This window comes from Asterias amurensis, chromosome 5 (assembly GCF_032118995.1).
Source record: "Asterias amurensis chromosome 5, ASM3211899v1".
In the NCBI taxonomy this organism is placed as follows: domain Eukaryota; kingdom Metazoa; phylum Echinodermata; class Asteroidea; order Forcipulatida; family Asteriidae; genus Asterias; species Asterias amurensis.
Window position 1 is genome coordinate 26493496 of NC_092652.1, and position 505160 is coordinate 26998655.

The window sequence follows — 505160 nt, forward strand, 5'->3', positions numbered from 1 at the left end:
GTAAAGAGCATTGGGAGCTGTTGATGTTACTAAGCATTGCTCGAAACGATCCCCTTTTAAAGTAACAATAATAATAATAATAATAGTAGGTATTTGTAATGCGCCAAATCAACCTCTGCAGATGTTCAAGGCGCAAGCAGAGACAATGTAGTTTTAGAACTGTTCGTCCATACCATTTAAAGCAGTAAGTACTTTTGGTAGTTGCTCAACATCATTAAAACTAATTTACTAAGGAAAGAGCACTTGACTTTTCATGAAATAATTTTAATCTGAGAGCATCTGAAAGCATAATCTATGAAACAAGGGTGTGTTGGCCAGTTTTTGGTTAAGGGGCGGGGTCATTATTTTCTAGCAACTTCGATGACCAATTGTGCCAAAACTTTCACAGATTTGTCAGCATAATGTTTGGATGCACAAACTGAGTCTTTGACAATTACTAAAAGTATGCCCTGCCTTTAAATTGGTAAATCTTATCGGTTGTCATTAAAAATAAATAACTTAGAAACCGGGAAAGTAAGATAAAATGGAAGAGGTGAACGTCACCGTTTGAAACTTAATGTTATTTTGCTTTAAAAGCAGTGGACACTATTGGTAATCACTCAAAATTATTATTAGCATAAAACCTTTCTTGATTACTAGTAATGGGGAGAGGTTGATAGTATAAAACATTGTGAGAAACGGCTCCCTCTGAAGTGATGTAGTTTTCGAGAAAGAAGTAATCTTCCATGAATTTGATTTCGAGACCTCAAGTAATTTAGAATTTGAGGTCTTGAAATCAAGCATCTGAAAGCACACAACTTCGTGTTACAAGGGTGTTTTTTTCTTTCATTATTATCTCGCAACTTCGACGGCCAAATGAGCTCAAATTTTCACAGGTTTGTTATTTTATGCATATGTTGAGATACACCAACCAAATGAGAAGACTGGTCTTTGACAATTACCAATAGTGCCAAGTGTCTTTAAGAATGAGAAATAGCTTAGCGCAACAAAATTGTTATAACAGGAATAAGATTATGACAGAATACAAAATACCGTCTCACTGTTTACTGTCATTGTTGGTACATTGCTTCTCTTTACCAAGCAGAAACTATAATAGATGTTAAACTTGCATCGAGTTAAAGAATATTAATTTTGGTTAACCAAAATTAATACGAGCAGAAATTGTTAAGCAGTATTTTCTGCACTAAAGTGATATTCGTTTCAGAGGAAGGGATTGTAAATTTTTCAAACTGTCTAAATTTCCCACACACAAACTTGCCTGCATCGAGGTGTGTTTAAAGGTGATGATGATATAAACATATACGGAATTTCCGGTTGCCAGATGTGAGTGAATATAAAAAAAAGTTCAGTCTACACGGAAACATATAACACCAAAGCATTCTCTGGAAAGTCAACGGATGGACTGGATGTTTGGAAGTCAGAACCTTGGCGCCTCTAGCAATCAAATCAGGTATTCAACAACCAAGCATGAAGTAAAGGTAAGTTTGGAGGTATTGCAATTTTCCATAAACTGTATATAACCAGTAGCGGGAGAAAAATAGAAACACGTGTTTGATTTGGTATACTGTGTAGTATCCCAGTGATGGTTGATTTCGAGACCTCAAGTTCTAAATCTGAGGTCTCAAAAACAAATTCGTGGAAAATTACTTCTTTCCCGAAAACTATGGCACTTCAGAGGGAGCTGTTTCTCACAATGTTTTATACCACCAACCTCTCCCCATTACTCGTCACCAAGAAAGGTTTTATGCCAATAATTATTTTGAGTAATTACCAATAGTGTCCACTGGCTTTAAATATGTTGCCCACTCTGCACCATGGGTTGGGATGCAGGAGTGAATAAAACAAACATACTTAGCCCATTAACAGAATTTAGACTTGTAAGGGCAAAGGACACTATTGGTAATAACTCAAAATAATTATTAGCATAAAACCTTACTTGGTAACGAGTAATGGGGAGCTGTTGACAGTATTATAACACTGTGAGAAACTGCTCCCTCTGAAGTGACATAGTTTTCGAGAAAGAAGTAATTTTCCGCGAATTTGGTTTCGAGACCTCAGACTTAGAATTTGAGGTCTCGAAAACAACCATCTAAAAGCACACAACTTCGTGTGACAAGGGTGTATTTTCATTCATTATTATCTCGCAACGTCGACGACTAATTGAGCTCAAATTTTCACAGGTTTGTTATTGTATGCATATGTTGAGATACACCAAGTGAGAAGACTGATCTTTGACAATTGCCACTAGTGTCCATGTCTTTAAGGCTATATACTGCTTATATGGTAATACATGTATTTTACACTTGAACTCGGAGTGAAGAACAATAAACACCTTCTAATTGTTCGTCACAGTTTTTCTCGTAATTTGTTTCTACATGGGATGGCGCGGCTCTAGCAAAAACCTGTTGCAAACTCTGCTTCTCTACTAAAATCCATAAAACAAAATATTAAATAACAACAAACCCCCAACCTGTAAGACAAAGCAATAGTCGTCCCAATCAGTCAACCGTTTAAAGACCAAGACACTTTCAATCAATTCATTAGAACATAATAACCAAAGTCCTAATTTGTGACTACCGAATCTTCACTCAGGCTACCGGGGGAAAGAGGCCAGCTCCCAGGCCCGAGTGCCTGGTCAGTACGTCGGTATAGGTTACCCTAGATTATCAGCTACATCCGAGAAGTAGTCTTTCCGTCCAATATCCGGGGACAATAATTACTCAAATCCGAATTTATCGGAGGAAACTTTCTGTTATAGAAGAACAAGGGAGATTGAGAACTACAGAGGAATGAAAAGAGTTGGGTTTTAACCTTCCGAACTCACGTCTTGGGAAGAGGAATGATTTTACATAGTTGGTTTTGCGAACGTAGTATTTATTTTGATCTTTAGTTTGTCACGATAACAAACTAGCCACAAAAAACTGTCATCGAGAGGGTGCAACTGGAATCCTCCGATCGTCTTGTTTTTAAACAATAGAGTGTCGATCCTTTGTTTAGCTTACAAAGGATTAATGGAAATCTTAGAACAATGGGTTGTTGTACTTCTTATAACAGTTGAGTCCTAATGTCTTCAGCAGATTGATCTTAAATTCAAAGATTATGCCAATCATATAAGTTATTTGCACACAACATTTATTTCATTGCTGCCCTACATTTAAACTTACACATTTTACAAAGTTTCATAAATATATTCAAATTATTGTTTTATAAATGTATTCAGTTATCGTGAATACTAATTAAACATGATGATGTATCCGAACATAATGCATAAAATAACAAATCTTTAAAGATTTTGGACTCAATTATAGGTCATCGAAGTTGTAAGAGAATAATGACAGAAAAACACTTTTTTTTGCACAAATTAATTGTGTGCTTTCAGATGCCTAAAAGGGCTTCAGGTCTGAAGTCTTTTATTACTTGAGTGATAAACTACATCTTCCTAAAAACTACGTCACTTCTCACAATGTTTTACACTATCAAGAGCTCTCCATTGCTCGTATACCAAATAGGTTTGTATGCTAACAATTATTTTGAGTAATTACCATTAGTGTCCAAACGCAAAGTCATCGTTTGGATGTCAAGAAACCTAACGTTGGTGAAATTGAACACTAAATTAAAAATGAAGAGTACAAATAAGTTGTATGTGTTTTCCCGCCTTTTTCTTGGGTGTATTCCTTCAGTAATTTGTAGCATGATATGCAGAATAAACATGTTGATTGATACCTCTACCTGATGCAACTCTAATGAGCTTTTGATCACTCATTCAATCATCCAATCATTAAGTCGTGGGATACCATTGTATCTTATAATAATAGAAGACCTTGATAATAGCTTGTTCCGTCTCCTGTTGGTGTGTCTTTGGACATCCTAACTGCCCACCCTTAATCCAGCCTAAAACATCTACTTACCAAGGATTTGTTCTAGACATGCATCAATGTCAAGGGATTAACACCGTTGATGTCATGTGAGAGTGGAGTAGATTATGTATTCAGTTTGTATAACATAATCTTCGAATGTATCTGGAACGATGTTTGAGAGCCACCGCAGTCCCATTTACTCCGCCCCCCCCCCCCCTTTCCGAAAATAGTCGACAAGTATTGGGGTTTAATCGTCGAACTGGTTTAACAGAATATTCAGACATTGTGACCAGGAAACAACTCTTGCCTCTAAAAGATCGCACGAGAGACAATGGTTCTTGGTTCTCCTTCGTTGTCCTCACTGCCTGCAAACGAGGCGATGCACGGCACACTCCCTGCAAGGAGAGGGAGACAACGCCGGTATTGGGCGGTTTGTGCCAAACAAACTATCACCATTGTTCTATTTCTCTGTTTTGACGTGGAATACAATTTCCATTTTAGATTCGTCAGTCATGAAAAGCGTCTGCAAAGAATTTGCTGAAACTCAACTTCTTTGTTATGGTATATATTTTTGTAAACCTATCCCAAGAAAATGTAAATCACGTTTATAATCAATGTGTGGTGAAGAGATTTACAACTAGTGGTTTAATCCCAATGAGGCCTGGTTCTTGATAATTTTACCGAGACGAAAACCGATTCAACAAACTTTGATTCCCATTCATAAATACCTTTTCGGTCAAAAACATCATCACTTTTTGGTCAAAAAGTAAAATAAGTGCAAAAATTATAATTGTTTCAACACAACAAAGCCCTCCGCCGCCCTCGGGTAAACAACTCCTTAAAAGGGAATGCTGTGCGCGTCGCACGTATCGCGTGATGTGGCACAACTGTTTCAGCCGTTGCTCTCGACCAATAGGAATGAAGAAACTGTCTTAAAAGAACAGGTGCAAGGTCGCGTGTCACGCCCATGAATTAACACTGTTGACTGGTCATAAACAAAGGTTTATACACACCCACGTGACGCGCTCTCCACCAATAGGAATAGCGAAGCTGTCTGAGGTATTTATGAATGTCCGTTTATATTTGAGATGCTTTTTACAATAATTATTTCTACGGCTTCAAACTTCACATGGCGGGAATCCTATGTACAATGTAAGGTTTGTGGCATATAAAACTCTCCTTATAACTTAAGTTGTGGCTACTCTGAAATAAAACGAATTGTTGTGTTTGTATTCAGAAGGGAGTTGTAATTAGGGCGCGAGACCATTTTGATCGGAGCAATGTCCTGACCAAGGTTGATCTCGTTCATGGACAACTTCTTATCTTCGTTTATCAGCCATGATACAGTAGTTTTTCCGTCTGCCCTTCAAACAAGTCCCCTCATGCCATGTGGGAAAAGAAACACTTCATTTCTGCAAAACTCACTCTGCCTCGTGGGAACTCAAACACTCAAGCATATCGTTAGCGCTTTTGTTATTTTTTTGAAACATTTCCATGGTGTATATAATTACAGGAAATCTGGCTTTGTTTTAGTTTTACGGATGCTGTGCTTAGAGGATTTAACCATGTGTAAAAACAACATCGGGGACAGGTTATATGCACTAAGGTGACTTTTAGAATTTGTTCTTGTTCCCATGCCCTCTTTTAGCTATACTTTTCGGAACAAAATAAACAAAACCTACAATTAAAAGTACACAGGTACCTTTTTGACAGGTTAGATGCACTTAATTTGTAATTGTTCATGTTCCCATGGCCTCTTGTCCTTTTCTTTTTGGAACAAAATAAACCAAACCTATATAGGCCTATTCAAGGTACCCAGGAAACTTTTGGAGAGGTTTAATGTACTTACTTGATCTTGTTTAATTTGTTCATGTTCCCATGGCCTCTTTTTGCTACACTTTTTGGGAGAAAATAAACCAATTAAAAGTACAAGGTAACTTTTGTTGGACAATGTAATCCTTCACGCCACATAATATAATGCGGTACCCGGCGAAGTAGCCATAATTTGGACTGCTCATTTTAAAGGCAGAGGACACTATTGGTAATTGGCAAAGATCAGTCTTCTCACTTGGTGTATCTTATCATATGCATAACAAAAAAACTGTGAAAATTTGAACTCAATTGGTGGTCGAAGTTGCGAGATATTACTGAAAGAAAAAACACCCTTGTCACACGAAGTTGTGTGCGTTTAGATGGTTGATTTCGAGACCTCAATTTCTAAACTTTAGGTCTCGAAATCAAATTCGTGGAAAATTACTTCTTTTACCTCACTTCAGAGGGAGCCGTTTCTCACAATGTTTCATACTATCAACCTCTCCCCATTACTCATTATACCAAGTGAAGTTTTATGCCAATAATTATTTTGAGTAATTACCAATAGTGTCCACTACCTTTAATGCTCATGAATTTGTTTGTTTTTGATGGGGTGATTTTGTTTTTTACAGAGAACTGTCTTATGGTTGGGTGTGTTCTAAAAAAAATAGTCTCTTTTTACGTTTCATCAACGATTTGGATTGCATTCAAACAATAATTTTTTAAACATTTAGTTTTGTCCTTTTAAAAAGATAATCCCTTATACCACCGGCCTGTATATAGTTTGCATATTTATAATTTTTTGCCTTTAGTGAAGTTGGTTTGGTTTTTGATGGTGGTTTTTGTTGTACTGAAATTATTCGCAAATCATAAAAAGGGTGCAGTAAAATTTTATTTAGGTTTTTTGAGGTAAAATATAAGTACCATTTTATAAAGGGCATGAAAACTTTTCAATCAAAGTGTTGTTGTTTTTTCTCAGCTTTTTTGTTAGTTTTTCCGTATTTTTGTTCTCGACCTTTGGGGTTTATGCTTCTTGCAATGTGCCCTAAATTGTCCAGTGTTCTGCCTGAATTAGGAGGGCAGTTGCCCGACTCCCCTACCCACCTGGGTTGTACGTCTATGGTTGATAAACTGACTTGGCGGACAATAAAAAGCCATACACCACCATGACCATCAAGATAAGCTCCAGAATTACCGCAACTACCTGTGAAAATTTACAGCCGTCAAACCAACTGTTTTCTAGAATCCTTTGACCGATTGAAACAGTTGAGATCAAAAGAGGGTCACGGGGTCGAAAGCCCCTCGCTATTGTTTTGAAGTTTTTCTTATTTTCCAAGTTTCTACGATCTTCATGGTTGTGACAGTCCTGTTTCAATTAGGCCGATCGTCGCCGGTAAAATGCCTATTTTTACCCATTAGGAAAGGGGCTTATGATGGGGTGCTGAATGGGCCACGGGCATCGTGTCAAGAGGGAAGCTACACCAGACTTTAAACCAATGTTGTTCTTTTTTCAATCTTAAAGGCACTGGACATCTTTGGTTATTGTCAAACCAGTACTAGGCATATTCTCGCTAGGTGTATCCTAACATAATAAGCACAAAATAACAACCTGTGAAACATGAGACTCACATTTGTGTGCTTTTATATGCCTAACAAAAGGCTTCAGGACTGAAGTCTTTAAATTACCTCTTTCCAAAAACTACGTTACTTCAGAGCCGTTTCTCACAATGTTTTTTGTAGAGCGTGGGCACGTCAATCCGGAGGTCGTTGGTTCGAATCCCACGTCAATTCTTTGTTCAACCCAAAAAATGTGTTATACTATCAGCTACTCTCCATTCATTGCTCGTTACCAAGTTGCTATGCCAAAAATTATTTTGAGTAATTATCAAAGGTGTCCGATGCCTTTAAAGGTGTGGTTTAATCACTGCTAGACAGATAACCTTTCATCAAACGATGATATTTTCATGTTTGTTCACAGCGGAAGACTGTCCCCGTATAGTTTTTCTTGCCAAAAATAATTAACTAAACCAATTATCATTTCAAAAAAACCTAAGTAATCAAGATGACACTTGTCATTCCTCCAGAAGGTTAGGTGCAAAACATTTTGAGAAATCACGTCTGTTTGAAATCGTCAATCAATCACCATGGTAATCCATAATGCCAGCAGATCAACCAAATACAAACAAATTTACAAATGTGTTTATATTAACTGTCCAAAAAACGCTCATACAAAATATTGAGCCGTACTTTAGCTTCTGCGCATGTTCCATAACTATTATGACTGGTTTACTTATTGATGCGATTTGCTGATTATTGTGACCACACCCAAAAAATAAGAGCGAGCCAAAAATCGGCTATGCAGAAAGCAACGTGGCAAAGGAAACTTTTTGTCAACACACTTGAACATTCTTAGAACGTGTGCGTGTCCGCGTATTCAATGATGGGCGATTTAAAGGCAGTGGACACTATTGGTAATTACTCAAAATAAATATTAGCATAAAACCTTTCTTTGTGACGAGTAATGGGGAGAGGTTGATGGTATAAAACATTGTGAGAAACGACTCCCTCTGAAGTGCCATAGTTTTCGAGAAAGAAGTAATTTTCTACGAATTTGATTTCGATACCTCAAGTTTAGAACTTGAGGTCTCGAAATCAACCATCTAAACGCACACAACTTCGTGTGATAAGGGTGTTTTTTTCTTTCATTCTTATCTCGCAAGTTCGATGACCGATTGAGCTCAAATTTTCACAGGTTTGTTATTTTAAGCATATGTTGAGATACACCAACTGCAAAGGCTAGTCTTTGACAATTACCAATAGTGTCCACTGCCTTTAAGTGCTGCTATTTAGCATTGATGAGCTCGTTGACAACAACACCGCCAAAACATGTTTTAAGTTTTGCAGAAAATGGAGACTTAAAGGGTTTTGATACCCTTTGTAGATCAATTTTTTGGCCATGAAATAAATCCATAAATTCGCTAGTCGTCAATTGTTTAAGAAAAAAAAGGTATGACAATCACAAAGCAATGTTTAGGAGTGTCGCGTAATTACATTGCTCAAATAATGTTCGTCTCTTTAGAAAATTATTTTGGTGACACTGTTTTACTACTTTCTCAAAAACTACAGCACCTCAGCAAGTAATATTTTAAGGGAAGCTTTCTACCATCGTTATCTTCAAACCTTACAGATTTAATGTAAATCTGTGGATATTGTGTTTTGTGTCATACAAAAAGTACCCGAGTTTTTTAAAGGCACTGATGGTAATTACTCAGAATAATTATTAGCATAAAACCTCACTTGGTATTTACAAGAAATTGGGAGAGGTTGATAGTATAAAACATTGTGAGAAACGGCTCCCTCTGAAGTGACGTAGTTTTCGAGAAAGAAGTAATTTTCCATGAATTTGATTTCGAGACCTCAGAGGTCACGAAATCAAGCATCTGAAAGCACACAACTTCGACGACCAATTGAGCTCAAGTTTTCACAGGTTTGTTATTTTATGAATATGTTGATATACACTATTGAGAAGACTGGTCTTTGACAATTACCAATAGTGTCCACTGCCTTTAAGGTGAAATGAGTAATGGCCGCTTTAAAGTTGCAGTTTGTTTGAAGTAGACGGTTTATGCCATACTGCCTTAATCTTTAAGTTCCGAATCACCTGCCACTAAATGGGTATCATGAGAAACAGTCAACTGCGCATGTTTCTACTAATTTGGATAAATTAATGAGGCGCAAAACACTCCATTACAGTTTGATTGAGTAGACTTTGAGGAAAGTGCACATCACAGGGGAGAGAAGGTTGCCAACACACGGGGAAATTATTATTCTATAACATAAGATTGAGCTTCTTGAGGTTTTGGCGCTTTCTTCCCTTGTCTGACAAAATAAACTAATTTGTTATCTTGAAGATGAGATGTTTAATAAGAGAAGCCACGTGTAAATTAACTGTGTTTTATAGATCATAGTAATTATTACAAATGCTTTTTTAGGGGAATAAAACAAAAGTTTGATTTTACGTTACACCTGTCATGAAATTTGATCAAGAACTTTTAAACAAACAATCTACAGATACCCATTACTATTTTGAAGTATCTAATTAGCGAAACATTTCAAGAAGTAAAGGTAACTTGAATCGTAAGGCACTGGCCCCTTTTGGTAAATATCAAAGACCAATCTTCTCACTTGGTGCATCTCAACAAATGTGAACGTTTTGGACTCAATTGGTCTTCGAAGTAATGAGTTGCAAGAGCATAATAAAAGAAAAACGCCCTTGTTGCACAAGTTGTTGTGCTTTCAGAAAGGGCTTCAGGCCTGATGTCTTTTAAATGACCTCTTTCTCAAAAACTACGATACTTCAGAGGGAGCCGTTTCTCACAATGTTGTATACTAAAAAGAGCTCTCCATTGCTCGTTACCAAGTAAGTTTTTATTTTGAGTAATTACCAATGGTGCCTTTAACATTCAAAAGCCACTCCACTATTATTTGTTCATGCTCTCATACCACTGCACTTGAATGTGCGATTGAATCATCACAGCGTAACGAGGGTATTCAGAAGCGCCGGCAACTCGGGATAGTGTTCCCGCCCTGCAACGCGATCAACTCGTCATCTTTTTTGTCACTAATCAATCTTTATTTTCATATTCCATCTGAAGTTATTTTACGACTCAATCCCCTCGATGTCAGGTTCGCTTAACTCGACAGATCATCCATTCCAGAATGTCTCAGAGGCGATCACAGGACAAGCAGCTGAAGTCAATTTCTCCACCTCCTGAAACTCTGGGGGGGTTTTTCCCCAGTTCTTGACAAAATTATTTTAGGAATAATTTGGCTTTTAGAGTGATTGGAAAAGTTTGGGACTATATGCAGGAAGTACAGGACAAGGCCTCGTGTAGAGGAGTAGTTCGCTTCTTATGTTCACTTTCGTAACTATGACAGGTTAAATCTTTGGACGATAAATCTTAAGACAGCAGATGATACATCTGTCTTATTTATTCAATTTATTGATGTGGAATTGAACGTAGTCCCATGTTTACTAAATTGCACCTTGTTTTGAAGTATGACACTTTATCAGTAAAGCAAACCCGACCATGGTTGGATTCTGCTAAGACTAGTCGTATCTAGGGTTAGGACGAGTTACTCGTCCTAAGTTAGGACAATTCTTTAGTTTTTAACAACTCCTAAAGAGTCCTATATATGACGTTAGGACTAGTGATACATTGGACTTCACTCTCAACACGTATAACAAACGTTGCGACATAAGTTGCAATGAAACGTATTTTAGAATTTTTATTAGTGATGTTGTAATTTGGGTTATGTCCAACGATAACTAACTGCTTGATTTGGGGAGTGTTCCCCTCCCCAAAAATTGTCCACAAACCGTAAACGAATAAAGGTGCGTATAACCTCCTCGCACGAAAGGGTCCTCCGTTGTCGTAATGATTATGATCGTGGATGATGAAAACTTTCACTTTGAAACATTTCCTGTAAAGCTCATTGACAACATTGGTAATTGACAAAGACTCAGTCTGCACTTAATGTGTCCCAACATCTCTTTATAAATAACAAACCTGTGAAAGTTCCAGATTGATCAGTCATCGGATTCACGAGAAAACAGTGAAAGTTTCGCTGTTTTTAAACATTGAGTTTTGGTCTCCGAGATTGTTTTGAATTACTCGTTATTCACAAACTGGATGAAGCAGCTCAGGCACAAATTTTCAATGGGAGTTTTTATTTATTTATTATTTATTTATTTATTTATTTCCAGGCAAACGGTACATACAAAGAATAGGCAATAAAAAATATGACTACACAGAGAACAAGCCTTCGGGTAACCAAAAAGCGAAAATAATCACTATCTAAAGGCGATCCAGACAATAAAAATAACAAAGGCACAAAAGGGTACAAGGACAAAAACGTAAAAGAAAAATTGAAATTAGCACATCAATTTTCTACCGTGACCCTCGTTCAAACATAGGCCTATACGAGCAAGTCTGTTAATTTTTGTATTTTGAATCTTACCAAGGTTGTGTACATCCTTCAGGTTGATAAATGCATATCAATGAGTTTACAATGAGTTTAACAAACCTATAGTATACTCATTTTGTCAAAAATTACAAACATTCACTTCACCTTATTGTCTTAACTGATCTAATTGTGTTTGATGTCAGCGTGCAGTGTGATAACCATCATAACTCCTGTTTGTTATTTACAAAACAACAAAAAGACATTGTCTTATAAGTTTAGTTGTTAAAACTTTCATGCACTTCACATTAAAGTCGTGTGTTTATGCATACCTCAAAACCCATTGTTCAACTCATGTGTCTCCACAGTCAAGAAACCATTGCGACAACGTAGCACTATGACGCACCCTATGAACAGCTAATTGTCCAAAGCAATTTAAGGTCACCACGTTCTAGAACTCACAACTGTGTAGCCTAATTTTCTAGCTTTATAAGCCCCGAGGAGGGGGGGGGGGTGAACCTGTCAATAAACCCAGTGAAATGACTCATTTCATTGGAGTCAGTTCTCAAAAAATGGCGGGTAAATTGATGGCGACTGCTGAGCTTTTACGTTTTGGGTATCTTGTGTAAACTATGGACAAACAAAACAGACACTGCCACAGAAAGCTGCAAGGTGGATTGACGCCATTTTGGATTTCCCTGTTTGACGTGGTTCCATGGGATGGATAGGAACAAAACAGATTATGTAATTGGGTTGTTGTAGAAGCAGCTTCTGTTTAATGATGGAGTGTAAGATAAATTGCATATTTGTGGCGTAGCCTCCAGGATTATTACACGGTCCCAACAGTGAACTACCCAGTATGTACCCCCAGGCAGTATACATTAAACTGCTATAAACCTGGGACACTCAGGAAGATCCAATTTATCACATCTTAGAGGAGGGGGAAACGACCAATCAGCCACTTCTGTTACCATACATTTCGTTATTTCCCATCTATTACAGTGATGTTCTGCATATACTACACTGAGCTGCGTGTTGTTCATGCAAATAGCCCTCCACAGCCAGTGATTATTTTTCCCCTTACCTTGGCACAAACCCTTCCTTACTTTAAACGAAACCTGCAACCATCCTTAATCATAGCAACTCAAACCACACAAGCGTCGTGCACTACTTACGCGAACTCACACAACGGATATGAGTAATGCGGACCTGTTGATTTGCACGGGAATCCAATCAGGAAAGTGAGTAGGGCCTCACTCGTGTATCCCTCCGCCAGCTCATTTGCATAATTACAAGGACGGCTTGTAGACTATACATGATGAGTATTCGCAGACTTGGAGTAGTTGTTCAAAGGCGAGGCAGCCCCTCGCTTGGCGAGAATATAGTTATTGTGCGAGACTTACTTTATACGGAAAGCAACGTGGACTTTATATTTTAGTCGCCATGGATTGGTGGTACAATCATACCCGTTCGTCTTGCCGACATCAGCAAAGAAAATCTTTTTATCATCATCGACAAAGGCCTCAACAACAGCATCACCATACGAACAAACACCCAGTCGGTATGTGTGGGACGAGGTTTTGCGAACTTCGACGGGCACCTTACAACTCTTATGGAATTTACCACCCGTATCAACGCAAGGTAAACATCATACATCAGTTAAAATATTCAAATATGTTACTTCAATTGACTTACATGTAATGTGTATACACATTCTTTACTTAGAAAGTGTCATCCATTGACTGCATGCTTTTAGGAACTGTTGCTACTGAAACTTGGATTCAAATGATAACGATGAGTTATCATTTTTGACCTTCTAGTTTAAACTTCTTTGGGGAAACCCGTTTTAGTGAGACTGTTGTTGTCCCCTTTCGTATAGCCGTCAGTGTTTCTCTGTAAAATCTCAGGTATTGGTTTCTGCTGTGGGCGTTGGCAACTTTACAATAAGTGTCTTATCGCATGATCATGATGGTTAAGCAATTCACAGTTTCAAATTATTATTGCGAAAGTACACCGTGTATAATATACTGTGTCGGTCTTCAGAGACGGTTTAGAGAAATTATTCGAGTATTCCTATGTATTGAACTACTGTCTGTATTGCTTCGATGTTAAATATATTTGTTCAGTCAATTGATGTGATCTGACTGTTATTTATAGGTTGACTTATTCGTAAAAGTCCGAAAATGTAAATAATGTTTAATGGAAAGCATACATCTTTTCCTTATAGTCATACTCAACTTTCTATTCTTTAAGAGTATATTTGTCAGTTGCTGTGGGACAACTCAAATTTGTTGAAACAAAATAATGAATGATAACTATGTCATGAGTGTATTTGCTTGTGAGTGTATTTGCTTGAGATAAATTTAAATCAGTTCACATGTTTGATTTGAAACTTTGCATGGTGGCAGAATAACTTAGTTAGAGAGGTTTGCAGTGTTGGTTCTGAAAAGAACAGGTGGTTAACGACTCAACGTTTCGATCAGTATGCTCTGATTGTCTTCAGTTATAAATGCTCTGATATTCTTCAGTTTACTTGGTCTAGAAGTCACTGGAAAAAAATGCACCTCTTAAATGGCTTCATTCCATAAGTATAAGACCATGGTTCTTGTGTTTCGAAATAAAAACACATCTGTGTTCTACGTGTGAATGATGAGTTTATAACGTTAACATAGGAGCTACCGTATTTAGAAAACAAAATCTGCATCTCTAAATTGGCTACATTTCAACAGATTATGTAAACCTTTGACTTGTTATATTGGTGCTTGTATTTCGACATAAAAACAGGCCTGTGTTCTAGTTGTTAATGAGACAGCAACATCTTCTGTCTGTCTTTAAGTCTTCGGAAGTTGCTTTCTTCCGCTAAGCGGACGCACCTATCATCCTGGTCCCAAATGAGAACCGGCTAGGGTGTTAAGCCGTCCATTCATTAAACACAGCACTGTGTCTTGCCAAATTCATTCACGAAAACACAAACACAAACACAGACGTGGTTGATTGTAAATTGTAATCACCGTTGGCTGTTGCATGGGTAACACTGGCTATCCGTGGAATTGTATGGAAGAGATGCAACATTGTGGGTTTTTTTTTTTTAAATAAAATTATTTTTCGTCCACTAAGTTTTCAATCGAACTGTGAATATTTTTAAAAAGAAGAAAACCACTAAGCCATGTTTTTTGAACCAGCACATACTACAACCAACACTAGACCTATACTAAATCACTGTCGGCTGCTGCATGGGTAACCCTGGCTGTTATTGGTGTGATTAGTAAAAAGTAGAACATCGTGGGTTTTTAGAAAGTAAGTTCGTTTAATATTCTCCTAGTCAACCAAACTTTTAGGTTTGGTTGACTAAGAGAAAATTAAACGAACTTACATTATTTTCCAACTTTTGCACAAAAAAAAACAACGAATACCCGCTAAAAAAATGTTTGTAAATAGGAATAGTTTGGTTTAGTTTATTTCGGGTGGTGTCCCCGAACGGTTATGGCTCTCTATAGGGTTCTGTCCTGCAAAAACTATAAATAATAGTAAACTTGCGGGCAACCGTGTATTAAATCTCTTTTGGGGGAGTGTTGTCTCGTTTCGTTTTCTACAAATATTATTTCAAACCTCTTCTTTCGTTAAAATTGTTAGATCCACTTTATCATCCAATCTATTATAAAGTGATAATTTCCGTTTCGTTTAGAAGGAAAACACATTTCCGTAGTTTCGTTTTTCATACTAAATGTTGATGCCATGCGCACCAGAAATGCCCACTTAAAGGCACTGGACACTATTGATAATTACTCAAAATAATTGTTAGCATAAAAACTTGGTAACGAGTACTGGAGAGTTGTGGCACAGTATAAAACATTGTGAGAAACGGCTCCCTCTGAAGCTATGTAGTTTTTGGGAAAGAGGTCATTTATCACTCAAATAATAAAATTCTTCACAGGCCTAAAGCATTTTGAGGCATCTGAAAGCACACAAATTTGTGCAACAAGGGAGTTTTTCTTTCATTATTCTCTTGCAACGTCGATGACCAATTGAGTCAAAATTGTCACACAGATTTGCTATTTTATGCATACGTTGGGATAAACTAAGTGAGAATACTGGTCTTTGACATTTACCAAAGGTGTCAAGAACTGTTGATTTTCCAATAAGGAAAGCTATAGAATAAATCATAGAAATGTGTTTCTTATTCAAAGAGGGGAAGTGATCTTGATGAGTACAACTACTTCTGATATTTTTAGGAGTACCCAACAACCTGCCCTAATGACGCGACAGCTGGAAAATATCAGTTCGAAATATTCTCATTTCCAAAATACAGACATTAACATTTCTAACTTCTCTCGAGTTGCCATCTGTCATCAAACGGAACCAATCAAATCTGCGCATCAAAGATAATCTGGTAAATGTCCCTTCCTTCAAAACTGAAGTAGCCGCTTTTATAGTACTTTTCGAAGGTTAGCGTTCTGGAGTGAGTGACACAGATATTTCCCAATCCATTTCAATTATGAGATTTTGCACATTTTCTTAATTGTAAAGATTCAGTTACAGAATAACACTGACTTGGGTTAAATTGTGTAAACCTTTAATTGTAATGGTATACTTGAAGATGTATTTGAGTGATTGTTATGATGTTTTGACCGGTGAGTTCCCGCCATCGTCAGTGACTAGAGTTTCAGGACTGGGCATGATTTGCGTTTTATTGACTCCCTCGCCAACTCATAATCTCGGACATATTGTAGTCGTCTGAACAGTTTAACATGTTGCCGATTGTTTAATTTTGAATTGAATGTATTAATTAACACTCTGATTGTAAACAATAAACGTGTAATGTGAAACCGATGGTGTTGTATTGGTTTTTGCGTTGGAGATATTTACCGGTGGGAAAACAACACTTGAGCGTCAACTTATTGTGCCCATAAACTAGTAACAAACATCTTGGCAAACGGACGGTAACACAGAGGGGTTGATCATTTTGAACACTTCATGCTTTCATAGACATTGGTTTAAAAATTGTCATAAGTACTTTACTCAGTAGACAGTACGGTGGTTAATAGGGCGTTTATAACGCCGTATAGGGCGTTATAACGCCGTACCGAAAAGGTGTTTAGTTGTTAGAGATAAGCAACCGTAAGATAGAGTTGTTGAAACCACTTCGGTTTTTGGTGTTTTCTCTTTGGTGGTTGTGGTTGTTTGGAGGAATTCGTTAAGAGGTTATCTGCTTGGTGTTCTTTGCTGTGGATTAGAGCTTCTTGGCTGGGATTCAACCTGCGTTGTAGATCCAGGTCCTTCAAGGAGGTGGATAAAAACAGGATTTATACACTCGACCCTGTTCTGGTTCTGTGGAAAGGTTGCTGCCTTTGTACCTGGAGCAGGCCTCCATTAGTCAGAGCCAATTGTGATGTGTATGACATGGAGGGTCCAATCGTGAATCTCGCAATACTTTCAAACATCATGAATAACCAATAATTCAATAGGAAAGATATTTCTTCCATCACAAAACTAACGAAATCAAAATCAAACTGGCCTATATCTAAATATAAAGATCACCCAAAATCATGCTAATTCCGTTGCACACAAACAGTTTTCACATAAATTATGTTCAGCTTTTCGCTTAGTTTCTATACCTCCATGGTTTTCCAAAGCACGAACTTCAAAGCAGTTGACCGTTTACCTCTGCATGAAAAAAGGTATAGTTTAAGTTTCAAACGTCCGTAACTATAACTGGATGATGTGTTACTAGCCGCAAGAGGGCATTCCTAGGTCGACCATCCTTTATCCGTATGCAGTGGAAATGAAAAGATCCTTATAGAAAAATAAAACACAGAGGAGGGTCATCATGTTGCTGCAATCTGGGTTTGGTTTACCCACTAAAATCAAGGCTCAAACGGGAATAAGTTCGGCCATTTTGGCATCTCATTTCTTTGTTTGCCTTTTCTTTAGTTTGCAAAAGAAAACGTTCGAACTTGTGAACTTGCATCGTCACCGTTCTCTTCTTTGGTTTGTTTTGTTCTTCTTGTGAGTGCCCAAGATTGTTTTTAAGCACATCCATGGTTTAATATTGTTTATGCTTTCCCTTTCATTGAAACTTTTATCGAAACTGGGAGTTGGTCAGCTCTTTTGAGTAGAACTATGAACCTTCAAAAATGTTGAACTTGAACACCATATTTCGGAGTTTGAAATCTCTCTGTAGGAATGTGGCAAACCGGCCCTGAAAACTTGAATACAGCTCGTACAAGTCACTGCATGCACTGACCAGGAAAGGGGCAATGTTTGACAATACACTGACTTGTTTTCCGAACCGGTAACTTAAAAGTCATAAATCAAGTCAAGGCGAAAGTATTTTTGTATGAGTCAAGTAAAAATTGCAAGTCATCTTAAGAGAGGCCGTCAATCACATGTGGTATTGATAACTTCTCTTTCGCCTTGCAGGGAGTTGACAAATTTGTCCTCCTTTGCTTCGTTTTAAGTTATCCAAAACAAGGAATAAGACTTCAACTTTAAGGTATTTTGTTGGTAACGCTGGCACAAGTCGCAGACAGTGTTCATGTTTTGTGTCATCATGAAACTACAAAACTGTGAAAATTCAAGCTTTTAAGCTTGGTTAAAACCCGTTATTTGAAGTATGGTTAACGACCATGGGAAACTTTCAGCTTGTAAACGTTTTGTCGTTAATTTTGTTGTAACAACTGAAATAGTTGTTGCGTTTTGGGGGATTTTCAGATAGAGTTCTCTAATTAACCTATGGCCTCAGTGTTTCAGAGGGAAATATTTCCTAGGGGAAAATGGTTCAGTATAAACTTCGTTATCAGTATACGCATTCAGACCAAAATTAAACAATCATGTTTTATCATTACCAATCATGTATAATACAGATAATGGAAAATCGTGAACAGGTTGTTTCTTACAATATACATATAATAATTTTATTAAAAGGGCCTCGCGTTGCAAAATCAGCTGGCTAAACGAAATAAACTAATTATTGTATGATCTAAATTATGGTAATTATGATTGTCTGTGATAACAACTTTCTGCTTTTATTCCGATTTGAAACTCTATGTAGAAAATGAAAGAGTTGACAATTAAGTGTCTTTAATCTTACCCGAAACCCTTCCAGTTTCTAACAGATGATATCATCATTTTCACTTTTTCAAAATTCCAGATTGACATGTTTCGATTAGGGTTAACACAACATTGAACATGTTTTTGTGGGTTTTGAATTAGCGTTCGAAATGTTTTGGGTGTGGATTATACAGAGTGAGGATTGATTACATCGTGCATTTGTTGTTTTCTTCGAAGTGTCACTTCCGTGTCATGCATATCCATGTTCTAACAGTTAGTTATACTTCTGTACCAAGTGTTCGATCGTATACCACCTATAATATTCGGGATTTGAGGCATTGCATGGTGAGAGATGATATCAATATTTGGTTTGCGGTAACACCATGTGAGTATCTATTTGCAAATTGCCAGGTTGATTTTATTCTTTGGTGAACTGTAAAAACTAGTTTTGATTTGTACGAGGTAATTACCAATTGGATATCACCATTTAAGTGAAGCTGTTGATCTTGGACGGTTTCATTCATCAATTCCGTCCCGGGGGCAGAAGGCTTAATAGACGGCAGTACTTCTTGACGTCACTCGGTGATTATATGTCTGCTTATAATGTGCTACAGATGATGTTTTCAGGTAGAGTCATGTCATTTATCGGAGGTTTAATGTTTCACTACACCCTACGGGTCTTCCCCTGTTCGTTCTCTTTGAACGATGCGGTAGATAATGATTAAGCGTTTAAAGACGTAGCAAATAGCACGGAGGTATAGGAATTGGGGATCAAGTAAAAAACTTAAATTATTATACTGTGTATTTAGTTACAAAGTTGGTGGTGGTACAATATTTATGCCTCAAATAATTCATTTAGAAAAAAGTTGTTATTTGTCATGACTGTCTGAGTCAATGGGCTTTCACTTTTATGGTGTCCCGGAACCACGGTCCTAAGACGTCAGTATTCTTTTCTCACGAAGAAAACAGTCAGCAATTATACATGTATATTGTTATAAACGTCGAGCAAAAAGCTGGATGTTGGTAATGTTGTATGCTCTTTAAAGGCAGTGGACACTATTGGTAATTACTCAAAATAATAATTAGCGCAAAACCTTACTTGGTAACTAGTAATGGGGAGAGGTTGATAGTTTAAAACATTGTGAGAAACGGCTCCTCTGAAGTGACGTAGTTTGCGAGAAAGAAGTAATTTTCCACGAATTTGGTTTCGAGACCTCAGATTTAGAATTTGTGGTCCCGAAATCAAGCATCTTCGTGTGACAAGGGTGTTTTTTTCTTTCATTATTATCTCGCAACTTCGACGACCAAGTGAGTTCAAATTTACACAGGCTTGTTATTCCGTGCATTTATGTTGAGATACACAAGTGAGAAGACTGGTCTTTGACAAATACCAATACCGGTGTCCAGTGTCTTTAACCACATTACATACACCGTCACATTAATGTTTTGGTTAGTACTATAAAAAATAAAATAACGAATTTTATTCGGTTATTTAGTGATCATAAATCGTCTATGCAATATGTGTTTTTGTGCCAAAAATTGTTTGAAGATTGCTCCATGCAGGTTTTTTTTTCTACGGGAATGATACGTGTGATTTGGTGTTGCACTGTCAAACAAGACCTAATTACGACAGCATGTGGCCCAATGTAATGTTGTCATCACTTTTGGAAATGGTTCACCCGCCGTGACTTCAGTCCACATTTCCGAAAGTTTGACTGGAATTTATCTCTTCATCTTCTGGAAAGACAGGAGAGTGAAAAAAACCTATCATGATTTGATATCCTTCCACTCTGATAATGTCTCACCACATCTACTCAGATTCCCTTGGCTTTGTCTTCTAAATTTACATCTCTCTTTCATGTTTGAATCACTTTGAATTTCCTTTTTATTTTCCGCTTTCCCCAGGTCTGGGGTCACGCTCCTTTCAAGTAAGAATTTATTTTTAAATAAGACACATTTTTGATAAGTGTTCCAGTTTTAGCCCTAGACAAACTCGATCGAGGCATTGGGGTTCGGAGTCACCGGCCTTACGGTGTATAGCCTTGGCAGTCTGGGTGCTTCATAGTTGAGTTGGGATCAGGGCAAACCTCTTAAAGATCATTCTTAAAGACGGAATTGGTATAATGTTGGAGACCGTAATCTCCATATAGCCGTAGACCACAACAAGGCTTGCAGGGGGCTTAAGGATACTTGACTACAAACAGCTCCATGGTTACGCTCACTTACTCTGCGTCATTGCTTAAAAAGAGCATCTACACAAACTTAGAGATTGGGGCCTAATGACTAGATATACATTGAGTATGGAACTTGGTGTCCTTTTTTCAAAAGGGTTTATTCGAATCAGAGAATCCCCACACTTGGATGTATTCATCATTGATTTCATTTCATAACAACTTTTATTTACTTTACTTATTATATTATTATGAACTAAGCATAAGTGAACTATAATTTCACAACGTTGTAAAATATTAATGTGGAGCTCGAAGCTTTGTGGAATTAGAAATCCACTCCAAACGTTTGGTTTGGGTTTTGTGTTGTTAAGCCTGTGTGCCTGAACTTGTGAACAACTTAGAACTTGAAGAATTATGATGCCATCAGCCTAACACATCATACTGCAGTAGGACCATGTATCCCTAGGCTCTGTTTCGAGCCGGAGATAAGCATGGATTGAGGGGTAAGGCTTGTTTGCGGGCTGTGGTCTGTGCCAAGTTTAGACCTTTGAGTGATCGTCTGAGACAGGTGGCCGCGTGGACGGGCTTCTTGTCTGTTCTTGACACAGGTTTGACCAGGAACTTGGTCATAAGTCCCCGTCACTTTTTACATGAGTCATGGCACAGGTTTCTTCATGTCAAAGAAAAATGCCTACTGGTAACTGGGTTCATTCTGTCAATGGCTAGACAGGCCTAGTCTGAAATCATACATGACATCTTTAATGTAACCTTAAAATCCTGAACCAAAAAAAGTGAAGGATGTAAGCTAAAAACCAAGACACTCAAAGCACAATTCGGTAACCACATCCGAAGGCACGCATCAGTGTAACCATTATTCCCAAAGGGAGTTTTCTTATATAAGTAAGGGTTTCTCCGTATAGCTTCTCGCAGTGCTGTAGCTAAGCCACTTTCTTCAAGACGTGAATATTTGAAAGGATCCAAAAACAAATGGCTTCGTGTATTCCTTTACAAACAAAACACTTTGAGCAAGAGCAGCTTCTATCCGCTTGCGTTTTTTCCGGTTGTGATGGCACTGTAGACGAAACAATGCGATGTTGCTACAACATTGGTCATTTTTTCATAGTTTTGCTACTCAGAACAATGGATACAAGTCTGCTGCCACCTAGCGTTCCCCTAAGTCTCACATTGTGCCTGGAAACCAATATAAATGACCGTTTCCGATTTGTCAGCTATACGGTTGCGGCCAAAGCTGTTGCTAAGGGTGTAACTGATGACGTCCTACACCTCATGCATGGTGACGCGAAAATCTAGCCGTAGCCAGCTGTAGCCGCTAATTCTGACACAGGCTTAGTACAGTGGTTTGCAACACTATGCCGATGTCATAAGAACCTTTCCTACCACTTCAAACAAAAAGTATGTGCATGGGATGCAATCACATTGGTGCATTAGCTGCAATGGATAATTGGCGACTGTGGTTACGGCTACGGCTGTTGCTAAGGGTTTAACCATCCCATCACAACAAGGAACTTACGTTCTGCATTTCAACCATGGAGCAAATCTCTGTACTGCGAAAATCTAGCCGTAGCCATAGATAGAGTAGGCCTACATTGGTTTGCAAAAATATAATGGTTATTTTATGATAACCTTTCCATACTACAACACTCCAAAAAGACGTGAGTGCGATGCAATCACTGGGCGCGTTAGCTGCAAGGGACAATTCAGGCGCGTCAGTGTGGAGCCCCTTGACAACATGTTTTGGTCCAATGGGGACCCCTCTGGCTGACGGCGTAGAGCAATTCTGAACTTCGAGATCGTGCACTGGGGACCATTATTTTAGGCTTTACCGACACCCCAGCCCCACCCTAACTTCCCACCTGTCACTCAATGTATCTCGTTATCAGAACTTTGGTGTATACACCCAAACGTGAACTCGAACTATTACTCATATCCAGGGTTTGCCGGGTGCCTTCTTCGCTGGGGGCGCTATGATAACGATATCATTTAAATTACAGGTAGGCCCTGGCTTAGTAACAATTTCGTTCTATATGGAAAGGTTTACGGTAACACAATGTTCTAATGCAAATACCACAAAATGAGTTCAGTAAATTGAAAAGGGTTGTCGGCATTATTCCACCTACGTTGACAAAGCATTTTGAGAAGCTTCCACCAGCAGAAAAAAAAATGCTTTTAAAGCCGTAGCCCTCTTTTGGTAGCTCACTTCAATTTGTAATTTCTATGAACATTATTTGTGTTGTGTTTTAGGTTTGTCAAATAATTTGATAAAAACGTAAGGGCGTTATAAGTTCCGACACTTTGCATATGGGTATACCGTGGGGGTCCTGTTGGCTCGTACTAAACTATACAGCAGGGACCTAGTATATTTACACAACTATATGCAAAACCCTCAGGCCGTGGATTTCTGTATCGAACAGAAAGTTAAAAGTGGACACTTTCAAAAAGATGCAAATTAAGCCGGGTTGTGCACGCCAGGGCTAAGACACTTTACATTCTTGCCATTGTCACGCCAAAATGGTTCTGCCATTTAGGAAAATAATAAGTAGCTTCCGGTTATTTCGGGGAAAAGTGGCCCAGTAGAAGGGGAAATTATTTGGCCAGGACTCTGGTCATGGTGTAGCAAGCAAGTACGGGTCAACCGAAGTGTTGGACTACACGGTGACCCAAAGGCATCTACCGGAACGAACCGAAATTAGGACGCCGGTGAAAACACGCATCCCTCCCCCATTGTCAAGTCCACAGGCCCATGGTCAGTCCGTGGTCAGTTTCAATTCAATTTAAAATTTCCGATTATAATGGTTTAATTATTAATGCATGAAATGATGAGAGTAACGTTTTCTCACAAACAAAAAGGAAAATTTTGCAACATAGTAACCCTCGTGCCTTCTGAAGCTTAAGTAGATGTGCCTGACGAAAACTTTGACACAAAAATCACAGTCCGTGAGGAACTTGCCATTTTTACAAGTAAAACTATCGTATGTTTTTATTTCACACTTGCATTATCTGATGGTTGGAATACACTTTTAAAATCGACAGTTTCAAAACAATTTTCAGGGTCAGGTATAATAAACTTCTACGTCAGAACAAAATAGTCAGCACTAATGACACAGACCATATTAGTAGTTTTGTTATTATCAGTTTCCCGGGGATGAGCTATCAGTCCGGGCAGGAATTCTGTCTGTGGGAATTCCGCGATGGGCTACAACGTCACTGTGTTGTTTTTGTTGATGACTTTTTGGGGGCGGAGTTGCTCTTTAAACCAAGAACCACACTCTTGGGGGGGAACATGAATTGGTTTGCTTACTAAACCAAAACATATGTTGTAAAATCATTCTGCAAAGAATAATCTGTGAGTTTGTAAAATCTTATCAAAGCATTTGCACTAGTGATTTTTAGACTAAGAATGGTACCGTTGCAAAGCATTAAGCTAAACATATTTAAAAGGTATCTTTTTAAATAAAGATAAAATAATTGGCTTTAGGAATGTCATGCAACTTGTACATAAACTGATCATGCCTTCTACAAAAGCATTTATTATCGTAATTACTTTTTTTAGCGCACTATAATAATTATTGGTAAAACAAACGTTGAACGCCTTACAGGCATAAGTATTCAAATTTGTACCTTTTTGTACGTCATAGCAGCGTTTTGGGCAAAACTTTAGTGACAAAAAATCGACCAACAAACTCTGCGCTGTCAGCTTATGGTTGGCATACAGAAACTACATGTACACATTGCACATGTACATACCTTACAGCTTCAATGTATGGTGTATGGTAAAATTTGTACTGTACATCATGTATCATGTAATGTACATTACGTTTACTATGTACACAATTTTTAATGAAGTCATCTCTATTTTCAGAAAGCCTTTCTACTATACGGCCAATAGCCGTTCAAGCAAATGATGTAACGTCCGTAAAGGCGGGACAAATACCACCAAGCTTATGAATTATTCATTAGGGTATTTAATTCAACACCCATTCCGGTATCGTTATCGTAAACGGGGTCAGAGTACAGCATTTACTTGCTGCATGGGGGGGGGGGGGGTTGCATGCTGCGACCCGAACCAGTCTTTTTTCTAAGGTACCAGGCTGCGATACCTAATTTAGATTGTTGATAGAGGGTTTAGGGGGCGTGGCTTATGTGGATTGGATATTATAATATTGTGACCTGGAAAGGCTGAAGGCTCCATGCATAGCGAATGGTATCTTGTTATTACTACGAAATATAACTATAGCAGTTAAACAGCATTCGCAAGGGCCGGCTGGTCGCAACACAACATACATGGTTGATAACGAACACATTACAGATTTTAAGCACAAACTACACACCATGGACGTTGTATTACAGACACAATCCATAATGACAGACAAAATGGAAGTTGGAGAGGAATCGGATTTAGTCAATGAGAAGGTAAGGTTTGTGTTTGTGACGGGGGATTGTCAAGTTGTGCCGTTGAATTTTATCGATTTGTATCATGTGATTGAAGTCAATGGGAACTTGAGCGGAACTCTACGGACGTCTAGTACTGTAGTAATAGTATGTGAACTACACTACACAGTCTCACACGTAAACTTATGATATTAGCATGGAGGTAGAAACAGAGTTATAACTCGCTCAATGAATATAAGTTATATTCTGTTCATAGAATACCGATCCCCGGTAGCTCCTCTATCACTACCAGAACAAAATGGAGTGACCATTATTGGACGTGGACCGTTTGGCAACACCATAGTGCAGGCATGAATTCTACCTCCATGGTGCAGGTGTATGTTGTGTCTCTGAATAATCAATTAATTAGATGGTCTAATTTTACACAGGTGTATTTTACAGATTTACTGTGAGTAGTTTCCAGATCGCCATATTATTGGCAGTTCATTTTATTACTTAGTTGATATTATATGGTATTTGTGTAGAGAACAGCAACACCAGTCTGTAATTGTAAAAATACAGGGAACACTAAAAATAAATTGTGATCAGAATTATCTGCATCAAAGTTCAAGCCAACACAAACTATGCTAGTTAGTCTGTCCCAAATTGCCTGTTATCAGATTAAGAGATAGATTTGAATAACTCCATCAATAGTTTATTTCAGACCACTTCTAGTGACAATTTGCCTTATAAGTAGACATTATATCGAACCCCCACGTTTCAAGGTCGCTTTTGAAAGTCACCTCCTTAGTAGCAAGTGTTTGAATTCATGCATCTTTTTAAAAAATCCTGAAAACACTAAACTTGCAAAAAACAAGTACCCAACTGGTAATCTTAGAAGACTGATCAAGCTCACTCAAACTTGATTTGGTGCATCATTATCTGTCCAATAAAAGTTTGAAAACGGCAGCATCACCTATCTCCATGGCAACAACAGTTCGTAAATTACCAGAAGAGTCAATAATAAGTTGATATATGCATTTCCTCCTCTCCATCCTCCATACTCCATCCTTCCAACTTGTGTTTCTTAGAACACATTCTTGTTTTGTGGGAAAAGATGATGAATCTAACATCTTAGATGATCAAAACATTGCTTCTAAGTTGACGTTTGGATTTGACATTCTATTACCTTTTTGTGACGTGTCCAGTTATTTGATACAAGGAAAGGACCAAGAACTTTGTCTGTTACTTTCACTTTGTGGGCGGAGCCTAGAAGAATGTGGGGGACAAACATGAGAATGCTTGCAACCAAAGTGTGCAAACATCCTCATATATCTTTGCTCCCCATCCCTCCCATGGGTAAATATAGCACCAAGACTCTGAAATTCACTTCCTGAAGACTTCGGGAAAATGAACAACATCACTCTCTTCCAGCAGAAACTCAAAACACACACATGTTCATGCTTGCTTTCTCAACAATTTGACAATACCTTAAGTTACTTCGAGGGCCTTATTAAAAATGTTGTGTTGTTATTATTTCTATACTTTGATTGAGCTTACCATAGAGTAGGCTGATGTTCAAATGGTTGCATGGCTGAGATTATGGATATGGATGTTGCTATTGGCTTGCTTCAATGCTTTCAGGTGGCAACCTAATGCTGCTTAGCAAATTCTGCTTAGCAAATTTCTCTGCTAAGCATACAAATGAGTGGAGCACCAGTTGCAACAATAGTAAACATTATGGAATTTTGGCTGGAAACCAGTTCTGTTATTAAGCAGGATTTTTCTGTGCTTAGCATTTTTTAATGCTCACAGGCTTTATGAAATTGGTCCCGAGGCTATAGTTGTGATCGTTGCAAGGACAACTCCAACAGATTAAATTGACTTGAGCTATCACTATGCTACAAATTCTTGTCATAATGAAAGTTCAAGAACATTTTCTGTGTGACCCTCCGAGGTCACCACAAAACTTGATGGAGGTCAAAGGCCAAGTGACGAGATTGCCTTCAGTATGTGTCCATGACAAGAAAGTTGATGATGTGGCACTTATTGGTTTAGCAGCTCTTGCAGTTTCTACCAATGCTTTTCACCATCAAGTAGTTGTAAAAGTTGTTCCCATAACTGAAAACATAGCCATACTCAATGTAACATCAATTATTGTACTTGAAAGTTCTTCAAAGACGTTTTACCCATGGAGGTAGGATTTATCTGCACAAATCAGATGAGACAAAAATAGAAAAATTTGCGATTGATAAATCAATAGACTGCATGTATTATTGTTCATTAAAAATCCTAACCAATGTTATTCTTTATTCATTGGGTATGGATAACACGAAGTGACTTTTTATATTTAATTTTGGTTGTGATTTTTACAATAGCATTTTGTTGTTCATATATTTAATTGTTGTAAACAATGAAACGTGTGGGGCCTACAGTTTGGTTCATAAGAATACTTCGGGATATGAAACCCTTGACGTAATACTCTTTGTGAAAAGGTACATTGAGGTTTTTTTCCAAATCAATTTGGATGAATATCTTCCTAAAAAAAACTAAAACTCCTTGCTCTATGCTAAAACCAACATCAAACAAAGGATATCTAACCTGAACATCAACTCGGTTCATTGTTTTAAAAATGACATTCTGTCATGTACTGGACCGCAAGTGACTCATTGGATCAAAACTCCCACTTTTATTGTTGCGGAAACACACAGTTTCATAGAGCCCTTCAAAGCAATGGACACTTTCGGTAGTTACTATTAAAAATTTATCAAATAAAGCATATATACAAAATTACTTGGTAACGACCGATGGAGAGTTGTTGTGTACTATAGCTAGTATAAAACAGTGTTAGAAACGGCTGCCTCCAAGTAACGTATTTGTGAAAGAATTTCTCACTCAAATATTAAAAGTATCAGGCCTGAAGCCTTTTAGTGGACATCTCTTTAAGCACATAATTATTTCCTGCCTCAAGGGTGTTTTTTTCTTTCATGTTTTCTTGCAATTTAATAATTGAGTCAACTTTTTCACGATTTTCCTATGCAATGTGATGGAGGACACCCAGAGAAACAGGTCTTTGACAATTAGTACCAAAGGTGTCTGGTGCCTTTAATCGGTTAAAACTTGGGATATTCCGCCATTCAACAATTACTTCCAAATATGATCAAACTGTGAGCCGGTAGTTAGTCATTCATGCGCGCCGTGTGATGTACGTCATTAAAATCAAAAGAAAATCACAGGCCTTGCGGAACTTCCTTGTTGTGGAAAGAATAAAGAATGTTGCAAAAAATTGTATGCTTTTAGAGCAATCAAAGAGTGTCGTCTATTTATAGAAAATCTAAACATATAAATTACCTTGACATTTAGGCCCTATATTGTAAGTTACCAACTTTTAGAGTTTTTTGGAATCCTGAACAATCAACTACACCCCTCTATTTTAACATTGATTTATCTGCTGTTGATGCTGTGTAAAGGTTACAGGTAAGCGTCTACGCAAAGTATGTACACTTTCATGTACATGTAGGCCTACAATGTACCTGTCTAGTTTTACGTTTTGGTTTGCAAACAAACATCCAGTCACATGGGACGGACATGTGATGTGCCTATCTCATTATCAGGTGATTACGCGGGTATTTTACGCCCCGCCCCCTGGATGCGTGTTGGCTCGTGGCCATGCCAACACTGGCAATTTTTAAATCTGGTCATTGACAAAAATAACGGTTTGTATACCATGATTTAAGGTCGTCCATGTTTCAATTCATCAAGCAAATTGAAAATTTGAGCCAAATTTAATTTAAGAGTTGGACCATGGTTCAGGTTAGACACGGACGTAGAGACGAGGCCCGCTGCAAATATTTTGTATTCCTTTTTTTCTAATTCTTTGGGCCATTAAAAAATGTGCAGATTTAGTGCAATCTAATCGCATTGCAATTATCGTGATATGATAGTTATTATTGCGATACCGTGGTTAGATATCTATTTTGCTGAGTGTTATTTTCTGTGCTTAGCATTGCTTGGATATTCAAACTGGGCGGGGTTGGTAAAAAGGCATATGAAAGACCCATGCAGCCCCGAAAAAAAGGTTTCGTGTCCGGCGGTGCATGCTCTATCACAATAACCGTTCCGGAATAATTCATGCCCTGGTCTGGGAATGCTGTGTGCGTATTTGCTTTTGTTAAATCCCCTTTCATCTTCAACACAAGTTTCTTTTAAACGAACACAAACAAATATTGGCACTAAGTATTTCCCCATTGAAAAAGTAGTTACTGCCTAGCGCGTGCTCATTTGCATTTACGTCACTCGGGGTCGCGGTTCTAGAAACTTCCTGGCTGTATCAATGCGCATGCGCGGGTCAATTACATCATAATCTAAAAATATCCTCAGACGACCTTGTTCGACACTCCTGTTTTTCGCTTTGTCTGTCGTGTGTGTAGGAGACGTGTATCTACGCGAACAACGGAAGAAAACAGATTTCTACCTTGGCTTAGCACTTTGTTTACTCGTACAATCACGTTCACGTAACTGTAGAGTTACCCCAGGTATTTAGCAGCGTTTAAATTGTCATCTTTGGTGAATTTTTGTGGAGGAAAAAGACTTGTTTTTGACGGCAAGCAGACTCGACGTAATACCGGTGTTTTTCTCGAATTGTGACCGTGAAACGGCTCTCTTGTGACGGTGTTTTGCTTTGTGTAAACGGCAGTTGGAATCATTCTCATTCTGGTGGTATGGACGTCGCGTGATCCGCCGAACTCAGCCATACAAAAGGAAACAAAGCCGGATGGGACATAGTTGCTGGTTATATGTTCTTTGTTTACTTAACATTTCGGTTTAGTACATCCTGAACGGTGGCGATTTAATTTGGTTTTATTTTCAATTTTGTCCTCTGAAAATCAGTCATCATGCTTAGAAAAAAACCATGGAGAGATCCATTCCTGACCATTGCTGTCATTTTGAGCCTTCTTCGAGTAGATTGGGATGAGTTTATGCAGCTACAACTTCAAGGCGGACTTGGGACTCAATTGCCTGAGATTCATGACATTTTACTTGGACAAAGCGCAGCCCTGACAGAGACACAATTCCACAATTTCTACAACTCTTACGATGGGAACTATGTTAACTTTAAAAATCTTGATTACGACCTTCGGGCCCAGTCTGCCTTTCGAGAGCTTCATACGCTGTCCACGGATCAAGATCAGTACCCCATCAGCCAAGGGTACCGAGATATCTCAACATGGCTTCTGGATAGGCTCGAGCCAAACAATGTCCGCTCTTTGCCTTTCGCTAATTTGGCATCCGCTCCGAATAATAATAACAACAACGATGAAAACAACAACAACGGAGAAGCTTCAGAGGGAACTGGGGCTATTGGGCCTGTCCCTAATTCCGTTGATGGCACTGTTACGCAAACCAATACTGATTTAAGTCCTGAGGTAAACACGTAGAAATAAATTACAAACTATCCAAGGAAAACCAGGAAAATATAAGCCAAGTCTGAATTAACGGCTGCGGCTATAGGAGGCCCCTAGCATGCAACAGCCGCAGTCGCAGTCGGCAATAGATAAACGGCCTAAGTAAGACTGAGTAAAAAAGATAAGGAAGAGTATTTATTTTCAAAATGATCGCCGTTTATTTTAAAAAAATTTTTTACCATTATTGGTTTCAAATACCATTGTTTTTTTCCCAATGTTACACACAACGTCAGAAACATTTTTTTTTTAAGTATTTTTGATTTCAGTGTTTGAACCCTTTTGAGCACACTTTCACAAAATCTGGGTCTCTTTACTCATTTCTTTTAATTTTGACATTAATTTGCATTTTCGTAGTGTATGAATCTATTTTCTACTATGAATTGCAAATGTCAAAACAAAAAGTACAGACCCCCTGGTTATTTGGTTTATTACACAAGAATAAATGATGTGCAAAGTCTAATTTTTTTATCATCGTTAAACATTTTAATTAAATCCATACGGCCCAAAAATGGAAGCTGGAAGGGATCCCAACAAGTTTATCTTTTTACTTTGCCTTGTGTTTTATGTTCAGGAAAAAAACAGACTTGCTTTATTTGTTGTTTTTTCAGGGGCGCTGTTGTGTAATTTAGTACAAATTGCAAACTTCCTTTCTTTTGCTACACTTCTGCTCTCCGCTGTGTTTCTTATAGTGTTGTTGTAAATGCATTTTTAACAAATCTCTATTTTTAAATATTACTCAGTGATAGAAAATCCTTCCAGCTGACTGACATTTCAACATAAATTACACCTTTGCAGTTAATATGCCAAAGTCTGAATTGAGCGTTTCTAGGTGTTAGGCTAGATAAACATGTAATCCCTGATTGAACTTTGACCTAGGCCATATATGGATTTTGGACAATATTAATATTTACTTAAGAAAAAGGGCTGGACAGTTCACAGTGGAGAGATTGACGCATGATTGCCTTTTAAAAGTAATAATTTCTGTGTTAATATACAACTATAGTTGACCATAGAAACCTTCAGAAGGAGGTCATGTTTTTTTTCCTTTATTGTTGTATCAAGGACTTGGAGCAAACACTACTTACACAAAAGTACTTGGAAGTTACTTCATGGTTGCCTTGGCTTCAATTGCTTTGTACTGTTCCCTTGGATTTCCGTATTTGTACTTATCAAGTAGTTTTAATTGTTGGGAGTAATTGAACCATTCAAGCCTGTGAAATTTTTACAAAGTTTCTCATTGGTATTTACACTCTAGACTAGGACTAGGGGCTCAGAACAACTTGCTTTAGAGTAAAGTTGTCAGTTGAAGGTTGTCGCTGAACGCAGCAGCATGTTGGTCCGAGGTGGCTGCCTTAAATATTTTTCTCACCGTTTGTATTGCGTTTATTGCCATGATCACTGCAAATTTACCTATCTTGAATTTATTACGATAGCAAAACTCATGTTTATTTTCTTATCTTTCTCTTGAATGCAGGATATGGACCTCATTGAGACGCTCTGGAGGCAGGACATTGACATGGGTATCTCCCGAGACGAGTCCTATGCTCTCAAGGAAGAACTACTCCTTGAGAAGGGGGAGCACCCCGACAAACTGAAGTCCCAGCAATCAACATGGGAGCACTTTGGTTACAACATTGACGGGGAGACTGGAGAGTACGTACCAAACCCACCAGGGATGAACATTGTTCCTCAACAGACATCCCCGCCGACTCTTCCTCAGGTACCGGTCCAACCCGATGGTAACATCTCCCTGGAAGATTGCCTACAGCTTCTTGAAGATGAATACCTACCGACGGCCACCACGCCCGTAGATGAGCAATACCAACCTCCGCATCACTCGCTCAGCCCACGCGAGCAAGAACAAAGATGGCAAGACTTGGCCTCAATTCCAGAACTCACGAGTCAACTTCAAGAGCTACCAGGGATGCCGTACCAAGGTATGGTCGACGTTAACATCACCCAAACGCAGAACAACACCCAGAATGCCTTTGCCATTAACGCCACCACAAACGGGAATGTCAATCTTCAAAATGCAACGGTGACCACACCCAGAAATATAGTTCCCATTGATCCACAAAGACTGAATGAGTTTCCCCCGCCACCAGAAGTGTTCTCACCTCTATCGAACTTTGCCGATCTCAGTCTGAGCTCAGGGTCACCAACAGGATTAATTAACGGCACTCAACAGAGTCTGAATCTAAGTAGCTTTCTACTCCCAGAGCAGCAACTTCGACTCCCAGCTCCCGCCTTGGAAACTCCTCTCCCAATACCAACAGAAACCCCTGACAACAGTTCACTGTTAATGGAGCTGCTCAGTTCGTCCAACGTTGACGAAGTGGACCCCATGGACCTTGACTTCGATGAACAGATCCACAATGTGATGCAGGCTTTTGGAGAGACCAACTCAAACGCGTCTTTTGAAGGATCTTGTAAGTATTTCATCCGTTTGCATTCATTTCATCACATTTTGTTAACTCTTTGGAGGTTCAAACGTAAAATTTTAATGATAAAAAAAAGTTATTATATATTATGCAGAGTTTGTTTTTAACCAAGGTACTTAAGCCAGGATTTGGTGTCTAAATTTGCTTGAAATTTAAACACAGGGGGTTCTCAAATTGTTCCCTTGCAATACATTTTCATGTAAATGACAGATAAAAGAGGGTGTCCAAAAGACACCCGGACACTCCTCTGGCTTGTTATCAAGTCACAAATAATTATACAAAGTAAATTCATCTTTATTTTTTTTCTTTCATTTTTTCCAAGAATTGGAATTGATGATGTACATATATCTTGTATTTCACAGGTTCTGGATTTGAAGACATGAGTGAAGGAAGTTCTCCATATCACACAAGTGAAGATGGTCTTGAAGGAGCTACAGGTTACAATGCAAGCCTAGATGGCCATGGTCTGAACGGGTCATCGGGTGGCTACGGATACCATAGGCAAAGAGGTAAGGCAATCTCAAGTTGAAATCCCCCTCCTCCCCCCCCCCCAATACCCAGCTCCTTTCTCTACCCTTTTCCTTTCTTTTTAACTTCTGGTTTCTACCCCTTTGCAATCGTGCAAAACACACCCTTGAAGAGGAACAAATGAACTATAAAATGAAATAGACTTCTGAAATAGACCTTGGAGATTCTACTGAAAGATTTCCTGTTTCCAATGCATTTGATAGACTTCTGTTCTTATTTTTAGAAAAATCAAACAAAGTTGGGATTTTTTTTTCAAAATGTAGTTAAGGAATCGCTTTCTAATTTGATGAGTTTGTTAAAATTAGCCATGATTATTATAATATAGTTCAAATTACGTAGGAAGCCCTAAAAATAAAAATTTTTGTCTGTGGTACAAGGAAATACCACATTCAGTCATAACCGAAGTTGTTGACATTTAGCTTTGAACCTTGAAGTGCTTTCAGAGTTGACTTTTGAAACTCATTGACTAACAATAATTATTACTCTGTGGTTTTGTCTTGTGCAGGTGGATCAAGCTGTGGTGGTGACAGCGATAGCGGTAGTTCGTTTAGCAGCTACAACAGCCAGTCTTCAAAGTCTGAGAACGTCAAACATAATCACACGTATGCTTCGTCTTCGAGCTCCTCCAATGGAAACCGCAGCAGCAACCACAGCAAAAACAGCTCATCACGCATCGACAAGCTCAACATGGTGAAGTTATCTCGCGACGAGAAGCGCGCCCGGTCTCTCAAAGTCCCAGTGCCAATCGACAAAATCATCGGTCTGCCGGTAGATGCCTTCAATGACCTTCTTAAGAAGTACGACCTTAATGATGCCCAGTTGACCCTGATCCGAGATATCCGTCGTCGTGGAAAGAACAAGGTTGCTGCGCAAAACTGCCGCAAGAGGAAGATCAACGCGCTGGTCTCTGTAGAGGTAGACATCGACAACTTGAAGGATGAGAAGGAAAAACTGGTGGAGGAGCGAGACCAAATTGACAAGGACACTTCCGAAATGCAGTCCCGTTATGAACAACTCTACCGTGATGTCTTTGAGAACATGTGTGATGAACACGGAGATCCGGTAGACCCTAATGAGTTCACTCTGCAACAGATGCCAGATGGAAGCATGTTTCTTGTACCTAGAAATGGCACCACTCCCGATAAGGATAAGAAAACTGAAAAATAGACTCTTAACAAAACACAACATGTGTTCTTACTTACGTAAATTTAAAAAAGATTATATTTTAGAAGTTCATCCATATCTAAGTGTTTTCACTTTTACTGTGGCTCTTAATCAGTCAGACTGTATGCTTTTTAATTTATGTCCATTTTATTCTGAAATTAAATTTCTGTTTGTTATGGTTGCAGGGGGGTGAAAGTGAAGAATTCTGTTAAACATACATGTTGCAGGTTGCAGACATTGTGTCAAAACTGTAAATTTTGGAGAGCACATTTAAGACAATCACTTTGTTGCACATGTTCATCTTTTTAAATTGAATACCAGTGGGTTGAAATGAACATCAAAAACAAAACATTGAATTTCTCTCCACTTAATCTTTCTTTCACTCTTTTGTAACCTCGTTTCAACTTTACAAATATTCCTTGTACAGAGAAAATATGAAAAAAATATAATGTAAATATGTGCATAGTTTGTAAATAATTCTAAAACAAAAGTGTAAATATGTAAAAAGTTAAAACATTTTGGTTGAGTAAGCCCCACTACCTCCACATGTACTGTTTTGGTTTCAAGCATTTTTGAATTTGTTCCAAAGCATTCTTCATGTTTTGAAAAAATTAAAAGGTGGGGCAAAATCATTTTTCAAAGGTATTATAAAATTTAAGCGTCTCTTTGTTTGTTCTTTGGGGGTGTTTTCTAAAGCAGGAAGTTATAAAACCTGAGAACACTTGTAAATTGTGGTGAACGGCTTTGAAATGTTATTGTATCAAATGTTTTTTGAGTGGGCCTTTTGATTCTTGTCTAAAGCCTTTATCAACTTGTGCTCATTGTACAGCGTCTTTACTAATCAAATGGAAATCGATCTACATTAGTAAGCCGTTTGTCTAGCTAGCGTTTGTGTTTACTGTTTTACTCAAAGTGTATTGACTGTTTATAATCTCCGCAATGTTTTTGGCAAGCTCGTCCTCGAAAAACTTACTTGGATATGTTTGAAAATGTTATAAAACTTTTGGAGAAGTTTTTTGATGGATTTAAAAGTCTGAAAATCACCAGTAGAATAAAACAGGTGATCTTAGGAAGGAACATAAACTTGGTTTACAGATTGTAAAACGTTGAAAGTTGTGCAATGAACAATTAAATGGCACTTTGCACTGAACTCCTTCACCTAGAACAAGTCAAAATACTAGACAACATAAAAAAAATAGTTAAAAAATTTGCAGGGCTGCAGATAAATGAAGACATCTCAAAAAGTTGTTTCAAACTGACTGGCAAGAAATTAAATTTCCAGCTGTTTCTACTGTCTCCTCGATCATGTATCAATCATCGATCACACACTGGGTGTTGGGTAAAGATGTCGGTTGCACGACTACTCCATTTCACTTTAGACAAACAGTTTGACAAGTTTAAAACTGTAGTGTATAATAAATGTACACACTGTAAAAATGTTACACAAATGTAGATTGAAGACTATTTTAATTTGTAGGACATTTTTTAATGACCTCTTCCTAATGAATAAAACACTTCCTCGGTGAGTTACATTTGAGGGCTTTTTAAACACAATATGCTGGTAACACTTTCACTTGTATTATGTGCACGAACCAAGATCTTAATTTCACTACTGGGTACCAGTTAAACCAAAGTATGGGTTTATGCAAAAATAAGACCGAATTTCATAGAGCTGCTTAAACAAAAAACAGGATACCAGTCTCAGATGATAAGTGTCTTTTTTACTGGTAACACTATTTTGGCAAGCTTAATTTTGTTCTTAGCTACTTATTGTAGTATAGGAGCTTCATGAATTCGAGAACAGATGGTGGTATGGTTTGTAATTAGTTTTATGTTCGTATTTGTGTTTATGGAATGGAGAATTTAAACGTAAAGTGATAGTGTTTGCCTTGCCTCAATTAACTGAGATTTAACAAAATTATAGTCTATTAACATAAGTTTTGAAGAGGAAACTGGGACGCTACAGATGGCATTCCTGAATGGTTAAAGTCTGTTATTAATTAAACTTGTAACAATTATTTGTTCTTTGACAAGTTGTTAATTAAAATATGAATATGATGCTTTTTCACAAAAAAAGAAACAGTTCTGAGTGATTTATTTTAGTTGTTTGTTCTCTGTTTAAAGTAGTTTTTAATCTTTTTTAAATTTTGTTTTTCAAATTAAAACTTTGAACACTTAGTAGAAAGGGAAATTGAAAACGAGTTTTCACAAATTGATGGAAACGGACTTGAAATAGGTTAACATAAGACTGCTTTAGCGTTCATGACTAATGCTCTTGCGACTACAACTCTTTTTAAATGGGGGCATTACTGTAGTCAAGAGTCATCAATATCGCGAGAGCAGTATAATCATGTGCGAGCATGCACTGCAACAAACGTAAAGCAACTTTATCCACAAGTTTAAAATAGCAATGGCACAAAAATAACCTTTTAAAAGGACTATACTGTGATGCCCCTTGAAACTTATAATAGATTTTGTTTTGCTTAGTTTATTCATCCTACCTCCATGGTTTACATCAAGAAATATTAAACTTTTTCATATGAATTTGTTTTGATACTTCCAGGGCAAAGAATATATTTGAAATTTGAAAGCCAGTCAGTTAACAAAAATTATAGAAACTTGTACACATGTATGTACAGTGAAAGGAACCTCAATTGAAAGCAACAGGCTTAATGAAACTTCAATTTCTTGTATAAACTTTATTTTTAAAACTGTACAAATTGTTACAAAATGATAAACACACATTCAAGACATAGTAAACTCTCATTAGTTTTTCTAAAACAACTCCCCAGACCTTCAAGTTGCCACTTTGCAAAATAACAACAATGAACACAGCTTCTCCTCATATAAAAAAGTGAAGTCTATTATTCCTAGTTGCAGCCTCGATTTCGCTTCATTGTTGATTTGAATGGGTTAATCATGAACGGCCACCCCTTGATAATGGTCAATTACATGATTTGTTTGAGACAGTTCATACAACAAATTATTTGTAATACAGAGAAAGTTCACCTTGCAGCACGATGGTGGAGATGTTGACCCCTCATCATACCAAAATGTCTTCATATAAGAGCCAAATTTGTATGAGCTGTTAAGCAGAAAATACTGCTTAGCGCATCTTACAGATTAGCAGGCACCAAGGCCCATATTCATAGAGCTGCCAGCAAACCTTGCATAGAACTTTCTGCTGAGCATAAGGAAGCAGGATACCAACCATAAATGGTACATGAGGACTTCTATTTTAGTTGGTGACCTCAATCTGGTAAGCATGTTGTTATTATGCTTAGCTCTAAGCAGCTCTATGAAATTGGGCCCAAGACACAGCATTGTAAGTTGAATACTTATTGCTAATGAACCAAGAGTACAGTTCAGGTTCAGTAAACTTTTGTGAGGTTTTTAAAACTAAACAATTTTTATGAGAAGTATTTATTCTTCTCTATAAAGTCAAGTGCTGCTCGTAGTTCCATACATCAACAATTTTGCACTTGGCTTTGTTAAGAACAGTTTCAATGGGTTTGAATGCCGCAAGAGCTGAGTTGTGAATAGGAACAAATATAGTTTAATAAAGCTGCCATTAAATCGTAGTTTTAAGAGTTCTGTTTTGCATCAAATTCAATTAAACCCATCTCAATTAACATTTATGAGCCATAACCAGTAGAATTAGAAAATTTGTGCATAGTGGAGAGTATAATCAACTGAGGTTTGCAAAGAGACGCCATAAAAATGAAGGGATTTGATGAACGTGAACATTTCTGCAAATGGCTTGCTGGGTTGCCATGTAGATTATTTTAACATTAGAATAGACTTGTAGACAAGTCGTTAATGGTCCCACACAGAGAGATAGTCGAGTTGTGGCGGTGCTTAAGCGAGATCACTGCTCTCCCGCGAACTGCTGGTTGTCGACTTCTACTCCCCATTAAATGGGACCGTAGTCGCGACAGCAGTAGTAGAATACCGCGGGAATCGCGGGGAGAGTCAAAGGCTATCACCGCGACAGACATTTAACGACAAGTCTAACATTAGAAGGAAATACAAAAACATAATTTATTATGGCCCAACATTACACCAAGGCCTCACAGTCTGTAAGGCAATGTAACAGCATAGTGTATCAATGGGATGAATGTAAACAAAACACAGAGTAAAACTTCCGATTGATTTGAGTGTTCAAAATCAATAATGGTTTGAAATGACAAAGGCACTTCGCTAAACTGTAATATGATTTCATGCGGTGAATGGAGAGCTTTACAGTTACTTATTCATTATTCCAATCATGCATTCACTAAGGCAATATAATTGAACATGCATAAATCAACATAATGTGCAACGGCTGAGTTTATTTCCCTGTCAAGTACTTGTACAAATGTAGATGCATTCTACACAATCTACAGACACCATGCAATAAACAGGAGTTCATCATTCAGGGGTCGAGAGATTCATTGCTGACGAAAAGGGACTAAAACTGGGATCCAAACTTTAGGATTTTAAGTTGATAAGATAGATTTTGAGATTTTGGGAACCCCTGCCAGTACTAAGTTTCAAGACGCGTTTTGGAAATAGCATCCTTAGAACTAGAGAAATGTTTCACACAGCATGATACTCTTAAAACAGCTTCTTTTTCATAAGGCATACATACAAAAGTTTGAAGTCAGATAAAAGTATGGAAAGCATCACCAATATTAGGCACACTTAGTGTGCCAAAGTTGGCGTCACTAACTTGGGCACTGTACTCCGCTTTTTCAAAATGTTGACATCTGCAGTCGTACAAGCAGTACACGACCAGAGTGAAAAAAAACAGCGCCTCTGTGGACTACACTAGTGGCCTTGAAGTGATACCTTACAACTAAGATGAGAAAAAAACATTAACACCAAATTAGAAATGCATGATATAAAAACGTCTGAAAAGAAAGTCAGAGATTTGTTTATTTTCAATCTCTAAAGGGGACAAAATATAAAAAGAAATTTAGGACTAATCTTTAATCTGATGAAGGACGATCTCAAAAAAAAAATATCTCTTTTCATGGAAAGTTTTGAATAAATAGTAGTCTTTATAAGAACACTTTAATAAAATCAACGGTTAAAATGTTTTATAGGTTTTAAAGATCAATCTGTTTCCATATCGCTGTCACTGCTTATAATCTCTTCTTCACTGGTGTCAAGGGTCAAGAGTGAAAGGTCATCCTCGTAGGCTGACAACTCACCTCGGGTCACATGACCCTCATCACCCATCACAAACTGGGCAAACCTGAAAGAGAATTACAAACAAAAGTGATATTAATGTTAAGAATGTTTTTTATTTTTTTTTATAGTTTTTCTTAAAACTTCTACAAAAAGTTCACAAAATGGCTTGTGATCATTATCTTCAAATCAGTGTAAAATATGTGTGACATAATGTGTGCAAGTTCGACTTTATTCACATTTTTTTGTAAAATTATAACTCTTTCAGTGCCCATTTTTCTGCTTGTTTAACCTAAAATGCCCAGTCTTTCTCACCCAACAAAATGTATCTTTGTGATGCCTTGGTACATCCCATAGTCAATAGTTTTTCTTGAGTGGTATTGCCCTTTCATACTATCATGTTTATAAAGGGTCTTGCATGCACAATAAAGGTACTTTTGAAACACATAAAATGGATCATACATGTTTTGTTTTGTTTTTGTTTTGTTTTTTTGTTTTTTTATGCACATCGCCAGACACACAAGGCCTGAAGGCCACTTCAAGGTGTGGGCTACAACTTTTTTTTTCCAGAGGCTGTTGCCACCTACTCCTAGGGCTGAAACAGGGTTACCCCTTTAACAGTCCATACAGATATCATCAGTCCGAAGCCTGGCCAGTAGAGCAGAAAGCACTACCAAGTGTCACGACCGGGATTCAAACCCATACTCTGCTGGTCAAACTCCAGAGCTTGAATCCGGTGCTCTTAACCACTCGGCCATGACACGCCACAAATAAAGACGAACGATAAAGACGCTTTCAGAATGCATAAAATAGATCACACATGTACGACCTTGGCACTGAAAGAGTTAAGATCCAAAAAGGAAATTCTAACCATCTTGAGTCATGACACAGGTATGAAAAAGCTGCTTCTGAAGGCGGAAAGGAAAATGCCCACTTTCCCTTCTTTTGCTTTGCCTTTTCAAGATAAGGTTCAATATAAAAAAGAAACTTGAGAAGGTTATCTAAAACAACCAATCAATCATCTACTGAATTTAGTATGAACTAATACATGTACATTACAACAACACTCCCTTCCTCATGGACCCGCCCACCTCCACCCTGCCGGTTTAGCCAACACTGAGTTAATGGATAATAATTACCTTGCTAGTTTTTCCCACCCAAACTTCTGTCTAACTTGCAACACTTTGGGCAGTTGAGGTGGTTGGATTTGATACAGACTGGCTCGCCCCTCAAAATGAAGGTAATACAATACCTCTTAGGTCACCACTGCATTTCCAGGTCACCCTTGCATTTGCAAGTCACCCATGCATAGGTCACCCCCCTTGTAAATTGTCTTGTCCAACTTCACTTCCTTTAGCTTGGCAAACCCTCAGCAACAACCCCTGGTCATTGCCAAATAAACATTTGTCTGCAATTATATTTCGGCCATCCAGGGCCCAATGTCATAGAGCTGATTTAAAAGCACATAAAAAGTACAGATAAAATTACCAGCCAAACTACAATGTCAAGTGTACAATTTGTGACTGGTATCCTGTTCATTTCTGCCAAGCAGAAAGATGTTAAGCAAAATTTCTGCTTTTAAAGCAGTTCTATGAAATTGGGCCCAGGTTGACAATGACCAGACTTGATATTTCCTCACACAACACCTTAGCCCTTAAAGTTCAACTCTAGCCCCTACCTCAACCCCTTTTCACATTAACCCAAACCGATCAACTCTGTTCTATTTTGTTTATTCTTCAAAGTATTTTCGCTCACTTATCCCACAGAATATGTAGTCTCCTTTTTTAACATGACATTAATGTTTTAAACAACTCACACTAAATCAATGCAATTGGAGAAGAAAACAAAAGAAGAAGAAACAACAACAGCAACAACAACTTGTATACAAACCTTTTAGGTGATTCTAAGTTAGCGATCATCTTCCACTGATTGCACTCTGGGCTTCTACAATACTCCTTCAGACTGTCAAGTGCTTTCGTCGTCTCTATCCGCCCCTGCTCATAGTACTCGTCCTCCGTTAATAGTTTAATCTTAGCTGGACGATGCTGCCACCTGTATGAGACAAAATATCATAATTGTAGTTGTAATATCATTTTCATTTCATTTCAAGACATTTGTTTCCATTCCAACAGAGAATAAAAATAACATAACAAAAAGAACTGTAATAGAAGAATTGGAAATGGGGGAATAAACAGAAAAGCCAGAGGAAAGCTTGCAATAGGTATGCCCAGATGGAAAACAAATGGACTAACATGAATATTAACGAGTAGGCCTATAGTGGTATGATATTTATACACTCTATTTGAACTTAAGTGGCTTTAGAGGTATGCAACTTATAACAATACATAGCACTAAGCGTAGGAGGTTCCATAGACCTTATGCACATGACGTCATTTCAGTACGGCGCCCTCGCCTTGAGGTCAAAAGGAGGTTGTTCATTGGCCAATCTATGTGCGTTTCGATTGTTTCGTCACCGTTTGACCTCAAAGATGGCGGCTGGATGACGTCAATGCATAAGGTCTATTAAAAATAACACATGGTATACATGTAGAGAAATCTCAATTTTACTGAATTAAATTAGGCCTAACTGTTTTATTCCACAAATCTGGACATGTACCCGCTACCACTGACCAGAGGGAATGGGTGAAACTCCTATGCTCAGACACCCCTTGTGTATTTTCCTTACCCTAACCTTAACCCTTACCCTAACCATAGCATGTTAAATATAAGATTTTTTCTGATTATAGGGTTGTTGGGACAAAGAGCAGTTACCTGGGAGAGTACTAAAAGTTGTTTTTTAACCAGCTACCCACAGACTTACAAGTAAGTTTTACAAAAGATAGTTTATCAAGAAAACCAACTTCTAAGTCAAGAAAACCTCCACCCCTCAAATATTGTTCTCATATTTTGTATAATGTTGACCTAGGCTGCTATAGGGAAAATACACTGAACTACACATAACTGTTATAATCATGCAGACATGAAATGTTGCTGTAAAAAAAGGACACTGGCTTGCAACACAAAACTTTGAACAGTAATATTCAGTTTTCTAAAGCAAAAAAAAGTGCGGGAAGCAGAGTGTTAGCCAAGGGGTGTCTGTGTGTCTTTTGGACACCCTGGTTTAAATTTTGTCAACCTCTTTTAAATTTTTGTCAACCTCTAATATAAATGTACTTTAACTTGACAAAAACACAGGGGTGTCAGAATATATTAATAATAATAATAGTAGGTATTTGTAATGCGCCAAATCAATCTTAGCAGATGTTCAAGGCGCAGCAGAGACAATGTAAACACAACAATGTACATACATGTATCCAGTGAATGCTAATTAAACAATAATTATAACACCATTTAAAAACAGCAACAACAATGGGAAAGAAATCAGAAACCTAGCCTTGATCAAGGCGCTACAGCCAGCCGCGACCTGCAAAATCCCAGTCCCGCCAGCGCACCCCCAATACATAACACAGTGCATACTGTTCTCGCTGTACAATGTCGTGCAGACTGCCGAATCGTGCCGCGCCGGGCCGGGGCACACTACGCCAACAGCCTTGGGTCAAGGCTATCAGAAACCAGGAGGGAAACCACGACCAGGCCTTTAGCATTGAGCCAAAGAAAGTCCAGCGAAAGCCGGTCACTCTATGACGAGAACGTGCAGGCCAAGCCAAGCGATACCGGACACAAACTAAAACATATAATAAGGCATATATTATAGAGCAATCACTGGTGAGAGTACCACTCAGTTGCTTATTAACAACCAACCCACAGAGGAAGCAAGATTTACAAAAGTCATTTATATTTTAAAGGAAAACAACTTTTAAGTCAAGACAACCTCCACCACACATTGTTCTCAAGTTTTTTATATTGATGACGAAAAGTTACTGTAAAAGAAGGACACTGACTTCGCAAACTTTGTTTTCATGACTTAAGCCCGGTTCATACTTCCTACGAATGCTTTGTGCGAAGCGAATTTCATTGCGTCACAGTTAGAAATGGATCATGTACGGGTTGTTACATCACCAAAATCTGGTTTGCGTTCGCATTCGAGGGAAGTATGGATCAGGCTTCAAAGGGTGGATAGTTGCATGCCTGAGTGAAAATAATAGCATCTCAAATCTGTGAACACTTATATTTTTACCAAATGCATACCCATACAGCAACTCACAGATGTCATAAAGATTACTGAAAGAAAACATTTGCAATAATTAGCCATTTTTTTTCTTCATTTCATATCAATAACATTTTCTGTGCATCACAGCATTATCCTCAAACAACACAAAATCCTACAAAATGATACCAAGCAGACTTCTGAGAGACTCAAACCCCAGTTGTGTATGTTATTCAAAAAGAAAAAAGTGAATGACCTGACCTTTCAACCCTAGCAATGTCTTTCTCAGAGGCTAAACGAAAAAAATGACTTTGATATTTTTTTATTCAGAGCAGTATTGTAGTCAAGTACTTTAAGGGCGACTATCAAGTACTGCCAAGTACCAGGGTGGCTAGTCCTAAGGGTGGCCAGTTACAAATACTCAAGTCTGAGTATTTGGCCCTTCAAGTACAAAGTAAAAATGTCTAAGTACTGAGTATTCTGATATCCAAGTACTGAATCAAACAGCTAAGTAGCAAGGACAGGTTCTCGGATCTAGATGTCGATGTATGCTTGCGATGATACCTTTCTTTTAAAAGATGAATTCATCCAAGAAGACTTCAAGTTTACTTCTTCCAGAGTTTTATTCCTCTGTTCCCTGCATTAACGCACACATGGGAAAGTAGTATTCTGACCATGGGTATTTAAAATTAGGGTACATTCACAGCCAGGTATTAAGCATGGCTCAATTTTTACACTGCACCACAGCACAAGCCAGGTTTTGCAAATAATTATTTACAATAACTTTTCATAATTTTCAAATACCCATTTCTACTTTTAAAACAAGAATGAACTGGTTGACAAAGTACAAAGTACTTACCCGAGTGTAGCAGCAACCAGCCTGACTGGTCTCCCACAAGATGGTATCCATCTTAACATTACTATGACAACAATAATCACCATCGTCGACCCTTCATGCTGCGATCCATTATAGATACACAACAACCCTATCAACTGAAGGAATAGTTGTATGAGGTATATTGTCCGGTTGTTGGTGACCGGACCATACCAATAGCACACTGCAAAGCTTATGACGGTCGCAATCACAAAGTAACCTAGGAGGTACTTCTTGTACTGCATTGAGAGGAAATTGTCAAAGACCCAGTGGAGAAGATAAAGACAAACAGCCCAGCCACCAACTAGAAGAGAGACAGCGCCTGTTTTCTGTGGGGAAAGAAAAAAAATCAAAATCAAACTGCAGGCTCACATAATTTCAACCAGATCTTCACAAAAGATAGGGTCCGTACTCCAGTTCAAAGAACTATAACAGTTCAAAGAAATATAACAAGAACAAGGTACACTAGACTTGAGGACAAGGCGTTAAATGTTCGTGCGGTGATAGTGTTCTCACTACAGTCCCATAGAAGTCGACAACCAGCAGTTCGAGCGAGAGCAGTGATCTCGCGAGAGCACTGCCACAACTCGACTATCTCACCGCGGCAGCCCATTGACGACTTGTCCACAAGTCTAAAGGCACATTGGTGTGTCAGGCTTTTGGCAATGCTAGGTGGCAGCCAACTTACCAGGTAAATCTATTGCTCTTGGAAGCATTTTCATGCTCAGAATTACATCATTAATAATGACCCCAAGAGCATCTCCCAGTCTCCCATTGGCAAAGTGGGTGCATCTCTACTGCGGCATCCCATTGGAAACTTTATTCATTTGTTTTTCTTTATAAACCGTGCATACAAATAGTAAAAAAGGGATTTAAAGTGATTTCAACGTATATAGAAAAAGGTTAGAAACAATAACTTTTGAAAAGTTAAAAATGATCCAAGTCATGAACTCACCCTGGGGATAAAGCGACTCAGTATGTAGACAAGAACCAATAGGGATGCTAGAACCCCAACAGTTACACCTGTTGAGTAGTGGAAGACTACACTCCTAGTAGCAGAGAAGAAACAATGGAGTTATTATTCAACAAGCTTTTTCTTGATTAAAGGAACATTACAGAATCGGTAAGAAACAAAATCGTAAAGATCACAGATTTACATCAAACTTATACGGTCTAAGCGTTTTATTCTTTTTTTTTTCTTCCATGCAATATGTGTAATCGGTTTTTCACTATTTTCTTGTGACCCAGACAACCGATCGATCTTGAACTTCAACAGGTTTGTCAGTTTATGTATTTTATGGTGGATTGCATATAGTGCTTAAACTGCCAGCAACTGTTTTGTTAGCAAAACCAATTCTGTAATGTTCCTTTAAACTATAATACATTATTAGTTGATACAAACTTATAAGTAAAGCTGGATTTGAACCAATGACCTCCGGATTAACGTCCCAGCATTCTACCAACTGAGCTTTCTACTAGAATGTTGGCAGTCACAAAATGCTGTCAATATCTTTGTTTGGGGGTGCCAGCCAGAATTCATACAAGCGTTAACTGCTGGATACCCAGGGATCCCACCAAAGTTTACAATACAACCTTTTATTTACAGTAGAAGTTTATCCTTTGTTTCTTTTTTATAGAAGGCGGCCTTGTTGATGTTTCTTCGGGCTTCCTCGTTGTCCTTTCTCTATTGTTTAGCTAATTAAGTTCACTTTTGACTACGAATGAGGCGTATCTTTGGATTTATGACAAGCAATACATACTAAGTTAATTATCATTGAAAACTAAAATGAAAACTCACATGCTGAGCCTCGGAGCAGCTAGAAACAGAAAGATTCCCACGACAGTCAAGAGGAAAAACCTTGCGTTCACAACTTAAAGAAACAAGGGAAACAAACACAAGTAAATCAATTTTGGTTGTAACTCAGTCATAATATTTGGCCCATGGAAATAAGAAGGAACACATAGTAAGCACTTAATTTTTACTGATATGTTTAAGGGCCAATCAAATTTAGAAATCAGACTGAAGTAGGATGTCTATCATATCTGAAAGATACAACACAATAAATGGGATTTCGACAAAAATAACAAGTTACGGTTTTACCACAAATTGAAATCACTAAAAGAAAATTAAGTGCCAGAAGTAAATGTTGTACTCAAAAGTAAACTAATTGGAAATTTGCTTAAACTCTTCAAACATCACTTGATTGGCATTTAACAAAGAAAAAAATTACAATCATTTGCAAGATTTTCATCTTGTTCCAGATGTAATAGTTCCAGTCAAATTCTAATTGGAAATTTGCTTTTAAATTATTCAAGAATCACAATCATTTGCAAGATTTTCATCTTACCAAAGAACTTCACAACAGTCACGATATTTCCTATGTACGGGTAGACGTAGAGTGATTCACAAAAAGCAAATAATTTCTCAGATTCAGATACACTCTTTGCTGTCCTTCCCCAAATCAAACTGAAAACTTCCTTTTTGTCTTATAGGGTTCTTGGCTAATGTAGTACAGTGATTAAGTTCGCTTTTTTAAAAGTCCTTGGCTTCACAATCAGAATAAATTAAATTAAATGAAAGAAATGAAACAAAGTAAAAACATAATTTGGGGGTTGAACAAAGAATTGACTAGAGTGGGATTGGAACCAACGACCTCCAGATTAACGTGCCGGCACTCTACCAACTGAGCTATCTAGCCCTACGTTGGCGGTGTCCCTATATTTTCTATATCTTTGTTCAGGGGTGCCAGTCAGAAGCTATACAACCCATAATTGCCGTGTAGCCAGGAATCACACCCAAATTACGATACAACCTGGGAAGCGGCAGCCAGGGGATCACCTTAAAGGGAATGCAATTTTTTGTTTAAGCTATCAATATAAACCATATGTGGTTTATATTGAAATAAAAATAGGTAAGAGGAATAAAGAGGTGAATGTGATTCAATTTCTTAGATACTTACATTCCTCGGTGACAATGATATGAGCCTTATTTGTCCCATCCTTTGGGTCTATTCCAACACAATGATTTTGCAACACAGACATCATCATTGCATTTTGCTGCAACCATGGTGGAATAAATGAAGGCAGTATTCCGTTAGCTTTCTTCAGCTGATTTGTAACATCCGTCTCATTGGCTCCATACACCAGGGTAATCTTGCCTTGATTTATGCTACCATTCTTCACTTTCACCTTCAGGTTAATTAAAGGGAAGGTAAACGTTTAAAATTAATGCCGATAAAAACTTTAGGTTAGAATGCTACAGTAGCTTTCCCAAGTAAAAAAGCTTTTTGAGAAACTTTGCAATTCCTAGTACTGGTTCTCATGTTTAAAGATGTCAGTTTTTATGCCTAAAAGTTAATCTAGGAAGCGTTACCATGGTTTTTCGGCGATATCTCAAAAACACAACCACCTTTTGAAATGAAATTTTCACAAGTTAGTTTTATTGTGCAGTGTCTATATAAGCATTGATATAGGATTATATCATTCAAATGGTTCCAAAAACCAAAGGTTTACTTTCCCTTTAGACAAAGCAATACGAAATAAAGAAAAGGTGATTTATATTTTGCTTGGTGGGAATACCATCATCCTGGTATTTTGAGCAAGATGTAGATGTAAATTTGTTGTAAATTGAAATAAAAACAAAATATGCCAAAAAATTTGTAAAATTGACTGTAAAAAAAGAGCTTACGCTTAAACTGCTCCATAATCTTAGCCAACTCCAGTCTCTCTTGGCGTCAAAACATTCTTTGTACGGAATTTCTACAGGTGAATCTTTCAAGGTCTTTGTGTTGATACCTGGAAGCATCAACAAAAATATCATCAGAAGGTTAGATGGACCCTGGAGGGTAAGATGTAGACCCAGTAACTAGGCTGCTAAAAACTCCTTTTATTTTCATTATTTTTTTATTTTTTTTTTTTTTTTTTTTTTCTTTTTTTTTTTTTTAAGAGTACAGCGCCCACTTCCTTGGTCAACATCCTATTTGATTTTTGAATGATTGGTTTGTTTTGTTTCCAACAAATTCAACACTTTTGGAATATTTTTGTCTCACAATACATTGTTAATGTTAGCACAACTGTGTAAGCACCATCACTATTTTAGGTTTTGCTTTGCAGAGGGCTTCACAAAGTGAACGTTATTATTAATCAATTAGGTTCAAGACAACATGTCCCTCATTAATTTAGTGACCAACCTGCCTTGCTTGGAAGTTGGAATTTGAATAAGCTTGGCCAGCTGTAGTTGCGATAACGTAACCCTCCTGTCTGTTCGACATGAGGGTTGCGTTGTATTATATCGCATCTTACTTCTAGAAACTATAAGGCTTAATAGTTTCGAGAAGTAATCACATTTAATTAAGCCAGCTGCAAACAAGTGCATGCAGTCCCTCTCGATCGAGTCAGACACTGACAGTGCTGACTGGATGCTTTTATTTTTTAATAAAGTTAGGCCTAAATTTTTTTCGATCAAATTAATATCTCTTTTAATTAAAAACAACAAGAGATTCAACATGAAATTAGCAATCATTAACAGTATAACAAATGTTGTAGTTAGCAAATTACTAGCTGAATATGCTCCTCCAACTTCGAAAAGGCTAAAGAGAAGAAAAATGTTGACCACAACTGAAATCAAACTCGCCGCCTTGACCGCCATGATGGACACCTAAACAAATATTACATCTTGTATTTGATGTCGAAGTCGGTCCATTTAAATTACGTGCGTTCATTAGAAACCGCAACTACACGTTATTTTGTTGGATTGAAGAGATGCATTCTGGGATACAATATGTCAGCCTCCATGGACATGTGTGTGTGAACTTTTTTTCCGACACATCACTGCACTGTAATTTCTATTTGTAAACAGTTAGTTTACAACAACAGAGTAAGTACGTAGTAAAGCCGGATAGTCTCGGGAAATCCTAGTGTTTGTATATCAAATTTAGTAGTTCTGTTTGTAGTGTAGACTTTATTACGAAAGGTTTTGTTTTCATTCAATTCAAATCTCTGTATCTACAACAAAGTAAAGAGATCAGTGATAATATTGATAAGCCAATTTCGCTCGCTCATCCACATGTCAGTGTTGTGCGCAATCTTTGAAGATGGCCCTTTTTCAAATTCGCGCAAGGCAAATAAAACTTTTGTGCACATTGTTTTGTTTTTGAACTGAAGTTTGTCCACACTAAATTGCGCGGCGGCTCATCATCATCATCATTCTCTGTGGACGGACCCCTGTAGACCATCAACATCAAGGGGGACGTAGAGCCGCCCAAACCAAACAATTGCTTGCAGACTGCCACAGCTGCTGTGCCGGTGAGTGGTGGTCGACTTCTAACTGGCGCAACCAGATGTTGCTTGGTCGCCCTCTGGGTCTTGAAATTGACACGAACTACACAATTAATTGCCTTCGAGACTTTAGTACAAAAAAACCTTGTTGAGTAACTTTCTCCAGGAAGCCTCCACTCTGACAATACATAGATAGTCAATATGTACATTTATTACAACAATAAAACTTTACATTTTGTTTAAAACAAAGAAAAGAGGAAATTCGACAAGTTGCTTTTGTTTGATTCAACACTGCTGAACTTGCAAAATTCAAATACTTGCCAGACACTCTCTCTCTCTCTCACTCGGACACATGGTACCTCAATGATCAGACCAGACCACCTGACCAGAAATGTTTTGATTTTGACTGATCCATAATGGGGGTTTTAGTTAGTATTTGGCTAGCGTACAATTGTTAGCTAATGAACAGGCTGTTTTAGGACACCGCTTAATAATTACTTCAAAATTTATTGAATAATTTAAAGGAATTTAACAAAATTTAGAGTTTTTATAAAAGAAAATAATTATTAATTGGTAATTTCTTTGTTCTTTTACAGACAGTCATACATGTAGGTGGAGGTAAGGAACTATTTATCGATGGAGAAATCTGACCTGATCAAAGTCCGAGGAAGGAACTTTCATTGTCAACTTTGTGACATAAAAATCACATCAGGTAAAGAAAGAAGTCTAATGAAAAATTATCAAATCAAGGGTCGTGGGTTCGAATCCCATCCGAGTAATATGCCTGTGATATTTTTTTCACAGGACTCGAAAAGTACTGAGTATACAGTGCTACCACACATTAATTTGGGTAAAAAACAAAATTAATATTCTTCATCCCAAATGCAAATTTAACATCTATATTATATCGTTGCGGTACCCGCTGCCAAAACATAGGATTCGAACTGCCTCTAGCTACTGGGCAACCTTGGTAGACTAGTTGGTAAGACACTGCTCTAGAATTGCAAGGGTCGTCGGTTCGAATCCCACCGGAGTAATATGCCTGTGATATTTTTTCATTCTTGTTTGGTAAAATAAATTTTGGTCTGGCAGTAAACATTTTTGTGCCCTGCAGTCGTGTTGACTTTCTCCAAAAAGTTGAGCCCTGGAGAGGACACTATTGGTAATTGTCAAAGACCAGTTTTCTCACTTGGTGTATCTCAACATATGCATAAAATAACAACCCTGTGAAAATTTGAGCTCAATTGGTCGTCGAAGTTGCGAGATAATAATGAAAGAAAAAAACACCCTTGTGACACAAAGTTGTGTGCTTTCAGATATTTGATTTCCGAGACCTCAATTTCTAGATTTGAGGTCTCAAAATCAAATTCGTGGAAAATTACTTCTTTCTCAAAAAGTGTTCCCTTCAGAGGGGGCTGTTTCTCACAATGTTTTATACTATCAACCTCTCCCCATTACTCGTTAACAAGTAAGGTTTTATGCTTATCATTATTTTGAGTAATTACCAATAGTGTCCACTGCCTTTAATGAGTTTAAAATGCCCTAAACAAAATGACCTGTCTGATTTTCCCATCTCAGAGAAAGCTGTTGAAGACCACTTAAAAGGGAAGAAACATCTAAGACTGGTTAGTTTCCAAGAAAGCCGCCAGCAACAGACCCAAAGAAGCATCTTTGTCGGAGGATTAAGTCGGATAAATGGGGAAGTACAGCTCAGAGATTATTTCTCAAAGTTTGGTGATGTGGCACGAATCATCATTGACAAAGATAAGGTAAAGTTGTTTTGCTGATATATGTCTTTAAAATGCTAATAGACACCATCATTTGTAAGGAGTGCCTGTGCAATGGGGGACTTTTGGGACGCTTGGTGGCAGCAAAATGACAATTTACCTGGTAGTTCTGCACTGCAGCCACATAGCGTTCTAAAGTTTCCCATTGCACTATTCTGCGCTTGCATTTGAAGTAAACTTAAAGGTAGGGTTATTCATAGGCAACTACTCCAGAAATGAATGGCCATAAAAAACTTTCTTGCTGTTTTTATTTCTTCCATAAAAAACTTGCAGCTGTTGATAGTATCAACAGCTATTCTCCCCAAAAACATTTGATACTAGCATTCAGTGAGCACAAAAGAAATATTTAGCTATGCAAATATGCTAGGCAAAATCCTTTTCTGATGCATTGCTATTTAGTCACAAGCAGAGTACAGATTAGATGTTTTCATTAAAGTTCTGATGACAAACATGATTTAGTCTGTTAACTTTTCCAATCGATAAGTGCCAATAATTTTGTCTTTGATAGGCTCACTTCGCCATCGTGGAGTTCAAGAATGATGAGTCGGCAAAGAGCGCCACTAGTGTTGAGCGGCAGGTCATGAATGGCCAAAAGATTGTGGTGAGACCCAGGCAGCCCAAGGCAAGCCCAACTGCGGGAGGTTCAGCTGGAACAGCTAAAAGTAGAAGGGGTGTTAACCAAGATGGCCACGGAAAGGGTAAAAGTGGAGAAGAACAATCAAAGCAAAATAAGGAGCTGTATCAAGCACTCGCCAAGGAAGAGTCTGTGAGTACACTCAGCTCCGCAAATAGATTTTGGAATTTTGTGTTTAACATATTTTATTATTGTTTAACTGTCCTTTGACAACATCTATGAACAGCACTGTATACTCAGTACTTTCCCGAGTCCTGTGAAAATATATCACAGGCATGTTACTCGGATGGGATTCGAACCCACAACCCTTGCAATTCTAGAGCAGTGTCTTACCAACTAAACAACCGAGGTTGATATATTTTCACAGGACTCGGGGAAGTACTGAGTATACAGTGCTAATACACATCGGTGTATGGGTAAAAACCAAAATTAATATTCTTTATCCCCGATGCCAATTTAACATCTATTATATCGTTGCGATACCCGCTGCCAAAACATAGGATTCGAATTGCCTCTAGCTACCGGGCAACCTCGGTAGTCTAGTTGGTATTTGGTAAGACACTGCTCTAGAATTGCAAGGGTCGTGGGTCTGATTCCCACCCAGGTAACATGCCTGTGATATATTTTCACAGGACTCGGGAAAGTACTGAGTATACAGTGCTAACACACATCGGTGTATGGGTAAAAACCAAAATTAATATTCTTTATCCCCGATGCCAATTTAACATCTATTATATCGTTGCGGTACCCGCTGCCAAAACATAGGATTCGAACTGCCTCTAGCTACCGGGCAACCTCGGTAGTCTATGAACAGACTTTCACTTGAAAGAAATCAGCTGGGTGAAATTACTCCATGTGCCATTATGTCATGGCCAAGCAGTTAAAGGCACCGGACTCAAGCTCTTGTGTTTTTGATCAGCAGAGTGTATTTTTGATCAGCAGAGTGTAGGTTCGAGTGCCGGTCGTGGCCCTTGTGTCCTTGCAAAGCAAGATACTTTACAATGTTTACTTTTTCCTTCGGATGGGACATTTTATATAAGTAGGGCCAGGTATTAGGATCGGTAGTTCACATAAAAGAACCCAGAACACTTAATGTGGAAGGGTAGTGTGTTTCTGGTTCAAATGGGAAGCAACCTATACAGGCTTAAATACAAAGATTAAGTTCACATCTGAGGTATTCCTTAGTTTCATTACCAAACACATGCGATAATAATAAAATAATGTTTAATTAAGAGAGGTTTGCAGTAATACCACAGAAATATCTCATTTAATGTTTGGTCGTGTGTTAAAAATTAATATGTCTCTTTGTTCTTTTCTTAGTCTGAGAACAATCATTGTACAAATTTTAATTCTAACCAAGCTTTTGAAGGCAAAAAATACCCAAGGTTTAGTGATAACAGTGCTCAAGAAAAACAACTTAAATTTTAACATCAGTTTGTATTATTCCTAGTTTTATAAAAAATCGAAAGTTTCTAATCTTTTTTCATCCTGTTTCCTTCCACGATCCACACTAAGATTTCTGCCCAGATGTCAACCCTCGTCCGGCTAACAGAGCTAACCGAGGCCGATGTGAAACTCCGTCATCTTGTCTGTGATCTTCTGCAGAGTGCCCTGGAGGAGTTACTCCCTGGTTGTCGGGTCACGCCTTTTGGTTCCTCCATCAATGGCTTTGGTGTCCAGGGATGTGATCTTGATATACATCTTGAGTTAGGAGAGTCTTTGAAGTCCGTCAGTAAGACGTCACAGGATATTAAAGAAACTGTTGAGGTAAGTGATGGAGAGGTGATGTTGCTGGACCTTTATCAAGGGAGGTTGGTGGTGACATGCGAACAAATTTCTTTTGAGAAGTTGTCAAACCACCGGTTCTTCTCTGAAATGAGATTTATGCACACAATGTCACCGCTTAAAGACACTGGACACTATTGGTAATTGTCAAAGACCAGTCTTCTCACTTGCTGTATCTCAACATATGCATAAAATAACAAACCCTGTGAAAATTTGAGCTCAATCGGTCATCGAAGTTGCGAGATAATAATGAAAGAAAAAACACCCTTGTCACACAAAGTTGTGTGCTTTCAGATGCGTGATTTTGAGACCTCAAATTCTAAATATGAGGTCTCAAAACCAAATTCGTGGAAAATTACTTCTTTCTCGAAAAACTACGTCACTTCAGAGGGAGCCGTTTCTCACAATGTTTTATGCTATCAACTTCTCCCCATCACTCGTTACCAAGTAAGGTGTCATGCTAATATTTATTTTGAGTAATTACCAATAGTGTCCACTGCCTTTAAAGCTCATTTGATTGTACTCCCACCATGCAAAGTTTTAAATCACACAGACCCTTATCACTCTGCTGCAATCTCTGTCAGGTACCCTAAATACCAAACGGCAGTTGTAGCTCAGATATTTTTCACATTAGAAAGGTGCCAGACTATTTTCCCTCCAGTCTCATTATGATCACAATATTTTGGCGATATCTCAAAAACGCAACCACCTTTTCAAAAGAAATTTGGGATGTTAGTTTTATTGTGTACATTTACATCTATATTGAATCAAAACAATTAAACGGTTCTAAAAAAACAAAGGTATACCATCCACTTAACGCAGGAATCAGCTGGTCCAGAAGATGACATCACATCACCTGACCTCTCTTCAGCCTCCCCATTGGATATCCTCTCCTCAGTCAGTGATGTCATTAAACGCTGTGTACCGAGTTGTTATAGTATCCACTTCATACCAAGTGCCCGGTTACCAGTGGTTAAGTTCACCCATAAAGAATCTGGACTCCAATGCGATGTATCTATGAATAACAGGTAAATCCACCATATTTTTGACCGTGTGAGGGCTCTAACAAAAACTGCCTCGAACCATGTGGTGTAGAAACACTGTCTTTAGTCTGGAAAGTACAATTTGAGTGTTCACTTGTGACCAATCAAGTCATTGAACCAGATATTCAAGATCTTACTCATAAATGGCTCAATGGGCCACATCACTTTGTAATCCCTAAAAGTTCACCGTTCCATTATTTGTTATTTTGTATATTTGCATGTATGTAAACTATTTAGTACATGTTTTCCTAATTGTTTTTCCCCATCACATAAGGCTAGCACTCAAAAACACAAAGCTCCTGAAATTCTACAGCAGTCTCCAACCACAAGTGCGCCCTCTTGTGTTCACAGTACGCCGCTGGGCTAAACTGTGTCAGCTGGCAGGAAACACAGGAGCTGGGCCTCGTCTTACTAACTATGCCTTGACTCTGATGGTGTTATTCTATCTGCAAGCTAGAGAGCGCCCTCTATTGCCAAGTGTGACCAAGCTGGAACAATCTGGTGGTAAGGAATCAAGCAAAATACTTGTAGAGTTTGAGAAAGCATATTGTACTCTAAATTTTGAGTAATTTTCAGTTTGTTTATACTCTTTTACACAGGCACGATATTCTCCTGCTTATTAATCATTAGTCACCAGGGCCCAATTTCATAGGGCTGCTTAGCACAAAAATTTGCTTAGCATGAAATCTTTTGCCTTGATAAAAACAGGATTATCAACCAAATTGTCGCGTGATTTTCAGGATAAGCAAACAACAGCTGAGTACCTAACAAGCAATATGCAACAAATGGAAATTTGGTTGGTAATCCTGTTTTTATCAAGGAAGAAATTTCATGCTAAGCAAATTTTGTGTGCTTAGCAGCTCTATGAAATTGGTCCCTGTACAAGCTTTGAAGTAGCAAAGTTCCTGATTGTGATTTTCTTATTTGTTTTAGATGGACAAGACAGTGTTTTCTCTCAAGACACTTCTTTCTCAGCGTCGGAAGGTACAGAAACACAAGGTTTGTACACCCTTCTACTTGATGTTTCATTTCTTATCTATTTCTTATCAGATGCCTGAGAAAAGCTTCATGCCTGATGGCCATAGCGTCTACCAAAATATCTTTCGGGGACAAGTCTTTTTCTGTTTCAGGGTCTAGACTTTGGAACAGTCTTCATGTGAGCCTTCGTAATGCCCCTTATGTAAACAAAATTAAGAAGTTTTTAAAAACTTTCCTCTTTCCAAAGGAATTTTAATGCTGCTGGTTAAATTTTTTCTTTGCAAAGCTTTTCCCGTAGGTTTTATGTTTTGCAAATTTTTTATATACTTCTTTAATGTGCTGTTTCTTGTGCTCTTTATGTGTGTGCTTTTTTGCTTTCTATTGTATTTAATTTCAATTTTTATTTTAAAGCGCATTGGTCTGTTTTGGAAATGCGCCATATAAATCTTTTTAATAATAACAATAATAGTAGTATTAATAATGTAATTTGATTACCTCTTTCTCAAAACTCAAATTAACTCAAAGTGTGTTATTTCTACCAATGTTAAATATTATCAACTGCTTTGGTTCTTCTTAAGTTTTGATGGTATTCAAGTTTTGGTGTAACTACTGAAGGTATACCCTCAAAGCCCAAACCCAAGTTACCCAGATATCAGGAACTACCAATTGCTGGCACCAACTAAGCCTTATCTTTGCCTGATTATACCCTGTAGAATTTTTTGGCAGGGCTCGGAAACAATAAGTATACAATGCTCATCACACATCAGAGTTATGGTTGAACATAGTATTTACACACCAAATGAAAGTGCTTCAAAATTACTGTTTTGTTTACTCTCATTTTACCTTTTTTAGCTGAAATTCTTTCTGGATTCTTCAATTTCTACGATGGATTTGATTTTAAGACAAGTGTCATCTGCCCATTGTATGGAAAGACTGCCTCATTGTCTGAAGTCACAAACCAAGATGATGATGGTGCTTCACAAAGATCCTTTAAGATAGGGTCAGTTAATATTAGAGATCCGTTTGAGTTGTGGCATAACGTTTCTCTAAACGTCAATGAGAAGACATTGGACAGGATATCAACAGAGTTCACACGTTCTGCTAATCTTTGTCGTCTGGCTAATCAGCAAGCAAAAAGTTTGAATGATGAGAACTGGGGTCTACTTTTGTTGTTCGGTGCCTCTGCATCCAAAACCTCATCGTTGACTAAATGCCCCTCGGGAATTAGCACCGAGTTGGCAACAGACAACTTCAGGTTTGAAATCAGTCCTAAAGTCACCCATCTACCGTCTATGTTCCTTTCTGACCTGCGAACTGATAAAGTAGTTGTGTGGCGTGGTGCAGTGAAACAACTCGCTTTCCATCTGCTGAAAAGGGTCTTGAAATTTGAGTGTCGTTGGTTGTCGAACGAGGAGGTTGTGGAAACTCCCAAGAAACCTATTGAGAGTAGCGCTAAAGAACACACAGTTGGCTCTGACTCGCCTCTTGACGACACTGTCCAAGCAGCTGAGTCTGAATGTGGAGATGTACAGCCAAGAAAACGCTGCAAGGTAGATCTTGCGGAGGAGGCTTGCCAAGAACCAACATCACTCCAAGAAACCTCTGAAGACAAAAACATGTGGGACTCGGAGAAAGAGTGGCTTGAGTGTGGTGTTTATCATCCTGTGTGGCTCGGGAGACGCAAAGCAAGACGTCAGGTAAAATCCCAAGACGGCAACCAAACAAAAACAGAAACTGAGCAATCAAACACAGAAATAGCCGCCTCCAAAGATGAAAAAAGCAATCCAAGATTAACATCAGAAAATCTGATGGATACAGCTCCAACAGATGATGGCAACGATCTTAAGAAACAGGTCATGCCAATACCGAACAAAGATAGCCACTCGTTGGCTACCTCCGGGGAAGCCCTCCTAAGTAAAGACAGATCATGTGACCACCCTCCAAGGTACCAGTTCACGGGTAACGATCTCAATCTTGAGACGCAAGTCACTGATCTTATCGTTGCAGAGAAACTCCAGCGAAGTCCTTCATCCGTCATGCCTATTTTGAGATTCAGTTTGAGTATAGTTGATAGTAACGCCAAGGGGAGCAGTGGCCTCATCCTACTCTTCCGGTCTCAGGGTGGAAATGATGCAAACCTCAAAGAGTTCTTGCATTTCTTTGAGATTTTCTTCAAGAATATGCTAGATCAGAGTGTGATTACTGCGAAATCACAGTAAGAAAAAAGGTTTACTTGTTCAAAATTTGTCTGAGTTCTTGCATTTCTTTGAGATAATAGATGTTAAATTTGCATCGGGTGTAAAGAATATTAATTTTGGGTTTTTACCCATACACCGATGTGTTTCTTTGAGGTTTTTTTAAGAAGTTGCTAGATTATTGTGTGTGATCACATTGACATCAGAGTAAGAAACTGGGTTTATTTGTCCAAATGCTTTGAATTACTGCATTTTTGTCCAACGTATAGATCATTGTGTTTGATCAGGGCGACAACAGAGTAAAAAAAATGGGTTAATTTTTTCAAAAGATGCTTTGAATTCTTGCATTTTGTTAAAATTTTATTCAAGATGCAAACTCAGTGTTTGTGATAACTGCAAAATAACAGTAAGAAGAAGGGGTTAATTTGTTCAAAACATGATTTTGAAATAGTCTGTTTTGAATTCTTGCATTTTTAAAAGGTTTTTTGTACAAAGATGCTAGATTAGTGTTTGATCACTGCTGCATCAGAGTATGAACTTGGGTTTATTTCTTTAAAATATGCTTTTATGCCTCTGTTGTTGTCCTTGGCATTGGTGCCCCTACAAAACGTTTCCATAAACTTTAAGATTTTCTAATGGAAATGTCCTTTTCAAAATGAAAACGCCTGGCCCTTTCAAAGTTGAAATTCTAGGCCTGATACCCCATTAGAGTAAGAAAGTTGGTTTGTAAACTCGAAATTTGTTTTGAGTTTTGATTTTCTTTTTTGTTGGGGGGGGGGGGGGGTTGATGGCTTTCTTTTTAGTTTCTGTTCAGTAGGATAAATCCATTTAAAACTCAGCACTGAGTTTATTGGATTTTGATATGTTTCATGTAAACCCTATCTCTAAAGTGTGGAATTTGTTTTAAAATCTGTCATAATCTACTTGATTCCAAATTTGTTTGGAACTTATTTCCTTTTTCTTTTGGTTTTAGTTTTAACAAGTTTTTTTAATTTTTTTTTTCTTTATACTAAACTTTAAAATCTTAATGAAAAGCTTGCCAAGAGATTTATTTATTTTATTCAGAGAGGTTTACAGCAAACATGCCTTCTACTGTAATTGGGCGAAGCACAGCTGCTCTGTACTTGTTTTCTGACAAATAAATTGTTAGCATTTTAGAATTTTAAAACTAGGTTTTATGACACTTTTTATATTATAGTCATGAATTTAAGGAGGAAAAAAAGAGAAACAATATTTTCTTTCAGTTTTAACTATTAGTTCAAAGTGTGCACAACATTTGTAAGATTGAAAATATGAGTGTTCACAGATGTGCTCATAACTTTACATTATTTGTACAAAGATGGTCATGGTAGAAATTTTCAACGGCTTTTGAGAAAAGAGCAAAACAATTCATTTTGATTTCGCCAGACCAAAACCAGATGTTTGAAAACTTTAAAAACATAAAAACCTTGTTTTCTCTCACCATTTTCTTGTGATTCTGGTGACGGAATGTGCTTAAACATTCACAGTTATGTCGGTTCACATCAAGTTTGGAAAACTGATATTGTAAATTTATCCTAAAAAGATGGTCATACTATGAACCCTAATCAAAATTCTTCTGAGCAAATAAGAGCAAAATTTTCTTTTCATTTTCTGTAATGAAAGTCAAAATGCAACCCTTTTGGAAGAACATTATTGCGAATAATTTGCTATTGTTTTCAAAGAAATAAGAATGAAAAAAGACAACTTTTGCTTAATATTTCATTCTATCTAATTCTATTCTAATCCCATTTGTTTGTTTTGCAAATGGTTTTTTTACTCCCTCCTCATTTATTCAATATAGAACACGAAAAGACGAAAAGAACACAAAGTTACAACAGTAGCTTCAGTTGAAATTGTTTTATTCTAAGTTTACTCGTATGAATAGTATGTGGTTTAATTTCATAATATAAACCCCATACGGAGGACAGTCATGTGATCCTTGATATGGCAGAGATGGGGTTTGCCTTTGACATAGGAACAAGCAAAATCCATTAAAGGCAGTGGCCACTATTGGTAATTGTCAAAGACTAGCCTTCACAGTTGGTGTATCTCAACATAAGCATAAAATAACAAACCTGTGAAAATTTGAGCTCAATCGGTCATCGAACTTGCGAGATAATAATGAAAGAAAAAACACCCTTGTCACACTAAGTTGTGTGCGTTTAGATGGTTGATTTCGAGACCTCAAGTTCTAAATCTGAGGTCTCGAAATCAAATCCGTGGAAAATTACTTGTTTCTCGAAATCTATGGCACGTCAGAGGAAACCGTTTCTCACAATGTTTTATACCATCAACCTCTCCCCATTACTCGTCAGTAAGAAAGGTTTTATGCTAATAATTATTTTGATTATTTACCAATAGTGTCCACTGCCTTTAAATAAATACAAGTAACTGAAAAGTGTAACCTAACTTGTCTTTCCCTGAACTAATTCATGTTCACACAAAATATATAATTATTTAAGAATCAAGTGGTAAGTACTGCTTGTGCTTAAAAACTAAAAACCCACAAAATATTGCACCTACCTATAACAATGGAAGTTTAATAATAAATAATTGTTTGTCTTATTCTAATTTAAACGTGAATAATTTTGATACCTTCTGTACACAAATGTAGTAAAAAGTTGTTCTCAATTCATGTTGTTTTAAGGCTTTTTGGTCATCTAAAGTTTAATTAATGCATGGCATTAGTCGTGATTTTTACACAAATTTGCAAAGTTATAATGTAACATTTTCAGAACGTACAAATTGTGTTCGAAGTAAATCTAAGTAAACGCCATGCCCGCTTTCCCATCTCAATTGCTTGTCTACAAACCCCACCTCCCAAATGGAGCAAGGAACAGTCAACAGTGTTTCCTTCCTGAAGATTCTAGTTAGTACCTTTGCTATTTGTTCATCTTCCACAACAACTTTTCAAAGTGAATTCTTCCTAAGTGAGCATCGTGCTAGAACAATCTACCGGTGATCCATCGCGATCGTCGGGTACAGATGCAAGACGTGCACGCATCTCTGTTTAAAGTGTTCGGTGTTACTTTCATCAATCACTGCTATGTTTACTGACGTACTTAATCATGTCACACTGTAAAGATCAACCGTTAAAAGGTTTGGTCTAGTAAAAACCATGATTATGTAGACTTGTCCTCAATTCGTTTTAAACATGCGCTACCTGAGATTTTATAGTATAATACACCTACGTGAATGCTTTTACTAGAGCCCATTTTCATTGCGTACCTTACCGCACAGGGAAAATTTGTATAAAGCCTGTAAAACAGTTGGCCGGCCAGATTTTCATAGGGTTTACATTGTTGCCACTTGTTTCTATCTCAGTTTTTGCTTAGCAAAGAAATTTGCTATTATTAGCATTAGTCTTTGCTTAGCATCTTTACGAAATTGGGCACTGGTCCTTCTCGTAGGCCTAATCGCTAAACTGTCGAGACAAAAATAAAAGGAAAAGTTTGAAATGATATAAGATAAGTCTGCGATTGTATCTTTGTTCGTTTTTGTTTTGTAAGAAAAAAATTCAATCAGTTTTCTTTTTCTCGAACTTTCTTTTGTCAGGCGTTATTGGTGTGTTAAAAGCGCGCGAAATACAAGGGGTATATCATTGTGCCATACCTGATTTGAGGAACAGTGCAACATTCTTTTTTAATGTGTACATAACTGACATATTAATTCAAATATTCTGAACATACAACATAAAAGTTCAGGTAGAGGGCCCTGTAAAACAAATCTCTTCTTATAACAATACATATCAATAAATAGGTAACCTATACTATAGGTGGGTCTAGACATTCGGGTTGGGTTGGGGGGCGTTTTATTTTTGAAAACTGCACTGAAAAAGCTGTGTGTGTGTTGCCATTGACACCGTGGGTGTTGTAACTAAAGGCATCGATATCATTTGTTTTTATTTACAACATACGGTGTTAAAGTAACACTTATTTCGGGATTGCTGTTTTTTAACACCCTTTGGTGATAATTTTGATTCTCTCCTGGTATGTACAACCATGTAGATGGTACAACACATATATCATAGTTTTTACTGTGTGAGGGTGAAGGAGTCGGGGATTTTGTCTCTGTCTGTTTGTTATGTGGTAAATTTAAACTTAGATGTTTCATGGAACCGCACAAAGATGTCAAAGACGGTCGTTTCTGAAATAGCGTCTACGGCTTGGGCTGGATACGGATCACCACGCAATGCTATATGCAAAAACCTTCCGAGGTGGTACGGAGAAGACAAGCAATGCCAAGTCCAGCCTATATGCTGTTCTTAGCAACACCCTTAGCCACAGCCACTAGTTCAGAGACATAATCTTGCTTTTGTTTGTATACAGCATAATACAGGCTTTCCAACCATTCTGATTTCTACATGAGGGCTGGGAAAAGACTGGTGCCTATATTGGGTGCGTTCGTTTAGCTTCCCTGGGTCGACCCCGGTCTGCCCCAGGTACGTTCGAATAGCTATGACGTCATTCCAGGGGCTCACCCGGGTCAGCCCCCAGTGCCCTACTTGTGGAGTGGGTCACTTGGGGCTGACCCCAGGTGCATGACGTCACTACGAGAGCGGTGAGTGGTCGTTCGTTTAGCTCTTGTCAGGGGCTCACCCGAGTGAGCACCGCGGGGTAGACCCGGGAAGCTAATCGAACGCACCCATAATGTTTAGAATTGAATCACATCACTCTACACAACACAGTACACATGGTATCTGACAGGGATGACATTGTGTGATACCTCCAATCCAAAGTTAATGTAAAGTTTCATCATTCAGATTAATAACTGACACTCGATTCTGACGCGGGATTCTTTTACAAGCTCCACAGATGACCCAGAAACCACAGAAGAACCGCTTGAATCCGCTCCTAAAGTTCCGGTTCATCATGCCGTAGATGACTGGATTTATGGCACTACTGGCAAAAATCATATACACAGAGAAGACATTGAGCGCCGGATCGATATCCACTTCTCTGGAACTCTCTAAGAAGTTGATGATTGTCACTGGCGACCAGCAAAGAACGAAAGATGTAAGAACCATGAAGACCATGAGGGTGACACGTAGATCATCTTTAGGAGGTAGGTAGGTCGACTTGGCATTACTTGATTTCTCCGTCCCACTACGGGAGGTTTTGGTGTTGCTTCGCTGCCGTTTAATCAGAGCTGCTTCCCCGTGATCCGGAGCGGACGCGGTACGGTAGATCCTTGAGTGGGCACTCTTGGATCGCGACGGTAGGGACTCGCGTTTTTTAAAAGGCGTTTGAGAGGAATCCACGTGGTATGGCGATGGAGGCACGGTAAGCGTCAAACTCTTCTGCTGAGTTTCTGGTTCCTGGTGAGTTTTATTTGCAACTTGGATATATCGAGAGTCTTCTTTAATATCATGCTCGATAAGAGACCAGGATCGCATACGTTTCTGCGTCAAGGCTTCTGTTGTTTCTACAGCCGGTACAGCTCCGTCTGTATCAATACACATCTGAACTCCAATATCCAGGCCACTAGGGATTGGTTCTCCATCCAGCACTACCGGTGCAACTACCCCCGAGACCGCACTGATACTATCACCCCCTCCGTACATCCCTGAGACCTGCTGGCTACCGCGTCTCCGTTCGGACCGTCCAACGCTGCTGTTACTCACGTTACGCGAGTGAGACCCAGCTTGTTTCCCGCGGGACGTGTGCTCTCTCATCTTCTTAAACTTCTTACGGACGAGTCGGAAGATGGAGAAGTAAGCTACGAAGGTTACCACGAAGGGGAAGAAGATTCCTAGAGTGAAGACGAAGACTGTATAGGAGATTTCTGTGGACCATTTTAAGGTGCAGATTGCTCTCTCTGGAATGTACTCGTATTGAGACCAGCCGACGACAGGAGGGAAGGCAAGAACTCCTGATAATATCCACACACCTGTAAAAAATCAGAAAAAAAAGTAAAATATTAAATAATTCCCCGTTGTGTTTTTTGATGAACAAAAAATGGATGTGTCCACACATTGTGTAAGGAACGCACTGTGGAATGGAACAAAGACGATCAGAGCATCTGATCAAAACGATGAGTTGTCAACAACCACTTGTTTTCAGAACCGACTCAACTGAACAGAGATTACACTGAAAAGAGTTGCTTCTTTCTACCATAAACCTCAATTTCTACTCCCACCATGCAACGTTTCGGCTCATACTAATGGTCACATTGTTTTTCAAACATTCGCAAACAATTTGTACTTTGAAACCCAGTCTTTATTAATGACTATTTTCGACAACATGCGGCTGATCTGACGGTTTGAATACCCGCAGTACACGTGCCCAGGCGCAGCCAAACATTTCAATTTGCAGAGAAGGTGGGTGCAAGCGGGGAAAATACATAAAATTACTTTTTATCGATCTCATTTTTTGTGGACAAGAGGGGGAGAGCCTGGCTGCCTGCCCTCGCCTTTTCCCCGGTCGGTTACAATTCCTACTGGATGGTTAGACGGTATTAATTTGAACACGAATATCTGCCATTGCGCGCCTTTAATTTCTATGGCGTCATCAAAGAGCCCCCAGCTTCCCCTAAAACCCTATAATGAATCCCTTGAAGAAATTGACTGATTCATGTCATTATATAAGTTGGATATGCAGCACGTAGTGCAAGAGTATGATCCATGTGTTAATTATGGAGTAATGGTGATTGATAGATCCGATACCCAGCAAGGACTTTCTCTATAATCAGATACACGTGGGCAAGTTTCCTCGTTTTTACGGCGCGTGGATTTTTGATAACTGTTCTTTGAATCAAATGTAGATACCACATACTAGGATAATGGCTCAGTACAACGCACGTATTCAAGTTCACAATATATAAATCGACTCAAATTAACGTTAAAGTTGAATGGCTCGAGCGGTCTCCTGACCCAACATCAAAGAGCTGCGTAGCACCTTGGTAGGCCTAGTGCTTCACAATGTACTGCTTAGTAAAAACAAACTAGCAGGATACCAGTCACAAGTGGCACATAACGAAGTGGCATTTTAACTGTTAACATTAATCTTGTGAGCATAGTTTTGTTGTGCCTTTATAGCTACTGTTTTGTATTTGACAGCTTTGGTCCCTGCTCATTTCATCGGTGTTGCGGGATTAGTCATGAGATGTCCTTCAGCAATATGTGCTTCTCTAAACTCAGTTGTATAAATGGGAACTTCAGAGGGCTGAGACAGTATTGTGTTAGATTAATAACCCCTGATGCTCACAAGGGAGCAGAGAAAGTGAATGGTCTAAAGGTATACCAGATGAACAGGGGGTAATATAACACTGTAAAGTGCCTTGATTTATACTAATGGGATTGTGCGCTATAAACTTGAATCTTCCAGTCTCCGTCAGGGACCATTTGTCCCAATCGATCACTGTCTTTGTATAAAGGACTACCAACATATTCTAATTAAAAACACTGCAACTCATGTCATTATTTCATACTGTGTATTGGTGACGTCACTGATTACGATCATACAGGCTGACAAATTCACATAGGATGTTCGCACGACGTGTTCAATTTAGCTGGACTGGCCCCGTTTCGTCATTCATTAGGTGAAACGTTTTTGTCCTCGTTTTAAATGAGTAACGTCCGGGGATTTTAAGAACCAGAGTGGTTTTAAAACGACGATCGTCTTTACTCTTACTGTGTCGTGTCGAAAGTTAGAAACTTACAGCATACAGGATATCCTCAACCGAACGTCATTAAGAATGACGTAATGGCATTTGTGTGACGTCACAGACGGGCGTAATCGCTGAGGAAATGTTCCGTAGAGACATGTACGCCTCCGTGGCTTCCGTTAAGTTGATTAATTGTTGCTAGGATAGGAAAATAATCAAAGCGGATGGATCGTCACTCGGTCTGGACGGGATGACCCCGGTGACCTTGGATCAAGATGTTTGAATGTCATGAGGACGGAAAGCATACGGCTGTTTCATGTCGATAGGTTTCACAGTAACTAATTCTAGAAGTGTTTAGTAGCTAGACGATATCGCTGATACATGGGACGTGTTTTGGCAAACGTGCGGTATGTACAACCATGTACCTATTATCTTTTGAAGGGAGTGTTGGCTCTGAAAAGAGCCGGCTTTGTCTCAACGTTTTAAACAGTATGCTCGTCTACAGGAGACATTGATGCGTTATTCTCCGTGACAAAGACAAAGGATTGTTGGCCTTTGTGTTCCAAGCTCAACCCATGGTTTCGAAAGGGCGCGTTCAGTTTTTACTTTGTAAATTTGACTCCATGTAAAGCCATCACTCGCAGCCACAGGCTGAAGAAATAAAATTAGTCTGTTCCTTTACTTTGAGGTAAACAAAACCTTTACAATTGCTTCTTCTTATTCAGGATTCATGACCAGAAAATGTTCCGGGTAAAATTACACATGTGTGGGCACTTGGATTTGTCCGTCTATCACACTCCAATGGTAAATTAATGCCTGGGCCCAATTTCATAGAGCTGCTTAAGCAAAAAATTTTGCTTAAGCAAAAAATTCATTGCTTAGTAAAATCAGATTACCGGCCAAGACTCCACTCAATTGTTATGCTAAGTCACAAACAGCTAAATACTAGTCATAAGCAATGTATATGGCATGAAACTTTGGCCAGTAACATGTGTAAAATAAGCGAGCTATTTTTGTGCTTAAGCAAATTTTTTGCTTAAGCAGCTCTATGAAATTGGCCCCTGGAGATAGACAGCCAACCATCTCAATAAAAATCAATAATTCTTGGAACAAGGATGTGGTTTAAAGAAACAAGATAAAGACCTTGTACTTCTACGTCATCTTCAGCTTGTTATCATTACGGGGTCATTTTGAAGTGACATTCAAAGTATTCGTGTTTTTTTAAATGGTATTGATGCTTGCCAACGGTTACATCATCATGACATGCTCATGCAAAATAGCAAACTACGGTGGCTCTGAAGGGACATGCGATATCAGATCTGATCGCTTTTATAAAACCACGGTTCTTTCACTATCATGATCATAAAATCGGGCGCCAATTCTGACAACAAACCGGTTCTCTACTGGGCCCAACTTCATTGAGCTGCTTAAGCACAAAATTTTGCTTAAGCAAAAAAATCCTTGCCGAGTTAGTAAAATCAGATTACCGGCCAAGACTCCACTCAATTGTTATACTAAGTAAACAGCAGCTAAATACCAGTCACAAGCAATGTATCTGGCATGACATTTTTGCCAGTAACATGTGAAAAATAAGCGAGCTATTTTCGTGCTTAAGCAATTTTTTGCTTAAGCAGCTCTATGAAATTGGCCTGAATCAAAAGCTGCAATAAATTCCCACATTCTCGTGGCTTTTGTGCCACGGGTTACAGTGTGTCCTCATGATGTTTGTTGTGACGTATGAAGTCATTTATTTTGTATACCATACTCTAAAAGTTCCGGGTCTGGAGTGATTCCGGATCCGGCTCCCGTGGGGCCTGACTCATTTTGGGGGCAGTATAACATCCAGCATCTGTTTCAGAATGACCAAGAAATGGGTCAAACTGACGCAGGATTCGAGTTAGAATCCAATTATGAACCACTTTCCGGGTACACCTGTTCCAGAATGGATCAGATCCCCTGGGCCAAGGATTCCGGGTCAAAATTTGAACCGGAAGTTTTTAAAAGTTGCATTTGTTTATACATAATTTTACATAAACAAAGACAAAACGGAATAATACGATTTTGTTTTAAAAGCAAAAAGGTAATCTGAAAATAAGTGAACAGCTCCAATATAGCATTAACATACCAAGTGCCTGGTGAAATTATTTATCAACTTAGACTAGTAGTAACATCTGACCTTCATACAGTGTGGTGAAGTATTCCAATGTGACACAGGTATTTACTGACATATATTTTAATCGTTATTTCTTGTCGAGCTTTGCCCTGTCGTTGATGAATGAGCGAGGAGAAATTAACCCGGATGAGTTTTACGGCACTGGAAACATTTGGTAATTGTCAAAGACAAGTACATTTACTTGGTGAATCCCAGTATATGCATGAAATAACAAACCTGTGAAAATTTGACTCAATGGTCATCGAAGTTGCAAGAGAACAATGTAAAATAAAACACCATTGTTCCACAATTAATGTGTGTGCTTTCATTTGCCTAATAAAAGGCTTCAGCTGTCTCTTAATATTTTGGGCGAGAAATTACCTCTTTCTCAAAAACTACGTTACTTCAGAGGGAGCCGTTTCTCCCAATTTTGTTATACCATCAACAGCTCTCAAATTAATGCTCGTTACCAAGTAAGCTTTGATGCTAAGAATTAATTTGAGTAACTACCAATAGTGTCCAGTGCCTTTAAACATTATTTAGAGCAGATGGAATTGTCGAAATAGTCCACTTGCTGCGATCCGATACTAAATATATAAACATTGATCAATAGTATATTATTATGTGTGTCCTTTCTAAGGGAAACTACTATCCGACGACTGTTTAGCTTAATCCAAACATCCACTTCAAATATAATACCATTTTGCTTTCAAATTTGCAAACTCTGATTCTGATAATAGTTATGAAAGTTACATGTCGGTGGTCTTAAAATCTTTCTCTTGGACAGAGTGTAAAATCCTTTTTAATAATATATTTAAGAAAACAGAATTTAGGTGTTGCAAACGTCTTCAAACCAAAAGGACCTATAGCACAATGACAAGAAATGGTTATCGAAAGATCGAAAGATAAATATTTTTTTGCAATAATACTATTTCATTAGGCCCTATATTATTATTGTTGGCAAGGGTCTAGTTTTATTTTTATGTTTCCCATGACAGCCCCTGTACAACCTTTTTTCATTGTGATGTCTAAAGATTTAAAATAAATAAATCAAATTAATAAACAAATAATCAAATCAGTGGAGAAAGGGTCTCAAACGTGTTCGATTTTTTAGCGAAACATACAAAAGCCTTTATACTAATGTAATAGTATTGCCAATAAGAATCTAATTGCCCTATTTCTTTAAACCTTTCATGCAAATTGGTGTTGTTGATTTGATTTGATTTTGAGATGGTTTATTGAAATGGTTACCTTCGAAAGCGCTTGCATATGTGTTTGTGTTACTAGTTAGTCATTAAAGGCAGTGGACACTATTGGTAATTGTCAAAGATCAGTCTTCTTACTTGCTGTATCTCAACATATGCATAAAATAACAAACCTGTGAAAATTTGAGCTCGATTAGTCGTCGGAGTTGCGAGATAACTATGAAAGAAAAAATTACCCTTGTCACACGAAATTGTGTGCTTTCAGATGCTTGATTTCGAGACCTCAAATTCTAAACTTGAGGTCTCGAAATCAATTTCGTGGAAAATTAGTTCTTTCTCGAAAACTACTCCACTTCAGAGGGAGCCGTTTCTCACAATGTTTTGTACCACCAACCTCTCCCCATTACTCGTTACAAAGTAAGGTTTTATGCTAATAATTATTTGAGTAATTACCAATAGTGTCCACTGCCTTTAAAGTGCTACATTTTATTTTCCTCTATGCAAATATTACCTGACTAACACGACTACCCACTACTTAAAGACCATTATGTTGATGTTAATACATTGGTATTTCCAATAAGAATGCATGCTCCGTTTCTTTAAATCCATCATATTCAAATTTGTGTTTTACATCTTGATTGTGGCATCTCAGATAACAATATTCAATTCCAGAAGGATTTTCTGTGATGTGAAACATAAATTGGAGGTAACGATCCAAGGCAGTCTCGCCTTGAATTGCCAACGCGGTCTGCACGTCGTTGCATCTTTTCATTATTCTTAAAATGTTGCTCATGGCCTAACATCGATAACTATTTTCGAATCATGCTTTTTAGAGCTTTTACAGTAATTGATGTTTGTAGACGTCAGAAACTGGAGTAATTTGAAGGGAACATACACTGAGTATAAATTCAATTTGCTCAAGGTTTTCCTTGCCGATAACATAATTCAGTAAGTATGTTACTAAATTTCAACGATTCAAGGAAATTGATTACTTGTGTAACAATTTTGCCCCCCCCCCCCCTGTTTACATGAGGGTAAGCTATGTTTGGTATTCCGATATCATGATTTGCAGAATATTATGTTGTGTTTCCTTCTGATCAGATGAAAGGTTTCTATATGGTTTGAAACTAATGTTATGCATCTCTTAGTAGGATTTTAAACGTTGCATGGTGAAGATACAAACCAGAGGATTCGTGGAGACTACTGGGCCTAATTAAGCAGAAAATATTACACACCTGCGCATGATACCAAATTGTACAATCATGTGACATGTTGTTTGGTTGGTAACCTTATTCTGGTCAACATACAGCCGATTTCACAAAGGGCTAAGATTGATCTTAACTGCGAATCAATCATAGTTTGCTAAGTAAAGTGTGATGTCACAATACAAATCATTATGGTAATACTGACAATTTGTCTTGCGATGAATTTTATTGCTTTGTGAAATCGGCACTGGCATGGTCCTAATACACAGAACCACCACGGATCGTGAGATTGTGCACCATTTAATAAATATCTTCTATCTTAGATCTTAGATTGTTTATCTTTTTACCATTGTGTATCCGCAAACCTCACTTGATCCTTGGATATGTTATTTATAAAATAGTAGCATGTTCAAGTCTGGTGATTATTCGACCATTTTGTTGTCCCTTTCCTTTAGCGCGTGAAGGAGGCTCGATTCTCGCTTGCTTTTCTTGTTTCAATGTTTGAATACACATGAGGCCTACAAAGTCTATTGTACAAACATCATGTTGGTGTATTAAAAAAGCATCGGTTTGCAGCGAGAATTTCTCCCTTGTGCAAAGCTGATCCTCAAGTCGTAAAAGAGATTGCAAAGAAAAACATTCCCCAAGTCCAAAAACGACGAAAGCTACGATCATGTCATCTTGAGAATAAAGACATTCATCCACCAATATTAACTGCATCCGTATTCCCATGATTATACAACATTCTGTAGCCATCTTCAAGCATAGATCTAATACACACAAGGGCTTCAGGGAAATCTACCAGTAGATGAAACGAGATTCGTTCGATCGTGTTACATACAATGGCCAATGTGTGGTTCGTACTTCAGGATTTAATGATAAGATGGAGTGAATTTATACCGGAATATTCCTTGATTAAAAGTCGAATTGGTGTTTGCTTCGTACTCGGGGTATTTGAGTCAATTGAGAAGGGAATATGAGAAGCAATTTTAATGGAAAGGAAAATGGGTTGAAGTTCTTCGTGCAGTGATTGATTAGACTGCGAAAGTCTTGCTCGTGGTCTAACATTGAACCCGTAAAAATGTGTTTTCATTCGTTGTTTTTTTTTCACACGTTAAAAAAACGTTTTCAAAATTATTTGCAAAGCTCTGAAAGTCTGCACTCTAACAAATTACGGGGTTAGAATTCACCCGGATTCCGGGAACTCGGCTTTCTGCCTGACCCAACTCAGGGTCAAGCTAACCTGTGCCTAATTTCATAAAGCTGCTTAAAGCTCAACATAATTATGCTTAGCAGAATAAGGTTACCAGCTAAAGTACCATGTCACAGGTTCACTATGTGCTTGGTATCATGTTTGTTTTTGCTGAGCAGAATACAGTAACCATCATTCTGTGCTTAACAGCTCTATGAAACTGGGCTTGGACAGTAGTTTTAAAATATGATTATTTTTATAACTCCTATTTTGCGTAATTTGGACCATTTTGGGGTCACATTGACACAGATTCCGGATCATACTGACACAGAAACGTGTCAGGCCCCATGGGGCACGGAGTTGGATAATAATTAAACATCGGCCAATCTGCGATGGGAAAGATAGAATTCTATCTTATATGAAACGTTTTGCACATTAAGAATTCTTCTACAGTACTGGATAATGTTTTACAGGTATAAAATATTGTCAAAAATCTAGGTTCCAATTCTACTTTAGGAACGTCTCTCGAATAAGGTATTAGGTATTAATTAGGCGTTATTATATGCAGCTCAAACACCTCAACCCAGTATGAGTTGGCAAAGGTCTATATTTAGACCTGCTCGCTGCAGCATATTTGCAAAAAATATTTGAGGAGATCTTCGTCATTTTAAAGGTACGCCTACTTCGAGGCAAATCATTGGTCTGTTACAAAACTGGCAAAACTAGCAACATCTAAAAAACTGATGTAGGTCTAAATGTTTTATATAAAAAACACGCTGTAGAAGTTGTAATGCAAAATTAAAAAGGACCTCAAAATTAAACAAACTGAAAATGATGTACAAGCATTGCGTAACACCACGGCATAGGCCTAAACTCAACAATAGGACCGGAAAATATCTGTGGAATCTTCTTACAGTTGCTCGCAAAAAAGGAGTCGACACATACAATTTTAATCAAATTCCAAACCGAGGCTAGCAGGTAAAACACTCTTACCCCTTTGGTTTAATGTGAATGAGTGTAAACATTTTCTTGAGGTCGGGCACGATGGCGACGCTATCAGCGGTAAAGATCTTTCAAGCTATCAATTTTCATCAGTCGATCCAACGGTTTTAATACATCCATATAAAGACCATTCACCGTCGAGCTGTTACAAAATGTGAATCATTATCTATTACTGTAACACACCTCATGCTGCTTAAGATGTGGAACAAATTATTACCACATATTATATATACTCTTATGTACTTAGCTATTTATAGTGATAATTCATAATAATATAGACAGCGGGGAGCCTAATACTACACCGTGTGCCCGTTCGTCTCGCTTATTCCCTTTCGTCTCGCTTATTCCCTTAAGTGCATTCTAACACGCCTGCAAGAAATACCGTCATCACATTCGTGCTTATGAATCCAGAAACATACAGTTCATCATTGAAGCAAGTCATTTCATACAAATACATTTTGGTAGTGGTTTTCAATGAAAACTTAATGCCTATATTTGAACATTAATTCCAATTAATAGTTTAACATCTTTCCTCTTAGAAAACAAAAGGCGATTTACATAGTACGTAACGATTAACCGAAATGTTGATTTTGAAATATCTGTTTGTCAACTCAATGACGCCATACATCCTATAGCCTAATGGTATTCCGACCTAATTGCTTTAACATAAAACACAATCCATAAATCACAATTAAATTCATCTTCAGCTTGGTCTAGGCCTATATCATAGATTGCTATGGCGATATGTATATTTGATGACTCATTGGACAGCACGATTTTCACGATGTACAACATTGTTTTAACTATAGTCATATCACGGGTCATTCTTAGTAGCAAAGTCAAACAATATTCAGACGGGAACAAAGAAGTTTCCTTTGAGTTGCCTTTTTGGTGTAAGTTGAATCATAAGCAAAGCATTCTTAACCGCACTTTTTTGATGTACAAAGATCTGTGACATCTCCTTTTTTTCTTCTTTCTTTTTTACCCCTTATATGGAAAAATACGAAATTTTAAGAACAATTGCTATCAAGTTGACAAAAGATTGAAGCTAGTTGTATTAAGCAGAAAAAGGATTAAAAGGCAATGGAGAGTCTAGTTTCTATTGTAACGGATTCTTGCTCGGCCAGCACTTTTTGTGGAATGGTGTTTTGTGGGACAGTAGAAATATTGGCAGTTTAAGTCGTTGTTGAATCTCATTCCAATGTCACACTTGAGCTTGTGTTTTCGTAAAATCTCTTTTTTAAATAAATAAATAAATGGATATGTTTTTGTCTCGAAAATGTGGCTCTGCATAAACCTACAGAATAATTTGCTCAAATAAAATGGTAAAGAAAACATGTTTATCCAGGACATCCGATGCCCACTTTCCGGACGCAGTTTATCCATCATGGCTGCCAACCTGTTCCTTACGTTTACGCACGTCAATTAATCGTCATAGCGGGACACATTAAGGAATTGTTTACTGGTTTGTGCGTTCAAATGCACATGGGGTAAAAACAAATGTAATTAAATTAATGTCATCAAATCTAATCTAATTCAATACAGTGATGGATGTCATTAACCAAAATTAAATAAGACCAACGCTAGAGTAATTGTTTACTTAGACAACTGAAGGTCATCCTAGTTTCTAAAAACTTACAGAGTGTTTAACAACAACGGCAGGTATTCCATGGAAAATACAGCCTTCATTTTATTGCCTACTCCCAACGGTCAAACCTTATTAAGACCTGGCGAGATTTAATTTACATCATGGGCTGCACTCACAATCAGAGTAAATTTACTCCTTATTGACAACACTGAATGACTGCTATATAGCTATATAGGCTAATTCCTGTATGGTTTGAGCACGTTTAGTCACTAAATGTTTACTTTTACATTTTTATTTTCGATCTAGACAAAATGTTTAGTTGAATTGATGTAGGATTTTAAAATCTATCAAAGATTGAAAAGCCTTTAGTATTAGATTATTTGTCAACACTTCTAGTTTATTTAAAGACCTGCTTTTTGATTATCGAAAACTGACATCTACGATATTATTTCTGAAAATCGCACAAATAACGTAAAAACTGAACATGTGGGTAACGGAAATCTTGCACAGTATATTTGACCCCAAAATTTGAATTCCTGTATAAAGTTCTCGTACTCGGACATCCAAGTACTTGGTACTCGACTGTTGGGCTTGGTAGGTCTGCTCAGATTTAAGAATATCCGGTAGGCCTACTTAAACACCTTGCACGGGTATTCAATGGCCAGCTACTCATATTGGAGTATCACTTTAGTGTTCCGAAGTGCTTGATACTCTGAAATGATAGGCCTTCTTGACTGCAAAGAACATAACCCGAACACCATAAATAACAGTTTATACAGCCAAACCTACGAAACACTTCCTTGAATCCTCCATCCATTTGAATTTTCGAGTCCGTCCTCCTGTCATGATTAATTTCCAGAAAGTGCAGAGGCAGTAATTCTAAGTAACATCGCGCCCGTAACTCGCGGTTAACAACTCGCAGTTATAACTGCGACTGACAATGCAAAATGTATCTCATTACAAACGGCTTGTATTGGTAGGAGAAGTTTACATTCAAATTGCGCTCAATTTCAACGCACATGTAGCTCCGTCGACTTCTTTGTTTGATTGTTTGTGTGCATTTCCTTAAATGTATTTATTCATACACCTCGCTCCATCATGATTGCAACATCCATAACTGGACTTGGCCAACTTAAAGTTTCATTCCCTTACTTTTTAAGTTCACTTATAGGGCATTTTTCAAGTAGTTTGTTTATTTTGTTAAGTCAAGAGTTGGGTTCTTCCCCAGTGTAAAGGATATATCCGAAATAATGAGATTCATTGCTGAAGATCCTCGAATTAAAAAGTTGCCCTAAGATCCGGATACAACTAATAGTCAACCGTGCACGCAAACTCTAGTGTTTTTAAATGACTTTCTTTACTATCTCCCTTGTTCAGTGTCTTGTGACCGCGAAATGTGACCTTTTCGGTCAGTAAGTACTGCTATGTTTCTTGGGACTCCTAATAAATACTAAACTATTTCTCAAAAACAGAATCTAACAGTATTATGACAAATCGAAAGTGAAATATTGAAAGTGAAATCGAAAAGGAATATACAAATGTCTTGAAATGGCAAATCGGGTGCAGCTACAACAACATTGACTGATTTTTGTCCCCTTATTTTTTTTTTCTTTTTCTTTTTTAAGCCTATGGTGGTCCTGAACTGACAATGTAAAGTCGGCACCCATGTTCATTGAGTTATTCACAGCTTTAGTCATCGTCACACGATTAGAAGAGAACATGTTGTGTTAAGGTGACTCTCTAAAAGATCACTTGTTCATTATTATGCAACCCCGTCCCCAGGTTTCGCGTTATCGCATTGTAACTGTTAGGTACCCCGGCGTCGTGCTGTATAAATAGCAGTGTTTATACAAAAGCTTTTCTTTTGGGCCGATGTAGACGTGATGTGCATGCTGTGTGAAATTGAACATTATGTGGTGTTCTTCATTGTTGTAGTACCGGTATCTTACTGATGGAATCTCCATTTATCTCTTTGTACGTTAACAACTCTCGCCTCAAGGGAAGCTGAACGTCCCTGTGAATGAAATTGACTATTGAAAGTCAAGGTTTCTGAAAATGCCCTGTTGGCCTGGGATCCCGTGACTCTAGACCTGGAACATCCCAGATGTACATTCAAGAGGTTTTAACAGACTCTGTGAATCGTCAGAACAAATATTAGGTTCGGACACAATGTGGACTGCTCATTCTCCCTCTGATGACTGCTCAACCTCTTCCAAGACAATTTGAAGACACAAGGACTACAAATCCTGATTTCAGGAGAATTTGTAGCCTGGCTTGAGCACAAAGTATCCTTTAACTGTGTTCTACTAAGCAAACATTAACATGATACCAGTCACAGATGGTACTTGTTGTTTGGCTGGGACTCCCTGTTAACCTTGTTCTTGTGTAAGCATGATTCGTACTCAGTTCTGTTTGTCTTTAGGTAGCCCTGTTAATCTGGGACTGATTGTTGAAATTAAATTAGAAGAACAAACCTGTGACCTGACGCAAAGAAAAATAAACATTTAGACTAGCTCCATGAATATTTAGACTGGCTCCTAGTCGAATGGGTGCTGTTATAATTGTCTCTCGGTTGAGCACGGATTAAAGAGGCTATGTCGGTGTGGCAGTTTCTGAACTGAGCTTTCTCCCGTAGACGATCAAATCAATCTGATCAAAACGTCCAGCACCACTTTAATCACAGAGAAATTCAATATACACTTGGTGTTATCACGACGATCAAATCAATCTGATCAAATCAAATCAAATCAAATCAAGACGATCAAATCAATCTGATCAAAACGTCGAGCACCACTTTAATCAATACACTTGGTGTTACCACGACCCTTATTTCGAATTGATTGAATATTTGAATTGGAATAAGGCCCGCATCATTTCTAATATTTTCTTTGCATATTGTAACTTTATGCAAAGGGCTGCTGAAAATGGCCAGCCATAATTTTCAAAACCAAAGCAACTAATAAATCAAAATTATAGTTGATAAATATGTGCCGCAAACGTCTCCTGAATTTAAATTTGCCAGTGTTCATCCACCTTTTGAGTACTGCAAATAAACCTGGTTAATGCTTAAACCCCAAAAAACTCTCGCTGTTTTATACAAGGCTAATTGTCGATTTTGAACTTCGCTCTTGAGGAGCAGAACAAATTGGCAAGTATCTCCTTGAGATGAATATACAATCTCTTTGTGAATATTAAATGATGTACCATCACGACCAAGGACAAGACGTCGAATGTCTTAGTTCTGTTTACATTGAGGCTACATCAGATATGTTATTCAGGTCCCTTGGCAATAATCATATTGCCATTGCTGAATTAATTTCAAATCATCTAAAAGCATTAAAGGCTGTAATAAATCACTGGTTATTGGAAGAGATAATTAATTCTTCTAGTTTTCATCAAATTCGATTTTAATGTTTTTGTGAAAGCAGCGAGAAGCTGTTAATGTTTTGTGTCAGATATTTTGTCCGGTATAGTAAAGGTTTGCGCTAGCACCATGTAACGATAATCTCTTGGGGTTGGGGTGGCTCTGAAAAGAACCGTAGGTTTCAACTTGACGTTTTTATCGTAGCTCTGATCGTCTTCTGTAGAAAGCCAGCCTATTTTGCCCTGCTTCATCATGTGTTTATTTGGATTAAATAATCAAAAGCTAAATTTAACACCTGTGCCTTCCAGTGCTATTTTCTTAACATTTGCAATGTTTCCGGACGGAAATATTCCCTGGAGATGATTTGTTTAAGATGAACATTTTTGATCGGTGAGTCTGAAATCGAAACTTATCAATTTCTTTTTCATTTTCTGTTAGTTTTATATTTTGCCTTTAAATAGGCCATACGGAGCCCCTAAAGGGACATGTTAAATTATTTTTGTTCTTACTTTGAGCGCTCAAAATTATTTCGAGCGCATGAAATTTGTTATTTCAAGCGCTCGAAATCATTTATTTTGAGCGCCGTGAGGTAAGTTAATTCGTGAGCACTGAATTATTTCGAGCAACAATAACTCAATTAATTATGGGATCATTCGTGTTTCTTTTTCTTCTTTTTCATCGTTATAGTGTCCCTTTAGGAACCCCATAGCCTACTGCATTTACACATTTATATCAAACTTTAAGCGGAAAAATATCCTTGGCAGAGGACGAATGTTTTTGGTTTTTGAAGAAACTAATTCTCCCAATACTCATCAGGACATGCAACGGTGACAAATCCCTCGTCCTAAAATCACAGGACAGACGTGTGAGTTCAAAACAATAACGATGAGTTATGTCTGACTTTGTTTACGTATCGCCACTTTAAATAAAAGTGCACTAGTCAGTTGTAGGCGTTAAATATTGCTTGATTTATCTCCGAGGAACATACCTCAAAAGTGCGCCAAGACGGCGAACATAACACCGTTTATATCAGAAATCAGACTTTTCTTAGAATTTCCTGTGTTATTTGTCGGAACAAACTGTAATGGATAGCCGGGACATCGATCCCTGATAAAAGATTAACACCAACGCATGTCAGCTGGTATTTCCAAAAAAACAAATTTCTATAGTACAAAAAACCCCACAATCTTCCAGTTTCAAAGAATAGGCCTATGCGTTTAGCCAAAGTATATTTGCCTTTGGGTGTCAAGGAGGTTTCGTGCAAATTAATCAATCCACACACCATATTTCAGTTTGATTTTCGAAGAATTAAGATGCACTTTTCTCAGTTAAGGTCTACTGAAATAGAGGTGTTAATATTCTCACCTTTTACTGTAATACCGTAGCTCCTTATCGTTAGTAACAATTGTGCTTTTCCTCTATAACCCGGGTCCTTTCGAAACCAAGGTTTCGCTTTGGCTCATGGCTCCGTCGATTATTTAAAAGAAAGAGGAACGGATTCCATACCGAACATCAAACTTTGCTTTCGAAAAGGGCATGTCATATTATTTCATGTAACCTGATGTAACCTGAACTGAGGGATACCAAAAATAGTCTGACCCCTTTTAGCATAAATATAATTAGTATTCATCATCGTTACTTAGCATACAGGGAACATGACACAGGAGACACTTAACAGTATACACGAATGGATATCCACGAACCTCGTTCCCAGGGCAGGACCTAATTATTCTGAATGTATGTTAAGCATTTTGCCTTTGGGTTTGGTTGACACGTTAGATTTCCATGAATGCAAGAAACTAACAATAGAACCAATTTAGTAAAATGAAACAGCCAAGAAGGATTAAACGAAGACATCCGTTAGCAAGAATCATAAATAAAGAGCAACCACTTCACTCTAAAAATATTATCAGTCTAACATCACTAATTAGTTATATGAAACATGATTTAAAATCACATGACTAATTAATCTCATATGACTAATTAGTGTTGTTTTGACTAATATATTTTTAGAGTGTTGGCAACAAAACATCGCACATTTAGTACTCGTTATTTCTCGAAACTCTGTTGTATATAATCTTAGTCCAGCGTGAACACAGGTGGCTGCATACAATTACACAATTTCTGTGAGAGCAAAATACCAAAGAATGTTTTTCAGAGAGAAATATTGCTTGATCATAGCAATGTAATTACAATGAAACAGTTGTTAACTTTGTTATCATACTTGATAAGAATTCAGATTTTTAATAAGAATAACAAATAATATTTCCATCCAAATCGTCTAAGATATAATACATTCGCCATCGTTACCCCCATCATCTTCGTCAGGATGTATTCACAATTAGCTTTCATAATTTTAAGAGTAAATACATGGATCTTGGTGCACCCTTTAACGGGGTAAGATGCAGTTGTAAAGCATGGAGAAACTCTCTTTGACGACTTGAGAGCATAAGTCAAGAAATGTCTCAAAAAAATATATTAATGTGCCAACATTCATGAGCACACGCCTCAAAGAATATCCCCTTAGAACATCCCCTCATGTATTGCTTATTACATTAATTTTTGTGTAATTCTCTCGTCGAGCGAAGTTGTGGCAAGAATAAATCTCGTTTAAAAAAGCATTACTCTATTTACGAACGCTAACAAAACAGGCAGCTTGTTTAATTTGATTGTGAATTCCTTGTCAAATAATTAATTGATTGTATAAATGAACATGACACCACGCTAGGCTTCTGTCCTCACTGTATTTCAGAACAGGTAAATTGAGCTGACAGGTTGTTATGCTTTCTTTAACTGCATGCAATTCTAATCAACTTGTGTGACTATATTTTAAGCCTTATAATATAACAAAACAACCGAATGCATGTATTTTGTTAATTTACTGTAACTAAAATTAAAACAAAACACAGTGTGTGTAATGTTATAAGATACTTGTTCTTTGTTAATTTGTGGAATTAATCGCTTCAGTGAATCGCCTCATTTGGTTTCATCCAGGTTTTTCATTATTAACATGTGAGCAAATTTTGTTACCAAGGAGACAAGGGAATTTATGCAGGAAGTGTAGTCAGGGCCTCTGCCCCTACCCCCCCCCCCCTCCCCAACTCGTTCGTAAAGACAACAAAATGGACTCATTGCTCTCCAGTCGTCAGGTACATTCTGTCATTGTTAAACTCGTAAAAAGACAACGAAGCGAAACATATCGCTAAAAAAATCAATTTACTGAGCAAAAAATAATCGGTTAACAATATTTTTGATTTTGGGAACCTAGGCCAAGCCTGTAAGCACAAAACACCTGCTAAGCACATGAATATCTTGCTTAGCAAAAACAGTTTACCAGCCAACATTTAAAAGATTACACTGTTGCGACTTGTGCCCCACTTATTTTGTGCTTGGCAGAGAAATTTATCTAGCAGTATTTTCTGCCAAACAGCTTGATGAAATTGGGCCCAGTTCACGCTAAGCGAAAGTTCAGGTTCTTAGCATCTATAATTGCAGAATACCATATTGACCTCGGCTGCTCTTGTTTGGGATGCAGTGGGTGAACATGGAACGCATACACCGTGCGTGTGGTCGATTTCTCTAACCCATTTGGGATTCAAGTGTCAGATAAGATTTCTCACGGTGATCACCTCGCAGGAAAATCATATTGTCGAGAAAAACGGCATCGTGTTACCGCCTGGAATATTGAATGAGGGTACCGGAAAGAGCAGCGAGAGACGCAATCGTAAAGATGGGGGAAGAGTTAATGAATACACGGCACGTAACTGGCGTCGTTGTACCGCTGCAAGAGTTTGTCCTCTTGGGTCATTGCCCATAACGTAATGCGTAATCAATATACATCAATCTTCATATTGGCAAATGGGATGTACGTTTTGGTTGACGTGGATGTACTTTTTGCTGTTGACTAGAAGTACATAATGAAATGTTAAAGGTATACAATATTGGATTTAGGAAGGGTATTCATTCTTATCCATTATAATGGTTTTCAATCAAAACATATGGATACCAAGTGCGCCCTCAGTGTTTTATTTTATATGCTTTAATTTGATTACCTTCATTGCACTAATACACACAAAAATGACATCGGTGCAAAAGGGGTACCCTGAACAGGCATACATGCCCACTTGGTGGGGACCCTTGTTCACACATCAAAACCGGAAGTCAAGGGAGAAGCACAACTACAGGCAACCAACCAAAGAAAACAAAGAAATACTATAACAAATAAAAAAATCACAAAGAAGATGGAAAAACTACAATTTAAAAATGGCAAAACAAAAATTGCACAAGCATGATGAAAATATACAGGAGAACCATTCTATCCAAATTAATCATCACTGGCTGGAGCAATGTAATTTTTAATTTGAATATTTACTATAAATTGAATAATTTGTTTGTGTCGGCAACCTTTAGACTTTTCTCTTTTCCGTTTTGACTCTAAGTGAGTAAGATTCACACTAATTTATTTAGGCAATTCTCCTTAATTTGAAGCGTGTGGACGATTGTTCTTGCTCCTGATGTGTGCCATTTTGGACGGCTATTTGTATAGCACTATGGAATCATTTTGGGGTATTGTATTCATTCAGAGAAATACATTTTAGAGAGTTAAAGTAATCGTTACGCATTTTGTATTGTACAATGTAATTTTTGTAGTGGCGCAATATGTGAGGCCTATCTATCAAGCCTTGAGTTTACCTTTAACATGTGATATTATAGTGTTTGGCTTTTTTCTCGTTAAGAATTAGTTTTTGGAAATTCACTAATTGAAATTGAGATATTGTTGGTGAATTCTCGTCCCTTTTCATTAGAACGGTTCTTTCTCTCCTAATACCCCCCCCCCCCCCTTTCTCAAAAACCATGTTACTTCAGAGGGAGCCGTATGTTTTATACAATCAACAGCTCTCCGTTGCTTGACTGTTACAAAGTAATTTTTTATGCTCACAAATTATTTTCAGTAATTACCAAGAGTGTTGTGCCTTTAACCCTATCCCATATCCGGGACAAACACCATACCATACCCATCCTTTGGGGGTTCGAGATTGATTCGGCTTTTGGGGTGCAGGAAGACGGGCATCAAATTATAGCACAAGATACCATGACATGTATGCAATTGCACACTTGAACCTCAAAGATGATGCAATTTTTTATGAATAAATTATGCTATAAGTGGATATTATTATCAGAGATATCATTTCTGCATCTCACCGTCAAGGGCGTGGTCGTGCAATTTACATCAAGGGCGTGGCCGTGCAATTTACATCAAGGGCGTGGTCGTGCAATTTACATCAAGGGCGTGGTCGTGCAATTTACTTCGAGGGCGTGGTCGTGCAATTTACATCAAGGGCGTGGTCGTGCAATTTACACCAAGGGCGTGGTCGTGCAATTTACATCAAGGTCCAAACTTCATAAAGCCGCTTCATCAAAAATAAAACAAAAATTCTTACATAATCTAAGGTTATCAACCAATTTGTAAAGTGTTACATGTACAATTTGTGATTTGTTTCCTGCTTATTTTTTATTTATTTTTATGCTCAGGAGAAAAATTGTATCAGTATGAAATTGGGCCTTGGATTGTTTTGGACCTTTTTCTCCAATTGTGGTAGTTTTTATAAAACATCTGCCCAGTGATTGCTTCCCTCCGAACAGATTAGATTGAAGCCACGACATAATTGCTTTTTGTATTTTATCGGGCTATTATGCTGGACTGTTTTTATGTTATCATATCATTTGAGACAATTTCTCATCTCATCGCATCTATCCCGTAGTCTTCTTACCGTGGGGGGGGGGGGGGGGGGGGCACCACTTGAAGATTTGTCAGTTAGTTTCGTCCATCATGTTCGATCCTCAATTTCAGGCCTCTGTATATTATGATTATGTAATACTATTGTGGATTAAATGAATTGGAGAAACCAGGCACAAACTGTACGGAGGGGCAACCGGAAACAACTTGTCTCTGTCTGATGTCTTTATTTTGGTACTTTTTCAAAATTAAGTAAAAGTAGTTAGCTGTTGATGTAAACTGCTTTAATACCAACCAAAGAGCATAGATATAAATGCAAAAATGACCCTCGCCCTCTCCATTTCCCCAGAAATATCACAAATTTTAGTCTCATTCACATATCAATAACTCAGTGCTACATATTCGAACCCCATTTTCAACACGTGTGAGTCATGGATTCAATGTAAAGAAACCATGTTTTGAAGAGAAAGCCTAATCTTGCGATTTTTCCAAGGCAGAGTGTGTTGGATTCAAAAGTTGCTTGAGCAGTGTACATCAAACACCTCATTTCACCTGTTTGTGTTATTATAGCAATTTTAGATGTTCAGTGCTTATCTGACAAAATGCGAGGTACAGACTTATAATCATGTTTGAAATGTATACATAAGGTTTAGACCTGGCCTAGGGCGCTGTTGATGTTGTCTGGCAGGTTACCGTTTCGGAAAGACTGACAAATAACTTAATAAACAGCTTGGTTGTTGATGCAGTGCTTTGATATTTTTCATAATGAAAAAAAAAGCAAGATATCTATGATGGATTATACAAAATAGTCATCAAATAGATTGTTCTTCATGTGATAAACCAGGCAGTTTATAATAAAGTTTGGTATTTCTTTTGTTTGGGGGTATGTAGATCGAACCAGGTGATAGCATTGATTGAGGTCGAGGTTGTGGCATGAAAAGAGGTTCATAAGTGGTTTTGGTCAATCGGATTTTGTACAATATTCTTGAATATTTGTATTTTTTTTAAATGTTTTTAGTGTTTTCTTCTGACCCGGGTCCTTTCGAAACCAAGGTTCCGCTTTGGCTCATGGCTCCGTCGATTATTTAAAAGAAAGAGGAACGGATTCCATACCGAACATCAAGCCTTGCTTTCGAAAAGGGCATGTCATATTATTTCATGTAACCTGATGTAACCTGACAGAGGGATACAAAAAATAGTCTGACCCCTTAGCATAAATATAATTAGTATTCATCATCGTTACTTAGCATACGTGGAACAAGACACAGGAGACACTGAACAGTATACGCGAATGGACATCCACGAACCTTGTTCCCAGGGCAGGACCTAATATTCTCAATGTGTTTTCAGCATTTTGCCTTTGGGGTTTGTTTGACACGTTAGATTTCCATGAATGCAATAAACTAAAAATAGAACCTATTTAGTAAAATGAAACAGCGAAGAAAGATTAAACGAAGACATCCGTTAGCAAGAATCATAAAAAAAGGTGCAACCACTTCACTCTACAAATATAACTAGTCAAACATCACTAATTAGTCATATAAGACATGATTTAAAATCATGTCTCTTATGACTAATTAATCTCATATGACTTAATAGTGTTGTTTTGACTAATATATTTTTAGAATGTTGGCAACAAAACATCGCACATTTAGTACACGTTATTTCTCGAAACTCGGTTTTATATAATCTTAGTCCAGTGTGAACACTGTGAGAATGTTTTTCAGAGAGAAATATTGATTGATCATAGCAATGTCATTACAATGAAACAGTTGATATGTTTGTTATCAAACTTGATAAGAGGTTGTGGCATGAAAAGAGGTTCATAAGTGGTTTTGGTCAATCGGATTTTGTACAATATTCTTGAATATTTGTATTTTTTTAATGTATTGTCTGCAGATTTTGGAAATAAATAAATAAAACTTGCATCTCATTACACGTTTGCTTCTATCTTGTCTGTCCTTCGCGATTGTTGCTCACTGGCTTGTTACCTTTCATATAAGAAGCTCACTCGACTCATCATCTTTGGGTAAGGGGGAGAATATCACTAGACTCAAGCTAGGTTAATTGGATATAGATAGCAAGATGAGATGCTTCAAGATGTAGTCTTTACACGCATGGGTGAAAGACTGGTCTTGTCATGTGGACATAAAGTGTGATTTAAAGTGGTGGTTCATTAAAGTGGGGGGGTTTGCAGTTATTGTTTGCTTATTCATCTTTCATATAATTGTTTATAGAGATACCAAAGAAGAATCTTTACTTCTTATTTATACATCGGTCATTGTCAAAATGCTTCTAGGTTCATAAATATCGTGTGGATGTTTATATCTGTCCTTTCCACAGAAAAATTTACTAAAATGTTGACTTCAATTAAATATGCATTTATTATTATTATTATTATTAATGGTTTATTTTAATCTGAATAAAAAACAACCAAAAGGTTGACAACATTCAAATTTATAAAGTTTTTACAGAATTAAGAAAAATTGAATTAACAATAAACAGGCAAAATCTATACAGGGCATACTCCTAAGTGTACACCTTTTTATTCGTGGAATAGGACATAACAGCTAGATAAGGAAAAAGGTTCAAGTTTGTTATATTTCCATATAGTCATGTAATGTAAATAACAAACACAGTTCATAATGCACATCAACCAAGGCTTTACTGTTAATAAACACAGTCTCTTTCAAGTACAAGAGTTATAATTCAACCCGTGAGTACAATCAGATTTATTGGATCAGAAATGCAGAACTTTAATAAGAAATTAGTATTATTGCAAGAGTTGTTGACTTAGGCTCCAACATGATGTCAGTTGACTAATGCACAACTGGGACCTCCATTCTCAGCAGGTAAACACTGAGAATCTTTGACAGATTTTGACAAGGGTCCCTGGATAATACACAGATTGTTGCCCTTTCACACGAGGGTACATTTTGTAGAATGTTACAACCATGCTACAATTTAGCAAGGGTTTGTTTGACAAGATTTGAAACGGGATCCGGGACAGTAGAACACTGTCCTTTCACACGAGGATACATTTCGTAAAATTTTACAACCATAGTTACAATTTAGCAAGGGACCCTTGCTAAATTGCTCCTGTGTAAAGTGGCTTTAGAAGGAGGGTGGCCAGTATAACATCTGTTGTCCTTTCACACGAAGATATACTTTGTAAAATCTTACAACCGTGCCACAATTTAGTAGCTAAATTGCTGTCAGGAAAAAATGTCAAATTTTACAACATGTTACAATTTAACTATAAATAGGGATCCTTGCTAAATTGCTCTCGTGTGACTGGCTTTTAGGTGGAGACAGCAAGCTGTCTGAACCACTGTGTCGTGTCTTGCCAGTAGTTTTACAAAGAAACCTCCCATTGAATTACTGACCTATTATACGGTGCTTGGGCTAAATCTTCCCGTGGCCGCAATAACCCGAGACCGGTCGATCCAACCATTGCCTCTGGCAACATTCCCGTCAGATTTGGTTTGCAAAAATCGTGGAGCTCCTGTACAGGATAGTTGTTTGATATTGAAATTTGAGCTCATAATCTCACCATCTTAAAAACCTGTTTCTTCATTCCTCGCTTATAGCTAGTGATCATCAAACAATGCTGCATGAATGAATTTCAAATTAGGCTGGTGGCATATTTTAAGAACCTCCTCTTACGACCAAGATTTTTGTTGACGACTGACAATTATTCCGCAGACTACGTTGTAGTACAAAACGCATTAAGATTTTTCCATGGGTCATTTAATTATCCTGCAGGCCATTTTGTTTATTAAATGCCAACTATGCAACTGCCTTGGACTGATTTGTTATTTATAATGGTGTTTTTTGTGGGAAAATCTAGCAGTTCAGACAGTACGAGTCGATAATTACTGGCATTTGTCAAATAATTAGGATACTTTGAATCAAGTATAGCAAAAGCCCAACGGTCATCATTAAAAGTTATCTCACACGTTGCATTGAGAATATTCTCTCCTGTCTGGCCAAAACGCAATTCGGTTGACCCATTAAAGGTGCTGGACACTTTTGGTAATTCACAAAGGCCAGTATTCACACTTGGTGTATCCCAACATATGTCTAAAATAATAAATCTGTGAAACTTTGACTCAATTGGTCATCGAAGTTGCAAGGGAATCATGAAAGAAAAAACACCCTTGTTGCACAAATTTGTGTGCTTTCAGATGCATAAAAGGCTTCAGTCCTGAAGTCTTTTTATATTTGAGTGAGAAACGAATGGTAAATGCTTAGCACTTTTTGTGCGTAGGCAGCAGCATGAAATTTGGCCCATATAGACCTTCATCACGTGCAACCATCTTGAATTTCTCCCATTGATATCAATTTTACCAAAACGAGGCTGGAAGAACAAAATAGTCTGGTTCCCATTTGCAAAATGATTATTAGCATTCATTATTGCTATTCGATCTAAGGCACATGACCAAGATGGAGGCAACAATCATGATAAATGTCTGTAGTTTATTGCAGTGGGAAATTCTGTTATTTCCCTGAGTGGTATGTTGAATCAACGAAGACTAACAAAACAAACCAAATAGAAAGTACAATAAAACATCTGCTTGAATAATTCTGAATCTAGATTTCTTGGAAAAGACACACTGTGGATATCCTATGCTGTTACCGAATTACAGGATTACATGAAAAACCTAACCGGAACCCCGGAATAACACTCTCGTCTGCTCGCATTGACGGCCACAAAATGGCGGGAACTTAATCTACTCCTGCGACAAAATCTTCTGAGAGAAAATACGCAGTAGGCCTTTTGATACATTACTGTCATATTATAGGGGATTAGGTTTACTCAGTGGTTTCTTTCCCTGCCTTTCACCTCGTAGATCCTAGTTCGAATCTTACAGTTCAACAGTTTCTGTCCCAGTCTTTCACCTATGTCAACCCCGGTTCGAACCCCACCTCAGACCGTCGCCTTGCATGTGGATTGGGTTTGAAGTCCATATGATTGCGTGGGTTTCCCCCATTAGGGTTTTGCCTTCCACATCTAATCCTAGTATTTGCGTTAATTGTGCTGTTGGATTTGGCTGTAATCAAAGTTAGAAAGAAACGTACTCTGTAAACAGCGTCTTAAAGAATTGTTCGCGACCCTGATGTAAGTACTCATACAAGAAAGTCTTGCTCGGAAACACGTCACGTCAACCCCATAGGGAGGGAATCTTGTTGATTACATCCTTCTTATTCAGTCGAGACAATGTCCGATCAGGAATTAAAATTACAAACTTTGACAAACGTTATCACTATTAAATGTAGCCATGAATAAGAAATAAAACCACAGATCTAAAGTAAAAGTAAAACATTGATTTGCAAAATATTCTACACCTGAGACCTACAAAAAAAACGTCACCTTGTTTACTCGTTACAAGTTATCGTGTAATACGGCAATGAAAGTACAACTTCCATGCCGAGAAAATATCTAAATATTATGTTACATATAAAATATATAGGCCTACTCTATATGTTGCATATAAAATATAACATAGAACATGGGAAAAGTTATCGTGTACTTCTAAAGACGGTAATTTAAGTACAACATTTCTGCCGAGAAAATATCTGGAAATAAAATATAAGATAGGACAGGGGAAGCCCTTTTCTTCGTCTGACAAACGTACAAACCTTTAGATAATATATAACATACAGCAGGACAAAACCTTGTCTTCGTCTGACAAACGTAAAAGCCTTGCACGATATAAAATAGAATAAGGAGAAAAACCTTTTCTTCGTCCGACAAACGTAAAAGCCCTACAGCTTCACCAGAAGCCGATTATGTTTCCGTCTGACGATCTTTCACCTCCACGTCATCCCTCATACATCCTACAACCCTATTTCTGTTTCCAGGTACGCAGAAAATGCCATCCAAAGTACATGGGAAGTCAACATGTTGATAGATAAGACTCGTCCTTTATTTTAGAAGAAGGCAGTTTTCTGCTCTTTATTTAAGTTTAACAGTCTGCTTTCTAAAGGCACTGTGGACATTATCGACAAAGACGGAACGACCATAAAATCCGTGTTGTCAATTTAAGACGAGACTGCCTTGGATCATTACACCCAATTTATGTGTCCTATCACAGAAAATCCTCCTGGAATTGAATATTTTTATCTGAGATTTTACAATCCTGCTGAAACACAAAATTGAATGAGAGATTTTAAGGCACTAGACACTATTGGTAATTACTCAAAATAGTTGTTGGCATACAAATTTACTTGGCAACGAGCAATGGAGAGCTTTTGATAGTATAAAATAATATTGTGAGAAACGGCTCCCTCTGAAGTGGCTTAGTTTTAAAACAGTTTTAAAATACTTCAGGCTTGATTGAAACCTTGTTTGGGCATCTGCTGAAAGCACACAAATTATTGTGCACCAAGGGTGTTTTCGTTCGTTATTCTTATATGCAACTTCGATGACTAATATTGAGGAAACAATTTGGGATAAACCAAATGAACATACTGGTCTTCGACATTTACAAAATGTTTCTAGTGCCTTTCATATGATGTTTAATCTGTCAACTGGATTATCACAACAATATTGCATCAAGAGGCTGAAGACGAAAGAGTGGGAAAATGGAGACACTGACAACGACCTTTTATTTTTATTTGTTGATAGAAGAAGATTGAGATGTGAGTGGAGCATGAAATTGTTTACCGGGCAGAGAGAGGTTCGGGAGATTGATGACCTGTGAGGCACAAGTCATGTTGTGATTACACGTTGCTCGTCATATCAAAGACTTGACGAGATAAAGATGTCGTCTTCCTGATAAATTTTATCTTATAAGGATGTCGACATCATGAATGTAAAATGTCGACATCCCGAGATAAAATATTTCTTGAAGACGGCGTTCTAACTATCAAGATATCGCCATTTCGAGATAAAACATCGACATCGTCACCTTACGTTTATGTCATCATCCTGCAGTATTGTTTTCTCAGGTTATAAACAATTTGGATGGCACTTCTAGAGCTCCGTACAAACCCTTATAGGAACGATCCTCTAACTATATATAAGAATAAAGATTTGTTGTATTCGTGTGATGTTGTGTGGTACAAGTCGAGTTCCCTGGATGTTATATGAGACTCAAAGTGCTGGTTAACTCATCATTACGGTGCCAGTCTATCAAATTTACCAAATTTTCTCGAACAGCCTCTCTACCGGGCAATATCGGTGGTCTAGTTGGTAAGACACTGCTCTAGAATTGCAAAGGTCGTGGGTTCGAATCCCCCGAGTATTTGTTTTCACAGAGCTCGGAAAAGTACTGAGTGCAGTTCTCAGTGTATATGTGTAAAACTAATATTAATGCTTGATTATGTAACATAGATTGTACATATAGTGTTGAGTTTGTGAACCTTTTTTCCAATTCAGTAACAATTTTTCAAGGTCAATAACTTACCAGCGATGAGAAATCTACCCATTGAGCGGGTGAACCAGGACGCAAACTGACTCGTTGACCTCCGTATCATTTGATATCGATTGACGGATATCAAGGCAAGAGTAAGTACCGAAGCCAGCCCGTACACTGACGTAGTGAACCCGTTGAACTGGCAAAGCGCCTCCCCGTACGGCCAGTCCTGGTAGGTATCTCCAGATAGTGTTAGAATAATCAGAGGTCCGTTCAGAATCACCGTGAACAACCCACACACCGCCAGGTTCAGCACCAACTCATTGGGTACCGATCGGAGCTTTTGGTCGGTAAGGATGATCCAGCAGAGACTGGTGTTTCCAAGAAGTCCGAGACACAGGATAGTCGCCATGAAGACTATGTGCACGGCCCACCAGACGTAATAACCCGTGCTTTGCTCAGGTGACGAAGTTGCTAAAACTTCAGTTCTGTAAGATGCGGTAAATTCCATTTTTATGTTCCGTGTTAACAACATCTAAGTGAAGTCATTTTATTGGAAATATTTTCCAAAAATTTAAATTGTTATATATATTAGGCCTACCGGTCGTTGCTGTTAGCTGCTCACTTAAAACAATATGAGACCACAGTGTGTACTTCACGTCTTTTGTAGGTTTGCAATACAATATTACAATCCGGTGATTAATATAAAATTTTCAATTAAAATGTTCTTATCAAGTCTGGTTCTATGCAACCCTATAGTATCATTTCAGCAAGTATTTACCAGCAAACAGCATTTCAATCAAGTTTTATTCATGACTCCATCGTCTTGCAAGATCACTTGGTGTTGGCACTAAACGTCACGTTGACCTCAAGATGTGAGCGGGCAAAACATCGACCCAGGAGAAACGGCAAGCGAGCGTAAACCAGGACACCAGAGACTATTTTCATCCGAAGTCAGAACATCTTCTCGCCTCTTCTCTGACCTGCACGCTAGACGACACGATATACGGAGCTACGTTTGAATTCTCCTTGCACAGCTTAATTATAACCGTAGATCCAACTCAATTAACTTGGGGAATCCACCATCATACCATGCTATTTTCCCGTTAAGTGATAGTTGGCAAAATACAGAGCTCAACTCGTGGTTATCATAATGGTACTACGGCGAGAGGGTTTATAAGATGCACTGTCGGAAGCAGTTCCGCGCGTACGCGTGCTCGCATGTCTACCGTGTGTAATGGTAATTCAGCGAGATACCGGTCAAGCGATATCATTGGCGAATTGTGGCGGTAACTGAAAACTGTCAGTCGATAACCCTTGGAAGCTATGTCGCTATGTATGATCATCTACATCCTTAGAACGTTGGCGTCGCTATAATCACCTTTTCGCAAATACCCACTGCGCAAGCCCTAACTGTTGAATGAGGTGCATGCTGGTCTAGATAGGGATCTAGTTTGATCGCTAGCTAGACCAGCATGCACCTCATTCCAAGCATAATTTGCGATAAGGTCTATGCGCAGCAATCGCTGCGTTTCAAAGTAATCTGTTTTATTTCACCAATGAACTGAAGTGTGTATCACCATGGGTTTCACACAGGATGGGTATTTGACATTTTTACGTACCTACATCATAGTATGTGGCTTTGTTGATTTTAATGCTTTAATGGGTTTAGTTTTCGAGACTCGGACTGTGCTATTATGGTCGAAACGCCAGGCCACTAACTACTTATTTTATTTTAATGCGTGATAAATAAATCATTAAAAGTGCCGGTGTATGAATATCAAACTGATAAAGTCATTCAGAAATATTAATCCTGTTAATATGGTGGATTAAATTGTCGTCAGAATCCTATATTATTTTAATGACAAAATACGTAGAGTGGGGATAATCCGTATGAGATTCGAGAATTATTGTTAATCTCTTGAAGTGCCGTGATACCGTAAATCTATCACGAACAACAGGAACCGCAGTTTTGTTGTTGGTTGACATTTTGCCATTTTATCAACTTTCCATGAGTCAGAATCGTAGGTTAAATTCCGTTGTTTCCAAAGCTTTACTTTAACAGACTGAAATGTATTTTGGTACGAGTGTACCTCAAAACAGTGTTAAATATGTGTTTGCTTTCATACAAATTATTCAAAATGGCGAACAAAATGGCGGATCAAAATCAAGGGACTTTTGATGGGAGACTTTTGGGACGATAGCGGGCGTCCTACTCACTGGTTGTTTTCTATTGTTCTCACCACTGAGAGCAATGGGCAAGGATCGGTGAGTGAGACGCCATTGTTCATAGAAACTTCTAAATTCCAAGAAATGCGAAGGTTATTTTGTTCTGTTGTTATGTGATGGTCATTCCAGTTACAAGAAGGACTGGCAGACCGTTTCATGACAAGCAAGATGGTCAGATCCTTGATTCACAGAAAGTGTAACTAATGTGGGTGGTCAAGACAAACTAACCTTTGTTTTCGCCCTTGAAGACTCCTTATTAAAACTGAGGTTCAAGTAGAGACGGAGGTAGGCTATAATAGTGAAGATGAGGAGTGTGACCAGTGACTTCTAAACCTGATTGCTGAAACCTGAAAGAGCCTACTGTGTAAAGGTCATGGATTACCTTATGGATACCTTACATTATCTTACCTAATAAATATACGAGAGTTGTTTTCCTCTAAATTAAAAGTAGTGTTTGATTATAAATCGCAGTTGCTGCGTTTGCAACCTTCTCCACCTAAAAATGCGGATCAAAAGTTGTGTCAACAAAAATACGGAGCTGTATTATAATTACCAATCGCAATGAGATTGTCAAAGCCTTCCCGCCAATATTTACTAAGTTGTACAAACTATTCTCCACCGAATACGTTATCTACATGTTATTGCTGTTGGCTTTTTATTCCTCACAGTGTCTCTAACCTGGAACCGGGTATTTACCTTTTCTGTTTTATTTGCTTTTAATCATTTTGGAGGGGACATTAAATTTGCAGAACGTGCGTATAGTACGTCAATGTACATCATTCTAACTTGTGTAAATCTGTAATCCCAACAGTGGGGTGGAATTGAAATTCAAAATTTATTAAGTTTTAATCGCATTACTGAAAGATTTCATGTTTATTATTTATTCTTTGACGTCAAGCTTTAAGCCATTTGAATTTAAGTATTCCTTTCGCAGGAAGGAAATATTCATTTGTTTTACTTATACAACGTACCAAGGAGTTCAACTATGAGGCCATTCAACATAATTGGTTATAAGTCTTCTTTAAGGCCTTCTTAAAAAAAGTTCGTAAATAACTTTTTGTCTTCTGTCCGGGCCCAATTTCTTGAAGCTTTTAAGCAAAAGGTACTGCTTTGAAAAAATGAGATGGGGCATTAGTCAAAACTGTGTAATTGTTATGGAATTTTGGCTGATTAGAAGTTTCTGCTAAGCAATATTTTTCTGTGCTTGGCATATTTTGTTGCTTATTATGAAATCGGGCCCTGACAACTCAAGTCAGGCCGACAATGAATTAATGTAGAGAGCTTTATGCAAAGGTTTGCCAAAGTCACTCTTATATATAATCAAAGTTATGACGAAATAATGAGTATTGAAAAATCACAATGCCATGCAATGGATAGCCTTCTTTTACAAAATTAGGTTTATATTTACTTTTAGTTTCCACTTTGTCTATTTAAAGAGATCGAATGACCTTCTCGCTTAGTGGGCCAAGAGATTTGCAGTTTGTCGTCATTTCATTTCAACTGGCTGGATATGAATTGTGACTTTAAAATGCACTGTTTTCGAAATAATATAGGTCAAGATGTTTTTAGTTCGTCATAATTTCGTTTCAACTAACTTTGATTGAATATTATACACGCCTTTTTAAATAGACTGTTTTCGAAAGAATATCGACACATTCCAAGAAGTGTTCATCAATTTGTTTCTTTGAAAGCCAATCTGCATTCTTCGGAAACCCAAATATTACACAATTGGATGCCACAGTGTCTGATGAATCCAATTGTGTCTTATCACGAAAACATGTTCTTCTTTACACTCTAACATCTCAGGGTGCCCTTTCGATTCATCTGATAAAGTTGTGAATGAATAAGATTTGCTCTTCTGGGGCTCTCTTTGTATCTAATCTATAGCATCTGATATTTGATCTCACTTTTTTTTTATCTGGGTCACATCCCAACCTCGTGCTTTATACATCCCACATTGCCATGGCAACAAATGATGCATATATTCCTGCTCTCTCGTCGTTGTCCCACTTCAGCTATCTCCCAATACCATCTGTTCATTCGGTGAAGGAGCCCCGGGACTCGGTGACACAGTGGTTAAGTGGGGGAGCGGGTGACACGGGGCCCGCGGCTGATTTTAGTGAGGGAGATGGATTGTGTCCGCTCCGTCCAAATTAGCATAATCGTAAGCCTAATATTTCTCAGTGTGTTAACTTTTGGTTTGAAAAGATGAATGGCACACTTGATGAAGAGAAACATCTTACACTTTGTTTTTCTTTAGGGGAAAAATCACTTGAGTATTTTGTTATGAATCGTGTCATCTTGGGCTTCATTTCATTTGTTGGTTACCTACGGCGACCTGGAGGAACGTCAGCTTGCATTCAATACTCACTACTGTACTAATTCCCTCTTCTTGTAATTACTATCTTAATAGGAAAGTGAGTGACCTTAAACAGGTTTAGGCCTACTCAAAGTTCCCCCTTCTGCAACTGTTTTATGTTTTGTCAATAATTCCACATTAGGGTTCCCACTGACAATGGTTGAATTCCGGAAACAAACTTGCTGTGAAAACAAACTGTTGGTTCAGTAGCAGATGCGTTCTGCACACCGGGGGATCATAGGCCCTAATCATAGTTTATTGCATGCTAGACTCGATTTGTCAGCAAGTTAGTGTAAAAGTGCTGAAGTTGGAGGATGAGGGAGGTAATTTATGTATCCGGACGAGTATAAGTTTATTGCTCCATGGTAACAGTTAAGTTGAGTATAAAACCCGATTTGTATTGAGTGGCAAACATAAGCAGAAAATCATAATGCTCTGTAAATTTCTTTGATGAGCAAGAAATGAGTGGGACACCAGTGAAAAACCAGTATAACCTTCATGGAGTGTTGGTTGGTAACCTGTTTCTGCTAAGCAGGATTTTTCTGCGCTTAGCAAGATTTTGTGCTTATTGGGACTAAGGGCTTTATGAAATTGGGCCCTCGGATTTAATGAACTATGGTAAATCGTTCGTTTATAGTTGCCTGAAAGGCGTTGACTAGAACTAAGAAGCTTATTTTTATGTAAAAATGAATGAGTCCCTCCTCCCAAACACGGAACGCATCTCCGCAAAACAAGTTTGCATCGTTTTCTGGTCAACTTTTTTGTGTACATTATTTTCCTTCCAGGATAGCTAGCGCGTTTTGGGGTTAGGAAATCTTCTTGTTGAACACAAAGCGTTAGAGGGCGGCACATCACCATTTTATGCCACCCCCCCCCCCCCCCCCGCTTCATGTTCCTTGGTACATGAAACAGCCGTCGTGACTAATAGTTTTATCCTTGCAACCTTTACAACAGAGTCACAACAACTCTCTCCTATATGTATTCGTTGCATAAAAGTAACCAAGGTTGTACGAGGTTGTAGACGTACGCATGCGACAACGGGTCGTGCCAAATGCAATTTCTGCTGGACCTGATGTAGAAAAGTAACATTTATTAGCTAAATTCTACATCAAATTGATTCTAAATTTCGACTGAAACTTACAGAAACAAACATGGGAAAGGAAAAGTCTGCTGATGTCGAGATGGTCGACGCCACAGTGAAAGTAAATGGAGAAACTGGACCGGTCGAAGAAGCCCCATCGAAGAAAGAAACCGATATGATCACACTCGACGGTAATATTTTCAACGTCTTTTTTTCTGGCATAACATGTTCTTTTTTGTTCATAATGTTTTATTTTAATCCAGTATATAGTCTTAATACACTTAATTCTTGAATATGGTATAGTGATTATTGCATTTAGACAAACTGGAGTGTTATTTTTAGGGCTTTGAAAATGTTCAATTTCGCTGACTCACGCGTAAAATGGTAATGTTAATTGCCGGTTGTGTAGAACCTGTCAATGGTAATTCGTGTAATTCCGACATCAGAGGTTTCCGCATATTTTCAATTTTCCTCCATTCTTTTCAGATAGACAGTTTGGACATTTTTTAATGCCTGATGAATAATGAGCTTAAGTTATTCTATCTAGTTTGACTGTGTGTTTGATGACTTATCAATATTTATAAAAAATAAGCAAAGGCAAAGCTTACATTACAACAAACCACTTTTCATTATTCTGGGGTCTGCATATTATGTATTACTATTTCATGCGGTGTTCATTATGCAAATGTTTTTATTATTTCCTTTGTTGTTTGTTTTTTTCTAAGGCTTAGTTTTTAAGCTGTTTTTTGGTTGTTTTTTTTTTTTTATTGTAAGAACTTACAACTTTGTAGTATAATGTAGGGCCTACTCTACTTTCAAAATTCAAAAGAATGTTGTCATGGTTGTATGTGGTTGGTTACTCGACTAAATGTTCCAATCCTTTTTTATCCAACTGCCAAAGTGAAGAATGTCCAAGTACTAGAGGCCAGTAGACCAATAGTTTCTTATCACAGGGTCAGACCATTCAATCTTAGTCAAAATAACTTAGTGTGTTGTGACACAAGAAGAGGAAATTTGCGGATTTAGGCAACATGTAGCTGTCAAAATTATTTGAAGAACAAAAATATAAAAAAATAAAAATTCTTTAATTGTTTAAAATATTTTTTCCCCCTCAGATTTCAAGGAGCATGTTAAACACATAGAAAAAGCTGTGTCGTCCAAGGAAAAGAACTACATGTCAAGGGTCGTAAGGGCATTGACCTCGTCAAGACGTAAACTGAATCATGGAGTACTACGTAAACTCATCATGGGTTACTTCTCTAGCGCAAGTGCAGCCAGAGAGAAGCTCATCACATATTTAGACGAGGTTAGATCAGGTCCTAGAATAAACTGTAATATAATTATAAAATGCCTTTTACAAAAGTTTCAAAGGTTGTGCAAGAGCATTGAAAATAAACATCAAATATAATAATTTAGCATAAAAACAAATGAGTATCAAATGGTAGCATTTACAGTGGTACGAACACAGACCTTGACAAAATTGTTAGACGACCAGCATTAGGGTTTGATGGCTCACTAGTCAGTAGAGATTTGCCATGCTAATCCTGAGCTCAAAGTTCAAATCCCACTCAAATTTTTACTTCTTGAGAGGACTTTTGAAGTTGTTAGCACTGTATACTCGCTACTTTCTTGAGTCCTGTGAAAAAAAATCACAGGCATATTACTTTGGTGGGATTCGAACCCACGACCCATGCGATTCTTGAGCAGTGTCTTACCAACTAGACCACAGAGATTGCCCGGTATCTAGAGGCCACTCTATTATTATTATAATTATTAAATTTGTTCTTCTTTTGCTTTTGTTAAATGCAGCCAATGGATACAACGGATAACAACATAATCTTTCGTCCTCGGAGTAGCAAGACCTCCAACGGTCAACTTCTGCCGGAGCTTGATGTTTATGTTCACCTTCTGGTCGTTGTCCACCTTCTTGATACAAAGAGATATGATGAGGTAAAAATATAGACTAGGTGAAATCTTTATTCCCAAATCAGTATTTCTGACTTTATTTCTAAGTTTTCTATCTCAAATTTGTCATCACTTTTGCTGTTAGGTGTTATTCTTGAGGTCAAACAAAAGTACCTGTTGGTACGCACGATGTTCAACTGTTACCCAATGTTGAGTCTTACTTAAAAAAATCTCATTGACTTTGAGACTATCTAATGGAAGTGCCCTTTGCAACATGACAATAGCCTTGCCCTTTCATTACATAAAAAGAGATCCAAACTTTATTTTATTTTCTTTACCAGGCTGTAAAGTGTTCAGACCTTCTGATGTCAAAGATTGATGCCCAGAACAGACGCTCTCTAGACCAACTCTCTGCCAAGGCTTACTTCTACCACTCCAGAGCGTATGAGCTCACCGGTCAACTGGATAAAGTCAGAAGGTGTGTGTTTACTAATTTTAAACTGGAGCATTTCAAGGACACCAAGGCAATGACCGGGGGGCACAGAGGCAATTGCCTTTGTTGCCTCCTTAAAGTATCAGTTCTGGGCTCTTTTCAGAGCCAACACTCCTCCCAAGAGAGATTTACTCTCTTACTTTCTTATCATTGTCTTGATTAAAACCTTGGCAATTAAAAAAATCTAACGCAATTTGTTTTCTTCTTCTTTCTGTCTTTAGTTTCCTGCATGCCAAACTGCGCACCTCTACCCTCAGACACAACAATGAAGCCCAAGCTACCCTCCAGAACCTGCTCCTGCGCAACTACCTCCATTACAATCTCTACGATCAGGCAGACAAACTGGTTGCCAAGTCTACCTTCCCTGAAGAGGCATCAAATCATGAATGGGCGAGGTTTCTCTACTACCTCGGTGAGTAGTGTTGAACCTGTTTGCCTGTTTCTGTGTGTTGTGTCGTCAATAGCCGCCGAGAGAGACTGTTTGGGTCAAAATGTCGGGCCATTAACTAGTTGTTGTACCTTGGTAAACTTTGTCATCAAAGATAATACCACCATAATCTGAGTCCAACAGTTTGGGCCCAGTTATCATATGGTGTTGAATATTGTAAATGGAAGGGTCCAGAGTAAATCACTGTACCGAGTTTGAGTTATGGATACAGAGCTGAAACCAAACTTAATCAATTTGCAAGTACCACTCCGTCTTAATTCTTGGATACTGTTTTATCTGAAGAGGTAAAGAGTGATTTGGCTTTGCAATGTAGAGCCCGTAACTATACTCCCAAACCTTGGGGTGAAGTTTTGTTGTAAGGATGATCAATGTTAACATTTGTGAGAGTCCAATCCTGAATTTGTTTCTTTTGATTTGAATAAAATAACCTTGTTTTTGTCATCTTTTTTACAGGTCGTATTAAGGCAATCCAGTTGGAATACTCAGAGGCACATAAGAATCTCTTACAAGCTTTACGTAAAGCACCACAATACACAGCTTTAGGGTTCAAACAGACAGTAAGTTACCGGCTTTTTTTTATACAGTTTTTAATATGATCTTTAGGAAGATTTAACTTTTCCTACTGGCTTGTCACTGAAAAAGTTAAGGGGGCAACCCCTGCTGAGTTCGACACAGTCTTACAGACAGCTACGTTGGGATGTGAACTGCATACAGCAGCAGATGTCTTGACCATTGCTGTATTATAGTACCTTGTAGGTTCAGAAGCTGGCTATAACTGTACAGCTGTTACTGAGTTCTAGTCAGTCTTACAGATGGCTAGGTTGGATGTGAACCCTGGCCGCTTGCATACCTCGGTAAATGTTTTGACCACTGTTGCTAATTCTAACACACTGTTTCTAACACCTTGTAGGTTCAGAAGCTGGCTATAACTGTACAGCTGTTACTTGGAGAGATTCCAGACAGAGCCGTCTTCAGACAGAAGTTTTACCAGAAGGCACTCGCACCGTACTTGCTTCTTACACAGGGTAAGACAATAATCTTAACTTCAAAGAGTAAAGACAAAAACCTTAAGGCTAACCTCAGTTACCATCAGTTCAATTTCCCCAGTTTACCTTACCGTAAAAAAAAAATTAAAATATTAAACTTGAAATATCTTTCAATGAGAAGGAAAGTAGCATATTCAAGAAAGTAGGGTTGAAAATCATTTGTTTTTGCCTGCCATGTAAGGTCAGTACTAAAAGCACTTAAAAAGCATTCTTGGTTTTGTTACTAGCAAAACATGAATTTTTGTCATCCTTTCTTGTCATCAGGTGTGAGAACAGGAAATCTGCATCTGTTCAACCAGACTCTTAAGGACTTTGCTCCAAAGTTCCAATCTGATGGTACCTACACGCTGATTGTAAGACTTCATCACAATGTGATCAAGACAGGAGTGCGTATGATAAGCCTCTCTTACTCAAGAATCTCCTTATCGGATGTTGCCAAGAAGCTACAGCTTGAGAGCCCTGAAGATGCAGAGTTTATTGTTGCTAAGGTAAGAAGATTTCGTTTTGATAAATGGAGAGATGAAATGGTTTTAAAGTGATCTGGTTTCACACCGTGATATGTGGAACCAAGGCCCAATTTCATTGAACTGCTCAAGCACAACAAGTAGCTAAGCTAAGCACAACACACTTTTGTATACCTAAATAAGGTTACCAGCCAAACTACCATGTCGCACTATACACTTTGTGACTGTATCCTGCCCATTTCTGCTTAGCAGAAAATTGTTTAGGCAATATTTGTTGCCTAAGCAGCTCTTTGAAATTGGTCCCTGGTCTGACATACTGGCCACAATCCCATTTGTAACGTTATATAAAACCATCCCCGTCCACTTCCCACTGACAATGAACATCGCTCCCCCCCCCTCCCCCCCCCCCCTGCTTAGTATTGACTGTAAAGACCGGCATTTAGAACCAACATTGAAAGGGGGCAAAGGCCCAGGGGGATATGGCCGGGATTGTAGGTTTCGTTCTCAAGATGCATTATTTTGACTCGTAGAGTAATTTTTATTATGAATACTATCTGTCCTGACAGGCAATCCGAGATGGAGTAATCGAAGCAAGTATAGAGCATGAGAAAGGATATGTTCGCTCCAAGGAGACTGTAGATATTTACTCAACAAGAGAACCAATGGCCGCCTTCCATCAGAGAATCAGCTTCTGTCTTGATATCCACAATCAAGCTGTCAAGGTAAGCAGACATAATCATAACAGAACATTTAACTAGATTTTAGATAGCCCTGTGTGAGCAGAGATGGTTCTTGTAATTAATTTTGAGCTTGTTTCTTGTTTTTCCTTGTTTTTTTTTTTTGGTTTTGTTTTTATGCAAGTTGCCAGACACACAAAGCCTGAAGGCCTACAATTTTTTTTTCAGATGCCATTGCCACCTACTCCTAGGGCTGAAACAAGGTTACCTGTTACAGTCCATACGGTTGTAGGCTTGGGTATCATTAATCCGAAGCCTGGCCGGTAGAGCAGAAAGCACTACCTCCCCAATTTTACGTAGCAAGTGTCACGACTGGGATTCGAACCCACACTCTGCTGATCAAACACCAGAGCTCGAGTTCGGTGCTCTTAACTGATCGGCCATGACACGCCATTACACAAGGGACTGGCCAACAGCTTTTTGTCCCACCCAAAGGATGCAGCAATTATGGTCAAGTGTTTTAAGTGGCTTGAGGACATAAGTGTCAAGACCGGGACTCAAACCCACACTTTTCTTATCAGAAACATAAGAGCTTGAGTCCGGTGCAATTGAAAAAGAAAAAAGAAAAATTATGTTTATTCATCCAACTCACTGTACTAGGGGGTTTGATGGTGCAGTTGGTTTAGCATTCGTTTATTAATCAACAGGCTCCTGGTCCAAGCCCAGCTTTATTCTGTCATACAGATTGGTCTTTTTTTTGTGACAACCTGAAGTTAAAATAAATACACCATTTGTGATTCAGCTTAATTTTTAGTGAGTTTTGTTTACATTTTTTACATTTTGTGTTTTCTGTATAGGCAATGAGGTTTCCTCCTAAGTCATACAACAAAGACCTGGAATCAGCTGAGGTGAGAAAAATTAAATGTAATGGTTTTATTTTTTATCCACAATTTTTGTTTACCCTTGATATGAGCATTGTTGTTATAAGCCGTAAAATAGTGCCGTTGTATTTATTAACCCAGATTTTGAACAGGTGTCGTCGTAGTTAAAGAGAAGTGGTGTATACTTGGCCACTACAGTTTTTACTATATACACCAGGGCTAGTGTTAATGGTTAGCTGTTAATGGTGAGTGAGTCCTGCTAAGTTTATGGTTTCATTTCTTTTCTTCATCTGATTAAAAAAGGAACGTCGAGAGAGGGAGCAGCAAGATTTGGAGCTGGCCAAGGAAATGGCCGATGATGAAGAAGACAGTTTCTAAGAAGGTTGTGAAGCACTCTAATTCCCCGCCTCCACTTACTTGGAACTACAAGGATGACATATACCTCTCCCCCCCCCCCCAACCCAACCCCAACTCCAAACCGAAGAGTACTGCTTCATACTTTATGCAAAGATAAGGAAAACTAGAACCATCTGTGACAAATGATTAAGGATTCTCACATTAACACCTGGGCCCAATTTCATAAAGCTGTTTTCGCTAGCCGAGCACCAGCCACGATAATGCAAACTTAATGTTATTTGGGCTGGTAACCTGATCCTGCTAAGCAACACTATTCTGTGTTTAGCGAGTTTTGTGCTAACAGGCTTTATGAAATAGAGCCCTGCTCAATGAATTAGAATTTGGGCCAAACTTCAAAATTTCATAAAGCTGTTAGCAGAAACTACTACTTAGAAAATTTCTTTGCTAAGCAAAAAAATTAGTGGGGCACCAGGGTTTGCAACAATGTAAACTTAATGGAATTTTTGCTGGTAACAAGGGTCTGTTAAGCAAGATTTGTCTGTGCTTAGCATGGTTGATGCTTACAGGCTTTATGAAATTGGGTTGATGTTGTCTGGATGATAACTGCATATTTTACATACAGTTTGAATACGGATTCACTTTGCATTTAATCTGTACATTGTTATGCGAGTGGCCAGCCTGCACAAGAATGCAACAATCTTGTATTTACACAACCATTTTTCGGGTGTCGGATTTCCAACTTCAATTTAGTTTGTTTTTGTTTTGAGGGTTTTCAAGTCTTTGGTAAAAATTGCATCTGAAAGTATTGTATTCAAAGTTCAAATTGGATCGTTATAGTCCGGATGATTTCAGATGTAAAGATTACTGGTTTCGCATGCTAGTGTGTCAGTTAAAACCTTTCTCAAGTTTCAGTCATCTTCTTTTGCATCCATTCTAGTCAATGTAATCAGAGTGAGGCTTGGATGAACATTTATAAACCTCTCCCCATTTTTAAGATCGACTGATATTGTCATAACTAATTTAAAAATTCCATTAAGAAAGAGATTGTTGCATATGAGATGAAGGTTCATTGATTGGTTTCTTCAAACGCAATTGAAGTTTTTTCCATCTGTCTTAAAAGAATGGTTAAGTTGTAGGCTTGTGGTTCTTGCACAGGCTTTTTATCTGCTGCCCTCTATATTCCAAAAAACTTACTGAGGTTACCCTGACTTTTGTTTTGTTTAGAGCTATGAGTAACATCATCATAAGTGTCGCAAATTTTACTTTACATATAAAAGGTTCATTCACAAATTGTCTTATTAATGATTATAAAAATATTTGTACAAACACAAGTATGAATGTAGATCTGATATGTTTTGAATACAAATATGAAATTCAGTTGTAGCCATTTGGATCCCAATTCATAGAGAAATTGTTTTGTGAAAAATGAGGAAAATTAGTAGTACATGTCCTTTTTAATCTCCTGTCCAAGGTGCTAATATTTTAAAAAGATATTTAATACTCCCAAAGTTGATAGGTCAGAATTTGATTTGCGAGCAAAACTTCATCAACATTTCACACAAGAAGAGAGTTGGTGTTTTCATAATTAAATTCAAGATTGATTTTATTGTTATTCACAACCCGGGAGCATAGCAACGGGAAAAATAACTGTGGAGGGGGTGTTTATATATTTATATTGTATCTTTCTTGGGGTAACTCTAACTTTACATACAATGTGAAGACTTACAAAATGAGAAGGAAAAAAAATATTATGTTGGAACGGACCATAACCTTAATAATAAAATGTTTGTTCTTGGAGAATTGTACCCCCAAAAAGTTATACAATGAATGGAAAGTTGTGAAATAAGATGAGACTCGGTCATCAATTGGAAGATTATTTCAAAAAAAAATTATGAAAATTGTTTTGAAATTCAATTGTCTGTTATTAAGTTTTGAAACATTAGCTCTGTTTGTGCTTTTATTTACCCAATAATGCATTATTTTGTATCGTTATTGGTAACACCAAAACGTTTACATGCATTGCCCATTTTGCCTAAACCCTGTAACTAGATTAAACCTCATGGGCAGGAGGCCTGTTGTGGTGCATGGTACACAACGCATGTAGGATACCGAATGCATTGTTCGCATTGAAAAGAGGCTATGCAATCTGCATAGCATAATTATAGTATCATTGCGTACGTAGTAAGAATTGCTGACCCTTAATGCCATTCTTAACACGTATGTGGGGCATAAATAATGGGCACATAAACAATGGGTGAAAAGGTTCTCATCCATGTAATAATTAAATGTTAAACTATTTGCTCTTTTAATGATAAAATTTAACAGCTTCAGTCTTTAACTATGTTCTTTTGTATATTAAAACTTTACCATCGCCCTGTTACAGGAAATTGTACATTTTACCTCGATGGTTTAAAAATCTTAATAATATCCCGTATTTATGACAAATTTAGGAATGTCATGCTTGGTTGACAATCTTGGCTGGGCGTTCCCGTTTGGTGGACTCAAACGGGCTTGCCGTGTTCCATTTCATTACACACATTCGCCCGGCCTTACATTGGTATGGCAGTTATGAGGTAATTCCATTGTTCTATATTCTTTGTGGGGTACCATTAAAACAAAAGAAAATATTGCGGTGTAACATTGTTTCGTTGTGTATTAGTAACCCACTACGCACACCGCAAAATACAAACTATTTCAACAGACATCATTGGTCCGGAAAGTGCGTCACCGTGTGGACATAAAAGTTGATTTTATGAATTGATTATGGGGGAACCTCGTGGTGGAAACCGTTATAATGCGGCAGCCATTTTTTCTTTCTTTTTTCTTCCATGCAAATCAAAGTTATCAAACCATGGTCTCAAAGGCACAATGGCGGTCCTTTTTATGTATAGGAAGAAATAGTATTGGCCAGTGCTTTTGACGGGAAAGGATACTGACAGTGTTATAAAGATAGAATGTTGAGTAAAATTAGGGGGGAAACGTTTGTTAGTGTCATTAACATTTATACCATGGGTTTCCTACCTCCATGGTTCTACACAGGTATTTTTAAAGCAGATGTGTGCCGCCACGATCAAAGCAGACTTAATTGCGGCTCTGTGGAATTGTGAACTCTCAAGGACGCGTTCGCTCCACTAGATATGCTCGATATACAGATATCGTTTTTATCCTATCTATGAGATCATTATGATACCCGGGAAATATGCTTGCCGTAAGCACTGCTTCCGTAAGCGCCGATTATGTGCTTACGGTAAGTAGAGCCATGAAATTGGGCCCTGCTTTGATCGTGACGTCACATCCATTTAAAAAATAAAAACAGGGCAATTTTAATTAAATGGTGCATTGTTCGCAGTTGGTCGTTCTTGGAAATGATAACACCAGGACCTGCCAATGTTCGTGTTTGTATGAATGTTATCTCTAACTAATAAATCACACTGACAATATTGTTTAATTCATGGATTCCTTGGTTTATCATCCTTTATTAGAATTATCTGTACACCATTCATAGGCCCGAATTCGGAATAGTCCCTCGCAAATTAAAGCAAGAATTTCAATTTGAACCGTTTTATTACTAACGTCTTTGAAGATAGTACATCATTGTGCTCTATTCAATAGCTTTCTGTTCACCGGCGGCCCCACTAATTTATTGTCATAAAACCCTAAAATATTACGCGCCATTTTGAAATTTGTAAATGACTACTTGGCCAAAAATGTTGCTTCCTCCCTCCATTGTTCACAAAACGGCCACAAATGCAATAAATAGCCTAAAGTATTTCGAGATACTTTTAAATAATTTTTAATTGGCTAGTAAAACGTCGTTTCCGATCCCTTTGTAAAAAGTCATCTCTTGAAATAAACGCTCAAGTTTTTATAATTATTCAGTGTTCATAAAAGCTCTTCAGACGACAGTAATTGATAGAGAAACGTCTGCGCATGATGCGTAATTTCAATCAAGTATTGTGATCGAGTTGCTATGGACCAAGTGGGGCGCGATGTGAACCAATTTTAATTGACGAAAACACTGAAAACAAACGTGTTTTGTTTTTGTTAAATATGTTACTGTTGTCATGGGCAAGAAAAATATACAGGCAATTGAAATAAGATGAATGAAAGCGCCCTCATGTGCTAACAAAATATGGTAAATAATATTGGACCGTTCAATAATAATAATACACAAACGCTAGTGTAAACACCTATGTACGTGCAAAACCCCACGCACCCAGCCAGGGAGTGCAACTACTACGAACTATTTTTTACTTTTTACTTTTATTATTTTGCAGTTGAACAAGCCTATTTAAAATATTATACACCCACTTCCTGAAAACCAGTGTATTTGCTTTCCTTTCCCCCTCAAAGTACCCTTATAGTTTCGTAGAGGCGGGCCGCAGGCGGGCTAACCCAGATCTGAGCGAGCTTACGTGATTTCATCACAACATAATCAGGAAGTGAATTTACAGGCAAGGGGCGCGGTCACGGGCGTCTTTGGTTGGTACCCTATACTGTTACATAAAACGATATTTTGCACGAGTACCAGGAACGTGTACCGGTTGCAGTTTGTGATTTTGCGAAAGCTGAGGGCGCTCCTATGGTGGCTTCTAAAGAACAATAACAACAAACTAAAATGTTTTCTAAAGCAAATAAAACCCAGAACTTGAGTTTCTAATTTAAACCAAATTCTGGAAGTAAATTTTTAGAGAGAATTATTGCCTGTATCGCTGTATCGAAAATATTGAATATTTATTTTTATACTTAGCATAAAATAGTTAGTTTTTTATTTTATCCGTTTGGCTGGCATTTGCGAGACATCACTACTGCGCAGCCTTTCACTGAGTGAAGAGATTCAACAACTGCTGAGGATATTTGCGCCCATTTTTGACTTGTGTTTTACTTTGAAATACCGAATTTCATAACTGTCCTCTGTGCCAAAAGAGGAGAAAGATCTTCAAGATGAATGCTCCGTGCTCAAGATGTAAAAAGACGGTTTATCCAGTGGAAAAGTTTTCGTGTTTGGATAAGGTAACATAAACCATCGAGGCTACCTCAGTGCATAAACTATCCGATGTCGGTGTACTGTACGCAATTATGCATGTAAATGTCAGCACTGAGAATATCGTCAGTGTAGCGTAACAAGTTTTTAATCATCAGGTTAAAATGATACTACCCTATCAATTTAATGGGCGTAATTTTGTGGGAAGAGAGTATAAAGACATGATCTTTCCCTAAATTTGTTGGGGTGATGTTAAATATTTGTTTTTACCTTGCTAACTAAACTTAAAGGCTTAATTACTTTTATTAATATTACTTTATTAGTTTTTTTACTTAAAATAGCATGGTGGGAATTAGGCCTATCATCATTAAATAAAAAAGTATTGGGACTATATTTACATCCAGAATTATAATATGAAATTACTCAAGAAGTTCCTCAAGAAGGTTTTGGAGAGAGAAAGAGATCAAAAGAGGTATTCAGATTCTGCTTCTGATTGCGTGTCGTGGCTGAGGCAGTTAAGAATAAGAGCACCAGGTCCTGGCTCAAGCTCTTGTGTTTCTCAGTTCCTAATCGGTGGGGTGTGGGTTCGAGTTCCAGTCATGGCACTTGTGTCCTTGAGCCTAGTTGCGATGATCGTAACCGACTGTCGGGAGGATGGAGGGACACGATCATCGCAACTACCTCTTGAACCCTGGGCTCAACTTCACAAAACACCAGATTAATCGTTATGAGTTGTCAATATCGCCATAGTGATTTGAAATAGTGGCATCACATTTTACTATGCAACTACGATTGATTTTGAGATCAATCAAAGCTCTTTGTGAAATCGGCCCCCGACCGACCTACCTCTGGACAATAGCAAGGACTTTTAAGGGATTATATTTAAAGTGTGTTGTGACGACTACTCTGTTGCCAAGACCGGCCAGGATTTTGCGGAGGTTGTGATAAAGGCCCCGCATGCCGGGGCCAGGATCATGCAGGTGGCAGGGGGGGGGGGGATATGCCTTGCTTGCCGGTGCCGGGGTATAACTAGAGATGTTCAAAAAGCAAGTCCCTCGCAGTACTGGTCCCTTGCGCAGCCAGGCAAGATGGGAACATGGCAGGACTGTATCACACAGGAACACATCCCGAGCCAAGTCCCAGCTAGTACAACAATTAAATTGTGCATGGTGGTCAACAACAATGTTATGTGCATCCATGACTATCATAAAATGAAAAGTGACACAATTCAAACATTTTTCATGGAAAGTGGAGAGTTGGGTCAAATGTAGCCATGCTACCTAAACAATGAAGACTGTTGTATATACAAAAAAGAGAGAACGACATTACCAATCTTAAAGGAACACGTTGCCTTGGATCGGTCGAGTTGGTCTTTGAAAAGCGCTTGTTATAATATGCATATGGGTAGAAAGATGTTGTAAAAGTAGAATACAATAATCCACACAAACATGCCTCGAAATTGCATGGTTTTCCTTTTACCTCGTCGGCTAACACGGTCGGCCATTTATAGGAGTCAAATTTTTGACTCCCATAAATGGCCGACCGTGTTAGTTCGCACAGTAAAAGGAAAACCACGCAATTTCGAGGCAAACTTGTGTGGATCATTGTATTCTACTTTTAAATTATCTTTCCAACCATATGCATTTTATAACAAACGGTTACAAACGCTTTTTTATAGACCAACTCGTCCGATCCAAGGCAACGTGTTCCTTTAACCACACTTTCTTGTTGGATTCCACCTCTTCCAAGAATTTTTTCAAACATTTTATTTCCCTTAAAAAGATCCTCTTGGCTGGAGGAACTTTTCGTTATTATTACTTTTAACTTTGATAACTAGTGACCGTTCTAAGTGAAACAAATAAGGTAAGAATACTGACAGAGATTCTATAGCAGAAGCAGAACATGCCTACTAATTAATGAAAGATTATTTCTTATTTATTTTCAAACATTTCAATTTCCTTTTTCCTCCTTTAGATTTGGCACAAAGGTTGCTTCACATGTGAAACTTGTAACCTTAAACTTACAATGAAAACATACAAAGGCTACAACAAGCTACCATACTGCAATACGTGAGTACTGCACAGCTCTGTGTGTGATTTTGTTTTGTAATCTTGGTTTAAATTACATTACTCAAAAATAACTAACCATAACAACTACACGCTAAGAAGCACTGCAACTGTTGACAAAGTATTACATTTTGAGAACTAATTCCCTTCTAAGGAGTGTGGTTTTATACCTAGAGGGACTCAAAGACATTTCAATCTGTATTCCAATTATGGATTATTCTTCAAGCATGGACTGAACCGCTCCAGATTTTCAGCAATACCTCAAAAACGCTACCACGTTTTAACTGAAATTTTCACATCGGTTGGTTCCAAAAACTAAAGGTATACTTTGCCTTTAAGTTATTGCACTGGTGCTAAATTTGATTGAGTTATTAAAGGATTATTATTTGATTTAAAAAAAGATATAGATCTAGGGGATCAGCCGTCACCAAAGTCTTCTTAACTTAGGATTAATCCTAGGACTAAGGACGAGTTAAGTGCCAGATCCAAAGACGTGGGACGAATTGAACCCATCCTAAGTTAGGACGGGTTACTCACCTAACTCGAGATAGGATTAATCCTAGCGTTTCATGAAATCGGCTGCAGGTTTTCCCAGTGGTTTCTTTCTCCCCTGTGGACCCCGGTTCAAATCCCACCTCAGACCAGAGCTCATAAATGGTTTATCTTTCCCTGCCTCCCTTATTGTGTGGGTTTCCCCATTAATTGGGGTTTTCCCTCCCACATCTTCAACTAAATATTTCTTCTTGTTTCCTGTTCATTCTGTTATTGGTGCTAATTGTGCTGAAAATACGAAATTAAGTATACAGACTTAGTACATTGTATAAAACAAAAGTAGGACGAACAATCTTGCTTTTTCACAGCGTGTCGTGGCCTAGTGGTTAAGAGCATCGGACCCAAGCTCTGATCAGCAGAGAGTGGGTTCGAGTCCCAGTCTTGACAGTTGTGTCCTTGAGCAAAATACATGTACCATAATAGCTCTGTCCTTTGAATGGTGCATTAAGCCATAGGTCCCATATGTACTGGTATTGGTAATAGGCCTAATTGGTAGTGTAAGTAAAAGAACCCAGAACACTCATAGTTGAAGAGTAGAGGTTAACCCTGCTGTTTCTTGTTCACATAGAAAGCACCTTTGTTTACAGGTTTCCCTCGGCTCGCAAGATACAGTGATTAAGTTCACTTACGAGGCAATCTTGGTTTCATTACCATAACAGAGATACCAACATACACGATTTGGGCGTAGCAAATACGATTTCGAGCCGTGACTACGACGCTACGATAATACTCAATAAAACACGCTAAACAAGCCGCCCAATATAATTTTATTAAATCGTACGATAGATGCAAACAACGAATGAACTATTAAGTGGAAATAAAAATTAAGAAAAATATCCAAATAGTTGTAACAGAAAAGAAAAAAACACTTTTACTTTTAGAACGCAGTGTTGAATAATAGCGGCGAATTCACTCGAACAATATACGTGTCTCGACGTAATGATTGTTGCGTGCCCTCTGATCCCCCGCTGGCTGGCCGGATGAGTATTTTTACGCTAGTGCATTGCTGCAAGATCGTACCCATTGATCTCTATTACACCATGGGGAATAGTGCACACGTGCGTGGGGAATGAGGTGTGTGAGCTAACGTGTCACAGTAACCTCATTCCTCATGTATCCACTATTATTTTTTCACTGGCCATTATAAACATTTGTAGCTGTTCTGGTGGTGCATACAGAGGTAATTGTTATTTCACGACAATGCCTGAAAATGAGCTAATTAGCATTGTAGAGAGTAATAGAAAGATCGGTTTAGGGAGCCCAGCCCAAGCCACGCTCACCCTTAACTTTTGGGAGATGCTACTCTTTTTTAAAGTTCAATGTTGGCATCTCTGCCATAAATATATCATCATAATAATAGCATGGCTCGTCGAACCATAAAAGTATAAGTTTCCAAAAATAGTTTGAGCCTGTTTTTCTGAATGATTTGTTTTGCTTGTTTTGATTTCATGCATTACCCAGCAACAAAATTCACTTTACTTTTGGGGGTTTCAGGCTTAACCTAACATCAGAAATCACTCAACTATTTGGGGTTTCAGGCATTTACCTAATAACGAAATTCACTTTGCTTTATTTGATTTCAGGCATTACCCAACAACAAAATTCACAGCTGTAGCTGATACACCAGAGAACCGACGCCTTTCCCAACAGACAAAGAATCAGAGTGATGTAAGTTTGGCTTTCAGTTATTATTCTCGTCAAAAGATTTTTTCTGGACATGTTCACATCTTTTGGCCAATTCATTGCAAATAACGGCAAACGGAAAAATAAGCTATAGTACCAATAAAGCTTCTTTTTTTGGGGGCTGGTCAGATGTGTAGTGTGAAGATTTCAGACATTTGTGAGTCTTAGTAGGGAAAGTGACACAGAAGAACATCTTATATTTATAGATCTATTTATAGAGTGTCTTGAAAAAAATGACATGGCCTGACATTTCGACCCTAGCAGAGTCTTATTGAAGTCTAAAATAACCTGCTAGGGTCGAAACGTCAGGCGATTAAAAATGTTTACATTGATACCATAGCTCCTTTTGGTTGGTAAGCAGTTTGCATCAGCTAATTCTATTTTTCCAAGTTACTGTCTGAAGCAAGCCTGATAGTTCACAGGGGGCATGGAGGCAACAAAGGTGATTGCCTCCATGCCCCCTGGGTGCATTGAGCATACCCTGGGTGCATGGAGCATGCAATGTGCATGCCTTGGTGCCCTTGAAATGCTCCAGTAGCAATTTACAATTATCTCGTTGCGATACCCACTGCCAAAACATAGGATTCGAACTGCCTCTAGCTACCGGGCAACCTCGGTAGTCTAGTTGGTAAGACACTGCTCTAGAATTGCATGGGTCGTGGGTACGAATCCCACCCCAGTATTATGCCTGTGATATTTTTTCACAGGACTCGGGAAAGTACTAAGTTAGAGTGCTAACACACATCGGTGTATGGGTAAAAAAACAAAATTAATATTCTTTATACCGATTTGCAAATTTAACATCTATTATACAATTATCTTGTAGGGTGCTCTTTTCCAAGGAGAAAATGCTTTGGTGCCCTTGCCCTGTCAAAAACAAAGCATACAGCTGCCTAAGCCACAGGCAATAATCTGCCACATGTTTAAAAATGTCAACCAAATTTTTACCATGAAACTTGTAATATTTTTGGGTGTATACACGTCAACCGTAGTGGACTGGCTAAAGGTAAAGCAAAACATTTCTGAATCAAACATCTTGTGAAGTGTTGATCAGTCTTCCGAAGTGTCTTTTTAAATTAAGTGCCATGATGAGATGAGAAGTGTTCATTTGTAACAAAAATAGAGCATCAGGGGGAAGGATCTTGCACGTAACTGGCAGTCCACTGCTGTGAACTCTCATTTGCACTCAGTATGCCTCAAATTATTGTACTAAATTTGTTTAATATTCACCTTTTTTTCACCAATATGGAAATAAATGTGGATTTGAATTGGATTGTTAAGTAGGTTAGGTATGTAGTTTTAGAACCCAAATTATTGAAGATACTCTATTGATTTGTCAAACTTGACGAGACATTTTCTTTAAACTCTTCTATTCTGGAATGTTTGCTTGAGCAGTTGGTGTACCACAAGGATCACAAAAGTGACTTGAGCAAGTTCTCCAATGTCACTGACACGCCCGCTTCAGAAACCTTCAAGAAGAACCAGATGAATATCAGCGATGTGCACTATCAGAATAAAGTAGGACAGCGTGACCAGATGGAAGCAGCGAGGTTAGCCGGACAGAGTGGACAACAAAGTGGTAAGCTTTTTACTTCCTTCAAAATCAAACTTTATGAAGTGGCCATCTGAGAGGGTTGCAGGTCATCGAGTCCAATGCCTCTGTTGTCTTGGATTTGGTGCTCCTTGGAAAAGTTTCCCATAAACTAGAGTTTCCTATGGAAGTGCCTTTGACAAAATGAAAATGACCTTGCCCTTTCAAAGATGACATTCCAGGCCTCTTTTTTAACCATAATTATTCTAATTGTGAAAAAAAAGGCCTGTACTTGTTTCCCCTTCCAGCCTCACTTCGGTTCATATTGACTTGAATAGAAATGAAACAAGATGGCGACGCCATTGTTTAGTTACGGAGTGTCAAAGTTCTACCGGCACTTTTTGTGTACACACAGTTACTGTGTGGTTGGAAAAAGACTTAAATTTACTTTGGATTTCCGGGGGAACAAGCTGCACTAGACTGAGGCAGAACTTCAACCCAGAAGTTTCTGTTTTCCAAGTGGAATTGTATATAATCGGAAACCTGAAAGAGAACATGGGTGCTTGTCAAATATAAATTTAACTGCCAGCTGAAACACCTAAGGACCAGTCAAAAGTCTGTCTTACTCTAGTCCTGCTGGCTAGATTTATTGCTTCCAAGTCTTTCACAAAAAGGGAAAGGGAAACCTTGAAGTATGGACCAGTGATTGAGCTGGCAGATCAGTGACATGGCATGCTAACTGTTCCTGCTGGCTACCCTCCAACAAGTTAAAGGGGTGTATCGTCTTGATATAAGTAGACCTGTGGCTGGCATTTTTTACTCTCACTGAGAGTACGCGCATGCATACTCTCTCCAAAGGCAATATTTAGGGAGGGCATGCGTGCAGTAACTTGGTGAGAGTTCATAATTCCATGAACAGGCTTGCTTTGCTTATGAATCCCAAGTCTTCCATGATTTCTTTTCTTTCTTGGTCCCTTTACGGCCATAATAGGCTGCACATACCTAACCATCCCAGTGATAAATGACACGCTAAAAAGGGTCAAAGATAAGTATCTTGCTTGGGTTTCTCAGAATTCAAGGTTGATATTTGAACCTGTATTGTGGTGCAACCATATCTTAAATATATTTAAGATGTATGGTTACTCAAACAATACAGGTTGATGCACTAAAGCAAACAAGTTTACAGAATTCACATTTCAAATATTGAATAGCTGGCCTTGTTTACATTCATGATGGACTGATCAGTCAAGAGTCCGGAGTACAGTTAAATGCATTCAATCTGTTAAGGGCTTTTTTCCAATAAACTTGTGCAACATTTTCACTGCTTGTATTTCCTTAACTCATGTGTCGATAGTACAAGTTAGTATAATGTGGAAATTCATGTTTTTGTGTAGATTAAAGTTGCGTGAGAATAGCTTAACCTTGCTTGCTTAGTGATTATTTTAGAGAGTCTTGTACATGTCAGTTAGAATTATTAACTTTTTTTGGGTAGATGTTTAGGGTTCGCGTTCATCTGTTTTTTAATCTCTTACCTACATGATGTGTTGTGGTGCCAATTTACACGTGTTGTTATTTCCTTTGTACAGGTAGAATAGTGCTACCATCATTGTTATAATTAATTAGATCAAGAAATGCTGTGGTATCCCGTAGTAAAACATGTGTTAGACCTTTTGCTTGAAACATTTTAACGATATTAATACATAAATAAACAGTGTTTTAACATAATTAAGGAAGTTAAATTTCTTTGAAGTTTTTTAAATACTATTTAAAAGGTTGAAATCGTAGGCATCCGGTCTCTGATTTACACTTGACTTACATGGTGTAAAGATGGTCATGGTGGGAAATTTTCCCATGAAATATTTCTGCCTGAAATGCTGTAGTTTCTGAGAAATAAGTGAAACAATTTGTTTTGATTTTGCAAATCTCGGTTCTCAATGTTCGGAAACAGTGAAAAATATCAGGTTTTTTTTGTCTTCTTCTTATGACTGATCGAGCTTAAACTTGTTATATTTTAGTCATGAAAACAATCTTTAAAAACCCATTGATTTCTGGTCAGTGCAGCTCAATAAACCTTGGAATTGATCTTATTATGGTGTTAGGTACTGACTAATGTATCCATTATTCACCTCATATAGTGCGGTAGTCAATGTTAACTTGTGATGAATGACCAAATCAAACAGCATCCAAGGACATTGTTGAAATAAACTCTAGCATCTATCTGTAGTGACATTACTGCACTACACAATGTACCTGCAGTAAATTAAAACAACATTGTTATCAACTTCTGGAATGTCAGCTTGTTTTTATATCTCTGCAAGAAATGCATAGGTGCAATTCACTTGCACATCACATATGTGTGTAAGTGAATGCAGTCAGTGATATCGAAAGTTGAAGGGGGGAAAAATCTGTCCCACAGTCCCACAATGGAATTGCCAAAATTTGCAACAATTTGATATTCCTTTAATATATATTTGTACTACTAATACTAGGCACGATGTTCTCCCTTTTTTGAATCCGGTTGTCAAATTTGTACATTAAAATTGTTTTTAAATAGCAACTGGTCTATAAAAACCTAGCAGTACATGCATACCGTATCTAGGTCAGCCCTCCTACTCAATACAGGGACTGTTTTGACTCCTCCCACAGGGATCGGTTTGATTCCTCCCACAGGAATCATTTAGACTTCTCTTACAGTCTTAGGGACCATGTGAAATTTTGTTTTCGATGTTTCACTAGTTCAGTTTATTCTTGGATGGCAATTCTTTTCTGTCGCTAACTTTTTTACTGAACATATTACATCATGGATCAAAAAATTAGTAAATTCTGCACTATACATGTAGTCCACATAGGACACTGACAGGTGTTACTAAGTTACTGTTCAAAACTTTCACTGAGCATAATTTTTTATTTTTTACAAGAGCTGAAATTTCTTCTTTCTTATAATTCTGTTCTGGAGTACATTAGTAAAGCCCGGTCCATACTTCCTGCGAATGCGAATGCGATACAAATTCGCAACTAATAATTCGCAGCAGTTCAACTCTGCTCAACTCACTTGCGAATGTTGGTGCGAAAGGAGGGTTGTGATGTCAAGTTCACGTCAAATTCGCTTTGCATTCGCATTCGCATTCGCAGGAAGTATGCAACCGGGCTTTAGTGATCAGAAATACAAGTTTGGTAAAACACTCGATTGCTGGACTTGTGGAGTTACTGGCCAAGAGCTAAAATGTCCAACCTCTGGGCAGCGGTCCAGTGGGCATTTTGAACCCTGTAAAGCGTACATGTTTTATACAGGTTTTATATCCCTCTAGATACATGTACAATCCATTTGTGTTGGCCATGATGACCTGTATTATGATCCTTTTTCCTGATGCAGAAGGGGGAAGGAAGTGAACAATTCATGATTTTTTTTATGCCTTCCCTTCCAACTTGGCAGGATGTTACAAACTTTTGATTCTTGTACTATCCAGGGATGAGAGACCACAGACTGCCAAAGTGGGTCTCTCGGAACAGGATGTAGAAGAAAGAATAACATATTACTAAGTTGTTAAAGTGAAATTTAAAGAGACATCTTGGGTTTCATTTGATAAAGGTCAGACTCGGGCGAGATGGTATTCCTAAATGTTTATCAAGGTATAGAATAATTTAATAGGTGGAAATTTGCATCGGAGATAAAGAATATTAATTTGGGGTTTTACCCATATCATGTACACCGATGTGTTAAGCACTGTTACGTATACTCAGTACTTTCCCGAGCTCCGTGAAAAAATATCACAGGCATATTACTCGCATGATAAGTTGTAGAATACTTAGTAAGTTTGGGGTTACACCATTAGCAATCTCTTCGTGTGAGTAATAGTGCCTTTGAGAAGAGCCGGTTTCTGCTTGACGTTTCGATCAGTGTGCTCTGACTGTCGTCAGAATAACATCCACACCATATTTTTCAGTGGAGTTTGAGCTTAGATGTTCAGTAAATCTGAATCATAGATAAAATTTCCAAATAAATAAACAAATATAAATAATTCTAAGAGATTTTTTAAAAGGGTTTTGGTTGTATGAATTCGATGAAGTCAAGTTTTGACCTTGTGATTGGTATTCACAGGATACAAATTAATATACATGTTTTGAGGAAATGTTATTTTTGGGGGGGGGAAAGGGAAGATTTTGTCATTTACCATGTTTACAGTCCTACAGTGAGCATTTTGCTTCCATCATGGACTTCATGAAATGTTAGGGAGAACTTTTAATGAGTTTCACAGTCAATGAATAGGTGTATAAAGGAATTAACTTCATCATCACTGAGGTTTGTGAGGGTCAGTCACGTAGGCTTACACATTCTATGAAAGACCACTGACACAAAGTGACCGCAGCACCGTAATCTGAATAATTCTATATCGTTGCTGTCTGTAGTTTCAGTTTCAGGAAATACTGAAGGGTAAAACAACTTACCGCGTATAAATATTAAATATAACTGCATGAAGGAATGACTAAAACTGAAATATTCTGAATGTCTCATCTGTTTGAACTAATGCTCATAACATACTGATTGAATGCACTGTTTAGGGCTGCATTAGGAAACTGCGATTTTTCTATACTTTACTTCCACAAAAGATTGTTTTAGACTTCTAAAGGAACGGTCCTCTGAGTGCATTGTTACATCATTGTTTGAAATTAATCATTATAGCTACCTAGAAGGCTTTATGAGATTGAGTTGCAACTAAGTTGGTTGCCTTTAATCACGTTTTCTAAATGTGGAAAACCAATGTTGTTTTTGTAAAAACACATCCGATACATAACGCCAACATTAATAAGAATATCAAATTGCGCATTATAACTTGAAAGTCATACATAGTATATTGTTTAATTGTTTTTCTTATAAAGTTGATTCATGATAGTGATATCCGTTATACAGACTAAACTTGTGCAACCTTGTTTTGAAAACTCATGTGTTTTGATTCAATTGTACACTTCTGAAAAGCAATGATGAAATAAGTAAACATGCCTTTCCTTTTAGAGGTTTGTTATGAAAGCATGGTCAGACCATCTTTAAAGGCAGTGGACACTATTGGTAATTAGTTAAAATAGTTTTTAGCATAAAAACTAACTTGGGAATGAGCAATCGAGAGCCGTTGATAGTATAAAACATTTTGAGGAACGGCTCCCTCTGAAGTAACATACTTTTTGAGAATAAAGTAACTTTCCACGAATTTGATTGCGAGACCTCAGAATTAGATTTTGAGGTCCCAAAATCAAGCATCTGAAAGCACACAACTTTGTGTGATAAGGTTTTTTTCTTCTTCCACTATTATTATCTCGCAACTTCGACGACCAGTTGAGTTCAAATTTTCACAGGTTTGTTATTTTGCGCACATATGTTGAGATACACCAAGTGAGACGACTGGTCTTTGACAATTACCAATAGTGTCCAGTGTCTTTAACTGATGAGAGGTTGAGATTTGTAATCGGCACTTGAGTTTAATCTTCCCTGTGACAGTATTTCTTTTTCTATATTTGCTACAAACACTTATTGCATGATGGCTTAATTATTACGTGCCTTTTCTGCCCATGTATTTGCTTCCAGATGAGGGATTTGACTACAACCCTGCACAAGAACTTGAGACAGGTTAGAGTGTATAAAAAAACAAAAATGCAGGAAGTTCCTGGTTGCTAATCCATTTAACCGTGTGGTATTCTTTTTCAGTTTGAATTTTTTATTATTTTATTATCGATTAACTTTATTTCTATCTTTCCTTTCAACAAAATGACTTCAGTGCAATCATGAAGCTGGTTCATCTTGGCAACATAAACTGCACATTTTGAGAGATGACTTTGGCATTTTTATTTTTAGTTCATGGACTAAAACAGACGAAAATTGTAAATATTATATGTATTTCAACTCTGGAGGATTTTGTTTGCTAATTTACTGATCATTTTAACAATCTCAAGATAATTGTACCAGCAAAATGTTTAAGTACGGGCTAAAGACAAATTGAATGTTGTAGACAGATGTTTATTTGGCTGAAAGTCAACTTGGTCTAATCAAGTGCCTTCAGATTTAAAAATTAAATCGGCACAATATTAGTCAGCAATGTTTGTCCACTTCAAGGACTTATGAAATTAGTCACTAAAAAACTAACCATTTTTTTATCCAAGCCACTCACAAGATTGCAAACCAATTTATGTTTTGTGTTTAGAGAAAAAACGTCATTTATAAACATAAGTACTTTCGCAGATAATAAGATCTGCAGAATATAGAATATACATGTACTCTGTGAACTCTCTTTTTCTCTTTTTGTTGTTTCATTTTAAGAGATGAACTAATTGCAAAACTTTTGTTTCAATAGCACCATAGTTATCAATTTTAAGGCAAAGCATAATAAATAAGAGTAAGAGGGAGAAGACTTATAACACGCCCGTATCTGTTACGTCTTGACGCTCCTGACAGGATACAAAACACACACACAAAGTAATAGTATAGCAAAACACAAAAGCAGCATGCATAACAATAGTCAGCACAAAATCAATATTTTAAACTTAGCCAAAACTAGCATAGGAAATTTATTCCCAATGTTTTGCAACATCCATTAGAGTTGTGGTGTTTTTTGTTTCTTATTAATACTTTCATAAAATAACCAAAAAAGCACAGATTCATAATGAAATCTATCTTGCTTCTGCTTGCCGTACTTAAGATCTCTATATAATCAGTAAAAGTTTGTTGGTGTGGGGGCTGATCATAAAAAGCTGTTTGCACAATAATTTTTAAGCAGTCAAAAAGCAACAAATCTGTGCGCGATCTGAGTTGATTTTTTTTGTATGCCAAATTTGTCTGCAGTATGTGAATCACTTCTACACAAAATGTTGCTATGCTCAATTGTGCTACTTGATTTTAGTATCAAGTGGTTATTTATTAGATGTTTCTTTTTTGAGTTTCTCTGATTGTTGCTTTCAAGGCATTGTGCAATTTATTGATTTCAAGAAAATGATCAAACCTTTAAGTTATAATTCCTTACATTTATACCTTACATGTCATTTTTCGAACAATATTGATGCACCACTCTTGTTTTTATGGCTTTGCGAGGCAAGGGAAATTAGCATAACTAATTTCATCAAAATATTAAATTTCTTTTTTGTTTACCATGCGCTAATTTTGTGAACTATTTGTGTTGTTTGCATTGAAATGAGTACAGATCCCAACACCAACGCTGTACCACTTTTCAGTTCAATATTCTTGTTTGACACCAACTTTTTCCTGCTGATTAAGTTTTCTCCCCAATGTGTTAGCCATTAAAGGTTTTTGTTTAACGTTTGCTGTTTTATACTTTCTGCTTGTACAATCAGCACTAGGCTCTGTATGGAGGGGTGCAGGTAGGTACACTGCTAGTAGTGTCCAGTGGTTCTGTGAAATGTGTAGTCAACGTTTACTGGTTGTAGTTCTGACCATGAATTTCTAAGTTTTCACACGGCTCAAAAGTAAGGCTTTGTCCGAATTAGTGGCTGCCGCTGTGGTTATGGCTTGATTTCGCGTCATCATGTTTTTAAGTATAGTATGTCCTTAGCAACACCCTTAGCAACATTGTAGCCATAGCCTTTGCAGCCAAATCGAATACGGTCTTTAGTCTCATCAGTGTATTTCGTCTTGACAAGAACAAAAGTGTTTTGTTTAAGATATGAATTTCCTTAGAATTAAGTCACCAACTTTTAGAAAGAAGGAAATACTGAAATTTCAGATTGTCTCTTTATCAAGACAACAAAAACACTTTATTGTTGTTTGTCTCTTTATCAAGACAACAAAAAACACTTTATTGTTGTTTGTCTCTTTATCAAGACAATAAAAACACTTTATTGTTGTATTTTTTCTACATTTTTGTTTGTGAGTCGGGTGATTAAATCAGAAATTCATGTAGAACAATCTGTTGGTTTTGTTCTTTTTCTCTTTATCAACCGAACATGCATGGCAGAAAGGTTGGGTTCAGAAACACTGTATGTTATGGTACTGCTCTGTGCTATGTATGTTTGCATGTCTGATTTACACGTATGCATGACTTTAAATAATGTGGGATCTGGGATGGATTTCGGGGGAAGTTCACTTGAGATAAAGTCATATCATAAAACTCCTAGGGGTCTCAGATCCATGTCTGGTTTGACAATGTCAAAGGTCAAAGATCACCAGGTCATCCTGCTGGTGAAGATCAACTAGTTCCGTTTCCCAAGTATCTATCTATGATTGTTAAGATCACAAGTGTCAATTGACAGTGATTTAACAACTTTGTTGATGTTGTATGACTAAAGCCCGGTTCATACTTCCTGTGAATGAGAATGTGAAGCGAGTTTTGACGTCACATATTCCCAACAAATAATTCACAAGAGAACTCCTGTGGAACATTCGCTGCGAAAACAGCCATGTGGCGTTAAAATTTACTTCGGCCTTTATGGTACGGCATTTAAATATAATTTGTGATTATATTTTGCCCAATGTTCAGTCAACTCATGCTTCTGGTTTTCAGTGTGTGACACATCATGATTTTAACATCAGTCTCTTGTTGAATTTGTTATAAACTACTGTCAGGATTGTCACATCTGTGTATGTAATGAGGGAAGAACAAAAAACATGGATCAATAGTGCCGTACTCCATAACGATGATGTGAAACTAACATCACACTTTGCAAAAAAGTCAAATTGCTGTCCAAAAATAGTATCATTCTGGTAAAATCTTTGTGTGATGGTTCAGGGGTCGATTTCACAAAGGTAGTCCTTACTGAGTAAGTAACTTGTCCTAAAGCGATTGCTAGAAGGAGTTTAGAGTAATGAGCAAAAAGTCAGAATTTAAATTGAAATGAAGTTATAAATCATCAGCCATGTACAGTATGAAAAGATGAATGTTTTGAAAGTTGAATGTTCTGAAAGTTGAATGTTCTGAAAGTTGAATGTTCTGAATATTGAATGTTCAACTAGTACACACTCATGTGTAGTACGAGAGTTTCAACACAATGGAATGGTAACCAATGATGTGTCAACCAGTAATAACTACAGTGAATTAACATGATACCAGTTCTTTTATTACAGCATTTATTAATCACAGATTATATTTAAAGAATGTAAGCATAATCTTATGGGTGGAATGTCTCAATAAAGTGTGGATAGTTTCTATTGTAAAGTTGAACAAAGAATTATAGGGTTGGTTGGGCGGGGAAAGTTCTGTTGAGGTTGGATTGTCTATGAGAGTTTAAGGCTCAGTCAATATTTCTTCAGGTATTCATTGTTGCAATATTTGGTAAAAATTCTCATGTTAGTTTTTCTTTTCTTTTTTTTGTGTCAATTTATTTCCGTGCATCATATGGGTGTGTGACTCTGTTTTATGTTCATTCATAGATGTTCGATGTTGTACACTATGTTATATTCACGCTATTCATAATGGCGCTTGAAGCTGATCCACACATATGCATGCTAGCTTATTTGTTGAAATTGTAGTTGTGTAGCAATGCATGACTCTCCAAGTATGCGGAGGTTACAGGGTCAGATACTGAGGAAAATCTACTCTGATTTTAATCGGTTGACTCAGGAGATACCAAGTATATTATTCAGCACTTTCAGGCTTTGGTGTTCACAGAGGCCATTGCCCTGTTCCCCTATGTCTATGCCGGTCTTGTTGCCCCGTCTTGATGCCCCTTTTGGCGCCCCTATTGGTGCCCTCTTTTGTTTCTGAACCAAAGGCCCTTGTAAACTTGTCTAGGCCAAGTTCAGGAATATTGTCGTCTTCGTAAGGTGTCGAATTCATTTTCAGATTGTGGAGAAGATTTTTCAAAAACAAATGAGAAATTTAGGATTATAATCAATTGGATACTAAAGAGTACAACCATAAATGAATGATAGTAAAAAGGGCAGAAGAAAATGCCCTCTTTGGTAACCAGTGTAAACTTCATCTGTGTACATCAGTGCAAAAAGCTATAATTTCAAGTTTATAACGCAATACTTCCATCATATGAATTTATAAATATAAGTTTGGAGTGAGAGAAACTAAGTGCAATATCTAAAACAAAGGGGAAACGATAACAATTTTTGTTTTGTGTCTATACAGAAATAAGAAAAAAGTCATCAAGTTTCATTGTAAAAAAACAAAACAATATTTTGGTTTGTGGTTTAATGTAGGATATTATAGTGTTTACTTGGTGACTCAAATGCTATCTTTAAACACATCAGGAAAAGACAACAATTCCAGTTATATTTTTAACTTTCATTTTCAGGCGTTGACATATCATTCTATATAATGCGCTATTCATGCGTGCGTATCTAACATGTGGGAGTAATTCCAGTATCTTTTTATTCTAGCATCAATCCATCAGTACTTGCTAATCATTTCCCTTATTACCCTGTACTGAGACTCCCTTGAAATTAGATGAGCTGGAAATGTTTAGGAATTACTGACTCTAGTCTCTGAAAGTGAAAGTTTGAAGAAGCCATTGACTGACCAAGAAATAATGTTCACTGATCGGAAACATAATTATGTATGACTATTTTAGTTTATACATGCTAAGTGGATGTTAAATTGAGTTAGATTGTAATATCGTTTTCGTTTTCACACAAAACAAAACACGCATTTCAAAAGTCGTGATTATGACTTGTGTTTTATACTTTGCTTAGCTTTAAGCTGCAATATCTGGAAAATATAGGCCAAGGCTCGAATTTTGTCAATTATTCTTAATAATTATTTGTATAGGCTTGTTTTTTATTTTTTATTCTGCACTCTGTTTTTGTCTTTACATATTTGTTATTGTGTTGCCGTTATTGTTTGGTTTATTTAATTTGTTTTATTTTTTTATTTATTGTCATCAATGTTTTTATTTGTTTGTCCTTTCAGTTATTCTTTGTATATTCGCTTTTAATATCTTAAAGAAATGTACAATTGTCAATTTGGCTTTTGCCATCCTCAAGATTTGTGAAACACGAAGATTACAAATACTTTCTTTGCAAAGCACGACAGAGATACTTACAAATTACTTGATGTTTTTTTAGGGGGGAGGGGTCTTTTTTCTTCCACTGACTCAACAAAAACAAAGTGACAAATTCTGTCGGTTGTTTTCTTAACTGTTGACATTTTGGAAATATCTCAGAGCAAAAAAATCCTGTCTTTTAATAAAAGACGGCAGAAACTTCTGAGAGTAAAATGCGGAGGATGAAAATAAACTAGATGTTGTTGAACCTGTGACTGCCAAAGGGAGTAATTGGGAGAATGTGGGGAATGATCTCATATCAATTGGATAAATAGCTGGCCCCTAAATATGGCAACCTATTGAGAGCGGTCCCAGGGTGCAATTGTTTAACCCTGAGCTTAATGAATATTCATTAAATGATTATTTTCTCTTAAAGACACTGGACACGGTTGGTAATTGTCAAAGTCCAGCCTTCTCACTTGGTGTATCTCAACATATGCATAAAATAACAAACCTGTGAAAATTTGAGCTCAATTGGTCGTCGAAGTCGCGAGATAACTATGAAAGAAAAAACACCCTCGTCACACGAAGTTGTGTGCTTTCAGATGCTTGATTTCGAGACCTCAAAATCTTATTCTGAGGTCTCACAATCAAGTTCTCGAAAACTAAGTCATTTCAGAGGGAGCCGTTTCTCATAATGTTTTATACTATCCTATCAAGTCAACCTCTCCCCATTACTCGTTACCAAGTAAGGTTTAATACTTATAATTATTTTGAGTAATTACCAACAGTGTCCACTGCCTTTAACTTGTATTCTATTAATTTTAGGGGGATTTTTTCTTTTACATTTGGGTTATTTTTGTAATACTCTGGATAGTTCTTTGCCACAATATTATTTGTAGTTACATAAACAAGAAATAATTATCTGGTTAGTTGATATTTCCTACCCTAATTATTATTTATTATTCAAACACAAGGGTCCTCGTCAATGTTGTGCCTGGACAACATTTTGTTATTCTTTTCTGACAGTGACTTCAATCATTTTTTACAGAATAATTTATTTTCACTCTGTGATAAGAGATTCATTGTTTAATTGACCCCGCAAATATTTTGGGGTAATTTTGTTATTCAATAACAATCTATATTTGATGATATCATTTTAACTTTTAATAACCACAAGCCTGGAATTACAAGAAGATCAAAGAGGCCATGAGCTCCGTTGCCCTTGGCCTCGGTGCCCCTTAACAAGTTTGCCATAGATGAAATTTCAGACCTGTAACCAATTAGGCTAATTATGAATCGTATTAGGTGACATTCCAAATATTCTCTGGTAATAATTGTTACTTCATTCAACATCCATTCTTACTTGATGACATCATCTGTTGAATATGCAAATAAGCTAATTATTATTCATTATTCATTTATTTTGCATTTATGTGGAAATGATGACACAAAATACAAAGACATTTCCTATATATGACTAGTGTACTATCTTGCCTGCCAGGAAATGTCCTTGATACGAGGTCACTATTTTTGTAAACAAAGGTTAGATGGTCTGTAGTATGACCATGCTCGGTTCATACTTCCTGCGAATGCAAATGTTTCGCAGGAGTTAAACACAGTTCAACTGTTGGGAATTAGTCATTGGGAATTTGTAATGTCAAAATTTGTATCGCATTCGCAGGAAGTATGAACCGGCTTCAGTAAGAAAGGTTTGCAGTGACTCTATCTCTTTTGTGAGTAGTGGTGGCTCTGAGAAAGGCCGGTTTGTACTGCTCAACGCTTCAGTCAGTGTGCTCTGACAGTGTTCTGTAGTATGCTTGGCTAACCTAGAAGAATTGAAAGACTTCTCAGAATTAGGTCTTGATGCATGATTGTTTTCGAAGTACTAAATAACTAAGCACAAAGCGGTATCTAGTAATGATTTCCCTCTTTTCCTTAAAAATTTCTGCATCAAATTTTCACATTTTGTTGAAAATACTGGAGTCAGCACTGGTGTTGGCCATGTCTGAAGTGATGGCTATGGCTAGGTTGTTGAAAAGCCACTTCCAAAGCCAGAGATGACTAACTCATGTATGGCTTAAGTTAGATACACGTTGTCGGCTCAGTGCTTCAAGGTCATTAATTGCAATTTCATATTCGTAATGATCAGAAGGTTATTATATGACAAATGCCTATAAGTCGACAAACCAACAAATAATGTTTTACTTAGAACATGTCTGTTTTGGGGGGTAAACAATACTCTTGATCAATAAATCCATTTACTTGGAGCGACAAAATATGCAAGAGAAAATTATTGAAATCCATATAATTTGGGCTTGTCCTGAGCAGATGAAACGATGATTTGCAGAGTTATGCAGCAGAGAAATATCAGAATTTTAAGATCCAATATATTTTTTTTCAGGTAAAGTGAGGAGATGATCTTCTTCGACAAACTCATGAGCATAAGTGCAAATTTTGTCAACAAAATTTTGTTGTGAATTATGTTTTAAAATGTATAGATGCATACGTGTCTTCATGTTTGTGTTTTTATGAATCTGTTTTTAAGAGCCAACATAAGCAAAAATAAAAACTTTTATGACTCTTTTTTTGTTTAAAACAATGTGTGTAGGGTAGAGATTGCCGTTTCTTAAACTAATTGTGATCCTAATTTTGATCAATTAATGGAGTTGTTAATTTTGGGTGTTTATCTCTTTATTAACTTTATAGTCTAAGCTTTGGGTTAATAGTAGTGTTATTTGGATCAACTTCTTACAGTTGAATTAATTACGACGCAATTTGTGGTACAGCATTGATATCTAAATATCATAGATATATCTTTGATGTCAACATCGAGAGAAAAGTGTAGTTCTTAGGGAAAACCTGAGGAATTTCATGTGTACTGCTGTGCATCATAGCTTAGTTGGTAGAGCATCTACCCGGAGTGTAAGAGGTCTTGGGTGTATGGCCTCTGACTGGCAACCCCGAGCAAAGATATCGACAAAATAGTGACACCGCCAATATAGGGCTAGATAGCTCAGTTGGTAGAGCACCGGCAAGTTAATCCGGAGGTCGTTGGTTCGAATCCCACTCTAGTCAATTCTTTGTTCAACCTCAAAAATAAATTGATAAATATAATTGTTTGTTATTACAGGTAGTTATGATGCCCAGCCTCCTCCTTCTCAGCCACACTTCCAAGCACCACCACCACAGGAGTACAATCCTCCACCAGCCGCCGCCCAGCCACCTCCTCAACCAAAATCTAGTGTAAGTACATTTTATAAAACTACATTTTTGCGACTGGAGTACACATGTACCATGTTTTTTTAAAACCATTTGATTGCTTTAATCATGTAGAAATGTAGATGTACACAATAAAAATGTTCCATAGAATATGTTTGTACTTTGTAAATAGTGGAGTTGAATAAACGGTGTCTAAGAGCTCCACTCAAAAGAAGAAAAAAAAGGGTGGTCGCATTTTTGTGTATATGTCCACGCAGGAAGAATAATCCCTTATATGAATACACAATCTGAGAAACGTTACGCGGTCATGCTTTCTCAGATTCAAATTCAAACTGTTATCTTTCTACAGAACCACATTACATTGAGAGGAAATGTTCTTCGAAATGCTGTATACTATAAAACACTGCTGTAGGCTTATAACCAAACGTTTTTATCACCATTAATTTTGGTGTTTACCAAGCGTATACCTTTCCGTTAATGTTGCCTTTCTTCTTGGATTTTTCAGGGGCCGAAGTATGTAGCCGTGTACGATTACGCTGCTGCTGATGAAGATGAAGTTTCCTTCAGAGAGGGCGACATCATCATTGACGCTACCGTTATTGATGATGGCTGGATGGAAGGAAGAGTCGAGTCGACTGGAGCCCACGGAATGCTGCCTTCCAACTACGTTGAACCCATGTAGACGTCGGCATAAAACAGTGACAAACGCCTCCCTTTGTTAATTTAGGTGGCCATTATATACCATGTACAAACACAGAATGTATACTACTAGTGGAAAATGATGCTAACAACCCTTTGATTATTTTTGTTTGACCTTAGTTGGGATCTCTGGCCTAATTTCATAGCTCTGCTTACTGCCAATTTCTGCGTTTACAGGGCAAGCACCATTTCTGTGCAGCTGTGTAAGCAATGATTGCCTAGTAACATGGAGTACGCATGTGCACAAGCAGAAATTCATCGTAAACCTATGAAATATACTTGATGTAATGCGCGGAATTTCCTGCTCTGTAAGTGTTGATTCTTTGCTTACGGTAAGCAGAGCCATGAAATTTGGCACAGGTTGCCGCGGTGGTACTGCCCCTGCTAAGAGTCTCTGTAGGTCCGGGTTCACATCCCACGTTGGATTGGTATCAACCGGTTGAGGAGATGTTCTGTCCTTTTTCACCCTTCTTGAGTTTTCCTTTTTTCCTTCCGCATCTAAAACCGACATTTCATCTTCATCAGAATGATGCTTTAAAGGTGGAACAGTCGGATTGTATGTGAACCAATCTTGACAATATCTCTCTCCGTTTTTACTTCTTTCATAGAAATTTTGTATGAACGATTTGGTAGTGACGTTGATGAAGAAAATGGCTTTGGTCTAAAGTGCTTAACACTTCCATGACATCAGATTGTTTTTTAATACCAACTTTTAGTGCCTGGACAAGCACACGAAGTGACTTCTTGGGCCTTTCTTTCAATATAATTCAACCAATTCAATGGTTTGTTTTTTCAGTCCTGTTTGCAGTGACCTCCTTTCTGACATAAAATTCCTCTCTGAAATTAATCAACTTATTCAAAATGTTATCCCTCAACATTTTATCTCACACTAACAATATTGGTGCTTTATTTCTATATCAGTCAATTGTCTCTAGACCCAGATTTCTTCCTTCTCAATGCAGAACTTGTTTTTACGACCCAAATCAGCTGGCGAGTATTCAGGAGACATGCCTAGGTGGCTGTTCTAAATTAGTATTATAATTTTGTTAAAATCAATGATGAACTTATTTGTCTGCATACCTCAAGGTCTACACCCAAAGTGATTAATACAGACCCCTGTGAATTGTGTCATAGTCACCAGACTATTTTCTACGACAGTCTCGCGGTAATGGTTCACATTTCTCAGACTCGGATGGCACACTGCTAAAAATGGTATTCTTAAAACATGAACAAATTATTGTGTCACTCCCTGGAAAAAGTTTCTTTTAAGATTTTTTTGAGTGACTCAAGGAAAGTTGTCTTGAAATATTTGTTTTTCTTATTTTAAGAGTATCATTTTTAGCAGTGCATCTTAACCTTTTTGGTCGATGGTATTTTGGGGGAAAATAACTCCTGGTTTGAGTCCAATGCTATTTCCAAAACAGCAGCTACGGCTAGGTTTCTGCATCCTAACCTTCTGGGGTCTTTATTCTTTATTCTTTTGGTTGTACTTAGGCTTGTGAAATCATAATCGAGAGCTGTACTGGGCTTGTGCTTCAAATATTGGATTTAAAAACAAAATGGCCACCGATCTATGAACTTTACAGCAATGTAGGCAGTTAAATGGAAGAGTCACATTTTCGCATGAAAAACTTAAAACGAAAAAAAATTAATGAAACAATATTATATGCAAATCTGCAAAGCCTTTTTGTTTTTTTGCTTTTGTACAAATATTCTGCAAAGTAAATACAATTAACTATAAAAGATGGCAGTATTTTCTGAATACTTTTGAGAAAAGACGATTAAAAATTAATTCCATTATCCTTAAAATGATTGCATAATAATCATGGTGAGTAGTGATTTGGCATTAATTGCTTTCTATATTAATGGACTGTTATGAACATTTTAAGTTTTCTTTCATTTATTTTGGTGTATATTTCTCCCATGTTGATGGAATAATATTTTATTATAAGAATGCTAATTAAAATTTAAAAACAGATGCATGCATGCTGTAGCTGAAGATGTAAGCTTTAGTTTGCCTCGTTAAGTTGGTGTTTAAACGACAACTTAAAACTGAGCACAGTCAAAACAAAACCTTGTTTGTAATTTTTCGCTGGTTTATCAGACTTTTCCGTACACTTCAGGAATGCAAAATCAATCATCTGTTTTTTCTTTATTTGAAAAGGTAAACATGCTCAATGAAATAATGTGTCCTAATCAGTAGAATGTGTTTGGTTTGTCCCAAACGCATCGAGGTTGTAATTGCCAATAAATCCAGTTGTAATTTCTGACACAAACATTACTTCAATTAAATGAATAAGGTGAAATGTTAAGTCTTCATTATGTGTCAACCAATCATGTTTTGTGATTATGTACTGAAAAGTCAAACAAAGGTTTAATTCTGTGCATGTACATTTAAAGGAACACGTTGCCTTGGATCGGTCGAGTTGGTCTTTGAAAAGCGTTTGTAACAGTTTGTTATAAAGTCGATATGGTTAGAAAGATATTGTAAAAGTAGAATACATAGATCCACACAAACATGCCTCGAAGTTGCACGGTTTTCCTTTTACCTCGTCGACCAACACGGTCGGCCATTTATGGGAGTCAAATTTTTGACTCCCATAAATGGCCGACCGTGTTAGTTCGCACAGTAAAAGGAAAACCATGCAATTTCGAGGCAAACTTGTGTGGATCATTGTATTCTACTTTTACAATATCTTTCCAACCATATGCATTTTGTAACAAACTGTTACAAACGCTTTTGTATAGACCAAGTCGTCCGATCCAAGGTAACGTGTTCCTTTAATGCTTGTAGGACATATGCAGGATTGTATTGGATACCTCGTAGACTGTTACTGAGGCACAAGACTCCCTCGAGTTTTTAACAAGGACCCTTCTTCACTGACAAACCCAACACCTACTCAACACTCAAACAGTCGGACTCTGATGATGGTAGTAGGCCTGATACTTAGTGTACTTAGTGCAGTCCTCAATCCAACAAAACCAAACGAAACATACAGTTGGTTTTTGAAGGGTTTGGAATGGTTAGGGTTCATAGATAAATTTATCTGTATCCTCAAAGATTAGGGTTTTGTTTTTGCGGAACTAAACATTCTAGCCTTATAATTAAAGTCTACAGGATGGTTACTGCGTGGACTTTCCTAAGAGAGTTGACATATTCCTAGGCAAAGGTGAGTTACTTGCTTGAAAAGGTAACCAAGTAATCATGACTTCTCTAAATAATCATGAAAGAAAAAAAGCTTGTTTTCGTTATCCTATTTTAACAAATATACTCAGATTCTTGTTTCATTTGTTTGAATGTTATCATGAACTATTGTAGCTAGTATTTGTAGGACTGCATTGTCAAAGAAAAGTGGTAAAGGAAAATGTATAATTGTTGAAAGATGTATTTTTGTTGGGAAAATTAACTCATTTTTTCACCCACCTTTTGTGAGTCTAACAATTTGTTTGTTTTTAAATGGTTTCATTGCTTAAGTGTTTATACTTTTTTAAACTATTTTTGGGGGGCGTCTTATATATGTGGAATGTTATTGAGATACATCTGTATTTTAATCTATCTTCATGTCATGCAGTTGTCATGACAACAAACTAACCAACTTAAATTCATTGGATGTAGTAGAATGTCTTGAGAAATTTTTCTGACTTTTCTTTTCACTATTGTGTACCATGGTTTCACCCTCGTAGGACGCAGATTTAATACTGTCTAAAATGATGAATGTACAGGGTGTAATTGTAACAAATGAATTTTGTATTATGGATAACAATTCTTCCAATAATTCTTCAAATTTTATTTTATTTCTGGCAAAAAACAAAAAAAAAACAAGTTAAATGCGTTACATCTTGCATGTAATTTTGAATAATGCATTTAGTGGCAAAAACTATTAGTAGAAATTGCATTATTTGCTTTATTAAGTAGGTCACGTATGTAGCACATTGTGCCTATTAAATGATGAACCCAATTTCCTAATCTCCAGTGTCTACTATGTCTTTCTTTTACTCTTTGATGTTAAAAATCAACGACTTTACAAAACCATGGCTTCGGCTCCAGATTTGGCTTGGGCCAGTGGTTTTGGCAATTGTGTGTGCTTTGTGTACGCGTCAGGGCTTCAGACGAGAGAATGAAGCCTGAAGCTGAAGCCATTGATTCGTAAAGGGCCATACATGGCACATGATGCCTGGCTTGTAATCACACCATGCCAGCAGTTGCATTATATAGAGACTCTGGGACTAGCTCGTATAAGTTGACAAAAACCTACTTCATTTGTGAATAGATAGTGCTCTTGATTTAAACACTACTAAAATTTGCATAACGACACTCTAGTGCATTGAACAAGATTTACTTGACATAACAATTAATTACGTTTTGCCCAACGCCAATTATCACTAAAAACCTGTGTATTCTTGCTGCTTTTCAAGTTCTAAACAAGCGAAATCCAAAGGCACCTTGGGTGGAACCTGACCCCTATCGCATCAAAGGTATACTTTGCCTTTAACACTGACTTTCTGCAGAAATAAAACCTGAAATGGTAATAGACTCTTTTTGTAGATACAAATGAATAAATAATCTTGTTTATACTTTCTCTTTTAAAATCAAATCTACCATAGCACAACACTTCCAGAGTCAAAGGTGTTCCTCCATTGCTATTTTAACTTCTAACTTATTTGAATAAGTTAAAAATAAAGGAAACAAGAAATTATGTCACCGAATACTGGTTATTAAAAAACAAATCTATCTACTTTCAGATGTTCTACATTTAAATACAGACGTTAAAAATGCATTTTGGAATTAAAATTAAAACACAAGTTATAAAATAGTTTCCAAACACTACCATGAACCATACAAATCTAAGTATTGCATTTTGTAATTAAAGATTTCAAAAATCACAGAAGGACCAAATTAAAGTAGCTTAACACAAAAAGTTGCTTAACGCCGAAATAATGTGGCCAACCAAAGTACCATATGTGACATGCACCATATTTGACTGGTGTAATGTTAACTTTTGCTCACAACACAAGTTGCTCAGCGAAAATGGTCTGCTTAAAGGAACACGTTGCCTTGGATCGGTCGAGTTGGTCTTTGAAAAGCGTTTGTAACCGTTTTTTATAAAATGCATATGGGTAGAAAGATGTTGTAAAAGTAGAATACAATGATCCACACAAACATGCCTCGAAATTGCGTGGTTTTCCTTTTACCTCGTCGACAAACACGTCGGCCATTTATGGGGGTCAAAATTTTGACTCCCATAAATGGCCGACCGTGTTAGTTCGCACAGTAGAAGGAAAACCACGCAATTTCGAAGCAAACTTGTGTGGATCATTGTATTCTACTTTTAAAACATCTTTCCAACCATATGCATTATATAAAAAACGGTTACAAACGCTTTTGTTTTGACCAACTCGTCCGATCCAAGGCAACGTGTTCCTTTAAGCAGAACTGTGACATTGGGGACTTGGTCCAATTTCATAGAGCTGCTAAAGCACAACAAATTGATTTATAGTACCACAAAATGATGCTAACCAGAATAAAGTTACCAACCAAAATACTATCTCACATGTACTATCTGTGGCTGTATCCTGTTTAGTTTTGCTAAGCAGATTGTTTTTAAGCAGCTCTATGAAAATGGGCCCTGCTCTGCATGGTTTGACTCTGATGCTACATTTTGATGGCATTCACGATTCCAGGCTTAGTTATTCAAGGTATTATTTATATTGGTAAGGGTTATACTGACAATTTTGCATGATTTCTCACTACTTTTACATGTTGTTTCAAGTACATGTATATGGTTGATCATACCATGCAAAACATGAGCACTGTCTGTGACTTTTTTATCAGTTTTACCAATTCTGTATTTGTTTAAAACAATTTTAACGATGGCAACACTGACAAGCCATATAGACACACTGTTGAATCATGGTTGAATTCAACAGGAACAGCAGCAGGGAAGAGTGCGACCTACTACATGCAGGACAGCCCTGCATATTCCAACATTTTTTTGCACTTGTTCAGAAATAGTGTTGTACTATTTACTCACAAAACCAATTAACCAGTGAGATCTCTTTTTGAGAACAAAATATCCACTTTGCAATTGTGGTTGCCTGATCTAAATTTAGAATCTCTTGTAGCACTACAATTTGAAATATGAAATATCTCCCAACTCACAAGGCCGGAGGGCCACATCAACGTGAGGGCTTCACTTAACTGATTTGGGCTATTGACCACAATCAACTGTCACCAGGGGCATGTTGCCACCAACTCCTGGGGCTGAAATAGGGTTACCCCATTCACAGTCCATAAGGATGATGGCATGGGTATCATCCACTATAGGAGCCTGGTTGGTTGAGCAGAATGCAATACCTTCACAACTTTTTGTGAAGCAATTATGGTTAAGTGCCCTACCCAAGAGCACGAGTGTCATGACTGGGATTCTTACCCACACTCTGCTGCTGACTACATCAGAGCTTGGGTCCAGGGAACTAGACCACTCCGGGCCAGGACAGGCCACGAAACTATATGTAGTTATTTCATGTGACATTGGACTAAAGACTACTATAAATCAGCCTCGCCAGCTTGCAAGCACGGCTAACACAAACAGTGTAGTCACACCAACTAGTGACAACGTTGACGTTGCATTAAACATATACCTATACTGCCATCGTAAATACCAAACAAATCCCAGAATGCTTGTGAAGAGAGGAATCATGAATCGGCCGAGATCTATATCTGCTTCTTGAATGTCTTGACGCACCGTTGAGGGTGCTACACCCCGGGACAGATGGCAGTGTACAACGCAATTATGGGTCACGTTGAGGTCGGAGAGGGAAGTGTTATCGTCTTGAAGGAGCTGCCCCTGAAAGATGAGACGAACGGTCTGGCCTGACTGGATTTCCTCAGAAAATGTTTGCCTGTTCACAAAAACGAAAACAATATGTCAGGTAGGGTGTAGCAGATTCATTGAGAGTTATTATTATTAAAGGCAGTGGACACTATTGGTAATTACTCAAAATAATTATCAGCATAAAACCTTACTTGGTGACGAGTAATGGGGAGAGGTTGATAGTATTAAACATTGTGAGAAACAGCTCCCTCTGAAGTGACGTAGTTTTCGAGAAAGAAGTAATTTTCCACGAATTTGATTTCGAGACCTCAAGTTTAGAACTTGAGGTCTCGAAATCAACCATCTAAACGCACACAACTTCGTGTGACAAGAGTGTTTTTTCTTTCATTATTATCTCGCAACTTCTACGACCGATTGAGCTAAAATTTTCACAGGTTTGTTATTTCATGCATATGTTGAGATACACCAAGTGAGAAGACTGGTGTATGACATTTACCAATAGTGTCCACTGTCTTTAAAGCTAGAAACAGAACGAAAATCAACTGTTGCAACGTAGAAATGGTTTTGTTGACGAGTTCTTGATCATTAAATTATCAAGATTTATGAATGAAAGAAAAGACCATGGAGTTTGTTTATATTCTCTCCAAAAACATTGAGCCTCTGATGAGCTAAGTCCCTTTAATGATTTTGAAGATCAAAAGCTTTGAAAAATTCAAATCAATGAAGCCAAAATGACCATAGAAATGTAGTCTCGTCAGTTTTGATTTGACTAGAATCCATGATCTAGCGAAACCAAAAACTTGTCAAAGATGGGTAAACCCTCCTGCTGTCTGACCATTTTATATCAATATCATCCACTTTGAGTTTTGGACGATAGGTAAACAAAGGCAGATGCAACATGACATTATGACAATGACTGCATCTACACAGTACAGAGTCAACCCTCCTCCTGTCCTCCTGTCTGATCTAATTAATAGCATCCACTGTGGTTATGATCGATAAGATAAACTGTGTCATGTAGTGAATGCATACACACAAGTGCACGACTCAAATTAAGACTACCCATCCATTCACAAACCAAGCCATTGAATGGTTTCAAACCGACACAATGTAAATTTAGTATTGATTAAACTAACCGCCTAAAATTCCCAAGGGTATCTGTTGGCTTTGCGTTGACAACTCTCTCCCTATCAGTCAAATACTTGATACGAATACAAATACTGCCCTCTGCAGTTTGGTCTTGTCCTTCGGCATGTATTGGTTCCTCTGATTGGCCCATATCTCCTTGATTGTTTTGGCTCTCATCAGAAACAACATCTGATTGGTTGCCTTCACCATCGGTTTGTGTTGCATCTTGTGATTGGTCATTTGGATTAGTACTGGAGGATTGAACAGTATTACTTTGAAGTTCGGATACTTGTCCTGTGAATCTGTTCCTAACTACATTTGCTGCTGGAGTTTCTTTCATCGTAGAGTCCTGAGGAGTGTCCAAACTAGTTCTGTTTGAAGATTCTTTATCTTTACTGGCTACAGGTTCTGAAACTGAATCTATGCTCTCTGAGGCGACCACATCATCCTGAGTAGAGTTAGAATTCACTACAGTTGAGTTTGTCGGAGCGCTTGGTCCTGTTCTGACACTCTCCGTTCCGCCACTCCATCGACTGTCAAAGATAGCGTCTTCAATTCTGGCATCTGTATTGTTGATCAACTCTTCGGTTGCAGTAGCGTCGATGGTAGAGGAGGGGATCCTTTGGTTGGGTCTGTCCGAGACCGAGGTTGACAGCCAGGCTATGAGAAGGGTGATTGATATGATGAGAATGGAAACCAGGATCGTCACCTCATCTCCTATTCCTTCGATAAGAGACATTTTACTGAACTCCCTCTATGCCTCACATGCAGAAAACCTGAATCTGTGTGAAAGATAACAACAAAAGTGGTTTTCGATTAGAAGAGATCTCTACTCTATTTCATTATTTCCAAACTTTCACAAATAACTTCAACTAAAGTTTAGTTTAGCCCTGGTAGTCGTCATCAAGTGGTTTCTACATCCAGAATAGCTTTTATTTTAGACCAATGATAAATCATTGGCACAACTGTGTTTTTTAAAAGGGGGAAAGTATGAATGTATTTCAACTCTACCCGACTGTAGTCTGCTAGTGCTATGGATGGTTAAAAGGAGCATTCCTCCCTCGACTTTGCCTCAGAATAAAAATGTGCCGAGGGGATCACCTCTACTCTAGAGTAGTACATGTAATATATATTGATTGGGAAAACCTTCTTTATGATTATACTTTATAGATCTACCGATCTGAAAAATTCTACAAAATTTTGAATTTATTTTATAAAATTCTGGCTATACAACTTGCTTCTTCCTCTACCCAAAAAGTTATAACTCACAGGTATAAAATAACCACCCAAACCCCTTAAATTATTCACCGCCTACATCCAGTCTTCAACCCCAACCCCCGGCGCCCCACCCCCTTACCACACCCAAACCATACATAGCCACAACATAACATGATTATAAAAATTAATGATCAGCAGCTTGATCTTAGATCTTGTTAGATTTTACGTTTTAATCAGCTAAGACTGCTATGGACACGGTATAAAAACCTCACCCAAGAATAGAACATTACATTTATTAACAGCTCTCTTTAATTCAATTACACATGCAGATTATTAAGAATTTAGTCATTAGTTACCAAAATCACCACTCCGTAAATTAAAGTCCCATTTTCACTACACAATCTAGATGTTTGTATACAAAGTACACGTCTTATTGTAACAGCCTGGCGATGCTTCCTATGACCAGCATGTTTGGTTGTTGAGTAAGTAGGGTACCAGATTGTTACATTTTATCAGAAAAGTCCATTTTTTACGGGGGGGGGGGAGTTCTTTACTTGTAAAATATCTTCCTTGAAATAAAAAAAAATGATCCTTATTTTTTTTCTCAAATAAATAGCGTACTTAATATCAATTGAGTAAATTGTAATTTGAATAAAGTTTGTATTATAACCGAAGAAGTACATCAGCTGTATAACTATTTATTTAAACTTTACCCCCATATTTTGTTTTTGTCCACAACCAAATCACATGATATGCTATGCAGAAAAGAGTCTTTCTGCCTATTGAGTCAGAAAGGACCGAAAACTTTTTCTACAAATTGCCTGATAAATTTATTTTAGAGCTGTATAATTTCATCAGAATGGCTCATAGCAGTAAAGGAAAGCTCATTGCTGTTATAGGTGACGAGGTAAGAACAATTGTGTTGTTGAATTGATTGAAAATGATCGCGTTTAGACAGTTCTGTTTTCACTCCGATCCGACCCGTCTCACCACTCGACTACGGCCGGGGCAAGGCGTTGGAGCGAGAGGGCTGCCGGTGGTCAGTGGATATTCTCGGGGGGTGATTGAGCCGGTGGCCGCTGGACTCGGTTAATGTTGTGACCTGTGCATCTGGACAGTGGTAATCTTCAGTACGGTTTTCGACCTACTAAAAGTCAACATAAATTTGCACTGCAACTTGATAAACTGATAAACATAGAAATACTAACAACAATAAAATAAGGTTTATCGCGATTCAGAAACGCAATGCATTGTGGGAAGTAATATGGGGCTGTTTCTATGCAGTTTCTACGACTCGCGCACGCAACGCCTATACCTTTGTGTGGGTTCAGCAGCGCCCTCTCTTGATATTTTGCTATTCGCGCTACACCTTATTATTGTATTGACATTGTAACAATTAATTACAATACATTCTAAATTTAATCAATCATCATGGACATGAGGATATGATTCTCAATATACACGCGTCTGGGAACTACGAAGTTCCCAGACGCGTGTCCATTTGTTTGTACACAAAGTGCGCATTGGGTATCTTTTCTTTATAGGAAAACGTGTGCAGATAATTCTACACGTTTGTCCTGGGAAAAAACTACGCGCACGGTCGTGGTCAATCGGCATATCGGCATTTAGCGGTAAAACCTGTGATACCTATTTGAACAAATCCAAGTGTAGGGCTATCTGCAACTTCTGAAGCATTAGATCGGATAAGTTTCATGATGCAGATCGTTGCAGATGCTTTTTCGACGAAGCGAAAGATTTTGATATTAGATGTGCTGGGGCCAAGGATACAAAGTGGATTGTATGGTGGCCCTGAAGGGACATCGCATATCGCAAACGTGTGCGCATACGTATGCAATGTCGTAAAACAATTCGCAAATATGTGCGCACACGAATGCAATGTCGTGAAACAATTCGCGAATATGTGCGCACACGTATGCAATGTCGTGAAACAATTTGCGAATATGTGCGCACACGTATGCAATGTCGTGAAACAATTCGCGAATATGTGCGCACACGTCTGCGAATATTATTTGCGATGTCGTGAATTTTATTGCATACCATGTTGCATACCTTTGAATAAAATGTCTAATGATCTGGGGGGTTTCTTTCCAACAGTGAGATAAGCGGTACTCATTGCAGCAGTAGTCTTTGTTGTGAGGCAAGCGAGGCGTGTGGTCGTCCTTGGCCTGGTGCCAAGTTCCTGGGTATACACATGCTTTACAGAGGGAGCCTGCTGTAGCGCCACAGTACTCCCTAGATCGGTAACAAATTATCCACAACTATGACATCATCCTAATGGTATGCAACATGGTATGCAATAAAATTCACGACATTGCAAAACAAATCGCACTCGTGTGCGCACATATTCACGATTTGGTTCACGAAATTGCATACGTGTGCGCACATATTCACGATTTGGTTCACGAGATTGCATACGTGTGCGCACATATTCGCGATTTGTTTCACGACATTGCATACGTGTGCGCACATATTCGCGAATTGTTTCACGACATTGCATACGTGTGCGCACATATTCGCGAATTGTTTCACGATATTGTATACGTGTGCGCATATATTCGCGATTTGTTTCACGACATTGCATACGTGTGCGCACACGTTCGCGTTATGCGATGTCCCTTCGGGGCCACCATAGGATTGGACCGATTTATGGAGCTAGAGCAAGGACAGACTAGCACCCATACCCAGGCAACCGTTTGTGTCTATACCGTGTTTCAACGATTTGCTTTGATTTTTTCCACAGTGTCAGTGACCCAGTCAATAAAATGCCCAAATGATGAAAAACAACAAACAATGTAGCTGGAAAATTGACTGTTGTACTGGCTTTCTTAAGGTGTCATTTTCAGATAATACCAGGCATGATGATAATTTAAATTATTTTGCAATCATTTTCTGTGCTCCAAATCAATGTTTTTAGAACCGAAATCATGCAACGGTTCGATTGGGATTTTTCACACTTACTGAGGTCAAACATAACATTAGCAACAAACATGACGAGCTATGGGATGTGGATATACATGTTTGTTTTGATGTAAATGGTAATTTTGGCAAATTTTTTAACAGGGTGCGGAAAATTTAATATCATACGTAGCAAAGCACCGAAACATGGTCGAGACACGATGTTTGTCTGGGGCGCTGTATAAAGGTTAGTTGCGATAACAAGGAGGGTTACGTTATCGCAACTAAGGTACACAGTACCCTAGTTACTTGGTCTAACAGAACAGGCCTTGAAATAAACCCACAACCTACAACAGTTGCTGTGGTGCCTAATTGTACTTTTGCTGTGGTGCCCTCTGCAGGGTTCCAAAACAAACTTACATTTTCCTTATAGAATTACCGGTACCCCTTCACCATATGAAAATTGTAGTGCCCCTTTAAGAGCAAAGTTCAAGGCCTGACAGAATGTACATATAGATCACACCATAGAAAAACAGTTTATCAAATTAAAGGAAGTGTGAGTCAGACACAGCTTTTTTTCATCAGTGCTGCAAGGTTGACATAAAATTGTTGTTTTCCGATCTCAGGATACATGCACAGGATTTTTACTTGGAGGAATTGGTGAATTGAACAACAAGAGACAACCTAACTTTATGGTTGTTGAAAAAGGTAGGCAAATTAATTTATTTAAAGTTTTCCTTTTAGATTAGAAAAATTGTATTGTATTGTTTACACTTACATTTTAGTGCTGCAAAACATAAAATAAATAAAAAATAGTCACTTTTTTTTTAATTAAAAAAGGAAAGAAAGGAATCAGATAATTTGTCTAAATTTAAATAAGTAACAATGAAAATTTCTTGGCTTTGGTAAATTATTAGTTTTCATATTTTTTATTTGAATAATAATTTAGGGCCAATTAGCCCTTGTAGCATGGAGGGAGGTGACTTTTCATAGCCTTTTTACATTCAAAAGTGTTATTGTTGTTGTTGCACGACCTTTTCTTGCACGGCTGTTTGTTAATTTAAAATTAAATGCTTTTAATCCTGTTCGTTCATCCAATAGATACAAGCGTCCATGACATCGAAGAAAGCTTCAAGAGTTTTTCCACCCGATCAGACATTGCGATTATTCTCATTAATCAGAACTATGCAGAGCTTATAAGACATCTTCTAGATGCTCACACGGAACCGGTTCCTGCTGTGTTGGAAATCCCCTCGAAGGACAGCCCCTATGATCCAAGTAAAGACTCCATACTAAGAAGAGCTAAGGTTGGTAGACGTTCCGCAGCTTCAGACCCCCCCCCCCTCACCCAAACCGCAATTGCTCAGAACCCTTTTAGTAATTTTGGTACCCCTTTTTTGCCCCCCCCCCGTCCCAACTTTTTTGGCCCTCAACTGTGACTGGAATAATGCACAACTGAATGGTTTGATCATTAAATAGGCCCCTGTGCCTTCCCGAATTATGTCTTTGCCCCTGCTTGGCCCACTCCCTCCCCCGCCCCAATGAAATGTCTTATAACACTACGGTAGACAATAGATTTGGGTCTGAGGCTAAGTATGGCAACGATTTTTTCAAACATACCAGAGGGGAACTAGATGTTGCAAACCCGCTTACCAACCAAAATGATGAGTGGTATAAATGACACGTATTTTTAGGGCTCTTCTGCCTCGTTTTTGACCCCAGCAGAATCTATCCCAAATGATGAGATCGCGAGGTTTGAGACTGAGCTAAATAAATAAGCTGCCCACATGGGAAGGAGACCACATCAGTTAAGTTAGTATGTTTGTTTCTTTTTCTCTTTGCAGGGAATGTTCAGTGCAGAGGACTTCAGATGAAGTAACATTAGATTGCAATAACTCTTGGTCTGGAGACTGACACAATTTAACAAATGGAGTAATATGATTCTAAAAAGTAATACCATCTCAATATCTGTCTATTCCAAATATAACTGGACCCCTTCCCCCCAACTTGCAGGCCTGGATTTCATCTTTGAACATGTTGAAATGGCAAGGCCACTTTCATCGTGCAAAGTGCACTTCTATTGGAAAATCTTTAAGTCAATTGGAAGCTTTTGAAGGGTACAACTGCCAAGACTAGGGGCAACGGGGGCCATGTTATTCCAGGCCTGAACTTGCCCTATAAAATGTAACCTTTCTTTGCAAGTTACAGACTAAAATGGCAACTTTGAAAGGAGTTTCTTCACAGCAGTGTAATGCCGCAGAAGCTGTATCTTAAAGGGTCTATGTACTTTTTGTAGGACAAAAAAACACAATGTCCACAGATTGACATTAAACGTACACAGTTTGAAGATAATGATAGTAGAAAGCTTCTCTGGAAATATTACTTGCTAAAGTGTTGTAATTTTTGAGAAATGAGTAAAACAATGTCATGAAAATAATTTTCGTCTCAAAGATTATGAGACGAAAATTATTTTCGCATGCAAAAACGTATTTTCATGACATTGTTTTACTCATTTCTCAAAAACAACAGCACCTCGGCAACTAATATTTTAAGGTACGCTTTATACTATCATTATCTTCAAACGGTGTAAGTTTAATGTAAATCTGTGGACTTTGTGTTTTGTGTTACAAAAAGTACCCAAATCCTTTAACAATAGAATCACAAGATAGACGTCTTCAATATTTTTGGTTTATTTATTGTCTCCTGAAGTGCTACGTGAGTGAAAATCATAAATTTAAATCATACATTTAAAATAAATTTTGCACTTGTTCATTTGATGAGTAGATGATTTGAGACATTCCAGGTATATGAAAAGGGACAGTTAGACTATGTGTAAGGTTTCAGGTTTTGAAACTTCTTCAAAATTAATTGGAATCTTTTTAAATGTGGTATATATTTTATGTTTATGTGATTGTAAAGGTACTAGAAATATGTATTAAGTATTAAAGGTAAAATATATGGATAACAGAATAAGTCTTTGTGGTCATGATTTTGTTAAAAGCAAAGTAGTCTTTTGTTGTGTAAGAATTTGTTGGACAATGCAAATGAGCCACATTGTTTCACCCTGCTTGTGTGGTGTCATGGTCGAGTGGTTAAGAGCATCAAGTTTAAGTTCTGGGTTAAAGCCAGTGGACACTATTAGTAATTGTCAAAGACCAGTCTTCTCACCTGGTCGCCGGAGTTGCGAGATAACTATGAAAGAAAAAAAAACACCCTTGTCACACGAAGCTGTATGCTTTCAGATGCTTGATTTCGAGACCTCAAATTCTAAGCTTCTAAGCTTGAGGTCTCGAAATCAAATTAGTTGTCAATTACTTCTTTCTCAAAAATTATGTCACTTCAGAGGGAGACTGTTTCTCACTATGAACCTCTCCCCATTACTCGTTGTCAAGTAAGTTTTTATGCTAATAACTATTTTGAGTAATTACCAATAGTGTCCACTGCCTTTAATTCATTGGGGTGTGGGTTTGAATCCTGGCCACCACATTCTGTATTATTAAGCAAGAAGCTTTACTACAAATGCTTCTCACCTCCGAGGGGAAAAAGGGTTTGAAAAAGCAACTGGAACGTCACATCTGCCCTGCTGGGCTGTGTGGTCACTGGGAGCTGAGAAAGATTAAAGGAATGTTATTTGCTCAATGACCATGCCACTAATGCTAAATGCTAAACCTTACCGACATTACATCACTTACAGCAGACATGTTCAAACAAATTCATCTTCCATGCATTTTGTGAGAATATTTTTGTACGTTTTGAAGCAGCAGCACCTGTGAAAATTCAGTCTGAAACCTCAGCAAAAACCAGGCCTTGCAACTTCAAGAATTTATAGGTACATTGATTATATTCTCCACAGTCATTGCCAGAAAGTGATAACAAAAATGGCCAGGATTATCTCCAATTGAAAATTTTAAAGAAAGTGCTTTGGGTTAAAAAAAAAAACATTTATCTATAAAAACAAAATTTTGGACACGCCCACTTCATGCGACCGCTCCGCTTCCCAAATAACTTTTTCAGAAGAGGGCGCCCTACTATGTTTACTGGCATGCAATCGTCAAAAATAAGAGCAGCAGCACACACACAGTAGCCGATTGACATCTCACTCAGAAAATGGAAACATTATCGCAGATCATTCTGGAAGAAATGGTAAATAAGGGTAAGTCATACATTATTTTGAAGGGAAACGGTTGTGGTACTAATTTGTTTAGAATTGTTACATAATAACATTAACAGCCGTGAAAGAAAGGTTCATTTGATTATTTAAAATATGAATGATCCAACAAAAATCTAACTGAAGAAATCATTCTACATCTCTAGTCATTCGTGGCTATTTGACTAGTAAGAGGGGTGACGTAACTTTAAAAGGGTTCAATCCGTCATCATTAAGTCTGTGAGTTGTAAAGAACTTAAAATACTTGTAATTTTATTTTTAGGGAAGTATCCCCCCCCCCAAGTTCTATTTTTAGCCAAGGTTGCCGTAGTTGCGATGTTAGGGACTTTTCGTTTTTCGACGACGGATGGTTCTGAGACGATCTGCGCATGCGTCAGCTTTGAGGACGGTCGTCCCTACATTTCTACGACAGTAGTTGGGATGAATCTTTATTGTGCTGAAAACGACAACATTTAGCTGAACAACCGTTGCAGAACCATCCGTCATCGAAAACGAAAAGTCCCTAATGTAACCCTACTCCCGACGGCTTCGCCGTACACGTCGGGAGGAGAGTTAAACTACTCCATAGCGAAACGAACCTCAAAGTTGTAGAACTAGCTGAGTAGGCTAGATCCCCGGGCGCGTCCCCCCTCCCTTCAAAGTTCAAGCCCTTACTAAAGCAAAGGCCCCTGATGCCCACTACTTAAATACCAAGTCTTGATTACTCTGCTGAGTTCTTTTTGAACAATTTACAGTTATCACACAAGCGTAGGTGGAATAGGGAAAAATGTATAGTGCTTCTGTATCCCATATCCAACGAGGCCGCGCAGAACGCGCGTGTGATAACATACTTATCTTCAAGCAAACTTGGCGCGTGACATAGAAAACACAAGACACGGGTAGTGATATTAGCCGTGCAATATAGGTTTGGAAAAATTTCCGTATGGCGCCACCACTTTTTCATTCGATATGAATTTACATGTACCTCAATAAAATATCCTTTTTTGTGGTGGCGCCGTCCGGAAAGTTTCCCTAGGTTTTTATTACTACTCCATTCTGGGAATCTGATTGGAGGGTTAGCGTGTACTTGAAGATAAAAATGTTTATGCTAACACATCTAAATAGAATTAAATATATGGGCTTGTTGTAGATCAATCAATCGATCATTTATTTGTTGTACCGTAATCAAAACTTATTCCATTTTCCGCTTCTTGTGTCGTACTTTTGCAGGTTGAATTGACTCAGTGCCTCACTAGATTGAAAACGTGGCAGTGGATTGAATGAGGAACAACATCAAGTACCTAATTTTAGAATTAACCCAGAAGTTAGTTTATAACTGATACTTTTACTAGACTGCGGTATCGAGGTATTGTGACCCAAACCTTTACAACAGAACGACTTTTTACCAAGTCGTCCATGCAGCCTTAAATGAAGATGGTAAGACAAAAAACTCCACGTAGAGACACTGTCTCAAACTCACCTTTGCATCAATCAGCATATATTGGCGACTACATCAATATCCAATCAATTCTTGCCATCCCTGAGAACCGAAAGAACATCAACCAATTAAACCATCTTGGTTGCTCACCGCTCCGACTCGCTGCAACATCAGGCGAGGAAGCCTGCGTCAAATTTCTCATCGCATTAGGAGCAGATGTGAATATCCCCGACATCAAAGGACAAACTCCGCTTTTTGTTGCTGTCAAAAACAACCACCCAAGGTGTGTTGAGGCTCTGCTAAGCAAGAGTGCAGACCCGAATGGCAGTCCAAAGTGTCTGAGCACCCCTGTTTACATCGCCGCTATGCAGGGACTTGACGAGTGCTTAGAGCTACTGCTACAAGCTGGAGCTGACGTTAACTGTTCCTTAACAAAGGGACAGTGGGGAAATAACACTCCTCTTCAGGTGAGCTTCACCTACCGTCACCAGAAATGCTTTCGTATGCTCCTTTTAGGAGGAGCGGATCCAAACTGCCGACTCACCGATAAGGACTTGGAGTCTAACCCATCTCTGTTAGATGCTGCTATTCGCTGGGGTGATATTTATTTTGTGAAGTTGTTGTTTGAGTTTGGAGGGAAGATGACAAACAACAGCAGGAGATGGAAATCCAATTCTTTTGATCAAAATCTGAGGTCAGAGGAGAACCGTGAGCTTGATGCTTATATCACCTACATGAAAAGTAAGTTACATCTTGACTTTGTCAGCAAATGTCATGTGGTTATTAATGTCACAAGGACTCCATTTCACAAAGCACTACTACTAAAAGTAATAAAGACTTGTTATGTGCACGTTGCTGGGTGCAGTAAACCAAAGGCAAACAAAAGGAAACGGACACAAGCAAGTTAGCCCTTGAAAACCTGTGCAGAAGATAAGTTTTGAGAAGAGATTTTAATTTTGTGGTACAATGATTAGATCTAAGATTAGGCAGTAGAGAGTTCCAGATGCGTGGCGAGGCTAAAGAGAAAAGGCTTGATAATTATCTTTAAGAGGAACGGAAAAATTAATCTTTATTTTCCAATAGATAGGGTCTGCATGTTATTGGAATTGGTTTACAAATCTTTAATCTCACATTACAGTGTTGTACAATGCCTTTAGTCAAGTGTTAAATGTGCCAACTTCTTTCAGTTTTCCTCCCCTCAATCTCAGAGCAGTAATACTTTATTTGTTTACTCGTATTCCCTTACCTCATCTTTCTTCTAGCACCTCGCAGCCTGGAGACCCTCTGTCGTTCAGCGATCCGTAGCAGCCTAGGTGTCAAAAGACTCACTTCACTCAATGAACTACCGCTGCCTGCTACTCTGAGAAAATATCTGCAACACTCGGCATCATGAAGCGTCTTAACCGTGGTCACTGTGGTTAGATCGCTCGACTTGCAATCATAAGGTTGCGGGTTCGAATCATACCAAGCTATACGATGATAGCACCAATAACTAGAATAAGTATTGTCGTCTATGTTCTGAATCTTAATTTCTTGATTTGTGCAATTTATAATATAATCATAGACGTTAAACTGACTTAAGCCGACCAGGTGAAATACCATTGTTTGTGTGATTCTGAGCACATTTCTTAAAACAATAGATATACCTTGTGTTCAATTTTGCTTTGTAACCAATAACTGTTTCAGTTGACCTTGCCATTGGTTGATCACTGGGCAATGACCCAAATAATTCTTTGTCATGACTGCGAAAACGCACGACTGGCAAGTCTGCTGCCACCTAGTGTTCCCAAAAGTCTGCAGATGGTTGGGTCGCCACATCATCATCTGTTAGAGACTTGGAATGGCAGCAAGTCATTATTTGCAAGTCCAAGTCAAATCACTAGTCAAATTGGCCAGTCACAAATCTAATCACTAGTCCTAAATTGGCCAGTCACAAGTCAAATCACTTAAACTAGTCATTGGCCAGTCACAAGTCAAATCACTATTTATTTGGCAGTCACAAATCAAATCACTAGTCATAATGGCCAGTCACAAGTCAAATCACTAGTCATATTGGCCAGTCACAAGTCACATCACTAGTCTTATTGGCCAGTCACAAGTAATGTTGGGGGGTCACAAGTCAAATCACTGTTCATTTGGCCAGTCACAAGTCAAATCACTAGTCATATTGGCCAGTCACAAGTCAAGCCACAAGTAATTTGCTCGCAAGTCTATGCCATGTCACAATTCAAGTGGTCTAAACACACAGAGCAAGTCACAATTCAAGTCACACATTATTTAGTCTAGCTGTAATTTAATATCAGTCGGGGCCATGCATCAACTTAAAGCACAAATTAAGAGATATATACCACTGAACTTGACTTGATTGAATTATAATCTTGCACTTCATTGCAAAATATGCACCTGTACTGCAGTGTATATTTTTGGCAAGTATTTCTGCAGTGCCATAAATAGGCCTACAGGCATGAGAATCTTGCTGTTTAAACAGGAATTCCTGTTTTTTCCTTTTCAAATTTGTGGTCTTCGAGTTCAGTGTGAATTTGGTATAAAATTTGGGGGTGTTTTGTCGGGGTATACAGTCTTGGTACAAGATGTTCCAGTTGATGTGTAGTCGGGAAAACATAATTGCTATCTAAATGCTATCACCTCATGGACATGCATGGACAAGCGTTAAATTTTTCAGATTTTTTGGGGTACGAAATAGATTTCCTGTTTTTTCATCATTGCCCGTTCTCATTCCTGTATATAAGCTATAGTTTAAGAATATCGTGCACCAATTAATTGTCACTGGTGTGTAGCAGGATAGTTTGATTACTAGCGTGCAACTTGACGCAGGCCTACTTACCTGACTTGATTTTGTAGGTCCGAGCCACAAGCCAAATAAGGTCAAATAATCCAATTGCGTAAATCTTAAAAAATCAATTATGAATATTTATTGATCAATATTATGACATTATTTACTTATGACATTATTTATTTTTTTGTTATTGATTAAAGAAAAGTTATTGTATTTTGAAAAGTAAACTAGACTTAGTATTTTTGTTAAAGAAATGTTTTGTTGTTTCACAACTTGGCCTTGTTACTTGAAGACCTTCTTGAACAAAATTATAGAAATGTTTTTACCCCCTTGTGATTGGATCAGATTTGAGCCAAGATCCAACAAAAATGCTAGGCTTACCCCTTTTAATTTTAATACATTTCTTTTTACCAGATTTTTGCCAAATATTTACAAAAATGCAAGGCTTACCACATGTGATTTTATAAGATTTGAGGCCAGAAATTTTGCAAAAATCTGATAAAATTATAAGGGGTAAAGATTTCTGTCAAAATGAGGCTAAAATATGATAAAATATCAATGGGCAAGTCTTGCATTTTAAACTTATTTTGTTGAAATTTGGCAAGGGGTAAACCTTGCATTTACTTGTTGAAATTTGGCTAAAATCAAATAAAGTCACAAATGGTATTATCTGTAAGCCATGCATTTTACTTGAAATTTGCCTAAAATCAGACAAAACCTTGCATTTTTGTTGAAATTTCCTTAAAATCAGATAAAATCACAAGGGGTAAACCTTGCATTTTTATTGAAATTTGCCTAAAATCAGATAAAATCACCTTGCATTTTTGTTGAAATTTGCCTAAAATCATAAGGGGTAAATCTGCATTTTTGTTGAAATTTGCCTATCATCATATAAAATCACAAGGGGTAAACCTTGCATTTTTGTTGAAATTTGCCTAAAATCAGAGAAAATTTGCTTGAAATCAAATAAAATCACAAGAGGGTAGCCTGCATTTTTGTTGAAATTTGGCTAAGATCAGAAATTTGCCTAAAATCAGAGAAAACCACAAGGGGTAAACCTTGCATTTTTGTTGATATTTGACTAAAATCAGAGAAAATCACAAGGGGTAAGCCTTGCATTTTACTTGAAATTTACCTAACATCAGATAAAATCACAAGGGGTAGACTTGCATTTTTGTTGAAATTTGGCAAAGATCAGAAATTTGCCTAAAATCAGATAAAATCACAAGGGGTAAGTAAACCTTGCATTTTACTTGAAATTTGCCTAAAGACCGATAAAATCACAAGGGGTAAACCTTGCATTTTTGTTGAAATTTTGCTAAAATCAGATAAAATTACAAGGGTTAGGCTTTGCATTTTTGTTTAAATTTGCCTATAACCAGACAAAACACAAGGGGTTAACCTTGCATTTTTATTGAAATTTGCAAAAAATCAGAGAAAATAACAAGGGGCAAGCCTTGCATTTTACTTGAAATTTGTCTAAAGTTAGACAAAAATCTCAAGGGGTTAGCCTTGCAATTTTATTGAAATTTGCAAAAAAATCAGAGAAAAAACAAGGGGTAAGCCTTGCATTTTTGTTAGAATTTGCCTAAAATCAGAGAAAATCACAAGGGGTAAACCTTGCATTTTTGTTGAAATTTGCCTAAAATCAGACTAAATCACAAGGGGTAAGCCTTGCATTTTTATTGAAATTTGCCTAAAATCAGAGAAAACCACAAGGGGTAAGCCTTGCATTTTTTTTGAAATTTGGCTAAAATCTGATAAAATCACAAGGGGTAAGCCTTGCATTTTTGTTGAAATTTGCCTAAAAACAGAAAAAATCACAAGGGGTAAGCCTTGCGTTTTACTTGAAATTTGTCTAAAATTAGACAAATATCTCAAGGGGTTAGCCTTGCATTTTTGTTGAAATTTTGCTAAAATCAGATAAAATCACAAGGGGTAAGCCTTGCATTTTTATTGAAATTTGCCAAAAAACAGAGAAAATAACAAGGGGTTAGCCTTGCATTTTTGCTGAAGTTTGCCAAAAATCAGATAAAATCACAAGGGTTAAGCCTTGCTTTTTTGTTTAAGTTTGCCTAAAATCAGATAAAATCACAAGGGGTAAACCTTGCATTTTTGTTGAAATTAGCATAAAATCAGATAAAATCACAAGGGGTAAGCCTTGCATTTTTGTTGAAAATTTGCTAAAATCAGACAAAAATCACAAGGGGGTAAGGCCATCATTTTTGTTGAAATTTGCCTCAAATCACATAAAATCACAAGGGGTAGTTAGCCTTGCATTTTTGTCAAAACTAAGCCAAAATCTGATTAAAATTACAAGGGTAAGCCTTACATTTGATTCAAAGTTAGGCTTAAAACTGACAAAGTAACAAGGGGTAGTAAGCCTCGCATTTTTGTCAAAATTTTGCAAAAATCTGATAGAATCACAAGGGGAAAGTAGACCTTGCATTTTTGTTGGATCTTGGCTCAAATCTGATAAAATCTTTATGTCAAAATTTTGCAAAAATCTGATACAATCACACGGGGTAACGATTGGAAATAAATTGATTCCCCAAGTTGAACTTAATGGGAAACTATCTTTATGACCATGGCCGCCCTGTGACTGTACATCCTGTGACTGTACATGGAATTATGAATTATTAATTAAACAAACCCAGTAGCAGCTCGCATGCTGGCCATCACATCACGAAGGATGCCAACATTTTTATATTAGGGAGCTTTCGTTTTGGACGACGGATGGTTCTGCAACGGTAACAATGAAGTTTGGCGTCATCTGCGCATACGTCGGCTTTGAGAACGGTCGTCCTTCAATTTCTATGACCGTACTTGGGATGAATCTGCGTTGTGCTGAAAACGGCAACGTTTGGCTGAAAACTACATAACGTTTCAGGAACATCCGCCGTCGAAAACGAAAGCTCCCTACTGTAGTCACAACAAATAAGGTAAGAGTTCAATTCCATGTACGGCTACAAGCCTGCTATGGTCACTAATACGACAGTCCTCCTGTAACGGACGAAACAAAAAAGAAGAAACAAAAATTGTTGGTTTTCGTTTGTATTTGCACAGGCAATTTATTTGTACTTGCATTCCTCAGTAATGCACTTCACATGACTCTGAATGTACATATGTAATGATAGTATATACATCAATCCCTTATCTAGCGATTCTAATTTTATTATCTAAAAAAGTAAAGAGAAAAACAACTCTTCTCTGTCTAGTTCTACAATCAACTGGTAGAATTTGTCTCTTCATGCCACACAGAGTATAAATCTATGCTACATCAAATGCATAAAAATAGGACAATTGCAGCAATCCGCCGAGGACAATTTTTATATACTTAATCACAAAAAACCTGTCTCTCGAGCTAGATTTATTAAAGAAATGTTGAAAAACAAAAAGTGCTCTTGAGTCATGAGAGTTATTAGAATACATAACCTATTTCCTGATAAGTTTTAACATACCTTGATTTTAATACTTGTGATACTGCTTTGCCTGCTAAAAATACCAAAACAAAAACTAATATCTAAATTATCTCTCAAAACAAGGTTATTCTATGAATCTGAATATCAATAAACTCAACAAAATCACTACAATAATGAGAAAGCAATGTTTGCCTCAAATTTGGGCAACGGAAATGTAAATTTATCTAACAAAAAATAATAATTTTCCATGCAAATAGAACTCTTGTATGTAACATCACAACGTAAAACAGCCTTCTGAAATCCTAAGGACTACTTCTCGGTAGCTACTAAATGCAATGGCTCAAAAAAATGTGTTTTCAATGACTATCCTTAAAGATGGGGGCATATGCTAGAGATAACACAATAAATCTTTATAACTTCACGCAGTTAAAGATGCTATGTCAGATTTTTTGCCAATTTGACCTCAAAATTTATATTTTGATGGGGGTCGAGAAAGTTACAAGCTTTCATTTGAGCCATTGCTCGAATAAGTCCGCCAATTATTAGTAGCGGTGAAATAAAGTACTCAAAATAACTTTTTGCCGGGATCCCGACAATATATCACGTGACCAATTCTTATGTGTTTTATAAAAAACGTTTTAAATTTTTGTCATGGTTCCTGACCATTAAAAGTAAAAGTTAAACTTTATTTTGTTAGAGCGAATGACACTCTTTGAAATACCATTCACTCAAAAAAAACCTTTTTTTAATGTTTAGGGCCAAAAATCTGACATAGCACCTTTAAGTCGGTTCACATTTCAAAAGAATTGCAAAAGCGAAGCAACTTTCCCCTTGTCACAATTGGAAAAACATCACGTACACGATTGTTTTGTATAATATTATTCGCTAAAAAAAGAAAGAAAAAAAAAAGAGACTGCCCCCCCAAATTACCACAAGCATATTACAGTATAGGCCTATTGTTTTTTTTTCTTCAAAAAGACAAAAAGGAACCTTTTTTCCCCGAAACTCTGAATTAAAAAAACAAAGATGTAATGTCTTCTCTACTTGAATCACAATTAATTATTACACACTCTTGTTTCCTCCCTCACATTCCAGCACAACAGGTGTTAAAATTATAACAACAACAAAATGAACCTGTCATGTTTTCAAGCTAACAACAGCTTAGTTTTCTATGATAATAAATACAACTCAAAGAGTCGCTTGTACTGATATATACATGTATACAGAGGCTATGCCTCAATCACAAAGGCAAAATATAACTTCACAAAGATAGATCTACTCATTGCCCCTTTAAAACGACAAAACAAAACACAGCTTGACATTTTAGTTTGGAAAGCTTATGACCAGGCCCAATTTCATTGAACTGCTTAAGCACAAGAAGTAGCTAAGCATATCAAAATTATGCTTACCAGAATGAGGTTACCAGCTAAACTAACATTTCATGTGAACAATTTGTGACTGGTATTTTGCTCATTTCTGCTTAGCAAACAATTGTGAAGCAAGATTTTCTGCTTAAGCAGCTCTATGAATTTGGACCCAGGACTTGCCTTCTCTCTGATGTCATATTTCTATAGCAATGCGGGAGGTCTGTCATACTGGAGTACTAACACATGTATATGCACATGTATAAACATGTACTACTATGCACATGTATACTTTCAAGGGAGCTGAGAAGGAAAGAAATAAATGGCCCAGTGGTGATGATGTTCAAAGCACAATTATCACTTTTATAAATTGCACTAAATAAGAGTCACACACTTGCAGGCCCTGAATTTCCTTCATGAAGGGACATGGCTGTTTTTCTCTGGTATGTGGTACTTTAAAAAAAAAATTGCATTGGCACTTTGCAAAGGGCACCACAGCGATTGCTTTTGGTGCCGTGGGTTAACTCAAGGCCTGCGCTTAGTGCCATCAATCGTTGCGCTGTGCCGCACATGTTCCTGTAGTTCCGGTTGAGTGTGCATAGTATGACGAGTACTCCAGCATGGCGAGCGATAAAAGAGGGTTTTCATCTGAGTAGGTCTTTTCACTTTCATCGTGGAAGTTTTTAAGTACCAGAATTTTGTATTTAAGTAGTTTGATTAGGATACAAACTGAAGGTGAATATGACTTTTCTGAATTTCTAAATTACTCTTTCTGAGCTCTGCAACTTACTCTAATCTACAGAATTCGGATAACTTACCAGCCTGGTAGACTAACCATTTGATTAAAGGCTGCTGTCTATTCAAATACTTAAATAAGTCTTTGTGCACACATTAATTTCAAGTGTTTTGTAACAATGGTTTCCTCAAGTATTGCACGCTATTACATAGTTCCATAAACATACAAAGCAATTTGAATGATCAGTCTGTGGGAGACTTTTGAGAGACTGGTGGCAGCAGACATAAACGGCCCTTTCTTGCGGCTCTAAACGTTCGGCTTATGCTCAGTATTACGCACATAGGTCTGAGCATGCGCACTACTGGCAAGAACTATGAAAAAGGACCATCCAAAAGTCTCCAATAGGTAAAAATACGTTACTATTTGACTGAGCATGAAAAACCCAAGTACTTGGAGTGTCTTCAAGCTGGACCAGGAGATGGAGGAGGTCCTGGGTGTCTCATGCCTGGCTGTTGCTTGAAGAGAGGCTTCCCTAATAAGGAAGCCGCAGCATTTTGAGGTGGCCTCAAACCGGCTGGAGAGGCCACCATCACAGGTCGTTGACCAGCCATCATCATGGGTCTCTGGCCAGCCATTAGCATCGGTCTCTGACCAACCATCATGGTTGCATTTTCTGGTTGGACTTGAACGCCTTGAGGAAGCATCTGCCGCATTCCTGCTGGAACAGAGACCATTCTCGGAACCATGGAAACTCCACCGGGAAGTTGCATACCACGAGGAAGAGGTACACCACCAGGAACAGCCATTCCAGCTGGTAGAGCCATTCCTCTAGGAAGAGCCATACCGCCTGGAACAGCCATTCCCCTGGGGAGAGCCATGCCACCCGGAACAGCCATACCACCTGGAACAGCCATACCAGCCGGAACAGCCATGCCACCCGGAACAGCCATGCCACCCGGAAGAGCCATACCACCCGGAAGAGCCATACCACCTGGAACAGACATACCACCCCGAACAGCCATACCACCTGGAATAGCCATACCGCCTGGAACAGCCATACCGCCCTGAACAGCCATACCACCTGGTAAAGCCATTCCTCTGGGAAGAGCAACTCCCCCAGGAACAGAAACTCCCCCTGGAACAGCAAGTCTACCTGCAATGGAAACACCACCTGGAAGGGATGCACCACCTGGAAGAGCCATTCCAGCTGGTAGTGCCATTCCCCTAGGAAAAGCCATTCCACTGGAAACGGCTACACCTCCTGGGACACCAAGACCAGCAGGAACACCTACACCACCTGGAACGGCCAATCCCCTTGGAACAGCTACACCCCCTGGAAGGGCCATGTGTCTGGGAACATTTATTCCACCAGGCATAGGCATTCCCCCTGGAACTGATAATCCACCAGGAACAACCATTCCTCTTGGAAAAGCTACACCACCAGGAACCGCCACACCACCACCAGGTAAAGCAACACCACCTGGAAAAGCCATTCCTCCGGAAGTCGCTACCATCCCTGCAGGAACAGCCATTCTTGGTAAAGCAGGGATTGGAGAACCACCTGGTGAAGCAGCAGATAAACCAATACCACCACCGGGAAGAGCAAATGTGCCTGGAACAGGAGAACCTGCTGGAACAGCTAACCGTGGAGATGCCATACCTAGAGGACTCATCCCTGGGGCAAGTGTGAAACGGACAGCCCCTTGAGGTAAATTACCCAAAGCATTAGAAACAGCTGCAGCTGAAGATGGGTGGGCAATACGAATCATATTCTGTACAGGCATACCAGGTCCACCAGGCATTCTAACGAGGGTTACACCAGGCGGTAGAGAGTTCGGACTTCCAGCAATCATCCCTGGTATATTTCCATGGACAGCTTGGAGAGGAGATTGAAGCCCATGTAATGGTGAAAGGACAGGTATTGGTGAAGGAACTTGCATTGGAGATGGTATCCGCATTGGAGACTGAATCCGCATAGCATTCATAGGAATACCAGTAGGAGACCCAGCAAAAGGTAATGGGCTTCGAATTGGGAAGGGGCTTGGACTAGGACTGGCCCTTTGAAGAAGAGGACTAGATGGTGAATGAGAAGGTGGTGGGGTGCCATCCTCAGGTCGGGGACTAATTGAAGGGTTGAAATGCTCAGGTGTCTCTTGAAGAGCCCGCCCTGGCTGTGTTTGAACCTGTAAAAATGGTGACCGAACTTGCAATCTTACAGGCTGACCAGCAGAATGGATTGGGCTTGGAGACCGAGGCACTCCGATCATTTGTTCTGCACCTCGAATCAACATTGGAGGTTGACCAGGCACTACTCTAACCAACTGAGGTCTTGGGGGCAACATCTGACCAGGGGCCAACATCTGCTGACCGGGAACCAACATCTGCTGACCGGGGGCCAACATCTGACCGGGGGCCAACATCTGACCTGGGGCTAACATCTGGCCGGGGGCCAACATCTGACCAGGGGCCAACTGTGGAGTTCGTACGAGCATTTGACCAGGAAGTAGGCCAGGACGTTGAGCCAGAACTGCACCAGGTGTCAAGCCATGCATTCGGGTTAGAGCTGGTCCAATAACCTGACCAGGAGATGGGGATGATCCTGGTGTTAGGGCTTGTGCACGAACTAGTGCGGGAGAAGGAGACAATGCAGGTCTTGTTGGGAAAACTTGACCAGACTCTGAAACCAATATTTGCTGTTGACTAGGACTGAGAGAAACCTCTTGTCCATGAGGTGGCAAGAACATTTGACCAGTAGATGTGACTAAAACTTTGCCAGGTTGAGGTAAAGGCTGGCCAGGTGCAAGTAATACTTGGCCCGAACGAGGAGGTAATACTTGGACATGACGAGGAACTAGTATTTGACCAGTGCGTGCATCAATAAGCTGTCCTGGACGTGGGGTCATAGCCGGACCAGGAGGGCGAATCATAACCTGACCAGGACGATGCGGTAACAGCTGTAATTGACCAGCAGGATGATTGGGATCATGGGCTAACACCTGACCTTGGGTTAGAGCTTGAAGTGACATTCCTTCACTGCCTGGAATGGGTTGAGGAGTTCCATGAAGCTCAGGATGCAGGGCTGGGTGTCCAGCAGGGTTCATAAATTGCTCGGCAGAGTGGACATGTTGCCCATCACCTTCGCCCTGAGTCAGTGGCATCATCTGCATCCCATGAGGTAGCTGCTGCTCTTCCTGTTGATGTTGAGAGCCTTGTTGCATTGGAACCTGTCCTTGTGACTGCATCATCTTTTGTTGCACATGTAGCCTGGCCTGCTCTTGCAGTTCACGATACTTTTCCATTTCTTCTGGAGGAATTGACAAGTTGTCTTTTGCTTGAGGTGGAGGTGAAGGAGATTTCCGCTCCATTTTGACCCCGCTGTCCTCCTTTCTGGTTATGGTTTTAGTTGGCGATTCATTTCCAGTTTTCCCATCTGGCAGATTTTTCTTGGTTTGTTTTGGGGCTGGTACAGAGGGTACTTTAAACAAAGTTCCATTCGCTGATTTAGCACCTTGTGTTTCAGAATCGCTGTCTTCAACTGTCGTAATACTATCATCAGCTTTAGTCTTCCCTGTCGATGCTTCCTGACTTTTTCCAGCGGTAGACACTTTCGGAAGCTTTTGAGTACCAGTACCTGTGCTCTCTATTACTAGTCCTCCTCCCTTTGTTAGTTGTGTCTGGTCTTCTAAGTTAGCCAAATTCTGCAATAAATCAGAAATCTTCTCCTTTGACTTGATGCTTATTCCTGATGAAAGCTTTTCAGTCTTAAGACTTGGTTCAGAAGCAATACTCTCCTTCAATGCTTTGCGAACTCTTTCTTTCAAATTAGAGCATCCTGATGAGATCTTACTTGCTGCAGATTCTTCAATTTTTCTTCCCTTTGACAGATCTTCTTTACGTTTGTCTAAGAGAGAAGACCTTATGCTTGTTCTACTTGATACTGGTGACCTGCGGTGTAAAGGCGACCGACTCCTTGAGCGAGAGTATCTACTAGATCTGTAATCCGAGGAATGCCTTCTGGGAGAGCTGGACCAAGATCTTGAACGAGACCTTGATCTACTATGTCTGCTTCTAGAATGCCTTCTCGATCTTTGATAGTCAGAATCGCTATCACTATCCCTGTGCCTGCTATGGCTTCTTCTTCTATGTGATGATTTCCGAGATGAGCGGTCGTCATCACTGTAGGATTTAGAGCGGCTGCGAGACCTGCGACTTGAGTCCCTTCTGTCAGACTTCCTGTGTCTATCATGATCAGAATCATAATTTGAGTCATCACTGTAGCCGTGAGACCGCTTCCTACGTCTACTGCTTTTGTGGTAATCGTCATCAGAACTATAATCACTTGCAGAATGCTTACTGCGTCTACGTTTGTGCTTCCTGCTAGAGCTACCAGATTTGTTGTCTTCATCATTGGAGCCTCTTGGTGAGTAGGATCGGCCACGTCGATGTGAGCTCCCTGATCGATGCCGCTTCTTTCTGTCATCATCTGATCGGTCAGATCCACGAGAGTGGCCTGATCTGGTGGATCGTCTTCGTTTTCTTTTCCGTTTCTTCCTCTTCTTTGTACGTCCTCGATCTGAGGAATCTTTGGAGCTTTCCGCATTAGCCACAGATGAGGTTTTGGCAGTTGCAGCAGTATCAGGATTTTGGCTACTTGAAAGTCCTGGTTCAGTCTTCCCCTCAGCACTTTCACAGGACTTTCCCGCTTTATCAATTGAGTCACCGTCGTCTTTACTGATGAGCTTGCGAAACTCAAAATGCAAAGGGTTAACACTGAATGATATCCTTGGTTCTGCAGCGGTGTAGCATATCATCTCCATAGGCCATGGTAACGTTGTTGTGTCATCCTTTCCCAATACCGCCAGGTATCCAGTGTCAACCTTAGCAAGTACTGGAGGATTACTGGAGGGTACAGTCTCAGGAAGTGATGCACTAGAGGAAGCTACAACTGCACCCTCTTCAGAGATCTTTGGATTAGTTCCTTTATCAGTGCCACAGCCTCCAATACACTCCAATGCGCCGCCATCGCTCTCCTCTTTCTCAGTTTGAGGTTCTTGACTCGCTGGTTCTTTCTTTATTGTTGAAAGAACGTCACTTTCCTTGCCAGGCTTTGAATTGATGTTTGTGTCATCCTTTTTCTGAGATGACTGTTCATGATTCACCTCAGCTATTACCGTTTCCATAGTGTTTTGCTTCTGTTGGGGGGTGTCAGGAGCGACTTCCTTGGTTTGGTTAGTCTTGGTTTCCGTTTGAGTTCTTTGTGGTTGAGGTGGAGTATTGCAAATTGTCATTTCAGTGTTGATATCACTTCCTCCTTCTGCAGAGTCTCTTTTCTTAACATTGCTTGGCTTATTGCTTTTGGGTTTCTCATTTTTGTTGGATGGTTTCCCATCAGAGTTATTTCTCAAACTGGGTCCATTTTTTGAGGCGTTTTCCACCTCTGTAATCTTTGAATCTTTTATTTGAACCTCACCATTACTCTCTTTGGTAATCTTGGTTTCATTCTGAACTGTGTCTGATGAATCGTTTGCCGCCTTGACGAATGTTATCAAATTTGGGCTTGTCTTAGATTTGCTGTTTGTTTGGGACTGGTTGGTTTGATCTCCTCCAAAGCTACGATTGATCTTAACCTTTCTAGACTTCCTGGTGTTCTTAGTTGGACTCTCCTCCACAGAGGAACCTTCCGTTACGCTCTCAGCGTTGTTTTCAACTGCAGCATTTCCTTGATCTCCTCCAAAGACAGAAGACTGCGATACCTTCGACACAGATGTCTTGGAGAAGCTGAAGGATAAACTATTCCTCTTGCTGTCTGCTTCTTCCTGTTGACTTGGAGAGAGTTTCTGCTGCTGGTCATTCTCCATAAGACGTTTCCGAGCCAGGGCCTGCCCGCGTGTTTCCCTGGTATTTGAAGCATCACCCTTCTTGTCGTTGATATCCTTTGGTTTCTCCTTACCACGCCCTCGTGGTGACTTGCTGTCTCCTCCACCGTCTACTTTTGGCTGAGGGTCGTAGATGTTTGGGGGAGGGACAGTGCATCCACCTCTAGACTCGCAAGGTGTCGCAAGCTCGTCTCCTTTACCCTTCTTGGCGTTTTTGTGACTGCCGTTGCCGACACTGAAACACAAAAAAATATGGAGAACTTCATAATATAAACCTTATATACACTTGCAAGCTGGGCGAGGCAGTTTCTGAACTCGCAAAAAATTTACAGAGCAACTTTTATTCATTCTTTTTATTGGAAAGAATAATTTTTGAAGTTTTGGTTCTCGCATATCAATGTGTCATTGGTATAGCCCCTGTTTATCCTGAAAGTTTACTTCAGGATTTTGAACCAGCTAGAAGTCTGTGTTTTACTAACAGTCTCTTTTGGTTCCTCATTATTTAAAACTAAGTAATATGGTTCCCGCTCTTTCCAATCTGCTGCTGCTCAGTTATAGAACAATTTAGAAGAAGTTTTCAAACAGACCGAGACATCAAATTCAAACTGGGGTTAAAGCATAGAAATGATCAATTTGTAGAACCGTTTAATTCATGACAGTGCACAGGGACCCCACAGTGTTATGCATTTTATAATTATGGTTTTATCATTATTATACAATTTTTGAAAATATTGTAACAGGAAACAAAGTATAAAAGTATAAATCTTGGATGTAACAACCCGATGTCTTTGTACAATGTCTCCGTACCTCTTGTCAGTAGACTGTACCCTCTGCTGTGCCATCTCATGAAGTTTCTTCAGCTCTTTCTGCCTCTTCTTTTCTTCCTTCTTCACCTTGGATCCAACTGTACGGCCAAACTCACGTGCCTTCAAGTCCTTCAAACGCTGTACATATAAATCAACAAAGACAAAACATGATTGGTTCCACTGCCCTCATGGAATTTCGCTTGGTTTATTGTCTTCAAACTACTGCCAAGGAGTAAGCAACTTCCTTACAAACAAAGGGGAGGTCCTGTAGAATATCATAAAGTTTTAAGGCACTGTTCACGTTTGGTGATTGCCAAAAAACCAGTGTTCTCATTTGGTGTATTCAATCATAAGCATAAAATAACAAGCCTGTAAAAATTTGGGCTCAATTGGTCATCAAAGTTTACAAAAAAAATGATGAAAGAAAGTGCTTTCAGATACGAATAGAAGACTGATGGCATTTCCACTTTTTGATAACCCCTTGAGTTATAGATCAAGGAAGCTATTTGTATCCTCAGTAGTAGGGAAGTACATCAAAGAGCAAAACTTCTTTTTACAGGTTTGTATTTCATGTTGTGAATGACCGAACAATACATTAATTATCTTTAATTTGTTTTGTCAGCTTCACCTATTGTGTTTAATACCTTTTAATCTTTATATGTTAAAATCTGAAAATTTGTTCTTCAGGAAGTGACTTGAAGGAAAGTTCAAGAAGAGTAAAGATAAATTACCTGTTTATGGTGATGGTCATAGGAGTTGATGTGATTCTCATACTCTGTGTGCTTCTTATATTGTTTGCTACACAGCTCACAGAAGTAGCTTGCTTTCATCTCAGACAGAGCATCATCTTTTGCCTTCTCCTTCTCAGCATTCTCCTGAAATTACAACAAATGTCTTAAAGGTTTAAAGAGAATTACAAATTACATGCCAGAATAGAAACCTTTTTCACACTTGTCTATTCCCTGGGATTTCCCAGAAAAACAACGGGCAAGCCTTTTTCACACTATGATTGCTTTACCCCCGGCCTGCCTCAGCTTATGGGCATACACGAAGGAATAGTCACCCCTGCTCTGGGGTAGAGGTAAGCACTAAAACCCCTGGGGGTGATCTTGAATCGTGCCCTGGAACCCTGTTAAATAGGGACCTAGGCCGGGCGATGTGAAAGTGCGCCGGGTTGACCAAGGGGGTAAATAAACAATTCCTGGGGCCTTCCCTGGGCTGCGTTCACCGTGGATAAAGCCCGGTTCATACTTCCTGCAAATGCGAAGCGAATTTATATGATGCAATAATCAGCACGCTATTCCGATTGTGACGCATTGATATTCACTTCGCATGAAGCATTCGCAGGCAGTATGAAGCAGGCTTTAGAAAAGAGAGTGAAAAGGGCTAAAGAGAAAAGTGTCAACGGAGGAGGAAAGTTTGTAATGATACGCTAGAAGTTGAGGGTGGGGTCAGGAGAATTTGTAATGAAAAGGTACAAGTTGAGAAACACACCTTGTATTTCTGTCTCAACTCTTCCGTGTCTTCTTTTTCCACCTCCATCTTACGTCGGTGAACTGTGACCTCCTCCGCTTGCTCCAGCTGAAAATAAGTATTCAAACTAATGGAGCAGTGAAGTTTTGAACAAAGGTCTTGGTGAGGACCACCAACTAAGAAAGATTTAAGATCCCCACTGCCAAAATCTACCTCCACCGACAAGAGAAAAAAAAGTGTTCATTTGGCGAGAGCTTGCAGCCCGATTCCAACATGCCCTTTTGGGGGTTTTCTTCTATATAGCAGCACATTGTATCTCTGGAAAATGTGCTTTACAAGTTTGATTTATTATTAGTGTCATAGCCCAATTTTCGCCAAAAGACATTCTTGTCGAAGAATTTTTCTGTATTGATATTTCAACATGACAAAATGTACAAATATTTGACATAGGCAATGGCCAATTTCAAAATGCATAATGTACATGGTTGATATTTTAATAAGAAAAGTATTCACTTTTTGCTTAAAAATATCGATGGATTGAGAGTATTGAATGTCAGATGGCAGTTCATTCCATAGTTTGTGGGCAGCCGATGGAAAGGATCCGTCACCCAATGTGACCGGAAAATATATCATTTTTAATTAACTACCACTTACACTCTAATGTGCAGATGTTTTTGTGCTCTTTGTTAAATGAAATCTCGTTGGTAAATTTAGCTATATAAAATATAGATCTAAATATTCGAGTCAGTCGGCAAAAATCAGGCCTAATATCTGTATGGGCAAATACAACTTTATTTCAAACCATGATGTTTGAAAAAAAAAAAATGTTTTATTAAATTCAATTTTTAAGATAAAGTATATGAATTAGAAAATGTCTTACCTCCATCTCCATACGCCCCATGCCCAATCCATCGGACTTGATGATAATTGGTAGCGGCTCAGTACAACCTAATGGACAAAAGAGCAAGCACCAAACAGACATAAATAGTCAGGGTGTCTATATCTCAATGTAGGTAGAAAGCCATGCCAACAAATTCAGCTCCAAATACTTTAAAGTTTTAGTCAAAACTGGTCGTTTCTTCGACTTGAAACCGGGCTAGACCAAGCGAGTGTTAAGGTGACTCTAATATTAGAATGAGAGAAAAGTATGAGATTTCAAACCACGACCCGATGAGAAATACAAGTTACATTTACTTTTTTCAAAGCAATTATAAAAAGTTCCCTGAGATTTGAAACAAGTCTTTTAAGAAAAAAACTTATTTCTTTGGAATGAACATCCACAAGAGTTGAGACGATCTCTTCATGGACAAACATCATTGAGTCGCTAGGCATGTAAACCACCCAAGCTGCTACCTTAGAAACAATCAAATTTGTTTCATTAAAAAATATATCTAGTCTTCTGTTTTGCTAGGCAGTGGAAATGTTGCTTAGCTACTCTATGATGTCTGCCCAGTAGAGACGTCAGCTTTGACAATAACTCTCTGAAAGGAATCAAACTCTACAAAATAAAAAACTGGACAGATTTTTTTTGTAGGGCAGACACTTTGGAGTAATTTATATCTCTAAAATCTCTACCCACAAAGACCTGTCAGTATCTGATTCACTCCAAAGTGGAAGAGAAGATCTGTTTGATCGCAATGAATGACTTCACTGATTCGTCAAAGAGTTTGATTCCGATTTAAATCAAGAAGTGATTCCAGGCAAGATATCAGAAAATTTATCTCACCATATGACTTGAAATTTTGGAGACTTACAACTCCAAACATTTCTGACACACATTCAGAATCCAACCCGTGGAACCATCCACCGTTTCAAAACACACTTTTTGTTGATCATTTACTATTGCAACAAAATTGTTTTCGCATTTTTTCACAGTAGATAAATGTCTGTCTGTCTACAATGTCTATGATCAAAGCATATTTTTTTATAAAAACAAATCGGTGACATGCTTGCAAAGGGATCCTGCATTTAACAATATATTTTAAAAATAAGTTTTTTGTTTACAGATTCAAATCTTAAATAAGGTGGTCTTTTTGCCTGTCAAAGAAATCTGTTGGTTTGGAAAACTGGTGAATATCAAGGAGCTTTAAGAATTGTTCATATCTTTTGAAGGAAATTTATTTGATTTAAAATGCAGCAGTGCCCTCTAGTGATAGCCATTAAAGACAGACAGAGATAGCATCTAGAAGACGCCAAGCAGCATGGCAAAACAGGAAAGCTACAGTTAATGTCCAAAGGGGAGTAAGACATTTCCCGCTCTTTCTTAATCTACATCTCAGACACGTATAAGATTATATAAGATTATCCCAATGTTGCACACAACACAGTTTAAACCAAACTACAGACAAGAATCAATAAACACCAAAATGATGGGACAGTACAAGCTCCCTTCGGGAAAAAATGCACTCACTGGTCTCAAAACAACAATTTGTAACAACATTTTGGGACTACTCAAGCACTGTTATTGGTTCATTTCAATAGTTTAAAAAAAAAGAGGGAATGATGTTATATTAAAAAGTGCGAAGAGAGACAAATAAATATTTTTAAAATGACTGATACGTGTGCACAGTTTACCGTGAGTTTACGTCTCTGGTATTAAGTTTACTGTGGAGTACAACAGGAAGAAAAATTAAGATGTGAAAATCAACACAGAGTCGACAGAGAATGGTTGGGTGATTTTTTGTCTTCTTTCTAACTAGCTGTTTGTTGGTTTTTGTTTTGTTACACATAGACTCAACGTTGAGGTTGACTAGCCATGCATACACCTCGAATAATCAGCATACATAAACATTTGTAAATGAAGACTATTATTATAATTGTGCACAGGCACCGTTCTGGGGGTAACTGTTTTCATTGCATGGCCCCGCCTAGATTAAATCCCGTATTGGTTTGGTTTATTTACCTAGGGAAGATACTGGACTGATACAAATTAGATGGCATACTGCAGGGCTGTTATTAAGCCAACTAACCAAATCATAAGCAAAAATTGTACACAGCTGCTGAATTTAAATCTCCAGGCAAAACGTTTTTAAATTATTCTGCGAAAAAATCTTCGAAAAAGATTCAGAGAATAATATTTTGTATTACTGCCAAAAGAAAAATATTTTTGTGTTGAGTTTTTTTTATATTTTTTTTTTACATTGCTTTGAATAACTGAGTTTGCATGTGAAATGTGAATCTGGATTTTGGTTAAACAATTTCTACAGCCACTGTTAATCCTGAATCCTCTTTTAAATATAGCAGCTTGACAGTAGCAAAGCAAATACCTCTGTCATCAGTTTATTATGCTTGTTGGTTTGAGGTGTTTTTTCTCTCCTTAACCAAATATTAGATCCATCTTAAAGATTCATGGAATATCACACCTTAACCCCATGGGATGAATCGAGTGCAATGCCAAGGCGAGACACTTGTACCTCGCCTTCAGCAGCAGTGCACAGACACACATCTACACGCCACCAGACTAATACAAAATGCCATTTTGAATAAATGTGGTTTAAGATGGTGTGAGTAGATGAATGTGGACAGGGACCAATGGACTGAATATTCAAATCTATTTTTTTATAAGTTGGCATTATTTCTCAAACGATCCTGCAAATAAAGAATCAGCAAATGCGGAAAAGAAATATATAGAATTCCACATTACCGCTCATTTGCTTAAAATGTTGCCAAAGATTTTGTCAAAAAAAAAAAAAAAGGGAAACCCGCGAACACAGAGAGGACACAAATCTGGAAAAAATGCTTGCAGTCTTCTTTAAAAAATATGTATGATTTTAACATATACTTACCATTATATTTTAGTACATGTATTTATGTGTATAAGTTTTGGTCCCCTACATATAGTAAACAGGCATATCCACATACAAGTACTTATCAAATGTATTTGAAAAACATATCGTTTTTAGACTGACATCTGCGACAAAAAAGCTCAACTGAGTTCTGAGAGAAGAAAAAATTTATAAAAGGGGAAATCATAGATACAAAGTACATTGTGGTTTTGGGGTTTTTGTTTTCCAAATGAAACTTTGTTTCCTTTTTTCCACTCCTTTTTTGAGGGGGCGGTACGACTGTATTCAAGTACTAACAATGTACCAATCTACAAATGCCTTTTTTCAGGAGTAATTTTGACGTCAGTCTAAAACAAAAAGAATGCCCCAAACATTTAAGATGAGGTACTTGTATGTGAATGCGACCCTGGAAAGCTACTACTGGAAGTTCTAATTGATAAACCCAGCACATGTTAACAATAATAAACCGCAAACAAGCTAGTTGGGGTTTGTACAGTGTAAATTTCAAATCAAGCACCATATAGATCGCCGTGCAGTTTAATTAAAACAAAAAGCTTGTGTAGAAGACAAACAGAATTTAGGACAGCGCTACTTTTAGACTAATAAAAAATAATCATTAAACTTTTTTCTTCTCACATCTAAGTGACATTAAAAATCCTGTGATTTGTTGTGCAAGAACCAAACTGAATTTTGTCTTTAGTTGGAAGTGATGACTCAACGAGATGATAGAAATGAGGGGAATTCTGTTGAGATAGCTGATGGGAGTTTTAACGGTTGATTAGCGTTGTTGTTGTTGTCGAACCAACCCTCACAGAAATAGTGTTTTGGTAAGGATGAAGTGACAATCTTTGGAGGTGAGTTAAAAGTGCCATGTGAATAGTGAATTGTTAAAATCTAAAGAGAGTATGTTGATCAACTACCAGCGTACCACAATCATCTGTAAAGAGCTACACGCCATCATTATACAGTTATAATCATTAAGAACAAAAACAACATTTTCAAAGCACAACAAGAGAACACAAACAAGCAACCACACCTTGGGGAAAAACAAAGACGCAATGTTTTGGGGTTTTTTTTTTCTTCTTTTTTTGAGAGAGGGATGAGTATAAAGCAGGAGGGGGGAGGGGGGAAGGGGTATATGGGTTAGTGAATGACTGCCGAGATTCATTAAAATTAAAAAAAGCTAGAAATAATGAAATAAACAAAATTCAAAACTCCTGGGGGATACACACGATATTAAACCACTCGGCAGTACAATCGTAAAAAGAGTTGATGAAGATGTTGCATGCATGATAGGGTGGCTTACGCTCTCTATCACAAATTTGTTTTAAAAAACCATGGCAAAATTTCCCCCAAACAACATCGCTCACCGTTAAGTGTTTAATGAAGGTATTGATCAAAACGACTGATTGCTCTCTTCAATTATTTCAAAGAGGGTTGTTCTATCGGTTTATCTCGGCAGCAAACCCTTTGATAAGAACAGCTGCAAAGTGTTTTCTGTTTCCTTCCTGCAGTTCTGGTTGTTCATTAATGCAACCAATTTGGCATCTGGATTGAAATAAATTCGGAAAGCTCTTCATCACGTAAACTGAACTCTCATTAGCATAAAATTGATAACGCAGCTGCGCTTACAATGTGAAGTACGTTTAGGGGGTATGTGTACAAAGGTTGATGTAAACATGTCTCCAAAATGAATATTAGTATCTCTAATGAAAATGAATATTCATGTAACGTAATGAAGTCAATTTGCATAGCATATTGAAAAACAATCCATACAATTTTTCAATATAGACCTCTCATAATCAAGACCTATCTATTTCAGAAAATTATTTTGGACAAACGGTTCACTGTAAGCAGCTCTTATTATCAAGTTCCGGTTGTTTTGAGGATACGTTGCCATGGTTTTTTGTCTTTATAAATAACACAAATGAGTTCATTCAGTAGGGCAGTGTGGATTGCTCCTAGGTTTCCCCCTGACCATGCACTGCCACTATTAAGGGGGAGCTATATCCAAGCAAAGTAAAAAAGACGGAGCAACCCACAGTACCCCGTGTTTGGAAAACATAACTGTCAATTAGTTGCCCTCTCAACTCAGCATAACAAGATTCATAGCAAACAACCATCTGGAAACGGTTTAGACTCAGTTAATCTACATAGCAACAAGCCAGCGGGAGGTGCAGATTGATTCATAATAACCTCTAATTATTATCCAAATTACCAGTTTTTCCTATTTTCAAAGTTTTGTAAAGATATTCTCATTTTGCTTGTCCCTCACCCAGCATCTCTTGCTGGGTTCAAAATGACATGGAATTCTGTCTCACAATTGAACCTTCAATTGTGAATACTACAACAGTCTTCACTTGAAACAATTCCGATTTCCTCTTAAAAAATATCCCTTTTTTTATTAAAAACAATACTAAAAACAGTAACTGTTGTATGTAATAACTATAAAGTCAACATTTGGAAAAAGTGTGTTGAGGCAATAAAAAATGTTACATGTTTACGAAGTGCAATGGTAAATGTCTGGGCAGTTTTTACCTCATCCATAACGAGCAATTGTGATGATCCAATCGTCTGAAAGTCAAAAGTGTTGTCAGCCAACAGTTAATTGGGAGAAGGAAGGTAAAAAAAACAGAAGATAGTACGACAAACAAACAAACAAACAAACAGACAGACAGACAGACTGACAAGACAGACAGGACATTCACTTCATGCGACGACGGTTTGAGCATGAAATCACCAAATCACAGACATCAAATGATGTGTCACATGATCACATGCTTTGCCAACACACTCACATCCACACACAAACTTCAAGTACAAACTGAGGACTATCCCGCCATTTCGTTCCCCATCTTTCTTCCTCTATATTTATTCCCGGCATGTCCTCTATGGTTGGTGCACACCGTTCAACTGAGTAAATATTATTCCATTTTGGTACAAAACCTTGGATTCTACAAAGTACACATACATCCGCACAAACTAGTGTATAACAAAAAGCTATTGCATCCGAGACCTACGCATGTTGGAAAACTCAATGGGGTTGTTAAGCATAAGTTACAGTATAATAATTCTAAGAGAGAAGACGAAGCAAATTTTCTAAATGTATTTCATAAAGTCCCTGCTGATAGATTTCCTGAATAGCTTTTTCAGTCTACGGATATAAATACAAAACACCCATACATGAGACCTTTGTCACACTGCAGCCATTACATCGGTCTGGTTTCCCGTATGCAATTAACGTTTTAAAGTGCTGTTGATGGAACAATGAAAGGTTTCCGCCTGTTTTCACACGTGGCTTTGTTTGGGAAATTGTGAAAGATGACTGCCCTATGACAAAGGTCTATCATAGATCGATCTGGTCTGCCAACCCTAGGTTTACCTCGGCCTCATGACAACCATTCCTTTGCCTGAAACGCTTAGCAAATGCATCAAAGCTGTCATGGCAGCATAAGGCCTTATACTTCACAGAGGCAACGAAGGCGATTGCCTCCGTGCCCCCTGGGTATTGCCTTGGTGCCCTCAAAAGGCTTCAGCAAAAATTTACAATATCCTAATAGGATGCTCTTTACCAAGGAGAAAATGCCTTCGTGCCCTTGCCCTTTCAAAAAATGAAGCATACAGGCCTACAGATTCCATGAATTTTAGAATCCATTGCTTAAAATGGGCCAGGCATGAGGCCAAACCCTGATCGGTCTATGGGAATACACTACTTATACCACAATAACCCTCAGGTAGTGTTACAATAAAAAATATATTCTCTGCAAAACCAGCAAGCCACCACCACTTTTTGATTATGAAATACAGCGTTTTTGATGTTATAACTCAACACCAGACTCTCCCAAAAATTACCCACATCTTCCCTTCACTGTATGAATAATGTGAAAATAAATGAACAAATAAAAAATAACTAAATTAAAAACATCAATTAGAAGTTCATGCACAAACAAAAAATGCATTGAGCCAAAAATCATTCTAATAAGTCAATCTGATTCTAGTGCAATTTTACTCATCAATTTACTCAAAAACCCCACAAGGAAAACACACATGATAGAAAAAGTTCACTATCAATTCTCAAAAAAATCATTAAAAGCGTCCGAGAACAAGAAAGGAGATAATATTCCCTTTAAAACAAGTACCTGCAGCAATGCGGCTTCTGGCATGAAGTTACTGTGGGCAATACAAGAAAATGCAGAAACAAAAATCTGATCAGGGATATAGAGAAAAACCTATAAGTTTTATTTTGTGTACAGGAGCGATGTTTATTTGAGCATGCAGACTTTATGTTTATACCTCCATTACAAAGCAAAATGCAGCAAACCGTGGTTAGTAGTGGTGGACAGGGGGGGTATGGCTGGGTTTTTGTTTCAAGGGAGAAAGAGGGGGTCGGAGGAGGGGTGGGGTGTTACAGTTGTGTGGGTGTGTGAGCAAGATGACAATGGTTAATCCAGGAGAAAAAGAAGGGAATAAATGTCAATGAAATTATTTATCTCATTAATCATCAAAGAGAAAATTTGATGGTTTTTTTTGGTGGATTGGCATGATTTTCTATCCCTGCTTCTTTTTTTTTTGCTACATTTTTGTTTCCAGAAGGTAACTATATTTGTTGATGCCATTTTCATGAAGTTGTTAGCTTTCTCATTATTTGTAAATATTAACAAACTCCTGGAATTATCTTTCTTTTTTGAAAGGGGGTGTGGTAAAATCAAAGCAAACAGGTTTAATTTTGAAACGCTTTTGACTGAACACATAATGACCAAAAAGGTAATGACATTTCACCCCCTTCTTTATTACTCTGGATCCGCCCCCAAGAGATGAAATATGAGTCATGAAAAGATTAATTACGAAGACGAGCATTACTGAGTCAAACATGATGTACATTCAAACGAGTACAGTTTGTTACACGGATCTTAGGTAATAAACCGTTTCAATGTAGTGCACTCAACCAGATACATGAACATGAAAGTGAAATATACCCGAATGTATCTGATGTTTATTCTTTTAGCTGTTGGCAACAGTTCAAGTCTTGAATCAAGTGCACATAAACCTCAGATGTTTGCCTAAGCATTTGAAGGAAAGCTCTATTTATTCAGAGAAAGGCAACAATGCTGGCCTTGAATTTTGTTTCTTGAAGGGGCATAGTATATTTCTTCTGGTTAACGGCGCTTCTATAATTATGTAAGGACATTTTTAAATTGGAACTATGCAAAAGGCACCACAGCAAAAGCACAGAGCACCACAGCAACTGCTGTGGGTGCGGTGGGTTATTTCAAATCCTCAAAATGTCATCTGTATTCTCAATCCGGGAACTAAGTTTTAGTGTATGGTCCGAGAAAATGGTTTTTAAAAAATGATGGGTATATGTGTCTTTTATACCTTGAGAGTGTTTACTAAAATGCCCATAGCCGCACACAAACAGCGGGTACAAAAATAGCCAATTGGCAGCATATGGCATATCCAAAAATACCAATCGCAGCCGCAAATGGACTGTAGCACAACACCATTGTGGCTGTGAGTGGCTTCTACCAAAATGCCCATAGCGCATGGCCACAACAGGCTGACACAGGATTTAACTTACTACGCTCAAACAAAAAGGTCATAATAAAGGTCATGCCCTGATTTGACATTTCCAATGCTTCCCATGTCAACGTACTGTATGCATTTATATAACAAAACCAAATCCATTCTTAGAATTTTTGTTTCCAAATATTTTAACTGAACGTCAGGTCATGGCAAATTGTGAGTATTCTACAGATATGAATAGCCTCTATAGGGATATCAAAGTTTAGAATTTTGTTTGCATCAAATTTTTGCAACATTCCCCAAAAAGTGTCTATACTTTTAAAGGAATGAAACTTGCTTTCTGGCTAAATATTATCATGAAGTATATGTGTGTATGTGTGAGGGGGGGGGGGGGGGGAGATGAAACAGACTGGGTGATAACAAAGAGAAAGAGTTACATGACTACAGATGTTATTCCAATCCTATACTAGAATCAATTATCTTAGAGCTCTATGGTATAATTGTCCATATATAGCGCCAGTATTAAGTTACGACTTATGTAGCCTCACAGCTGAAGTGAACATCATATACGTGGGAGGTATGCACTTTTGGGCATGTTCAGTATACATGCATGAATCTTTTATGATATAATAATGGCTAAACACAAAACCAGTCGTAAAACTTGATAGGGTGAACAAATTATTATTTATATAATTTCTCTATTTATATTTGATTGAGTTCTTGCTTGCAAAGTGTTTTGAATTTGAGCTAGAATGTCTATTTGGAATTTTCAAGAAAATTACCGTTGAAATAGCCAGCAGTTTTGTATTTGTTGAATGATTTTAAGATGAAAACTTGGTTACTTAAAATGAAAGTGAGGAATTAATTTTTTGTTGATTGAAAGTTTATAATTTACTTCTCATCGAGTGTAAAAGTTTGGAGGAATCAATGTGACTGCATCAACAAACAGTGGGACTAAAATCTCACAACACTTATTAAGATGTGTCGCACTTCAAAGACATCTCACTGAAATGTGCTATCTTCCTACTGCAACGTAGAACTATCCCAACCCATGTTAAGAAACTCATGCCTTGTTTTGCCTATAAACTAAATCAAAGAGCCAACATGACCAGAATCTCAAAAGCTTTGGTGCCAAACATATGTAAACCAATCAAGCAAAATGAGTTGTTTGTCAACCCAGGTAATTTTTCTTTTTTGTATATTTGAATTTTGAAACTGTACCACCTTTGGTTTAAAAGTTGGTGAAAGTAGCACCACCAAGAAAGGCGAGAGATAAAAACTGACAGAAGGGGGATTAAAGTGGAGTTGTTTATTGAAAGTACATCATTTTATTTCAATGTCAATTTTATTTATCAGGAAGGAAGTTTCCAATTTAAAATAAGATATACCTTGGCAAATTTTTAAAACAAATTTCTTTTTTGAAAATTTAACCCCTGTTGGCCTGTTTTGGCTTGTTTCTCCATACTGGTATTTCCGACAAACGACTCATTTTGCTCGATCGTATCACATTATGAGGATGGATTTGGGAAGGTTTGAGGTTACATTTAGGTTACAAAGTTTCAAGTTTTGACAGTTACACAGAAAAAGGGATCAGTGAATGTTTGTGCTCAACAGATTTGATGATGGGAAGAGGATGATAATGAAATAAAGAGGGAAGGATGGGTGGATTCAGTATGCAAGGATTTGATGGATGGATGGGTGGATGAAATCAGGTGCTAAATTAAAGACAAACAACAAGATAAATCATGCTTGACAGCCAATGAAGAATCCAATAGTGGAATGGGTCAAATTGAAACTAACTCAAGCAAGTACTACATTCATAAAAAATGACTACGTTATATTTTAAATAAACAACAGAAAAATGGCAGCATACATGAAACAACCAATTTAAGTCTCTGGCCTTTTCTGGACTCTTTGCCGAGCCTGTAAGAGAAATGTGGACACTTTGCAGTTAGATGAGGAGGGCGATTCGGTGTTATATAAGGCTTTCAATCAAGCCATATAATGCAAAGGTATAACAAAGACAGTCATAACCATGGTGATAGAACCTCTACGAATCCCATTTCCTGCCAAAAATTTAAGGTCAGACTTTTGATATTTCATTTTCAACCAGCATGAAATCAATCCATGCTTTAATCTTCCCAAGATCAAAGGAATCAAATCTATAAATTGCTTCAATTCGATCTTTGACTTCCCGCTGTGGTGTTTTTTTTTCTTTCCACAACCATGTTTTGAGGCAATTTCCCGAAAGTTAATATTAAATTTCACTGACTCAATGAAGTCAGTGCAAAGATCATCTCCATCCTTTTTCAACAAGATTGTCACAAACTTTTGTACATAAAAGCTGCTTTTATCTGTCGTGTGGAGTTTCACTGGTCCGCACTCTGTTCACAGAAACTGAAACTTCTCTTTCGTAAAATAAATATCGTCAACTGTGATAAAAGGGCTCGACTGTGTCCTCTTTGCTATACCCTTACATGTTGTATTGAAGTGCTTGGTCCAAAAGTGAAGAATGGGAAACAAAGTCAAGAGATCATGCATTGTTTGTGTGTAGCAGACACTATTCACAGAGGTATTTACTACTTATTGTTGGAAATCTATACTCACGCATTCATTTGTTATTTTTGTGGCGGCATTTTTTACTTATAATTTTTAGAGACTATAATTGTCCAATCAACAAGCCTTGGCACGATCCCAGCCTGTACGAACCTCAACACTCTTTTAAGCAGGCTCAGATACCTGTATAAACTATCCAAGCAAACTGTTTTAGCACGACCTGATAAGCTGTCTTTTAATGACTGATGTACTTCCAAATATTCTAGAAGTAAAGTTTTGGTTTCTCATGTTATTGAGGCTTGAAGCATGCTGGTCAAATTGAGCACAAGTGTTGAATCTAACTTGTGTTTTCAGAGCACATTAAACATAAAGTAGGTCGACACTCCCAAGTGTCAATTATTCACAAAGAACATGCATATTCATGATGACAGTATCTCCATTTGGTTGGTCAATTATTGATGACATTAACAATAACAGCAATCATTTGGCCAATTACAAGTGAAAGAATGAAAGAAGAACGGGAGGTTGGGGAGGTGCAGAGTTTTCATTGGGTTAGTTCTAGTGCTGGGTGTGAATGCAGTCATGTTTCGTTAACATCTTAACGTTAAGTGAACTGATTAACCAAAATCCTATGAAAATCCTCCAATCACACAGAACAGGACAATTAACAACAGCAAAAATAAAACGAACAGCCGTCGATTTCACCAAACTCTTCCTAACTTAAGACTAATCTTAGGACTTAGGACGAGTCCCAACCCTGCACTGTAGCATGCAGACCTTAAGATTAATCCCAAGTTAGGCAAGTTACTCGTCCTAACTCGAGATAAGACGAGTCCTAACTCTTTGCGAAATCGACCTCAGGTCTTCCATATGTTTAGCTTCAATCTATACCTTCAATAACAAACCCAAATTCTATTCTTATACCTTTGCAAATGAAAATAAAACTAAAGGTCATGATTTATTATGTTTTGGATTAACACACATGTATTTAACTGGGTTAGTATAATTTTAGGTTGGTTAACCAGTTAAACTGTTATCATTCCCAGCACTAGTCTATCCTGTACAGAAGACAGCAGACTTGTATTTTAGTAAACCCTCATTCTACTGGAAAACTAATTACGTGTGTGACCTATGTACATGTTTACAAGGATGTTATAACTGCAAATAATGTATAGAAGCATTATTATGACAATGTTGCATACACTCCAAATGAGATTATTTTTACTGCCTGTGATCCGTGTGAACAAGAGAGAAAAGGCATCCACCTTTGTGACAAACAGTAAAAATCCTGAGCTAGTTTTAAGTCCTTGCTTAAAAAGTAGGGGTAATTTTGGTAACCAATTTGTTGTATTCCCGTATGAAAGGTATAAGGCTCGACGCCTTTTCTTTCAGGCACACAAGAGTACTCTTTCTCAGTACTGGAAGGCCATTAGCAATCAAATAGTCCCTGCCAAAATTAGTTGCTCATTTCTGTTGCAAGTATTACCACAAAAACTTGTTTCCCCATTTCCGTGCAGAATTTAACCTTTCTAAAACGGTTTATAAATGGCAGAATTCCAATCAAAGTTTCGTTTGAAAGACAATTTTGCACATTATTTGCTTAGAATGCTCTTCCTCTTGTTACTTTTCATCACATCCTTATTCCTTATCCTTAAGAAAACATTTAAGACAGTCCCCGACTACAATTATTTATTTATTTATTTGGTTTAGCTGATCTTATCTAAATAGTTCATGTAGAATGTGAAGCTAAATTGATGAACCCAAGCAGGAAAGGAAAATGCAGTTTACATACACACGGCCTGGCATGCATTATGCAATTAAAAATGAGGAATTTATTTTTATTTTATCTGTGAGCATTCGTTGGCAAAAGCAATGCAAGCAGGGATTAATTTGTTTGTGTATTCATCAAAAATGATTGATCAGTTCATGTAAATAGTCAGACTGCTGATCGACAGCAATATCATTAAAAAAAAACTAAATGAAACTGGGGGGCAACCGTTTCCAATCAGCACAGCACCACACGTTGGCATGGAGATATTCCGAGGTTAACATAATATTAAATGAAATTGTCGCCCACTTCTGGAGTGGCTGCAGGGTTTTGATTTTAATTAGACAACAACCTCCAGGGGACGGTATAGGGTGAGGAGGATTCGAAAATTGAAGGCATGCAACTTATGGAAATTATTTATGATTGTAAAACATGAACCCTGTGCACCAATCAAGTTTGTGACGTAAGCGAGGTTAAATTAAGAGAGAAATTAAAGTGAAGGATTAACACTGGTATATTAATCACACTTCTTGTCTTCTTAAAGTGATAGCAATTTTATTTAGCTTTCTTGGAGAATTTTTGATAGATGTGGGTTTTGATGATAATAATACACTGTGCCAGGCTGCAATTGTGGTGATGCATCAACACAGTGCACTGTCAACCCTCCTACTATCTGACCATTCAATTTCATCCACTGTGGGTTTGAATGATATGCCATGTTGAAATCATCTACACAGTACACAGTCAACCCTCCTACTATCTGACCATTCAATTTCATCCACTGTGGGTTTGAATGATATGCCATGTTGAAATCATCTACACAGTACACAGTCAACCCTCCTACTCTCTGACCATTCAATTTCATCAAGTATGAGTTTGAAAGATATGCCGTTTTGAAATCATCTACACAGTACACAGTCAACCTTCCTACTGTCTGACCATTCAATGTCAACCACTGTTGGTTTTGAATGACAGATGAACTATGCCAGCCTGCATTATGATATCATGTACATGCAGGAAAAGCATACACAGTTAACAGTCAACCCTCCCACTGTTTGACCATTATATCAACCACTGTGGGTTGTTATACATATGTTGGCCTGCAATATCATGAAATAAATGCACACACAGTAAACAGTCAACCCTCTTACTGTTTGACCATTCAATGTCATCCACTGTGGGTTTTAAATGATAGATACACTGTTCCACCCTGCAATATTATGATATCATGTGGTGAATGCATCCACACTGAACACACATTGCACAGTTGTGCCACCCTACACGACCCATTATATTGAATGGTTTCAAAAGGTCATCTTGCTGTAAATACTAAGAGTAGTATTCTTAGAATATTTCTGCCATGATCAATTTCGTATTGAAGATCTACCGAAAAATGTATAACATGACAGTTGTTGTTTATTTACTTTTCCAAAAGTCAGTTGGATCACCAAGGTCAACAATAATGTGTTGATTCTTGGATTGCATGGTGTGATACGTAGTGTAAACTGCTTGATTACCAAACATGCTATTGAACTTTTTGGTGTTTTGGAAAAGGCAAAATGAAAGACACATTGCTCTGATAAAAAGAGCTCAATGCATTACAATCTGTGGTGTTTATGGGGTGTTTTTTCAGACTTCGAGAAAGACTCTGCTCGGGTTGAAATGTCAGGCCATTAACTATTGTTTGCATTATACCAACAATGGTCCTTTTGGTTGGTAAGCAGTTTGCGACAGCTACTGTACATGTTAAGTTTATATTATTCACAATCTGAGGTTACTCAGATGAGCACATTTTCATATATTTGTAAGACAATTGCTAATTACAAAATGACATTTTGCTTCTTTGTAATTAGTTCCTTTGTAATATACACAAATACTGTGAACCAAAAAAGGAAATTTATTGTCATATTTTTAGGTTGTCATCTCTGTGTGTCATGCTGGGTAATGAAGCGTGACACTCAATCTAATTAGTTTTTCCAATTCTATCAAGTAAGAGAGTGAACTGTGGTAACCATAGACTATTCACAACCTACACTGTATGCCAAATTAGCAATGGTAATGAGTGTACATTGTATGTGGCTTCAATATGTAATGTTAATATGAAGTATACAAATAATGTTGCCTTCGTTTGTAGATGATTGAGACAAGCACTTTGTGAAAAATGAGCAGTAATCATTGAGCCTGCTGGAAATATTCAGACAAATTTCACCCCCAAAAATTATTTCTAGTAGATTTCAAAAGTTGAAAGATGAAGGGAAAGATAGGAGAAAGAGTGATGAAGTGCAATGCTGAATAATAAAGCACCCACGATGCCATAATGGTGAAGCACAAGCAGCTTAACATTCACAATAAGGAAACATGCAGAGGCAGCCAAGTTAATACTGCAATTCCTGTCTTCAAAACAAACAAAAATAATCCAACAAAACAAACTGACTTCATTTAAAACTGTCTTGTAGTAAGTGAGAACACAGAAACATGCAACGTGTTTAACTTGTTTTTTGTTGTTCAAGTACACAACCTCAGCAGACCTACTTTGTTTTGTAACTGTATGTTTCAATATCCATCGAAGAGTAAAACATTTTGATAAACCATGACACTTTACATACTCTTGAATGCAAACTATTGTCATTTTAATTTTTTGGGAAACCTAATGTGCTTTTCAAAGAGTATTTCCAAAAAGTTCAAGAATCTGTCAACAACCGATTGGGGAAGATATTGCTGCGAACCCTGTTTTTCAAAGAGTAATTTAACAATATAAATTAACGCACAATTTGAAAACAAATTGGTTGGAAAAGCAAAATTTTTCACCACCACTACTGTCGCTTCAATCACAATTGTCTGCAGAAGATCTAACAGTGTTGAAGAACGTCCCCGCAAACTTGCCTCAAAAGTTGTGCTTTTTCAGTAATGAGACTCTGAGCAAATATTCTTGGTTTGCACACTTGTTCTAAGTACATGTATTATGGACGTTGGTCTGTGGCCCGAATAAAATTACTCAAAAGAATCGTCAATAACGAACATGTTAAATTTGACAATCAATTGAGTTTCTTTAATGCATGAATAGGTCTTTCCAAACAATGCCACCTCAAGATGATGAGTTTAAGTCCTAAGAATACCTCAAGTGTAAAAACTGTCACCATGGTAAGTGCATACTTCTGATCGGGTGTTAGGATGCAACGATGGATAGAGATGTTACAGTGTAAGCTATGTGCAAAGACAGCGCCAAAACAGAAATGAAGCAACCTCAATATGTTTGTTAGTATACAATCATTTATTCCTTGTCTCTAAAGATTAGATTTAGTTCAACCTGCCAAAATGACATGCCGTCACAGTCACACACATGTTTATGTAAACTAGCACTGGAAGCACAAACGGAAAAACACAAAGTGATTGTGAGAAGTATACCTAGAGATCAAAAATGTGAGTGAAAAACTGCTAATTGAGGAATTAATTATGCAGGGAACATGAGAAAGAAATGGCACAAAGCAACAGATGGCATGTTACACGAAAGGCGGTTTGAAAAAGTATAAAACGTTGGCTAGATTTTGAGTGACCTTTGTGCCTATGGAACTACCCCTCTGGTCTCAGGGAGGGCAGGGGTGAAACGAGGCACGAACGGCTAGCTGCAATGGAAATAAAAAAAGTGAAAGAAACACACAACTGGGGTTTAGATTGTGCTCTTATTTCACTGACACAAGGCCTACGCAGTCGTAGGTTTATTACCAAAACCTGCAAGACCCACAGCCTTTGTCTTAATAATCACCAACAACTATTGACTATATTCTACAAATGTTCATGCCAATGTTGATGACAAACATACAGTGGAATTACCAGCAATAAACCAAACTAAAATCATCTAAGCTACATAGATTATCTTAAGTTTGTTGCTTTGGGTTATTATTAATATTACAAAGTTACGTCCCGTGACAAGTTGGTAAAATTTTCAAACTATAAATATTTAAACTACGCCGAGTGATTGTACTAAACTTATCACTTTGTGTTGGCATTACTGTTAGTATGTTACCCTGCTCATGATCTCATTTTCCACAGTCCGGAATCCTCCACACTCAGAGAAATGAATCCCAGAGAATGCAGTTGCTTCATTTTCAACATTTGTTTGTCAACATGACCCTAATCATTAAATCTTACCTTCATGGTACTTTCATGTACTCCCATTAATTGGTTGTTCAGCTGTCTAGCTAAACCAATTAGGTAAGTTCTAATGAATGTGCCTCCAGTGGGCACTTGACCATAAGGGCATGCACCTGTGTACATGCTGGACCTTTTACGCTGTAGTAACGTTTTCTCAAGATTCGATTTCAATACATGAAGATGGCAATGCGCCCTCTCTTGGCAGGATAAGAAGCAAAGTGTTTGCTCCTTAACATCCATCTTCTTCACAAGATTGCTCCCAAGATTAACTATCTTACATTATGGCGACCTAGAAGAACACTTGTACACTACCAGCTCTGATGGTCTACAACACACTCGCAAATCCTCAAACCATATTTTTCAGGTTTCAGTGATTTCAGGGTTTTAGGAGGTTGGTCTCGGGTATGGCATTGTCTACATTAACATCTCTCTTTCATTATTTGGTAGCATGCATAACAGACAATACATACAGAGGAGGAAATAAACATGCATGCAAAAACAAGAATCACAAAGTCCCAAGCATCTATTAATACCATTGGAAAGAATTCTCAATAAAAACACAAATGAAATCAAACAAATACATTTGAAATTACAAAAATGCCAAATGAAATAAACTACATGTTATTTAACTTAAAACAGAACAAAAAGTAACTAAACAATAAAAAAATTGCAACTTGTACCAAATATTTCTTAAATTACTTGAATGAGAAAATGGTGAAGATATGCAGACAATAACATTAATAATGCGGGAAAAGCAATGCACATGTGTCACATGTAATTCATGCTTTTATCAGACAGAAACATAGATGCACAACCCTGGCCGTGAATAATGTCCTTTTTGCCGCAAACCCAGAAAAACAGTCGGTAAAAATCTCAACACCAAAAAATAATTCATTGAAAAAAATTGATTACGACTGACTGTGCTCGATTATATGCTATGCCAAAAAAAAAATAAAAGAACTTAACAACAAAATGTGTTTGGTGTACCGTTTCTGACGTCACAAAGTTCACCTGACATTTACTACCATAAAAAAGACAGCTGATAACATTTAAAAAATAACCTTCTTAATCATAGTTGCATATGAGTAAGTATTTTAACAGTGCAATGTGATAGATAATGCAAGAAATTGTTTCGTTGTGGTAATGATGCTGAGATATTGTTTTAAATATTATCTTATAATTTTTCAAACACATTTCCGTAATGAAATATAAAATGTGTAAGGCTATAAATAACAGCTATGACAGTATGACATGTGCACATTCATGTAGGCTACATTCATGTACATGTACATCATGTTGTTTACAATAACTAGAAAACAACTTAAAATTCAGATAACATGTACGATGTTCATTTGTACATGAACAGCATGTATTGTCAGTCACCGTCCCATCCCCTCACTCTCATCCCCAAGCCTTGTGAATTTTGTTAAAAGAAAACTAGATGCACCCCTGGAAAAGCTTTCTCACCAACATTATAAGATCAGTCAGAACAACATCATATAGGCCCTTATGTGTGAAGCATAGATTTCCCTTTGTTCTTTTATACACTTGACAATGTTCACTTGTACGTACTGCATCAGTACATGTATGTATGTCATGCCAGTCATGAACCCACCGCCTCACTCTTCCCTGCTCCATGCTCTCATCCCAAAGCCTTGTGAAAAAAAAATCTTAAAGAAGACTATGCACCCCTGGAACTGGTTTCTGAACCAACAATCTTGCTCTCTGCTCAGTAGTACCATGGTAGGTATAGTACAACGTGTAATCATACATCAGATTTTGTTTATGCCATACTGTAGTTTCCTAATAAAGTCTTCTAAGTTCTATACACGACCAGCCATAGGCAAATCACCTACATGTGGAAGTGTGTATATAAAGTGCATTCCACACACAGGGATTAATCATGTCTGCTTCATACAGACATCTTGTATCATATGATATACCAGCATATCATTTCTGGGTTTAATATCAGGGACTGGTCTAGTAATTAGAGAAATCTTTAGCAGGTGATGAGTGTAGGGAGTCTGGACATCATTGGTTCAACTACCCTTGGATGATGGTCCCTAATAAACCTAGGAGTTATCAAAACCATGCATCAATTTCAGCTCCTCATGACATTTTGCAGACTGTTTAAACTATCAAAGTTTAACCCACATTAATGGAGACTAATTTGTAAGCTGACCAAAAATAAAGAGGATGTGTTTACATGCTAAAAATGGTGCATGATTTTCACTATTTTCTCAAAAATCGGAGTAAGCCCAGAATTGTCACTGGTTTGTTATTTCATGTATAGATACCAAGAACACACAAACATGAATACTGTTTGTATTTTGGTCAGCTCCACCAATCACGTATAACATTATTAAATGGGTGTACACGTGGTACATTTTAAAGTTGTACACAGCCCTACCCTATCAATGACAGTATTATACTCTTTGTATGACTGTAAAAACATTTTACAACTTTGAACAGCCACTTTAAAAACACTTGACACTATTGGTAATTGTCAAAGACCAGTCTTCTCTCTTGGTGTATCTCAATATACATAAAATAACAAACCTGTGAAGATTTCAGCTCAATTGGTCGTCGAAGTAGCGAGATAATAATGAAAGAAAAACAGCCTTGTCACAGGAAGTTGTGTGTGTTGAGATGGTTGATTTCGAGACCTCAAATTCTAAATCTGAGGTCTCGAAATCAAATTCGTGGAAAATTACTTCTTTCTCGAAAACGATGTCACTTCAGAGGGAGCTTTTTCTCACAATATTTTATACCATCAATCTCTCCCCATTACTCGTCACCAAGTAAGGTTTTATGCTAATAATTATTTTGAGTAATTACCAATAGTGTCCACTGCCTTTAACTAATTGCGAACTTAAGCTCTTATAGTCTTAACTACACGAATGCTATTGGAATTCAAAATTGGATTGGAAGTCCCAAGTCCATTCTTATAAACCTCTCTCAACCATGGGGATTTATTCTGAAATTGCTTAGTTATGAATAAATTATCAGAAAACTAACTCAAACGAAAAATTATCAAGCCTGTGAATTAGAGGTAATTAAACCCTTTATGGCTTCCTAACAAGGATCATAATTAATTCACTTCACGACTTTCATTTTTTAGTTTTTGTTAATTTGTAAGGATGCTATGCAAATTGGGATATGGTCTGCTGACCACATCTTGCAAAAAGTAAATAAATGAAAAGATTGTGATCAATTTCTGACTGATTGGTTAATATTTTTGAAATATTTTTAGCACGATTAAAATGCAGCCTTTACAATAAATTGTAAAGTGAATAAGGACTATAGAGGCATTGCTTTATGACATTATAAGCTGAAACAGACAGGCCTGATACATCACGGAGGCAACGAAGGTGATTGCCTCCAAGCCCTGTTGTCATTGCCTTGGTGCCTTTAAATGCTCGACCGTAGAAGTTACAATTTCCTCATAGGATACCCCTTTACAGAGGAGAAAATGCCTTGGTGTCCTTGCCCTTTCAAAATCAAAGCATACAGGTATAAACTGACCTCAGTACCCTCAAGAAAATGTCAATTTGTATTGGAACTTTGCAAAAGACACCACAGCAAAAGCACATTGCATCACGGCAATTGCCTAGGGTGCGCCGTGGGTTATTTTGAGGCTGGAAAAAATATCATTATAGACATCTCCATGTACATTATGTATAAATTAATGATTGGAAAGCCCATCAAGGTTTTTTGTCAAAGTGGATTGCACTTTATGTCGTACCTAACCTAACTACTCTTCCAAAGTTGTCCTGGCTGGAAAAGCATGCATGTAGCCACAGCGATGCTCACACGACTTATTACTATGTGTAGAGCAGACTAAACTAATGTTGACTTAGTTGAACTGAATATTTACATATGAATAAGTCCATAACAATGTTGAACACTCTCAAACAAACCCTTGGGCATGGTTTTATTTGAAATGTTAAGTAGAGGTATCGATTCTCCTTTTGTCAGCATTGTCCGCCTAAGTTTAATCATTAATATTTGGACAAATTGAAGTTGCAAAGAGTGATAGAAATGTTTGTGTGTGAGGTTTTTTGTGTTTGCTACGCACAAGCAATTCCATGGTACAAGACTGAGTCTTAAAAAAACCTGCAGAAAACGTACATCATGTTCATTTATCCATGCTACATGAATTGTGCACATGAACTAAAAGGTTGCAATGAGGCACAACTGGTTCAATGATAAAATATTAATAAATTTGTTATTTTGATTTTTCACTCAAGGTTATATATAATGAGGCTCAACTGTTACAAGACAAAATTTATGAATGTTTTTGTTTTTCTACGAAGCAAGGACATTAGTCTGACTCTTTCCTCCTTGAAAAAGTTAATCTAGTTTATCCACTCTTTTTTATTTATTTTTAAATGAAATGAAATAGTGGTTTTTATACATTGGTCTTACTTGACATTCCGCTTCACGTAAATTTGGTTTGCACACGCATGCGGTTAAAAAATACTGTGAATTCAGGTTAATGGAAAAAATACTGTAAATTCAGGTTAATGGAATCAAATTATAGACAATTGGCAGCTAGTCTGGTCTTCCACATTTATTCCACCAGGAAAACTTCCTCCATGGTTTTACATACATGTACTATACATGTACACACTCAGTGTATAAATGTGTAATCCAAACTGTCCTTCTAGGACAATACAAGAATACCATACTAGTAATAGTATTAGCTAAGCTTGCTGGGTTTTCCTGTGTAGTGTTGCAGCTTAAAGGCTAACATGTAATTCATTGTGTTCAGCCTGGTGTAGGGCAAAATGCTAGCCAGTGTGTGTAAGTGGATCCTTTAATTGATTATTGATTCAGAATCTTTGTTATGAAGTGTCTGACTGCTAATAATATCATCAATCATACCCTATGCATTGCGTATACCAAAGAGCAAGGAATACATCCATGAACATGTACACGTAGATGATGATTGAAGAATCTATTTACAAAGACCCTGCAAATAATGTCATCGGCTACATGCTAAATTGGGAGTCAAAATTACTGAGCGCATTTAATGCCTGCCTGCATCATGCCTGCAGTTCCTGCAGAAACATGTAGGACAAGTGTTATGTACCACAGTGCACCACCTACTTCGTTGTTATAGCTTGTGATTTTTTGATCCCTTGAAATGGCAGACCCAGCGTCTGTGAGGGGTCCATAAACATAAAGGGCATGAGTATCAAGTAAATGCCTTTATAATGTTATTGACTGTCTAATTACCAGTTCTTTTGCATGGGTCTATGATTAGCGTAACCAAATGAAAGTCAACATGAAGTTACATAGGAAAATAAAATCATGCTTTAATTTTTAATAGAATACTATTTCAAAATTAAGAAATGTGACAATACTCAGAGCAGCCTCAACTACTAGCTTTCAAATACCTAAATGCAAAACTGAGCGCTATAGTAATCCACGATACCCTCATTAGCTAGAATATTGAAATAACTTTTGATGTATGTCTTTGCCATTTTTATGGCGTGTTTCTGCTAGTTAATGATTTTTTATTTCTTTAAATTTTTGTGTATTTATCTATAGATTTTGTCTGTTTATTGTTAATTCCATTTTTCTTAATTCTGTAAAAACTTTGTAAATTTGAATGTTGTCAACCTTTTGGTTGTTTTTTATTCAGATTAAAATACACCATTAATAATAATATTTATATGTATCATGCATTACATCAACTGTGTATTCAATGTTCATGTAACAGGCCTTGAATTCTTAAAGGGGTACAGCAATTTGCCTCTAGTAAGGGGGACTTCAATGGGGAGAATTTAGATAAGTATTAGAACTTCGCAAAGGGCACCTAAGCGAAAGCACAGGGCATGTTGAATATTCAGAGTCATGCCACTGTGTGACATAAATGTCCTGTTGAATCACTCAATAGGAAAGATAGCCCAAATAGAATCAAAATCAACTCCAATCTACCGTGATTGAACACACCTGCTACACCAACATTAATAAACAAGAACCACCAATGAACATTGAGTGCCGTCTGCTTTGCTTTTGAAATGCAGTCATGTTTACAGTCATGGTTTTTCCTATGGCTTTAAACAATACACCAACGGTTGCAGGTAACAGCCCAACTGTAGACCCAGAAACCTTCATCAAAACAGATTTAACCATACATGTATTAGGTAAATACACCGTACAGAGCTGCTTGAGCATAACCACAACAAATTTATGCTAACAAGAAAAAGATTACCAGCCAAAATATCATGCCACAGGCACCATTTCTGACTGGTAAAAATGTTTTTAAAAGCAAAATCTTCTGCCTAGTCCATGAATTTGTGCTCACATCGAGATCAAATTTTTTGAAATGAGACTTTCTTGGCCGTTTGGAGTCAGTGCTATAGCTACCCATACCATCCAAAGGAAAAGATTTCATAAAATAAGAGATTACATAAACATTTTATGAGCACGATGCATTGAGTAGGTTTTTAAATTTACACCCCAAAAAACATCACTTTTTTGTTCTTGTAATTTGATTACACTAAACCAAACGTAAAAGTTGCCTGAAATAAGAGCGCCAAACACCCAGTCGACATAAAATGCACATTGCAATGTGCTAATCATCATGCATACTAAATTCCTTTTTACAATTGATAAGATTTAAAGTGGGGATAAGAATGTTGACGGAGAGACGAGATCCATTAAATCGAAATCAAATTAAACTCAAGACTCGGGTCACATGTGGAATGCAAGTTCTATTCGATTACGCAAATGTCTAATTCAATTACTTTAAATTGATTTCCATGAATTAATTGAGAGAGTCCTTGCATGCAGCTCTTAGCGTCATGTTGGACATTATTTTGTGCATCAGCAGGTTTGGTTGATCATGCTGTTGTTTATTCTGAAGAGTGATACTGTGCTCTTCTGACTAGTATGTATCCCTATTGGGAAAAGAAACCAATCAGGATACAATCATACAGTCATATCCCGATGGGGATAGTTATGAGAGAAGAAGATTCTTTAGAATCAGGATACAATCATATCCCGATGGGGATAGTTTTGAGAGAAGAAGATTCTTTAGAATCAGGATACAATCATATCCCAATGGGGATAGTTTTGAGAGAAGAAGACTCGTATCAGGGTACATTTAAACCCCAGAGGAGATAGTTTTGAGAGATTCAAAGGTTACTTATGTATTATTTAAATTACACCTCACTGTGTAATAACTTTAACTTTAAAAAATGATGTTTAAGACAAATGAGATAAAGCTTCTCTTAGTGCTTGTTCAAATAAAAACAGTTTGTGTTAAACTGTATTTATAGTGTTTTCCAATTTTGTATATGGTCTTGTAAAAAGGAAAATTATGGCCCAGTAGAAAGATTTGAGCTACATGTACAAAGACAAGCCAATCAGTCTTTTGGATTTCTCACTCAAATTTGAGCCCTGGTAGAAATGTAAAGGACATAGTTTCTACTTGTATCAAATAATCGTATCCAAGGTCACAGATGGTTATGATGGGTCTGTATTATTATCAGTTATCCCAGCAGTTATGAACCAGATCAATGCACAGAGATTAATTGGAAGCATAGATCTTCATTCAACATCAGTCTAGTTTAATTGGCATTGTAGAATCTTAAGACACATCACCTGCGTTGGTATTCTCCCAAGACATGGCCTTTACTTATATCAATGATTGGAACAGCAGCAGGGTTCCTGAAATCTAATAAGACTAGATCTGGGACATTGATAGACTCAGGTCACCCAGTAGTAGTCATGAATGTATATTACAACATTCCTATGGCTCTCTGTACAATAAATGTGATTTAAGTCATTTTGATTTCTAGCACCCTGTGAGTTCAACAAGAACGAGCAAATCTCAACATGATTCCGACCTCGGTCGACTAGAGAGAGAGATTCAACTATTTTATATCCCTAAATAAAAATTCAAGACATGATGCACCTGACCATGTACAAGTTCAGGGAAAATGTTTAGGGATCAGAAGGCTGTATCTGAATATGTGGCTTTGGCTACTTCAAATGAGTAGGAATATTTTATTGATTACACAGGCTGACCTACTTATTCACAAGGGGAAGGCTTTTTAATAGACATTTCAGGCTATTCAATCACATTTTTTCAGATTTTTTCATGGGCAAGAAATATCAGAAAATCAAATTGTAGTTGGAAAAATATCATGTCTGTATTTAGGTAATAAAACAACTACGTAGTTAACCATGAAATTTTCATCTAACAATGTCAAAATCATCTCCCCTGAACAATTTTGAAATAGAGTATGGTTGCTTTGATGTACATATACATGTATGGCATAATACATAATTACATTTTTACAAGGTAACATTTGTTCAGCCTTTTTTCCTTCTGGTAGACAATGTTGTTTACAACTTCTCGTGTCGCATTCTTCTCTAATGATTAAGGGTTGGATGTTTTACTGAGTGATTATATTTCTTTGGTGATCATTGTTTCTCATCACCTGTTACTCTTATCATCAAAGTTAAACTACCTTTGTCTGGCATTAGAATGTATTAAATAACAGTTGTTGCACTTTACTTTACAGAATATCTGTTCAACCAATCCATATGTCACTCTTAATTAATTGATATCTTAAAGTAAGGTCAACTTAGGGACAGCTTTTCTTCTTGATTACATTTTTGCATCTTGGAAAATTCATCACAGTGAGCAATTGAACACTGATGATAACTCAACCGTTATACTGCTCATTTTGTTGGGTTTTTAACACATGGAAGTAAACAATTTGCAAAACATCAATCTTTTTTCTTTTGTTTAAAAAAAGGGTTGTTGATTTCTGAAAAAATCACTTTAAATCGGACAATCTTGCAAGACCTTGTCACTACTATGAAAACACTCCATAACTTGAGCACTCATTCTCACAAATTGGTGCAGCAAAGACGCGAGTGGACCCTCAGGAGTCCGAGAAAGTTGACAACGTTAGTTTACCCAAAAGCTAAAGCAACTTAGTGACTGAGTCGTTATTGTTTGTTCCCATCCAGTTTCCATCTTTAACTTGTATCAAGAAGCTTCAGCGACTGGATTGATAATTGGTTCTCTTCACCTGTCAGCAAGTCATTCGAGACTCATTCCAGAAGGATAGCGTGTATGCGCTAATTGCACCTGAGGGCCTTGGACTATGTTTCATATCACCGGTAGCTTAGTAGTTCAACCAAAATGTCATCAACCAGCAAATTGCTTGGCTCCAAATCCCAATGCTTTTAAACATGTCTATACAATGGTTAGATTTATTTCAACAGATTTAAAAAGCAGTGTAACATATTTATCCTAGGTACAGATACATGACATGTACACCTGTAACCCGAATTGGTATCATAAATTTGATGGACAAAATTCCATCAGATATTTTTCTGAAAGTAACTTTGATGCCTTGACAATATTTGCCAATGTACAAGCAGGACTATTTTTTTCACTGTGCAAAACAGACTAATTTCCAACCAAGCCTCAGATTGAGATTATATTCATTTCAACAGGACAAGACTTACTTAGCTTGAGACTGACAAAGCAAGTAGAACAATAAGTAGAAATAATTTACTCAATATTTTTGGAATGTTTTCCAGGTTAAATAAAAAGTCCTTTTCATTCAGGTTTAAATAAAAAGTCCTTGGTTTAGACGTGCAATAGAATTTGTTCCAACCCTATGGAAATCAAGATGAACCTGACCTACTTGTAGATTATCACAAGGTAAGATCCAATTTGCCTTGACGAGTCACAAAGTGTTATGTCTCAACTGAACACCTGAGCACCAGTATCAATTTTCTCAGAGTGGCCCAACTGGCTAGTTGTGTTTTTTATTTACAAAGCTGCATGTAAAAATAAATAAGTCTGTGCTAAATACAGTGTACAAAGAGGTTTTAAAATCATTGTGTGAGTACAATGCATGGCCAGACCAGTAATAATTGTCTCATAGTGGTCTGACTGGCAAAGCTACATTGTACTTATGTACGTAAAAAATGAATACACAGACTGTTTATAATGGCATTAAATTCAAGTCAAATATGAGTGAAAATGATGAGGATTGAGGAGGGACGTTAAAGGTTCTTCACAGTATTGATGAGGATAAAAAACATCATCAAGTATTTTTTGTCTGATTAAGCCCAAATTTTATGACTGACACATAAAATATGAACACGGTCTGTGATTTGTTTATCAGCTGCACCAATCCTGCAGTGTACTTTTATTCAAGACATTGACTATGCCAAACGATTGAGGTCTAACAAACTAACTGGTGCCATTGGCTAGAGTCTGAAGAGTTATGGGGAAAATCCTGCAGTATCTGTTTCAGTCAACGACTAAACCCAAATCACTGGGTTAAGACACGGCCTACACGAATTAATCTGTATGTACAATGAGGTAAATCATTGTACGTGCGCATGCAGTGCTTGTTAAGCTCCAACATCGTACATGTGTACACGTAGCAGATAGATTGACATTAAAAAGGCCTGCTGCTTCGTGAAAGGGCAATGGCACCAAGGCGTTTTCTTCTTGGTAACTAGAGGGCATCTCTCTATGAGCAAATTCTTAATTTGTTTTGGAACATCTCAAAGAGCATCAAGGCAATGACCAGAGGCATGGAGGTGAGTGCCTCCATTGCCTCCGTAAAGTATCAGGTCGGCACTTATGCGTTTCTTTTAAATCTCAAAGCAAAATCATCAATAATTGTATAATCAATAAAAGCTTATTGAAAATGTTGTCTACTTTTTACAAAATACCCAACAAACAAATTGCTGTCTGCATCAACCATGGGTTGGGCTGTAAAATAACACCCTCAAAGATAAAACCTGATACCTCGATAAAGAATTATCTCCATTCTCAGGAAAATAAAGAACTTGTTCTCCATCACTCTAGTTGGAGTATGTTATGAAAAGGTATTTGTGATAAATCTAGGGCAATCCAGTGAAATGTGAACCCTGATCCTTCTCAACGATCAATATTTTGGTTTATTTATAAGCTTTAGTTCCCACCTTTACAATTTGTTATTCTATTTATACAACTGCGGAGTATCAAGTGTATTTGTCTTACAAGTGTATTTGTCTTACAGAAAATGTGCGCTTTCGCTTTAGTCAAGTCAAAACATGTTGTAAATATAGACTCAGCAGCTCTTAAGGTAAATTCTCACTTTCACTTTTAGAAAGATATTTGTTTTTAAAAACATTCCACCGTGTGGGAAGCTACAACCATGTTTATTGGTTGAGGTGATCACATGATTGTAATATTTGCACACCTTTATTTTACCCTTAGTCTCGTTCCCACTACTCTCTTATGGAGGTAGCTCCATGCTCTTATTCAGTTTGTGGAGAGTCTATTTTATAAAATGTGTTAAAATTATTGGTGTGCAAACCAGTGAATACATGATATTGTTGTTATTATATTTCTGGTACTGGTAAGTGAACTTAATCACTGTAGATCGCAAGCCTGAGGAACCCTGTAAACATGATGCTATGCTTGCTACTATGAGAACCAGAAACAGTTGGGTTAACCCCTGAAGTTTAACTGAACTGTTAGTTGTAATACTAAATGAAACAAATTGAACAATGTATATTAATCAATAATATTGAAGAATTTATATTTGTTTCCTCTACTCCTGTTTTAGAATTTATGTTTAACTCTCATGTTTTAATTCTTTAATTTACAAAATGTTAAAAACTGTCAAGTGATCAACATAATACTTGTAAAGTATCGATTCCTAAAATCACTCCTACAAATCTATAAATTATAGAAACTATACAAAAGTCCTGCTACTGTAACCATACAATGGGTATGGTACAATAATCTATGGTTAGTATATCTTCAACATCCCAGCAAAGATCTACCCATGCGCTATTTTTTTCAATTTACAAAAGCAAAGATAAGTTTAATTCGTCTTTTTAAACCAGCCAATGCATTCTCACTACACTCAATAAACTCTAGCAAACAAAACACAGAACGGGAATCGATTTATAAAATCAACCACTTTGGCATACCAAGTGAGAACAAAGAACAATGGTATCATTTATTATTAACAAAAACATGAAACACAAAACCAAATGCAGAAGAGTTTCGGAAGATATAGTAATACCTTGTGAGGAGCGTCCAAGACCCTGGCCAGCTTTCCATCCCTGCTTACAGAGAAGACGATACCCTACATTGTCCTGAAGAATGGCAAGAAAGGTCAGAATGTAATATATGGTTTATCAAAAAAATAAATCCAACAATCAAGTGAGCTGAGAATAGCGGTGATTGAAAGAGAACAGGGGATGGAGGCGACCCCAGGAATTGCCCTATTACAATCTGAGGATGAGGCAGCCACGGATGCAAGTTTGTGGAAAAAAAAATAAAAAATTATGATGATGAAAACAATCAAATTATGCTCACTTATTGGTAGATTTTGTACTCCCTTGTTTATGTTTTACCTCAATAAAAGGCAATTTAACTAGTATGGTTTCAAGTGAAGTCTGAACCTTTGGCAGTGTGCAAAATAAAAAGCAACTGTACATACGTGCAGTAAATTGTGCATCCAACCATGGAATTCCTTCCTCAATGGTACAACCATGGTTAAATCTCCCAAAAGAGATTCACACATAGTTGTACTCTGCAAGTTTACAACATAGAGTTACTCTTCTAGTATGACTTTGTTTCATATGGATTTTTTTTGCAAACTGTTTTTCTTTTAGATATTTCAAAGGCCTCCAGAGACAAACTAAAATGCAACATAGCTCTCATGCATGTTTTATCAACACTCACTGAGCATCTGTTGGATCCTGTTGAAAAGTACAGACAGATGGGGTTAATCTTTTAATTAGGGTTAATCCCCTAAGCCTTTTGAGAGGAATGGGATTACCCTCAATGGGTCAATAGAGGATGATCAAGTTGCATCCAGGTTCAATAACTCCAGTCAAGCAACAATGCACTCTACATGTATCTTAAATACCATCACTGGAGAAATGACCCAGCACCCTCCCAGACACCCAAGCCCAGTCCAGCTGCTTTTCTTCCCACACTAACTTAACAAGAAAGGCATGTATGCTTCAATTTGGAAAGGGCAAGGGCACCAAGGCAATTTCTCCTTAGTAAAGGGCACCCTATGAGGAAACTGTAAATTTCTACTGGAGCATTTCAAGGGCACCAGGGCAATGACCAGGGGGCATGGAGGCAATCACCTTTGCTGCCTCTGTAAAGTACTAGGCCAGTAAATAATAAAACCTTTGCAAAGAGATGGAGGTAAGAATACCTCAATGCAAAGACCAGGTCCCTGCTCTCTTCAACTGAATTTATGAACACTAAACAAATCCAGGGTATTGGTAGGGACAGCTTTATTATATCATCCAACTGGCCTTGTTCTTTGTTGGGACTTGGCTTTATGGCTGGCCCTTTATTCAATATTGTTATAGCACTTTCTCTTGTAATTGTGTTATGGGGTCAAGGCAAGAAGAGTTGAACTGAATTGTTACTGGTAGTGAAATTAAAAAGCTAAAATTAAAAAGCAAGTTATTTTTTATAGGTTATAATTAATTTTCTTTATGTGTGAGCCTGATACATTAAATAATTAAGCAAATCAAATTTTCATATCATTTTTTTTCTTTTCAATTTGACGCTTTCATGCATGTTCTGATTTGGGGGTTGAAATAACATACCATGAAAATGACTAATAAACAGCTACTGCACAATTTCCAAATGAGTATGACATCATGATTAGGACCTGTTAAATATGACTTTGATCTACAGCACCTTGATATTTATTAATAGGTATTTGAAATAAAAAGTGGCATCCCCTAAGGAGATCCCTCTCTTGTTTCCTAGGTTGTCTTGTATCTTAAACTTGGGTGTGATCCCTGGCTATACAGCAGTAACAGGTTGACTGGCTTCTGACTGGTGCCACAAACAAGGGTGTTCCCTTGTGATTTATAAATTGAGATTTGAAATATGACTGACCCCAAACAAAGATAATAGGAAGTTTTTGTTTTGACGAGTGATGGTTCTGCGACAGTGAGTAGTTTTCAGCCAAATGTCAATTTCAGCACAGCATGGATTAATCCAAAGTACTAAACATTGTAGAAATTGAAGGACGACCAGCCTCAAAGCCGACACATGCGCAGATGTTGCCAAATGTCATCATTACCGTCGCAGAACCATCCGTTATCGAAAACTCCTTACTGACAAAATAGGGGACCACCAACATTAGGGCTCTAAGATAGCTCAGTTGGTGAAGTTCAGCATTAAATGTCTGACCACAGACTCGCTGTGATAAGAAGACACAGCCCCCTTACACTGCTCTCATCATCCACTGATCATCAGATAGAATCTTGGGCATTTCAAGAAATAAATAAATGATGACTTTGTCAAATTTATCAGGGTTTATACTTCCTGTGAATGAGAAGCGAATTTAGTAGTCACAATATCAGAGTGAAAAATAGTTGAACTGTGTTTAACTACTGCAAAACACTTGCTGCAAAAACATCCATGTGACATCAAAATTCGCATAATTTGCATTTGCAGGAAGTATTAACCGGGCTTTAGTCATCCTGGTTTGTGATTGTCTACTCACCTCTGGTATATGGACATCCACAGAAGCCCTCTGGATGTCACCAACGCCATCTTCATATCCATCACAATCCAGATCCTACAATAAATAAACGCAGAAAATAAATGATGTGTTCAATAACAAAAGCAGTGTCTACACAACAGTGTACTATAAATTAAGATTCTCAGTAAAAGATTCTGCATCTGTGGATCACTTTATCTCCCTTCACTTCTTTTATAACAAATTATATCATTGCCTGTCCAGCTTGACAAATATACAGAGTAGCTGACTAAGTAATGGGGAAAAACACAAACAATTTTAGGTCAATGGTGGTCTCTCTACATTCCATTTTTAGTTCTTTGGCTATTAGTGACTATGAGATTAACAGCGCGAGTTCTGTCCGGGTCTTTATTTAAAAAAGGGAAAATTTAACTTTCCCTTTTAAGGTATTTGAGCAACCAAATCCCCCACGAGACGAATATTTAAAAATTTACATTTAAATTAAAAACATCAATCAAATAAATCTCTTTTTTAAATTTAATTTTAGTTTATAAATAATCAAAAGTGGTGGCCAGATCAATTCAATAAGGTTTATCGCCAATAGCAAAATATATCAAGAGTGGGCGCTGTTGAACCTACACAAAGGTATAGGCGTTGCGTGCGCGAGTCGTAGAAACTGCATAGAAACCGCCCCATATTCCTTCCCACAACGCATTCCAATGCGGTTCTGAATCGCGGTAAACCTTATGGATGCAGAATATTTCCAAGTTCCGGACTAGTAAAAGTAAAGTAAAAGGAATATGTGAACAAAGCTTCAGCTTCCTCCATCAGGTAAAAGGATAACTTTTCGTATGGCGCCACCACTTTTGCACTCATTTTTACAAAAAGGGATAATATCAATCAGGTAAATTAGATACTATATTATTTTATTTCGAATGAAAAAGTGGTGGCGCCATGCGGAAACTTTTCCAGGTAAAATATAGGTAAATGTTTGGAGGGTAAAATTGTTATAACACTGTTCACAATCTGGACTCCGTTGGCGTTGTGTTGTATGCAATGCAACGGGGTTCAACTGGGTTTCGTTCAACTAGTGCTAGACTTGCATACATACCCCATCTCACGCACATCATCATGTTGTTTGTTTTCTGTAAAATGAACACACCACACGGTGTTTGAGACCCAATAAAACACATTTGTAAAGCAAAAGGTGCTAAAATAACTTACCCCAAAGTCTCTTTGCTCATTATACCGGGCGAAGATACCGGCCATTTTCACAAAGTTGGATTTCAGCTCATTTTGACGTAGAAACTATGTTATCGGAAGGAAAGCTCAACGTAAAATCTTGTAAATCGATGACCGGTATCAGGCTGGTTCACGGCGGCAGCGCATTACTTCACGTTGGAAGTAGCGCTCCTATTTGCCGGATACCATTTTGACACCAACTAATTTCGTCGCAAGAGGTCGCCCTAGTAATTGCAAAACATCATTATTTGGTTCGCATCGAGACGGGACGTGTGTCCCTGCCATTTGAACTGCCCTTCAATAAAATAATCTTCTTCTGAAACACTCTCCTAAGCCAACGAATTAATTTCACATATTAGAATTAGAAAGTTTATTGTCCGCATCATAAATATTATACAGAAATTGAGGACAGAATCTCAGGCAGGCAGATTTCCATGGGACACCTGCCCAATTCAGTTTATTTAATCAATTATTAATTAACAATAGAGTAAAATGTATGCCCCAGCCCATACATATGTTTTTATTTCAGCAGGCAGGACTGACCGTGTAGTGTTGGCTAACTTCAGTCAGTTCTGCCATAGTTCAATGAAAGATGGACACAGAAACTTTGGCCTTAGCATTAATTTTAAAACTCTCTTGGGAAATAAAATGCCAGAGCAAATCAAAAGCTTGTGAAAACAAAACAAACAAACTTATGGGTTAGCCTAAAGGCTCTTTACATTACTAAAATTTCCATGGGGGTTTGACAAGACTTTCTTTTAACATTTCTCAAATAACAAGTTGTAAAAAAAAAAAAAAAAAAACTTAGGAAAACCGATGCTTGTATTTTGTAAAGCACAAAATTTATTAGGTGAAATGTTTGTCATATTTTTCTTTGGTCACACTCTAAAACAAAGCTTGCTGAATAAAATAAAATGTGATTGTTTTAGATCAAGTCAGAGAACTGGAAAAAAAGTGTAAAAAGTTATCAACATGTCCAATAGTAGGACATGAATCTTATTCTTAAAAATTTAATACAGATCTTTTGTGTCACAGCTAACTTCATTTATCAATCAGGCAGTAAGGCGGCCTATAAAAGTAACTGAAAGACCACATACAAAAATAAAATAAAATTGGAGCACAAAAAATGTTTGCGCTGATGGCAAAGCATTTATTTTTCTTAAATGTTATGAGTAATTGTTAGATTAAATTTCCATGCATCTTATTGTTATGAATCATACAGCTCAACAAATCTCCTTTACATACATTTTTATATACACATACAAAAGTAACGTCAACTACACTTAATCTGTCCCAATTATGTCAGCATGTGCACAACATTATTGAGTTTAAAGACACTTGACACTATTGGTAGTTGTCAAAGACCTGACTCCGATGACCAATTGAGCCTAAATTTTCACAGGTTTGTTATTTTATATATAAGTTGTGATACACAAAGTGTGGGCCTTGGACAATACTGTTTACCGAAAGTGCCCAATGGCTTTATGTGTATAGCAAGTGACTGCAACACAGAGCTGTGAGCTTACAAGAGTGCTCTTGTGGGGTCTTTTACACAATGGATCAATGTACCGATACCACACAAGGGAACTCTTTGTTCTTTAAGAAGGGAATAATGGAATAACAGCGGAACACCACAAACTTGATTTGGGGGCTTCCAAATCATGCAGCAAAATTACATGCCCTGCCATTTCTCAAGGAACTTCTTGTACTAGAGTCATACCTTGATATTCACGATTAATATGTCTCGGATAAATTATATAATTAACTTTCAGGCTTGGAGAAAAGACTCTGCTAGAAATGAAATTTGAGGCCATTACTTATTTTTGGCATTAACTTTATAAAAAGTAATACTTTTTGACATGGTGGATGATGCATGGATTAACTATACAATAACTTTTGCAGTTAATAAAAGGGTCTCATAATTGAAGAATAAAAATAAATAAATAAAAATAAGCGCTTTGAAACACCCTTTGATAAAGCGATATTGTTTTTTATTATTATTAATTAAAATTGATATCATTCACTGAAAATTTTTCATGGCAGACCAAAAGGCAACTGATTTATTAATTCTGAATCGCAGCTAACAGTTTTTAATAGTTCACTTACTTTTTTTCAAGTATTTTTTTTCTTCACAAAAAACAAAAACAAAGGCTGTGTCTCTTCCAGAAGTAAAGTCACAGGCTTCACTAGATCTTACTTTCCCTGGAATTGCGTAGTTCAACAAAAACCTAAATATTTACAATAGATATTTGGGGAAAAAATTAAATTATAGTCAAAGATTTGTTGATGCATCCATACATGATAGAGTAATAATATAGTATAAATGCAAAAAAAGAATAAAAAACAAAAGACCCTGCTAGATTTGAAAGTTCAGGCCGACAACTATTTTTTGCAGATTTTTTTTAAATTTTGAAAACGTTGTTTACTGTATTGTGCTGATCTTCCAGATGATAAGCTGTCAAGACACAATTTGATCAATTATCACTAATTATTAAAACAGTCTTTCATTATATTCTTCCAGCAACTCTTCTTTGATATAAATTGATCATCTTGCTCCGATGCTGAATCTGACCGTTTCATGCTCCCCTTCATCCACAAGAACAGCTTCTTCCGTTGGTGTAGTATTCGGTTGACGATACCAATAGAATGCCCCAAATACTGCTGCAATGATTGCTAAGACGGTGAACAGAAGACCTATGGCTAAGGGTACTGCAGAGAAGAAGACAAAATAAGAAATTGTGGGGTTTTTTTTTTAGCCACAAAGACAAGTAAAAATTCATGGATTGTTTGAAGCAAAATATAACTATTAATTTTTGATTTGAAAAGCTTGCTTTATTTAAAGCTGGCAAAGATACTATAAATATGTTTCTATAAGATGCCACCTGAAAGGAATTTTCTTTTTTTCTAAAACATATTATTTTTCTGACTCACAGGGTGACAAATCTTACTATTTTACATCAAAAGACGAACTATGAAAACATTCCCCTTTTTCATGATAAAACAGAAGAACCTATTAAATAAAATTGTCATAATTTTTGTTTCAGTTGCATTCAGAGAGGATGATTGTTTAAATTATTAAAAGTCAATTTTTTTAAGTAATGCAGCGCTGTAAGTAGGGTTAAATTTTAGGGGGACACATCTTTGTTTCTAGGAGTTTATCTGGCCAAGTTTCCGTTTTCCTTTTTTCTTAAAAAGCCCATTTTCAGCGCCTTTTTAATGTAATTAACTATTTTTCATAAGAGAATCTGGCAGAGTGGGAAAAACAAAGACATTGTCTGCGTGTATATGGAATTTTCTTTTCTTTTTAATTGAAATTACCGCGTAAACATTTTCTTTTGAAGAATTTCCAATTCTAAAAGTCCAGATTTAGTGGGGGGCCACTATGAGGGACATCCCTTGGTCACTACACTGAATCAATGTAGAACAGTAAACAAAACTAGTCATCTATGAGCTTACCTGCACTGTTTGTAGATTTTGCATTACCAATGGGATTTCTTCTTTTGGGTTTAGTAACCTTGGGTTCTTGTGTTACACCTGCAACAAAAATAAGATTTTGCAAATTTAAGATTTGGCGAAATTGAAAATTCCTTAAACGTGGTATGGGTTTGTCCTTGTTGTAGAACTGGAACCTCTCAGATGTTACAATTCAGGAGGTTTACAGATTCTGTGTATAGCTAGAAATACAAACAAAACCACAGGTTTCAGCACATTATATACTTTTTTGTTCTTCCTATCGCGTCTGCTTTTACTTCTTTTGAGACATTTTGAAGACTCAGTTAGGATTTGAAAAATCCTGAAACTGTAAAAACCATGAAAAATCAAATGCTTACTGTACTAATCATATAGTAGCTAAGCCATGATAAGGTTGACAATTTTAGAGCCATGAAAACTATTTGTTAGTGGAAATTCACTGAAAAAAGATGGTACATATAAGGGTTCGGAGAATGTGCACAGAATGATCAAAATAGTTTCCAGTGGGTCTTTTTAAATAATCTTTTACAATAAGTAATTCATTTCAGAACAAAAAAATCTATACATTGCTTTGATAATTTGAAAGTTTTGTTGCATGATTTCCTTCTTTACTGTTGTCTCATTTTGACTGCTATTTAAACCAATAGGAATGGCCTATAAATGTCATCCAACATCCAGGGTGGAAAACCAACGTAACAAATAAACAAAAATAAACCTTAATGAGACACCTTGCCTTCAGATTGGGCGCTTTGGGCTTTCCTTCTTAAACCTAACATGGCCCACCATTTTGAAAAGCCAAAGTTGTGACTTTTATTTATTTATTCATTTATTTCCTTCATTTACCAAGGGGGAGCCAAATCAGTATAAAGAACTGGTTTCCATATTGGCCCTGCATATTAAAGTCAATGACATCTTTCGACCAATTGTTATATTTCCAAGCACCCAATCCGAGGACAATGTGTTCCTCTAAACAAAAAAAGCAATGTCAAATGAATAAACCATCACTACCGATCAGTATTAAATTATAAACAACAATTAATTTAGAAAAACCTGATATTTGGACGCCCCTCCCCTTCCAAACTAAAAGAGGAATTATGAACCAGTGTTTTAATTTATTTATAAACAACACATAATTTTTTTAAACCTGATATTTGGAAACTATATTTGGAAAATAAGAATTATTAACAGGTGTTTACCTATTCCACCAGCGGGTTGATCAGCTCCAGGCCTTGGTGCTTCTGGAACAGGAAAGTCTGGGGGAAATTGTGGAGGCCCCACTGGCGTTTCAGGTCCTGCACCGCCGCCATCTGCAAGACAGAAAACAATAAACGGCGATAAATTTATGATGAGAGAACATATCCTTCAAGATTCACACCTGCATACAAAGTGCCTAATTTCAGTTGAAGTAATGTGGTTGTGTTTATGTCCCCAAATTTGAATCTGAGAAGCAGACAATGTAGAAACATTTCTCAGATTATGAATTCTATTAGGGATTATTCTTCCTGCGTAGACATATTTGCTCAAAATATATTAAGCGATATCTATAAAAAAAAAAAAAAAAAAAAATAAAAATAAAAAACCTTTTGGAAATGAAATATTTACATGTTTTGTTGAAAACATCTACATTTGTATAGGATTAAAACAATCAAACGGCCCAAAAAAACAAAACATAGAACTGCCTTAAAGCAATCGCACAACATTGGCAAACAGTATCGTCCAAAGGCCCACACTTCGTGTATTACAACTTATATATAAAATAACAAACCTGCGAAAATTTATGCTCAATCGGTCATCGGAGTCGGGAGAAAATAACAGGAAAACCCACCCTTGTTTCTGCATGTTTCGCCGTGTCATGACATGTGTTTAAAAAAAATCTGTTATTCTCAAGATCGATATTGAGAATTATTTTAATGTTTTCTCAAAAAGTAAAGCATTTCATGGAATAATATTTCAAGGGAAGTCTTTCACCATTACCTTCTGTAAACCCTGTAAGTTATTTGTAAATCTGTGAACTTTTAATTTTTGTTCCAAGGCTTTAAGAAGAAAATCAGAATCAAATTTATTGAACTTCAACAAAGTAAGCGTTGCTTGTGAAAAAGCGTCTTGATATATACCAACATGTACATCAAACATATATAAAAGCGGTTACAATTAGAATTGAGTACTGTCGAGTAACAAAATTTGGACCAAGGTATTGGCTTTGGACTAAGGTCGTGGGTTGAATCCCACCTCAGTAAATATGCCTGTGATTCTTTTCACAGAACTCAGGCAAGTACTGAGTAGACAGTGCACACACATCGGTGTGTAAGGGGAAAACCAAACTTATATTCTTTATCTACGACGCAAATTTTCATCTATTCAACAGATACTTACTTGCACAAATGGGTAGGTCTATGATCTGATTGGTTATGAGTGGTAAGTTGAGAGGTCCTGTGGCTGGCCCAATGTTCGGAATAATCACTGCTACGCTTAGCATAATTGCTTCACCATGTCTGCGGAAGTCAGCAGTCAGTATCACTCCATTCTCTGCCAAAAGAAGAATTACAATAAATTATGTTATAAAGCCAGGGTTGGGTGAAAGAAAATTGGGTTGAAACAATTTGGCCAAACACGATTATTTGGCTGAGCAATATTGTACACCAGACTGTGCCCAATTTTATAAATCATGTAAGCACAAACAAATATTGCTTAGTAGATACTGGTTACCAGCCATTGTCCGTAAGGTTGACATTGTTGTGACTGGAGCCATAGCCATTTTTCACTAACAAAGAAGTTTACTGTGCAGTATTTTATGTGTAACAGCTTTATGAAATTGGGCAATGATGTAAAAGTATCAAATATAAACCAAAAAAGTAAGAAACTTTGAAGTGACTACCACAAATGTGAAAGCTATTTACAAAATGAAAAGTAATAACTTTTGTAAAAGTCAGTGAATGCCTTTGGATTGAAGTGACCATCAATTTTTTTAGGGAACTTACTTTTGTAAAGGTTTGATTTTGTTTGTTTTTGGGCTGGATATTGCTTTTTTTTTAAGTTTGAATTTTATGTCTTTGGGCTACATATGACTATCGCAGAAGCAGAAATTTTATCTTTTGTAGAAGTTAGGGAATTTGACACCTGTGGCTTGAAAGTGACTACCACAAGGCAACAGATTAAAACAAAAAAAGTACTAACTTTTGTAAAAGTAAAAAATGTTTGCATAAATTAGTAACCTTGATGCCTTTGGATTTAGAGTGACAACCACAAATAAGACAGCTAATAAAATTTTTAAAAGTACTAACTTTAGTAAAAATGATTTTTTTTTATTTATAAGTTAGTAATTTTTTGTGTCTCAGGGTCTCAAGTGACTATACTGAAAGTACTTACTTTTGTAAAAAGGATAATTTTGGTACAAGTAAGCTAAATAAATGATGTTTAAAAGGCATGGCTTTAAGTGACAATCAAAAAAGCAAAAGATTCAACAACAAAAATTTCAAGTACTAAGTTTTGTAAAAGTAAGTAAATTTATTTGAATTCTTACGGTTGAGAGTGACGTTTTTGTCAATGGAAATGCTCTGCTCTATGAAGAATGCAGTATTGATTCCTTGTATGCTAACCATCATATGCATGGGTTGAGCGCAATGCTTCACTTCAGCATAGATGGAGTAGGTATTGTTTGCTTGCAAACTCTAAAACAATCAAGATGAAGAAATGTGTTAAAGGGAAGGTACACATTTGATAATTACTCAAAATAAATATTTACTTAAAAACTTACTTTGTAACGAGCATTGGAGAGCTGCTGATAATATAAAACATTGTGGGAAACGACTCCCTCTGAAGTAAAGTAGTTTTCGAGAAAGAGGTAATTTCTCAATAAAATAATAAAAGAATTCTAGCTAGAAGTCTTTTATTCTTATCTGAAAGCACACAAGTTCGTCCAACAAGGGTGTTTTTTCTTTCATCATTTTCTTGCAACTTCGACGACCAATGGAGCCCAAATTTTCACAGGCTTTTCTCGAAAACTACGTCACTTCAGAGGGAGTCGTTTCTCACAATGTTTTGTATTATCAACCTCTCCCCATTACTCATTACCAAGTGAGGTTTTATGCTGATAATTATTTTGATGAATTACCAATAGTGTCCACTGCCTTTAATTAACAATGGGAGACTTTTGAGATGCTGGGGGCAGCAGACATAAAGGTATTTTTTCGTGACTCTGAGCATGTGCGCACATGCTCAGAACTGCACGCGTAGGTCTGGGCATGCGCACTACTGGCACGATACTTGAAAAAGGACAGTCCAGTGTCTTTCAATTTTCTATTTTGAAACTAAGAAAAAGAGGCAAATCAGACAGAAAGTTGAATTTCAAATGTTGGATAGAATTGTGTCTTTTTGGCAAAGAAGAAATTAAACACAAAAGAAGTACAACACATGTTTTTTGTTAATTTTGTGTTATCTGTATATGAACCATTTATAATCTGTTTTGAAACAAATAACTTTTACAGGGTTTATGTTTGTTTTATTATTATTAAGTTAATTATGCGGGGAAAAAAAACCCAAAAAAGAAGATTAAAAAAAAAAAAAAAAAAAAAAAAGCAAACAAATAAAAAGTCAAAAACAGAAACCTAAATGATTTTCAATCTTACCTGATAATTAACAGTACACATGATGTGATTACACAAAGGAGCTTCAATGTAGCAATAAGGGAACGTTAGACCGGGTATGCCCATAGTTTTAAGACTATTCTCTACTCGTTTCCATGATTGACATGCAGGTGTGTTGATGATTGGGTTTGGCTCAGTTAAAATGTACTCAAGTAATGGTAATGGCCCTGTGGATAGAAGAGAATAAATGGTTTAACAACAAGGTCTGTCGAGGTACTCAAGCAAGGGGAGTGGTCCATGCCTGGAATGCAGGTGTGTTGATGATTGGACTGGGCTAGCTCTGGTAAGATGTATAATAATAATTCGGGGGGCTAATCGTCCTTACTCGCAGCTAGAGCTGAATTGCGAAGGACGCGGCTACATCGTGTTCGAGAAGCAGGCATGCAAGAGTGCATTCAGCTGCCAGCCACATCAACCCATTATGACCACGGAGCACAGCCAAGATCGAAAGTGTTTGATTTTTTCCTGAGGGAGGAAAACCGGATAGTCTGGAAAACCCTTGTGGCACAGCAGAGAACCAACGTACAACTCAACTCACATATGGCCCCAACCGAGAATCAAACCGGGGTCACCTTGGTGAGAGGCGAGCGCTTTACGCACAAGCCAACCGTGCCAAGTAACAGTAGTGGTTCTGTGATGACAAGAGAAGAAGCGGTTTAACACCAAGGTCTGTCAGCTCTGATGAGGCTGTAGTCCTGGCCACCATGACAAAGAAATGATTTGTTTAAAGGGATTTTGGGAAGCAAGCTTAAAGGAACATCAATCTTGCACAAGGAGCAACCTAAAATATTTCTTGTACTTTTTCACACCCATAAAACATTACAATACTGGAGACTACTGAAATCTTTGAGGAAAAGAACTCCACAATTGACTCATATAGAATTTGCAAACATGTCTCATTTAAGTAGGATCTGGAACTAGGAGAGGTTTGCAGTGACACCATGTGAAAACCTGCTATGAGTAGTGTAGGTGGTTGACAACTCAATGTTTCGATCAGTATGATCCGTCTTTCAGAACCAATACTACTCATCATGGTGTTACTGCAAACCACTCCTAGCTAAAACTCATTTACATAAACTGAAATACTAACCAGTTCCTGTAGTACATGGAGCAATAGGCACTCTCTGAGCACTCATAAAAGGCAAATCGAAACAAGCAATGACTCCGATACATATGGTCACCTTGATCTGTGGGAAAACAAAAATATATCAAGATTTCTTCCAACACATTTTGCATTTTGATAAAGTGGCAACTTGTCGAAAACCAATAAGTTATAATAATTAACCGTTCTTGTATAGCGCATAGATACAAGATAAAAGATTATGCACTTTTATAATAATTGAACATCCACACTCAAAAAATGAAAGAGCAACATTTAAAAAAGGTAGCAAGAGAGTTATTTCTCTGATTGGTTGTTTAATGTCACTTCTGGGCCAAATTTGATGGCTCTACTAACCGCCAAATTCTGCGCTTTCAATCACTATGCAAATGCCAAATTTCTGCGCTAGTTGTGTAAGCGTGGAATGCCTAGTAATGTGGAGTAAGCACACGTCAAGCAAACATTTCCCGCTAACCAGTGAAATGCCCTGGGTATACACTCCCAGTTGGTCTAATGAAATGAAATAATAGTGCATTCATTGTTTGTCTGATTGCTTTTAATCTTATAATTACTTACTGATGTTTCAATGTAACCTTCTGGAATGAAATGCCTCATGAATACTGTAAGATTGGCTTTAGTTCTCCCTGGAAATGACGCTACTGTAAAAATACAAAACAAAACACATTTTGTCAAAATTGTTTTTTTCAAAAAATTGGACAACAAAAAATCTTTGGTTTTTCTTCTCCATGTCTTCAACTAAAATATGAACGGTTTTTAATGATAAATTAGTTCTTATATACACATTTTTCAATTACGTATCAATGTGCTTCACAATGGTGCTCTGGTCATTGGGGCAATACCATTCCGTTAATCTTTCTCAGCTCCCTGGGGAGATACAGCCCTGAGCTGCCGTAGCGCTCCAAAGGCTTTTTCATAGACAATGTCAACCTCTACCCTCGCAGGTACCTACTTATACCCCTGATTGAAAAGAAGCAATTATAGTGAATTGTCTCAAGGACAAAAGTATCACATCCAAAATTCGCACACTCCGATGACTAATCTAACAGGATTTGAACCCCAACCATGACACCCAGTCATTGTCAAACCTAAAGCCCCCCCCCCCCCTCCTCTGATGCCAATGAATCAACGATCTCTCTTTGGCTAATGGCATTCATTCTGATTTACTTACTCACTGGTACGGTGTCACTTTGAAAGAATGTGTGTTGCCATATTAATGGACTCCCAGGGTTAGTCAGAGCTATTGTGTAGGACACAGGCTCGTTGCAATTGTTGATTGTTAAAGAGATGTTCACTGAATAAGTCTGAAAGAAACAAAATTTTACAAATTCATTTATAATTTCAACTCAGTCCCAACGATATTTATCAAAATGTTCAACTCCTCTTTCAAGTGCCGATATTCATTTTGTATCAGGAAATAAATACATCTGTTTATTTTTAAAGACGTCTAGAGGAAGTAAAATTCGAAACTTTATTAATATTTTCCATTCAGCCCAATCTGTTTATATTTAATCTGATCCCTTTAAGTTTGGCTTTTGCAAAAAAGAGCCGATATTTGCTTAAAATCAAGAAAAAATTGTTTGCAGTAGATTTATAACAAAACGGGAAGTAGATTCTTTTAAGAAGTAAACATATGAATTCTACTTAAGTACATGATATCACATCAAACCATTGTTTCAGCTTAGGTAGTTTTAAAAATTTAAAGTAAAGTAGTTACAAATTAAACAAACAAAAAAGAAGAAGAAGGGCTTAGCAAAAGTGTTTCAAAACAAAATTTTATTTCTCAAAAAGAAAAAGTAATGAACCAGGATGACGGCATTGATGGACCCGAAGCAGTGGAAACCAAGACAGTCTGGGTAGACAGTACAGGTGAAGCCAGGAGGGGTTGCTACGCCAGCTAGCAGGACGTCCATCTTACCACACTGACTGGTAGGAGGGGGCTCAGTTACTGGAATCGCTAAGAACAAAACAAAGATTTTTATAGCGAATAAGATTTTTCTCATAACGGGAAAGTAACGAACCAGGTTTGCTCACACCTTGAAGTGGCCTTCAGGGTATGTCTGGCGACTTGCATACAAAAAAAACCACAAGATTTTAAGAGATGATAAATTTGCATTGCGGATAAAGAATATTATTATTTTCGGTGTAAGGGTAAAACAAGAGGTGGAAATGAAATGGTTTTGAATTTCCAAGGGTTCTCTTTCTAAGCAGATGGGCGAGCAGTAGAAAGCATTAATGGTAAAGACATAATGTCGGATGCCAAAACATAAGGATTCACACTTTCTCTAGCCACCTGAGTGATTTGGCTGTGGAAAATACTGAGTATACATTGCTAAAAAATACACATAGATGTAAGGGTAAAAACAAATTATAACACCAGGGGCAGATTGCACCAAGCGGTCTTAAACCGGTCTGTACAACTATAGCCGGCTAACTTGAAATGCGCTTAGACAGTCTTTAATTATAGACCGATTGCAGTCACGTGGTCTATAACTATAGCCAGTCTTAAATCTTAAGCCTGCTCTGAGCTGGCTATAAACGGTCTTTGTTTTGGTATTTAAAGAAGGCGCTGCATTTTTTAGTTGTAGATGATTTGATACAAAGAGCTCTACGATGAGTTTTTATTTTAGAAATAGATTACACCCACAGATTGGATATCCGATGATTCAAACCAATACAATAAGAACAATGCCATACCGCCAGTGCCTGCAGAAATGCTTAGTATTATGGGACATTTGTTCGTACTGCAATACTTTTCGCCAACTTCTCTAAGATCAGGTTATTGCAACAGGCTTAATGACTGACTAAGCTAAGACCGTCTAAGGCAGATAGCCGCCTATAACTGACTGGTCTTAGACTGCTGATTTATTGCGATCCGCCCCAGGTTATAGCTCGATGGTCTAGTGGTGGGTTCGAATCCCACCAGGGTGATTGCATGTGAAAAGTACACAGTTAATACATATTGGTGTTAGGATAAACACAAATATAGGAATCTTACCTGTAGAGCAAGGCGGGAAGGTAACAGTATAATCAGGTAGAACAGGCCAGTTGATTCCTGTACCAAAACCCCTGGCTTGGAACAATATCTAAACGGAAGTAACAAAAAATACCAGAAAAAAAACACTTTATCAGAGCAGATTGACCATTAAAGGCACTGTACACATTTGGTAATTAATCAAAATATATACCTTACTTGGTAACGAGCAACAGAGAGCTGTTGACAGTATAAAACATTGTGAGAAAAGGTTCCCTCTGAAGTAGCAAAGATTTTGAGAAAGAGGTAATTTCTCACTAAAAAAATAAAGGACTTCTGGCCAGAAGTCGTTTACTCCTATCTGAAAGCAAACTATTTTGTACAACAACATTTTCTTGCAACTTCAATGACAAGTTGAGTCCAAATTTATTTTATGCAATGTTGGGATACACTTAGTGAGAATACTGGTCTTTGATGCTTATCAAACGTGTTCTACTTGGAAAAATGTTAAGAAATATTAAGATTGATAAATGGAGTTGTTAAAAGCTTAGCAGTCGAATCGCTGGAAATTACATAAACATTGCAGAACAAGAGTTACATCCAACATGTCATAAACCAACTCAGTCAAACAGAAAATAAATCAACATTGCATTTAAACCTTCAATCAATTAGACAATAATCCAACAACTTACCATATAATTGTTATTAAATTAATTACTCTTGTTATCCAGGGTAGGCCAGTCCACATGGATTACTTCCAAGCAGAAAGTTCAGCAAATAATTGTTAAAATTTGATCTAAAAAAAACAATAATTTCAACCCCTGAACAAATATATTGGCAAAATAGGGACACCACCAACATAGGGCTGGATAGCTCATTTGGCAGAGCACCAGTTAATCCAGAGGTCGTTGGTTCGATTCCCACTATAATCAATTCTTTGTTCAACAACCCAAATCACATATAATTTCAATGAGTATCCATACATTTTTGTATAAAATTAAAAAAATATTGTGGGAAATTAGAAAATTATTAGAAAATAGGCATCAGAATCTTACCCCAATGCGAAGTCCCTCAGGTACCTTGTCAAAGTGGACAGCGGCCTGGGCTCGGACCTTAATTCCTGGGAAGGGACTGTACTGGAACCCTAGAGAAGTGAAAGAAGAGATTTGGGTTTGGGATTTTGATTTTTAAGAGTGATTTGGGGAAATTAAAATAAAAAATATACCGACCCCTTGAATATGATGTCAGAAGACCCAAACAGTGTCCTCTTTGAGGTAAATGAAAGTTGTGAACAGCATGAACAGGCTAGACTCCGCCCCGAGAAAGTCAGGTACTTGATATTCAGATCCAGTTATTTCATTTGATACAATCATTGGATAAACGTGCAGTGACATGAGCTTTCCATAGATGTGCTTTGATTGGTCACGTTGATTTGGGTGCCGCTGACAAACCAAACAGTGTTCGCCATACCTCAAAAAGGCTAATGTACTTGCGTGTAATGTTGGTGTAGAATTTAGACTGCATATCCATATGTGAAATGAATGTAGGTTAAAAGTGAAGATACACGACAGCTGGAGGCTAGTCTCTGGTGTTATTCACGAGCCTCGAAATGTGATGTCAGATGTTCAGGCATGCTTGTCCATTGTTTGACCTCAGCAATGGGCAATGCAAGGGTGCATTGAAAAAAGACTTCTCGTCAAAATGTAAACAAAGGAATACATTGTTGTTTTATGCGGAAATCCCTTACTGAAGATGACCACATGATTGAGCCCTTCAAATCAAAGTTCCTCATCTTTGAAAAGGCAGTTATTGTGCCCCCCCCATCCTTTCTACCAAGACATATTCCATAAGAAATGATGAAACAATGACCTTTTTGTGGCACTTGGGAAGTGGTTTATTATGACTTTGAAACCCACCCTTCCCACATTTTTAAGAAGTAGACCAGAGAAAATAGAACTACATGTAGCTGTTTAGTGTCGCAAATCAAAATGACCTCTGGTATAAATTGAACAAATAATTCATGGCCTGATGTTTCGACCCTTGCAGGGTCTTTCTTAAAGGCTAAATGAGAGCACACAGAAACATGAACACGTAACTAAGTGAAACATGAACAGGTAACCAAGTGTAACATGAGCAGTGAATTGGAAACTCATGAATAGAGAGTTACATTCAGAAAGCACACGATAGAATAGATGAATCTTACCAGGTAAAGCAATAGTAGTTCCATGTGTAATCATCTGACTAAAGTTAATCCCACTCGAAGGAATGAAAATGCGGATTCTCATTTGGGCTGGAGTGGCACATGGGTACATCCTTAAACTCATACCTATACTCTGGCCCTGGGGTTAATGAGATAATGACCATTATTAGTTGGGATTAGAGACTGCGACTGAAGTAATTGTCAAGGTTTCTAACAGCTCAAGCTAATTTAGGTATCTGCAAACTAAAAGGGAACAAAACATGTTGGCTTTGAGTATTGGCTTTGAATTTTGGAATTAAGTTTTATTTTCTCAGATTTGTGATGTTTCTCTGTTATTGTCTTTTGATTATGATTGTAGGAAAATGAAATGCTTGAAACATTCAAACTCCTCAGTGTCTTTAAACACATTGCTGTAAAAGCAGATTTAGAATAAAACAAATTCCACAACAGAGATCGTTGTTTTAATTCCAAGAATTGGAGACTTTGGAACGCTAGGTAGCAGCAGACTTACCAGGTAAATTTCCATAGACCTTTTCGCAAATACTGGGGCGCGCGCGTAAAGCTTGGAATTAGGTGCATTGTGGTCTAGCTGGTATCCAAATTTGATTCATATCTATCCCACAATGCACCTCATTCAACAGTCTGCGCTTGCGCATTGGTATTTGCGATAAGGTCTATTGTTTATGTAATTCTGAGCATGCGCACAGGACCAAGAACAATGAATTTTACCTGGTAAGTCTGCTGCCACCAAGCGTCCCAAAAGTCTCCCATTATTCTGTGTCATACTAAATCATACACAGCGGCCATTTTAAAGAGAGGAAGTGGCTTATTTAGCCCAGTGGAGAAATGCTTCTGAGAGAAGACCTGGCATAGGAAATTACTTCATTAAGGGAAATCCTTAAATAGGTTTCCAGTGACGCATTGGCCCTGTTCACCTTAAGGGGTCACTGTGAAGTATATTGTAACGGTTTAGTTTCTATCATTTCCCATGGTGATTGTGTCACACATTTGTCCAATAGACCCTGTCCATGAAGTATGTAAACTGTATATGATGTGTGCGCACTAACAATTTGAGATAAGAATCGTGCTGTTTTGTATAGGAGCTAATGGGGGTGTGACGCAGATCAAATTGGGCATCTGCTAAGTGCACATCTACATGGCAATTGCCAACCAATAGGGTCTGTACACATGCGAGAGTGTAGTTAGCATATTTCATGGGAAGGGTCTATTTTGAGAGTCTCTGGCAAAAGAAGTCTTAAAATACTTTGTTCTGAAATAATGACAGATAAACTGCAAAATGATGTGAAGTTGTAAGTTTAGTTTTTGGGGGTGATTGTGTAACACATATAATATAAAGTCAAATTTTGACAGTCTCTAAAATATTTTGTTCTATAAATACATGACAGATACTGAAGTTAGAGTTTATTTTTCAATATGAAAGGGAAAACTACAATAAACTTGCCTGATGCAATAAAGGAAAGGATTGACTTTAAAATAATGACATCAACAATCTAAATAGACATAACTTAAGAAATAAGAAATATGTGGCACAGATATCAAATGGCCTTAAGCTTGACCTCAGACCAGGATGCAGTCTTAATTCAGCCGCCCACTTTCAGCATTTGTAAGATCTCTTTTAAAGTCATCTAAATGTCAAAAGAACACCCAATAAAGGCCATTCATCTTAAATATTTCTCTATTAAAATGTTAGAATTCCACTCTGATTTACTCCCACTTCACGGTAAAGTTTGTTCATCATATTAGAAAAGATTTGAAAAATGTGAACAATATAACAACGGGATTTGAAGCATTGCATGGAAAAGTACTGTATCAATATTTAGTTTGTGGTAACATCATGTGTGTATCTACTTGCCAGGTAGATTTTGTTCTACAGAAAACTGTCCTGCTTTATAAAATTATACTACCGCGGAGTATATTTTCGGAACTCATGACACTTTGGCTTGTGCGTGTGCATACTCCGTTACTAGGCATTCTACGCTTTCACAGCTAGCGCAGAAATTCGGCGCTTGCCATGCAAGCGAGAATGGTGATGTAAGCACAGAATTCTGCGGTAAGCAGAGCCATAAGATGGGCCCTGTTCTTTTCAGATGACTGTCTTACCAGTATGCTAAAGGAACATCTGATGCCAGTACAGCCAGGAATCTTAGCACAGATGACCGTAGCTGCTGTCATGGATCTCATACTGCGTAGTATGTGGTCGATAAGATTATCTAATGCTACGCAATGAGGCTCGGCAGCTGGTTGAGAATCTGAAAAGAGAATGACAAAAACTCAATAAGCCACAATGACATGCTTGATCACAAGTTACCACTTAAGTTTGAATTCTTCACAACTATTTGAGACAGTTGCTATGTCACTAAGCTTTTGCGTAGTATAGGGAAGAGACAGGGTGAACACCCTTACACAATTCTGAATGGATGTGTATGGCACAATGGTACCAGGGTTAACTCATCTGGAGGTTGCCTGCCCCAACCCATTTCACATAGCAACTGTCTCTATAGTCTGAGCAATTCAAATGTCAGTACAGTAGTCAATAAAAATAATATTGTGACTAAGCAAGTCATTGTACCAGATCTTTTCAAAACTAACTCGCAAATGGCTTATAAATTCAAATATTACTATTATTGTTAAATATTTGGGGTAATGAAATCTTGTAAGTGGACTTAAATCCCAAGCTCACAAGCCTTTTGGATACAAGAGTGCTTGCTATTTGAACCAGAATTACCAATTACCCCTACTCTTCCGTGAGAAGTGTTGTTATTTTGTGTGCACTTCTAATCATAGTACACCGGGACATATGGCTAAAGCCTGGTTCATACTTCTTGCAATTGCAAATATGAACGAATATTTACACCAAAAATACACAATGAATAGTTCGTATCAGTTGAACTGTGTTGAACTCCTGCGAAACATTCACTGCAAACATCCCTGTGACGCCAAAATTTGTATCGCATTCGCAGGAAGTATGTGCTTTAATGTCCCATCCAAAGGACAAAGCAATTATGGTAGGATAACTCGCTCAAGGATACAAGTCTTATGACCGGGCCTTGAACCCACACTCTGCTGATTAGAAACACCAGAGCTTGAGTCCAGTGCTCTTGACCACTGGGCCGTAACATGCAGGCAAGTACATTTTAATCCTCACGTATAAAAATGAAGACTACAAAATATTGTTAATATGTCAATTTAAAGATCTTGAGAGAAATACAATTTCTACTATTTATGGAGGTTTAAGATAGGTGTGTGGAAAATGTGTTTTTTCGTTTTTAGTGCCTTTTTTGTGGGAAGTGTTCTTTAAAATAATTCCATACTTGCAAATGCAAAAAAGAAAGTTATTGACTCGACGTTTCAATGCCTAGCAGAGTCTTTCTTGATGGCTAAATGACAACACAAACAACAAGTATACATGTTTATGTGTGTTGTGTTGTAACTTATCCTGTGCAGTTCACAGCAGCTAATGAAATTTTCTCATCCCCCCCCCTAAAAAAGCCCCCCCAAAAACAAAACCCAAAATAAAACAACAGAAACAAACACCTGTGAAACTTCAATGCTAATTACTCTTTTGCAAAGAGGTCAAAACTAACCACAATAAGATTAACCTGAAAGTAAAGCGACGCTATAATCAAGTTAATAATGACCCATGATAAATGGCGACACAGCCATGACTAGGCCTAGGCTGCAAACCTACAAATGAACAGAGTTGTACAGAGTTTAAAGATGGCTTGAGTTTTACACTGGACCACCGACCAGAGGCCAGTGATTTCTGTGTCCGGCCAGTAAACTCAAGACAGGACAAGTCCAGTGTCTTGGGTATTTTTTCATTTAACATCTTTGTCTCATAAGAATGATGTTCAAATGTTGAGTTTGAATCTCACAAATATCTCTAAATCCTGCTGAATATCACCCGTAAAACATAAGAGAACAATCTTCTCTTAGTGTTTTGTTCTAATTTATAAAAAACAAAGGTTTAGATAGTAAAACTGTGTTCTCATTTTGATTCTAGTCTCTTCTCATTTTGATTCTAGTCTCTTCTCATTTTGATTCTAGTCTCTTCTCATTTTGATTCTAGTCTCTTCGTCCATTTGATTCTAGTCTCTTCTCATTTTGATTCTAGTCTCTTCTCATTTTGATTCTAGTCTCTTCTCATTTTGATTCTAGTCTCTTCTCATTTTGATTCTAGTCTCTTCTCGTTTTGATTCTTCTCGTTTTGATTCTAGTCTCTAATAATAACAAGTATTTAGAAATGCTCCCCATAAAAAACTATATCACAGCGTTTACAAAAACTGAAAATGCACAATAAACGACCAAATCTAATCAGAAAAGCTACACACACGATGTTTGAAAAGCATGAGAACAAGAGAAAAGCTTAAACAGGAAAGAGTTGTATTTTCAGAGGTTTTTTTAAATTGGTCTGTGGATTTTGCGGCTTTAATGAAAGAAGGGATGTTGTCCCAAGATCTACAGTCTTGTGGATTCCCCCCAAAACATTCGAGCTCTGAAAGGAGAACAAAAGTACAAATAGTGGACTTGTTTTTTAATTTAAAATCTGTAATAAATGCTTGACTAACCTGAGACTGGAATGACTGCCGTAAGGTAGACTCCAACGATCAGTAATAGAGTCCATGATTTTATACTTGACACCGACTGGCAAGAAATCCAAGATGCCATGATGTTGCTTCAGTCTGTCTCTCGTTATATCCCTTTGTTGTACCAATTCACATTATTCCACAGAGTCTGTCTTAAGATGATGATTAATCCAATGAGTCTGTCGAGTTAATCATGAAGGAAACATCAATAAGAAGTTACAATTCAATTTCTGGTAGCCTTAAGCCCGGTTCATACTTCCTATGAATGCAAAGGTAATACAAATTTTGACGTCACAAATTTGCAACAAATAATTTGTTTTCGCATTCGCATGAAGTATGAACTGGGCTTTGAAAGTAATTAAAGAATCTGTGGATATAAAAACAGATGGCTGCACAATATTAACTGTAATCATAGGCAATTTTAGACACCAAAGTTTATAGTCTCTGGCTATGGCTTACGCACTGTACGCCTGTTTGAATTCCTGTACCGAAAGCACACATTTTCATAGCCTAAGCCAGAGCCGTGGTTAGAAAAAGCGCCACGTTAAATCCATCAGAATCAATCTGTGGTTGAATTACATTTTCATAAATTGTATTATTAGACATCCAACAGCAACGTTAGCGCCACTAACAGGACAAGTAAGAAATGAGAAGAAATATTCAGCTTCTTAGATGTGGGAGGAAAAAACCCCAAATGGGAAACACCCACACAATCATATTGGGACTGAAAACCCAATCCACATGAAAGACTCCGGTCCGAGGTAGGATTCAAACTTTGGTCCACAGAGGTGAGATGCAGGGAAAGAAACCACTGGGCAAACTTCTAATCCCCTAGTTGAATCATAGCACCCAACCAACCAGCTCTAACAGTAAGAGTTTAGTGCGCTGTAAGAATTTGACAAATTCAGGTACTTACCAAATTAAAGTTTTATTTCAAACAAACTCCAAGGAGGTTTTGGTTATCTAAGAGTGTTTTCATGACAGAAAATACAATGATAGTTGATAATTATCAGGCTCTGATTGCTTGGATTACATTGTGCAATTTAAATCCTCAATAATAACTGTATGATTCACGATGAACCACTGATACATCGTTGTAATAAAATCAATCTCAATTCAATATCAGTTATGGTTTGCCCGTACCACCCTGACTCATCGCAGTTTACTCTCAAATCCTTTAGTAAAAAATGTACAACAGTTGTCAACAAATTTCACTTCTAACTCTCTTTTTAGAGACTGTAATTTCTACCTAAAGAACTCTACATCTCAGAGATAAAATGTAGGTTAGTAAACTAATAAGAAAATGTTGGTTTCGTCTGAGAAAGAACAATCAAAATACTTACCCAGGTAGCGGAGTACTGTCCCAAGAAAGTTGTGAGTGGAAAGGTCGTAAGGAAAGTCTGGCTCGGTATGGTAGTGAGTCACTTAGAAAGGTCATGGTTGTGTGTGGGTAGTTTTACAAGGAAAAAGATCGCCATGTGTCTAGGTGTGATTAAGTCTCCTATGTCGTTCATTCTCCTTTCATAAGTCCTCTGAAGAATTTTGTCGATTTACAAAACAGTTTCACAAATGTATGATTACGGCTTCAAATCTGCCTGTCCAACTTTTCCTGCCCCGTCATCACATACAATAGTCTACTTAAAGCAAGGTGTTGTGCAACAAAAACACGGTAATGTTTTATTAAACATTGAACGAGTAACAATAACTACAAGTTTAAAGACCCTATTTCTAATCTTAAAAACAAGTATTCTTAAAGCAGTTGTTATACCACAAGAATAATACTTGTTTGATTAACTGAGTAACATTAACTGAGTAACACAAAGCAATTTTAAAGACCCTTTTCCTTAACTCAAAACAAAATGTATTTACTCTGGGAAAACAAACCCTCTGGAATAAACTCTTAACATATTATTAATTTCAGCATATTTTAGACACATATATATGTGTATATTGTGTTAATAAGAGAACCAATGATAAATTGTTCAAAATAACCACCAGGCAAGCAACCCAAAAATACAAATTCTACAACTCCATGATCTTTTACAGCAACATAGCTTTTACACAAGCTACTTCAGACACATTTTAACCACACCATGAACAACCTTATATTCCCCCTGCAACTTTTGTTAAAGGCAGAAACTTATGACCTGCATAACAACTATTTCTGATCCCTCAAATAAAAATAAGGAAATTGCCTGTACAGGTTTTACAATTAAATGTGAGGTTTAAAACAAAATCTGAACTACTGTTAATATAACAAAGTACTTTTAGGTTTAAAATAAAATCTGAACTACTGTTAATATAACCAAAGTACTTTTAGGTTTAAAATAAAATCTGAACTACTGTTAATATAACCAAAGTACTTTTAGGTTTAAAATAAAATCTGAACTACTGTTAATATAACCAAAGTACTTTTAGGTTTAAAATAAAATCTGAACTACTGTTAATATAACCAAAGTACTTTTGTCTTCTCTCTAACACAACCTCATCACCTTCCTCACGTATTCATCAGAATCCTTACTCTTCCAACATTCATCAAAATCCTTACTCTTTCCATATTCATTATCTTCAAGACAGACTAATCCTCCAATCAGATTTGCAGAGTAGTGATTTAAACCTATATTGCATGGCCCATATCACTACCTGCGTCTTGTGTGTTCTATGTCACGTGTCAAGTTTGCTGGAAGATAAATATGTTATCACACGCGCTTGTGGAAATACTGGGAAAAATGCGCATCTGCGTCCCATATCCAACGTGACCGAAGGTCGAGTTAGATATTGGACGCAGAAGTGCTATATTTTTCCCTATTCCACTCGCGCTTGTGTGGTAACAGTTACTAACTTATAGAATCCTTGCTCTTCTGACATTCATCAAAATCCCCAAATTTCCATATTTAGCAGAGTCCTTGTTATTCCCATTTTCCGTAATTTTCCCAATCCTTCAAAATTCTATTTATTCAACAACAGACACTTGAACGTTGATATAAAGATTGGTACACCTGGCCAGCATGTATATAAGTTAGTACTGAATCAATCAAATTATGAAAAAATAAGAAAAAATGTTATAGAGGATAGCTCTGGTTACATGTAAATCACTTTCATTATTTATACTCCTACAGTGCTACATAAGAATAAAATAATTAGTATTATACTGCACTAAAATATACTTTTTTAAATCGACTTCCGATACAGCTTTTCAATAATCTATACAAAAAAATAAACTAAAGGGTTCTGAGTAAACAAATTGATACACTAAATATTACAGTACTAACGATTGCAAGCAGTTCTTCTAATTGCAAAATAACTTGAACTTGAAACGGAAACAATCTGGAAAGGCAATGGTGCTAACCCTTATATCGTGCAGATATGGACTGAGGTCAAAATATTTCATGACAATGTGTATTTCCATCACCCAATTGGATTGTTTTAAAACAGTAGAGGGGGCTATAACAATGATAAGTTTATGGCAAAAGCCTTTTTCAAACCTCGGCTTGGGCTATGGCTCCAGTTACAGCACCAACTTGTAAATTTTACAAATGTTTTCAAACATCACACAGAGCCTGAAATTTAAAACAGTTCAATTAGAAATATACAAACATTGGTCGACTGAGTAAAACATAATCCCAGGCTGAGAAGTTAAAAAGCAAGACAGTTCTTTTCAGAATTTAGAAGTCTCCCGAACAATCTACTCTGCGATAGTAAAATATATAGCAAGACCATAAAAAAAATATATATAAAATACAATTTTACAATACATAAAAACTTTCTTTGAAATGTTCCGTTTACATGGATGTTGGTGAACATCTACACCAAAAAACAAAAAAGTACTATCATGGAGTTTTCCAAGGTCCAGTTGACCTCGCAAAGTTGGTAAAAAGGGAAAAGAACAGGGTCAAATTTCAGAAAGCTGTTAATACTGCTTAGCAAATTGCTATGCAAAGCAGAAGATGGGTGAGCACCAATCACAACAATGTAAACTTTATTGACATTTGGCTGGTAACCAGTTTCTGCTAAGCAATATTTGTCTGTGCTTAGCAAGGTTTTGTGTCTACAGGCTTAATGAAATTTGGCCCTGATATGATCACTCCTGTTTAAGCAGAAAAACTTGCTTAAAGCCCAGTTCATACTTCCTGCGAATGGGACTGCGAAGCCAATGTTGACGTCACAAAATTCACAACGAATTTCGCAGCAGTTCAGCTCTGCTCAACTCACTTGCGAATATCGCTGCGAAAGGATAGTTGTGACGTCAAATTCATGTCAAATTAGCTTCGCATGTAATTCGCAGGAAGTATGAACCAGGCTTAACAGATTAATTTTCTTAGAGAAAAAAAGTGCGGTACCAGACCCGAGACGCGTACAATACAAGCCACTTTGGCCGGGATCTGTTTCTACTATGTCCTTAAAGGCACTGGACACCGTAGGTAATTATCAAAGAGACGAGCCTGAAGACCCGTAGTCTCAATTGGTGTATGCCAACATATACATAAAATAACAACATTTTGGACTCAAATAACAAAATAAAATATGACATTTGGACTCAATCGGTCATCAAAGTTGCAAGAGAATAATGAAAGAAAAGAAAAAAACCTTGTTGCACAAGTTGTGTGCTTTCAGGTGTCTAAAAAAGGCTTCAGGCATGAAGTATTTTATTAGAGCGGGTAAGAAATAGCCTCTTTCTCAACAAATATGTTACTTCAGATGGAGCTGTTTCTCACAATGTTAAACTATCCACAGCTCTCCATTGCTCATTACCAAGTGAGTTTTCAAAGAATCAAGTATTTTGAGTAATTACAAATAGTGTCCATTGCCTAAGAGTTTCATTGTCTATTGTTGGAATGATTAAAAAGGTAGATATAGGATTCCACTGACCTCCTTATGCTGTCTGTAGTACCAAATCTAAATGGGGGCAGTTGAATTCTCCACTAAAGACATATGGTCAGTGGATGTGCGATTACGACGATAGTACCACACACCAACAAGAATGATCACAACTACAGCGATCAAAACGGCAATTCCAACCCCAATGCCGATGCTCGCTGCAAGAAAACAAAAGTAACGTAGTTTATCTATCACATTAAGTTGAAGGTTGTGTTTGAAGAAAATTAATAATTTAAATTATGTTTTCTTGAAAGCAGGGGGTCTTTCTCAAACCTCGGCTTGCGCTCCGGCTCCAGGCGCATGTCTGATTTTCGAATCACTGCGTGCAAAATACACACTGCCCCAAAAATGTACAGGCTGGTTCATACTCGGTGTTTCCACTGCGAAACGCAGCGCGCAGAGCCGAAGTCGGAGACGGAGCCCAACCTGAGGTTTAAGAAAGGCCCCATCTTTAATATTTTGATACACGCTGGTGCTAGGTTGCCTCTATCTTTGACAATACAGAGGCACAACCCAAAACACCTGGTGCATCACCCATGGTAATTTTGTCAGTATTATTATCATTTGTCCAGTTTACTCTTTGATTGTGAAGACATTTATTTTCATGCGAGGCACTGGAAGGTTAGCGGGCCTTTTCGCGTTTACGATAAGCAGCGCCATGAAATGATAACTCATTCAGTAGGCACAACATCAGCCCTTAAGCAGCTTAATGAAATTGGGCCCAGCAGGCCACAGCCATTCATCTTAAGAAAAGGTGATAAACCGATTTACCTGAATTTGATTGTTGGCCGTCGTGTACTTTCTTAGCGTCGTTCTTAGAATTCTTGGGATCCTTTGTGGTCTCCTTGTTTGGTTTCTTTGTTGTCACTACATACAGAGTTAAGAAATAAAAAAAATGTTTTATTAAAATATAGGTAAATAATTAGTGAAATAATTCAATAAATTTAATTTTGCAGTATGTTATTATACACACTTTTTATAACTTATTTTTAATTTTTAACAAGTTGGGAATTTTTGTTTTTTAATGGGAGATCGCCTAACATCACAAGGCTGGATGGCCACTTCAAGGTGAGGACTAAACTGGGCTCCTGTCTTCATCCGCAAGGTCAAAGACAGGTCCCTGCTCTCAGATCCAGTGATAAGACAGGTCCCTGCTCTCAGATCCAGTGATTCCATTGGATACAATGATATCATTGGATACTTGCAGTGACATGAGCTTTCCATGCCCAAATGGTACACTGCTGTCACGCAATAGAAGTTGACTGCGTATCTCTATGTGAAATGAATGAAGGTCAAAGGTGAAAGTACACGCCAACTTGGAGGGTCTCTGGCTTTATTTACAAGCCTCGGAGTGTGACATCAGATGTTCAGGCTAGGTGAGGACTACATTAAATGGCTGGGCTGTCGACCAAATCAACTGTCACCAGGATCTATTTGCCACCTACTCATGGGGCTGAAACAGGGTTACCCCCCTTCAAAGTCCGTAAGGATGTTAACAATAACAATAACAATAACAACTAGACACAATTGCATTTGTGCACAAATGCACAGCTGTTTCGTTAATAACAATTTAAATTTTGTCAACTGAATTTGAAATTCATTCTTTTTTACAGCAGTTATGACTAATCCAGGCTATTTAAAAAAATAATTTGGATTATACCATGTTCGGATAGCAATTTATGTGTTAAAGGTGCAAAAATAGAAAAAATCATAAAATATCGTGTGATAACGTCATCATGACGTCATTTCACAATTCATGAGAGCTTGCCAATATCTAACAACCTACCAAGTTTCAACATAATCGCATAATTACTTCGGGAGTTATATCACTTCAAAAAGTGCACCTTTAAGGCCGCGTCACGTGACCCCCAATGACGTCATTGATCTGAAACTTCACACATATGATGGCTGCCTGACAGTTAACGTGTATGTAAAGTTTGAAATGATTACAAGAAACTTCACCACACACATCTTCAAAAAGTCCATTTTGACGAGTTTTCAACCTGCCGCTAGAGGGCGCTGTTGCATTTTGTGACGTCATTGGTATTTTTGGGAGATGTCATGTGAGGTCACGCACACGAAACAAAATGAAGACCTTATTTATCCCTCCCCAATCCCGCAAACAGAAACCTACGGTCTCTTGTGGCTGATTTGTTATAAATTTTCAAACATTTAAAATACAACACCTTTAAGATGACGTCACGTGACTTCTGATCATGTCATAATGACATCCTTGTTTTGCAATGATCATTGCACTAATACCTTTCATCCCTGAAAATTTCATTGCAATTGCTCTTTGGGAACATTGCAAATCAGCACTTATATGAAATTTTTCTGAAGATGACAAATAAAAAATAAAAAAATAACTAGACATGATTGCATTTGTGCACAAATGCAGAGCTGTTTCGTTAATAAAATTTTCAAATTTTCCCTCTTAATTTGAAATTCTCTTTGCATCAAAGCAGTTATGATAGTCCAGCCTATTTAAAAAAATAATTTGGCTTAAACCTAGTTCAGATAGCAAATTATTACTTAAAGGTGCAAAAATTAAAAAAATCATAAAAAATTGTGTGATGACGTCATCATAACGTCATTTCACAATTCACAAGAACTTGTCAATATCCAACAACCTACCAGGTTTCAACATAATCGCATTATTACTTCGGGAGTTATATTAGTTCAAAAATTGCACCTTTAAGGCCGCGTCACGTGACCCCCAATGACGTCATTGATCTGAAACTTCACACATATGATGCCTGCCTGACAGTTAATGTGTGTGTAAAATTTGAAGTGATTACAAAAAACTTCACCACACACATCTTCAAAAAGTCCATTTTGACAAGTTTTCAACCTGCCGCTAGAGGGCGCTGTTGCCATTTTTGACGTCATCGATATTTTTTTTGAACTGCCCACCCTTGCTAGACACTTACGTCCTTAGAAAGCAACTTCATAACTTTTGCCACTTTTGAGTTACAGGGCACTTCCGTTTTTGGCCCGTTTCAACCGGAAGTAGAGGTCATGTGAGGTCACGCACACGAAACAAAATGAAGACCTTATTTATCCCTCCCCAATCCCGCAAACAGAAACCTACGGTCTCTTGTGGCTGATTTGTTATAAATTTTCAAACATTTAAAATACAACACCTTTAAGATGACGTCACGTGACTTCTGATGATGTCATAATGACATCCTTGTTTTGCAATGATCATTGCACCAATACCTATCATCACTGAAAATTTCATTGCAATTGCTCTTTGGGAACATTGCAAATCAGCACTTATAAACAATTTGTTCTGAAGATGACAAATAAAAAAAATAATAATAAAAAAAACTTTAACAAAAACAGGAGCTGTTTCGCTGCGCTTCGCTATGAAACAGCTAATACCGATACCGACAGCGACAGCGACAGCGACAGCGACAGCGACAGCGACAGCGACAGCGACAGCGACAGCGACAGCGACAGCGACAGCGACAGCGACAGCGACAGCGACAGCGACAGCGACAGCGACAGCGACAGCGACAGCGACAGCGACAGCGACAGCGACAGCGACAGCGACAGCGACAGCGACAGCGACAGCGACAGCGACAGCGACAACGACAACGACAACGACAACGACAACGACAACAACAACAATAACAATAACAATAACAATAACAATAACAATAATAATAATAATAATAATAATAATAATAATAATAATAATAATAATACAGCATTTGTTAAGCGCACTTTATATGTATAACATTCAAAGGCGCTGGTCAAGAACAAGAAGAAAATTTCACTCGATATCTTTATAGGCTAATCTGAGGAGACGGGTTTGGAGAATGTTGGAATAGTGAGATGTCAAGTGTGTCCTTGAGATGTTGAGGTAGAGAGTTCCAGAGGCGGGGTGAAATGTTACTAAATGCCCTATTCTTACATCTGGATAAACAGGTCAGAGGAACATAGAGCAGGATTCAAAACCAAACTCTGATGCTGACAACTTCAGAGCTTGGGTCCAGAGAACTAGACCGCTCAGCCACGATACAGCCTTAAACCCTGTGAGCTTGTGTCACATACCTTTTGGTTTGGGTGTTCCAGTCTTCGGGGCCATTGCCTTGGTGGTCATCAGGGTGGTTGCTGAAGTTGGGTTGCCCGACGGGTTGCCTATTGGGGTAGGTGATGCTGAATAAAAAGAACATGGAAGGATTAATAAATTTCATGACGGGTTAGATATGAAGTCTAGATTTTCCTCAACATAACAAACACAAGAAAAGAATACATCATTGTTCATCCCCTGCTTTCTCTGTGTGCTTTCATCTCTATTGTCTGTTTCCAACGGACTGCTTAAGTTACACCAGTATACATGTACTCGTTTATATCCCAATATGTGGAGACAGTGCAGTATTTCACCAGAACCATTTTTTCTTCTTCTAATTATTCTTTGTAAGTTTGTAGCAAATATTTAGCAGAAGTTCAAATAGCTGTACTTTTCATTACATGATATTATAACTTACAACATGGACCAACGGGTACAGTATGATTTTGGATAAGATACACAGACTGTCCATACAATGAAGATTCTTGTATCTTTAGTATTAACGCTAACTCCACTTCGTCACTTTCATCCTTCACCATATGGAACGTCAGAGTTGAGTCATGTATGATTTCACCTGAAATTATGAAGGGGGAAACTGATGACCAAAGGTCTGGAAGGAATCTTCAGAATAGAAATTATCAAAACAACCCTGAACACTCATCTTTCCACAAATATTTCAGTAACATTCCATAGACATTCGATTTAAAAAAAAAAAATTATTTCTTATTTTTTTCCCCGCTTAAGGACAACCAAGAAGGAACATTTTGATTTTTGAAGTGAAAAGAGAACTTGCAGTGTAAGGATAAAAACAAATGATATTCTTTATCCCCGATGCAAAAATAACATCTGTTGAATTATTTTCATTTTTTTTTCAAAAGATTGGAGAGAACTTGCAGTACTAACTGTAGAAGTGTTGAGTATAAAGTGCTTAACATTTGCTGGTGTAAGGATAAAAACAAATGATATTCTTCTGATCCCTGATGCAAAAATAACATCAATTGAAGAATTTTTTATTTTTTGAAGTGAAAGGTGAACATACTGATGCTAAGTGTATCATCATTGTGGACATATTTCTCTTGATGAAAGCCACTGCTGCTCGTTATGACAACAAGGATCCGAACGGGATCATCACAATGAAGCAATGTCATGCTAATATCGTACCAGTCAGCAGGCTGAGGAAATCAAAGACACAGAATACGAATTCAGTCAATGCTTTAGTTTTATGCTTTCTTTTAAGAAATACTCACTGGAAAACTGGGTATTAAACTGAAGGGCGTGTTAACTTTGTTCAGAACATTTTGAAAACTAATCTTTTAGGGGAGCAAAGAACAATGTTGGATAAGAAGTAACTATAAACACTAAAAATAAACATGCGGGTACAACCATGTATAATAGCTCTTTTGGGGGAGTGTTGGCTCTTAAAAGAGCCAGTGTGGTCTTGACGTTTAGAACAGTACACTCTGCTCGTCTTTGGTCAAGAATGAATACTCAAAACTTGATACTGAATACTCAAATACTTCGAGCAAAGTATACTGTTGAAAACGTCCAGACCACACTGGCTCTTTTCAGACATTTTACAACATGGTTGTACCCGACAGTTTACTATTTAGTATTTTGAGTAATTTCTTATTCTTCACACCATGCAAAGCTTCAAACACCGTTGAACAATGTTGGATTTCCAGACAGTTCCAGGTTAACCACTACACTACTTTTGGCTTATTCATGTTGGGCTTAAAGGCAGTGCACACTATTGATAATTACTCAAAATAATTATTATCATAAAACCTTTCTTGATTACAAGTAATGTTGAGAAGTTGACAGTATAAAACGTTGTGAGAAACAGCTCCCTCTGAAGTAACATAGTTTTCGAGAAAGAAGTAATTTTCCATGAATTTAATTTCGAAACCTCAGATTTAGAATTTGAGGTCCCGAAATCAAGCATCTGAAAGCAAACAACTTCGTGTGACCATGGTGCGACAAGGGTGTTTTTTTCCTTTATTAATATCTTGTAACTTTGACGACTGATTGAGCTCAAATCGTCACAAGTTTGTTATTTTATGCATTATATGTTGAGATACACCAACTGCGAAGACAAGTCTTTGACATTTAACAAAAGTGTCCAATACTGTAGTGTCCCAGTATTGTGTCCACTATACCTCTTAATGGCTTGTTGTGTACTGTTATTTATGTCTAAAGATTTAAAATATAATAAATAAATCATGTATTTACACTTGTGTTTATCCTGCACTCAACTCCATCGCATGGCCCGTTGCGATGACAAAACATGGAGTCTGGTTCCAGGAACTCGTTATTCTGGATATCCTTAGCAATGTCCGTCATCGTAAGGCATTCATTTTCATTACCTGGTATAGGTGTGATGCTGCCAGAAGTTGGGACTGGAAGCGGTTTGTCTGGGGGGGGGGAGAGAAAAAATGAATTAGTTACTGAAAACTGGAAGTAAAATATTACTAACAAATAAAACTTCCATGCTTGTTGCGCTTGTGCTATGTTTTCATGGAGTTGAGTTATAATAAAAATCATGTTCAATTTATGCTCCATTCTCTGCCTGATTAAACATCCAAACATGGTTAGAGGTGTCTGTCTCCTCAAAAGGTCAAAACATTTCCGATGCCAGCAGTGATTAGGCCAATGTAATAAGTAACTATAAGTTCTCTGCCAGTGGGACAGACGTATCACAATACTTTTGTTTGGGCACTGACCTGGTGACCTACAGTCTTTTCTCTTTGTCTTTTTCTTCCACTCTGTGCTTTTTATCATGTGTTCTTCGCCTTTGATCATTTTGTATGTAAGGGGGCACAATATAAATTTTAAATATACTTCCTGTTTTTGCAATTTGCCATTTCTCTCTTAGTATCGTTCTATAAGTAGTTGGTTTTACCAGTAGTTTGTGTAGCTTTGTACATTGAAGAAACTTGAATAAATTTCCCCCTCCAGGGAAAAGATTTTTTTTTTTTTTTTTTAATATTATTATTATTAACACTACAGGCGTGCTGCCCCCAGCAGCAGCGAAGTGGTATACAGGACGAGTCAATCAAAATTACTAGAACAATAAACCTTTGAGACTTACCACAGGGAGGAATAGGTACAAGAGCATTGTCAACGAAAACATCTTTAATGCAATCTATACCAGAATAACACACAACTACCTCAATCTGAAAATACACAACAACAAGACAAATTAAAGGTGGTAAACGATTTCAAGACAAGATAGTTTTTTTTTTCAAATGGTCATCCAAGTTGCAAGAGAATAATAAAAGAAAAAACACCCTTGTCTCACAAGTTTGTGTGCTTTCACATGCCTAATAAATATCAAGAGACTTCAGGCCTGAAGCCCTTTATTATTCCAGTAAGAAATTACCTCTTTCTCAAAAACTATGTTACTTCAGAGGGAGTTGATTTTCACAATGTTTTATACTATCAACAGCTCTCCCTTGCTCATTGCCAAGTGAGTTTTTATGCTAACAGTTATTTTGAGTAATTACCAATAGTGTTCAGTGCCTTTAAAATAACCATTTAGGAGCAAACTATTGGTGGCGCTCTATATCATGATGCTAAAACTTGTTTTTACACTTACTGTAGTTCTTATGTAGTCAATGTCCTGTGTATTTGGAATCATTGTTACATTTAAGTCAGATGATACTCCTGGCAAATGTTCAAGAGCTGGAAGAAAAAAGTAGCAAGAAAGTTACATTAGCAAAAGCAGTTGACAATCATCCAGTCTTGATTTGGTCCATGGAAAAAAGGTAGGTAGTTTGTCTCATGACTGAAGATTAATTGTAAAATGTTGATATATAATCCTTTTTAATTAATTAGTTCATACATTTATTAATTTATTAATGAATTATTTTGATGATGGCAGTGAGTTACATTAGTTAGGCGCCCATTTTTGTACGTCTGAGTTAAGATATTTTGAAGAAAACTTACCCAGTTGGACATTTTTGGAGTGGCTAATCACTACAGTGTCAGAAGGGGGGCTATTCGGTGGTCCAACAGAGATCACATAAGATACAGGGTTTGTACAGCTTAATATGACCACTTTAGCAGTAGCAACTAGATTCTGTAGAAAGACAAAGAAACATTCAGTAAAGCTTCATACATAAATACCCCCAGAAAGAATCGCTATTCCCATCGGTGGAGATGGGATGTTCAAACGGCTGACAAAGCAGGGTATGGGTTCGGATCCCGGTCGTGACACTTGCTACATAAAATTGGGGAGGTAGTGCTTTCTGCTCTACCGGCCAGGCTTCGAATCAATGATACCAGAGCCTACATTTGTATGGACTGTAAAAGAGGTAACCCTGTTTCAGCCCTAGGAGTAGGTGGCAACGGCCTCTAGAAAATATAATTGCAGCCCACACCTTGAAGTGGCCTTCAGGCCGTGTGTTAGGCGACTTGCACAACAACAAACATTTAAAAAAAAACAAAAAAAAAACACAGCTGGAGCTGTTAAAAACTGGCTGGCTTTCACAGGTTGGGTGCCCAAGCTCATTTATGCCAATTTACTTACGCAGAATGCAATATATAGCTGTTGATTTAGCCGAGAAGTGCATTTGATGCACGAGGTTGTATACTCCCGAGGGAGCTGAGATGGTTTAAGGAATGATTTAAGGCCCAGTGACCCTGAGCAATAATTTGAAGCACTTTGGGACACCCTTCGGGAGTGAAAAAGCGCTATGTAAAAACTTAATATTATTATTATTTTGCTACATGAGCTTAATCTATTTGTACTCGGGTGTAAACATAGTTCCCCCCAATTTTTTTTTAAAAATTTGCTTTGCAGATTGTCACAGATAGGCTTACTTGTACAGGGGTGGATTTCACAAAGGTAGTCTTAACTTAGGACTAGTCCTAGGCAATGCTAAGAGATAGGACCAGTCCTAAGTTAGGATGAGTTACTGGTCCTAACTTAGGACCAGTCCTATCTCTTAGCATTGCTTAGGACTAGTCCTAAGTTAGGACTACCTTTGTGAAATCCACCCCGGGTAACATGTTTTTGCTTTTTAACAAAAGGTCATTAATAAAGGGACATAAAAGAGTAGAGACTTAACAGACTTTTAAAACCTTGCAGGGTCGTGGTCGTGCTATAAAAGCATGGGCTCGGTCCTTTATCGCATAACCAAGACCTTGAGAGAAATCAATTTGTTGATTATGAATCGGTTACAAACAGAAAGGAAAGTTAACTTACAAAACCTGGTATCGGGATTACCCCTGTACAGTTAAAACCTTTACAGTCCGGATTCTTGAAACACTGGAAATTATAAGGCGGATCCAACGACTCGACAAGAGTTTGCATATGCATACACTGATTATCTGCACCTAGTAAACAAGATCAAGAAAACAAATAAAAAGTTGTGTTTGAAAACACAAATGCTCTGTAAGCCAGTCCGTTTCTTGACATTTGACAAATAATTTGTTCACAACTAATCTTAGCCAATGTTGCACAATGTTGTGCTGCGGATACACTGCCATGTAGGTGGGAAAGACCTATGGGTGAAAACACACACTCACAACCACCCCCCCCCCCTCCCAATTCTACTCTTTCTGCGTTACTTTTTTGAAAGGAGATTTAATCATTGTAAACGTGGATTGGGTAGAAGGCTGGGTAAGATGAGTGGGGAAGGATGGCTGAGGAGGTGAGACTACGGTGAGAAGGCCACATTTCTTTGTTTTAGCCAAAATAACCATGACATTTGTTCGCTGCATAACAACAAACATTTCTGTTAGTATATAATAATATCGAAGTCTTATATACATGTAGCGCACAGATCTACCAAACAAGGTACTCGAGGCGCAGAGTATATACAAACTTTCAGAAAGATAGGAAATTGCAGTGATGAATTTTGAGACCCAATTATTTAGCACCTTACATGTATAATGGTTAACAAGGTGCTACGGCGCATACAGCAGCCACAGCTAGGAACGCCGGGGAGAACCCCTTCTCTTTTCGAAAAGTGCACTGGGTTCTTTAACATGTTGCGATCAAGTTACATAAGTAGGAGTTGAAACTTTGCATGGTGGAAGTATAACTAAGAGAGGGTTATGGCAACAACAATGGAGTATCTCTTTTGAGCAGTGTTGGTTCTAAAAAGAACCAGTTATTAACGACTCGTTAGCTTAATGATTTCTTTTTGGGAAATATCATTATGATGAGACAAACCAAAACAGCCCAACAGTGGTGACATTTTCAGAAGTATGTTTTTATAAAATTTAAATGCCAAAATCTATCTTTATTTGTATTTACAACTTATTTCCTGATAAATAACATCATAAAGGGTTAAAATTAGCATTGAAAAAAATGGCGGTGTATGTATAAAAAAAATAAAAAAAAAAATAAAAAAAAAATTAAACTCTTTTTTCTCAGTTTCATTTCCTTGTATCTCTTGGTGTTTCTACTTTCAGAACTTTTGAACCAAAGAAGGTATCAACAAAGGGTTTTTTAGACTGACTGAAAGGAATCTAAACGAGAAAAACAAGATCATTTGTGCACTCCCTCGTGGAGGACCAAATTGTGGGGACCTTTGTTACATTGTGTAAAAATTCCCTCTGCTGTAAAAAAAAAAAAAAAGACAAAAAAGAGAAAGCAGAATTAGCTGGTTGACTGATGATATAAATGCAGAAAATAGTTAATGGCCTGAAGTTTCAACCCTATTAGAGTCTTTCTCAAACTAAGTCTTTCTCACACACATCGGTGTATTTATGGGTAAAAACCAAAATTAATAAAATCAAAGCCTTTGAGAAAGACTCTGCTAGGGTCGAAACGTCAGGCCATTTTAAAACTATTTTTTGTTTTAAAAAATGGCACAATCTCACCTGCAGAAGTACATTCTGGTACTGCGATAACTGTAGGTGGCAACAGAGGCAAAGACGAGACTTTTACCCCGCTCGCATACAAATCCAAACTCAGCTGAAATCCAAATTGATATTCATCATTTTATGTTACTTATTTATTTATTTGGCCCAAGAGTGCCGCCAATGTTGGTCATCGACAAACAAGAAAATGATGATAGTTGACCAACTGAAGAATAATATCAAACACTCTTGGCACGTGATTCGCACTGGATTGGCCCAGGGACGACTGTCAGCAATATAAAACATGAAACAGCACAATCAGCACCAATAAAAGAATAAAATAGGAAACAAGAAGAAATTCTCAGTTTTATCTACTGAGCTTGTTAACTGGTGTCTGCTGATTTATAGTCCAATTGCCTGGATACAATTTAAAGACAATAGACGTTATTGGTAATTGTCAAAGACCAGTCTCCTCACTTGGTGTATCTCAACATATGCATACAAAAACCAACCTGTGAAAATCCGAGCTCAATTGGTCGTTGAAGTTGCAAGATTATGAAAGAAAAAACACCATTGTCACACAAAGTTTGTGCTTTCAGATGCTTGATTGCGAGACCTCAAAATCTAATTCTGAGGTAATGAAATCAAATTCATGGAAAATAACTTCTTTCCCGAAAACTATGTCGCTTCAGAGGGAGCCATTTCTCACAATGTTTTATACAACCAACCTCGTTATTTTAGTAATTACCAATAGTGTCCACTGCTTTTAAGACTCCAAAATTATTCTTATTGAACGATTATATTATGATAAACCAACCTTACCCCGATGCTGAGACCACTGCTGACATTCTGAAATTGAACTCCAAGCGCTGCCTGCATTATGAAGAATTCATATCTATACTCTATACCTATAGTGGAGCAGACAATAAGCTTTTAAATAGAATCTCTAAATTATGATTTCAATCTTTTGTAACCATGGTCACAAACTGAAACTTTGTAAAACAAATTTCTGAAAATAATTGTGGTCAATGTTTGTTTGTTTAAATGATCTTCCCATCCAGGGAAGGCAGCAAACTCCCACAAGGGGATATAAATTCCAAGGTGGCAACAGCCAATCTCTCTCAAACATTCGCCTAACGTCTATGAGCTTGAATTTCCCTGGGGAGAACACTCTCAACAAAGACAACAGTGCAGACAACTTCAAGAACATTTATGACCAACTAGGACAAACAATGCCTACAACACAGCTATGACTACCAAGAAAGGGTATAAAAGGCAGTTGAGCATTGGACATGGTCACCAGTCTGAAGAAGCTCCAAGCTTAGAGTGAAACAGAACTAAAATAACATGTTAGTAATATGCCTGTGATGTTTTTCACAGGGCTCAGGGAAAATACTGAGTATACAGTTCAAACACAAAACAGTGTAATGGGTAAGCTTGGGCGGTTCCTTCGGTTACCCGGTTCTACCCGGTTCCAAATTGAAAACCGGAACCGCGGTTCCAGTCTTCGGCGGAACCGGGTACCCGCTTTTGTCGGTTCTGGCTTTAGAAGACTCGGTTTTTATCCAAAAACCGAGCCCCATGACTCGGTTCTTACTCAGTTCCTATAAAAAAAAAACGAGCCCCAACTGCCAGGTGGCGCCGGTCCCAAACCAGACTCAGTATAATAGTAAGTCAAGTCCCGACCGAACGCACTCACTCGAGCCAGACAGTGAAGACTTACAGTGCGCCAGAGTCAATGAACTCGGCTACGGTATACATGTATGTGTGCCAAATTTATTCATGTTTGGGGGCCAATCTTATTCCCTGGGCGGCGTACAAAGCGAAAATGTAACAAGAAGGTATAACTTTGTATCAATTTAAGTCCTGGGCCATTTTATCAGGATAGGGCTGGACACAGTTTATTAAATAAGTTTGTAAATCTTATTGCGGACATTTGAAACCCAAGATCAGATTTATATAAAGATAATATTGTGTTTTTAAGGACCCTGTGTAAATTGTATGTGTTTTCTCTGTCTGTCAACTTGATTTTACTTGCTAAATAAAGTAATGATGAAATAAAAAATAAAACAACGAACGCTTTGTAAACTATATAAACTTGCCATTTCTAGTTTTGTTCTCGTGACACCAACATCATGGCAGACTTACTTAAGGACAAAAACCTTCTCATGAAAAAGGAAGCTCTTCTCCTATCTGGAAATTCTTTGGGTTTGAAGAAAACCCAGAAAAACCGAATGAGGCTTTGGACCCCAAGAGTGTTGTGTGCGCAAAAGTTTTCTTTTAGTTTGGGTACTTCAACTATGCATAAACATCTGAAGTCAAAGCATTCAAGAGAGTGGCGTACCATAGATGCAACACCTAGATATAGTTTTACTCTGCCTAAATCAGCAGACGCGAGTAATCTCTCTGCACAGCCGAAATCTAAAGACACCAGTCAGCAATCACTTGTGGTAAGTTCTGTTTCTCGCTTAGTTCGACTACTTACTTCAAACACAATGAACTTATTAAATATTTGGGTTTAAATAATAATTTGGGGAGTTGCATTGAGCAAACTCTACAAATTCTTCATGTTTTCCTGGGTTTTTTTTTCTCATTAGGGACACTTTCGAGTAGAGACGCTGTACAGCTCATCGTCGGTTCGCCACAAACAGCTTACAAACTCGGTTAGCAGTTTCCTGGTTAGAGGCATGAAACCAATGAATACTGTTGAGGAGGGTGGTTTCAAGGAGATGCTGCAAATGTTTGATAGTCGCTACACGCTGCCCTCGCGGAAGACCTTTTCATCTGTGCTGATACCACAGATGTATGAAAAGGTTAGGGCTGAGACGGTCTTCCCAGCACTCACCAAGGCCAACTTCGTTGCGATGACAACCGACATGTGGACAAGCCGGGCATCTGACCAGTATATCGGCGTAACTGCCCACTTCATCACACCAGAGTGGTCGATGAATCGTTTCACTCTGGAAAACAGAGAACTCCCCCCTCCACATGACAACCTTCACATTGCAGAGTCGCTGGAATCGGTCCTTCAAGATTGGAAAATTGACAAAAGTAAGATAAGCGCGATTGTTACCGACAACGCCTCCAATATCACCAAAGCTGTTCATGAGGTGATGGAACTTCCCAATATCCCCTGTTTTGGACACACCCTCAACCTCGTGGTGAAGGCTGGGTTAGCCCATCGTGGAATCCATACTGCATTGGCTAGATGCTCGAAGCTTGTGGAGTTTGTGCGACGATCAGCTAAAGCAAGATACAAGCTTGCAGATGAGCAAGCAGCACTGGATTTCCCAATGCACAAACTTATCCAGGACGTCGACACCCGGTGGGGTTCCACCCACGACATGCTTAAGTGCATTATTGAGCAGCAGCAGCCCATATGCAACTTGTTGATTGCCTCCAAACGCAAAGAGTTGGACCTATCTGACAAAGAAGTTTCTTTGATAGAACAGGTTGTGAAAGTTTTGGAACCAATAAAAGAAATCACAGAGTCGTTTTCTGGCGAAAAATACGTGACAATATCAGGATTACTGCCCGCCATTCGGTACATCGAAGGGGTTCTTGACGTCAATGCCGACGATTGCAACGAAATTCGCCAAGTAAAAACTACAATGGGAGAGAAGCTTGGAAACTATTACCATGATATGGCAACAGCAGATTTCCTAATGATGGCAAGCTTCTTAGACGGACGCTATAAACTGTTGTCTTTCATTCATGACGCTGCTACAAAAGCACGCGTATATGACATGGCAAAACGGCTCCTCACAGAGGTCGTGTTGTCTCAACAACATCGAGATGAAGCCGCTGCCACAGCAACAGCTGACGAAGAACCAGCAGAGACATCGCCCCGCAAGAAACATAAAAGTTTTGCGGCTTTGTTTGACGAGACGTTCGGTCACGGCGACTTGCAGGATGCAGTACAGGTACAGCAATCCCCTGAGCGTATAGCAGCAGAAGAAGTCAACCGGTACGTCGCCGAAAAAAGAATTCCTGCAGATGAAGATCCACTTCACTGGTGGAAGCTCAACAGCCATCGATATGACTTTTTGAGTCGTCTTGCAAAGCGCTTCCTCTGTGTGCCAGCAACAAGTGTGCCATCTGAGAGACTGTTCAGTGTTGCTGGTAACATCGTCAATGCCAAACGATCCTTGTTGAAACCGAAAAACGTCGGAATGTTGACGTTTCTTCACGACAATTTGTCATAACTTCAAACAAACATTCCATTTTGGACAGAACATTTTTATTTTCACAAATAACTCAAAAGTGATCCTTTTCATTCATAACAAGTTCAGCAGTTGCTAAGTTGTTTCTGATTAACTGTGATAGCAAAACGTGTTTTTTTATTACTAGGCCAATTCTACTACTATCGTTCTGCAACACTACACAAATTTGTATGACCATTAAGTTAAGAAAAATATACTTCGGTAAAATCACAATCAGATGGAGGTTTAAATAAGAATTCCTTTGCTATTCTACATAACTCATAGTTCTGCTAATTACAATGCAAACTTCTTTCTGAACTTCGGCCCACTGTTTTAATTGGGGGAAAAATTATACTTGGGGAAAATAACAAAATTATGAGAGTGAAATAAAAATTGATTGCGGGTTTGATAACAGTGGATGCATGCATATCAGCAGTTTGCATGCACTGGGGAGGGGGCGGCTAGTTTATTTAATATTTCTCTAACTCATGATTCAAATTCTTGTAATTGTTTTGACAAAAAATACTATAAATTATTTCTTATTAAAATTCATTGAAAGCGTTATAAATATAAAACAAGCAAACATTTAGCAGTCAGTCCAGCGGGGCTCTAACTTTTCCTCCATGGTCCGGCACTAAGGCCCTTTTAGAAACCATAGCTTCGGCTTTGGATTCAGCCTCAGGCTCCGTCCTCTCGTCTGAGAAGCCCTGGGCACTTACGCTCACGCAAAAAAAAAGCTTGCCTGAGCCGAATCCAAAGCCGAAGCGATGGGGTTCGATTCAAAAAGGGCCGACGATCAGCTCAGACAACGTCATCCCCGATATCTCCGCAAAATCTTAGAAGTAAACAACACAATGTAAAAGGGCCCTGCAGTATGTGTAAAACAATGTGTACCAAAACCACAAATCTGCCATCCAATCAGCACATCCAAGGGCAGTCCATTAAACGCTTGGGGAAGTAGTTTTTGTACAGTATCATGTTTCCTGATTCAGTTTTAAGTTTTTATCTGGCAAGTTTATTTTCCTAATACTGGTTATTCGTCTTTCTGATTTGCCCAACTTAACTGTATATTGTTGTTCTTTCATTTTGTTTTTCTAATAAACATCTTTCTTTGATAAATGTTAAGAGCTGTTTTTGTTCTCCCCTACTTGTAATGGAGTGGCCCCAATCCCCCGGTCACCGACTACGAGTGCGTGTGTGCGTGTGTGTGTGTGTGCATGTAATAGCATGGAGGAAAAACTCCATGACGTAGTATAGTATGTATGTATTGTACATGTACTGCACTACACACGGGGTGTTGTTTGCGACTAGTAGAGAATACAAGCTACTGAGACCGCTGTTTTTTTATTGAATGAATGGAACCGGGTATGTCTCAGAACCGAGCCTTTTGTTGGAACCGAAACCGAGTCCAAAATTTCTGGAACCGCCCAAGCTTAGTAATGGGTATAACCAAAAATAATATATTCTTTATCCACGATGCAAATTTCCTTCTAAGAAGATCTACATTATTCCTGGATTTTATAAAACGAACCTTAAATTCCAAGAGTTGACTCACCTGGTATTGGGAATGAATCCCCATGTGTAACCGTCTCCTGTACAAAAGGTTCTGTGCCGTCCAAATTTTGCATTAAGACAAACATCTGAGGAGGGTCTTCACATGGTTTCAGTTCCACTGTTATCTCCGTCTTTTGTGACTAAAAAGAAACAAAACAATACTTTTTATAATACTGAGTTCTTACCGGTATTATCACACAAGCGCGAGTGGAATACAGAAAAATATAGCCTTTCTGTGTCCCATATCCAACGAGGCCAAAGGCCGAGTTGGATATGGGACGCAGACGCGCTATATTTTTTGTATTTCCACGAGCGCGTGCGTGATAACGTATTTATCTTCAAGCAAACTTGGCGCGTCACATAGAACACACAATACGCATGGTAGTGATATTAGCCGTGCAATATAGGTTTTTATCACCACTCCATTCTGCGAATCTGATTGGAGGATTAGCGCGTACTTGAAGATAATGCGCTTTATCATACCCCCAGGAGTGCATCACAGTTCTGTGTTTTTTTCTGTAAGGTATGTTGGGCTAAGTTTTGAGGTGTAAGACCTACCGTCGATTTCACAAAACTCTTCCTAACTTAGGATTAATCTTAGGACTTAGGACGGGTTCAGATCCGTATCCAAATACGTAGGATGCATTGAACCCTTCCTAAGTTAGGACGGGTTACTCGTCCTAACTCGAGTTAGGATTAATCCTAGCGTTTCGTGAAATCGGCTGCTAATCCTTTATGGCACTATGCAATGGTTTACAAGGTGCTGTAGTGCAATATGCTGCCAATCAGCCTAGGAACACTGGAGCGAACCCCCTCTCTTTTTACAAGTTCTTTTATGTGCATTACACAGCACACAGGACCTACAAGTTTTACGTCCCATCTGAAGGTTGCAGCAATAATGGTTTTAAGTGTCTCATCAAACGAACATTATCTATCCCGCAAACCAAAGTTGATTACCATGATTATTATGATCCTTCCTCTACCAGGCACTCTGTTCAAGTGTCTTCAGTCTTTCACACGAGAGCCATTTAGCAAGGGTCCCTTGTTAAGTTTTGACATGGTTTATATACAAAATGTACCTCTTGTAAAAGGAAAGCAATTTGTGTACATGCCAATGCATCTTGTCAAACAATTGCTACATTTTAAAACTATGCTAAACAAAAACAAGTGACCACTGTTTATTGCTGTCGTGTGAACAGCGCTTTTTAGAGACCTTGACTTTTAACACATGGAAATGTGAGCAGGAAATCGCCCATGGACATGATGGAGTTAACTTTGGTCCTGTTTCATTTCCAAAACAGACGCCTTTCTTGAGTTACTTTCCTCTAAAGTTTGTTGAACCAGGTTCCTGCTAGACTCCCACTTCTAGGACAGGTCAAATTCCTAAAGATAAGGTTGACAGAATCCCTGACAAATTTACTTATTTCTGTGGAACTTAAATCTTTTGGGTGTATAATGTTCAGAACGATATTAATATCTAGTTTTAAAACTCAGTGATGTATTCTGCTTTTTCATTAGAAGTCTTGCTGGAGCCTCATTGGGAATGCTTAGCAGATTAATATTCTCAAATGGGTGGTTCAGATTGGTGGATCCTTACATGGCAACCCATTACTCTCAGTTGGGCAATCTTAATTGGGCAGGGAAATTCGGAAGATTAATCTTCTCTTTGGTTTCAACTGATGGATTCTTACCTAGAACCATAGAGTTATATATAAGAACTAGAGCGCGCACTGTCCTATATACGCGCCCCAGTATGCGAGCAGGCGGCCATTTTCTAAGTTGACAAAACAGCTATCTCACAGCGTGTGTTTGTGCGGCCCTTTTGTAAGTTGAACAAACAGCATCGCGTGAGCGTTCAATAAAAAAAACCTCAAACGTGTATTTCATATTCAACGCGCGTGCATAATGACGCGCTTGTCATCTTGCGGTACCGTGGCGTTTGTGCACGAAGCATCACTCGTGCGCCCTCCAGTTCTTATATATAACTCTATGCCTTGAACCCATTACTCTCAGTCGGGCAATCTTAACTGGGCAGGGAAGCTCAGCAGATTAATATGCTTTTTGATTCAGACTGATGGATATTTACCTGGAAACCCAATATACAAGTGAAGCCATCACAGTCTGGTTTCTTGGTGCAGTTTATGGTGGCTGATTCCAAACCGTCAATGAAATTAATTCGTTCAAATGACTGCTGGATACTATCAATGGCGCCATCCAACGAATCGCACTCTGGCTGGAAAACTCCCTCTTTAGACCATGAAAAAGACAAAAAGGGATACAAAAGTACAAAAGTGTTAAAAATAGTTAAAGGGAAATTTGAGATTATTTTTGTTGAAATGAAACCCACGATGAAGCATCTAAAAAGCAGATGGGCACAATTTTATAAAGCCTACGTAAGCACACAAACTTGCTTAGCAGAAACAGGATACTAGACATAATTACATTAGCTTGCATTGTTGTTGCAGGTGCCCCACTCAATTTGTGCTCAGCGAGTATTATGTGTCAAGCAGAATTTTCTGCTGAACTACATGTAGGCCATGGTCGAACATCTGCAGTAGAAAAACGCTTAATAATAGCCTACATTTAATGGCTAAGTGCAAAAAAAAACGTCATTATTTTTGTTACAATGAAACTCGTGATAAAGCATCACAGAAGCAGCTGTCCGGACATTTTGGACTATAAAAAAATTCTTTAATTAGGGAATTCCGGCTCGGTCCGTCAACAGCGCCAGCCACCAACCCAGTCATTACCACGCAGTGAAGACCGGGTACGAACACTGTTATTCCCATTAATAAATACCTTTTTTAGCGAATTCAACGGCTAAAATTTTCCAAATTTTGTGACTTTTCTCTCGGCGGTACTTCCAGACATGTTCAGGGGCCATATTTGAGCTTTTGATGGTTCCCATCTTTTCAGTGCGTTAATCACATTACTGATCTTTGAGACCAGTGACTCTTTTAAATAATGATCTGTTCAGCGCCTTCACTGGGGTCAAAGGAGGCAAATGATTGGACGATAGCTGTTCCTTGTGCATTAAAACGCGCGCATGAGCTCGCATGAACGCGCGCATGAGGTTTACACAATGTATGCTGATTAAGTGGCCACTTTTTCGCTATTTTCCAAAGCCGGTCTTTATACCACCGTTAACACTCTCACACCTGACCGGGTTTTGACCAATCAGAGACTTGAAACCGTCCAAGGTATTTATTAATAGCCTATAATACAGGTACATATAATTGCAAATAGACCATTTTGAATATGATGTTCATTTAAATACTACCCACAACATGGCATCTGTGAGCGTGTGTACTACGTGCATGTGCCATAGAAATCAAACCGGGAACGCTGCGTGCTGCGTGATACATTGACAAGCTTACGGCCTGCCTTACAATATGGCCACTTTTATATGGCCTACAATATTGCAACAACAAAAATATGAAAGGAAACGAAGACATGCTATTTATTAAACTTCTAAATAATGAATTCAACTATGTTTGATTTTTCTGTCAATTAGAGCACAGAGAAACTATAGATAAATCCCCAAGGGAACAATCCATAAGAGAAAAAGGTTTCATGTCGTCATTATATTTCTCGTTCCAACATTTGTGATTTTACAAACAAAAACCTTGTACTGCCACACAGGGTTTCACTAATTAGGCCTGCGATAAACATTATACTTAGACATGTGTTGAACTCAAATAAAATGAAAAATTATGAAACTGAATATGGCAAGAGCAGAACATTTCAGCAAAGTTTATAGATTATTTATAGATTATTTATAGATTATTTATAGCCCTGTCAGTTTTACAGTCTGCTGTACCTAAGGGCCCTGTGTGAACAGTAAAAATTAAAATAAAAAAATATTAAAATACAGGGGGTGGGGGGCAATAAGAAAATCCATGAAAAGTTAAATAAACTAAAGAGGTGCAAATACTAAGATAAAACAAGCTAGAATAACTGGTCAGAAGCCAGTTATCATCAAAACAGCAAAATTCAGGTTTTGACCAATACAAAACACAAACATAAAATTTTGACTCTTACACTTTTAAAGCCATTATACACTTTCCGTAAACAGTATTGTCCAAGTCCCACACTTCGTGTATCACAACATATATAAAATAACAAACCTGTGAGAATTTAGGCTCAATCTGTCATTGGCGTCGGGAGAAAATAACGGGAAAAACCAACTCTTGTTTCCGCGCGTTTCGCCGTGGAATGTGTATGCATAAGATAAAAAAAAGTTTAAACCAGCGATTTGTCAAAGTTGACACTTCCATAGCTCAATGGTAAAATCTTCTTCACTATATCCACACATTGTGTGCTAGCTTTACTATTCAAATATGTACTTATAAATGCAAACAAAAAATACAAGAGATGTTTCGGTTACAGTTTTTTATTGCAATGTTTTAAAACAAGGGGAGAAAAGGAAGATTTCAGTGGGTAAGTTGGAGAACTGCTTGCCTGCATAACTTGAGGCAATCAGACAAGTTAATTGACCTGAGGACAACAACTTTGGACTTGACTTGGTTACAGTACTATTGGTGACTATTGGTAACTTAAGTGGAAAGCCTCAAGGTTGTCTAAATTGGCAATCTTTCCAGATTGTGGGTTCATTTGCCCAAAAACAACAACCACATCGGTGACAATTGTGGACATCCGGAGGTAGCATGTTGCTTTTTGTATTTTAGAAATCACTTCCTTGACTGTCCGTTACACCCTTAATAACTTTAATGTGAGTTACAATGCAGTTGTACTAATGAAGGCAGGCCTGAACAAGGAGGCAACAACAAATGCCCCATGGTAATTGCCTTGGTGTCCTTTAAAAAGTCTTCATAAAGGAGAAAATGCCTTGGTGCCATTGCCTTTTAAAAAATGAAGCATTCATGCCTGTGAAGAATTGAAGATATCTGACGAATAATTTGTAAATTTGTTTTCTCACAATATAATTTGTTTGATTTCCAACGAAGCTGGCACTACATATATATGTTGAATCAAGGGACCATCTCAAAACTCAAGCATGTTCTAGGCCCCAAAACTGCGTGAATAAGAACCTTATTTGAGGCCCAGCAATTAGAATACATTTAAAAAAAAACAAGAATAAAAGTTTGAGCTCAAAGATATAAATCATTACATAAATTGATCAATACACGGAACTGAAGGCACCAATATCACTAACTATGTGCAGAGTTTAAACAAATGATTCTTGAAACTCCAGCAGTCCCAAATCCTTCATATTTTATTCAGGAAGTTGTCTGACTCTGTAGGAAATGGTATCCCTTGTCCTAAACCATTGAATTTATTTTTCTTCCTTCTAGGATGACAATGTGTTTTAATTAAAGAACTAGCTGGAATAGGCTATGATTTACATTTAAACTCAGGACTACAAAAGAACAATACATTACAACGTAAATGTCTGTTTAAAACTTTATGGCAGATTTGCCCAAACTTTTTTTTGCCCTCAATGAGCAGGGACCAATTTCATAGAGTTGCTTTTTGCAAAAGAAAACACATTGCTTTTAAAGCATTTTCTGCTGAGCAGAAATAAGCAGTATACCAGTCACAAATTGTACATGTGACATATCAGTTTGGCTGGTAACCTTATTTTGGTTAGCACAATTTTGTCATGCTCAGCTACTTTTCGTACCCTGGGCCCTGTACAAAAAGACATGTTCTTTCATTTTGACAACTTCCAATAGTGTAAATACGCACAATCGATCTGCAATTCGTATTTCATACGGGAAAGATCTACATGTGTAAAAACACTGTAAACAAAGTCTAATCTATAATTATTTTGGATTGAACAAAGAAACATTGACTATAGAAAGGGATTTGAACCCGTGTTTGCCGTCGCTATGTTTTGTCAATACCTTTGTTCGGTTGGCATTCAGAAGCGTTCAACCTGTAACTGCCGTATAGCCAGGGATCGCACCAAAGTTTATGATACAACTTGAATCTGCAGGAGAGGGACTCACTGACATTGATTTTCAAATGAGAGTATTCTGACCCAATACGGAACCCTGAGGAACCCCCACATTGTTTCTCAAATGAGTAAAGCATGGAGGGTAATACCCAATACAGAATACTTAGGAACTAACATTTATGTTGGAATGAGTAAGACTCAATACAGAGCCCTGGGAAACCACATTGTTTCTAAAATAAGTTAGAGCATGGAATAGGACCCAATACAGAATACTTAGGAACTAACATTTATGTTGGAATGAGTAAGACTCAATACAGAAACCTGTGAAACCACATTGTTTCTAAAATAAGTTAGAGCATGGAATAGGACCCAATACAGAATACTTTGGAACTAACATTTATGTTGGAATGAGTAAGACTCAATACAGAAACCTGTGAAACCACATTGTTTCTAAAATAAGTTAGAGCATGGAATAGGACCCAATACAGAGCCCCACTGGGGTGAGTTACATGTAGACACCCCCCCCCCCCCCCCTCACCCCATTAACATTCCTAATACAAAACCCTGTGGAACCCCCACATCAGTGTTCAAAATGAGAGGGAGTAAGACCAATAGGCCCTTCCAAAAGAGAAAGTCTGTAAAACATGATCCCTGAAAAGGAAAATGTGTACAATATAGTTCCTATGATTGGTCTATATATACATGTAATGGTAAAAACAGCCTCTATAGGATATGGTTCAAAGGCATTGAAGTGTGACTGCATCATTGTAAGTTTGATCAATGTACCCTTGCCAGTGAACTCGTGTATAATAGTACCAGCAGGTTTAGACATTCAGACCAACCCAACTGCATCTGACAACAATCTGATCAACTCAACACTATAAAAACTGTTTATCATCAACACTACCTTGCCAAGGATAACAAACTGTTTTTGAAGGGTTTTGATACCTTTGTAGATGAAGTTTTTTGCCATGACATGAATCCCTACCTACTGTGAACTTAATATAATTTACCTGTAGAAGTTTCAGCTTCATTGTAATCACATTGTTTAAGGGAAAAAAAATGAACATCACACTTTAGAAGCAATGTTTTCAGGAGTCTTGAAATCCGTTGTACGTTTTATTTTTGTGAAATTGGTTTACTCATTTCTCTTAAACAGCAGCACCTCTGCTGTCATTATCTATACTATTAAAAGCGTAACCTGCGCCATCTTGGATTTAAAATTAGAAGGTCCAGTGGTATGGCATCCTTGTGGAATCCAACACGGTTGTTTGTGTGGAATTCAATACGTTTGTGTGGTTTCAGACGTCGGGTTGCAAGTCTGCAAAACCCGGATCCAACTCGCACTTACAAGTCATGTGATTGGAGGAAGTTTGGGCGGCGACCGTGCGTAAACCACTGGTCGATGTTGTTACCGACTTCCTAGAAATCTTTCTGACAGGCGACTCATTGGATAGTGTTTCGCAGATGGTGCTCCGGATTGGTTCATTCATTGCCCCTTGCATGCCCACCCACCATTCGATCCGCCCTTTTTGGTCAGGTTACTTTCGTGTTGTACTAAGCATGGTTCTCCGGATTGGTTCATTCATTGCCGCGCAGGGTCGAAAGGGTCGAAGAGGCTGGGTGCCAGGACAAAACCGAAACCAATCTCACGAATTTGCATTGAATGGATGAAGTACCGTAGATTGATGTTTCGCAGGCGACCATGTGTCAACCACTGGTCGACGTTGTTGTCAGACTTCCTAGAAATCCTTCTGCGGGTGACTCATTTGTTGAAAAGATTAAATGGAGAATATTTATAAAAAAAAACCATTCACTTCCAAACAGCATGAGAATTATCATGATGGACAAGGATTGGATCAAACGGAAGCTTAATAATTTGGAAACGTTGGGTAGGGCCGGCTATAGGTTGGAAGGTGTCTAAGGGAACTTTACAATTAATAACATTTTGGGGTGGGGGGGCCTTACACAAAGAGCCATTCTGGTCAGTGTATTGTGAGTGGTGTGTTGTCTGGTTTGAGACAGGCCACCTGTTGCTTGGTGAAGAGGGTCGCCGTGGGACCACTTTAGGTTGACAGTGGGTGGCGACCTTGGACCTTTTGCCAGTAAACTCAAATGCGTACATGAATACCGTTTTAGAATACGGTCTGTTCATGGAGGTATAATGTTGCAGTTTCAGAGTTTAACCATGGAGGTAGAATTGTGAAACCATTCCTTACTCTATGGTGAAACTATACACGTACGTCAAATGCTGTTTTGAAGCTGTAAAAAAAGAACTTTGCTTTGCATTTGGTCAAAGTTGTTAAGCAAAACGACATTAAGTTTCCTTTTGAATAAGTCCATTCACAAAATTGGTTAGAGCAGTGTGTCGGTCAGGTCTCAGAATGTACATTTTGCCAAATCCATTTTGAAGCCTAATTTAGCCATCGGCCCGTCGGGTTGGTTACTGATGGAGATAATATTAACAAAAGAGACCTCGTGCGGCTGAATGGGGTACATTTTTAGGAGTTTGTCTAGTGACCTAAACTGGACGTAACAAACCCTAAACATGACTTGACATGCTTTCTGAAAGTGAAATAAGTTAGAGAAAATTAAGGAGTGGGGACGAGTTTATCGTTTTTATTTAATTGTACGATATAGGGTTCCCGAAATATGGGATGTATGGAGGTTTGTTCCTAGAGCAGCGAATTCGTTGAAATGCGCTCCACTAGCGAAGACACAACAGGCAAAAGAAGTGAGCGATTGATTTTGGACATCATTTTTATGATTCTTGAAACTCCAGCAGTCCCAAATCCTTCATATTTTATTCAGGAAGTTGTCTGACTCTGTAGGAAATGGTATCCCTTGTCCTAAACCATTGAATTTATCAATAGGACAGACCTATTTTCTTCCTTCTAGGATGACAATGTGTTTTAATTAAAGAACTAGCTGGAATAGGCTATGATTTACATTTAAACTCAGGACTACAAAAGAACAATACATTACAACGTAAATGTCTGTTTAAAACTTTATGGCAGATTTGCCCAAACTTTTTTTTGCCCTCAATGAGCAGGGACCAATTTCATAGAGTTGCTTTTTGCAAAAGAAAACACATTGCTTTTAAAGCATTTTCTGCTGAGCAGAAATAAGCAGTATACCAGTCACAAATTGTACATGTGACATATCAGTTTGGCTGGTAACCTTACTTTGGTAGGCACAATTTTGTCATGCTCAGCTACTTTTCGTACCCTGGGCCCTGTACAAAAGACACGTTCTTTCATTTTGACAACCAATAGTGTAAATAAGCACAATCGATGTGCAATTCGTATTTCATATGGGAAAGATCTACTGTGTAAAAACGCAGTTAACAAAGTGTAATCTATAATTATTTTGGATTGAACAAAGAAACATTGACTATAGAGAGGGATTTGAACCCGTGACCTCCGGATTAACAAGCTCACCCAACTGAGCTATCCCACTCTTACAATGTTTGCTGTTGCCATGTTTTGTCAATACCTTTGTTCGGGTGCCATTCAAGCGTTCAAACTGTTACTGCTGCATAGCCAGGGATCACACCAAAGTTTATTTTTTATTTCTTCTTTACCCCGAGGAAACCTCTCAGTGGAACACTATTTTTCAGAGGTACCCAGCAACTACATGATACACATTAAAAGTTTATGACAACTTAGGAATCTGCAGGGGAGGGACTCACCGACATTGATTTTCAAATAAGAGTATTCTGACCCAATACGGAACCCTGAGGAACCCCCACATTGTTTCTCAAATGAGTAAAGCATTGGAGGGTAATACCCAACACAGAATACTTTGGAACTAACATTTATGTTGGAATGAGTAAGACTCAATACAGAACCCTGTGAAACCACATTGTTTCTAAAATAAGTTAGAGCATGGAATAGGACCCAATACAGAGCCCCACTGGGGTGAGTTACATGTAGACACCCCCCCCCCCCTCCCACCCCATTAATATTCCTAATACAAAACCCTGTGGAACCCCCACATCGGTGTTCAAAATGAAAGGAAGTAAGACCAATAGGCCCTACCAAAAGAGAAAGTCTGTAAAACAGGATCCTTGAAAAGGAAAATGTGTACAATAATAGGTCCTATGATTGGCCTATACATAATGGTAAAAACAGCCTATATGAAATGGTTCAAAGGCATTGAAGTGTGACTGCATCATTGTAAGTTTGATCAATGTACCCTTGCCAGTGAACTCGTGTATAATAGTACCAGCAGGTTTAGACATTCAGACCAACCTAACTGCATCTGACAACAATCTGATCAACTCAACACTATAAAAACTGTTTATCATCAACACTACCTTGCCAAGGATAACAAACTGTTTTTGAAGGGTTTTGATACCTTTGTAGATGAAGTTTTTTGCCATGACATGAATCCCTACCCACCACTTTATATAATTTACCTGTAGAAGTTTCAGCTTCATAGTCATCATATTTTTTAAGGGAAAAAAAAAATGAACATCACACTTTAGAAGCAATGTTTTCAGGAGAGTCTTGAAATCCGTTGTACATTCTATTCTTGTGAAATTGGTTTACTCATTTCTCTTAAACAGCAGCACCTCAGCTGTCATTATCTTTATGATGCGATGATAATAATAACAATCACTCAGTGGTGCTCCTGGCGCTGATCGCATGAAGTTGAAGAAAAATTCGCTGAAAGCCGGGTATTTTGAGCCAAAGTTACACAAGATGCTTTTAATTTATAAATATATTTTACAGCATGAATATCTGATTAAGACAGCAAAATATTTACCCTGAGTTTGTAGTTAAAATAAACAAAACAAAATATCTCAATCCAAATCATAATAGAACATTTGATACTATATTCATACATTATACATAGATGCTATAAAAACGAATCTTACAATGTGTATTATTTCATAAATACCTCAGACATTTTTGGTTTGCTATTCCTATTGGTGGAAAGCACGTCGCGTGGGTGTGTATAAACCTTTGTTTATGACCAGTAAAAAGTGTTGAAACATGGGCGTGACACGCGAGGTTGCACCTGTGCTTGTAAGACAGTTTCTTCATTCCTATTGGTCGTGAGCACAGTTGTGCCACATCACGCGATAAGCGCGACGCGCACAGCATTCCCTTATACGGAGTTCTTACCCGATCGGGCGGAGGGCGTTACCATTTCAAAGCTGGAGGGGTGTTGTGTTGAAAGAAATCATTGAACAATTAACATTTTTTGATTTATTTTACTTTTTGACAAAAATGAATTCAGTATCTGTTTTCAACTAGTGGTTTAAACCCGCCGAGGCCTGACTTCATCTCGGTAAAACTATCAAGAACCAGGCCTGGTTGGGTTTAAACCACTAGTTGAAAACCTCTTCACCACACATTGATTCCCTTAATACAACCTCATTATAATAACAGCCACATTAAAAGACCATTTTTCAATACAACCTTATTATAATAATGACCACATTATGTCTACCCTTTTCAATTTCAAAGTCTCAAAGGCAACATGAATTCTAATAAAGTGTCATATCTCTGCTGCCTCTTTTATACATAAATCATCCTGTTTATGTGGCTTAACAGTTTATGCGTGATGCTTTGCTAAAAATATAATTTTTTCAATTAGGCTATTTGGCAGAGTAAGCCTGACATGCCAGATGCTTGGTTTCTGTTAGGGCAAGGCAGTTTTTCTTTAGCAAGTGGCACCTCATAAGGGAAATTTAAATTACTAAATTGAAACATTTGAAAGGACCCCACAGACCACCAATTTAAAGGTAAAATTCCAAATTTAAGAGAAAAGAGTAATTTTGTTTTACATGACTCTAAAAAAGACCAATACAAGATGAAGCAAGCTTTTAAGTAATTTGTCTTCTTTTGTGCAAATAATTATTTACATTACATCAGATAATCATACATTCTATTGAGACTGTCCAGTTGTCCCAACACTGTGTATTATGATAAACTGCACTAAAGCTTTTAAGGAAATATCATAATTTTTTGAGAAGGTTTGATGATACAAAAGAGATGTTTTTGTCTTATTAGATGTAATGGCTTGAAACTTAATGCACTTGAGGGATCCTGGACATAATGGACAATCCTCTAATGGATAATTGTATGTTCAGGGAATATATTAAGAAAATCTTGTCCCATAAGGCTGGCTTTTAAGACACTGGACAATATTATAAGTTATCACACAAGCGCGAGTGGAATACGGAAAAATATAGCGCTTCTGCGTCCCATATCCAATGAGGCCGAAGGTCGAGTTGGATATGGGACGCAGACGCGCTATATTTTCTGTATTTCCACGAGCGCGCGTGTGATAACGTATTTATCTTCAAGCAAACTTGGCGCGTGACATAGAACACACAATACGCATGGTAGTGATATTAGCGGTGCAATAGGTTTTTATCACCACTCCATTCTGCGAATCTGATTGGAGGATTAGTGCGTACTTGAAGATAATGGTAATTTTCAAAGACCAGTCTTTTCACTTGGTGTATCACAACATACGCACAAAATAACAAACCTGTAAAACAATTTGAACTCAATTGGTCGTCGAAGTTGCGAGACAATGATGGAAGAAATATACCCTTTCACACAAGTTTGTGTGCTTTCAGATGCTTGATTTTGGGACCTCTAGAATCTAAATCTGAGGTCTCGAAAGCAAATTAAAATATTTTAGTGGAAACACATCTTTCTCGAAAACTTCCTTACTTCAGTTCAGAGGGAGCCGTTTTGCACAATGTTTTATGCTATCAACAGCTCCCATTGCTTATTACCAAGTAAGTTTTTATGCTTACAATTATGTTGAGTCACTACAATAGTGTACAAAAATACAATTTTAAGGTTAGCATTTAAAAATTGTACATTTTGAGAATTTTTTGTTTGACCATGTTGTCTTCCTTTTTTGCAAAGTAAAATAATAATTCAAATTCTGTTCTAACATAATGACAAATTATGACATTAAAAGCGTCTAGGATAAGTAGCCTAGTACAATAGATCCTTGGGAATACTTACACACTTTTACCCCAATATTAGATATTCTTAGAATATGAATATTCGGATTAAGAAATAATGTCTTTCAATGAAAAATATTTGAGTTGAGGGTACATGTAAATCATATACCATAGAATATTTAAACAAAAAATAGAGCTTAAAAAATAGAAAATATATTTTATTCCATCCCAGTTTGCATAATGTAGGAAGCAAGGTCAAATCAGGTCACTAACAATGAAGAACTTCCAAAATATTCATAAAACTTCCATGGGGGGAGGGGCTTTTTGTTGGTGACAATCAAAGAAAATGGCAGTTTAGCTAGCAGTGGATGGTTCTGGTGAATTACTGCACAATCGCCACATATCGGGATGTACAAGTGCAGGTGACTGAGCAGCAATGGTTTACATGAAGTGAGCCCCCCTGATGATGTTACCCATATTCACACTCAAAGTTTACTCTTAAAAATACTAATACTTAGTGCGTCGCAAATATCCTGTGGTAGTTTGTTTCATTCTGCAAAGGATCTTGGGAAGTAGGAGAATTTGTAACAGTCTTAGTTTAGTAGGCCTACTCCGAGAACTATGAGGACACGTTCGTCCATTGTCTAACTGAGAAGTTTCACGGGTGACTTACAAAATGTATCTGGGGCGCTAGTACGACCGAGAATGAAAAATTTCAAAAAAGGAGTACAGTGCCCCAGTAACTGGGTCTATCCTCTCCACGAACAAAACGTCATGAGTATAGTGCAACAATTGGCATTATCTTGCCTTTATTGGCCATCAACCGATTAGGTGCTGTCAACTCGCCTTCAACTCCTCCAATATACATTTAAAATCCAGGAGGCATAAAGCTGTAAAGTATTATAGCTCCCACAATAGAATTTTTTTAAGTTTTCTAAGCAGCAAAGCCGCCTGTGGCCATCTCGCTTTTTCACAGGGTTTGTACATATAGACAGAGGGCACTTTCCTGCATATAGAATAGGCTTCGCACAAGACGTCAATGCTCGGTACCACATAGTAAAACTATGTTCAGCCTTACGTGTAAATTGCTCGCTGACTAATCCATCTACCTAGTAGTTGGTTGACATATGATGAGTTGATGGCGATTTGGTTGCAAATAGTAGACCGCCAGTGATCAATGCAAGAAAGCGTTTACACGCAAGTAAGTGCACGACGTGGGAATGAGAAACGTCAATTTCAATTTTCTTTTCACAAAATATTAACACCATTAGGATAACTTTCCGTATGGCGCCACCACTTTTTCACTCATTTTTAATAAAAAAGGATATCTCATTGAGGTAAATTAGATACTAAATTATTTCATATCGAATGAAAAAGTGGTGGCGCCATACGGAAACTTTTCCGTTAAACCATAGAGTAAGGACAGAGGTTAAACATAAAAAACAAACATACCCACACAATGTAGCATCAGAACAATCCCAAACAACGCACTGCTGCAGAGCAACTTCATTTTGACCATGAATTTTCGTCCACGATTCGGATGAGAACAGCTCCTCTTTCTGTGATGGTCACTGGGGGAGGCAAATTGCTGAAATTGAGATAAAATTGAACAATTTAGACTCGAGAAGAGAGCTTTCAAATAATCATGTAAGTCAACATGGTCAAGAGCAGTCAATCGCGCTAACGTCGTTGTTTATTATGATTGGCAAGTGGGGTTAAAAGAGGGCGCCCTTTGCCAAATACAGTGCATGTGTTAGAAATGCTGAGTGACAACTTCTTTGAAGCAGTTTGATCAGTCTTTTTGTGTCATCTCTAGTTAGTTCTTCAGAGGTCAGAGGTAAGTTGAATGAGGATACAGAATTCCAGGTAAAGTTGTTAGCCTTGTCTGGCTTTGTATTGTTCCACCTGGGGAGGAGAGGAGTTACGTCACGATCAACGTAACAAATAACACAACTGGATTGCCACTGAATGGATTGGTGGAATTTGTGGAATTTTACTATCTATTTTTACTATTGGTGCCACAGTTGAAAAGCCTCCCTTACACAGAAAGGCTTCAAGCCCTGAACTTATACACACTAGAACAAAGACGACTAAGAGGTGACCTTATTGAAACATTTAAGCTGCTCAAGGGACTGGAGAAAGTCGACTGCAAGAAATTCTTTAATACAGCTAGAAACACCAGTACGAGGGGCCACTCTCTTAAATTGTACAAGCCGACTCTCAACAAAAACATTGCGTGCAGAAGGAACTTCTTTTCACAGCGAATAATTAATGATTGGAACAGTCTCCCACACAAAGTAGTAAATGCCAAAACAGTGTCAACATTCAAGAAAGAGCTCGATGCCTATTGGAAGGAATCAATGATAGGATATGGGGTCACAAAGGCATAAGCCTAAACAATTTCTCCCATCAATCGTAAGTAAGTAAGTAAGTAAGTATCTACACTAGCTATCTAATAGTAATACTATAGGCAGTTGTTTATGATTATTCATCAAAGTATAGTAAACTATAGGGGGATTTATAGCGCTGCAGTTTATAAATAGTGGCAAAGACAGGTCATTGGACACTTACAGCAGGGCATCATGCTAGCTAGCCTCACTGAAAAAATGAAAATAATACTAATAATAGGCCCTATCTATATTATTATTATTCAAAATAATAACAACAACATTTAACATATGATAAAAATGTATTCAGAGGTTTTACGGCCATTGTTGCATCTATGATCTAGCTCAATAAGGATATGCCGCCATCTTTTTATCAACCAACAAAGTCACAACGACAATTCAAAGTGATTGGACCTTCATGCTCCATGCAACAACATTCAAAATATATAGAATAAGTTTTAAGTTGTGCTGTGTAGTGCGTTACTTCAGCACTTATATTTGTAGTAAATATTTAATAAACCACCCTTTTTTTGTTTTAACAGATTGCTTGTTGTAAAGTGGACTAACCAACTTGGTCTTACAAGATGACCCTAAGGAAACAGCTCCCTCTTGTGGTCAACCCAATTTTGAGACTGTCCTCTTCTTTACAAATTTGTGCCAGATGTAAATCAGCGATGGGAACAAAGATGCTTGAAGCACACACCCCTAAAATATATTATGGCATCCCAAGACTTATTGATTCAACACGCTTAAATCACCATGATGCTGGTGATTCCACTATTGTAAAAAGGGATGGTCCACCTTGGAGGGTGATGTTCTTTGGATCGGACAACTTTTCAATTGCAAGTCTCAAGGCTCTTCACAAGTGCAGGTAAAAGTTCAGAGAGTTAATTTATTCATTCCATCATTGAATTTGGGTTTCTAGCAAACAACCTTGTGTCATGACCGGTGGTTTCACCCCCCCCCCCCATACCACCCCATCACTTCCTAGAAGACACAATCAAACCATCAAACCTTGTGGTTGGATTACTATCCCCCCAAGTACCTTCCTAGAAGTCACGGACATACCTTGAACTTGGGTTCGTAGCAAAGAACCTTGTGTCAAGACCGATCCAGCATGGTGGTTCTCCCAAACTTAGTCCAAAGTTACAAACATTTGTGTCCCAAGTCCCTGTCCAAAGAGCTAGGGTAGAATCAGAGCCATCGACTAGCTTGACTCTAGTCCGAGTCGCAGAGTCGCTTGACTCTAGTCTGAGTCGCTTGACTCTAGTCCGAGTCGCTTGACTCTAGTCTGAGTCCAAATCATCTATGTCCAAGTCATGAATCAGACAGCTTTGACATGAATGCACAATCATTTTATTATAATTTTGCTAACCTCAATATTTTGTTTTTACTATACAGGACAGAAGGGAAACTTATTGAGAAATTACACGTTGTTTGTCCAGAGACAAAGGTATGCATTCGAGCTGTTAGGATATATTTACTTTACAACAGAGAGTTTCTGAAATTGAGAATATTTCAAACAAGATTTTCTAAAAAGTGAAGGAGCTTTTACCGTATATCAAGCCGTGGAGAGCTGCCCAAAATACGTGTGTAACTGATTTTCTTTCTTTGTACTTTTATTTCTTTAGTACATCAAAAGAAAAGGCAAAACACGTATTATCTCCCCTATTTGGCAATACTGTCATGACAACGACCTAACGCACTTCCCTTGGCCAATTACACCGGAGGTCAAAGGTTATGACATTGGTGTTTTGTCATCATTTGGTCATCTAGTACCTGGACACCTCATAGAAAGTTTTCCATAGTGAGTGAGTATGTCTCTTTATAAAAAACAAAGGGAGCCAGTTGAGCAAGAGCAGAAATTTTTTTTAAAGAAAAATCAGGACTCTTGAACCAGTGACCACAGCGTTATACAAGTGCGCTACACAACTAATAATATACGAAGCTAGAAATTTTCATTTGCGAGGATGCAGGGATGATAATATAATTGGAGGAGGGGTTTCTCTATACTTCTACCAAACGAGCAGTGATGAGCTAGGCATTTTCACTGCCTTTGTGAGCATGCACCATCTAATTGCAGAGTTCACTTCAGAACCTGGAAATACACATATTTGACTGACTCAAGTGATGTGTAGTCATGAATATTATTTCCTATTTATAACTATTTCCTTTTTTCTCCCTTTTTGCAATGTCAGTGGAATAGCCAATGTCCACCCTAGTCTCTTGCCACGCTGGAGGGGCGCATCCCCAATCACTTCTGCCATACTAGGAGGGGATAAAACAACAGGTGTTTCTATCATGGGTTTAAGGCCCAAGAGGTAAGAAATCATTGAACAATTTGGGTTCATAAAGAATGGAGATACGGATGAGGAAAGGAGTAATAGTAACCACATATTGACTGGTAATGAGGTAACTAGTGTACATCTATCCCCCTGGGGACTTTGAGTGACCAGAAGAGGTAGGGAATAGACGTACACTAGTTACCGAATTATGCCAGTCAATATGTGTTTTATAACACAGCTCGGTCTTAAATGTGAAATAAGAACAGAAATCTGGAAAAGAAAGGAAGTTTTGTAGTTGCTGTTCACGGTTCAAGTCAAGAGAGGGCGCTGTAACCGGGCACTATTTTCAATGACAAGTGCCCTTTCAGGAACTAGTTCCCGCAAAACGCGCGCATGATCACTAGATTATATTAGTTCATCCCACGTGACCATGTTTCAGCCAACCAGAATACAGAAAAAGCAAGAGGTGTGTTAAAGTAAAATTTGATGTATCAAAAATGATTGACTTTCTTTTGCCAGGTTTGATGTTGGACCCATTCTTCTTCAAGAGAGTATTGAGACTCCTCATAGATGCACAACAGAATCCTTACAAGAAACTTTAGCAAGTCAAGGAGCAGACATGGTGAGAAATTAATCAACATGTACTAAAGGGATGCAGTCACTCTCTGTAAGTTATGTTACATGGAATCGAACTGCCTGTAGCCGCTGGTGGATGGGGGTGATAGGGTTAGGTTGTAAGTAGCCTGTGTGGGTTGTCGTTACTCCCTCGCCCCCTGTGCCATTTTTGCCTACAGGTGGCCTCAATCCTCCAACTTGAACTTGGACAAGAGCGTCTAAAACAGCGATAAGAAATTGTGATTTGGGCAAACAACCCTCAGTCATTCTTAATCCTTCAATTAAAAGCATAAATGATATTTTGGAGGGTTTATTTGTGACTTGGAATCTGTATGATGCTATAGTTTGTTTACAAACACTTCATTGACTGTATTGCTTTCTACTTCTAGATTGTTCGCTTTCTGAAGGACCTGCCAACATTCCATGCAAATGGGAAAGCTCAAAGTGAAGAAGGAGTCACCCTCTGTAAGTTATGTTACTTGAAATAATTTGATAACAATTTATTTGAGTACATTAAAAATGATTGCAACAATAGCGGTTGTTTGTATAGCGCTTAAATCCACCACTCAGTGACACTCCTGGAGCTCCAAAGAACAGTCTCTGCCCTAACTGGAAGCCATTTATTCCTTGGTGAAGAGAAGTATAGTGAATTGTATTGCTCAATGGTACAACTGTCATGACAGGGATTCAAACCCTTATTCCGAAGACCGGGCCACCAGAATTTGAGTCTGATGCACTAAACCACTCTGCACACGTCAATTGCTATGATTAACCACAGGTCATCTGGTTGAGACAAAAAATATTTTGGGGAAATTGTTTTACTCACTTTTCGAACACTTCAGCACCACAGCAAGTAATATTTTAAGGAAAGCTCCCATCATTATCATTAAACTGTGCAAGTTAAATGTAAATAAGTTGGCGTTTTTGTTTTGTATGGTTTTCATATTTTGTTTATGGATCAGCATTTTATCATTTACTCTAGGTAGAAAAATCGTTCCTAAAATGGCCATTGTTAGTTGGAGTAAGATGTGTGATGAAATTGATCGACTGTACAGAGCAATTGGACAAGATGTAAGCACAACAATATTTTCTTGACTTATTTATCCATCAATCAATTTTTGCTGGGAGATGAGACTTGAGGATAAGCATGGTGGAAAAGTACTAAAGTAAGTAAGGTTTGCGGTGACACCATGTAAGAAATCTCGTTTGTGAGAAGAAGACGGTCAGATTACACTGACCGAAACATTAAAGGCAGTGGACACTATTGGTAATTGTCTTCTCACTTGCTGTATCTCAACATATGCGTAAAATAACAAATCTGTGAAAATTTGAGCTCAATCGGTCATCAAAGTTTGGAGATAATAATGAAAGAAAAAAACAACACCCTTGTCACACAGAGTTTTGCGCTTTCAGATGCTTGATTTCGTGACCTCAAGTTCTAAATTTGAGGTCTCAAAATCAAATTCGATGAAAATTACTTCTTTCTCCAAAACTACGGCACTTCAGAGTGAGCCGTTTCTCACAACGTTTTGTGCTATCAACCTCTCCCCATTACTCATCATCAAGAAAGGTTTGTGCTAATAATTATTTTGAGTAATTACCAATAGTGTCCACTGCCTTTAAGCAGAACAAACCAGCTCTTCTCAGAGCCACCACTACTCACAAAAGAGATTTTTACATGGTGTCACAGCAAACCTTACTTAGTTATTGCAGGTGGTTGAGAGAATGACTTGGTAAATCTTGTGGCAAGATACAATAATTGTGCTTACAGTTTCTACTTTGCTTAGCAAAGTCATGTCTCAAGTAATGCATACTTCACATGACATTTTTTAAATATGTGACCCCTTTGTAACATGTTGTGTGCTGGGAATTGTCAGTATATGTGGCGGATCTATAAAACTAGTGAACTGTTTTGTTCAGGACGTATTTTTGTCAATTGTCTTTTTCAGTTTCCCCTGGAGACATCATGGAATGGTAACCAGGTCAGATTGAATCAAATGAATGACCCCAAGGTCACGGCTGGTGAGTGTCAAGTTCACAAGTTGACCTTAATTACTCAAGAATTTATGTGCATTTTGCATTTTGCATGTCTAAAGGAAGAGACCAAAAAAGGAAATAATGATGACCTTTTTTCTCACATGTTTACATCTGACAATGAACAACATTGACAGGTTTTATGGCGTTTCTTCACAATCAAACCACATTTAAGTTTGTAACACCTCAAAATGATTTTGTTTTAGATTTGAAAACTACAAAAAATATACGCCCACAAACAATGAGACTATCAGAATCACATATCGATTCAAGCTTGCTTGAAGATAATAACCACTAAATGTCTTACAAGCTCTTTAAAATGAATGAAAATATTGTACTTTTGACTTTACACAGATTTGGAAATCAACATGGAGGGTGCATTACTAGGTGAATTGTACTACCACAAACCCACTCAACAGTTGTGTGTCAAATGCAAGGTAAGTCATGTACATTCTATCCTAAATCCATCCACTCGTTTCATCCCAAACTTGACTGCAAAGTTGGGTTGTGCCCACTCTAATGGCATCCACCATTGTCGGCTCGCCTTGCATACAGCCAATGCACAAAGCCCGCTACTAAACAATCACACACATACTTTTCAGTTTGCGATTTGAAACCTTTGGTTGTGTAATCCTTAAAGGTTATATGCATAGCTGTTTGTATCGATGACGAGCCAGCCGGCCACAGCCTAGCTGTTTGTGTTTGGTGGTAGGAGGGTTGTGTATGGGGTGATGAGCCAGCCGGCCACAGCCTAGCTGTTTGTGTTTGGTGGTAGGAGGGTTGTGTATGGGGTGATGAGCCAGCCGGCCACAGCCTAGCTGTTTGTGTTTGGTGGTAGGAGGGTTGTGTATGGGGTGATGAGCCAGCCGGCCACAGCCTAGCTGTTTGTGTTTGGTGGTAGGAGGGTTGTGTATGGGGTGATGAGCCAGCCGGCCACAGCCTAGCTGTTTGTGTTTGGTGGTAGGAGGGTTGTGTATGGGGTGATGAGCCAGCCGGCCACAGCCTAGCTGTTTGTGTTTGGTGGTAGGAGGGTTGTGTATGGGGTGATGAGCCAGCCGGCCACAGCCTAGCTGTTTGTGTTTGGTGGTAGGAGGGTTGTGTATGGGGTGATGAGCCAGCCAGCTACAGCCTAGCTGTTTGTGTTTGGTGGTAGGAGGGATGTGTATGGGGTGATGAGCCAGCCGGCTACAGCCTAGCTGTTTGTGTTTGGTGGTAGGAGGGTTGTGTATGGGGTGATGAGCCAGCCGGCCACATGCATGGTAGGGATGCCATTGGATTAGGCAATGGGAACAGCACATGATTGCAATCAAGGCAAAGTATGGAGCCATTTGTACCAATGATCCTTCTGGTCCGTTTCATTGTTTGTTTTTTGTTTCTTTGTTCTGTTTTTGATTGCTTTTGTTTATTTGTCCTTGTCTGTCTCCGGGAAATATACATAAGCATTATGCTTAAACTTTTTCCCTGCATGTTGACTAGTACATTAATTTCTGTGTAGTAGCTTCAAATTTCTACACATTGTATTACTGTTTAGTTATTTGGCATCCGTCCTTCATTATTATACTCATCGATATTATTTTGTTTTCTACTGTATGCTTAATTGTTATTGTTGACATGGAAAATAAATGTACATTGATTGATTGATTGATTGATCTTATAACAGTCCAATTGTACTTTCATTGTTGAGTTTGTTGGTTGATAATGAAAGACAACACAAGGCTCTCAGCAGAAATCCAAAATGGGTTTGGAGGAGTAAGAAGTGAACATTTTCAACATAAACCGATCCATTTACAAAGAAACGCAGAAAGTATTGAGAATAAGGAGAGCATTGGTTTGGGACAGAATTATCTCAAACACATGTACAAAATATAATCTTGATAATTATTGAGCTTCAGTTTTAAAGGTTTTTTATTTGGATTCTTTGCAGGATGGTTGGGCGAGCTTTGGTGAAGTTACATTTAGGAAGAAGATGACGGCCAAAGATTTCTACAATGGTTTCCTGTCCGGGAAAAATATAGGCAGACAGTGTTTTGTATAGAGGGATTTAAAAGATGTTAATTTTTGCATCAGGGGATAAAGAATATAATTTGCTTTTTACCATTACACCGATTGTGTATTAAGCACTGTATACTGTTGCCTCTAGCATCAGACTGATCCATTAGGCTCCGCCCACGACGATGTGTGAGCAAGAAAAGGCGAGCCTCTCCAATGCCTTTCTGCACAACTCTGCCGCGTGCGTGTCGGACCTTATTTGTCGGACCTTCGTTGCGTTGTGATTGGTCAATACACAATGGGGCGGAGCTTAATGGATCGGTCTTTTGGACTAGCTCAGTGGTCTAGTGGTAAGACAACTGCTCTAGCAAGGCAAAGGTCATGGGTTCGAATCCAATTGGAGTGATTTGCCTGTGGATTCTTTTTTTCCACAGAACTCTGGAAAGTATTCAATGCTTATAACACATTAGTGTAAGTGTAAAACAAAATTATAAAGGGTGGTGTTTGATATTAACTTTTGTAGAAAAAGCAAAAAGCAGAGTTTAATGGATTGGTGCATTTATTAAATGAGGGAACAGTTAGACTGACTTATCACCAGTGCTGTTTATAAATTTTGGGTAAAAAGATAATCTAGGTCTTTTATCACTGTTGAGAAGCGATGGTGTGATGACAAATTCATTTTAAAATTCTTGAAAAATATATTCTAAAATTGAATTGCAAAAAATTCAGCTCACCAGAACTCTCTCTATGGAGAAGCTACCATGTTTTTCATTGATACAAATTCAAACTTCCTATTTTAATCTGATTTTTTTAATTAGAAAAATTGTGATTAATTAGCCTGAAAAGTCTATTGGCCCAGTCACACAGGCCTCGATAAGGAGAACGAAAACGTTAAAAATGCGCGCCCTCGGTTGGTTGAATAAGCGTGGGCGTATTCTGTGTGGAAAAATTCAGCCAATAGAATGTGTTCTCTTTGCCACTTGATAAAATGTTCCTACCTTTTTCCCAAGGACCAAATATCATGCCTGTTCTAACCACCCTTGTTCCCACTTATGTGTGCTGTGCAATGATTTAAATGAAAGCTAACAAATAATCAACGACATTGAGACTTACCTATTCCTGAAAAAGCTTTGTTTTTTTTATTAATCATCATTTCAAACCTTAATTGGTTAGGAGTACATGATATCAAAAGATGCAGTTGCTACATGGCAAGGTATTTAATAAGTGATAATCGTCAATACATTAAACAATAAATCTACGCATTGTTGTATTAGTAGTTTCTTTCGTTGTATCATGCTGGTTAGAGAAGATGGACCTCTGAGATATTCTAGATAATTTACGCTAATGGTATGATGAGGTCGTGTCTCGGCTTTGGCTGTGGCCAGATTACCACTGTATAAGTCAGCAGCCAAAGCCACACAAACAGATAATATATATATATATCTAAACAAACATTTTGCCATCTAAACAATTTATTCGGTGCAGCTATTGTTAATGGTCGCAGTTTTGTTATTTTTTTAACATAAAGGGTAGAAACGCCAGGCCGAAAATTATTTTGTACTAATTTTTTTTTTATAAGAGGAAAGCATGTCTGATGAAACTCTTCTGTGGTAGCAAATTATCAGATCTTAACCTCTGACCTTTCAATCACAAGCACTGCTGTAAAGTTATCTGTAACTATCAAATGGTTAATAACAGCAATGACCTCATTCATCCATGCAGTATATTTACAATAAAAGTTAACTCGGCAAAAAAACAACCAAATATATGAGGTTTTTATCTATGCTGTATAAATACTTTAAGTTGGAATAACAAAATACAGGTTCATTTACAAGGGATGACCAGACATTTTGATTTGATTTACAGTTACTGCTTATGCAAATATACGGTTATAAACTTGTTTTTTACCTTCAAACTGGTGATAATTAATTAGTCGTTAGACTAACAATTAATTAAAAATTCATTTACAATTTCATTGTGCTGCAAATTTTATCGTAGGCAGAGAATATAAAACTTCCTGAAAGTGCGATGAAGAGCAATTGCGGTAGTTTTTGTTTTGTTCAGAAAAAGAGGCACTCAAATCTACACCGACTTAAAAAATGAGCTGTGAGCTTTTAACCAGCATATTCCAAATTTTTAGAAAATGATTTTTTAATTATCTCTTAATTTTTTTGGTTACACTTATAGAAAAAATATAACTTTTAATGTTTTTAGTGATTAAATAGCAACGTCGCTGCAAAAGCTAGAGGAAGATCCTCATCATTTGGAAGCTTATTATTCTCTTTTTTAAACAAAAATCATCAGATTACAATATTTTTAAATTGTCAATGGTAGACTTATCCACAACCCCCTATAGGGTAGTTGTTTATTGAAAATAATGCATATATTTACTAAAGCATGATAGCTACATGAATATGAACCGAGAAAGTAAACTTGAAACAAATCTATTTATAATAAAACTGGCACCACTGATGTGGTAGCCAACTACACTACGATTGTCATTATGCCTTTTTGGAACCAGACTAAGGAAAATGTAATGCAAACAACGTAGCAAGAAATAAAATGCAACTTAAGATGCACCGTGCTGGCGAGCAACTTTTTAAATAATCAGATGATTTCCTCGTCTTTATATGCTTTTCTTTTTGTGTCGTAGAAAAAACTTGACATTTGCCAGTCCTCTTCCTGTTATCACAAAGTTGCATGTGCAACTACCATTACCCATTTAAAGGAACACGTTGCCTTGGATCGGACGAGTTGGTCAAAACAAAAGCGTTTGTAACCGTTTTTTATAAAATGCATATGGTTGGAAAGATGTTTTAAAAGTAGCATACAATGATCCACACAAGTTTGCCTCGAAATTGCATGGTTTTCCTTCTACTGTACGAACTAACATGGTCGGCCATTTATGGGGGTCAAAATTTTGACCCCCATAAATGGCCGACGTGTTAGTCGACGAGGTAAAAGGAAAACCACGCAATTTCGAGGCATGTTTGTGTGGATCATTGTATTCTACTTTTACAACATCTTTCTACCTATATGTATTTTATAAAAAACGGTTACAAACGCTTTTCAAAGACCAACTCGACCGATCCAAGGCAACGTGTTCCTTTAATAATTGAATCACCTTTTAATACTCCCCTCCGTAAACAAGAAATCTTCTGATTGTAAGGATCGGTAACCACAGATGTTTTATACTTGTAGGTCAGTTCACTCCCCTCCGTAAACAAGAAATCTTCTGATTGTAAGGATCGGTAACCACAGATGTTTTATACTTCTGATTGTAAGGATCGGTAACCACAGATGTTTTATACTTGTAGGTCAGTTCCTACCTTATTGTATTATTTTTTTCTCTTCCTTTTTTTGTCATTTTAAAATACTCTGAATCTTTTACAACAAATTATGTTGTCAATCATTTCCACTTATCATAGATTTAAATTATTTTGTTCTTTGAAAAGTAGGAAAAGACAAAACTATCTTTCTGAGAGATTCAAAAGAAACAAATCAAGGTGTAAATGAAGTACAGTCGACTCTCATTATAACAAGATGGCTGAGACTGGCTAAATTACCTCTTTTATAAACAAGAACGTTGTTTTAAGAGGACAGCAAAACAACGAAACACAAAGTAGAAATGAGATTCTGTATTTTACAATGTTCTCTATAAGCAGAACCTCTTTACAACCTGCTCTTTATAACGAGGGTTGACTGTATATTTCATCGGGATAATGAGGTAATACTGCAGCAATTGGAAGAGGGAAGCCCAAAGGCCAATCATTTCAATTGATTCACTTTTTGTTTTTCTGTACAACGATTTTAATGAAAGAAACATTGCCTAGTCATCTATAAACCCACACTTTCTTGGGAAAAAATCTTGCAAATACTCTACAGTCGGATAACAACAAAAATATCGGATTCAAACCAGCATCTATGAATAAAATATGTTTTCACCAACAAAAATACTCTATGTTTAAACTGTATATACATAACTACGTATCTGAGTAAACTCAACTCGATGATTAGTTAAAACACACAAAGAAATGCTTAATCTATTTACAGGTTTGCGTCAAGTTCCTTGACCATTGACCATAAATATAATTATAGCACCACAGAAAAAGTTAGAAGATGCATCCTTAGAAAGAATTGAGACAGTCAACAGCTGAGAAAGTGAACGTGATATAAACCTCTTAGAAAAAACTTGACGCAATCCAAGAGAGGTTCCATTCTCGAGTTGAACTTGTTTTTAAAAGATTTAGCTGGGCTTTGCATAAATAAAATACAAACTGCAATGGAAAGCGTGATCATATCTGCATCTTTTAATTGGCTGGCCACACCCACCTTTACATCCTCTGGGTCAGTGGGTGCAGTGATTAAGATTAACGTATGATGTGAACAAGTTTGAGTTGTAAGAAAACAATTTTAAGAGATTCAGTTTCACAATAATATCATTAAATACAAGTAGATCTTTGTGATTACTCTTCTCAGTGAGAAAAGAAAACCCCAAGATTTCTGCCTATTGCCTTTAGTAGTAAGCAAGAGAAATGTTAGCGTGAAGCGTTTGAATGATTTTGAGGGTAGCTATTAAAACCCTCTTCCCCCAAACCGAGATGAATTTAGTCAGAGTCCTCGGGGGGCCTGTTTGCATATTTAGCTTGTCGGATGCGTTCCAATTTCTTGCGAGCATCTTCAAGTTCTTTCTCCTTCTTCAAGATGGCTGCTTGTGCTTCAATCTCGATGGCGATGTTTCCAACCATCTTGTGGCTGAGGTGGTCGACGCCGGTAGCTTCTTCCTCTTTATCTGCTGCTGACTGGGCTGCTGCCACCAAGCTGTCTGATGCACGCTTGACGGCATTACCAGCAGCCTGCAATCAATAGAAGGACAACGTCATAAATAACTGATTGGTTAAAATGAAAACATCGACTTCTGGGAACACGTTTTGGCAGCAGACTTACGAGGTCAAATTTCATGGCTCAGCTTACCGCCAAATTCTGCGCTTACGATCACCATTCTCAAGCGCTGAATTTCTGCACTAGCTGTGTAAGTGCAGAATGCCTATAGAAACGTGGAGTTCACACGCGCACAAGCCAAAATTCCCCGCTTACTTGTAAGAAAAAATATGCTTGATGTAAGCGCAGAGTTCCCTACGTCCATAAGCATTTTTTGCTTATGGTAAGCAGAGCCATGAAATTGGGCCCCGGTAGATACACTGTTCTTAGAAACATCTGCACGCTTTAGCCTTCAAGAAAGACTCTGCTAGCTTCAAAACGTCAGGACATTAGCTATTTTTTGTGCTCAGAACTGCAAGACATTGAAAGGAACCTCTATGCTACCATCTAGTGTTCCTGATATGATGAAATGAAAGCTGTATTCACCTTTATTCTTTGTAGTAAAGAAAATTATAACAATTTCACTTTCACTCTTGTACTGGCTAGAATTGATGAGAGTATTATGCCAGGCTTGTTACGATTGAAACCACAATGAACTCAAGAAGAAAGAATGTAAGAAATAACTCATGTAGCACCATAGAGTCATATATAAGAACTAGAGGGCGCATGAGTGATGCTTCGTGCACAAACGCCACGGGACCGCAAGATGACAAGCGCGTCATTCTGCACGCGCGTTGAATATGAAATACACGTTTGAGTTTTTTTTAAGTTTTTTTTATGCTCACGCGATGCTGTTTGTTCAACTTACAAAATGGCCGCACAAACACACGCTGTGAGATAGCTGTTTTGTCAACTTAGAAAATGGCCGCCTGCGCACATACCGGGGCGTGTATATAGGCCAGTGCGCCCTCTAGTTCCTATATATAACTCTATGTGTAGCACCCACCTGTAGCCTTCTCATGGGCTCACTGAATATGCTAGCTTTCACTTTACATGCTACCAACAACTGAGCTGTAGAGCTTGCAACTTGCTTAGCAGAAGAGATCAATCTTTCCTGAGAGGCGTGTCCTTGGACGACTGCATTGGCTGCCTCACACAGACCCTGTGTCGCCGCTGCTACCTTACGTGCAGCTGAGATGAGGCCCATAGACCATTGGCCGTCTTCGCTGTATGGAGCCGGATTGGCTACAACCTGTTAGACAACAAAATGTCAAAAGGATTTAGAGGCTGTGGAGCTTGGCGGTTTACTTTCTACTTTATTGACGATGGACACGAAACTATACATACCACTTTTCCGAACCTCATCCATGCCATTTGTGAGCGCTGCTTCCAATCAAGAAGCAAAACAAAAAAAAGCAAAACGGAACAAAACAAACAAAAGAAAATGCTTTCTTTAAGGTTGGGATGTATACCTCACCAAACGTACGACAAAAATAAGAAATGTATTCCTCCTTCTAAGATTCATCTGTCTTGCTTGAATAGGGTTTCCACTTTTACACTTTTGTCTTACCCTCCCCTGAACTACGTCCTCACTTAATAACCAACGTAAACATAAATGTAAACGTACTGTAAATTATATTCTGATTACTTAACCAGTTTCATTTTGGGGAATAACAAGTACCTCTAAATTTGCAACCACCTATTAACTGCATCCGCCAAACTGTAAAATTTGAAGAGTCTTAAGAAACTCAAACAATACATTTTAATCTAAATAGCTCAGTTGGTGGAGCGTCATCACGTTAACCCCGCTCTAATAAATTTTCTTTGTTTAACCCCAAATCTAAGTAACCCTTGAATTCAGCACAGCATTTTCGCCAATTAACACTTTTTCTGAGTTCATAACAGTGCCTGACAATGAACAACTCCAAAACACATCAAAAAATAAAAATCAACTTTATAAAATTAGCACAGAATTTCCATGAATTAACACTTTTTTTGAGTTCATAACAGTGCCTGACAATGGACAACTCAAAAACATATCACAAAATCATAAATCATCTTTATAAAAGAAAAAACAAAGAGTAAAAGGGAAAAATTGGGGAAAGATCTGGCCCTCGATTCCAAAGTGTCATCCTACCATTCCTTGATCCACCAACTCCCTCTGAGCTGCCGAGGCAGCCTTGACGAGAGCACTAGTGGCATTAGCGATAGCCTTAGCTGCTTCTAAGATCTGCTCCTCAAAGTTAAGACTTTCATCCGCTTGCTGCAGAAATTTAAAAAAGAATCAGAGGGAAAAAAAAGTTGCAGTTAATAACATTCCTTCTAAAAATAAAACTCAAACTGAGAAATGTTTAAAGGCAGGCATTGATAAAATCTGAATAATTGTCACTTGGCCTTTGCTGATTATGAACTGTATTGTCTTTTCTTGATAAGTAAATAAATACCAAATCCAACAAACTATGGCCACGTCCAAACTGCGGCTACACCTCAAACTACATTAGTTCAAAGGGGGTAAATTCTAACAATGTTTTCTATTACCAACAGCTCTCAAGTGCTCTTTACCTATTAACTGTTTATGCTCATTAATGTGAGCCTCTCCAATGCCATTCTGCACAACTCTGCCGCGCACGCCAAGCATGTCGGACTTTATTTTGTAAAACTTTTGGTGGTGGCGCAATGGGTTGTGATTGTTCAATACGCAATGGGGCGGAGCTTAATGGATCGGTCTATTGTGAATGGTCCAATTCTCTCTTAGCAAATTAAACAATAACAACAAAAAGCCATTGAGATATGAGTTTAGCTAGAGAGGGTCCTGAGTTGTAGGTATGTATGTAGTGCGGCTTACCGCTGAATTCTGCGTTTTTTTTACAACCCTTAGAATCAGGAACTTAACAGAGCTCTGTACGCAAGGAATGCTGTGATACAACGTATGTAGCACCATGTTGTGGGACCTCGGATGGATTTCACAAAGAGTTAAGACTAGTCTTATCTCGAGTTAGGACAAGTTACTCGTCCTAACTTAGGACTAGCCATACATTTTTCATGTCTCCTAAGATTAGTCCTAAGTTAGGACTAGTCCTAACTCTTTGTGAAATCGACCCCTCGTCAAACACAAATGAAATTGTACAAATACATAGTAGTTCAAAATGAGAGAAATAAAAATGGTTACACAATTTTAAATGCACTTAAAAACATACATTTAAAAAAATTAATCACATGTCAACACAATGCAGCTGTAAAATAAAATTACACTCCAAAGTCAATTTGATGTTTTTAAATATACAGATCCCTTCCCCCACCTCTTAAAGGCTATTTCATACACAAATCTAACTTCAACTTATTATAGAAGAAATATTTTAAAGCTAGGGTCATAGATTGGTTTCATAAGGTACAACATTCTAGGTGAATACAGTTTTCTACTTGCTGAAAAAAACAGCAAAAATCTGTCATTCAAGTACTTCCACATGAACATGGAATCAGTCCACGTAGCTAGGTGGCAATGGGTACCAATCGTTTCTCTGGCTGCAGCATTAGCGCATGGACACCAACTTTTAGACATCAGAGAAATTATTCATGCATGAATCGTTTCTTAAATTTAGATGTTTTTCAGGGGAAATTATCCAAACCAGATTTCTTCAAAGAAAATCCTTTCTAAAAATAGTTTATCCTACTGTATCAACAGCTGCAGTGCTTCTCACAAAGTTTTAATGGTCTTTCTTTTGTGGATTACTTCCCAAAATATGACCATATGTTTGGACATTAAATAGATTTCAACTTCTATGAATAATTTACAATAAAGGAATGGAATTCTGGATCTGGTAAAACAATTTTAGCGCTCTTATTAAAGCCAAATGAGAAGAGAAGACAATTTCAGTTGTAGATGTGGGAGGTAAACCCCAGAGAATTATTCCAGGGAATACCCAATGCACATAGTTCTTCCAGTGGGACTTGAACCGGGGTCTCAGAGGGGGAAGGTGAGGCACGATACCGCTACACCAACCTGACCTAACTGAATTAGAGGTGGTCTGCTTGGCAATCAGTAAAGCTTAGGAAAAACCAGAAGCCAGAAGTTCGGAGACTGCTCATCTTCGGACGAGTTTCTGGTGTCTTCAAGAAGGGATTGAAGAAGCAAAGTCTTGGCAAGATGCCACAAGCTATGTCTGAATTGGGTTGAGCAACTGTGTCTTCACAATCAACCCAAATACAAACATATCATGCAGAATGTCACATGAATCAATGACGTCTGAACGGGGTCATCATCCAGATAGGCTCCAGTTGGCAACCACTACTTGATCAAACTAGTATTGACTATAATGTATGACGGGTGGGTGGGAGGGTGTTTGGTTGGTTGTTGTGGAGACAGTTAGTTCATATTTGGGTGTTGAGTTAACATACATGTATGCTGGGTGCATGGGAGGGAGGGTTCTATTGGTTGGTTGGTGTGGACCAAGGTATCCTGGTTTGGGTGCTGAGTTAACATGCTTGGTGCATGGAAGGTTGGGTGATTGGTTGGTCAGCGTGGAGGCAGGTAAACCTGTACCAATCTTGTCAATTAGTCCACAATTAAATATGGAGTTATTATCAGTCTCCAAATACCGTGTTGCTATGTGCTTATGCTGTGGTGCCCTTTACAAAGTTCCAATACAAATTGAAATTGTTCTCATAGAATCGCCCTTTCAGAGGAAAATTGCCACCATTGCCATTCTGATTGATATCAAAAGGTTTGTAAGCACATCACAGTTATGATGAGCTGAAAGACCATCTGACTTGAGCATGTCGTTTGCTGCAGAAGCAATGTTGAGGAAGTTGCCTTTGCAGTGACCTGGTCATAACTGCAGCCAATGTCTTCAATTGAGACATGGTCTCAAATGCAAGAAGTGACCATTGACCAGTCTCACTGATTTATTTTTAGATTTAAAAAAAAAAAAAATTATTATGCAAGTCGCCAGACACACAAGGCCTGAAGGCCACTTAAAGGTGTGGGTTTCAATTATTTTGTTCCAGAGGCCGTTGCCACCTACTCCTAGGGCTGAAACAGGGTTACCCCTTTACAGTCCATACGGATGTAGGCTTTGGTATCATCAATCCGAAGCCTGGCCGGTAGAGCAGAAAGCACTACCTTCCCAATTTTACGTAGCAAGTGTCACGATCGGGTTTCGACCCCACACTCTACCGGTGAAACACAAGAGCTTGAATCTGGTGGTCTTAACCGCTCGGCCATGACACGCCACAAATCAAGTACTGAGCTGTAGATGTGATATCCAGTTGCCTTGTAACATTCAATGGGTTAGTGGTCATTCATTAAGAAGCATTTCTCCATCAACCAAGATGCAACAATCCGTTCCTTAACTTGAATTCAATACTGAGCAGTTGTAATGTGTTTCTTCTATACAGTAAAACCGAGGCTAGAGTGCAATAGTCAGATGCCTGTGATAAGGTTATATTGATATATGCATGCAGTGCAAAGGGTTGTAGATATATGGCGGCCATATTGTTTTCAACCCTACACATCTATGTGATCTTTATAAAGCAGTCAGGGCTTCAGGGTTTTTTTTTTTTACTCCATTGTGCAATTAAGATTGAGGAGGGTCAAGGCGGGTTTACAGTAAGTCACTTGATGATAATTGTCCAACGCTGATGATCGCCAGCATCTTCAGCGACTAGTCACTGATGACTTAGTGACAACAATACACTGTGTTTTTCTACGATCGGGCATCAAATTTCCAGTCTCGGAACTATCTGTAAACTGGACTTTAAGCATGCCATGCATCATATACATCAAGGCTCAAATTTGTAATGGTGCTAAAAGTCTTCACTGGCCCTTCTTGACATGTAGCTTGAGCTAGTTTTGTATCTCCCCTAAATTCTTAAAATTCCATCTCCGGTATGCCCCGAGTTTGCTGGGTACGATAATTCATATTGGGAATACCAATCTAAGTCCAAAATCTAAATTATTCAGTGTCTGTGTTGCTTTATAAAGGATTTAAAAATTTGCATGGTGGGAGTATAAATAGGTGAGGTTTGCGGTAGCACCATTTGTAAATCTCTTTTAAGTAGTGTTGGTTCTGAAAAGAATTGGTGATTGACAATTCAAAAGTTCGATCAGAATGCTCTGATCGGCGTCAGGAGAATATTGCTTTGACAAGAAGTTGTTGATTGGACCAGAATGCCAAGGTCTCTGTATATATTCGAATAGAATTTAAAAGCACCTTATTTCCTATAATATTTTACTCATGATGCAGGTTTGGAATGCATGCAGATCTAAGTGCAGAACAAGCATTCAGCAGCATGTCTACATGGTTGCTGAGATTACATACTAGATTAGCCAGTTCTTTTCCACCCCATACTCGGCGCCAGACACCCTTGCTATCACGCTGTTGAATCATCAGCCAATCATAACAGGTTATAATGAGTATCAGCCAATCAGACAATAATATAGTAATGATATGTAACAATGAAGGGTCATGAGTGAGGTCAATCCATGGGGATCAATGGGATCTAAGGTCAGATCATAGAGTTATATATAAGAACTAGAGGGCGCACTGGTGATGCTGCTTGCACAAATGCAACGGGACCGCAAGGAGACACGCGCGCCTTTCTGCACGCGTGTTGAATATGAAGTTCACGTTGGAGTTTGTGTTTGTTGAGTGCTACGCGATGCTGTTTTGTCAACTTACAAAATGGCCACACAAACACAGGCTGTGCGATGCTGAAAAAATGGCCGCATATGCGCATGCCAGACTGCATAATAGTCCTTATATTTATATATAACTCTATGGGTCCGATCTAAAATTGGTGGCTACAGCTATGACTGTTTCTATTGGCATTGCTAAAGACGTCCTGTATTCGACAAATAATGACAGCAATATAATAGCAATCCAGCTGCAGCCATAGCTGTAGCCACCGATCCGGTCACAGCCTTAGCCATGCATTTCCCAAATCTGAGCCCAATTTCATACAGCTGTTTAACAGTAATCTGCTGAACAAAAATGTCCTGGAGACCAGTAGCAGAAGGTATGCTGAATGGTATTTGGGCTGGTTACCTATAGTAAGCAGATACATTTTGTGCTTAGCTACACTCTTGTGCTTATAAGCAGCTATGTCAAATTGGGCCATTGTGTTACCTAAAGTCACTAATACTGATAATAATAACTCTAAGCTTGATAATAAGCATATTAGATATGTGGTTGTGCCCATTTTGAGTAAAATATTCCATGTTAATCTTACTAAAAAGTGAAAACAAAACTTTCATAAAATTTACAACATCAACACTAAAACTAAAAAATCTAACCCTATTCCATTGTTCGATGTGTAAAAAAATATAAAAAAAATAGATATGGATTGCTGTTAGGAAACTTCACACGTGTATTCAAATAAACAATGAAATGAAACATAACATACATATCAAGAGCATAAAAAAGAGGAAGAAAATACATTATTTCTACATGTTTTATGCAACAGTAACATCTGCATTTTCTTTTTATGAAAAGCCAGCAAGTGTCTCTATAGTCTAAGGAATTCAAATGTAAGCAGTAACTTGAGAGTAAGCAAGTCATTGTACAAGACTTTATTCAAATCTAACTCACAAAAGGCTTATCTTCTTCGGGACTAGTTACTTGATCTTGATGCCAGTCCCCTTTAAGGTGCTTCCCTCTACCCCCATCCCTAACCATCTTCTACCATCTTCTAGTTACTTACCCTTGCTCTGCCTCTAGGTTGAAGTTGAGCCAACTTCTTAGCAGCAGCTTCAATGGCATTGGCAGCACTCAACAGTTCATTCTCAGCAATCACATTGGGATCTTCAGGATCCACCCAATCACTTCCTGTAAAGGTCAAACCAAAGGTCAAAGGATAGGATCCATAAACAAAATTCTCTTCTGAATTTATAGTGAGTTTGAGTAAGCACGTTCAGTCAACCCATTATTGACCAGTGACTAGCAACGTACATGCGCAGTGGCGCACTCACTCGAACTACTCTTTGGAAGCCTAGTCAAACCAACGGTACCATGGTATTCAACACTCCATTGCCTTCTGCCTTTTTGCTATACATGTAGTGTCACTGGTTCCCTTCTACGCTTTACACATGTTGGCATGGAACAGGCTATCAGGACTACGGAAGAAACCATGGTCCTGAGGCTGGTTCCGAATGGTCGACCTCAGTAGTCAACAAACGGTCGCCCAGCCTGGGTTCAAGTCAAAATAGTCAACCTTTAGTTGCTCTTGGTTAAACTGTGGCTTTTTGAGTTTAAGTTCCATATTGCAGCTGCAGCTCACAGTCATAGTTGATTAATTTAGTCGAGGCCTACACCACCATTTAGACAAACTGTGCAAAATTTCAGGAACCTTCTTTGTGCAATTCTAAGGAACTTTTAGCTGACCAACTTTTTTATTCCAAATTCAGAAACATACCCCTATAATCCCTGGGAGTGTAATAACCATGATAATAAAGAGTGATTAGTGGAAATGTTTACATTTCATTAATCAAAACAATAGTTAACAGTTACTCAAAATTTCAAAAATATTTTGCCTCTCTTTCAGTTTATTAAACAAGAAATAATATTTGGAAACGCAAGTAACACTCAGGGTTGTTGCGTGAACTTCCTCACAATCTACAAAGTTAAGTGAGTTTTTTATCTTGGCTTTGAGTTTTACCTTTTAAGGCTTCAGCTGCTTGAACGAGTTCTCCAACGGTCTGAGCGACTCTCTTTGAGTGTTGACCCAATCGCTGCTTGCCTTCCACTGTCGGACGTTGGATGTTCTGTTTAAGGAATCGAAAATAAATCAGATTAGCTCAAGAAAAATCTTCTTACTTCTTTTAACTATAGGGTTTTGTAATGTGACAGTACCTTCTTGTAACAAATTGCCCATAGCAGCCGCAAAAGAAAGCAAGAATTGACCTACTTTCATTCAAAGAAAGAGGTCATCGTCAATGGCCTGTCCAGAATGGACATTTTCCAATGTTTCCCACATTGACACACCATTTATATCAGTAAAACTTCTGTTCCATGTTGTTTTTAAGAAATTTTTTACTGACAAAACAGAGTACAATATTAGCCATGTGTGTGCCTCTTGTGATGATTATACAGAAATGAATTGTCTCTAAAGTTTTTCATTATTGCTGATATTATCATGATTTGACGTTTCTTACAACATGGACTTGTTCCAACATGGATCTGTAGGAGTCAGCACACTGCTTTCCAGAGTTCAGAGTTCTGTCTCTCAGTTCCGCAGATTCTGCCGCACTTGCAGCTCCCTAAACACAAATAAAAAAATTCAGAATTAATCAATAAATCAATTAATAAGTAATCAATAACAACAGATTTTACTTTGGTCTAGGAACTAATATCTGTTTTCATAAAAAATATTGCACTGGACATAAAAGGGTACACAGGGATGAGAGTCACTTCTGATGACAAAGTCTGAAACTTGAATCCAGGTTTTAGGAGGTACATTGAAATGATGGCACTTCTATTTTGATAACCACTGGAGTAAAGGCCCGGTCACACAGGCCCCGATCACGAGAACGGAAACGAGAAAATGCACGCCCTCGATTGGTTGAATTGCTCCACGCAGAATACGCCCACGCTTATTCAACCAATCAAGGGGGTGCATTTGTATCGTTCTCGTTTTCGTTCTCGTTATCGGGGCCTGTGTGACCAGGCCTCTATAGATTCCAAGGAGCTTTTCGGATCAGCATCCTCAGTGAGAGAGAAGTAGATTGAACAGCCCGCGCGGCCACATGGAGAAAAATACAGCATTTTTTTGTTTAAAGCCATTGGACCCTTTCGGTAAACAGTGTTGTCCAAGGCCCACACTTTGTGTACCACAACTTCTATATAAAATAACAAACCTGTGAAAATTTAGGCTCAATTGGTCATCGGAGTCGGGAGATAACAACGGAAAAACCCACCCTTGTTTCTGCGCGTTTCGCCGTGTCATGACATGTGTTAAAATAAATCCGTAATTCTCGTTAACGAGAATTTATATTGTTTTGCTGTTTTCTCAAAAAGTAAATCATTTCATGGAATAATATTTCAAGAGAAGTCTTTCACCATTGCCTTCTGTAAACCCTGTAAGTTATTTGTAAATCTGTGAACTTTTTTTTTTTTTCTGAACCGAAAGGGTCCAATGGCTTTAACAGGCAGACTTCGAAAAGTCTGAATTCAGATTAAAGTCTGAACTTTCTCATCCATGGAGACCTACCCGGCAACAGTCGATCATAGCAAACAAAGCCTGTCTGGCCAAGTTAGCCGCAGCCGTAACATCGTCCTGCTTTCCCGAGTTGCCAGCCCCGACCGCCTTAGCAGTTGCCAAGGTAACAGCCTTTGTACTACGGATGAGCTGCTCTGGTGTTGCTCGACGGTCGCCGAGTGACGGATTGTCAAGAATCTGAAACAAATCAAATAGTTAGTGTAGGGTTAGTAAATAACATATAACGATTGTGGTCATATCACCATAGAAACTTCATTTTAGGTTGAACAAAGAACAATTTGACTCAAATCTTTCAATCTTTTAACCCTTTCAGATAAAATGTCAAAAAAATCGATCACAAAGTAACAATCCAAGTTAGACTTCCTGTATACTAAATGTCAACTGTAGTTCTGACACAAACCTAGGACTACCACAGGTTCATAATATGTCAGCGTATTTCTTGAAGAGTTGAGAAATGAAAAAACTGTGACTGAGACTGTAACAATCTTGGTCATGTACCTTGGCTTCTTGTGTGATTGCGTCAATTGTAGCCTCTAAGGCCCTGGTGCCTCGTAGTGCTTCATCCTCTACCGTCTTCACCGTCTTTAAGAGTGATGTCACATTAGTTACCATGACCTTGGCTGAGCTCTTAAGGTTTCCAACTGAAGGGTCGTTGACCCCTTTACCGGAAGCCATCTTTGTTGCCGAGATGAGATCGCCGAGTGCAGAGGCAACATCCTTCACTGCGTTGATCAACAGAACCTATTCAGAAAGATCAGTCAGTAATTAATTCAACTCTTTGTTGTCCACTCTTTACAAAGAAAAATATTGAAAATTTACATGTCTAACAAAAAAAAATATAAAAAATTAACAACTCATATTATATCATTGATAATATATGTAACAAAACAAAAAAATTGTCTTTTGGCTTCCAAAAGAGTGGTCACTGTTGAGTCTCTCTGCAATGATTTGACCAGGGAAAGGAAACAATCGGAGAAGTGTAAAGGCCACGTCACACAGGGCAACTTTTACGACCAACTTGGAGGCAACCAACTCCAGTACATGCTACAGGACCACTTTGGTAGCACAGGAGTCATTCTTCAAATAATGCCTCTTGATTCCCAAGAAAAATATGTGAACATTCAAATGTGAATGGCTTTCTAGTTGGAGATTGCCTGGAACTGGTTGCCTATTAATAGACCCTTCTCATGAAACATGTCAATTGCTTATAGCATGTGCGCACTAACATTTTGGTTGGCAAAATGAGGGAACATTGTGCTGTTATGTATGCGGCTAATGGCGGTGTGACGCAAACGCATGCATCTGCTGAGTGCACATCTCTATGGCGTTTGCCAACCATTAGGGTCTGTACGCATGCCTGAATCTAACTAGCATATTTCATGGGAAGGGGCTATTGCCTCATGTGCCGTGACCCTTAGTTACAGAAGAGTAGATGACGGTGTGTGCCTACCTGTCCATCAGGGTCATCCCCACCCAGTGTGGCAGCTCCTAATTTAACCACATCAGCCAGCTTAGTAATGGTACCAACAGCAGACTGCGCGGCATTAGCAAGCTGCTCCTGTGTGGATGCTGCTCCTGTTACTAGAGTCTTAGTATCTTCAACAAGAGCCTTGGCTGTCTTTAAGATGCTCTCCCTAAGAAATAGAGGAAAAGGGTTAAGTTTGGAAGGGCAATCATGGAAGGGCAATCATGGAAGGGCAATCATGGAAGGGCAATCAAGTGCGGGTGATGCCAGCAGGTGGTTCAACTTAGCTGTGACATTACTGTCTTTAGGCAAAAGTGCCGCCCACATCAACAGCTCCATATACTGATAGTAGTGGCTTCTTATATAGGGCACAAATCCAAATTATACATATACAAATATTAAAAACTCTCATTCCTAGTGGAATGACCAGGATTCATAAAAGTTTTACCAATACAATTGCTTTAAAATCGTAATGCAATTGTATTTAACACAAACTAATATAATATACATTTAAACAAATCAAACAATAAAACTTTTTAAATGCTTAGAAAAACCTAGGTAAATGAAAAACTGATTTTCTGCTTGTACCTGTGATCAGCAAATGATCCACCATCGGTAGTATCTGCACTCAGGGTACCAGCTGATGCAAACATAATAGTAGTATCAAGGTCACCAATGATACCAGAGACTGTACTAGCTGCGTTGATGCATGCCTGGGTACCACTAGAACCAGCCTGTAGGGCTGCCATCACAAAGTTACACTACAAAAATAAACACAGATATATTTCAGGTGAATCTTAAAGGGTCTATGTACTTTTTCCTAACACAAAACACAATGTCCACAGATTTACATGAAACTTACTCAGTTTGAAGATTATGATAGTAGAAAGCTTCCCTTGAAATTTTACTTACCGAGGTGCTGTAGTTTTTGAGAAATGAGCAAAACAAATTAGTTTTGTCTCAGTTTTAGCATGTAAAATCGTATTAACCATACCTGGTTAAGGGGATTTTACATGCTAAAATAATTTTTGTCACACTTGAGACAAAAATTATTTTGTGACTTGTTTTACCTATTTCTCAAAAACTTCAGAACCTCAGTAAGTAATACTTGAAGAGAAGCTTTCCACTATCATTATCTTCAAACCCTTTAAGTTTAATGTAAACCTGTGGCTATCTTGAAAAAGTACCCAAAATCCTTTAAACTTATAAATATTAATTTTAAGTTGCTAAATTAAAATGTATCCTTATTTATATTTTTTCTATACATAAAAGCAGAAGCTGAATTGGTGTGAAATTGTACCTTTTCAACGACGTTACGTGCGTTATCGACCAGGTCCTTCTTGGCCATGTTATCTGTCGGGTTACACTGAACAGTTCCAGCGTTCTTAACCAACTCAATGCTAGCATTGCCAAGATTGTCAACAGCTGACTTGATCCTCTGGGCAACCTAGATGGATAACGAATGAGGAAGACAGACAGGGGGAAAGGAGAAACAGGGAACGGAGAGAGAGGGGAAGTGTGTAGAGATTGGAAAGTAAAAACATGGAGCAAAAAAACAAAACACGTCATGGCATGCAAAAAGGAAATATTCACAGTAGCTATTTAAAAAAGTTCACTAGTGTTTTATGTTTCTGACCAACAGTTTATATAAACACAAATGTTCCCTGAAGTTTTGAAACAAAGGAACTTTTCAATCAAGGAAATTCATTCATTTCTTAATACTGAACACAAGGATAACAAGCCAAATTTCAATCATTTTTTTGTGTGTGAAAGAATGCCTAAACTGCTTGCAGAAAACAGCAAAACACCGGTGAACCATCTTTTAAACTATAAATCTACGACAAAATTATGCAAGATGTTTAACCACTTGATAAATATGTGATAAGTAGCAGTGAAACCTATGGTAAGAACTAAAGTCAATACAATTCAAGCAAACTATACATATATGAATGAGACATTATTGGCAAAATGCTATGAATTACATTGCAATATGAGTCTAAACTCTAATCATCTAATCAAACTATGCATTCTCTGAACTACTTTCGTGCATATTAGGAATCAAAAAACTGGTTTAATTCTGAAGGGGCTGAAATAAAAATTTGTCATTAGACTAGTCATGACTATAGCAGTTATATTAAGAAGTTATACATAAAGCTACTTTCTGAATATTATAATATTATCTGTAAGTATACAAGATATTCAGCCTTAAGACTAAAACTAACACCACTTTCTTATTAACATTAACAAGAACAATTGATTTTGCCTTGTAAGTCTGCTGCCACCTAGCATCCCAGAAGTCCCCTATTGCTGTGTCATGGCTTTGGTATCCTTAAAATGTACCACATATTTCCTGATTGTCTACTAAGAATTCTACTCAAGAAAAGTGCATATATAAGAAGGAGAATTCAAGACCTCCACTATACTTCACTTCTAATGCTTACAACAAGAAAGCAAGAAATATGACTGCTTATAGGATTGCTTATTATTTAGAGCTAAGGTACATAGCATTGACTCAGCACAAGCTCCTCATAGTCACCTGGTAAATATCAAAAAGCTACATTGACAACTACGCTAAGCATATATCCCAAATAAGCACAAGTTGACAACAAGACAAAATAAATGTTTAGTTTGAGGAAATGAACTGTAAGCAGACAACACCTGCCCACTAACTCTAAAACATTGAATACTTTGCTGAATATCTTTTTTCGCTTAGCAAGAAAAGCGGGGCGCCAGTCAGCAAACTGTGCATTATATTTAGGCTGGTACCATGTTTCTGCTTAGCAAAGTTGTGTGGTAAGCAGCTCTTTGATATCTGGCTGTGGTAACCAATGCTCTGAATGATCCATACAAGTCACCTATGATACTATGCTACAAAGAGTCAGATATAACAACACAGTCAATAAGTGTATCAAGAGAACAACCAACTTCAAGAAATTACAGGATCTCACAAGGATATGAAATCTAAACATCTAACTAACTTACAAGGGCTATAGTAGGATGCATGCAGGGGGTTCACATGGTCAAATCTGCCCCACAAATCCATGTAATCAGGAAACATTATTCTAGAATTCTAAAAATGCATCCACTCCACTGAATATCTGCCATTGATTTCTTGTTTTCATGGTGAAGTTTTAACATGTTTGAGTAAAACTAACTGAATTGAATTTTGGAGTACAATCAATTTATGGTACTGATTTCAATTCTATGTTTGAGCAAAACATTAACCTTTCTATCTCAGGCCTCGAATTAACCCACGGCACCCACAGCAGTTGCAGGAGTGCCCTGTGCTTTTGCTCTGGTGCCCTTTGCAAGGTTCCAATACAAACTTACATTTTCCCCAAAGAAGTGCCCATTACCAGAGGGAAATTTGCTGTGCCCCGTCAACAGTGAAGTAAAACCTGCTATCCCAACAATTGCTTCAGCAAGACCCCTTTTGTTCCAAACAATTATCCCTCCTGGATTTTGCTAGACTTATTTGACCAATTGAAAAAGTCTCTAAAGAATAGGAACAATAGAAACAAATCCATGTGTCGTCCCCAGACTCTGCATCAGCCCATAGACCCTACAATCAAAAGAAATACTAATAATTAACTACTACTTGCGTGGAAGGACACCCTCGATGTCAATCATTCTAAACACGTATCTGAGACAGATATGTCATAAAATGTCACCTCAGCGCTGAAATAAAACTGGTTTTCTCATTAATCATAGAAATATAAAAATCGTGACGGGCTTTCTGAAAGTAAGAGTTGAAAATGTGCACCTGCTGAAATTCTGATATTTTTCACTGCATGTTTTTTGGGGGGGATGTTTATGACTGTGTTCTTGATCGGGAGTGTGTAATGTGTATGAGAAATAATGAGACGGGTGACAATTGTCATGAGTTGCAATGAAATCACTGATTTCTTGACTTCAAGACTGTAAAGCAAATATGAGGTGCGAATACCAGTTTTGCATGGTACCTTTTATGGATAATCTTTGTTGTAAAAGGGTACTTTCTTGTTTGGATTTTTTAAAAAATGTTTGTGCAGAATTCCAACAGCTTGCAACATGAAGGATCCCAATGTGTAATGGACCTAACAGACACTCTTCAACAAAGTCAATAATTCTTTAATGTTATCACAAAATGTTTGATCACTTTTTTTAAAGAAAGTTGTAAACACTTTCTATAAAATCAGAGTGCACTTTCATAAGTATTTGTAAGTTTGTTTTTTTTTGTTGTTTTTTTGTAGTTGCACATAAGGGATAACATGAGGAATCCAGTGGATAAATTGAGAAGTTCATTGCTTATTAAATCAAATGTTGAAAAATGTCTTGAAAAGTATAACACTTTATGGGGGAAGAATTGGAAGAAGGTCAGTGTTTGAGTGAAATTTGAAATAATCCATTAGTTGCCAACAAGTGCTGGAAATTAACGAAAAAGAGTGGAGGGAAAGAGAACTGTGCTTGGCAGGGAACCCATTGGAGAAATAAATAAATAAATAAATAAATAAAAAGCAGGAATTGCAAGGAAGGAAACTGATATCAGAAGAAAGGCAAAGTAGAACTAGAAAGTCTCCTAGAGGATTTTGTCTAAGATATATTAATATATGTTCGTTTTTTTCCCCTTTTTATTTTACAGTATCCTTTGAGTTTTTTTTATTTAAATGTGTTCTGAACATCACTTGTACAGTATCCTATGACAGGTCGCTAAAAGAGCCTAACAATTAGAATTTGTTTTATTTCAATACTCATGATTTGATCTAGAGCACCGAACTCAAGTTCCGAGGACCGAGACATTAGAATAAGAGTTTGAATTCTTGTCATGACACTTGTTGTTTTGGGGCAAGACTTTAATTACTTCACTTCACCTAGCAGTAAATGGCTACTTGCAAGGGTAGATATTGTGGTTGTGAATTATAAGTGAACTGTTCACCAATTTGGCTGCTGATGCTGCATACTCCAAATGAGTTGAGCTGGTTTCAGAAATTCTTACCCGAATGAATGGGGATAATAATAGTGTAAGAGGTGCTTTGACACAATATTACATCATTTTGAACCCAAAGATAAAATTCAAACTGTTTGCGTAATCTGTAACCCTCTTTGAATCTGTATTTGACATTATTTTGTGAAAAAGAGCAGGAACAAAATGTTGTAGGACATGTAAGAAAATAAGTGATAGATCCAAAAGCAAGATGGAGAACTCTGATTCATTACAACAATGTAGAAACTGCCACTTCTAATTCAAGTACCAAAAACTACCGTCTTCATTAATTTGTAAGTTTTGTTTTGATGCATTAAAGACATATTTCGCTACTCAGTCAGAAAGTTTTGAATGTACAGTTAATGACTAGCAGTATGATTATGTTGAGCTGAACATATAAATTTATGAAAATTATTTGCAGATCAAAAATAAGGTATGATTTTCTTATTTTTACACCACAATACTTTTTTATAATTAAGTAACATTAGAACTGTTCAAAGTTTAACGTCAATAGATTAACAACTATTGTTAAATGTGTTTGGTGTCTAAATTCTACCAACATCGTTCTAACAAACATCTATTTGCATTCCAAAATGACAAACAAGCGTGTACTCGTTAACTGAGCTGAGTTTATTAAAATGTAAAACTGTGACATAATGAATACATCCAAATGATTGCATCGATTCTATTGATCATAACAAGCATTTTTATTGTCAATGGTGGATCTACATTTCTCTTTGAATGTCATGAATCACAAGTAAGAAGAGAAAAAATGAAAAGGAAATACCCCGCTGCAAAATGAATCCAAAGAAATGAAATTAATTGCTGATGAAATGAAGGCTGACTTAATATTGAAATGTTTGAGGTAAGCGGTCTGGTCATCTGCTGATGATTCATATGAAATTAAGTATAGAGGAAGTTTGGTAACAGACAAATAAGATTGAACAAGCCACTTGGGTTGTTTTGTTGCTTAGCTGACAATTACCACACTAATCAAGTCTGGTCACAATGAGCATCCCATTTGAAATGAACTACAGAGTAGCAGGTGCCATACGAGAAAACTGATCTAACACCCAGTAGTCTCTAACAACTGATCAGCATAGCACCAGACTACAACCTCAAACATGGCAACATTATGAAAGGTATCCATATGGAAAGAAGAAACCTAATAAAAAAATGTAAATAAATGAAGGAAAATACAAAAAGTGCTGTAAGGCAAAAGAAGTGCATTAAACAAATTAAAAATAACTAGGATGGATACCGATTAAAGAAGTATTAATAAACCTTTGACTATTTCACAGATGACTTCTATACAAATTTTTTTCTTTTCTTATTAACAGAGACTCACTTTTATCCAGTTAGGTTTGTTGGCGCTTATTTTTTGGGGTACACTTTTATAAAACATGTTTTTTTTTGTTTTACTTGTAACATTGTTATAATATCTGTCTGTTCACAAGCTTGATCTTTTTCTTGTTGTATATTCACAATTGGGGACACATTGGGGTGTGTTTTAAAATGATTTATTAACAAATTGTATATCGCTTTAAAGACTTTTTAAAGATAGATTTCAAAAAGTATACTCCGAGTTTGAAAATTTCTCCTGGGTTTTTCTTTGATATGTTCAGGTGAATGACAGTATTCCATGGAGAACAAAATTGTAAGAAATCAACCAAAAAATAGTCAAAAACTGAATACTACTTTAAAATGATGAAGCTGACGATTGTTAGCATGATTGATGGCAGGAAGGCAGCTGTGATGTTAGACGATGTTAGATGACCTAATAATGATTAAGAGAAGCTGGAAGAGAGTGTTTGAAAGCCCGTCACTTACCTCAATCCGCGGACCTACCTCCGGGTTGGTTGATGCCATTGCACCTCTTGCATCTTCAGCCAGCTTGGTGTACTCATGAGAGAGATTGTTGGCAAGGGTACCGAGATCACCGACGTTACTGTTGGCTTTGGTGACCTAGATATCCAATGGAAGAGATAGAATTATCATTTGTTTGATTAAATCTTGTTGTAAAGCCACGAAATCAATGGAAAGAAGGTTAGGAGGGAAATTTCAGTTATAGATGAAGGAGGAAAACCTTAAAGAAAACCAAATCCACATAATGCCCCTAGCAGGATTCCCACCAAGGAAGGCGAGGACAAAAAGCAAAAGCACTACGCAACCCAACGACTACTAAAATTTGTCATTCTGTGAGTATTTTCTGATAAAAATGTCAAACAAGTCGATCACAAATTAGCAATCTAACTTGGACTTCCTGTATACTAACTGTCAACTGTAGCTCCTCTTCTTAATTCATAATGATTTTGGGTCGGACAAAGACAAATTGACTAGAGCGAGATTTGAACCAATTAACTTCTGGATTAATGTGGCGGCGCTTCACAAACTGATATAAAAAGATGCAAAGTTAATAAAATCACCATACGACATTATAATACAAATGAAATGTCCCCAAAAACTCCATTTGAGAACTAAAATTCCAACCCTAACAAAGCAGTGTTATTTGTATGAAGCAAAGCCACACCTTCTCATTCTCTTCCAAAAGTTCAGAAGATTTTTTTTTTAAATAAATGTTCACAGAAATACAGGTAGATGGAAATCACAATATTATACGCCCAATCCCCGGGAAAACCTCATCCCAAATCAATTGATGATGATTCAAAACACAATCACTCTGAAATGTGGAACACTCACAACTCATTGAATGAAAGTGACCACCAATTAAACTGAATGAAGTATATGACAAACAGCATGATGACTTGACACAGATGTATTATATTTTATAACACCCCTTACCAATATTCTGCCTTTTTATTGGTTTAGAGCGCGTCACATGATATGTCTTAGTTTTACTAGACGACGGCCGTGTGATGTGATAGTGCATTGGTTTGCCGTGCGCTAGTCTGAAGACTATCATATGGCTTGCAGTACCCAGACGTCCGTTGCGTGTACGATGATAAATTAATAGTCTGTAACCATTTCGGATTACATGACACTACATGCAGCACAGTAAAGTTTTCGCAATCTGTATTCGCGCCGTTCGTGGATTGTAACATGCGGCAGGTCTGTAACTTAATAGTACAGTATTTAGATATGTTTGGGGTGTTAAAAAAACAAATATTTACTGCGCTTACTCATGGTTTTAACCATAGCACTCGAAGCAGTCAATATTTGTATAAAACAGAATGTAGGTCAGGGTACAAGAGCTCAAATTGATTGAGAATCGGTTTACATGATGAATTGCTATTCTAATAGGAGTGTGGATTATACCAGGATTAAGAAAATCACAAATTAATAACATCATTTTAGAGGCAATGAGCAGAGGTATATTTGTAAGCCAAAGCAAAGCCATTTTAATTGTTTGTTGCAAAATTGTGACGTCATTCACTTATTAGAAAATCAGAAGACATTTATATTTTCAATCTTACCAGTGTTGTACACATGCTTCAATGATCATTGAATGATTGGAAAGGTGTTTCATAATATGTTTATGTGTGTAAAGATATAATAAGCGGAAGGGTATCAAGGAGGGTGGTTGGGTGGTTAATAACGTTTGGGCGAGGTGCAAGGTATAGGGTCTATATAATGTAGAATATGAAGTAATTGGCATTAAGTATGAACTGGAGACATTTTATTCTTGTTATAGATAAAGCAAGCTTGGCATGAGACCACTGGCCCATGGGGACAGAAATTGCAGAGGAATTCTTAAAAGCTCCAAAGTTTCTGAAAGCAGATAGTTTGGTTAACTCTTTCCCTGACAGAATGGAAAACTGCGTGCAAGAAATGGTGGGATGTTCAATCAGATGATGCTAACTGCAAAACTTTCAGTCGCTTGTAATCTTGTAAAGTTTGTTTCAAGAAGAACAGTGAGAATCGTTTCTACTGAACGACTGTGATCTACATTGAGTGTAATGTCTTTTGTCATAATGCTAATCTACAAATGTTTCTGTTGGCAACTAGTTTGCACTGGTTCAAACCAGTTCTATTGTTGTTTTCTTGTACTGTTGAAGCTCTTAACTGGATTAATGTATTGCACTCATTGAATTTTGGTTATTACTAGTTTGCACCGGTTGAAACCAGTTCTCTGTTATATTCTATAAATTGCTCAAGGTAATCATTAATTCACTGCACTCAATGATTTTGGGTTTAGACCAGTTTCCACTAGTTCAACCCAGTTGTAGAATACTCTATTTCTATTACTAGACGACATTGGTTATTACTAGTTTGCACCGGTTGAAACCAGTTCCCTGTTATGTTCTATAAATTGCTCAAGGTAAGCATGAACTCACTGCACTCATTAAATTGGGGTTTAAACCAGTTTCCACTAGTTCTAGCCAGTTCTAGAATATCCTATTACTAGACAACATTGAATTTTGGTTATTACTAGTTTGCACTGGTTGAAACCTGTTCCCTGTTATATTCTATAAATTGCTCAAGGTAATCATTAATTCACTGCGCTCATTGAATTTGGGTTTGAACCAGTTTCCACTAGTTCTAGCCAGTTCTAGAATATTCTAATACTAGACAACATTGAATTTTGGTTATTACTAGTTTGCACTGGTTGAAACCAGTTCCCTGTTATACTCTATAAATTGCTCAAGGTAAGCATGAATTCACTGCACTCATTGAATTGGGGTTTAAACCAGTTTCCACTAGTTCTAGCCAGTTCTAGAATATTCTAATACTAGACAACATTGAATTTTGGTTATTACTAGTTTGCACTGGTTGAAACCAGTTCCCTGTTATACTCTATAAATTGCTCAAGGTAAGCATGAATTCACTGCACTCATTGAATTGGGGTTTAAACCAGTTTCCACTAGTTCAACCCAGTTGTAGAATATTCTATTACTTGTCGACATTATTCAAATCTAACTCGCAATGGCTTATTCTGGATTAAACAAGTTCCATCAAATTCTATAACTTGAAACACTTAAGTATTGATAATTGAAATGTTAATGTTGCAGAATACATTTATGAAGTTACACACTTTTTATATAAATACACATACAAGCATGCAATATTTGATGAAGGCAGACTTAGTCAGGGATTTGGATAGATACTTGGAGAATAGAGGACCACTTTAAGAAAGAGGTCTTGAATTGATGGAGAAGCTGTGAATTGGATTGATGAAGATGAATGGATGGGATAATCTAAGACACTCACATTCCTTTTGGCAACTGAATGCTACAAATCAGGGAATCAGGGCAGGGGAAAGGAATAAAACACAACAAAACAATTCAAGAAATCATTCTAGAAATATCATTCAAAAGAAAACATCATCAAACATGAAATAGGATTAATATTATTAATTTCTACAGTGTGCGTTTACTGTTAGGGAAAACCGTGCCTAAACTACACAAACAAAAGGTGCACAATGTGGGATTTTTTAAAGGAACACTTTGCCTTGGATCGGACGAGTTGGTAAAAACAAAAGCGTTTGTAACCGTTTTTTATAAAATGCATATGGTTGGAAAGATGTTTTAAAGGTAGAATACAATGATCCACACAAGTTTGCCTCGAAACTGCGTGGTTTTCCTTCTACTGTGCGAACTAACATGGTCGGCCATTTATGGGAGTCAAAATGTTGACCCCCATAAATGGCCGACTTGTTAGTCGACAAGGTAAAAGGAAAACCACGCAATTTCGAGGCATGTTTGTGTGGATCATTGTATTCTACTTTTACAACATCTTTCTACCCATATGCATTTTATAAAAAACGGTTACAAACGCTTTTCAAAGACCAACTCGACCGATCCAAGGCAACGTGTTCCTTTAAGCTGATTTGATTTTTTTGCAACATCTGATGCAGCTTTTTATTTTAAATCTCTTTATAGAACTTTTTGCTTCGCAAAACATTCAACAGTTGAGGACATGGATTAAATTGAAGTGGAAACTGAAACACAAGGAAGATATCACTAATTTTTATCGATTTAATTTAAATTAATAAAACATGATCATCACCATACCCTCAACAACAACTTCAGCTAAGAAATAGTTTTGAAAAAAGGATAACTATTGAACACTTAAAAGAAATAGTTAAAGACAATGACCCCAAAAAATTCTTCCCAATTTTAAAAGCATCATCACAGTAAGAATGGCTTCAGTGAGAAACAAGAACACCAAAGGCAAACAGATTTCAAACGTATCGATAGTTCCCATTTGGCCTCACAGTGTAGAGTCAGCTGTCCTTACGGATAATTGTTGTAATTTTTTAAATGCAAAACTGTGCTTTTGCAAAAATACCGCACTTGGTGACGTTGCAAAGTTAGAATGGTTGATGCAGCTTCAAGCCAAAACCCAAGTTGCCAGTAAGAAAGGTGTCAATAGGGAACTATCTATACTAAAGAGTTTTTCAAACATCTCATACAATGCAGTTAATAACAGAACAAGCCAACAGGATATCAACTAGTGTTGAACAGTCAGGGAGAGAAACATACTGAGAATTTATCTGTCTCAAAGCGATCTAAATATTTCAATTAATAAAAAAAAAGTGATTTGTGAGAGTAGATTGATCTTACCATATCATGTGATGTCTTGATGATGGCACGGCAGGATTTGACCATGTCCGTCTGGTAGTCGACAAACTCCCCAGCTTCATTCTCTGGCATTGAGTCATCGGTCTAATGAGGAAAAAATTTCAATAATAATCTCATTACTTTTGATTTGGGGAGCAAAATTATTTTCGAGACTGAAATACATGGAGGGAAGGTTACTGTCGAATGTAGTATGAAGAATAATTAATTTGCAATAATAACTCCTTAAAACACACCTTGCAAAAAGGACAACTTTTAGTTACTTAATAATTTTCTTTTAAGAAAGTGTTATACTTGTGGTATTGCAAATACATTGTAAATATGGCTGATTATTAACTTTACATCTACTGACAAGTTTTTCCTCTCAACTTTTTCAAAATGAATTATGGTAGACAATTTTAAACACTCAAAACAAAGTGGGTTCTAGTTTAAAAACTGGGCCAACATATCAGTCCCGGACACTGCTTATAGGCTTGACCTACCTTAATAATAGCTTTGGAGATAGTATCTACCATTCCAGAAACGATACCAAACTCACTAGCTGCTTCCTCTAGCATTGTGTTCAGATCATCGACAGCTTCTTTCATACCTTGGGCTGCTTCATCAATGGCTGAATGAGTATGTATAGCCTGCAAGGTAATTAACATCAACAGTTAAAAACTGCAACTCCCAGGTTGTATCGTAAACTTGGGTGTGATCCCAGGGCTACAGGTTCACCCAGTTAACGGTTGTATGGCTGCTGACTGGCAACCCCGAACAAAGATATTGACAAAATAGGGAGACTATAAACCTAGAAAAAAGCCTTACGTAAAGTGATCAAAAGTACAGGGGTGTACAAGGGTACTTAAGTATTAAACCTCATCCAGTAAATAATAAAACAGATTATAGATCAAACTATTCAAACAAGTTCTTCAAAAGATACCGAAAAAGTACAAAAACGTCAACAATACAAGTTTATAACAAGTTTGACAAAATCAACTTCACAAAAGATCAAACTACAAATTGAGTTTCTTTAAATGACTGGGTTCTGCGCTCTCTTCCTTACTGTTAAAATCGGAATGCTTCATCTATTAAAAAAATATTAAAAACAAAATAAAATTTGACTTGTCCTAACCTTGGGGTTTCCGCCTCCTTCTTTGGCAGCATACAAGAGTTGCAATCCCGACTCTGCCACCGTTTTGGTAAGGTCTAGGACACCCATCTGTCTTTGAGAGTTGACCGTCTTAGAAGCAGCTCCAATGGCACTTCTTGTCAATGGTTCAAAATAGTTGGCCATGGAAGACACCTACAGATTTTGTAAATATAGAAAAAGTGAGTTATTGAAGACAAGTTCCTAGTTACAAGAGGCAGTAATTTTAGTTACATGCATCATACACACATACACTTGAATATTTAAAATCTTCTTCTTTTTAAATCTTCAAGCATCAAACGGTTATTTTACATTTGTCCACACAGTATTTTGCATTGATGGCACAGTTCACAAGGTCTGCGGAGCTGCATGGGTGGGGGTAGTAATCCCATCGGGCTAATGCAGCTTTGGATCTACCAGTTTTTGTCCTCGGCTGGTTGAGAGTTTTCCACTCAATCCATGCTTCTGCACCAGGAGGGATTTTCATGTCATTTGGATATGGGTTCGTTTTTGTTCTTCCTCTCCAGAGCTTGATTCTTGTTAATTCGTAATTATTTAAATTTAAAAAAATACATCTGAATATGCAGGAAAAAATTTCCCTTAAATGTTTTGGCTGCCCAACTTCTGAGTTTCTCAATGATCAGTACTTACAGCATGTCCCAGTTTCTCAGCCTGTCCTTTTGATGCGGTGGCTACTTCTTCAATTTGATACTTGAGCTCTGTGGCACTGTTTGCCATCTCCTCAGTAAAGCTCTGTAACAACAGCACAAATATTGGTTTAAAGGTTGATGTCAAGTGTGTCTATATCCTGCCAAGGATACAGAAAAGGTCCTTAGTATAGCTGAGAAAGGTTTGTGGTAACACCATGTGAATATCTCTTTGAGTAATAATAATAATATCAAAGTCTTATACAGCGCATGTATCTACCAAACAAGGTACTCAAGGCACTGAGTATATACAAACTTTCAGAAAGATAGGTTATTGCAGAGATGAATTCTGAGACCCAATTATGTAGCACCTTATAAGGGTTTACAAGGTGCTACGGCGCGTAGTGCTGGTTAATGACTCAACGTTTCCCCAGAAGACGATCAGAGCATACTGATCGAAACATTGAGTTGTTAACCACCAGTTCTTTTAAGAACCATCACTAATCAAAGAGATATTCTTTTGGTGTTACCTTTAACACCTCTTAGTTGTTCATAGATTGTCAAAAATTGTTCATAGACTGTTCATAGACTTAACAGAATGTGAACAGTTTTTGTTTATATAATAAAATCAATGGGTTCTCAAAAATATTGGAATGTGGTGGATTCTTGCATAGTGAATTAGGGTATAACATTCATAGGTCCAAGTTGGCACAACTACTATCGGTCGACTGGTGGCCGGTAATAACTGACACTCATGCTCAACAACACATGTTGGGTCCAGACATTTAGATGACAAATGGTCCATGTGTGAACATGGCCCAGATTAACAGATGTTAAATTTGCATCTGAGATAAAGAATAAAAAAAAAAAAAATTGTTTTTACCCATACACCGATGTGTGTTAAGCACTGTATACTCAGAACTTTCCCGAGTCCTGTGAAAAAATACCACAGGCATATTACTCGGGTGGGACTCGAACCCACGACCCTCGCAATTCTAGAGCAGTCTAGACTACCGAGATTGCCCGGTAGCTAGAGGCAGTTCGAATCCTATGTACCGCAATGATACAATAGATGTTAAATTTGCATCGGGGATAAAGAATATAATTTTTTTGTCTTTTCTGTTTACCCTTACACTGAAGCACTGAATACTCGGTACTTTCCCGAGTGAAAAAATATCATGTCCCAGATTGTTAGAGTTTCTGACTTGCCTTGAGTGTGGTGCCCTCATGTGGTGGAAGACTCTGACTCATAGCAGCCAATGAGGCTTGGTCTAAGTCACGCATGGACTGGTTGACTTGTTGGATGGCATTGTCACATTCCAACTGACCAGGAGCATGGTCCCTAATGATATAAAAAAGACATAAATGGTTGAGGAAAACGGTGGTGTAAAATGAGGCAGGAAGGACTTGAGCATATAGTCTTGAACATCAAAAGATGGGTATGAATCCAAGTCAAGACAAATACGGCACTTGTGAAAGAAAACTTTACCATCAAATAATACTCTTTAAGGAGTTCAGATGAATTCAGGTACGGGTTTTGTTGAAGTAAAAGAAAGTGCAATTTTAGTAGCTCTTTATTAGTTACGACGACAAATGTCTCCATCACAGATGATGATGATTGACTTGGGTCGTTAGGGTTTAGCGTGAACGATCTAGTTTGCTTAGGGTTAGGGTCTGGGTGAGGGTCTGAGTAAGGAATATAAACCAACACCAACCTGATGGAAGATACAAGTTTCTTGATAGAGTCCGATACATCCTTGGAGTGGTTTGCAAGTTGTTGCCATGTTGGTGGATCTTTAGGATTCAGAGCTAATGGTTTAGCGGTCTGGATAAGAGCACATGAGCTGGTGATCATCATTTTACCTGCCGAGATAATGGGTTCCATAGCCTGGCGAGCCTAAAACAACCAAACAATCAAGTAGGATTTGAAACTTTGCATAGTGGAAGTATTACTAAAATTGCGGTAATACCATGTGGATATCTCTTTTTGAGTAGTGTTGGTTCTACACTGAAGATGATCATTCTCCTGAAGACGATCAGAGCATACTGATCGAAACGTTGAGTCGTTAACAACTGGTTCTTTTTAGAACCAACAACACTCAAAAAGAGATATTCATATGGTGTTACCGTAAACCTCTCCTAGTCAAACAATCACACATGTAGATGTTAAGTTTGGGTAGTGAAACCACAGAATCCTTTAAAACAAAGTGCCTGCTTGACTGAAGAAATCTGTAAAAAGCTTTTGTTGATGAACCGCTGATCTTAGTTAACCCCAAAACTTGATCCATACGATGGATTCTGTCCTGCAAGGGACTTGAACCACACCCCAAAGACCAAAGACATCTTGTCACTAATTGTCAACAGCGTGAGTTAATCTGTTAAGAGTAAATTAAAGTGGACACTACCTTCATCCAAGAACAAATCTTGGTTTGTAATATGCCTGTCATATTCGCCTCTTCACTTAGAGGGACCGCTTTTTGCTCTCGTGACTACTGGACCACATTTTCAGGCACCCTGTGGTTTTTTTTTAAAACCCAAAACAGCTTCTAATCATAAGTAGTCGCAACTGTCTCAATACACATTTCTGAGTCTTACAAACCTGAGGTGTAATCTTAGCTGGGACGCTGGAAAACTCTGGTGAAGAGGCAAATGAGACCAGATTCTCCACAGCCTCCAGGAGTGGCTTGGTACTGGCGGCACACTTCTTTCTATTCTCATCACTGAAGTTACCATCGAGCGCCTGAAATAAAACAAACATGGTATGTCAGGATGTAGTATCGTTAAATTTTTAACATCTGGGCCCAATTTCATAAACCTGTTAAGCAGAAAATACTGAATAGAAAACAGGGTGTCCAGAGTTGCTGTAAATTTTCCTGATCAAATTTCTACCACAATTGTTGAAAGTAATATATTGGTGACTGCTTTACTTCCTTCAGGAAAACTTGAATGCTCTAGGAGATTTTGCGAAAATCCCAAAGTGGGAAGAATCCAGAGAAGTCACATGCCTGGTGTTGGGTAAAAATTAACTAAGTATACCTACTCTTTATCATGATACAAATATCACACAAATACAAATGACTATCTGGCTGATACATGTAGATCAGCAAGCATACCTTAATACTCTTGACGAGATTTGCAGTACTGTTGGCAACATCTTTGGCAGATTGCACAAAGTGTTTCTTAGCCACAGGGTTACTAGTCTTAGACGACGCTACACGGCAGATATTGCATAGAGCTGAGGTGTGTTTGGCTACCTCGGTAGCTGCGGCCAAAACCTGTTAAAAAGAACCAAAAACACCACAGTTTTTAGGTTACAAATTTCACATACATGTAAGTAAGGTTTGAAAGTTTGCATGATGGAAATATAGCTAAAAGAGGTTTGCCGTAACACCATGTGAAATCTCTTTTGAGTAATGTTGGTTCTGAAAAGAACCAGTTTGTTAACGACTCAGTGTTTTGATCAGTATGATCTGATTATCTTCAGGATTGTCTTCAGGATCACCTTTCTCCTGGAGACGGTCATTGCATACAGATCGAAACGTTGAGTCGTTAACCACCGGTTCTTTTCAGTACCAACACTACACAATATAGGCATGGTGTTCCCACAAACCGAACGTTTGCATGCGATGTCCACCAAAACTGAATAACTTGAATACAAGGGAAAGTTTGTAATAATGATCGATTTCTGAGACGAGACAATTTTGCATGCAGTTTTGTTTTTCTCTTTTGTAATTTCTGAAGTTTATCAGAATTGCAACTCTATGACAAGTGCTGGAATAATAATCAACATCTTTCTCATAAGCCATGCGGGTTGAAAGGGCGGGAAAGAACATGTAATGAAATTAATTTTAATAAGCACCCAGAAGTATGGATTTATTACTTTGCATTATTACTGCAGCAATACTTGTTACTGTTCATGTTGCAGACCAGTGTGGGAGAGCAAGTTTGGCTTTAGATTTGTTTCATGAGAATGACTAAACAAATTACGAGAGTTTGAAGTGTGCAAGTCGACCTCAACTTTTACCAGAAAACAAAGGACTAACTTTATAAGTGATTTACTGGGATCCTTCCTCACTCTATCAAAGTTCAACACCATAGGCATTTTCGCAAATACTCGGGCGCGCGCGTAAAGCTTGGAATTAGGTGCATTGTGGTCTAGCTGGTGTCCAAATTTGATCCATATCTATCCCACTATGCACCTCATTCAAAAGTCTGCGCTTATGCATTGGTATTTGCAATAAGGTCTATGATAACTAAACACCCAAACTGTTGGACTCTGATTCTGATCCAATGCAAATCATAATCAGTTTACATCAGTCCTCAGTCTAGTACCATTCAGTAACTCAACACCCAAACTGTTGGACTCTGATTATGGTGGTATGCCTGATCCAATGCAAATCATAATTAGTTATTTTCATCTTAAATGTTTTCTTCCTGTAGTCCGTTACCAAGAGTGGCTTTTAGCCTTGTGTGGGCCGCACTTCATTAGATATTTTGAAAGTTTACTAGTGCAGTCGTCAGCCCAACAAAATATGCAGTTTGATTTTAATGAGCTGTGGTAGTTTAACATTAAGTATATAAATTTATATTTTCTTCAAAATAATAAGGCAAGAAAACTGAACTGTTTTTTTGCTGCGCAAAACAAAATTGGAAGAATAAGATTCTACTGCTATGTTAGTCATAACCACATAAGTTAATAAAACAATGAATTTAGCAAAATGTTTGTAAATCATTTGGGGTGTCTTAAATCATTTTTTTATTATGAAGTACAGACAACTGTAATAGTTCATTTGAATTGATTGACACATCTTTTTCTCAACAAATTTGTGCATAGGTTTAATATGTGAAATCACTCTCGTGTCTGGGTGTTTTTTACATTAAAACCAAGGAACTATAGCAAAAATGTTTTTTGTGCTAAAAAGAACTTAACACAAAGTGAATGTGTCGTCCAATCTGTCATGGCACTGAACATTCAGACTGAACAATAAAACAACTTAAGTTCTGATCACATTTAGACTCTGTTCCCTGTTTAAATTTCAGGTTAGAGAAGTACAAATTAAAAATAAATAAATGCAGGCAAAACAAAAAATTAGATAAAATAAGACCATCATAAAACATGCATTCACAAACCTGTCACAATAGATATCAATACAAATTAAACATAAATAATTATCAACAAAAAGAAATTAAACACGATGTGACATTTAACAGCTCATCTTGAAGGAAAAAAGAAAGACTAATGTAAAAAAAAACCAGAAGATTACAAATCAAGTTATAGGAGAAAATGAAAAAGAGATTGTTATGCCTGCCTTGCTAACAGGATGATAAATAGAATGGGTTTTAGTGATTGGGAAAGATGGAAGCATCTGCAAGGAAGCCCTATACACTTTTGGTAATTTTGAAAATCATGCTTTTAAAAAATGTATAAAGTTATGACATTTTACTTCTTTTTTAAGTTCTTGGTTCTTGCAAGGCTGCAGGTAATTTTATCTACCAAGAGTGTATACTGGCTTGCTTAGGTCTTGAACTTCATAATGTTAGGGACCAGTTTTATTGTGAAACTGGAAGGCCACCTACTTTTTTTAGTAAAACCATTGTTATCTCTGGACTAAAAAAGCCCTTTCACGACATGTGTTCTTGAAACTGTGTTCTTGAAACTGTGTTCTTTAAACTGTATAAATGTCTAATCTGGACCCCATTTCTGAAAGCTTGTAAGCAGGGCCCAATTTCATAAATAAAAGCAGAAACAATCTTCAAGCCAAAGTTACGTTAAGTTCGCATTGATGGGCTGGTGTCAAGCAGTACTTTCTGCTAAACAGTTTTATGAAATTGGGCCCTGGCGTTTTTTGCTTACATCATTTCTGATAGCAGATTTTCAATTTCATAACAACTGCTTATCAAAAGCTGAGCAAAAGCCACACCAACTTTCCAGTGACTCTTGCAAGCAGATAAAGGACACAACAATGCAAATCTTCTTGATCAGTTTTGAAATATGCTTTTGCTTATAATAAAAAAAAATCTGCTATAAAGGCATACAAATTTGCTTAATGGTGAAGAGCTTTGATTTAATTGGGCCTATGATATATCTATCCATGATATATACAAAACCCTGTGGTGCAGACATTTTTAGCATGATGTAATTCTTGTGCGAAATGTTACTTCAAAATCAAGATATAAAATTTGTGCACTTACGAACAATATGGACAGTGGTCACATATGCAAAAGCCAAGAGCAAGACTGATAATATCATCACTAAAAAGTTCAAGACCTGGGTGATATAAATGCCATGCTATAGGGAGATGGAGGGAGCCAAGTATAAATTTATAAATAGAAGTGTTGTTTTGTTTCTAACCAGCAAATTGATCAGATGATCGGACATACGGGGTGATAAACGGGCGGACGAATGGAGTGAGGTTTGGGGGATGAGTGTGCTGATCAGCGGAATGACCGCTGAAAATGATGACATCAACACTCCCATGGTCTAACGACAAAATGCACAAAAAACGCTTGTGTTAGTGGATTAATCATGAAACATGGCCGTCTGAGATGGATGGAGTGGAGGATGAGGGGTTGGGAAGTGTTAGGGTTTGATTTCAATTATTTTCTGAGAGAGAAAAATTGATTCATTTCTGAAAAGCGAACTTAGCCAAGAACCCAATGGAGAGGAGACAAGGAATGAAGTTTCACTTTGAGATGTTCGAGGAAAACCCCAAAGAACTAATCTAGGGAAAACCCACGCAGTCAGGTAGGGACTGAAAACACTGGTTAAATGTTTTTAAAGAATTTTTACTCCCGTTTTATAATTCCGTATTTTCTTATTTTTAATTTGTCCATATTGTCATGTTCAGCGCCCTAGAGAATGTCTACATGATGAAGGTGCTAAATAAGTTTTGGTGTTATTATTATTATTATTTTATAATTATTAAAACCCAAGCCAAGTACTGTCCCCGACATGATTTGAACCGGGTACTAGAGTTGAAAGGGGAGGAAGGATATCACTTTGCCAACCCGACCACCAGATATGCCATTAAGGAGAGTTTTTCTTTTAATTAAGTGCCCAAGTTCCTAACAAAATTCAAATGAAAACATTCCCTTGGAAAGTAAGAATAAGGGTAGTCAGTCACTTTCGGACTTAAAAAATTCATTCATTTATTGGATGACTGTTTATAACCTTCACCTAATGCATAGGAGAGGAAAGCAACAGACGGAGAGCGACAGTAAAGGAGGTTTTCAAAATTACAGAACATGAAAAAATACACAAATAAAGACGAAGGGATTTGACAACTTAAGATTTGGGCAGACATATTAAACCAATCTGGTATATAAGAAGTATATATGATGTGTTACATTCAGTATCCAGTGAATCTCACCAATAAGTTGACTTTACTAGAGTTTCTTTTCTTCTTCAGAGGGATATATTAAAAAGTTAATGTTACATTACTGCATAATCATCATAACGTGTAGCATTTTTGGTTTATTTATTTATTACTTTGCTTCCAAAGAAACACTGTAGTGATTATAAAGGTAAACACATTGTTTAGTTTATTAATTGTGCAAAAGCAAACAAACAAATACACAAACCAAACAAACAAACAAAAGAGTACCTCATGCATCGCTCAGTCAAATCTCTCAAAGACTTTTCCAGTTTCCGCCGAATCCTACCAGAAACCCTAAGTGTTAGCTACGTTTCATGTCAGAGCTCTACCAGAGCTTTATTTATAGCCCAAATGCTGGCGGTCTAACAAAAATGTTTTTTTCTTTTTCTCAAAGAGCAAGGACAGGGTCCAATTTCGAAGAGCTGCTAAGCACAAAAATTTGCTTAGCATGTAATTTCTTCCTTGATAAAAATAGGATTACCAACCAAATTTCCATTTGTTACATATTGCTTGTTACTGGTATTCAGCTGTTGTTTGTTTTTTCTGAAAATCATGTGGAATTTTGGTTGGTAATCTTGTTTTTATCAAGGAAGAAATTTCATGCTAAGCAAATTTATGTGCTTAGCAGCTCTATGAAATTGGGCCTTGGAGAGTGTGGTTTTGACTTCTGTGTTTTGTTTTGATTAGTATGTTGCAGTAGTTTATAAGGTGTGTTTGGTTGGATGTAGAGGCCTATTGCCTCTTTCTTCTATTTGTTTGCAGTAGTCACTGCTCATTATAAGATTCAAACTAGGCCCTCATCACCGGGCATTGATCAGTCGCCAAGTGGTAAGACATCTGCTCTTGAATGAGTGTTCAATTCCAATCCAAGCTGCCTGTGTTTTTTTCCCCCCATGGGATTTAAAAATCACTAAGTATACAGTGCTAAGTGTAAGCTAATAACCAAATTCTACTTCAAGCTGTCTTTTCTACATAATACAGCAGCAATCTCTCTTCACAATGGTTCACTGGATTAATGCTACTTAAAACTCCCCAGGACCAGTCAAAGAGGTCCGGCTGGTATGTTACAGCGCCAGGAGCGTCACTGAGTGACGGATATGCGCACTAGATAAGAGGCCACTATTATTATTAAATAAGATTCATGTTGAAAATATGTAGTTATTAAATATAGTTATTATTATCATTATCAAAATTCAAATTATCTGGAAGAGTTGACTGATGAGATTTGAGAGAGCAAGGTGATACAACAATGTGACACACAACTTCATCTTATTAGTAAGTGAGATGAGAGAAGAATCTTAAGACACTTACCTGTTGCTGGCTACTCTCTGGATTAAGAAGGCTATTACAGGCTGCTTGGATCGCCTGATGGGCTCGGGCAAACTGAGACTGGTCAACGAGGCCTGGACGTCCGGCTACGCTGGATGGATCAGCGATACCTACCAGGTAGGCAGACTGTTGGGGGAGAGTATTGTGAGAGGAACATCAATGCAAAGTTATTACCATGGGGAATCTTAGCCCTGGCAGTCTTTCACTTTCAGAGAAAAAGTCCTATATTGGGCTAGGGGAATCTATGACTAGCTATTTTCTGTAAAATAGGAGGTAGAACTTCAAGTGTAAAAGGAAATGCTTTTAACAAAAGTGGTAACAAAAGCTAAAAAAATGAACAGATAAACAGTCAGAGCCCTCCCAGCAATGTCATTCATTTGTTGCTACTCCAAACAAGGAACAAGACTAACCTGTGCAGCTGCTTCCGTCAGACCACAAACGGCTGCTCCTGCAGCCTCAACGCTCTTACCAAACTCCTCCAGCTGACCATTCTTAGCATTCTGAGTAATCCCACCCATGCTCTCCCCAAGATCCTGCAGGTCAAAGGGCAAAGGTCAGATTAGATTAAGGGAGATTTCACGATGGAATGGATTGGGAGGAGCAATTTGGACATCAAGGACGTCTGAATTTATTTGTCTTTAGGTTGTGTCTTCTGAATAAGTGAACTTTTGAAAGCTACAGAGGATATTTTTTAGCCTTCTAGAAAGACTCTGCTCAGAACGGAGGCCGTATCAAATTCAAGTGATCAACCTTTTTTCTCTCTTCTTCTGGATTGAAGTCTTTAGCATCAAACTGCAGTATCAAGGAGACTACTATGAAAGGGTTTTTTCTAGTCAGCAAAATAGACATGTATTGAGAGAATTATAACAATTTGTGATTACAAGCCGTTTTGTGTCCCCAAAAATGCATTGGTGAATACAGGTTGCCAGACTAGTCTGTCCATTGGGTATGCTGCATTTGGACCAAAGAAAGCTGGTCCCTCTATGTCGCAACTCTCTCAATAAAAAAGCTCTGGTCAAGAAATTTGAATAATGCCCACTGGTTAATAAACTCCACTACTGCCCTCACCTTAGATTTCTCCATGACACCTTGAAGACAGTCAAAGTAAGTCCAGTCATTAATGGGCTCATTGATATTGTCTAAGATATTCTTCATGGTCTGGATGTTACGGAGGGCATTATCACATTCCTTCTGCCCTGGTGCTGCCTGCATGAAGGTGTCTATCAGGTTATTAATGCTCTCTGTCACACCTCTGCAGAAATAAACATGGAATCAAAGCATTTTTAGTTTTAACTTTAAAAGGGAATTGAGGATGTTCCAACTCATGCAACTGTATTCTTGTGTATTACTGACTTCCTGCATTATATTTTATCATTGAGCTTTCTCAGTTTCCTTGAAACAATAATTTGTTAAGGGTTTACCTCTGGGTTTAGGGACACAAGGTACATCTACATGTAGGTTTAAGGACACAAGGTATCTTATCCTTCTACTTGGCACAGGGTTACAATCTTGGTACAGGGACCTAAGGTGTATTTTCCCACTACTGGGTACAGGGTTTACCTCTGGGTATGACACAAGGTATCTTATCCTAATAATGGGTACAGGGTTTACATATGAATATAGGGCCACAAAGTATATTTTCCTACCTGGCTGCGGCAGCAAGGAGATTCTTAGCATTGGGAGCGTTAGGATCAGCTGACATTGCCTTGACGACTAGAAGAAGCTTACTGGAAGTGACTGAGATGGTCTTCAGACTTCCAACCATCTCGGACTGCGCCTCCTTGCTCTAGGAAATCAATTCAAATCAAAGATTATAGCAAGAGTGAATGATATTTTTAGCCCACAATGGAGTTTGTCAACCAATATGAATACATTGTTGAATCTTAGCGCCAGCAGCTTTGGAGATTTGAAGTTTCAAATTCATCATGAACCATAATTGCAACTTTATAAATCTTAATAATCTCAGTCAGTAAGAATAGCTGTTCATATTTTTGTGAAAAATAAGTAGACTTTTTCCACATATGCTGAAATCTTGTTTATCAAGTCTGACTTAAAATCTGCCAAACTGCTATAGAGCTCAAACTGCGCTTTCACTTAGGTCAAACGAAGACCTGTCATTGGCTGAGAGTGATGTGTGATGCGTACGTGCTTGCCATTTCCATTGTTGGATCTCAGCGCTGGTGGTTTAAGCACGGGGTCTATTGTTCAAAAGGTATGGGGGTTCAGATACAAACAAGTTAGAGGAAAAGAGTGGGGGTTCAATAGTTGAAGTTGCCAATCTACAAAACAGTTATTAATTAACATGAATACTCATCTGTAATCAACAGGACATGTTGTGTTATAGTTTAAAGGATACTGGGATTATTTGTCATGTTAAAAGGGTGTACAGGATTTGAAAGTATCGATTGTTACATATAGAACTTCATAACAAGGTGATCATCAGCTTAAATTGGTGAATTTAATTTCCAAAGGTTATTTTAATTTGTGTATGTTCTTAACGACTTGTTTCGTGTCATCGTTCATTGTATAGTGCTCTTTTGTTCTTTATCCAGAAGCTTGGATCCATCTCAGACCAGTGGTTTCCACTAAATGGACCACCGAGTTAAAATAAATAATACCTACAAAAAATCAACAGGGTCTGTCAATAGGATTTGAAACCTTGCATAGTGGAAGTATAACTAAGAGAGGTTTGCGGTAACGCCATGTGAATATCTCTTTTTGAGTAGTGTTGATGATTCTGTAAGAACCAGTGGTTAACGACTCAAGCCTCTTGTTCTTATCAGAACCAACACTCAAAACAGATTTTCACATGGTGTTACCGTAAACCTCTCTTAGGGCCTGTAAAGTAAGCTGTTCAGAGTTTCTTAAGAATGGGTCGACCTACTCAAGTACCTGATCTGAATTCTGGTAATCGAAGACAAACTCAATGGTATGTTCTTCCAATGGTTTCCGTTTCAGATACAGAAATACCTGTAATACTCAATCAAACAATTGCTACATGTCCACACCATTCTTACTCTTCACATGTTATATCTACAATTTGAATCTCAAATACAAAGTTTTGTATTTGGTGTTAGACTTGCTTTGTTTGTTACCCCTTTCATCTGCATGTGAAGCTACCAATATGAACCATGTATGCTAACTAAGTTTGATAGAATCTTTCAATTTGAAAGTGGTATCCAACTGTTATAATATTATTGTAAAAGCCCTAATGATTGCTATGGTTATTTCAACTTCCCTATGAATAATGCTAAAACAACTGAACAGAACGCCAAGTTTAGTTCACAAAACCTTCTGAAGTTATTTTGTAGATTTAAGTTTGTTTATACCCACCAAATGTAAACCTCCATGGTTTAAGGGTAAATACCAAAATTTTAGTCCCAAGTATGACCCAACACTCCTACTGTGTACTATTTGTAGTAACAAATGGTTAATGGCCTGACCATTCGGTCCTAGCAGAGTCTTTCTTGAAGGCTATTTATTGTGTACATTGTACTTGTTATTTAACCTTAACGATAACACACCTTGACATTTCTAAGTTAAATCTACGAGAAAGTTACTTGTTAAGATCAACCTCTTAAACCAAACCATATAAATATATTTATTGGTGACAGGATTCGAAAAAAACTGAGTATACGTTATCATACATCAGAGTATAACCAAAATCAAAGAAATGTTCGAAATAAGAGAGTTTTATGGGACAATAATCTTCAATTTGTCTGCAAATCTTCAAGTGATTTACACGACTCGTCCATCATTGAAAATAATTCTGGTGATTAGAAAATATGACATTAAAAACCTTCAACCATGTTATTGGTTATGAATAGTGTTATTTTAATTTTGTTTGCTTAGTATCTCTACGACATTACGCCCCAGAAGGACTTCTTGATGTCTTTATATCTCACCGATGATGTATATACAGGTCTCGATGTAACTTTTGGAGTCTTTAGAAAGAAGCAAATCAAAAAATGCAGATATTTAAATCATAGCTTTGTAAATGATCAGTTAGCTTGGGAGTCTGCAACTCCATTAATATCTACTCTTCGATAAGAACACAGTACACTCATGTTGTTTCTTGATTAGAGGCTGGGGGTGGGTCAAAACTTCAAGATATCCACCTCAAACTTGAACGTTTCTTTTTTTGTTGTTGATGAAATTCTAGAAGTATAACAAGCCACTATTAGTATTATAAGTTTATAACAAGTTGGGAAGGTAGTGCATTCTGCTCTACCAGCCAAGCTCCTAGTGTATGATACACATGCCTACATCCTTATGGACTGTGAAGGGGGTAACCCTGTTTTAGCCAAAGGAGAAGGTGACAGTTGATCTGCAGCCGTCATCTTGAAGCGACCGACTAGACTTGTGAGTTGGGCGATATCTCATTCACACAAAAATTAAAGTTGAAGTGTTAACCTACCGGTGCTGCTCCAGCCATTCCCATCCCAGACTGCATCAAGTCATTGAAGTCATGACTGAATGTATTCGCTGCCCCAGCAAGCTCTTGAGGTGTACCACGAGAAGCTGTGACTAACTCACTAGCAGCGACGTTCAATCCTTGGGCAGCCTTGTTCAAGGAATTCTGATGATCCTGGTAGTTCCTTGCATCTCCAACAGGAAGCTGTGGAAGGGTTTAGATAAGATTGTAAGGAATCAAGCAAGTACCGGATGGTCAGATCCTCAAATAAAGAAAGGTTGAAATCTAAATTAAAAATATTGTATCAAAAAAGGAACAAATATTATCTTAAAGATCAATCTTGAAGATATGACACAAATTCATGAAGCTTGAGGAAGGATTTACATGATGTCGTGAGAAATTAAACAAATAATGATGGTCAGATTGTCAGATATTTTTTTTTTGTATTCTTTAAATAAAGAGATAGTATAAAAATCAAAATCAAATCTTATCTAAGAGATCAGTCTTGAAGATGTGGCACAATTTCATATAAAAGCTCCCTCTACACAAAATGTAGCTCAGCATAAGAAAAATTTGCCTACCTGAATAAACTAACCAGCCCAAACACTATGTGGAATGTACCATTTTTGACTGGTATCCTGCTATTTTAGCTTTGCAGAACACTTTGTATGCAGTATTTTCTACTTAAGCAGCACTACTTCGTCCTTCCCACTAAAATCTACCGACCTGATCACAAAGATCTCATCTTGAACAGATAGGGACGCATATTCAGTCAAAAAATTCAATGTTCATAATTCAATGATCATAAATTCAACGGATAAACCTTGAATCTGTTCAATCCTCTGCAGAGTTTTATAAACCACTCCATTTCTACAAGTCTTCCATCAAAGAAGAAACACCTGGTATCAAATCATCCCACAAATAATGAATTGTGCAAAATTATTATTGCAATATTTCGCGATGTAATTGACCTTTTGCATGCAGTCGCCAAGAGTGCATGCATGCATTTTTCTAAACAGTGTGCACAAATTGTTAGTTTTACAATAAACAAAACAACAATATATAAGAAACAACATTTTACCTTTATACCAACCATGTCAAAAACACCAACAACGTCTGAAAGTTACATATCGTCGGCTCAGGACTATACGGTCATTAGAGCAGTTTGTATGGATTTCACAAAATTGGTTTTTGCATATTTTTGAGCTACTGGTAAATGGAATTTATTGGTCTCTAAAGTAATTGCTGGCAAAAAGAAACATTCAGTTTTGAACGAAAACATTTACGTGTGGATTAATTTTGTCAAAGTAATGTGGATTTTTCACTTAACAACCTTTTTATATGAAATTGCAATTAACGACTTTACAGTACTGAGACGACGTTATATGATTCTTCATTATTATTATCACCAACATTAAACAACCAACATTGTTTCAAATTAGACCACATCACCTTGTTAACAAAAAGCTTTATACCGTACATTCCAGGTAATTTTCTGGCAGGCAAGATCATACTGGTCATATGAAAAATTTCAACAGTAAGTTATCACAAACAAACCATAATTGTAAAAGTATCAATTTGATTTGAGTGAAAGTTGAATATTCATGGCCCAAAAATTTGATTTGGATGATATTATTACCAAATAATGATTTTGTGAAAATATTGAATGATTTGGTGAAAAATGTTTTGGACCACAAAATGTAACTCCAGATTACTCTTTGATAACACCTGAGAGGTTTTGTTTTTGAACGAGGGATGATTCTGCGACGGTATTGTAGGTTTCAGCCAGAAATTGAGGGACGAACGCCCTCAAAGCCGACGCATGTGCAGATGCAGCAAAATGTCATAATTACCGGCGCAGAGCCATCCGTCGTTGAAATGAAAACTCTCTAATGAAGCAAGTGCCATAACAAACACCAAAGATGGAAATGGTACGTAAAATAAAGCAAATCAATCTTCACTAGTTTCACTTTGAAATCTAAGACAAGACTTTCTGCTCAGTGGTTTCCCCACTCTTCGATACTGAACTGAATCCTCACACTTATTTCACTTCAAGTGTATGCTAGAGAACTTACAAACCACAGACATAGCATCATGCATTTTATTTTCCTCCCCAAAATATTGACACAATTTAAAAACGAGTCATTTGACAGACAGCAAGACAAAAGTGCTAATTTTGTGTATGGGAAAAACAACAAGTCAACATCCATAAACACGGAGTAATGAGACAATGTGGTAAAAATAACGAACTATGATCAATGTATACATACCACAGCATTGTCAAGATGGGGACTGGCTTACACAACGGTTGGTGATAGGGAAGGACAATATTCAATGGAAGAACAACAGGGGTAAGCCGTATCCGAATTGGCGACTACGGCTACGGCTAGGACTGTTGCTGAAGGAGTTTCTAAGGGCTGTGTCACACAAGGCAATTTACAGGCAACAGTTCAAGGCAATCTCCAAGAAGTAAAGCCATTCACATTTCATTAATCACATATTTGTCTTTGAGACTGGAACACACTGTTTGATAAATGCCTCCCATGCTACCAAAGTGGTCCAGCCGTCCAAATACGTAGGACGCATTGGTTGGCTCCAAGTTGCCTGCAAAAGTTGCCTCGTGTGACAAGTGCCGTGTAGGATGACTTATAGTTTAATACGGAAATCTAGCCATAGCCGTAGCTGTAGCCGTCAATATGGACAGGGCTTGAGGTACATACACGAGACTCGAGGGCAACTTCCTGGTCCTGTGACACCACAATGGCTTCACTGATGAACTCTGAGGTGTAAGAAAAGTTCTCAAACACCTCCAGGAGCTGAGGATGAGGAAGGGAAGGAAGGAGAAACACCACGTGACAAAGATAAGACAGAACAAGGAGTAAGACAGAACAAGGAGTAAGACAGAACAAGGGATAAGACGGAAGGAGGGATAAGACGGAACACGGGATTGGACAGAACAAAGGATAAGACGAAACAAGGGATTGGACAGAACAAGGGATGGGGCAAAACAAGGGATGGGGCAAAACAAGGGATGGGGCGGAACAAGGGATTGGACAGAACAAAGGATAAGACGGAACAAGGAGTAAGACGGAACAAGGGTTGGGACGGAACGAAGGATGGGACAACCAGAGTTGGGTATACATTGAGGGATTACAATTAATGCTTGGGGAGGGTGAGGTTATTTGTGAGGTTGGGATGAGGTTGCTGCTTCCATGATGAGGTATGTTAGAATCGGACATACCACTATAATCAAAGTCCAACAGTTTATGTGTTGAATTGCTGTATGGTGTTGGACTGAGGACTGCACTAGTAAACTGATTATGCTTTACGTGGGATCAGGCATACCACCATAATCAGAGTCCAACAGTTTGGGTGTTGAGTTACTGAATGGTGTTGGACTAAGGACTGCACTAGTAAACTGATCATGCTTTACGTGGGATCAGGCATACCACCATAATCAGAGTCCAACAGTTTGGGTGTTGACTGACCATTTGGTTTTAGATTTGTTGAAGTGAGGAAGGACCCTAGAAAGTCACTCAAGGGAGTTTGGGTCAGTAACATAAATAAATACCAAATGAAGCATTCTAAGATACCAAATTTGGTTCCCAAAATGTTAAAATAAGTTTTGAAAATTTCAACATTGTAGGTGTTACAGCAACCCCACCCTCCCCTAAAACCTGAACATGCTGACTTTACACAAATATCATACCTGATTAAGGGACATACACAAATTATTCAAAAATGTCTAAATGATTAATATGTCAATAAACAAAACACTTAAATTTTTAAATAAAACAAAATACATGCAAACATTTAAAGTCTGAACATCAATTGGTGTTTTTTTCTCAGTGACATGGCCCTCCGACCATAATTGACATGCTATAATAATTCCATGTTATGATGATTAGTGAACACAAAACCGGACCTCATGCTGATGTGATTAGCGTGATGTGAGAGCAGTGTAAGCAATGTTGATTAGTTATTCTCTAGACATGACAGAAAGAAATGCTGATACCTTTTCACAAACATAATCTGGATTGTAAAGACATAGTTCATATGTCATGCAATCACGTTCACAAAACAAAGTTTCACATTTTCATTTGTCAAGTACATGCTACTTTGAATTTGAAGAGTAAGTTAGGCATGTCATGTTTCCATCTTAATGCACATAGACAACATTGGTAACTATCAAATAACTGTATCCCAACTTTACGTCACTCAACATAATAGACCCATGCAAATTTAAGCTCAGACGGTTATTGGAGTCACAAGAAAATAACTGGAAAATTGAAACGTTTTCAATGTTTTCAAATATTGATATGGTGTTGCAAAATAAAGAGTTTCATTCATTTCTCAAAAACTAAAGCATTTCAGGAAAAAAAGATTTGACAGGAAATTTTCCACTATGACTAACTGTGAACCATGTAAGTAATGCACTAATCTGTAAACATTTATCTGTTAACCTTTACCAATGCTTTACATACACTTCAAGATAAATTAGTTGCTGTGGATACATGTTCCTTGTTCTGAAACCAATTGTGGTTTTTTGGGTGTTTTTTTTTTCTTCTTCTTTTTCTTGGGGGGGGGGGTGGTATTTTCACATTAATAATTTCCCAACTGTGTTAAAACAATAACCGTTCCTCCTGATGTGCAGCGAACAACCAAAATGTTAGTAGAACTAAATAGCTTTGTGAATGTTAGTAGCTTACCATCATGTTTTGTTCATGTTGGGCACGGGCCAGTCGGATAAGCTAATGCAGTATCAGGCAAGGTCAAGTCAAAATACAAGTCATGTCAAAGGTTAATTATATGCACTTCAGGTCATATCCAAGCGATGCTATTGGTCATGCTTCCATGATGGTTAAAATATTCTACATGCAGAGGAATTTGTTGTTGCAAGAGAGATAAGACTGTTGATTTTAAGAATGATAAGTAAGAATGCGGAGTATAGTCAAGCAACTTTGGGATTATTCTCTTTCGATGTATTGAGATGTCTGTGGTAAAACAACAATTTTATAATGGCGGGAAAACCTTTGTACAACAAAATAGTTGTATCAATTTATCTTTTGTGAGCATAAGTTGTCCTACAACAAATGTTTGCACAGTATTTATGTTGAATTACATGATCATACCTTCACTTTAGTTAGAGTTTTCATGTTTGTTTTGGGGCTGTTATTTTTTTCTTGTTTTTTTATGCGGGGTTTCCTTGATGATTTCAAAGTCTGCATGGAATTATTTTCAAAAGAGTAAGGAGTTGACAGCATATGAGCCACTAACCATGACAATTTGTTAGCTTTATATCAATCAAAATAAATGTTTAAAAAAAATAATTAATGGCTTTTCTGCTGCTGTCTAAAATAAAGATGTTCTACATTTTTTATCTTGTTGATGATTATTTAGTATTTTAAAGAAACGAAACAGCAGTTTGATTTGAAAACATCTACAAGAATTTCATCTAAAATAAGATAAGACCCCTTGCATATAACATCAGATGCGCAAACAGCGCCCTCAATGAGGTCAATGAAAACCTACCATTGGCTGAGTTGTGCGCAGCATCAATACGCCTGGGCCCAATTTCATGGCTCTGCTTACCGCGGAATTCTGCGCTTACGAACATGATTCCCCGCTTACGTGCAAGCGCCAAATTTTTGCGCTAGCCTTGTAAGCGTAGAATGCCTAGTAACGTGGAGTACGCACGCACAGAAGTCAAAATTCGCCGCTAACCCGTGAAATAGGCTTGCCATAAGCACAGAATTCCCTGCTTCCGTAAGCGCCGATTCTGTGCTTACGGTAAGCAGAGCCATGAAATTGGGCCCAGCACGTTTCCATTTTTTTACCTCAGCTACGGCAACCAATGCAAGGGGTCTATTGAATGGATGAGAGTTGCATAGCATTCTGAAGTGTTAGATCTACAGTCAGCACAGCATGCTTTTATTTTTACTTCAATTCAAGATGCGCTGAAGCCAACCTACCTTTCCTGACATCAGACCCTTACTAGCTTCAACTACTGACTTGATTGCTTTGTCCACATCACGTTGACCTGGTAGACAACTCACGCAACTGTTCAAAGCATGGGATACTGCCTTGGCAACCTACAGGTATCAGACAGAGGAAGAAAAACAGCTCTCAGAATTCCACATTTACTTTTGCATACTTTAAAGTGAAGTTAGGGGGTGGTCCTGAACAAGTGTATTGATTCTATGTTGTTGAAATAAATCAACATTTTCTTTTGTATACTTTAAAGTGAGGTTACAATGGTGGTCCTATAAATTGCATGGTTTCTATGTAGGTGGAAATAAAGATAATTGTAAAGATCCCCTTATTGATAGGCCTCAAGGTGATAATCAAGAATGGATGATAAAGATTCAGTACCTGCGCCAATCGTTGTTGATTGTCCGGATTATTGGGATCTGCTAAGGCTTTCCTGGCCTCCTCTAGAAGATTCGCTGATTTATCCAAGACGTCCTTGGTTCGGTCTATCATGGCATCTCGAGCTGGCTTCTCCTGAGGAATGTCAAACAGAGTTTGAAGATCTTTATGTGCTTAGCAAACTTTTGTGCTTCACATTTTTATGAAATTGTTCCCTAGACTTTATGTACCTACAGTTTGAGATCTGTCTGTGCTTAGCAAGGTGTTGTGCTTAACAACTTGATGAAATTGATCCCTATACTTCACTGACTTCTACTGTACCCAAGTCCCTCTCCAATAAATTTTCAAACCCCACACTGAGCAAGGTTTTGCTTCTACATTGCTTCATAATCAGCGCGCCATGATGGTTGCTCGTGTTGCTCAGACTCGGATTTCAAACAGAATCCTTTGCGCGCTTATCATGGCCATCGAGGAACACTTGTGGGCTATAGACCCCTCCACAGCAGTCAAAGCATCCATTCTGTCCCCAAAATCCATTCTGTCAAATTGGGAGTCAAAATTTTCACAAAGGAAGTGACTCCCGAAAAAGCAAAAAATGTTGGGCGTGATTTGTTTGGAGGTGGGCTCCGCCTTACTTAAGGTGTCTATTGTACATTTTATAAACTGTAAATACTTATTGAATAATTAAATGAATAACTCAACATACATTAGTTGTAGCAGCTACACCTCTAACAGCTCCAGTTAGACTCGACAGTGAGTTGGCCGTATCTCTAGCAGCCATCCCGGTGTACGTCTCATTAGCCTGAGCTGCTGCTGTAAGGAGTTGGGCCATGGAGGCACCAACGTTCTTAGATGTTGAGCCAAGCTGAGTGGCGCAGGAATCAGGCTAAAAACACAAATAGAATTCAGAATATGAGATGAATCTTACACAACAGCATATTTAAGACATTCTGATGAAACAGAACTCTGCATTAATTCAAGAAAGGGATGTGAGGGTAGCTTGCTCCTTGACATCTTCAGTAAATAAAGTCCTGTCCCCAAGTTCACAAAGAGACTAAATTCATCTACAGGTGAGTTTCATTATCACTATCGTGATACCTGATCAACATATTGATTTGTATGATATACAACTCATCTTGTTAAACAAGCTAGAGACTTGGGACACTATCTAGTGCAAAATGCGTGCATCACAAAAATGAATTTGACTTTGGAGACCCTTGTTGTGATGCATCTCAGCTCCTCATGAAGTCAAACCTTGTTTATTCAAACTCTCAATAAAGGAATTGGTGGTTTACGAAGGAGAGATAGAAGGAATTGAAGGGGAATGGGGGTGTCTTACCGTTTCTCCAGGTAGAGGCAGTAGCTTTTCAGCATCAGCAGTCCTCCGAATCTCCTCAAGTTGATCTTCAAGTGATTTTATAATATCCAAGGCATTATCAATTTCATGAGCACCACAAGCTTCTTGGGCCTTGGGGGATCAGAACAAAGAAGTCGTAAGAAGATGTCTCCAATCATTATAATTTTAGTTTGAACAACTTTTGAACCTTTTTAAGAAGTTGAAACCTGAAAACTGCATCCATATCAAACACAAACGCCATGCAGGCTGGCATAATTTATATATAATTCAAAATCACAGTGCATGATATTGCATGGCCATACAGTAGGAGAGTTGACTGTGTACAACGAAGAGCCATTTAAACTGTTACCACCGTATAACTGCTGTGTAACTGGCACCACAGTCAATATTTCTCTGTTCGACCCAAAGGTAAATTCAAATCAACCCACTCAGTTTCAAACACTCAATCAATCAATCAATCAATCAATCAATCAATCATGTTTTTGTTGTAGTTCTTTACTATCACCATGGTTTTTACCCTCACCTTATTAGCAGCCGATCTGAGGTCAGTCAATGCACTAGCCATATTCTTAGTGCAATTAGCAAGTTGTAGAGCTGCAGATTTGTCTTCCACTGTTGGTATAGCGGCCCTAGTAGCTGAAATCAGCTCAGTACCCGGCTGAGTAGATCAAGAATAAAAAGTTTTATGGAAAACAAATTGACCAATCTATTTAAAGACACTGGACACCATCGGTATTTGTCAAAGACCAGTCTTCTCACTTGTAGATCTCAACATATGCACAAAATAACAAGCCTATGAAAAATTTGAACTCAATTGGTCATCAAAGTGGCGAGATAATAATGGAAGAAGAAAAAAACCTTGTCACACAAAGCTGTGTGCTTTTAGATGCTTCAATTCGAGACCTCAAAATCAAATACTGAGGTCTGTCTCGACATCAAAATCAAGTGAGAAATAACTCCTTTCTCGGAAATGATGTTACTTCAGAGGGAGCCGTTTCTCACAATGTTTTATACTATCAACATCTCTCCATTGATCGCTAAGAAGTAAGTTTTTACGCTAGCAATTACCAATATTATCTTCAAGTACGCGCTAATCCTCCAATCAGATTCGCAGAATGGAGTGGTTATAAAAACCTATATTGCACGGCTAATATCACTACCATGCGTCTTGTGTGTTCTATGTCACGCGCCAAGTTTGCTTGAAGATAAATGCGTTATCACACGCGCGCTCGTGGAAATACGGAAAATATAGCGCGTCTGCGTCCCATATCCAACTCGGCCTTCGGTCTCGTTGGATATGGGACGCAGAAGCGCTATATTTTTCCGTATTCCACTCGCGCTTGTGTGATAACTTATAGTATCCAGTGCCTTTCAGCAAGTTCCCTACGATAACAATTGAACACGTTCTTCACTCAGAATGCTGTAACAATAGCAGAACTGTTATTTTACCTGGATGAAGTGTTGGCTGGAATTGATGAGAGCTAACTGTGCACTAAGGTTATCAGGTTGCTGCATACAATCACGGATACCTCGGATCAGCTTAGGGATATGCTCAGCTACATTCTAGAAAAACAAACAGCATGTAATCATATATGAGTAGAGCCTCTGCTATTCAGACAAAACCCACCAGTAAGTGCTACATGTATACTGTTTAACAAGACCACTTGTATCAAACAAAAATCCAAAGTTACCAAAAAAATTAAAATGATTGATAAAGACAAGTATATCAAGGTAGTTATCCTTCCTGACTGTATAGTCATCTTTAGGTTCTTCTCTCTACATTCTGTTCTGATCTTTTAACTCATTTTCCACCTGACTGCTTTAGTTAAACTGACGTACTTGTATATATGAATAATAATGGCTTCTGATATAGTGCTCAGGTCCGTCACGCAGTGACACTCATGGCGCTTCAACATTATTACCCCTGGTCACTGGGCCTTAAATCATCCCTTAAACCATCTCAGCTCCATTGGGAGTATACAGCCTGTGCCGCCAAATGTGTAGCGCAATCCCGGCTAATCAATCACAAGAACCAACTCTGCCCTCACAGGTACCCATTTACCCCTGGGTGGAGAGAAGCAATTATAGCGAAGTTTCTTGCTCAGGGACACAAGTGTGACGACCCGGATTCGAACCAATACTCTGCTGAACAGAATCACTCTCTTATCTGCAAGGCCAAAACACCCCACATATTTTTCACTTAGCATTCAAGAAAAACTCAGCTTATTGTTGGCTACAATAACACTGTTGAATAACAGGAGTATTCAGCTTCTGACCACATCCACTGCCAAAGCCATTACCTCGGACCAGGGTTAAGCTATATTACCTTGCATTCATCAATCATGTGCTGCTGGGTGCTAGGGTTCTTAGTAGAGTCTTTAGCTCCTTGAGCGGCAGCGATGGTCTGAGTTGATGTTGCTGCAGCTTGCTTAGCAGCGGCCTAAAGAATAGACAAGGACAAACATAATATTAGTGTCTTAATCCCACTGCAAGGGGTCTATTTTCAATAAAAATAGCCAGAGTTTTCCCAACAAATGATTTATTTTAAGCCTACCTCAAGTCGTTGTAGAATCTTCTTCTTCAGAGCATTATTAGCAGCAGCATTGGTAGCCGTTCGTAGATCTTCAGCAGCTTGCTTCAATCTTTGCTGTTGAGTCTCATCGTGAGGACTGCTAGCACAAGCCCTAGCTGCTTCTACCATCTTACCGGTAGCGTCAACTAGCTGCTTAGCGGCGTTGATTAAGCGTTTCTGGGCATCGCTCTCAGTCACTGCATCCGCGTCACCTTTGATGGCATCGACAAGCTTAGACGTGGCCTACAAGACAAGACGGTTGAAAATATTATCTAAGATAACAAAAAGCTTTGGAAGAAGAATTTTTTGTATTCAATGTAAATATTCTTAATCACTTGTATTTGTTGTTGTTTTATGATTATTTGTTTCTGGTAAGAAAGACTATAAAAAATATTATGGTAAAAAAAGAAAATAAAAAAAAAGTAGCCAAGTAAAGAAAGAAAGAAGTATAAGTATGAACCAGCAAGTAGAATGGGACAACTGGTTTCAAATAACCTCCCAAGTTCTGTGAACAAAAATCACAACGTATTAGACTCGGATGAGATTCAAACCCACACCCTTTGCAATTCTAGAGTAGATGTCTCATCAACTAGACCACCGAGATTGCCCAGTAGCTTGAATCTTATGTTTTAGCAGCGGGTAAAGTAACGTTAGATGTAAACTTGCAACAGAGATAAAGAATATTAATTTTGAGAACTTACCGTAGCCAGTATCTTGGCCTGTTTGACCATCTCCGCAGCGTTCCCCACGCTACTAAACAGCTTCTCAGTAGCAGTCATGATCTTATCACATGCGTCATCATACAGAGTGGTAGGTCTACCACTTGCTGCAGTACCCTGCTTCACATGCTGCAGGAGATCATTCAAGGCTTTAGTAACGGCTGTCGCTGCACCTCCAAGATCACGTAGGAGGTTCTCATCTTCAGTTGCATCCTAGAGGAATCAAAGATTAAGACGAGTTGAACAAATAGTCTACTGGATATTTGGTTCACTTTGAGTGTATTTTTTCCACAACTATCTACATGTCCACTTTGTTTTCATGAACTCTTGTATTAAACAACTTCACACAGTCATGATAATTGGTCCTTGGAATCATAGATGTTAAGAAAATAGTCTACTTGATATCCCTTTCAATCTGAATTTATTTTTACACAACTCACTACAAGTCAACTTCATTTAAAAAATCTTTGTATCAAGCAACTGAACTGGAGGAGGAACGAGTGTTTCTTACCTTTGACGAATCTACCACAGCCTCCACTGACTTAGCGACAAGTTTAGCTGCTTCAACAAGCTGCTCTTGGCATGCTGGGCTGCTGATAGTAGGAGCAACGACCTGTATAGAAATAAGAATACATTCTGACTTTAAGCTGTAATAACACAATGAGGTATCATGGTTCAAGGTTTCGATATCACAAAGAGCTAAGATTGATCTTTACTGCGAAATAATCTTAACTGCTAAAGCAAAGCGTAATTTCACAATACAAATCACTTTGGTGATACTGACAACTAATCTTAAGATGAATCTTAGTGATTTGTGGTATTAAATCCAGAAGTCTTAAGCCCTGCTCATAAATTGCTTGTAAAAAACATACAGACATATTCTAAGGAGGGTATTGATTTTTTTCTGCTTAAAATGCAAATGCAGTTTTCTGTAAGTCATGATTTTTATATTTGTAAGATGTTTAGAGTTCATCTCAGGGGGTCGTAAGTAGTGTGCATTTTAGGCCATGCAGCGTTTACACATGCACCATATTTTCACATGAAATGTAACTCCTAACATTCATGACATTGGTGCAAAGGGTCAATAGGCAACACTCGGTATCAACTGATAACACAAACATTGATTTATTCCAAGGGACGGTAAGTGAAGAATTAATGACACTAGTTTACCTCAGTGCAAACAACAAGCGTGGAGGTAGTAGTAAGTTTTAACTGAGACTATAAACGTTGATTACTTCCAAGGGCAGGTAAGTGACCAATATCTTACCTTAGTACAAGCCACAAGCTCGGAGGTATTGAGGGCACACTGTGTAGCTGAGCCAATAACCTTATTCTGTAAGCCTTGATCCTCAGTGGTACTAGCAACATTCTTGGCTTTTAGGACCAAGGTAGCCGTAGCGTTAGCCACAGCCTTAGCCAATCCAAGCAAGAGATCCTATCATAGTGGAGAAAAATAATATAGAGAGTAAGATTTGTGGTAAAAAAATGGAAATAATCTGTTACGAGTAAAACTTGAAGATATGCATGGTGAAAACAGATAATGGGGTAAAGTTTCCGGTAACATGCCATGGACGAATTTTCTAGTGTGGTGTCAAGTTCTGTAGGTTACAGAATGTGGGTATGAATAATGGCCTGGTTGGTCACAACACTAGTGTCCTTGAACATGGCACTTTATCGTAATTGCTTCTCGGATCAGTGAAAGCGCCTTCTCAAAATGCATTGTTCAGTTTTGACAAAATTTGTGTTACTGGCGCAGTGTAACTCTGCATGTAATGGGCTTTACAAGAGTGTTTATTGCTGAAAAGGGGCAACAAAAAAATTGTTGTTTATGGTGAAGAATTTACCTGGAACTTAGGGTCCATGTCACCTGTTGATCCCATACAAAGAAGCAGTGCATTCTGGGCTTCACCAACCCTGTTGGCTGCACCTAGGAGATTCTGACGAGGCTACAGGATTCAAAACGTTGGGGAAAATGACAAAAATCAATGTTAAGACAAGTTATTAGGAATCAACATTGGATTGAACGAGTTCTTGTTTAATTTATTCGAACCATACTTCTTGAAAATGTAATACTTTTCCAATGCTTGAAGGCAGCATACAAATTATACACTTTAAGTTGTGAATATTCTTGTGTCACTTCAGCGAGCTAAGATTAGTACATTAGTACAACTAAAAAATCCTCAGTTATTCAGACAAGTCATTAAAAGTAACAATAAGTGATTAAAATTGTGATTATCAAAAAGATGCATTTCAAGGAAGTTTTAAATGTAAAGGTTATAAGCAGATCGGATTGCCGTCTTTTATAGAGAGAGCTTATAGAGATTAAATAAGGTTATTTAACAGAAGAGAACATCCAATTTTTAAGACAGTTGTTTGAAAGATTGAAGAGATTTTTACCTCTTGGCTTTCTGGCTGGGCACACTTAAGGAGATCAGAGAATGCTCCCATCAGACCTCGTGCTGCATCTAAGATGCTATTACCATCTCCTTCCTCACCAAGAAGAGCTGATAACATCTTGACTCCTTTAGTTAATTCAGTCAGGTTGGATGAGCTGTAAAGTCAAAGGGAAAGAGCGGTTAAGTTTACTGATTTATAGCAGGTTTTTACTACACATTCAATTCTTTTCAGTTCTTTTCTGCTAATGCAAAGACTATTTCCATGTAATCACAACCCCTACTAGATGGTATCCCCAACAAGCAAAGTTTGAAGTCCTACGTAGGGTTTACCTTGGCAATAAGCAACAAAAAACAATGTAAATGAAACTACTGACAACACTTCAAGATTCTGCCTGACATACTGTGAAAGTATTTGTTCATGGCAGATAACCAACTCTAAAAACAGGCAAAGCAGAAGCTGAAATGGTGACAAGCACTGTATTGAAATGGCATCAATGTTTTGACTAATATGGGATAACAGCTGATTGGTTTGTCATCAACAAGTCAAAATATGCAGGTAATTTAAAAACTATGTGTCCAAATTGCTCACTTGCAATTAACATGTTAATGACAGATAAAACAGTGTGTCCAAATTTTAAACATGGTGTCCAAAAAACACCCAGACAGGACTAACACTACGGTTCTTAAAGTTACAACTAATGAGCTTGTATCTTGATGTAAACTTACATGGTAGTGACGTGTGAACCCACAGCAGTGTAGTCCGTATCAGACGGATCTCCTGATGTCTGACTAATAATACCAGCGGTGGCAGCAGACATTGCGCTTAACTGCGATTGGATGTTCTGCTTGTTCACGTCAATGGTGTTCTGACGCCATTGTTTGGATGCCTGAAGATGATTATCATTAAATAAATCACTTAGGAGATCATTGACCAATATCAGTTCAATTTTGAATAAGCCTTTATGTGAAATCTCCTTCTGCTATAATTGTCATTATAGTTAGCTGTCTCAGTTTTGAATTTTTTCAACTTATGCTTAGGTTTTAATACATTTTCCCTGTACTTCTACACTTGATAAAAAATAATAGTTAACTGTTCTTACATAGTGTTTGTTACATCCGTGGGTGTCTCAAAGCACAAACTATTTTTTTCCAAAAGATTTGCGGTGGTATGTTTGGAATATAAAGATCCAAATTGTTTTGGTTTACAAGGTGCTTTGGCGAAATACGTAGCCAATCAAACCAGGAACATCGGGGCAAACCCCTTTTTTTTTTGGATAAGTGTACTGGGTTATTTAATGTGCATTACAAAACACAGAGGACCTACAATGTAAAACTTAAAGTCCTATCTGAAGGACTTAGCAACAATATTTTATCTTGCATCCAGACCAGGATTCGAACCACATTTTGCTGATCAGAAACAGAGCTTGAGCCAAGTGTGCCGTGCTGCTCTGCCTTGTCACGCCACGGTGGCTCTTTGGGTGTTTTTTTAATAAAAACCTTGATCTGGTTACGAGACTGTAAGAATGACTTACAGGGTCAGTTCCTAGTGGAGGAAGCTCAGCTTGTGTCATCAGATCATTGTTAGCAGCATCAACAGCCGTAAACCCTCTCTCTATGTTACCTTGCAGTGCCTGCTGGGCTGTAGTCATCCCTGGTCGACGAGCTTGATTGGGCTGTTAAAGTAGGGGACATTGAACAACGGTCATTATAGTTGATGTGGTAATATTAATAGAAAGTAACTAGACAGAGGAAGTTTTAAATATCCTGAGCTAATGTTGTACATTTTCTTAAAAAAAAGGTTTGCTCTGAACAAAAGGATGCGCAGAACATGGGCATCATAAAAACCATTCTACATGTATAATGTTTTTAACTTGTTGATCAAAATTTATCTAGGGAAAAAAATGAAACAAATATTTTTTCTTTAATACCTGTACTTATCCTTGGAAAATGTTTATGCAGAAAATAGTGCACACAATTTACACTTCATAAATAGTGAAGCAGTTTACATACTACAAGACAAAGCCAAAGGTTGAAAAAGGCCTAATACTTGTTGTTGTCCAATGTCTGTAGGAAATGATATTTACCATAGGTGCTGTGTGAGCCATATTAGCCTGTCCCTTAGTCACTGCGTGCTGAGAGGGCTGCATCTCACCTGTTGTATACGTCCCAGCTATAAGCAATGTCAAAACAGGCAACAATTCAGATAGACACCTTACATACGAGCCACATGCCAAAACAGCGTCTTCACTTAGGTCAATGAAGACAAACCAATAGTCAAGGGTAGTGCGCTATGCCTACTTGCATGCACATTTCCATTGTTTTGGCTTTAGCAATGCTGGCCAATGCAAGAGATCTATTCAATTGCAGCATACCTTATGCTTGTAATAGAGGATAAGATAGGGGGCACGGCTCACCATGTTCACTTTTTTAGGTCACTTCTTGAAAGCCCACTTTCTTCAGGCCTACTGTCAATGACTTATTTATTTCATCTGTGCCTCAGAGCCTTTGGTTATACTTGTATTCATTGTTGTTGTTATGACTGATATTGCTGGTATTATTAGACTGTTTATAAGGTAAGGGAATGAGATAGATATGGCTGGTAAGGGCAGTGGAATGGGCTTTTGTTGTAGTGGAGAGGGAGTTTTGATCCTACCTGATCCACCAGCTCTCATCACAGCAGGTAAAGCTACGGATCCTTCTGATGCATGTCCAACCTTATTAGATTGATGCTGCATGAATGTAGCTTTAGCTGGTGAGACACTGTCTTCAAGAAGTGTTGATTCCTCCTCTCCATCTAGACCAATGCGATCTTTACCTTTTTGCTGAATCACAAGACAAAATACAGTCCATGATTTCGTGAATTTGTTTCAATATTTGTAAATATTTTTTCTAACATTTTTACGAACTGTACCTACCTTTTTTTGCTTTGCATACATGGCTTTTCATAGTTTTTCAAACTTGGGCTGTAATGTTGCAATAAAAGGTCCAACTTGGTTAGTGCATACATAATGTGAATCGTAAAGCAAAACCAACCTTTTTGAGGATGATGTCAATGTATCCAGCAATCAGTGCACCAATAGCTTCACCTTCCTTGGTTTGTACTGAGTAATAAGATTCAGCATAGTCACCAAAGTCAAGAGTGAAACTGTTTGGAGATGCGGCCCAGCGTCGAACAGTTGTTAACAACCAAGACTTAATAATCTGATGGGAGAGAAAATGAAAAGAGCGTGGGGAGTGAGTTAAAAAGTAGGGTAATAGATTGGGTTTTGATATCCTCAAGCCCGGTTCATACTTCCTGCGAATGCGATGCGAATTTGACGTCACAACTCTGTTTTCGCTGCGATATTCACAAATTATTCGTTGCAAATTTCAACATTCGTATAACATTCACATTGGCAGGAAGAATGAACCGGGCTCAATGCTGATTTATAAGCAAAATGACTAAGAAATATACAATATAAGTCACCTGCCAAAGTTTAAGTTGAATAACAGTGTCTACTTGTTGAGTAAACAGTATAAAAATGTCACAATATTTTGCAGAATTCACAAACAAAAACCACAAAAATTTGAATCTCCTAACACACCTTTAGGTGATCTTTGGGGATTTATATTTTGTGGACCTACGTTTGTTGATTTGTAATCTACAGGGACACTTCAGACAAAATAATCTCAAAAACATTAACAAGATTTTATAACCTTAAAGGCACTGGACACTATTGGTAATTATCAAAGACCAGTCTTCTCACTTGGTGTATCTCAACATACGCATAAAATAACAAACCTGTGAAAATTTGAGCTCAATCGGTCATTGAAGTTGCGAGATAATAATGAAAGAAAAACCACCCTTGTCACACAAACTTGTGTGCTTTCGGATGCTTGATTTCGAGAGCTCAAAATCTGTGGTCTTGAAATCAAATTCATGGAAAATTACTTCCTTCTGGAAAACTATGTTGTGGTCCTTGTTGTGGCATTCTGAGGTATGGTAGTCTTGAGAAACACACCAATAGTAGGAGGGTCGATCATCAAGTAAAAATCACTTACTTCCTTAGTCTTCTCATCAACACGAAGTACACTCTCCTTCGTGACACCCATCAGTCGAGGAACCAACTTATTCTTCCCTTTCATCTTTTCCTACATCAAAACCAGAGAAACAAATCATTAATATCAACTGGCCATCATGAAAAGTTCCCAAATAAGGTTTAATAAAATGAAAATTACAACTAAAACACAAACACTTATTTACTACAAATGATCAAACATAATACAGAGCTAATTTATCTACGTCCTACCCGTCCTGCCGCTAAGTGAAAAGAGATCCTTACCTTAACAAGGAAGAAGGTGATTCCATAGGTCTTAAGAGATCGGCAGAGCTGTGTGTAGCGTACCCTTGAGTCTAGCTCACTCACCCCAATCAGCTTAGAATGCTCCTATGAAGGGTGGAAAACGAGACTCAAGATTCAAGACAACCAGTTCTAGGTTAACAGGTCTTCTTGCTGAGAATTCTGAACCAATTTTTTTTTCCAAGACCGTGGCATTTGTTTTCATATTTGCATTACTTTTAGGTGGAGGTTTGAAGTTGGAAAGTTTATGTATAAATTAGTCACTCCAAACAATAGTGGACATGATAAAAATGAAAGATTATGACAAATGATTAGAAGTGTCCTCTTGGTCTGGAGATGAGACAATGAATATACACGATGTTACGTTTTAGAGGTTTGAAGGAGTTCTTCATCACCACAAATGGGCGATGTTTTCATCTTCCCACTTCCAACTTCACCTCTTAAAAGAAGGTCTGAAGGGAGATCTTAAAGAGCAGAGATTTGTTCAGATTTGTGCAGTTTGGAGGTAACTGAATAACTAGGTATGGTTTGCGGTGACGCCATATACGAAATCTTTTTTGTGAGTAATGGTGGCTCTGAGAAGAGCCGGTTATCTTTTTGACACCTTGATCAGTATACTCTGACAATCTTCTTGAGGTACAGAACCTATGCTAAAATTATCAGACTCTGGCCAATGGTCCCAAAGATGTTTCAAGCCCCGAAAAACACAGGTCTACCATTAGGTAACCAAGTAAATATTGCATTTTGAAAAGCTAGTGATTTTGTTATTAAAATAAAAATGTGAAGATTGAGGTTTTGGCAAACATGTTTCACTTACACCTAGGATTCTCCTTTCTGCACCTTTTGTTTTGACGTATTCCTTTGGCAAGAAGTCTTTCAGACTGTAAAGGAAAACATTAAAATGCATCAATCCCTTCAGTTTGAAAATTAGCATACAATGCAAACAAAATCAGATTATGGCCATATCCGAACTGGCGGATACATGTACGTCAACGGCTGTTGCTAAGGACAGACCATACTTAAACACATGAGCTGGCATAAATTTAAGCATAGCCCTAGCTGTAGCTGCCGATTTTGACACGGCCTAAATCAAATTAAGATAGAAAGAATATCATGGGTGCATCAACGCATGGGAAATTTCAATTGATGAATTATGCAAGCTGCATTTCTTTCTGCGATGGCTGTTTCGTTATAGTCTATTTGTGATTTTGAAGGTTAGCAACTTTAAAGAGATTTGCAAAGCCACCTTGCAATTAATTCTTGTGAATTGCATCGACCCTGAAGATAGCCAATGCTCTTGATAAAATGTTTCCACAAATCCTTCCGATTTGATCATCATGTCTGTTTGAAAAGGACTTAAGACCATGTCACACAAGGCAATTTACATGCAACCAGCTCTAGGCAATCTCCAATGGAACTTATGCATTGATGACAACAAGCAGCCGTCTAAAGGCCGTTTTATAGTCGGTCGCGCGATGGTCGCGCAATGGAAATCTTGCGCGCAATCCTAAGACTGAGGCCTAAAAACTGTGTCCTTTTGTGATCGCGTGTCGAGATTTCCATTGCGCGACCATCGCACGACCGACTATAAACCGGCCTTTAGAGGTAAACTGATAATGAAACAATGGAAACACAGAGATTTGTATCAGCAATGCACACGATTGGCCAATAAGTAACCTTCTATTCACCTCTAGGTGACGGTGTCAAATGCGTAAGGTCTATAAAAAAATGTAGGCACATTTCAGTTTTGTAATAGTTTTCTTGAGGATAGTAAGTTACTAGAAGAATGTCTTGTGTGCTTCTGAAGTGTTCCTTTTGGTTGCATACAGAGCAAGTGGTTGCCTCTAAGTTGCCTGAAAAAAATTGGGTGGTGTGACACGGTCTTAAACTTTCTTAGATAAAATCTTTTTTTTAAATGTTGTCTGCGAGTCTGAAAAGAGTAGAGTGGTTTATTCTCAACATTTGGGCGGCCAGGGAAAAAATAAATATTGTTTTCTGTAGAATAAGATGCTGGCCAAGGCGGAAACCTTCTTTATATTATTGAATCTAAACTACTTACTCTAAGAAGCCAATCTTGTGTCTTGCAGGATCATGATCTCCATAGTGAATCTGCATCTGAGTACCAGCAAGCTGCAGTGCTTCCTCATAGGAGCAAGGATGCGTTCCGTTAATGATAGCATCTCGAGACTAGAATAAGAAAGATCAATGCGTTACACCATCATTATTAAATATGAAGAGCGTATGTCATAACCAATGTTTTCTGACAGCTGCCTGACAATGTTGGTTCTGCTTGAAGTCATTTTAAAACAAATCATGTCATCCTGATATGGGACATGTTGTGCAGCTGTCATTGTCCTCAACGCAAGCACAACTGAATATCTTTGAAGTGAGGGTTTTTTTAGGTTGAATTTCTATGAACGAATTTCACAATACACTTTTGGATTTTTGATCGCTGAGAGGTCACTGAGGGAGATGGATACAAGGAAAATAAAGTTAAGATAGAGACAAGATAAGTGTTCAGAATTCTTTTGTGATATGGTCCAAAACACTATACATATTGGAGGTTTCCAAACTGCTGCAGAATGAAGGAAAAATCTTTGCAAATATCATGCAGTGTTGGCCTTTAGATTAAGACATTTTCTTCAATTCCTCAATTATTTGACTCACCTGAACATAGAGCAGATTGAGTTGTACCGGGTCACGCTTGTCCACGTTCTGATCGGAGTAAAAGTATTTTCTTCGGAAGATGAGCATTTCCATATCTTCTACTCCCTGCTCACGAAGAGTTCTTGTGTGGTCCAACCAGTTCACTGCCAAAAGAAGCACCCAATAGTTCAATACATTGGAGCTGTTCACAATTATCAACCTGTCACAAGCTTACAAACAGTACACATTTTCAACACCCCCTCCCTCCCAACCCTCAAGGTGTACATTAAAAAGGTTGTTTTTTCCCCCACACTATTCTATATAAAGAAACATGAATGTGAATTACATACCAAGCAAACCCTGTTTATTACGAGCACAGATAATACAAAAATATTATAGAATTATACATGTTAAACATATAATGCCATAATTTCCTGCGTACAAGACACAGCTTGTCTGACTTTCAAAAGGTAAAAAAGCGTCTTTTATAACGGTGCAAAAGGGGCCATGAAGCTATTATTTTATAATTCAAAATTTGTACAGAAAAAGGAAAGTGTACAGCAGGCATAAACTCCCTCCCTCCCAGCATACGATTTGTACACTTGTGAAAATGTTGATAATTGTGAACGACCTCTAAGATTTACTGAACATTAACTCATATCTGATAGGGCTGGGATGTTTAACCAGTCAAATCAATTCCTGATATACTGAATATTTAAACAAAGCCAACAGCATTCCAAATGGCAAATAAGGGGAGGAGCCTAATTTGGGACTGCTGCTGAGTTTCTTTTACTGAACAATAACAGCATTTATGCTCAACCATCGACCTCATCGTACATGGTTTGTAGAAGTGCTATATTTTTCAGTTTACATTCATCCTTGTGGGAAAGCACATAATGGGTGATATGGTTCTGAAAATTACCCATGCAGGATAGACACCTTGCATGTGACGTCACACGCTCAAAAAACGCCCTCACTTGGGTCAAAAAGTGCCTTCACTGGGGTCAAAGGAGGCAAATGATTGGACATCAGCTGTTTTTTGTGCGTGAAAACGTTGGCGTCAAGGGTAGCGTTTCGCGTTCTGCAGGGGGTCTACTGACTTACATTCATCATCTGTGTGGAGTTTTCTCTTCAGGGTTTCCATCTTTTTCTCATCACGGAGTATAGACGATGATCCCTTTTCCTTAAAATAAGAAATAAAATCATTCACAATTAATTAATGTGGATTCCAATACTGAATGAGTGAAAGTTAAGATGAAGATAGGGGTAATAGAGACGGAACGGAAAACGCTATTTGCAAATCAGGAAATAAAATAATTGGAAACGTCATGGTTACTTAAGTTACATGTTTGATGGAAACTGACTGGCATTTTGGTTCAACGTAATCCATCACTGTAACTGAATCCTTTTGATTTTGTTGATGCACAATTTCTTAATAAATTTGTTTTAATCACTAGTTCCAAGTCAAAGATAAGAACATTGTTAACCCAAATCTCCAAAATTCAACAGGGACTTTCTATTCTAATAAACTAAAAAAATACTCACTGCGATTACCTACGATATATTTACAATGCGCATGCTTATGTTTACTACAGACCGAGACACTAGTACAAGCAGTTCTGTCCAGATTGCACACACCTCCACAAGACAAAGTCCTTTTTTTCTTCTTCTTTTTCCTTTTTTTCCCCTTTTTTTTTGGGGGGGGGGGGTGTTTCTTTAGTTGTCAATACCACTTGTCTCTTCCTCCTTACAAGTACTAATAGCTTTCTAACTGGCGGCCACACCTTTTTCCAAACAATATAAAAAGCCAAGAATTTACTGCAAGGTGAGTGGGACGAAGTTTTAGTTATGAGACCCAATCCTTAGCACCATGTAATGGTTTACAAAGTGCTGTGGTGCAATATGCTGCCAATCCAGCCAGGAACACCGGGGCAAATCAATAAGTGCACTGGGTTCTTTTAAATGCAATACACAACACATGGGACCAACGGCTTTACGTCCCATCCGAAAGACGAAGCAATGGTTAAGTGTCTTGCTTAAGGACACAAGTGTCACACCTGCTAAGGATATTGCTAATGACACCCTATACTTCAACTAATGATGAGGAAATCTAGCTGCTAATTCGGACACAGCCTGAGACTTGTTTCATCTCAAGGTGGTTACGTTGCCCTTATCTTGGATCCTTCCCACCCAAATGTGCATCCCTCAAGACATACTTAAGCTCAACCACCACCAGCAGTCCAGCATTCTCCTGAAGATGAGCTGAGTATACTGTTCCAAACGTCAAGACCACATCGGCTCATTTCAAAGCCAAAATTCCTCAAAAGAGATATTATACATGGTTGTACCGCAAGTTTACCATTTAGTATTTATAGTTACTTCTTGCCCTTATCTTACCTTCTTGAGAGTAGATCTGTTGATTGTTCCATCTTTCCTCTCATCATCTGGGATGTCACGACAAAGCGAATACTCATCATAGTTTGTCACACCTATTTATAACAACAACAACGAAACTTAGTAAACAACACACTCAGTACTTATACAAGTTTGTATATTGGTAAGTAGAATTTGAAAAAACATTCTGTGAATGGTTTAAACATTCTTAAGAGGTGTGGGGTAACACAATGGAACCAAGTCATGGAATGCTATGCTATCTGCTCATAAATCTTTGTCCAGGGCCCAATTTCATAGAGCTGCTTAATGATAAGCAAATGTTTGTGCTTACTGTAGCAGAAAAAAATGCTAATGTGCAAGCGTATTTCACAGGTTAGCAGAAAAATTAGACGGCCATATTGCACGTTCACAATGGATTTGCATTGTGGCGTCAATTCTTTTCATGCAGTCAGCTACGGAAGGTTAGCATGCCTTTTTGTGTGCTTACGGTTAGCAGCGATATGGAATAGAAATCACACAGTAAGCAGAAAATCGGCCGCTAAGCAGCGCTTTTAAATTAGGCTCTGGTTGTTGCAGACAAGTTCAAGTCCTAACCCTAGCTACCTGAAAGGGTCTCCAGTGGGGGTCTAGTCCAGTAATAATTTGCCTGATTCTGACCAAAAACCAGGCCTTATAAACGCTCTCTACCCAGCCATGATGTGCAACAGATAGTAGCATGTTTGAACTCGTAACTGTGAGTGAGATTTGTTGCATCGAATCAGCCAATAGGAAGATGCCATTTGTCTTAAACAGCCAATAAGATCCATTTGTACTTACCGAGTCTGGTGCATATGGTGACCAGCATTTGACTGACCGTGTTACTGTCATCGATCTAAGGAACAAGACCAAGAATGATATAGATGAGATGGGAGGGGTATTGTATCCTGGGTATATCATGTAACAAAACTTCTCAGAAATAAATCTGTGTCACAGGTCGACACGCAACTGTCTGCCAGGGTTTTCCTTAACCTTTTCTTCACTTGCTAGCCGGACGAGTCAAAATTTGGGGTTTGGCCACCTCGAAATGAAGTTTGCAGACTTTCGTTTTTTGGACGAACTCATCCCTTAATTTCTGCCCTTATGATACTTTTTCATCAAGAACCATTTTTATGTATTTCTCATTTGTGGTTCAATTTTATAGTTTGCAATGAAATACTTGTGGACATTGGGGGAAAATTATGCAATGAGAGCGATGTGTTTATGAGTATGAGGTTATTATACATGTGCTTTTCCTTAAACTATACTGAAGATTTTATTTTCATTGTTACATAAATATTCTTTAAACAACAAATAATTCATTTGAAAATTTTGAAATTGATAGCAAGCAGAGGCACGGTAAAGATTTTTCAATTCCAACATAAAATGGTAAAGTTGACAGTAACTGGTTGAATTGTAAGCACAAAAAAAAAAAAAAAAAAAACTAATGCAAACCTGGCCTAATGGGAGAAAAACAACATTGTATTGCTATCATTGTGGAATGGAACGTCATTTAATTGAAGTTATCAAAGAGGGTGGCAATCTCAGGAGATAGTAGAACTCTAGGGTGGATTGGAAAACATTAAAGAGCAAATTGAGAACCCTGAGAAAGAGTTCTGGGTCTGATTTCCAGCCACGAAATGATTAGAGTATCAGGAAAACATAAACAATGATACGTCTTCAAAGTGAACTTCAAATTGACCTTTTTTTATTGGGGGGGGGGGCCTTTTTTGGTCTTCTTCTGCCCATGAATAAGATAGACAAATTCATAGTTCTTTTAGAATACCTATGGACCGATCCGCCCTATCAATCAAACTGTGCGCGTTCACCCATTTGACCAATCACAGCAATGATTGTGGTCGGACAAACTCGGTCATGCGTGCGCGTATATTTGGCACGCGCGGCAGAATCGTGCAGAATGTCATTGGGAGTGTTCGTACACATGTCTTGCTCACGTGCGCGGTGGGTGGAGCTTAGTTGACAGCCGGAACGGTCCATTGTGGAGTTGGCAGAGTGGTTTAGAGTAATGGATTCTTTTAATGCATTGTTCTTCGGATGGCACGTTAAATGGTAGATGCCATGTCGGTTTTAACCTTACATCGTAATCACTGAAAACTCTGGACTTTCCCGGGCTCTGTGAAAAAAATCACAGGCATGCTACTTGGGTAGGATTCAAACCCTCGTCATTTGCCAATCTAAAGCAAATGTATTACCAACTAGACCCCGAGATTGTTGAATTGCATCAGGGATAAAGAATATTATTTGGTTTAACCCCCTACACCAATGTGTGTATAGTAGCACTGTATACTCTGTACTGGGATCCTGTGTGTTGTTTAAGCACATAAAATAACCCAGTAGGCCTACATGTATCAATAGCTAGTAAATAAAACCAGGATATGACGGAATGACCCAATACTGAGCAGATTGTGCTGAATACACCATGACCCATAACATCCCATGGATGTTATATCAATGACCTTATACTTCAGTCATGTCTCTAGGTCTAATAACAGGAAGGTGTGTTTTTGACAATGCATGACTATTTCCGTAACCAATTTCATAAACATGTACATTCATCAAATTATTTTCCATCAAATTATTTTATAAGTGTTGAAGCTTATGATTTAGGTATTTTTTTATAAGGTAAAACTTTAGTATTTTTTTTCTTGAATTTTGAGGAAAAAGATTAACCTCCTAATTCACATTTTACCGGTCCTTACTCTATGGTTTTACAATCCGGATTATGTACATGTACATGTATATAAAATATTGACCATATCTCAGCATTTTGGCTGTTAATCAGTTTCCCTTTCAAATTTTTGAAGAATTACAGTTGCTCTCAGTTGGCAAATAGAAGGATTGCTTGCTTTTTTAATTGCCAAACTTGCATTAAAAGTTATTGAAAAGTTGCCCCATAATTCTTCGCCCCATGATATTTGGCCAAATACATTTGGCTAATCTATAGGAAGCAGACTTGGGTTTAACCACATTTTATTCTCACGCAAACCAGGTTTCCGGTGTAACTTGATGTAGTGGCATTACAATATTTATTATTGTCAGGAAGAGGTTAACAGAAAAACTGTAGCTGGAAGTGATTGAGGTTTTTTTATACAGTATCATTCACAAAACATTCTTTGTAGATTGAGTTCAAAACTTCAGGTCCTTTCAACAAACAAGCACCTTGGGGTGGATTTCACAAAGAGTTAGGACTAGTCTTATCTCGAGTTAGGACGAGTTACTAGTCCTAACTTAGGACTAGCTGTACGTTTTTGATATCTCTTAGGACTAGTCCTAAGTTAGGACTAGTCCTAACTGTTTGTGAAATCGACCCCAGACTATTTTTTAACTATGGTGTTATCTTTTTATAGATCCATGTTTGAACCATCTAAAAATGCTCTAGATTGCACAGTAGAGCTTTTAAAACCAAATATATATCAAGTAAAACATATTTTGAGGACCATTTCAAATCAGCCGAACTTGCAAAATGTTGGTCATGGGGTTCATTTCACAGCTGTAACCAGTAATAGTTTTGTTCATTGACCATGTTGTGAAATTGCAGGGTAAAGGGCGCCACCGCGCGGCGAAAAGTTGCTCTCGCATGCTCCTATGAAAGGCTAAAATCGGACAGTGAGTTTTTCCCAATCAAAGTAAACTTGCTTATTTTTCAGGCCACAATTAACCAATGGCCATATCAACCAAAACAGAACGCACCCCAGAATGGTCTCCTTGTTTTGAAAATTCCTGGGAGAACCTTCAAGTAGGTACACAGGACAGTATTTAAGACATAAATCCTGTACATGTTTGAGAGACAAGACAAGTGATTGATTAATGTGCATATTCAGACTAGTATTTGCTGAATACTTCATGTGGTTTGCTGGCACTCTCGGCAGTTTTATAATCTTTGTGGATCAGGAAGTCAAGTGTGAATGTGAAAGTTTGACGCTCACAGATGTTTATACACTTTGTATTTGGCAATCTTGTGTCTGATGTTATTTTTATAAAAATCTGTACTGTCACTTTTGAACAAAAGTTCATTATTTATCGAAGATGATTGACTTGTCAAACCATCAGTTCTATTCAGAATCACCACAACTCATAGAGAAATTATTATGTGGTGTAACTGCAAACCTTACCAGATAGATAGAGTGAAAACCCACAACACTAAACTTGTAACAGTGGAAGGCACACTTGTTTAAATCATTGCATTACCCGCTGCTAAAAAAAAGAGGATTTTAACTGCCTCTAGCTACCGGGGCAATCTCGGTGGTCAAGTTAGTAAGACATCTCTAGATTTACAAGGGTCTTGGGTTCTAATCCTACCTGAGTAATATGCCTGTGATTTGTTTTAACACAACTCGGGAAAGTACTAAGTATACAGTGCTAACACACATCAGTGTAAGGGTAAAACAAAATGAATAAGACACTGAACCTGTTCAAAAAACACGGAAAACTGCCACGCTGAGCTGCCAGTCAACCGATATAATAACAATGACTAATTGAAAAACCAATCATTTGATAAACCGATGTTCAGAGTGGCAGTGACATTAACACTTGACCACTGTCTACTTAGTTTGAAATGTGATTGACAGAAGGGGCTCAGGATGGGTGAGGGCTGTCATGGAAGATAAAAAATAGGTAGGGAAGAAATTATAAGATTTATCCACAAAATACATTGTATACATCATGTACATGTATGCATGCAATGTGTATTGTCATATACACATAATTGCCACTAAACTTAAAATAAAAAAAATTACCCAGTCAGAAAGTAATTGCTAACTACATACATGTACTACTTGTTTCCCTTTCGATTTTTGGGTTAAGATACAAATGTAGGAATTTAATAAAGTCAAAAGTAAAGTAACTTCTCTCTGCCTCGTGGTGGTTCTGAATAGAACACTTTTAACCACAATTTGGGTTGTGTGTTAAGCTTATTAGGCTACTACCGCTGTCCACTGCTACATATCATTCACTGAGACATGAAGATTCCTAGCATGCCAGAGTCAGTGACCTTAACGATAGAACCATTTCATATTGTGTCATGGCACTGTCCTCAACTGTCATACATGTACCATACAGCTCGGATTTAATGCATCGTTGGTCATTCTAAACCTGTATCTCTGGATGAATACTACCAAGGTTCTGTCATACCATGGAGCTTTAGAAAGACAAGGGGCCAATTTCATGGAGATGCTTAAGCACAAAAACTAGCTAAGCACAACAAAATTGTGCTTACTAGAAAAGGGTTACCAGCTAAATAATTTGAAGCGCTTTGAGACCCCCATTCGGGAGTGAAAAAGCGCTATATAAACTCAAAATATTATATTATTATTATAAAATACCATTTCACGTGTACAAAATGTGAGTGGTATCCTGCTTATTGGTGCACATTAGATTTGTTCAGCAATATTTTCTGCTTAAGCAACTCCTTGAAATTGGGACCTGGGCCAAGCACAAGCAAATTTTGCTTACTAGAATACCAGCCAAAATACCATATCAAAGACATTGGTCTTGACTGGTTTCCTGCTTGGTTTTGCTCAGCAGAAAATCGTTAAGCAACATTTTTGCTCTTTGCATCTCTATGATATTGGGCATCAAACCCAATTTCATAGGCAGAAATGGTGGTTAGTAAATTTTTTGTCTTAGCAAAAATTTAGCAGTGAACCAATAACAAACACTACATAATAAGGTATTTTAGATGGTAAGCTGTTTCTTACTAAGCAGCATTATTCTGTGCTAAGGAGCTTTATGAAGCTGGGCTCTGTATGTATTGATGTTAACATGGAACTCTGCATGGTATTATGAGGGGTGTAAACCCTAAATTGATGCCATGAATGAGGGCCTTGTATTCAGGGAATGTTTACCAATACAACCAAAATAATTCTCATTAGGGTTAAATCAGCCCAAACAGTACAAGGTCCAATCCAATCAATGTAAACACATCAATATTTACATATGTACATGTATTATTGGAATATGGTTCTTTCTTTGGCTGATAATGGGGAATTCCCAAGTGCAAATACACCTGCCCACAACTGGAAAGTTGAACAATTGTTTTCCTATTGAATTCAAATTGTTTTATTTCAACTTTCCTTTGTGGTCAGGGTATTGAGTTATCTCAACTGATTCAATAGGGGTCACATTAGCAGAAGACAATTGGTACATGCCATGAAGGCCACTGCATCAATTGCCCTGTTTTGGCCTTAGTGACAGCCCCTTATTAATATCGCCACAGGCCTTCTTTTATACCTGACAAGCTTTTTTTCCAGGAAATTTCTTGCCTTGACAAGAAAGAAATTCCAAGCTTGAATACTGTGTACTTTCCAACCCTGTAAAATGCAACGCAATGCACCACTTTGTAAAAGGCTGTTGTTACTTGTTGCACTTTGCACTCAAATCCCATACCTTAATGCAAGGTGTTGCACTCTTAAGAACAAGAATAATAATACTGGGTTTTTATGGTGCTTTATCACACACTAGGGGCAGATCAAAGTGCCCAGTATTCATTTTTCAACAGGATAAGCAGAGCCTTGTTTTGAATTATGAGACTCATTAAGTGGACACTGTTGGTAACTACTCAAATAATATATTAGCATAAAACCTTACATGGTAATGAGTAATGGGGAGAGGTTAAGTGTATAATTATTGTGAGAAACAGCTCCCTCTGAAGTAACATAGTTTTCGTGAAAGAAGTAATTTTCCACGAATTTGATTTCGAGACATCAGATTTAGAATTTGAGGTCTCATAATCAAGCATCTAAAAGCACACAACTCGTGTGACAAGGGTGTTTTTCTTTCATATTATCTCGCAACTTTGACGACCAATTGAGCTCAAATTTTCACAGGTTTGTTATTTTATGCATATGTTGAGATACACCAAGTGGGAAGACTAGTCTTTGACAATTACCAGTAAGTGTCCGAGGGTCTTTAATATGGTTTACAAAGCTCTGCAAGAAACACCAGGGCAAACCCCTTCTCTTTGACATAATAACTGGATTCTTTTTAGTGCATTATACAACAATGTTATTACATGTTCTCTTTAAATTCAAATCCATTTTTTGACATTCAAAGACTAAGAGTGAGAAGTTGATAAGATAATACAGCAATACAGATCCTCCAACAAGCCTCCAGCAGCCCATGGCTACTGCTATACACACATCAAAAGCCAGCTCACCATCACGACCAGCTTTCACTATTTACATTACATCCTTCCAATTAAACATACCCTGAAGAAACTTTCACCGTAAATTGAACATTGCTGGGAACAATGTTCCACGGTCACACTGCAACCGATGAATTACATGCATCTGCGAGGATTGCTGCTTCAGAGAATGGAAATTGTATGAGCAGCAAGTTGGAGTGGACGGCTAAATAAATATCGCTTGCTTGCTCTGGTTAAACACCAGAATCAATCACTCACGCTTTACTTGGAAAATTACTTGAGACGCAGAATGCCGGAGTAATTTGCCTCAAAATATTCAAGCCTGGATGGCTGTAATAGTCTGGGTTCATTATCGGTCCAAACTAAAAACCGAAAAGACTAAGATTTTGTTTGTCAGCCATTTGCGCCAATATAGTTTACATTTCTTTCTTTTTTCAGTAAGGAGGGAACATCAGGTTTATTTTCTTGAGACAAGCAATTGACAGTAGAGGGTAACAGTCTGCAGAGTTACATCCTGCAGGGTAAAAGTCTGTGGAGTGACAGCCTGAGAGTTACAGTCCACAGAGTTTGAGTCTGCGGAGATACATGTACACTCTATACGGATTACACAGACCACAGCGTTAAAGTCTGCAATCTGCATAGTTAGAGTATGCAGAGTCACAGTCTGCAGAATAAAAGTCTGTAGAGTGACAGTCTGTGAGTTACAGTCCACAGAGTTCCAGTCTGCAGAGCACTCTATAGAGATGCAGACCGCAGAGTAAAAGTCTGCAATCTGCATAGTATACATTCTGCAGAAAAAAAAAAAGATTTTTCCAGGCACATAAAATCTACAACTACAATGTAAATGTAAATTTTAAAGCTTAAACCAGCCCAAATTGCTCAGTTTAGAATAAAAAAAACTTACCAGTAATGTTTTCTTGGATCCATCAAGCATCTTAACCTTCAGTGGTCGAATCTTCTTGCGATACTCAAGCAAATCCTGTAAAAACAATATGTTTACGAATTATTTTTAAAAATCTACAAAATCATGGCTTTATGTGTAACAATTCTTATAAAAAACAAAATAACTGTAGCGAGTCAAGACAAAATGCCACCATGTTTTAGAACAATCTTCATAGTATCACATTCAGATGCAAACTGCACAGCTCAGATGAGCTGCAAATTTACATCAAATCTCATCAAAATGCTCAAAAAAAATTTATTTTGTTATCTAAAGCAACTTAGGCAAACTACATGTATTCCCTTTAAATATATCAAGGCACGTACTTAAAGCACGTACTAACACCTACAGGGGCACACTGCGTGTAATTTAATTTAAACTGGGATCGAAACTCAGACTGACCTGAGCCCAACTGACACAAAAACTTGATTCTAAAGACTTTAGCTGAACGGTTTTCATCATTTAAAGAAATGTATCATACTTTTGTGTCCGAAACATTTGACTTCAAAACTGAATATTTTTTATATCTTCAAGCTTACTTGGTCATATTGAGAAACACTTCTATCTGAAATTGTATAACTTTCGGTGATCAAGTGTGTTCCAATTCTTAATTATAAATAGTTGTCTTACAATGATTGAGAAATAGCAAGTAGTAACATAACAAGACTGTAAAACCGTTCATAATAAAATCTAAACAGGTTTAAATCAAAAATAAATTGCTTGAAATTGAAAAGTTGAATGAATGCACTCTCTCCAAACCAACAACGATCTAGCTAAGGGGTCACCAATGGTGGCGCCCGACATTAAAAAGGAAAACAAATGTCAAATGAAATTATTTAATTTGGGGTTTTAATTTATACCTGTCACACATGTAAGAACATTGTCAACATTAGTTGTCTGGTTTTCCTTGTACTTTGTGATTAAACATGGTCCACCATTTATAGAACCATTTTTGTTATGCCCAATCCAAGGTACCGTGTCCCTTTACGTGAAAACACCTGCATACATGTAATGTAGAGGAGGTATGCGACCTGATAACAGCTTTAATAGATTGTTTTAATCAATGTGCCCATTATCGAAAAATATTCACATTTCAGATAACGCCCTGCGCTATTCCATTTCAAACTAATGACACGAAGATAAAGTCTTTTTTATAAGATACCATCACACCCACTTTCTGCATTAAAGGTAGGTCTCCTCTTCCATTACACCTACATGTACCAACTGTACTTTCCTGCCTCAATCTGTTATTCTGAGGTGCTGTGCTTTTTTCAAAGACCAATAATTCAGCCTTTCCCATTGGATAAAAGTTTGTATTGGTGTGAGAATACTTTTGAGATTAGCCCCTCATCAAATTAGAGAAGGAACACATCAAGGGAAATTTCCCCTCGACAATAACCAATTTCTTAGCACTGTTAAACATACAAAGTTGCAATGAGACATTTTGCTTAGCTTTTAATTGACTAAAATAATAACAAGAATTTTTGATTCAGGCTTACCATTTTAATTTAATCTAACCATTTTTATTCAGGCTATCCATTTTGATTCGGCCTAACCATTTTGATCAGTCGTGTTTTTTAAACCCAAGAGACTCCCTTTTAAGAGACTTCTTTCCTGACAATCATCTTCATGACATTTTGCCTGCAATGGTAACGGATATCACAGTATCATCGGTTTCCAGGATGGATAATATTTCATGTTTTCATCCGGTTTCAACAAAATGGCTCTGCCGTCACCTTTTTTCCTTTTTGTTTGTTTTTTGAGGTTATATCCACACATGAACCAAATAATATGTAAAGATATACCAAACTGCCTTAGACTAACAGGATATCAGTTGAAATGGCACAAGGCTTGGCCACATTGAGAGACAAACATGAATTTACAAGCCAAGACATACATGTTAATGTCAGTGACCATTTTGCAACTCATTTTTCCATCATTCATCTTGCCAAATTTAAACCTCTACCAAAATTTGCGGAAACATTCAAAACACCTCCAAATAAAAGTGCAGAATCTATAACTTGGCTTTTACCCTTCACCGATGTGTACTACATGTAAGCACTGTATACTCAATACTTTCCCAAGTTCTGTGAACAAAAAAACTCACTAGGCAAATCACTCAGGTGGGATTCCAACCAATGACCTTTGCATTGCTAAAGAATATGTCTTTCTACTAGATCACCAAGCTAGCCCAACGGCTAGAAGCAGTTCAAATCTTAGCAGCAGGTACCGCAACGATATGCAGACTCTATGCCAAGAGGTACTATAAAATAAATATTGACTGCATATTGCTTGTGAAATTGACTTCTCAAGGAGTGTTTTATTTGAGGAGGCTCAAGGGATCACCTTGAGATGATAGTTTTACTATTCCACCTCAATGCAGTCAATATTTGAATAAGGCCAGTACTGAGTTTGGCTGTTACTAAGGGTGTTCCTCTACTGAATGTTAACTTGGCAATCAAACAGCCAGATCCGCAGCCAAGCAACAGCTGCAGCCACAGCCGCTATCAGACATGACATACATACATCTTCTACTTATATCATGCTCACACTGTATCAGATATGAAGGGTTTGCCCTGAACGTTTTTAGTGACTGGCCAGCAGGACAAGTTAGCTTGTCATTTTACTAATCTGTCAGCTTTTTCACTTTATATTTCAAACCAAATAGGGATGCCTTTCAACACTGAATTCGTCAACTGGACCACTTGGAATGAGTTTTGACTGGTCTTCGGGGGCTGTAACTAGCATCTGGTCATCAGACTACTGTTAAGGAAGAACGCTTATATTCCTATCAGTGTCAGTTACATTCCCTTTGACTATCAAACCTGCCAACATTTGAATTTTGGAAATAGAGACACCCTCGGTTCGCGGTCCAGGGGAAACGTCTAGGCCACTGGTGGGTTTCAGGTGTGGAGCCCCTGCTAAGGGTCCACGCCCCCGGAAGCTCAAAGAGCTACATATTTACCAGGGCCACTTGAGGGCTTAAATTCACATAGTAGCAAATACTGACACACATTTTTTAAAATTTTATTTAATTTTGAAAGTAAGGAAATGCACTGGAGTTTTAAGAGTTGGGGTTTTTAAGTCACAAAACGGGACTGTCCTAGGAAAATTAAAACCGTTGACAGCTTTGGATAATGTAAAGTTTGAAGACATCTTAGTGAGTGAACCTTAACTCTTACCCCTGCTCTAAGGAGATAGTGTTCCAGTGTCTTTCCTGCCTCCAACCACACGCCTTTCTTAGGATCCTCATCAGAAAGAAATAGACCATATTCATTGGCTACAAATAAGACAAGAAATACGATTAGATGCATTACTATCAGGAAAATCCAAGGAATAATTGCTGAAAATCTTCCACAGTTAAACTTTAAATGTTTGTATCCAAGTAATTAACCACAAGGAATTTGTGAATTTAGTTGAACTGCTTCTTACTGGCACCCAAACAACGATATTGATGAATAAGGAGACAGTCATCAAGGCAGTCGCATTATTCGCTCCGAAAAGACGCAGCTGTAAACCCACCCGCCGTATACCCTGTGCATGGTGTGTGCGATCACACCGAATGACCCACCCGTATACATACTGTCACATCGCACGAATACTGTTCACACAAGTCATCGCACTCGTACACCACTAACCGCAGGCGGAGGCCGTCAGGCCAGCAGCCTTGTCGGATCTGTATCTTCCCGTTTTAATGTGTTGTATTGAAAAAATTCCAATAGTGGACGAAATTGGGGGGGCTCTAGGATATGCTAGTATGCAGCTCATGAATATGTATATCGTTCGTCAGACCTATCAGACAACACAGGATGTGAGGCAAACGAATTATTCATTTTGTTGACGTCCAATCACGCACTTCCCTTATCACGACCTTTGGACCCTATCATGTGTCCGTGGTGGTGGTGTGTGAGGTAAATATGTCTCGTCTTTCGCGGGCATTATGGTAATGAGCTGACCGTGGGAACTCTTCGCTTATTATAGTAATGAGGTCAGTGGCTTCAACACAGATCCTACAAGGCTGTCGGCCTAACGGCCTCCGCATGCGGATAGTGTACGGGGGCATCGTGTCGTGCGATGTTACGCACAGTGAATACGGGTGGGTTTTACGCACAGTGAATACGGGTGGGTTTTTATACAGCGGCGGTCTTTTTTCGGAGTGAATAGTTCGACTGCCTTGAGCAAGGCTAGTCATCATAGTGCTACATAGCTCAGTTGGTAGAGCGCTTGTAGTTAAACCGGAGGTCGCATGTTCATTCTAGTAAAATTATAAATAACAAAAATTCTGTGTTAAACTTTACATAATTCAGCATCTTCTTAATCTGTCATTTTTTACTGAAATCTTTCATCTTTGTAAACTTTACTTGTTAGTCTTCGGACAATAGTCAATAGTCAAACTGTAAATTAAACCAAGTTGAATTTAATTGAATTGAATTATGGCTGAATCTGTACTTTAGAAACGATTGTTGATCAACCAAATTTAGGCCAATATCGATGCAGTAAATATCAAATTATATTCTACTTGACAACCTGAGATGCCCTTTCAGAAAATCAAGTCATACAAGAACAAAAAAATAAGATTTCAAGTCACAACTCCTGTATTTGGTAACCACTTGATCAATATGTCAACTTACGTTGCCCTAGTAACGCAGCAGCCTCCGGATTCTTCTCTCGAATGCATCTGCAAACGTCATAGACCAGCCCCGTTGGATCAAATTGCATGGTCTTAGTGCTGTTTGCAGCCACAATGTTGATTTTCAATGAAATCTTCAACGCCATTGTGGCTGGCTGGTGTTACTACAGTTATCTGGAAAAGAATGACATAAAGATACACAAAGATTGTTAATTACAAGGGGTATTAAAAGACAGCAATATCTTGTTTGGTTTGTTAATCTATTTAAAAAAATATACCTGTCTGACTTGTTGGTATCTGTTGAGAAAATGTGTTTAAATCTGATCTTATTTCTCTTAACGAATAGTGAGAAAATTAAGATGTATTCTCAAAAACAAAAACACCATCAATTTAGATGACATTTTCACAGATCTTTTGATGATTGTACACAGCCACAATCACAGTTACACATTCTTGGTGCCGATGCTTTGTCGTAGTTTTAAAAACACTGATGTATAACAGTTATCTCAACATTGTTTTGAAATCGAGAATTCAACGCTGTGTCATTAAAGAATAAAAAGTAATTAAGTTTGTCAAATGCAAAGAGTTACTCAATATTTGCTTTGCTCTTTATTTGGTGTCTTTGTAACATGTGATTGTGGCTGAGCAACATTGGAACTGGAGAGCTGGTTAAAATGGATTGCATAAATTCTCCTTTAAAAAACCGCCTTAAATCTTGGCGTTGCATCTTTAAAGTCTTCTGTAATATTTACAAAATCAAATCTAGTTTCTGTATCCCTAGACAGAAACCAACCACTGGAAACTTGTTTCACCCCTAATGTAATTTTCCAAAAGCCTGACATGATAAGAAAACTCAGTCCCATACTACATGTACATCCAAGGACAACTTAAGAACCATTTCAAGAGAAGAGTGTTGGGCAAGCTTGTATAATTGCAAGCAGAAGGTTGTTACCAAATGGGAAAAGCAATGAAAGTACACTTTCAGTTCATTGCGTTTTATTGAATTAATTTCAGATGAGGGCAAACGAGGCGGGGAATGGCATTCACGCTTCAGTGTGAAACAATGTTCAACATGTATTCTTATTGAAGGATAGTGTAGCATACAACATGTACCGGTTTAACGAATAAGGATAGTGTTGCAGATGAGTTACAGTCAACTCTCTGTTACATGTATATCACTGGGACTGGCCAAATTACCTGTTTATAACATGCATACAAGAGGACAGTAAAAAAAAAAGAAACACAACGTAGAAGGGGATCTGAAAAAATATCCCAGCCACCAATGACACAACCGTCATAACGCCTTCCTCGGTCACCCCAAATATATCCACCCACCACACACCCAATGATTACAGTAACCAAAGTGACAGATATATATTAAAGCCATTGGACCCTTTCGGTATACAGTGTTGTCCAAGGCCCCCACTTTGTGTACCACAACTTCTATATCAAATAAATAACAAACCTGTGAAATTTTAGGCTCAATCGGTCATCGGAGTCGGGAGAAAACAACGGAAAAACCCACCCTTGTTTCCGCGCGTTTCGCCGTGTCATGACATGTGTTTAAAATAAATCCGTAATTCTCGTTAACGAGAATTTATATTGTTTTGCTGTTTTCTCAAAAAGTAAAGCATTTCATGGAATAATATTTCAAGAGAAGTCTTTCACCATTGCCTTCTGTAAACCCTTGAAGTTATTTGTAAATCTGTGAACTTTTAATTTTTTTTCTGAACCGAAAGGGTCCAATGGCTTTAAACTGACATGGGCCCCACCCATACACCTTACAAACATTTATTTTTGCAAACCACTGGTATCAAGTAACCAGTCTTAAAATGTCACTGGACAGCGCCATAATTTATTAACCATTTGGGACTTCAGAATGTACTCTTTATAAGCAGAACTCTTTGGTCTTTATAACAAGGGTTGACTGTATTTAACACACTGCCTATTTCTTTACGTTACATCAACCACTGGCCTGAAACTTCTAGAAGTAACGGAGACAATTTCCTCCATGCCCCTGGTCATTGCCCTGGTGCCCCTTTAAATGTTGAAAACCGACTTGCACTTACCAGAAAGAAGTATCAGGCCTTCAAAGTGTATATGAATTAACACACACAGAGACTTAAGTTTCATGTCTCATCGTTAACCAAAAGAGGAAGATCAGTTCGAGAGGGAAAGACTTTTACCAAAACAATAATGACATGTAGTTTAAGAGACAGATTTGAAAGTAACAATTTCTATATAGAATTTAATGAAACTAAACAGGAAAATTAAATCAATAAGAAACAAGATAATACATGCCAAAGCTGGGAAAGAAGAGCTCTAACATCTACTTTCTCATAAAAGGTTGCATAGAACGGTGAAAGACATAGCCAAGATATTCCAGGAATGACTGTTGCCCTTGTGTCATCATTCCCAAACGTCCATCCCTGAATAATTCATCAAGAATCTCATCGCTAATAATTTACATCTGGAATAAATATTATACTTCTGGATGCTTTCCTTCTAAGACCATGTTTTGCCATGATGTCCAAGAACGCATATTTGAGTCAACAGTCAGCAACATGGGAAAGGGAATGAGTGATGTTTTAGTAATTTTCTTTGAAAACATTATGATTTCTTTAGACAGTGATCTTTCACACATCCCTTCAAAAACTTTTATTTTATTCCTTCTGCGTCAGATAATTTAGATCGGATTTTAGGAAGAATTTATGGCTTATCAAACGTTCCATTTTGTCAAGTCACTTCCAGGAATCTAGGCAGCACTTCTACACCGTTCTGGATGACTATTTGCTATAGTTTAATACATTCCAAATAATCCTGTACATGTCCTGTGTAACATCTACGTTGCAATATATCAAGTATACCTTATTGAAAACCAAGCAATTTAATTTAGAAAATACATCCACCGCCTATTAAAAAAAATATCCTAATTAAGTAACTCAATTGAGAGCGTCTACAAAGTAAATGAAGTGGAATAAGTTTATTACTGCTCTGGAGCGTTCAGCACACAGTGCGTGCAAGTAACAACTTCATTTGCATTTTGGAAATGCCAGCCGACTCCAACTCTCTCCATTTAATATGATTGCTGCAGATTCTATTGAAGCATTAAGCTCCTTCAGGAAAGGTGTCTCTTTCCATTAACATTTCCAAATGAGGAGCTATTATTGTTTTAAGAGGGTGGCCAAGATGCGGTTGTATGGTTAAGTGCAGTTACGTCGTCTCTAAGTTACTGCGTGAGAGCAGAACAGAACGGTGCTTGAGATGTAATGGTTACTAGGGAAGGATTTGTCTTACTCAGTTTGCCGATGGCTTCGTTTGGGACTATTTTTTGTCACTATTCATTTCACTTCCGGCAAGGAACAGCCCAATTCTTCCAATATATCTTACGTCTACATGTCATGTCCATGAGCAACTGAAAGTCGTCATAATTTATAAGACACTCAGTACTAAGAAGTAAATTCTAGGAAATGACTTTCCGTTCTTGTATCGAGCAAGAACATTCCCATTGGATGTTTCACTAGCTTCAACCAGTGAAAAAGGCTTCAACTCACAACAGCTGTCAATGATAAGATTTAAGTTTGAAATTTGTAAATGGCGATTTCCAATTACTATTACTAAGTGTCAATTGCTAAGTATATTACAATGTAATAAACTAAGATTTATGCCAATGATTGTAACAAATTTACCATCAAATTTGATGAATCGCTTGAGGACTGTAAGTTTGTGTCAATTGGAGTCCATTTATATCACTGTCAAGTATGAACCGTCTTCCAGGCCAACCAAAATCTATCCTCAATTATAAATCCATCACACAATCCCAAAATATTTGTTTAACTTGTCAGTTGTTATGAATCAAGGCTTCATTTCAAAATACGTACAGGCCCTAGATGTACTAACTGTGATTGACACCTAAAATCCCCTGGTTAATAAAACCTATTTCAAAATAGTAAATAAATCAACCTTTTTTTACGAGATGGTCCATCATTTATATTCTTCTAAGGAGGTTGTTCATGTATTTTTCTTTTGTTAACATGTCCTTAAAATGCTCCAGAGCATTATAACAGAATATAAGATGTAAAAACAGACCATGTGGTCTGGACCCCATGCCATGACAGCCTCTACCAGACATCAGAAATTGTCCACCCGATCCCTGGCTCCACACAGCTCATAACAACTCATTACAAGGAGAGTAGTGCAGCACTGTTGCCATTAATGAAAGAATCAAATTGAAAATGTTGCAAGATGATTTTGTATTGACTGGCAAAGACTGTCAGCCACTGGCTTACTGAAGAAGCCACAGTCAAAGCCATAAACTTGGCTCAATGAAGCGCACACCACCTGGCAGCATGCCATTTTTTCTTGCCTTTCCTTTTCTTATTGAGCTTTGCCACCCTATCAGATATGTGCATCTTACATTACAACTTGACTGCCTGAACTTCATCCTGAACTTCATATTGCGATACCAAACGTTGCGATAACATTGTTAAACTACAAGGCTGTTCAAGTGTTATCAAGGATCAATGCAAGTATGACGATGTCAGGTAGTGACCTCCTGATGACTTTGATACAAAAGTGACAGATGTGAGGAATGAGGTGCGCTACAACTACGGCTACAACTATGGCTACAACTACGGCTACAACTACGGCTACAGCTGTGATTGGCTACTTGATCAGCCAATCATGACAGCTGTTACATATCCAGTAGACACAGCTTAAAAGTAATGCTAAATAGTCTGAGTTGTCACTTCTTGGGTTTTCCACTGACTTTGTTTGATTGGCTGAATGTGTGCTGATTAGGCAACTAGCCGACCAATCCCAATGCATCATCATAACAATGAACAGACAACCCAGAATCTTGCAGTGGTGCTGAAACAGTGATCAGTAAATGTGTCACTGGACACTAACTGTCCACTCCAGTGATTCAATATCACAAGTCAGTCACAGATCTTTACACATTTCCACAATTGCCTCAAACTTTGAAAACCACTGCTTCTTTTCAGGTCCAATACTACTCAAAATAGGAGTTGTCAACCACTGGTTCTTTTCAGAGCTAACACTACTCATACTACTCAAAAGCGATTTACACATCTGTCAGGTGCTACTGCTGCAAACCTCATCTGATTGTACTCCCGTCATGCAAAGTTGCAAATCCTGCCAACTGAAAAGGTCTATGTCTAGGCATGGAATGCCATTTCTGAATGGCATGGCTACTTGACCTGAGAAGAGGACACTTCAGTGTCAAGTAAACCGTTATTAATAAGGATGAGATTGGACAAATATAAACATTCCTGAACAATGAACCAAAGTACATCCCAGTAAAACCCAACTTTACTAGACCAGTGGGTACTTTCAAAAGCTTGAAAGCACAAGGCCTTCCTTTATTCTTGACCCAATACATCTCAGATGTTAAGTTTCAAGAAGTTAACATACTATCTCTATCTGCCTTGAGTGACTGCTTTACTTCTTATGAGAACATTTGATGGTTCAAGGAGGTTTTGAGAAAAACATGAAATCAGAAAAAAATCCTAAGAAATCATACCCGAGACCAATTAGAGAAATAGAGCTTATGGCCTTTGAGACATATAACACTTACAAGATTTATAACTACAAAAAAAGCTGTACATGCTATGGTTGGCAAGAACGAACAATGACCATCACATAAGGGTTGCGTAACATGCACAACTACATTATGGCTGGTTGGTATTGGGATTTGTAGTAAAAAAAAGTACATTGTAACTCCATTGTCAACAATGGAAAGAATGTCATTTGTTTTTACCCTTACGACGATGTGTATTTAAAAGCACTGTATACTTGGTACTTTCCAAAGTTCGGTGGAAAACTCAACAGGCAAATAACTTGTGTGAAATTTGAATCCATGACATTTGCTTTGCTAGAGCAGATGTCTTACCGCTAGACCACCGAGTTAGCTCGGTGGCTAGAGGGAGTTCGCATCCTAGTTTTCAAAAACTATGTCTACTGAAACAATGCAAAGGCAAGGAGGACAATGTCAAAAAAATAATGTTAATTATTATTATCAGTCAGTATAGACTTCCAACACACTTTCTAGCAAACTTTTTCCCTTATGTTTTTCCCTTTTTTTTCCCTGAAACTTTCATAATTTTTTAAGTCATAGTATTCAACTGACTTCTTCCTCTCTAATCATTCCAGCAAAGAATCTATTAATTGTTAATCAAATTTCACATCATATCTCTCATAAGGAGAGTTATTTCGCCAAGAAACGGTGTTACACAACGTCACTTAAACTGTCAAGAGATATTATGTGGATGACTTCATCAGTACCTAAGAAACGTTTCTTGATTGGTTTTGACGGCCGTAAGTGTCAAATGTAGCAGCTCTTAGTATTACCACTAGCGACTTTAATTAGTAGGCTGTAAAGATCTGCAGTATAAGCTCCCAAGGGAAGTCCGTTTGATTCACACCGAGCATCAAACGTGCGTCAATTTTATGATGTGCGAATCATGCATGCAATATGTAGAATTAGTAGGTGCAATGGAGAGGATTTCTTAATGTCTGCAGATTATTTTTGATTATCGGACAGGGTTATTATATTTATAAGATGTATTATAAGGTCTAGCTCTGGAATTTTGTAACTGTCTCTGAACGGTTCAAGGCAAAGAGACAGTTTTCAGTGTTGTTTCCAATTTGTATTTTTTTATACCTACGTGGCTGCAACAATCGTATCTCTTGACCTCTTGACCTAGGATGGACCATGTTCCCAATTGCAAAAGTTAATTGCCTGACTTGCTAACCTTAACAGGCTCTTTCTCAAAGGCTAAAAAGACTTTGCTGGGTTTGAAACGTCAGACCATTATTTATTATTTGCATTTATACCAACATGAGTCCTTTTGGTTGGTAAGTAGTTTGTAACAGCTAATTCTATTTACTCGAGTTCCCAATTGAATATTTAAAATGTTGGGAAATAAAAAAGTAGACAAATATGAAAAAATTTTAACACTTGGTCTGCTCCGCTTTAACTCTTCAGTCTACAACTATCCTGGCGGATTGAGGGATACTATTACTGCAACTAATACTGACTGTGAACACTGAGAGTGTGTAAAAACCCACGAATGTGTCACTAGTAATAGAGAAAATCCTTGGATCAGATTGCTGGTTATAAAATATGTTGGCCAATTAATTAATGTAATAAAATCATGCTTCCTTACTGAAGCGGCGTCTTTACAAACTATTTGTCTGTGAAAATTGAACGGTTTGAACTGTTCCTAAGTGATTAAAATATTTAATACAATGTATTTTGCAATGCAGTTTATTTTTTACAATATGTACAGTGTAATGTATACTGTACTGACAACTTTAGCTATTTAGACATGTACAATATTTGTTCAAAAATTTTAAAAATTTGTTAATTGCCCTAAGTCGATCCTAGCAGAGTCTCTCATTTAGCCTTCACGAAAGGATCTGCTAGGGTTTAAACATCAGGCCTTGTTGACTATTTTTTGCATTTATACCACAGGTCCTATTGGAGGGTAAGCAGTTTGCAAAAGCTAATTCTATTTCTTCATTTTTCTAATTGCCACTTTCAAAACACTGACAAAACAAGAGTATCATATTTATTATTATTCCGATATTTACACTGGGATCATACTACACATTGTGTACAACACTCCACACTGAAGGTCACATAGGGGTCAACTGCGGCCAGAAATTCCTCATAATCACGTTACAGGATTATAATTTATGAATAAAAAAACAAACAGGGACTGGTAGGGAATTACTAGGAGTGGAGACTGTTGGATAGTTTTCTAGCCTACTGGCATCCTACCAAGCAGCGATGAATCATGGTCCCTGGTGAGAAGTGCACGCGTGGTGTAGGGACACACGTACATTGTATACTGTACATAGGGTGTATTGTGAGACCTTTCTTCGTTGCTTGCCTTTGCCTCCCCGTTCTTGGCAAGTCTAAAAAGCTGATTTTGTAAAAATATTCCTAAAGAAAATGCCTCGGGAGGAAGCCCCTAAAGTTAACTTCCTGGAAGGTTTTTTTCTTGTGGAATTTTACAGACTCTAATGTTTACATGAAACGTTTCTTAACCCTTTGCATGCTACCATTCATTACACACACTATTCCCTGCCCGCTGGAATCTTTTTGCACAATCATTAAAATTACACACATCTGTACTCGAAAGCATTTTTCTGTGTGAAGGAATTATTTTATTGCAAAATGGAAAATAACATAAATGTAGAGTATAATACGGACAACCAGTTAGTTCAAACAGAATTGAATTCGAGTACATAATTTATTAAGTACACACTTCCAAAGCACAGCGAAAAATGACCCAAACACCATGGACAGTTCTACCCTGTTTCCCTTCTTGCATAGGAAAGCTGCCATCGCTATTGTCAGATATGTGTCCGTTATCTGGCCCAATGTCAATAGACATAACCCCACTGAAGTATTCTCATCTCTATCGTCTCCCAAAACATCCTTAGACTCTTATTTTCCAAAGCTAGAATCTGCGAAAATCTTCCAGAATGCTGCCTGCGGCGTCCATTGTTACTCCATTTTGTTTTACGGTGAAAACAGTCACCGAAAAACTCAGAAAATACAAGATTTTTTCATGAAAAACTGTCGCGTATTCGTTCGTAACATGTCCTCTGTGTATCAAAGTGTATAAAAAAGTACCCGGATGGATGTCAGGGGTCAAAAGAAAGCTTGATTGTGTGCAAACAAATAGCACGTTGTGTTGGGCGCAAATATGCGCCCACAGCAGTGAGGGAATAAACGTTGCGGGCGCAAATTTGCGCCCGTAGCACGCAAAGGGTTAATCGTCTCTTTCATGGTTTCTTTAGTACTCAAGGCTTCACTGCTCAAACCTTGTTCACATTCATTAGATCCATAACCATAAGTAGGCCTACACAATGATTACTGGTAACTATTTGATAAAATTATAATTTCCAAATGAAAACTACACGTAATTCAGTCAAAATCTTCACTGGGAAGACCTATAGTTTTATGAATGATTCATAAAACTATTTCCATTTACATGCCTTTATTGTTCCATTGGTAAAGTTGTAATCAAAGTTGAAATAAAATGATTGTTTAAATGATTATGAATAGTGTTGAGAATTCAGATGTTAGAAATGTTTCATGGTTTATAAGGAACCACTCTTAGTGCATCTCTCATTTGTTTCACGTCGTTTTTAAATCATGTGAGAATTTCAGACAGTACTACAATGTACAATGTGTACCCCATGCTTGTTTTAACTGTCAGCTATTTTGACTCAAAGTTACAATACTGGTTACTGCAACACTGTTGCGTACCTCATTGGTGTGTATAAACCACAATTACTATTCTATTTATAAACGAACATTGATCATAACAAAGAGCCACTTTAGCTGTTCATAAACCCACTGATATGTTGAAACCTTACCAAAAGCCTCAACTGTAAATAAAACCTCCCTTGAAATCCAGGGTCTACTTAAGTACACAAAAGATTGTGCATGGTTGCTGTGACCAATTTGTAGTTCAGGGCCCCCAAACGTAGCTTATACTACAGCACAACAAACTATGCTTACCAGAATAAGGTTACCAGTCAAACTACCAACGTGTACAGTTTGTGACAGTATCCTACTCATTTATGCTGAGCAGAAAATTGTTAAGGAATAATTTTCTGGTTTGGCAGCTCTAGGAAATTGGGCCACAGTCTTTCATTGGATTATATAGAGATAGGATACATCTCACTTCATCCAGCTGCCTAATAGACCGTATTGAATAAACCCTTTTTTGCTATGAAAGTCGCCATCTTGTAGGTCAAACCGTATGCACTTCCAAACGCATACATCAATGAAGCACGCAGCACGCAGCATTCCCAGTTAGATTTCTATGGCACATGCATGCACACACCCACGCGCACACACGCACAGACCCCATCTTGTAGGGCAGATATTTGAACGGTGACGTCATATTCAATATGGTCTATACTAGTAGTATTACCTCCCAGTTATCAGCACGCTTAATCAGAACTTAACATACATGTAGCATTCAATGTTTTGTTTCCAGGTGTCTAGCATGGACTTGTTAAAATTCATGTGTATTTGTCATGCCTGGAATAACAGCTAGGCCAAGGAGGCCATAGTCTCTGTTGCCCCTGGTCTTGGCCTTGGTGTCCCTTCAAAGTTTCCCATAGACTTGAAGATTTTTCATATTGAAGTGGCCTTTGTAAAATGAAAACAGTCTTGCCTTCTCAAAGATGAAAATCCAGGCCTGATTTGTAGAAAGCCAGGTTCATACTTCATGTGAGTGAACCAGACTGTGAAGCAAATCATGACGTCAAAATGGAAATTGGCATCGTTTAATTACTGTATATTTTGCTGACGTCAGATTCGCTCAGTATCCGATTGGTGTGGCATCAATGAGCGTTCACCATGAAGGTGCAGCCATTCTGGAATCTCTAGGAACAACTGGAGCATTTCATTTTTACTGAAATACAAACTGGTCAGCATTACAATGATGTTTTACCCAGATGTGTTGCTGTGTTTGAGATCATCACTATAACAACCTTTAGTTGACAAAGTTGGAGAACGCCGCAATGGTGTGCACACCGACTTTCGTCTGAGATGTTCAAAATCAAATTTTCACTTATCATTAAAACCAAAGAAGTCATTTTTACCGACATCATTCAACATTAACTGGCCAATATTGCTCTATAAATAAGCTCCATGTTTGCTAAACATTTAACAGCTTTGTACTTTGTGTGTCATGGTTGAGTGGTTAAAAAGACCAGACTCAAGCTCTGATGTTTCTGATCAGCAGGGTATGGGTTTGAGTTCTGATCATGGCACTGACCAGCAAGATGCTTTAACATTTATATTGATTTGACCTTCGATTGGTCCAGTGTACTATGATTGGTAGTGCACCTAAAAGAACCCAGAATACTTGCATGTAACATGGAAGAGTACGGGAAGCACTCTAGTTTACACTACAGGCAAGTTGACTACAGGTTTCCTCAGGCTTGCGAGCTACAGTGATTTAAGTTTACTTATACTTTTTCACAGTTGAAGACAGTCTGAGCACACGGACCTAAACGGCGAGCAGCACAAACCAGCTCAAAGAGCTACCACTATTCACAAAAAGATTTTTACATGGTGTCACCACATCCACACACCTTACTAAAAAACAGTTACTTCTCCAGTTATATTCAAATGCGCTGGTCTATACAGCAAAACAACCATACCTGAACATAATAAAAATACCAGCTTGCATACCAGCAACCCATTATGATGGATGAAAAAACGCTGCATTGTCCCCACCTAAAGCCAGCTTAGTAGCTCACTGTTTACTGACAAAGCAAACCATGAACTGTTCACAATCACTGCCATTCAACAATCCACTAAGGTTGTCTAATCACTTGACATGAAGAATCTAGACCATGTAATGGGCTAAGTGTTATAGAAAGGGAAACTGGAACGACTTTGGCTGTAGTATAAACTCCAGGGTCCACAGTGATGTCAAAGGTCAATGCAACACTTGGTTGTGTTTCTAGCAAGGGGATCCATCATTGAATTCAGTGATCAATCATTATTCAGGAACTGGATCTCAAATACAAAATGTTGGTAGAGTCCCCACAGATGCTGAATAGCTTTTCTTTTATGCAGTGACTTGTTGTCACTTGAAGATTGAGTTTGATATCGGACACTGAACATTCAAATATATTGCCAAGAACCTGACAATTGCCAAGTTCATACTAAGAGATCTTTCTGCTCCAAGCACATTTCCTTGATTTGAACTAATGAAGTATATTTCCTAAATTTTGTTTTCATAAAAGTGCATTGCGATGAAATGTTCAAAGACAGATCCGAGTGTTTCACTTATTTATGCTTCCAAACACCAGTGATGTTTACATGTATCATACATGTACCTTGAAAGTTCTTAATTAAACTGTGTACCTTAGAATAAGTCACGTACACACACGTACACGCTTGGCTATTTTATGATATTGATCTACAATACACAATAACCTTTAAGTAAGGTCAAAACTACACAGCAAAGATTGTATCTCCAACCCTAAACTAAGTATCCCCAAAGGCAAAATTTGACTGCACTATAGCAGTACTGATACCTTGCAGTTTGTATGCAAAGAGAGGGTAGTTTCTGTTACTCTATTACATTAGTTACATGCACATGATTCTAAAAGACAGAGAATGGAATCACATACATGTGTAACCAATAAACAGGATGTGTGGTATTCAGTTTTGTAAGGTGAGGTAATGCTCATTAAATATTAAAAACATTGATTCACAGAACTGGTGACCTTAATTTAAGGTCACACCTACATGTATCCACAAAACATAACCTAAAGACATTGTGCACAATACTGGTGAGAGTGTTTTGTACTGGAACAAATCAACCTAGAACATTTTGTGTGTCAAACCAATGTTATTCAACATGGCAGTACAGATTATTTAAGTTTCAATCTACCATTTAGGTGATTAGATGTGGTTTCAAAACAACTTCTCTTTCAATAAACATGACATGTTATTTTCAAATATGAAACATTATGAACAAACTATACCTGATGAAACACCAATGTAGTCTATTTAGTTACTAGTCCAATCAAGCTTGTTTAGAACTTGTGTCCAACTACAACAAAATTTGTCCAGGAAAAAAACAACAATATCATACCCTAAAAACAACGACACCTACTGAGAGAATCACAATCTGTAACATGTACCATGCACAGATACCATTTTAGTCCAGTACATATAAGGGCACCGAATCTTCAGCTCAAAGAAGTAGCCTGTAACTCTACAATAGACTTGCCAAGAGTTTCTCTAAGACTAAATATTTATGTTGGTGTACAAAAATAACATCTGCATGGCACGTGTAATACAGTTCTAAACTGTTTGCACAAACAATTTCAAGCTTGCTTTTTTGTGAAGTTCCCAAAAGAGGTAGGGATTATAGAACCGATGATGGGCTGTAAAATGCAACTCCTAATCTTTTAAATGGTACATTCCAAGATCACCATAAGTCTGATGGTCCAGAGAGGCCACAAGCTAGGGACAATCTCAACTTTCACTACCCTTGCTTTGGAATGCCAGGTATTTGGGACTGGAAATTTGCCTCATGATGAGTGTGGAGTAGAATGGATACTCCGTATTGCTTGTTCCCTGTTTATATTGTACACTATGATTAATACTGCGAAGGACTGGTGACTAGTCTAAATATTTTACTGTCTGTATCCATTGACCCTTCAACCACAAACATGTGATGTACATTTATAAGAGTGCGTGCCAGTCTAGGTTTTATAGTCTGACGAAAACTCATCTTTTGAAGCATTCTTGGAATTTTTTTCTTTCGTGGAATTATTAATTTAAAAAACATTTCAACAGTTTTGACCAGAGGCCAAATTTAATTCAAATTACAATTAAAAAATAAAGTAATATTTCGTCTGCATTTAAATAATATTTTTTTATGAGATAACTTATTGTAATTATTACACTGGGGATGAAGTACAATATGATCTATTTTTGCCCAACAACGATGCAACGATGCATCTTCAAAACTGTTTACTCAGTGACAATCAGTCTAAGCCAAGTCTACTGGCAACCTCGTGTAGGATTCACACCTACAACCAAAGACATTTAAGAGCAAATGTCTTAACCACATACTACAAAGCTTGTTGGAATCTTTTAAGTAACAAAGGGTATCACAAAAAAAACTTATTAAAGATTGCTATAGACCTTACGACCATTGATGTCTGATTGGTATGGCACCTGGATCCATTCAACAACTTGACAATATACAAAATAGTGCTAGGACATTTACATTCAATGGAGCAATAAAATAATACAAATAATGTTAATAATTAAATTTGTATAAAGCGCACAAATCCATCAAAGTGCTCAATGCACAATGGACTCCTGCCAAGTAGCCATGATATGAAATAAAAAGCCAAAGTTAACCCCTTTAATCCAACAATACCATAACCTTATTCTAAGGGATAGTTGAATGGCCTTGTAATGCCAGGATGTACATGAAGGCTCAGGAAGTCACAGCAGTGGCAAGCAGAGACATAGTGTTTAAGCAAGCTTGCTGTCGACCATTGAAAATCAGTAGGGTGCCCCTACACACACAAACAAACTGAAAGATGGACACATAAACAACTTGCCTTCAACAACAACAGAAATTTAACAAATAATACCCTGAGGCCATTTCGAAACGGTGACATCGGTTACAGCTTTGGCTAGATCATCGCAGTTAGCCAGTGTTGAAGAATAGGCAGACGCGCGATCTAGCTGAAGCCGAAGTCGCCGTTATGGACACAGCCTTTGCTAAGCCAAAGCAACCACGTCTTAGTATAAGTTAGTATCTTAACCTACAGTACAATAAATCAAATTAAGATTGTCACAATTTATCCAAACTCCAAACTAATATTACAGAGTAAAATCCTAACATGTACATTACACATTAATTTGGCACTAAGTCATTTGACAGCTCGTAGAAATGTCAAGGAAAAGAAATGATTGAAGCTGTTCATTTCACTCGTTCTTATTATAAACAAAGTTGCTCATGTTATTTGCTTTCCTAATGACAGTTCTTGAGGTTATTTCAAAATAAAACAAATTAATTTATGATGCGTCGTACATTGTTTGAGCACCTGCACACTGTTATTATTTCTCAGTCCTTGATCTTGTACATCAAATGCTTTAAAGAATTCATAGAGTTTGCGGTTCAACATCCCGTGTTACTAGCTAGCTGTGGCTATACTTTGATTGTAATCTTATTAATTTTACCTCTATTTAGATTTCATTGAGGAACAAGGAAATTACAGAAACTTGGCTTGTGTTTATTCTACAGGATCTAATTTCCTTTGCAAAATAGTAACAAGCACTATAGAACACATTTGCTACAGAACACATTTCTCTTCTTAAAAGGAATTCAGTGGTCTCCTTTAAAAGCTGGGCTCAATTTCATAAAGGTGATTATTAAAGCATAAAATATTGCTTAATAATATTCTTCTAAGCAAAAGTTAGCAGGGGACCAGTCCCTTGTACATGTGAAATGGCATTTTGGCTCATAGCTTGTAACCTTATTATGGGGCAAGGGTCACTTGTGTTTAGCTGCTTTTGTTGTATTTTTAGCAGGTCAATGAAATAGGGTTCAAATCTGCTGGCAAAATGTCAGTTAAAACACCTCAAAAGTCAAAGTTCTATCCACCTAGTCTGCTGGCTAATTTGTTGCTTTCCACTGCTACGTGTAACCCACTAATTGTTCAGGTAGGCCTAGGTTTACTTCAAATTAATAAGGAAGGACTTGATAAGTTACAAGGCTTCTGGCGTACACCACAACTGACTTCGTTTGTGCACTACATGTATGCGTCCACAGCACCTACAGGTGCACCACGTTGAAGAGGCAACACCGCTGCAACACCCCTTTCACAGAATGGTTGGTCCGACCATTCAAGTTTGTTAGGCGTTTTAATGAGTTTTGACAGCAAAACAACCGCGAGTATTGAGCAGAAAATTTCATTTAATTTTTTTTTGCATAGCTTCAATAGCGTTACTTATTTGTTTGTTTGTTGTTTGTTTGTTAAGATGATTTTCCTGTCAAGGGAACTCAGTGGAACTACCACAAGGGGATGTGGCAACAGCCAATTTTTCTCACACAAACATTGTTTTAACGTGTATGATTAGTAATTGCATTCATCAAGATATTGTGATTAAGTGACTAGACGACAATACCTATATTCTAGACATTGTCAAGTCAGCAATTACAATAGCTTGGTAGGATTCAAACCCACAACTTGTGACTGCAAGTTTTGCAGGCTAACCACCCGGACCACGGTGACATTGTGAATTTATACAGTGTGTTGGGAAAGTTAAGGTGAGTTGTTAAAGGAACATTACAGAAATGGTGTTTGCTAACAAAACAGTTGCTGGCAGTGTAAGCACTTTATGTAATCCATCATATACATAAACTGACAAACCTGTAGAAGTTTGAGATTGATCGATCATCTGCTGGGTCACTGGAGAATAGTGAAAAACCGATTACAAATTTTTGCATTGCATCGATGGCAAAACAAAAATGAATAAAACGCTCACTGAGCGAGAAACTCCAAACGCGAAATTAGATTATTTATTTCTCATCAAATATGACATTTCAGACGGAAATATTTCAAGGGATTTTTTCTACTACCATCATCATTAGACCGTGTAAGTTTTGTTAAAATTGTGATCTTCACGATTTTTTTACTTACCAATTCTGTAACGTTCCTTTAAAAGAAAACTGAAGTCATTGCCTGCTAAAGACCAGAAAAGGTTGACTGAAGTATCAGTATGATTTTGAAAAAGTAAAGCATTACAGAGGCTCCAAAGTGTTTGACTCCCTTTAAAGTTAAATAGAGAAGCAGGTATGGAATTTGATGGATTATGATACATGGACCCATGGTGAAGTATGCGGAAAAAAATTACGATCCAAACTGACACAAAACAACAAGACAAAAACTCTTAAATTGCAACTTTTATCTTCCATGGTTTTAACATTAAATTAATGATTAAACAGGTCATCTCATAGTCTAGTTCGTTCCAAATTTATTAATTATTACCTGAATAAACAACAACACTGTATGGTGCCACCATTCGTGGTGTTCCACAACTGTTGCTGATTTATGCTATAGTATTTTTTTAAATTTAATGCTGACCTCGTCCTCATCTAAACATGTCACTAAACCACCACGGAACGTGACACTGACAGGCCTAAGTTAAGTAAGATAACGTAAGTTACAGCTTAACTTAGAGTTTGGAATACCGGAACTTTGACAAGATTTCAAAACTAACTCTGCAATACACAACAGCCGCATCAGGATTCATACGACACACACACACTCACGAGTTACTTCCGTGGACGAGAAGTTTCCCGGGCATGTCATCTGCCCCAACAACCTACCAAACCATCCACGGAACTTAAACTCATCAGAAACACTTTAAATTATAAACAAAATGTCACAAGTTAACAGGCATTGTTAGTTTCAGGGGCAAAATAATCTAATAAATTCGGCTTACCGGAATACAAAAATCGCACGGGAAAGTCCTCTCACTGGCGTTTCGGATTTGTGATGGGTGACTCCCTGATTAATATTCAAAATGGCGGCCTTTAAATTTTACGTCATGATTCGACCATTTCTTCAAAAAGGGGTTGTTCTTTACAGAGGGGAAAATTATACTTAATGTACACCGCCCTCTTGCGATGACTTTATAGTATAGTTTAACCATAGAGCTTACTCTATGGTTTAACACTTTGATCAATAATTATTATGTTTTAGGAATTTAGGGTACTCTTATAGATAAAAAAAAAAAAGTGTTTTAGTATGGGAAATAACAGAAAAAATTGTGGGGATGGGCTTATGGGTACCCTCTGCCACATATCAGGCACTGTATCTCAATCTGATAGACCCAAATGAGATAGCGGTCAAGGAGATCATTGTATCGTCAATTCATTGGATTTCTGAACAGTAATTTTCATTTGGGTTATTTAATTTCAATATATATATATCTCCATACAGCCAGTCTATGAGTTTATCTTCCCCAAAAATGACACATTTTAAAGAAGACAATAACCAGCCGTTGATTTTTTTCTATGGAAAAAGAGAAGAGTTTGAGAAAACGGGAAGATAAAGAGGCGATCGGTGCAATATTGAGTTTATCTGCATCATTTCAAAGTTGGGACCCTAAATGGAAATTTGTAAAGTATAATTAGTCTGCGGTTGGTAATGTTTAACATTTTGAGAAATTATTTCCTTCTAAGGTATGCGGTTCAAGAGAAAATGGCTCAAAAAGTGTTCAACCTGAGATCAGATTGTATATTCAAATTACGGATTACTCTTCCTGCAGGGACAAAATTATTAAAATAGTTTATCAAAAACCAAAGGTATACTTTGCCTTTTAAGGCTTCTGTATCAAAGATTATCCCACATAAAACAAATGCACATGGACAAAGTTCATCAAGGCAATTTATTGTACTTTATTAAATTCTAATTATTTGATATAAAATATTTTACACAATTATTTCTGATGAAAAAAATATTAATTAAAACAATGCTCTCATAAAATAGATAGAACATGTTTCTATCAATTTATCCTGCAACAATTTCTGACACTTGCGCAAATTTCTTCTACGTTTTCAGGGTCTATCACACACTTTCAATGACTTAAGATAACAAGATGGGTTTTGTACACACTGGTTATTGAATGAATAATTCATTGGAAAGACCCTTCAAGGAATTTTGACCAGTGAAACGGAGCATGCTTTACATATAATATTTACAAACTAATGTCTTTAAAAAACAGTTACACATGTACAGTATTCATGACTTGCTCCTTGTTTACTGACAGAAAGACAAATTCTACAATCAGTACTATCTCGGCAGCTCACTTTCAAAACAAATGAAAATAATTACAGTTCCTGAAAACATCAACCCTGACTGTAAAACCTTTTTTTGTGATAACACACATGTTAGCCTTCGGGTTTGTATTGCCCCCCCCCCCCCCCCACACACACACACGCACACAACCCTGGTTAAAACAAAGAAATATTTGGAAAATATTTAAGGTTTCCCTGCTAACTAAATTATGTATTGCATTGAGGTAGATTGCAAAAAGGAATGGGAATCAAATTTCCAATTAGATTTAAGCAACAATTCCTTGGAAAATCCAGCAGGACTAGGAGCAACAAAGATCCATAATTTGATGTCCATTTCTTAAAATCTGTTGTCTAATTCAATTAAGTGGAGGCCACACAAGGTTTATCCAGGATTGTAGACTTTTGAGATTTTTACATAACATTTATTTGGGTTTTTGTCATACCTCGATGCTTTATAAAGCTAGTACAGTCAACTTTTGTTATAACAAGTTCGCTGGGACTGGCCAAATAACCTTTTTATAAGAGGAACGCTGTTATAAGAGAAACAAACACAGCAGAAAATGAGATTGTGGACTTCAGAATGTACTCTTTATAAGCTGAGCATCTTTATAACAAGGGTACACTGTGGTGCACAAACTAATTATTTATAGAATGTCACCACTTTTAGAAATCTATGCAAAAACGTGTTTTCTCTGTTTCATTGGGACGTCTTGTTTCGCACCATTTCATTTTGACGCGACCGGGTTTCTGTGTACATTAGTGTACACCAGGGGTTGTTATGGTGAAAGACAACATTGTGCAGTTTTCACAACCTGTATTGCATAAAGGCTGTTTTTAGAGATACAACACTCTTGCACTGACACAAGGATTTCAACTACGGATTTACTTTATTCTTGTAACAACTCGCTGTGCAAGTTCTATAAGTGCTTGCCTCTCTGGACTGGGATGTAGTTTATTGATCTGTTTCTGAGCTTCTAAGCTGTGCTGGTTAGCGATGTGTCTTGTCTGCTCGATGCCTTCAGTCTGAAAATAACAGTTAGTAAAAACAAATGGTATAATATATAGTCTTACATAGCACACGTATCTACCGAAGGTACTCAAGGCCCTTGAACAGACAGAAACATTCTAAGAAATGTTTTTAAAAATTTGTTTTAATTATGAGACCCATTTATGTAGAACCTTGTACATGTATTCAGCAGCCACTGCCAGGGCAAACCCCTTCTCTAAGCAATAAGTGTAAGGAAATGGCAACAAACTTAGTACAGTGTTCTTAAGTTTTCTATGTTTATACTGCTTAGAAATCAGCTGATCAACTTCGCAAAAATCGCATGCCTGAATACAATCATCTTTTAAAATACATCAACTAGTTACCTTGGCAACAGCTTCCCTTGCAGCCATTACATCACCAGGCTCGCTAAACCGTCTCATGATCATGGCATCCAACTCTGGGAACTACAGGACAGAAAATAGAAAACACGATAATTCAACTTCCTTTGGAGCAGTGAAGCTTCAATTTTCTCGGTTTTAACTCAAAATTCATGATATATTCAGCAGAGAAATATTTGAGGTAAAAATGAAACAAAATTATTTGAAGATCGCATGTTTGCTTAAAAGTAATCTTAGTTAATACATTGTTCGAAAACCTCATGTTTGTAAAATTTGTAAAAATCACAAATATGAGGAGACCCAAAGAGCTGTTGAACAACTTCACCCATCGTAACTCCATTTTCTTTTCAAACCATCTACAACAAACTTCTTAGGAGAGTTTTGTTGTCAACACCATCTTAAACTTGAATATAAATTTATATAAGTATGCTTAGATTATGACATTTTAACCTGTTATTAACAGTTGAACTTTGTTACTACTTGTTTTTTTTAATCAACAGTTGAATTTTTTGAATTGGACAGTTGGATTTTTTGTTTACTACTTGTTTTGTTTTTAATGGAGCTGGAATGGAGTATTTTTGTATTATCTTGTACATATTTTTTTTGTTTTTGTTTATTCTGTCAAATTTTTTTTCTCCCTTTTTAATGTTTATATTTTATTACTTCTTGTTGTATGTTTAAACTCAATTCAGCCCTTGGCTGCGATGTTTGAATTTTTAATAAACCAATAATAATAATATTGACCCCCATGAATGAAAGACTTCAAAGAGCTTTTAGGAAAAGTATCCCCAATGCCAGAGAAGTAGATCAAATAGCATGATTTCTGTACATGTGAAGAAAACAAGGGCTACATGTACTTGTTTTCACCAGGTAGACATAATAAAGTCTGACTTTTCTCCTCTTTGTAATACCTTCTCAGCAGCAAACAGCACTGGCCCGGTTGCAAGGCCCAGCTTCAAGTCAGCAGCCGTCGGTTTCCCCATAGCGGCATCACTGGATACAAAGTCTAATACATCATCTATCAGCTGAAATGCCATGCCTGTATTCCGGCCGTACTCGTAGGCTATCTGACACACCTCAGCACTGCAACCACCTAGAATTGCTACCTAGGCAGACGGGTGGACACAAACAAAAGGAGCTCTAAATTACTGGTATTACAAACATACTTGGTTGAAAGTGCAGCAGCAGTATAAAGCATTCTAAGAATCTGTTCACTTTAAAGTAATATGGTTATGGAAAAGTATATCAGTTTGTATCCTCCAAAATGTGAATTTGAGAAACGTTACTCAGATTGTGTGGACTAAACCACTCCAGATTTTTGCTGATATCTCCAATACGCTACCACCTTTTGAAATTTTCACAAGTTACTTTAAATTGTATATATCTACATTTATAAAGGATTCAAACAACCAAAGGATTCCAAAAACCAAAGGCATACGTTTACTTTATAACCCACTGTTTATAAAAGAGAAATAGTCTCCCTTCCATTGAACATTTATTTTAACAAAATGAACACTCTTCAAAGGAGCAATGTTTTTAAGAAGTCTACAGTGAGGTATCTTTTTCTTACTGCTTGACAGCTGTAAGCCATGAGACTTGCTGTTTTCTTGAACGTCTTCTTGAGGTAGTGGGCAAATCGCTCATTTTCATCCTCCTTGGAACCAAGCTGCATAAATTCCCCTAAAGAAAAAATTAAATAAAGTATGTGATATTTATCGGAAGAATAAAACTACCATGAATCATAAAAGGCCTACTTTAGTTCAAGTATTATTCTTAAAGACAGGGTCATAGGTTGTTTTTTTTGTCAACGAAATGCAGATTTATTGGCAAAGTTATCAAGAAAGATACAATAAAAGTCAACTGTGTAAGTTTTACAGTGCTGAGAAAATAGCAAAAAACCTCACAGTATTTTCACACGAACATTGATTCAACTCACGTTTGGCGAGCTGACAGTTGGTAACATTAGGCTGTTGCACACAGTAAAGCACGGTTCATACTTCCTGCAAAAGCCGATGGGTCATAATTTTGACGTCTAAACTGTGCTTAACTCCTGCAAAATAGCAAAATATTCGCTGTCACAGCCATGTGACGTCAAAAATTGTATGGCGTTCGCATTCGCAGGAAGTATGAACCGGGCTCCATTCAGTGAATTAACATTGTATCGTACACCAATGAATATTCTCTTAAAAGCAATGATAAGACTCACCTCTAACAAGATCTTCAATGACTTGGGAAAGAATTAAAACAACTTCTTCGTTTCCTATTCTTGCTAAAACCTGAGATGAAACTGATAGAACAAAGTCTCCAGCCAAAATTGCCTGTGAGGAGAAAACAAAAGAATTGTTAGTTCAACAATAATAAATGCAGCACCAAGACAGCACCAAGGCAGTACCTCCATTGTATGGACCTCTTTTTTTAAAATCCAGGTTCACACTACGGGTAGTTACCCACTGTCTTGGTCTTTTGCTTGTTTTTCTCGTTAATAACATTTTCAATTCTTGACTGTTGTTTTGTTGTATTGTCACACCATTTTTGAGTAAAATTAATTCAATTTCAATGTGCAATTTTCAGTGTGTAATTTAGGGGAGTGGCTTAACTATTTCTTTATTTTTCTTATTACCAATTTGCCTTTAATTTGATTTCAAATTTTAAATTTATGTAAAATTGTTGTAATTCAGCCTTTGTGCTGCGAGGACAGTTTTTTTAATAAACCATTTTATCTATCTATCTATCTATCTATCTATGCAGGGCTTAAATGTATGTAGAGGAAGGGATTTCTTCTGCACAATATTTCATTGGTTCATATATTTTGACATTTTTCTCAGTGCAATCCTACAGGGAATATATCCAAGTTCTCAAACGTAATTCATGATCTTGCTTTACCTTTCTCTGTCCCCACATTTCGTTGATTGCTGTTTTGTTCCTTCTTGTATCTGCATTATCGATGACATCATCATGCATGAGACTCGCTGTGTGGATCATCTCAGCTATCATTGCAATCCGTCTCTGAGTATCCACCAGTTTACTGAACAAGACAAAATAGTCAGAATATGTTCAGATATTCAGGGGAAAATAAGAGACTTGAGTAATTTAAAGAGTATTAAAGGAACACGTTGCCTTGGATCGGACGAGTTGGTCAAAACAAAAGCGTTTGTAACCGTTTTTTATATTATGCATATGGTTGGAAAGATGTTTTAAAAGTAGAATACAATGATCCACACAAGTTTGCCTCGAAATTGCATGGTTTTCCTTCTACTGTGCGAACCAACACGGTCGGCCATTTATGGGAGTCAAAATTTTGACCCCCATAAATGGCCGACGTGTTAGTCGACGAGGTAAAAAGAAAACCACGCAATTTTGAGGCATGTTTGTGTGGATCATTGTATTCTACTTTTACAACATCTTTCTACCCATATGCATTTTATAAAAAACGGTTACAAACGCTTTTCAAAAACCAACTCGACCGATCCAAGGCAATGTGTTCCTTTAATAAGTATATTAATTTTGGTTTTTACCCATACACCGATGTGTGTTAGCACTGTATACTCAATACTTAATAAGATTTATTAAATGATTATTCACACATTTACACCTAAACTATAAACAAGATGGTCATGGTGAAAAACTTCCCTTGAGTTATGTTTGCCTGAAATGCCATTATTCAGGGTTGTGATAGGCTGTTGAGAAAAAAACCCTCAAAAATTTGTGAGAATGAAGCCCAATATTAACATATATCTTTGGTTTTTAAAAGCCCTACTCTGCCATCTGGGGCGTTGTTATTTGGTTTTATCGTAATTTTGTAATGAGTTTGGTCTTTAAAAAAAAAACTTTATAAAAAGCAGAGGTTAAAAACAGAGGAATCACATCCCTGATTTTAGTTTTTGAGAATAGAATAAAAAAACAATTAGTTTGATCTCCCGAGATCAAAACTCAATGTTTAAAAATGTAGGAGGCTTAATAGTAAGCCGGATGTTATGCCTAAGGGACGTTACTTACCTATTAGCACCCTGAGTATGAATATTGCATGCACCAGCCGTGAGTAAAACCAACATGGGTCTAAACGCTTTGCCTTTCCCATCAAAATAGTACTGTGCAACCTCTTGTAAAGATCTCTCATCTGTAATTAATTCCTATCAAATTCAAAAGACAACAGAAACAAGGTATTAAAATATGACTTGGGCCAACCTTCATAAAGCTGTCGAGCAGAAAATACTGCTGAGCAAATTTCTTTGCTTATCAAAAAATGAGTTGCAACAATGTAAACTATATAGGAATTTGAATGGTACCCAGTTTCTGTTAAGCAAGGTTTTTCCTGTGCTTAGCAGAATTTGTATGCTAACTACATGCTTTATAAAATAATTAGCAGTTTGATTTTATATTCAATCAAAATAACTCACTTGTAAAGCATTGCAAAATAGTTACTAAATTGTATCAGTTGCTACTCAAAAGAAATCGTAATTTGCTACTAAATATACAAGTAAATTACACAAGACACTTTCAGTCTAAATGTTTTGCTATGTAAATGTTTCAAAAATAATTTGTTGCTTTTTCCTTTATGTATTATTCTAAAACTTAAACAATACAACAAAACAATAACAATACAACAAAACAATAACTGCTGTTAAAATCATCCCATCTAGCTAGCAGTATTTTACCTTACAAATGTTTTGATGCAGGGCCGATATTTCATCTTGCGTGAGTTTCTCCGGACTAGTCACTTCTTTAGGAAACAAATGTGAATTTGTGGAGTAACATGGACCCAGGCTCCTTTACAGAGTAAGACAAATTCAGATAATTAACAATCAGTTAAATGAATAACAAAAATACAAACATTATGGTATTTAAAGTAGGCCTATTTCAAAGTTAGACCTAGTAACTGGGGCGCTGTACTCCTTTTTTCAAACTTTGACATTATCGGTTGTACCTAGTATGACAGAAAATGTCAAAATTTTGAAAAAGGAATACAGCACCCCAGTTACTGGGTCTATTTCAAAGTCACTTTTTGTTGTAGTTGCGATAACGTAACCCTCCTCCCGCCAGGAGGAGGGTTACATTTTCGCAACTATTTTTGTAGTTACGATGACAGTAACCTATGGAGAGGGAATATACTCCAGACAGTAGGAGACGACAGTCTGTAATTGCTGAGAAGATGGAGGGTTACGATAATCGCAACTAATGGTGAGGGACCACAGAATAACAAGCATTGCTACTTTTTAGGAAGCTTTTAAAATAAAGAAATATAACATTATTGAGATTTGTTCTATTTCTAGAACTTAAAAACATAAGGCCAGGGAAGATAAATTTAAGGATGGATAGTTGCGATGATCAAAACTTTCCATCCCCTGTGACTGTCAGGAGGGTTGAGGGTTAACAAATACAATTATCCCAACAAGAGACTCGACAGTGAGTGATTGTAAGCATGGGGGGAGTAGCTATAGAAAACAGGGGCACACTCGGCGACAGCCCTAACCCTAACCCTAACCCTACCCCTAACCCTACCCCTAACCCTGGCTGGAGTGGCCCTGTATTCTATAATTGTACCGCATGGGTTAAGAAAGTTGCGATGATCGTACCATCCATCTTCCGTCGGGAGGATTGAGGGTTACTATCATCGCAACTAGGACTAATGTTGTTTGCAATAAGTGTAACCACAATAATCATCGACCATCAGAAGGATGGACTATGGAGGGTTACCGGTCAGTCACAGCTATCGCAAATCGGAAGTAAGACTAAATTAAGGCCACTGCCTAGGTTTGTGATACACATAATTAATTTAATACTCAGACCTTTCGTAAAACTCAGTCAATTACTTTAAAGTTCAGTCAGAATTGGATTATGAAATATGAGGAATTTATTCCACACTCCCCCCTCCCTTTAATACCTAGCTAGTCAAATCTTATTTTATCAATTACTTACTTTAGTCAAAGTTAACTTATTAGGTAACTCACCTATTAAGACTTCCTTTAAGTTTGTCTTTCAGTAATGAAACAAATACCTGTAGAAGAAAAACAAGTTCTTTTCAATGTTTAGTTTCGTAAGAATTAGAAGGAACATCACACACGCAACACTCCACCAACCAAGTCCAACCAACCATGCCTACAATCCCCCCTGCATAACCATGCACTACACTTACACTACAGTCAACACCGGCAAATGCCATGCGATTTTTATATTTTTAATCAAGTTAGAAGTACATGTGTTTACCGGTTTGTGATGAATCCCACGACAGCAGCATGATGTGATAATCTTCCTCCTAGAGTTTGAATTTATTTGATTCAAAGTTAACCTAGAAATCCTTAAAATACTGTGACCGATCTGCCCAGATTTTCTCGCATTCTGTACCCAAAAGGTTGCCATCTTGCATAAGAAATAGACTTGCATTTAAATTTACAAGTCGTTTGTGTGTTTTCTTTTTAACGTCAACAATGATTTCAACAGAGGGCGCTTTGAAAGGCTCAGTAAAATAAAAACCACAGAAAAAACTAAAAATGCAATACAAAAATATGCGAAAGTTAATATTCAATGCATCATGATCATTCAGTTGAGGAATAAGTTAGAGAATTCAAGATTTGACTTGGGACATAGAGAGTGGTCCAAACCAATCACTATGAGAGCCAATCAGCATTGTCAGATTATCCCTTGGGTTAGCGACAACTCGATATGGGGGAATCGATATGACCATAGAGTAAGCAGACTCGCTTCATCTTTTATAATAAAGAGAATAATTAAACGTTAAAGAAACCCCTCCCCCCAAAAAAAGGAAGTTTAGAAGCATCACTTTAGAAGTTTTTCAATCACAATAATTGATTTGGGAAAGATACACCTATGCTTTAGGCCTGTGAGCCATTTTAGTTTTCCTTTTTTATATACGAGACATGGAATGTGATTAGTGTTAACTCTGTAACTAAACACTTCTCAACCAACTGAAGAAAGGATTCTAAACAAACTATGTTTTAAAAAGTACCGGTACCTGGGTGTCTGCTCACTTTTAAGAAGTCAAAATTAAGACTTTGAAAAACGTTTAAAGATCCGTGGACACCCTCGTATGGCGCATTTTGATGACAAATTCTTTCAAAAATTTATACTATTGAAAATCAGGGGTTGCTGTAAAAAATTAAAACAGGCACACATCACAATCTTAAGAGTTGACAGCCAACAAAGAGTTTGTATTTCTTCCATAATAATTTATTTGTTTTTCAGTCCATTTACACATTGCACACAACTTGTAATGTACACGTTACAGACACATTGATTGGGTCCGAATGTAGACCAGCTCAGTACGTTGCAAACCTCATACATAGTGACATGGAGTTATTAACCTATAACCACACAAAACATTGAATTTACAAGATTCTTTTTTTTTTTTCTCACTTTTTTTCTTTCTCTGACTAAGACTAGTGTACATGTATTTCATGGCAGGGCACTGCGTGTAACAAATAGAGTAAGGTGATTCGTTACAGAAAACGAGTCAAACGTTTACAAATACGTATACAAAATATAGAATTATAATTTTGACATGAATTTGGGAGGAAGGGTCGACACATAGTACAGCTCACAGAAACATGAAAATTACACGGAATTGTGTGTATAAAGTTTTTTGTGATTTCATCATTTCAGGAACATTAAATGAAAAAGTGCAGCAATTATGTTTCACTGGTTACACCGAAATAAAACAAAACATGTTTACTCAATTTAGTTTCATGATTCTAAACTACTCTCAAAGTACCAAAAGAAAATATCCTAACAACGTCAGGATTTTACTGCATGGGTAGATATACCCTGCTCTTGACACTACAAAAGGTAGCCTTTAGAAAAGACTAGGCAGACTTCTCTGGTCTTTACATTAGCTTAGGTAGGTTTATGAAACCAATCAATGAATAGTTTGAGTAGACTATACCCCAAGACTCTTAAGTTTTAGGCCTTTTAGAGCATTGCTTAGCATGAAAAATAGGTACCGAAAAGCCTGCATTTGAACCCAACTTGACTCTTTAATACCTGAAGAAATGGGCCTTGACTTGTACTGTGTTACAGGCACAAGTATCTGTTGGTCATGTTTGCCACCTCTGAATACTGAACTCGGTACTTGTAACTTCCGCTCAATTATAACAATACCCTGATCAGCCTCCTCTGACCCTAGTGAGGATTTATCTGGTCCCTTATCGAGAAGACTTGTGTGACAATGAAAACAGAATTACCCAAATTGGGATATAATTCTACCCTGACTGGAACACTCCATAGCCTGTCACTAAAATTCGCTGGTGCCCAATTGGGAAGCCCTGAGCCACAGAAGGAACTATCCCAAATGAGATTTACCCCAATTGCAGATCGTTTCTCCCAATGAGAGTATCAATGATCACTACCCCTTGGATAAATACAACTTAACTACCCACAATAGGGTATATATTTGTACCCTGAATGAAACCTTCTTCCAATGAAGATATACAACCCTCAATCAGGAAACTTCTTTGGCTTAAGCTGCGGCCATCTTCTGCACAGGCAATTTTGAAGAATGCGCTTTTTTCAGAAGTTGTCAAATTGGCAACAGTATATCTTCATTCACCTGAGCTTTTAGATTACTATACTTTTAACCAAAACATAATTTGGGTAATTCAAATGAAGTAGTTGTTTGGCTCCCAGCTATAGAATTTGATTTATTACTATTATTGGGCCCAGATAGATGGGCCATCCCAACTCCAATTAGGCTAATTCTATAGTTGGGGTGGAATATACACGCATCCAAAAAACTTAAGTGATTTTGAACTCTAGAAGGGGCGGCAGAATACATTAATTACATCATACCAAGTTTTTAGATCCCAGAAACTTATTGCCAATTTGGATTGGTTTCACTTCAAAGTTACAAATAAAATGTGTTCCAACAATGTGCAGTTATTCAAAGTGAAACTTTCCACGAGTAATAAACAAAACGACAAATTGACACTTTTGTGGAAACAGTGAGTCAAACTTAGTAGCCCTATTTAAGACTGTGCAGGTCTTGTGTGTATTCAAACATTGGGACCCATTGAAGTACATGAGTTTGTTTCCTTCACATTTTAAAGCAATGTAGATAAGAACAAAGTGGTCCCAAAAATGTTTGAATTTGCATGAGACTTGCATGGTCTATTTTTGTGATTACGCTGGACAACCATATCAGCTGATGAACACCAATCCCAGGATAGATTAAAGGTTTAAGGACGACCGTTTAAAGGAGACAACACAAGCGTGTGTGCAAACTATTGAGAACATCAGGCCAAGCCGTGATCAACAAAGTCTGCAACAAGAACGACACCCCGCCCGGCTCATCAGGATTGGTAGCATTTTGCTCAGATTACAACCGACCTGCCGTCGATTTCACAAAACTCTTCCTAACTTAAGACTAATCTTAGGACTTACTTGTAGCATGCAGACGTTAAGATTAATCCAAAGTTAGGACGAGAGTTAGGACAAATACTCGTCCTAACTCGAGATAAGATGAGTCCTAACTTTGTGAAATCGACGGCAGAACCCCATTTTATAGAGCTGATAAGCACAAAATATTGCTTTTAAGTTTTATCAGCTAAGTAAAAATGAGCAGGAAATCAGTGACAAACATTGCATATCCTATGGCACTTTGTCTGGTGAGCAGTTTCTACTAAGCGAAAACATGCGTGCACTTAGCAGCTGGATGAGTTATCCTTGATTGCAGTGTGGTGCTATCATCTATGTTGACGTGACTTGGAACTTAAAACACAGTGCTTCGGAAAAATCACAATCTAACTGCAATTGTGCGTGAATAGTTAACAGTCAAATTGGATGGGAATCAGTTTCATGTTGAAGTTGTCCTACCAGCAGAGGATGGCGAACTACCAGGGAATCTAACAGACACATGAAACAATAACTACAAAATTTATCTACTCCTTGATACAAAGCCAGATGAATGTAAAAAACAAAATAGAGAACGGAGACACTAGACTACTGTTTGACTTCCAGTCAGGTCATCAGTTCATGAAATTGATTCCCAATCAATTGACACTTATTCTCTCAACATGAATGTTTATAGTAATCATTGTTTTTGGCACAAATGAACATGAAATAGGCAGCATATAATGAATGTGTGCATACCGCACCTGACAAAACAAACCTTTCTTCATTTTGACTGTTTAAAAAAAGACGCCTAGAAATATCCCAAGCTGGACTGAGGCACAATTTCATCAATCTGGTAAGCGTTGCCGAGTAGAGTAAACCTCTTGGCAAACTGTGCAAGGGAACCAGTCAAATATACATCATTCCTATGGTATTTTAGATGGTTACCCATTCCTGCTTAGCAAGTTTTTGAAAATGTGCCCTAATGTAATCAGATAATCACACAACAATCATGTAATATATGTCTCAACTACTTTAACAAATTATCTTAAACCTATATAATGCAGCTGATGTTTCATATTTATGCACCAAAAAACTTTAGGGAGGATGTTGAAAAACAGAAAGTAACGAAAACGATGGTATCCTGACCAATATTACCTAAGTACCAAAAAAGCGACATGTTAGAAAGTTTGTAAAAGCATCATAACCTATTTATTCGGTATAAAAAGTGTATTTTTTTCTTCTGTCTACTCAACAATGGATGTACTATTTTAATCTTTGTCTCGGGTCATGTGTTTATTTTCAACCTTGCCAGCAAGAATGACATAAAACATGTCACAGACTTTCTTCCTTTACTACTACTGTCTTAATAAACATCAAAAAGTTGAAGCAATTTACATCTGGGAATTAATAATATACCTTCAGGAAGGGTGGGGGAGGGAGGGAAGGGAGTGAAACTATTTTACCTTTAAAGATCAGGGGTCAAAGCTCATCTAAGGTCAGGGTTCAAAGTTCATAGCATTCATACATTATATAAAGGAAGAGGTGTACAGAAATACCCTGGTAGTAAAAAACAATCTTGCTAGTACATATGCCAGTAGAAATGACACAGAAGGCATAGGGTTTAGGATGATGTATGTTCTAGTATCTCTACTGCTGCTAAAGAGTTCATGTCTAAGAATCCAATCCAGATTCCACAAGAAACTTCATAACAACTTTATGCGACAGTTTGATTCATACAACTGCTCCTGGATTTTGAAACAGCAGCATAGAATATGATGTCGTCTCGTGTTAAAATTTGTAACCCTTCGGAAATCATATTTTCTAGACATTTTGCTGGAAAATCCGGAACTCATATCAGGGCGAACAGTGATGATTATACTAGATCTACAGGGTTTATAAATAAATCCGTTGGATATTAATAACCGATGTAGTCAATATTTACAAAATACAGAGAACAATCCAGGAGAACTTTACATGCATGATGCATAATATTGCTCAGTCCACAGAATTGAGCTTATCTTCCTTAATTGTTTTCTTGGAGGTTGGTTAGAGAGGGGACAGGGAAAGATATTTACTTCTACTGTCTTGGATCAACCAGACGAGAAAACTGTTTTTCTTTCACAAGCAATGTTTCTTGTGGTAAATTAAGTCTATCCACGTTTGAAAACCAAAAAAATGTATAATTTATTTGCAATTAAAAATATTTTTGTAAACTCAAAAGGAAGGGTGTAGTATAAAAGATAAAATGAACAAACTCAAAAGAAATACTAGGACTCAAGGTGGCTTAACGGAGTACCAGTTTCTTGGTAAGCATGAATCAGTGTGTAGCGCGATACACTGCCAACCAGTCAAAAAACCAATACAACCAATACATTCTTGGTTGGTAATCCTCCATTTCCCACTCAGCAACACAAACCTGCTGATACATTTATATTTTAAAGGAATTAGACCTAGATTTCCACAACACAACTGGGCAATTCTTTTCCGAACAGTTAAAATATATATTTGTACATTTAACTCCTTCAATGATGTATGTAAATTGTTCTCTACGACACTGAAAGTATTTCTAGTAAATTCCTATTTTTTATTTTTTATTTTTGACTAAAAAATCTATCCACATGATATATCCAACATAAATTTTAATCTTTTAGTAATTTTTCTTCATTAATCTCTTAATGTACCCACCTATTTCTTTTTCAAATAATTGACAAAAAAAGCAAACAGACCAATTTCACAGAGCTGCTACGCGAAAAAATATCAAAAAATTTAACCGTTTAGCAAAAAGTTGCAGGTTACCGGTGTAGGCACAAGTACCAACAATATACATTACATGACATTTTGGCTGGTAATCTGGTTCTGCTAAGCAAGATTTTTCTGTGCTAAGCAAGTTTCGCTTAACAGCAAGTTAACAGCTTCATGAAATTGTGAACTGCTCACTTCGGATCAAATCATCTTCCATACTTTTTTTTTGTTCATCACTCACACTGCGCCTCCTCTTAATGGTTCAAAAAAAGCTAATAAATTAAAATGCCTAAAAAATACTCTATAAAATTATAGTAAAACCATAAATATCAAGAAATAAGGACTATGTGGCTGATTGCAGTGATAGACGTTGACTGAAGTCACGCTCTGGAACTTGAAGAGTAAAACTGGCACTAGATAGACTGGTGAGGGCACCTTGACTTGCTTCCATCGAGGGGAACGTGATAAGAACAGTGTAATTGGAAACCTGGTCATTTGGATCCACCTTTACAACAAAACATAGGGAGGAAAAGTAAAACAATAATGATTTATAAATATAGTTTTTGGAAGAGTACGTTTATCCATAGTTTCAGATAGACTGGTGAGGGCACCTTGACTTGCTTCCATCGAGGGGAACGTGATAAGAACAGTGTAATTGGAAACCTGGTCATTTGGATCCACCTTTACAACAAAACATAGGGAGGAAAAGTAAAACAATAATGATTTATAAATATAGTTTTTGGAAGAGTACGTTTATCCATAGTTTCAGATAGACTGGTGAGGGCACCTTGACTTGCTTCCATCGAGGGGAACGTGATAAGAACAGTGTAATTGGAAACCTGGTCATTTGGATCCACCTTTACAACAACAAAACATAGGGAGGGAAAGTAAAACAATAATGATTTATAAATATAGTTTTTGGAAGAGTACGTTTATCCATAGTTTCAGTGTCAAGATTGTATTAAAACAATCCTGACATTTGAAATTTTGTATTGATAAGTTTCGAGAGAAAAAGACAATTGATACTGTATCCGTCTCATACTCTTTCTCCAATAATAGTAGGAACTATTGATTCTTATTGTATCATGATGTCCCAGTTTCTTGCTCTCCTGGGCTAGATCCAATTTGTTTAGATCCGATAACATATGAGAAAATCTAAGAAGGCTGTATTGTGATAAAGGTATCTACAAAGAAGCACAGGAATAGCTACTTAAGTTTAGCATCTCAGGAAGCATCTCCCGTTTAACACCCCAGGATAAGAACCTCTTAGATTAAGCAAATCAGGATAATCATATTTCACCGCGTTTACACTAGCGCGCTGTTCGTAGCAAAACTGGAAATGACCATACCGAATTGCCATGTCTAATCCACCTTTGCGTTATCACTTGTATTTTGATCCATTTTGCCAGATCTTAACCCACCAATTGCTGGATTCAACCCTCCTCGAAAGGTGGATTAAAATTGCCAGATACCGACTGGGGTCTGACCTGGTTCACACAAGTCGTTAATCCACATTGCCGAATCTGAACTGGGTCCGATTCAGCTTTCGGGATCTAGTGTAAATGGGGTCTATTAGACTAGCTCCTCAGGATAACTCAGTTTCAGATTAGCATCTGAGAATTTGGATTTTGGGGAAAAATCAAACACTTTTGATCTGGCTGTGCTCCGTGGTCATAATGGGTGGATGTGGCTGGCAGCCAACGGCGCCCTTGCATGCCTGCTTCTTGAACATGTTGTAGCCGCGTCCTTCGCAATTCAGCTCTTAGCTGCGAGTAAGGATGATTAGCCCCCAAATTATTGTTATTTATTATTATTATTATTAACATGTGAGGAGACGTTTTCTATAAAGCACCTAAACCGTACCATTGAGACCGACTCAACAAAAGGTCAGCATAAAATTGGTTTAAATTAAACCATTGCTTGGTTTGTAAAATGTTTTTACCTGGTGAGATCCAAGGCAAGGTCTCTGTCCATCGTTTGGTAGCCATCTTATTTCACCAATTTGTTTGACTGTGTCTTCTAGTAATGTTAGCGCTGCTTTACAAGTCAGATCAGCTGATAGGTTTGTTACTTCAAGCGTCTCAGTAACAGCTGTAGAAGGATTGATAAAGTAGAGTTACAAGTAGAGTTAGATCTTGATGATAAAAAAAGGGTTTAAGTTTGGTAATTACTCTCACAAGTTATGGCAATAAAAACTTACTTGATTAGAACTACAGCATCTTTCGATAGCAAAAAGCATTTTGAGAATCATTTCACTTTGAAGTTATGTGGTTAGGAAAACAACATCAGTTTTTATCTCCCAAAATTTGAGTCTGAAAAAATTGAGTATTCCAGAAAATGTAGAGAATTGGAAGAGTAGGAGAAGAGTAAACTTTTTAGAAGAGAGTTTTTAGAAGAGTAAATTAGTTCCAATCCTCATAGTTTCAAATCACACACACACTGTACAACCAACCTGATTTCATTTTCACTACCACTTGGAGACTAAGAACAAAAAAACAGAAAAGGGAAAACAAAAGGTCTCTATATCACCACTGTGTGTAGAGCGACAAGCGATTTGCGCGCATGCGCTGATTTTTAGTTCCATCTAGCGCCCTCTCGTGGTTAGGTTTGGTTATGAGTAAACACGATCGCGTTTTGATGGATCAAGAACAAGGTAATTAGTGGTACCTTTGTTGGCGTTTTTATGGGTGGATCATGAATTTTCTTGTTGAAAAACAAGCTCAGGAGGGAATAATAACTCATTGTGAAAACGTACACGATAATTAACACGGAGCAAACCTCAATGGAGCCTCGTGGACAGCCATTTAGAAAAGGGTTGTTTACACACACACCGTGGTCGCGTTTTCGCTGTTAATGAATTTTCTATTTAAGACACGGTGTGCCTTGACTACCAATGTGATGTTGCTAGGGCCAGGAGACTGTGTACAAACGTCACTATGAACAACGCGCAACAGAATCCCAAGAAATCTTGTTTGCCGTAGTAAAACCCGCGGGGGAATCCCACCATTTTAAGACAAAGTACGGGGTTTGCTCATATAAAAAAGTAATAATTAGGTAAAGGAAGGTTTAACTTCTTATATCTTACTTTCCTGGTATAAAGAAAAACTCATCTTCATGAAGAAAATCCGCCTCAAAATCTGTAAATTTTCAGCCTGCGCTCGTCTCAGTTGGACACAAACTTCGGCACAGATTTCCCTGATTTTCGCGGGGTTCAGTCATCACTCTGGTGTTTCTTTACTACATAAGTTTGCAGACAATAAGTTCTTCATGATCCTATTGGTTAACCTCCTCTTTAGTATGAATATTCAGTATGTAAAGGAAGTTTTTTTATCAATGAAGTTTGGGCAAAAAGAGGTCATGCTTAATGAATATGCATTTCCCAATGACCTCGCAGAATTCTCGCGCATGCGCGCAAACCGCGTGTCCCTCACAGGGCTTTTTATACAGCGGTGATATAGAGGAATTCTAAAGAATGGGGTGCTCCAAAAGGAAGTTTGTGTACAAAGTCTTTTGGAGGTTCATAATAACTACAGGGACAAAGGAAAAACAAAAGACGTCTCCACAGGGATGCAACAAATAGAATGTATGTAAAAATGTCATCAAATTATAGGCAAGCATGTTTTAGTAGAAACAACAAAGTGGATTGTGTCAGGAATCAGACTTTTTTTAATGCAGCAGTTTGTGACTTTAAGAGACTTCGATTGCTATTTCCTCAAGTTTGAAAGTATATTTCACATGGAAATATTTCTCTGAAGGATTGGCACTGATATGAACTTTCATGTTGCCAATAATCATGAACAGTGTCTGTAACAGCTTCATGAGATGGGTTTGGTTCTGGAATGTACCTGGTATTTCTATAGTTTCCTGGGGGCCTACTGCCTCAGAATGTTGGATCTTACGCTGTCGCCTTGGCGCCCTCGGTGGTCGAACTTTGAATTGACCAGACCTAGTACTTCCTGCGATATCAAAATAAAGCCAATTTAGTTGTGTGCGTTGAAGATAAAGCATCTAGTGATTATATTTTGCCAAAACGCAAGAACAAATGAATTCGGTATTGTTTTATATAACTAACACATAAATCTTTGTCAATTGAGTTTGTATTCACAATAAAGACACAAAATAGACACAGAAACTCGTCCACCCCATGCTCTAAAAAGTCTTTTAATTTTTTTTTTAAATGAGCATGTCTCAATGTGAACACTAACCATGTCCATCATGACATGACCTTGCCTAATTTGAACAAACAGGTGGGATCACCTATTTTGGAAATAATACTGTTAAGTGTCCAAAGTTTCCTACAGTCATCCATAGAGGACTCCTATATTAAATTTTGGAGCATCCCAGCAGTTAAATATATTCAAGGCATAATAAAGGATGACACATGACACGTGTTCTACCAATCAAATGACAAGGATCTTTGTGTGTGGTATAAAATCAATATTAATGTACTCTAAAAAAATAAAAATAAAATTTTAAATATATTCTCAAAAGATGGCAAACTCAAGCTCTTCTCAGAACCACCACTATTAAAAAGAAATGTCAAAAAATCTCTCTCTCTCTTATTTTTCAAGGTGATGAGGGGGAGGGGGGAGGGATGGAGGGGTAGCATTGAATGCCTTACCTCGTTCTTGTGGACTCATCCTCATGTAGGACGGCCCAGGGCTCTGTGAAGGTGAGGCACCAGGACTCTGCAGGGAACCATCAGCACTGTACATATCCCAACCTTTCATTGCACGATCCCCCGCATAGCCACGCCTTGAGTGGTGTTGATATTGCAACATTGTCTGTTGGGAAATTGGATGCATCTGCCCCGGTATCGTTCCCGGCACTGACTGCACGTAAGAGCTCGGTGTGACAATCTGCGGCTGCTGCTGCTGTTGTTGTGGTTGTTGTTGTTGTGGGCCAGGGGGACGTTGTCCGACCATAGTAGGAGGATAACTCATCAGCTGCTGTTGGTTTACCATAAGGGGGTTGGGGGCATTTGGGGACGTTGGGCGCTGCATTTCTTGCTGAGTGGGATGGGTGGGCAACGATGCCGGCTGGTAAAAGATCGGCACAGATTGACTGAAGGGTGGTTGCAGTGGTGGTTGCTGCTGCTGTTGTTGCTGTTGATCTATAGGAGGTTGATACATAATATGGGGTTGACCTTGTTGTTGTTGCTGCTGCTGTTGTTGTTGTTGTTGTTGTGATGGGATCACACCCTGATATCCTTGAGGGTAAGACACCTGTTGTACAGGCATTGGCTGCTGAGGACTGACCAACCCACCACCCTGTGTCTGATACAACACGGGTCCCCCTGTGGGTGGGTTGCCAGGGGACACTAGCCCTAGCTGGTGAGGACTACCTGAGGCAATTGGTTGGGGTTGAGGTTGAGGTTGTTGGAGGCCCTGTATTGAATGCTGTTGGGGCAGGAGTTGGGATGGAGGTGAATGACGATACATCTGTGATGGTGGAACATTCACTTGCTGAGACTGTGGAACCTGCACCACCTGGGAAGAAACCAAAGAAATAGTCATGAATATAAATATCAACTCTCAATTACTACTTGGGGGATAAACAAGTCTGCATACTTCTGAATGGCAAAATCAATGATTTAGACACAAACGTTTTGATGATTGTGAATTTGAGAAAAAAGATTTAGCTGTTGTGTTAATAAACTTGTTGTATAAGTGCAACAAGGTCAAACTATGATTTTTCAAGCTTGTTGCAACTATGTTGTAACTGTTTAAATACTTGTAAAATACTGTATGTTATTATAAATATACTTTATTTTCTAAATATATATTTATTTACTGATAACAAAGTATGTTTCTTTTTGCAGTGTTTTACCAGTGATTTAAGGTAAACAAATGACGATGACACTAATGACATTGACTAGGACCAACCTGAGCATGCTGCTGTGAGGGGGGTTGTCCCATCTGCTGGTGTTGTTGAGATGATCCCTGAACACCAGGTGAGCCCATCCCTACATGGCTTACGGGACGAATGTAACCACTTGACATGTACTGTTGTGCTGCAGACGCAGCCTGCTGTTGTTGCTGCTGTTGCTGATGCTGTTGTTGTTGCTGCTGTTGTTGTTGTTGATGTTGTTGCTGTTGTTGGAATACTTGTTGTTGTATCTGCTGCTGCTGTTGTTGTTGTTGTTGTTGTTGTTGTTGTTGTTGTTGTAGTTGTTGCTGCGACTGCTGCTGTTGTTGCAGCTGTGCCATATTACCTTCACCACCGGAGAGCTGTCTGCAGAAATGCAGCTGCTGCAGTTGGGAGTTCAGCTCTGGATATTCCTTTAGACACAGAAAAGAAAAGAAACGAGAGTACACAAAATGAGTGTCATTATTTTGACATTGAATAACTCTCAAACATCAATGTAGACAAACAAATTTTACAAAAATTGCCCATAGACTTGAATATTTTCAAAAACCAGTGCCCTTTGAAAATAACAATGGCCTTACCCTCTCAAAGATTAAACTTGGCCTGGCAAGTAAGTGGTCACACACTTCTGAGAGGGGTTTAGTTGGACCATCTTATCCAAGTTTGTTTATTTGTTTGGTTGGTTGGTCAATTGGAAAGTTGTAAACAATGTGCTGGTCATGACCCCCCTGATAAAGGGATATTACGACGACTAGAACGCTTACAGACAAGACGTCACCACAACTAGCTTGCATACCCCTGAATGTTGATGGTGCACCATCCCATGCTGCTGCGGCTGCTGCTGCTGTTGCTGCAGTTGTTGCTGTTGCATTCCACAAGGCTGCGGTACAGCACCCGGAGATCCAACATGGCTTCCCCCAGCCGAAAACTGGCCTGTCATTGGTTGATGAGGATGTTGGGGCGATACTATTGGCTGTGGTTGTTGCTGCTGCTGCATGGCATGCTGTTGTGACATCATCTGCTGCTGTGTTGGGAAGGCGTGGCCTGGTTGACTTGGTAGGCTAGTGATTGGATGCGGCTGTTGTTGTGGCTGTGGCTGCGGCTGCTGGCTAGACATGACTTGTTGGTTAACATTCTGTGGTTGATATACCATTGGTGTGCCATCTTGATTTAAAAAAGGAGTGCCTGGTGGAGAAATGACAAACAAACAAAATAAAATATCTCAGAAAAATCAACATACAATCTGCTGAAAAGATTCAGTTAAATTCTTTTTTTTTTTTACAATAGTTTATGGCAAATCACAAGCTTTTTCTATATATAGTCTTCTAACACCTGAGAAATGGAAATTTTTAGGCCCATTTAAAAAATTATTTTGGGGAGGAACATGAAAAGGATAAACAAAACGAGTATCAAAATTACACTATAGACTGCTTTAATTACAAGTCTTTCGAACGACCTCAAAATAATCCTTTCAAAGGGCCTCAAGGTGTGAGGGGCATTTGCAAAGTTTTGCCCAAAACACACCCCTAATAAAAAATAAAAAATAACTTTGAATTCTACTAATTCTCATTCTACTTGCCTGTCTGTGGGTTGATTAATACACTGCCAGGGGGAACCGACTCTATATTAGGTGCAGCAAACAACACCGGCTGACTGATGCTTCCTGGCTGAGGTGTCCCCTGTGGTGACCCGGACTGCACTAGGAGTGGCATTCCTTGGTTGCTAGGCATATTGCCTGCCCATGTGACCTGTGTACCCTGGTAGGGTTGGGTGTAGGAGACTGAGGGGGAGGGGTAAGAGTGCTGAATCTGACTTATAGTACCCAGAGATGGGTGGTACTGGAAAGTTGGGGATGGACGGACATTAGGACTGGCGGCTCCTCGCTCAGCAGAATCTACAGGTAAAAAAAAAAATTGTTTAATAGTCTCCATCATAATCAATTACAAGAAAAAGGAAAGGTCTTAAAAAATTAGAGAAATTTACTCTTCAATCTACATGACTACTTAGCAGTAAGTATTTTTGAACTTACGGCATTTGTACTTCGTGAACGTCCCAAGAAAGGAGACAAGAAGAATTCAAATGACTTTTTGCTTCGTCAATTCTCTTTCAGAACAATGGAGAAAATTTCACCTTGTTGTCTCCGCGGAATTCAATAGAAATTCCAAAGGAATTTACAACCTGCTTATAGAGGGTCTGTCATCAATCATTCCTAAAGGATTATGTCTAATTTCCTGTGGCTTATATTTTATTTTAAGTATCTGGGTTAACACGGTCTTGAGTCGCCCAGTTTGGCATTTGTACCCAGTTGTCAAGGGTGGATTGACACTAAGAATCAATGCTATTAACCCGATTGAGCACAAAGCTTTTAAACCTTTACCCGACTATTCATTTGGGTTGTCCTGGATTGTTACACTGGGACTTATACCCAGGTGCAACAGGTGGAACGCCTTAAGGGGTCCCTGCTAACCTTAACTGAATATAAAGCTCCTACTTGCTTCTCCCTTTATGAATAATTCGAGGTCGCCCACTAGGGATTTATACCCAGGCACAATGGGTGGTAGGTTTTGAGGATCTAATATATTCACTAGATTGAAAACAAAGCTTTTGAACCTCTCTCCGGATTTTAATTTTGTGAGTCATTTTGGGTAACTGTAGATTGATGTCACCCACTTGACATTTATACCCAATTTGGTAGGGGGAATGTATTAACCTGAATTTAGGGAATTCCCTTGTGGTTTATATTGATAACCTGAATTTAGAAAACACTTTAATGACCTCCCAAGGCTTTTTAACATTTGCCAGTGAGTTAGGATGATTTAGATTGATGTTACTCACTTGGGATTTGCACCAAAGTTCTACTTTTAGCCATCTTGATCATAAGGTTAGCCCAGTTATACCCAACTGGGTTTTGTACCCAAGGCTAAAGCTAGGGGTAGAATCTGAAAGTGAACAAGCTGAACCTTACCTCCCCTTGGTAGCTTGCCGAGGCTTCCACGACTCCCAAGACTGCCACTGCTTCGACTACTCCCACTACTATCATTCCTCATCAGGATCTTAGTGCCGAGGCTACTACCTGCGAAGCTACTAGCTTTAGTAACGGCAGGTATAGAGGGCCTTTCTGATCCACTGGAAGAGTCGACACTGCTCCACGGTCGATCTTGCTTCCAGAGGTAGGTGGAGTCATCGGAGGTTCCACTGTTTTGACGACTGCTGGGCGCTAGCGGACCTCTGACTGGTCTGCAGGATGAGAGCAAAACAGGGAACGATGTAGGCTGTCTGCATGGGGATATATGTCATTAGGTGAAGTCAGGGAACAAGATCTGCATATTGTATCATTACCAAAACTATACAGAATAGTGAATTGACATAATTGATTTACATTATAGTAAAATTACTTAATTGATTTATTGTAAGAAGATTATCAGTGCAGAGAAACTACTAAAATTTTGAATTTTTATTTATTCAATGAGATCCCACGCCATGAAACACTAATCGCATTCAAGAAGGAATTATCTTTACCTGACTGGAGACTCAATCATGATGGTCCCTTCTTGTGACGAGCCAGACTGCAAACAATTAACAAAACAATCAAGAAAACTGTCAAATAACATCTTTTATATAGCTCATATATAGGTCCATGTTATTTGATTGATGAACTAAGCATCACTTGTCAACGTTTATTTTGCCGTGCATTTTCTGCTGCGACGCTGTAACCATTATGGAAATAAACATAGAACGCTGTATATAGATTACATGCTTATTTCTCAGCGTTATTACAAAATGCTTAATTCTCAGCGTTATTACAAAATGCTTAATTTTCAGCGGCATTTCAAAATGCTTAATTCTCAGTGGCATTTCAAAATGCTTAATTCTCAGTGGCATTTCAAAATGAGGCAAGGTTGTGGAACCGTGGACAAAGTTGGTGTCTACATGGAGTTGAACATGTTTCTAAATGTTGTTAGGTGGGTGGTTTTTGTTTTTTTGGGGGGGGCCCTTTGAGAGTTTTTAGAGTGTGGATGGAAGAGTTTCTGTCTCTATTTTGTGTTCATGGTTAAACATTTTCAAATGCTAAGGAGTTATGAAAAACAAATTTTTAATTTTGTACATCTTTGCATGATATACTCAGTGAGACCGCTAAAAAATTTCTACTTCAATTTCCTTGAAAATGGGATGACGATTTCTTAGTTTTTGAAAGATCGGAATAAGAAGTTTACTTCTTGATTGAAGATCCTTGCTCTTGCTCTTTCATATTCTTCTTCTCTCTCTTCATAAGATTTGCTCCTTTTGTCGTCTTTAAGCTGTCCTCCCATTGCTCCACCTTCAAGCTTCTCCAAGTAGCTCTTTTCCTTCACAAACAAAATTAAGATATTTCTGTTAGTTCGAGACAATTTGAAAAAAAATAGAATTAGCTGTTGCAAACTGCTTACCAACCAAAGGACCTATGGTATAAATGCAACAAATAGTTAATGGCCAGACATTTCAACCCTATGAAGATAATTTTCTTAAAATACTTCTCCTTTCCAACCTAATACACACAGGTACAAAGATGAGAGAGTATAAGACAGTTTCTTGTGGAAGAATAGTTAGGTAACCACCTTTAGTAAGCTAGATTCCAAATATTTGGGCGTTCTTAAGTGCTTCAAGTCAATATTAAAACAATCTCCACTATGGCTCTGCCGTGTTTTATCTTTCAGAACTTTAGTGTGTACCTCATCGTCTTTATCATCAAAGCTAGCCGTGTCTCTCTTTAAGATTCGTTTAGCCTGAGCGTCTTGAGAATCTTCTTTGATGTGCTCTCGAAACTTCTGCTCCGGTCTAGTTTCACAAAAAGAGAACAATTTTTGTTTCATATAACAATACATTCAATGCTCATTAGACATAATGTAGCCATAGCCACAACCACAACAATAACCACAGCTTGACATAGCCAGCCACAGCCACAGTCACAGCTTAAGACACAACCTCAGATTTTTTACACAACCTTTAACAATGTTTTGGCCGTATTTTACAAAATATCACAAACGCAATTGTTGATGTAACCTCCTCACGATACAAATACCATTGAGTGCCCATCACTTGTCAAAAACAACTACAAGATGATCAATAATCGTACAATATATCAACTTTTCTACCCCGTCATAGAACGATGACTTTTGGGATTTCAACTTAAATGTTTCCATTTTAAGAAACAAAAAAGCTCTTAGCGAGTCTAGAGAATAATTCCAAAGACTACAGCTTACAGACGATGTCAATATCTGAATGCCAACTCAGAATTATCTTGTTTTGTTTGCAGGAGGAAAGGCTTTCCAGACTCATGAGAGAAAATGTCACGGAAGCGATTGTAAAGATCATGTCAATACTTTAAACTCAATATTATAAGAGTGACGTTTTCAAGGTTTTTTTTCTTCTAATAAAATGACAGTGGACATTCTTATGTAAATTCCCTACCTGTGGCTTGTTTACCACCATTTTAAAAAAAGTGTGTGTTTTTGCTGTGATTTTGGGTTAAAAAAATATATATTAATAGAATTTGAACCAATGACCTCTGGATTAACATGCCGGTGCTCTACCAACTGAGTTAGTGTCTAGCCCTATGTATGTTGGCACGCTACCAACTGAGCTACATGTAGCTAGCCCTAATGTTGTTGGGGTTTTTTCTAATTTTTTTCAATATCTTTGACTGAAAGTGTCGGACTTACATTCTTGTGTTTTGAGTCTTATTCACAATAACAGATTTGCCGGCCTGGTCGACATTATGCTCCAGTCCAAAGTAAGCAGCTACTCGATGTACTATCATACGATGGTAAGATGTCATTGGTGGAAATTTACGGACATGTTCTCTGTGGAAAAAGAGAAGTGGGCAATAGTTTCATACATTTCATTTCATTTTACACTGGTTGTGAAGCCAAGGACTCTCAAAAATGGTAACTTAACCACTTTACTAGCCAAAGAACCAATGAAGAGAAGACAAGGAAGTTTCAGTTATAGATGTGGAAGGAAAACACACACAAAATATCCCAGAGAAAACCCACCCAGTAAGGTAGGGACTGAAAACCCAATCCACATAGTGCCCAAGGCGTGATGTGAGCCGAGGTCCTAGAGGGTAGAAGGTGACGAAAGATACATGTCCTACTTTGCTAAACCCGACCACAGTTTTATAAAGCTGATGTGATGTACAATAAGCCAGTGCGCTATATTTGAACGTCCGATACAATGACTGGACAGCGTATTGACCCAATTCACCTGACCACATCATCAGAATAATCTTGGATGCGCCATTTTGGTGGTCAATATTACTGTGCGTTATTCAGTGAAGTGGCATTTTAGGCGACGTGGCGTTTATGCGTAAACCTATTGACCACCAAAATGGTGAGCATGGCACAGTTGCCGTGTGTGCATTTTAGGCAACGCGGTGTTTATGCGTAAACCTGTTGACCACCAAAATGGTGAGCTTGGCACAGTTGCCGTGTGTGACATGCATGCAAGGGGTCAATACCATTTGGCAGCAATACTCACTTTTGGTTCTGAATAAATTTGCAAAGTTCTTGTTCTAATTTAAGCAGCATGGTTCTATCATTAGGTTTCTGTAGTGTATCCACGATGAATTGATGTAAGTCTACACCACTGGAATCTATATATAACTCCTTCTCTTGACTTGGTTCTGGAATAGAAATGAAATCAATCAGAAAAAGATGATAAATATGATATACAAATCAGCTTGGTGTATTATATGGTAAGAAATTAGATTGGGGTAAAAACCCTGAATAAGACTGAGAACTGATATGGTTTATTGGTAATAATCGTTTGATAAGGACCCCTTTTGGGGGAAAGGTTGGTTCAGACAAGAACCAGAGAGATTCATGACGTACTGAGCAGTGTACTCTGCTTGTCTTCAAAAGACAACTAACTTTTTCCTAAACAGATTTTAAAGATGATCTCTCTCTATCTCTCCCTTACCAGATTGTATCATAAACTTGGGTGTGATCCCTGGCTATACAACAGTTACAGGTTGAATGGCTTCCGACTGGTACCCTAAACAAAGATATTGTCCAAAAAGGAAGACCACCAACATGAAGGCTAGATAGCTCAGTTGGTAGAGCACTGGATGAAGATGTCACAGGTTCAAGTCCCACTCTGGGCAATTGTTCCTTGTTGGGCCCCCAATAGATTTTGTTCGCACATTTATTACCTGTAAACCTAACCTTGTCTTTTTTACAAAGTGGCAGTTCAAAAAAGTAAGTAGATGCGGAAGTCATCAAAACATTTTGTTATGGCTAAGCCATTAATTTGGATTTGGTTGAAGTCACCAGCCGTCGATTTTCACCAAACTATTCCTCATGTAGAATTTAATCTTAGGACTTAGGACAAGGTAATTTCCATATCCGAAGACGTTAGGACGCATTGAACCCATCCTAAATTAGGATGAGTGTTATTCGTCCTAACTCGAGGTAGGATTAATCCTAGCGCTTTGTAAAATCGGCTGCAGTAATATGAACTTTACCTCTAGACAGTGCTGGTTCACTTCGAGCCTCATAGCTATGCTGCTTATACAGCTTGTTGGGAGGTATGTCACCACTCAGCTGGTGTGGCAGTCTGGAAAAATGGTCCACACGCGGCTGCAAAAAGAAACCAACAAAACCATTATAATCAGGGCCCGATTTCATAAAGCTGCTTACGCAGTGAATTATGTTTAGCAACTTTCTGCTTTGCAAAATTTAGCAGGATATCAGTCACAAATTGAACATGTGCCATGGTACAGTGCACTTTGGCTGGTAACCTTTTTCTGATAAGCATATTTTTTTGTGCTTAGCTATTTTTGTGCTTAAAGGATCGGACGAGTTGGTCTATGAAAACGTTTGAAACCGTTTGTTATGAAATGCATATGGTTTATAGAAAGATGTTTTAAAAGTAGAATATAATGATCCACACACGTATCACTCAAAATTGCACGGTTTTCATTTTACGTCGCGATCTAACATGGTCGGCCATTTATGGGAGTCAAATTTTTGACTCCCATAAATGGCAGAACGTGTTTGTCGACGAGGTAAAACAAAAACCACGCAATTTCGAGGCATATTTGTGTAGATCATTGTATTCTCCTTTTACAACATCTTTCTTACCATACCGATTTTATAACAAACGGTTACAGAATGCTTTTCAAAGACCAACTCGACCGATCCAAGGCAACATGTTCCTTTAAGCAGCTCTATGAAATTGGGCCCTGGTCAGAAAAATAGTTGAAACGTTTTATAAATGATGTCACTTGTTGCATACTTATCAAAATTGCTTTGTTCCAAGAAAGGAAAATTTAGCCTTAAAAGCTACAATGGACAAACAAGAAATCTCATGAATAGATCACTTGCAAAAGATGTGTACTGACAAAACCCAGGCTACACCAATTTAGAGACTGGTGTGTTTATTAATAAATTCTGTGGACAGTTTATCCATTCTGATGCTTACACAGACTGCACAAATTTCACAGCCATATTGAAGTTGGATGGTGTCATGGGCCTTTGTCAACCCTCAGCTATGGCTATGTCTGATGTTTGAACCACTGTGTACAAAATACACGCTGCTGCGAATATTTAAATGGAGCCCAAGCCGGAGACGGATTCAGGCCTCAGTATGTTTAAACCACTAATTTAAAACCTCTTCAGGCACATTGAATACCTTAGAGATGTTTTAGAGGAAAATTTATTTGTCACACTTTCCTAAATTCTTTTTCTATTCACACAATCAAAAGCTGTGTTTTTGGCTACTTACAAGTTTCATGAAGGCTTGTTCAGTAAGTGGTAAATCCGGGGTCTGTGGTGGCGACGAATCATCCGATACTGGTTGGCTCCGACTCAACTTTGACCTCGGGTTTGACCTTCGACGTACAGGGGCAGGGATTACTTCCGGCTCTTCCTGACTCGCCTGCCTCTGCAATCTGGGAATACCTTCCCCTTCAGCACGCCCTTCCGTACTCCTACCCCGCCCTCCAATAAGCGCTTTCTTGCCAACATTCTTACTACAGTCATGTTTCTTGATGGATTCTGTCCTCCCTTTCGGGGAATCCAACTTAGGGTCTCGTTTTAAAGAGTCTGGTCTCTCTTTCTTCCCATCAGTTCTTTTTGTCTCGCCGACTTTACTGTCCTTAGCCCCATCCTTCTTAGAATCGAACGACGAATCTTTTTTAAGAGTTGGGTTTTTACGGTTTCCGTTGCTGTCTTGCCGCTTGATCTCAGGCTTAACACACTGAATCTTTATCTCTGGTTTTGGGAGTTCTATTTTGATGTCAGGCTTGGCATCCAACTTTGCTTCCTTAGGGTCGATTTCTGGCTTAGGATCGACAACTTTTGGTTTACTTATTACAGTAGGTTTCTTGTCTGAGCTGCTGGCAGCAGACATGATGATCAATTAGGCATTATTTCCACTCCATAGAAAATATTGTGCAGCTTCTGCAAACTGAAGAAAATAAATACAAAACGTGTTCTTAATGAAAACCACTTATAAAAGGTAGGGTCAAGGAAATGCTTAATTATAAGCAAAATTATTAAGAAAACAACAATAAAAGACAGGTCTGAAAGTTTCAGCATACACAGAGAAAACAGAGGGAAAAACTGCAACTGTATTTTCATAAGAACGTCGAGTCCATCCACATTTAGCGAGGTCACAGAAGGCCCCAGGATTCGTGAAGGAACATCAACCCTCGGAAATCTGATAAATGATTCATGTTTCTCTGATTCAAATATTTCGGGTTGAAGAATTATCCAAACTATATTACTGCAAAAATCCTCTCTCAGAATGTGTTTTTTATTATCAACAGCTGCAGTGCTTCTCACAAAGTAAGTTTTTATGGTCATTTATTTTTGGAGTATTTAACAATCAAATTTTACCAAATAGAGGGTGTACATTTACACGCATCAACAAGCTCAAATATTGAACCTTAAGAATAACACTTGAGAACACTCCCAGCACTCAGCAGGCTAATACAATATGCACCAAACTGTTGCTTGCACACTATTTTTCATTTACAATGCTTACCAAAATATATTACAAATAATATGGTGAAGACAAAAAGTGTAGAAAATATGATTTATAAATGCCTCCTTATTTTGTAAGTTTCCTAAATAATAACCTTTTGTGATGTGTAGACTGTTGCAGGTTTCTCCAAGAGGAGTTGAGCAATCCAACGATCATCAGCTGATGGGTGTATTTGCTTACAACTCACGGTGGCATTTCAACTTGGCTTGTCTCTCATCAGATGCTGATGTAGACATACACGGCTTCCCACTGCATACAAAAAAATAAAAACCAAACTGAGATTCAAACTGCCTGAGATTTTTACACTTTACACAGCCCACAGACGATACTTAATATTCCGTGCTGTGCACCAGCAGCTAGTACACATTATTAATGGCAAAATACACTGGTAACCTGCATGATGCTGTGGTTGAATACGGAGGGTATTGCCCTTGTATCATGGCATCCATCTTGGGGGATGGTCAAGATCATATGACCCAAGTGACTGACTGAAAATACATGTCTTCAACATCATCATAACCCATCTACATGGAGTCATAATACACACCCAGCTATTTCACCCTGTTAAAATGCTAAATCATATGAAATTTAGACCTGACTAATACACATAGGATCACATGTACATAGAAAATTTGCTTTGTGCATATTTAAGTATGGATCGAGAGAAGAAGGGCTCGGTATGCAAAGATTGCATGATAAACCAGAGTGGATTCACTATAAGGGATGAGACCGTACAGTTGATCGAGACTTCTTACATTTACATTTAAGAACACATCTTCGCAGGCACATGTACACGTACAATCAACTTAACATAATTCACAAGGACTGAGGAGCACGGTACATAATGTAATGTACATGTACTCTATTGTATGTACATGTACATTATTTATACTGCAAATCTAGCGTGTATAAAGATTCTTCTCAGTGAATTCACAGCACACACTCCATGGATAACTGCACTAGATCGGAACTTTGCGGTTTAAATAATTTGGCAGCATCAATAAGTGTGTCGTGCTGGTGTTCTATTAATGCACTTTGAATTAATTCACAAAGATTATATTGTAATCAGATTTGGAATGAATTTAATAAAGGTAGCGGATATAACTAAAAAGATGTAAACTACACATATATTTTGATTTTTTTTTACAAATTTATCAAATAACTGCTGATCCACAATCGTGAATAAATTTGTATAAACAAATCTATTCAGTGGAATAGGTTAATTAGTTTTATAATTTTTCAACCAGGAGGGGCACTTTTTTGTTTAATATATTTTGCTCCAGGGTGAAACTTTACTTTTGCAAAGTGGTTATTATGGCGAAAGTTGGGTTGATTTTATTGTCTCTCATTTAAACCTTAGCACAATTTTAAACCAATAGAGTACACTCTGACTGCTGGTAAAATTGACAAAATGCCAGTAAATAATTTTTCAAAAACAGTTGTATTAAAAATGTTAAGAGAACCTTCTAATTTGACATGCAGCACTGTTCTGAAGACCACATTGAAACCATGGAAGGAACACCGTCATAACAAGAATGTTTGCCATCAACATCATGGTCGTCTTTGACGTTGAATGTAGTTTATATTTCTTGACAAAGCAAGTGGCAACTTAACGGATAGGTCAAAAATTCCTACATGATGTTTTTTCATTCTCCAACATTTCAAAATTTAAAAGGGTAAAAACAAACAGATTAGCTTTGAAATTAGACATCCTTTGACCAATTGTTTAATTTGACGAGATAATAATGAAAGGAAAAACACCCTTGTCACATCGTGGAAAATTACTTCTTTCTCAAAAACTACTTCACTTCACAGGGAGCTGTTTCTCACAATGTTTTATACTATCAACAGCTCCCCATTACTTGTTACCAAGTAAGATCTATGCTTATAATTATTTTAAGTAATTACCAATCGTGTCCATTGCCTTTAAATACAACCATGATTTTTTTTGTTTAGACCAGCCAGAAGGCATAGTTGGTTAATTTATTTTGTAAACTCCAATTACTCCAGCTCTATAAAAATCCTGCTTGTTTTGACAGATTCAAAACACTTGAAATAAAAAAGGAAATACTACGCAGCTCAATCAAATGCTTCTGGTGAAATCATTTATATCAATCCAAATAAATTGAACAAAATGTTTTATTTAGGGAGACCGGCAAAATAAGGGCTAAATGGCTTAGTTGTTAGAGCCCTGGCACATCAAACCAGAGATACCAAATTAATTTTCTAATAACAATTAAAAAATTGTAATTATTATTATTTTTTTTGTGAAAAAAAAAAACACTAAAAGAAATTGGTTTATAAATCTAGTACGTCACTCGTTAAAAAAAGGTTTTGCAACCCGGCTAATGTAATTTCCAGAGGCGTCAACATACACAAAGTCTTTCCTTGAAATGCCACCAGAATGTCCCAGCGCAGTAGTCTGTCCCCAAACAAGCAGCCAGCCATACATTCCGATAAATGTCAAGATGTTCAATATCAATCGAATTTAACATTTACGGTTTTTAAGGTCAACGTAGTTTCAGAACAGCTAGCACCCCACCGTTCCAGCATAACCACTCTCCATTTGCGTCCAGGCCAATTAGAATCTGAGCGCGCAAAGACAACAAAAGACTCCGCGACTTCCCGCAGTTAGCGGAATAATGAAATTAAAATGTCAGCCAGGTAAAAGGGAGGCTTGTTAGAGCGCCAACAACAGCGGTGGCCATCGCAGACCTTTAATGCCAAGGAGCGATGAGGTAAGAGACTCTGCATATGGGTCGTGGAGCGAAATAAGAGATGCAGGGGAATGACGTCAATATAGCTGCTAACAAACCGGGGACTTGGTGCGATGGCTAAATGCCAACCTTTAAACGAGTCAGGAATGTCACTTCCTGGATTGCGAGGCAGCAACAAAGAATAGTAAGCACAGCCGAGGGACCTTTTCCATGATCTATTTTGAAAGCTGGGTGGCAAAATAATCATAACAAGTTTGGATTAACTACAGTAAATCATGGTTGGAATAGAATTATTTGTTTTCTAACTGCTATTATTTCCTTTTAGCTTTCAAATTGACATGTACTTTTGACATTTTCTTTCATGGTAAGAAATAAAAGGTTTTGACGTTTACATTTACAGTGGTTTCAACAAAGCTATGTTTCATTAACAAAACAGAGATAGTGTTTCAACAAATATAGTATTATATTTTCTTTCAGAAAAGTTTATGTTTAAAATATTTATAGCCTTAAGAGTAAATGCTTCAAACTAATTGATTATCAATTGTAAATTAATTATTAATTATCAGTTGGAAACATCCTTTTTGTTTATCTGCCCTCAAAATAATGTGGATTATAATATAAAATAAAAACATTGAGGGGTCTTAATAAAATTTTGTAACTTTCAACTATTTATTTGTTTTCCTCATATAATAAATTTAAAGAATTGTACAGCTTTACATTACATGCAACATTGATTTGCTTTGTGTAGACTTTCCACACCAAATGACATACAAAGTAACCATAGCAACATGCATCCTTAAAGTTCCTCTTTCAAACAGTTGACCACATGATCAACTATTTCAGCATCTTGACATCATCTTGATCAAAAGCCGCAGTATCTCTCCTAAATCTATGACTTCCGCTGATAGCCCACTGCCTGACAAGGTGTTATAATACCCCTACATAAGCCCTCGCACCAAAGACGTCGCTTCGTAGAAATGGAAACGACACGCACAGAAATGGGAGAGTCTACTTCACCCCTAGGGAAGCTGGATTTGGCTTTTGTTACGCCGGAAGTGCAATATTCTTTTACAAACAATTCTTAATTTTCTTGTATGAAGCGGTGAATATATATTTCCATTCAGGGAGGTTTGGGGATTGAGCTTTTTTATGTTTGTCTGTTTTGTTTGTTTAAAGAAACAACTAATCTATAAATATTGGATGAGTTTGGGACTACATTGGTAAATTGATGGAGAGGGAAATTTTCTAACTTTGATATTTCAAGTAGGATGTAGTGACTATATATATCAAAATAATTTCCAAATCTTGTAGTTTATTACTTGATCAAATATATTAATTTTATAGATCTTATTGTAATGAGAGCTTGTATGAATTCATAAAATAAAATCACGAGTTATTTTTGAATGATTTTAATATTCTGCCCGCTCACAGTTTATTTTGTTTTAAAAAGTGCATACCACAAGGTCACAAATGAATTATATTTCAAAAGCCAAAAATTACTTCTTCATTTTTTTAATCTGAGATCTTTAGCAAATATTTTTATTTAAAAAAAGTACGACATAAATTGACAAAATAATTGTTTTCTTTCTTATTATTTTGCAAGCATTGTTTGACATTGTAGGATTCCTGTACTTCTTCATAAAATGATTTGGCACAAAATGAGAAAATAAGAGGTCTGTATGAAACAGATTACTCTTTGAGAGAAACAAAACATTTTATTTTGTATGTCTGCTCAAAAAGGCAATTGTTAAACATTTAGTTGAACTACCAAATATGTTAATTAGAAAGTAATTATCATTTATTCATTACACAGGTTCATTGTAACTATTTATGTATTAACATTATTAATTCAACTGTCTTCAATTGAATAAATAAATCTAACACAGCCTACACAAACATTTTCTTCTAAATCAAAATAAAGGTTTTGAACATAGCTTCTTAACTGTGAAACGGCTTTTGTCAAACTGTTACAAGACAATTCAATAAACCATAAAAAGCCTACCATTCTAATTCTGTATCCAAGGCTGAAGTCATAACCCACCAACAAACAAGAAAACAAACACACGGCCCCAACCTCCCCATAAACACCGTCGACAAACATCACTTAATATCTAACTGGATCCACAGCATACGCCACTATTCAACGCTCACAACACACACTATGCAATTATCCCGGGACTCTCTACATAAATTTCCCTGACAAATTACGTCAAAGCATCCACGTATGACGTCAGAATGCCAATGTCTCTGTGCATGGTGCAACCTCTAACCTTCAACAGCTGAGTGGCTCTTGCAAAGATAGCGTCATAGCAGTATTTTCCTCTTGTTGTGAGATGTTTTTAGCGAGAGGGATCTATTTTTAACAAGATGGGACATCATTTCTTAGAGTTTGATGACAAAAGGGGAAACAGCGATGTTATTTTGGTCATCAATTCTGGGGAATCCACATTCTATTATTGTGTTGTTAGACATGCTTGTATTGAGAGTAGAGTATTACAGCGGAGCTATATTTACAAACAGTAAAGACTACGCCTATGTATGTAATAGGATATAATTCAATGAATTTTATTGCATTGATGGAACATTTGTGTGAAGGAAAGGTTGACAACATGTAGAAGAGCAGGGGTTTTAACTTGTAAAATATTTTTAAAAAGATAATATTTTGTTGTGGGTGGATTTGTGAGTTGTTGCGTACTAAATTAAAAGGCAGATGTTGATATATAATTAATTCCACAGACTTTACATTTTTTATTATTTTGTGCAAGATCCCAGACAAAACTTTTGATTTATTTATTAATTAATTAATTTTAGCCGGAAAAAAACTCAACTTAAATAGACAAATATTGTAGTTTCTTTGCATTACCATTCCATCCAATTGGGTAGTTGTAATTTAAAGCAAATTAGCTTTGTGCCAAAACTAGACTTTCACCATCACTGCAATGCAATCCTGACACCGATCTCACACAGTGAGGTAGAGACTCAGACTTGAACTTGAAGTGAAAGGACTCATAAAAAAGTCTAAAGATCTGTCTAGATCAGTCAAGTTCCCCCCGCCCCCACCATGGGGAACAGAGTTTTCAAATTCCTAAAAGTGCACACTAACATTTCCAGGAGATAGGTAACAGTTACCAAAGCACTTTTATTATGTTTAAAATGTTCAGCTACTGTAGGAGGCATCCAATGTTTGCTGAATAAACCTTGGCCACCGTTCTCGGAGGAGACAACTGTCATCCAAATATCCCTACACATGACTGCGTGCATCCATGTCCCGAGCATTCCAAGACTTTCCTAAGAAAAGATAACCTGGCCACATCTCACAAGGGCAACCTTTGCCTTTTATAGGTCTCTCCAAGCGTACCTTTGGTGCTCGATGTGCAGGGGTAACTAAAACGCAGCCAGCTGGCTTGCTCCGCTCCCCCATCAGATAAGAACTTAATTAATATTTTACAGGAAGAAAATCCGAGTCGGAGGAGTAGCTGAAGCGCAACGGCAGGAGCTGTGGCTGAGAGGATGAGGGACCCATGCTTGGAAATTAAGTCAAGCATCTTATGGATGCTGATAGAAGAGTAAGAGGAAACTGCCATAGGGGGGGGGGGGGGGGGGGGGCGTTGTACCTCAGACATGATTTACAAATGTTTAGTCTACTCAAAGGGGTTGGGTGAGGGCTAACTCAACTTCCTGTTTGGGTATCACCTATGTGTAGATTTCAATCAAGGAGTTTTATGGATGAAACATTTCTTCACAGGTTTCAGAATGACTGACTGACAGAAAAAGGAAATAATTTTTGATACTTGTAGATTTGTTTAAAGACACTGGACACCGTTGGTAATTGTCAAAGACCAGTCTTCTCACTTGGTATATCTCAACATATGCACAAAATAACAAACCTGGAAAATTTGAAAACTCAATTGGTTGTCGAAGTTGCGAGATAATAATGGAAGAAAAAACACCCTTGTCACACGAAGTTGCGTGCTTTCAGATGCTTGATTTCGAGACCTCAAAATCTAATTCAAATATTTTAGTAGTAAATAACTTCATGAAAACTACGTTACTTCAGAGGGAGCCGTTTCTCACAATGTTTTATACTATCAACAGCTCTCCTTTGATCACTAACAAGTAAGTTTTTATGCTACAAATTATTTTGAGTAATTACCAACAGTGTCCAGTGCCTTTAAGATTAAAATGTATCCACACATTTTTTTGTTAAGGAGAATTTTAACTCCAGTACATATGATCTTGACAGTAAGTGTTGTCTGAATTTGTTAAATGTCATACTCAAATTAAATGTCAGTTCAAACACTGAACAAAAACTGGGAGAAAAAAGAGGGGAAAAAGGAAAAAGGCAAAAGAACAACAACCACCCCCTCAAAATGGGCAACTCTGAAAAGAACTTTGAAGATTTGTTTTTCCACTACAGAATGTACAAAGTAAAATGTGCCAATGTATGACATCTTCCATTTGTGATATTAAAGCTATCTTTAGAAACTAAATTGAAAAAGGGGATATTATTTCAGAATTCGGCTTCACTGCAGATCGACCATCAGGGCATGTACCTCTAGATTGTGTCGAGGAATATGTTGTCGCTGATAGTTGATGGAGAGATTTTTGTCAACAGCGTCTTAATCCCCTTTGCTCGATCAACAAGCCTTGATTTCAAATGTCAACTGGTTTCCATATGGCCTTTATAGATTGCCAGGAGCTGAATGGAAATTTGTTTTACGCACTTCGGACGTGTACAAAGAACAAGCGCTTTTTTGTTTTTCATGTAAATGTTTAGACTTAAGTGGAGGAAAGCAACAGTGGGCATTGGATTAAGCTTTTATTACAAAGTTTGTACAAAATCGATGCACAAGTATCTTGGAAGGTGAACATACAACAGACCTATTCAGGCCTGTATGCTTCGTTTATGAAAGGGCAAGGGCACCAAGGCATTTTCTCCTTGGTAAAGGGCACCCTATGAGGAAATTGCAAATTTCTACTGGAGCATATTGAGGGCACCAAGGCAATTACCAGGGGACATGGATGCAATTACCTTCGTTGCCTCCGTGAAGTATCAGGAGCAAAGGTCATAGCAAAACTGTCCTCATGAACTACTTGTCCGTATATTTCTTACCTTTCTCCTATTTTAAGTGAAATTCTATAAATGAGGGTACAATACACAAAAGACTCAATTCCAAAGCCCCTTCTTTTTACCCCACATTACATTTGCAGCATTTAATTTGCGGGGAAAATAGCCTCCCATCTAGCGGGTGCCGCACGAAGCACGCTACTAGTCTTTACCAAACCCCGCCTTTCTGTTTGTTGATTTTACTATCTAAAGTGGTGGACTCTTCATAATAAAGAAATCACATACTATCCTTTAGAGGGTATGTTGTACTATCCCAAAGAGGGTATATTGTACAATCCTTCAGAGGGTATATTGTACTATCCCAAAGAGGGTATAATGTACTATCCCAAAGAGGGTATATTGTACTATCCCAAAGAGGGTATATTACGCTAATTCAAGGGTTAGGGTATTCATATTTGAATTGCTGATGTCACAAAACTAAATGGACAATGAGTGTTTGTTTCAGAGTCTTGGAATCGGTTGTTTAGTTCCTCTAAAGTATCAAGGTATGAAACTGAAATCAACTTGGATTTCTGAAATGGATCGTTTCTGAAATTGAAATTGTCTTTAGAATTGTTTCATTTCAGAATTGTGGGTGCTCGATAGACTTTTACTCACAGAAGCGCCACACTCCTTTTTATTTTGTAAGGTTTGATGCATTCATACTATGTTCAAGAGTTTACAATGTTTCCGCTGTGAGGTGAAGCAGTCAATGTACTGGAATCCACGAGCTTTGGAAACTATTGACAAAAAGAATTGTTTTCACAGTTTATTTTTAAAATTACTTACCTTTCTTTATTGTAGCTTAAGGCGTCTTACAATTTGCTGATTCAGCGAGTTCAAATTCGAGTAGAAACTGGAGAAATTATCCTAAAGAAAGACAAAACAACAAAATACATACTAATAACAATTTCAAATTTAAGATGAAAACAAGTCTGAAAACCAAAGGTCATTTTTGAAATGATAAAATAATCACTCTCATCGCCTGCAACTTTGTTTAATGGGGGTGTAGACATTTGAACACTAGGTGGTTTGAATAAATTTGTTTCCGCAGCACTTCTCCAATTCTGTTGAGAGTTTATGTGGGAGTATTTTTATACATATTTTTTTAAAGGATTTTTTAGAGGGTCATTTTGATTACACCTGTAGTTTACATTTGAAGCATTGCAGATTTGTTTTCAGGAAATTGAAAACTTGTGGTAAATGACACCTGTGACGAGGTACTCTATTAGAAATGCTAATTATACCGGGTAGGATGAGTCTAATGCCAAATTACAAGTTATCCTCCAACTCTGATTGCATTCATTCAAATTCAACCTCCCTAAAGATCCCACAACTCGTTGAATCATCTTAACGTTGACTGTGTGGGATGATGCTTACCGTCTAAGCACAGAGTACCGATGTTTATTTCCTTTGATGTTATTCAAAACGCTTTGGTTAACACCTGGGGGAATGTTTGACACCCACTGCGATTTGCCTGGGTGCCGTTTATGCTCCCTGGGGTAAACCAAACTAATGAACAACATCGGACAAGATCACAACTGTTTCTTAAACAACATCAAAAGGGAGATGAGAGTTGTTTACTGCTTAGGTACAAGGTTGTTTAATGTAAATTGGGGGATCTGATTTAGTAAGAAGTTCATAGAAGGTTGAAGGAAATCTATAGTTTTAACCTGTAAAAAAGAGTCTCAAAATGGACAAATTGCTTGGCATGTACGTGAAATCTACCAATTATAATAACAAAAAGTATTAACTACCCAATTCCCCACTCTATAAAAGACACTATATCCAGTTTCAACTGTGAGAAAATAATGTGTTAGATTTGTACAATTTACACAGTGTGCATCTGAAGGCCACTGCACAGCGATTTCATGCACATGATCATGGTTCACTACACCATTGTGTTAGCTTATTCTGTACAGTACATGTATGTAGATACTACCCATATAAATTCAGTGAATCGTGATTGCCAACCCATAATAGGTACATTATCACACAAGATGAATGTACATGTAGTAGTTTCTGTTGCTGACTTGCTGGATAAAGGATTGACAATCAAATGTGTAACGGTGCTCTTTTGATTGTTTTCCTGCAAAATTTTCCTAAAAACTACATGAATTTATTTTATTGAGCTCGGAACTGCAGTGTATCAGTTGATTTGACCACCAGATGACCATTGGTCATTTTTCTGATTTGGCTATTGCACACAATTGCTCTTATTATATGCCCTATATAAACAAATTAAAAATAAAAAACTAAAAAAAAAAAAATACTAAAACCCACTGCCCATCAGATCACCCTAACAGAATTTACCTTAACATGTAAAGCCTTCCATCTACATGTAATCATCACAACGAAGATACAAACAACTGATGCTGATCCAGAGTCTGTGAGGCGACAGTACATGGACCCAAAGCATTCCTTCCCAATCAAGGGTTAAGATTCTATTCTTCCACTGATATTCCGTCAGCATTGATTATCTTCCTTGTGAAATCCCTTCCTCTCAGTTGGTTTGGAGATTGCCATTGACACCGAGGATGCGGCCAAGAACATAGAAGACAATGATGCAAGATATGTGTACAAGCCAAGGCTTGCGTTGCGTCTCATGCAATATTTAGCCTCTTAAAAATTGCAATCACCGCCACTGAGCATCAGGTAATGAACCACTCGCAGGACTCCACACTTTCATCCCGGCATGGAAACATTAAGCTGTTTTACCACACTATACACCAACTGGTTTAGGTGACTGGAACAAGAGGGTTTTCCCAGCCATGTATTTGTGTAAAATGTACAGGTTGCTTAAACCACATACCTAAACACAATGATCGAATACTACCCAAACCCAAGTCCTCTGTGTATTAACCAAGACAAGGGTTTTGGAATCAGCACATGTACATGTAGAGACAGGTACATGGAACGGCCTGAGTATTACACTACACACATCTCACCACCAGGTATATCCATGCACACATCCAGTGCATGCTGTTGTCAGTACACACTGCACGGACCTATGGTTTAGCAATCCACTTATAACGGTGGAAGGATAAGCTTGCTTGTTACCAAGGCATGGATTCGTCATCACACATACACACAGTCTCTGCCGTCCGTCTAGTCTGACGTTACTGATGATGTCACACCCCGTTTGCTCTCTGGGCCTCGAGGCCGGTCGTGGCTGCTAGCAACCAAACACGCCACCCAGACTCAACCACTGATGTCATTACCGAGGGACCAAACACAGCACAGAGCTATAGTCCTTGCCATCCATTGATTAAGCAAACTATTACAGACTATTGAGACACCAGTGTGTGCGTCAGGATACTGGCGATTTCACTGTATCTTAATGACATTCACACTGACTAAACACAGACCGCTCTTACACTTGGGTCCAAAATAACAGGGGGGAGCCGTTTCTTATTTCAGATTGTTTCTAAAATTAGCTGCTTTATTTTGGCGTTAGGGAGTATTTATGATTCTGTCTAGCCTTTAGGAATTATAAATATGATTATGTTGTTGACTTACGTAATTATGTTAGTGTCCGACCATGTAAAGAAAATTAAATTTAAGCAAGCAAGGCTGGAGACAAACAGTCTTATTTGTTATGACTGCCATCAAAATAAAGAACAAATATTTCATATTGATATAAGACGATAAAGGGAATTGAAGGGATGATTTATAGTGATTTGTTTCTGACATTCTCTCATTGTTATTAATTATTTGTTTTCTTCTTCAAAATCAGCACTGCTTATTTCTCTTAAAATTCTTATATGACCTCTGTCTTGCTATTTTGTATGTTTGTTGGTGGGTACACAATTTAAAACCAAAAGGGCAATAGGGTTCCTAGTTGGGTAGAGGCCCTCAGTTGGACAGTATAATTATACAAAACCAATGTGGGCTATTGCAAAAAAGAACAAACAAAAGAGGGACACTTGGGGGTACCCACTGCAAGAGTTTGGCACATTTGTGGGCTAACCCAAAGGTCCTTTTGGGGTGTTGGACACAAAGTAACAATAGACCCCACAATGCTTTTCTTTACTAAATAAAATTGAACCCCCACCGAGGAATTCTTCAAAAAAGAGAATAATAGAACAACAATTGCAGGACCCCACAAACAGAACTGTAATATTGTGTGTTTTAACACTACATATGAAGTGTGGAGCTGAGAACAAAAGAGGTCCATATCATGTATGAACTTCAAACACTATGTGGACTTACACACATCCACAATCCACACAGTGTCTTTTACAGTGTTGAAGAATATGATTAAAGTGTACAGAATAAAAAGAATGTCCACAGAGTGACTGCAACACAAAGCTGTGTGTTCATTTTCGGTACCTAAATGAAGACCAATGACCAAAACAAAAAAGGGAAAATAAAAGGACTTCGTGGGAATTCTAAAGACTGGGGTGCTCCACAAGGAAATCTGTGTACAAAATCTATGGGAATTTGTTTAATTCAGGGAAAAGGGAAAGAACAAAAGAATGCTCTGTACAATTATGAAAATGTTTGTGTGCATGTGTGTGGTTGAGTAAATGACCACAATACCCCCAGAGCATTTTCTCTTTGGAAGGTCTCTGCAGATAGGCCCGAGATATTTCTAAAAGGAATGGGAAATCTTTGAAGATGCTGCCAAAGTCCTTGGATTGTTAACCTTTGCAGTGCCCATGTAACCTCCGTCGATCTCTTCAACCTATCTCCCTTCGATCAATACTCATTTCCGTTTTGTTCCACATTTCTCAGACCTCAGGAAGAAGTGGCTGCTCTTTTTCCGATCATCCAAACAGAAATTCAACCTATGCTTCCAACAGGCTTTTATGGTTAATTCAACAGGTTTTGAAATCAACAGAGTGCTGTGTTTGATTGGCTAATTCAAAGCCCGCTCTGACCAATCAGCTTTAGGATGAACTGCCTGCTCTTTATCCGATTCATCCAAACCAGGGCAACCATCCTGAAAGAAATTAAATCTATGTTTCCAACAGGCCTTTCTGGTTTAATAAAGAATACCAGGTTTGATTGACTAATTCAAAGATTCCTCTGACCAATCAGATGTGCTAAGACTTTTATTATTTTTGTTTACCCATACACCATTGGAGTATTGGTGTTGAACAGACGTGCTTGCACGGGTAAGCACGGGTTGTAAACAAATTGTACAACGTTTCAATTTGTTTCTTTTATTTTTCAGCGTTTTAAAATGCATAAATAAAAGATACAACAAAACACTGATGAAGCCAGCTTGTTTGCGCCCCCCTCCCCCCCCCAAAAAAAACAACTAAATTAATAAAGAAACAAAATAATAATAAATAATACTAATTTTAAAAAATATTTTATTGTGATTAACAAATTCAAATAAATGTTTGACAGCCTATATATGCATTTCGTCTGGTAACCACCATAATCTTATTTGTCCTTAGAAGTCCTTTTAATGTGCTTTCAGTGATTCAAGGATGATAAAATATTTAACCTTAGACTCAATTGCCAACTGAAGCGAACTGAAAGACATTGAAAAATCAATACATGTATTGACATTACATACATCAGCAAGACAACAAGCAGCTGTTTTTGTTAGCCAGTGCTTCTACATGAATACTGGGTTGAATTTTTGTAAATTTCTTACATCGGCAAAATTGATCTCAATAAAAAAAACCTGCAGATTACGCTAAATATGATTTACTAAAAGTTATAGTCAGTGTATACAAATGTAATTATAAATGTAATGAACATTCAATATGAGTTATGGATAAGTTGGGCTCAAAGAAAATGTTGTACAAAATCAGGGTCTAATAAAAACATCTTTTATCCCTGGCTTAGTTTAAAGAAATAAGATTCAGCACTTAGCACATGCAGAACACGTCTTGAACCTTGGTTGCCCCCTGTCCCCGAGATTGTTCAACAGATTAAACAACAGGAAAAGGGTCTTCAAATCACAATCAAAACAAATAAATGACTCTCAATGAGAAATCTGTCTCATTTATTCTCATATATCATTATGAGTACAGCCGAAGAATAATTAATCGGGAAGCTTTCAACAAACATTTTGCAATCCTTGAAGAGATTTCCTTCAAAATCCCACATTGGAATTTCAAAATCAAAACCTTGGAGCACTGATAACAATTAAGAATGGCTTAGTGGTTTCTTCCCTGCCTTTCAGTTCTTTGAACTGAGGGTTTAAATCCCCCTGGAACTAGAGTCTTTCATGTGGATTTGGATTTTCTGTCCCTGCCTGATTCTATGTTTTTTTTTCCCAGTTGGAATTCTCCTCCCACATCTAAGACTATGGGTACAAGTCGTGGCAGATATCACACTAAAGCTGTGCTGGATGTGACAAAGCAGAGTGGTAGAAGTGTGCAAGAGCTGGGAATAGTAACGATTGAAAGAGAACAGGTGATGGAGGCGACACCAGGAATGCGCCCCCATTACAATCTGAGGACAAGGCCAAGGATGCAAGTCTTTGTGGAATGACTGAGATTTCTTCAATATCTTTTCTTCACATGTATCTGCAGTTCTATGGGTTAACCAGTGTTCTCCACAAACTGTTTTATAGGGAAGGCGGTATGACGTCATCAGAATGGCGCTAGTATTAAGTATAACGTCATCATCAGTCGTGACGATAACGTTGATGGAGGGGGGGCTTCGGGGAAGTCCCCACTAAAATTGGACTTAGTCAAGAATAAACTAAAAACAATTTCTTTTCAGGTTTTTTTTATAGATAAGTTAGGTGCAACAAAATGATGGCAAAATTGATGCAGGATTGATCACTATGAGTTAGGTCTATGATGAGTTAAGTATGTGTTCGTATATAGGTGTGTGTATCATAATGATAATAATAATGAAAATAATAATAATAATAATAACACCATTTATAAAGGGCGTTTTCCTAAAGTGTTGTGTACGAACACTCATTGTGTACACCCTGTGGGCGGTTTGCCTGATCTATATAGACAATGAAAACATTTCTATAACAACAATTGCCAACAAGATTTTTTTTAAGGTTGAGATCGAACCAATGAATAAACATAATATAAACAAATAGATGTCCATACAATAGTTGCTATGCTGACGGTAACCATCTGTCTATATCACACGATCTGGGTAATCCATTATCAGAGAGATGCTTGCTGAAATGGCAAAGTCATCACCAAATGGATAATTAAGATCGCTATGGAACATGTACACAGTATACTCCGATTACATGGCACCGTGTCATACATGTATAGAGTAATTAAATGACCAACATGTGCCATTGTATGTAATGACATTCTAGGATGCATACTAGATTATGTAGCTGCAGTTAAAGAGACATTGTAATATTGTTACAAACCTTGTATCTGTATAACCATGGAGCAAGGGCCTTGGTATAACGGGCCTCAAATTTCATTTTTGAAAGGGCAAGGTTGTTTTCATTTTGCAATGAGCACTTCCATTAGAACAAAATGGCAAAGGTCTAAGGGAAACACTTGAAGGGACACCAAGGCCAACAGAGGTCATGACCCAAGTGGCCAGTGTAATGGGACATTTTGAGGCGCTAGGTGGCAGCAGACTTACCAGGTAAACTGCCATTGTTTACGTAGTTCTGAGCAAGTGCACATTACCGAGAACAATTGGATTTTACCTGGTAAGTCTGCTGCCACCACGCGTCCTGAAAGTCCCCCAGTGTGTAATTCCAGGTCTGATATCTCTACAATACATGTAGCTGTTATGGAGGTACATCTAGGTTTTTGTATTGACACAAATACCCTTTGAAATAATTGAAATATTCTCAACCTTCTCAGGAGATGACAGAAAATTTGAAATCATAAGCACAGCCTACCCCCCCCCCCCCTTCGCAGCTCATTGTGCAATCAAAACTGTCACTGTCATTTGGCGCTCAATTAATGGCATGGTGAAACCCCCCCCCCCCTTACTCTTATGTAATGCCCCTAATGGATCTGGATGTTACTGCACAATCGCCTGGAGGGGCTATCACGTACAGGAACGCGTACTCAATGTAACACCAAACGTTCCATTTAAATGAATATCAATAGGAATAAATTATGTTTTCAATAAACTGTGCTATCAACTTTAACGATCACCAGTAGAACGCATAAACATATCACACGTTTAACGAATTCTAATATGTTGAAGGCACACTGACGTACATGTAATGTTATGTGTACGCTAATGTCCCTGTGACCACTAAGTTGTCAAATGAATGTCAATCAACATAAATCAGTCTAGCAGGTGCACTCATCAAGGGGTATAAGGGACAAAGTGCATTAAAGCTATTATTTCAATTAAATATATTTTATGGTTTTTATTATATATTTGGCATCAGCAATATTGAAGCATGGGAAATTCACAGAGTATAAAATCAAAAACAATCCTTGGTTGTAAAATAGTTCAAAAAGACTGAAAGGTTCCTGAAAATAATAAGTTGTATTGTTTGGAGGGATTAAATGAAAAACTTACCGACCTACTGCATGCAGAAAATTAAGAATAATAAAAAGGATTAAAAACAGTGAAATAAATACATGCTGTAAAAGCTACCTTCAAGTACTATTAGTGTTTCTTACGTACACAATACACATACATGTACTTCGTCCCCTTTCATCCAAAATGGAAAACAAGGCTTTTGAAAGACTCTACAACAAAAGATGTGGATGAGGCTTGGTGTATGTTAGTTTGTCTGCTGTGATTCAAATGCTACTCAAAAAAAGATAGTTTTCAAATCAGCGTCGGAGAAAAACTGTTCCTCCTCACAACCTAGAATTACTTCAAAAACATCACAACTAATTTCTTGTTTTGTTGTATCAAAGATGTTCGCCGTGTGCTCATTTATTCAAACCATCACTGACTCACTTACATGCTGTGAGGTACAAATACCAAGAAATTACATGAGTTAAAAGCCACAACGGAAATGGACTGGCAAACATTCATTCCAATTACAACCGAGTGAGAGTGCAGTCACATTCTTTTAAATCTGCTGCCTCAAATGTAACCGCATCTAAATCGCAATAAAGAATCTGTCAAAACTCATTTTCAAACATGTATTGTGCACAAAAAGGGACCGACAAGAAATAAAAACTAGCTTGGTTATCGGTGTCTGTGGATTGTGAAATTTGAGAGCTGTAATGACTTCGGAAGACAATCAGCCGTCGATTTCACAAAACTCTTCCTAACTTAAGGCTAATCTTAGGACTTAGGTTGAGTCCCAACCATGCACTATAACATGCAGACCTTAAGATTAATCCTATGCCTTAAGATTAATCCTAAGTTAGGACAAGTTACTCGTCCTAACTGGAGATAAGACGAGTCCTTACTCTTTGTGAAATCAACGGCAGATCATCAGATCATCAAAGTTTTATTTTCTCGCTGATGTATCACCCCCATTCTGAAACAACTACACTGGCTCCCTATCTCTCAACGAATCATCTTCAAGCTGATGCTCATTGTCCACAAAGCTCTAAATGGCAAGGCTCCCCACTATATTTCTGAACTGCTTCAAGTTTACACTCCATCAAGGAATCTTCGATCAAGTTCCATGCTTCTCCTCATTGAACCCAAGTCTCGACACTCATGGGGTGACAGGTCTTTTTCTTCAGCCGCGCCACGCATCTGGAACTCTCTACCACTTAATCTTCGATCTTGTGTTTGTACCGCAAAATTCAAGTCTCTTCTCAAAACTTATCTTATGTCACAGGTTTTCAATGACTAATTTTGTTGTGTCTGTTTTTCTTTGTGTTGTGTTTTGTTTTTGTTTTGTTTTTGGTTTTACTGCGCCTTGAACACCCAGCAGGGTGGATATGTGCGCATTACAAGTCTTATTATTATTATTATTAAGGATATCAAGCTACGCAGAAATAATCAGACAATAGTTTTAATGTAATACATCTATTGGTTAGCTAAATCGGAACACCAATTGTAATGTACTTTAAAAAGATGCAAAAAATAGTTAATGGTCTAATGTTTCGACCCTATCATTACATTAAGCAAAGGGCACGTATGTTGGACAAACTTGGTATTTGGGAACCTTTTGAAGGGGCAACAAGGCCAGACTAGGGCGATACATTACATGGTCTCTGTGGCGCCCACTTACTCAAGGCCCGTTTTTAGTTTCTTCTCAATCACATTAATTAATAAAATGTAGTCCCAGTTTCACACATTTCCTGTACAATCAGTGAAGGTAGAAGAGTTGTGATTGACAGTTGGTGACTTGTGGTTAATGATTGGGATATTCCCTCTTCAAGATTCAACAAATCAAGCGTGCAAAGTCACAAAGGCATAAAGCGGGTTCATTGAATTCACTTCAAGGTTGGTTTTTACCGCTGAGCTTGCTGGAAATATTGGGGTTTTACTTCCTGGTCCAACACAGACAGTTCAGGGCCTAATTTCATAGAGCTGCTTAGCGGGAAAAGTACTTCTTCTTTTAATTTCTGCGCTAACTTCAAAAGAGCTGAAGCAAATTGTAATGAGTAGCTAAGCATCAAGAAAATTATGCTCACCAGAATAAGATTATCAACCAAAATACCATTATATTATGTACCACATGTGACTGGTATCTTATTTTTGCTTAGCAGAACTCATTTACGCAATATTTGATACTTATTCATTTCCATGAAACAGGGCCCAGTCGGTAAAGTTATTGCATTGTGTGAAGTGAGCATTGCTGTTCAGTGAAACTACGTCACAAACGTTAACAGGATAACAAGATTTGGAGCTCCAAATAGCGATGACCTAAATAAGAGGGTGCTGTGCCTATACAGGGGGTCAATCTATTTTGGGTAGCATGTAGCCATTCAAATAATGAAGATAACAAGGAAATGATTGCCCAGGGTTTGACCTCATCTTTCTTGTCCCATAAGTTTTGTCATATTTCAAGGATGCAAATGGTAGACGTAAAATGAGTTAGAACCACACTCAGGAAGTAAATGATGTGCTCGCACACTTTGTCAAAAATATTGTTGTTCCTGCTCCTTTGAAGGCGAGCCAAGGATAACAACTACCCATGATTAAAAACTTGCAACATTTTCATTTCAAAACTGTTGCAATGATATTGTGACGGCTCACAACTTGACTATAGAGTCTTTCTGTAAATGTGAGGCCATCTTCACTTTTTGCTTTTAACAACATCAAATATTAGTTGGTTAGAATTTTGCTATTGTTTTTTTTTAAATCATTTTAAAAATCCAAGTCACATACGTGAGAAACCGCAATCCCCAAAACCTTGACGCAACCTTCTAGACAAGAAACTTAACCATCAGAGATCTACATATAGCAGCTGTCACACAATAATCCATTTCCTTTCAATCAAGCCATAACTATTTCTATAAAAACAAACAACATTCGGTAAGATGTCCTTACCTTCACCCGACTTTCAATGTGGAAGAAAACGTCATCATCAGATCAGGGCAACAATATGATCTACTCTTGACCTTTGATATACATGTAGCTGTCGGCATTCTCAAGCTATGTTCAAGGTGACATTTAACTCAAGACATGGTCCGATCAAAAGACGCTCGTCTCAATGTTGAATAAGAAGCACCTTGTCAAACCTCAGAGAGTAAGTGGCTAAGACAAGAACCACGTCTTGTTACTCTAGCTTTGGTATCTTTGGTTGGTAGGTCATGTAAGAAGCATGCCAAAGGCTGCATACTTCAGCGGTGTCCATCTTTTTAAAAGTTCAGTCACATTTACACCACTAAACTTTTTGGTTAATTCATTATCTTACATTATCTTATTCTAGGTCCAAGTTCAAATTGTTACTAATAAGCTAACTAATTTCCTAAGCCAAGAAACTTTGTGTTCAGCATTTAAAGCCATTGGACACTTTCCATAAACAGTATTGTCCAAGGCCCACACTTCATGTATCACAACTTATATATAAAATAACAAACCTGTGAAAATTTAGGCTCAATTGGTCATCGGAGTAGGGAGAAAATAACAGGAAAACCCACCCTTGTTTCTGCATGTTTCGCCGTGTCATGACATGTGTTTAAAATAAATCCGTAATTCTCGATATCGAGAATTGATATTGTTTTAATGTTTTCTCAAAAAGTAAAGCATTTCATGGAATAATATTTCAAGAGACGTCTTTTACCATTACTGTCTGTAAACCCTGTAAGTTATTTGTAAATCTGTGAACTTTTAACTTATGTTCTGTTCCGAAAGTGTCCAATGGCTTTAACAGCCTGGCAAGCCTAAACCTAAAGAAATACCAGTGGTTTTTTAACTGTGGTTTGACACTAAGGGCCGGCCATTTCTGAATCAAGTGACTTTGGGTTAAGGTACGGTCATCCATTGCCTGCAACCACAACATTGAAGAAGATTTTTTTATTTTTTTATTCTCCTGATTCTTTTCAACTTGTTCTACTTATTAAATTCATAAACAAGAATAAGGCTTGACCCATAATCTGATTACCCTGAACGAAGTTTGACATTGGAGACTCAGTTTGCAAACTTAAAGGTACTTTGATTTTTTTCTAAAAGTAGTTGGATATTTTATTTTGTTTAGCATTATTTTCAATTAAAGATTGTGCGAAACAAATAAAAGATGTAGGACCTGATTGATCTTGGGTTGCTGTCATTCCGAGAAAGTGTCACTCATCTGCGAGTACTTGACAAAATTCACAAAATGACGTGCGCGAGAAACACGATACTAGCTTTGGGAATACATGACAAGTTTAGTTGATGAAATCAACATCTGGAGACTAAGATTGGCCAGAGATAGTGTGGCCAGAGAGCGGCCTATTTCCTTCCAAGGCTGACCAGAGGTAATTTAAGGCATTAATTAGGAGTCACTAATTGGAGCGTGGCAGTGGTCATTTTCAAGGTATTGGCCATTGACCATTGCTGTTCTTAGAAGCACAACTGATTTAAATGTACGTAGCTTCTGCCACAGTCTTACAGAACCAAATAAATTAAAATAAAGAGAGATGTCTATTGATAAAAGAATTGTTAAAACAAATTCAAAAAGAACCATTTCATAATCAAAATTGTCTTCTCTGTTATAGATAAAATCACCAAATGTGGCGAAATACATCAGCATAACACAGTGACGAAATAATTAAGGCAGCAAAACAACTTTGTAGTTGTTTGCTTTTCTCTGTTGCTCATGTAGAAACAGCTAGGCAAAATTCCACACAGCTGTTATTAAAAGCAAAAAAGCAGCTAAGCACAAACAAATTATGCTTATCAGAACAAGATTACCTTCCAAAATACCATGCCATGTGCATCTTCTGTGACTGGTATCCTGCTCTTTTATGCTTTGCAGATAATTACTAATCAGCCTTTCTGCTTTAAAGCCATTGGACACTTTCGGTAAACAGTATTGTCCAAAGGCCCACATTTCGTGTATCACAACTGATATAAAAAATAACAAACCTGTGAAAATTTAGGCTCAATCGGTCATCGGAGTCGGGAGAAAATAACGGGGAAAAAACCCACCCTTGTTTCCACACGTTTCGCAGTGTCATGACATGTGTTTAAAATAAATCCGTAATTCTCGACAACGAGAATTGATTGTTTTAATGTTTTCTCCAAAAGTAAAGCATTTCATGGAATAATATTTCAAGAGAAGTCTTTCACCATTACCTTCTGTAAACCCTGTAAGTTATTTGTAAATCTGTAAACTTTTAATTTTTTTTCTGTGCCGAAAGTGTATGGCTTTAAAAGCAATTATATAAAATTGGGCCTTAATTATAGACACATTTCTTATTAGTACTGGAGTGCGGATCTTAACCTACCTAAATTGTAAAAAATTACAAGATTTGTTTGTGTTTCTGCTTCTGCTCAACATATTTTCATTTTTTTACCAATTCCATGAAATAAAATGGTTTCAGTTCAGACGTTTCAGGTTGGCTATCATGTGATACCAAAAAAGGGTTGATAAATTCTCCCCTGTAGGGCAATCGCCCTTGTAGGACATGTTTTCACGTTGTCTCTGAAATCTGAGACGGGAAATGTTGAAATATTCATAAATTCTTTGCATGGGTTCTTAAATGTCTATTCCTTATAAGGAAAAATTCATATGAATTTGTTTCACCTCTAGCCTATGTACATGAACACAGAGCGGTTTCTGCAGTATACATTAGCTTAAAATTTTCTTTTTGGGGGTACTTTTAGCAATATAGATATTCATTCCATTTTATGTGAGAACACAGCAATGGTACATGTACCTGGACCCAATTTCATAGAGCTACTTAACCACAAAAAGAAGCTAAGCATAGCAAAATTTTGCTACTGGTATCCTGCTCATTTCTGCTAAGCAGAAAGTTGTTGAGCAATATTTTTTGCTTGAAAAGCTCAATAATATTTGGCCTAGATCATTTACAAGGTACTTTGGTCATTCCCTGAAATTTGGGACACAACTTCACAAACTGTGTGAAATGTTGTGAATTTCTTCACAGTAATTGATATTAACAGATTCTGTGTATTAGAGCAGCACTAACTCACAACATGAATTTTACATGAATTGTATTTTCTTCGTACGTGATAAGGATAAACTGTCACACCCCATAACAGCTACACCAAGTCTTTTGGTTTCCCTTTTACTTGTAAATCAGTACCTTAATTTTGTTGCATCTCAAGAACATTCGGGATTTTCCCCAGGTTTTTGCAAAACTGTTGCCCAGCATTTATTTTTTCTATTTTTTTGCCACAGCACGCTGAATTGAAACAAGGTCTTTTTGTTGATTTTGGTTGTTACAACCAAAATTAAGGACAATGTGTTCACATGCTGAAAATTGTTTGTGGTTTTTCACTATTTTATCCTGACTCATACAACGAATTACGCCCAAATTTCACAGGTTTGTTATTTCATGTTATGGTTGATCACACAAAACATGAATACTGTCTGCGACAATTTTGTCAGCTCTTTCATTCCTGTATAATACCTTTAACAGTATTGGACTAGGCCTGACATCCTGAAATCCATATTCCATGCCTGAATTCAGATGAATTTAGCTGATCTTAAACAAAAATCTAAAATTAATTCCATGCCTTGCTCTATACTGCAATTTTTTTTTTAATAGATGTTAAATTTGCATCGGGTATAAAGAATATTAATTTTGGTTTCACCCATATCCACCGATGTGTCTTAGCACTGTATACTCAGTACTTTCCTGAGTTCTGTGAAAAAAAAAAAGTCACAGGCATCTCGGGTGGAATTCAAGTTGGATGTTCTTGCTCTAAAAATGTGCACTGAATGGCGAGAAGGAAAAAAAACTATACTTGATAAAGGGTTCCTAGTAGAACATTCTAAACTAGCAATTAATGGGTCACAGCCTTGAGAACACAACACTGTGAATGCCAGGAGGGAAGTCAAGACTCCAAACGAGGTGAGATGACGAGGGTTAATTGCGTTAAGACGTTGTCTCAAATCACCACTCTCTCTCTACTCCAACCCGTCGTACATGTTGTATCCTTCAAGGTGAGGCGTTAGGCAGTGATTCTATGTCAGGTCATGCATGCTTGCGTCCAAATGCGTTCCATCAAATTGGAATTTTAAATGAGTTAAAATCAAACCAGGAAGATTCTAGTGAAATGGTTTGAGGGCAGAATCACAGTCGAATGGCATTGATAATGATGATGAGGATGGTGATAATGGAGAATGAAAATTACAAGAATTTATTTTGCATAGTTTGTTTACCATCTTTCCCCATAGAGTATATATGAGCATGTGAGAGAGAACTGTTATTTTTTTTATAATGGTTGCTTAATTTTACCACCTCTGTCAAGTAGAAAACAAGTAGTACAGTCACGAAAAACATATTATATATTTTTTTAATTTTAATATTTCCAATATTTAAGGTGATCCCTCTGCTGCCACTACCCAGGTACATGTATTATTGTACACTTTGGTGAGATCTGCAACAATATGTCAGTTATGGTTTAATGGCTTCTTGCAATCCTGATCAAAAATATTGACAAAATAGGGAGACCGCCATCACAGGACTAGGTAGCTCAGTTGGTACTGCGCCGGCACATTAATCCATTAATATTTATTTCACATTTAATTATTTCATTACCGATAGAGCAAGCCCCAATAACAGGATGGTAAGTAGGAAGCATGAAGAAATGTTAAAGGTTCAAGGTTTATTTTTAAGTAAGAATTAGCTGTTAAATATTAATTTTTAAATGGGCCGGTGTATCTGATCCAATTGATTGATTAAATGCTACTGTACGAGGTGGTACTTTAATTCATAAGGCCTACTGTACAAAATGTAGCTTTAAAACCAAGGTCTGGAACTTCACTGCAGCCAAAAAAGTGTAACTTCCTGTTTCCCTCCCCTTGTCATGCCCTAATTGCCAACACTAATAATAATAACATGCAGTTCTTATACAACACTTTTCAGACTCAAATGGCATCCCAAACCGTTCCTTGATTTTTTCTTTCAGCTATTAGAGTTATGTTTGAAATTATTAGAACCACATGCAGCCAGGCCTGATACGTGTACTTCAAGGAGGGAACGAAGGCAATTGCACCATGCCCCCGAGTCAATGCCTTCGTGCCCTTGAAATGCTCCAGCAGAAATCTACAATCTCCTCATAGAGTGCCCTTTACAATAGAAAATGCCTTGGTGCCCTTGCCCGTTCAAAACGAAGCATACATGAAGCTTGTAATGGTTTAATATGCAACCAACCATGCCTGAAACACCAGGCCAAACCCCTTCTCATCAAGATAAGAGTACTTGGTTATTTTACGTTAATTATACAACACACCAGACCTACCTTCACAGAGATAGGCAGGGACAATGATTAGTGCTTACTGCTAGTCAAATAAAAACTAACAATTAATTATCGTAGAATCCCAATATAAATCACATCCATCAACTATTTACAAGCAGTTTAGCTTGTTACTTTACATGTATTTTGTGTACTGTCAGTGACATTTGCGAAATGAAAGTATTATACATTGTACAACAGCATTATATGTCAAAATTGGTTCAGAGAACAATTGTTTTTTTTTTTCAGTGAAAATCATGCTGAATAAATATAGTGACTCTCGAATCGATTCACTTTTCAAACTTACAATGTTTTATACATCACTGAACGATTTCCCTTGCATAGCACAGAAAAATGGAACACAAAATAATTCAATAGCAACTCAAAAATCACCAATTGCTATTCAGTTTCAGCGATCAGTGTGCAGAAAATAAGTTCAGTTTAAATTTCTCGCTATTTTGTTGGACCAAATCATTCCCAGTAAACATTTATGAAAGCATTGACTGATTCTAAACACAACAAACCCTCACCTGAGTGTAGTCAGAATGGATTCCTCAGCATTCAGACTAAAACGACGTCCCTGTGTTATTGATGTCCACGTCTACCGCACAGCAAGCTAGTTGGGCACCCAGTATCGCCTTGTCATTAACCTTCTACGATGGACTAGGTTTGCTCGCTCGGTGTACAGTGTGCCTACTACATGGATGTAACCTTTACAGGCTCCTGTTTGAGTGGGTTGAAGTCCTTCAATTAGGAATTACTTCTCCTCGCAGAGCCTGTACAAGAAGAAAAAGGGATGGCGAGAGAGAGAGAGAGAAGACTGTGAGATCGGGAAAAGGTCAATGTGGGGGAAGGAAATATTGTCAAGGATGAACAGGAGCAGACGAGACATCGGACACAAAATTCACTGTTATTTTATCATGGGTTCTATTGTCGATGTGTATTACTGCAATGAATCAGAGCTCTGAGCCGGTCATGCATTTTAGGGGTAATTGCAAGAGACTAAAGGTGATTGAATTAATAACTGTCACTTGAGGGCGCCGTTTGGATTAAGTTGGGATACGTTTAATGGATTTCAGTAAAAGGGAAATGTTATGTAACCAAGTTATGTGTGATCTAATTCTTCAGATTTGAATATAATTCAATTGAATCACTCAACAGATCTGAAGTTTATGAAAGCAGTATTTTAAAAATAAATCAAGCCTGGAATTTCATTTTAAAAGAGGGCAAGGCCGTTTTTATTTTGAAAAGAGCACTTCCATTGGAAAATCTTAAAGTCTTTGGGAAACTTTTGAAGGGGTACCAAAGCCAAAACCAGGGCAACAGAGTCCATGCCATGGCTTTTGTGGCCTTCATGGCCTTCATGAAATACCAGGCCTGACAATTATTTCAAATTGCTGATTTCTAGATGGTGTTTTTTTTTCAACACTTTCTCAAAAAACACACTTTATTACCCTAATTTATACAGTGCAGTAAGCTTGAGCGAAATTTCCCCTTCCCCAATGTGGGGGAGGACCCACACCCACTTGTTCTGCGATACAATCCCAAAATTTTCCCCAAACCGATAATTTCCTGGAAACTATTCTGCCAATTTAATTTAACGGTCCTGTTTATCTCGGCAACCCTTTTAAATTGCAATAAGCTATTGAGGCTGTCATAATGTAACCTCAGTCAATATTTCATACTTTATCGTGGGCCGAGTTTTCTGAAAGGGAATTGGGTATAATGGGTTTTCTCGATAAGACTAATACATCCATCTTTTAGTTCATTGACAATCGTGACGACTGATTTGCATTTTACATCCATTTATCCAAATTGGGGAGCTTGTCTATTGTCCCTTCAAGCCTTGTTTAGCCCACATTGGTCATTTGTAGGCATCAGCCACCTGTTTCAAGTCCTGTACAAAAAGCCTACAGTTTCGAATAGATCAAGAGAAAAACTAAATCATTAAAAGCAACATTGAATTTGTAAAAAAAATTAACATTAATTCCCAGTTCAAACATATTATAAAAACTCACTAACAAGTTCATCAATTTTAAGACCTTGCAATCAGGACCCTGTATTTGGCACCCCCCAAAAAAAATAAAAAGGAGGGATCATAATTGTGAGTTTGTAGACACAGTGACCTTTAAGTGTCCAAATATTAACAACACTCCCACATAAAAAATTAGACTGAGGATTACAATAATATCTAAAGAAGTGAATAATATTTGCTTCTTATGATGTTGTAGTTATTTTATCAAAAAACTTTCCGGTCATTGTTATTACATTTAAGCGTGCATCAACATCATTTGTAAGACTTGACAGAAGGCTTGTATATAAAATATCAAAATGTTTGTCCTGACAATTTTAAAAGCAGCTTAAAAAGAAATATAATAATTGTGATTACTAATTGAGACCTTGGCCGGTGTACTCTATACCTGTAGGCGGGTGTTCTTAGAAACGACTTCTTATTGTGTTTCAAATGATGGATAATATGCAGGTAGCATCTACATGTAGTTGGTATGGCCAGGCATGACCAATACAGTTTGATTGATGTTACTAATTAATGATTGGGCGATGGAGGGGGGGGGTGAGTTACCTATTAGTGGTGTAATTATGATCTAGAGTTCAAGATTTCATAATGAGTACGTGTAGCAACGCTAGTGACCAGTAGTGTACTGAAACACTACTGTACTAAGCGTACAATCTTCTTTCACACACACACACACTGTTCATGACCAACAACCTTTATTGCTGAAATGTAATTTTGTGTTGGCTTTTTGTTTAAATTTGGCAAATTCCTTGTAAAAATATTGGGATTTGTCGCCGTATATGTTATTCATGTCATCAATCTAAAACAATCAATGGATACATTTCAACATGACGACAAAGTTAAATTCTGATGTCTGTTCATAGACTAGATACTCTGAAATTCAGCCCACATTTTCAACTTACTTACTGACGATTCCTTATTTTCTTTTTCTTCCAAATACAAAGTTTTGTTCTGAACTAAATGTGCACTTCAAGAATACAACACTTCTCAAAATGAACTTTATCCCATCTCAGCCAAAAACAACAACCCTTACTCAATAGGTTTCCATGACAACACCCACTACTTTAAGTCATCACTGGGTGTGGGTTGATATAGTTGAATATACATCAACTCATACCCAAGAGGTTGTCATGGCAACTGCCTCTTTAAAAGCCATTGCTGGGTGTTCACAGGGTGAGGAGGTGAAGGGTGCATGAACAAGCAGAGAGGCAAAACTTCCAATCAATGTACTCATTGATCTTAGTATAGGCTACTGTTACCCAATACACTGCAAGTTGGCATGGAAACCGGCAAGACGTCTGAGATATCACAAGGTGCTATTGCAATCAATGTACCCACTGAATATCCCAGTCAAGGTTTTAGCCAGGTTTTGGTAAAAGAGGATCTAAATTTGTTGGAAATTTAAAAACTGGATACCAAATTTTAGGCTACACCTAGTAATTAGGTTCAAACCTTGCTTGTGGGTTCATCTACATGCATTAAATAACATGGATATCAGTGAACAATTTCCGTTGTATAGCAGAAAAAAATCCTATATAGATGATACCATTTGCTACTAGGTATTGGCACTCAGTGTGCACAAAATCTATTCAGTCAAAGTATTTCGCTATGCGAATGTGCTGAACTGGTTCTTTATGACCATTCACATTAAAATTATGGCTTATATTAGACACTAATGGATTAAATTTAAACGCTTGTTAACAAAACTCAACAACTATAATTGTCTTTTTTTTAATGTTGGGCTTAGTATATGGGAAATTCCCAAATGCACAAAATACAATACATATTTTTTGAAGTGCAATATAAATGTCATTTAAATTGCTGCAAAATAGTCCTAGGTAAACATACATCAACCCACATCATGTACACTACATCATTTGTATACACCTACATAGCTCTACGTTTGCAATAATATGCAGCGCTACGACTGACCAAATGGGTAGAGAAAATCTCATCCATTGACCTGGCCTCCGTACATGTAGGTATAGGTACTGTAGTCAATGATACCCATTAGGTTACCATGCCAACCATCTACGTACAAGGCATCACTAGGTGTGACTCCCTGGGTATGTGTTTACATGTAGGTGGATTTTTTTTTTGCCGACTTGATTATGGAATATATCCCATCGTTACCCAGGAGGTTGGCATGGTAACAGTCTCTAGTGGGGACCATCAATAGGTGTAAAGCATTATAAGTGGGTATATGCTAACGCTGAAGGGACAATATTCAATTGCTCTCTGAATATCCTAGTGAACATCAAATAACACCCAGTAAGTGGCCATGGCATTTGCTTACCAATAATATGAAATCCCAGAGCTCCAATGTACCTACACCTAGGTGTGACGAGCCACAATTTAACAGACTGTAAAGCTGCTACACGATGTAAGCAGAAAATTGTGCCGGCAAAATTTTCTCAGAGGGAAACACTACAGGGAACCAGTACAAAATAATATACATGTCTAATATATGTTTTGGCTGGTACCCACACTGCTGTTAAAAGAAAGATTTGTTTTCTGTGCTAAGCAATTTTGTGGGTAATAGATGAATTTACCAAACACAATGCTAAGCAAGATACGAAATGCTCATCGTGTGATTTAGTATTATGTATTAACGCAATTTGGGTAGAACAAAATGGCATTTAAATAATTAATAGAGTCAGAGGGTGTAATTAGCCTTATTATTGATCTGGTTTAATGAGATTTTGACTAACAGGCAAATGTTAATTGCACATAGGACTTCAAAAGTATTCACTAAACTCAACCAAAACCCTTATTTAATTCTTGTAATAAACCTCTACTCATTTTTCATGACTTGGAAAAGATTTTTGTTTTTTAAGAGGATTGGGATGGGTATGAATTTCGATTCAGCTTGCTTTCATTTTGAAACTAAATGATATTTTTCGATACACACATAGTTATATTTGCTGGGATGACAAGGATCTTTTGTCCCCAACATGTAGATGCTGAATTCTATTACAACAATTTGCAGTCAGTATTTGAACGAAATACGGCACTGTGTGGAATTCAGAAGACCTCAAATAAAATGCCTGCATGGTTGGTCAGGATTTCCTTTCGGACAATCATTTTATTCCCTCTTGGAGATGCATTCATTTCAATTCATGTAAAATGTACAAGGGAATTCAAGTCAATTCAGCAGAGTAAAATTCATTTGTTTATTTTGATCTAGTTTGGGTACGGTACACAATCATTTCTATGAATATGTAAATCAGGAAGGTACATGTATCACTGTCTCCTTGAAAAATGCCCCTAATTACTCAAATAACCACCCAATTTTATATGATATACAGTTATCAGGATTTTTATTTACAATGTGTAGTTCTATTACAGGTTTCCATGACAACATAACAGAAACAAATAATTTAGGCAAGGTTATATTGAAGTCATGCATTTGACAGTTTTGATACAGTGTGCCAGAATGACCTAGTTTCCCTATTAACCTTCCACAATGTGAAGGTGGTAAACTGAAACTAACTCAAATTTTTTAGTTAATGAAGGATATTCCTCAAGGGAAAAGTATCTGATACCAAAGTCATGTTAAGATGTAAAACTACATTGGAACATTTCTTACATTGTAAAGTGTTAATTGCAGAAAAGGTCAATGAAATATGGCATGCATCAAGTAGCTAACATCTGATTGCAACACAGAAAGTGCATGTCCGGCAATGCAGCAAAGGTCATCAAACATGCAATAGTTTTGAGGGGTTTCATAAAATAATGATAAATCTTGATCAGGTGTTTTTTAGGCTAAAATCTTTCCGCTCATGGATTTTACAGAAATTTAAGTACGGAAGTAAATGGGCCTAACTTCACAATGCAAAACAAAAACAATTTCAAAGATTGAATACAAAATACCAAGATCAAATGGCAGAGGAAAATGTATTACTTCTTATTTCAGAGCTTTAGTATACCCAGTGTCTCCTTAACCTTTGCTAATAATTCAGTGTGGCATATCAGTATAGCCTGATCTGATTGCAATCCTTATCAAACCTCGTCTATAGAGTACCCCCTTTGATTATTCTGTTCCGGCTGTGTGGGCGTTCTGGAAGGTCTGCAAGTGTGATTTCCTAGTTGGGCCATTCCGGAGGTACGGCTTTTCTGAGTATGTGGAGGGAATCTCAACTCCACCCCTAGGGGTGGTTCAGATTGCTCCTACTATACTACCGTCTTGTGAAGATTAGGATGAAATGTTTCATGCTACTCCCTGGGTGTATAGGGGCATCTACTAAATCTCAGTGTCCGAATGTTCCAAAGTTGTGGAAATAGAAATTGAGCATCTGTGCCATGCTTCATTTGACAGCATCAGACACGAAGGGTGAATCTCCAAACAACAAAAAACATGACGCATGCAAGTGATCACATCATTGGAAAAAAATATTTCATATTTTTAAAAAATATTTCATATTTTTTAACTAAGCAATAAAAAAGAATATTTATGTTACTTTGACAATCGGACATAATCAAACGTAATTCAATTCAACGTCTGTTCAATGTGTGCACAACTTCCTTTAAAATAACTTTAAGGCAAAGCATACTTTTGGTAATGATTTTTTTTGTTAAGTGACCATCAAACTTATTGGGTAAGGAAACACTGGAGAGCTGTTGCTGTGGTCTTTAGTAATGTAGTTTTTGAGAAAGTGCTCCCTCAAAACTGAATCTTAGAAAGGCTTCATGCATAAAGCCTTTTTATGCATCTGAAAGTGTGCAATCTACTTGACATGACCATTGTGTGTAACAACTATTGGGTGGTTTTCTTTCATTATTTTCAAAGAAAAATTGAGCCCATATTTTCACATCTTTGTTAATTAGCATGTTGGGATACACCAGGTGAGGGTACTGGTCTTTGAAAAGAACCAAAAGTATATTCTCCAAGAACTCAATGGAAATGTTCTAAAACACAGGCAATTTATTTTGTAATTGAAATGAAACACAAAGTGAAAAACGACCCTGTTTTAAGGGCATAACATCTTACCCTAAATGCCTGCATTCACATTTCATTCCGATTCTGTCTTTCGCTCTCTCAAGGCATTGCGGAAAACCCTTGCTACACTGCTTTTTATAATTTTCTGATTCCAGTCCATATTCATAATACAATGAGGTTATGCACATACTAGTTTGTGTAGAAGGCAATTGTATTGTACAAATGTGTAGGGGAAAAATGTCTGCATATAATTTAGTACTGCAAGAATTCTACGATGAAGTGCTCAGCTGATGTGCGATGTAGACTGCAAATTTCTATTTCAGTGCATTAAAATTTAAAGGCTTGTGTGACACAGTCAGGTTATAAATGACAGATTTGTGTCCTGCTTTCTTGAGACATTATATAAATTATTATAATAAATTATTTCTTTGGTTGGGGTCAGGGGTCGGTAAGTGGTAGATAGATTTAACTTATTATCCCTTACTGGAAAATTAAAATGGCCTTGACACAGAGATACAGAATTGCAAGCCCAGGGGAGATACAGAATTCATTTGATGAAATGTGCAAATAGAATTTATCATCAAAACCCAAGAAAGTAATTTAAATTATTTGCGGGAAAAAAAATCCACAATGAGGTCTGATCACATCACATCTGAAAATAATAACAGGCTAAATTAAGAGGGAAATGTGTATTTTTGCAATCTCCTATCACCCCCCCCCCCCCCCCACACACACACACCCAACCATTCTGCTCCATTAATCAAATGCCATTCTACATGACTCCATAATGTTGTGCATCTACTGCACCATAAATCATCTCATACACCTAATACATACAACATTGCATGTATTTTTCCATCAGAATTCAACCCAAGTCTAGTCCGCTGCGTCCACTCAAGGAGAGATAAGATTCAAGTTCATTTCACACTCCGCAGCACTTGTCACTGGTAACCTGTCCAACCAGTGCATTACATCTAAGTTGCTCAGTTGGTGACCGCACACTGACCTAGACTCATCAATGTATGAATTGCTTTCATGAATTTCATCATGAATTATGGGGACATTAATTTTAACCCAGAATAATGAAAAAAAGCATCAACATGCTGAACAATTTAGACAATGTTTTATACCATCAACCTCTCCCCATTACTCGTCACCAAGAAAGGTTTTATGCTAATAATTAATTTGTTTGACTCAAATCAAGTTGCTACCGTTTATGACCAAAGATCTTTTTTACTCTTTTGCCATGTTGATGTTGTAATTTGTTTCCTTCCATTCAATATTATTTGGTTACTTCATGAGATTTATTTTTATTTTTGTACAAATCAAAGTTTTCATGGGACCTTATTTAAAGGAACATTACAGAATTGGTAAAGGCCCGGTCACACAGGCCCCGATAACGAGAACAAAAACGAGAACGATAAAAATGCACACTCGCGATTGGTTGAATTGCTCCACGCAGAATACGCCCACGCTCATTCAACCAATTGAGGGCGTGCATTTTTATCGTTATCGTTTTCGTTCTTGTTATCGGGGCCTGTGTGACCGGGCCTTAAGAAACAAAAATCTATGCACCTTAGGTGGGATTTGAATTGATAACCCTCGCAATTCTACAGCAGATGCTTTAATTGCTATGACTAACATTAACAAGCATGCCTACATGTAGATAAGATGCCACTTCAAATCCTAAAATTATAATTGCAACAAAATTATTTGATATTTGCAACAGGAATAATAAAAGTTTATTTTAGTTTTTCATCGCAAGCCTGGAATTACACCCAGACACTAGGCCCAATTTCATAGAGCTGCTAAGCACAAAAAATATGCTTAGCATGAAACTTCTTCCTTGATAAAAACAGGATAACCAACAAAATTTCAATTTGTTGCATATTGCTTGTTACTGATATTCAGCTGCTTATCCTGAAATTCACATAGAAATTTGGTTGATAGTCCGGTTTTCATAAAGGAAGACATTTCACACTAAGCAAATTTTTGTGCTTAGCAGCTCCTTGAAATTGGGATCTTGGCCTCAGTGCCCAACAAAATGTTCCCATTGGCTTTAAGATTTTCCAATGGAAGTGGCCTTTGCAAAATGAAAATGGCCTTGCCCTTTCAACATGTTCAAAGATGAAATTCCAGTCCTGTCACTGATGTGTGACAGTTATAATATTTAAACCCCAAAGTTTTAAAGTAAAACTCAACACAACTCGCAATTTCATACGTGTCTGAATCTCAAATGCCAGATGCGGTTTTGATCAAATTACTTTACTGTTCATGTAGCCAGAGCTCTAACCAATAATAACCACCATTCCTGGCATATGTCATCATAAACTGTCACCATAGAGCTAGGACCCTGTAACTATGTTTTGTAAGTAGTTCTAGTTAAAGGGGAAGTCTAATCCGATAACACATCAATATTTCCTGCGTTACTTTATGTTGATGGATAGTGGCCAATTCCACAGTAATTAACTCTCCCCTTCCTTATTATTGACCCCTTGCACGGAACGGCCACTCCTCCGAAATGTAAGTCAACCATTTCCGCCATATTGGGAGTCAAATCCTGTGTGTACATTTTGACTCCGAAAATGGCGGACTGGATAGGCGCATGACTGTGAGTGCGATTTATTTATTTAAATGAGTCAAGAGAGTCAAATACCGATGCAATTAATTTTTTTCTGTGGTTGAATTTGTAACACAGTGCAGCAATTGTAAACATCTGTGCTGTAAGAGTAGACTTGCGGGTACAACCATGTGTACAATCTCTGTGATGTAGAAATAAATTTAACTTTGAGCAAACTTTTATCATTGTTTCTGATTGGTCGATCCATGGCAACAAAGAGTGTGGGCTGTCAGATAAAACTTTTAAGTAAATTTTTCAAATGTATTTTCCTAGTATGATACAGTAAGCCACATTGTCAGCCATTATGAACTCCTATGTGTTTTTGTTCTTTTCCCTAGTTAGTAGTACTGATTGAGAAAGCCTTTGCCTAAGAAGTCAAAACCACAGCCGTAGCAATATTAAAGGTTTGAGAGGTCTGAGGGTGCATTCAAGCCTTCCAACCTCAAGTCTCAGTCCTTATAGGCAGCCAAGTCTCAAGTCATTCAGGCACTTTAAAGGGAAAGTAGAAGATTTAAAGGCTTTCGTGGGAGTCCAATCATTACCGCAATTCAGGCCTGATACTTTAACGTATTTGCCTCCATGCCCCTCTGGTCATTGCCTTGGTGCCCTTAAAATGCTCCAATAGAAATGTAGTGTCCTCATATAGGGTGCCCTTTACCAAGGAGAAATGGCTTGGTGCCCTTGCCCTTTCAAAAATGAAGTATACAGGCCTGGAAATTGCATGATTATCTCAGTGCTTCACGGCAAAGGTGTTGAACACCTACGCTGAAAGTGAAAGTTATTTGGTAGGATTTTTCTAAGTATTTCAAATGGAGACACGCCTAAGATTGAGCATATTTTGTTTTTGGAGCGTCTCAAGAAGCTTCCTCTCAAGATTTTACCATCTGTACAGCTCTTGTCTATTTCTTTAAGGAAAGACGCGTCACGCTTCTATTCAAATGACGGACATGAACATGGTACAATGTATGCTCTTGCATAAGACCTTGGGTATAACAATTGGTTTATTTATTCTCCTCCATACCAGACTGTTTTGCTTTCACATTAGGGAAACTTGCTCATTTGTTTTCTTTTATTTGTTGCACAATGAAAATAATCAATACCAGGTCAGCTCTTAGTAAATCAGATTTTAAGAAGGTTAGATTTGACATTATCCTTTTAGTTTTTTAAAAGGAAAGCGTCAACGTTTTTCTAAAATGGTTGTTGTTATAATTTTTTATATTTTTCATTAACAACAAAAATATTGTTTTTTACAATGTCAATTGGTGAATGGTGCCAAGCTTTCAACTTTTTTGCACAAGTTTCCACAATATTAAGAGCATTTCCATCAGTTTATCTGTTTTGTGTTGTTTAGTTAATTAAAACAATTTAGAAGTTTTGGCCAAAGGATGAATTAAATTCAAGACTACAATATTTATGATCTTACTATAATCCATGGTTATTTTGTTGATAAAATAATCTTTTAGATATTCTGAACTTGCATACAGGCAGCCAAGGTTTTAAAATTCAAATGGAAAAAAATTAATCAGCAAATAATAATTTTGATGAAAACATTCTAGACATTCAAGGACAAAATGTTACGGAAGAATTGATGCAAAATTTATTTCAAACATTTGTTGAAAACACAAATATGAGATGACAGAAACATGCCAAATTGTTTCATGTTATGTTAAGAACTTGTCACTTTTTTCAATTAGTATATCGTAGGAGGTCCTGTTTTTGAGGTGTCCCTAATATCGTGGCAAATCTTTTACCTCTCTGTGCGTGATGTAAACAGTCCCAAGATAAAAATTGGGTGGTTTTATTCGCCAAGCAAAGAGTCTCCTCTTCTTTGACCAAAACTTAGAAACACGTAAGGCTCCACTGGTCATTTGCACTTGTAAATGCAAAAAGTTTGGTATTTTAGGCATTTCTACAAGGTACACAAATATGTCATAATGTTGAGGCCATATAAAAATATTTGCCCACCGAAAAAGTTTCATCAAACGCTATTTCAATTCCTAATTCATGATGATCAAAATCATGTGACTGAATGTTTTGCTGAGCATTCTTGAAAAAAATACCGAGGCTTAAAGAAGCCTGTGCCTTATATCATTTTCTAATATTTTTGGAGATTTTTATTTTGTAACCCTCGTATCAATACTATTATTTATATTAAAATTTAAACATCAGCTTGTTGATTCAATTATCACTGTTTATTTATACGCTTTATTATAAATATTAAGAAAAAAAATAGAAAAAAAAATAAATAGAAATCAGATTTTGAAGCCAGTAATTATTCACACTTTTTATATTTTTTTTTTTATTTTTTGCAAGTTACCATGGTAATTTTAAAAATTTAATAAAAAAATATTTTGAATAAAATGAAGAAAACTGCTGGCTATACAGTCATACACAGAGTCTCAAAGAACACTTGTAGTCACTGCAGATGTTTCTTCCATGTATGGCTTCACCGGGAAACCATACTTTCTCGTTTGCCGTGAAAACAGGAAAAACTCAAAACAAATGGGGCCAGTTGAAGTCATCCAAGATCGGTGTGTGGTGTGAACATTTCAATGTCCATCAAGTTTTAATACATGTTTGCATACTTCGTATTAACAAATGAAGATAATTAGGGCATCGGTTGATATATGGCATCATTATTTTTTTCCCAATTCAAAGAAAAAGGCATAATAGCGTGATAACTGGTAAGCAGAGGATATATTGTACTTCCACGCATTATGCAGTATGCACATTATTATCAATTAGGACACAACTATTACACGTTTCAACATGATTTTAAGTGTAACCCAAATCATAACGACTACCCATTATAACATTTTCAACACACTACTCACTACCGCCCATCAACGATGACGTTATACATACATTTGAACATGTGCACAGACAGCATTACTCTACCTCATTAGTAATTTTCTCATACCAAGCATACCTCCAATGATAATGTGAATTCCTAACCAACCAGTAAACCTATACAACCTGAACATCAATATTCATCATGATTGGGTCTAGTCCATTTTATACAGGGGGTGGAAAGTATGAAGCTGCGGTTCAAAACTTGCTGTATTGCGACCAGAGTGTTGACCAGGACATTGGTCCTTTGCATTCAACACTAACACACTAACAAGAGCGCTAACTATATCTGCTGAGCAGGTTTTCCTCATACTGGTCAAAGGGTTAAGACTTTATATAAATTAAAGACACTGGACACTATTGGACGGTAATTGTCAAAGACCAGTCTCCTCACTTGGTGTATCTCAACATAAGCATAAAATAACAAACCTATGAAAACTTGAGCTCAATCGGTCGTCAAAGTTGCGAGATAATAATGAACGAAAGAACACCCTTTTCGCACGAAGTTGTGTGCTTTCAGATGCTTGATTTCGAGACCTCAAATTCTAAATCTGAGGTCTCGAAATCAAATTTGTGGAAAATTACTTCTTTCTTTGAAAAACTACATTACTTCTTCAGAGGGAGCCGTTTCTCACAATGTTTCATACTATCAACCTCTCCCCATGTCTTGCATGTCTTGTTACCAAGAAAGATTTTATGCTAATAATTATTTTGAGTAATTATCAAAAGTGTCCACTGCCTTTAACGTAAAGCTAATTTGAAAGAAGTCCTTACATTTCTGGTGTAATTACTTCTTCAAACAACCTTAATAAAACAACATTTTCTGAAGATAATATAAATAAAATATCTGAAGGTATTTTTTACATTAAAATATTTGTTTTTCTTTTTGATGCGGGTGGGGAGTCTAAATCAGTACATGAACTAGGTTGTTTTTCATGTTTATTTTGTTGTTATTGCTGTGGTATTTGTAGGGAATTTTCCGGTGTCAGGACACTTCGTACCCTGGACACTTCATACCTTTTCAAGGTGCGAAGTGACTTTGGACACTTCGTACCTTGGACACTTTGTACCTTCTTACAAGACACTTCGTACCTTCTCACGAGTCACCTCGTACCCTCTCACGAGACACTTCCTACCTTCGTACTAATTCGGGATTTCTGCATTGTTTATGATTATTTTGTGCTTTGTGATTGGATGATTATGAAATAAAAGCAAATCAAACCAATTGTTACTATTTTGTTGGGACCAAGGAGCCATTTTGACGATTGCGTGATTGTTTGACTTTAAAATATTTGTAAAAAATATTGGCGGAAGATGTTGTCCTTGGCGGTAATTAACTTAATACAAAATATCAATTTCACTTTAAAAATTACATTCACATATTCAAACGAAATAACAATTCATTAAGTATTGTTAACTTTTATCTCAATGAACATTACATTATTGAGGAGTCCACATTTTAATGAAGGTACGAAGTAACTCAGCTGATGGTCACTTCGTACCCCGCTCACGGTACGAAGTGACCAATTTTGGTTACGGTATGAAGTGTCCTGAAGGTACGAAGTGTCCAGGGTACGAAGTGGCAAAGGTAGGAAGTGTCCGACATTTTTCATTGAGACCAGTTTGCTTGTCACTTCAAAGTTAAATATTGTTTTTTCACTAATAAATATTTAACAAAGGCGGGAGGAAGTCCTCATGTGTTTTAGCCAGTGGCAACTGTTCATGGAGAACAATGTTACCCAACATCCACTCCTTGCTTACCCTCTGTACCAACATCCCCACCATAACAACTTTAAGCAACTACGTCAGTCCACTTGTGCAAGATATCTGGAGTAAGAAGTGCACAACTTATGCAATAAATGTTGCGCATGTCAACTTTTGCCGTTGCATAAAGTTTCCTGAAACGGCGGCTGGAATGCTGAAGACAAGTTAAAACCTTCCAATTCCCCCTGCCTTCCTTCACTCCAACACCACACCCCTCCTCTTATGATGTTATTATCAAGTTTGTTGACATGGTGAAAAATCAAGACAAAGACAGACTGCCTTAGCTGAATATTTACATATCAGAGATGCAAATGCCTCTGGTACCCTTGCCCTTTCAACAAATTATGTTGCACAAAATACCGGAACATTTAAAAAACACTAATTCAATTGTTAAGTTTAAGATTGCTTTAAATATGCCTTTGCTTATCATTTAATTCTTGCATTTGTTTTTTACCCACCAGTACATCTTCCTTGTATTTGTAAATCGTTCTTTTTTTTCTTCTTTTCTTTGGAGCACTAGGAGGTACATGTTTTTGTGTTACGTGCTAAATACGTACCCTCCCATTCCCAACAATCTTCCTTGCCAAATGTAAAGAAAGTCAGCAGCACAACTGAGATTCAATGAATGTCAACATCTCCATCTCCATTGGTTCAGTCAGCAAAATATCCTGCCGGATACATCTACGCTAACTACGCTAACATAACAATAACATTTTAATTGTCCTATAAAATAAAATAAAGTACTAATTTTACCACCATCTGCAAAAAAGGGGCAGGAAATAAAATGGACCTTTTTTAGCCAGGTTTCAAAGCACATCTTTTAGTAGACTAGAAGACTGAAATTAAAAAACACCCAGACTTGATCTGATGATGAAAATTGAAAGTCATATTATAAGTAAAATGATAAGTGAACGATGAGGAATAATAGTCTGTTTACGCAGACTGGAGCTAAACAATGCATTTACCACTGGCCTACACCCAAACTGTACACAAATTAAAAACGTAAGGTAAACATGTTGAACATCAATTCGATTCTGAACACACACACGCATGGAGCCTACGAAAATACAGCAATGCCTTCGCTGCAATACTTACCACAATTTTACAAAATGTCCATGCCAAATATCGAACTTCTCAAGCAGAAAACCCTCCAACAAACATGGGCTAATGTCCTTGCCGTTCACAAACAGTCATCTTGTTACAGGACATCAGTAGCTCGCTAAATGGCTGAATGGAAATGAGACAAACTGCACACTGTGCTTATCAAGAGCCTAAGGACCAAGGCTGCGGCTGCCTTTTTCGCCTTTTTTTCACCTATTAAATTTCCATAAAAATTCATTGAACGATGTGTGCACATTTTACACACACATGCATGCCATATTTATTTTACATTGGTTCCGCGTAGCGCACTTGGCATATCAAATAATCTGCCGCGAACCAGGGATACTGTCCAAATGACGTCATTTGTAGTGAACGGCGGAGGCCGTATGACGTCATTTTAAGTCGAGTTTGTTTATTTCCGGTTTATTGCTCAGTTATCTGAAAACAACAGCGTAAACAAAATATGTGTAGTTATCTTTTTACAAAAGTATTGTTTTAGCTAGGGTAGAAAGAGGGAATTTCCCTAAAGACGAAAACAGGGAAGCAACGAAACAGTATCGTAGTGGAATGGGAGATACAGTGTTCAATCATGGTTCAATGTTGGCCAGTCGCCCCTGTGGGGTTGTCGTGCCATAAACCGTAGCAGTGGACATTGAAATATTGCTTTGCAATACATGATGATGTAGTTGTTTGTTCGATTGGTCTTTTGTTTATATTGAGGACAGTCTAAAATCAAAACGAAACTTTTTTGCTTGTCCACTTTGCTTGTCCACAATTTAACGTTTATGGCGCAAGTTGCGCCATATTTAACGTTGCGCAAAATGGACTTGCACTTGCGTATATAAGAAGTTTCGTGAAATCGGCTGCTGTACCAGCATTCACAAACCTGTCATCGAAATAAAACTTCTGGAGAGTGATGGCGTCCGCCATAATGAATTGATTTACAACTATATAAAGCGGGGCTTCTTTGTCAATGTACGTGGTATGACCATGGAGGGAAAACACGTTCAAGGCAAGACCAAAGCACAATCGACGTAGTCTTCTCATACAGACACTATTTTTGTTTCTTCTTCAAGATTTCTACAGAGAATGACTCACGAAGAGGAGTCAAAACTTCAGGTTTTTTTTCTCACACAGATAACACCAGACGTAACAGTCACAAATATATAGTTTTTCAGTTTCAATAGAAAGATGTTTTAAAAGTAGAAAGTTTTGTACTTATTTTGTGTGTATCAGCCCGCTGTTTTATTGAACCAAATTTTTAACTCTCCAAACAAAATGGCGGACTATGTTCTGCTGGTTGTAAGTCAAGTGGCAAATTTTATGTTTTTTTTAATCACGTCTCACTGAACACAAAACACTGTGAGTTTTTTGTGCTGTTGTCAGGAGTAATTCATAAAATAAAATTTTTGAGATATTTGAAGGCAATATGTGCCCTGAAAATGAGTAATTCTAAACTGTGAATGTTTTAAAGATTTGAAGACAATGTGCCCCTTCTAGGATTGGGCTTGAATGTCATTTCCTTTTCTCATACTGCGACACATTTTCAAGAGGTTAAATTTCCATCGCACTGCCACAGCAAATCAACACACTCTTACAAGATGTTTCCTTAAAAATAGCCATCGGTAAGTTTTGTCATGAAAATAATATCACACTTGACAACAATAAGAAGAAAGATGAGATGCATTTTTAATGGTGTGACTCATTGAATATTTACCACGGCTGGCGACAGGGTGCCTAGTAATTGTCGCCTAAGATCCTAGAACCTAGTATACCTAGGCTTCTTCATCAGCCTTCCCGAAAGGTCAACCCCCTAAGGTGTTTATTTCAAGGGATAATAATACAAATACAAAGATCATTGCGTGGGTGTCTATGGATGCGGCACCCACGCGCCAAAACTTGAAGAAGAGGAAAAGTTCTTGCAATTCTTAGAAGAAATTTTGTTTGGAGGGACTACTAATGATGATTAAATTGGTGCTGATGGGTTTGTACTTGCTGGAATATCAAGAGTCAACTCATCTTAAAGACTGACTTAGATTTAAGAGGCTCTGTGTGTAAATATGAGTAGTTTCCCGGAGGATTATTTGATCGTTCCGATGCGTTATATTTTTTTCAGGGAGACTGGGAGAACAGGTGCTGGTTGTCGGGGTGGGCTGGGAAGATGGTGGTTGTGAGGTGGGATGGGGTGGTGGTAGGATGGGGGTGGTCGTGCGGTGACCGTGGTCCGGCAGGTGGTGGCGGTTGGCCCGTTTGTGGTGATGGGCTGGTGGTGCATGATGGAGTTGGTTGGGGGTAGTGTTGTGGATGACAAGCCACAAAGCTTGAAACTCTCCCGAGAGAGAGGTAGTGGGTGATCGGCTGATGGATGGGCTATATAGGGTATAGAGGTGTGGGGTGGGCTGAGGTGGAGGTGGGCGTTGGATGTGCTTCGGGTGTTGGTGAGGTGGCATATGCTAGGGCTGTGTCTTGGGATCTGGATGGTGGTGGTGGGCTTGCCAAAGAGCTCGAAACCCTCCCAAGGCTGTACATTTTGGAAGATCGCACTTTGAGATGATGCATCACGTATAAACTGACCTGATCGTAAGGTCATCTGCCGTTTTGTAGTTATTTGCAATTAGAAGAATAATAGGCACTACATCATTGTCTTTGGCGATCCACTTCTTTATCAGTTGTACTTTGTTTATGTATCCATGGTATTGCCCCTGTTTATCTTCAAAGCTTAGTTCAGGAGTACAAAACAACCAGGAATCTGCAATACGGTTCCCGCTCTTTCCAATATGCAGCAGTTCAGTTATGGAACAGTCTTCCAGAGGTTGTTAAACAGGCTGAGACATCAGAACAATTCAAAACCCGGTTGAAAACATATCTGTTTACTTTGTACAATAATTGTTGATTTCCTTTTACAGCGCATAGGGACCTCACGGTGATATGCGCTATATAAGAATGGTTTTATTATTATTATTATTATTATTATTATATATTACGTTGCGTTATATTGGTTATGACATTGTACTGACCGAGCGCGCAAAATAAACTGATTGCCTTAACTAAAACGGGGGTGGTGCCATTATTCAATCCAGAAAGTAAGAATGGGTTGCCGTGGCAAGCGTTGAAATTAGATGGTCGGCTCACATTCAAATCCAACTATAACAAGACATACCCTGACATTTTCATAATAATATTCGCTCAACTTCAAATCTACCATGTGTATAATCGACCTGACAGTTCGTTTGAGAAATATTAGAAAAATCTAACGACCATCCTTTTAAAACGATGTAATTTCGTTTCAAATAATTGTCTTCCAGCCCCGGAAAATTATTGATAGCATTTGAATCGACAATATTATGTTTGATTTTTTTTTTTACTAAATTGTTTTTGAAAAGTCCACTGACGTAATGAGCACCTTGTACAGGTAGATGTTTAGAAACAAATCGCCCTCTTAAAAAATGTATACGTTACAATGACGTCAGAGCCAACACGCTAGGATTATTGTGTTTATTCGCAGAAAAGTTTGCCATACGACAAGTACATTGTCTTTAAAGTCATGGAAATGTGGAATTAGTCAAAAAGCTGTTGCAAGATTATTTACTCCTTAACATGGCGTTGTTCGTAGAAAATGGAGGTTGCATTCGAAAAGGGGAAATCCCCAAATATCCCCAAATATCCCCAAACCCACGCTTTGATGAGTGGGGTTAAGCTGTGGATCATGACAACTGACAAGTCTTTTCATCCTGACCATTTACAGACGTCAACTTTTATCACTTTGTTGTCTTTATCAGGCTGTATTTAAAACAAAAGTGTCATAATAATTTTACCTCATAATCTTTTTTACATGCAATTATTTCTGACACGGTTTACTATAAATTCAGTCGCAACAATGCAAAAGCGTTTTGCTGATTCACAGCAAAAATAATAAAAACGCGCAATAGAATATAGCTCAAAAAAGTCCCCGTGCACCCTTCAAGTTTATGTGCCTCTGCTTACATGCCCCCATTGAAAATGTTTGGTTATAAAGGGGGACTAACAAAATAAGAACAATAAAACCGAGACAAAATAAAGTACAAAATATGAATTATAATTAGCATAGCTGGAGAAAGAAAAAGAATATATAAGTGAATGAAGTTATGGATAAATTAACTTTTTTTTATTTTTTATTAAAAATGATTATTCAAGTAAGCAAGTAAGCAAGCAAGCATTCGGATTAGGGCATGTCAGTAATTAATAAGTATGATCAACAAAAACTAAATAAACAAACCAACAAACCAACACGATAATTACAACTCTTTGAGCTGTAACTAAAGCGACAAATATTCTTCTTTGAGATGATAAAAACATAATAAAAAGTATAGAGGGGTAAAATTGTTCAAAACAAGATGAGTCCATCAACATCAATATTTATAATATCTTGATCATTAACCCCCCCCCAAAAAAAAAAACAGAAACATTTGGACGTTGTTGACTACATGTATATTGTTTTTAATCCATCTCAATTATGTCCACTCTATCTAACAATAAAGAAAATGTATAGTATACCTCGGACAAGTCTTCAACAAACAACAAAAACCCAGAAACGTTTGGACGTTGTTGACTAAATTATTTTGAATCCATCTAAATATTGTCCACTGTTTATAAGGTGAGGAGAAAGTAAGGAAAAAACAGCGTTCTCATTAGATGAAGTTCACTTACAAACGTAATCCCATCGGATGCCACGTTGAGCCCAATTGACATTTGAAAAGAAAGAACCTCATCACCTCTGGTATTTTTGACTGGGATGAGTGGGCTGAATGAAATAAAGGCACTTTAAAGACATCGGACACCTTTGGTATAATTGTCAAAGACCACTACTCACACTTGGTGTATCCAAACATATGCATAAACTAAGAAACCTATGTGAAAATTGGGCTCGATTGGCCATCGAAGTTGCAAGAGATTAATGAAAGGAAAAAAAACAAACACCCTTGTTGCATTACTCTGTGTGCTTTCAGATGCATACAAAGGCTCCCGCAGCTGAAGTCGAGTATTAGTTGAGTAAGAATTTACTTCTTTCTCAAAAACTGTGATACCAGAGGGAGCCGTTTCTCACAATGTTTTATACTATCAACAGCTCTCCATTGCTCATTACCAACTAAATTTGTATGCTAATAAATTATTTGGGTAACTTCCGAATAGTGCCTTTAATACTATAGGTGGACAAAGAGCCATCGTATTTGACAAGCAACCCTTTCATCAAATCACAAATTATTTGGCGACAATTTCATCTGATCTGAATGGATAGAAAGGGCTTTTATAGATGAGGAAACCGAACACTTGTCGGTCTTTAGATAATTAAAGTAAGAAAACCTGCATTTTTTTGTAAAATAATTGTTGTAAATGACTATAAATAACTTATATTTGTCAAAGATTGAATTTGGACCCGTATCATCTAGTTGAAGTAAACAACATTTAAAAAAAACTTATAGAAGAGATTTTCAACAACTGCACACTTTGCTTTACAACGCAGACGGAACAAAACCCCACAAAAGGTAAAAACAAAGTGTTTGATGTTGACAAATATTTAAACAAATATGTCTATTGTGCACAAATATGGTTGGAAACCTAAAACAACTTCAAAACTTACAAACAAACAAACACACACACCCACAACAAAACGTGCGATAAATATTATTATTTTTTTGAAAAAAAAAGGAAAAAAATCCCCATAAAAGGGTATACAAACAAGGAGGTATGTTGATGTTGAACATTTATTATTTGAACAAATAGGCATAGCCTATATTAATGCAAATAAGTTGAACACCTAAAACAACTTCCGAACAAACACACACACCCACAACAAAATTCATTTTTGTCAACTTTCGAACGTCAAGTTCTAAAATTCTTGTTGACACCGATGCATCGCGATGGTATTACCGATGGTGTTAACGTGTCGTCTAAGGTCTTTTAACATCTTCACGGTACGTTCGGGGAGAAACATTATTTTTGGAAGACCACCACCCACTCCCCACAACTTTCGACTGTTTTGGAAACATTCAGCAAAAGTTCTGGCATCGTTTGACTCACATCGGCGATCGCAGGTGCTCCAATAACGAGCAAAATCTTTACAATTGACAATAACGAAGTAGGGCAATGTAATTAAAAACAAACTCTGAAAAATCAAGAATGATCTAAAAAGCATGCTTTAAAAAAAATACAACAAAAAGTTGGTAGGGGTTGTTTTTTCTCCGATATGAAATGCAAATGTACGTCCACGGGTAGGCCTTAAAGATATTAGTCCCAAACTTTAAATAATAATCACAAGTATTCACAATTAACACCGTATGCAAACCACAGCCCATCTATCGACAGTTCGGTGATTATTGCACGGAGTCAATTCAATTTTGATATTTGTGGCTTTCATCGAAGAGCCTATTCCTAGCGGATCAGCTAGCGGTCAGTCACCGATCCCAGAGGGGCCCAAAGCCACTCTTTACCCACTAGTCACTCTAGGTAACTCAGGGTAACTCTCGTACATTCTAATGACACGAGAACCTTTAGCATATATCATTTAAAATGTCATCTGTGTTTGTTTCTTCTTCAAGAGAATAGGATTAAATTGAGTGGGTGTTTGTTTTCCGCGTGAATACTAGTGGTTATGAAAGAAATCTTTGAATATTGTAGAATTTGTAAGTTTTATATTTCTATATCTATCTTACTAATTTTACTAAATTTCGACCAAAATCATGTATTTTCTGAAAGAAAGTTATTAAGGCAAGTAAAGCTGTCAAAATAAAATGTCAAAGGAACAGTATTAACAAATTTACATAATTTCTTAGTTTGTAATTCAAAGTCAGTGTATTAATATTAGTAGGCACCATCTGGATATGTTATTTTGCACAATGCAAATTTGTATATATTTTGTTTGTTTGAGAGAGCATATAATCCTTTTTTGTTTGGGGGAAACTCAAACAAAAGATGTAGACAAGTTTTCCTTTGAACAAATTTCTTTTTGAAAACAAAAAGGATATTAACAAATTTATATAGTTTCTTAATATTTGTAATTCAAAGTCAGTGTATTAATATTAGTAGGCACCATCTGGATACTTTATGATGCAAAACACATCTAAGAAAAGTATTTAAAATGCAAATTTATATTTTTCCGTTTGAAAGAGCATATAATCCTTTTTGTTTGTTTGGGGGAAACTCAAAACAAAAGATGTAGCCAAGTTTTCCTTTCAACAAATTTTTTTTTACATAAAAAGTGTCATATAAAATAACTTGAGAAAAGACATGTGTTATCAATTGAAATTGGTTTATTGTAACAAACATAAAAATAAAACAGAATTTCAAACTACCCCCTCTGTTGACTCAACTCCAATAGATTGAACTCCCATTAAAACAGTTACACATGGTAGGATCAAATACACATTCAACTCTCCACCATTTGGCTGAATTTTCAAGCTGTACAAATAAATGTGTTGGCCGGGATTCAAACCCACATTATACTTTACATGAGGTTGACAATTCAAGCTGTATAAATAAATTGGCCAAGGTTCGAACCCTATGTTGTGAAAAGATTATTTTTCATTGTTGTAATAATTTCTTGTGACTGCTGTTTGATATTGTTTTTTTTGTCTTTTGATACTGTGGAAATAAAATGAACCTTGAACCTTGAACCTTTAACCCATATTCAACATGCTATCACGAGCCTGCCAAGATTCAAACCCACATTAAACTTTACATGAGGTTGACAATTCAAGCTGTATAAATAAATTGACCAAGGTTCGAACCCATATTCAACATACTATCACGAGCCTGCCGCGATTAAAACCCACATTAAACTTTACATGAGGTTGACAATTCAAGCTGTATAAATAAGTTAGCCAAGGTTCGAACCCATATTCAACATACTATCACGAGCCTGCCGAGATTAAAACCCACAATTGACCAAGGTTCGAACCCATATTCAACATACTATCACGAGCCTGCCGAGGTTAAAACACACATTAAACTCTACATGAGGTTGACAATTCAAGCTGTATAAATAAGTTAGCCAAGGTTCGAAACCATATTCAACATACTACCACGAGCCTGACAAAGACAAAATGTGCCTCAAGATTTTCATTTTCTCTGCTTTCTGTTGACCAAGAGGTTCAACTTCTGTCACTATATGGTAATTACTCCACAGATATTACAATACAAGAAGGTTGACAATGACTTCCTTGAGCTTTGGTCTTTCAACTGTTCTGATCTGGGGGGCAAGACCCAATAACCTTGCAGGCCGGGGATCGAAAGTCACAAATTAAAAGTGCTACTTTTTTCTTTCAACTATTCTGATCTGTGCAACTTTGGCCCTTTAAGTTTTCATCGTTCTGATATGGGGTGCAAGACCCCAAACCTTGCGGGGGTCTGATCAAGGGGCACACGCAGTGCTATACTTTAGTCCTTTAGTTTGAACTGTTCGGATCTGGGGTGCAAGACCCAATAACCTTGCAGGGATCAAAAGTCACCAATCAAAAGTGCTACTTTTTGTCTTTCAACTATTCTGATCTGTGCTACTTTGGTCCTTTAAGTTTTCACCGTTTTGATATGGGGTACAAGACCCCAAACCTTGAGGGGGTCGGATCAAAAGTCACACGCAGTGCTATACTTTAGTCCTTTAGTTTGAACTGTTCTGATCTGAGGTGCAAGACTCAAAACTTTGCAGAGATCAAAAGTAACAAATCATGCTTGTGCTTCTTAGGTCTTTTAACTGTTCTGATCTAGGGGACAAGACCCAACAACTTAGCAAGTGCTACTTTGATCCTTTAAACTGTTCTGATCCTGGGTGCTAGACCCAATAACCTTGCAGGTATCAAAAGTAACAAGTCATAGGTGCTGCTTACTTTTGCTGGAACATCATTTACACCCAAAGAGATGTGCAGAGACCTTCATCTTGAAGTTAGTCCTATATTCAGTTGGATGTCTTGTGATACTCACTATTGGATGATGGGCATTGAATACTGCAATGAGATGTCTTCTTGTAGAAGGAAGAAATGAATGAGTCTGTTGTTGACAATATCTAGGGAAAAAAACATTGTAATTATGATCAGAAGTAATTATTTTTACAAGTACAATAAAAACATCAGATTTGAAATATGAATAAAAAAAAACCATAATAGTACATACAATAACTCAAATAGTAAATACAAATTTTTTAACAAAGAAGGCCCATTTCAAGCTACCCATGATAAGAAAAGTGTACTCAAACATTTGGACTCAAAACTTACCCACACAAACTGTGTCAGTCCTTAATAAATACAATGATTATACATGGGTCTCCAAAAGCAACTTTAAAAAAGGGGTCAACTTAAAGATAGTGTCATAGATTGGAAAATACTCCAGTCCACAAATTGGGGACCACAAAAATAACTTAGTAAAAATGTTCTGCAGCCGTTGATAGTATAAACTATTTTGAAAGTTCACTTTTAGGATCTTTTGGTTGCGGCAGGTAATAGAGCAATGCTGATGATCACCTTGGTAAAATGTAATTTTTATCATTATGTCATAAAAAGTATAAACAAACCTTCCAAATTAAATACAAATCTAAAAGAAAAGTGAATGTTTCTTACTGCATATAATCTTTGGAGGGTTAAGTTGCTGTCCAGCAAGAAACTGTAGGAATCTTCGGATGTCCACCTTAGCTCCGACCATTTGGTCTGGTCCCCGCCCCTGGTTCTGGGTCTCGGACCCTTCATTAACTGTAAACAAAATGTGCACTGGATATAGTATGTAGTGGAAGGAGACAGGTCTTTTGCTGGACGATTGGATTAGTAGCACAACAAAGTAATAATAATTAAGTACAAGTAATAACAATAATAATAATAATTTGTTTAGCGCATAATGCTGGAGCCTCGATGCATAAGTTAGAAAATAAAGCAATAGTTAGAAAATCTAAAAAGAGTAAGTTTGGCGAATCTGAAGAGGTAAGTTGTTCCATAACAAGAGTACAATGAAGCAAGTGGAAGGCTCTTTGACAATAGAATTTAGAGGGAAAGAAGTAGTCTGGAAAACAGTGAAGCTAATGTAAGCTTGTATTTTGTAGGACATTTTCTTCCTCCATGGTAGGACCATCATTTTCACACACAGCCCATCCCAACAACAATGCCCACCCAGAACACCAGTGTCCAGACTGGCTGTCTGGGACTTGACAAAATTTATGTGTTTATTTTAATGACCTCTGGCCACCCTCATTGACCGTGTCACACTATTCTTCCTCCATGCACTTTCTTCCTCTATGCACTGACCAATATAAACTTCCTACTTTCCCTTTCGGATTTTTTTTTTAGTCTGCTCTCCTCAACCATAGAAAAACAATGACTCATAGAAAAATCAATTATTTTATCAACTGATGTTAGGGTTGAGGCTACCTCCATGGTTGCGGACATTAACAAGTATGCAGTTGACCACTTGGTTTGAAATGGATGTGACAGGGGGAGGAGGTCTGGATGGGTGAGGGCTGACTAGGAAGGCAAAGCAATAGGTAAGTAAGAAATTATAACATTTACACACGGCTGAACAGATAGATGGATAGACAAATGGCAAAACATAAAATAGGCTGAATCTGCTTATCAGTAAGGTCAACATCTGAACAAAGTTGCTTTTTCGTATGTGGCTCAGGGAACAAGACATTAGAAACTTGAAAATAAAACTTACTCCATTCTGGGATTTCTAGTTCTTTGAAATGTGTAGATATTGTCACCTGATCACTCTCCACACGGAGTCTCATCTCACCATTCTGATTGGCTGAAAGTTCCTGTGGGTTATGAATATTAATGAGCATGCTAATTTAAATCAGAGGAGTTAAACCATTGGTTTGTTCATAAAGTTTCAACAATGGACAGTTAAAATGTATGCAATTGTGGTCATTTGACTGTAGATTACATATAAAATGATGAAGTGTTCAGAAAGAAAAATTGTATATACAATTTATATCTCAACTTCAACTAATTTTCTTTTCATAACTAAGTAATCTCTCAAATTCTGAAATCTAGTCTGTGCCAGTAGATTAAATAGCAAAACAAGATCTAAAAGCACAAAGTTACCCAGCAAAGTAGATATATCCACATGGTGTTACTGCAGACTTATTATATATAAAACCATTTTATGTCAGTAGATGCTTGTCTAAAAACTTTGACTGGTTAACGAATAAAGTGTTTAGGATTAAGGAGTTATAATCACCAGATAACTTCCAAGATTCTTCATTCTTTCCACAACATTCCGAAGAGATTTTAGAGGTGGCATACAAATACTGACCTAATGAGAAAAAAAGAACAACTGTAAGAAGAAATAGAGATAGTGGGATGTCATGGCCGAACGGTTAAGAGCACCGGATTCAAGCTCTGGTGTTCGATCAGCAGAGTTTGGGTACGAATCCCAGACAGACACTTGCTACGTTAAATTGGGGAGGTGCTTTCTGCTCTACCGGCCAGGCTTCGGACTGATGATACCCAAGCCTACATCTGTAAAGGGTTTCAGCTCTAGGAGATGGTGGCAACTGCCTCTGGAAAAACAAAATTGTAGCCCATACCTTGAAGTGGCCTTCAGGCCTTGTGTGTCTGGCGACTTGCATTAAAAAAAAAAAAAAAAAAAAAAAAAAAAACATTCAGTGATGAATTGATAGTGAGTACTTTTTCTATTTTTAATGAGAGATCGTCTCACAAAACAAGGCCAGGGACGGCCAGTCCAAGGTGAGGGCTAAACCTAACTGATTTGGGAACATTAACCCAAATCAACCATCACCAGGAGCACATTGCCACCAACTCCTGGGGCTGAAACAGGGTTACCCCCTTCACAGTCCATAAGGATGTAGGCACAAGTATCATCAAACAAGTTGTTTCGATAACGTAACCCTCCTGCAGAAGGCGAGAGGGTTACCTTATTGCAACCTCAAACATGAGCCTAATGGTAGAGCAGAATACACTACCTTCACAACTTGTTGCAAATTAATTATAGTTAAGTTCCCTGCTCAATGGAACAAGTGTCATGACTGGGTATTGAACCCACACTCTGCTGCTGACAAGGGTCCTGGGTCCAGTAACCTAGACTGCTTGGCCAAGACACGCCCCCGCCCCCTGTGAAGATAATTGTAGTTGTAACTTCCTACTTTTATTACTTACATCAAAGTCAGGTACTTTTGGTTCACTGTACTCACTCCAGAGACTCTTAGGGATAACATTCACAGGGACATCATGAACGACGTTACGACTATGGCCAGTCCTAGAAGGCTGGAAAAAACATATTGTTTATTAAACAAAAAGAAAAATTATTTAGTTGCGGTTCACTTTCCCATTTATAAACAGTTTGATATGTGACCATGGGTCGATTTCACAAAGAGTTAGTCCTAATTTTAGGACTAGTCCTAGGAGATACTAAAAACGTATGGCTAGTCCTAAGTAACTCGTCCTAACTCAAGATAAGACTCTAGTCTTAACTCTTTGTGAAATCCACCCCAGGCACCTTTAGTGCGATGCTCCTTTAAGTGCAGCTGTTGCCTATAGCAACAGCCATGACACTGGTCTTAGTGGTACAACACTTAACTGCCAACATAGCCCTTATCATTCTTCCACTCACCCCTCTCAGTGAGAGGTGGACATCACAAAGTTTATTGGAGTTACACAAGGTACTGGAGATTGCTCATTGTTATACAATCATAGAGTATGATACAATGTACAAAGATGGAGTTCATTCACAAGGAGTTTGAGTATTGATGGTTCATTTAGTGTGTATCTGTTTTCCTATGCTTTGCTATGTCCTATTAACCGGGTTGTTCTAAAACCCCCTCGACCCACGACCCCCTCGACTTTTGCCCAATGTTTTTTTTCTGTACACCGAAATTGCCACAGTTCACAATCTCAGCCAATCACGAACACAATTTTGTATGCTGACATCGACTACCATGCCTCGCAGTACATCACAACACAGCGTACGGGACAGACCAAACACACATTGTACACATGAAGCAAACTGCGCGTGATTGGCTAAGATTGGGACCTGAGGCAATTTTGATGTACAAAAAAAAAATTCGCGGCATCTCCATGCGTATCTCTTGGCCAACCCGAGCCTGAATAAGATTATTATCCCAACTGGGAACCTGCGTTTACCGCCCGAGTAAGATTATGGCCAAATCATTACCGGCTGATAGCTTACGTCCTGTGTACTAGTTGCTCTATGCGGAGCTTGAGGTTGTAGACCCGACCGACCAAAATGGCCAACGCGTGTTTTGGGGCATACATATGCATAGCTCTATGGGTTGTTGTCAGTCTCCAACACCTCCGGACAGGGCCTCCCCCATCGATATCGGTGTGCACGTACGTGAGGGGGGAATTTAGCCTGGCTGATGCAGATAAATAAACGCAGTCTCACACTTGAAATCAAGTCTAGTCGTGGAAGGAAGTTGCGTCGCCTGTTGTTTGGATGGATCACACACTGTGAATCCTAAATTGGGGACTTTTAAGTCCCCAATTTAGGAATTAAAATTAGGACACGCTTCGAATACGGGGGGGGGGGGGGGGGGGGGATTCTTTAACTACCATTTTTTTTATATTTATCATCTCTGACTTGCAATGACTTGTGCACTTGGCTATCTGTGGGAACTGGAAGCTTAGTTGTTATTGTTTATGCCTTTAGCCTGGTTAATGTATAGTCAGTAGAGTTGGCAAGTGTTTCTTTACTTTTCAGTGTACATTGCATGTTCTTAATTTTGTTTGACAGTCAGGTTTTAGTCATTGTTAAGTTTAAAGTGATACTCTGAGGAACTACTGAGGATACTGTGAGGATTGAATAGAATTTGGTTTTTTATATGCAGGAAGTCAGGAATTTTTTAAATTTTATTGTAATGCTTTTACTTTTGGAAGATTACTTATTGCTGTTTTTTTTGTGTTTGTTTATCGTTAATATGTTGGATTAAATCTCTTGTAAAAAGAACTCTCTGTGTCACAGTTATACCATGGAGGTATATGTTGATATTTCTGTGTGTAAATGTAAATAATATGACAGAAAAGACAAGGAGTGATATTAACACAAATACATGGAGTGAACAAAACCAGCAAAAAAAGGTTCAGTCACTTCAGACTTGAATCAAGTCTATGTTAATGAATGGGTGCGGGTGTGGGGGAGTGTCTAGCCAAAATCAACAATTTTAAATAATGATTTATACTCTATGGTTGGTTCCTATGTACAAATCCGAAAACAAGATAATGCTAAATGATGTGGAACATTGACGAATGAAACAGAAGGGACTCACTCAATTGACAAAATATAAAACATAGGCAAAATTCAGTCCATTGAGTACTTTGGCTAGTTCATAAAGTCAACTAAAATATTAACACTTACCAGCTCAATGTCGAATGTAAGACAGGGACTGAATTTCTTGGTGAGTTTTAATTTGACAGCTTTGGCATTCTGTGCAGTCTTCATGGCTCTGACAATGTCCTCTGGAGTGACCTCAAGATAGATCTCGTTGGATTCCTCAGAAAGACCTTCCATCCTATACTCATCGAAGAAATTGCTCTAAGAAATGACAAGAAAAAGACCCATCATTTCATCTTTGAAGAGGCGAACCAATTTCAGTTTGCACTGGGCACTTAAATCTGAAAATCTTATAGGCCAAGACCAGGTGCAACAGATGGACATGGTCTCTGTGTTATTCCATTCAAACAAGTTTAACATGGTGGGCTGCAGCCAAATATTTATGGGCACAAATAATTCAAATCGCTGTATATGAAACCAGATTAGCCCATTATTTATTTTTGTTTACTTTTTTTTTTTTTGGGGGGGGTGGGGGGTATATGGCTCTCTTTTAAAGGTAGGGTCATTGTTTGGTTATTGAATCACTTCAAAGAATGACATTGATTGCTAATCAAACGGAATAGGGGCATATCAGAGACAAAATAGCCATCTTTATAACAAGTATACGTAAGCTTTTGAACAGATGACATGTTTTTTTCAGGGTCACTTTTACCTACTCCTAGAACTACAGAGGTTTGTTCATGAGACGATAGCGGAACGAACCTCAAAGTTCTAGGAGTAACTATTACCAAGGTACATATAACCTTTCTTTAACAATGGTCTGAGACTGACTGCCAAACACTGTGGGCTAGAAACTACTCCTATAGAACTGTAGGTTCGTTCCTCTATCTTCAAGACAATAGCGGAACGAACCTGAAGTTCTAGGACTGGATGAGGCTAAAACTACTTCTAGGGGGAGCCTTATAGTTACTAGAAGTGGCTAAAAACCGGATCAATAAACACTTACCGCTGTTAGCTCACACCATATACCTCCTTTGGCTACCTTGTCATTTAGAATAAAGTACATATGATCTGCTGTCAATCGTAGTACACACAACTGGGTCATCTTCGAGATTGTGCTTACAACTCCTGGAATTTACAAGGAGAAAATATAAATTTCTTGGGATATCGCCCAAAATTAAAAACAAACAAAAAATTTCAGGTTTATGGGGATCCAGCGCTATCCCTTTGTCTAGATAAAAAAATCTAGTCCCAGAAATCACTCCAATCCTTACGGAGTGGATTGGACCGATTTGTATAGAGCTAGATCCAGTAACCGGGGCGCTGTATTCCTTTTTTCAAGTTTTGACATGATCTGGACATTATCTGTCATATGACAGATAATGGAAAAGTTTCTGTATGACGCCACCACTTTTTCATTCGCTATGAAATAACATAGTATCTATTTTACCTCAATGAGATCCTTTTTGTAAAAATGCGTGAAAAAGTGGTGGCGTCATACGGAAAGTTATCCCAGATAATTTTAAAATTTGAAAAAAGGAATACAGCGCCCTGGTTACTGGGTCTAAGGGTACTAATAGTAATAGATAAACTCATGACACAGTGACTGCTAGTGCTAATTAAGTTAGTAGTTGCGATTTTCGTAATTCTTAACCATCGATCCTCGCTCGACAAAGGACAGAGGGTTACGATCATTTTGCAAATATGTGACTGCTACTGCTATTACCTCATTTGTTTATTCATATTTAACTGATCAACAACAATACATAACTTACTCATCGACCATATGGAGGAAAAATTAGAACTATTTAGTATTTAGTTAGTATATTATTTAATATTAATGACCGTAGCGTAGAACTATTTAAATTTTAATTTACTGAGTAAGGTGTCATCTTCATATAAATAAGTCATAGTTCTACTTCTCTAGGAGGAGGACCTTATTAAGTTATTGTCAGAGGGTCACAGTTTTCAGAAGTTTGTTTATTGTGAAATTAAATCGTTATTTTAGTTACAATACAATTACTAATTACATTTTTGAAAAAGTTGAAAATGTGTTATTAATTATTAAATAATAAAAAAACGGTGGAACAAATAGAGAAAAAATGTTTTTTTAAATTAAAACTTACTTGTGAATTGTTCTATACAGCCAACATCGACAACTTTAGCCCTGAACCGCATGTTTATTACACTTTTTAGGCAACAAATCTAGCATAAATAGCGCTAGCTAGCAGCCAGTGTTTTAGTGTAGCACTGCAGTGTACGTAGCAGACGACCCGCTTTTTTTTAAGACGAAAAAGACTGATACCCTGAAACACTCTTTAGGTTATTATCGAATAGATAGTCAAAATGCCATACCTATTCAGAAAGGGCGCCCTCTCACCGCTTCGTTTTCTTATCCTTTTTTCTACTAATTTCAAGCTAATCAGCAAATTGAACGTAAAAATATTATTTTAAACGCAATATTGCCACTAAATAATTAATTTCAGAATTATTGAACGTATAAATATATTACTGATTCCAGCTTTACGGGGTTTGACCCTGTGGCCTAATGGATAAGGCGTCAGCCTCCGGAGCTGAAGATTGTGGGTTCGAGTCCCATCAGGGTCGGTATTTTTTTCCCCAACAATTTTTGCTATGTTTTAGAACAAAATTATAGTTCAAGATTTTAACGAGAGTAAAAAACATTTTCAAAAGCACTTATCTCCAATGTTTTTGGAGATTTCATCTCGGAAATCTTGCTTAAAAAAGTTAAAAAACAAAACAAAAAACAGAGAGGGCGGTATGACGTTTTAATGAAGAGAAGTGTGTAATAATCAGTTACAACCTCGTTTTATGGTGCATCGTCCCCACCCAACAATGTACGGCGATTTACTGCAAGCTACAACATCTATTTTGTGGGGTGTGTGATATTTATTTGTGGGTGTGTGACAAATTCTGCACGCTGATTGGCTGCATATAATTGTAAAGGTTTGTTTACTGATCGGATCAATAACGTAACATTGCATCTCTCTGCACGTAGTTTGTGTACGTGTGTAGGTTTTTCATACAACACTCGGTTGTTTCCACGAAACACTGGCTCGTATAAACTTCAAGTCGGGAGGTTTCAGATCAAAGATTTGGCGTGATACCGGTGTGATCTGACTGGACACCGACTGAAATTCAGTCTGAATACGTTGCTAAATAAGGTAAGAACGCATGATTCATGAAGACCAATGGTGATTTATAGACTTCGACTCGAGGTGACCATTCATGACCATGTAAATTACATTGTAATACAACATGGTCAACTTGTTTTTAGAAAATAGAGATGGGCACGTAATGTACGCTGTGCATCGATTCTCGGATCGTTGTACAAAGGGCATGTCAATTACCTTATATACGTGCAGACAAAGGTGTTCAGATGAAGAGCTAGGGATGGGTGTCTTGTTGTTTTTTAATGTGTGTGATGAGGATCGGAATGGGTGTTCAACGTGTTGCTCAATCATGCAACCACTAGTAAAAGTTGTACGTAACGGTTCACTCTTAATTCTAATCAGAGAGTAGTTCATAGTACTATAGTAGTAGAATAAAAAGTAGTCAACCATGCCAACCATTGAATTTTAATAGTTATTATAACTTGTAATTTAAGAGAGCTGCCTTTGCACACTCCACAGAAACTGTTGTTAGTGTTACAAAACTTGGATAACTTTCCGCATGGCGCCACCACTTTTTCACTCAGTTTTAGAAAAAGGGATATATCAATCAGGTAAATAAGTTCCTATATTATTTCATATCAAATGAAAAAGTGGTGGCGCCATACGGAAACTTTTCCCAAAACTTACAACACCCGATTTTTCAAAACCTGCTTGGTCATCATTTTTGTTGCTGACAGCTGTGTTTTCAATGCCTGGCTCAGAGTGGCTGTTATAAAATTAAGTTTGACCTTGTACAGTACAGTTAATTACAATCCTATCTAAAGTAGTAGTCCAGTCTATTTTCTACACCATCCGCCCTGGTAATAGTTAAAAAGCAGGACAGTTCTTTTCAGAACTGAGAAGTCTCCCGAATCTTCGATTATCTACTCCGCGGCAGTAGAAAAAAGCAAGACAGTTCCATAAGAATAACTCTACCTGGCAAGTAGATACACACATGGTGTTACCGCAAACCAAATATACAAGTTGGACCTTGTAATCATTATTACATCCGAGGCATTATTTATGCTATTGATAAATCAATACCAAAGCATAGCCAGATGTTGCATGCTGGGTTGACTACCCCCCCCCCCAACACACACACAGACCCCTTGATTGGTCTTGCTTCATGTCGCAGCCATCTTTTAGAGGTAAATTGATGATGGTACTGCACTGTAGCAAGACTGCTCAAGGGTCCTTGTTTGCTCTGCAGCCAGACAAAACCAAACAAACTAAAATTCTGTTCAATGTGAAATACACGGATTTACTTCAAGAACGACAACTTGTTCAACGCTCACTCACTGAAACCAGCATGTGGTCTGTCTTAAAGACAGTGGACACTATTGGTTATTACTCAAAATAATTATTGGCATAAAACCTTACTTTGTAACAAGTAATGGGGAGAGGTTGGTGGTATAAAACATTGTGAGAAACAGCTCCCTCTGAAGTGACCTAGTTTTGGAGAAAGGAGTAATTTTCCACGAATTTGACTTCGAGACCTCAAGTTTAGAACTTGAGGTCTCAAAATCAACCATCTAAACGCACACAACTTTGTGTGACAAGGGTGTTTTTTTCTTTCATTATCTTGCAACTCCGACGACCGATCGAGCTAAAATTTTCACAGGTTTGTTATTTTATGCATATGATGAAATACACCAAGTGAGAAGACTGATCTTTAAGAATTACCAATAGTGTACACTGTCTTTAAACAGGACTTAAACATGCACAGCATGTTGCTAGAAAGGGCGCCAAAACAACGCATCCTGGCCAGTGCACACTGGATAATCTCAACTTTGTAATACATCAACAAATGTGTGCAATAATAATTTGTACAGTTCACACAAAGTTCAGGCCAGCTGCCTTTGTGGGTTTTTGTTTTTGATCTGGGTATTATTTCTAACTTCTCAATGCATTCTTATCAGATTCAATTGTTTTTTTTTGCTTTTCATTAGATACATATTTCCATTCTATCTTTTAAAGTATGGACAATAAACAAAAAAATTGAATAAAACTGAATAGCCGAAGACCTTTGATCAAATTGCACAAATAACACATTATGATAAATTAAATTTAGCATAGCAGAGACAGGTGGGCATTTCAGAGGACCAGTGAAGGCACTCTCTGCATCACATTCCTGTCTTATTAGTACTAAGTCCTGCTGTGCTGGAAATTTCTCCCTTGTTCATAAACTGCAGTTGGCAAGCAAGTGGTTTGCACATTCTGGCCAAATCTGAAACTTGTATGTTTTTGTGCAAAACCACACAATACATGAGGTGACTGATGAGGCCTAGTTCTGTGTAATCTAGTTCTGTGTAATCTGGTCGTGGTGATCAACTTTAGAATTGAGCTTTGGAATGCTCTTTGCACAGTTTACATTAGTTACCTTGTAACACTTTGTTAAACAACAATCTTCATTCTGAATAGCAAATAATAATATATAAAATAATAAGCAATCCCCCGATGTCCAGGAAAATTTTCCCCACAGAATAAACAAAGTTATTAGGGTTGAGGTAGCTGATGCCTAAAAGGTGACTTAGTCGATGACTCAAAAGTCCGATCCGTGAGCCACATACTCTCAGGCAGCTGTGACTTTGTTGACAGATCGAAATTTAATTATGTACTAGGAAAAATAAAAGGTAGCAGGAAGCGAAATAACCATGGTGCCCTCTGCAAGGTTTCAATACAAATTGCTATTCTCCTCATAGAAGTGCCACTTAAAATTAATAGAGGGAAATTGCTGTGCCCCTGAAGGAACAACACTCAAGGCCCTATAGATCCAGATAGTACAAGTAAATAAGAAACTTATTACATAATGCACAAAATTAATCTCTGGACAAAATTGCAAGCCAAAAATGTACGTGAGTGGTCGGTCCAAAACAAAGTAAAGTGTTTTCCAGTTGAGAAAAACCTCTATTCAGGCAGTTTTATGGGCTTAGTGTCAAAACCATTAAGGATTCAAATTAATTCCTGTGTCTATAGTATGCGGTGGTTTGATATTAAATGATACAACGCTGAAGTAATGGGTCACAATTTAGGTCAATTTGATGGCCTGGGGCATATAGTACTCACGGACTCATAAGACCTTTTTCAAAAACTCTTTTTCTATTTACGGAATAAATTCTTGTTATTTAATTTTTATATTTCCAGTCCCGTGATGCATATAGGATGTAAATACACCCACCACCAGCAGGCAGGTGTCATTTTGACTCTAGAAAACATAGGAACTTTTGATTGAGTACAAAGGCTGACAAAAGGTCAAGGTTCTTTAAGAGTGTTTCTGTTGGACTTTTTTTTTAAGAACCGCAACTTCTCTGTAGAATGACAAAATTCAATCCATGGGGATGCATTGTAATCTGCCCTCCCTGTCAACTTACTGCGACTGGATGTAAGAAAGTAATATAAACTAACAGGCAGAAAGAGGTCGCAGTAGACTTCCGTTCAGCCACGGTAACTTAACATGGCTGCCAAAAAAGTCCAATGGGAACAGCTCCGCGCTGTTAACCTACCACGACCATGCTTTAAAATGCTATACAAATGTCGCAGACTAAAGGTCCAGGTGGGAACGCAGGGTACACCAAAGCCAGTCACGTTAACTTTTACGCATAGGGGTTGCGGAAGAAAAAGTCTAATGGGAACGCGGCTCAAGACTATTCAACAACAATCTTAGACTGACTTTTTATAGACGAATCTTATGGTAGATGGAAGTACAATTTTAAAAGGTAAAATGGAATGCCTGCCCATATAAAACTACCTGAGCTCATTTTACCGATAACAATATTAATAGGCAACTCATAAATTTATGAAATTATATTACTTCCTTTCTTTCACAGATTCTGTTTGATTGACAAGGTTGCATTGAATAGAAGACAATGGGTGATCCAAGTAAGAAACCAAGGTAAGGCTGAAAGAAAATGGTTTCCATTGACTTGCTCTACTGCAAATGTTGTCCCATCATAAAAGGCTGATGTTGAAAATCTAACCAACTGTTACGTTAAAGACTGTTAAGTTCAGGACCGAATGTTAAATTAACGACTGTTAATTCATAACTGTTAAGTTGACAGTACAAGTACAAGCAAACCTGACCAATGATTCCATATTGTTTTCCTTAAACTGTTGTTTTTGAGTGTGTAAAGTAGAAATTAGTTAATTGTTTACGAGTCAAATGCCATTTGTTTATGCTTTCCAAATGATCAAATTATTTTGATATCAAAATTAGTTGTGAGGACCAAACTTTGCTGTTTAGAATTTGTTTACACAATCCTTATTTCAAAGTCACACAAAAAAACAGATTTGTGAACTCCCAAAGGAGACCATGGGTAAGTTCCTGAAGAATTTAGTTCAGGGTGCAGGAGAGAGTGTTCTTAGTAGCATAACAATAATAATAATAATAGTACCATGTCTGTCATAAATGATACCCCAGGGTCTGAACTATCAAATCTGGTGGAGCTTAAGAATAACTATAAATAAACAGTAAACTTGCAGGTACTCTTTTGTGGGAGTATTGGCTCTGAAAATAGACGGTGTGGTACAGTATACTCCGCTCCTCTTCTGGTGAAGCTTGTTAAGAAAGATTTTATGAGACGAAGCAAGTTTAAAACCGATGGATGCCAGACCATGCACCAAATATCATATATCCCCGGCCAAAACTTGAGAAATGCCGTAGAATTTAGAATTTTGTTAGATGATCCTCCAATCAAGGGAACTCGGCAAACTCCCACAGGGGATATAAATGCCAAGCTGGCAACAGGGTTATGAATTACACAAATCAGTAAATTGTGACTCAATAACTAGACGGCAATATTTAGTCTAGTCACTATGAAATCAGCGGTATAGCATGGGGGGGGGGGTTTCGAACCCACAACCTTACATTTGCAACTTTAACAGTCTAACCACTTGACCACGGTGACCTTTTTAAAAACATTACAGAATGGAGGATGATGGTTTGGTGTGTCCTCCAAACCCCTACCTGAAGAAGCAAGAGAAAGACGTCTTGTATCATCTTGGGCTTGCCACGGATAAAGACGACTTACCTGCACTCTTTGGAGATGTCAAGGTATGAGTTTGCCTCACTGTCTATTCAATGAAAAGCTTAAATGCTTCTAAAAGTAGAACTTACATAGATTATGAAATGGTAAACAAGAATAACCAATATAGTGCTAGGGCAGTCAGTATGATCATGGAGGAAGAACCTCCATGGTATGGTGTAGTGGTTTCTTTATCTTGCCTTCAACCTATAGGACCCTGGGTCGAATCTCGCAGGGGCACTATGTGGATTGGGTTTTCAGTCCTAACGGTCTGCTGGCGAAATGCTTGTTTAAACACCCGAAGGCATTCAGAATTTTCTGGAAATGGTCTGGTCGACTCGTTCAGTGTTGAAAAGCATCCCCATATAAATATGAAATATGAACTAGTGAAAAAGCTGGTGGACCAGTTACATGACTAGCTAACTGGTCCAGCTGGCTAGTAACTGAAACACTTCAGGCAAACCCAGGGGAGGGGAGTTTGCATCAACCCTGAAATGCTGCTTGTAAAACCAATCACTGTAACAAGGTTGGGCAATAAAATAAACTAAACTTATAAATAAGCACTGAACACTGTACCAGCAACTACTGTGGTAATTGTGGTTGGTGAACAGCAGTGAATGTCATTGCTGAAAAAAATTATAGAAAACTAGGATCAAAATTTTAGAAATGATTGAAATAGTTTAGTAGTTTAAGTAACCCCCTGGATTCAGACTGCACAGAGCTTTTAGGAAAAGTGTCCTCAACATTAGAGAAGTAATAGATAAAACAAGTAGAGTTTTATATATATGGTAAAAATAACAGATTCTTCACCAAACCAACCTTAAAACTCTGAATTCAGATAAAAATCTGAAATTTCTCCTGGTGGTGAAATCAAAGGTGTCATAGACCTTTTCGCAAATACCCATTGCGCAAGCACTCACAGTTGAATGAGGTGCTGCATGGTCTAGCTAGCGATCATGTTTAATTGCTATAGCTAGATCGCATGCACCTCATTCCACGCCTAATGCGTGCATACCAAGTATTTGCGATAAGGTCTTCAGACCTTGAAATGTGGCTTATAAAATTAGAACATGAGTAATGTAACGATGTATTTAGTATGCACACTATGTAGCGGAACTGACATATACAGCACACAGCAATATTATAATTATTGTAACCTTGAGAATATTGGAGTTCAATGGTGGTATCAGTCTCATTATAGTAATAATAAATAATATTACCAGGCATTTATATAAGATTTTTAAGCACTGAAACATATTAAAAATTAATTGCACAATTTGATGGCAATAACAAAATCAGTGTACAACAAAAATGACATAATTTAATATGAAATGATAATAGCTTTAAAAACATGCTTAGATTGATAGAAATAAGTGGCTTTTGAATTCAGTCCTAAATTATGTGCCTTGAAATTTCAAGGTTTGTGTCCAATTTATGATTTTTGGTGTTTATTGCATCAATTGATTTATAATAATTTTAATATGCCAAAACTTGTATTGAGTGAATTATTGAACATAAAGGGCAACATAAGGTCAATAGGTCAAATATTACTTTATAAACTCTCTTAATCTTGTGTTAATGTTGAATATTTCTTGATAAATTCTGCAGTTTGTGTGTATGGGAGGTAGTCCAACACGGATGAAAAGATTTGCAGAATTCATTGGGAAAAGACTCGGCCTTGTTCAAGAGAATGGCTCCGGTCCAAAAGACCTGTGTTCAACAGACCGTTACTCCATGTACAAAGTTGGCTGTGTACTTTCAGTCAGTGTGAGTATTATTCATCCTCTGAAGTAACGTAGGTTTGAGAAAATAGGTTATTGCTCACTCAAATATTAAAAGACTTCAGGAATGAAGCCTTTTGTAAGTCATCTGAAAGCATGCACCTTTGTACAACAAGGGTGTTTTTTTCTTGTAATTCTCTTCCATGACCAATTGAGTCAAAACAGTGACAATTACCAAAGGTGTCCATTGCCTTTAAGCGTAAAAAGCTGCTTAGCAATTGTGGCTTAGAAGAAATAGGTTACCAGCCCTAAACAGATTATTGTTTGTGACTGGTTCCCTAACTTTTGTCTAGCAGAATAATTTTTCTAGCACCATTTTCTGCTCGATTGCTTTAAGAAATTAGCTTATAGCATTAGCTGTGGCTATTCCACTCTTGCTGTTGTAGCCAAGAGCCATAGCCCTAACCAAATGTTGTCGATTCGGCCCAACATTTATGTGAAAGTAATCAAACAAAACTTCAAACTAAGAAATTTATTTTAGTAGGACGAGACATCTTTTCTATATTTTGTGACGAAGATTATTAAGCAAAAGTCTGAACCTTTTGCAATTTGATGTTCATTGCATAAATCACCAATAAATGAGAGAGAAAATCATTCCCTAAAGAGTGTAATCATTCACAAATGAAATGTTGTTGTTTAGAAATATAACTATTTACGTTTGATTTAATCCAATGACAGCATGGTATGGGTATGCCTTCAATATCGATTCTACTTCATGAATTGATAAAACTGATGCATCACGCAGCATGTACTGATGTAATCTTCACGAGAATTGGTACATGTGGTGGGTTGGGTCTAGCACCAGGCACTGTGGTTATCACAGACTCCGCTGTTAATGAGATGTTTCAACCAGTTTATCAGATGGTAAGGTTTTATGGACTGTTTTGTTTTCATTCTCTGTTTCTGTGCGCCTTGAACATCTCTAGAGATTGATTTTGCGCAGTACAAAAACCTATTATTATTATTATTTTAAAGTGTTTTTGAAACTTAAGGCTCTATAACTAAGGATGATTTTGCATTTGGCTTGTTGAGTTAAAGATCAATTAAAATGAAATCACTTAACTAATTTGGCTGTTTATCCTTGTTTAGTTTGTACGTTTAGTTTTTTTTTTCTTCAAAAGTTTTCCTTCCTTTAATTTTGTTGAAACTGTTGAAAACCTGTAATTTTAATAATAAATAAGCAATTTTAGCACAGAGCCCTGATGGTGCTCCACATTAAAGTTCCTAAACATACAAACCTTTTAGAAATCTTTCCAACAACTTGTTGACTTTCTTTGTTTTTGAGGAAGTAGTAGAACTAGCCCATTTCAAAATGCGTACTAACCAAAAGGAACTGTATGGTATAAATGCAAAAAAAAACGTTAATGGTCTGGGGTTTCTACCCCATAAGAGTTTTTCTCAAATGATAAACAGGTACGCTTTGTTTTTCATAGATTGTTTTAGGCAAACAAGTTAATCGTCCAACAAAGCTAAGCCGAGAAGTAGCTGAAGAAATCCAGGCAGCTTATGAGCCTGGTGCAAAGTATGACGTTGTCATTGGAAACACAATGTGCACTTCTGATTTCTATGAAGGTAGGTGATTGTAGATTTTAGTCAATCAATGGGAGACCTTGGGGACGTTTGGTGGCAGCAGACTTACCAGGTAAAATCCATTGTTCTTGGTAATGTGCGCATGCTCAGAACTTCGTAAACAATGGAAATTTACCTGGTAAGTCTGTTGCCACCTAGCGTTTCAAAGTCTCCCATTGGGTTTTCTTAAAGATTGCACATATATGCCACATTTAGTTTACTTTAATTGTTAGTACACACTTTGAGCAAGTTCACATAGTTATAAAAACACTCATAAAAGAAGCTCTGCTTGTAAAGACTACATTCTGAAGCCCTGAATCTCATTTCTACTTTGTGTTCTTTTATTTCGCTGTCGACCTTCTACCACAATGCTCCTGTTTTAAAGACTTAATTTGGCCAGTCCCAGCGACCTCCCTCTAACGAGAGTCAATAGCCATTATTTGGACGCGAGTCATGACTTTGACTCATTCATATGCTCTATCACACAATCCGGATCCCTTTTTTTAAGTCATCATTTTCAAAGTGTAGACACCTCTACTAGCACCCATTGAGGGAGCCATGAAGCTTGTTCCATTTCTAATCTCAAGCAACGACAACCCATCCATCGATCTCTCTTGCCAACTATTTTTTGTGGTCTCACTCTTCTGCACAAATAGTTGGTGGATGATGGGGGAGAGGCTGGCCTTGAGACCTACTCCCACTCTCATGCTGTAGAACAATAAGCTTTGCTAATGGTTGGATGCTTGGTATGGCATCTGTAGACGAGCTTTGTTAATTGGTTACTTCTTTAAAAATTATTGTTTTGGCTATGTCTGTCATGCAGTCTGTTTTCATGCAGTAGGAAAATAAATGCGAGTTCGAATTGAAAATAAATGTCTAACTTTGTACAAGTGGCATTTAGACATCGACATTTAACCCCTCTATTGACAACACTGGCTTGAACAACATTCTTTATTGCTGATAGTGATATATTCAGAGATAATAATGTGTTTCACTTTATCAAAATATCTATGGAATTTTTAGGTCAGGCTCGCATTGATGGAGCCATTTGCGATCACACCCTGGAGGACAAGATAGTATACCTGAAGGCGGCTTACGACGCTGGGGTCAGAAACATTGAGATGGAAGGAACGTGCCTCGCTGCGATGTGCCATAAATCAGGAATTAAAGGTTGGGAAATTCCCTCGTTTGAATTTTCACTGAATCTCACAAGAATTACAAGAAGTTTACATCATTGAAGTTTCTTATTTTTTTTAACAAAGGGGATATTTTCCACTTCCTAAGCCATAAAGGACAAACTTTAAAACCTAAATTTACCTCAAAAACTGAGTTACAGAAGCCTCAGGTATCTCTCAAAAAATAAATGTTGGTTCCAAAGGGAAGGCGGGCCGGGCTGAAAGGTGACTGCTAATCTTCCGATTCCCCTCTATTATTCCTTGTTTTTATGGTTAACATTAGGGAAATATACTAGAGGAAAAAATGCCTAAACGTTGGGGTATAACCAAAGAAAGCTGTAAAATAAAACAAACCTGATCTTGATTTTGCTTTCATGTTCTTGTTCTATTTATCCATAGGTGCTGTTGTTTGCGTCACTTTACTTGATCGGCTGCTTGGAGACCAAGTGAATATGACACCAGAAGAACATGATGAATGGGAACAGCGCCCTCAAGAGCTGATGGCAAGATTTATTTCCAAGCGTCTGAAGCTGTGAGAATATACAGACTGATCTGAAATAATGAAATTATTTGTTTTGAAGGATCTTTAAAAGTGTGTGTGCTAGATTTTAACATATTATTACTGCCCAAATTTTTCTTCTGGGTTTTATGTCATTATGCTTTAGACATGTATGCAAATTTAGCAGCTGCGAATTGATCGCAATCCACTTGCTAGTTGCTGCTGTCATTCTAGACATGGTCAGTTTTGCAATTAGAGACTGGGATACTAGGGGTATACAAGTATTCTTATCGGGATACCGGGTTGCATCGAAACTTGGTCCTGAATAATTAACTTGTATTGACTCAATCCACCAGGGCCCAATGTCGTGGCTCTGCATGCTTACCGTAAGCAAATAATTGACACTTACGGAAGCAGAGAATTCTGTGCTTACATCAAGCGTATTTCACGGGTAAGCGAGGAGTTTTGGCTTGGACACGTGCGTACTTCACGTTACTAGATATTCTACACTTACAGGGCTTGCACAGAAATTCGGCGCTGGCAGGTAAGCAGAAAATGGTGATCGTAAGCGCAGAATTCGACAGTCAGCAGTGCCATGAAATAGGGTCCTGGTGTCATCACCCAGTAAGTTTTGCCATTTTGGAGTCAGATGTGTGTTTGTCAGGCATGATTTTCTTTCTACTTTAATCTTTTTTTTTTTTTTTTTTAGTTTATGTATGAGTAGGTCAACCCTTGCACTCAATAAAATATACCTCCTTTTTTCCATGGACCAAATATCATGCCTCTGGTGTGAGTGTGCGTTTCAGGTGACATGTTTCCAGGTACTAGACCAGCACCATATGTGACCTCAGTGCAATGGGTCTATACCAGGAACATTATGTTATATAGGATTGCAGGGTACCAGTTTAATTGCAATAATTTCCAAAAATGGCTTTGTTCCATCAAAAGAAATTTAACAAAGTCACATTTAGGAGATAAATATAAAAAAACAATTCCAGCAAAAGTTTTCTGCACTCCAGTTAAAAAAGTTTAAAATCGTTTAAAAAGTGTTCATTAACTGAACTGTAAGTGACAATAATTGTAGGCACTGTGGAAAGCAGTCAGCATGGGATTCGAACCTACAACCTTGGGATTGCATGCTCTGCAGTCTAACCAGTAACCACAGTGCCAGTGTTCAAACTGAGTGAAATCAGAAGCCACAATATTTAGATGATGTTGTCTCAAAGCCGTAACAACATTTAATGTGTGTATTAAATACTTCTAAAACTGGTTAGGAACGTATTTCTGTCAAAATATCAAACATAGTGCAAATGCTTTTGTATTTTTTCAAACACATTCTTTTTTCTTCAAATTTCATACTGAAATCATCCATTATTTAGTGGATCAAACCTCAAAAACTTTGGGAATATATTTCAAAACAAAAAGGGTTTTAAAAAGAAAAATTATACTGAAATTGTTAAGTCTTATACTAAACTTACAGAAATGATGTGTAAAACAATCAGTGTAGTGCTTAAGTTATAGTAGTGATGTGTTAATAATATTAAATTTAGTCATATAGATTATAGTAATAAGACATTTATATTTTTCCAGATGGCTATATTGAAAAAAATGTTTTATTTTGTAGAATTTATTCTTTTTCCCTTTTGTAAATAATGGACCAATTCTATGTCATAATTGATGGTCATTTCGTATAAGAACTTAGATGAGGATGCAATGAAACTGGGAAATTGTTGTGAATGAAAGAATCAGTTATTTAATGTCAAAAACTCTTTTCAGGTTATGTTTGTTGGTTGTTATACAGTTAACCATGGGAACAGTATATGTTTTATACAAAGTACCTGTTGTTTCCGTAGACTTTGGGCAAGTTGTGACCAAGCGGTTAAAGGAACACGTTGCCTTGGATCAGTCGAGTTGGTCTTTGAAAAGCGGTGTAACCCTTTATTATAGAATGCATATGATTAGGCAGATATTTTAAAAGTAGAATATAATGATCCACACAAGTATCACTCGAAATTGCGTGGTTTTCCTTTTACCTCATCGACAAACACGGTCGGCCATTTATGGGAGTCAAATTTTTGACTCCCATAAATGGCCGACCGTGTTAGTTCGCAAAGTAAAAGGAAAACCACGCAATTTCGAGGCAAATGTGTGAGGATCATTGTATTCTACTTTTTAAACATCTTTCTAACCATATGTATTTTATAACAAATGTATACAATTGCTTTTCAAAGACCAACTCGATCGATCCAAGGCAACTTGTTCTTTTAAGACCACCAAACTCGAGCTCTGGTTTTTCTGTTCTGCAGAGTATAGGTTTGACTCCTTGTCGTGACACTTTACTTCTTAAGCAAAGCAATTAACCATTTAAATTTCGTCTTTTCTGAGGTGAGTGACCAGAAGTATTTGAACAATCGTATGCTTCCTACTAAGTGCCTGCTCTTTAGTGAATTTTTTATTATTTATTTTTTTTTAGGGGGGGGGGGGGGGCGCAGTTCAGCTCCCAGACTAATCTAAAAAATCTTGACTTTATTGAGGCGGTATTGACACAAACGCCATGTTCCCAAATTGGACTTCAAATTGTGGTGTCCCTGTAGAGGACATTGTATTTTGGCAGTAATCTAGCCTTATGTTTTTAATATCTCCTAGGACGTGTCTTAAAGGGAAGGTGGTACACTATTGGTAATTGTCAAAGACCAGTCTTCTCACAAGGTGTATCCCAACATAAATACATTGTTGGAGGAATTTGTGTGCTTTCAGATAGAAATAAAAGACTTCTAGCTAGGTGAGAAATTACCTCTTTCTCAAAATCTATGATACTTCAGAGGGAACCGTTTCTCAAAATTATTTATACTATCAACAGCCCTCCAATGCTCGTTACCAAGTCAGTTTTTAAGTTAATATTTGTTTTGAGTAATTGCCAAACGTGTACCTTCCCTTTAAGTTAGGACTATCTTTGTTAAATCGTAAGCCTGTGGATTTGTTTAACAGTTCTCAGAGGAAAGAATACAGTATACAGTCCTTACTACACATAATTGTTTGGTAAAATAAAGTACAACATTTGACGCTGTATACAGTGATAGTTATGCAACAGAAACTTTACAAGTGTCTTCTTGTAAGTCACAGAAGCTTTGATTAATACAAATGTTTAGGCTGTTAATTTACTACTGTCTCTCTAAGACTGCGTCAAAAAGTCCAAAGTAACTTTCACAATAATTGAAAGAGATATTGACATGAAAGTTGATATAAAAAGAGTTTTTATTGTAGTCTATATTCTGAATTTGTTTTTATGACATGTGCATAATAATCATAATCCATGTTAATAGCAAATTGCAGTAAAACACATCAAGACAATCACATTTGATTCCTAATTTATTGGTTTTAAATATTGCTATAAAAAATTAATATGTCCATATATTAGGAGAAGTAAAGGATACATTTAAAAGGACCCATTTGAACAACAATTGAACAGAAAATTCATACTTTGTTTTATGTTAAAGCATTGTTAATTGAATCAAAAGATAATTCCATATTTTGTTACCACATGTACATAAAATCTTTTAAGAGTGTAAAGTCCAAAATCCATGATGTCAATGAGATAAATTTAATTTTTCAAATTAATAAAGAAATACCCAAATGTTTTTACAGAATACATAATTGTAGTTATGTCGTTTAATTCCATCCCACTTGATGTGTTTATAAATTTACAGCAATACCACCCCAATGAAACCATTCTTTACTATTATAGAGATGTCTAAAAAGGGTAGATAACAAATAAATATTATAATTCAGTAAGTTCCTTTTCTAAGCTTCGAAACTGATGTCAAATTTCACTATTATCATATTTCCCAAATTAAATTTATTTGTGTACAAACAGTACTTTTTCTCTAATTAAGGCAGTTGTTATGAAAATTTTACACAAAGTTGCCCTCTGTTTTTTAAATCATCATGAAAATGGCGATTAAGAAAGCATAAAGGCCGGTTTATAGTCGGTCGCGCGATGGAAATCTTGTGCGCGATCCTAAGACTGAGGCCTAAATGCTGTGTCTTGTTATGATTGCGCGTCAAGATTTCCATCGTGTGACCGACTATAACTCGGCCTTTACTCACAATTTCATAAAGTCAATGAAATTGTAAAATTCTGTTTAAATAGTTAAAAAAAAAAAAAAAATTCACCACGTAAAAAACCAATTGAACATCAGTCACTACCAAAGCATGCATTAACATTTACTCAGCATTGGGCTAATTGGATAAATGAATAAAATAATACAATAATATTAATAATAATCTGTAACATTTTAATGTCACTTGGATTACATTGAACGACAAACATAACATATCCTAAAAAACATAGAACATCATATATACAGCTTTTTAATGTAATGTTTTTACATACACAATATAAGTATAAATATCCTTTACACATTAAAAAATAGTTTTACAAAAGCCAAAACACTGCCTGCTCTTGTTGGGGGAAAATTAATTGTTCATTAATTTAATACCTTTTTTAGATTTCTTTTAATGGATGATTGTTGATTGTTGATTTCTCCCCTAGTACATGTTAACAAATTGGAGCTTGCCTTGCAAAGTCTGGTGCAACTTGTTCCAAATCTTATTTCTACAACTTTCATACTTGAGCTGGTCTGAAAGCTACCTGCTTAGCCTCTTGAATATGATGATATTGCCCTGGCCACAGACAAAAACAAATGTGCGAAATTCAACCACTGGAAATTAACCTAGAAATCTTTTTTTTTTTCTTCCAGAAATGGCCATTTTGCCTGTGATACCAAAGTTTGTGAAGGCACATCTTGTGCTTTTGTACGTTTTTGCACATTAACGTTACCGGCACAATGTTCGGTTGTAAAACCCTTAACCAATGAAGGAAGTGACAAATGGATGTCCTAAAACATTTTGATTCATCGATGACACTTCCAACCACACATCAACCACATAGTTCATCTGTCATCATACCACATCAGGAATATTGGTAAGATTCGTAAGTACTTGGACTCGCATTTGTCACTTCTCGTCTTGACAATGGCAATGCTCTTCTCTACAGTCTTCCTAACTACAGTCTTCCTAAGTCTTCCAGATTTCCCGTCTTCAATGCCTCCAAAATACTGCTGCCCGCATTGTGACACTCTAGGAAATCTTGTTCCATCACCCCCATTCTGAAACAACTACACTGGCTCCCTATCTCTCAATGAATCTTCTTCAAGCTGACGCTCATTGTCCACAAAGCACTTAATGGCAAGGCTCCCCACTATATTTCTGAACTCCTTCAAGTTTACACTCCATCAAGAAATCTTCGATCAAGTTCCATGCTTCTTCTCATTGAACCCAAGTCTCGCCACTCATGGGGAGACAGGTCTTTTTCTTCAGCTGTGCCACTTATCTGGAACTCTCTACCACTTAATCTTAGATCTTGTCTTTGTACCACAACATTCAAATCTCTTCTCAAAACTTATCTTATGTCACAGGTTTTCAAAGACTAATTTTGTTGTGTCTGTTTTTTCTTTGTTTTGTTTTGTTTTGTTTGTTGTTGGTTTTTTACTGCACGTTGAACACCCAGCAGGGTGGATACGTGTGCATTACAAGTCTTATTATTATTATTATAGTATTATTATTATTAACATTCATTGTCAAATAATTCCGTCACTTTTAGAGATGAAACAATTCTATCCACACACTGAAATAGTCACCTGGATCCTTTAAAACAATTAGAACGACATCAACTAAAATTTGCCTGGTATGCATGTAGAACTGGTTAACAGCAGTATTTACAGCAGATAAATAATGACATTGAATACAAACCATGGGAGTGAATACATTGAAGGGTTTAAAGTTAAAAACACTCTAAAAATATCGTCAAGCCGGTGGGTCATGTTCAACTAAACAAACTCTCAAGTGATTTGTAAATATTACAGTTGATAAATAGGCTTATACGGGCATTTCAAACGTGTCAAGTCTTAACTACTTCTTGCTTTTTCGCGAACAAACTGAACATTTCACTCTGACCGGATATCAAAAGTAAATTTCATTTTCTTTCATAAAACTATTTTAAGGAACTTATACTTGGTGTCTTAATAATTTACATATTTATAAATATTGATACATTTCCGGTGGGTATTGATACTTTAAGGCACGGTAACAAGAGTTTTCACATAATTAGTTTACTAACTAATTTTAAGCTGGTTAGATAAGTTGAGCTTAGCTTTTATAGTTTAACTTTGTAGTTGCAAACAAACATGTACGAATGTTATACAGAAGAGTCTAAGAAAAAAAACTTCAGAAACGTTAATTTCAAAAAGAGTATGTGCATGTATTGGGAAAGATACATGTACATTATTGGACTTTTGTTCATGAAATACAATCGCTTTTATCAATCAGACAATTTATTGTAAAAGGTATTCATTTGAGTTTAAATCAAGTTTTACCCTCCCCCTTTTGAGGCTGAATCCAGAGCAGCCAAATTTCATAAAGCTGATTAACAACAAGTTGCTAAGCACAAAACAAATTTGCTTACCAGAAAAAAGGTTACCAGGCACGACGTTATGTAACTTGTTTCATTTGCAACTGGTTTATTGTTACCTCTTGCTCAGCAAAAATTGTTTGACAGCTTTATAGAAGTTGGCCCTGATGTGACAATTTCTTGTAAGTTCAGCTCAGCCCGACCTTCAGTTAAATGATCTTTAGAAACCAAAGTATATTTAGAAATTTGAACTTGTGTTTAATTCCTGTGGGATTTATGATTTTGATGTAAGAATGACATCCCTTATATGATGATGATGAGTTCATGAATACATTCTCGCCCTAAAAGGTACCAGAAACCAACATTTAGAGTCATTTTCCTTTAAGTCATTGTGATGAAACTGCAGGCAACTGCATATCCCACAGGTAATTGTGGGTTGGCAACAAACAACTTGCATTATCAAGCTGCACAAATTATATTTACAAAATGCAGCGTCGTACAAAATATTAAAACTATCCACACATAGCATTCAGCTAGAGTCTATACACATCTGTTATTTAATTCCCTTCTCGGGGTGAAATTTTCAACTTTGGTCATTTCCAGTCGTCCTGGCAACCTGGTGCCTAAATGCACTAGGGTGTTGACAATCGTAATCATCATCGGTGAAATGATCCGCAGTGTCGTCATCATACTCAGAATTTCTTCTCATCTCTCTGGCCTGGCAGCTTTTGAGCCATGTTCGATAGATGGTAACCGACATGAGAGCACCAGCTACAGCCGAGCATATCGCAATGATGAGGATAAACGTAGGGCTGATTGGGTCGGCGGGGGCCGGTTGTTGGACACAAGCCACTTCGGGTTTGGCTTGTAATCGCTGGACTTCTGGGATAGCACGAGGGAAGGGCTCTGAAATACAGAAGAGTGATCAAAGTATGAGTTAGTGAGTTAGTGAGTAAGTGAGTGGGTGAGTGGGTGAGTGGGTGATTGAGTGATTGAGTGATTGAGTGAGTGTAGCGGCAGGGTCTTCAGTTGTCTGATGGTCGCCTTCCAAGTGCTACAAAGTACAACTAACTAAAACTCTTTGCTACCTGATAGTACCTTTTTTTAAAGTATGATTGAATGTAAGGTGCAATTTGTTTAATTTTGGTGAACACAATTCCTTCACAATGCGCCTTATTTTTTACCGAGTGAGGGTGCGCTAAAAAATATTTATTGGGTAAATTCATTCATAGCCAAACAGTTATTAAAGGCTAGAGCACATTACCACCACAGACACTATCCACCATGGAAAATAACATCTTTTAAGGAACTGTTGTAACCCAACTCTAAAGCAACTTAAAACTACGGTGCAACCTAGGCCTAAGTGACAGAACGCCAATACAACTGCGCAGGACGAACGACCCTTATGACATTTTTGAAAATCTTGAAATGCCTCCATCAGATATTACACTCAATAAAAATATTGTTGAAATTTCTGAATTTGTTGCCTAGATCAGAAATTCTGTTTGAAAATCAAAGTGCAAGTCATACTTTTCTTTGTTTAAGTTCGGTGAATCATACTAAAACTTCTTGTCTTCACAATGAAGACTTTATGATTGAAACATTTAATGAATTGAAACACAACCCACCTTTAGCCGCTTTGCATAGATCCACCTCCTTGATGCATCCAATACACTGCCCATTACCAGGGTTGGTTTCCAAGCAGCGTCGACTACGATGCTTATGAAGCTGGCCCTCTTTGCTGCACTTTGTCCATCGGCTCCATTCCTTCCATCCGGAGAGATGGTAGTTGTGACGAGTCGGTGACTGGATGGAGCCCTGTTCACCGGACGAGCCTGCAAGAAGAAGGAGACCTAAGGGCATGTTAGAATCTGTGAGAAGTTATCCAGAATAAAATGACACAACATGAGGAGCAGATGATTACTTATTTCCACTTGGGGGTCAACATTTGTCTCAGACAAGACAAAGAAAATTGTTTTCATAGACAAACAAGTTTCAGGCTGGCAAAATATAAAATCACAGATGTACACACTTCTTTTATTTAGAGATGTAAAAGACTTAAGGACTGGCGACTAACACAATGTAGAGAAACAGAGTGGTGTGGAAGGAGAAATGTTTGGATGCCGGGTCAGAGGGGTTTGGGGCAATTGGGCACGTCTGGGTGCAGGTACCACGAGGATCAAGTCACCTAGAGGGCCTAGAAAGGAGACCTCATGTTTGAATACTGGGGTCATGCAGGTTTTGTTTGTGTGTTTTTTTTGTTTGTTTGTTTGGTTTTTTTTTTTTGGGGGGGGATAGGGTATGTCTTAGAAGCTTCTAGAGGGGCTAGAAAGGAGACCTCATGTTTGAATATCAGGGTCATGCAGGGGGTTGGGAGAATAGGGTATGTCTGGGAACAGGCACCATGAGGAGTCACCTAGGAGGACTACAAAGGAGACCTCATGTTTGAATACTGGGGTCATGCGGGGGGTCTGGGGCGATAGGGTATGTCTTGGATCTGGCGGCAAAAACCTCTAGAGAGGCTAAAAAAGAGACATGGTGTGGAAGGACAAATATTTGAATGAATACTGGGGTCACCGGGGGCACCAGGGAGCTGGTAGCTAGAAAAGAAACCGTAAGGAACTAGAAAGGAGACGTGGAAGGAGAAAATTTTGTTTGGGTTTGGGGCGATGTCTGAGGGAGCAGGTGAGTAGCACGAGGAGGGTCCTTAGAGGGACTAGAAAGTAGAGGAGGAAGGAAGTAATAGTAAGTAGAGTAGCTTCAAGTTAACAGCTTACTGTCAAAATCAGGGCATTCTGAGATGGAGCAGGTCTGTGAGTCTATGCTAGAGCCGATGCATCCACTACCACCATGTGCCGGAGTAGGGTTGTTACAGGTTCTCGTACGTATACGTGTCCCTTCACCGCATGTCTCACTGCAGTCTGTCCATTCGCTCCAGCAACTCCAACCTCCAACAACTGCAATGTCAAACAAGAAATTGTTTAATATATAGGATTCGAACCGCCTCTAGCCATCAGGCTTGTTCGGTGGTCTAGTGGTAAGACTACTGTTCGAGCAATGCAAAGATTGTGGGTTCGAATCCCACCCAAATGATTTGCCTGTAGATTTTAAAGTTTTAAACTGCAATTTTTGAGAAAGGTATACCCTTTCTTAAAGAGTATTTCATGGTAAATAATTTAAAAACTAAAAATGAAATTTTGTTGAGATACCGACATAATCTCTTGTCATCATCAATTTTACACTGTAACTCGTATTTTGAGCATTGTTTGTGGTGTGTGCGAAAGTTTTGTTTGTTTTTCCTTTTCAAACTGCATCATCTCTCAAAGTTTGTTCAGAGAAATATTTCTTCAAGTAATTCTTTCTGTAGAAATCTGCCATGCATCTTATGTAAATTAAACCCTTCCCAAAAGACACTCACACTTTAGAACAAAAATTCCACACACAACAAATTGTTTTCATAAATAACACAACAATTATAAGAATTTTTTCCCTTAGGATATCTTCTTACCTGGGCATTCAGAAAAGCCTGAGCATGTTCTCTGTTGATAAGAGTCGCCTGAACATTGTGCGTTACCAGGGAAACATGAACGATGTCGTTGTTGCGTACCACCACTACCACAAGTAACACTACACGGTAACCATGGTGACCATACTGTCCATCCTCCAAACGATCCTAAGAATAAAAGATAGATTGTTAAAGTTTGTTTCAAAATATAAGCTAAACTTCTCAAAATATTTGTTGGTCTTCAGTATCATCTAATAATCAGACCATTAAAAATGGTTGGGAAGTAATTGATATTCAAAGTTTCTAAATCCCAACAAACCATTTTCCCTCATCATGCTTTGAAGCAGAAAATTATTGGAATAAAATGTTATTTTCAAATCAGATGGAAATATCTGGAAAAAAATTACCGCCCGACTTTGATGGCCTTTTTAGAAGCCAAGTTCCAATCAAGTTCCCAAACAGTAACAGAGCATACATGCAGTATGCATTCCAAGCATGTAGTTTCAGTTCATGGTTACACTATTTGTATTAATACTTTGATGTGTAGATTTGTTCTTTAGGAACTTGTCTTGCTTTTTACAAAGTAGATATACAAATAGTGTTACCTCAAACTTATATACACTGATACCTGACCATGCAATGCCTTAAAAACCCATGCCCCCCCCCCCTGTGTTCCCCTCACACACAGAGCCTTAAAAACGATTCCTTATGTAAACTTCAAGGAAAATGTGAGGAGTGAAAATAACTTTCTTTACACCATTTTGAAGCCAGCCAAATACTTTGACCCAAGATTGACCTATAAAAGGTTTTCTTTTATATTTGTTGGTTTTAACTGGACAAGTGTCCCTCTGGCCACGTTGCTATAATTTTATTTTGTAATTCACAAAATCCTGTCCAGTAATTAGGAGCAAGCCAGACGGGGTGATCTGATCACCTGACTTCAAAGTGCAGTAAGAACCTGAGGGCATTCAGGCGCACAGACCAGGAAGAACCTACTACTGACTGCAAGCTCTGTTCAAAGGAAAACTCAATTTGTAACTAATCTGTATCAATACCAAATATCTGAGTTGATAACTTAACGGATATCACAAGCTACTTGCAGTCAAAGTGTCTACAAACTCATCATCAGACGGCTTGTAAAATTTGAAAATCCTATTTTTTAATAGTTTTATTTTCATGAGATGTAATGAACTGTGTAACAAAATGTCCTGTTTAACTTGTACTGCTCAAGGGTAATTGTCACCAAAGTGTATCCCAGTTGGGACTTAATTATATACCCTCATTGGGTCCATTAATGGGATAACCCTTTTTGGATTCCTTGGGTGAAAACAACACTTTATTTTGCACTGTAAATGTCTCTCAAAAAGTGGATGCGTGTTTTGTTAAGCTTTTGTGATCCATTTGTGCAAACATGAACCAACACCATGGCAATGATACAGTAAATTCATTATGGTAGAATTATTACAGGAAAGAAATTGTTAAAATAACAAAAATGTTTTCATAAAGCCGTTTGATAAAATTGATCCCACTTATATAATAATAAAAACTTATAAAGCGCACAAATCATGGCACTCAATACAATTAATATGTAGGCCTATATCTACAATAATCAAAATGGAAGTGTAAGCCTTAGCTAAGAAGAAATCCAGAGTACACAATAAAGACAGTAAAAAAATACACAAGAAAACCAAACTATTTACTCAAATACTTGTGTCTTAACGCTATTTAAATTGAATTGAAGAAAACCTAGTGAAACAATTGATTTAAAACACACTGAAAAGCCTGTATATATTAACAAAAAGACCTCAATTGGGATATACCTTAACCCTAATCTCAACAACAATCTCCCGATGGAGGGGTTTCACTCCTTGCCTAGATCATTGAACTCTTGCCACTCATCACTAAATACTCCATAAAGGGAAACCATTTCGTGTATGCCGGCAAAAAACTTCCAACGATTTTAATAACCATATGCCAAAGTAACACAAAACATTTCCCTAATTCACCAGCAAGGTGTGTTCAGACTGACCAAGGGTGTGGTTCAAGGTGTGTTCAGACTGACCAAGGCTGTGGTTCAAGGTGTGTTCAGACTGACCAAGGGTGTGGTTCAAGGTGTGTTCAGACTGACCAAGGGTGTGGTTCAAGGTGTGTTCAGACTGACCAAGGGTGTGGTTCAAGGTGTGTTCAGACTGACCAAGGGTGTGGTTCAAGGTGTGTTCAGACTGACCAAGGGTGTGGTTCAATCTCCAGCGTCAGTTTACACTCAACCCCCAAACACAACCAAACTACAGGATATTGAGCCGTTTACTACAGCTAAAGATAAAACACTAACAGGATGAGAACCAGGGTGGATGGTCTCTGACAACATTGCTGAGGAAGTTTCCACCGGCCACTGGAAGGATGTCCTACTCAGTTGGTGAAGGGATTGAAAACAGCCACATGTTGGCGGGGAGAGTGTTGGGCTAGAAATGGGTTTGAATGGTGGTGGGACGTCATACAAGAGTAACTTTGGGTGATCAGGTTTAGTTCAGAAGTGACCTGCTTTCAAAGGTCTTAGAACACAGGTGAAGCTGAGCTCAATTTCTCTTTTGACCATCTTTTAGAGTTACAGTTGCCAGTCTTGGTGTTTGGTTGAAACAATTGTATTGCCCCAGACAGAACTATCCATTCAATTGTCATTTGAAATTGTCTTCAAAGTTTTGCCTTATTGTGTTATAATTTCTCATCTTTTTAGCCCTTGTTTACCTTTCAACAAGGTATAGTGTTCTTCTTTTTATAGTGCCTTTAAGCAAATTATTGGATATATTGCAGTTTATAAATGCAGATGTTGTTATTATTATTAACAAGAAAGGCTAGGCCTATCTAGTTTAAAATAGAAAATTGAAAACAATTTGATTCACGAGGCAATATTTAGGCCTAGATACAAAATAAATAAAAAGATTTGTCCAAAACTCATACACTTTAAATACTGAGATTACCCTTTGTATATCAAACAGGATAGTTCATCACTTATGAGGAATTTATTAACCTAAACGCTTCAAACAAAAAACAAAACAATTTTCCTCCCCCAATGCCTAACCCCTCACCACACCCCACTCCCCCCAACCTAGCAAAAGGTCACCAACTGAGTTTATATATCTTGCCTCCAGTTGGTAGGCCTACTGGTTGACATGAGCTTGGCACCTCAAGGTGCTGACTCCCCCAGGGCAAGTCAACTCATAACAGCTGGGTATTTATTAAGAACAGCTTTAATGTTTAATGTGAATGCCTTCAAGTCCTTAATTCATGGAGCCAATTTTTCAATGTTGATAAAAAATGGAAGTATGGTTGTGTGGAGGCAGATGGTAATCGCTACCTGTGTTAGTGAATGATCTGAGGCTTCCTAATGGTAACTGGACATAGAAATTGTGCAGGCTCCTTCAACAGTAGTTTCCACATGAAATTTCACTTTCATTATAAATGTTGCAGTGTTTCATATCAATTTTTGTATTGAAACAATTCAAGTAATTTGAATGATATTTCTTTAGAGCTATCATAACACTGCCCTTATAAGCAAGTTATGTTAAGAAAAGAAATGTTCTGTTTAAAAAGAAATTATAGCCCTGGTTTATGTTTATATTTGTTCATTTCAACAAACAAGATTTCGTCTCTAGACTTGCAAGCTGACAAAGCAAATCATTTTCAAAATGTAAAAAAAAAATTGTTCTGACCATAGCCTGTGCGTGTTGTGAGCACAGATTGTGCACACATTTGACCTGAAACCCCACCCACACCCACACACCCACAAAGGTGGGAGAAAAAAAAAGATGAAACAAATACATTAACATAAAACATATATAGGCCTAACATATTCAAATATTTAGAAATAAAAAACCAAAACATATAGATAATAAAAGTACTGCAGGAGCAGTTGGTCTCTAAAACAATGCCATATAGATAACATCCTGAGGTATCGAATGTAGATGACTTTGCAAAAACTGGGAATCAGGTGCATGCTGGTCTAGATAATGGCAAAGTTTGTCCAAGCTAGACCAGCACGCACCTCGCTCCAGCATGTATCTCATTCCAGAAATATTTAACATTCAAGTATAAAGTTATGCAAAAGTTATTTGCAAAATAAAAATGACAATAATTAAATGCAGCTTCAACCGGGTTGCAAAGTACAAAAGTATGTGACCAATCCGTGTAAAACAAAGGAGCTTTTTACAAATTTTACCAATCTGCTAAAATGATTATTTCAAAAATAATGTTTTGAGAGTTTTGGAAAGTCTCACTGTTAATTAAATTTAAGGTTTTTCTTGCATAAATTTGCATAATTTACTCCCTAGCTTGATTTTGATTGGTCACATATTTCCGTAAAATTAATATTCATGCAGGGTGCCAGCTGGTTGTGTTTTTAATTGAAAATAATTTCAGGCAAAGTTACTGCACTTATCAAAATCAATATCTTGATTTCGAGCAAAAAAATGAAAATAGAAAATTAAGAGAAAAAAAAAGATAAAGACAAGGTACAACAACACAAGAAGATATAGTTTCTTTCAGAAATTAAAATTGCTTTCTGAATTTCAGAGGTTTTTGATTTCTGAATTTTGAGCCTTTGCGAAAGACTCTGCTTGATTTGAAACGTCAGGCCACCAACTAATTGTTTTGCTTTTTTAAATTTCAGACAGATATGACTTGTTCATGCAGTTTGTAATTTTACAGAGAGAATTGTTAATAATATTTTCTTTTTATTCAAACTGTGAGTGTTTGAATATTTTTAGAAATAATACTCACTTCTTGTGATGATACTCGTAGAACACTCAACAGTACAAAAAAAATCACTAAATGTTGCACCTCATCTTTACAATTTGCAAAAAGAAAATAAAGGGAACAATGTTCAAAGCAATTTGCTGCTGAAAAAGGGGAAAAAAAGAAAAAGCATTTTTTGCATGCGATTTGCTTCCAGAGCCAGAAAAATAGAAAAGAAACTTTGTAGGACATCAGCTGGTTCATTGGTTCCCTGCTCTGAATACCTATTAATCGGTTGAGCTGCTCGACTTCTTGTTCCTCACCTCCCGTTGGCCAGCATGTCTTGCTGAGATACGGACATGATTGGTATTCTACCTTCATTCGACCAATCCTGAGCAAGGATTGATCCATCACTGGTGCTTTGCAAAGGAAACGATAACGCTTCAAGACAAAACTGTCTTGTGTTGTGTTCTGAACCATCCATGGTGTCCATCGGGTTGTCTTACGTACTTCTGTTAGAAAAAAAAACAAAGTTAAATGTAACTATTTAAAGGTGTTCACAACATAAGATTGAAAATCTAAATGTTTACAGATTTGCACATAAAGATGGTCATGGTGGAAAAGTTTCCATTGACTATTTTCGATTGAAATGCTGTAGTCTTTGATAAATTGGAAAAAACAATTAGCCTTGACATATTGAGTCCTGTACCTGATGTTTGATAACAGTCAAAACAAATAATGGTGATTTCACTTTTTTCTCGCGATTTCAACGACTAAACTTACACGAGAAATCTGTATTATGGGGGTACAGAATCTCCCATCAAGCCAGAACTGTAAATAATGAACTTTCTAGCCTAAACTTATTTTGCAAACTTAAAGTTAATGTTGAGTATGGTAGCAAACACAGATTTTAGAGTCGCAACTGATACGTCACTTGTGTGGCATTTTGCATATACAAGGCAAATCATTGAATGATTTTCCTACCTCTGCATAGTTGTTTATTACATTCTCGTGTTTCCTCCGGTGTTCCCATACACACGCTACCTCCAAGACAATGTCTAGATCTAGTCTGGACTCCGCCGTTACATTTAGCTGAACATACGCTCCATGAACTCCATTCACTCCAGGAGCCTAGAAATAGGAGAAATGGGAGGGAGGGGGAAATGCATAAATGATGGGATTCATAATATGGGCTGACTTCACTGGACTAGGTGGGCATCAGTGGATTATGGCAACATCTCTCCCGCCTCAACAGCACTGAAATAACTAAAAACTCACTTTCTAAACGCACCTATTACCTGTGCCCTATTTCATAAGCTGTCACGCAGAATATACAGTGTATTTCTCCACTATAAGTGAAAAATGTGCTGGGTCCAGTAAATGTAATGGATTTTTTTGCTGTTTACCTGTTTGTGCTAGCAAAATTTGTCTGCGCTTAGCAAGTTCTTGTGCCCACAGGCTTTGTAAATTTGGGCCCTGAAAATGTCATGTCATCAAATTGGGAACATTTCATAAGGCCTGTATGCCTAAAAACACCCCAGCAGAGAAACAGGTTACAGCCAACATTAGATCAGCTTACATTGTGGCGACTGGCACCCCACTAGGTTCCTTAGGAATGTTTTCTGCTAAACAGCTTTATGAAATTTTGCTAAGCACTGAAAAACCTGCTTAGCAGCCAAAACTTACATGCCAAAATGCCAAAAAGCCTATAGACTTATTTCAATCATCACTCCATTGGTTTTGTTTTCTTAGCCTTCAAACTCGTTTAGCAGTATTTCCTGTTTAACACCTTTATGAAATTGGGCCAACTTTCCCCAAAAATGTTGTCTTTCTGGTGCGCCCAATAATTGGAGCCATGCACAATATTCACTGTTTTTATGCTGTGTTTGCGTACTATCGATGTCCAAATCAAACAGAAAAAATTATAACTTAAATACAGGCAAGTTGCAAGAAATCTTTATCTTATAACAACATGCAATTTCATCCATTGTTTAAGCATGCTTCATCTGATATTGCAATTCAACTCTTCCAAAAAACAGCAAATAAAGTAATACAAGAATATACAAGCAACAAAACCAAACAAAATAAAAAAGATGCAGAGTAAGAAATTTATACTTTGTTCTTCTCTATGTTAGAGCAGAAATATTTCTTGGTAGGCACCATGAGCATCTCTTGGGGTGAATATGCGCACATTATAAATGTTGGTATTATTATTATTAATTTTGAATTAATACCCCAATTAATACTCTTTATCCCCGATGCAAATTTAACATCTATTAGTATTATTATTATTATTATTATTATTATTAAAACAAAGGTTGAATATTGGGACTACACCCTCTTTTTTTTTTTACTAAACAGTACAAACTTTACGACATTGTAATGCCTACCTCTGTTTCCACCTCACCTGCTATTTAAAGAAAACTTTAGAAACTTTTAAACTTGAATGACTCAAGAACTTCGAAAATTGCTATCAAACGCCTCCATCAGTGAAACAGTCACAGGGTGGCGACGAGTCTAACTAATAATCGTTCCACTGTGTATGTTTTCAATCAACAGAACGTGTTGGTTTGAAACATAATGCATCTAAACATTAGGTTGTATAGTCATACATGAATCAACGTTTCTTTTCTATGAGTCACTTTTCCTGGTTGGTCAGAGTTAACCCCAAGTTTTCATCCATTAATAGATGTTTAGAATGATGTCATTCTACGAGTCACAGACAGCACTGTGCCTGCACACTTTAAAAAGTCAAATCAAAGACATTTTAAGACCCTCAACAAAATTAAGACCAAATTAAGTGAACACAGAAGGGGGGAAAGAGCTGTACCCGCTCACACTTTGTGTTATTTTTTTAAACATTCATAGTCATTAAATTTGGACAATTCATTCGATTTTTAAAGACCTTTTAAGGATCCACAGAAACCCTAGAGTAACCTTACCTAAATACTATCCATGTTTCAAATTTCCTAACTTTCAAAATCCTTGTCACTGATTTCAGAGAAAGAAAAAAACCCACTTTCACTTGAAAACTTGGAATTTGGAACTGAATGCACTCTTAGAAAACCAAAGCCTTGTGCTATCCCTATTAAATCTTTCATAAAATGCACACAAAAGGAAATATCAACTTTGAACTTTGACATCTAAGGTAGCTATCCAGTGATTTAAGATTCCTGCCCTCTCTCTGTCCTATCAACCTATCTCACCATCTGTTTTTATCCCCTTGTACAATAAAGTTTGCCATCCTATACTTGGTCTTCGTTCATGTGCTCAAAAAGAAAGCCAGTGGCTCTCGAGGGATATGAGTTGTACTGCTTGTAATGGAGACTAATTCCATGTATAATAAAGGCTAACCATTTCAATTAATGTCTCATGTTACCTGATTATGTCCTGCCTTTGGGAATGCTTGTTATGTTATTAAGCTGTTCTTTAACCAATTTGCAGAGCAAGAAATCAAAATTGAAACCAAATTTGATATATTTAGTCAATTCCATATTTTTGGCAACCATTTATAGAAGGATAATGCAGCATGTCTGCATAGAGTTGGAACTTGCTCTGTCTGGAGGAAGTCAATTACTTCTTATAACTGTGTGACCATTTTGATTGTTTTAAATCACTTTATCATATTGAGGGTTGAAAGAAAATTGACTGGTTCCTTGAAGTGGTTAAGAGTACTCACTACTTGCACTCTGACTCATCTAAGCCAAAGAGTGCTTATAAAGCCCATACCTCAAATGTTTTATAACAGATAAACTGTCAACTAATTAAAAAAAATAATTAAGAAACTCATTAAATGAGACCTTAAAGTTAAAAATAAATTAACAATAATAAATAAAACAATTTTTGTACTTCATGCAATGATGATGAGCAAATGATGTAAAAAAAAATTAAATAAAGAAATAAAAAGAAAGCAATAAAAGTCATGCTCGTCAAGAGGCCATGTACCTGAATTTCTCACGACAACAGCAGTACCTGAGCAGTTAGTAACCTGAATACTGTCACCCTCACAGGATGATCCTCCGCATTTAGGCTCCGGAGAATCACAGACTCGACGTCTGCAGAGGCAGTTTGAATCACCGCTAGGGTCATGGCATGGGAACCAGTCACTCCAGGCACTGTAACCTCCATCAACTGTAATGAAGGAACCGGTGTTGAAGGGAAAGATATTAAAACTGAAATAACCTGGATCATTCAGGGGATATTGTGTAAAATTTGGTGATGTGTGTTAGGTCTGTATGTATAATCGTACTTGCCCAAGTTCTGTGAACAAAATCCACAGGCAAATCACTTGGGTGGGATTCGAACCCATGACCTTTGCATTGAAATAGCATATGTCTTACCACTAGACTAGCAAGCTAGCCCGGTGGGTACAGGCAATTCCCAATAACAAGGATCATCACAAACCATCGACTTATTTTTGGTTCTCTATTTAAGTTTGGAAATTAAAAGTATTCCCCCGATGCAAAATCTTCGATTCAAGTGATTTTAGTGGTTAAAGGGAGGTCAAGTTGGCGTACTTATATCTTTCCTTGCCTTCCACCTCTGGAACCCCAGTTCAAATCCCAGTTCAGAACTTTGGACACTGCATTTATCAGTGCATATAAATCTGAAATTAAAAACGGTAGTTTTTATGACCGCAAATTAATGCTGTGGTAATATTTCCTTGCACTGTTTCCCTTGAGTGATATGATCCTTCCTCACTCTAACCATGGTAACCCAACACCCAAACTATTGAACTCTGATTACAGACCCCTTGCATTTGACATCACACACCAAAGACAGCGCCTCCACTGAGGTCTTGTGATTTGAAGGGTTGGGGTGGTTATAAAAGTTGGCACTGTCTTATGGGGCACATCACTCTTTCAAGATTGTCTCTTTATTTCCTTACCTTCTCTATTGGTTACTGGGCATGAGGTTATCTGTTGTATCCAGTGTGTTTCACCCTTACTGCTACAAAAAGAAAAAGAGGTTTACGGATGTAAGATTTAAAGTTTGGACAGTAGAAATACAGATTTTGTGAGAGTTTCACATATGGGAAATACCCATAGATGGAACACTTCCTTCTTTTAGAAGACTCTCGATTGTATTCAGGAGGCAGTTTCACTTAGAAACCATTTACACATACTAGTACAACCATCCTGAAAAAATGTCTAATAAATGTAGTCAATAGTTAACCTTTGTTCTTGGAAATGTGTGTAAGTTGAGATATGTAAACAATTCAAATTTTCTTCCCTCTACTGTCAAACTGAGTTTTCTAAAATGGTAAACAAGTTTTCTTAACTAGTTAACTGAGTTTTCTTAATTTGTTTAAATGATAAAACCCATTTCTTTTTTAAGTGGTGAACTGATTTGTTTAGGTGGTGAAGTGAGTTTTCTGGGTAAATTGAGTTTGCTTAACTGGTAAACTGAACTTCTCTTACTTTTTGGGTTTGGTTGTACAGCGTCTGGCATATGTGTCCCATCCACAATACGGATCTCTAGAATCCAAGCATTCCCTGAAAGAGTAAAAATCATTTTGTAAATCATTTAAGAGTCATCTTAAAGGATCCTTGATGCTGATGTCGCTGAGGTCAAACAACAAACTGCTCACAAGTGTTTGCGCCTAATGCACAACTCTCAGCCAATAAGAGGTCTTTTTATGACCTCTGGGAGGGCGCTGCGTTACCTTGTAATGTCATATGCAAGGGAGACGTAGTAATTTAAAGACTAACTTACTACATAAAAACTGCATACATTTCGTCGCAACAACTACTATCAATGGATAGACACTTGGGGAGCTAAGATTAGTTCCAGTTTTCAAAACATATAAATATTCATTTGAGTAAGGCATACCTTGGTATCTACTCTAGAATAGCAAAGGTCATAGGTTCCAATCCCACCAAAAAGTGATATGACCATGGTTTGTTTTTCACAGGACTTGGGAATGTATTGAGTATACAGTGTTTTAATACACATCGGTTTATGAGTAAAACACGAACAATAAAGCATACCTTCTATGAATAGGAACAATCTTTTTCCCTTAACGCCTGTTTTTTTTTTTTTTCATGACAAAACAGAACAGTGGTGAAGTATCAATGTTTAAAAAATTAAATTGAGTGATGAATGTTCGCACTCAGAGGAAGTGCTCACTTTTCTGCACGGCACAATAAAGACAAATCTCTTACTTTACTGAACCACACCCATTTCTCAGTACATTCCTTATAAAGAGTCTTTCTTATTAATTTTACAAAGCAATTTGTCAATTAGTTCAGGAAATCCTATTTATTTGAGATCTGAGTAGGGGATTATTGTCAAACAATTGTGTAAATAACTCAGGAAAACCCCCCACAAATAACCTCGGTAAAACTTCAAAGTTTGGTTAAATATATATATAAATGTAACTCCTAAAAATAGTTCTTAATAAGATAAACAGTTCAAATGAAAAGTGTTATGCAAGTCATGCATGAATGGATTAGCAACAAAGAAATCATGACAAATAAAGCTCCATGTTCATTTTCTTTTTTGAAAACTAACGCCCAGACTGAATACATTGAACACCCAATTGTTGATATTCTGGTTTTGGTTTTCTACAGTTGTTTTGTTTGCATTTGTCTCCATCCATTTTGTTTTATTCTAATGTGTGATCGAGGGTGTCCTTTTCAGTGGGCATGCACGTCTGCTTGGGGTTTCCACAATGTATTTTGATGTTTGTACAATTTAGGTAATAAACTGAACTAAACTAAACCAAAACCAAACTTAAAGTTACAAAACACCCTGTTACTGAAGACCAAGTAACTGAATACAACTGAACACCCAGTTGTTGATTTTCTGGGTGTAGTCGCTATATCAACACAGTAAATTTTATGCCCAATTCTTGATCCAAGACTGTTTTATTTCCCGCCTAGTCAGTGTGTACATGTCAAAACCCATTAGTAGAAACAGTTCCGACCAGACGGCACTGTATGGTTACTCTCACATGACTCAACTTATATTACGTTCCCTGTTTACTGTTGGGATTACTGATTACAATGATCTATATTAGTTGGTTAGTATTACTGGAACTATTTTGACTAATCAAATCAGGTTGGTTTTGAAAATTTAAGACTTATGCGGCAGACCACAAACTGACATTGATGATAAGCAGTAAAAATTCGCTGAAATCAAGACATTTTGTACCTAAATCTCTGAAAGAATATGGCAAGTTTTTATTAAAAAATGATATTATTGATGTATGCCAGCATTTTCAACTAACAACTCTGAACTTCCTGCAATTTCCTTGAAAATCAGACAAATTTGTACAAAATAAATTCAAAATAAAACTTGACCAATTGGAATCACTTACTTCATTGTGAGGTAGAGATGACATCGTTGCAGAGGTACCTTCACTACACCAGCTGATCGTCCAACAAAGAGGGCGCCCTAATATGAAAATCAAATATGCAAATCAAATAAATACTAAACAGATATTTCATTAGAAAATTCTCATGTTTATCTTTTAAAAGTTTTCATTTGTACTTTTTAAATGATTGACATCAGCAGGGGTTAGACATGCTAATATTATTTGATAAAACTTCACGTGGATGTAACACATGGACTAAGCCTTCGCTCAGCATTCTCAATTAGTTGTTTCCTTTGTTCTTATTTTGTTTCCCAAGCTACTCTTGTGTACTCCAGGGGGTGAATGTTGGAAGCTTTAAGTGTGTGTGTCATGTAGGGTGTGTAAGCCTGGCTGCAGGAAGGAATGGCTTCAACTAAGAAAGTCTATGTCCCCCAATCTAAAGCTGTTTAATTTACTTCCCGTCGATACGGTATGACATGACAAACATGATTCAAAAAGTCTTGATAAATGTGAACGACTTTCTCAAGTTGTGTCTAAATTGCTGGCTGAACGACTTTGTCAAGCTATGTTCAAATTGCTGGTTATGGCTGTTACTAAGGGTGTTGCTCTAGGTTTCCCATACATTAACTCTTCTTTTCACAAGATGATCTAGCTGCAGCCATGGCCGTCAATTTGGACACAGCCTTAAAACAATGCAGAAAAATGTTTCTATGGTTCCCACTTTTTCAATCTTGAGAAAGTTTGTCATAAATTCAGCAATTCAGACGGCAACTTTAGGTTACAATATCACCATCAGGAATGACTCAAGGTCTGTATGGTGAATGTGCACTAGTAGATGGAGGTATAACCACAGATAAAATCTCTCATGTGAGTTTTGATGTTCCGAAAAGAATTGTTGGTGGCCTCCATACTACAACCTGTGGTGTCCTCCATATCACCTTACATTAACAGAAAATTTGAACTTCAGTTTATTTCTTGTGACCAACAGAATTATAAAGATTGACCTTTTTTGCTAAATTGAATGATAGAATATAATTGCACTTTAATTTGCGACTTTCACACGCAACAATGAAAAGCAAGAAGGTCTTGGGTGTTTCGATACCCATCAATTTCTTCATCACATAAATATCAAGTTATGTTTGCCAGACATAGCTCAGGATTCAAACACCAGGGAATTGAAGTAGTGACATGTTTTTCACCTGTTCCAATTAGACCTTATATCTTTGGAGCTCCAAAAATTTGACCTTCTGACCTTGTTATTTTTTCAGGAGGAAATTCAAATCACTATTGGGTGATGAGTAGAAAGGTGCTCCCTTGTGTGCTTAAATCGATCTAATTGATTTTAAAGGTACATGAAACTTCAATTCATTGAGTTTTAACTGGTATCGATACCGTCATAGGTTATTGAAAAGGTATCAAAATATAACCAAAAAGGTACTTAAATTCTTAAAGGAGTGTTAAGGAAAATTATCTTAAAAATGATCATAGTAGTTCTTATGTTGCGCTTTTAACAGGCATCTCAAAGAACTTGATATTTTAACGACAAGTTTGAAATATTAGACCCATTTTCAATAGCACCTTTAGGGTTCACAAGGTGATGTGCAGCAATCTACAGCCAACCATACCAGAAACACCAGGGCAAACCCTGGAAAGTTCTCTTATATGCTTAGTCGACTTCAAAACAATAATAAAAACAATATTTGGTTTTCATATAGCGCTTTATACACCATCTCTCAAAGCGCTTCAAACATTATACCCCTGGTCACTGGGCCATTTCATTCCTTTAAACCATCTCAGCTCCCTGGGGAGTATACAGCCTGTGCTGCCAAATATGTAGCGCACCAAAGCTAAACCAACCTCAAGAACCCTCTCTGCCCTAACAGGGCTTCGAACCCACACTCTGCTGAGCAGAAACACCAGAGCTTGAGTTCAGTGCTCTTATCCGCTCTGCCACGATACTCCATGGTTTCTTTTATGTGCATAACACAGCTCACAGACCTAGTGCTTTAGGTACAGGTCCTATCTGAAGTTGCCTTTCACGTAGAAGTGAAATGCAATTATAGTACTACGATATAAATAATGAGTAACTTTTACTCACCTTTTTTCAGGGACCTTAGAATCTTGTGAGTGCATTATTTATAAAATAAAAAAAATTGCAAGAAACCCACGTTGGATTAAAAGTTTGATAACCTGATAGAAAAAAAGTATGGCACAACTGCAATGGGCACACAGCTTTTTTTCTGCCCAACAATTACCAGTGAGTATTTTGTAGGCATCTTTTAAAGTAATGTTGTTGAGGTGTTGTACCTTTATCCCAGTTGCCATGTGGTATGCCAGGTGTGTAGAGTTGAAACACTGACAAATCCAACACCCCTAGCGCTAGGTATAATCCCCCACCCTAGAGACACACACCCTCAGGCGCTACTGGTTTCTTATCCCCTACCCCAGGGGACTCTCTGGCATTCTCGCCGGCAATGAAAAAGAAAACCCCGCCACTCTTTAGGAAAATAAAGATATTTAAGGCATAAGTGGCTTGTGTCAATACAAAGAGGCTGTTTGCTGTAGAGGATGAAAAACAATCTGAATGTTGTCCTACCGTCTCTTTGTGAAGCGTGATTTTCTTGAGGGGCTCACATTGGTTGTCCTGGGGAAAAAAACGAACAAGGAAAAAAAGTATTAAGCACTTTGTTAAAGGGATGAACTCCAAACTTTTTTATTTTATTTTTATTTTTTTTATATATTCAAGCCATTAACACAACTGGGCGCAACTTCACATAGCTGTTTAGCAGGAAATTCTGCTGAGCAAATTCCTTTGCTATGCGCAAATGAGTGGGGTGCCAGTCACATCAGAGGTAACTGTACACTATTTTGGCTGGTAACCTACTTTTCCTAAGCAAGAGTTTTCTGTGCTTACATGCTTTATGAAATGGGCTCTGAACATACAAATTCATTTCTAAAGAATATATTTTAACTTCAATATTTTGAAAGATCAACTTGCTTTGTCAACTTTTGATTGATTGATCAGAAAAGTTACAAAATGAAAGAGTGTGACAAGCCAGTTATCGGAAGAAATAAATTTCTGTAAGTCTACTGCAAAGAATTGCAATAAGGTATCAGATGCCAAAAAGAGTTACACAGGAGCAAGAACGTGTTTGCGTCTTCATCTTCTTTGGTTTCCCCCCAGGAAAAGGAAATAATTGTAAGTTCACACGTCAGGTTATAAGAACTGGGGTCAAAAAGTGCAAGTAAATGAGGGCAAGCACGGCAGCGTACAACAGGTGCTCCGAGTCTCATGTTTGAACTTGGGTTTGGGTAAAGTCATAAATTCAAATTCACTTAAGAAAGAAGGTTTACAATGACAGCTTTTCTTCAAATATGGAACGCTTGGCTATGGGAATTGTCGCTGGGAAGAAACATGAAGGGATGTATCCAATCTTTTATTATTTCCTGCAGTTACTAACAAAATAAACAGGTATGGAAAGGGCTATATCTATAACAAATAATGTAGTAAAATGATACAAGCAAAAGCAAATACATCCAAGAATTAAAGAGACAAAGACACACAAGTCACGAGATACTTACTGGAGTAATGCACAAAACCTCCAACTCACAAGCTTTGTCGATTCCAGGTAACTTAACAACCTTGGTTATCTTTCCATCCTCTGCAAAAACAAAAACATTTGAGTTAGATACACATTTCACACAATTCTGAGTGCTATTTGCATCTACTAAAAAGATTCAAAATGTTGGCGATGGATTTCATTGAAAGACTTACTGGTTCCTAACACAAAACAAGAGTTAATACTCTCACAAGAGGTAACCGGTACTCCAAAACTTCAAATTTGCCTCAATGTTCTAACATTCAGACTTTATTTTGTTCAAGTTACAGCAATTTCTTCTTCAGTTTGAATTACAATTCTGTAATCCACAACAGTGTTGTTTTTCCCCAAAATGCACTTGATCATTATCTATGGCTGTGGCTAAACCAAGAAACTTTGGCTGTGGCTACAGCTGTTGGCAACAGTGACAACCTTGCAGAAAAGGCCTTTACAACGTTCTGGTCATAGCCACAGCTGAAGCTGCCAATACATTGACACTGACTTAGTCACATCAAAGTTCACCGTAATCAACTTTATACTCATATATCAAGTATTATCTTCAAGTACGCGCTAATCCTCCAATCAGATTCGCAGAATGGAGTGGTGATAAAAACCTATATTGCACGGCTAATATCACTACCATGCGTATAGTGTGTTCTATGTCACGCGCCAAGTTTGCTTGAAGATAAATACGTTTCGGCCTTGTTGGATATGGGACGCAGAAGCGCTATATTTTTCCGTATTCCACTCACGCTTGTGTGATAACTTATAATACTTACAATACTTTTTTTTTTTTTTAATAATTATTTGTTTTGTGATTTAATTGGGGATTATAGGCCTATAAGTTTTTATTTCTTGTAATGCTTTTCATTTTGCTGTTAAGCGCTTTGAGGAATGCCAATTCATATTGCGCTATATAAATACTGTTTTATTATTATTATTACAACCTCGGTTCAAGTAATGAAACCATTAACAGAGCTACTGGCACTACCAGATTTATCAAATTTTCACTTGGACTAAAAGAAGCTTTGCCAACAAGGTGAAGGTAGATTAGTTGCAGACAGTGGAAGCACCCTGCTATGAATCTTAAGGAGCGATACCGTCCCACTGTGGGATAAGGATGAGGCTGGCGCTATCGCTATGGGTGTAAACTTTCATAGCGGTTTCTGACTTGTTTCGGAAGTCATTTGCCCTTTTTCCCCTGCTGGTTTTTAAAGTGCAACTCCTTGCTGTAAATTTATGGGCCACTAACTAATGCAGGGTTTACAAAAGAAAATTTATTCAGTTTTCAATTGTTCCAAATATCACAAATCAACCTTACAAAACTATTGATGATTCAGGCTGGTTGTATGAATTTACTAAAGTAAATAATAATTGCCAAAAATCCTAATCCAATCACAACTAAACTTCAAACCACCACTTCACCCCAAACTGTAAAGTTCAACCGCATCCAAAACAATCAGTGGTACCACCTTGGCAACATCATCACCCATGCTGTGAAATTAGCGGAATATTGGTTGACCTTCGATGCCGCTCTGGACATCTGAGTGGGAACTCATTTTGGGGCAATGGCTGGCTCTGTCTGAGGGCTTGGTAAAGAAGTAGGCTAGTCGGTCAAGCCTGGGGCAACAGCGTTTGATATCTCTATGGTATTAGGTTTAATAGACTTGTTTGTGAAAGGAAAACGTGAAAATTATAAAACGTGGCTTGGGATTATGCTTTTTATTTTGTAGTTTGTTTGTAAAGCAGTGTGTGTAACCGAGATAATTGAAATAGGAAATTTCTAGTGGTTACTGAGTATGAGTAGTTTGCTTTTGAATATGAATTAAGAAAATGACCTCAGGAAAACATTAAATAAAAAAAACTTAGTTTATTCATTTTGATATTTTGTTGTATAATTTTAAGAGAAATAGAAGAAATATTGGTAAGTTATGGCTGTTCTTGAATTTCTTCAGCTTATTGTTCAAGAAAATGGAATGTTCTTTTTCCCCACTTGTTGTCTGTTTTATTTCATGGTTGACTTTTCCAGAATTTGAAAACACTGGTAGGTAAGGACACAATACACAAAATCCCATCACATAAACCAACATCATTAGATGGAAAAAGGAGTTTGAAACTTTGAAAGTTTTTTTTCTTCTCCTCTCCATCAGTCACAACTTTTTCCTCTCAAGCTGCCGTATTTCAATACCAATAACCGCTGGCAATGACACTCCCAGACGAGACGGGGCACACTACTGGGATAACCCACTAGTACAAAGCTAGTAACAGTCTGCTCCCCTAGCCTTTGGCTACGCATCTGACTCTTCAACCTCCAGACCAAGGAAGTAGTTGGAGATATTCTCTATCCGACCCTAGGCAGATGAAACTACTATTGTCGTCTTGAGGATTAATTGGGTGTGAATGGGTCGCCGTCGGCTTTTTGTTCTGAAAATGAGACAGCTTATTCTTCCTTGAGATTAGACAAGGGGGCGGAAAAAGTAGAGTAGAGAGTCGTTGGAAATTGGGTTTAAAGTTAGAAAAGTCATTGACATGAAGTTTGTAACCCTAAAAGTTAGTTGACTTGTAACTGACGGCAATTATTAAAGCTAAGAATACAATGTTCTCCTCAAGAAATTGCTGACTTGAGATGAGGGAGCGCTAAGTGGCAAGGGCCTTGGTATTTATTTTTTATTTAATTTTTTTATTTATGTTGTCTTGTTGCCTTCAAAGAACCTGTTCTCCTAGGGGCTGTGGCCAATGGTTGTCTCATGTATGCAAAGTTGCATGATCTTGCGTCACCTTAGGAGCCTATTTTCTAGAGCTGCATAGGCACAAAAAAAGTAGCCAACAACAGAATTTTGCTATCCAGAAAAGGTTCCACATGATACTGGTAAGCTGTTTTTTTTTTCTCAGCAGAAACTTGTTAAGCAATATTTTCTGTTTAAGCAGCTTTAATTGAGCCCAGTTTCTGTTATCCTTACTTATAATCCCATTAATGTTCTGAGATAATCAGACACTCTTCTTACCTGTTCCCATAAACATTACATGGTAGGTCTGGTTGTTTTGTCCTTCGACCACGTCCACGACAATCTTATCAAGCCTACAAAGAGAAAAGACAGAAAGATACAAGTTGAAGAAAGCTTTGACAATGAATGCACCTGTAGCTATAAAGGTAACATTGTTCTTCAAGAATAAGAGACGGTTCAAGTCTCAACATTTTCATCTTGGGCCACCATGCTGGAAAATGGTTCCCTTCCATTAAAAAGGAAAATAATTGAATTAAGGAACATGTTACAGTGTCAGTTTGCATTTATCTACAGAATGCCTAAAATGTTTAGGGTTACGGTTGAGGCATACAATCCCGTTCCCTATGGGTTTAAGACTATTCATTAAACACATGCCGCAAAAGGGATACTTCACTTTAGGACCAGGGGCTGTTTGGTTATGCGTGGGCCGATTTGCCTGTACCCTGGATATGGGGTTAGAAAGGCTAAGAAGTCTGGTCACAAAGATCAAGAAACTTCAACCAAATGAAAATATGAAGACTACGCCTAATGCCTGAAACATATGCCAGAGAGAAGACAAAAACAGATTGCTGCTTTTTCTCTACCGGCAATTAAATTTCAACACTTGGATGTGTGTGGGTGGGATGTAGAAGTGTCGCATAAACAGTTTTTATAAAAGGGGGATTCTCATGTTTTGATAAAAAATCTTCTCTTCATTGATCATCTCCAACCCAAGTTCAATGAATAAAAAAGATACAACACAAAACAAATATTTTCACTAAATGACGAAGTACCTCATCCCCAAGAGAAGTTTGGAGACAGAATATTTATGAATTTCCTCCTCTTCTTAGTGAGAGTTTAAATAAATAAATAGCTTCAAACTGAAAAGCTTCCACATAACTTTCTTTAAGAAATTTGAAAAATAAGTTGGTTTTTCTCAAGTGGGTGATCGCCCTCCCATAAATGACAGGAAGGAGAAACATTTACGTTGGCCCATGAATTATGTTATTGTAATCTAACCACAATTTAGTCCAAAAAGGAACTAATGCCTCTGTACCACACTTGGTTTTATAACTGTAGCAGATGTTTAAGTTCTCAACCAGATTTTTATTATGAGTAATAAAAAGGCTGAAATATGGGAAGGTCTCAATGTTACACGCCTTCAGGGAGTAAATGTAAAGTCATATTTATTATTTATGATGTTTGCGTGAAGTTACAGAAATGACATTTGACACTTTAAATCTGTAAAAGAAACAGTCGGATAAATGCAGAATGGAGGTTGCAGTTCATCATGTTTCAAACATTCGGATCAGTCTTCTCTCATGCTCTGAACAGAAAAGTTATAAGACGATTGTTTAGTTTACAAGAACGAAAACTCGATCTAGTCTCAGTCCCAGATGATTGTACTCTCACTATTTCTTGGCAATAGACTGTGCAAGTCTCTGAGCGTATATTAAAAGAATTGTGACTGTTAAAGTGTCTGAGTTTATTTCCTTCACACGTTCAAGCGATGTGCTTTGGACCAAATTGGTCCCAAAAATTGTTTGGATATGCAATAGGCTTGCATGTTCTACAAGATTCATCAGCCAATCAATCATGCACTGTCTAAAAAACACCACCTATGTAAAATACAATTCAAATAACAAACTACAAGGGAAACTGACTTTAAGTTCTGTTGGTAGAGCATCGGCACATGAGTCCAGGGGTCAGTGCTTTAAGTCTCGCTCCAGGTAATTTATCTTTGTTCCAACCCAAACTTAAAAAAAAGCTGGAGCACCGCTTTGCTCCTTAACACTGTCTTTATACGCCCCCCCCCCCCCAAAAAAAAAAAAAAAAAAAGATCGTCAAAAAAGGTAGCTGTGTGACCCATCAGTAGGGGAAGCATGTTATTGATCAAGACATACGCACACATTTCCTTAAGATCCCAGCACATTCCATGTCATTATGTGGTTGACCACGACCCAAAAGAGGAAGGTGGTATATAATTTCTGTGGCAATTATATCGGGCAGCGATAACAGCTGAAAGAGAAATTGTGTTTAACTAGGTAAGGGGAATGACCGTTGGGCGTCTGGGGTAAGTCTAGTATGGACAATAGACCCCCATGGACGAGGGTTCAATTTAAGTTAGAAGTCATCTGATGGAAACCATTGATTCAAATCCCAAGTCCAGACACTGATTTGATTAAAATGAAGAAAAATTATCAGCAGGTGTGAGGTAATGAAAGGTGCAATAGAAAAGGTAAAGTGATCGTCATGCCCAAATATGGCACGGTTATGGTAAATAGTATCTCAAGAAATTTAAAATCTTTACCATTTGAACCTCATTATTACCACAGTAATGGCAAATTGTGTCTCAAGATATTTACAATCTTTACCACATGAACTTTGATCGTGAACTTTGTGCAACCCAAATTCTCAATTTTGTTACCTGGTATCGAGTGATGTCTTGGATTGGAATGAGGTTACTTTTTCCTAGTGCGACCGCAAACTATGTCCAAGGGATTCTACAACTTTCAGCAAACTACAACCAAGGGATTTTACAACTTTGACCCAACCTCGATAACTGCCCACTGTTCAGTATCAACCACAAACATTTATGGACAAATAGTAACAATTGGAAAAATAGTAACGATTAGCAAAAGGATAAATAGAGTATGACAGACTTCAGAGATTTACACTCAGATACTTAAGATTTCCATTCAGTGTGAAATTAAAGACGACGGTTCAATGATCTTTATTGGATTCCAAAGTCAAGGCCCAGCCTTTGTCCTTTCTTTAAAAACAATAAAAACAATGCTTTTTGAGATCAAGGTTAACAGCTATACATGCCTGGGAGAGTTTTATTGCATTAAATTTGATATTGTGATGGCATGCTTGATGCCCCGAGGAGACATAAAGATGTTGTTTAAGATTCCTTGATGGGTCCTGGATACCTTAGAGAGGAGACACTGCTCTGTGGAAGAATCTTAAAGCTAGTCCGGAGACAAATCAACATCTCAACGCTGAGAGAATTGATGTCCAAAAGAAACCACATGATGACAGAGAAATTACTGCTACCTCAAAGCTCTGTCGATAAATGTTTCATTTGATTTGTTTATTTCTGAAGTTCTTCTTTCAAGAACTTGCTTTATGGATGTATCACTTTTTTGGCTGTTCACCGTGTTTACTTTAAAAAGTTTGTTAATAGATAATATAGATAAAAGTTGTTCAAGTTTTCATCCCATATAATTATTATTACTTCAATATTTTTCTTCTTGTTGCCCCTTACCAAGGATGGGTTTTATTTAGCCTTGTTTGGGGCAGGTTTGCAAAAAAACAAAGAAGTATATATACATACAAAACTCCCTCTGAGGGCAAATTATTCACAATTATTAACCATGGGCTGTCGATTCATAGTCAGCCACAAAGTCTTCCCCATTGGCATCAAATACCTCACACCTCCTTTTGACACAATAATTAAACATGAAGTGCAAACATCTTGAATGTAGCTCACATCCACAAACGTCCATTTTAGAATGTCTTAAGTAAGACCCAACCATAAGACGTCCACTATAACCCTAGCGACCAGTCTCTTCCGGAAATCATCCAGTAATGAATCCTTAATCCCCCGGGTCAGTTTTTAAAGCCATTCAGATCTGCCCAGACAGCTGAGTGGTCAGATGATGTTATTGCTAAGTATAAAATTTCCACTTGTCTCTGTTTATTAGCAGGTGCCAGCCACACAAAGCCCCACCCATGGATAGGTGTTACTCAAAACCAAGGCCAATGGATAACTTAATATTACAGGTAAGCATGATGCCTAGATTATGGACCCACCATGTAATTAGTCATAATTGTTTTATTTAGGAAATTATGGATATTATTAAGAAGGTAAAATGTCAAGGTGGACTAATTGTCCGAACTGGTATGTCCGGTGGAAGACTTTGGAATGAATCAACGAATGAATGAATGAGGTCAGCTTAATAGTCACATGCAATGTAGCTAAATGTACCAGTGGTATAAACAGAAAAATTGATCCTGATTTTGATCATAAAGATTGATAACTATTTCAAAAGATGGTTGGGTAAAAAGGGTTTACCTAAAGATCGTTGGGTAAATAAAAAGGGTTTAAAACATTTGATTCATCTAGCTCATTTCTATCAGTATCAAAAAGCTGATACTTTGATTTAGAATTTAATTTTGACAGAAGAAAATACAAGGACCAATTTCCCAACTGGCTACGCCATAAAACAAAAACCTTTACGCATTCTTGGCCGATGTGACCTAAAGCTCATAACTTCCTTCCTTTTTGTTAAGATTCTCAAGACTTTAATGGATGTGTAGTTTACAGCCATGGCTCCAGACTATGTACACATCTGTCTCCAAGAAGTCTGAACACATCCTCTCGGGTCCTTGGGTCATCTTTAATTATCAACTTTTTAGTCAAAACAATAAATTATTAAACACTTACATGGTAGGTCGGTACCTTTTAACAAATCAAAGTTGTAAAAATAGTTATATCTTGTAGTGGGTGGGGGGCATCCATAAATTTATAAATTTAGAAGTGTTGTAATCTATACATGCATGGTCGTGGTATGTACGAGGGCTTGGAACTATTGGATATTAGAAAAGGATAAGTTCATTTGAGGAGCGAGGCTTTGTAAGAAAAAAAAAAAAAAAAATTAAGAAACCATCATATATTGGAACAACAGTTCCTTGATATAAAAATATAGCTGTTCTCGGTCAATTTCTGCAAAATAGCATTATATTCAACTGAACTGATAAGTTCTTCTTTTTAGCTGTGCTAAGTTGGCATTCAGTTTAGCAGCGTAGACACAAAAAGAAGCAAAAAAAAGTGCAAAAAATGCAAAAAGTGCTCATGTTTGTCAAGGGAAGATTTCTGAAGTTTTGTGTTAATCAAAGAATTTTTTCATTTATTCTTGGCAATGTTGTGCACACCCTTTACATACTTCTCAACACATGAACGAACCTTCAGTATGTCCACTTAGACCTTAATTTAATGAATGACAATCTCCAAGACGGACTTTGACTTACATAACCAATTTTGCTGGCTTCCTTTATCTTGAAGTGGTTTAATAAAGGAGTGGTTACATCACTCAGCTCTCACTTAGAGGGTTATTGGTTCAAATCCTGGGCTTACTGCTCAGATGTCAACAGACAATTATTGAAACAAATATCAATCTAGGAACAAAACGGCCAAAGTCTAGAAATCCAAATACATAACTTGAGATTGTTAAAACCCCCTACAGAATGGGGACTTCGTCCCTTATCACCACTTTCTCTGGTTGACAGATATCAAAGCAAACTCCCTAAATTGGACAGATGGAAATCCAAGAGCAGATCTGACCCTCAATGACCTTACAACACCAGGTCAACTTGAGGAATCTTCGCCCTGGGCACCGGTAAAAGCTGAAATCCTCTGAAAGTGAACACTACAGATTATTTGATTACCTGTCTTGTAGCGAGACTTGAGGAGGGAAAGAGGAAAGTGTTACAATGACAGAAAGACTGGGGCCACTTAAGCCTGGTCTGTCTTGACTATTTATTTGCACAATCCTGTCCGAATCAAAAGGACCAAAGGGGTAGAAAGACCAAGGGAGACGATGACAAGGCAGACCTGGAATTTCATCTTTGAACACGTCTATCAGAAAATCAGGGCACTTCTATAACAAAATCTTGAAGTTAATGGGAAACTTTTGAAGGGCACCAAGGCCAAGACAAGGGGCAACTCGTGGCCTCTGTGGCCTGTATTTCCAAGCCTGACACTTTGGGAGGAGGGTGGGTAAAGACTGTGACAACCAAAAAAAGGGTTGTAGCAAACTAAAAGTTGTCATCACTTTGCAACATTTCTCTCCAACTTTACCATTATTTATGTTCACCTGAAGTTTGACCCCAAAACATCTTTCTTTAATGACCTGACCGGCCATTAACCTTCTTCTTGATAAATTATTATCAAATTTAACCAGAAACTACAGATCAGAACAGATGGACTTGCATGCTATCAACTTGACACAGTTTGACCCTTTTCAAGATTCTAGATTTTCTCTTTTTTCGAAATCCTAAAACAGTGGTTCCTGAGGTAGTAAAATAATGTCATTTAATTTCCAAGCGCCACTAAATCAAATGGTGTAATTACTATATCCTTAAGCCCTGTTTCTTCGGGAGTTTATAGAGGTTTTCTTATACTCAGGTCATGCTACTCTAGATTGTAAAAACATTTCCCAACTCAAATAAATTGTTTTGTGAACCTAAGAGGACAGTGGAACGATCAACTTCTTTTCAACCCTCTGGCAACCAATTAAAAAACAGTTACCTTAAATGAATAAATATGAACAAAAGTAAACATAAATTAAGGCGGTGTGGTTTTCCTTCTCATGTGGTTTTATTGGGCTTTAAATCAATGTAATAGGATATCGTAGCCCCTCCCCAAAGATCTAATCGATGACATAAGTTAAGAAACAGGTCAGATTTTAGTGTCAAAGTTCATAAACCCTTGAAGGTATTCCACAAGATCTTACTACACATTGACCCTTATTCTTAAGGAGACCTTGATCCATGGAACCCTCAAGGCAGTTCCGTCGCTGTCCTCCCTTGTGACAATCTTAACCAACCTCATTCCTTGCCTCTACTCGTCAAGGGCAGAAACTATTTTAAGATAAATAGGTTAAAAAATTAAGTTTCTTAAACCATCGGCTATAGGAATGAATACTATCTTTGGATCAAGATAAGGCACCATTTTGATGAGGTTTCGTCGTAAACTTTTGGCTACTGGAATAAATACTCTCTCTGATTCAAGATAAGACACAGCATTGATTAGGTTTCTTATACTTTAAGCTAATGATGCGCATTCCTTTCTTTGAATCAATACAGCATAAAACACTGGAAAAATGCAGTTACTGGAACCAATAATCTTGTTGAATCAAGACATGGCACAGTTTAAAGAGTCAAAAGAAATATCTCGTTGCTGGAGAGACTGCTTGCAAACTGCCTAAAAAACTTAGAAAGATTCTAAAAAATCTTTAAAAGCAAGTTGATTTTCTGGAACACTGAAACCTGCCGTTACTAAAATTCAGGAGGCCATAATCATTACCCTAACTTGAACTCCAAGTTCAAGTCTGCAACATGACAGCCGATCAAATCCTAAATTTTTGTGACACTTTTTCCTCATCCCCTTAAGGTAGCTTTCCCAGAGGCTTTCCTCACATCTTTTGATATGGATCCGGTCCATTAAATATTTAGTTGTTGGCTTGTGTTACACTGTAGGCTTGGCATACTTGTGGTCACATTGTCAGAGTGGTGTACAATTTACAATGTTTCAACGATCTTAACTTGAAGGTCTTCAGTGCGGAGTTTATTGAATAAGAAAAACTTGATTGCCGCTGATATGGAATTGATTCAATAAACAACAATTGGATAGTTTGTTAAATGGTTTCTTTTCTTTGAATTACTTCAACAGATTTAAGGTATTCATTAAAATATGTACTGTGAAAAAAGATTGCTTGTCAAGGAAGTGGTTTTCCAACTTTTGCAGAATTGGAAGCAAAAGGGACTATTTTGTGTCAGAAATGAAGCCAGATTTCAAATCGTTTACATCTCAAACACACAGTAGGAAAACTACTTTTGTATTTATAAAAAGCTTTGAAGATCTAAAAAAAAAAATATATATATATACATCTTTTTTTAATTAACAGTTCCCCCCTTTTTAGGTAAGTTACGAGAAAAATACTGAGGCAATAAGCCTCTACTTTCCAACAATAAAACAACTTTTATAAGCGGACAGTAAGCCTTCCCCCTGAATAGTTGAATCACTGAATGGGATGTTTACCAGTCTATTTCTAATTGCAGGAATGAAGGCAGGGGATTCAACGGCCAGCCAATCATCCCCTAATAATGAATGTCGTTCCTTGAAAGGATATTGTACTTTGTGAATCAAGTCAAGAAGGGACACAGGAATAAGAATTAAGTCTTGAAGGATTCTCAGCTCATCTTAAGGAGGACGTCATCGTTCATTAATTCATCTTGGAGGTAATTAACCATGACAGTTTGGTGATCATATCAAGGGATGGCCAGAAGGGCTTGGCAAGGTCAAGTACTTTAAGGTTGGTACTTGTTATGTAGTTTTGGATTGGAAGCGTTTTATGGAAGAGTTGGCCTCAAACACTTTAACAGAGAATTTAATATTTAATAACCGTGGTGTAGCATTGACATGGCATCGCAAGAAACAATTAGTAGTGTATGTATTCCTGGCTTTTTTTAAGGAGCAACACAAAACAAATCTTTGAATTAAACCATAAAGTAAGGAAACATACCTTTTGGCTCTATAGTTTATTATACTATAGGATGTACAACACAAAATCGCAGTAATAATTTTGGTCTAAACACTAATCAGTGATGTTTAAGTTTACTCATTTCTAACAAGTTGAGTTAGTTGGACAATTGTGTGCCTAACAATCAATCACAATCTTTAACCAAAGGTTCCTCCTGTGCTGGTATTCATTGAAGTTTTCATACAAAAGTTGTAGTCTTACTGAATACAATATAGAAATTGTACTTCAAGTGGACACTACATCTCCCATGTTAAAGTAAGGAGCAAAGTCCTCAAACTCCTATGAACCACAACCCTTGTGGGAAAGTGGTTTACTATGATTTCCTCAACCCTCTCAGCAGGTAAATTAAAGTTCCCTTAGGGTCTGAGTTTATGCGATTGTGGTGCCACCGCCTTCAAGAAAACACAAATTTCACAATTCCTCCCAAGAGTTTACTTCTCTGATCATTGTTTGTTGTCTCCGATTGGTTTCAATGCACAGAACACAATCAACAAAGGAGGTTAATTTGAGCGCTTTGTCCGTCCCGACCGCAATTTGTGGAACAACCACAAGTCTGGAGTTAGGCTAGGTGTCCAGGTGTATTGAAGTGAGAATCTAATTTGGGTTTGGATTATTCTGAAGAATGAAATGAAGATAGTTGGCGTCACAATTCAACAAATTATTGCGTTACTGGTGGTTGGATAAAAGATAAAGAATAACACAAGGTCTACCAACCCCAAACTCTATCAATCTGTTGACAACAATTTACAATTGAGAGATAGTTACACCACTTAAACACACCTTGCCTTCATAAGACATCTTCTGTTTGCTCCTCAATAAATACTTGAAAGGGGGATCTTATGGGTTGGTTGCGGCTGTATGCTCGTTTGCTTCTAGACTGTTCAGTTGAAGAATTCTACATGATGTGTTATGGCTATAGATTTAGAACAGGGTGGGCATGCAGCCAACAGGGAAGTATCATAAGTTGATATGCATGACAACCCCTTGCACCCCCCCCCCATACTCCATAAACCAGGGTAGCTGAAAAGTGGAACTTCTACCCGCACAAACTCGGGACTTTCATCTTCACAACATCACTAGTCACTCTCTTCCAGCATAAAATATAAAACACACTTGTTTATGCTTGCTTTCCCAACAGTTTGGCAAGACTCTAACTTAACATTAGACCTGTGCCTTTGAATGGTTTACAGAAAAGTGCGCCTTACAAATGCTGTATAAATATTATTTTCTGCATACAAGCGTGGGCTTTTTCAAATATCGTCACTATTCTTATATTCCAAACACGTGAATGAAAAGTACAACATCAGAACCCAAAGTCAAGACTGATGAATTGTAGTTTATGACAGTGGTCAACTAGAGTGAGGTGTGCCTTGAATACTATTTAGGTCTTTAGGCATGAAGAAAACTTAGTTGACCCAGCACCTCGACCCCTTCTCTGACATTTACCCATTTCACAATTACGCAGTGACTTAAATATGTAATTAAAGAAGGACACTACATGGAAACTCCTTTATAACTGCCCCTATTACAATGCAATGAAATTTAATTGTTACTGACAGAATAATGTATCCACAGCCCACTACCTAATCAATCTTCCTCAAGTTGAAAACTTACCCTTAATGTTACATCAATCCTGTGAGGTGATTGAATTTATCAGTCAGGATGTGTTTTGGACAGCGGAGGGGCATTTCACTCTGCTAATGGTTATAGTTATTGCTTTTTTAGTAATTTGGGTGGCTACTAGTTTCCTGAGTGTGCCCAGTCAGTTAGAAATATTGAGCAAGTACAAAAAATCCCAATAGATGAACCTGAACTTTTCCCAATAGATGAACTTTCTAGTTTTTGTACAAAGTAAAACAAAGCAAGACACATACAAAATTCATCTTTGAGTTAGCAAAAGTTGAGACCATGCAACCTTTTCTAAATTGAGACAGCGATTTTGTGCGTATGCACCCTGGATACAAGGGTCTCAACGCCAACAAAACAGCTCCCTCAACGCTTCTCACACAGCGTCATTATAAAGACATGACTTGCACATAGCCTAAGCGCCTCTCTCACTGCCTCTCCAGAACCGAACCCTATCTCACACACCTTGGTAGATTTACAATGTGTCCCAGATTGTCCACTGCTACCCATTGGGGAGAAGCTAAACATAGGTACACAACTGACTTCCTACGCTGGCTTCCCCACAACAGCTTGTTGTTTCCCTCAAACCCTCTCAGGGCCACTAGAAGCTTCTATATTCCTTCACACCAACCGTCTCAAGAGTATTGAGTTACAGTCTTCCCGCATCAATCCCTCCACCCTCCCCCCTCCTGGAATGGGCGAATTCTCCAGAGGAATCTATCCAAATCCATGGGTCGTAATTCAAACACGCTGGATAGAGGTCACGGTTGACGAAGACCACACCCTTTTTTTCTTAGAGGTAACCAAGGGAAACCAGGGGCTTGCAATCCGCAGGCGTTACGGATGCAGCCAAGTTTGGAGTAAAAACAGCTAGAGTTTAAACTTACTTTGGATTAGACAGAACAGACTTGGTTTCATGCGGTTGTGATTGCTTACAAGACACCAAATCAGATGACAAACTCCCAAAATAACTGGATACATTTTTAAGTAGCAGTCTACAAGGAAGTATATCCAGCATCTTCTGATGAGACTTATATTTGAAGTGGCAAGAAGCAATGGGGCTTGTGTGAGTTTGCATCTCATGGGCTGGGGTGGGGGTGAGATGTGTGTGGTCGTGGGTTTGTAGCCTGAAGAGTTATTTTCCAGCAGGCCTAATTAGAAAGCACCGACTACGTTTATCTGACAACAGTGGAAAAGGTAAAAGTAAAATCATAATCTTACTGTGGTTTGATGTTCTCTGTGAAGAAGACTGGTGCTCTCTCCGTGGGTACAACATCCTTGGCCATCAGTTGATACTTCTGGGCATCTAATAGATCTCTCTGCTGCGCCATGTCACACTGTAAGCAAATAGGGGACCAGACAAACAGAGAACCATTTAGGAGGACTACGTTTCTCATCTTAAGAAGGTTGGATTTAAGATTGGTATCATAGTGGGATACTTAAATGCAGATAGGCACTAAGCAAAAATAATATACTAAGCAACAAATAGCCATGATGGCATCAGGCCTTATACATCACCGTTGAATTGCCAATTGCGTTACTGTGCAGTGCGCATTTGTGCAGTGCGCAAAATGGTACACAATGGTAGATAGCAGCTGTGTGCTTATATTTAAATTTGATAAATATATACGTAGATATACAGCCCTTTGTTCGAGTTTGAGTGTTGATGTTTTGTTCACTATTACGGACTACAGATATCCTTTAACTATTACTGTGCGTTTATTTGTTATTGTTAAAGGATTCTAATCACAATAAGCGGAAGGAATTCTCGACACAACAGGACCAAAATAAATGGGTTTGTTATTCACAAAAGACAGTGTCTGTATGAAACAGCACAATTCCAATTAAGGAACACTGAGCAGGGACTATAGGGGTTAGGGGAGTAGGGGTTAGGGGACGGGGGTCTGAGAACAACAAAGCCTTGGCTACAGTCAAGACAGGATGGGAAGAAGGTTGTGAGAGTCTAGAAGACTTTACTCTTAATCCTGTAGGGTCTTAAGGAATAATACAACAGTGTTCATTGATGTAATATCTTCCTTCCTCTTAAGAATCTCATTTCAACATTGTAGTCAGGTGCTTCTTAAAGGGCTGGTCAAATGTCCGTAACTGGAAACACATTTTTAGTCGCGTTGAAAAACCAATACAAAATAACTCACTCAAGTTGAGAAAACAACAAAGAGATTTGTTAAAGATTTACCTTTCACAAATTCTGTCACTGATCTTCTTTTCAAAAGTATACGTTGGTATATTAGAAATCACTTTTAATTTCAAACTTTCAGTTTGTGAATCCATAACGTAGGTGAAGTTAAGTTGCGTTTCAATATTAAGACTGAGTTGGAAAATTTGATCGGTTTTCTGCCATTGATAAGTCGTCATAGGAAGGTTAAACTCTGCATGGGAATGAACAAAATTCTAGGAACAGAAATGTAACAGTAGTGCCATATTTGTCAGGAGTCATCTATTGCTCTCAGCCTTCTGTTACTGGAAAAAAGTACCTCGTGCAACTGGAAGAAGGGCGTAGAACCATACGCCCTTCACCCTGGCACACACAAAAATGTTCCATCGAGAAAGTTTCAAAAGATAAATAACTTTGTACAGTTTAACAATACACTTCTCAAATGAATGTGAGGGAGGAGGATTGGCTAGGGTATGGGGGCAGGTATATGGGGTAGGTAAGGGGCCCAACATTTCTATTTGTAGCCTAACTACTAACTCCTTTCTTCATTCGTTTACAAGCCTTAGGCTCGCTTACTAAGTTTAGAGTCCTAAAAGTAACACAAGGGATTCATGGTCGGTCGAAGTGAGTCAAAATGCTTGAGGGTCTCACAGTATGACAAACAAAACACGCAATATAGTTTGGTTTCTTCCTGCAGTTTCTTCAGATACTTCAGGGAGGAGTATGTGGCTAATTGATAGTAGCTTTGAGGGTATAGATATAAACTTTAGGGATATACCTGTAAACATGGCTACTTCCATGCCCTCCATGTGGTAAATAATATGAGCATAGTTTCCTGTTACCAGATGAAATACATTATTATCAACTACATGGAAGGAGGAGAAATCCCCCCCCCCCCACCAACGATTAGCGAGCTTGCCTCGGCTCATCTTTCAGAGTTGTGTCCGCAGCTTGAGAACATGTTAATCCCAATACGCATGTTTAATTCTTGTTCATTAGCGACATACAAGGTATGTTTCACTTTAAGCAGGAGTGAGTGGAGTTGAAAATAGAAGAAAGCAACTACAGATGGATCCAGGTGAGACAGATGAGATGCTTCCTTGTCAGTGAGTAATTCCAGTCAAAAAAACCTCTGACGTTGCCAACGAGGATAAACAGAAAGTAGAAGCCATGTTTGCTGCACATTGTCAAGAAATGATTGTAGCCACATTGAAAATATGAAAAAAGGTCCAAACACAGCTGGTCATTGACATTTGTTCACTTCCCGCACCTTGTGACAAATAAGACCTCATTTTGAATAGGGTCATGTTCACAAATTATGAATGTTTTACAAGAATCTACAACCAAAATAAGTGCTTTTTAAAAACTAATTCACCCTTTTTACAGGTTAAGATTTCTCAACATAAAAAGAGAGTAATTAAATAAGTAATGAACCACAAGGGAATGACTTGGTGAATTTTAAATAATTTTGGGTTGAGCAAAACAAAATTGACTCAAACTGGATTTGAACCTGTGACGTCCGGCCAGCACATTTCCCAGGAGGCATGTTAATCCTAAGGTTGCAGGTTCAACCCAAATTTAATAAAAGCATTGGTAACTGTTGTCAACAATTGTTAGTGACTGTTTTAAAAATAAGCTTAATTTCTCCCATTGAAAGTTGTTAACAATGATTGTTTCTCTAATTTGAGAAGGGCGGGGGGCAACAGACAGATGTGTGAAAATTCATCCCAGGTGTTTGAAGAAGTGGAACTTGAGGCATGAGATTGCCCCCTTCCTGCCGTTGTATTACTCGTCTGTTCATAGTGACCGTTTCCAGGCTTATCTCCTGCCTTCAAGACATCACTCTCTGGCACTCACTGGCAGCGTCAGGTTTTTGTCCCAATTCCCACAAGTTTGTTCCTTCCCCCTGGACATTGTTAGCGCCGGCCATCATACTCAAATTTCAAAACGGACATTTCAATACAAAAAATAGGGTCAAACAACAATTATCGGTCAGACAGTTTGACATTATGATTTCTGAGTAGCCTGTCTTAATTTCTCTCAATTGTTTTGATTGTTGGAGGATAAGAGTTTTATTTGAAGAGGTTTGGGAATGCATCTGTCACTTTGAATGAAATCTGTGTGCGAGGGAAAACTAGTGCTGGCATTTTCCATTTTATTTATTGTCATTGATTAAAATCTACAAAAAGGTATCTGGAGAGAAGTGATAGGAACAAATCAGATATCTCGAGGGATACACATGGCCAGCTTGCTACTGGCAACAATACGTTGCTTAAGGTAACAGAGAACAGAGTAGAGAGGGGTTGATGTTTGCGCTTACAATACCTTGAGAGTTATCTCGAGGGATACCTTGAGAGTTATCTCGAGTTATCTCGATATCTCGAGGGATACACATGGCCAGCTTGCTACTGGCAACAATACGTTGCTTAAGGTAACAGAGAACAGAGTAGAGAGGGGTTGATGTTTGCGCTTACAATACCTTGAGAGTTACTGCTCAACCATTCTGGGCTAACCCGGTCAGAAAAGAATGGTGTTTGGAAGGGATTACAGTGCAAGGATTACAGTCATACAACCAGGGCAACATTTCATAGAGCTGTTTAAGCAGCAACTATTGCTTTAGATATTTTCTGCTAAGCAAAAATGGGCAGGATTTTAGCCACAAATGGTAGAAGTGGAATTGTGTTTCGGCTGGTAATCTTATTTTGGTAAGCTTAATTTTATTGTGCTTAGCTCCTGTTTGTGCTTAAGCAGCTCAAATAAATTGGACTCGCAGTAGAGCAGTTTTCAAAAGGAGAAACCTTCAAAATTGTTGTCACTTTCAATTTCATTGAGAGATCAAATGTAACTTGCTATTTCCCAAGAAAACATTTCAAGTTCATTTCAACATAATGTCTGCTAAATTGATAAATGAAGTTTAAAACTTTCCATGACAACTGAAATAGCAACAGTAAATCTCCCATAACGAGCAAGGCCATCCATCATTTGATATTTACATCCAAGATGCCATTAAAATAATATCCTTGGATTAGTACAGAATTCAATATAAAAAAAACCAAGGAGGTTAGATTTACAGCTGAATTAGAAAAATAAAATAAAATTACTGGGACTACTGAAAAGCAATCAATTAAATTTATGGGAGTCTCACGAGGCACGGTGGGAGGTGAGTATTTGTGACTTTGCAAGGTTTCTCGTACTTTGATCAAGATGAGAAAATTACTGCTTTCCTTTATAAGTCTTGTCCGCGGGTTAAAGTCTTAATGTTGAGAATAAACAGACAAATTTTCAACCTTGGGGCTGCAAATATTCCGAGTCAATAAATCAAAATATAACCTGAAGAATTTAAGTAAAACTTTGAATGAATTCATTTTGTAGGAACATTCGGATGAAGTTTGAAAGTTTCACAAATTCAGGGACATTTTCAGAATTTTTTTGGTGTTTTCTTTTAAGTATTGGCTTGTAATTTATTTGGCTTTATTTTAAGTAAGATTTGTATTGTATAAGAAATACAATAATTTGATTCTTCTCAAGAAAAGAGGAGACCATCCTAAATATGGGTCTTCTCTGAATCTGACTACCACTTCTCACCCAAAACAGATTTGAATGAACTTAATTAATAACACATTGTCAAAATCAAAGTCCCACATGGTATGTATGAGATTTGAGTGATCCACAAAATGTTTTCCGATTAATGACATATTTTTCAATGAATGTTGCATGTTTTTCAATGTTGGTTTGTGGCGGATGTATCAAGCCTGCATCTTGGAAGCTAATCACTCTGATTTATTGGATGTTCATCTATAGGATGCCGTGAGAGACCAAAAGACTCTCTAACATGCAACTAAATCATTACACCAACAACTGCTAGGCGCATTATCTCAAAGCTGCGTAAAGAAAATATAGCTAAGCACACTTCAAAATTATGCTTACAGGAAAAAAAGTTACCGGCCAAAATACCCCTTCACATGTTTGTAACTGGTATCCTGCTAATTGAACTTTTACTAAGATATGCTTACCAAAAAACAATGAAAACATATGCTTAACAGAATAAAAATAACCAGCCAAAATACAATTTGTAACTGATAATTTCATTTTGCTTGAGACTAAAATTGTTAAGCACTATTTTCTACGTTAGCAGCTTTATGAAACTCGTCTCTGGTCTTAATCTAAATCCCATCTTCATGTACCTTATGGTTCAATCACTTTGCCTGTTTTCATATTTGTGCTTCTCAGAATACCATAACTGTCTGGGTTATTACTTGAGAAATTACCATAATAAGACGCCTTCCCTCTGACTGCTGGTTTCATGCCAGAACTATCTCCTCTCCTTAAGATCACGCTGACTGACAAATCAGTACCAGATCAAGCCCTCCCACAGGAAAATACCTCACTTTCCGTTAAGGTACCATAATATTTTGTGCCAATAAATGCAACGATCTTGATCTAATGCTCTTCTAAACTCATGCTACAGCAGTGAAAGGACAGAGCAAAATTCAAATTGGGACTACAAAGTTGTTGATCTTGAAAACTCACTAAAAAAACTGGCAATGTCCTGAGATTTAAACCAATTTAGAAAAATCTTTATTGATGCCTATGGGAGGTGCTTTAACCTGTCAATGTTTTAGCCTGAATTCATCTTTCAGAATTCTCATAGATTATAACATTTTCTCAAGGAAGTATCTCTTGTCAAATAAAAGTACTGCCTTTTTAAAGATGAAATTCCAGACCTAGTTGAGACACCTTTGAGAAGTCTTCAGTTTTGTAAGATGTTTTAAGAAAGTCTTACTAATTATCGTGAACTGTTGACAAAATTCTAAACTTACTTCGTCATAGAGGAAATGTTGGCATGTCAAGTTTTAAGGAAAACATCCTTCAGTACATCATAACATCAGTTTCTTTTCAACATGAATGCGTGCGAACAATAAAGTCTTTCTCAAGTAAAAACAATTTTAGACTATAAACAGTGTGTCTCCCCTTATCACTAAACGGCCAACCTCTATCAGCTTAAAGGTTTGTCACTTTATGTGAAGGTTTCACTCAAAAATGTGCTAAGCATGAGCTGCAATTTCAGGAATAGGCCCCAAGTTTTGAAGTGAATAACCTTTAAAGTAGCTAAAAATAAATACACAAGGTCTTCATAAACTAAGACTCATCATAAATGTCACACAAAACTGCAGAAACAAAACAAGTCCAAGTCATTCCTGTTGCCACTGGAAGGAAAAAGAATAAATTTCTCAGGTTATGCGTCTGTGTTTTTGACAGCATGATGTCAGACAAGGTCTGACCAATCACATCACACGTTTCTTGTAACCCTGATGTTATTACTTCTTGCAATGTTTGCGTTTCTGCGCTGTCTTACAGTTCTTTCACTGTGACATGATTCATTGGTATTGAAAGACCTTGCAAGTACATTGACCCCTTCAGCTTTCAGGGTTATTGTTTTAAGAAATTTGAAGCCTACATCATGAACCTGTTCCTCAAAATTTTTAATCAAAATTGTTGCTCAAAATTAACAAATTATCAATTCCGTTTCAAAATAATATGACTTGTTCACACTAACTGAAACCTGAAACACCTGCAAAAGTACATTGTCTTTGTTCATTGTTATTCAAAATCCCTGAGCAAGGTTTAGGGTTTAAGGCATTATGGGATTAGGAGTTATTAAAATATATTTTGAAGATAAAGTTTTTGTGATGATGAAAACCAATATTTTGTAAATTACCATACCCAAACAGAGAGTCATCACCAACAAAAAAAGTATAAAACTTGGATACACATTCAAAGGTATGTTGAAACAATGCCATTTCTACCGTTGTGTAACCCCTGGGGTTATAGATTCCAAGGAGCTTTTGGGAACAGGTTCCAAAGCACTAGAAAAGTAGACCAATGAGCAGGATTTATTTATTTGTGGAAAAAATATTGTCTGATTTTCTTCACCAGGCCGACATAAAAATTCTGACAAAAGTCTGAACAATCTCATCCCTGTATAATAAACCTTACATAGCTCTTTACAATGACCATGTCAATGCGCTTTTCATACATCACCTCCCCGAGTCTAATTTAACAAGACAAGCTACCATTTTGAACATTATTCCCCCTAACAAGCCCCGAGGCATCTTTCTATGACAATATTAGTCCAGACCTCCTCCAATATCCTCCAGCAACATACTGTGACGTTACTAGTTGCCAACTCAGCCACTTTATTTGTTATACAATGATTCAACGATATTGAAAGATCTTAAATTGAGCTCCACATAGATCCACTGATCCTTTCAGTTTTTATTTTTCTAGACGCCCACCTCGCTGACAAGCTTGTTTCTCTAAAGTGTTTACGCTAGAATGTTGAATTGAAGACTTTGCATGGTTAATTAAATTCATATGTCAAACAACATCTTTGAAGATCTGTAAGAGAGACTTGAAGTCCCATCTGTTTCACTAGTTTTCTCTTCACTTTTTCCCAACTCTTGTGTCACCCTCATGGTAAGGATCTGCTTGGGTGTTATACGATTGCTTTTATAGAAAGTTCTCAGTGAAATTCTTTTTCTTTAACAACTAGGTCTGGTGATCCTGGTCTCTGGGCCAAAAATTATATAGCTGCTTACACAGACAATGATGCTTAACAGTTTATCTACTTTTTGTGCTTAAGCAGCTCTGAGCAATTTTAGTGGAAAACCCACACTACCAAACTTCATTTGAAGTGTGTTGTCTAGCACAGAAAAAAGGCGGGAAACACATCTGCTTTGATTTTAAATACATGAATGTACAAAAGTGATTAGAGGTCAAACTAAATTGTTCTCTTAATTGTTAGGGAAACAGGCGGCATTCAGGAAGTGGGTGGAGTAACAATACAATAAAAGTCTACATCAAAGTTATTTATTTTCCCTTGGATTGACTTACTCATAGTATGATTCACAAATGCATGTTCTGTTTTGGAGTTGAAGGTGATAGGGGCAGGGAGGCACAAAGGCCTCCATGCCCCTGGCCATTGCCTTGGTGCCCATGAAATGCTCCAATAGAAATATACAATTTGTTCATAGGGTGCCCTTTACCAAGGAGAAAATGCTTTGGTGCCTCAGCCCCTTTCAAAAAACGAAACACACAGGCCTGGGACTGTTGAGTAGAGTTAGGGTTACACTGGGGTAAATCTGTCTTCTTTATGTGGTTCGTCTTCAGGAAAGAAGGAGGGGAGTTTCAGAATGACCCCCCTGAGGCGTTGAGGATCACTGGCAACCATTAGGAATAGGATCGTAATCTTGGAAGGTAAACTCTACGCCTGACACATTGAAAGATGCCATGGGGGAGACTCGGGATTCATAGAGTGTGGGTTTAACTGATGATAATCAGGAGTCATGATAGAACTGAGTCATTTTTGGTTTTCTTGCTCAAACCGCCAGCACTGTTCTGACCTACTTCTTATATTAGGGTAACGTAGTTATTATCTGTGATGGCTGGGACTATTATAACCCACAATACGAGGGTATGATGCTTGTGCTAATAACGTCATTCCTCTTTTTGTATATAAAAATTTTACTAACAAGATTCAGCTGAAGCTAGTGACACTGAAAATTGCTGTCAATAAACAGCAGAACTTTAGGGTAATATTTAACTGGATTAAGGAAATTTGAGTCGCAATTATTTTCTTTCTTCATCCCCAAATTAGTTCCCTTGTGGTTTTTTTACTAAATATCCGCAAACATTTGGACTAGAGATTATTGTTTTGATTAGTAAGTAACAAAAGACACATTTATTTTGGATATTCCCATCAATGCAACTCGGCAAACTCCAACAATATAAGCGCTACCTGGCCCGTAGAGAAAGGACCATCTCTCCCTTACATTGGTTTAAAGTCTATGATTAAGAATAATATTGCACTATCCAATAAATTATGCTTCAGTAACAAGATGACAATACTTATTCAAGCCATTGTAAAATCAGCGGTTAACTTGGTAGGATTTTAACCCACAACCTCGTTGGTTGCAAGTCCTGCAGTCTACCATTTGATCACAGTGATTTGTTTACTCGCTCTATTGCTGTCACAAAAGGAGAGACAACAAATATTTTTTTACTGAATTGCATAAATACAAGTCGCAAGTCTGACTCTGGATGACTGTAGTTATCTAAGGTTATGACAGAAACTATCTACAGTTCTAGTGAGTGAACTAGTCAAGCCTGGTACATACTTCCTGCAAATGCAAATGCGAAGTGAATTTTTACGTCACATGGCTGTTTTCGCAACGAATGTTTCGCAGGAATTAAACACAGTCATTGCAAATGTGTAATGCATTCGACGGAAGTATGGAGCAGGCTTTAGTCAACTAAGGTTCTGACAGAAAACTCTCTACAGTTCTTGTGACTGGGCTAGTCACAGTCAGACATCAACGACAGTCATCTGGTTATGACAGAACCTATCTACAGTTGTAGTGAATAAACTAGAAGTCAGACTATCGATGACAGTCATCAGGTTATGACAGAACCTAATCTACAGTAGTGACTAAACTCACCTTGAAGTCTGGGTTGGAGTTGACCTGATTAGTCCAAGCAGAACGTGCATTTAACTGATACTTGAAGGATCCTCGGAAGGAGACCTCGATGTCTGCTAGGGTAAAAGAACAGACGGCAGATGACCGGACCACGCCCCCTGGAGTCGCAAAAACACCGAAGATTGTCTGCGTTGACTCCTCATAGAATGTGGATTCTGTTAAATGGATTAGTAGAATTTCGAATAAGAATGGAGGGTTGGAAAGTCTAATAAATATAAACATTGCAAAATATATTACTATGTAAATCTACAATTAAAGCACTGTGTACATTTTCTGTGACAAAATAATCCGTCAATTTTTATTAAGCAATAGTATATTAATTTTCTGTCACAAAGTATGAAGAAAGCTGTGATTTTGTTTAAATCTTTCCATGTCCAACTTCACTTGCATGCAGCCCCCCCCCCCCCCCAATTGACGGACCTGAGCGCTCTATAAGAGGCCACTATTACTATTATTATTAAGGGTGATAACAAAAAAAAACTCCCCAGCACCAAACTTTTTACAGTGTTTTTATGTAATCTATGGCAAAACATTCTGCAAAAGCAATATTTCTGTCAAAAAAATCCTGAAGCTTAATCATTAGACTTTTTCTCATATCTTGCATTTGGGAAACTGAACAATTAAATTGAGTGTGTTTTATTCATCAATGTATGATTGCAAAGCTGTGTGTGTAGTCTTACTGTTTTCTGTATTCAGGGAACACAAAGAAACAAAATCAAAGAATACATTAACTTATGATGATGTGTCAAATAAAACTCCACTTTGAAGTAATATCTCTTCAAAAAACTTCTCAATTTGGTGTTTATTGAGGCTATTTCTGTTCATAAAAAAATCTCATTTCGCCTGAGTGCGTCACACACATTTTAATGAGCAATAGAAAAGGTTCAACTTGAAAAGAGGCAGCACAGAATCAACAAATGCTTTCTTTACAATGGAGTTATTGATCTGAGGTGTGCAGTAAACCCAAAAGAGTATCCTAGCACCATGACAAGTAATAAAACTACAAGTTTCATTCCATTCTGCACCGGATATGTTCCGCTTTCCTGGTTATACAGGGAACTATTTATCTACATGCGCCTATCTACGCTGATTGCATGGACTGGTTTTATGATCTTTCCCTTTTTTTTTATTCAGGACTGTTTGAAATATTTACATCTGTTTAGCAGGTGCAGTATGGCAAAGTACAGGTGACCTGTACGTGAACTTAACACCTAAATGTCAAATGTTGTTAAACGAGGGGTTCTGGCTACTCGGTGTTGGGAATCACATTAATGTTCCATCTGGCCTTGGGGGGGGGGGGGGTGGATGTGGTTGGTGCGATTACTTGATCAGTGTGGAGGGGAGGTGGTGGGAAGAGCCCCACTGTAGAATGTTTAATTGACCTAGAATAGATAAACCACATGGACTTATCACATCTGATAAAATGAAACATATTAGAGATTGGTTGAAGGTGAGTCGAGTTGTCATGTCAACAAAGATTTTCTGCATTAGTGAGTACTTTCAATGGGTTGAAAGAGCCACAGTTCTAACCATAACTTGATAACGGGTGACAATGAATGATGAGGACTAGAAAGGACCTGTTCCGGAGCAGATTATGATTGGTTACCGGATGAATGAGGTAAGAAATTCCTCTTATCTGGATTGGAACAGGATTTTCTTTTTTATAATATGCAAAGCTATTTCTGCTAAGCAGGAATTTGTTCAGCAATATTTTAAGCTTCAGCAGCTCTATGAAATTGGGCCTTGTTGGTTTTAAGACGTCTAAAGAATATTGCTGCCTTTGGTTTTTCATTCAAGCAACATAAAACATGTCAGTTAATTTTGGTTTATTAACTGAACATTAAGAGATGAAGCTTTGAATAAACTTACGTAATTCGTTGAATTCGAATGGATAGTCCCCGGGTATTGAACATGTAATACGAGCCTTCATGAAGGTTGTCCAGTTGTCTTCTAACATATACCGCCCTCCTGTGTCATTCTGTCAGGTGAGAAAATAAAATAAATCTAAATAATTATTTAAGTTTGCCAAGTTAGATCAAAGGGCTGGTTAAAAGGAGGCTTCCCCCCTCGTAAAACGAAACCACAAAATTTGTAAAAAGAAAAGTAAAAATTAATAAGCTAAATGTTTAAAGACTACCCAAGCTGAAGGGTACTTGAGTATAAGAAGACTCCACCCAAAAAAGTTTTTTTAAGAGGAAGGGAAAACTAAAATATTTTTAAAATGAATTTTTCTTTTGACTACTTATTTGATTTTGGTCTTTAGCATCATCTGTTTGAATGAATGACAGTCACATTTAAGTCAAATGTTGCCGTGACATTTATGGCCCTGACATTCACCGTGAGCTCCCACCTCCGCTAGTTGCTTCTAGACATCACATGGCCCAACATAAAAAGCGCAGAAAGTCTGGGAAAGAGTTCCCAGGCTTTTGTTTCCAGCAATTCAGCAGCACAAATATAACACACGCCTACGAATCGCAAAAGTCAATCGCTCACATACATGCTCCCTTTCCCCTTAGACTTTCGGTGTAACAGCTGTTAATTTTTTTCGCCTAAGAATTTTGAATACAAAAAATATCAGACAATCCCGATATCAAAAGAATAGTTCCCTTCATTCGCCTTAAACTTTGGGAACAACATCTGTTTCAAATTTCAAAAGATTTACTTCATACATTGAAGAGAAAAAAAGACAATTCTTGATTTTGTGGGCGAGACATTCCCAACGTGCTGTTACTTTGTCTGTCTGGCTAGATGATTTATGGGGTGCCAGTTGAGAAGATGCAAAGTGAGATTTTTATCCTATGTATTAACCTTTCTCTCTCAGCCATCTTAGACCCATGAATACATACGGTAGACTCCTCCATCATGACTTGATGACACGTCAGTGAGGAGGTGTGATAACGACGCTTATCAAACCCAAGCAATGTTAGGTTGAGAAGTTCATGAAGGAAGAGGGAACTGAACATTGCTTAGATTGATCTCCTAAAGGGTAGCGGGAGCCGTGATGTCTAAATCTCAGATTGGCTTGAATAGTTTGAATAGCTTTAGCACATTGTAACCAGTTTAAATGATGTCACTGAGAATTTGTGAAACCAACTATTTGCCTTTATCCACATTTACATTAAATAAAATTAAAACAACAAGGAATGATAAAGTTAATCTCACTCAACTGATAAATGCAGCAGGATCAAATATTTAAAAAAAAATTATTTAAAACATTTCGTTAAGATAATTAAATGTACTTTTTATAA

General features: G+C 37.6%; 19 protein-coding genes and 1 non-coding gene across 50 annotated transcripts in view; 9 read left to right on the forward strand and 11 right to left on the reverse strand.

Moving 5' to 3' along the window:
• The first annotated feature begins 13060 nt into the window (after positions 1-13060).
• LOC139937134 (endoplasmic reticulum membrane sensor NFE2L1-like) lies at positions 13061-36395 on the forward strand. Of its 4 annotated transcripts, none has more exons than XM_071932140.1 (4): positions 13061-13274; positions 32183-33137; positions 33512-33658; positions 34183-36395. In XM_071932140.1, the coding sequence occupies exons 1-4, from the start codon at positions 13077-13079 to the stop codon at positions 34842-34844; spliced, it is 1962 nt and encodes a 653-aa protein (XP_071788241.1). In that variant the 5' UTR covers positions 13061-13076; the 3' UTR covers positions 34845-36395. The 4 variants fall into 4 exon arrangements, with proteins under 4 accessions (XP_071788241.1, XP_071788242.1, XP_071788239.1 ...); XM_071932141.1 differs by lacking the exon at positions 13061-13274 and adding an exon at positions 25112-25285; XM_071932138.1 differs by lacking the exon at positions 13061-13274 and adding an exon at positions 29535-30669.
• Positions 36396-37518: 1123 nt separating this feature from the next.
• Positions 37519-49681, reverse strand: LOC139937100 (nuclear envelope integral membrane protein 1-like). 2 transcript variants are annotated; one of them, XM_071932097.1, is made up of 9 exons: positions 49553-49681; positions 48684-48790; positions 47956-48184; positions 46794-46866; positions 45951-46044; positions 44981-45324; positions 41904-42065; positions 40037-40080; positions 37519-39678 (listed from the first exon to the last, which is right to left on the reverse strand). In XM_071932097.1, exons 1-9 carry the CDS (start codon positions 49641-49643, stop codon positions 39575-39577), a joined length of 1248 nt encoding a protein of 415 aa, XP_071788198.1. In that variant the 5' UTR covers positions 49644-49681; the 3' UTR covers positions 37519-39574. The 2 variants fall into 2 exon arrangements, with proteins under 2 accessions (XP_071788198.1, XP_071788199.1); XM_071932098.1 differs by having other exon boundaries at positions 37519-40080.
• Positions 49682-49771: 90 nt separating this feature from the next.
• Positions 49772-62408, forward strand: LOC139937101 (speckle targeted PIP5K1A-regulated poly(A) polymerase-like). 3 transcript variants are annotated; one of them, XM_071932099.1, is made up of 9 exons: positions 49772-49871; positions 50869-50984; positions 51851-52041; positions 52568-52825; positions 54209-54460; positions 55301-55506; positions 55796-56025; positions 56455-56520; positions 57352-62408. In XM_071932099.1, exons 2-9 carry the CDS (start codon positions 50909-50911, stop codon positions 58716-58718), a joined length of 2646 nt encoding a protein of 881 aa, XP_071788200.1. In that variant the 5' UTR covers positions 49772-49871; positions 50869-50908; the 3' UTR covers positions 58719-62408. The 3 variants fall into 3 exon arrangements, with proteins under 3 accessions (XP_071788200.1, XP_071788202.1, XP_071788201.1); XM_071932101.1 differs by having other exon boundaries at positions 49783-49852; XM_071932100.1 differs by lacking the exon at positions 49772-49871 and adding an exon at positions 50000-50299.
• Positions 62409-63446: 1038 nt separating this feature from the next.
• LOC139937351 (uncharacterized) lies at positions 63447-91661 on the reverse strand. Its single transcript, XM_071932455.1, has 2 exons — positions 91178-91661; positions 63447-64604 (listed from the first exon to the last, which is right to left on the reverse strand). Exons 1-2 carry the CDS (start codon positions 91659-91661, stop codon positions 63454-63456), a joined length of 1635 nt encoding a protein of 544 aa, XP_071788556.1. The 3' UTR covers positions 63447-63453.
• A 5069-nt stretch (positions 91662-96730) lies between these two features.
• Positions 96731-106514, forward strand: LOC139937428 (26S proteasome non-ATPase regulatory subunit 3-like). The gene is made up of 11 exons (XM_071932569.1): positions 96731-96986; positions 97911-98101; positions 98605-98745; positions 99042-99178; positions 99415-99605; positions 100095-100198; positions 100552-100666; positions 100952-101175; positions 101718-101873; positions 102686-102736; positions 103013-106514. The coding sequence occupies exons 1-11, from the start codon at positions 96866-96868 to the stop codon at positions 103085-103087; spliced, it is 1506 nt and encodes a 501-aa protein (XP_071788670.1). The 5' UTR covers positions 96731-96865; the 3' UTR covers positions 103088-106514.
• A 1350-nt stretch (positions 106515-107864) lies between these two features.
• LOC139937160 (LIM and SH3 domain protein 1-like) lies at positions 107865-132696 on the forward strand. Of its 3 annotated transcripts, XM_071932199.1 has the most exons (8): positions 107865-108079; positions 110025-110119; positions 112252-112336; positions 113747-113930; positions 119461-119502; positions 121218-121244; positions 127942-128054; positions 128536-132696. In XM_071932199.1, the coding sequence occupies exons 1-8, from the start codon at positions 108011-108013 to the stop codon at positions 128710-128712; spliced, it is 792 nt and encodes a 263-aa protein (XP_071788300.1). In that variant the 5' UTR covers positions 107865-108010; the 3' UTR covers positions 128713-132696. The 3 variants fall into 3 exon arrangements, with proteins under 3 accessions (XP_071788300.1, XP_071788301.1, XP_071788302.1); XM_071932200.1 differs by lacking the exon at positions 121218-121244; XM_071932201.1 differs by lacking the exons at positions 119461-119502; positions 121218-121244 and having other exon boundaries at positions 107866-108079.
• A 1387-nt stretch (positions 132697-134083) lies between these two features.
• LOC139937265 (uncharacterized) lies at positions 134084-138332 on the reverse strand. 2 transcript variants are annotated; one of them, XM_071932365.1, is made up of 3 exons: positions 138268-138332; positions 136702-137475; positions 134084-135632 (listed from the first exon to the last, which is right to left on the reverse strand). In XM_071932365.1, exons 2-3 carry the CDS (start codon positions 137430-137432, stop codon positions 135284-135286), a joined length of 1080 nt encoding a protein of 359 aa, XP_071788466.1. In that variant the 5' UTR covers positions 137433-137475; positions 138268-138332; the 3' UTR covers positions 134084-135283. The 2 variants fall into 2 exon arrangements, with proteins under 2 accessions (XP_071788466.1, XP_071788467.1); XM_071932366.1 differs by having other exon boundaries at positions 138202-138293.
• Positions 138333-138680: 348 nt separating this feature from the next.
• On the forward strand, positions 138681-143800 carry LOC139937278 (V-type proton ATPase subunit F-like). Its single transcript, XM_071932380.1, has 4 exons — positions 138681-138818; positions 141454-141535; positions 141929-142134; positions 142672-143800. Exons 1-4 carry the CDS (start codon positions 138771-138773, stop codon positions 142699-142701), a joined length of 366 nt encoding a protein of 121 aa, XP_071788481.1. The 5' UTR covers positions 138681-138770; the 3' UTR covers positions 142702-143800.
• Positions 143801-144897: 1097 nt separating this feature from the next.
• On the forward strand, positions 144898-149557 carry LOC139937804 (ankyrin repeat and SOCS box protein 1-like). Its single transcript, XM_071933120.1, has 3 exons — positions 144898-144980; positions 146205-147153; positions 147675-149557. The coding sequence occupies exons 2-3, from the start codon at positions 146403-146405 to the stop codon at positions 147803-147805; spliced, it is 882 nt and encodes a 293-aa protein (XP_071789221.1). The 5' UTR covers positions 144898-144980; positions 146205-146402; the 3' UTR covers positions 147806-149557.
• Positions 149558-152254: 2697 nt separating this feature from the next.
• LOC139937723 (uncharacterized) lies at positions 152255-196539 on the reverse strand. Of its 4 annotated transcripts, XM_071933008.1 has the most exons (11): positions 195211-195271; positions 192745-192817; positions 180073-180141; positions 174068-174117; positions 170811-170841; positions 169210-169245; positions 163767-163834; positions 162908-162994; positions 162145-162288; positions 161415-161551; positions 152255-160842 (listed from the first exon to the last, which is right to left on the reverse strand). In XM_071933008.1, exons 7-11 carry the CDS (start codon positions 163785-163787, stop codon positions 155193-155195), a joined length of 6039 nt encoding a protein of 2012 aa, XP_071789109.1. In that variant the 5' UTR covers positions 163788-163834; positions 169210-169245; positions 170811-170841; positions 174068-174117; positions 180073-180141; positions 192745-192817; positions 195211-195271; the 3' UTR covers positions 152255-155192. The 4 variants fall into 4 exon arrangements, with proteins under 4 accessions (XP_071789109.1, XP_071789110.1, XP_071789111.1 ...); XM_071933009.1 differs by lacking the exon at positions 169210-169245; XM_071933010.1 differs by lacking the exons at positions 169210-169245; positions 170811-170841.
• A 799-nt stretch (positions 196540-197338) lies between these two features.
• On the reverse strand, positions 197339-215562 carry LOC139937011 (uncharacterized). Of its 2 annotated transcripts, XM_071931945.1 has the most exons (15): positions 215423-215562; positions 212955-213103; positions 210837-210972; positions 209689-209777; positions 208658-208745; positions 207465-207616; positions 206831-206963; positions 206218-206300; positions 205633-205729; positions 204525-204709; positions 203420-203567; positions 202273-202425; positions 201096-201206; positions 199885-199962; positions 197339-199137 (listed from the first exon to the last, which is right to left on the reverse strand). In XM_071931945.1, the coding sequence occupies exons 1-15, from the start codon at positions 215520-215522 to the stop codon at positions 198974-198976; spliced, it is 1866 nt and encodes a 621-aa protein (XP_071788046.1). In that variant the 5' UTR covers positions 215523-215562; the 3' UTR covers positions 197339-198973. The 2 variants fall into 2 exon arrangements, with proteins under 2 accessions (XP_071788046.1, XP_071788047.1); XM_071931946.1 differs by lacking the exons at positions 212955-213103; positions 215423-215562 and adding an exon at positions 211563-211654.
• A 2428-nt stretch (positions 215563-217990) lies between these two features.
• Positions 217991-251522, reverse strand: LOC139937012 (uncharacterized). Of its 2 annotated transcripts, XM_071931948.1 has the most exons (16): positions 251272-251522; positions 239049-239209; positions 236964-237102; positions 232029-232114; positions 231228-231321; positions 229603-229733; positions 228342-228474; positions 227992-228077; positions 227485-227569; positions 226626-226807; positions 225436-225568; positions 224815-224970; positions 224378-224482; positions 221090-221185; positions 220310-220476; positions 217991-219000 (listed from the first exon to the last, which is right to left on the reverse strand). In XM_071931948.1, the coding sequence occupies exons 1-15, from the start codon at positions 251336-251338 to the stop codon at positions 220337-220339; spliced, it is 1794 nt and encodes a 597-aa protein (XP_071788049.1). In that variant the 5' UTR covers positions 251339-251522; the 3' UTR covers positions 217991-219000; positions 220310-220336. The 2 variants fall into 2 exon arrangements, with proteins under 2 accessions (XP_071788049.1, XP_071788048.1); XM_071931947.1 differs by having other exon boundaries at positions 217991-220476.
• Positions 251523-251540: 18 nt separating this feature from the next.
• Positions 251541-263307, forward strand: LOC139937013 (methionyl-tRNA formyltransferase, mitochondrial-like). 4 transcript variants are annotated; one of them, XR_011786046.1, is made up of 12 exons: positions 251541-251656; positions 252749-253077; positions 253608-253659; positions 253838-254013; positions 254405-254527; positions 255011-255113; positions 255496-255571; positions 256089-256177; positions 257056-257128; positions 257495-257577; positions 259065-262330; positions 262447-263307. XR_011786046.1 is itself a non-coding variant. In XM_071931949.1 (11 exons), exons 2-11 carry the CDS (start codon positions 252791-252793, stop codon positions 259173-259175), a joined length of 1173 nt encoding a protein of 390 aa, XP_071788050.1. In that variant the 5' UTR covers positions 251541-251656; positions 252749-252790; the 3' UTR covers positions 259176-263307. The 4 variants fall into 4 exon arrangements, 3 of the variants coding, with proteins under 3 accessions (XP_071788050.1, XP_071788051.1, XP_071788052.1); XM_071931949.1 differs by having other exon boundaries at positions 259065-263307; XM_071931950.1 differs by lacking the exon at positions 251541-251656 and adding an exon at positions 251726-252242 and having other exon boundaries at positions 259065-263307.
• On the reverse strand, positions 260246-354681 carry LOC139937009 (talin-1-like). 10 transcript variants are annotated; one of them, XM_071931935.1, is made up of 58 exons: positions 354612-354681; positions 337566-337738; positions 336117-336214; positions 332899-332973; positions 325634-325688; positions 324821-324912; positions 323528-323606; positions 322445-322587; positions 321837-321964; positions 320595-320658; positions 319760-319864; positions 319479-319568; positions 318471-318638; positions 318091-318259; positions 317522-317607; positions 316970-317110; positions 316164-316324; positions 315439-315592; positions 314886-314987; positions 314309-314476; positions 313553-313654; positions 313024-313254; positions 312305-312565; positions 312077-312190; positions 311200-311313; positions 310274-310408; positions 309733-309861; positions 309100-309279; positions 308397-308528; positions 307997-308116; positions 304745-304840; positions 302028-302228; positions 299257-299396; positions 298679-298862; positions 298021-298143; positions 297593-297736; positions 295258-295386; positions 292019-292180; positions 291505-291645; positions 290621-290802; positions 290115-290247; positions 288910-289011; positions 288244-288414; positions 287612-287758; positions 287115-287216; positions 285760-285780; positions 282439-282555; positions 276928-277074; positions 276216-276388; positions 275613-275796; positions 274661-274903; positions 274154-274339; positions 273099-273203; positions 272603-272708; positions 271649-271773; positions 266088-266213; positions 264957-265202; positions 260246-263985 (listed from the first exon to the last, which is right to left on the reverse strand). In XM_071931935.1, exons 2-58 carry the CDS (start codon positions 337708-337710, stop codon positions 263737-263739), a joined length of 7926 nt encoding a protein of 2641 aa, XP_071788036.1. In that variant the 5' UTR covers positions 337711-337738; positions 354612-354681; the 3' UTR covers positions 260246-263736. The 10 variants fall into 10 exon arrangements, with proteins under 10 accessions (XP_071788036.1, XP_071788035.1, XP_071788039.1 ...); XM_071931934.1 differs by having other exon boundaries at positions 282421-282555; XM_071931938.1 differs by lacking the exon at positions 304745-304840 and adding an exon at positions 306734-306775 and having other exon boundaries at positions 282421-282555.
• A 923-nt stretch (positions 354682-355604) lies between these two features.
• LOC139937704 (all trans-polyprenyl-diphosphate synthase PDSS1-like) lies at positions 355605-362113 on the reverse strand. Its single transcript, XM_071932985.1, has 8 exons — positions 362010-362113; positions 361351-361484; positions 360238-360379; positions 359561-359672; positions 358925-359034; positions 358266-358460; positions 357340-357420; positions 355605-356991 (listed from the first exon to the last, which is right to left on the reverse strand). Exons 2-8 carry the CDS (start codon positions 361404-361406, stop codon positions 356851-356853), a joined length of 837 nt encoding a protein of 278 aa, XP_071789086.1. The 5' UTR covers positions 361407-361484; positions 362010-362113; the 3' UTR covers positions 355605-356850.
• Positions 362114-364532: 2419 nt separating this feature from the next.
• On the reverse strand, positions 364533-425415 carry LOC139937183 (uncharacterized). Its single transcript, XM_071932242.1, has 19 exons — positions 425155-425415; positions 410382-410627; positions 393946-394026; positions 385427-385581; positions 384070-384753; positions 382808-382922; positions 381823-381967; positions 381006-381146; positions 380016-380121; positions 379521-379652; positions 378826-378872; positions 378272-378543; positions 376886-377200; positions 376103-376491; positions 375324-375719; positions 374060-374927; positions 373284-373394; positions 371381-371529; positions 364533-369943 (listed from the first exon to the last, which is right to left on the reverse strand). The coding sequence occupies exons 5-19, from the start codon at positions 384694-384696 to the stop codon at positions 369782-369784; spliced, it is 3975 nt and encodes a 1324-aa protein (XP_071788343.1). The 5' UTR covers positions 384697-384753; positions 385427-385581; positions 393946-394026; positions 410382-410627; positions 425155-425415; the 3' UTR covers positions 364533-369781.
• A 7044-nt stretch (positions 425416-432459) lies between these two features.
• LOC139937226 (checkpoint protein HUS1-like) lies at positions 432460-441699 on the reverse strand. Its single transcript, XM_071932311.1, has 8 exons — positions 441549-441699; positions 440429-440550; positions 439507-439683; positions 437292-437399; positions 436354-436428; positions 435829-435928; positions 434745-434873; positions 432460-434194 (listed from the first exon to the last, which is right to left on the reverse strand). The coding sequence occupies exons 1-8, from the start codon at positions 441598-441600 to the stop codon at positions 434112-434114; spliced, it is 846 nt and encodes a 281-aa protein (XP_071788412.1). The 5' UTR covers positions 441601-441699; the 3' UTR covers positions 432460-434111.
• Positions 441700-441956: 257 nt separating this feature from the next.
• Trnar-ccg (transfer RNA arginine (anticodon CCG)) lies at positions 441957-442029 on the forward strand. Its single transcript has one exon. It is a non-coding gene; the product is annotated as a tRNA-Arg (tRNA).
• Positions 442030-442440: 411 nt separating this feature from the next.
• Positions 442441-456787, forward strand: LOC139936897 (uridine phosphorylase 2-like). Its single transcript, XM_071931713.1, has 8 exons — positions 442441-442607; positions 446423-446487; positions 447519-447645; positions 449225-449383; positions 450076-450261; positions 450831-450969; positions 451990-452136; positions 452541-456787. The coding sequence occupies exons 2-8, from the start codon at positions 446462-446464 to the stop codon at positions 452675-452677; spliced, it is 921 nt and encodes a 306-aa protein (XP_071787814.1). The 5' UTR covers positions 442441-442607; positions 446423-446461; the 3' UTR covers positions 452678-456787.
• The window catches only part of LOC139936896 (semaphorin-5B-like), a 158916-nt gene continuing 108870 nt past the window's right edge, over positions 455115-505160 (reverse strand). For 2 of the 5 annotated variants that reach the window (XM_071931708.1, XM_071931707.1), the window contains 16 exons: positions 503782-503890; positions 501874-502067; positions 492421-492536; positions 481268-481341; positions 478246-478325; positions 477260-477307; positions 474667-474743; positions 472766-472840; positions 472234-472295; positions 471291-471476; positions 468330-468476; positions 467630-467857; positions 462618-462782; positions 461887-462066; positions 460738-460962; positions 455115-460015 (listed from right to left, as the gene is read on the reverse strand). In XM_071931708.1, the coding sequence (XP_071787809.1) occupies positions 459693-460015; positions 460738-460962; positions 461887-462066; positions 462618-462782; positions 467630-467857; positions 468330-468476; positions 471291-471476; positions 472234-472295; positions 472766-472840; positions 474667-474743; positions 477260-477307; positions 478246-478325; positions 481268-481341; positions 492421-492536; positions 501874-502067; positions 503782-503890 (2289 nt within the window). In that variant the 3' untranslated portion in view covers positions 455115-459692. The remainder of the gene's footprint in view (positions 460016-460737; positions 460963-461886; positions 462067-462617; positions 462783-467629; positions 467858-468329; positions 468477-471290; positions 471477-472233; positions 472296-472765; positions 472841-474666; positions 474744-477259; positions 477308-478245; positions 478326-481267; positions 481342-492420; positions 492537-501873; positions 502068-503781; positions 503891-505160) is intronic. The other 3 variants (XM_071931710.1, XM_071931709.1, XM_071931712.1) reach the window with 3 other exon arrangements.

Bases quoted from the DNA above. Each gene is read 5' to 3' on its own strand.
- LOC139937351 (XM_071932455.1), bottom strand. From the start codon at position 91,661: ATGTTGTTAACACGGAACATAAAAATGGAATTTACCGCATCTTACAGA. The intron at 64,605-91,177 runs GTAAGTTATTGA...GATTTTTTACAG, and splicing joins GGGTAGATTTCTCATCGCTG to GTGTGTGGATATTATCAGGA.
- LOC139937278 (XM_071932380.1), top strand. From the start codon at position 138,771: ATGGCTCATAGCAGTAAAGGAAAGCTCATTGCTGTTATAGGTGACGAG. The intron at 141,536-141,928 runs GTAGGCAAATTA...TTCATCCAATAG, and splicing joins CTTTATGGTTGTTGAAAAAG to ATACAAGCGTCCATGACATC. The intron at 142,135-142,671 runs GTTGGTAGACGT...TTCTCTTTGCAG, and splicing joins CCATACTAAGAAGAGCTAAG to GGAATGTTCAGTGCAGAGGA.
- LOC139937226 (XM_071932311.1), bottom strand. From the start codon at position 441,600: ATGCGGTTCAGGGCTAAAGTTGTCGATGTTGGCTGTATAGAACAATTC. The intron at 437,400-439,506 runs GTAAGTGTTAAT...TGTTTTTTCCAG, and splicing joins TTACATTCGACATTGAGCTG to CCTTCTAGGACTGGCCATAG. The intron at 434,195-434,744 runs GTAAGAAACATT...TTTTTTCCCTAG, and splicing joins CCCTCCAAAGATTATATGCA to ATATTGTCAACAACAGACTC.
- LOC139937265 (XM_071932365.1), bottom strand. From the start codon at position 137,432: ATGTCTCTTATCGAAGGAATAGGAGATGAGGTGACGATCCTGGTTTCC. The intron at 135,633-136,701 runs GTTAGTTTAATC...TTTTGTGAACAG, and splicing joins ACCCTTGGGAATTTTAGGCG to GCAAACATTTTCTGAGGAAA.
- LOC139937160 (XM_071932199.1), top strand. From the start codon at position 108,011: ATGAATGCTCCGTGCTCAAGATGTAAAAAGACGGTTTATCCAGTGGAA. The intron at 108,080-110,024 runs GTAACATAAACC...TTCCTCCTTTAG, and splicing joins AGTTTTCGTGTTTGGATAAG to ATTTGGCACAAAGGTTGCTT. The intron at 128,055-128,535 runs GTAAGTACATTT...TGGATTTTTCAG, and splicing joins CTCCTCAACCAAAATCTAGT to GGGCCGAAGTATGTAGCCGT.
- LOC139937011 (XM_071931945.1), bottom strand. From the start codon at position 215,522: ATGGCATCTTGGATTTCTTGCCAGTCGGTGTCAAGTATAAAATCATGG. The intron at 208,746-209,688 runs GTAAGATTCTGA...ACTTCCGTTTAG, and splicing joins CTGAGGGACTTCGCATTGGG to ATATTGTTCCAAGCCAGGGG. The intron at 207,617-208,657 runs GTAAGATTCCTA...TTTTGTTCTTAG, and splicing joins CTTCCCGCCTTGCTCTACAG to CGATTCCAGTAACTGAGCCC.
- LOC139937009 (XM_071931934.1), bottom strand. From the start codon at position 337,710: ATGGCGTTGAAGATTTCATTGAAAATCAACATTGTGGCTGCAAACAGC. The intron at 323,607-324,820 runs GTAAGATAAGGG...TCTTATTTTAAG, and splicing joins ACAGATCTACTCTCAAGAAG to GAAAAGGGATCATCGTCTAT. The intron at 312,191-312,304 runs GTAGGCTTAAAA...TCTATTCTTTAG, and splicing joins AGATTCTACAACGACTTGAG to GCCGCTGCTAAGCAAGCTGC.
- LOC139937183 (XM_071932242.1), bottom strand. From the start codon at position 384,696: ATGTCTGCTGCCAGCAGCTCAGACAAGAAACCTACTGTAATAAGTAAA. The intron at 378,544-378,825 runs GTAAAGATAATT...CTCATCCTGCAG, and splicing joins ATGATTGAGTCTCCAGTCAG to ACCAGTCAGAGGTCCGCTAG. The intron at 369,944-371,380 runs GTAAAAACATTT...TTTGTTGTAAAG, and splicing joins CTTGCCTTGGATCTCACCAG to GTGGATCCAAATGACCAGGT.
- LOC139937012 (XM_071931948.1), bottom strand. From the start codon at position 251,338: ATGGTCAAAATGAAGTTGCTCTGCAGCAGTGCGTTGTTTGGGATTGTT. The intron at 227,570-227,991 runs GTAAGTGTAAAA...GTGTATTTTCAG, and splicing joins TTGACTACATAAGAACTACA to ATTGAGGTAGTTGTGTGTTA. The intron at 224,483-224,814 runs GTAAGTTATAAT...CTTTTTATTCAG, and splicing joins TGTACCCGTTGGTCCATGTT to CATCACCTACCCCAATAGGC.
- LOC139937723 (XM_071933007.1), bottom strand. From the start codon at position 196,455: ATGGCCGGTATCTTCGCCCGGTATAATGAGCAAAGAGACTTTGGG. The intron at 195,286-196,410 runs GTAAGTTATTTT...TATTTATTGTAG, and splicing joins ATGAGCAAAGAGACTTTGGG to GATCTGGATTGTGATGGATA. The intron at 162,995-163,766 runs GTAAGACATTTT...ACTTATTTTCAG, and splicing joins TGGGGCGTATGGAGATGGAG to CTGGAGCAAGCGGAGGAGGT.
- LOC139937804 (XM_071933120.1), top strand. From the start codon at position 146,403: ATGAAGATGGTAAGACAAAAAACTCCACGTAGAGACACTGTCTCAAAC. The intron at 147,154-147,674 runs GTAAGTTACATC...TCTTTCTTCTAG, and splicing joins TTATATCACCTACATGAAAA to CACCTCGCAGCCTGGAGACC.
- LOC139937704 (XM_071932985.1), bottom strand. From the start codon at position 361,406: ATGTTGGTTTTACTCACGGCTGGTGCATGCAATATTCATACTCAGGGT. The intron at 359,035-359,560 runs GTGAGTCTTATC...TTTTTTCTTTAG, and splicing joins CATTGAAGATCTTGTTAGAG to GGGAATTTATGCAGCTTGGT. The intron at 357,421-358,265 runs GTATTACAAAGA...TCTGTCCTGTAG, and splicing joins TGCTGTTTGCTGCTGAGAAG to TTCCCAGAGTTGGATGCCAT.
- LOC139937100 (XM_071932097.1), bottom strand. From the start codon at position 49,643: ATGGCGGTCAAGGCGGCGAGTTTGATTTCAGTTGTGGTCAACATTTTT. The intron at 48,185-48,683 runs GTAAGCTCTTTT...ATTAACCTGAAG, and splicing joins GATTATGGAGCAGTTTAAGC to GTGAAAGTGAAGAATGGTAG. The intron at 45,325-45,950 runs GTGAGTTCATGA...CTTTCCCCACAG, and splicing joins TGAGTCGCTTTATCCCCAGG to AAAACAGGCGCTGTCTCTCT.
- LOC139937013 (XM_071931949.1), top strand. From the start codon at position 252,791: ATGACCCTAAGGAAACAGCTCCCTCTTGTGGTCAACCCAATTTTGAGA. The intron at 255,114-255,495 runs GTGAGAAATTAA...TTCTACTTCTAG, and splicing joins CAAGTCAAGGAGCAGACATG to ATTGTTCGCTTTCTGAAGGA. The intron at 257,578-259,064 runs GTAAGTCATGTA...GATTCTTTGCAG, and splicing joins AGTTGTGTGTCAAATGCAAG to GATGGTTGGGCGAGCTTTGG.
- LOC139937428 (XM_071932569.1), top strand. From the start codon at position 96,866: ATGGGAAAGGAAAAGTCTGCTGATGTCGAGATGGTCGACGCCACAGTG. The intron at 98,746-99,041 runs GTAAAAATATAG...TTTCTTTACCAG, and splicing joins ATACAAAGAGATATGATGAG to GCTGTAAAGTGTTCAGACCT. The intron at 101,874-102,685 runs GTAAGCAGACAT...TTTTCTGTATAG, and splicing joins TCCACAATCAAGCTGTCAAG to GCAATGAGGTTTCCTCCTAA.
- LOC139937101 (XM_071932099.1), top strand. From the start codon at position 50,909: ATGGAGAAATCTGACCTGATCAAAGTCCGAGGAAGGAACTTTCATTGT. The intron at 55,507-55,795 runs GTAAATCCACCA...CCATCACATAAG, and splicing joins GATGTATCTATGAATAACAG to GCTAGCACTCAAAAACACAA. The intron at 56,026-56,454 runs GTAAGGAATCAA...TATTTGTTTTAG, and splicing joins CAAGCTGGAACAATCTGGTG to ATGGACAAGACAGTGTTTTC.
- LOC139936897 (XM_071931713.1), top strand. From the start codon at position 446,462: ATGGGTGATCCAAGTAAGAAACCAAG. The intron at 446,488-447,518 runs GTAAGGCTGAAA...AAAACATTACAG, and splicing joins GATCCAAGTAAGAAACCAAG to AATGGAGGATGATGGTTTGG. The intron at 452,137-452,540 runs GTTGGGAAATTC...ATTTATCCATAG, and splicing joins CCATAAATCAGGAATTAAAG to GTGCTGTTGTTTGCGTCACT.
- LOC139937134 (XM_071932138.1), top strand. From the start codon at position 30,139: ATGCTTAGAAAAAAACCATGGAGAGATCCATTCCTGACCATTGCTGTC. The intron at 33,138-33,511 runs GTAAGTATTTCA...TGTATTTCACAG, and splicing joins CGCGTCTTTTGAAGGATCTT to GTTCTGGATTTGAAGACATG. The intron at 33,659-34,182 runs GTAAGGCAATCT...TGTCTTGTGCAG, and splicing joins CGGATACCATAGGCAAAGAG to GTGGATCAAGCTGTGGTGGT.